Raw genomic sequence first — 576,716 nt, forward strand, 5'->3', positions numbered from 1 at the left:
ATTCCTCTCAGAGCACCCACCCCTTTGGCCTTTTCAAGAGCATTGCTCCTTCAGATAAATACTCTTTCTCTCTTGCATTACACATTTTGCTCTTAAATATTAGTCCCACCAATATATACCCATGCTGTAATAACTTTTTAAAAATCCTCTCCTCATATCCTATGTATGACTAATTTCAATATCATTCTTCTGCTTCATTTTTTAGAGAAAAAATTCTTCAATTTTCTATACTTGTTCCTAACTTCTCACCTCCCATGTTCTCTTAAATTCACTGGAGTCATGCTTTCTTGCTCAAAATTGCGGAGAAACCACTGTAATCAAGGTCAGCCATGACCTTCACAAAATCAAGTCCAATTGTCAATCTTCAGTCCCCATCTTACTCATCCACTCAGTGGCATTGTCCCTGGTGTCCACTCCCTCATTTTTGAAACACCTTTTTTTGGCTTCCAGGACAGCGTCAGCTCCTGGTTTTCCCTCTACTTCACTGGACATTCCTTAGAATACTCTCCTGTTCCTGATTTCTATATGTTGGAACAAGAGGTGCGTCCATCTTTAGACTCTTTTTCTTTATCTATACTCAGTTTCTTAATGGTCTCATATAATCTGGTTTCAATGAACACTTATAAGCTGACTACTCTCAGATTTATGTTTCAGCTCAATTTCTTCCCTTAACTCCATCCTCGTAGATACACCAGCTACTTCACTTGAATATCTAATCATCAACTGACATTTCCAACAACAAATAAGATTTTCTTCCCAAATATGCTCCTAACCCATCGTTCACAGTCAACTGCACTATCATTTACCTTGTAGTTTAGATTTCTTAAAAATCCAGAGTCATTCCTTGATCTCTTTCTTTCATATCACATATCAATCCATCAGCAAATCTTGTCAACTCTGCCTTCACAATGTATCCTTAATTCGATCCTGAATCCAACCCCTTCTCAGTATCAGCACTTTCTAGTTCAAGCCCCATCATGTCTTTCTGGACTACTGTTACACCCTAACATGGACTCTTTGTTTCCATTCTTCCCTTTCTTCTCTTTCTTCTTAACCTCCTCTCTCTACTCAGCCAGAGGGATCCTTTCAAAAAGAAAAATTAGATGATATTATTTCCATGTTCAGATCTATCCATCATCTTCCCATGTTTAGAATAAAATCCCAAGATCTTGCTATGCTCTAACCCTGCTTACCTCTCCAATTTCATTTATTATCACACTAATCTTGTCCATTCTGCTTCATCCACAAGACTCTTTGCCATTCCTTATATGTACAAGCAAGCTCTTACTCCAGGGCCTTTACACTTGCTTTTCCCTCAGATTCTGATATGGCTCATTCCCTCACTTTATTCAGGTCTCTGCTCAAATATCAGCTCTCTGAGAGGCCTGCCCTGACCACCTCCTCTAAATGGCACCCTTTTTCATGCCTTATTCTTTTATCCTGCTTTGTCGGTCTTCTTAGTGCTATCCATGACCTTACTTCTCCATAGAATGTAGACTACATGAAGGCAGAAAGGTTGCCTGAATTGATCACAACTATGTGTGCATAGACTAGCCCTCAGAAAACTGAAGTGCTCAAGCAATATTTGTGGCATGAGTCAATGAGTGAATATTCAGAGTTCAATGCCAAATTTCTGGTTCATATATTCAGGGATGTTCTGAGTTGGAGTTTCTAATAAAAATATTAAATGACTAAATTCTACCCTAAGTTATTTTAGGGTTCCATTTATCACGTACAGACTAAACAAATTTCAGAGATTTGGCTTCGTATGAGAGTATCACTGCAGAGAGACTCCAGTACACGTTGTGATATCATTTGCTGATCTGGAGATTTTGATGCCAGAAATATGAGCCTCAAGCTCAGCATCCAGACCTAATAGCTCTCAGAGGAAACGTGTATCAAAATAACTTTATATAATGTAGAAAAAAAGCATCCATTCTATTTTGTTGTTGTTTTTTAGCCTCTGAAATTTTAATCTATTTTTTCCAGGATACAAATATCACAAGTTATTGATAACATCTCAAAATGTCATCATATTTCTCCCTTTATCTGGTGACTGACAATTTGTTTAAGACCTACCAAAAGATAGCAGTAAATCTTTTGATTAAAAGAGTGAGAGTAAAGATACATATATTTCCTCATTGAGTTAGTGCAGGCCTACTTGTATCTTTCATCTCCATGCTATTTAATAAATAAATTGTAAAAAATGTTTTCATCTCCTATAATGTCATGGAAAATATCCAAAGTTTTCTTATGCTGATTCATTAAGTGTACTTACATGCAATTAGACAAAATGATAATATTGAAAGAAGCAGATTTCTTGTTTCATTGCTTTAAGAGAATAATAAAAATGGAATCATTCAAGTCACACCACTAATTTGAACACATTATTATTTTAAAAGATAGTAATGAAATGAGTTAAATATTTTTTTGCTTTAACCACTTATTTTTAAACTGAAAGATTAACTTACTCTGAAGTTGTGAAGATAAGGCCTATGCTGTATTTGTCTCCTACCTAGGACACATAAATAGATGTTCAATAAATGTTTTTGGAGTGAATGAATGTACCACTTAAGAACGTACCTCAGAAATTAAACTAGAAATTTAGAGCAATCTTCTTAGAGCTCGATTTGCACCAAATCCAAGTTTGCAAAATGTTAACATTAAAGAAGAAGCAATTGCTTTTTGAAAGTCTTCCTTTCATAAAAGAAGTACATTAATATTACTAGTTTCCTTAGTCCATGTAAAATATTATTGGGGTTATAAACATTGATTTTGTGTATAACTGTTCACAGACAATATTTTCACAAATGTGAATATAAAAGTGTTAATGAAAGGCAAACTATGAGTGATACACTTTTCTAGCCAGAGTGTGGAGAGTTTTAAAGATGAATAACATTTTGCACCTGCTTTTGAGTTACAGACAATGTGGACTGCTGAGTAAACAGGAGGATTCCAGACAAGAATTCAGGGAAGGACAGTATCAGAAGTCCAGTGACAAGGAAGTGAAGTCACTCACTGCATGGAGTAAAGCTTAAATCCTCTAAATTGCATTTCAGACTTATTTTACATTGGGTTTTATACTAGGATAAGCATATCTTTAAAGCAAGAAATATGTGACATAGAGAGGATGGGAAATTTCAAAGGCTCATTTGACTCTTATGTGTGTATGTGCCATCACATTTCACGTGCTCAAGAACTGTGCATTTCTACAGCTTGTTTCAGTAACTAAAACAGAACACACTGATCTCAAAGGCTGAGCAGATGGAATTCAGTCTGGACCTGAGGGACATGACTTGCCACGTTCATTGGTCCATGACATGAATTGATCTGAGACAGTGGGATTTTCAGTGTGTTTCACCATTTGCAAATGTCTTCCAGGCATGCCTTTCAGAAAGCTGGGAGGAAAGGCATGCAACAAGTAAAAAATACCATTCTGATAAATCAGTAAGGTCAAAAAATCTCTATCTTGGGTAAAACCCAGTTCAACTACTGAGCAAACAGAATCCTCCTTCTAGACTGGTTGCTGCATAAGTAGCTGCAAGAAAGGTCGTTTTCAAGACACCTTTTTTCTTACTGCAAACTGGGTCAAACTTACCCAATTATTTGGTAACATTTTATGGTACATGGTATGCACCAATAATGCCTTCTGACCCTTTCTCTCCATAAGCAATCTTGTGGAAATTAATTTCCCATTTTAATATCGTGGGTATTTTCAGGTACCTATATTTGGCCACTTTTAAACTTATTTTACTAAGAGACTAAAGATCTGTGGTATAAATTAGAATAAAATCTATGTCAGAGATAACAAAAGGCTTTGGGTTTCTATTTTTCTTATAAATAAAAAGATAAATTGTGTTAACGCAAAAGAATAGGTATGTTTATCTTCCAGATTTTCTTCTAATAGTTAACTGGTTAAACAAAATGTTTCATTTACAGAAATAGAAGGGCCATTCCTCAACACTGTCAGACACTTCCAGCTTAATTAACATGGGTTTGGTGACCTTATCAAGACACAAAATCATATTTTAAAAAATGCACCAAGGAGTTTGAGATATTAAGGTTGGCTACCATGTAGACAAAAAAAAAAATCTTTTACCCTCTCTCGAGTAATAATTAAACTGATCAGAAATTCTAATAAATTAACCTAGGATATTTAACCCTGTTTTAGTCACCTAATACTTCCAGAAAATTATTTTTTCCTTTCCATCAATCTTATACCTTAAAGGAAACTTACTGAATTGCAGATGTACAACCAATATCCCTAGACAGAAGATTGGTTTCTTCATTTTTAGAAGAAACCAATCTCAAATGAAAGCACAGCCTTCTGCATGGTCACGTGCATATTACGCACTCATTACCCACCATGAAAAAGTAGGTCATTCCTCATTTCTTATTTATTTCCTGGCACAATCAGACCGCATGATGAAATCATGTGAGATGCTTCAGAGTTACTGTCAGGACATGAAACCCAAGACAGTGAGCAGCACTGGCAACAAGGCAAACTCCAACAAAGTCTGGATTTGGATTTGGTTTTATGTTACTGAAGCAGATTTGCTCTAGTTTTTAATAGTTCATAAGAAACAGAAATCATAATGTATTGACATAGTATCCACCTACAAAGAGTTCAAAAAAGCCAAAGTTCTCCCCTCGTTCGCCCTCTTGTTCCACCAACATTTTGAAAATAAAGGAAAAAAAATGAAAAAAGAGAGAAAGAACACAGAAATGATTGAAATAATTTCAAATCCTTATTAAATGTCACTGAAGTGCATTTGATCCATCAGGCTGACTTGCAGGTCTTACTACTAAGACATTGCAGAGAAACTGGATTTACATAGTTTTGCCTTCCAGGATTGATCTAGAACTGTAGAGGTGAGATGTGTATGAATATGGGTGTGGGTCTTAAGTCCGTTTTATGAACACGGACACAGGGCAATTCTCATCATTTGTAGTAGTCTTTGGAGTCCAATCATGCAGAATAACAGGCAGGTTCAAGTCAGGTCTTGTTGCAAGATAGACATGGCAAGGTGAACAGTTTAATGCTAACTAGGGGTGGGAGATTTGTGTCCATTAGAATATACTGGCCATTGGTCCCACGTAATCAAAAGTTAGATGTACAGGAGTCCATATACAGAGGCCTTCCATTTCAGCTTGCTGACCAAGGAAATGGGTCAATGTGAGCCATTTCAGACAGTGAAAAAACTGCCCAAGTGCTAAAAGAAATAAAATCTTATATTTTAATCACATGGAAAATAATTAATATAACTATTTACATTATAACTTGACTGTTGTTCTTAGAGAAAAGAGTTTCCATTCTTGGTTCAATGGTATCTGTGAAAAATGTCTGTCTTTCACAATTAAAACACGTGTGGGGTATTGTGAGTAGGGCGGGGGTGGGATTCCTCCTCAGACCCAAGGTGGGTGGGCTCAAAGGTTCCTGGGGCACCTTAATCCCTTTCTCTGAGCTATAGAAGATAACTTTTTCAGCAAAGCTGACAATCGCGTTCTGTGCAGAGCATAATGCTTTTAAGATTTAGATTGTCATATGTTAAGAGAATCAAATAGAAATAGACTTTGCAGAATTTAGATTTTGTGGTGACTAGTTAAAATTTAAAAGTCTGTTTTGCTTATTGTTTTTTTTTTTTTTTCCCCTGGCAGGTCATAAAAGGATTTATGTAATCTCACCTATTCTACTTATTCCATTTGTCAAAGGCCTATTTTTGGATTTATCAGTCAGCTGCTATCAGTATCCACAGGTAATAATTTTCTGATAATGATAAAAGATTGAGAAAAAACTATCCAGTTCCTTGGCCCTCAATTAAATAGTTTACTCCAACTGGAGGGAACTGACCAGACTCTGGTCCACCTGTGGGGTACATTCCCTCAAAGCTCAGTCATCAGATTCTTGAAGATGCAAGATTATTATCAGTTTTTATTCCATAAGAAGAAATTTGGTTGTAAGGCCAATGTATCTCTTTTTAACACATTGGCCCACAAAATACATATAAAAAAATCAAAGTGGTAGTGGTGGTTTTGCCAAGATCTCCCAACAGTCTAGTTCCTCCTGCACATAGGCATACAGCTATCCCTCCTACAAAATACTATAAAACGTTTCTTTAAGGGTTGCTGTGAAACTACTTGCCCTATAAGAAGTGACAGGTCAGGCCTCTCAGAGTGCCAATTTCATATTCTGAAAGGAAGCCCCCAACTACAGGCAGGACCTTCACTTTTTCCAAGAATATAGACCAGGTGACTTGACACTTCCCTGCCTGAATAGCAAGAGAGTCCTTTGGAAGTAACAGGTGACTATACAGGAAACATTTGTTTTTTTAAGAAAAGAAGACTCAATGCAGAACATAGTATATTCTGTGAATTTGGTAATAACATAATCACCTCCTGAAGATACTATAATAAAATGGACCCAAGATTGTGAAGGACCGGCAAGCTTTTGAAATGATTATTCTCTTTGTTGGCCCATCACCTGTCTTGCTTTGACAACCTAGGAAAAATAATTCTATAAGCAGTCAAGAAGCTAACCCTAAGCTCAATTTGTACATGATATTTCACTATGAAGGATTTGTTTCATTGCTTCTTGTCCATAGGGAGTTCTGGCTAAAGGGAATCAGCCCCAAGAGCCATACAACAGGAGAGATCAGACTAGTAGAGTTTAGGGAAGGTGGCAATAGCAGGAGAGGTGCATTGGCTAGTTTTTGCCTGGTTTCATCTGATTGAAAAAAGAAAATCACTTCCGCAGATATGAGAGAGAATCTAACTGTCAAGCAGTTCTAAGATGCTGGCTGGAGATTTTCTTCTGTCTTCTGATGTCATTTTGTGGCTGATGAAATTTCCCTTGTGACTCTCTTTCAACAGCTGCCTACTCTCTGCACTCAATCCTGTTTGGTTAAAGAGCCGGGAGTGGAAAGGCCACAGGTATAGCAAGAGAAGAGCATGGAGAAAGAAGATAAGCAAAGAAAAAGCAATACAGAGAAGAGAAGCTTTAAAAACGGGGGAGGGGGTTGGGGGAGTGTGACAGAAAGAAAAGTGAGAAAGCTCATGTGATTGGGGAAGCATTTTTATTTATTTTATTTTAATTTTATTTTTTGCAGTAGGTGGGCCTCTCACTGTTGTGGCCTCTTCCGTTGCGAACAGGCTCCGGACGCGCAGACTCAGCTGCCATGGCTCACGGGCCCAGCCGCTCCGCGGCATGTGGGATCTTCCGGACCGGGGCACGAACCCGTGTCCCCTGCATCGGCAGGCGGACTCTCAACAACTGCGCCACCAGGGAAGCCTGGGGAAGCATTTTAAAAATCAGGTTGTCTGCAATATTAACCAAAAACTCTGGCAGCAAGATGGAGACACTGGGCCCCTGCTATTCCAGGAGACAAGCGGCACAGTCTGTTTTTTCTCTCCGTTTGAAACAAATGACCTCTTGTCATGAATCCTACTGTGTGAAGCAATACCATAAATGGCAGCATTGCTCCCACGGCGATGGTCAGGGTTGACTCTATTGCTTGAAAAGAAACACAGCTTTCCTACTGTTGTGTTTAAGGCAGTTTTCAGAGCACTGGCATTCTTGTCTGCTCTGTTTTCAAAGGGATTCCATTTGCCAGTCATGTCACACATATCAACCACCCATCCCATGCGTTTCACTTCTTCTTCAGGTGAAATACCACCGCATTGGTGAGCCCCAAAATGGTCAGAGTGCAAAGAGCTGTGATGAATACTTCACCAAAGGGAATAAGAAGAGAAGCCTCGATGTGGTCCCTATTATTGCTGAGAAGTCACCCTGGTATCGTCTTGTATAGAACCAGGATGTTTCACAGTGCCTCCTTAAGTGCCCAGGAAAGCACTTTCACTTAATTTGAGCTAAATTCAGGAGATTTTGCTAAACATTGACATAAATGCTTCATGGCTTTTAAGACACTTTATTGCTAAAGCTATTTAGCAGCAGTAACTTATGGGCAGAGTTATTGCTGTCACGTCACCTGCGGTACAAAACTCAGATGATCAGCCCTTCTTGGATTGTTGAAATTTATGAAATAAACAAATAAACATGAAACATCAGCCATATTAAGGAGTCGCGGAAACCCCTGAGGAAGGTCTGTGGAAATGTTTTCAAAGGCTAACCTGAGGATCACCCTAGGCTTTGGGTATTTTTAAAGTAATTTCTTTTCTTTTAATTCTAGAAGAGGGCAGTAATATTTCTTCTCTAAATAAGACCTTGGCAAGGTATAAACCTGGAAAGTAGCACACTCATGGAAAACACAACCTACAATCTGGAAATAGCCTAGGTAGGCTCATTTTCTGTTCGGGATACCATACGGAAGCAATTCCACTCTGTTTCAGGGAGGGGTTCTTACCATCAGATATGTACGCACTAACCCTGCCTCTTCACCTGCCAGTTGTGATACATAATCTGTAAACAGCAAATGGGGTCTCCTTTCTAAAATATGAATGTCGGTGTCTCCTAGTATCCGGCCAATAATCTCCTTCAGGCCTTCCTCTGCACTGCCCCACCACTCTCCATCAGAGAAAAGACCCTCAGCCTTTATTCCTGCTTTCCTTCTAAAGGTCAAAAAACATTTAGCACCTGGAAACTGTTACCCACTCCCACCCCACACTGTACATAAGCATCACATATGTTCTTTCTAGAAATTGGTATACAGGTGCCATTTAATCAGTTCAAATTTGGAAGCTACATCTTCAAGGGTCCAAGAGAGCTCACTCCCCCCATGTTCCCGCCTTTACATGTTTTCTTGTAAGACATACAGCTTAATCAATTAACAAACTAAATAGCTTATATACTGGCAATATATTACAGATGGGTTTATGTCAGAGTAATAGATCACATGAAATGGACCATGTGGTACCCCAGTGCGTGATGTCTTGGTAGAGCCCTGAGGACACTGACAGTAGCATCTCTAAGTAAGTACGCTGTATGAATACAGACACATGCGGATCTGTATCTACATCCATCTGACTAGGCCAAAAGGAGCAGGTAGATGCAAGATAGAGACACACACATGCTGGATGGGGCCACTGCACACCTCGTCATGCCATTTGAAAGGGCAGTTACAGGTCGCTGGTTCTGCAGCCATTAAAATTACACTTTATGGAAAAGGCTTCTCTAATGGTGTTTGATTTGTTTTCTGTAGTAAGCATCATTAGAAGGAGACCAAAGCAAGAGCAACTAGAAGTTAAATATACATTTGGCTTAGCTGCAATACAGAACTCTGGAGAAGAAGCAGGCTGAAAGATTTGTTTCAATTTTAGGCTCGGATTCTCTCCCTTGCTGTTTTCTTGTCGTTGTATGTCTGTGTTTGTGTGCGTGCGTGAGTGTCTGCGTGTGTGTTCCATCACATCATCTCCTGAAGAACGCTGGGTTTCGCAGGCAGGCGGCTAGTCACCTGCAACAACCCAGGGGTCCTGCCGAGGCTTCCAGGCTGCTGTCAGTGTCAGATGCCAGGGTCTGGTCGGTGGACATGGAGGAGATATCGTTGACAGATGAGGATGGAGGGAGACTCTCACTGCTGTTCACTGCTGCACCTGTGCTAAGAAAATGAAGACCAACATGACTAAACCTGGAACTGGACTCAGCTGAATGTCACTCAGGTTGCAGGCACGGGCAAATGTGATAGGGGATGTCTGGTCCATCACTCATTCGACAAACTTTCATAGAACAACGAATACACAGCACTGTATTAGATGGTGAAAATCAAGATAACAACACAGCATCCCTGGTCACAAGTTATTCACAGGCTAATGCAGTAATTGTCAAATCTCACTCCACCTTAGAAATCACCTGTAATGCTCTTAAAGAAAAACAAAAAATAAACAAAAAAACCCCACTAAAAACCCCAATCACCCCTTGTACCTCCAATATTGTAATACAGTTGGCCTTGGGTGAAGTCAAGGCATTTGCATGTTTTAAAAGCTCCCCAGAGACTGTGGTGTCAAGGGCTGAAGACCACTGTTCTAGGGAGAAGGCAAATGAGCCAAACCCTTTAATGTAATCATCTGAGCCTGGATGCTTTCAAATTCAGTGAGCTATTAAAACAAACACACATAAGATGCCTACCCCAGAAATATGGGCGGAGGGGAAGCCCAGAAATCAGAATTACTTGGAGGCTACAGCTCTAGAGAAATGATCATAAGCCAACTAGGACTGTGGATGAAAGTTAACATAGACCAAAAAAAGAATCGAAGCCGGAGCACACCTCTTGATTGTGTGTTTACTTTCCAGCAGGCTTGCTTACCTGGGAATCTCCAAATAAGAACTCTGAATTACTAACTTAGATTAATTTGCAAAATTTTAAAAATTTATGTGCTATGTGGGAATATAAAGATTTTGAAACTCTGAGAAGAAACTTGCTCATGGTAATCACTCAGTAAATACTTGCGGAGCTACAACAGCTTTGAGAACCACAAATGAAAGATGAGCCAGTGGCATTGTAAAATCGAATTAAACCAGAGCACCATGGAAAGAGTCCAATTACTTTTTCTCTTTATAGATTCTTTATACTCAAGCACTATGGGTAGTAAAATGTATGTTTTGTGAAATAGTTCGCTATTAAAAATATCTAAAGTATAAGCATCTAAAATAAGAGATGAGGAATTCTCACTACATTGTATTTTATTTGAGCAAATACAGTGTGTAAGATATATTTGGTGAAAATCATAAATCCCAAATAAGATAGTGTTATCAGATAGATCTAATAATTCAGAAAAAAATCCAATGAAGTGGAGAGGTTAACACAATCTCTTTGTTTCTGGCGTAGACATTTCTTGCCTGCAGAAAAAATGTGATTAAAATGTGACAGTCGGATTTCCCTGGTGGTGCAGTGGTTAAGAATCCACCTGCCAATGCAGGGGACACGGGTTCAAGCCCTGATCCAGGAAGATTCCACATGCACGGAGCAACTGAGCCCGTGCACCACAACTACTGAGCCTTCGCTCCAGAGCCCATGAGCCACAACTACTGAGCCTGCATGACACAACTACTGAAGCCCATGTGCCTAGAGCCCATGCTCCACAACAAGAGAAGGCACCGCCAATGAGAAGCCCGCGCACCCCAATGAGGAGTAGCCCCTGCTCACCGCAACTAGAGAAAGCCCGCGTGCAGCAACAGAGACCCAATGCAGCCATAAATAAATAAATAAATAACAATTTTTTTTTTTAAATGTGACAGTATCTGGAGAGGATGCACACACATAAACTAAAACAGATTATATGTACCCTATCTGCTTTTTAAATTTTTGTTTGTTGATTATAAATATATTTATGTAAATTATGAGAAATATAAAAAATACAGGAAAAAAGGTAACAATATGCACTCATCCTCAAATTAATGATAAGAATGGTTAAACTTCTGGTATATTTCTTTCTAGTCTTTTTGCTAGGAAGTTTCTTTAACTGTAATCATTTAATATATATCCATTTGTATCCTGTATTTTCATACACAAAAGGCTTATGCATTTTTCATGTTCTTTAAACTCTTAAAAGTATCTGTACTTCCTAATCTTAAGTGTCTCTAGATTTTTAAATCTGTCTTGTTAACATCTTCCTGTAAATAATTTTACTCTCATTATCAGAAAAATATATAGTGTGAAGTTATCTGGTTTCAATTTATTCCAACTTTACTTAATTATATCCTTTACAGATATGGTGCAGAGCTAGTTCATTTCCTCTCATGACATATACTAGTAGATTTCCTATGCCAGCAGACAACCCTTGAGTACATAGCCCAAATACCCAGCTCTGTTTTTCTCCTTGATTCTAGATTAAATTATACCAACATCCTAATGTTCTTTCATCAGCTTTGGCCTGTAATAATTGAGCATCACTGTGATGGGCTTCTCAGAATCATATTCAATTTTTCCACATCATTATTAAAGGGTAGCGATTAAAAATAAATATAGGATTCTAATAAAGACGTGATCAATTGTGGGCCAACAGAGTGAGATTACTGTCCATTTATCTCCTAGATGATATAACCCTCTACTACAGATGGCTTTCAAATCACAGTACTAGAGTTTAGATTTAGTTTTGACTTGAAATATAAAATATTGCCCACGTAACTTTTTTTAACAGCTTCATTGAGACAAAATTCACAAATCTAATTTGTACAATTCAATGTTTTTTTTAGGATAATCACAAAGTTGGGCAACCATCACAAGAATCAATTTTGTAGTGTTTTCATCACCCCAAAAGGAAACCCTATACTCTGTTTCTTACCAACCCGAGGCAATGACTAACTTACTTTCTGTCTCTATAAAATTGTCTATTCTGGACATATCAGTTAAATGGAATCATAAAATATGTGATCTTTTGTGACTGGTTTCTTTCACACAGCCTAATATTTTCAAGGTTCATTGAAATCACTACTTCATTCCTTTATATGGCTGAATAACATTCCACTGTAAGAATACATCACTTTTGTTTAACTATTTATTAGTCACTGGTCATTTGATGGACATTTAGGTTGTTTCTACTTTTTGGCTATTATGAATAATGTTGTTATGAACATTAATGTACAAGGTTTTATTTCTCTTGGGTAAATACTTAAGAGGAGAATTGCTGGGTCATAGAATAACTCTATGTTTAATATTTGAGGAACAGTCAAACTGTTTTTCAAGGTGGCTGCATCAGTTTACATTCCTACCAGCAGTGTATGAGGGCTCCAATTTTCCCCTATCCTCTCCAACACTTATTATCTATCTTTTTGATGACAGCCATCCTAATGCATGTGAAATGGTATCTCATTGTGATTTATTTGCATTTTCCTGATGGCTAATTATGTTGAGCATCTTTTCATGTGCTTGTTAAACATTTGTATATCTTCTTTGGAGAAATGTCTGTTCAGATACTTTGGCCATTTTAAAAATTGTGTTATGTTCTTTTTATTAGTGGATTGTAAGAGTTCTTTATATATTATGGATACAAGTCCCTTATCATCTAAGATTGGTTGATGTTTTTCTCCTATTCTATGGATTGTCTTTTCACTTTCTTGATGGTGTCTTTTGAAGCACATTTTTAAAATATTAAGTTGGATTTAACTATTTTTTTTGGTCATTTTTGCTTTTAGTGTCATATCTAGGAAACCATTTCCTAACCAAAGATCATGAAGATTTACTCCTATGTTTTATAATTTTACCCTTTACATTTAAGTCTATGATCCATTCTGTGTTTCATTTTTGCATATGATGAGGTAGAGATTCACCTTCATTCTTTTGCATGTGGAGATCTAGTTATCCCAGCTCCAATTACTGAAAAGACTATTCTTTGCCCATGGAATTGTCTTGAAATTCTTGTTAAAAATCAATTGACCATAAATATAAGGCTTTATTTCTGCACTCTCAATTTCATTTCAATGATCTGTATGTGTATACTCATGCAAATACCACATTGTCTTGACTATTGCAGGTTTATGATAAGTTTTGAAACAAGGAAGTGTGAATCCTGCAACTGTGTTCTTTTTCAAGACTGTTTTAGCTATTCTGTGTCCCTTGGCTTAATGCAAACCAAAAAGTATTTTAAAATATCTCAACAAAATAGACCTGGGATTCTTCTGAGATAAGCTTTTTTCTCCTTTCCTGGTTGAAATTGATTATGTGGACATGCTCCAATGGTCACAGTTAAAGTTGAGTACAGATTCAAGCAGGGTGAGATAAGACTTAGCTGAGATTAGGCTCCCTTATAAGATTGATGTTTACAAATAAACACAAACCCACAACAAGGGCAGCTAGAGAAATTATACAAAAAATATTGAGGAAATTTCCCCAGTAAAACACAAATTTTTATCTATAAATAATTCTGAATGAAGGCAAAAAAAGTCAGGGCAGCTTTTAATAAATTCTTCATATACAGGGGATCACATTCCTACTGCACTTATTTTATAATCAGCATATTTTCAATGTACTTACCATTCTAAGTGTTATGCCATATGGGTCAGCCCATTATATATAGTTTTGTCAAGTGATTACCTCATGTTTATGTTTCCCTTGCTTCTTTTGATTTCTTTCATTATATTTCTTAATTTCTCCTATCTTCCTCTATCCCAACTCTTGAGCACAGAATAAGTATTCAGTTTAACAAAACGCTGAGCATCTTTTGTGTGTACTCTTCTAGAGAGGTTCTGTGAGGGAAAGCAAATTTCTCCCTGCTATAAAATGGATGAAACTGCTGATCTAGTTTTGGCTAAGGGAAGTCACTTTGTTGTAGTTGTCTTTCTTCTCCTTTTGTTCATCAGCTGGCTTTCTGTAATTTCTATCTTCTATGTTGGAATGGTCCATTCAACTTTTATCAAAGTTGAATGCAAATTATAGTTGGTATTCAGTTACTCAAAGTTCAGAATCTTTATGAGCTGTATTTCTAGGGTTCCATAGATTATTGTTCCTGATTTCTTACAGCACAAATGCATTAAAAGAGGTTCTCAGCCTCTCTTCTAATGCTTCCTCTATAAAATCCCCATTTCATTCCCATGAGAAGGGTTGTATGAGAAGGGTTCTTCTTTCTACAGTGCTATGGTGGGAGAATTATGTGTATTATCTAGTGGTGTGCTGGAGTGGCTTTTAGCGACTTTTGAGAGTCAGTTATTAGCATTTCTTTCCAACTCTGCCTTCATTGATGTCACATCAGTACCTTGAAATTGATCACAGTGAGAATATTTACAGCATAGAAATTAGTAAATGCTATAATCAGTCATTTTTTTTAAAAAAAAGAGATGGTTGTTAAAAATTGTCCCCCACTATAATATAAAAAAACCTTTTACTTCTGTATTACTTTTTCTATTGCACCATAATATATGCCTCTTGACTGTAGCCACCTCTGGCTTTACTAGATGATCCTCTCAAGTCTGTTTTTTTGTGTAGGCAATAAATAAACATTTAAACCATAAAACCAAACACAAATAATAGAAGGGTCCAGACATAGATTTTGGTTTCAAGTTATTAATTTACTGCCAAACAGTTTGTGACAATCTCTTAAATAGAACAGAACTGAATTGAACTTGATTATAATGTCCACTTGCCCAGGATATACTAGCAATGTGATAAATATCCCTTCTTCCTATATTGTTTTCAGAGAAACCAGTAAAGACACACATTTTAAAAAATGCTTTATCATCAGTAAAGCATTACTAACTTTTGTCAATAAAAATGTCTTTAAAATTAACTGAAAATACTAACAGAGTTGCAAACAAAAAATACTAGCTACTTTCAACTTTACCTGAAAAAAACTAGGTTTTATGGAAAGAAGTAACTTACAATAACAAAAATTTATCAGCTAGAAGTTATCTAGCCAAAGGTATTCATTATTTCAGGGTAAAATGTTGTTCTGCTTTTTAAAGGAAATTATTTTCCTGACCTATCCAAACATTAAAAAAAAAGTAGACACAAAGAATTAGAAGAACTACTAGAATTTTTTAAAAATCACTGAGATATATTCCCTCTCTGTCTTTGTGATTTCAGCTTCAATTGTCTGGGGTTGAGGTTTTTAAGTAAAAAAATTATTGGACTAGTTCTGTGACTAATTGGGAGGGACACACTCCCATGAGGTGCAGAATATGGAGGGGGAAGGGCTATATGTTAAAATCACCTGAAGAGCTTTATCTTCCATGTAGAGTTTCTAAAAAATCTCTACCCATCCTGATGTTAAGCATCCCTATCTTGATGAGTCATTGTTACTTGTGGGAGGTTTACTTCTCAGGCACAATGAGGCGGTGAACAGACTGAGAGTTAGATGACTTCCTAGTTTGTTCTAGCTCTAACATTCTATAACAAATACTTTTAGATGAAAATTTATTTATATTCACGGACTGCTATTCCCTCAGCAATCTTTACAAATCAATTCAGAAAGCAAGCAGCCATGCTATTCTTGAAAATAAATCACTATTCAAGTGAAATCAGATAGCAGAAGGGAGTACAATTATTTGTTTAGAAATGTATCTGAGGTTTAGATTTATTTCTTATTGATATACAATTCCATCAATGAATTTCAAACCTGTGTATTATTAGGCAAATGCACATTTAACTTCCTATTTACATTTTAAAAGCATCACTAAAACATGGGTTTGGGTATTAGAACAATTTTGTCACTGAGAAACTGCATTAACTTATTCCCTTGCTGCGGGGCTCCCAGCATTGCTGTGACTGAATATTAAGGGAGTCTATGTTGTAATATTACTTCATCCTAGCTATTTACAAAATAAAATGTGATATGCAACATTAATGAGAAAAGGTGAATATAATGAAGAATGCAAAAAAAGCTGACTTTTCAAAAGTTTTCTTGGTAATTGGTTTTTCTTTCCAGCATAGGTTACTGCATATATATATACCATGCGCGTGCGCACACACACACACACACACACACACACACACACACAGAGACACACACACAGACACACACACAGATACACAGTAGTGTTCCAATAAAAATTTAACAATTGGCTCTCTGCGGGGAGCAATGCTTTGATTTGTAGAGTCGGCCAATTTCTATGTCTTAAATCCTGCATGGTAGATTTCAAGCTACAATATGAGGTCAAAAAACTGATAGTTGGATGTATACAAGTGGCTCTCATGAGCTGGAAGAGTGAACTCCAGCACATGGCTATTCTATGTCTCCACATGATGCACACAATACATCAGACACAAATATGTCATCTAATATATATTATACATATGATTTCTCCAGGAATATTTTCCTTTAAAATCATGTCGTGAAAGACTGAATCCATAATCATTTTAACTATAAATTGTTTAAGCCAGTCAACTATAGTTTAGAGCATGCATAGAAGGTAGATAATTTAGTATTGTTACAGGTAGTTGGAATGGTTAAAAAATAGTTTGGCCTTCTCACATGCACATAGAACCTATGTGGCATATTTTATAATTAATCATTAACATATTAAACTAAATAGGCGTACAAAAGAAATTCAGGAATATGCATTTCTAAAAATGAATAAATCAAACAACCACCTGAAAGCAGCAAACCTTTATCTGAAGCATGAGCAAATGCCAAAAGCAACAATTTATGTACTGATACTTGGTTCATTTATCTTCATGGTGATTAATAGGGTGAAAAAATATTTACTGGCATAAGAACATACTGAATCTCATACTATATTAATGTTATAATCCTGTCCTGAATTCTGTCTTTGGAATAGCACCAAGAAACATACTGAGAGAGGACCTGAGCAGCAATTTTCAAGTATTTATCAAGCTACTATTATGTGCAAGGTACAACACTCAGGCACTGCATGATACACAAAGATGAATACATACCATCTTTCTTCTCAGTGAATTTCAATCAATAAGGGTAATAAGACTATGTTTAAAATACAGGTAATAGGGCTTCCCTGGTGGCGCAGTGGTTGAGAATCCGCCTGCCGATACAGGGGACACGGGTTCGTGCCCCGGTCCGGGAAGATCCCACATGCCGCGGAGCAGCTGGGCCCGTGAGCCATGGCCATGCTGAGCCTGTGCGTCCGGAGCCTGCGCTCCGCAACGGGAGAGGCCACAACAGTGAGAGGCCCGCATACCGAAAAAAAATAAATAAAAATAAAATAAAATACAGGTAATAGTAGGACCCATATGAAGAAAAGATCCTATTCTTTTGGAAGATGTGAAAAGTCTTTTGGAACCGATATAAGAAATATTTTGGAACAAGGTGGTATTCAATAAGAGAATACTTATGAATGGGCAGCATTCCAAAAGGTGGGGATCCAGTCAAGTAAGACAATGGTAATACAGGACCCTAGAATGGGTGTAGTGTGAAAGGTGGAAAAACGTGGATTAGAGAGGGCTATCCATGTCAGGGAGAGGTTACTAGGCTTAAATTATAAGTGATGCAAAGCCACTGGAGGCATTGATCAGTGGAATTATTGCTCAAACCTATAGTTTTGAAAGATCAACTTAGGTAGAGACTGAAGTCTGGAAAATTATTCAGGAAAACTTCAATCATAATGCTGTTAAAGGAAAGGCATGGCAATTAGATGTAAGACATTCAGCAAACAAAATTTTTAGGATGTAGAAAAAATGACTCAGTCATAAGGTGAGTATGGAGTAAAAGATCAATCAGGTGTTTCAGGCTGGGAGGCCAAGAAAATAGAGCTGCCATTAATAGAAATGGGAAAGTTGAGAAAAAATTTACTGCTGAGTGGATGAATCTAAATAGAGAGGATGTGTTTGGTTTTAAACAAATTAAATCTGAATTGGCAGCAATCTCATGCATTCTGGCCAATATTTTAATTTCTCTATGACTAGTTATAATCATCATTAAATATTGTAGTGGAATGCATTTATTTTCCAGTCATTCCAGAAATAACAAACTGCTCTGTAAACTAGTCTTCGGCTTTATTCACCTTAAATGTATTTCTTGCAAACTTAAAAAAGATTTGCTTGGTCAGGACTCAGGTTCATGTATTCAGAGCATGTAGAAATGATTTATGTCAATAGACTTAGACACTGCTCAGAAAAATTATCCAACACTTGGGATTAGTGCAAAAAATGAGCATATAACTTTTTAATATCATACTTGAGCATTTTTTAACAAGCCCTCCTAAGGGGCATCTGACTGTTTTGAGGAACATAACTTTTTGGACTTAATATTCTCAACTGATTAGGGTCCAGATGTTTTACAACACTCATAGAAAGCTGATAAAGTGAAACTCTGTTTTTTTTTTTCTGCCTGGTAGAAAAGATAACCACAAAGATAGGTCTGGTTGCCCTGTAGGACATTTACAAGTTTTGATTTAATTTAGTAATCTTAATTTCAGTGTTCTTTTTTCCACAGACTATGTAAATCCTAATTTCTCATATCTTCATGGAACTGTTATTCTGCCATTACCCTCATTAATGAGTTAAAAGAAACTTCTTCATGCAATCACTTTATTTTTGCATAAGAATTATGTTTTTAATGATTAAAGAATTTGGCCTTAATAACATACAAACTTTGTTCCCTTACCAAATACTTAAACCTTTCTTCATATGGCAGACCATTCATTAATTAATGATTAATTGATCTCACTTGTACCATTTCTAATCCCATTTTTCCCACTCTGAGCTGTACAGTTTGCATAAAATGAATCATGGGAATAAGAAGACTTTTGTAGAAGTGTGAAAGTATTGAAAAGAGAATTATGAATTTTTATGTCATCACAGATTAGCTGCTGTGGAGACCCGGTTGGGGCCACGTGGAAAGTGGAGGAGGAGACGAGCAGAAGATGGGGTGTTCTGGAGTGGGTGGCATGATTCTGAGCTCTTTGCAAAAAGGAAAAAAGATGAATTAATGGTAATTTGAAATAAAGATGACACTCTGCTAAACTTGTCCAGTCCCAGCCTGAGATGCTAGGTCACCCTTCACTGGATCCTGGTATTTCGTCTTCTTAATGATTATAAGAAAATATGTTCTGGCCATTATGGGAATTCTTAAGGTAAGGAGTCTTTCTGCCTTAGCAGGTGGTATCTTGAGGCTGTAGGATTCAGTCTTTGGGTTCTTTAATCACCAGCAGATGGAACATGCAGGTAAGTCAGAAGCAGCTTCTACAGACCTGTATCGATATGGATGCTAGGCTGGATAAATACGGTGGGTAGACTACCAACCCCAATGATTCCCTTAACCCTCTTTGAGGAAAGGGAAGACTTGAGATAGAATTGGACATTTCCTCAAATCTAGAGGTGAGAAACGCAGGTCATACAAGAATTGCATCTGTTTGGGCATCATAGTGGCTGTGGGTACAAACTAAAGAGCAGTTATCAGTGTGAAGAATTGATTAATTCATCCTACCTGTTTCCTGAAGCAAGTTAAAGTGCATGGGAATCTCCATACCACTATGGAGAAGACTATGGAAGTTCCCTAAAAAACTAAATATGAAACTACCATATGACCCAGCAATCCCACTCCTGGGCATAGACTCTGAGAAAACCATAATTCAAAAAGGCACATGCACCTCAATGTTCATTGCAGCACTATTCACAATAGCCAGGACAGGGAAGCAAGCTAAATGCCCATTGACAGATGAATGGATAAAGAAGATGTAGTACCTATATACAATGGAATATTACTCAGCCATAAAAAGGAACAAAATAATGCCATCTGCAGCAACATGAATCTAGAGATTGTCATACTGAGTGAAGTAAGTCAGGCAGAGAAAGACAAATATCACATGATATCACTTATATGTGGAATCTAAAAAACAAATGGTGCAGATGAACTTATTTACAAAACAGAAATAGAGTCACAAATGTAGAAAACAAACTTATGGTTACCAGGAGGGAAAGAGAGGGGAGGGATAAATTGGGAGATTGGGATTGATATATATACACACTACTGTACATAAAATGGATAACTGACAAGGACCTACTGTATAGCACAGGGATCTCTACTCAAACCTCTATAATAACCAATATGGGAAAAGAATCTAAAAAAGGGTGGATATATGTATATGTATAACTGATTCACTTTGCTATACACCTGAAACTAACACAACATTGTAAATCAACTATACTCTGATAAAAAGTTAAAAAAAATAAAGATGGAAATGAAAAAAATAAAGTGCATGGGAAAAAATTATACATCAAAGTTAGGACACCAGGTCTACTTCCCTCTAAACTAATAACTTGCAGCCTACATTTCTGCCAGCATGATCTGAGTGCTGTTTAAATCTAAAGATATTCTCTTTCTATTCAAAGCATAAGTCTTAGGAAAAATATACCAGCATCAATAAGTGTAAGTAAATTACCTCAAATAATTCTAAAGCACATTAGTAAGATCAGTAAAACATGTATATGTACAAATGTGTGTTAGATTCTGTAGATTGCAAACTGAAAGATTTTCTATGCTGACTTTAATTGGATCCCATATTAGTTAAGGCTTTAACTATGGTTACATCAACCTTGGGAAGAGTGCAAACATTAGAATGAATGAAGGAAAAGGTTTTGGCTGGAGGGATTCCTGAACTCTACATTGACTCAGTGGTCAAGAGGGCATTATGGCTCTGAATTTTGATGAGGCGCAGTTACCCTTTAAACAGCCCATGTTAACATTTCTTTAAGATTCCTTATTATCTTAAAGTAAGTTCTGAAAGAACTCTTGTGCTAGGTCATTATAATCAGAACAATCAGAATGAATGCCACACTAAATATCAAAAGGAATAAAACTAAAATCATTTGAGGGAAAAACAGTCATGTGATATTAGTTCATGTGCTCTATTGGCAATGTTATTGACCGCAATCTCTCCTTAAGGCCAAGAAAAATACACGAGTATTGGTTTATTGGTTATTCACTGAGAGTGAGTACCTGAAGGAGAAGGCTGTCCTTTCACAACGCCGTTCTTAGTCTTTTCTTCCGAATTCATGACTTCCTTGTAAATAAGTTCTGTAAGAAACAGTTATCAGTGTTATAAAAATCAATTTTCTCCTTAACCCAAAGAGGAGATTCATTAGTTAATGACAACTGATAACATGTTGATGGGGCTGAGTAAATTACAAACCAATTGGAATTTCTTTACTCTTCTATTTCTACATTTTCTTGCAATAACACAGAGCCTGGCAAAAGTAGGTGCTCAATAAAGCATTTGACCAAGAAAATGTATGAAGGGTACACGTTACTTGTTTTCTGAATTCTTTGGGAGATTTCTGATGCATTCTAATTTTATCTCTTATGGATTTTAATGACTCAGGTTTGAACCTCCATTTTTCTTTTATGTTCACTTCCTAAGAGATACACATATTCTTCTTGTGGCTTTAAATTGTTACTTTCTATCAGTTTTCCAACTTTTATTCATCCTTTTGCTAGATTCAAATCTTGGATTTGTGAAACTAAACTTGCACAAAATCCAACATTAAAAATTATTATATTTATTCCCAAATGCATCTATTTCTGGCTTTTTCATTACTAGAATTAAAAATATGTATATCTTCATTACTTTTTACTTTATAGCTTTTAGCTACAAATTATTCTGTGCCATTCATTTGTGCTTTGCAATTGCTTACAATTTATATAATCATCATCCTTTACAGGTATTTCTTCAGTTTTTCAGAATTTAGTCTATGTCCATCCTCCTCAAGTGATATTTATACCTTATCACTTACTTAATCATGAACCCCTGAGTGCCTTCTGGTCCTTATTTAGATCAAATCAAGTCTTTTTCTGTCTATCATTCTCATCTTTTTTTTTTTTTTACTTGATCTACTGTTTATATGTGCTTATTTTTCCATACTCTCCAACATGACCTCTTGAACAGGGGATTCTCTTTACTAACTTTATAACACTTTTTGCTCATTCTTACTCTTTGGTTTCCTCTTATATCTTCATTCTGGTATTTTCCTCAATTTTTTTTCTTTTCCAAACTTATAATTATTAATTCTTTCAAGGTAGCTCAAATGTTTCTTCCCTTCAGATCTCCCCTTTACGTTCCTCCTCATAATGACCTAATCATGTGTTATAATCTGCATTTGACTTTATCATATTTATTCTACTCTGTGGTTATTTATGTTAGTGGAGCAATTTTTCTCTACCTTGTCTTACCCTATGACCTTGATCATGCAGTATGTTTTTGAAGAAGTTTCCTGAAAAAAAGTTAATTAATGTATTCATTCACTCTTTTCTTAAAGGAGAATAAGCTACTCAGATACAGGAATTTTCATTTAAATTCTCAAGCCCTATAAATCAAGTGAATTAATTCATATATTCACTATCTTTTATTCTATGATGACTAAAACCATCTCAGTCATAATTTTATCCATTTTATGTGATAATTTTATGTACAAACATGGCATGTTTAAATCTGAAATTTTGAATTAAAGTTTGCCCTCCACCATGACAAATATTTTGACAATCAGTACTATTTTTTATAAAGTGTCAGTAATTAATTCCTTTCATTCTTGAGTAAATGCAATACTGTTATTAGGATGAAAAGACAGATGAAGTTTTAGGAGCTTTGAAAATGGTCAAGAGGATAGCACTTAGAAAATCATCTGTTACTAAATTGTTTTAAAAGGAAAAGCCTTAAAGATGTTTCCTGAGTTTCAATAAAGCAAAAGGTACACTTATTTAAGCAGTAGGGTCACCTTTCCATTCTTCAATGGTGTGTTCTCTTTCATCCAGCTGTTTGTCGTATATCTGGGGTGGGGGCTGCAGAATAAAAACAGACAATAAACCTTCCATAATAAACTAAAAATAACTAAACTCTTACAATGCACGAGAATATTTTGTTATTCACTGATTTTAGTGGTGATCAGAATCTCATATAAATTGTGGCGTAATTACAGTGGTACAGAAGTTAAAATTTCCCCACAGACTTATGAAGGATTCATTTATATGCCAAATAAGCCAGCAGAATCCAAATCCTCAGAACTCACTTCCCAAAACCTTCTGATTCAGAACTCAAGTGTAAGCAATTAATATTCAGTCTTTAAAAAGCAAACAAGACACTTGATTACAAGGACCCAGAGGCTATTTCCTCCATCACTAGCCCTATAATAGAACCCTACGAAAACTATCCTAGACTGATAAGATTTTTTTCCATTTTAGACTCCTGTGAAAAAGACTATTTTTTTTATTTTTTATTTTTTTAACATCTTTATTAGAGTATAATTGCTTTACAGTGGTGTGTGAGTTTCTGTTTTACAACAAAGTGAATCAGTTATACGTATACATATGTTCCCATATCTCTTCCCTCTTGCGTCTCCCTCTCTCCCACCCTCCCTATCCCACCCCTCTAGGTGGTCACAAACCACCTAGCTGATCTCCCTGTGCCATGTGGCTGCTTCCCACTAGCTATCCACCCTACATCTGGTAGTGTATATATGTCCATGCCACTCTCTCGCTTCGTCACAGCTTACCCTTCCCCCTCCCCATATCCTCAAGGCCATGTTATAATAGGTCTGTGTTTTATTCCCGTCCTACCCCTAGGCTCTCTATGACATTTTAAAAAATTCCATATATATGTGTTACCATATGGTATTTGTTTTTCTCTTTCTGACTTACTTCACTGTGTATGACAGACTCCAGGTCTATCCACCTCATTACAAATAACTCAATTTCTTTTCTTAAAAGATTCTTTAATACCTCTCAACATTGTAGTACTAGTCCCCAGTGTAAAGAAATATTTAGATCTAATCAATTTTGTGTGTGTGTGAAGCATCATAAAACATCTTTATACATAGCTGTGTGCCCTATATTTAAATGCTTTAAGATATTTTCCCCCCTCAGGCAGAAGCAGTTGCCATTTGTCTAGAGAGATGGGTCACCTTGAACCCCTGAGTGGCCCCTGAGTTAACCCTCTCTAGGTGAAATGATGTGACAGGACCTTTAGTCTAACATTGAATCAGCATTCCTCTTGCTATGAGGAAATTGAACGTGGAAAAGGAGAAATTTTCGCAAATCTAGGTGCCTTCCAGGAAGGAAGGTCTCAGATAGATTCCCTGACCTCTTCCTCCCAATGTTTGGACCTAGGGAAATCTATCACAGTGACATAGAGTAGCTCCAATTCAGCTCAAGTAACACGGAAAGAAAAAAATCTCTTGGAAAAATGGAGGTGAGAGAGAAGAAGTTGAGGAGGTATATTGGCTAATAATGGCTTCAGGGCAAAGAAGAGCTACAAAATGTCTGGTGTCATGAGACGGGGTCCCAGAATTCATTCTGTCCAACACTCCAAAAGCAGCCATTTTTTGTAAGAAACTAACAGTAACTCAATAAAGTGACTCAGGTCTACTAGGACAGCATCCCTCAAAAATGGCTGTTGTAGGAACACTTCGGACAATATCTTCAGAGGCAGCTTCTGACTTCTGTGGTAGGTTCTTTGGCCTGGGAGCAGCACCCTAATACCACAATGGTTCTTTACTGCATGCAGAATCTCTGGTAGCCTGAATCATAACAGACATGAATACTCATCCTAGCCCTAATATGCTGGGGCAGCCTCACATACTACAGAAGTAGTTGGACATGAAAATAAAAGACTTTGATTAGTCGTGGTAGGGCAATCTAACACAATACTGAATTACTGAGAAAAATCTACTGATGAGGCCAGACATTCCTTTAAAACCTGTGATCGCTACTGGGACAGAAGGCTTTAAACCAGCTACTGGGATTCAGATGCGGCTGACTGAGTAGTCTTTATTGAAAGAGCTAAACAGAACAAGACCCCACCCTACCCCATGACACTAGTGAGGACACAGAAACACTGACTATGTAAAGTTAAGGGCACTTAAGGGATGATCGGGCACTGCCCCCGGGACCTGAATGAGGGAGGACCTTCTACCCCAAACTATAAAGAACTTCCCAGTTATAGGAATACGATGATTTAATGAGTGAATGAGTAAAACGAAGTTATGTTTGAAAATCTGTGAAACTGTCACCTAAGTAATCTAATGCAAAGCCAAACTTTGGTTATGTAAAGATGCGTCACCAAGTGGTAGGTTTTCTGCTTTGCCATTTCCTGAGCTTGTATAAAGCTGTGGTGAGGTCCTCGTCTAAGTGGGCCTTGTCCAGGTCCCCCGCAGGCCAGGGTGCACAGCTCTCAGAGCTCACTCCCCACCCAGAGCTCTGTGCATTGTTGGCACCTCTTCTAACAACAGACTCAGCTCAGGATCCTGTGTGACTGGCTTCTCCATGCCGTGGACTTTTCCATTCAAGTTTCAAAATTAAACATGGCTCAAGGGTATAGTTCCTGTCAAAGTTCATAAATGTTATTTTCTCTTTGCAACAGAACTATTTGAGAGAGGTTTTCCTTGGATCTTCAGCATACAGCTGTTGCTGATGTAGAAAGCACGAAGTAATAGACTCTAACCACAAGCTACAAAGAAAGAAAGCAAAGTACTGAGTCCAAGATTTCTCCTTTCAATAAACCAATGGGCTGCTTTAAACACACTTGCATTATAGTTATGATTGAAAGGGCTACATGTTCAGGATTTGTTTGGGTTTGTTTTTTTTTTTTTTAAGAGAGGATTCAATCACCACCTGCAGTGGAAGAGTACTTCACATAAAGATGTCTTCTACATAACAATATAAAGTAGTAATTGACCAATAATCCAAAGAGTAATGTCATATTCAAACACATATATATGTGCTCCGACAGCAATTGTCAGCATGCAGTGGTCTATAACACTCTCTGCCCCTCTCTGCTAAAGAGAAGCTAGTGGTCTACTGCTCTGTTGTTCCTTTTCCCTACTTTATTAAACAGGAAGGATTCTCTCTTGCTAGGTAACAGTCTAAATAAAAAAGAAATGAGGAGTGGGTATAATGAGAAGGGCCCCAGAGAGTATTTTAGGAGAGTTTAGTAGATTAGAACAATTTGAGATGTGAGAAAATTAAGGGTGAAAAGAAATTAAGAATAATTTATGGAGAGTTATTAGAGCTTATGATTTGCATGCTTTTGAATATTCTTCAAGACTGGAGATTCCCTTTCTACTATTTTGGAAGATTTGGGTTCTACTTCCCTGATTTAAATTCTTAGAGGAATTTATATGGATTGCATAAACAATAATGGATTAGATGTGCTTTATATTGGTGGCACTATATATACATATACTATTTGTTTCAATTAAATAAGATAAACACATGGCCAAATACGAGTCACTATGAGTTAGTAAAAATTATAATTAATTACTTTATTTATTAAATTCATTCATTCAATTAAGGTTTGGGGCACCTAGTATATGCTAAGCTATATTAGAAATTGAGATTTCAAAACTGAATAATGTGACTGCTGACCTCAAGGAGCTCACAATTTAGTGGGGTAAGACATGCAAAATAGATAATTAATACACAACATGATAAATAAAAGAAATATGTAGGTGGTATATGGGGGCAGAGTGAAGAAACTGTAACAAAACTGTAGTGAAACCTTTTTCTTTTTGGAGTAGGTGACACCTGTACTAGTTCAGTGAGCAAAAGATGTCTTGGATATTGACAAGATAAAAAGGGAAAGAGAAAAAGATGACTCTAGGTCACAGAAGCTAGAGAACAGAATGATGGTGGTGGTAGTAGTTGTGGTGGTGGTGAGGTTGGTGGTGGTAGTGGTGGGTGGTGTGCTTCTCTGCTCAAGTGCACGCACATGCAAAGAGAACTGGAAGCAGTTCTGTTATTTTGAAATATAACTTATGTGGTCAGAAGTGACAAGAGATAAGAGCCGTGAATAGAGAAATAGATGGATCAGGGAAAGGCTGGATCAAGGATGGATTTGGTTACCATGATTGGAATGAAGACTTCTTCCTATTGGGGGAGAAACCACTGAAGAATGCAATAGAATGGTATGGCCAAATTTACAGCTGGATCGAAGAAAAACACAAACTGAATTCAGAGAGAAGAGTCAGGGAGCTGCTGGATGATCTAGAAAAAAATTAGGGTCTTCCCTGGTGGTGCAGTGGTTGAGAGTCCGCCTGCCTATGCAGGTGACGTGGGTTCGTGCCCCGGTCCGGGAGGATCCCACGTGCCGCGGAGCGGCTGGGCCCGTGAGCCATGGCCGCTGAGCCTGCACGTCCGGAGCCTGTGCTCCACAACGGGAGAGGCCACAACAGTGAGAGGCCCGCTTACCGCAAAAAAATAAAATAGAAAATAAAAGGTCTGACTGGGGTAGGGAAGGTAAAAATGGGTAGAAAATATGGATTCAAGAACACTTAATAAATATTAATAAATAAAATTGGTAGAATTTTGTTTTTGATTGAATGTGATGATGGGAAAGAAGAATGACTCCCAGATTTCTAAGCTGAATAGCTGGACAATGTCAATTCTAGTGGAGCCAACTAAAAATATAGAATGGAAAAAGGGAAATGAGCCTAAGTGCTATGTTGGCAGAGATGTCTCTTTGATAATCAAATATATGATCTGATGTTCACAGGAATGCTGTTGGCTAGAGATGAATAGATTTGAGAGTATCAGCAAGAGGGGTTTGCTGAAATCATGGCAGTGGATGAGGTCACCCATGGAGAGTATGCAGGTAGGAAGAGTACAGGGCCAAAGTGGACCCCTAACAGACACCAGACTTTAAAGGTTGACCAGAGGAAGATAAGTCAAAGAAGGAGGATGAGGGGGAGGAGAAAGGAACATTTACAGAAATCATGGAGAATGAGAATATTACAATGTTATAGAAGTGATCAGAGAGTTTCAAAAAGAGGAACTGGAATTTTCTTGGAAATGAAACAAATAAAGCTTTTGGCTTTCAAGGCACCAGAAAGGCATGATAGAAAACATGCTTCTGAAATCCACAAAGGTTTCCAAACCTCAGAATTATCACCACACCCAGAAAGATCCAGGTCAGCTTTTGGTGGGGGACATCAATATGAGCTAGCTCCTAAAACATTGGAACAATATAGAAGAAATATCTTCAACGCTAACATGGATATGGGATATGAATAAGCAAATAAACAAAAAGGAACTGCAGAACAGATTGTGACACTGGAAAAAAAAAAAAGGTAGTTATATGCTCTTAGATCTGCTCTCCCATCTATCTTTGAGGGCTTGATAAATGAAGAACACTCTTCTCCAATTAAGGGAGGCCACTTTTTTTTAGAGAAGATACTATATGCTAGGTTCTTTATATATACGCTTATAATCCTCAGGTCAGGAAACTAAGATTCAAAGAAATTTTAAAAAAATATCTTGAAGTCACATAGCTAATTAATGATAGAAATTTGACTAAAAGTTTAATTTAATTTAAAGAATAATTCAGAGCAAATAGTAATTGAGTTGAATCTAAAGTAAGGGATAATGAAACAGTATCTAAACAATATTTAAATCAAACTTTATAAGCAAGAAATAGAAAAATAAGCGAATAAGGTGACTGTACGTCTAAATTTGCCCAAAACAGTCCCCGTTTGTACTTGCTGTCCTTGCAGTTATTAATAGCCCTCAGCTCCTTCACTCTTAGAAGTGTTGGGATGATAATTATGTTAGCATCCTACATGGCAATGTTGAAACATGCATATTAGGGATCTAAGTTATACGGCAATGGGAGGATGGAGAAAACAACTGAATTGCAGCATTTTTCTACCACTGGAGTCTCAACAATTGCAGCTGTATCCTTTCCTGCTCTAGGACATCATGTTAGCATTTACTTCCATGTTCTCCCTTGCGACTTCATTTTATATCATATATTTAAGTGATACTTCTTCACTAAGTAAAACGTATGAATTTAATCTTTCCTTAATCTTCAAGATAATCCGGTTTTCAACAGCATCATAGAATGTTAGTGGTGGAAGAGAGTTGAGAGATTATCTAGTGTCACCCTTGTTCAATTTGCAAATGAGAATATGAAAACTCAGAGATCATAAGTGATTTGCCCATGGTCATAGAGTTAATTAGTGGCAGACTTAGGGATAAAATGTATGATTTCTTATAAGAAAAGGTGGAATGAAGGAATTCTTAGGGTTAAAGACGTGCTAAACTGAATAATTCAACACTCACAAAAGATTTTCATTAATGACAAATTTGAGCCTACCACTCTGATTTCTGCTCCAATTTTGTCAGTCTACACATGTAGCTAGACTTGGCAATTATCACCCAAGCAGTCAACACTTATACTGATATGCTTTTTGTTAAAATATCTTGGATAACATCAGGACCTCTACACATATGAAAGAGATGAGAACCAGATATGAAAAATCTAAATTGTACATAGTTGTTCCTTTTATTCGTCTTTGAGCCCTGAATTAACATTTTTTCCATATCAGTCATGTTCTGACCATATGATAATCATCAAGATGTTGGTGTTTGTTTTCTGCTTCTTTTATCCTAATTAAGCATACAATATGGTTTTGTTCTACTTTTTCTCTGTGTGTGTTTGCAGTCTTGTTGAAAATGCCAATGAAAGCTTTTAAATAGCATTGTCTTTCTGTGTGTGCATTTTCTATTAATTCAGCAGCTGGATCAAAGAAAATGATATTATGTCCTATTGAAACATGCTTTGTTTTTTCTTATTAACCTTTGCAATTTGAGAATTGCCAAAAAATGTGTGATTGAACCAAGGCTTGAACAAAGAAGACTGCATTTTAGTACAAAGTTAAATCACAAAATCTGTTTAAGGAAACGTGCAAAATTCAATTTTAAATTTCCCTGACCCTACATATATAGAATAAGTTTTCCAAAAGTATTTAAAATTTCTGATGAATACAATGTCTTAAATTTTTAACCTCCTGATTGGAAAATAAACATTTATATAGAATAATTTTTTATATAACACTAAATTGTTTGCCTCTTTCCTTCCTTCCTTCCTTCCTTCCTTCCTTCCTTCCTTCCTTCCTTCCTTCCTTCCTTCCTTCCTTCCTTTCTTTCTCTTATTTGGCTAATGACACCATTTAGTATGTTCTATTTTTTTCTAAAACTTTATATTCTCTGTAGTACCAAGAACAGTTCATTATCCACAATGAGGTTCAATGTTCGCTTAACAGTCTTACCAACAATCTGCCAAGTTAATAAAAGTATAATAGCAATACACACAATCATCAAAATAATTCACTAAAAATAGTTATTTTTCAGTGTTACAATGTTTCTCTATTTTGTGACCTTATTTTGCAGTAAACAATGACTTGGTTTCCAATCATCAAAAATTTAATTGCCTCTAAAAGTAGACAAAGAGAAACGTAATACACATAAGCCGATTTTTAAAAATTGCTTACACGGGTTTTAGGAAGTATGTCTGTGCTCTTGAATAGAAATTAAACTATCTAATACTACAGATGAAGCAAATGCCCTTTTAAAAGTCTGATGAGTTGAAAGTACTCCACAATAGGGGGATAAAAGGTTAATAAAATCTGTCTCTGGAAGCTAATCTGATTAATTCTTCTTTTTGTTTTAAAGTTATCTTGCATTGGGTCCCCAAGGAGGGCCCAAGAAGGGGATTCACGTGCAGGTGATAATTTGAAGAAGTGCTCTCAGGGGCATCCTGTAGGGGAGGGAAGGAGGACGGACAGGGAAACATGAATGACACTACAATTAATGACCTTAACAAGAACTGTTTCAGTGCAGAAGTCAGACTGATCTGTGTGAAAGAGGAAGTGTGAGGTAAGAAATATGACTTAATGACAACTTACGAGACTTAGGACTACTATGAGACTGGGTAACACCACTGAGAAGTATTTTGCAGGGGGTGGTGAAGAACTGAGAAGCTTTGGCAATTTGGATTTAGAGGGGACTGAGGGAGACGTGTAGGATGACTCCTAGGGATTTGGTTCAATCACCTGGGTGGAAAGTAATGCCATGGATTGAAAGGTGTGATGTGGGGGAGGAGAAGGAGTCAGTTTGGGGTGACAGGGGATGTGTCCAGTTCAAAATTCAACATGTTAATTTTGAGATACCAGTCTAAATAATAGTTATTGCTAGATTTATAGATCTGGAACTCAGGACGGCCATATGTAACAATGCATAGATATGAAAGTCATTTGTAGTAATTAAAATTAAGGGTTGGTCAAAGATACCAAAAATTCCCATGGAAAAAAGAAAATAGGGCTATAGGAGAGGACTCCTGGGATCCCCAGTTCTAAGGGAGGAGAAAACAACTCAGACAGCAATGGTGACTGGAGAACAGGAATGCTGTCACACAGTAATCAGTGGGGAATGTATCAGAAAGGAGGACATTTTCAGCCTATTCAAATGGCAAAGATGCACAAGAAGGCAATATTCTTTGGACTTGGGCCCTAGGAGGGCACTGGTGATCTTAGAGAAAGCAATTTCAAGGCTTGAGAAATGAACTAGAGTAATTGTGAGTAAACAAAGTCTAATTCTTTACAGAAACCTGGCTATAAAGGTGGAAGGTACTTCCATGTAGTAAAAAAAAAAAAGACTTTGATTCTTCTTTAAAATGAAGGCAGCTAGAGCATGTTTATCCACTGTATTGTTATGCTGCCACCTTGTGGTTGGAAAAAAGACAAACATTAAGTATGAGTTCATCATTTTAATCAAATTGCTCTCACCCTTGGGTTCTCCACTTTGGTTGCATGTTGAAATCATCTGGAAGTTTTAAAAATGCTGATGCCTGAATCCCACCACCAGAGATTTTTATTTACTTTGCCTGCAGTGAGATCTGGGCATCAGGGTATTTTTTTTTTTTTTTTTTTTTTTTTTTTTTTTTGTGGTACGCGGGCCTCTCCCATTGCGGGGCACAGGCTCCAGACGCGCAGGCTCCGCGGGCTCAGCGGCCATGGCTCACGGGCCCAGCCGCTCCGCGGCATGTGGGATCTTCCCAGACCGGGGCACGAACCCGTGTCCCCTGCATCGGCAGGCGGATTCTCAACCACTGCGCCACCAGGGAAGCCCCATCAGGGTATTTTTAAATTCCCCAGGTAGATTCTAATGTGCAGCCAAGATTAAGATCTCTGTTCTAACTCCTATACAGTAATCAAAGCAAGTTTTGTCATTTGCCTAAGTATGCTTCATGTGTATAGATGAAAGAGAAAATATTCAAGAGAAAGTAAATGATTTCCTCTCAGTCTTCAATGATATCTACTTCTTGGGAGAAAAAAAATGTTTTGTGAACAAATCATCATGTGCTATGGTTTTGAAGAACAGGAACAGAGAGATTTGTGGATTATAATCAAAGTGGACACCAGATTTGTATCTCTTAATCAGATTCAGCCTTTGTCAAAAGAGAGAGAGGAGAACCCTGAGTTTCTAGAATAAGTCACAGAACTCCTCACAGGAACAATGGAAAGAGTACGGAACTCAGAGCACCCTTGACTCTGATACTAGGAAGACAAGTGACCTTGGGCAAGTCACTTAATTTGCAATGAGTCTTAGTTATCTGGAAAAAGTTTCACATGCTGCTTTATTCCAGAGGAAACTAATTTCAAATGTATAACAGGTAATTCAACACACCTCTCTTGAGAACTTGTAATGTGCAAAACATTGTACTATACTTTGTTACATTTAGAAAGCACTAATGTTGTTTGGAGACACTACAGCACTAAGTGACCAGAGGAAATTTTAAAAGCTATTAATGCAAATTGTAATTATAATGTGAACTGAATGTAATTTAAAAACTTAATTTAATAATGTTCCAGTAGCTTAACAAGGAAGTTAAATTCCATTTTCTCTTCTATTCTACAGCTTTCTCAGATATTAGGTCACAAATATATTAGCTTTATACCATCAAAAAGTTTAATCATATCTTGAAAATGGAAATTACCTTTACTGTTCCTTGGAAGTTAAATTTTTCTATGGTTCTTTAATTGAAAAGGCTGAGTAATTGCACCATCAATCACCCAGTGTCCAAGTCATAAATCTTTTTTTATTCATTCATTTAACATATATTTATTAACCAACTACTATATGCTATGTAATCCTTGAATCCTACCACCCTACACCTTAAAGCTAATCATTTATAAGTCACGTTGATTGCTAGCTTCTAAAAGTCTCTTAAATCTTTTGCCCATGTCTATTCTCAGGACACCATCAGTTCTAACCTATGTTACTACAGATTTATCCCCCTGCTTTACATCTTCCTTGTCTCTACTCCAGTCTCACTTTGCATATAGAGTGATCTTTCAGAAGTTCAACTCAGATAATGCTGTTGTTCTGCTTGCTAGGTTTCTTTTATTTTTAATGGAAGTATAGTTGATTTACAATATGATATTAATTTCAGGTGTACAACATAGTGATTCATAATTTTTATAGATTATACTTAATTTAGAGTTATAAAATATTGGCTATATTCCCTGTGCTGTACAATATATCCTTATATTATTTATTGTATATATAGTAGTTTTGAATGGCTTCCCTTCACCCTTAGGATAGAGTGCATGCTCCATCATGTTTTCCTTCCTTACCTGGTCCCTGTTTGCCAGCCCCAATTTCTCCTTACCCTTCTCCATTGAGTCATCTCCAAAGATCTGGAGCTCTCCCAACCTTCTCTTGACTCTGAGTTTTTTAGCTCTCTCTTTTTAAATTTATTTATTTTCCTTATTTTTTTTTTTGGTTGTGTTGGGTCTTTGTTGTTGCATGTGGGCTTTCTCTAGTTGCGGTGAGTGGGGGCTACTCTTCGTTGCAGGCTTCTCACTGCAGTGGCTTCTCTTGTTGCAGAGCACGGGCTCTAGGCACCCGGGCTTCAGGAGTTGTGGCTCGCAGGCTCTAGAGCACAAGCTCAGTAGTTGTGGAACACGGGCTTAGTTGCTCCGTGGCATGTGGGATCTCCCGGACCAGGGCTCGAACCTGTGTCCGCTGCATTGGCAGGCAGATTCTTAACCACTGTGCCACCAGGGAAGCCCAACTCTGAGTTTTTTGCACAACCCTTTCTTCTGCCTTTTTTTCCTTCATTTGGATAATCCTGCTGTATCCTTCATGTTTCTTTTTAGATATTAATCCCTCCAAGGAGCCTTCTCTAATTCACATTACTGAGTTGAGTTTTTTCTATGTGCTTCAATAAGCTTAAAATTTGGACTACTTATCACTCAACATGTACTGGTTTTACTTCTCACAAGATTGTGGGGACCAAGTCTTGAGGACAAAGATTGTATCTTCATTCACCGGAGCCTAACACTGTACATAGCATGCAATAAGTATTCAACAAGCCTTCTTTGAGAAGATAACATTTGAGCAAAGACTTAAATGAAATAATGGAGGGAGCCATGTGGATTTATATCTTTATGATTTAAAAAAACATCTGCTGTAAGTCTCTTCAGATTTCCCTGGAAATAAAACAAACAGACAATGGATGCCGCTATTTCTTATCAATACGTGTATAACTGGTAGTACACATCTGAACTACATTTAAATGTTCCGTTACATACCCAGTCCTTATATTTCATCAAATCATCTAAGTCAGATTCTGTGCCAAATACCAAAATTCTGTCTACATCTTATTCTCCACTATCAAACAACAACAAAATTTCACCATTTTTAGGAAACATAATCACCATGAATCAGGTAACCATTTTGGGCTGGGGGGAGATGGAAGGATCGTGATTCTTCTTTTGCCTCCAACTTCAAATATTGTGCAATAAATTTGGTAAAGATAGCGTTAGAGAGCAAGTTGTTTTATTTGAATTACTTAAAGAATCAGTAATTAATGCTCTCTAAGACTGTTGTGAATTACTAGCCACCTCTTTTACATTATCTGTTACTGGCCATTGAAACCAAATTCTCAACCAAACTGTCAACCACTTATTTTATCTTTTGCGGCAAAGTTGACTTGTGACCAGTTAGTTTACGACAAAGGTACCAAACAGATGCGCTCAGTAGGTAAAGCGGAATTTCTGCTCTCAAGAAACATTAGAGCAGTGGAGTCGGGGAGATAGACCTAAAAATGGATTATTTCAGCATAATATGTGATATGATGATGGCATGTGGAAGTTTCTAAAGAAAAAAATGTTAACCTAAAACTCTGAGAAGCAACAGATTTTATTGCAAGACTTTCCATGGCAAAAGGCCATATTAGCCTCACTCATACATTATAGGACAAGAATAAGCTATAAAAGAGTTAGAAAAACGTTCTGGGTGAAAAATCAACACAGCTAACACAAATATTGCTGAGTCAGCCTGTTGAGGCCATGTGCCATTTGCACCTCTGCCCTACAGTCACAAAGCTGAAGCAAAAGGAGCAGGGGAATAAAAAGACCTTCAGCACTCCTATATCAGTCACATGACTCAATAACAATTCACCCTAGAGACATTAACCAGAGGAGATCATACTCCTCTAGTTAATGTAAATGAGTAGAGTAGCCCCAGGATAAGAATCCACAATGAATAAAGAAACATAGTTACAGAATTAAAAACTCTACCAAGGAAAACTGATTTGCCTATTCTTTACTGCCATTATAGGAATACTATTGCATTTTAACATAAAATTTAGTATTTTTTCTATTCCAAATATTTTATTTAAAAATATACACTTTTTTATTTTTTGAATTTAATTTTATTTATTTTTTTATACAGCAGGTTCTTTTTAGTCATCCATTTTATACATATTAGGATATACATGTCAATCCCAATCTCCCAACTCATCACACACACATACACCCACCACTTTCCCCCCTTGGTGTCCATACGTTTGTTCTCTGTGTCTCTATTTCTGCCCTGCAAACTGGTTCATCTGTACCATGTTTCTAGGCTCCACATATATGCGTTAATATATATTTGTTTTACTCTTTCTGACTTACTTCACTCTGTATGACAGTCTCTAGATCCATCCACGTCTCTACAAATGACCCAATTTCCTTCCTTTTATGGCTGAGTAATATTCCATTGTATATATGTACCACATCTTCTTTATCCATTTATCTGTCGATGGGCATTTAGGTTGCTTCCATGTCCTGGCTATTGTAAATAGTGCTGCAATGAACATTGGGGTGCATGTGTCTTTTTGAATTATGGTTTTCTCTGGGTATATGCCCAGTAGTGGGATTGCTGGGTCATATGGCAATTCTGTTTTTAGTTTTTTAGGGAATCTCCATACTGTTCTCAATAGTGGCTGTATCATTTTACATTCCCACCAACAGTGAAAGAGGGTTTGGCTCTTCGGGGTCTTTTGTGTCTCCATAAAAATTTTAAGATTTTTTGTTCCAGTTCTATAAAAAATTTGACAGGGATTGCATTGAATCTGTAGATTGCCTTGGGTAGTAGAGTCATTTTCACAATGTTGATTCTTCCAATCCAAGAACATGGTATATCTCTCCATCTGTTTGTATCATCTTTAATTTCTTTCATTAGTGTCTTATAGTTTTCTGCATACGGTTCTTTCATCTCCCTAGGTAGGTTTATTCCTAGGTATTTTATTCTTTTTGTTGCAATGGTAAATGGGAGTGTTTCCTTAAGTTCTCTTTTTCAGATTTTTCATCATTAGTGTAAAAATATACACTTTTTAAATTACGAGTTTCTACTTTTTTTTCTCTCCTAGCACTGATCTCTCTGAAAATCTTAGAACATGACATAAAGATTTTGGATCAATGAAATTTTTCAATCAGGTATAAAGAGCTCTGCTAATCTAGTAATTACTGCCCCTTCTACCTACCTAGATTCCATACGCTTGGCACATTATATAAGTAAATATTCATGTACCACTTTTATACACAAGATGTTAATCAGAAAAAAAAGTAGCAAATATTATTGTAAATTCATTTCTAATTCTAAATTTCATGATTACATAAATTATTAAAAGACCCCCTTTGTAAAGAATAATAGAACTTTTTAAAGGATACCGTGACATAGTTCAATGAGCACTGGCTTAGAACCAAGGATTTTGGCTTTTACAGTGTAAAAGTCATTTTAAAATTTTGTACAATAGGAATAACAGTACCCCGAAGTAGTGGTAGGGGTTCTTTTGGCTAGCGTAATGCAGAATAGGAACATGGATGGGAAGGTTAAATAAAATATTCAATACAAAGGTGATCAAAACATTTCTTTAATTCAGTTAATTCTTTTGAAAACCTGCAGTGTGCTAGGAACAAGTAGTTGTGCAGATAATGTCCTCAAGTTGTTCTTAGAGTAATAATTTCTAAGGTATTTGTGGTGGGGACAGAGTGCTGAGGGGGTGGGGCAGTGATTGGGTTAGGAACAGAACCACCTGAAATGATGAAAGGTTATTTCTAATTAATAATTTGCTCACAAGATTCTAAAATATCCCACACATCCCATTAAGAATCATCTCTTGTGAAACAGACTCGCAGACTTCAAAAACAAAATTATGGTTACCAAAGGGGAAAAGTGGGGGTAGGGATAAATTAGGAGTTTGGGATTAACATATACTCACTACTATATGTAAAATAGATAATCAACGAGGATCTAATGCACAGCACAGGGAACCCTACTCAATATTCTGTAATAACCTATATGGGAAAAGAATCTGAAAAAGAATGGATATATGTATATGTATAACTGAATCACTTTGTTGTACACCTGAAACTAACACAACATTGTAAATCAACTATAATATAAAATGAAAATTAAGTTAAAAAAAGAGAATCTCTTATGTCATATAGATTACAACCATTAGGTTGAAACTATTTCAATTATACTCACAAACTAAAAAGTCCCTCTTTAGTAACATGATGTGTTTTTAAAGTTTATTTGAGCATTTTCACATATAATGTCCTATCTCTTAAAACCCTGTTAGATGGGGCATTTCATAGATGAAGATTACTTGTGACAATTATACCACCAAAAACATCTTGGAATCTTTCATTCTTTTTTTCATCTCCACTACCATTGAAATTCATTTTATCATCTTTTATCTCAACTACTTCACCAGCTTCTTAACTGGCCTTTCTTCTAATAGTCATCACCCCAACCAGTCAGAAAGAATGGTCTACCTAAAACAGACATCTCTGATTAATATTCCTACGGTCACTCCTTCTGTGCTTCCTGACCTGGTCTCTTCCTTGGTCATGTTGAATTACCTCACAGAGTTCCTCATATTAACTGCAAGAAGATGTCTCTTCTCTCCTGGCCTTTGAACACGTTGCCTCCTTTGTTCAGAAGATCCTACTCTGCACCCCCCATTTCATTTGGCTAAATCTTGCCCATCCTTTTCATCTCATTTAAGACTCTTCTTCCTCCTGAAAGTCTCATTTGTCTACTAAAAGATGGGTAATGCATTATTCTTTTGGCGTCTGTAGCACCTTGTGCCTCCTTTTCATAGAATTTACCAGAGTGGTTAAAACTTCTCATTTACTTGTCTATCAAACTTACTATATTATAAGCAACTAAATAATAGGAACTATGTCTTTTTATTATTATAATTAATGAATCCTCAATGGCCATACGTAATTGAAGCTCAATAAAAATTTAGAGAATGAAAGAAGTGAACCCATCCAAGGTAGGATGAGGCTTTGAGTCCCTGTCTAATTGTGGATCCTAAGTGGTTTCCATTGTGCTCTGCTGTAACCCTATATGACGATTTTGGTCTCCATACTCTGTAGCTCTTTGTCTTCGCCCATTGCCTGGAACCCCTTGGTCTGAGGAAGCTAGGGTGTTTGCCACAATATTATAAATTAATTCATTGCAAGTCAAATATTTGCTTTGTTGCTAAGCCTTCTATTCATGGGGGAGCTACTCATTACTTAAGAACTCTGTGAGTGTATGTGCAAGAAGTCTGGCTAGGAATAAACTTTTCTTTGTGATTAAATAGGATTCACAAGGCAATGGAACAGGGAACATGAGCAAGCCTACTTCAGAAAAAGAAGTGGTGACAGATTGCTGTACCATGATGACAGCATTCTGGTGTATATGTCATGAAACGAAGTCACCAAAAATGCTTTCTGCTGGACTTAGTCCAAAATAACAAACATCTTAGATAAGAAATTTTCATTAAAAGTGCCTGAAGCATAGCTATTTTATCCCTCTCTTCTTTCAGAGGAACATGAAAAGAATTCAGTTTTCAAAAAGCACATAAAGATGGAAATCAGATCCTCCCTGGAATTAGAAACTGTGGGGAATTTCTTTTGGTTATCAATTAAAAGCATTTTTCATAAGCAACAAATTCCATTCCTTCACAAGATATTGTGGGCCAATATTCCACAAATGACCCTGGGAGTCCCAAATTAAACCTGTAGCAAGTTATAGAAGTGGTTTTTATCATTCTTAAGACTGTCTTGCCATTCAAAAGAGACATAATAATTTTATTACAGCATATACTCTGTGAAAGACCATAAACTTTTAATAGACTTATAAAAAGGGAGTGTAACCTTTTCAATATTCTGTCTCATTGTTGCATGAATCCATTTTGCCCTCTCCTCACATATAATGGATGCCCCAGGGCCTAAGCAATGGTTCCACACTTGGGAAGAAAATGTTCACATCCAGTCTTTTCCCTGAATCTGAAGGTTAGCATGCTTTAGCACTCAAGAACACTTCCTGTCTTCTCTTCTTTCTGATTCTGTAGCTCCTCAAACATCCAGTCCATAGATTTTTGATCTTAGGACAGTTCTGATGACATGCTGATTTCATCTCTATAGTTTTAATTTAAAAGTCAAAATAAACATCTTTCAGACTTAATAACTGTTTGTTTTCACATGACCACACATTCATTTTCAGCATCGTTAAGGATTGTAATTTCTTATTATTTCCCTTCTATCCTAGAAAGTGAAATTTCTCAATTTACCTCCTAACCTTGATAGCATAACCAACTTTAAGCATGACTTCTGAAACAAGACAGTTGATTAACTTGACCCTATGGTCCCACCCCCCCGCATACCGAAGAAATTAGGCCTTTTTATGTGTTTTTGCTGTTCATTTGTTTGTTTCACTTTTATGTTGCAATAAACAACAGATAAAGAAACAAACATCTTTGGAGACAAATACCGCAGAGAAAAATGGGTAGCGCAAAGGAAGTAAGTCCTTAACTGGGAGAAACAAAATGGAAGCAAGATATGAGGAAAGTTGGACCCATCATTCTCATGAAGTCTGATCTTCATGCAAAACAATGCCATCATAAAGCTATAAAGCCGCCTGCCAACTGAAGCCTTGAAAGTTTCATAGCACAAGAAAAGAGCTAGCTACTTGAAAAGTAGACACTGGTATTAATTTGTTTCTTGAAGAAATGCCATTTTAACTTGCCTAGAATCACAGAAAACTTTTTCATATTTTCAATAAATTTTAAAAATCGTAATGAAAATTGGAAGCATAGTGCTTGATATTTACCTCTCCCTTCTCCTTATATCGCCTACCTAAGAAAAGGAGAACCTTTATAAATGAAAGGGTCTTTCTATACAAATAAAAAATTACCTCAAGGAAATAACCTGAGATTTTCTAAGAAGTGCATTAAGTCTTTTGGTTATGTCTATGACTGATAGCCAACTCTAACAGTCAATTACACATATTTTTTTAGCTCCCTCATCCAAAACTTTCTGTATCAGGCTAGCAGTTTTTAAAATACTAAGAATTAAATTTGGAGGTCAAAGCTCTAAAAATCTCATAAAGCTCATGAACTATATCCCTAGGAAGATATACACACATAATTATAGGCATATAATTTCAGTATATTTTTCACCAGCCCTCAGAGTCTCATCCAAGGAACCTCTAAGGTAAATGAATGACAGAATAAGAAAGCTTAGTGCTAGATCATGAGCTCAGCAGTGTAGGGAAGTGTTTCCCTCATTTGTGCATCTTTAACTCTGGAACAGTGCTCAACACAGCACACGAAAAAAATAAGAATTTGTTACGTTGAACTGTGCATGATGGGCATGTGTGTATTGGGGGATTTTTTTAAAAAGAGAATGTACTTTTTAAAAGTTCATCACACAGCTAAAACTCATTGAATCTGGTAAAGATGGGACAGAAAAACATTTTAAGTAGCAAACCAGAGCAGATTTAGAAACTTGAACAGGGCTACCCACCAAATAAGCATTACTGCTGGGAATAGAACAGAGGTGGCCTTTAAATTACAAAGTTTATATATAATAACATATGGGCCTTGCAGAAAATATCACCACCTCTGCAGAGCAGTAGCAGTTTCTTTATCAATAAAGGTTCTATATTGAAAACACTCATAATGATACAAGGGTGGGCAGGAATGCCTTAGAGCTACACTTGAACTTATATACACAGTACTTTAGGGGAGATTCTTTTAGTACAGACAAAAAATTGTGGAGAGGGAACAGTCTAGTTTGATTATTTAGCAACATTGCAGGTAGACAAACTAGGCAGGAATGCAAATTACCAAGTAAGTTATGTTTCCTAGAGATTAGCCATTTTTATGACTTCTACTTATCTCAAGGCAAAGCTGTCCAACAGAGATTCTCTCTTCTGAACCTACCTTTCTCTCCTCCTCTTTAGTCTTCCTCTTACTATAAAGTTTAGTAAGTTTTCATTGACAGAAAACCTTACAAGTTCTGATATTGACTTCTTTGCTTATCTCTTAGGAGCGGCTCTAACAGGGGAAAGCATTACTTGTTTTCTTGGTTTTTCTCTCACAGTTTGTGGATTATACTACTGTGTGGCACCTTAGACAGATGCCAAAATGAGTAATCTCTTTCTTTTCAGGATGAAAATATTAAGAAACTAAAACACGCTCTCACAAATACCTGCTCCCTTGAGTTAAGCGGGTGGATCTCATAACAACTAGAAGTCATCTAGGAAAAAATTTACAAAAATCGTAGATTTGGGAGAACCTGACAGGACATTATAACTCCGGCTTTCAGAGATCACCAGCTGTGGAATGTTCTAAAAAAACAATTTCTGTTCCCTTGCAACGTTTTTAAAAGAATTCTCCTTCAGTGCTCTATTCAAGAGATTAACAATATTCACTGCTTAAAGGGCTCAAGGTAATATATGAAAAGAAAAACCCGATCATAGGCTCTACCAGTCAGCAAAACAGGTATCTCCTGAGAACGAACTATTCAACTACTCCTGTTTTGACACTTGAGAACCTTAGGTGTTCTGTGAATTCTGAACATACCAATGATTTGAAATCAAGGAGGTTTTTCTTCAGTAGAACAATTTGCTAAAATTAAAGACAAATGAATTAATGTTTGAGCAAAGTATATGTTCTTCTTGTAAGTCATGTAGGCAGAGGGGCCACTAAAAGCAGGTGGCTAAATCTATCTACAACAAACATTTTGACAAGCTCCCCACAACATGGCATCAAAACAATCCCAATGTGATTCAGAAGATATTTTCACTTTAACAGTTGAGGTACTGGGCATATGAACTGTGATATAAGTTATATTTTTCTCTAGAAGGCAGTTAGTAAACTGCTCACATTTTGCTTCTGAAAAGGATACATCAGTACAAACAGATGGAAATTTAGAATTCCACAAACGGCAGATATTAGGAATTAGACACATCGATTTAACTTTAAGCAAGCAAATGAGAATCAAAAAATACAAATGTCTCTTTTTATAATTAAACACATAATTGGAGTGCAACAAATTCATATCCACTGTAGCTCATGTTTCTTTCTACTTATTTCTAAATTTATATACACTCTGAGTATAATAAACCTACTTAGAGTTCAACTCCGCACTAAAAGGGTCTTCTGTGACAGATAGATGGCACTACACTATTTCTCAAATTAAGCCTGCCAGGGAGTTGCACTAGCTTTTTCTCAGCATGATGCATGCTGCAATAATAAGAAATCATAAGACTCAAAGAGGTAGTCCGTGTGTCAGGACAGATGGAGAGAACAGCTGAGAGAGGAATTCAGCCAATTTATTAACTCTCTGTGAGTAGAATAAATCATATTTGAAAGAATTCAGAGGAACATGTAGTCTGAAAAAGGAATTTAAATGATGGCAATTTTAGAATGGAGAGAGTAGAATAATAATGTTTCACCTTAAAACATCACTCAGTAGTCTTTCCAACCCCTAACAGCAAAAGGTCACCAGTGACCAGCACCCTAATTATAGACCAGGCTATTGATGAACCCTTGGGAAACATTTAGACTTATTGTCAAATTTAAAACACTTAATGAATACTATAACATACTGTGGAAATGAAATCCATGACATTAAATATTTGAGGTACCGTTGTTAATTATTCTTTTCCTTGCTCTGAAATGGGATAGCTTGTCCTATTTGTGAAAATATTTAAGAGAACTTACTTATAATTTTTGATACTCTTAAAATGCTTCACATAACATAATCTGAGAAATCTTTTTTGAGAATAATTTCCTTTACACAAGCTCCATATAGGACTTTCGGGAAAACTCAATTTATGTGCTTTATCACATATAGTGATATATCTAGTTGTAAATATGAAAAGAAAAAACCCTTTATAAGTTTTCCAAATTTTAATCCAAGGGAAAAAAGCATGTTTGAAATGATCTAAAGAAAAGTAAATGGAGTGGGGATTTTTTCTTACTAAAGTGAGTGTACTTAACATCAAGAAGCATCTTATCACTAGTATCGAACTAGTAATACGATCCCTAGTAAAATCCCAGGTCATACTCAGAGACACAGCACCATGCAGTCTTTTTGGCTTTAATGAAAAGCAATGGAGGCTTTTTACCCATTAAATGTTAAGAGAAACTAGTTTTCTTATTATTTTGGTGAGATAGACATTTTCTTCCCCAATAAAACTTTTAGATTACTCCAAAACAAAAAAATCTTAAATAATGTAAATGTTGCAGGTTATGTTTTTAAAATATTTAAAAGGTCTTTTTTTTTTTTACAGTTTGAGAATTTCTATTAAATTTTATATAATAAACTTCATTTCCAAACTGGCTTCCTTCTCAGGCTCACTAAAGGCAAACAAAAATAACATCTATTAACCCTTTAAGCCTGTGTCTACATCCCCTGGGTGAAATCAGGAAACAAAAACAGAACTTTCCCAATTTCAGACTGATTACTCATTCAGAAGCTATCTTGAGGACATGGCCTAACCTTTTGATGTTGCTCACCAAAGGGAAATGTCAATTACAAAGACTTTAGTCCCCTTTCCTCTCAATGGGGGAGATATAGCCTATACAGAGAGGTCATTTCTTCTAGATACTTCATGGTTAATGGTGTTAGACTCACTGACTTAATAAAGAGATTATAAAATATTTGAAGCAAGCACATATACCTTTTATTCAGTGGTTTATCAAAAAAACATAAAACTACTGAGGGACTGATTGAGCATTAGATGCATCAAGTTCATATTCATGGTGGCTCATATTTTTCCTCATTCCTAAATTTATATTCATCCTGAGTATAGCAGAATGTACTTAATACATTTATAATTTAATATATTTATAAGCCTATTCTTTATCACATTGTTTTAGGAACTAATGGATTTAAGAGAATTCAGTAGAAGATAATTGGTTAAACCATAGTTAGTGAAGATAAAGATAATACAAACAATAACTCACTCATGAAGTAGATAACAGAGCAAGTTAACACATGATAATCATAATCAAATAATATTAGCTTTCACTATAAAAAATATATTCAGGAGAATTAGAAGTAGAAAATGAGAATAATTTCCCACCATCACCCTCAATCACTTGAATTTTGTTTGAAGGCCCGAGATAGTCAATACTTATAGATGAATCTTTAAACTACATATGAAGTCTTAGTATGCCAACTTCAGGATTCTTTGATTATTCAATAATAATCTATGCATTTCAGTTACTAAAACGTGGTCAGGACAATGATTTATATTCAAATCTGACTAGTTTTTAAAAATATCATAGCTAGAGATAGATTATCATAATTTGTTAAATATAATTCAAAGCTATTGATGCAAGCTGGTTAAGGACTAGGAAACAGTCACTGAAATTTATAACTGATTAACGTTAAGAGGGACAATTATTACAGATCTTCTTACGTTCAGAATCCTATATACTAAACAGGTTAAATTGTCAAGTAAGATAGATAACCCACATTTGGAGGAATTTATGTCCAGAGATAGTAAGTTATAAAATTCCCAATCAATAAAAATTTCCATTGGCTATTAACTGAATAAATATATTCAAGAGAATTAGAAGATCAGTAAAGGCAGGAACCTTGTTTTTTGTTTTAAATTCACTGCTGAATCACCAGTACCTAGGTCAGTGTGGGACACACAGTTTGGGTTCAATAAAATGTTTACAGAGTGAAAAATACCAAACTGTTAATAAATAATCAAAACATATGTGACTAGCTCTGTAGGAGCTGGATAAAGAAAAAGGGCTAAGGAGAGAAGGAAAGACAAAGAAGGAAGAAATAACAAAGAGGTGAGTGAGAAGAAAGAATGACAGAGGTCTTTTTTGGTGTGTTTTACATACTTGGCAGCAGAAGAGTGGAATGAAAGCAACCTAAAGGAAAACAGATCGCTGAATCTCTCATTCCCCCACACACAAGTTGTCCAGCATTGGCTCCACAGGCCATCATCAACAGCATAACAAACAACTGAAAAAGTGACACCAACATACAAAGGAGAACTACACACATTCAATTGCAAACCCAATGAGAAATGCTCTCATGCCCAGACTATCAGGTTGGCATAGCACTTGTGCTTTCTACAAGATACTTGAGGGAATGAAATATTAGGAGTTTCTGAGGTGATAATGTTTACTTCACTATTACCCAGTGTGGCCCCTGAGCACCTACCTCTTCCAACCTCCAGTCTTTTCCTCTCCAGATTAAGTGAGCCTAACCATTGGTTACTTTAATTTTACTTAGGCGTTTTAGAGCTGCAAATGAGGAAAGAATGAATAGGTGAGTGCCTGCCTTGAGCCTATTTGCTCACAGATACAGTCCTCACCTTTCCTTTATTTGCTCTGTATCTCAGAGGCTGGCCCCTGCAGGCTGCATTTCCAAGGCTCACCTATCGGCTGGTTTAGGGCTGGTCTCAGCCAAGAGCAGGGAGACACCACTAGAAGATGGGGGCAGTGGGGAGAAGCCAGGCCATTTCTCCCCATTTCTCTTACCAGACACACCTACATCTCTTCTGTGTCTATTACCCAGTTCCCACTGGACAGGCCATCACTACCCACCCCTGGGCTCCAATAAACCATCTCCTCTCTCTAGGCTTCCTACTGTCGCTAATCTCTGGGTTGTTCCAAGAGTATCTGCTCTTGACTTTTGCATTGCAATCAGAAAATATTCTTAGCTTTGCCACTGTTTAAATGCCCTCTAGGGTGGTATCTGCTCAGACTTCAGACTTTAGACTACATGTCTCTCCTTAACTGGTCTTATCTGCCTACCCTGTATAATTTGTCCACATCTCACAAAGCCAGCCCTCACTCTGGATTGCTCAGACCAAGCTCTGGAAGCTTTGCTACTTTGACCACAGGCTTCTGATTCTCTTCTCAATGCTTTCTGATCCCATGCCTAGCCCTATTCTACTCTCCTCATCATGGCTTATGAACCTGTGTCCCTGTCACTGTTCACAGTTGTAGAGCTTGTATTTTGAATGTTGATATTGGCTGAACTGCAGCATGAAACCATTCTACAATGATCTTTAAGCTCTCATTTAAGATTTACCTTGAACATATTTCCAGACATACACAACAGTAAAATTTACATATCTATGTCACAAGAAAATTGAAAATAGTGCATATTTCCTGGATGGCTGGTCATCTCTTCCATGTGCTCACTTTGGTAATGACCAATAAGATACAAAGGCAAACAAAAAGATAACTAAAATAATGTCAGAGAGTAACTCTGCTCAAAGGGCATGAAATCTATGATGGCCTTGCGATAAAAGAGCTTATAGTAGTCAGTTTAACTTGTTCCTATAAATTATTTCACTGCCAGCAAAAAATAACATAATCCCTAAAGCAATGAAACAGTACATATTAATAACAATAAAACATTGAAGGCTCTATTAATTACCTTATGTTGTAAACAGATAGTACATGTGTAACAGTACTGACTGTTCTCGGCTTACATTTTCTAAGTGCTTATTTTAATTGAACTTCAGCACTAATACATGTAAGTGTTATTCTGTTTCCCAGGTTATTCTCTCACCGCGGAGCTAAAGACCAGATTGTTTCACTCGAGGTCTATATGGTTGATTAAATTCCCACCAAGCCTTGTCCCAATTCCCAAATTAATCTTGAACTGGGTAAGAAATAATAAACAAACTCAGCACTGGCCTTGCTTCCCTGATCGCACTCCACCCAAACTGACTGGATTAGTCATACCATTTCCCCTTGGTCTCTAGGTGGATGGCATGTGTACTTGTTTTCCCAACAGAACATTCCCAGCCTCTCTCCAGTTCATCCTCAGAAGTGGCCCATGTTCCAAGCCTCTCTTCTAGCATTCTTCCTGTGACTTTGACTCAGTCACCATACAGAAGGTCCTAAGTTGCCTGCCACCCCTCCTCTGCACTCTCAAGTATTATACCTGGGGCTTGCCAACTGGAGGACAGAATTCTCAGACACCAGCTGCCTGACTGGTTCAACTTGCCCCTTTGTCCAGATTCCCAGAGTAATGTTTTGATCATTTAGGACTGGATCTGGGCCTCTCTGAGGCAGAGCCTTCCAACAGTGGACCTGATCACTACTGGCTGTGAGCCAGGACCCCAGCACCAGTCCCACCTTAGACAATGGTTCCAGTGTCAGGTCTGGAGTCTTCCTTCTTATCAGGAATTGAGAAATAAAGATATATCCTTCTCTAACCCCGTAGGTTTTCAGTTGGCCTCCTTATGACGATTACTTTGAGTTTTGATATCTTTGGTTTGGTGATTGAGCACATCTCCTCCCCCTCTGCTCTCCCTCCCTCCCCATAGCCCTCCCCCACCCCTAGCAATGCAGAACAACTACAGAAGCCCTTAGTAAGGCTCCTGTACTCAGGAGCTTTCATTGAGTGCTCAGGAGTTTTTGAAAAATATAAAACTATGTTTTAAAAAGTGGTCACATTTCATATTCTCCTTCAGTTCCTGTTTTATATTCCCTGAGACATAGTTAATCAACTCCTCCTTAGCTTGCAGTTCACAAAAGTCCTCCTAAAGTGTGTTCATATCCCTACTCTCAGGGTTTGCAGGGTGAGAGCCACCCTGTATCCTAGCAGGGTCTCTAAACCCAAGAATCTGCTAAGAAACAAGGCAACTGATCCTCACTGTTTCCATATTTCCCTCCAACAGAGCACAGAGAATATGTTCAAGTTTATTCTCTCAAACAGCCCTGACTATACCCTAGTTTATTAAAGATGAATTATAATGAGGATTTGTGAACAATGTAATTTGTCTTTATTTTGGTTTAAATTAATGGCACTGGATTCTTTTATACTTGGCAAGATAGTGGTCGGTATACACCAGCCAAAAAAAGAACGAACATCTTAAAATCTTGCAGAAACTAGATAAATTTTAGTGATTTTTTTAAAATATAGAGTATTTCTATAGTTTCCTGGCCAGCTGGTCTTTTTTCACCAATTATATCTATCTTTCCTAACATCAAAAGGTAGTAAAGGCTTGCATGTAAAAGTCATAACAGTAATAGTAATGATTATGAGAATAGTAATTTATGATTTCTACTGGCTGTCAAGTACTGTATGAAGTACTTTATGTACATTACCTCTTTAAATTCTCAGAACACTATGCACTATGTATGATTGTTTCCTATTCTTAGATAAGAAAACTGAGTAGAGGAAAGGTTAAGAAACTTGACCTAGGCCAGCTAGTAAGTGGCAGAACAGAAATTTTAACCTAACCCATCTTTCCATATCTGTGGCATTGCATACAACTCAATAAATTGCATTTGTGTATGCTATTGTACTCCTCTTGATGAACACTGAAACAGAATTAGAATGCCTCCCAATTGTTTTATGAAAAAGCATTGACATGAAATGTGGCCTTTTTGTTCAGGGTACATACTTCTGTTGCTCTGAACATTATCTGAATAAGAACTTGCTAATAATTTGAGCAGTTCTAACTTCAAAAATGATGAATATTAACCTTGACATTCAACTTTTTACATTTTCAACTTCATTGTTCCATGAATAATTTTCCCTCTTACAGTTATGACAGAATTCATATGCCCTCCTCTTTTCATTTTGGTACTTTGGCACTTTTGGAAACATGTGCTAAGATAGATTGTAGTATGGTTAACAGAACAATACACATAGCATTTCTCTATTCTTTATTTTTCCTGAAGACATCACATTCTCTTGCAGTTTTTCCTTTATCACTCTCTACTTGCCTCTATTTTCTTCCAAAGAAACTTATTTTGACAATATTGAAATGGCTGAGAAAAATATTCTAACCATGTAAGATACCCTAAATTTTATCTTTCTATCCTTCAAAGGAATTTTTCATAAAAAGTTAAAATTAAGTTAAAAACCCATGGATACTACTCATTAATATACTGTTACAGATTCTAAGCAATTGTTTTTTTACAGGCAACATAATTACAAGTGAATTACAAATGCAGACTTTATAACTCCAATTAAATTCTAGGTCACAATCCATTAAAAACATTACATTAGATGTAAGGAAAAATACATATGCCACATGATTCGAACTATCAAAATAACTGAAGAGCAATAATTTCAAATAATTTATGTTTGCCTAAAATTTTTATCAGCATAACCTCAAAAATCATCAGAGAAAAAATTCTTATGCTTAATTTTTACATACATATACATCATACTTTCTCTTACTTATTTCATTATTTCATTCTACCCCAGGAACCTCTTTGAAGTACTACCCAAGAATGAGAGACTGGAAGAGATTCTAGTTTTTAGCTGTATGAATGAACATTAGTATTTTTAGTTTTAAGAGCATTAGAAGTAAACTCATAAATAATTAATTTTAGGGATTTTATTTTGTAAAAATCAAATCAAGTGACTAAAAGTTAATTTAAAGCAAATTAAAATTTCAGCATCATTGTAAAACTGCTTAAGAGAGCAGAACTTAAGAAAATGTTATGAGAGACTATTATACCTCAGTTTCCACACAGGAAGAGTCATTTATCACTGAACTGTTTTCTCTGAAATTTTTGAACGTTTAAGAGCTGGGTTACTATGAAAAGTCGCTTTTTTGTTGTTTGTTTTTTGTTTTTGCGGTACGCGGGCCTCTCACTGTTGTGGCCTCTCCCTTTGCGGAGCACAGGCTCCGGACGCGCAGGCTCAGCAGCCATGGCTCAGGGGCCCAGCCGCTCCACGGCATGTGGGATCTTCCCGGACCAGGGCACGAACCCGTATCTCCTGCATCGGCAGGCGGACTCTCAACCACTGCGCCACCAGGGAAGCCCTGAAAAGTCGCTTTTTGAATTGTATGTCTATAAAGTTTGATTCTACCTGATCCTCACTCCCATCTGTCAGTTCTCACTTCTCCAGTGGAGGGTGAAGGGATGAGAATTAATGTCAGCCTTGAATTTAGCATCTCTAACATGGGCAAGCACACAATGAAGCAGAGGTAAAGAAGTCAAAACAAGGCAAAAATTGGCCGGTCCAAGAATATCTTGGGGTACAAAGAAGTTCACAAGAAAACAAACAAACAAAAAGAGGGACAAGAGGACATTCCTATTGGGAGGCCTACAGGACACACATGGGCAAAACACTAGCCCTGTGCCCTGAGCAACCCTGGCTCCATACAGAGAAAAGGAGAAAGGCAGAGATATAAGAAAGTGATTGAAGAGAAGGCAGCAAATGGTTGAAAACTAATTTAAAAATTGAAAAGAGTTATGCTTCTGAGAAGATTCTTAAACTATATCTGGGTGGAAAATATGGAGATATATCTGACTATGGTAAGAACCAACCTGAAATTTAGAACCAACCTGAAATAGTGTCCTTATTGGAATACCCGATTTTTCTCATCTGATTTATGCAAGGCTTCACAAAGGCACCAACGGCCTAGTAAAAGCTTTATAATCTAAATGTTCTTAGTACCACACTTTACTAAAGACAGGCATCTTATCGGAATAGAGGCAAAGAGACTTATTTACGTTTTCCGTTACTTAGTTTGCAACAGGAGAGGCTGATAATTAAACATAAAGAGGAGACACCGGTGGTGTTAACAATTTAATAAAAACTAATGGAAGTGTTTCATGGACAGCCAAGGTTTGTTGGACTAAATCACCATCTATCATAGGAAATCCTGAAAAAGAAACACAACTCAAAACACAGGTTGAAGAAAATAACTTTTAGAAGGGAAGGTAATAGTTTTGTGACTTAGGAATTTTATGAAGGTCCTTTGAGTATTCTTTTGGATTCTAATTCTCCTTCAGTTCACACCATGGAGCACCCAGTTACTATGATTTGTTTGTGGAAGGAAAATAAAATAAGCCGAAGACTTACCGCCTCCACTTCGGCAGGATCATACCACACATTGATGTATGGATGCTGTAAGGCGTCGTCCACTGATATCCTTTTTGCTGGGTCAATCACTAGCATCTTTGACAACAAGTCCCTGGCTTGGCTGGCTGAAACGATGAATAAGAAAAAAAATAGTAATGTTTTGATTTTGGCAAGGAAATTTTTTGGAGGGAGAAAAAATTTAAAAAAACAAAGATCAATTAACACCTTCCATCCAAACGTCAGGTAACTTCACCAAGCAATTAGGGAAATGCAAAATGAAACAATGAAAATATTTTTTTATCCATCAAATTTGCAAAAATAAGAGATGGCATAATATCCACTAACTCCAGGTAATTTCATTCATGTAGGTGGCAATGTAAATTGATAAAGAATTTTTAGAGGGCAATTTTGGCAGTATCTATTAAAATTTTAAATGTGAATACATTACGGTCCAACAGTTCCACTTTTAGGTATACAGTCTAGAGAAACAATTAACATGTTCTTGGAAAGCATATAGAAAGGATGTTCACTGCAGCACTGGTCAAGGATTAAAACATTTTAAACAATCTAAATGTCCACCTATAGAGCAACTAAATGAGCTATGGTACAACTGTACCAATTATATTTGGCAGTTTAAAGAATAAGGTAGATCTATATGGACTCACATGGACATGGTGTTAAGTGAAAAAAAAATTTGCAGGATGAACCATAGATCCTGATGCCGTTGTATAAATCTGTCCCTTCCCAATAACACAGCAAACATTTCCCTCTCTCTCTATTTATGTATATAAATGCATAGAAAGGTCTGCAAGGATAATCAACCAACTGAAAATCATAGTTACCTCTGAGGAGAAGAAAATATGTACATGTATTGCTTGCATAATTAAAAATAAATTTAAAAGAATGAAGTTTTAAAAATGGAAACAAAGTGAGTGTACACTGCTCATTTTAAAACTTTTCTGAGCTGCGAAAAGGATAAAGCAGTGTCTAGAGGGAGGCAAGGAGGTCAGGGGTGACTTTTTGAAGATGGGAGAGATGATGAAGACTTTAACGGGAGCAAAAGCTTCAAGAATTGAGAGGAGGCGACAGATTTGAGAGAAAGAATCCACAAGACCTAGTAACCAAATTGATGTGGGAGATGTTCAGTTTATAAAATACATATTGTCTACTGTGTGCCAGGTACAGTGTGAGATGCTAGGGATATAAAAAAATTACACGATGATAATCATTAAGTGTATTTATTTAATAATATTGCTAAAGGACACTCTAAAAATCTCTGAAAATACATAAAATTTTCAAGAAAATACAGATCCACACTGGTTTGGAAGTTTTTATGGTGAAAATATTCAGTTTATTCCAAACATATGGTAAAACTTCAAATTAAAGAAAGCAAAATCTAAAATGGTTTGCTAAATTAGGAAAGAGGCAATGTGTTTGAATACATGAATATGTATCAACTTTTAATTATCATTTTTTCCTGATTATTAAGGAAATATAGGTTAATTATTAAAAATTTGGAAATCACATAAAACATAAAATCCAGAAAAACCCACCTTTCCCACAGGCAATCACTCTCATTATTAATGTATTCTCTTCTAGTTTTATGTGTTTTTTCATAATTTTGATTGTACTACAGTTAAAATGTAGCAATCTATGACATTAGTATCTCTGGTGTTGTTACATTTTAATAAAATACTTTTTATATATTTAGTTATACTAATTATATATTTATAAAAATCGCTAGTTAAACTAGACTGGAAGATTTTTTTAATTTCTATTAGTCATTTTTTGGGGGATCTCAATTCTAGAAATTTAATTTCTGCTAATTCCAAACTGATACTGTGAAGTTCACAAGAGTAACAAAAGTACAGAAATATACATTAATTTTCAATAATTAATCTTTCTCATTGTTAATAACCCTGTCATGATCTAACGGGGCTGTATTGGTTTATGTCATTGGTTCAAAGACCTCTTTGATATGTAACTGATTTTATACCCAGACTCACACAGTCCCACGGGTTCTCCCATCAAACCCACCTATGTTTCTGTTCTTAGAAAGGATCAGGGGGGTTGGGGTGGTCGCCTCATCAATAGGGACATGAACGACAGTAATACCAAATCATCTTACTAAGAAACAAGGATCAATACTGCTTGTAGGGAACAAAATTAGGAAGAAGAAAAGGTTTTAATTCTTCATCTTTCATTCTTTCATTTGCAAGTAAAAGTCTTATACTCTTTAATAACAGTAGAATAAATTCATCCCTTTGATTCTTTGTGTAATTCTTTATAATTTGCTGAGTTTTAATTTTAATTATAATTTAATAATTGTAAATATGTAAACTAGTTTTTTTAATTTTTAAAATTGTTTTACAAGTTTTAAAGGTTACTTTCCATTTATAGTTATTACAAAATATTGGCTATATTCCCCCGTGTTGTACAATACATCCTTGAGCCTATCTTACACCCAATACTTTGTACCTCCCACTTCCTTCCTCTATATTTCCACCCCCACCCCCGCCACTGGTAACCACTAGTTTGTTCTCTGTAGCTGTAAGTCTGCTTCTTTTTTGTTATATTCACTAGTTTGTTGTATTTTTTAGATTCCACTTTTAAGTGATATCATACAGTATTTGCCTTTCTATGTCTGACTTATTTCACTTAGCATAATGTTCTCCAAGTCCATCCATGTTGCTGCAAATGGCAAAATTTCATTATTTTTTATGGCTGAGTAGTATTCCATTGTGTGTGTATGTGTGTGTGTGTGTGTATATATATATATATATATATATATATATATCACATCTTCTAGTTTATTATTTGCAAAAGTAATATAATTGTAGAGGTTCAAACTGAATTAAAAAGCCAAAAAATAAACTCAAGAAGGTTGGAATTATATCATGAAGCATGGCATTTTACTGAATAGTTTCTCTACAAGTGTTTCCATTATCTCAAATAATTTAATCAAGGCTTTGTGGCCTCTGTATTGTTATACTATAAGTGACTTAATAGGAAGGGATTACTTTTGCCTGACATGTCAATTAGCATCATAAAGACATACATTCTTCAAAATCTCTACCTGGGGTATTAGCACTTCTTCATTCTGCATATAGTTGATGTTGCTCTTAAAAGCAGTAGATTTATCAAGACAGTATGGTACTGGCACAAAAACAGAAATATAGATCAATGGAACAGGATAGAAAGCCCAGAGATAAACCCATGCACATATGGTCACCATATCTTTGATAAAGGAGGCAAGAATATACAGTGGAGAAAAGACAGCCTCTTCAATAAGTGGTTCTGGGAAAACTGGACAGCTACATGTAAAAGTATGAAATTAGAACACTCCCTAACACCATACACAAAAATAAACTCAAAATGGATTAAAGACCTAATTGTAAGGCCAGAAACTATCAAACTCTTAGAGGAAAACATAGGCAGAACACTCTATGACATAAGTCACAGCAAGATCCTTTTTGACCCACCTCCTAAAGAAATGAAAATAAAAACAAAAATAAACAAATTGGACCTAATGAAACTTAAAAGCTTTTGCACAGCAAAGGAAACCATAAACAAGACGAAAAGACAACCCTCAGAATGGGAGAAAATTTGCAAATGAAGCAACTGACAAAGGATTAATCTCCAAACTTTACAAGCAATGCATGCAGCTCAATAACAAAAAAACAAACAACCCAATCCAAAAATGGGCAGAAGACTTAAATAGACATTTCTCCAAAGAAGATATACAGATTGCTAACAAACACATGAAAGAATGCTCAACATCATTAATCATTAGAGAAATCCAAATCAAAACTACAATGAGATATCATCTCACACTGGTCAGAATGGCCATCATCAAAAAATCTAGAAACAATAAATGCTGGAGAGGGTGTGGAGAAAAGGGAACCCTCTTGCACTGTTGATGGGAATGTAAATTGATACAGCCACTATGGAGAACAGTATGTAGTTTCCTTAAAATACTAAAAATAGAATTACCATACGACCCAGCAATCCCACTACTGGGCATATACCCTGAGAAAACCATAATTCAAAAACAGTCATGTACCAAAATGTTCAGTGCAGCTCTATTTACAATAGCTAGGACATGGAAGCAACCTAAGTGTCCATCAAGTGATGAATGGATAAAGAAGATGTGGCACGTATATACAATGGAATATTACTCAGCCATAAAAAGAAATGAAATTGAGTTATTTGTAGTGAGGTGGATGGACCTAGAGTCTGTCATACAGAGTGAAGTAAGTCAGAAAGAGAAAAACAAATACCGTGTGCTAACACATATATATGGAATCTAAGAAAAAATGAAAAAAAAAAGGGTCATGAAGAACCCAGGGGTAAGACGGGAATAAAGACACAGACCTACTAGAGAATGGACTTGAGGATAGGGGGAGGGGGAAGGGAAAGCTGTGACAAAGTGAGAGAGTGGCATGGACATATATACACTACCAAATGTAAAATAGATAGCTAGTGGGAAGCAGCTGCATAGCACAGGGAGATCAGCTCAGTGCTTTGTGACCACCTAGAGGGGTGGGATAGGGAGGGTGGGAGGGAGGGAGATGCAAGAGGGAAGAGATATGGGGACATATGTATATGTATATGCATAGCTGATTAACTTTGTAATAAAGCAGAAACTAACACACGATTGTAAAGCAATTATACTCCAATAAAGATGTTTAAAAAAAAAAAAGCAGTAGATGTAGTAATAATTTAGTCTGTTGTCATTCAGAGAGCCGGTAGAGGTAGTTAAAAGAGGAAACCCAACTGTGCAACAAAAGTGTCACAAATACAGAAACAATGCTGTGCATTTAAAACCCATCAGATAAAAGTTTGGAGGAAATAATAAGACCCTGGGAAGTCGTAGCACTGTATTTCAGTTTCTCCATCTCATTTATGTCTGTATTAGCTATAAATTAAGTCTGAAAGTTAAATCTGTAGCTAATTAATTGTCCATTGAACATTTGGTGTAAAATTTCACAAGCATGTGTCCTTTTCTGAGATAATGTATAGATCCACCTAAAATAATAATTATTTTACTATTAATAAATATTTATTAGTATTTTTATATCTAGTAGTTCCTGAGCACTTACTGTGAGCCAGGCACTGTTCTAAGTGCTTGACAAATTAGTCAGCTAATCTTCCCAATGACCCTATAAAGTAGACACTTTCTACTTTCCTTTGTTAAAGGAGGTACAGGAAGATGAGATAACTGGCCTAAGTTCACACCGATTTTAAGGGATAGTATTTCAGCTCCAGCAGGGGAAAAAATCAAGTTTGCTCTAAAATCACATTCTCTAAAATGTCCTAAGTTAAAATAAGAATTAGAATATTATTTATATTACACTTTATACATTACCAAGTTTATTCAGTCCTATAGCCAAGCATTATGATCCCAGTTTTGTTGGTGAAGATATTAAGATTTGTTACTAAAGTTCATAACTGCAAACATAGTAGTAGAAAAATTACTTATTAATGAAGGTGTTTACACTGAATACAAAATGTGTAGGTAAAAAAAATCTCATTTATCACTCTAAAGTGAAAAAATGGTGGTTAAGCATTCCATAAAATGCAAAGAAAACTCAAACATCTATAGCTCTAAGATTTGACAACTAAAAACTTGTGTTGAAAGTATTTTCCAGGTAATAAAAAAGAACTGAAACAATTATTTCAATGTATATTACATTGGTCTTTTAGAGTTAGCACTGCAAAATAATTTTAAGATTCTAAATAAGCCCCATGAAATAGTTTGACTCGCACCACTGTTACACAATTTATTACTAACCTTCTCTCTGAATATCCAGGCAATTTTAAAATGCTTGGCTTCTCCCCCTTTGTAAAGAAGATCCTTTTAAAAATACCTCTCTTTCAATTGAGGTATTTCAAGTTAAAGAAAGATGTCTCTATAGCTTGCCCATCACCCACATAGTGGTTCTGAAGTTGTCCCTGAAGGGCTTACCTTTGAGTTTATTGTGCTCGGAGTCCGCTGGGAAAAGGGAATCTGGAAAGAGCTTGGGGAAGGTGAGTCCTGCATACTTGGGCCGATTCTCCACATAGTTTCTTACTGTGGGTTGCAATTTCTTCATGAATTCTGGACATGGTGTTCCTAGTTGCTCAATTACCTTGTTCCACTGGTCAATATCTGAGAATTGAATAGTTAAGGGCAAAAACAAGTGTCGGCCACTAGCGCTTGCCTTTCACTAATTGGGAGACTAACTGCTTCTCAGAATCCTGAGCAGTCATCAACAGAAATGGAGTTTTAATAAACAACAAAGGACAGAAATATAAAATCAGATTGTCAGGCAGTGAATCCTCTTGGAATTTTAAATTCACTTTTGGAACATATACACTTTTGGGGAATTAGCATTACTTAAAATAGGATATCATGAAATAGTCTTTGGGTTGTAAAGATGAAAAGTATTTAAATAACACAAGAAGAATTTCTCCTCTTGAGCTAAACTGCTGTATAACCATGTGATTTGGAAGAGAAAAAAAAAATAAAGACATATAATAATATTATCATGAAATTACTTCAATCATTTATTTTCTAAAAATGACAAATTCATAAATATTTTATAAGATTTGTTTATATTTTGCTTAAATTCTTTTTAAGGTTTTTTTCTTCTGTTCTCTATCAATTGGGAAATTTCATTATCTGTTAATGTTTTCCACTCATATGCATTACAAATAGGATCAATCTAATTTTTGATAGTAACTCACTAACTCTTCACCAAAGACTTAAAAAAAAAATTCTCTTTATCAAAGTAGTCGCAGTTCCATACCTATTTTCTTACTTCTGATAATAGTGCCCTGTAACCCTGAATACTGGGGATATGAAGGTAAACATAGGATGTTCAGTTTAAAACAGATTTCAACCAAGTGCATGTGTTTCAAAAGTATGTTAAGCACAGGGAATTCTACAAGAAAAATAAATATTGCCTCTCTATGAAAGTTAAAACTTTACAAAACTGGGGGGTCTATCACAGACATACCCACTGATTGAGATTTTCTTTTTCATCTATCAATGATATTTGATATGTCAGAGCCTTGAGAATGATAAATAACTATGAAAACTCTGAAGAGCCAACTGCAAGAAATTGATTTCAAACAGATTTCCTTGCCATGTGTCAATGAATGTTGGAGGCCTTAGAAATTCTTAAATCCAATACCATAGGCAGTGTACTCTCCTATGTTGTTTATTCTACTACTCTGTCTTTAGTGTAAAGTTAATTAATTCATTTCTGCTAATGTAATTTGTGACAATTCAGGTAACTTTACCATAATATTACTTAATTGAGATTCATAAAATCTTTACCCCAGCTATTCCATAGGGTTGGACTAAAAAAGATGGGCAGTCCTGACAGAAGACAAAATTAACTATATTCAGCCAAAATAAATATATAATGCAAACAATGTAGATAGGTGATTGAACAAAGATAAAATCAAGCTAATTTGCAAATTCTCTTCTATTTCCCTTATAATCTAGCTGAATAAAATTTAAATCATTGCATAGCCTCTCAAGTATGGGGATGAAAAAACTACATGATTGTGTAATATCAAGAAAAGAAGTAAAAGTGGGAAAAACTGAAGAATATTCCTTTACAAAATGATAGGAATAATTAAACAAGAACATATTTCAATAAAAATTAATCTAAATTACCATGTGCCTGAGAATATAGTAGTAAGTGAAAATCATTAGAAATAAACTTTAAAAATTACAAAAGATTAGAGTTAAAATTTACTCTTAGACAAAAACTTATGTTAGTACTATGGATATAGGTAAGCTAGAATCACTGATATATTTCAATAGAAAACATTAATACAGTTAAATAAATCTCAGTGCTTACATTGTAAATTATGAAAAGAGATCTACTCTTTAATACAGTTAGGTTATCATGTCCTAACAAGCCATCATTTAATCATCAGTCAAACTTCTTTAGGATTCTGAAGATTTGATGTCAAGCTAAAAATAAGGGCAAAGAAGCTGTCAGCTGTCAGATATTCTATAAAGGAGTTTTTAAACAAAGGTGGCAAAATACTCCCAACACACTAGTATAGTGACATTTAACTAGCCGTATACAGTTATTTAGTTAAAAAGTGATTGCTTTTAAAGTAACATTCCCAAAACAATTACATGTTATTTTTATAGTAAAGTTTAAGGAGACTCAAATATTCTGGAATTAATTAAACAAGAACTATTAAAATGTTTCTTATTACAAGTTATAATTAAAGTCTATAGAAGCACTCAGCACATTTTCCTACCTTAAATTGCTTTTTAGATGAAACACTATTGTGGTCCTTGATGTAATGGTTTACCAAAAAGAAGGGATGGGAGAATCTTTATTACTGACAATGAAATAATTGAATATTCTAACTGCAAATTTGTGGTATAGTCATCTTTAAAATTGTGTGCCTCTATTTTAACCAATCCATTTCAGGTTCTTTCTTCCCACAAACATGACTAGTATATTTAAGTAGTAAGTATTTTTTTTCCAGATGTTTACAGGATTGCAAACAACTTCGTCCACTATCCTTAGTTAACCAAATGATTTTTCTTTATAATCATAATTAACCAAATATAAGCCATGACTGGAAGTAATGTCTCCTGGCTCCAAATCCAGTGCTTCTTCCAAGGATTCCAGTAAGAAAAAGAGCAAATTTGGAACTGATGTGTTAAAAATTGCTTTAATTTGGTCATAAAATTGATGGTATGTTTGTCACAGGCAATACCTCTTAAAGAATTCCTCTGAAACTGCTTACCTAGTCTATTAGGTCAACATATCCACATAAAACAATTAATTTTATTAATATTTAAATAGAAAATAAGGTGATGCATTTATAAAAGAAATTTTTTAATCATCGGATTTCCACAATGATTTTATTTTTAAAAATACATAAAATATTAACTAGATTTTTATGATTATGTGCTAATGTTAGCATAGTAAATTATTTTTAAAAGAATGGCCAAAATTATTTTTGCAAAAGGATTTCTTTGTTTTAGAGCACTAATAAGTCATCATTTTTCTATTATATGAGTAAGGATGTGATTCCTTACAGATTCCAGCCTGTGCAGTTATCAAAAAAGCAATAAATATATATTTTAATATACTTTAATATATTTTAAATATTTTGATCTATTTCAGAAATTATCATACAACTTAACTATCAAAAGTATTTAATAAAAATTGGAAAATGTCATTTAATAGGAATCATTTGACAATTTCCTCTAGTTCTAAATTCACTACATAAAAAATAGTTGAAGCAGGAAGAGGACTGGGGTTGGCTGCGTGAACACAGCCTGAAGGGTTTAGTGCACCGCGGCTAGCCGGGACAGAGTCCGGGAGAAGTCTGGAGCTGCCGAAGAGGCAAGAGACTTTTTCTTCCCTCTTTGTTTCCTGGTGCGCGAGGAGAAGGGATTAAGCGCGCCGCTTAAAGGAGCTCCAGAAACGGGCGCGAGCCGCGGCTATCAGCGCGGACACCAGAGACAGGCATGAGACGCTAGGGCTGCTGCTGCCACCACCAAGAAGCCTGTATGCAAGCACAGGTCACTCTCCACACCTCCCCTCCCGGAAGCCTGTGCATCCAGCCACTGCCGGGGTCCTGGGATCCAGGGACAACTTCCCCAGGAAAATGCACGGCGTGCCTCAGGCTGGTGCAACGTCACGCCGGCCTCTGCCGCCTCAGGCTCGCCCCGCATGCATACCCCTCCCTTCCCCCAGCCTGAGTGAGCCAGAGCCCCCAAATCAGCTGCTCCTTTAACCCCGACCTGTCTGAGCAAAGAACAGAAGCCCTCCGGCGACCTGCGCGCAGAGGCGGGGCCAAATCCAAAGCTGAACCCCAGGAGCTGTGTGAACAAAGAGGAGAGGGGGAGGTCTCTCCCAGCAGCCTCAGAAGCAGCGGATTAAATCCCCCAAATAAACTTGAAGTGCCCTGTATCTGTGGAATACCTGAATAGACAACGAATCATCCCAAGTTGAAGAGGTGGACTTTGGGAGCAAGATATATTATTATTTTCCCCTTTTTCTCTTTTTGTGAGTGTTTATGTGTGTGCTGCTGTGTGAGATTTTGTCTGTAGAGCTTTGCTTTCACCATTTGTCCTAGGGTTCTGACCATCCTATTTTTTTGTTTTTTTTTTACTTTTTAAAATTTTTCTTCTTAATAATTATTTTTTATTTTAATAACTTTAATTATCCTACTCTATTTTATCTTCATTCTTTCTTCCTTCCTTTCTTTCTTCCTTTCTTCCTTCCTTCCTTTCTTCCTTCCCTTCTTCCTTCTTTCCTCCCTTCCTTCCTCCCTACCTTCCTTCCTTCCTTCCTTCCTTCCTTCCTTCCTTCCTTCCTTTCTTTCCTTTCTATTTTTTCTCCCTTTTATCCTGAGCTGTGTGGATTAAAGGCTCTTGGTGCTCCAGCCAGGCATCAGGGCTGTGTCTCTGAGGTGGCAGAACCAACTTCAGGACACTGGTCCACAAGAGACCTCCCATCTCCATGTAATATCAAACGGCGAAAATCTGCCAGAGATCACCATCTCAACACCAACACCCAGTTCCACTCAACGACCAGCAAGCTACAGTGCTGGACACCCTATGCCAAACAACTAGCAAGACAGGAACAGCTCCATCCATTATCAGAGAGGCTGCCTAAAATCATAATAAGGCTACAGACACCCCAAAACACACCATAAGACGTGGACCTGCCCACCAGAAAGAAAACAGCCAGCCTCATCCACCAGAACACAGGCACTAGGTTCCTCAACCAGGAAACCTACTCAACCCATGGAACCAACCTTAGCCACTGGGGACAGACACCAAAAACAACAAGAACTATGAACCTGCAGCCTGCAAAAAGGAGACCCCAAACACAGTAAGATAAGCAAAATGAAAAGACAGAAAAACATAGAGCAGATGAAGGAGCAACGTAAAAACCCATCAGACCTAACAAAAGAAGAGAAAATAGGCAGTTTACCTGAAAAAGAATTCAGAATAATGATAGTAAAGATGATCCAAAATCTTGGAAATAGAATAGAGAAAATGCAAGAAACATTTAACAAGGACCTAGAAGAACTAAAGAGGAAGCAAGCAATGATGAACAACACAATAAATGAAATTAAAAATACTCTAGATGGGATCAATAGCAGAATAACTGAGGCAGAAGAAAGAATAAGTGACCTGGAAGATAAAATAGTGGAAATAACTACTGTACAGCAGAATAAAGAAAAAAGAATGAAAAAAACTGAGGACAGTCTCAGAGACCTCTGGGACAACATTAAATGCACCAACATTCTAATTATAGGGGTCCCAGAAGAAGGAGAGAAAAAGAAAGGGACTGAGAAAATATTTGAAGAGATTATAGTTGAAAACTTCCCTAATATGGGAAAGGAAATAGGTAATCAAGTCAACAAAGCACAGAGAGTCCCATACCAGATAAATCCAAGGGGAAACAAGACACATATTAATCAAACTATCAAGCATTAAATACAAAGAAAACTTATTAAAATCAGCAACAGAAAAACAACAAATAACACACAAGGGAATCCACATAAGGTTAACATCTGATCTTTCAGGAGAAACTGCAAGCCAGAAAGGAGTGGCAGGACATATTTAAAGTGATTAAGGAGAAAAACCTACACCCAAGATTACTCTATCCAGCAAGAATCTCATTCAGATTTGATGGAGAAATTAAAACCTTTACAGACAAGCAAAAGCTGAGAGAGTTCAGCACCACCAAATCAGCTTTACAACCAATGCTAAAAGAACTTCTATAGGCAAGAAACACAAGAGAAGGAAAAGACCTACAAGAACATACCTGAAACAATTAAGTAAATGGTAATAGGAACATACATTTCGATAATTGCCTTAAATGTAAACGGATTAAATGCTCCCACCAAAAGACACAGACTGGCTGAATGCATACAAAAACAAGACCCATATATATGCTGTCTACAGGAGACCCACTTCAGACCTAGGGACACATACAGACTGAAAGTGAGGGGATGGAAAAAGATTTTCCATGCAAATGGAAATCAGAAGAAAGCTGGAGTAACAATTCTCATATCAGACAAAATAGACTTTAAAATAAAGAGTATTACAAGAGACAAAGAAGGCCACTACATAATGATTAAGGGATCGATCCATGAAGAAGATATAACAATTGTAAATATTTATGCACCCAACATAGGAGCACCTCAATACATAAGGCAAATACTAACAGCCATAAAAGGGGAAATCGACAGTAACACCATCAGAGTAGGGGACGTTAAAACCCCACTTTCTAAATTAGATAGCTAGTGGGAAGCTGCCGCATAGCACAGGGATATCACCTCTGTGCTTTGAGACCACCTAGAGGGGTGGGATAGGGAGGGTGGGAGGGAGGGAGACACAAGAGGGAAGAGATATGGGAACATATGTATATGTATAACTGATTCACTTTGTTGTAAAGGAAAAACTAACACACTATTGTAAAACAGTTACACTCCAATAAAGATGTTTAAAAAAAAAAAAAACCCACTTTCACCAACGGACAGATCATCTAAAACGAAAATAAATAAAGAAACACAAGTTTTAAATGATACATTAAACAAGATAGACTTAATTGATATTTATAGGACATTCCATCCAGAAACAACAGAATACACATTTTTCTCAAGTGCTCATGGAACATTCTCCAGGAGAGTTCATATCTTGGGTGACAAATCTAGCCTTGGTAAATTTAAGAAAATTGACATCGTATCAAGTATCTTTTCCGACCACAATGCTATGAGACTAGATATCAATTACAGGAAAAATATCTGTAAAAAATACAAACATATGGAGGCTAAGCAATATACTACTTAATAACGAAGTGATCACTGAAGAATTCAAAGAGGAAATCAAAAAATACTTAGAAAAAAATGACAATGGAGACACGACAACTCAAAACCTGTGGGATGCAGCAAAAGCAGTTCTAAGAGGGAAGTTTATAGCAATACAATCCTACCTTAAAAAACAGGAAACATCTCGAAGAAACAACCTAACCTTGCAGCTAAAGCAAATAGAGAAAGAAGAACAAAAAACACTCAAATTTAGGAGAAGGAAAGATATCATAAAGATCAGATGAGAAATAAATGAGAAAGAAATGAAGGAAACGATAGCAAAGATCAATAAAACTAAAAGCTCGTTCTTTGAGAAGATAAACAAAATTGATCAACCATTAGCCAGACTCATCAAGAAAAAAAGGGAGAAGACTCAAATCAATAGAATTAGAAATGAAAAAGGAGAAGTAACAACTGACACTGCAGAAATACAAAAGATTATTAGAGATTACTACAAGCAACTCTATGCCAATAAAATGGACAACCTGGAAGAAATGGACAAATTCTTAGAAATGCACAACATGCCGAGACTGAACCAGGAAGAAATAAAAAATATGAACAGACCAATCACAAGCACTGAAATTGAAACTGTGATTAAAAATCTTCCAACAAACAAAAGCCCAGGACCAGATGGCTTCACAGGCGAATTCTATCAAACATTTAGAGAAGAGCTAACACCTATCCTTCTCAAACTCTTCCAAAAGATAGCAGAGGGAGAACACTCCCAAACTCATTCTATGAGGCCACCATCACCCTGATACCAAAACCAGACAAAGATGTCACAAAGAAAGAAAACTACAGGCCAATATCACTGATGAACATAGATGCAACAATCCTCAACAAAATACTAGCAAAGAGAATCCAATAGCACATTAAAAGGATCATATACCATGATCAAGTGGGGTTTATCCCGGGAATGCAAGGATTCTTCAATATACGCAACTCAATCAATGTGATACACCATATCAACAAATTGAAGGAGAAAAACCATATGATCATCTCAATAGATGCAGAGAAAGCCTTCGACAAAATTCAATACCCATTTATGATAAAAACCCTGCAGAAAATAGGCATAGAGGGAACTTTCCTCAACATAATAAAGGCCACAGATGACAAACCCACAGCCAACATCTTCCTCAATCGTGAAAAACAGAAACCATTTCCACGAAGATCAGGAACCTGACAAGGTTGCCCACTCTCACCACTATTTTTCAAGATAGATTTGGAAGTTTTAGCCACAGCAATCAGAGAAGAAAAAGAAATAAAAGGAATCCAAATCAGAAAAGAAGAAGTAAAGCTGTCCCTCTTTGCAGATGACATGATACTATACATAGAGAATTCTAAAGATGCTACCAGAAAACTACGAGAGCTAATCAATGAATTTGGTAAAGTAGCAGGATAAAAAATTAATGTACAGAAATCTCTTGCATTCCTATACACTAATGACAAAAAATCTGAAAGTGAGATTTAAGAAAACACTCCCATTTACCACTGCAACTAAAAGAATAAAATATCTAGGAATAAACCTACCTAAGGAGACAAAAGACCTGTATGCAGAAAATGATAAGACATTGATGAAAGAAATTAAGGATTATACAAAGAGATGGAGAGATATACCACATTCTTGGATTGGAAGAATCAACATTGTGAAAATGACTATACTACCCAAAGCAATCTACATCTTCATTTCAATCCCTATCAAACTACCAGTTTTCACAGAACTAGAACAAAAAATTTCACAATTTGTATGGAAACACAAAAGTCTCCGAATAGCCAAAGCAATCTTGAGAAAGAAAAATGGAGCTGGAGGAATCAGGCTCCCTGACTTCAAACTATACTACAAAGCTACAGTAATCAATACAGCCTGGTACTGGCACAAAAACAGAAATAAAGATCAATGGAACAGGATAGAATGCCCAGAGTTAAACCCATGCACATATGGTCACCTCATCTTTGATAAAGGAGGCAAAATATGCAATGGAGAAAAGACAGCCTCTTCAATAAATGGTGCTGGGAAAACTGGACAGCTACATGTAAAAGAATGAAAGTAGAATAATCCCTAAATCCATAGACAAAAATAAACTCGATATGGATTAAAGACCTAAACGTAAGGCCAGACACTATCAAACTGTTAGAGGAAAACATAGGCAGAACACTCTATGACATAAATCACAGTAAGATCCTCTTTGACCCACCTCCTAGAGAAATGGAAATAAAAACAAAAATAAACAAATTGGACCTAATGAAACTTAAAAGCTTTTGCACAGCAAAGGAAACCATAAAGAAGACCAAAAGACAACCCTCAGAATGGGAGAAAATATTTGCAAATGAAGCAACTGACAAAGGATTAATCTCCAAAATTTACAAGCAGCTCATGCAGCTCAAGTTCAAAAAGCAAACAACCCAATCCAAAAATGGGCAGAAGACCTATACAGACATTTCTCCAAAGAAGATATACAGATTGCCAACAAACACATGAAAGGATGCTCAACATCATTAATCATTAGAGAAATGCAAATCAATACTACAATGAGATATCATCTCACACTGGTCAGAATGGCCATCATCAAAAAATCTAGAAACAATAAATGCTGGAGAGGGTGTGGAGAAAAGGGAACACTCTTGCACTGTTGGTGGGAATGTAAATTGATACAGCCACTATGGAGAACAGTATGGAGTTTCCTTAAAAAACTAAAAATAGAAATACCATACGACCCAGCAATCCCACTACTGGGCATATACCCTGAGAAAACCATAATTTACAAGAGTCATGTATCACAATGTTCATTGCAGCTCTATTTACAGTAGCCAGGACATGGAAGCAACCTAAGTGTCCATCAACAATGAATGGATAAAGAAGATGTGGGCCATATATACAATGGAATATTACTCAGCCATAAAAACAAATGAAATTGAGTTATTTGTAGTTAGGTGGATGGACCTAGAGACTGTCATACAGAGTGAAGTAAGTCAGAGAGAGAAACATAAATACCGTATGCTAACATAGATATATGGAATCAAAAAAAAAATGGTCATGAAGAACATAGGGGTAAGACGGGAATAAAGACACAGACCTACTACAGAATGGACTTGAGGATACGGGAAGGGGGGAGGTTAAGCTGGGACAAAGTGAGAGAGCGGCATGGACATATATACACTACCAAATGTAAAACAGATAGCTAGTGGGAAGTAGCCACATAGCACAGGGAGATCAGCTCAGTGGTTTGTGATCACCTAGAGGGGTGGGATAGGGAGGGTGGGAGGGAGGGAGATGCAAGAGGGAAGAGATATGGGGACATATATATATGTATAACTGATTCACTTTGTAATAAAGCAGAAACTAACATACTATTGTAAAGCAATTATACTCCAATAAAGATGTTAAAAAAAAAAAAAAAGGGGGTCGTAGTGGTATAGACATAGACAAACAAGCCAGTGGAATAGAATATAGAGCCCAGAATCTAGTACCCCTTCCCCCTAAATGTGAAAACTTATAGGTCAATGAAGGAAGAATAAGTTAGTTAGTAAATGGAACTGAAATCCCTCTTTCACATCATACACAAAAATCATTTCCAAGTGAACTAAAGGCTTAAATATAAGAGATTAAACTTTAAAACATTCACAGCAAAATTACAAGAGAATATAAAGGCATCAAAGGATTCTTAAACAAGACATAAAAATACATGAACTGTAAAAATATAAAATAAAAACATTGCCAAATTCCAAAATCACTACACAATAAAATGGGAAAGTAATCTAAATATAGGGAGAAGATATTTGCAACACATAAAATGGACAAAGATTAGGTACTGGAATAAATAAAGAACTCCTACTAATCTGTTTTTTAAAATACAATGGAAAAAAATTGTTTTAAAAAAACTTTTAAACATATTACCAAGGGGGAAATACTAATGGCCAATAAACAGGAAAAGATGCTTGTAAAGAAAATGTAAATAAAAGCTCCAATGAAATAGGATTTTATATCCAAGAGATTTCTAACAAATTTAAAAATAAATCTGATAATATCAAGAGTTGGTGAGGATGTTGAGTAGACAGTTACATTTATATACTTTTACTCTGGAAATCAATCTGATGTTACATAGTCAAGTTTAATATGTGCACACCTATGAGGCAATGCATTTATCATAAAGAACATTGTCCATATGCTCCAGGAGACATATATTCATGTTTATGAAAGCAAAAACAAAAACTCATTATATTCCAAAGTCTATTTATAGGAGAATGGACTTATTGTAGAATATTCATAGACTGGAATACTATATAGTAATGAAAATGAATGAACGATTTCTGATGCATCAACATGGATAAATCTTAAAAATATAATATTAACTTTAAAAAAAGCAAGTCACAAAATAACGATAGTACAATATGTAAAACATAAAACTAAATAATATGTTGCTTAGGGTTAAGTATGCATGTGGTAAAAATGTAAGGAAAGTCATGGAGATTGTAAAAACATGTCTTTAGGACTGTGGTGTCCTCTGAGGAAGAGAAAGGATATAATTGAGGAGGAGCACACAAAAAAATTCAAAGGTATTGGTAATGTTCTACTTTTTAACCTGACTGGTAGTATATGTTCGTTCATTTTATTGATCTTCAAAAGCTGTGAATTTAATATTAATTCACTTGTGTAATATAAAATATTTTGTAATTTTCAAAGTAAAATTGTCTGCCAGGGTGAAATTCATTAGGAGATATCCCAATAGAAAAGTATCTCAATAGTTGAATTCTGACTCTTCTGCAGAATGTTAAACACAATTAATTTGAATAAAATTCAATTAGTATGTATCTTAAAATACATCTATTAAAGTAGCATATAAATGAACTGTTTTGGGGTATCAATTTCTCAATGTTAAAAACACTGTGTTGAATTTGTTTAGGCATAAAAAATAAAGGGTGTAAGACCTTATTAATATTTTAAGATTTGCTGTTATTTTATATATTAAGAAGATATGCATAGCTCATATTGCAAGGACTTTTATCAAACATTTATTTTGAGAATGTCTTCATATAAATAAGGATATGTTGATTAAAAATAATATGACTCCCTATGATATATTGTATAGATGTATATATTATATATTATATATATGTATATATGTGTATATATATTATATATATAATAAATATACAATTATATTATATAATTTATATATAATTATATAATATATACATATTATAAATCTAATTATATTATATAATTTATATCTAATATAATATATAATATAATTAGTATATATTATTAATTATTATATTATTATTATAATCATATTATATAATCATATTATATAATGTTATATAATAATATATTATATATTAATATTATATTATTATTAATTAGTAATAATATAATATATATTATATATAACATAATAATTAATATAATATATTAATATATATTGTAATATATTATATTATATTATAAATATATTATACTAATTATTATATAATATTTATTATTATCTATTATATAATCTAATAATATATCTATATATCTAATTATATTATATAATTTATATATATTATATAATATATACAATATATTATATATTATATAATATATATAATATATATAATTATATTATATTGTATATATTATATAATATATATAATTATATTATATTATATATAATATACATATATAGTATATATGTGTATATATACTATATATGTATATATTATATATACATATTATATATCTAATAGATTTAGATCTGATTTTATTGCCACTTTCAGATAACTCATATTAAATAATAGGGAATTTTTAAAAAATAAGTAATCTGTCTTACATTTTAAGAGCTTAATGTTATGATACTCAGTGTTCATAATTAGTTTGCTTGAAAAGTACTGATTTAAACTTACCTACATGTTTGAAATCGTGAAAAGACCACAGCTTACAATGAGAAAAGATGCTTTAGAAAATAATTTCCATTTGCCCTTCAAAAAATTTACAAATGTATCCTTACACAAACGCTCCAGAAATGACCCAGAATAAAAATATCAAGCTCAAGTATTGAAAAGACATCTAATATGAGACTTTTGAACATTAGCAGCAACCCAGAGGCTTACTTATAAGGGATTTTGACACCCAAGTTAAGAAATGATAACCAAGCAACTTCTCCCAAAAAATGGATTCTAAGAAATGTTAATCCATACTTAATAACTCAGTTGTGGAAATCTGATTTGATTTTCTTTAATAGAAAATGTCGGAAAAGTAATGAAAATCAATCATTTTAATTTACAGGTGGCAAATAATTCATTTCAGTCATCAATTATTCAAGCACAATGAACTTCTGAAAAATCAAAGAGTACAGAGTTAACAGATTGAGTCTATTTTTATCAAATGTCCAAAATTAGCCAAAACTTAAGAAGTGTTTCATGTTCACGTTCAAAGGCCAAACTCAAGTTTATAATTCGTTGGGAATCAAAGAAATCCTGTTTGTTTAAAATCTGAAGGAATTTAGTTTTTGGCACATCAACATACTTTTAAAGAGCATTAACATAGATATGAATGTGGCAAATTTATAGATGCTACTTAGTAAAATGCGTATGTAGGAGACAATACTGCAATATAGACATAAATTTTTTAGAAATAAATGTGTGTCGGGCTTCCTTGGTGGTGCAGTGGTTGAGAGTCCACCTGCCAATGCAGGGGACACGGGTTCGTGCCCCGGTTGAGGCTACAACAGTGAGAGGCCCGCGTACCGAAAAAAAAAAAAAAAAAAAGTGTGTCATATATAAAACTAGACAAAAGTTTTTAGTAAGAATAGAATTAAAAGTAGTGCAGTTTTATTTTTAACTAAACAAAACATTTCAGGTTAAGTTTTTTATTCTACAAAAACTGAGTGCCTAACTCGGTCATTTTGTAAACTGGTCCTTTAATACATACAGAGAATATATGTATGCAACTATATATATGTGGTATATTAATCCTCAGAGCAAACAGTTAATTATAATATGATTAGGCTATAATATTAGTAATTAGATTTACTTTAATTATACTTTAAAACACAATTACTATAGGCTTGATTTTGTTTTTGAATTATCATTTAAGTAATGATCATTTTATCTTTAGTATGGTGAGGATATAATACTTTCATAAACAACTGCATGTAGGAGGATACTTAACTAACTAAAGAAAATAAGTTATTATAAATCCATAAACTAAATAACAATATCCATATACTAAATCACAATATCCATATCTTTTTAATATTGCAGAGCCTCTAGAATCTTTAATTGCTAATTATTAGCTGCTTAAGAGAGGATCACTTTTACTTATTCAAGTGATGTAAATTTGATCTCTTCAGATATTTCATATAATCATTATTATTAATGAGGTTTCAATTATTGTACTTGTTAATAATGGGGAGAAAATAAGAGCAGGAATGGAGCTATTATTCCTAGAAATTAAGTAAATGAGAAAAATAATTTTAGAAGATCAATTTAAAAGTGAAATTCATATGAATGCTCTCTGATTATGTATTAATTATAAACCTATTACATTTGTGAGTACACATAAATCTAACTGATAAAAGATTTCCATGCCAAGTGAATATTCTTATGATATAAAAACATAAATATTTAGTTTTAAACTAAAAGATTTTGTCATTTATTATCTAGCTGTGAATATAATTAAATTTAAAACATCTGCAACAAAAGACAGTAAAGAGTATATCACTGTCATTAATTTCATAGGACTGAATTAAGGCAGACCTTTTGATAGCATGTTGAATGTTCCATATTTGATACTGTATTATCCACATAAGATCTTGCTAGGAGACAAGGTTACCTTACCATAATGCCAGCTGGTAAACATTTGACGTTGAGTCTCCAGAACCCCTCTAAGGGCAGTGAGAATATACCATCAGCAGTATTCTATTGGACACCAAAAGGAACTGATTGAGAATGATACCCATAGAGACCACTGGCTGCTAAGAAGGATACGATCAGTGCCAGGAAACAGCACTGCACCTTTTATCATTTCTCCCATGATGCACCCTACTGACCACATGTCAACTGAAAACAAAAATGAAATGAAGATAAACAAGAAGACAGGAATAGAACAGCAAATAAATGAAAACACTTGCCTACCCATGCCATGGAGCAACAGTCTGACGTTTTGCTGACTGGATAAGAGGCCAGTCTTACAGTGCTTTAAAACAGTGGATGGGAAGAACACAAGAATGTCAGGACCCTTTCTGCCATGTAACTGAACTAACAATGCCACTCAATGCCACCTAATATATGATAATATTATTCTGCAAGTATAATTCAATGATTAATTTAGTTTCTGATTTAAAAGGTCTCATTTTCATTCATCTGCTAGAATCCTACTGATTTGCATTGTAAATTATTTTAGATTGTGTTAATATGGGAAACATGCAAATTGGCTTTTCTTTCATTCTTTTGTATCCCATACTTGGAGAAAAAAAAGAAAGAAAAGCTGAGCTGCCAGCAACCTCAGAAGAAAGGGTTTCTTCTATAAAACACACTTACTCTTATTTATAAGTATGAATAAATTTCCAGAAGTGAAATGCCAGTCCAAGAATGAGTGTTTGGAATATGCTGGTTCAGTTTCATTGACTCCCATCAAAGGAGCATGCTTCTAAACTGGAAGCCTTGTCTTATCCTCATAAGCACGCTTGCTTTATAATGGTAAGAAATGCTGGCTTTCAAAAAAAGGTGGTCTGACATGAAATGAACAACATGACTTAAAGAGGTGACACTTCTTCTGAGACTGTGAATCAAAAGAAACCTGGAATTCAAGGTGAAATTACAGTGGTCTCTCTGCTATTGCCAGTTATCATCCAGAACTTAAAACCAGGAAGCTAGGGCAGAGGATACTCAGGGAGGGGCAAAATGTGGAAGCAAGAAAGTGAAATCTCTCTTTAACTATACTCGGTTACTCACGTGTTCCGATTAAAACTCAGAAAGAAAGATAGGTCATTCTTATGGGGGAAAATAACCTAGAAGAATAAGGGAAGTTGAGGGGGAACAAATAGGGAAAGGCATTAGGATAGCAGCAGCACACTATAATTTTGCTCCAGTTACTCTTCAAACTACATCTTGTAATTTGGCAGTAACCTTACAGAATTCCTCATAAGATTCTTTCCAGTGTGAAAATCTCAGTCAGGTTAAACTCAAAGTTTCCAAAGTTTGACTTAACATCTAAACAGAGTGATCACTGCAAAGAAATGGTTACAGCTTTGAAGGTGATAAGCATACCCAGAGAAGCAAATTAGTTTTGCTTCCATTTTAGGAAAGCAAATGACATGCAAAAATATCAGGGAAAGATAGAGCAAACAGTTGTGCATCCCTTTATTATTAATGCATTTGTAATTCCAGATAATATTTGTCTCACAAGAGGTTGGTATTGTGAGTAACTTGATTAAAGGGGAAAAAAATTCTCTGAAAAGGTATTTGCTTTTGAATTGCAAATATTCTTATCATACTGTCCAAAGTGACCAGTCTAAGTCGTTATTTACCATGTATCTATTTTTTATAGATGTTGTGGGGGAGATAGGTAAAAAATATACAGCTATAAACTCAGTAAGCAAGTTTTCTCTTGCCTGCATCCATTCAAACATTTGGAAAAGGCTATTTCTGCCACAAACCTATCTGCTAGTTAGAAAACTTCTATGTCTATTTTTTATTTAACGCAAAAAAAAAATCTCTTCTATGTTATCTCTGGCAGAAACTCATTATTTTCTGCTGCAGAACCAACTCCTTTGCTTTCTAATTGTATAACCTTGGCCAAGTTACATCATCTCTCTTTTCATCCTCTAAAATGCAGATGATAGACAGTATTTATCATGTAAAAATTTTTTAAGACATAAAAGGATTATGCCTGGTAAAAAGCCTTCCACATTGTCTGGTACATAGTAAGTTCTCAATAAATGTTAGTTATGTATCATCATGTATTTTATATATATATATAAATTATATTCATATATATAAAAGTATGTATATAAATATATACATATTTAAATTATATACATATATGCATATATAAATTATATATTGGAATTAAATATATATAGGGAAGGCTTATTTATTTTATATTAATATAATATTATATTGTATCTTGCATTTATATATATAATTAAGAAATATTTTCCAATGAGGGGTGCTTACTCACTGGGCAATCCTTTTCACTGCTGAAACCACTTAGAAAGGCATTCCACATCACAGTTGACTCTATAGAACTTCTCTCCATTATCTAAACAGGAATTATCCTGTTCCCTAATCCAAATAATAATCTTAAAATATGTGAATATAATCTATGATCTCCAACCACTCTTCTAAAACTGGCAAATTTTCATCTTTCAGACAAAATCCCTTGATTTTCACCCTCCCTCACCTCTGTCTTTAAACAACAGCAACAACAATAACAGATGACCTACATGGAAGCTTAGTCCTGGTATTGCTTCAATCTCAGTCGGTTCTAGACTGTTGTTGGTTTAATAACTGCTATACCTCCCAGTTCTCATTTGTGTGGCTCTGCTGGATACAGATATTTTAAAGTACAAAGAGAACAGTTTGGGAAATTTATCTTCATGTTAGAAGCTAAAATAGACAATAGATCACAAAGCTTTCACATAAAAATAATGCAGAGAGATATCAACTCAAGATCTGAACTACTGATGAATATACTGAATTCCATTTTCTTTATTTATTGTATCTTTTCTGAGTAATAATGCCCTGGAAATCTCTCCAATTTCCAAATTCCATTTAACTTCCCTCACGATTCACTATTCCTACAGACTATCCATGTTTATGCCATGGAAATGTTAAGCCTTGTGCCTGGAAATGATAAGCTCTATTATTATAAATTATAAAAGTAGAGTATATGCACATGAATTTATATAGATTTTTATTACTCAAGACAGGATGATTTCTCAAGAGAAAGCCATTGCACCAAATTTTATTAATTAGTCATCACACCTAAAACAGAAAATAGGCAATAAAAGAATTTGATACTAAATCTTGTTGGGACCAGGGGTAGTAGTAAGCCTTCCCTCATCTAATATGCATATCTGCTTATCAGGGTGAAACTGGATTATTCTATGAAAATTTCAAGATATTCCAATGAATACTGACTGTGACTAGACCTTAGAAGAAATTGGCAAATTCAATCACAGTTGGAAACTGGATTTTGATGTTTTCTGAGACAGTCTGATATGGTATTTGGGTCTCCATAAGAGTTTTGTACACTAATGCTGCTGAGGTAGAATACTGGTTGTTTTTAAGGTTCTGATTCATTACATTTCCCCTCTCATCATCAGTATTCCCAGAGGCAGAGAGCAGATTCATTTGCAACTGTGACAGGCCGAAACGGAGTCACTTTCCTTAGAAGGAATGTTAAGTAAGTTTTGGTGTTACTAAAATATGGTTATAAGTTTTCTAGGTGAGAAAATCTCAAGCGTATTATTTGTCAGGCATTAGATTATACGAAATTATCTTTTTTCTACTCTAGCCAAGTGATAGAAATGATATAATATAGGTCGTTGCAGTTTAAATCTAAATAAAGAAAGCACTTTATTGCTACTTCCACACCCCAGTGGCTTGGACTGTGATCTATGATGAAATATTTTTTGGACTATGTGAGCTTCTAACCAGCAACCTGGCAAATGTTTCCTATCTAGGAGATTATGCGGCTCTGGTAACGCAATTGTGAGACTACACTGCTTTTCTCCTTAACCTAATTATATCTTTATTTAGCATAGGATTCAGACAATGGGCTTTGATAAATTTCCTTTCAACGAATACTTCAAAGTACAATAGGAAGAAGATTTAATATGGTTTTCTAAAATCTGAACATCATTTCTTTGAAAAGTTTGTTTTAAAAGTTAAAATTTAATTAGATATTTTACAAAAGCACATTGTTTTAAACTTCAGCGCAAAGATGGAATTATAAAAGGCTACTGATATGCATAAATAAACTGTGAATGTACCTACTTTGCAGTTGTGAATCTCAGTAAAAAAATTAAAAAACATTCGCAGAACACAATGCTAAATATTCTAATTCCAGGAAACAGAGGAAGATTTTCTCCTTGAGACTACCTGTTTAACTTGCTTTTCCTTCTTTATGACTTCTATGGCACCATAGTAATGGCTAACATTTATTTTATAAATGTCATATCATTGATTTGCTTTTTTTAACAAAACAGAAGAAAATCCATTTAAACTTACAACAGAGGAGATAATCTTTAGCTTTATGTTAAATTATAAATAAAACTGTAGACTAATGAATTTTCAAGATATTCTTTCATAAAAAGACAATTTTTTACTGCAACAAAATGTTTTAAATTGTCATCTTTAAAATCGTGTAATTCTGCAGTGTACACAAAAAGGAATTTAAAGAAATCCTGATGTTGAAAAAAATTTTTTTTCTTTAAACTTTTCATGTTCTGATGAACAAATAGTAAATGCTGGCTCTGAATGTCTCACATTATCATCAAATTAATTACAAGCTCCCTGAAGATTCGGGGAATTATCCTCACTTCATTCTGCACATCAGCTTGAAGAAGTGCTTTAGTAAGTGACAAACTATTCATTTTCTTTCCTTTTACTGTCTAATTCACAGATAATTTTGGTTTCTCATCACTTGAGAAATTTTTTTATTCTAGGTGGTCTTTTGGTTATTTCTAATTTTTATAGTTTACTAATTCAATTTGAAGGTTATTTGGGCCGGAGTGCCCCCAAACTAACTTCATACTATAAAAACTGAAGTTCCTTATCTTTTAAAGGTATTTACAGGTATGTGTATGTTTGTAAACATCTAATGTTTTATATGTATCAAATGATATCATCACAGCAATCCTGTAAGGCAGGCAAAGGAGGTATTTTATAAAGTAAATTGAAGTTGGTAGGAGATGTCACATGACTAAAGCTAAGAGGACCAGAGTAAGTTCTTGGAGCCCTTATGCGCTGGAGACTCATTTGACTGCTGAAGGGAGAGAGTCCCACAATAGGTATCACTGTTCACAAACTTTGTCCTAAGGGCCGATCAGGCCAAGGGCAGTTTGAATGGAATAGAACTAGTAGTGACTAAGGAATGTGTTTTGTTTATTGTTTTCAGTTTTACCCCCTCACATAGTTCATTTTATTTTTAAAGATCTTTCAGTACTCTGCCTACAGAACTGTAGAGGGATAAGGAAAAATAATATGCTTTTAAACCTTCCTGTATCCATTTCCAGGAGACAGGGGACTCCTGGGGGACCCAGCAGTCCTAGTGGAGCTTTCTCCATGGTCATTTATAGCTCCTCTCCAAGGCATCAAGGAGTCAAGGTCCATCTCCTCAATTTCTTCCTTCTGTTCCACCCCCAAAGTCTGTTCTCTGTGTCTTCCCTCACTTTCTGCCCCCTTTCTGTGTATCTCTCTCAACTCCTTTTATCACCTTCATGCCTTATCCTGCCCTCTGTTACATTCTGGCCTACTCCAAATTTCTTGGGAGAGGGATTTTGCTCTTATAACTCTGTCCTCCTCCCATCTGTTCAGATCACCTCAGAATCTCCAGCTCCCATTCTAGCGATTCCCGCCTTACTCTGATTTTCTCAAAGTAATAATAATAGAGAAGAGTACTCACACATTCATGGTGAAAATATATTCTTTTAAGCAAATACAGAGAAAAAAATTAAGTCTTATTTTTTTCAAATGTTTGTGATTATTGGCAATTTGCTTATGGGTGTGAGAGAATGACTAATTTTTACATCCCAATTTTATTTAAAGTCATAAATTATATATTATTTGAGATAATGTTGTACTACTGTAATATTAGATAGAAGATGCAGAATATAGCAATGTATTAGTTGCAAAAGTTTATTAGGAGGTAAGCAGGTTATTTCAAAGAGGGGAGAAGGATTAAGAATATCTATCTGTACTAGATGGATATAATAATCCACAACCTCCAATTTTTGTTCACCTTACTTTGATTATGCCCGATTTTCATTTGTTCAAGTTTAGAAAAGGTATGATACTCAGTTAATCTGAGGATGTTTTCTTCATTTCTTCAAATATATTTTTGGCAAATCATTCTCTGTTCCTTAATAACCTGGCTTCTTGGAAATATTATATGTACATCCTTTTCTTTCTAACTGAAATTTCTCATGTCCTCAGAGGGAAAGGCAAGAGGCAGTGTTTTAGCAATCTGTCAGCTTTAATTGGAGATAATATGCTTGAGATCCAGAAGTTTCAAATGAATATGGTGTGTATATTTTTAACATTTCCCAGGTCCAGAGAACTTTGGCCAGAACTCAAAATAAAGGAATATCACAGACCTTGCTCAAAAAAACTGCTACCATTTGAAGTAGAATGGAAAACATAAGGTAGAAAGAATGTATTTAAAAGAAGCAGGCTTAAGGAAAGTACTGGTATTATATGAAAACTATACTGGTATTATATGAGACTTCAGTAATCAAGAAAACAGCATGCCCTGGTTGGGTTGTGGGGTGGATGGAAGGAGTCAGGAACTAGATAGTCCTGTAAAAAAAACAAAAAACAAACAAAAAAAACTTCTAAGGAAGTATCATAAAACTGCTTTACTATAAGTTATTATTAAAAAAACCAAAATCTTAATGAAATATAAAGTCACTGATGCCTCTTATATGACCATTGGACTATGTAAATAAAATAATGGACCTGGCATATTTATTTTTCTCTAGCTAGAAATTCATCATAGGCCCAAGAATTATTAGTGATACTCTATATTTTGTCAGCATATATGCTATGAAATAGGTTTTAATCATAAAACCATAATGAAAATTGAGTTTATAATAGTGTATGTTTATATAATTGAGAAACTCTTTACACAAGAAAAACAAACACTTTATAAATGTTCCTTTGGATATTAAAAAAGCTAGCAAACTAATAAATCAAAAAGTAAATATGTACGTATGTAGGTTGCCAACACTTTTAGTCATCAAAACTACTTTGTGATACCATCTGGATCGCATCAATAGTCCAGAAACCCACACAATGTTTCTCAAAATGCAAAATGTTAAATACAATTTTAACAGAGGAAAATAGCTAAAACAGTCGTCAATGATAATTTCATAAGATTTCCCAATTTTTCAAGGTGTTTTACTACTTTTACTTAGGGTCCAGATTTTTAAAAAGGAGCATTAAAAAGTTCTGTTCAGAGAGAGGAATAATGTTGATTATGATGATAGAGTATTATAACATCATTTTTCAGCCTTAGAGAAATTCAACAGAAATTACTCTGAATAATTCTAAGTGAATTATTCACTTAGATTGTTTTTTTAAGTCTCTGAAGAATCTTGGAAGTAGTCAAGGTATAAATTAGCATATACTAAAATTTGATATTACTTCTAGTAAGTGCTGGAATCATTTCAATATGTTAAAATATTGGTATGATTCTTCTCCCTATAAATAAGCTCCATCAGCCCCCAAACTTGTGTCTGATCATCATGGCCTAGTGAAGTTACTTCAATGCTCTGATACCTTTATTATTGGTAGTAAGCTCTAATCACAAAATGATAATAACTTCATATAAAAATTAATGAAACAATTCCACTCAAAAACATATAGTACATGTAATCCATTGTTTAATAGGGATTTTTATGGTTTAGTTTAATTTTTAAATATGGTCATGACTAAGACATTAAATTATAATTTTAATTATAGGCAAAATGAATTCCAATGCATTTCATCTGAAAGTTATTTATCCATATTTAAGTAAAATTTAACTTAAGCAAGATATTTTCCACTATAATGACTTTATGTCACTTCCCCACTGACTTATAGGTCAGCAGTATATGGCACTAGCCTATCGGATACCAGTATTTTATATAATCACGGGAGATAAAGGAATACAGAATACAAACCCTTATCACAATCTACATTTTGTGTATTGGGGTTTATTTAATTTCTAGGACCATATTTATCAAGGATATATATTTTATATACTGATATTTGCACAATTTACTTACAGTTCTAAACATTTTTGTAAAAAATAAACTAGGATAAAAGGAAAAGCTGACCTCCAAGAGAACAATTTCTGGAAGAATGTAGAATTATCAATATGGTGCTATTATCTTTGCTTGTTTATCTGAAGGGTATTTTGGGTTCAAAAATGTTTTAATTTTTCCTAATTTTATTGGCTTTTAAATTTAATACTGCTAAAATAAGAGAAAAAGAACCCTGATAAATGCCTGAATAGCTAAATTAGATCTCAGAGAATCATGCTACATGGGAATCAAGTGACTGTAACAGAAATGTCACATGGGAAATGAGATATTTTGTAACATTTTGTCTTTGGGAATTGATTGAGAAGTTCTGAGTTTTTTCAATCTGAAATGTATTGTACCCCAAAGACAAAAGCACACATACATGCACACACACACAAATTCCTACTTTTGTATGAAATCAATGCATATGAATGTGAATTACAATATTGTTCAAACCAACTACATGATTTATATGTAACTGATCCTCAAAATAAATTCAATAAATAATTTAAAGTAAAATGAAATATTATCATTTAAATACATAATCAATATAAAAATTGAGATATTTTACATGTTTTCTTTTTATATCTTCAAAATCCGGTAGGCATTTTGCACATATAAAACCTCTGAATTCAGACTAACCATATTTCAAGAGCTAATGTGGCTAGTGGCTACCTATTGGATAGTATAATTGTAGAAGATGTCATTACTATTATATTGCTATTGGAATTTAGAGAATATCTTATTAATATACAGCAGAATAAATAAATGCCTACATTAAATGCATGGTCATTGTGGCATCAACTTTTTATTGTCAGATTTTTAAAATCATTGGCCTTTTCTTCTATTCCTACTAAATAACAATAATAATCTTTCTTACATTATAAGAGTTCTTAATAGAGCTTTCTTATTAATTGAATACAATACTTAATAGCTATGGATCACATGTTTACTGCCAATTTCTGAAAAACTTCCAATGTAATAAATATATTGAACTCACTCTTGCATTATCGTTGTTAAAGTTCTCAGTTATTGTACTTAGATTTGCACAATTGTGTGTTAACAGGGTATTTCTGTAATTATAAAAATATATTTTCTATTAGTATGTAAGCTTTCTTATTGACATATTACAAACACATATATGTGCCTTTGTTAAAGAGTGAACTTTTGATCCTTTCAGAAATATACCAGCTCTTTTAATAATTCCAAATCTGAGATATCTGTCCAAGAAATTTCTGATGGAAATCTAGTAGAAGACTAAGTGGTAGAACACAAATCAACACTGTTTTTTAAAAAAAATTGACTATACTCCTCACATTGTATATTTCATTTTCTTAATTCTAAATTTCATTGGAAAAGCATGTCTAAGTCACATCTCCAAGTCAGATGAGGAAAGCCTATTTTAAACCCACCTGACCTCCAGCAATTTGAATAATAATTATGATTTTTAAATGTGGAAGTTCTTGTTTGAAGGAAGATGTGCTATATTAAACCATTTAAGACTGGATATAGTGTCAAGAGTAATTCAAATCAATAAAGGCGTGGACAGAAGCTTAAGATGTCAGCAAGTAGAGAAATAATTATGCCTAAATTTGTTGCAGCATAAAATGGGTTTAGAAGGGAGATGGATAATACTTGCAAATAGTTACTGCTATTTTGAGTTACAGATAAGAAAATTTAAGAAGAAAAACCCCATTAAAATTTAATTAAAACAAACCATTGAGGTACGTAGTCTTCAGTACTGGTCAGATTAGAGAAATAATCACTTTTTTTTTAGTCACAGTTATACCACTTACCCAACTTTTTGCTTCTATCTTTACTCTCCTGGCAAAATCATTATGTGTTTAAAGGGAGAGAGAACAAAACAGGTAAGGCTGCAGCAAAAAGGTACAAGGATACAGTCCCTTCCTGGAAAGAGGATTTTGTGGCGAACCATTTCTCCCATAATGCATCCCACAGACCATATATCCACTAGAATAAGAGAGAGGGAAGTGAAGAAAAGGGAGGAAAGTAAAGTTAACTAAGATAATTGATCTCTGAAGGAGGAGGAAAAAGAACAGTTTGATTAGAAGGTACAAATTTTGTCTCCCACCAAAAGTTGGCCAAAAAGGTGAGTTAAAACCAGCAATATAATATCACATAAACAACATCTAGTATAAGAACTCAAATTAATTTTTAAAGTTACTTTATGAATGCCTTAGATTGCCCTTTAGTGCCATAAAATGGTAGCGTGGAAAAGCAGCAGCTTAACCAAAAGTATCTCCATGCCAGGTGACAGCTAAAAGCCACCAAAGGGTTTTCGATGTCATTTGCTGGATGCAGAGAAAGTAATCTTAATAGACCCTTATGTGTGGCTGTTTCCATTTTCTATTCTATTCAGTTACATGGAATAGGGCAACTAGAGATCCCCTTTTCTTGGTCCAAAATAAGGTTCATGCAACCAAATCCAAGAAACTAGGAAATGGCTGGAACCATGGTTTAAAGGCAGAAATATTGGAATCCCTGGTATTCAAGACTTAGTTTTTCCTTCAGAAATTATTCTTGTAAATAAATACCAGTTTTTCTTTCTGTTTGAAATATTTCAAGAAAAAAGATGCATAAATAATTTGCACATGTATAAAGGAGTCATGACATAAATAAAGTATTAAAGGTGTTAAAAAGTTGTTACATGTGTTCCTCAATTGTCATACTTGTTAACAAAACAGGCTTCACCTTCTCTTACTAATCTTTACCCTCTTCCAACTCACTTTTTAGTAAGGACAAAGGGAACTCTGGGGCAGAAACATTAGGCTAAAATGCTCCTTGGGGAAGGAAGGCAGGGTTCGGTGCACAGGGTAGGTGGGCATGCCCGTTGTCAGAGCAAGCAGGTTTTTCTGCATGATAACATTTATCCCGTATGGACATGAGAGCAGCACAAGGGTGCTAGGTATGCTTTCTCCATGGATCAGGAGAAGCCAAAAAGCTAAGGCAGCAACTTGCAATCCTTTCTAGTGAGGGAAGAACAAGGGATGAGATCACATGCCATCTGTACAGCAAAGATCTGAAAATCCATAACACCCTCACCCCCAGATTCTTGATTTCTTGAATTTTTAAATTCGTTCCCACTTTGATTTTTTAAAAATAACTTATGAAGAATGTATACAACTATCTTCTTTTCCAAATAAGTTAGATGTGGTATTGCCTTGGGAAGAGGACTAGATTTTCCTCTTCTAAGTCAAAATGGATTAGAATTCTGCCATTGTCCACTAAAGTAAACCTGATCTTCCTAAGAACTTTTTCCCTTCCTCTGCACAGATACACAGAAGTATTGGCTCTCTTCTAATCTGGAAGGGCACAAAGATATTTTTTAAAACTTTGGTGGCCAGGGAATTTTCATAAAAGTACTCTGTAGCACCTACACATAAAAATACAATGATAATTATTTCTATAAAACTTATAGATTGCCAGGAACTAAATAGAATAGAATATCAAAATGAGTATGAAAGGTACATTGAGTGCATATATACAATTCTAATTTAAGACAAGTTTAATTCCTAAATATAGTGGATGTGTTTTTTAATATACCTCATTACTTATTAGAGTTATTCTTTTCAAAATAATATATTGCAATGCTTTCTAATAAGTATTTTTATAAATCCTTCATTTTAATAAAATCAAATTGGAATACATTTTGAAGATTCTTTCTACCTTTTCTTTTAAAGTGTTCATGAATACTAGATTTTCTTCATAAAATCAATAGCGTAAAATTTAATACTTTTCTCTCTCCATGGTTTTAGAATTTATAAACACTTACTAGGCAATTGCTACCTTAACTATTACTTATGGAACACATTAAAGTATTAAAGAAATTCTTATCCAACTTGAACAATTTGGATTATTTTAAATTGACTATGCATTGAGCATTTGTGAATATTCTTGCTCCAAGGATTTGTGGTATCTTTTTGTTTGTCTTTTCCTAAGACTAGAGCCATCAATCTAAGAAGTGACATAAAGCCAAATGGCTAAATGCAGTAGATAGATTTTTTCCTGTTTATACTCACTTTGAGCTGAGCTGCCAACTAAATAGCAATTTTTCTTAATATCTATAGCATTTATGCTAATCAGTATCCACTTGACTGTTTAATCAGACTCCATTTACAATTCTTTTTAGCTATGACATTTCAGTGTTCTTCTAACCAAGCTTACTTCTCAGAAACATCCTTTACATGTTTAATGAGTGATTCTTTGTAGTAATATTTTTTTAAAACTTCTGAATATGAAAGCTGGCAGCCTTATTTTTTTAAAAGTTCATATACATGAGAGAGAACATTACTCTTAGCTATCTAAAACATATACTCATTTTCTTCACAGTTTCTTTGGCTGGTACTCAGAAGCATCCTTACCATTCTCCTTGTAGCCCATTCCCAGAATAACCTCGGGGGCCCTGTAATAACGTGTCACCACATAAGGAGTCATCATGAAGCTTGTGCCTGCTGTCCTGGCCAGTCCAAAGTCTAGGATTTTCAATGTACAATCAGACTTGACTACAATGTTACTTGGTTTCAAGTCCTGACAATAGGAACAAGAGAAGATATTAAAAGCTAGCTTCAAATGGAACATGTGATTTCCATCTACTCAATCAACATGGCAGTCTTGCAATAGCACTGATGGGTGCCCGCCCGCCATTGACTGTAGAGCCCTATGTAAAGCAAAACAGTACTTCCCCAAAGAAATTTACAATTAGTTTTGGGATTTCTTTGTTTTAACATCCTCAGAAACTTTTTTAAACCCAGAAGAGAATTGTATCATTTTTACAATTTAGGCTCATCTTGGGAAGAGGTTTTTAGAAAAAAAACATCATTTATTGTCATCTGTTAGGTTTCTCCTTATGGCAACATAAACCTTTTAGTTTATACTTCATTTCTAGGTCAGACAGAAGAGCAGATCAGGGCTGCTGTCTTTATGTGACCAGAAACAGTGGAAATGAACTGTCTTGTTTCAGCCGCACATATGACTCTGCCAATCAGAATTTCTGAGAAGCCTTGGAAGCTGACTCTCAATGAGCTGAAACAAAATGTTAAACAAAACCAACTACAGTGTGCTAAAGTCTCCTCCTACACATTAGTGAACTATGTGCTAATTCTATAGTAAAATAAATGAAGTACATTATATTTAACCAAGCTCTCCTACATAAAGAAAATAATCTACAGTTGCTCTTTCTCTTCTCCACAAGCATCTTCATTATAATTCTGGACTAAGTATTCTTACCCTGTGAATAATTCCAGCAGAGTGAAGGTGCTTGATGCCACACAACATTTGGTATAGCAGGTAAGACATTCGCTCATGGTCTAACTCCATCTGAATCACCTGACACAAGTTGGCATCCATCAGTTCCATTACTAAGTAACTGCAAGGTAAATCCACATTGTAAGTTCCGAATCACAAGACATGTGAAGTCCTTCAAACAGGTCAGGATCCTCTCCTAAATCTATAAGTTTCCGAACTTCCCAGCTCAACTTTTGACTGAATTAAACATATGAAAAACCTCCAAGTATTGCATGCACGTTAGCCATGGTAACTCTACCACAAGGATGTTAATGAAATAGCATTTATTAGTGTGTGGTTCCTGTCTGTACATTTTGTACCTTCATCTTGCTCTCATTTTACCCTGAATTCCCTGAACTCTTTCCCGTGTATTATGATTACAAATCAGAAAAAAAATTCAGAATAGCATCTTCCATTAAATGCAAGGTATCTGTGTTAAATAAGACAACGTGCTAGGATTCACTTCCTCTCCTCTGCTTATTGTCATGATACTTCTGGAAGGTTTTTTTGCACAAAATCAAAGGCACCACAAAAATAGAAGGAGAGATTAAGGATGATTTTTTATCGTGTCCATCATTAATATTTCTCAAAGTGAATTGACTCATTCCAGAAAGCTCACAGAATAAATTAAAAATAAGTAAAAATATAGAATAAATAGTAAGGCTTCCCTGATTCTGACTGAACTAAGAACATGGGTCAACAAAGCACAAAGAGCCATAAGGCCAGAAAGTAGCAGAAGTGTCTTTCCAGGAAGAAGTTCCAGAAACAGAACCTTCTCTCCTGTCACTGGATCCCTTTCATTTGCCGCCAGTTCTTACCTCCCTTTGATCTCTACAAGGGACTTCATTCATATGATTTTTGTCAATATCACTTGAGTTATTTGAATGTTATGCTCCCCCTTCCTTTGTGAGTTTTGTTACTTACACATCTTGGAACTCCTCCAGCGTTTTCTGGGGTGTGAAGACATTTAATAAACTAATAATCTGGAGAAGAGACAGTGGAAGGGACAGAAGAAGGAGAGAAAGAAAAGGGGAGAAAATGAATTATTTAAAAAGCATATTTAAACAAGCACTTATTCCAACTCAAAGTCACATATTAGTGCTATGGTGGATATAGAAAAGTCGGAAAAGTTTTCTAGAACTGTCTCATAGAAGATTCAAAAACGTATTTAGAAAGGACATGTAATGCCTTCAGGTTAAAATGCAATTAAAACCTCAAATTCTTAGGCAGAGAAAAGAGTCATAGAAGATATATGATTGTGATATTGCTTTGGATCCTTGGTAAATATAGGGTTATAATGTAACTACACAAAAAAGAGAAAAAGCCATGTAAGAAAAGTAAGGCAGCAGTGAAATAACCAGCAAGACTTAGCAAGGCTATGTCTTCCTCTAAATGAAAAGGCGGTGTTTAAGTCAAGGAGATGTTCTACGTTAAGGAGGTATTCTAAGTCAAGATTTTTTGGGGTTCTTACTTTAGTTTCTTTTGCTTCTATTTCACACTCAAATATTATTTAAACTAATGCTCCAATGGTATGTGTGGGGAAAGGTATATCTTGGATGATATCAATGATGAATTTAATGGCAAATGTATTTTAAGTTATAAAAATGATTTTTTAATTTTTTTGTTTCCTGCTTTAGTTATTTTATATATTAGCTAGTAAAGAAGTTTACCTTCTAGCATAAGTAAATGTTAAAAGGAAAAAACCTTTGTTTTATGCAAATAGATTACATACATAAATAACTTAAAATTGTCTTTCAGCTAGATATTCTGTACTAATGTGCCAGTGGGAAATAAAAATAAAAAATATAGATAACAGACCTCTACTCATAGGATGGATGCAACCATTTCACAAAAACAAGTTTAAGATTTGCACATCTTTAAAACATGAACTAATGAATTTCAATAAAGTTCATAAGTGGTATAGAAACACGAAGTAATAAACAAAACAAAATGATTTTCAACATTGGAGAAATGCAGTCAATCTAAGGAATGCTTTAAGCCTTCAGTAGTTTTCAATTATTGAGGAATTACTGAGAAAAAAAAAATCACACCCCTATCCAATACTTTCATATATATATATATATATATATATATATATATACAGGGTAATCGTTATATCAAAAAACACAAGATTATCTCTTCTGAAGTAACCTTGCAGCACGGAATATGCATATGGAAATAAAACTGTTTCAAAATTTTTTTTATTTTTTTATTTATTTTTTTTTTTTGCGGTATGCAGGCCTCTCACTGTTGTGGCCTCTCCCGTTGCGAAGCACAGGCTCCAGACGCGCAGGCTCAGCGGCCACAGCTCACGGGCCCAGCCGCTCCGCGGCATGTGGGATCTTCTCAGACCGGGGCACAAACCCTTGTCCCCTGCATTGGCAGGTGGACTCTCAACCACTGCGCCACCAGGGAAGCCCTCAAAATATTTTTTAAAAATATTTATTTACTTATTTGGCTGTGCCAGGTCTTAGTTGCAGCACGTGGGATCTAGTTCCCTGACCAGGGATCAAACCCAGGCCCCCTACGCGGGGAGCACGGAGTCTTAACCACTGGACCACTAGGGAAGTCCCTCAAAATATTTTTAAAACTTGTGATTAAAGTGCTTTGCTATTCTGTATACTTAGTTATGGTGTATATTGAAAAATGTCTACAGTTCTCATTGGAACTGTGAGCCTGTTTTTATAGCACCTAATCTTAGAAAGTAATTCATTTTGATGTTTGTTCAAACAAAAACATCAGAGACTGTGTGTGGGACACACACACACAACACGTACAAACAACCCTAATCCATATTATCTGGTGAATAAATAATCTAGGTAATCTAAATTAATCTAGAAAATAGCATTACAATGTTAAATAAATCAAGGTTTATCATTTTAAAAGGTAAATTCCCCACTATATATTCTTGTATTCCTCTTTTCTATGCCCTTGTTTTAACACCTTCATTGTCTTTGATTTTCCTCTATTTCTCCTCTGTTCTTCCTTTGATCCTTTATAAATCCTAACTCCTATTAATAACCAATTTAAAATCTTATCTTTAGAAACAGATCATCACAGGTATTTCCATTTTAGTTCAAACGTCTTCAGGCAGGAATCTGATGCAGTTCCTTTTTTTATTCCAACATCTTAAAATGCACAGAGGTGAATCAACGTCTGTCATGGCCCCACAATAATACCAGCTATTACTTCCTAGAATTATGCTCATTTTCTAAATGGATTGTCTTCTTTATTATTAAAAACTTAATTGGGGTTGCTTCACTATTTTACATTACCTTCCACAGCATTTCCAAGCGTTCTTCATTCTGACTGCTTGTAGTTAGTATTACAAGCAATAATGTGGAATTTGCATTTGGTTGTCAGTGAACTTCGTTTCTGTTAACAAGTTCCAGAAATGTATTTCCCTAGATTTATATACATACATGCATACAAACATAGGTATATACACAAACATATGCACATACACACATAGCAGGTAGGATGCCATTTACAAATTATTATTTCAATTTGGAAATCCTTTTTAGGTAACATAAATGTGAACCCCCATATTCCAGTCAAGAATGGGGAGTAGGATTCCCTCAAATTGGCAAAGTAAGTGGGAATTTCTCCACAATGTATTTATTGCATTATAGGGACTGGAGGGAGGATTAGGGAAATATAAATATTCAATATATGAAAACAAAAAACTATTAAAACTTCCCATGCAGTTGTTTCATTGCTTGTGTCCATCCATCTTCCATTGCCTATGGAATTTCTCATCCTCTTTGCTATCATAAAAATAGATTGCATTGATCATGTGGTTACTCTTACTCCTGCCTTTATTTCACATACTGAAAGAACAAATCGCTTTAGCAAAATGATCTTTCTTAGGAATCATCATTTCTAACATTTCTATATTCCTTTCTAGAAGTATCGTATTCCTTGCCTGGCCAAATCAGAGATGGGTACATACTTCATAAAATTTCTCTTTCTGAGTGAGGCCTTTCCTGCTTAACCTATTTAAAAACGTAACCCTACCCACTCTGCACTGACCAGTATTTTTTATCTTTCTTCTTTGTTTTGTTTTCCTTGGTAGCACTTATTATTAACTGACATTCTAAACATTGACCTACCTATTTTGTAGACTGCCTTTCTCTTCCCAGTAGAACATGAGCATCACGTGGGCAGGGATTTGTCTCTCTTATCTTCACATGCTGTATGTTTAGCATCTAGAGCATCTAGATCTATACCTGGCACACTGTATTCATTTAACTGTCAAATGACTGAACTAAAAAGTCATTGGAGTAGAGTAATAGGGGGAAAAAGAAACTGTCATTGGGCCTAAATCCACATATTTGTATTTTAAATATCTTTCAACTAAATACTCATACATTTGCTTCTACTTAGTACCTTATGACAAATTCACCTGTTTATAAAACTGCACTGATAATTTCATGTGTTCTTTTCATGTAGTCTGTGATTTTCATACTCAAGAAAAACTTTATAAGGAGTTATTATTATAGTTTTATAATATTTTATTTTTATTATATGTTTATATGTAATAAATTATATATAAAATATTTATTATAATTTATTTATTAATTGTCTTTATTAAAATAAGAATTATCTCCCGTTTATTCTTACTAAGAAGAACAGGAGCACAGAAAGAATTCTAGAGGCCTTTGTTGGTGTTTGAAGCAGATTATACTCTGAAGTGAAGAAAGCCCTGTAATGGTGTTCCCTACTGAGTTCCATTGTGAAATGTTCTTGAAAAGCCTGTTCTGAAGTACACTGCAGATATGTCCCTGCACGTTTGCCCAACCCTACAAAAAGCAAGATGCCAAAGCACAGTGTGTACACTGAACAGTTGGAGGACACTGCCAGACTATAGCTAAAAGTAAAAGGAGATAAAAATCTTCACCTGTTAATAATTAAATTTAAATTTTTATAAAGAAACATAGCATATTGTTCTTTAAGATATTTTTGGTTTTGTTTTGGTTTGTTTGGGTGTTTTTTTTTTAATTTATTTTGGAAATGCATGAAGTTCTCTGGTTAATTTGGAGAAAGATAACCAAATACAGTTAATTTCTTAACAGGGAAATATCTATCAGATTCATCCCCTCCATGCCATATGGTTTTCAGATGATTTTTTTTTTTTACGGGCCTCTCACTGTTGTGGCCTCTCCCGTTGCAGAGCACAGGCTCCGGACGCGCAGGCCCAGCGGCCATGGCTCACGGGCCCAGCCGCTCTGCGGCATGGGGGATCCTCCCAGACCGGGGCACGAACCCGTGTCCCCTGCATCGGCAGGCGGACTCTCAACCACTGAGCCACCAGGGAAGCCCCAGATGATTTTTAAGAAGAAAGCTACCATGAGCACAATGAAAGCAAATGTAGCATATGAGCAGGATAAACAATCTTAAGGGGCAAAAACTGCAAAGTAAAGAAAGCCTTTCCTACTCAAGTTGGCATACTGATCTTCTTTCCCCAATCTCACCACCTCCTACCACCAGAGCTTTAAAATAAGAACTCACGTTTTTATGGTTCACACACTTCATGAGGACCAGCTCCCGGTAAGCTCTCTTGGCATGCGTTTGGTTCTGAAATGGTCTGCTGAGCTTCTTAATGGCCACATTTCTGTCAAGAACAGCATCATACGCAGCACTGCAGAGACCCAAGAATTAATCCAGAATTAAGAACAAAGGAGCCCTTAGAATTCCCGCCTACCAAACTAAAGATACAGATAAGGAAAATACCAGTTTGGAATCCTACTCAAATACCTGCTTCTCAAGCCACATGTCAATCAGGCTGTAAATAAAGACGTAAGAGTGACTAGTATAGAAACATTCTACTTGCTAGGAAAAGAAAAAGAGTATCTTGCCAAGAAGACAGCATGTAATTGCACCAGTGAGTCGGGGACAAAAGAAAGAAAAGCCCCCAACTTTCCCACTGGCCATGTGACTGTGGCAAGTCATTTAATCTCTCTGGACTGGAATTTCTCATCCACTAATATGTGATATTTAGCTGTAAAACTTGATTGTTCTTTGATCATTTTCAGTGGACATTCATTCTTTCCCCACTCACAGAACCAGGTTTTTTTGTTTGTTTGTTTGTTTTGCGGTACGCGGGCCTCTCACTGTTGTGGCCTCTCCCGTTGCGGAGCACAGCCTCCGGACGCGCAGGCTCAGTGGCCACAGCTCACGGGCCCAGCCGCTCCGCGGCATGTGGGATCTTCCCGGACCGAGGCACGAACCCGCGTCCCCTGAATCTGCAGGCGGGCTCTCAACCACTGCGCCACCAGGAAAGCCCACAGGACCAGTTTTTAAGGTGTGACATTAATTGCCATGAATGCACAGGTGGGCTGATGCTCAAAGTGCACTCATTAACAATAACAAAGCTTGAAATAAGGAATGCAGTCAGAGAGGGTTTCAGAAGCATAAATCATTACATTTAAATACAAAGACAGAAATGAATGCTACTAACATTTGAAGCTTTCAAGCCATTTGAGAAGAACTTATCATGCTTTATGTTTCTGCCATACTCAGAATACATGGGTCTAGGGATCAAACGAGGAAGTGAATCTCTTTTTGCTAAATATTATACCTAATGAACCCACTCACAAAGTTTTTTCCATCTCTGCAAATTTGGGTTGTCCTGGACTTTGTCTTCATTGCTAGGAAAGAAGGGAGCAATCAATATCCTATTGATCTATTGAATTGGAAGTGACATTAACCATTTAGGGCTCATGCCACTAAACTTAAAGATAAACAAGAGGTTCGCTGTATTGCAAATAGACTCACAAGAGATGTTTGGACAAAGTTTTAGAGCTCATCTGGTCCATGTCTCCATTTAATACTTATTCCTCTCCAAAACATCTCCATCAAATTTTGACCAGTTTCCGCTTGAGCATCTTCAAAAACATGGACCCCTTTACATAAAGGCAGCTCATCCTGTTGTTGGAAAGCTCTTAGAGTTAGAAATGTCATCATTCTAATACACAGAGTTGTCTCTCTGTGATTTCTACTAACTACTGTCAGCCCTGCCTTCCAGGGCAACTCAAAATAAAGTATTCCCTTTACATCATGACAAGCCCATAATGTTTGAAATCTATTAAAGGACCTTGCACAATGTCTGGCCTACTCTATAAGCACTCAGTAAGCACTCAATAACTCTTCGCTTTTCTTATTCCCCCACCCTAGGTCTTTTATTTCTTAAGCTAAATGGTCCTACCACCATTTGTCAGAGTGTGATTTCAAGTCCTAGTACCATCTGGTCAGCTTCCTCTGAATATATTCCAGTCTGTTGATGTCCTCTGAGAATGCCATTGTTACTCTAAGCATGGAGTGGTAGGGAAGACTAGGGAAAGGCTACCGACTCCTTCATTCATTCACTTGCTCATTCATTCTGTTGACACAGTTAATACAGCTAAGTCCGTCCTGGTTTCCTTGATAAATGCATCACACACTATTGATTCACAGTGAACCTATGCTAATTAGAAATACTGTCTTTTTAAAAACTTGTGCTGCTATTCAACTCTGTATTTTAACACTGGTACTTCCATTCTTGTGTTTGTTCTGTTCTTGTTAACCTATGAATGTCAGCACAAACAAAGAGTCAAATGGACATACATCTTATAGGTAGTGTACAAGGGCAACAGTGAATTTGGAAATACAGGAATTAAACTTGCTTTCTGAAGCTAAGAAATTGTGTCAGCAGGAAAGTGATCAGAACAGTCACCTTAAAGAGAAAGACTAAATTTTAAGCCAAAACAACTTAGGTGAAGTCATTAAAATATCTAAAGAAAGAATAGCAATTAGTCATGTGGGCCTAGGAAGGAGTCAGAGAGGTAAATTCTGGTACTGCCTGGTGAAATAAGAAAGTGTGCTCTCAGGTAGGTCCAGGGATCCAGTCAGCCAGGTGGACATCCCTACTGTGACTGTCAGAGACTACATCCAGTTGGCAATCTGATCTGTGTCTCTTTACTCTGATTCTATCCTCTGCAGTCAAAATTCTACTCATCAGGCTCTCCTTCAGAATTCTGCATAAAAGAATTATGCCCATATTTGATGCTTGACTATTGCATGTCTCATAATTTAATAAGTTGGAATCTGATTTCATGTGTGAGCTTTTAGTGAGGCTTGTCAATGTGAGTTTGAGTCCCTGAGATACTGAACAGATCCTGGAGACAGTAGGCCCATGTGGGGTGACTGAGAAAATGCTGCCCTCTGGGGCTCTTGGCAGGTTCTGGCCAGTCTCTCCTAGAAATGTTGTGATATTCTCTCTCCCTCTGGTACCTGTTTCTTGAAGAAATTCTAGGTCTGAATCTCAGCACTACTGCTTACTAGATGTGAAGCTATGAGCAAGCCACTTACACTTTCTGGCATCAGTTTCCACATGCTTAAAAATGGAGGTAATAACAACCTGACAAGATTGTTATAAGGAGTAAATGAGGTAGTAATGTATCTACCGCCCCTTACCTAGAGTGTGCACGCAATAAATAATGACTATTACTCTTTTTAAAGTCAATGTCCTTGCTGGACTCATTGCGTAATGCAGGGCAGGATAAAATATATATATAACTTTTTGATATTTATCTGCTGTAATTGGACATGTATCTACTAATCAGCAGTTTTTAATCTTTCTACTAATTACAGATCCATTCAACTATACCACTATCCTGAGCACATTTCACAAGTTTGTCCTATGTTATAAAAGTCTGGGACAAAAGCCTTGTTAAAACCCAGACACGTATAGCCATACAGTTCTATTACCTACCACTTTAATAAGCCATTCGGTGTGATTTGTTTTTAATGAAACCGCTATTTCCAGTCATCATTACATCCTTTCTTAATGACTCACAGGGTATCTTTTCTAACCAATACTAGGACCAATGTCAAGTTCAGTAGGTGTCTCTTATAACCTCCTTCTTCCTTCTAAAGAAATAACGTTCGCCTATCTACAGTTGTATGGAATATGGTGGTTTGGCCCATTGAACTTCCATGTACTCCCTTGTATCACTCCTTCCTGTACTGAAGAGACTTGAGAGACACACATACAATTCCTAGATGCTTTTGCAGCTAGCATTCTGGATTCCAATATGGTCCTGCCAGGCAGATGCAACTGTGGGAGATTTGCAAGGCAAAAGTGAGGGTGGTCATCTTCTGATATTTCCTAGTTAGCAAGCACAGTCTCAGGAAGATGTGAAATTTTCTTCTGAAACAGTGATTCATGTCATTTTCCAGATTCCTGGGAGAGAAGATGGTTTGAAGCAGAGGCAACAGTGGTCTCCAGAGCCCAGTCACCAGCATGATGGAGTAGTGATGACGGCAATAATGAGTGCACAGTTCCAGCTCTGTGATTTTCAAATCTCGGTTACAATCATGTATTCCAGCAGTTCAGTTTTTTTAGGATACTCTCAGAGGTTGGGGTTCCCATGGTGATTCATCACTCTCATGTCTGAGAGTCCTTCCAGGAAGCCCAGACTAGAGTTCACTTCTCCAGGCCTTCCAATGATTTGCAAGCACCCAATTTACCATATTAAATCTTTGCCTACTTATAATGTTTCTGTCTCCTGCCATGAACCCTGGCTGACACTACAATTTTTCCCATTTTCTGTAATTCCTCTGTGATTACTGGCAGCAGTTTAGCAAATACATCTGCAAATTGGAATCACTGGTTGCTGCATAGTCACAAATTAATGTCTGAAAGATTTTTGCTACTCTGAAGTCCTTCTTTCTTTGAATCTTGGACTATAGAATTTTACTTTATTTCTTTCAGTGGCTTTTCTTTTTTTTCCTTCATGCCGGTAAAAAGAGAGATAAATCTTTATGAAGGTTTTTCAGCAACTTCCCAGCAATTCTGCTGAAAATTTTCTCTAGCAATTTCTTTCTTTCAGTGGCCATGGCTCATGGGCCCAGCCACTCTGCAGCATGTGGGATCTTCCCAGACCGGGGCACGAACCTGTGTCCCCTGCATCGGCAGGCGGACTCTCAACCACTGCGCCACCAGGGAAGCCCTCTAGCAACTTCTTAACATACTCACTTCCACATCTACCAGGTTTATTCATGAAAGAAAGAATAGCCTTCCTTTGTTATGCTCCTGTCCTTTAATACAGTTTTATGATGCAATAAAGCTATGTTTACCTCCTTGAATGTATTTATATAAACACACACACACACATCCCTGTAGGCAAGTCTTACTCTCAACATAAAATCAGTTGTTTTGATTTTTTTTCCTTCTGGAAATTGCAGACAACCTGTTGCAAAGTTTTCTTCTTCCTAAGTCATAATTATTTATTTGATATTTTCTCTTGTTCCCCTTCCCTATCACATTTAAAATGTTCTTGATCAATATTAACATGTTTGTGGGCAAAAAAAAATTTAAAAATTAACTAAAAAATCCCTAGGCATTGTGAGAAGAACTTTATGTCTTAAAAAAAAAAAAATGAAAAAAACCTTATCATTGGAGCACCTTAAACATCTTAAGCCATAGCTGGGCAAGCCAAATTCTGTCCTGGAATATATGCTGTACCCTTCACTGTTCTTTTCCCACGTTCCCATATTCTCACTTTGACCTTTACCAAAGGCCTGGACTTTAATTGAAAACTATCAAAAGATCTCTACCTCATGCCCTCAAATATCTCTTTCATGCCCAAACATTATAGTCCTTAGACATGCTATCAAGACACTGATTCCACCACAGAGAAACATGTTGGCCAACCTGCAAAATCACCTCTGCCTCAAGGCTTTTGCATTGTTCCTTCTTTCAGGAACGCTCTGCCCACATCCTCACTTGCCTGACTCCATATTTGTAATTCAGGTTTCAGCCTAAATATCATCTCCTCAGTAGAGGCCTTCCCTAATCCCCGTATCAAAAGTCAACAGGTGATTTTTGGGACTAATTTGTCATTGAATTGCTTGGCTATATCAATTTGGTTATATTTTGTTAGAGATACTTTTGATTACAAGTAATAGAATTATGACTAATAGAGGCTTAACTATTAAAGATCTTCATTATATCATACAATGGAAAGTCTAGAAGTAGGCATATCCCAGTTTCAGGAATACATTATAACTCTCATGGGCCCTAGTCACTTTTGGCTTCCGATTTTCTGCAAATTGTTTCTAAGCATGTTGAAAAAAAAAGTCAATAACAGAAATCCATTAGTGCATCAAAGGGAAGTGTAGGTGCTGTGATGCACTGCTAAGATTCCGCTTCAGGAATAAAGGACTTTTTATCCCAGCTGCTGGGAATGCTGCTGGCACACAGCCTCTCAGCTCTTAGTCCCCTCTTGTTATAACCTCAGCTGAAAAGAGCTGCCTAACTGAAGTTACACTCTCTTCTTGGGCAGCCTTCAATCAGTGACTAATAAATCTGGGATTATGAAAGCCTGGCCACCTCACCCCAACTCAGGATATCTAGGAAGGCTCATTCCCTCTTCAAAACTCCCAAAAGGGTCAGCTGAGGCATACACTGAGATTTCATTGCAGCTGAACTTCTGACTTTGCTTCCTTCCCTTCCTTTCCACAGCTGTAACCGCCCAAAACACTCCCTAATAAATCTCCTGCATACGATCACCATCTCAAAGTGTATTTTCTGGGGAACACAATATTTGACAAGCAGTAACTCATGACCAAATATAGCAATAAGCTGTGGAGTTTGCCTGAATCTTTTTCTAAGCAAAAGGCAGGGTCCCATTGTGAATGAAGGTGGCTGGGCTCAGACCTCAACACCAAGAAAGCCATTTCACCTATGCAACAAACTAACCTAGATGACCACCTAGTTATATAGATTCTAATCAATACCACTTCGCACTTTATGGAAAACAGAGTTGAAGCAGGGGTAGCAAGGGGCTCAAAAGCCAAGCCCTGAAAGATAGCACCAAAAGCAGCAGCTCTTCCAAACACTAGAAATTGAATTAGTACTTTACAGCCCTTCAGCAAACTAGTGACGGGGGAGGTCACACAACGATTTACCACATGGATAATGAATGTGGGACTAGCTAAACAAACTCATCACCACAGAAAATAGATGAAAGTAAAGAAGATGGCTACCCTAAGCATAAGGCAACCATATTCTTGGAAATCAGGTTGATGGCATTAGTGAAGAATTGAAGGCTCCCAAAGAGGTGCTTCTTCATCTCAGTGAGATGAGTGATAGGGTGCATGCAAGTGCTGCCTCTCTTGATCTTCTTTTACCTTTGTGACAAGTTGTCTCATGGTCACCCTGCTGCCCTTAGTGACCATTCAGTGCATCTCCCATGTATGATCCAGCTCATGATTTAAACTACAAAATCCACAAAGCTGCCAGGCTGCTATTTGATAGGCTAAGTAGTAAACTTGGGAAATTAGAGTTTAGCTTGATATGAAATATGTGAGGGTACAGAGGCTGGTCAGCCTTGTATAAAGCATATAGTGAGGATATAGAGAGTAGTCAGAATATTCTTGCTACACTGATTTTACCATTTGTGTGGCATAAATCTATAATTATTTACTTTTTAGTGTTTAGTAATGCTTTTTTAACTTTGCAATAAACCCTTTTGACAAAAATAAATAAAATTAAGACTATATTTAATTAAAATACTATATGCTATATAGATATAGTATATATATAGTAATATAGTATATATATAGTATATATATTATATATAGTATAGTATACTATAGTAGTATGTTATATATAGTATATATATAATAGTAATAGTATGCTATACTATTTCTCATGTTTTCTTGGGCATGACTAATGAAAACCAGAAAATAATTCTCCTAAAGGAACATCAGTATCTATTTCAAAATTAGTAATTATTTTAAGAAGACTGTTTCCAAGGACGATAATTTAACACACGCACCTACAAAAAATGCATTTAAACCATGACTTTTCATTTAGGTCAAATGACTGTTCTTCTAAATTAATTTTGCTTATTTTCTATCCCAAGAGGGTTTTTTTTTTTTTGGATATGCACAAAAAGTTAAGCAAAAGCTTGTTAATGTGTTGCCTCCATTAGCAGAAAAATAATTTTGAAAGCATTTAAATTATGTCTGCTTTATATCATTTTACCAAATCATTTTACCTGCTTTATATCAAATGCTTCAAATATAAAATCAGAACTTTTCAGTAACAGTTTGATTTTCTATAGTATAGTAAAAACTATACTAAACTATAGTACAGTTTGATTTTCTATAGTATAGTGGTTGTGATGCGAAAATAATTCACACTGAGACCAAGCAAACTGCAATATTCTACAAGTCAAAATAGAATGTGTATGTGTCAAGATTTGCAAATAAATTATATACATGGTTGGAATAACTTTATCACAAAATTTTGGAGACAAAGCTTATGCTGAATTAAAAAATAAAGATGCTTCAGCAAGGCAGTTAGCACTTCTTGGCACCCCTTATAATTCTGATGAGGAATAACTTTTTATAAATAAATCCTAAATTTCAGATGCTTTTTTTCCACCGAAATCACTTAAAAATCTTTAACCATAGTATTCAGTAAATGGAGCATCCCAATATTTCAACTGTTGAAATTTTAAGGAATAGCTATTATTATAAACAAATAATACTTGCAAATAAAAGCACACTGAAATGTGGTGGAAGGAACTGAAGCAAGAAAGGAACTGAACAAATCAAACAATAAAATCACGTTGAAAAAAGTCTTCTTCAGAAAAATACCAGTGAAACTGTATTACAAACAGAGAGGACTAGGAAGTTTCAGTTGATTAAAATACATGAAGATATATGTAGAATAGTCATTCGTCTCATGTTATATTTTTAATATTTAGGTAATCTATATAAATACATTTAAAAATTTTACTTGTATTTGAATTCTTTTAATTAATTTAAACAAATTTCAATAGCACTATTTTGACACCCACCAATGTATTTTAGTGTGCCCTTTCACTGTCAAATTTTCCCGACTTAGAGATAAATGATATGGTCCCCTGCTACTGATGGTCACTTTTCTTGTTCAAGAGGTTTTTGCACATTGTTTCCACAAGATGGAAGAGGCAGAAGCAAGGAACTGGTCTTCCAGGGTTATTGCTACATTCTTACCTTTGGTCATTTCCTGGCAAAAAATTCAAAGTCTGATTTCTATTTAATGGTTTCATCTTACTAGTATTTTCCTTATAAATCTGCATTTAGGTTAGGTGAGTATCAGATCCTGGATGATGTCAGACTTCACTAAGGAGTGGAAGTTTATTGAGCACATCATCTTTGTTTGTACAAGTAACTCTACTCTGAAATGACAACTCTCAAATTGGCCATGTAGTAAAAATGTGCTATGTCCCAAATTAGTGGAACTAAAGACAGTAAGATGTTCCTTTGGCTCAGAGGTTGGTACTGTTTCTTGACACCTGCCAAATTAATGAGATCCATTAAGTGACACACAGGAATCTCAAACAGTTCCTGCACACAGGACATATAATTATGAGAGGAATAAGCTTCATTGCCCAGCCCATGGGCCTGCTCTCTCTTTCCTCCGCGCCTGCCCCAGCACAGCCTTTCTGGATTTACGATTGCCCTCCCTTAGTCTGACAACTGGGGAAGCACTGCTAACAATGGATGACCCCCAATGTCTCTTGCCTGTGAAAATGTGTATTAGCTATTATTTACAGCCCCTGGGCTTCTTTCCTTTGTTACTGCTATGTTTCTCTTTGTCTACTATTTATCTTTTTTTTGAATTCACTTCTCTTACTCTGATATTTGGGCTGATATTTTTGAAATTGAATTCTATATCTGCAATAGTTTATTTGTACGATCATTATGGTATACTTATCATATATTGTCTTTTATTACCTTTTTTGTTATCCTCAAAGTTGCTGTGATCCTTAATGGTCAAAATCCTGAAGGATTTAGCTCTGTATCCCCTACATGTTTGTTGCATGGAATTATATTTGCTAGATGTTTATGTCCAGAGCTTTAAATATGTTAGGAAAATGGCATTATATAAGTAAAGGACAAAATTCAAATAAACGAAGCAGCATATTTTAACGTAATGCTGTGTTACTCGAGATGCCAAGATATAATCTGGCTAAGATGTCTTTCTCAAAGCTCCTGACTCACATATACAGCTATCTACTGACCACCCCTAATTGGCTGTCTCAGAATTATTTGAAAATTAATATGTCCATAACTGAATAAACCTCTGATTTCTCTCTCAACCTGTTTCTCTCTTAAACATCATTTGGTCAGGTATAGAAGTCATCTTGATCTTCTCTTCTCATCTCCTCCCCATATCCAATTTGTGAGAGGTCTGCATTTACTTCCAATGTAAATTTTCAAATCCATCCACTTAACTCTAACTCCATTTCCACTACCATGAGCTACATGTACTGCAGAGACTGTTCCTTAAATGTTCTCCTAACATTAACTCTTGCTTCTCGACAATCTGCACCTCACCACCCTCAAAGAGTCTAATTATATCTAAATTGGGCTATCCTTGGCACATTATTTTGTGTCTGAGGATCCTGCTCATTTTTAGCACCTATCAAGAAAATGTCTTGAAGTAACACAGCATTAATAAAATAACTAATAGAACCTCATAAATTGTTACAAAAATTAAGTTAGCTTAACTTAAAAAAAACCTGCCACACTGCTTGATTGTAAGTTCAATGAGGGCAGAAGCCACCTGAGTCCTCATCACCATTGTCCCCCCACTTTACTGAGATATAACTGACATATAACATTGTATTAGTCTAAAGTGCACAACAAAATTATATGATATATGTATACATTGCAAAATCACTACCACAACAAGTTTAGCTAACATTCATTTAATCAGCTCACTTAGTTACAAATTTTTCTTATAATGAGAAGTTCTTTTAGCAACTTTCAAATATACAACACAGTATTGTTATCTATTGTCACCATGCTGTGCATCACATCCCCAGGACTTATTTATCTTATAACTGGAAGTGTATACCTTTTGACCACCTTCACCTATCCCTCCTGCCACTCCTAGCCCCATCTCTGGCAACCACCAATTTGTTTCTGTATTTATGAGTTCAATTTTTTTTTAGATTCCACATATAAGTGTGATTATACAGTATTTGTCTTTCTCTGACTTATTTCACTTAGCATAATGCCCTCAAGGTCCATACGTGTTGACACAAATGGCAGGATTCCCTTCTTTTTTAGGGCTGAATAATATTCCATTATAGAAAATGGAATATTTTATAAAATTGATGGGCACTGATTTGTCTTCATGTCTTAGCTATTGTAAATAATGCTACAATGTAACTCACTCACCTTTGCTTACATCGAGAGTGTAGTACAGTGTCTGGCATATAGTTGGCCCTAAATAAGTATTTTTTAAACAAGTAAACTAATCAGTGATCGTAATACTCCTAATGGTAGAGCAAAGTGAATTATAGGTCTAAGATTTCTACAAACATCAGTCAAATCGCATATTGTTGAAATCATATGCTTCATCTTTAAAATTCATGTAAAATTTTTATTTTAATCCCATATATATCTATATTTGTTTTAATATAAAATTTCATTTCCCCATCAATACTTCAGTCTTCCCACAAAATTTGAGTTCCGGGCACACCTGCCATATTTATCATGGGGCTTTGAGTGTCCCTGGCATGCTACACCAGCACCCTTCCCTGTCCAGCCCTTACCCTGAAGCACAAAGACTCCAGTTTGAAAAGTGGGAGATTAACAAATAGGCTGTTTTCTTTTCACCAAAATTTTATTAGCATTTCTAGACAACAATAATATGACTGTAGCTTCATCCACCAGTAAATATTTTCCTAATAGCAAATAATTTATCAGATTCACTTTAGGAAAGATCAACTAGATTCATCCTCATATTGATAGCTACTGATGTGAAGCCTAGGTAAATCCAAAATGTGAAGACTTGATATAATTGTTAACTCTAAGTCAAAAAAAGATTATACATAGGCAATTTTGATTTTATTGTGGTGTTATTCAAGTAATCATAGAAACTGGGATTGGGTTTCTTCCAACAAGAAGTTTTATGATTTGTATAGCACAGGTTGTCATTAACTTACGCAGGAAAATCCCCGGGTTGCTAAATTTTATGCATGCAATAATCTTATAAGATAGGCACTCTTAGTAACTTCGTTGTTCAGGTGACAAAACTGAAGCTTATGTGACAAAGTGAGAGAGTGGCATGGACATATATACACTACCAAACGTAAAATAGATAGCTAGTGGGAAGCAGCCGCATAGCACAGGGAGATCAGCTCGGTGCTTTGTGACCACCTAGAAGGGTGGGATAGGGAGGGTGAGAGGGAGGGAGATGCAAGAGGGAAGAGATATGGGGACATATGTATACATATAACTGATTCAGTTTGTTATAAAGCAGAGGCTAACACACCACTGTAGAACAATTATACTCCAATAAAGATGTTTAAAAAAAAAAAAAAAAAAACTGAAGCTTAGGGCTTCCCTGGTGGTGCAGTGGTTGAGAGTCCGCCTGCCGATGCAGGGGACACAGGTTCGTGCCCTGGTCCAGGAAGATCCCACATGCTGCGGAGCGGCTGGGCCCGTGAGCCATGGCCGCTGCCCCTGCGTGTCCGGAGCCTGTGCTCCGCAACGGGAGAGGCCACAACAGTGAGAGGCCCGCGTACCACAAAAAAAAAAAAAAAAAAAAGAAGAAGCTTAATAATAACGACCAGTATTTATTAGCTCCAGCAGTTTTTTTCTCCTAATTCATTTGCTTCTAAAGTTCTTAATACTTTCCATATACTAACTCATTTTATCCTCACTAAAATCGTATGAAATAAGTATTATTATGATTTTGTTATATTTATTTTTACTATTCTTGAAACTTTTCCACAAGTTTAAAATTATTTCAAAATAAAATTTGACATCTTTATTATAAATATATAGGAGTATAGCACACATCTGAAAAATTAAAATGTAACTGATATTATATGACTGGGACAGTGTGAAATCTCCTAATTTTCCTCCAGTTTATATTATTAGAATTGTTTACATTTTCTTTATTATCCCTATTATTAAATCCAAAACTACAAATATTTGCAAGCCATTCCGCTAAGATGGCAGCCTTTCTGAATTTCACAGTTAATTCATCTTCATTCACTTATACATTCGACAAATAGTTAAATAATAGTTATTTACAAAATTGAAAGAATTGATAATAGAAAAATCCCTTCATGATAATAACTAAATTTTGCACTTATTGTCTGGACAGATAATAACTAAATTTTGCACTTATTGTCTGGACAGATATTAGCTAACTTGCTGTATTTTTACAGAAAATTGACGAACTAGTAGAGCTAAGGAAAACTGAGACACAGAGTGGTTAAATAACTTGCTCATGAGACAATTAGTACATGAGTGATCTGGAGATAGAATGCTCTCCGGTTAAAGTTTTACTCCTTGTATTTATAAAAGAAGCAAAAATTGAGCTTCCAGGAAATACATTAAAGCATTAAAAAAAATCACAAAATTTTTTTGTTAGATAATTTCTTTGAGAAACATGGTAAAACCAGATAAATGGCTGGTAAATTCTGCAGGTGTTAGTTGTTTTTTTGTTTGTTTTAAACTAACATGATGTTTTAAACTAACATGATGATTGTTCAGCAAAGGTTTAGTCTATATAGTATTCTTCTCACAAAAGCTGCCTTCCTAAGAATTTTAAACAGTGATAGAAAATTGGCACTTTGAGACTATATATTGGAATTTCTTTGCACAACTATCTAAAAAGAACCACACCTATCAAATACAGGTATTGATTTTACTCCTAAATGCATGCCTGCCTTTTGTACTCTCCAGCTTCTTCCTGTTGGTTGGTATCATTAACAACCTGTTTACTGACCCCCAAATGGGTTTCCTGACAAGCTGGTATTAACAGCCCTCCCACTGCATCCTGCTTTTGTGGTTTTTTTGTGTGCTCAATTTAGGAACCCAAGGCACCCAACACTCATAAGCACCAAAATGGAAAAGAGAGTTATTTATGTACTCTTCTGTGATGCAGTCTGAGTTTAGAGAAAGGTCAGAATGTACAAGACTCAATAACAAAAATTCAATAACAAAACAAAATAACAATAATAACAAAAATTCTCTTCTCACAAAGGTTCTTTCTGTGTCACTGGTAAAGATTAAAGCATTGTGTATGTATGTATGCATGTGTGTATGCACACACGCACACATGCATATGTATTTTTATTAATCATCTATTCTGGGGCACCAAAATTAATATATAGATGAAACCATGTGAACACAAATTCTGTCCTCTAGGATAATAACAATAATCCCTCTCTTTGTCCTGTGGCTAAACACTATAAGGAAATGGAATTTCATTGTAACATTTCTTTTTAATTTGAACTAATACTCAGTTTTGAAAATTAAGTTCATTTAAGACTGTTTCGGGTTTCCCTGGTGGCGCAGTGGTTGAGAGTCCACCTGCCGATGCAGGGGACACGGGTTCGTGCCCCGGTGCGGGAAGATCCCACATGCCGCGGAGTAGCTGGGCCCGTGAGCCATGGCTGCTGAGCCTGCGTGTCCGGAGCCCATGCTCCGCAACGGGAGAGGCCCAAGAACCACCAAAAAAAAAAAAAAAAAAAAAGACTGTTTCATGGCTATCTCTTTTTTCACTAAAGAAAAATTCACTGGTCTTCTACCATGTCTCTATTTTTACTTACTGGATATATTTATTTGGATAAAGTAAAAAACTTCATTGAAGAAGGTTAGATTTTACTAGATCATGACACATAATTAAGCAAAAACTTGCTAATATGTATTGTGATATATACAAAAAAGAACGAGTTTAGTTTCTTGTACTCAAAGACCTGTGACGTACTGGGGGACTACCTAATACAGGAATAAAATATGAACTGAAAATATTAGCTCAAAAATGAGAAAGGAAATACTAGACACTAATAGAAAAGTCTAGTTTTAAGGAAATATTGAGGATGGCAAAGAGGATAATTGCTAGAGGTGATAAAATAGTATGGGATATAGTTGCAAGTGTAGGGATCAGTTTATACAGGATAAAACACTGCATAGCATCAGCCAGAAAAGTAGCCTAAATGGGTTCAGATGCCAGTACTATAGGTAGAGATGGTGGTGGTGAAGAACTTGCTCATTTCTATTGGCTTTTAGTTTTGCAGTGAAATGGGAAGGAAGATCATCAGCTGAGACAAAGGATGGGGGAAAGGTTTTTAGAGTTTTGAGGGCAGAGTAAAGGGATAAAATTGTCACCAAGGATGGTAGAAATGTAAGGGACTAGAGTTTCTGGGCAGTAATAAAGGACCAATTAATCTTTTTTTTGCGGAGCACAGGTTCCGGACGCGCAGGCTCAGCGGCCATGGCTCACGGGACCAGCCGCTCCGCGGCATGTGGGATCTTCCCGGACCGGGGCACGAACCTGCATCCCCTGCATCGGCAGGCGGGCTCTCAACCACTGCGCCACCAGAGAAACTCCCCTACTTAATCTTTTGGTCTTGAATTTAGGAGCACACAATCAACATGACTAAATGTTTTTCTCCAGCCACGTCCATCTGTCTTAGTGGAGAGGAGTTAGATTTAATCAGCATTTGAGTTTTGCCAGGCAGAAAGAGAGGAGAAAATAGCTGAGAATTTATGTATAGGACAGATTATAATAAGAGACACAATATCTAGGCTGTGTAAGGAGGAAAATGGGTACATGAGGGTGGTCAGGAACAGAGAACTGATAGAAGATTGTAGATTGTAGGTCCTTGTGGAATTGGAAAGAGGGTGCTAGTATCAAATGTATTGCTCATTCTAGAAACAAAAATTTCAGTTGAGGTAGTTAATTTAGCTTCATTTTGATCATTGAAAACATATATAAATTAGATCTTATGGGTAGTTTTCCTTGTTTTGTTTTTATCATCTAGCTAACAGGCATACAGAAAGTTTAAAAGTCAAGGAGAAATAGAAAAAAATAAACATGGAGAATTATCACTGCAGAATGTGGCACCGAATTTGAGGATTTAATAAAACCCAAATTGCATGTCAAAACTAATATATCAGTTTTGAAAAGGACAGTTAGGGAAATACGTACTTAGCTAGGGACTTAGCATCTGTACTAATTGTTGTATTTTTAAAACAAGAACTATAATTTCCCCCCAGTTTATATCATAAACTATAACTTTGTTACAGTTTCAAGGTAGAAAATGAGAAAGGAAAAAAATTAAAAAGAGGTCCCACGAGTTTATGATCAGATTACTGGCAGCATGTTGTGCCAGAAATGCAATTAGTCAATTGTTTCAGCGTAAATCCTGTTTATAAGTCAGTAACTGCTGTAAAATGTTAATGTTAAAAAACATTCTGGAGCTTCCCTGGTGGCGCAGTGGTTGAGAGTCTGCCTGCCGATGCGGGGGACACGGGTTCGTGCCCCGGTCCGGGAAGATCCCACATGCCGCGGAGCGGCTGGGCCCGTGAGCCATGGCCGCTGAGCCTGCGTGTCCGGAACCTGTGCTCCGCAATGGGAGAGGCCACAACAGTGAGAGGCCCATGTACCACACAACAAAAACAAAAAAATAACGTTCTGTTTGCCATGAAATAGTTTTAAATTGTGTTATGAGACAATGCAAATAGCATTTTACATGAATGCTGACATTGACTATCAAAATATCGTATTTAAATTGTAAAATAAGAATTTGAAATACTGACTTGGAAAACACAGCCAACAATATTTAATAAGAGTAGTGAAATAAACTGAGGTGTACCAGATTAGAAAGGGGTTACCAAATATGAGCTCAATGAAATACCAACCTAGAACTTAATTCCAGTGGTCACCTCATTTTTGTTCTGCCTTTAGTCAGATGATAAGATACTATTCTAGTCCATAAAGGTCTCAATAATGAGTTAATAAGCAATTTATGTAATCCTTCATACTTACATAAAACTTGGATATAGTTCTTCTGTAATTTTATTGCCATTGCATGTTGAGTTAAAGTATTGAATAGTATAGAAGTTATTCTTGCAATGATTTTATATTGCCCTTTGTTGACCGTTGAAAAAAAACTCAAACAGAACACATTTTTTGTATTGGGAAATGCATCTAGGCAAACATATTTATCTTATTGAAGATTCACAGCTAACATGACTTTTGAAACTATAGATTGACCGTGATAGTCATAAAAAATACATGTTCAAGACTACAAAGTCAACCTGGTAAATTTTGTCATATAGTTCAACAAAAATTTGCTTCTAATATTTCTGATCTCAATCTCAACTCCAGTTCCTTTAACTTACAAATATTATGTTTTAAAGAGCAAGTCACATGTTTTTTTCTACTTAAATTTTCAAGAGTTAAGACCACTGTCTCTTTTTTCTCCACCTTCTCTTCCATCAACTTCCCCTTGTAAAAGGTAGAATCGCAGTGGCTGCCGACATTGCAGGGACCTGACTAAGGGGAAATTAAGTTAAGAATAAATTTATTTTGGTTCAGTGGGTTACTCTAGGCTTCACAGTCATTTATATATTTAAATTATTGCAATTTCCAGGGATTAGACATGTGTGCTAAGAATATTGCAACCTCTGGGCACATTCACCTGGTGCCCAATTTTGTAACAGGAAGTGGCAGGACCAGAATTTATATCACAATTTGAATACTGCCTGACACTGGAAGTATGCAGGTATGTAGATGGTGGTGGAGAAACAATATTTGAAATATATGAAGCCGGAAGATAGTCTGTAAACAACTTTTTCAAACATTACAGCCCATATATAAAAGAAACTAGAGTTTTGCCCAAATTTGATAATTCTAAACATGTATATGAATTGTGAAGCTGAAAAATACTTTCTAAACTCTCAATATTAAAAGGTAAGTTTTGAAGAAATTTGGAAATGATATATCTGATAAAAGGTTCATATTCAAAATATACAAAGAACACATACAACTCAACATCAAAAACAAAAAAAACAAACAAAAAACAAAACCAAAAAATACCACAAACCACTCGACTAAAAAGTGAGCAGAGAACCTGAATAGACATTTTTCCAAAGAAGGCGTAGAGATGGAAAACAGACACATGGAAGATGCTCAACATCACTAATCATCACAGAAATGCAAATCAAAACTACAATGAGGAGGAGGAGCTTCAAGATGGCGGAAGAGTAACACATGGAGATCACCTTCCTCTCTACAAATACATCAGAAATACATCTACATGTGGAACTGCTCCTACAGAACACCTACTGAATGCTGGCAGAAGACCTCACATTTCAACAAAGACAAGAAACTCCCCATGTACCTGGGTAGGGCAAAAGAAAAAAGAAATAAACAGAGACTAAGGAATAGGGACAGGACCGGGACCAGTGGGAGGGAGCCGTGAAGGAGGAAAGGTCCCCACACACTAGAAGCCCCTTTGCGGGAGGAGACTGCGGGTGGTGGAGGGGGGAAGCTTCAGAGCCATGGAGGAGAGCAAAGCAACAGGGGTGTGGAGGGCAAAGCAGAGAGATTCCCACACAGAGGATCGGTGCTGACTGGCACTCACCAGCCTGAGAGGCTTGTCTGCTCACCCACCAGGATGGGCGGGGGCTGGGAGCTGAGGCTCGGGCTTCGGTCGGTTCGCAGGGAGAGGACTGGGGTTGGCGGCATGAACACAGCCTGAAGGGGGCTAGTGCGCCAAGGCTGGCCAGGAGGGAGTCCGGGATAAGTCTGGACCTACCGAAGAGGCAAGAGACTTTTTCTTGCCTCTTTGTTTCCTGGTGCACGAGGAGAGGGGATTAAGAGCGCTGCTTAAAGGAGCTCCAGAGACGGGCGTGAGCCGCGGCTATCAGCACGGACCTCAGAGACGGGCATGAGACGCCAAGGCCGCTGCTGCTGCCACCAGGAAGCCTGTGTGCAAGCACAGGTCACTATCCACACCGCTCCTCCTGGGAGCCTGTGCAGCCCGCCACTTCCAGGGTCCCGGGATCAAGGGACAACACCCCCCCCCCCGGGAGAACGCACGGCGCGCCTCAGGCTGGTGCAAAGTCACGCTGGCTTCTGTCGCTACAGGCATGCCCTGCGTACATGCCCCTCCCTCCCCCCAGCCTAAGGGAGCCAGAGCCCCCGAATCAGCTGCTCCTTTAACCCAGTCCTGTCTGACCAAAGAACAGACACCCTCAGGTGACCTACACGCAGAGGTGCATCCACATCCAAAGCTGAATACCGGGAGCTGTGTGAACTAAGAAGAGAAAGGGAAATGTTTCCCAGTAGCCTCAGGAGCAGTGGATTAAATCTCCACAATCAAATTGATGTACCCTGCATCTGTGGAATACCTGAATAGACAACAAATCATCCCAAATTGAGGAGTTGGACTTTGGGAGCAAAGATATATATATATTTTCCCCTTCTTCTCTTCTTGTGACTGTGTATGATTTGTATGTGATTTTGTCTGTATACCTTTGCTTTTTTTTTTTTTTTTTTTTTTTTTTTGCGGTATACAGGCCTCTCACTGTTGTGGCCTCTCCCTTTGTGGAGCACAGGCTCCGGACGTGCAGGCTCAGTGGCCATGGCTCATGGACCCAGCTGCTCCGCGGCATGTGGGATCTTCCCAGACCGGGGCACAAACCCATGTCCCCTGCATCGGAAGGTGGACTCTCAACAACTGTGCCACCAGGGAAGCCCTATAAGTTTGCTTTTACCATTTACCTGATGGTTCTGTCTGTCCATTCTGTTTTTATTGTTTGTTTCTTTTTTTTACTTTTAAAATTGTTTTTTACATAATTATTATATTTTAATTTTAATAACTTTTATTTTATTCTATCCTCTTTTTTTCTTTCTTTCCATTTTTTCTCCCTTTTATTCTGAGCAGTGTGGATGAAAGGCTCTTGGTGCTTCAGCCAGGCATCAGGGCTGTGCCTCTGAGGTGGGAGAGCCAAGTTCAGGACACTAGTCCACCAGAGACCTCCCAGCTCCACGTAACATCAAATGGCAAAAATCTCCCCAATATCTCCATCTCAGCGCCAAGACCCAGCTTCACTCAATGACCAGCACGCTACAGTGCTGAACAGGCAATGCCAAACAACAATCAAAACAGGAACACAACCCCACCCATTAGGAAAAAGTTTGCCTAAAATCATAATAAGGTCACAGACACCCCAATACACACCACCAGACGTGGACCTGCCCATCAGAAAGACAAGATACAGCGTCATCCAACAGAACACAAACACTACTCCCCCCCACCAGAAAGCCTACACAAACCATTGAACCAACCTTAGCCACTGGGGACAGACACCAAAAACATTGGGAATTACAAACCTGCAGCCTGCAAAAAGGAGACCCCAAACATAGTAAGATAAGCAAAATAAGAAGACAGAAAAACACAGCAGATGAAGGAGCAAGGCAAAAACCCACCAGACCTAACAAATGAAGAGGAAATAGGCAGTCTACCTGAAAAAGAATTCAGAATAATCATAGTAAAGATGATGCAAAATCCTGGAAATAGAATAGAGAAGATACAAGAAACGTTTAACAAAGACCTAGAAGAACTGAAGAGCAAACAAACAGTGATGAGCAACACAATAAATGAAATAAAAAACTCTCTAGATGGCATCAAGAGCAGAATAACTGAGGCAGAAGAACGGATAAGTGACCTGGAAGATAAAGTAGTGGAAAGAACTACTGCAGAGCAGAATAAAGAATGAAAAGAACTGAGGACAGTCCCAGAGACATCTGGGACAACATTAAATGCACCAACATTTGAATTATAGGGATCCCAGAAGAAGAAGAGAAAAAGAAAGGGACTGAGAAAATATTTGAGGAAATTATAGTTGAAAACTTCCCTAATATGGGAAAGGAAATAGTCTATCAAGACCAGGAAGCACAGAGAGTCCAATACAGGATAAATCCAGGAGAAACATGCCAAGAACATATTAATCAAACTATCAAAAATTAAATACAAAGAACAAATATTAAAAGCAGCAAGGGAAAAATGACAAATAACACACAGGGGCATCCCCATAAGTTTAACAGCTGATCTTTCAACAGAAAGGCTGCAAGCCAGAAGGGAGAGGCAGGACATATTTAAAGTGATAAAGGAGAAAAACCTACAACCAAGATTACTCTATCCAGCAAGGATCTCTTTCAGATTTGATGGAAAAATTAAAACCTTTACAGACAAGCAAAAGATGATAGACTTCAGCACCACCAAATCAGCTTTACAACCAATGCTAAAGGAACTTCTCTAGGCAAGAAACACAAGAGAAGGAAAAGACCTACAAGAACATACCCGAAACAATTAAGTAAATGGTAATAGGAACATACATTTTGATAATTACTTCAAATGTAAATGGATTAAATGCTCCCACCAAAAGACACAGACTGGCTGAATGCATACAAAAACAAGACCCATATAGATGCTATCTACAAGACACCACTTCAGACCTAGGGACACATACAGACTGAAAGTGAGGGGATGGAAAAAGATATTCCATGCAAATGGAAATAAAAAGAAAGCTGGAGTAACAATTCTTATACCAGACAAAATAGTCTTTAAAACAAAGACTATTACAAGAGACAAAGAAGGACACTACATAATGATCAAGGGATCAGTCCAAGAAGAAGATATAACAATTGTAAATATTTATGCACCCAACATAGGAGTACTTCAATACATAAGGCAAATACTAACAACCATAAAAGGGGAAATCGACAGTAACACGATCATAGTAGGGGACTTTAACACCCCACTTTCACCAATGGACAGATCATCCAAAATGAAAATAAATAAGGAAACACGTTTTAAATGATACATTAAACAAGATGGACTTAATTGATATTTATAGGACATTCCATCCAAAAACAACAGAATACACATTTTTCTCAAGTGCTCATGGAATATTCTCCAGGATAGAACATATCTTGGGTCACAAATCAAGCCTTGGTAAATTTAAGAAAATTGAAATTGTATCAAGTTTCTTTTCCAAACACAATGCTATGAGACTAGATATCAATTACAGAAAAAAATCTGTAAGAAATACAAACACATGGAGGCTAAACAATACACTACTTAATAACGAAGTGATCACTGAAGGAATCAAAGAGGAAATCAAAAACTACTTAGAAAAAAATGACAATGAAAACACGACGACCTAAAACCTATGGGATGAGGGAAAAGCAGTTCTAAGAGGGAAGTTTATAGCAATAGAATCCTACCTTAAGAAACAAGAAACATCTCAAACAAACAATGTAACCTTACACCTAAAGGAATTAGTGAAAGAAGAACAAAAAATCCCCGAATTTAGCAGAAGGAAAGAAATCATAAAGATCAGATCAGAAATAAAAGAAAAAGAAATGAAGGAAATGATAGCAAAGATCAATAAAACTAAAAGCTGGTTCTTTGAGAAGATAAACAAAATTGATAAACCATTAGCCAGACTCATCAAGAAAAAAAGGGAGAAGACTCAAATCAATAGAATTAGGAATGAAAAAGGAGAGGTAACAAAGGACACTGCAGAAATACAAAGGATCATGAGAGATTACTACAAGCAACTCTATGCCAATAAAATGGACAATCTGGAAGAAATGGACAAATTCGTAGAAAAGCACAACGTTCTGAAACTGAAAAAGAAAGAAATAGAATATCTGAACAGACCAATCACAAGCACTGAAATTGAAACTGTGAGAAAAATCTTCCAACAAACAGAAGCCCAGGACCAGATGGCTTCACAGGCGAATTCTCTCAAACATTTAGAGAAGAGCTAACACCCATCCTTCTCAAACTCTTACAAAAATAGCAGAGGGAGGAACACTCCCAAACTCATTCTATGAGGCCACCATCACCCTGATGCCAAAACCTTACAAAGATGCCACACAGAAAGAAAACTACAGACCAATATCACTGATGAACATAGATGCAACAATCCTCAACAAAATACTACCAAACAGAATCCAAAAGCACATTAAATAGATCATACACAATAATCAAGTGGCGTTTATCGCAGGGATGCAAGGATTCTTCAATATACTCAAAGCAATCAATGTGATACACCATATTAACAAATTGAAGAAAAAAACACATATGCTCATTTCAATCGATGCAGAAAAAGCTTTTGACAAAATTCAACACTGATTTATGATAAAAATCCTTCAGAAAGTAGGCACAGAGGGAACTTACCTCAACATAATAAAGACCATATATGAGAAACCCAGAGCCAACATTGTCCTCAATGGTGAAAAACTGAAACCATTGCCACTAAGATCAGGAACAAGACAAGGTTGCTCACTCTCACCACTATTATTCAACATAGTTTTGGAAGTTTTAGCCAGAGCAACAAGAGAAGAAAAAGAAATAAAAGGAATCCAAATTGAAAAAGAAGAAGTAAAGCTGTCACTGTTTGCAGATGACATGATACTATACAGAGAATCATAAGGATGCTACCAGAAAACTACTAGAGCTAATCAATGAATTTGGTAAAGCAGCAGATTACAAAATTAATGCACAGAAATCTCTGGCATTCTTATACACTAATGATGAAAAATCTGAGAGTGAAATTAAGAAAACACTCCCATTTACCACTGCAACAAAAAGAATAAAATATCTAGATATAAACCTACCTAAGGAGACAAAAGACCTGTATGCAGAGAATTATCAGACACTGATGAAAGAAATTAAAGATGATTCAAATAGATGGAGAGATATACCATGTTCTTGGATTGCGAGAATCAACATTGTGAAAATGACTGTACGACCCAAAGCAATCTACAGATTCAATGCAATCCCTATCAAACTACCACTGGCAATTTTTACAGAACTAGAACAAAAAATTTCACAATTTGTATGGAAACACAAAAGACCCTGAATAGCCAGAACAATCTTGAGAACGAAAAATGGAGCTGGAGGAATCAGGCTCCCTGACTTCAGACTATACTACAAAGCTACAGTAATCAAGACAGTATGGTACTGGCAAAGAAACAGAAATATAGATCAATGGAACAGGATAGAAAGCCCAGAGATAAACCCACACACGTATGGTCATCTTATCTTTGATAAAGGAGGCAAGAATATACAGTGGAGAGAAGACAGCCTCTTCAGTAAGTGGTGCTGGGAAAACTGGACAGGTACATTTTAAAGTAAGAAATTAGAATACTCCCTGACACCATACACAAAAATAAACTCAAAATGGATTAAAGACCTAAATGTAAGGCAAGACACTATCAAACTCTTAGAGGAAACCATAGGCAGAAAACTCTATGACATAAATCACAGCAAGATCCTTTTTGACCCAACTCCTAGAAAAATGGAAATAAAACCAAAAATAAACAAATGGGACCTAATGAATCTTAAAAGCTTTTGCACAGCAAAGGATACCATAAACAAGACCAAAAGACAACCCTCAGAATGGGAGAAAATATTTGCAAATGAAGCAACTGACAAAGGATTAATCTCCAAAATTTATAAGCAACTCATGCAGTTCAATAACAAAAAAAACAAACAACCCAATCCAAAAATGGGCAGAAGACCTAAACAGACATTTCTCCAAAGAAGATATATAGATTGCCAACAAACACATGAAAGAATGCTCAGCATCATTAATCATTAGAGAAATGCAAGTCAAAACTACAATGAGATATCATATCACACCAGTCAGAATGGCCATCATCAAAAAATCTAGAAACAATAAATGCTGGAGAGGGTGTGGAGAAAAGGGAACACTCTTGCACTGTTAGTGGGAATGTAAATTGATACAGCCACTATGGAGAACAGTATGGAGGTTCCTTAAAAAACTACAAATAGAACTACCATACGACCCAGCAATCCCACTACTGGACATATACCCTGAGAAAACCATAATTCAAAAAGAGTCATGTACCAAAATGTTCATTGCAGCTCTATTTACAATAGCTAGGACATGGAAGCAACCTAAGTGTCCATCAAGTGATGAATGGATAAAGAAGATGTGGCACATATATACAATGGAATATTACTCAGCCATAAAAAGAAACGAAATTGAGTTATTTGTCGTGAGGTGGATGGACATGGAGTCTGTCATACAGAGTGAAGTAAGTCAGAAAGAGAAAAACAAATACCGTATGCTAACACATATATATGGAATCTAAGAAAAAAAATGTCTTGAAGAACCTAGGGGCAAGACAGGAATAAAACACAGACCTACTAGAGAATGGACTTGAGGACATGGGGAGGGGGAAGGGTAAGCTGGGACAAAGTGAGAGAGTGGCATGGACATATATACACTACCAGACGTAGGGTGGATAGCTAGTGGGAAGCAGCCGCATGGCACAGGAAGATCAGCTAGGTGGTTTGTGACCACCTAGAGGGGTGGGATAGGGAGGGTGGCAGGGAAGGAGACGCACGAGGGAGGAGATATGGGAACATATGTATATGTATAACTGATTCACTTTGTTGTAAAGCAGAAGCTAACACACCATTGTAAAGCAATTATACTCCAATAAATATGTTTTAAAAAATGGATTAAAGACCAACTTTAAGCCTGAAACCATAAACCTCCTAGAAGAAAACATAGGCAGAGCATTCTTTGACATAAATTGTAGCAATTTTTAAAATCTGTCTCCTACGACAAAAGAAATAAAGGCAAAAATAAGCAAATGGAACCTAATTAAGCTTTAAAACTTTTGCACAGTAAAGGACACCATTGACATAACAAAAAGACAAACTATTGAATGGCATAAAATATTTGCAAATGATATGACCTATAAGGGGTTAATACTCCAAATATATAAACATCTTATATAACTCAATATCAAAGAAACAAACAATCCTTTTAAAAATGGGCAGAAGATCTGAATATACATTTTTCCAAAAAAGACATACAGTTGGCCAAGAGGCACCTGAAAAATTGTTCAACATAATTAATCATCAGAGAAATGCAAATCAAAATCAAAATGAGGTATCACCTCACACTTGTCAGAATGGCTATTATTAAAAAAAAAAAAAAGAAACAAGTGTTGGTGAGGATGTGGAGAAAAGGGAACCCTAGTACATTGTTGGTGGGTATGTAAACTGGTATAGCCACTAAGGAAAACAGAATTGAGGTTTCTCAAAAAACTAAAAATAGAACTATCATATCATCCAGAAATTCCACTGCTGTGTATATATCCAAAGAAAGTGAAAACAGTAACTCAAAAGAAACATGCACCCCAATGCACATGTCAGCGTTATTTACAATAGCCAAGATATGGAATCAACGTAAGTGCCCATCAACAGAAGAATGGATAAAGAAAATGTGGTACATTTATACAATGGAATACTACTCAGTTATAAAATAATGAAATTTTGCCATTTGCAACAACATGGACAGACCTAGAGAGTATTATGCTTAGTGAAATAAGTCAGACAGAGAAAGACAAATACTGTATGATAGCATTTTATATGTGGAATCTAAAAAATACAACAAACTAGTGAATGTAACAAAAAAGAAGCAGACTTACAGATATGGAGAACAAACCAGTGGTTACCAGTAGGGAAAGGGGAGGCGGGGCGGGGTGAGACAGTGGTATGGGATTAAGAGACACAAACTACTATGTATAAAATAAATAAGCTACAAGGATGTACTGTACATCACAGGGAAATATACCCATTATTTTATAATAACTTTAAATGAAGTATAATCTATAAAAATATTGTATCACTATGTTGTACACCTGAAACTAATATAATATTATAAATCAACTATACTTCAATAAAAAGAAGGAGATTCATCCTGCCAGCTTTTGCTTAAAAACTTTCAGGAATCAATTGCTCACAGATTCACAGGGAATACAACTTGTTGATGAATAGCTCTGACTCTGATAAAGTTCTCTCTTAAATCAAACCAAATCCTACTCCTATTAATCCTATGTATGCCCTCTGGAGCCAAATTGAGTAAGTTTACTCATTTATCGACACAGGTGTCTTCAGATATTTGAAGATATCTTCCATCTCCCTGAAAATTCAACCTTTCTCCAAATTAAGTATCTCTAGCTCTAGATTCATTAACCATCCCCTTCCTATGTATGCGGTCAAGTATAATTGTGAATTCATAGACCACTAATTTATCTAGCTACAGAGTCATATATTCATGCCACTGAAAGGAAAAGGTCTATTGTCAGATAAATTTTAAAGTTTGAGGTAAGTCAAACTTAAACTTTAGTTAACAGTAATTAATAATTCAATCTTGCAAAACAACATCAGTCCACTCCATTCCCTCTATCCCATTGCCAACACACACACACACACACACACACACACACACACACACACACACACTTTTTCCAGTCTATTACCTTTATTTGATCTGTAAACTGATAATAATATTCAGGTGTTTCAAATTTTCCAACGAAACAGAAGCTAGGAAAATGGAAGAAGTATTACCTTTGGCAGTACACATTATATATTCTCCTCATCATTCAAATGAAAAGAAATGTATGTACAAATTCAGTTTGCAACTGGCTGCAATTTAAACATACATGTGGGCATGCTTGTGTGCAGACAGGTATACACTCACATACAAACCCGCACAGACACACAAACTATTGGCTGCAGAAACTTGAGACTTGGTAATTACTTCCCAGGCTCCCAAGCCATGCTTCCTAACAGATGCGCAATAAATACTTTGTTAAGTGCTGAAAGCACTGTGCTTGTCAGCAGTAATTTTCAAAAGAGAAGAAAAAGCATATTGTGCATTTCCATAAATAGCAAATGAGCTACATATCAAGACTCTGAATTTTTAGCTAGAAAGACTTCTAATCATTGAACCAATACGCTAATTTTAGTTATACAAGAGGAAATTGAGACCTAAGGAAGACTACTGACTCAAGTCAGTAGTTAAGACAGACTCAAAGTCAAAAAGTTTGAGCAGTGAATTTAGTCATCCAGGTCTCCTTGCTCATCAACGAGTTTTTACTTCATTCTAAATCAACTGCAATTTGTGACACGGAACAAGGACAAAGGGAAGCTAACCATCTCGATTTTAATTGTCCCATGGGAAAAAAACAAAACAAATTATGAAGGGATTACAAGCAAACTACCAATAAAGTAATACAAATTTCATCCTTTTGATGACTCAGATAATTTAGCTAGATTATCTGCTTTGCTCCTTTGTTTTATGACTCCCAATTAAGTCACTATTTTGAAGCATCAATAGATGGACCCAAATATCATACAAACTGTCCAAATTTAGCAATTCAGTTGCTTCCAGAGAGTCTGTATCCAATTCTGCCCTTTTGGAGCCCAAGGATAGGTCAATCCTAAAATATAATACTGGAAGTTTTTTTTTTTCTCCTTCCATTTCAGTTAACAAAAATGTTAAAGATTCCGGGGCCGGAGAGAAGATGGTGTAAGAGTAAGATGCGGAGATCACCTTCCTCCCCACAAATACATCAGAAATACATCTACACGTGGAACTGCTCCTATAGAACACCCACCGAACGCTGGCAGAAGACCTCACACCTCCCAAAAGGCAAGAAACACCCCACGTACATGAGTAGGGGTAAAGAAAAAAGAATAAACAGACAAAAGAATAGGGATGGGACCTGCACCAGTGGGAGGGAGCTGTGAAGGAGGAAAGGTTTCCACACACTAGAAGCCCCTTCGTGGGAGGAGACTGTGGGTGGCGGAGGCAGGAAGCTTCGGAGCCACGGAGGAGAGCGCAGCAACAGGGGTGTGCAGGGCAAAGCGGAGAGATTCCCGCACAGAGGATCAGTGCCAACCAGCACTCACCAGCCCTAGAGGCTTGTCTGCTCACCCGCCGGGACGGGCGGGGGCTGGGAGCTGAGGCTCGGGCTTCGCTCGGATCCCAGGGAGAGGACTGGGGTTGGCGGAGTGAACACAGCCTGAAGGGGTTAGTGCACCACGGCTAACCGGGAGGGAGTTCGGGAGAAGTCTGGAACTGCTGAAGAGGCAACAGACCTTTTCTTTCCTCTTTGCTTCCTGGGGCGCGAGCAGAGGGGATTAAGCGCGCCGCTTAAAGGAGCTCCAGAGACGGGCATGAGCCGCGGCTATCAGTGCGGACCCCAGAGACAGGCATGAGACGCTAAAGCTGCTGCTGCCGCCACCAGGAAGCCTGTGTGCGAGCACAGGTCACTATCTACACCTACCCTTCCAGGAACCTCTGCAGCCCACACTGCCAGGGTCCCGTGATCCAGGGACAACTCCCAGGGGAGAATGCATGGCGCGCCTCAGGCTGGTGCAACGTCACGCTGGCCTCTGCTGCTGCAGGCTTGCCGCGCACTCCGTGCCCCTCCCTCCACCCAGCCTCAGTGAGCCAGAGCCCTGAATCAGCTGCTCCTTTAATCCCGTCCCGTCTAAGCAAAGAACAGATGCCCTCCTGTGACCGACACACAGAGGCGAGGCCAAATCCAAAACTGAACCCCAGGAGCTGTGCGAACAAAGAAGAGAAAGGGAAATCTCTCCCAGCAACCTCAGAAGCAGCGGATTAATGCTCCACAATCAACTTGTACCCTGCATGTACCCTGCATCTGTGGAATAGCTGAATAGACAACGAATCATCCCAAATTGAGGAGGTGGACTTTGGGAGCAAGGTATATTATTTTTTTCCCCTTTTTCTCTTTTTGTGAGTGTGTATGTGTGTGCTTCTGTGTGAGATTTTGTCTGTATAGCTTTGCTTTCACCATTTGTCCTAGGGTTCTGACCATCCCATTTTTTTTTTTTTACTTTTTAAAATTTTTCTTCTCAATAATTATATTTTATTTTAATAACTTTATTTTATCCTACTTTATTTTATCCTCTTTCTTTCTTTCTTCCTTTCTTTCTTTCTTTGTTTGTTTCTTATTTTTCTCCCTTTTATTCTGAGCCGTGTGGATTAAAGCTTCTTGGGGCTACAGGCAGGCATCAGGGCTGTGCCCCTGAGGTGGGGGAACCAACTTCAGGACACTGGTCCACAAGAGAACTCCCAGCTCCACATAGGATCAAATGGCAAAAATCTCCCAGAGACCTCCATCTGAACACCAAGACCCAGCTTCCCTCAATGACCAGCAAGCTACAGTGCTGGACACCCTATGCCAAAAAACTACAAGACAGGAACACAGCCCCATCCATTATCAGAGAGGCTGCCTAAAATCATAATAAGGCCACAGACACCCCAAAACACACCACCAGACGTGGACCTGTCCACCAGAAAGACAAGCTACAGCCTCATCCAACAGAACACAGGCACTTGTCCCCTCAAACAGGAAACCTACTCTACCCACTGAACCAACCTTAGCCACTGGGGACAGACACCAAAAACAACAGGAACTACAAACCTGCAGCCTGCAAAAAGGAGACCCCAAACACAGTAAGATAAGCAAAATGAAAAGACAGAAAAACACACAGCAGATGAAGGAGGAAGGTAAAAACCCACCAGACCTAACAAATGAAGAGAAAATAGGCAGCCTATCTGAAAAGGAATTCAGAATAATGATAGTAAAGATGATCCAAAATCTTGGAAATAGAATAGAGAAAATGCAAGAAACATTTAACAAGGACCTAGAAGAACTGAAGAGGAAGCAAGCAATGATGAACAACACAATAAATGAAATTAAAAATACTCTAGACGGGATCAGTAGCAGAATAACTGAGGCAGAAGGACGGATAAGTGACCTGGAAGATAAAATAGTGGAAATAACTACTGCAGAGCAGAAGAAAGAAAAAAGAATGAAAAGAACTGAGGACAGTCTCAGAGACCTCTGGGACAACATTAAACGCAACAACATTCTAATTATAGGGGTCCCAGAAGAAGAAGAGAAAAAGAAAGGGACTGAGAAAATATTTGAAAAGATTATAGTTGAAAACTTCTCTAATATGGGAAAGGAAATAGTCAAGCAAGTCCAGGAAGCACAGAGAGTCCCATACAGGATAAACCCAAGGATAAACACACCGAGACACATAATACTCAAACTGTCAAAAATTAAATACAAAGAAAACATATTAAAAGCAGCAAGGGAAAAACAACAAATAACACACAAGGGAATCCCCATAAGGCTAACATCTGATCTTTCAGCAGAAACTCTACAAGCCAGAAGGGAGTGGCACGACAGATTTAAAGTGATGAAGGAAAAAAACCTAAAACCAAGATTACTGTACCCAGCAAGGATCTCATTCATATTTCATGGAGAAATTAAAACCTTTACAGACAAGCAAAAGCTGAGAGAGTTCAGCACCACCAAACCAGCTTTACAACCAATGCTAAAGGAACTTCTCTAGGCAAGAAACACGAGAAGGAAAAGACCTACAAGAACGTACCCAAAACAATTAAGTAATTGGTAATAGGAACATACATTTTGATAATTACCTTAAATGTAAATGGATTAAATGCTCCCACCAAAAGACACAGACTGGCTGAATGGATACAAAGACAAGACCAGTATATATGCTGTCTACAAGAGACCCACTTCAGAACTAGGGACACATACAGACTGAAAGTGAGGGGATGGAAAAAGATTTTCCATGCAAATGGAAATCAAAAGAAAGCTGGAGGGCTTCCCTGGTGGCGCAGTGGCTGGGAGTCCGCCTGCCGATGCAGGGAGCACAGGTTCGTGCCCCGGTCCGGGAGGATCGCGCGTGCCGCGGAGTGGCTGGGCCCGTGAGTCATGGCTGCTGGGCCTGCGCATTCAGAGCCTGGGCTCCGCAGTGGGAGAGGCTGCAGCAGTGAGAGGCCTGCGTACCGCAAAAAAAAAAAAAAAAAAAAAAAAAGAACCAAAAAGAAAGCTGGAGTAGCAATTCTCATATTAGACAAGATAAATATTAAAATAAGGACTATTACAAGAGACAAAGAAGAACACTACATAGTGATCAAGAGATCGATTCATGAAGAAGATATAACAATTGTAAATATTTATGCACCCAACATAGGAGTACCTCAATACATAAGGCAAATACTAACAGCCATAAAAGCAGAAATTGAAAGTAACACAATCATAGTAGGGGACTTTAACACCCCATCTTCACCAATGGACATATTTCCGCAAATGAAAATAAATAAGGAAACACAAATTTTAACTGATACATTAACAATATGGATTTAATTGATATTTATAGGACATTCCATCCAAAAACAACAGAATACACATTCTTCTCAAGTACTCATGGAACATTCTCCAGAATAGTTCATATCTTGGGTCACAAATCAAGCCTTGGTAAATTTTAAAAAATTGAAATAATATCAAGTACCTTTTCCAGCCACAACACTATGGGACTAGATATCAATTACAGGAAAAGATCTGTAAAAAATACAAACATATGGAGGCTAAACAATACACTACTTAATAACGAACTGATCATTGAAGGAATCAAACAGGAAATCAAAAAATACCTAGAAACAAATGACAATGCAGACACGACGACCCAAAACCTATGGGATGCAGCAAAAGCAGTTCTAATAGGGAAGTTTATAGCAATACAATCGTACCTTAAGAAACAGGAAACATCTCAAATAAACAACCTAACCTTGCACCTAAGGCAGTTAGAGAAAGAAGAACAAAGAAACCCCAAATTTAGCAGAAGGAAGGAATCATAAAGGTCAGATCAGAAATAAATGAAAAAGAAATGAAGGAAACAATAGCAAAGATCAATAAAACTAAAAGTTGGTTCTTTCAGAAGATAAAAAAAATTGATAAACCATTATCCAGACTCATCAAGAAAAAAAGGGAGAAGACTCAAATCCATAGAATTAGAAATGAAAAAGGAGAAGTAACAACGGACACTGCAGAAATACAAAAGATTATTAGAGATTACTACAAGCAATTTTATGCCAATGAAATGGACAACCTGGAAGAAATGGACAAATTCTTAGAAATGCACAACCTTCTGAGTCTGAACCAGGAAGAAATACAAAATATGAACAGACCAATCACAAGCACTGAAATTGAAACTGTGATTTAAAATCTTCCAACAAAAAAAAGCCCAGGACCAGATGGCTTCACAGGCAAATTCTATCAAACATTTAGAGAAGAGCTAACACCTATCCTTCTCAAACTCTTCAAAAAGATAGCAGAGGGAGAACACTCCCAAACTCATTCTATGAAGCCACCATCACCCTGATACCAAAACCAGACAAAGATGTCACAAAGCAAGAAACCTACAGGCCAATAACCCTGATGAATGTAGATGCAAATATCCTTAACAAAATACTAGCAAACAGAATCGAACAACACATTAAAAGGATCATACATTATGATCAAGTGGTGTATATCCCAGGAATGCAAGGATTCTTCAATATATGCAAGTCAATCAACATAATACACCATATTAACAAACTGAAGGAGAAAAAACATATGATCATCTCAATAGATGCAGAGAAAGCTTTTGACAAAATTCAACACCAATTTATGATAAAAAGCCTTCAGAAAGTAGACATAGAGGGAACTTTCCTCAACATAATAAAGGCCATATATGAAAAACCCACAGCCAATATCATTCTCAATGGTGAAAACCTGAAACCATTTCCACTAAGATCAGGAACAAGACAGGTTTGCTCACCCTCAGCACTCTTATTCAACATAGTTTTGGACATTCTAGCCACAACAATCAGAAAAGAAAAAGAAATAGAAGGAATCCAAATCGGAAAAGAAGTAAAGCTGTCACTGTTTGCAGATGACATGATACTATACATAGAGAATACTAAGGATGCTACCAGAAAACTACTAGAGCTAATCAATGAATTTGGTAAAGTAGCAGGATATAAAATTAATGCACAGAAATATCTGGCATTCTTATACACTAATGATGAAAAATCTGAGAGTGAAATTAAGAAAACACTCCCATTTACCACTGCAACAAAAAGAATAAAATATCTAGGTATAAACCTACCTAAGGAGACAAAAGATCTGTATGCAGAAAATTATCAGACACTGATGAAAGAAATTAAAGATGATACAAATAGATGGAGAGATATACCATGTTCTTGGATTGCGAGAATCAACATTGTGAAAATGACTGTATGACCCAAAGCAATCTACAGATTCAATGCAATCCCTATCAAACTACCACTGGCATTTTTTACAGAACTAGAACCAAAAATTTCACAATTTGTATGGAAACACAAAAGACCCCGAATAGCCAAAGCAATCTCGAGAATGAAAAATGGAGCTGGAGGAATCAGGGTCCCTGACTTCAGACTATACTACAAAGCTACAGTAATCAAGACAGTATAGTACTGGCAGAGGAACAGAAATATAGATCAATGGAACAGGATAGAAAGCCCAGAGATAAACCCACGCACAAATGGTTACCTTATCTTTGATAAAGGAGGCAAGAATATACAGTGGAGAAAAGACAGCCTCTTCAATAAGTGGTGCTGGGAAAACTGGACAGCTCATGTAAAAGTATGAAATTAGAACACTCCCTAACACCACACACAAAAATAAACTCAAAATGGGTTAAAGACCTAAATGTAAGGCCAGTCACTCTCAAACTCTTAGAGGAAAACATAGGCAGAACACTCTATGACATCAATCACAGCAAGATCCTTTTTGACCCATCTCCTAGAGAAATGGAAATAAAAACAAAAATAAACAAATGGGACCTAATGACACTTAAAAGCTTTTGCACAGCAAAGGATACCATAAACAAGACCAAAAGACAACCCTCAGAATGGGAGAAAATATTTGCAAATGAAGCAACTGACAAAGGATTAATCTCCAAACTTTACAAGCAATGCATGCAGCTCAATAACAAAAAAACAAACAACCCAATCCAAAAATGGGCAGAAGACCTAAACAGACATTTCTCCAAAGAAGATATACAGATTGCCAACAAACACATGAAAGAATGCTCAGCATCATTAATCATTAGAGAAATGCAAATCAAAACTACAATGAGATATCATCTCACACCGGTCCGAATGGCCATCATCAAAAAATCTAGTAACAATAAATGCTGGAGAGGGTGTGGAGAAAAGGGAACACTCTTGCACTGTTAGTGGGAATGTAAATTGATACAGCCACTATGGAGAACAGTATGAAGGTTCCTTAAAGAACTACAAACAGAAGTACCATATAACCCAACAATCTCACTACCAGGCATATACCCTGAGAAAACCATAATTCAAAAAGAGTCCTGTACCAAAATGTTCATTGCAGCTCTATTTACAATAGCTAGGACATGTAAGTAACCTAAGTGTCCATCAAGTGATGAATGGATAAAGAAGATGTGGCACATATATACAATGGAATATTACTCAGCCATAGAAAGAAACGAAATTGAGTTATTTGTCGTGAGGTGGATGGACATGGAGTCTGTCACACAGAGTGAAGTAAGTCAGAAGGAGAAAAACAAATACCATATGCTAACACATATATATGGAATCTAAGAAAAAATAATGTCATGAAGAGCCTAGGAGTAGGACGGGAATAAAACACAGACCTACTAGAGAATGGACTTGAGGACATGGGGAGGGGGAAGGGTAAGCTGGGACAAAGTGAGAGAGTGGCATGGATATATATACACTACCAAAGGTAGGGTGGATAGCTAGTGGGAAGCAGCCGCATGGCACAGGGAGATCAGCTAGGTGGTTTGTGACCACCTAGAGGGGTGGGATAGGGAGAGTGGGAGGGAGGGAGATGCAAGAGGGAAGAGATATGGGGATATATGTATATGTATAACTGATTCACTTTGTTGTAAAGCAGAAACTAACACACCATTGTAAAGCAATTATATTCCAATAAAGATGTTAAAAAAATGTTAAAGATTCCAACTGAAAAGATCAATTAACATAATAAATGACATATGTGTTATTATTTTTATAGTTATTTCATTGAATATCATTGTTTCCTCAAAACTATCTGTAGGATATTTATTTTTCTGGGAGAAAAAAATGAAAATATTGCTAGTTCCTTTAGTTTTTTGGAGGAAATCCATTTTGTTTGTCACAATTTTTTGCCATAGTTAAGGAGGGAATTACAGGAATTAAATATCTACTATACATCCAAAGACTGTTCTAGGCATTTTTAATGCTCCCTTACTGACATTGAAAATGAGGACCAGTTTGTAAGTAACCTACCTGTGTCACTCAGCTAATATATATGGTAATGGCATTGTGCAAACCCAAACAGATTTTAAATCCAGATCCCTTTCTTGTTTGTTTTTTTAATCTACAAACTGCTATTCAAAAAGAAGGGAACTTCAGGTGGGTGATAAAATTAACTCAAATTGTGATGCTAAAGAAATATGTAATACTGAGGGGAATGATTTTTTTTAATGTTCATCACCAAAAGTTTACAAAAAATGCAAAGTAAACATGTAATGAATATAACCAGCCCCCAAATATAGGTTTTTGCCTACACAATGTTAAAAGAATTAGTTACAAAATTTCAGACACACTCTAATATATATATATATATATACATACATGTATATATAGGTATAACAGATATACATATATCCTGCTTCTCTGGAAAAATCCTACTTCTCTACAAAAACAGTCTCCAGAGTTTCCTCTTAGCCCTAACCAGAGCCACTCACTTTAGGCAAATTAGTAAGGGGCGATGTTTATTCAGGACTCACTCTCTCCAAAAGTAAAAGATCAAGTAAGAAAGTGTATTAAGGTTTCACCATCTATACTCTACACACTCAGGTATCTCTGTGTATCAATAACTGTTTGAGAAGAGACAGGTCAACTGGCCCCCCAGTCATTTGGGAATGATGAACTACAGGATAAAGAGTATTTAATTTATTTCAGAGTCAAGTCTCCCTTCACTTGGAGAAACTAGGATATTTCTGGCCATGTAGACTCTCAGACATACTCAGGATGAAGCCCATTTCTTAAGGGTCATCAGGCAATTCTCAAGCAATGCCTTCTGGGAGAAACATCAACTGTGAAGGTTCCACACCTGTCCCTACCAGACCACTCAACAAGTTCCACAAACAGCAAAAACAGAGGAGACAAATTACTTAAGCTGACAAGTTTTGGTGGCAAAATATTATTTTGCATATACGAGCAATACCAAAAGAAGGCTGTTAAAATTCGAAGCATCATCTTTTTTTTTTTTTTTTTTTTTTTTGTGATATTCGGGCTTCTCACTGTTGTGGCCTCTCCCGTTGCAAAGCACAGGCTCCGGACGCGCAGGCTCAGCAGCCATGGCTCACGGGCCCAGCCGCTCCGCTGCATGTGGGATCTTCCCGGACCGGGGCACGAACCCGTGTCCCCTGCATCGGCAGGCGGATTCTCAACCACTGCGCCACCAGGGAAGCCCCAGGGAAGCCCCTCGAAGCATCATCTTAAAGAACACATTATAACTAGAGGAAACTTGAAAGCAGTTCATGGTCCTAAAAACTTTGTATTTCAAATATCAAATATTCTTATTTTCCATAATGCTCAATGAGTAAATTATTCATATATATATATATATATTTTAAAACAGTGCTTTAGAAGACACATGGTCATTGGAGTTAGACAATAAGAGCTCACCACAACTAGAGGAAGCCCACGTGCAGCAACAAAGACCCAAAGCAGCCAAAAATTTAAAAAATAAATAAGTAAATTTGTTAAAAAAGAAAAAAATAAAATTATGTGGAAAACAAACAAACAAACCAACCCTCATCCCTTCCACTGTCTGATTTTGGGTGTGTGGGTTAGGGGGCAACTTAACCTCACTAAGCCTTAGTTCCTCATTTATGAAATACTGATGATATTAACCATTTTGCCAGTCTATAGTGATGATTAAATGAGACTAGATACATAGAGTATCCACACAGAGAATGGCATATAATAGGCACTCAATGATTGGTAGCTTTGGTGTTGGGTGTCTATACCATATAATGTCTTAATATATGCTGTGTGCTGTCCTGTCAAAGCAGGATAGTGGCTCTGAAACTTGAGTGAGCATTAGAATCACCTGGAGGGCTTGTTAAGACTCACTTTGCTGGGCTGGGGCCTCAGAGTTTCTGAGTTCCTGTGTCTGGGTGAAACACAAGAATTTACATTTCAAATAAGTTCCCAGGAGGTTGGATGCTGATATTGCAGGCCAAGGGACCACACTTTGAGAGCCACTAAGGACAAAGAAGGTGCACTTGGTTTAGAGGCGGCTGATTTGAGTATGAGCTTCAGAGTATGAGCCTTTGTGTGCCTGCCAGTTATCAGGCACTTAAAAGTTCAGAATCGATGGATTGATGTGCTATTAAAAAGAACAAGGAATTGAAAGTCAAAAGGCTCTAATATGAATAACATATGACAACTGGCAAACATTTCTCTATCTAGGCCCCAGTTTTCTATCTGTAAAATAGGCAGTTAGATGATATGTTTCTTTTCTATAATTTCACTTTTTAAGTATATGATTGTCCTCAAATATCTTGGATACTTAATATAGAACAGAAGATTTTAAAATGCAAGCAATAACTCTTACCCTAAACATTCAAAGCCCTATGCCTGGTTCTCTTCCTGTCCCCAATAATGTGATTTACAGAGTTGAACAAAAATAAAATAAGAAAAAATAGGACCATAAGTTGAGCCACTACTATACTACATGCCATTTAGTTGTTCATTATTCATTCAGTGCCTCTTGTGTTCCAAACAGTATGGAAGATTTTAGGAAAACAGGGTGAAGGAGACAGGGTGATTGCATCAGACTAGCAGGATACTAATCCATTTATTTATCATGTAATTTATGTTACATTGTGGCATTCTTGATAATCAGTTGGCCCTAATCCATATAATACAACTGGCTAGAACACAGCTTACCCACACTGATTTAAAGCAGGGCCCACAAGTCAAAGTCAGATGAACAAGAAGAGGAACTGGATATCAGTCATCAGATCCAGAAACTGAAGACTATTTCAGAGAGTAATGTTCTTCTAAAAATCCATCCTCTTCCTCTTATAGTTATAAGAACCTCCCTACTTTAGATAAGCACATGGTATTCAGCAAAAAACATACTTTCCAGCTTCCCTTGCAGCCAGATGTAACTTGTGATTAGGATGATGTATGGGAACAGAGTGAAACACAATTTCTGGGTTGTATCCTTGTACATCGGTAGCTTGCTTTCCACTTACTTTTCATCTCTTCCCACAAACTGGAATGTGACCCTAGTGGCTTTGGCCATGTGGGCAAGAACAACATTGTTAAGATTCATCAGGATCTCAGGATCACCTTGTGAAACTGAATTGCCCTACCCCCTGGAACCATTTAGCAGCTCAGATTTTTATGGAAGAAAGCAGTGTTTAAGCCACTATACTTTGTGTATCTTTGTTAGGGTATCTTTAGGTATATCCTATCTAACACAGATATATAGAACTGGATCCTATGTACTAGACAACAATTTGGAAATATCCACTTTTCCTTATGACAGTAGGTCCAACATCTAGCATGGTGCCTGGAACATAATAGGCGATAAATAAATACGTGAATTCAATGAAATACATGAGGGTCCTGACGTTGAGGCAAATCATTGCACTACGAGGAAATAGACATGGAAACAAAAAAGTAAAGAATTGCTTTCCCTTTCAATCTTATTAATGCACATTCTTCCAATTCTCAAAGGTATATTTCATATTTTAAAAATTCTTACATTGGCAAAAGTTTAAGCTCCTCTGACATGCTTTTTTTTTTTAGCACAGGCTCCGGACGCGCAGGCTCAGCGGCCATGGCTCATGGGCCCAGCCACTCCGCAGCCCTTGGGATCCTCCCAGACCGGGGCACAAACTCGTGTCCCCTGCATCGGCAGGCGGACTCTCAACCACTGCGCCACCAGGGAAACCCTGACATGCTTTTTGATAACCAAGGAAAACAGTTATCAGGTGCTAAGCGTGTTAAATCGGATGAAAATAACTTTGAATCTCAACCACATTGTTTGTGCTATTATTGTGTCCCAAACTAAATTACTAATAAATATTTTTGAGTTCATATGACAGGAGTTAGCAATATACCTGTAAAGAGGGACCAAATCACTGGTCTCTTTTCTTCTGGTGTGTTTAAAGGGGTTATTTTAATTTATGCACACAAAACAATAAGTTTATATATATAGCCACATCATGTGCACTTATAAATTAATTTAATTAAAGTAGTAAAAGATCTTGCATTCTAGTTAAATAAGGATTGTTAAAACCAAGCATCTTTTTAACGGCAAAACACTTATTTTTAAATAGCCATTTTACAAAGTTATTTGATTCCAGAAACGTTATTTCTTTATAAGGCTGGACTTTCATATTATCAATGTAAATAATAGTATGTACTTCATAGAGGTATTTTAATGTTTCTGCATCATTAGGGCTTTCTGAGCAAAGAAAACTGGAACCTAGTTAAAGCATAAATCCTGGAAATTAAAGAGTGAATAAACAGAGACTTCCAGAGAAAAATGTGTTTATATTTCAAAGCAAGTGAAACCCAGAGCCATCCTTTTACATTCCAATGGACTGTAAAACAGGGACCTTTCCTTTCTGTTCCTGGAGAAGATTTGTTGCTACTGGGGATATTAGATATCTCTCTCTCTCTTTCTCTCCCCCTCCCTCCCTCCCTCCCTCTCAGAAGAAGGAGACTGCAGCTGTGTAGCATTTCCTATACAAACTCTGAGGTTCATAATTTCTTCTTCTTGGTAGTGTAAAACCCCTTTGCATGTACAGGATAACATTTGGCTTTTATAGCATAGCCCTGAAAGGGGAGATGGGGAGAGAGGTAACTGATGCAGTTGTTGTTGTAAGTAATAATACTCTGCCTCTGATCTAGAAACTTCATGTTTGCTTTCAGGACAAGACAAGTAATATAGATGTTAAAAACTTATAATGAGCTATAAAAGAAGCAGAGATCTATGAACATCATTAGATAAGTTGTCTGCTATGGACATGGCAGCTGAGTCTATGTTTCTATTCCCTACCTATTACCATATTTACCAAGAGAAGGTATTAATAATAAGGCACTTCAACCAATAATTTTCATCCTCCTCAAAGTGCAAAGAAACAGTGAAGTGTCAATTTTATAAGAATTGCTCTGTGACTAATGGTATTCTCTTTTGTCCTACTTTTCCTTTCAATTGCCTTTTCATATGTAGCTGCATGGTCAAAAGACTTCTTTGTCCATTCAAATCTCTACCTCTATTTGAGAGTAAAGCAATGTTAGTGAAGAAATGTTACACAATATATCAAACACAGTTCTCTGTAAACAAAAGAAAGAAAAAGTATTTTTCTCAATTTTTGCTCTTTCTGAAGAATTATTGCCTCTGTTTAAAGCTAATCCCATTAGTATCTTCCTGCTTCCTCAGAAATTCCTCTCTAACAAATATGTTTTCATTTTCTGGTATCTTCAGTCTCTCTGTCTCTGTCTGTTCTTCTCGGGGTGTCTCTCAACGGCCTCTTTGTGTCACTATGTCTCTCCGTCTCCACTCTTCCTCTTCCTTTTGTGCATCTGTCACCCATTTCTCTCTCGCTATTTCTGTTTCTACATCTCTGTCTCTATCCTCTTCTCTTGCTTCTCTAGATCTCTCTCTCTCTCTCTCACTCTTCCTCTCTGCACACCCAACCACCAGCATCCAGCATTTCCTCTCTGATGGGGTACACGGACTTTCCTGTTTTTAAAAATATACTCTTTCCTTTATTTATAAGGTCGCAGGCTCTTAACACTTAAGAGCCCCCCGTGCAAGCCAATTTTAGGGAAAAGGAGTCCACGTAAGGTTTGAGAAGGTAGAGTTGAAAAACTCAGAGGTAAACCTTCCAGAGGAGAGTACCAAAATGAAGTGACAAGTGCCAAACCCAAGAGGACAGAGATCCAAGAGTGCTTGCTGTCTTTGGAATTGGTTACTGGGAACTTAGTGAAAGCAGTTCCCACAGAGCAGGGTGCACAGAAGCAGACTCCAGTGAGCCGGGGAGTGAAAAGGAGATGAAGAAGAGAAATCAGGAAGCTTAACAGCTGAAAATACTTATTAAGTGCCTGCTCTACGCCAGCGCTGTGCTAAGCTTTAGAGACACAATTGGGAGCAAGCTTGACAGTCTCTGCCTGTAAGAGCTTATAGTCTAGTGGAAAATCAGACACTATAAAGAAACAATATAAAAATAGTGTGAGGCTTCCCTGGTGGCACAGTGGTTGAGAGTCCGCCTGCCAATGCAGGGGACACGGGTTCATGCCCTGGTCCGGGAAGATCCCACATGCCGCGGAGCGGCTGGGCCCATGAGCCATGGCCGCTGAGCCTGCGCGTCCGGAGCCTGTGCTCCGCAACGGGAGAGGCCACAACAGTGAGAGGCCCGCGTACCGCCAAAAAAAAAAAAAAAAAAGTGTTATGATGATTGATAAAGAAAATACAGGGTGATGTGGAAGCATATCAGAGAGGTACTGACATTGGATTCAGAGGGGTGATAGACATTTTAAATGGGGACTGCAAATCCTAGTCCCCTTCCTCTCTTCTTGGGCACTCGGCTAGATGACATTTCCAGCTTCTTCAGCAGTTAGGGGTGGCCGTGTAACAGCTCTGGCCAGTGGACTGTAAACAGAGGAAAGCACACTGCTTCTGCGTCTGTTGAATAAGAGTTCCTCCATGCTTTTACCCCCTTCCACTGTTTGGAGACCTTAGATGCCACAAGGTGAATATGGCAGAGCCTTCGTCAGCCTGGCTTCTCAGATCACTGAATAGATGACCATTTGTAATCATAGTTAATAATCCTGTATTGCATATTTGAAAGTTGTTAAGAGAGTAGAACTTAAAATTCACCTCGCAAGAAAAAAATTTTTTGTAGCTATGTATGGTGACAGATGTTAACTAGACTTACTGTGATGATCATTTCGCAATATACACAAATATAGAATCACTATGCTGTATACCTGAAACGAATATACTGCTATATGGCAATTATACCTCAATAAAAATGTATATTTGAAGTGGATCATTAAAATATCCTTTATGTCAATAAAAAAAAAAGAGAGATAAGGTGTAGCCAGAATGATATAAACGTGGAAGACATTAGGCATTGAACTGTGAAGGGAAATGAAAAGCCAAAGGCGGAAGAACATTTAAAGCATACAAATATTTGAAGAGGAGAGAAAGATGACCAATAAAAGAGACAGATAGGGCTTCCCTGGTGGTGCAGTGGTTGAGAATCCGCCTGCCGATGCAGGGGACACGGGTTCGTGCCCTGGTCCGGGAAGATACCACATGCTGTGGAGCGGCTGGGCCCGTGAGCCGTGGCCACTGAGCTGGCGCATCCGGAGCCTGTGCTCCTCAACGGGAGAGGCCACAACAGTGAGAGGCCCGCGTACCACAAAAAAAAAAAAAAGAGACAGATAATTCTTGGTTATAGAAGTAGGAAGGAACCAGGAAACAGCTGGCTTCAACCCAGTTTAACATCACTACCACTCACCCACCAGCCAATAATATTCATGACACTTGTCCTAGTTTCATTCCATTGTTCCCAAATTTCTCCCACTTGATCTAGTTCTCTACTGGTTCTTGGCGTTTGCCTCCATCTCTCATTTAGAATCTCCCTCTCGTTAGGAGTTAGAATTAGTACTCACCTTTCTAGCTCATTTTTGCTCTGGCTCCTGATTCCAATCTTGCCTTCAGGAGCTTTGGATTGAATTCTTTTACTATCTTGCTGAGTATTGAACTATCAAAGACAGTTCTCTATCTAGCCAATCTCAGAAAATGGCCATGACCCAGGCCAGCTAACACTAATGAAAACTAACGTGTATTGGCTACTTACTAAAGCCAAGCACTGTATTAACTAATTTCGTTTGTTTTAACAACAATTCTATACATACATATTTCTATTAGCCCCATCTTCAGATGAAGTAACTGAGGACACTCAAAGGTAAGAGTAAGCCAAGATCCCAACCTGGCAGTCTGGCTCCAGTGTCTGCATTCTTAACCACTATGTTATGCTGCCCTTCATGTGCTGGCCAGTTCATCCAATTCCAAACAAAGGGCAGATTTTGAAAATTCCTAGCTTGAAAATCAAAGGAAGATGACATTCGAGACGAAGTCAATGAATACTTAATATTCCCAAACGTTACAGAGAAGTAAATAAATGGTGGCTGACAAAGAAGTCAGTCGATTATTAGCCATTTAGGGGTCAACAATAGCCTTCTGCATAGCAACCTACTCCATCAGAGGGATGATGGTAATAGAATTGGGACTGTCTGTGAAACGAGAATTTAAACAGCATGCGGAAGCACTAAATTCAGACTACTTTATCCAGAAGTTTGATGATGAAGGAAAGAGAGTCAAAGAGGGGCAAACTTGAGGGGCAAGCACATGCTAAATGACTTTATTTACATAAGAACTGGGTGGAAGATCTTCTACCATCAGGGCAGAAGAAGCTACTGGAGAAGAGACAGTTGAAGTGAGACAGAGAACTATTGACAGACCCCAGGGGCAGGGGGTGGAATTAAGAACACTGGTGGGTGCCCGCCTCCAGAGCCCCTCATGGAGGAGCTAACTGGGCAGGGAAGACGGCAGACAGAGTTAGGAGGTGGAAGGGGAAATTGAGAGCTCACATGCCTGACTGAGGCCACCTGTTTCCTCCAGGAAGTAGGAAGCAAGCCTTCCGCAAAGAATAGGGTGGGTGAAGTGGGACTGGGAGCTTGCAATTAAGGTTATAAAAGGATTGTAACAGCTATCATGGGAGATGAGGTAGGGGGCTGATGAGACACATGAGTAAAAGGATTGCTAAGCAGCAACAAGGGCCCGGCTGAGGATGAAACTCATAAACTTATAATGGAGGAAGTCAGCATAACTATGTGATTTCTCCAAGCTGGGCTCAGGCTCCAGCAGGAGCAGAGAAAACAGCCAGTTGGGCTGCCCTGGATGAGGGTTTGGAAAAACAGAGAGCTGCAGAAGTGGTAAGAAAATAGAGAGCCTCTGAGACTGTGAAATTATTTTCATGGATTTCAGGCTAAATAGGAAATATGTTAATCCAGCAGGAGAATGACAGACTCAGAGAACAGGGATGGCTTGAAAGACTGACGTCTTTAAGGAGTTACAGGGACAGAAAGGAGGTGAGAGAAGGAACAGCGTTAACGTGTGACAATTTGGCTTTTAATTTTCCTCTGCTCCCTATATTCCCTTCTATTTTCTTACATTCCCGTGCCAGTGAATTATTTAACATCCTAAACTTACTAGATTTCCACTGCATACTACTTACTCTCCAACTAGTATTTTTGCTAGATAAATTGAGTTTCTGTCCTCAGTCACCTGAAATCTAAAGTTCATTCATTCAATAGCAGGTCAGGTGTGATATGTGAATTAGGAAAACGTAGCTCCTCAGGATAAAGGAAACACCCCGACCCGGGCACGCTGCTGTGCAGGTGAAGGGCAGCCTGGGTTTCAGCCCCTACACACTCCCTCATCCATGTGTCCTGGTACAGGGCATACCTTCCTCAGCCATATTTTCCGGTCCCAGATGAGCCCAAAGAAAAAAATGTTTAATAAATTTGGCATTGTATTTCCCTGGATTGGAAGTAAAATCTTGACTTTATGAATAGATATATTACAATCTTCTGTGGAAAACATTTTTAACGATAAAAAATAAAGGTGACTATAGATGAAGAAGAGCACAGCTAAGAGGTCTCTTAAGTACATGTCTTAAAAGAAAAGAAACCCCATGTTAAACGAAGTGGCTACATTCCCTCTCTGGTGGTGATTGACAACCCCATCATACAAAAAAGCTTAAATGCAATGGTTCAGTGCTGGATTCAGAACGTTGGACATGTAAAGTGAAATTCACTTGACAAGGTCAAATATTTTAAATACATTTAACATTCACGAATACAGAGCAGAACCAGGGGATGATAGGGCTGTCACTCGAACTTCTAAAAGATGTCTTCCTTTGTCCTCAGCTTCTATGTTCAAATCTGTGATTAGCAAGACAGCTTAGACTCTATAAACAGAACATGAAGCTGTAACGGGCCAGAAGCATGACTCTGTAGAAGAGAGGGGCCAAGTACCTTTCCTCTGAGCTTTATAAAAAGCTCCTCAAAGTCTTAGTATTTTTAGTTACACCATTTATAACACCTACCTGCTCTCCTTTTGTTTCTTTTTTTTAAATCATCTTAATCTACAGATAGAATGGACAAGTCTCAGAGTAGTAAATAAGAATGATTTCTGGAATCTGAGAAGCAGCAATTGCCGTCTGCTATTTAGCATAATTTAATTTAACTGAAGACATTGCCTCCTTTCTGTGAGGAATGCTGTCTTTCCCAAAATGCAGGATAGTGCAGGATTAAGCCTTTAGGTATTTATATTTGGGTTTCAGTTTTCTTTAAAAAATTATAACCATGAAGCACTTTAATCTTAACAATCAGAATGTATGCATCTGGCAAAAGAGTTCATGAAGCATAAACTAATTTTATTTTTGCAATAAAAATACCTATTGATGCCCTAGAACAGGGGTCCCAGTACCAGTCCGAGGCCTGGTAGGAACTGGGTTGCACAGCAAGAGGTGAGCGGCAGGCGAGCGAGCAAAGCATCATCTGCTTCTCCCCATCACTGGCATTAACTCCTGAACCTCGCCCTCTCCCCTGACGCCCCCACCCCAACCCCGTCCGTGGAAAAATTGTCTTCCAGGAAACCGGTCCCTGGTGCCAAAAAGGTTGGGGACTGCTGCCCTAGAAGACAGGTCCTACACGAAATAATAAGTAGTGTCACAAACTTTTTATCTTTGGGATTGAAGTAGAAACTGAAAAAATAGAATTTATTTACTAATTATTTCTCCTGATAAGGACATTAGCATTTATATCAATAACTGATTTACAGAGAAGACTTAGTCATCTATAAGTGAATAATTATCTATGGAATTTAAATGACTATTTTTCCCTTCTGCCAACAAAAATGCTTCTGGGCTACAAACTCTTGCTGTCAATTTTAGCTACAATGATATAAATTGATTACAAATTTACTAAAGAAAGAATTCAGAATAAATGTCCATAATACACTGAGAAACCAAATATAGTTTTTAATATTATATACAACCAACCCCTTCAGCATCAGTTATTGCACTGATGAACACATACATATTTTATGGCTAACAAACAGAAGTATGGAATTTATATAATATTTTCCCTGTAAACATACTGCTACTAAACCCTACCCATGGTTACTCAGAGCCACATTTTCTCTGTGAAGGAAAAATGTGATATTTACAAGTCTTAATCACCAATCAAGTAATACAGTAAGTAAATATTTGGGGCTTGTGCTATGCAACAGGGCCAAGAATAACAGTGAAATATGGAAGGAGAATACAGTGTCTTATTCTGTACTATTACACTGGACCATTACAGCCTCAACTGTCTTACCAATACAAAAGGCAATATTTAAAGCTCAACGCTCCTTATATCAAGAAGGTGGCAATTAAAAACATACACACACAGGGAACTATATTCAATATCCTGTAGTAAACCATAATTGAAAAATTTTTAATTAAAAAATAAAAAGTTTGTAATAAAAGGTCTAAATTATAAAATTAATGGAAAATAACAAGGATACAAAATGTGCTGATATTCCAGATGTGGATCAGATGGTAATCATGGCCCCCGGGCAGAGGTTAAATGGAAACGTGTGAGTAAAGCTGCATCATTTAGCATAATGGCTCGTTAGGAACTCTAAGAAGAGAAATGCACCACAGGATCATGGAAGTTTCCAGAAACAAAATAAAATCATCATTCAGGACCCACTGATCAGGTCTCTTGTGTTATTCAGGAAGTCTGATCACCCTCTGGATGATTTCACCATCTCTCTTTGTACCATCAACCTCATTACCATAAAACTCTTCTATCCAAATTCTGTGCTTAAAGATGGCTAGCTGCGTGTGTGTAGCCATGTTGCAAATTTAAAAACCAATATTTAAAACTTGTATAAATATTGTAAATATCCTAGGTTAACTGAAACTCAGATTGAGAGATAGGAATGAAAAGGTTCAGATGCTTCTTTTCTTGACTCAATCATGGAACATTAGGTAAGTCATTTTTTAAAACTCATATTCTCAACTACAATATGCAAACAATATGCACAGTCTGAAGATTAAGCAACTGTTACAATCAGCCATCTTCTTGAGTTACACATGTTGACCTTTTGTAATTTTCCATTGATATAAAAGAGTAACATTAAGTCTACCTTCCTTGAATCTACTAAAATTCACGACAATACCAGATTTATAAGGCAATTTCATATATCTAGTTTGTTTTATACTTTTTGAGTACTGCAAGATACTGATATCTCCATTTTACAGATGAGTAAACCAAGGTTCTGAAAGTTAAATACTATCATTGATAAAGCACTATGGGAAATTCAATTATTCTAAGGTGTAAAGTATATCTATAACTATAATGACTGAACATGATAATATAAGGTATCTTAAAGTATCTGTAATTGAATCAATAATATTTAAATGTGCAAATATTTTACAGAATTCAGATAATTTACTTAATTAATTTCCCTCCCAATCTTAATCAGCAATAAATAGATATTAACTATCTTTCCACCATATACCCTAACATCGCCACGGTTCAAACTCTTTTGTTTTGGTATATATCTACAGATATCTCCTAACCTTTGCCAGTCATTTTGTAAATGTGTGCTATTATTTCAAGGGTTATTAAATCAGAGTCTAGATAGAACAGCTCCAATTCATCACCAAGATGACAAAAGCTGTGGGCTTCCCTGGTGGCGCTAGTGGTTGAGAATCCGCCTGCTGATGCAGGAGACACGGGTTCGTGCCCCGGTCCGCGAAGATCCCACATGCCGCGGAGCAACTAAGCCCGTGAGCCATGGCCGCTAGGCCTGCGCGTCCGGAGCCTGTGCTCCGCAACGGGAGAGGCCACAACAGTGAGAGGCCCGCATACCGAAAAAAAAAAAAAAAAAAAAGCTGCTAAAAGCATCAGTGAGTCAACAATGTCTTTTTTTTTTTTTAATGAAAATGAGCACATTAAAAAGGGAGGACTTTCCATAAACCATTTTTAAAAGCATATAGAAGCTATTATTATTTGAAGAAGATTCCATGGATGGAATCTAACGTCTCTTGACTTGGCACTATTATCAGTAATTAGTTTGAGCATTTGAACAAATTCAGAAATTTTGGGGGGTTGGCTCTTGGTTCTATTGGACTTCTGTGTTTGGTTTGGTTTTTGATGAGCGCTCTGGCTTACCCAGAGTATTTCTACTTACTAGTACTATGTGGAAATAGGAAGGCAAAGATTCAAACTATGTTCCACGTTTTAAAAAACAAAAGCAGCTGGAGCGAGAAGATGGCGGAAGAGTAAGATGCGGGGATCACTCTTCCTCCTCACAGATACATCAGAAATACATCTACACGTGGAACTTCTCCTATAGAACACCCACCGAACGCTGGCAGAAGACCTCAGACCTCCCAAAAGGCAAGAAACTCCCCACGTACCTGGGTAGGGCAAAAGAAAAAAGAATAAACAGAGACAAAAGAATAGGGACGGGACCTGCACCAGTGGGAGGGAGCCGTAAAGGAGGAAAGGTTCTCACACACTAGAAGCCCCTTCGCGGGCGGAGACTGCGGGTGGCGGAGGGAGAAGCTTCAGAGCCGCGGAGGAGAGCGCAGCAACAGGGTGGGGAGGGCAAAGCGGAGAGATTCCCGCACGGAGGATCGGTGCCGATCAGCACTCACCAGCCCGAGAGGCTTGTCTGCTCACCCGCCGCGGCGGGCGGGGCTGGGAACTGAGCCTCGGGCGGATCCCAGGGAAAGGTCCGGAGTTGGCTGAGTGAAAACAGCCTGAAGGGGTTAGCGCACCACGGCTGGCCGCGAGGGAGTTCGGGAGAAGTCTGGAGCTGCCGAAGAGGCAAGAGACCTTTTCTTCCCTCTTTACCTCCTGCTGTGCGAGGAGAGGGGTTTAAGCGCGCCGCTTAAAGGAGCTCCAGAAACGGGCGCGGAGCTGCCGAAGAGACAAGAGACTTTTTCTTGCCTCTTCGCTTCCTGGGGCGCGAGGAAAGGGAATTAAGGGCACCACATAAAGGAGCTCCAGAAACGGGCGCGAGCTGCGGCTGTCGGCACGGACAACAGAGACGGGTGTGGGACGCTAGGGTTGCTACTGCCGCCACCAAGAGGCCTGTGTGCGAGCACAGGTCACTCTCCACACCGCCCCTCCCAGGAGCCTGTGCAGCCCGCCAGTGCCGGGGTCCCGGGATCCTGGGACTGCTTCCCCGGGAAAACGCGCAGTGCGCCTCGGGCCGGTGCAGCGTCACGCCGGCCTCTGCCGCCATGGTCTCGCCCCACATCCGTGCCCCCCACCACGCCCGCCTGAGTGAGCCAGAGACCACGAATCAGCTGCTTCGTTAACGCTGCTCCTTTGACCCCGCCCTCTCTGAGCGAAGGGCAGACGCCCTCGGACGACCTGCGCGCAGAGGCGGGGCCAGGTCCAGGGCTGAGCCCCAGGAGCTGTGCGAACAAAGAGAGGGGGAAGTCCCTCCCAGCAGCCTCAGAAACAGCCGGTTAAAGCTCCACAGTCAGCTTGAAGTGCCCTGCATCTGTGGAAAACCTGAATAGACAGCGAAATATCCCAGGTTGAGGAAGTGGACTTTGGGAGCAAGATATACCATTATTTTCCCCTTTTTTCTTTTTGTGAGTGTGTATGTGGGTGCTGCTGTGTGAGATTTTGTCTGTGTAGCTTTGTTTTCACCATTTGTCCTGGGGTTAGACCGACCTTTTTTTTTTTTCTTTTTCTTTAATAGAAATTTTTCTTCTTAATAATTATTTTGTTATTTTAATAACTGTATTTTACCCTACTTTATTTTGTCTTCTCCCCTTTCTTTCTTCCTTTCTTCCCTCCTTTCTTTCCTATTTCCCTCCTTCCTTCTTTCCTCCCGTCCTTCCTTTATTCCCTCCTTCCTTGCTCCCTTCCTTTCTTCCTCCCTCCCTTCCTTTCTTTATTCCCTCCTTCCTTCCTTCCTTCCTTTCTTCCTCCCTCCCTTCCTTTATTCCCTCCTTCCTTCCTCCCTTCCTTTCTTTATTCCCTCCTTCCTTCCTCCCTTCCTCTCTCCCTCCCTCCCTTCCTTTCTTTATTCCCTCCTTCCTTCCTCCCCTCCTTTCTTCCTCCCTCCCTTCCTTTCTTCCTCCCTCCCTTCCTTTCTTCCTCCCTCCCTTCCTTTCTTCCTCCCTCCCTTCCTTTCTTTATTCCCTCCTTCCTTCCTCCCTTCCTTTCTTTATTCCCTCCTTCCTTCCTCCCTTCCTTTCTTCCTCCCCCCCTTCCTTTCTTTATTCCTTCCTTCCTCCCTTCCTTTCTTTATTCCCTCCTTCCTTCCTCCCCTCCTTTCTTCCTCCCTCCCTTCCTTTCTTCCTCCCTCCCTTCCTTTCTTTATTCCCTCCTTCCTCCCTCCCTTCCTTTCTTTATTCCCTCCTTCCTTCCTCCATTCCTTTCTTCCCCCCTCTCTTCCTTTCTTTATTCCCTCCTTCCTTCCTCCCTTCCTTTCTTCCTCCCTCCCTTCCTTTATTCCCTCCTTCCTTCCTCCCTTCCTTTCTTCCTCCCTCCCTTCCTTTCTTTATTCCCTCCTTCCTTCCTCCCTTCCTTTCTTCCTCCCTCTCTTCCTTTCTTTATTCCCTCCTTCCTTCCTCCCTTCCTTTCTTCCTCCCTCCCTTCCTTTATTCCCTCCTTCCTTCCTCCCTTCCTTTCTTCCTCCCTCCCTTCCTTTCCTTATTCCCTCCTTCCTTCCTCCCTTCCTTTCTTCCTCCCTCCCTTCCTTTCTTCCTCCCTCCCTTCCTTTCTTCCTCCCTCCCTTCCTTTCTTTCTTCCTTCCCTCCCTTCCTCCTTTCTTCCTTCCTTTCTTGACTCTATTTTTTTCTCCCTTTTGTTTTGAGCCGTGTGGATTAAAGGCTCTTGGCACTCCAGCCAGGTGTCAAGGCTGTGTCTCTGAGGTGGGAGAACTAACCTCAGGACACTGGTCCACAAGAGACCTCTCAGCTCCACGTAATATCAAACGGTGAAAATCTCCCAGAGATCTCCATCTCAACACCAAGACCCAGATTCACTCAAGGACCAGCAACGAACAGTGCTGGACACCCTATACCCAACAAAGAGCGCGACAGGTCTACAGCCCCATCCATTAGCAGAGAGGCTGCCTAGAATCACAGTAAGGCTACCAAAATCCCCATACACGCCCCCAGACGTGGACCTGCCCACCAGGGAGAGGGGATCCAGCCTCATCCACCAGAACAGGGGTACTGGTCCCCCCAACCAGGAAACCTGCTCAACCCACTGAACCAACCTCAGCCACTGAGGACAGCCACCAAAAACAATGGGAACTATGAACCTACAGCCTGCAAAAAGGAGACCCTAAACACAGTAAGATAAGCAAAATGAGAAGACAGAAAAACACACAGCAGATGAAGGAGCAAGATAAAAACACACCAGACCTAACAAATGAAGAGGAAATAGGCAGTCTACCTGAAAAAGAATTCAGAATAATGATAGTAAAGATGATTCAAAATCTTGGAAATAGAATAGACAAATTGCAAGAAACAGTTAACAAGGACCTAGAAGAAATAAAGAGGAAGCAAGTAACAATGAGCAACACAATAAATGAAATGAAAAATACTCTAGACGGGATCAGTAGCAGAATAACTGAGGCAGAAGGACGGATAAGTGACCTGGAAGATAAAATAGTGGAAATAACTACTGCAGAGCAGAAGAAAGAAAAAAGAATGAAAAGAACTGAGGACAGTCTCAGAGATCTCTGGGACAACATTAAACGCACCAACATTCGAATCATAGGGGTCCCAGAAGAAGAAGAGAAAAAGAAAGGGACTGAGAAAATATTTGAAGAGATTATAGTTGAAAACTTCCCTAATATAGGAAAGGAAATAGTCAACCAAGTCCAGGAAGCACAGAGAGTCCCATACAGGATAAACCCAAGGATAAACACACCGAGACACATAATAATCAAACTGTCAAAAATTAAATACAAAGAAAACATATTAAAAGCAACAAGGGAAAAACAACAAATAACACACAAGGGAATCCCCATAAGGCTAATATCTGATCTTTCAGCAGAAACTCTACAAGCCAGAAGGGAGTGGCAGGACATATTTAAAGTGATGAAGGAAAAAAACCTACAACCAAGATTACTCTACCCAGCAAGAATCTCATTCAGATTTGATGGAGAAATTAAAACCTTTACAGACAAGCAAAAGCTGAGAGAGTTCAGCACCACCAAACCAGCTTTACAACAAATGCTAAAGGAACTTCTCTAGGCAAGAAACACAAGAGAAGGAAAAGACCTAGAAGAACAAACCCGAAACAATTAAGTAAATGGTAATAGGAACATATATATCAATAACTACCTTAAATATAAATGGATTAAATGCTTCCACCAAAAGACACAGACTGGCTGAATGGATACAAAAACAGGACCCATATATATGCTGTCTACAAGAGACCCACTTCAGACCTAGGGACACTTACAGGCTGAAAGTGAGGGGATGGAAAAAGATATTCCATGCAAATGGAAATCAGAAGAAAGCTGGAGTAGCAATTCTCATATCAGACAAAATAGACTTTAAAATAAAGACTATTACAAGAGACAAAGAAGGACACTATATAATGATCAAGGGATCGATCCATGAAGAAGATATAACAATTGTAAATATTTATGCACCCAACATAGGCGCACCTCAATACATAAGGCAAATACTAACAGCCATAAAAGGGGAAATCGACAGTAACACAATCATAGTAGGGGACTTTAACACCCCACTGTCACCAATGGACAGATCATCCAAAATGAAAATAAATAAGGAAACACAAGCTTTAAATGATACATTACACAAGATGGATTTACTTGATATTTTTAGGACATTCCATCCAAAAACAACAGAATACACATTTTTCTCAAGTGCCCATGGAACATTCTCCAGGATAGATCATATCTTGGGTCACAAATCTAGCCTTGGCAAATTTAAGGAAATTGAAATCGTATCAAGTATCTTTTCTGACCACAATGCTATGAGACTAGATATCAATTACAGGAAAAGATCTGTAAAAAATACAAACACATGGAGGCTAAACAATACACTACTTAATAACGAAGTGATCACTGAAGAAATCAAAGAGGAAATCAAAAAGTACTTAGAAACAAATGACAATGGAGACACGACGACCCAAAACCTATGGGATACAGCAAAAGCAGTTCTAAGAGGGAAGTTTATAGCAATACAATCATACCTTAAGAAACAGGAAGCATCTCGAATAAACAACTTAACTTTGCACCTAAAGCAATTAGAGAAGGAAGAACAAAAAAACCCCAAATTTAGCAGAAGGAAAGAAATCATAAAAATCAGATCAGAAATAAATGAAAAAGAAATGAAGGAAACAATACCAAAGATCAATAAAAGTAAAAGCTGGTTCTTTGAGAAGATAAATAAAATTGATAAACCATTAGCCAGACTCATCAAGAAAAAAAGGGAGAAGACTCAAATCAATAGAATTAGAAATGAAAAAGGAGATGTAACAACTGACTCTGCAGAAATACAAAAGATTATTAGAGATTACTACAAGCAACTCTATGCCAATAAAATGGACAACTTGGAAGAAATGGACACATTCTTAGAAATGCACAACCTGCCAAGACTGAACCAGGAAGAAATAAAAAATATGAACAGACCAATCACAAGCACTGAAATTGAAACTGTGATTAAAAATCTTCCAACAAACAAAAGCCCAGGACCAGATGGCTTCACAGGCGAATTCTATCAAATATTTAGAGAAGAGCTAACACCTATTCTTCTCAAACTCTTCCAAAAGATAGCAGAGGTAGGAACACTCCCAAACTCATTCTACGAGGCCACCATCACCCTGATACCAAAACCAGACAAAGACGTCACAAAGAAAGAAAACTATAGGCCAATATCACTGATGAACATAGATGCAAAAATCCTCAACAAAATACTAGCAAACAGAATCCAACAGCATATTAAAAGGATCATACACCATGATCAAGTGGGGTTTATTCCAGGAATGCAAGGATTCTTCAATATACGCAAATCAATCAACGTGATACACCATATCAACAAACTGAAGGAGAAAAACCATATGATCATCTCAATAGATGCAGAGAAAGCTTTTGACAAAATTCAACACCCATTTATGATAAAAACCCTGCAGAAAGTAGGCATAGAGGGAACTTTCCTCAATATAATAAAGGCAATATATGACAAACCCACAGCCAGCATTGTTCTCAATGGTGAAAAACGGAAACCATTTCCACTAAGATCAGGAACAAGACAAGGTTGCACACTCTCACCAATATTATTCAACATAGTTTTGGAAGTTCTAGCCACAGCAATTAGAGAAAATAAAGAAATAAAAGGAATCCAAATAGGAAAAGAAGAAGTAAAGCTGTCACTGTTTGCAGGTGACATGATACTATACATAGAGAATACTAAGGATGCTACCAGAAAACTACTAGAACTAATCAATGAATTTGGTAAAGTAGCAGGATACAAAGTTAATGCACAGAAATCTCTGGCATTCTTATACACTAATGATGAAAAATCTGAGAATGAAATTAAGAAAACACTCCCATTTACCATTGCAACAAAAAGAATAAAATATCTAGGAATAAACCTACCTAAGGAGACAAAAGACTTGTATGCAGAAAACTATAAGACACTGATGAAAGAAATTAAAGATGATACAAATAGGTGGAGAAATATACCATGTTCTTGGATTGGAAGAATCAACATAGTGAAAATGACTGTATTACCCAAAGCAATCTACAGATTCAATGCAATCCCTATCAAATTACCACTGGCATTTTTTACAGAACTAGAAAAAAGAATTTCACAATTTGTATGGAAACACAAAAGACCCCGAATAGCCAAAGCAATCTTGAGAACGAAAAATGGAGCTGGAGGAATCAGGCTCCCTGACTTCAGACTATACTACAAGGCCACAGTAATCAAGACAGTATGGTACTGGCACAAAAACAGAAATATAGATCAATGGAACAGGATAGAAAGCCCAGAGATAAACCCACACACATATGGTCACCTTATCTTTGATAAAGGAGGCAAGAATATACATTGGAGAAAAGACAGCCTCTTCAATAAGTGGTGCTGGGAAAACTGGACAGCTACCTGTAGAAGTATGAAATTAGAACACTCCCTAACACCATACACAAAAATAAACTCAAAATGGGTTAAAGACCTAAATGTAAGGCCAGACACTATCAAACTCTTAGAGGAAAACATAGGCAGAACACTCTATGACATCAATCACAGCAAGATCGTTTTTGACCCATCTCCTAGAGAAATGGAAATAAAAACAAAAATAAACAAATGGGATCTAATGAAACTTAAAAGCTTTTGCACAGCAAAGGATACCATAAACAAGACCAAAAGACAACCCTCAGAATGGGAGAAAATAGTTGCAAATAAAGCAAGTGACAAAGGATTAATATCCAAAATTTATAAGCAACTCATGCAGCTCAATAACAAAAAACCAAACAACCCAATCCAAAAATGGGCAGAAGAACTAAATAGACATTTCTCCAAAGAAGATATACAGATAGCCAACAAACACATGAAAGAATGCTCAACATCATTAATCATTAGAGAAATGCAAATCAAAACTACAATGAGATATCATCTCACACCAGCCAGATTGGCCATCATCAAAAACTCTAGAAACAATAAATGCTGGAGAGGGTGTGGAGAAAAGGGAACACTCTTGCACTGTTGGTGGGAATGTAAAATGATACAGCCACTGTGGAGAACAGTATGGAGGTTCCTTAAAAAACTACAAATAGAACTACCATATGACCCAGCAATCCCACTACTGGACATATACCCTGAGAAAACCATAATTCAAAAACAGTCATGTACCAAAATGTTTATTGCAGCTCTATTTACGATAGCCAGGACATGGAAGCAACCTAAGTGTCCATCAAGTGATGAATGGATAAGGAAGATGTGGCACATATAAACAATGGAATATTACTCAGCCATAAAAAGAAATGAAACTGATTTATTTGTAATGAGGTGGATAGACCTGGAATCTGTCATACAGAGTGAAGTAAGTCAGAAGGATAAAAACAAATACCGTATGCTAACACATATATATGGAATCTAAAAAAAAAAAAAAAATGTCATGAAGAGATTAGTGGTAGGGTGGGAATAAAACACAGACCTACTAGAGCATGGACTTGAGGATATGGGGAGGGGGAAGGGTAAGCTGTGACGATGTGAGAAAGTGGCAGGGACATATACACACTACCAAATGTAAATTAGATAGCTAGTGGGAAGCTACAGCATAGCACAGGGAGTTCACCACTGTGCTTTGTGACCACCTAGAGGGGTGGGATAGGGAGGGTGGGAGGGAGGGTGACAAAAGAGGGAAGAGTTATGGGAACATATGTATATGTATAACTGATTCACTTTGTTGTAAAGGAGAAACTAACACCCTATTGTAAAACAGTTATACTCAAATAAAGATGTTAAAAAAATAAAAAATAAAAAACAAAAGCAGAACAAACCACAAAGAAAACCCCTTTCCTTCTACCCCTTCAGTCAACAACTTAGACTATATGCCTTATCCCGTATCATTACCCTTAAGGAGACTCTACTCCGAGGGATAGGGTTACCATCTTCCCTTAAATCTCTTATATTAGGTGGTGGATACTAAGTCACATCTATCTTTTTCCATCACTTTAAATCCTATTTGGGAGTAAACAAGATTCAAACACATATGTATACATATGTACAAAGATAATATAGCTGCAGTTTCTGATGCTGAGCCAAGGAAAGGCCCACTAGATAAAATGCTATAACTAGGTTTCCTGGATCACAATGTTTCTTATAGAATGTATTCTATCCCTGTCCTCCTTCAAGGTAGATCACACCCATATTAAATAGAAAAACAAAAACAAAAAAGCCACAGGTACAGGAACTCAAGACTTCTCTTCAGTCTATCTAACACTTAACTTGACTGGACTGATAGGACATTGCTAGGCAGGCTCACCATACTCACCAATATCCACTTATCAAAGGAAGGTGATGGAATAAGAATATGTGAACACCCAAGGTTCTGTTGAACATGACTGGCAATTTAAATCTTAGATTGTTTATCTGCATAGGAGCTTGTTGCTACAGACCACTGGTTGAAGGACATTCACCAGAAATGATTTTTTTAATTTTTGTGAAAAACAAAATAATTTATATCCTATATATATAAAACGCATGTGTGTAAAATATACAGCATATAAATTCAATTAAGATAAAATAATACATTGGGTTAGTATGTATATAAATTAGGTACACATATGTAATATATTATAAATTTTGTATTTGTTATACATTCATTTTGTATATACATATATGAATATATATATAATTTAAGACAGATTAATCCACAGCATTATTTCCAGGGCATCTTATGACTACAATTATTTCTATTTCTATATCATCCTGCTCTAACTGGAATTTTAGGAAAGTTTAGTTAATATACAGTATATAGCATTTGTTTCTAAATATTTAATTTTCCAGGTACAGATTTTTTACAATAAGCCACTATAAATCTATGCTTTTTCAGTATTAAGCTTACATCTTTGACATAAATATCTTGTAAAAGATCACCTTGCAAAATTGGATTGGGACTGCTCACAAGTTAATTACATGTAGATGACAAAGAGAACAAGTTCAAGAAAAAAAGAATATGGTTTTACATCCTGTCGTTTAAAACTGTGCAATCAGCTCTTTCCAGTTAAGGGGCAGACTAAATTTTGCAAGTTTTCTCTGCTAAACCTGGTCGTCGAATTTTGCCACCACCTTCACTGTCAGTTTAAATCATCTTTGGAGAAAGAATTGAGAAAATAGAAATGTTTCTTGGCTTGGCAAGCAGCAGCAGGACGGAAGTAAGAGAAGATCATGACCTCCCTGCTGTTGATTTCTTCCTACATTCTTTTTTTGTTCTGGAGCTTGTAGTAGAAACAATGCTAATGAGATCCTCTTCTGATGATCAGAAAAATGCTCTGAAATGATTTGTTCATCTGGCTCCTGACTACTGTTGTTAAAAACACATTTTATAGATCACTTTACAAATTCCCCACCTAGGAAACTATAGAGGATTTCTTTGTTCACATGGAGAAGGAGAATAATCATTGTTTCTTTTTGTTTCAATGGATAATATTCATTTTTTCCTCAGTGGTAGAAATAAATTTCTTACTTATTCCTAAAGGTTTCACACTTGATTTTATTTAATGATTCTTAATACTGATATAGTTGGTCTATCATCCATGGTGAACGAAAAAATAGCATGATAATGGTGAATTGTTTTTTAAGATATTTTAGTATTGCCTATTTGTTTTCTTGATAAAAAGTAAGCAGTGAAGCCATCCAAAGAGAGGAAACAAAGTGTAAGAAACCAATAACAAGTTTAAGGTAACTGGAGCAGGAGAAAGAATCCATTTCAAACAAGTTGGGAGAATGGAGAGTCTGTGACATAAGTACCAATATATCAACAATTATACTTGAAAAGTAAAAATCCTTCTAATACACACACACAGAATTTTATAGTAATATTTGCCAAAATAAAAGAATTGCTTATGAGCATCTCTTTTGGATTTGGTTCCTCCATGTCTTATTCCTGCTCTAAAGAAAATAAAGTAAAATAAATAAATCATCTGTTTCACATTGTCTGCCCTCCACCTCCTTCTGAGTGCCCCAGATACTGAGTTTCTCCCAATTACTATACTCAGGATTGTGTGGGATGTTCAAAATATGCAAATCTGAATTTACATGAACAGAGGAAAGGTGTGGATTTTACAAGCATGATGGGGGATGGATGCGTGTTCAGTGTGAGAGAAGTGGATGAACTCATCATTGACAAAGGCAATAAGAAGGAAATTAAATATAAGGCAGGTTGATAAAGAGGACAAATTACTACAAAAATAGATCTTCAAGAAAAATAGTACATTACAAACAGGTTATGATAATTAAACAAAGATAACTCAAAGTTAGGTTGAGGAAGAGACAACTATATTCATGTCCAGAAAGGAATGTGCTGGAATTGTGGCATCTGTGCCCATGGTACAGTGGCGGACTGAAGATGAGGTAGAGGAACATGCCATCCCATTTCTGCCCCTTCATATTCATCTTTGCTAGTTTTATTTCCCTCAGCTACTGACTAAAAGACTAATAATAATCCCAGGAAACTCCAAGGCTAACATTTTGGAATTCAGATGTCCTTTTACTGACAAATTTGCTGATAAATTTATTGTAAGCCTGGAGTAAAATTTTGCTCAAGGACATTTTATTTACTGGAGTTGATTTCAGTTACTATACCTAACACCTTGTATGAGATATCCATCCTGTACAAGGAGAAATAGAAGCCCAATATGCCCTATAAAACATACAAAATTATTAGTACTAGTAGATTTTCAAATCTTTCTGGGACAATGTGTTAACTTCTTAAGCAAAATGTTGCTTTGGGCCTATTTTTGAATCATTAAATAAAACTTCCTTTTATTAGTAGTTCTCATTTTCATGGCAGTTTTATCTGAAAGAAAATGAAACAGTTCCAATGAATATTTGAGCATCCAAACTGAGGATCTTAGAAAAACTTTCTCATGTTCTACAATTTTCCATTTAAAAAAGGTAGCTAGGAATCACTGTTTTCTCCATCTCCTATCTCTTCTCCTTCATAAGAAATTTTGGTTTTGTTTTATTTTCTATTTCTCTTTGAAAGTTCTTCAGGAATGCAGTGACCTCTTAAACAGTGTTCCCACTCTCCAAGTGGTATCCAAGCCATCCAGTAGAATGCAGAAGAAAAAATAAACATATCTTGTAATCTAGAAAATAAATTAAACCTTACTAATAATTATTATTGGTCTCTCCCAAACACACTTTATCCTCCTACCATTGGTCACATATAACCTAGAGTAAAAGATGCAACTTGGAAGGAAAAAGGGAATTTCACAGTTTGGGGAGGGTTGACAGAGGCACCCTGAACTCCTTCCTTTGACAACACTATAGTTCAGTGTGCCAGCTTTTTGAAGAATAGTAATCATCTTAATAGTAGAATCTTTACTATACTATGTGTATTAGCATTAATGCCACAACAAATCACCACAAGCTTAGCTGCTCAAACAACATAAATTTATTATCTTGCATTTCTTTAGGTCAGAAGTCCTACATGAGTCTCACGGGGCTAAAGTCAAGATATCAGCAGGCTGAGTTCCTTTCTGGAGGTGCTAGAGGACAATATGTTTCCTTGCTCATTTGGGTTTGCTGGCAAATTTCAATTCCTCATGGTTGTATGACTGTGGTCTCCATTTTCTTGCTAATTGGCAGCTGAGGGCCATTCCCAGCTTCTAGAAGCCACCCCATTCCTTGTCTTGTGACACTTTTCCTCCATCTTCAAAACCAGCAACAATAAGGCAAGTCCCTCTCATGTTTTGAATCTCTTATCCCTTCTCTCTCATTGCATCTCTCTGACTCATTCTTCTGTCTTTCTTTCCACTTTTAAGAACTCATATGATTAGATAGGTCCCATCTGGATATTCCAGGATAATCGCCTCATTTTAAGCCCTTTAATCTTAAAGTTATATGTCAAAAGTTTTGCCATATAAGATAACATATCAAGAATTCTGGAGATTATGGTCTGGGCATCTTTGAGGGAACATTATTCTGCCTACCACACCTTGAAATTATTTTGTGTCACAAAGAGGTTCACCTGCATCCTTGCACCATAATAAATAAACAAATAAACATTAAAAATAAAAATTTACTTAGTTGTTTATCTACAAAATAAAAGGCTTGGCCCATTATTTTTAAATATTAAAATGTTCCATCTTCAAATTGCAAAAACAACTACTGATTGACCTTAGGAATGATTGAAATTTACTAGGTGAATTTCAATAAAAGCATTGGTGTATTTGATAAATGAGGTTTAAGTGCTAGTAAATGATTTAGTAGTGCACCAACCAGGAACTTTTGCCATTTGCATTGACTAAGCACTGAGAGTGAACTTAAAATGAGTTGTCAATATGAAGCAAATCGTTAAAATTTATGTCCACATGAAATCTGCACACAAATGTTTAAAGCAGCTTTACTTATAATTGCCAAAATTCAGAAGCAACAAAGATGTCCTAAGCAGATGAATGGATAAATAAACTAAGGTACACCCAGAAAATGGAATACTATTTGGTGAACTTTTAATCCATGAAAAGATGTGAAGGGAAATTAAATGCATATTACTACGTGAAAGAAGCCAATCTGAAAAGACTATATTCTGTTTGATTCCAACTATACAGCATTCTGAAAAAGGTAAACTATAGAAACAGTAAAAAGATCAATGGTTGCCAGGGGTTGGGGGTAGGGAGAAGGATGAATAGGTGGAGTATATAGGATTTTTAGGGCAGTGGAAATACTCTGTATGATACCATAATAATGGATACATGTCACTTTACATTTGTCCAAACCCATAGAATGTAAAACACCAAGAGTGAACCCTAGTGTAAACTATTGGCTCTGTTGATTATGATGTGTGAGTGTAGGTTCATCAGTTGTAATAAATGTACCACTCTTGTGGGGGATGTTGATACTGGGGGAGACTATGTATGTGGGTGGGCAGGGGATATATAGGAAATCTCTGTACCTTCCTATCCATTTTGCTGTGAACCTAAAACTGCTCTAAAAAATAGTCTTAAAAAAACAAAAAAAATGTTTAAAAATGAAGTGGACCAGATTTTAGAATCATCTTATGAAATATAAAATGAAGGTTTGAAAAATAATTGTACCCTGTTAGAGTTCTTTCACCAAAAAAAAAGGAAAAATCAAATGAGTGGAAAAAGGGAGTTTTAAAACAAAATCTATTTTAAAATAATGTTTATTTCAACTTCATCTCATCTCTTAAAAGGGATGTTTTTGTTTTTAAACGGATATTATTAATTTAGCAGTAATTCACATAAAAAATATATTGTTATAAGTAAATATTCTTTATAAATAAGTATAAATATACATGTATATTTATAGTTCATGCCCTAAATTTTTACTTATAGTTGTGAGCCACCAAACTGAAAATTATTATACTAATAAATTCATACTAAATACATTTGGTTGCTAAACTGCAAGTTAAAACTACCTAAAAAAAAATTCTTATCAATCTATCACCACTTTTGCAAGAGTTTTACAACAGGTAAGTCAGATCCTGATTTGTCATCATTTCAATTTGCCACTCAAAATGTCATAAAAGAGTAGTTACTAAGGAGCCCAGAATCTTTCCATTTTGGAAATATTCAGCAAACATTTTTTTTAAATGCCACTTTTTCTAATAGGCAACTGAATTTTAAACATTGAACTTTAAAAGTCACTGGAACGTTTGAGATCTCATTTATATTTCTTCAGACTGTAGGGGATTTTACTTGCTGGTTATCTGAACACATATTCCCTCATTTCTTGCTGTGAAAACACCCAAATAAAATTTTCTAAATGCTTTAGCAACAGCTAGAAAACCTCTGGTTTTCTTGGTTTCTCTATGGTTGTTGCATAATGGATATTTTTGTGACTAGAAAAACTAGTCACAAGCAAAGATGTACATATTGTTAGCCAATGGGTAGTAAATTACTAATAAGGCTCATACATTTATTTTTCTTTGGTAGAATGGATTTTTCCCCCTCAAGTCATGCTATTTATTTGTGTTTGTGTGTTTGTGTTGTGTATGTAGTCAACATATACAGCATGTTCCTTCTAAAAATAGAAATTAAATCCATCCTACTTACCAAACTATTCCCTGAGCCCCAGAGCCAATAGGCTTTAGATTCTGGTAGCGCTTGAGAACTGTGAAGGTTGAGTCTCCCACTTCCACGCTGTAGAACTGGTTGTCAACTTTGCTTTTGCTCATGTTGTAATGTTTGGCAATATATGACACATCCACTTGTTTATCGAATCCCTGTGAAAAAGAACAACAAAAACTTGAGACAAGAGAAAAACCAGAATGACAATGAGATACAGAAAAGCCTGTTCTTTCAATGATGACTAATACTTTGTCATCTGTAATCATTATATAAACCTGCATTTAACACAGAAAAAAATATAGGGGGCTTCCCTGGTGGCGCAGTGGTTGAGAGTCTGCCTGCCGATGCAGGGGACACGGGTTCGTGCCCCGGTCCGGGAAGATCCCACATGCCGCGAAGCGGCTGGGCCCGTGAGCCATGGCCACTGAGCCTGCGCGTCCGGAGCTTGTGCTCCGCAATGGGAGAGGCCACAACTGTGAGAGGCCCGCGTACCGCAAAAAACAAAAATATATATACACACACACACAAACACACACACACACACCCATATATATATATATATATATATATATATTAGGCCATGTAAGATAACCTGGAGTAAAATATCTTAGAAAAACTGCAAAGAAAACTTTGTTTTCAATATTAAAACTATTTATGATAAAATATTCTTAGATCTGCATCATCTTTTCTGAAATGTTTCATTAAAACCATTTATTTATGCAGCAAACACCTACGGAACATATACTGGCCCCAGAGACTATGTTAGGTACTTCAGAGGTGACCCCTGATCATCTGTTATAACAGCCATATGAGGAAGAATGGGAGAATGAAAGAATGTATCTACAATCCTTTTCTCAGAAAGAACTGAGATATAAAATAATGCAGTTTTAATTAGGCAAATTTGAATTAAATAGTGTTGACTTCATTTGCTCTCAATAATACCAAAACTGCTACTGCATTAAACATTGAAAAATTTTAGTCACTAACACTGTTCTAAAATGCCACATGACAGTTTTTTTATTTATTGCCAGCTTAGATTTTAAGTATCTCAATTGCTATATCTTTTGTTTATCAATAAGATAAGTTCTATTAATTATATTTAGCAATTGAAGAAATTGCTATTTTGAATCATGATTTATGAATATATATAATGTAAATATCCATTATCCATGATTATTATTTACCCATAAATGATTTACATTGCTTTTTATGACATTAAATAGTTTGGATTCTGTAGTGAGAAGGAATCTTACAGAATACTATCTAGCCTTTTCCCTATGGCACACACTGGTGGATGTTTACTCAATAGTCATTTGTCTGTTTCTTGCTGATTTTGTTCAGGTTTTGAGCACTCACATGCTCTGTGGGTTACTTCCCAGTTCCAGCACTTGAAAATTGAATAGTCTAAACCAGTGGTTCTCTTTAGAGGTGACACTAACCCTTAGCAGGCATTTGCGAGATCTGTGGGCATGTTTTGGTGTGCCACAATAATAGAAGATGTAGCTTATCGACCAATGCTGTTGTCCTGCAATGAGTGGGACATTCCCACACAATGAATAATTACATACTTAGATCTTTTGAGTATGTCAAAGCTTTAATTAGTAAAAAACAAAACAACACTGGCTTTAATGTTCTGAGCCCAGAATCTAAACTAAAGGTCTTTTTATGGTTTTAATATACACTGACCTCCAAAAATCTAATTCTCACATAATCTGAAAGAAGATTTAAACCTCCTTAGGCTCTGGACCTGTAGTTGGTAATAAAGCCATTTCCTTAGACATCTTTGGCATTTCATTTCTAATTAAAAAATTGAAATGGGAGTACAAACTAATTTGCCCTGTATGCTCTTGGATGAGAGACAGGCAGCATTAGTAATGAGAAGAATACAATGGAAACTTTGTGGACAAGGGTGCAAAACCTACAAATCTAGTACAAGAACCTTAAGACCCCAGATGGGCTTGAGAGCAGAACAGTCGTGACAGGCACCAGCCTATGCCCGTGAGACATATGCTAGCAACAATCCAGTACAAATGCACACAGACCTCAAAGAACAGAGTGGACTATAAATTATGAATCTAGGTTGTTTGGACGGAGACTGAAAATTCAGATAATTCACAAATACAATCATGAGAGGTCTGAAATCCAGGAGGCAATCTATGAAGTACAGAATAGGAAATTAAACAACACTATTAAGAAACAGGGCACTGTGAGCCCATTCACGGAGACTAAACAGAGTTTAGAATTTAGACAGTGGGTGTGGACAAGAGCAGAAACAAGAATATTATAACGATCCTTTATTTCAACTACAGTATCAGGAACTGTTCTCTACACCATAGCCCATTTCTACGCTAGACTTTTTGATGTATCAGTAAACTAACCCTACTAAAGTCATTTTTTCCCCTTGGCAAGGAAAGGTAAAAATGCAACTGGAGCTAGACTAATAAAGGAATTTCATCTGTCAAGGTTAATTTGGTACAAAGTGCCCGACTTGCCATTCGTCATGTTCTGACCCTTCACATCCTGTACTACTCTAGTTTCTGATCACCCACAAAATTCTTAGCACACACTAGTCTCATCAAACCTAAGTAACCTATTTCCCTTTCCCCACATATTCTCTTCACCTCTGAAACGTCACTATTCCAACTGCATTGCATGTATGTAGTAATCATACGTAATGACCTTTATGTTCTAGACTTCTGGCACTGGAGATACAAAAAAAGATAAGTTCCCCATCTAGATGGAGGCAGTAAAATAAGCAAGTAGTTAAAACATGGAAAATATATTTTATAGAAGAATAAAGAAAAGATGCTAGGAGCAAACAGGGAGTAGCAACTAACTGCCTGCATTCATTCATTATCATTAATTCATCCAACTACTATGTATAAAACAACCATGAATGCCAAGTCATGGTATAAAATTGGTAATGTTGGAAAGAGACTTGATTTGTGTTTTTTCTGGCTAACTATATGCCCAGTCCTCCCCTTTAACTCGTTCTCACATGTGAGTGCGCATTTGGACTACCCGGGGAGCTTGATAAAATAGAAATCACTGACATAAAACCTTGAAGATTTGGATTCAGGTCTTCAGCATAGGTCCTGAGGATCTGGAGATTACTAGGCAGTCCAGGTGAATCTGAGGATCTGACTTTGAGAAAGGCAGCATTTGAAAATCATTCTCCAAAAAAAAAAAAAGAAGAAGAAGAAGAAGAAAGGGCTTCCCTGGTGGCGCAGTGGTTGAGAGTCCGCCTGCCGATGCAGGGGACACGGGTTCGTGCCCCGGTCCGGGAAGATCCTACGTGCCGCGGAGCGGGTGGGCCCATGAGCCATGGCCACTGAGCCTGCGCGTCCGGAGCCTGTGCTCCGCAACGGGAGAGGCCACAACAGTGACAGGCCCACGTACCGCAAAAAAAAAAAGAAAAGAAAAAAAAAAGATAATCATTCTCACAGTGTGCTCCCTGGAGCATCAGTATCAGCATCACCTGTAGACTTGTTAGATATGAGGCTGCTCACTCCCACCCCACACCTATTAAATCAGGAACTCTGGGACCCAACATTCTGTTTCAATAAGGCTTCGAAGTATTCTGATGCAGAATCACACACTGGAGTGGAAGGACTGCCTGAGGCCTGTGAAAAAGATCATACAGCTCTGCCTGAGATATTTGGAAAGTAAAACACTTATTATGAAGCAGAAATAATATTTCTGCTTCTGCATCAGGTAACACACACTTGGTGTCTTTACGTATTGCCAAATTCCATTGTTCATGGCAAACACAAACTGGAAACCAGAGTCCTAGTTAGGACAAAGATTACCCTACATCTCAGATTCAAGTATTTGAAAGACACCCGCTGCTCCAGACTCAAGAACTAACGGAGTCTTGGTACTCAGGACAGGTCACCAGCTGGCCAAGTGCTATAATGGAGTATATCATTTCCTCACAGCAATAGTTCACACACCTGAGAAGTACCCTGTAATTTTTCCCAGTGCATAACTGCAGCAGGACTTTTCATGTAATGGGGAAGTTATATACAGACTTGGTGGTAGTTTGGTAAAATGGTTAAAACAATCATAGAACTTAGAGTAAGAGCAAAATTTTAGCTACAAAAGTATTCCCAGTCAAAAAGAAACAAATAAAAGCTATTCAAATGAAATACCTAATGACCTGACACATTTTCTAAAATAAAAGCTACTCAGTGATTTTTTTTATCCATTTGAAAGCATATAATTTCTCACAATAAGATTAAAAATCATCATTGTAAAATCTGTGAATTCACACACACACGCACACGCACACACAATTTCCTTCCTCAATTTCCATGCAGTCTTATCATGACTATAAAGTTCAAATATAAACTTTTCTCTAAAAATAAGCCTATGAAAATATGCCATTAAGCACACTATGGAAAAATATTATCAATGCTGAAGAGATTTTTCACCCATTATATGTTTTAGTATATTCCTATTCAGATCACAGAACTGATGATTTGAACCCAAGACAGGAAGAATCAGAAATTCATATTGGGAAGGCATGACTGGCCAGTAGTTTAAGGCAGGGATTCTGAAGTTTTAATATGGATCAGAAGTACCTGAGGAGCTTGTAAAACATAGATTGTTGAGTCCCACTGAAAAGTTTCTGATTCAGTGGGACTAAGATAAGGCCAAGAGTTTGTATTTCTAACAAGTTCCACACTTCGAGAACCACTAGTTTAGAGAATAGTAGATGTAAGAGATGTCACCATTCAAAAAAGGCTAGTTGGAGAGGCAAAAACTGGAGGAAATGCAGGTCAAACCGAGTAAACAAAGGATGTGGAAGTTAAAAATAATGCCATGATGACTTTTCTTGGTATCAGCACCTCTATAAGCAGGCCCAGATGTCATTCTCCCTGGGATGTGTTTTCCTATCTCACAATTATAATAGAGTGTCCAGTCAATTTTCTCTCAATTATCTCATGAAAATAAACATTCCATCATCTATTTATATTAAATTTATACTAAAACATTTGGGAGGAATGTATGAAACTCACATGTATTCATAAATGCTCGTCAAAATGAAAAGTGTTTTTCCAGAGAAAAAATTAAGATGTTGATTAAATTAATTATAAATCAGAAATGTTATATTAAAAATGAAAAACATCACAGTGTGACTTTTGGAGATCAATACAGCTCAAAATAACTAGAGATTTAGAATAGTCTATTCTACCATTGATTCAAATTAATTTTAAAAGTAACTCACTCCCCCACTGAATATTAATCTTATATTTAAATGACTCAATGATTTATTTTATATTGACATAATAAAATTTTCTTTGAAAAAATTCAAAGCAAACTCATTTCTTCCCTGCCCCCGATCTGCCAAAAAAGTTTTAAGCTAAATTCAAAGAAGACTTTATTGCTGCTGGCAGTTTGACAGGCAGAGAGGAAGTTTGAATATAATCTGTTCTGTGAAAAGACAGCATATTACACAGACCTCTAAGAAAGGGCTTGTGTCATGATTCCTATCATCAGTTCAGGTGCTAGCCCATAGCTATGGAGTTTGAAAAGAAAAATGTCCCACATTTCTGATCTTATCCTGCAGGTGTCCAAAGTTTGATTGCATTTTTCTTGGACTTAATAACCTGTATTTCACTCCCTCCCCATTTTCACTTGTGCATAATGGGCCTGTGTTACTTCTGGTCAGTTCCTGAGCAGGAAACATAAAGGTTTAAGAATTTTTAGATGTTAAGTTTCCTTAGTTTCTCTTGAATAAAACTTTCAGTTTCAGCTGAAAAGTACACCAAGCCTGGATTAGTTCTGCACTTAACACATATGAAACCAAATCATTTTATTCCTTCATTCATTTATTATTTATATTCTGTGTGGTTTCAAAAAGGATTTGTGCAGCTCACTATAAAAGATATAGAAACAATAAAACCATAAAATCCAGTTTTAAGAATAAATGTCAAATAAAGCAGGCTGAGAGATGACTGTTTTACCAGAAGACATAAGTTTTGAACATCTACTGTCTTGAGCACAAAAGTTAGTGTCATGCTTCCAGCAAGTCAAAGGAAAAACATGACAACAACAAGACCACAGTGAGTGGCAAGTTTTGATTCATTAATTTCATAAAGTATGCCATAGAGTAGTTCATAGGAAAGGTAAAATTTCTCTAGCACTCAATCCCAGGAAAAAAATATTCAGTAATTCTTTATATAATAACCCTGGAATCAAACAACAGGCAGTAGATACAGTATTTTTTCATCAAAGACATAGAAATATGCTTCATATGACTTATATGATATCAACTCTCAATAAGACAAGGGAAGAAAGAAAGGTGAACCAGCATTAGTCACTTGCCTAGTAAAGGTGAACTTTGTATTCTGTTAAATACTATATTTAACGCTAACAGCAGATGAGGAAAGTGGTATACAGAGCTGTTAATTGGCTCAAAGTCTTGGAACTATTGATTACTGGTACCAATTAATATGAATTAAAGTTTGTCCAACTCCAAAACGTGTTCTTCTTTTACTAAACCATTCACTAGTTCAGCTAAAATAACTTAGAACAGTGATGTGGTTTTCTTATGATAAGGTGAGCTGTAGGAATAGAGCTTGAGAGAGACGAGTGAATAATACATCCTTCTCTTTCATTTATCAATTGTCTCAGCCTGGAGTTTGAACATAACACTAAACAATTCAGGGTTGAAGTAGACAATCTTGTGTTGTTAATGGAAAGCTGGATTTTCAGAGCTGCCTAGAATTTGTTAAATGTTTATTGAGCACCTACTATATGCCAGGCACTATTGAAGATGCTATGGATGTAACATTGATCTAGCTCAACAGGATAGCCAAGATGAATTCTCTACAAAATGCATCTCCAGAAAATGAACTGGTCAATCTGTTGGATATTATTTTGTTGTTTGGATACTGAAAAGTATCTGCCAAAAGTGGTGATTCTGCTTTTGACACAAATGATATTGAGCTCCTCAGTCTTACAGTTATGGCCAGCATGTTGAGTTGCTCTTGCCCCTCCAAGATTGTTATATAAAGTCAGCAGATACAATGCCTGCTACTCTGTTTGTTATGGCAGAAAGGCATGTGTTCAATCCATTTAAAATCCGAATCAAATTATCTACATATTAGTTTTAAAGAGGGATATCTGAGACAATCCTTAACGACATTAAGGATTAGATTTTGTTTTGTCCTGAGTATATTTTCCCCATTCAACTTCTTGAAGTGTTATTCTTCAAGGAGGATTACAGTGTAGAATCTACATCACTTTTATGTTGGTTGGCCCAGAGATGGTTACTCTGTGGAATCAATGGCTTATTATAAATCAGTAATGCAGTAAAAACCCTAAGACTTATGTTATGTTTAATCACAATTTTCAATTATGTGAAAAAGTACATAAGAGTAATCAAGAGTAGAGCAGGCAGGCATGGCTTCTGCCTGCCTGTTCTTTATATATAAAGGAAGACAGCTAGTACTGTTTTAATACCTACTAAGCACCAAGCTAGTATTAGGACCAGATGCTGTGCTAGGTGTCTAATAAATCATTTCATGTAAGACTTAGTATTCTCATTTTGCACTTGAGAAATCCTAGAGTGAGGATTTCAGCAAAGGGTAAAAATTCAGCTTTTCTCTAAGAATCCTTACTGTGAGGCCTTGGGCAAGCTTTTTACAATCTTAGCCCTAGTGTCCTTATTTATGGAATGAGGGCAGTACATGCATATCTTGGAGAAATTGTGAGTTTTGTTCCAGATCACCACAATAAAGTGAGTCACATGAATTTTTTGGTTTCCCAGTGCATATAAAAGTTAGGCTTACACTATACTGTAGTCTATTAAGTCTAAAAAAAAACCACATACCTTAACTTTAAAATATTTTATTGCTGAAAAATGCTAACCATAATGAACCTTCAGCGAGTCATAATCTTTTAGCTGGTGGAAGCTCTTGCCTCACTGTTGATGCTGCTGGCCGATAGGGTGGTGGTTGCTGAAGGTTGGTGAGGCTGTGGAAATTTCTCAAACTAGGATAACAGTAAAGTTTGCCACATCGATTGACTTCCTTTTACGAATGATTTTTCTGTAGCATGCAAAGCAGTTTGATGGCATTTTACCCACAGTAAAACTTCTTTCAAAGTTGGAGTCAGTCTTCTCAAACCTTGCTGCTGCTTTATCAACTAACTTTATGTTATATTCTAAATCCATTGTTGCCATTTCAACAATATTCACAGCATAATCACCAGGAGTAGTTTCCTTCTCAAGAAACTACTTTCTTTGTTCATCCATAAGAAGCAGCTCCTTATCTGTTAAAGTTTTATCATGAGAGTGCAGCAATTCAATCACATCTTCAAGCTCCACTTCTAGTTCTAGTTCTCTTGCTATTTCCACCATATCTACAGTTACTTCCTCAACTGAAGTCTTGAACTCTTCAAAGTTATCCATGAGGTTTAAAATCAACTTCTTCCAAACTCCTGTTAAATTGATATTTTGACCTCTTCCCTTGAATCACAAATTTTCTTAATGACATCTAGAACGGTGAATCCTTTCCAGAAGGTTTTCAATCTACTTTTCGCAGATCCATCAGAGGAATCACTGTCTCTGGCAGCTATGTCCTTACAAAATGTCTTAAATAATAAGACTTGAAACTGGATATTATTCCTTGATCCACAGACTACAGAATGGATGTTGTGTTAGCAGGCAGGAAAACAACATTAATTTCATCTCCATCAGAGCTCTTGGGTGACCAGGTGCATTGTCAATGAGCAGTAATATTTCAAAAGGAATCTTTTTTCTGAACAGTAGTTCTCAACAGTGGGATTAAATTATTCGGTAAACCATATTGTAAACAGACGTGCTGTCATCTAGGCCTTGTTCCATTTTAGAGCACAAGTAGAGTAGATTTAGCATTATTCTTAAGGGCCCTAGGACTTTTGCAGTGGCAAATGAGCATTGGCTTCAACTTAAAGTTACCAGGTATATTAACCCCTAACAAGAAAGTCAGCCTGTCCTTTGAAGTCAGGCATTGACTTCTCCTCTATAGCTATGAAAGTCCTAAATGGCACCCTCTTCTAATAGACAGCTGTTTCGTCTATGTTGACAATCTGTTGTTCAGTATCACCACCTTCATTAATTATCTTAGCTAGATCTTCTGGATAACTTGTTGCAGCTTCTACATCAGCACTTGCTGCTTCACCTTGCACTTTTATGTTAAGAAGATAGCTTCTTCTCATAAACCTCATGAACCAACCTCTGCTAGCTTCAAACTTTTCTCCTGTAACTTCCTCATTTCTCTCAGGCTTCATAGAACTGAAGGGAGTTAGGGCCTTTCTCTGGATTGGGTTTTGGCTTAAGGGAATGTTGTAACTGGTTTGATCTTCTATCTAGACCACTAAAACTTTCTCCATATCAGCAATAAGGATGTTTCATTTTCTTTTCATTTGTGTGTTCACTGGAGTACTGATTTTAATTTCCTTCAAGAACTTTTCCTTTGTATTCAAAACTTGGCTAACTATTTGGCACAAGAGGCCTAGCTTTTGGCCTATATCAGCTTTCAATGCCTTCCTCACTAAGCTTAATCATTTCTAGCTTTCAATTTAAAGTGAGAGACATACAACACTTCCTCTCACTTGAATAATTAGAAGGCATTGTAAGATTATTAATTGGCCTAATTTCAATATTTTTGTGTCTCAGGGAATAGGGAGGCACAAGGAGAGGGAGAGAGACAGGGGAACAGCCTGTCAGTGGAGCAGTCAGAACACACAACATCTATCAGCTAAGGTCCTCATTTTAAATGGGCCCAGTTCATTGTGCCCCCAAAAATAATTACAATAATAAAATCAAATATCACCAATCACAGAATATAATAACAAATATAATAATAATTTAGAAGTTTGAAATACTGTGGGAATTACCAATATGTGACACAGAGACACAAAGTGAGCAAATGCTATTAGAAAAATGGCACTAATACAGTTGCTCAATGCAGGGTGGCCACAAAACTTCATTTTGTAAAAAAAATAGTACCTGTGAAGTACTATAAAATGAAGCACAATGCAACAAGGTATGCATGTAATCTACTTCTTTTGATTAGTGGGAAAATTAAATGTGATAATCTATGTAAAGCTCTTAGCATGATATAAGCTTACAGGAAACTCTCAACAAAGCTGTTTGTTGCTGGGCTTCCCTGGTGGCACAGTGGTTAAGAATCCATCTAGCAATGCAGGGGACATGGGTTCAAGCCCTGATCCAGGAAGATCCCACATGCCGTGGAGCAACTAAGCCCGTGCACCACAACTACTGAGCCTGCACTCTAGAGCCCATGAGCCACAACTACTGAAGCCCACGTGCCTAGTGCCTGTGATCCCCAACAAGAGAAGTCACAGCAATGAGGAGCCCACGCACCACAATGAAGAGTAGCCCCTGCTTACCTCAACTAGAGAAAGCCCACGCACAATGATGAAGACCCAACACAGCCAAAAATAAATAAATAAAATAAATTTACTTTTTAAAAAAAAGTTGTTTGTTGTTATTATTATTATTATTACTGCTACAGTTATCATTATCATTGAGAAGTTAGATAACATTTAAAGACATAGCTAATTAGTAGTTTTAGAATGTTTTTAACCAAAAGTTGGCCTGGGCCATAGTGCCATCCCAAGACACTATGATACTGCTATAAAATCAATGTATAACCAACAGGGTTCAGAATGGTCAGGTAATAAAATACTTTTCTGTGTTTTCATTTGTGGTGAAGACAGTTGCTCTGTGGGTACCCACATGCTCTGCTACCTTTCCCAGCTCCCTTGCAGTTCTGTTGGGGCCAAGTCGCTGTATCTGGCCAGTGGACCACAAGAAGAAGTGGCAGGTATCATCTAAAAGCAGAGGCATTTAAGAGGTGTGCCTCTACAATCCATCTCTTTCTACACTGTGATGCCTTAACTGGACACCACAAGATGGCAGTTCCTGAGTCACAAGATGACAGAAGACAAAATTTCTAAGTCACCAGATAGAGGAGAGTCCTTACCAACCTGTTCTAGACTTTGTATAACAGGAAATAAACTTTTGTTCTAATAAGTTACTGAGATTTGAGGTCTATCCACTATTTCAGTATGTTTTTCATTCAATAAATATTTTTTTGGCCTTACAATGTGCCAAGCAATGTTCTAAGCACTGAGAACATAAAGCTCCTGTCCTCATGGAGCTTAATATTAAATTGTCCCTTACAGGATCAAAGTTAGAATGCCGGCTTCATTATCACAATGATCTAACTACTAAGCTAATCACCTTGAATTCTATGTACACTTTTGATCTGCGTATCTTCAATTTGTCTTTAATAAAGAAAAAAGAAGTATAAAATAGGGAATAATAAGAGGTATTATATAATCAAGATGGGACAAAATGTCAAGGTTAATAAATAATGGTTAATTTTTAAAAAATACTTTCTCAGGGTAGGAGGAAAAGGTTGTTTCATCATAAGGAGAATAAAAATTCATTTAAGAATCAAAATGTTTAAAGTGAGTTACCTGGATTTCACTGACTTATTTCTAAAATATGCTTTTGTTTTTTTGGAAGGGAAAAGTGAAGTTTAGCAAATGCTACATTTAAGAATATGGAACGTTGGACCTTCAAGTGGCGGAGTAAGACGTGTATATCACCTTCCTCCCTACGAATACATCAAAAATACATCTACATGTGGAACAACTCCTACAGAACACCTACTGAATGCTGGCAGAAGACCTCAGACTTCCCAAAAGGCAAGAAAATCTCCATGTACCTGGGTAGGGCAAAAGAAAAAAGAAAAAGCAGAGACAAAAGAATAGGGATGGGACCCATACCTTTGGGTGGGAGCTGTGAAGGAGGAAAAGTTTCCATACACTAGGAAGCCCCTTCACTGGCAGAGGTGGTGGGTGTGGGGGGGGGAAGTTTCAGAGCTATGGAGGAGAGCCCAGCAGCAGGAGTGCAGAGTGCAAAGCAGAGAGATTCCCACACAGAGGATCGGTGGTGACCAGCACTCACCAGCCTGAGATGATTGTCTGCTCACCCACCGGGGCAGGTTGGGGCTGGGAGCTGAGGCTTGGACTTTGGAGGTCAGACCCCAGGGAGAGGACTGGGGTTGTCTGTATGAAGACAGAGCAAAGGGGGCTAGTGCACCTCAGCCAGCTGGGAAAGAGTCCAGGAAAAAGTCTGGACCTGCCAGAGAGGCAAGAGACCTTTGTTCTGGGATGTGTGAGGAGAGGGGATTCCTTCCCAGTGTGCCCACAGAAAGCAGAGTACTGCCTAAGCAAGCTCCAGAGACAGGCGCAAGCCGCAGCTATCAGTTCAGACCCCAGAGATGGGCATGAACTGCTAACGCTGTGGTCGCTCCCACCAAGAATCCTGTGTGCAAGAACAGGTCACTATCCATACCACCCCGGAGCATGTGCAGCACACCACTGCCAGGGTCACAAGATCCAGGGACAACTTCCCTGGGAGAACACACAGTGCACCTCAGAATGTTGCAATGTCATGCCGGCCTCTGCTGCCACAGGCTCACCCTGCATTCCAATTATGACTGCCATACTCCTCCCTCCCTCCAGCTTGAGTGAGCAAGAGAGCCCTTAATCAGCCGCTGCTTTAACCCCCTCCTGTCTGGGCAGGGAACAGACACCTGAGGGAGACCTACTTGCAGAGGTGGGGCCAAAACCAAAGCTGAAGCCCAGGAGCTGTGCGAACAAAGAAGAGAAAAGGATATTTCTCCCAGCAGCCTCAGGAGCAGCAGATTAAATACCCACAGTCAACTTGATAAACCCTGAATCTGAAGAATACCTGAATAGACAATGAATGTTCGCAAAATTGAGGCAGTGGACTTTGGGAGCAACTGTAGACTTGGGGTTTGCTTCTGCGTCTAATTTGTTTCTGGTTTTATTTTTATCTTAGTCAAGTATTTAGTGTTTATTATCATTGGTGGATTTGCTTATTAGTTTCGTTGCTCTCTTCCTTTTTTAAAAAAATATATATTTTTTTCCTTTTTCTCTTTTTCAGAGTGTGTATGTGTATGCTTCTTTGTGTGATTTTGTCTGTACAGGTTTGCTTTTACCATTTGTATTAGGGTTCTGTCTGTTTTGTTTTTGTTTTTTTTTTGTTTTTCTCTCTTCCTTTTCTTCTGAGCCATGTGGCTGGCAGGATCTTGGTGCTCCAGCTGGGGGTCAGGCCTGAGTCTTCGAGGTGGGAAGGCCAAGTTCAGGACATGGGACCACAAGAAACTTCCCAGCCCCAGATAATATTAATCAGCAAGAGCTCTCCCAGATATCTTCTTCTCAACACTAAGACCCAGCTCCATCCAATGGCCAGCAAGCTCCAGTGCTCAATGCCTCATGGCAAACAACTAGTAAGACAGGAACACAACCCCACCCATTAGCAGAGAGGCTGCTTAAAGTCATAATAAGTTCACAAACACTGCAAAACACACCACCGGATGCAGCCCTGCCCACCAGAAGGACAAGATACACCCCACCCACCAGAACACGGGCACCAGTCCCCTCCACCAGGAAGTCTACATAACTCACTGAACCAACATCATCCACTGGGGGCAGACACCAAAACAATGGGAACTATGAACCTGCAGCCTGCGAAAAGGAGTCGCCAAACACAGTAAATTAAACAGAATGAGAAAACAGAGAAATATGCAACAGATGAGGAGCAAGGTAAAAACCCACCAGACCAAACAAATGAAGATGAAATAGGCAGTCTACATGAAAAAGAATTCAGAGTAATGATACTAGAGATGATCCAAAATCTCGGAAATAGAATGGAGAAAATACAAGAAACATTTAGCAAGAATCTAGAAGAACTAAAGAGCAAACAAACAATGATGAACAACAAAATAAATGAAATTAAAAATACTCTAGAAGGAATCAATAGCAGAATAACTGGGATAGAAGAATGGATAAGTGACCTGGAAGATAAAATAGTGGAAATAACTGCCACAGAGCAGAATAAACAAAAAAGAATGAAAAGAATTGAGGACAGCCTCAGAGACCTCTGGGGCAACATTAAATACACCAACATTTGAAGTATAGGGATTCCAGAAGAAGAAGAGAAAAAGAAAGGGTCTGAGAAAATATTTGAAGAAATTATAGTTGAAAACTTCCCTAACATGGAAAAGGAAATAGTCAGTAAAGTCCAGGAAGCTCAGAGAGTCCCATAAAGGATAAATTCAAGGAGAAACATGCCAAGACACACATTAATCAAACTATCAAAAATTAAATACAACGAAAAAATATTAAAAGCAGCAAGGGAAGAGCAACAAATAACATACAACGGAATCCCCATAACATTAACAGCTGATCTTTCAGCAGAAACTCTACAAGCCAGAAGGGAGTAGCAGGACATATTTAAAGTGATGAAAGAGAAAAACCTACAACCAAGATTACTCTAACCAAAAAGGATCTCATTTAGATTCGACAGAGAAATTAAATCCTTTACAAACAAACAAAAGTTAAGAGAATTCAGCACCACCAAACCAGCTTTCCAACAAATCCTAAAGGTATTTCTCTAGGCAGGAAACACAAGAGAAGGAAAAGACCTATAATAAAAAACCCAAAACAATTAAGTAAATGGTAAGAGGAGCATACATATTGATAATCGCCTTAAATGTAAATGGATTAAGTGCTCCCACCAAAAGACATAGAATGGCTGAATGGATACAAAAACAAGACCCATATATATGCTGTCTACAAGAGATCTACTTCAGACCTAGGGACACATACAGACTGAAAGTGAGGGGATGGAAAAAGATATTCCATGCAAATGGAAATCAAAAGAAAGCTGGAGTAGCAATTCTCAAATCAGATAAAATACACTTTAAAATAAAGACTATTACAAGAGACAAAGAAGGACACTACATAATGATCAAGGGATCAATCCAAGAAGAAGATATAACAATTGTAAATATTTATGCACCCAACATAGGAGCACCTCAATACATAAGGCAAATACTAACAGCCATAAAAGGGGAAATCGACAGTAACACAATCATAGTAGGGGACTTTAACACCCCACTGTCACCAATGGACAGATCATCCAAAATGAAAATAAATAAGGAAACACAAGCTTTAAAAGACACATTAGAACAGACAGACTTAATTGATATTTATAGGACGTTCAATGCAAAAACAACAGAATACACTTTCTTCTCAAGTGCTCGTGGAACATTCTCCAGGATAGATCATATCTTGGGTCATAAATCAAGCCTTGGTAAATTTAAGAAAATTGAAATCATATCAAGTATCTTTTCTGACCACAAAGCTATGAGACTAGATATCAATTACAGGAAAAAATCTGTAAAAAACACAAAAACATGGAGGCTAAACAATATGCTACAAAATAACCAAAAGATCACTGAAGAAATCAAAGAGGAAATCAAAAAGTGCCTAGAAACAAATGACAATGAAAACATGGCAATCCAAAACCTTTGGGATGCAGCAAAAGCAGCTCTAAGAGGGAAGTTTAGAGCAATACAATCTTACCTCAAGAAACAAGAAAAATCTCAAATAAACAACCTAACTTTACACCTAAAACAATTAGAGAAAGAAGAACAAAAAACCCCAAAGCTAGCAGAAGGAATGAAATCAAAAATCAGATCAGAAATGAATGAAAAAGAAATGAAGGAAACAATAGCAAAGATCAATAAAACTAAAAGCTGGTTCATTAAGAAGATAAACAAAATTGATAAACCATTAGCCAGACTCATCAAGAAAAAAAGGGAGAAGGGGCTTCCCTGGTGGCGCAGTGGTTGGGAGTCTGCCTGTTAATGCAGTGGACACGGGTTCAAGCCTGGGTCTGGGAGGATCCCACATGCTGTGGAGCAACAGGGCCTGTGAGCCGCAACTACTGAGCCTGCGCGTCTGGAACCTGTACTCCACAACAAGAGGCCGCGATAGTGAGACGCCCGCACACCACGTTGAGGAGTGGACCCCTCTTGCCACAACTGGAGAAAGCTCTTGTGCAGAAATGAAGACCCAAAACAGCAAAAATAAATAAATTAATTAATAAACTCCTATCCCCAACATCTTCTAAAAAACAAAAACAAAAAAAAAAAAAAAAAAAGAGGGCTTCCCTGGTGGCACAGTAGTTGAGAGTCCACTTGCCGATGCAGGGGACACGGGTTCATGCCCCAGTCCGAGGGGATCCCACATGCCGTGGAGCATCTAGGCCTTTGAGCCATGGCCACTGAGCCTGTGCATCCGGAGCTTGAGCTCCACAACAGGAAGAGGCCACAGCAGTGAGAGGCCTGCGTGCTGCGAAAAAAAACGAGAAAAAAAAAAAAAAAAGAAAAAAAGGGAGAAGACTCAAATCGATAGATTAGACATGAAAAAGGAGAAGAAACAACGGACACTGCAGAAATACAAAGGATCGTGAGAGATTACTACAAGCAACTATATGCCAAATAATGGACAACATAAAATAAATGGACAAATTCTTAGAAAAGCACCACCTTCTGACACTGAACCAGGAAGAAATAGAAAATATAAACAGGCCAATCACAAGCACTGAAATTGAAACTGTGATTAAAAATCTTCCAACAAACAAAAGCCCAGGACCTGATGGCTTCACAGGAGAATTTTATCAAACATTTAGAAAAGAGCTAACACCTATCCTTCTCAAACTCTTACAAAATATAGCAGAGGGAAGAACACTCCCAAATTCATTCTACGAGGCCACCATCACATTGATACCAAAACCAGACAAAGATGTCACAAAGAAAGAAAACTACAAGCCAATATCACTGATGAACATAGATGCAAAAATCCTCAACAAAATACCAGCAAACAGAATCCAATAGCACATTAAAGGATCATACAACATGATCAAGTGGGGTTTATCCCAGGGATGCAAGGATTCTTCAATATACTCAAATCAATCAATGTGATACACCATATTAACAAATTGAAGAATAAAAACCATATGATCGGGCTTCCCTGGTGGCGCAGTGGTTGAGAATCCGCCTGCTGATTCAGGGGACACGGGTTCGTGCCCTGGTCCGGGAAGATCCCACATGCCGCGGAGCGGCTGGGCCCGTGAGCCATGGCCGCTGAGCCTGAGTGTCCGGAGCCTGTGCTCCACAACGGGAGAGGCCACAACAGTGAGGCCCGCATACCACACAAAAAAAAAAAAAAAAAAAAAAAAAACCATATGATCATTTCAATCGATGGAGAAAAAGCTTGTGATAAAATTCAACACTGATTTATGATAAAAACCCTCCAGAAAGTAGGCACAGAGGGAACTTACCTCAACATAATAATGACCATATATGACAAACCCACAGCCAACATAGTCCTCAATGGTGAAAAACTGAAACCACTAAGATCAGGAACAAGGCAAGGTTGCCCACTGTCACCACTATTATTCAACATTGTTTTGCAAGTTTTAGCCACAGCAATCAGAGAATAAAAAGAAATAAAAGGAATGCAAATCGGAAGAGAAGAAGTAAAGCTGTCACTGTTTGCAGATGACATGATACTATATACAGAGATTCCTAAAGATGCCACCAGAAAACTACTAGATCTAATCAATGAATTTGGTAAAGTAGCAGGATACAAAATTAATGCACTGAAATCCCTTGCATTCCTACACACGAATGATGAAATATCTGAAAGTGAAATTAAGGGGACACTTCCATTTATCATTGCAACAAAAAGAATAAAATATCTAGGAATAAACCTACCTAGGGAGACAAAAGACCCGTATGCAGGAAACTATAAGACACTGATGAAAGAAATTAAAGATGATACAAATAGATGGAGAGATATGCCATGATCTTGGATTGGAAGAATCCACATTGTGAAAATACTCTACTACCCAAAGCAATCTACAGATTCAATGCAATCCCCATCAAACTACCACTGGCATTTTTCACAGAACTAGAATAAAAAATTTCACAATTTGTATGGAAACACAAAAGACCCCAAATAGCCAAAGCAATATTGAGAAAGGAAAACGGAGCTGGAGGAATCATGCTCCCTGACTCCAGAGTATACTACAAAGCTACAGTAATCAAGACAGTATAGTACTGGAACAAAAACAGAAACATAGATCAATGGAACAAGAAAGAAATCCCAGAGAAAACCCATGCACATATGGTCACCTTATATTTGATAAAGGAGGCAAGAATATACAATGGAGAAAAGACAGCCTTTTCCATAAGTGGTGCTGGGAAAACCGGACAGCTACATATAAAAGAATGAAATTAGAACACTCCCTAACTCCATAGACAAAAAGAAACTCAAAATGGATTAAAGACCTAAATCTAAGCCCAGACACTATCAAACTCTTAGAGGAAAACATAGGCCGAACAATCTGGCATAAATCACAGCAAGATCCTTTTTGACCCACCTCTTAAGAAATGGAAATAAAAACAAAAATAAACAAATGGGACCTAATGAAACTTAAAAGCTTTTGCACAGCAAAGGGAACCATAAACAAAATGAAAAGACAGCCCTCAGAATGGGAGAAAATATTTGCAAATGAAGCAACTGAAAAAGGATTAATCTCCAAAACATACAAGCAACTCATGCAGCTCAATATCAAAAAAACAAACAACCCAATCCAAAAATGGGTAGAAGACCTGAATAGACATTTTTTCAAAGAAGATATACAGATTGCAAACAAACACATGAAAAGATGCTCAGCATCACTAATCAATAGAGAAATGCAAATCAAAACTACAATGTTGTATCACCTCACACCACTCTGAATGGCCCTCATCAAAAAATCTACAAACAATAAATGCTGGAGAGGGTGTGGAGAAAAGGGAACCTTTTTGCATTGTTGGTGGGAATGTAAATTGATACAGCCACTATGGAGAACAGTGTGGAGGTTCCTTAAAAAACTACAAATAGAACTACCATACGACCCAGCAATTCCACTACTGGGCATATACCCTGAGAAAACCATAATTTAAAAATAGTCATGTACTGCAATGTTCATTGCAGCTCTATTTACAATAGCCAGGTCATGTAAGCAACCTAAGTGTCCATCAACAGATGAATGGATAAAGAAGATGTGGCACATATATACAATGGAATATTACTCAGCCATAAAAAGGAACAGAACTGAGTTATTTGTAGTGTGGTGGATGGATCTAGAGACTGTCATACAGAGTGAAGTCAGAAAGAGAAAAACAAATACCATATTCTAACACATATATATGGAATCTAAAAAAAAAAGGTTCTGATGAACCTAGGGGCAGGTCAGGAATAAAGACACAGAGATAGAGAATGGACCTGTTGACACAGGGTGGGGGAAGGGTAAGCTGGGACAAGGTGATAGAGTAGCATTGTCATATATACACTGCCAAATATAAAATAGATACCCAGTGGGAAGCAGCTGCATAGCACAGCAAGATCAGCTCGGTGCTTTGAGACCACCTAGAGGAGTGGGATGGGAGGCTGGGAGGGAGGCGCAAGAGGGAGGGGATATGGGGATATATGTATACATATAGCTGACTCACTTTGTTATACAGCAGAAACTAACACAACATTGTAAAGCAATTATGCGACAGTAAAGGTGTTAAAAAAAATCTCTGAATCAAAGTGGAACTAAAATATAAATTTTTTTAAAAAAAATCTCTGAATCAAAGTGGAACTAAAATATAAATTTTTTTAAAAAATATGGAACATTAAAGTCTCAGGCTCCGGACGCCCAGGCCCAGCAGCCATGGCTCACGGACCCAGCCGCTCAGCGGCATGTGGGATCTTCCCGGACCGGGGCACGAACCCGCGTCCCCTGCATCGGCAGGCGGATTCTCAACCACTGCGCCACCAGGGAAGCCCTAAAGTCTTATTTTCATTTACACAATAAAGAATATTATTCTTAAATCCTATATGATATTATTATCATTCTCTCATTCCACAATTATAAAAAGATCTAATTTAAACATAATTTTAGTAATTACACATTCTGCAACATCTTGGTTTTCTTCTTCTTAAATATGCATTTTGTAACTACCTTGCCTTTTTTTTAGAATGAGTTAGAGATGTATCGTGTAAACAGCCAAATAAATATTCACCTTTAGAGAAGGTGAACAATAGAAGAGTTGAATGACACATTCCTGATTAGTAATGGTTTTAGAACTGAGAACAAAAGTGGACATTATTTGTCTTAACCTACTGAAAAATTCAGCCTTTGCTTATCACACACCACAACCTCAGAAAATGCCTGTGCAGAAAAGCAAAATCATCGCTTAATATATTTTCTAAAGTCTTAACATCCAAAGGGCAATAAATTAAAATAGTGTATTTAAGGAATTAGTTGATTTCTTAGGAACACTTATATAGATTAAAATGAAATCCACAATTTGGTGCTTTTCTGACAGAGCATTATTAACTATACACTGAAAAACCACAGATAATTCTCGGATATTTTACAGTATAACAATTTTGACAGATATAAGCAATAACTTCATTTAAACTGATTACTACCTCAACCATAATTAAACTCATAGTATTAAGCTACATTTACATTCAGGTCAAGATCATTCAGCAAGAAGTCAAGTCCGAACTTTATGTGCTTCAAGCAAACCAAACACATGCTCACATAAACTAATAAAGAGAAGTTCATCATTACAGAACCGAATCTTAAGTAGTGCCTGTACATTTTTTGTTAGATAAGATTTAGTAACATAACTGAATCTATTTATTAACTGGAATAACTTAATAAATCTTAAGAAAAAAACTGCCCAAGGTAGAAGACACAAATGTAACACTAAATTTACTCTTTTGAAATTTGCTGAAGAGTTAAGTTTTTATTTATTTAGAACAGCCATCAACTGTGGCTAGGAAAATTATTACATATACACACATAGTGCTTTTGTTATCCAGACATTAGAGTAGGAAAATAACAGTTAACTAGTCAACTCATCTAGTAATATTTTATATCTATTATAAGAAAAGCATTGCTTTAACTAGAAAAAATTCAACATGCTCAGTCTTGGCTATCATATCTAACAAGGTGCTATACCAAAAAACACTAAGACCTCAAAAGACACTGAAGAACAATTTTGTAAGAACTCTACAAAGAGACTGCTATTTCTATCATATCCCCAGTGATATTTTAAACCTTATATATCACAACTGTCCTTTGGAATATACATAGAAGTCTTCTTTTTTTCCTACTGCTGACCAATAGAATCTTAAGCTTCTTCGCATTTAATCATAGTATTTTTTTCTTAGTTATACTTAGTTGCTACTCAGTTAAGTCAAAATACTGTATAACCGATAGAAGATTTCAAAAAGTTCATAATGGGACTAGAGAAAGACCTTCTAGTATAATGGCTGAGATTTCCAGTCCCATAATAAAACATAATTGAATTCTGTCTTGGTAATTAATGGCACTCTAAAGATTAAATGAAATAAAATCTTAATGAATTCACCATACATAGTAAGCATTTGGTAAATATTGGGGTGTTTTCTTTTCTCACTCGTTATTGTTCAGCCCATAGTTACCACTGAGGTTTTTTTGTTTGTTTGTTTGTTTGTTTTGCGGTACGCGGGCATCTCACTGTTATGGCCTCTCCCTTTGCAGAGCACAGGCTCCGGACGCGCAGGCTCAGCGGCCATGGCTCACGGGCCCAGCCGCTCCGCGGCACGTGGGATCCTCCCGGACCAGGGCACGAACCCGCGTCTCTTGCATCGGCAGGCGGACTCTCAACCACTGCGCCACCAGGGAAGCCCAGCACTGAGGTTTTTAACTCAAAGCAGAATAGGTTTACTTTATGTTTATAAGCCTAGCCACTCTCTACTGTGCTTTAGATTAGACAATGTGTTTTTGAGGAGAGTAACCATACTCACCCTGTATCCCTAATTTCTACAAGTTACAGATACATATTATAGGCACTGAGTAAAGATGTGTTGAATAAATGAATGATGGAACCAATCAATAATCAATCAGTCGTTGTGTAGATGTCTCCTTGCATAGACAATGTAAGAAGGCATGAAGAGTTTCTGTGTCCTAACAGAAAGAAGCCCACTAAGCTCAGTCCCTTTATTTCTAGTGTTACTTAGACTCATAATTGTTGATTCACTGATTTGAAACTTCTATCTCTCAGGCTTTCTGAAAATCAAGAAATCATTTTAAATGATTCATAACGAACTCATGCATCAGTAAACATTTAGAGAGGACAATAAGTTAATAACTTTTTAGATAAATGTTAGACTAACACTGATTTATGATTAGCAAATTAACCAAAATGCATATACACTTACAAGATGGTAAGATGTTGAGAAGTTGACTTGATTTTGAAAGGCAAGCAAATTTCCACTCAGGATACAGTGTTTTTCTGAGTTTTTATTTACCCTCTTTTACCCCAAAGCATTTATTGAACATTTACTGAATTAAGATAGAATTCCAGGCTTGGAAGACAAGGATGAAGATGCCCTGGCCCTGCCCCAGAGGCAGTCACCATTGAGTGGGGAAAACACAAACCTGTACAACCAATGGTAACACAAATCAGGATGTGGTAAATGCTGTAGACACCAGTGGGTGTGCATTAGGTTTCCCAACACACATTATCTCTCTGTGTATATATTTCTTATATTTCATGTGTATAAAGCCCAGTACTATTCAGTACAGCAGAGTTCCAAAAATAGCACTTTTCACAGATTTTTTTTAAAATTCATAGAGTGAAATTTAACAGTTCTGCCCTTCTTTATTTAATTGAGAAAAGCAGGCTAAGAAGTCTTACCTATTTCTCAGGAGGATCAAGAGCTTTTGCACTTTCAATTCCCTGTCAGTCTATATTTTTGTAAAGGATTCATACAAGTGCAAACTAAAGATTATTTTTTCATCATCTAAGACAAATTTCTCTCCAGAATATTACAAGAAACCTCTTGCCTGCAAAAGCTGCTTGATGTTTTTTAAAGAAAAAAGCAACAAAATTAATAGGAGTAGCTCAATGAATCCCTTGTTCTTCAAATAATTCAACTAAGAAAAAAAGGTTAATACTACTACAGATAATGTACATATTTACTGTCGATAAATAACTACCCGGGCAATTTTATTTTCTATATTTCCTGTGATTTCTTACTGATAACAGTGAAAAAATTATAAATATAATATAATTTTTTAAAGCCACAGATTAAGACTCAAGAGACGTGAATTCTGGATACACTTGATCACTAATTGTTGACAAGTTACTTAAAGGTCTTTGCGTATTGTCTGTGTGGCAAGAAGTTGGGAGCGACCTAACCCTGCTGGAGATGGTGTTAAATACCACTGCATACCAAGGATCCATGAGATAGCTCATGAAATGAGAAGCTTCCAAAGCACATAGTTTGAAAGTAAACCCAAGTAGATAATTCTGCCTCTAAAAATGAATACAGTATTTTCTTTAAATTACTAGAATACTAAATGAGGCTCAGAGCTACAGGAAAGAAAAAAATAAACATTATCATCAAATAAAAATTCTACCCGGAAAGTAAATAAAGCACTCTGAGTCACAACTAGAAATATTCTGCTTGCTATGATATTTTTAAGTTATAGAATATGCATGTATATTTTCTAGATATCAAAAGCTCATAGTAAGCAAAAAAATCAGAGTCATTAAGAAAGTTCATGCTTCACTTCTCTTTATTCCTTTGCTTTAAAAGAACTCTTCCTAGAAATAGACATTCTGCATCTGTACCCAAATTTTGGGAGCTGATTTTAAAAAAACTTCAACCTACATAAAAACTCTTTGGATTAAAAGTAATAGCTGAAGTTTTAAGACTTTTAATTGATAATTTTTGAAATTCAGACTTAATCTTGAAATATGTAAAAAATAAACTTTTTTGTTTGTTTGTGGTTTGTTTCTTAAGTACTAATGCCCATGGTAAATGGCTAGGATCATGGACACTAAGGAAATGGCTCACAGTCATACAGCTTGCAAACGGTAGGCCCAGATATTTTAACCAGAAATTCAGGTCTGCCCATTTTTCACCAGGGCACTATCACAGTTGGAATTGATTGCATTAACCAAACATATATCATTCATTCATCAAGCAAATATTTGGTGCAAGCCCACACTATGCCAGATACTATTCTTAGTGCTACAGTACAGCAGTGTGCAAAAGAGACAAACTCTCAACCATGTGCTGCTAATTGTTCAACAACTGGCTGGGGGTGAGAGAGAGGAGAGAACTTATCTGCAGCAATTGTTTATTTACACAATGTACATATTCCTATCATGACAAAGTTCAATCTACCAACTTGACATCATTGAACTTAAAGCTGAGAAGGGATATGCACAATCAACTCTTGTGAGCCTATGTGAGCTCACAGCACACCACTGAAAAAAAAAATCCCTGCCCAACTGCAAAATGCATTCTAGCAGAGAGAGAGAGAAGCGATGCACTAGTTACATATATAGTGTATCAGATACCAAAAAGTGTTACGGAGGGAAAAAAATAGAGAGACAGGGAAGTTGGGTAGTCGGTGTGGGGTAGGCAGTGTAGATTAGGAAGGGGCAATTTTAAGTAGGATAGGCAGGAAAGACTCCCTTAAAAATGACACTTGAGCCAAGTCCTGAAGGTGGTGAAGGCGTGAGCCAAGTGGATAATAAAGGAAGAGCATTTGAAGGAGGGGTGTCTAGATGGCTACATGGCAAAGGCTTGTGTATTTATTTTAAGAATTTTTACCATAAGTGAGATAGGAAGACATCTCACCTGACTGGAAGGTTTTTTTTTTTTTTTGCTTTTTTTTGTTTTTAACCAAGGAGTGCCATGATCTCACTTATATTTTTCAAATATCACTCTTGCTGATGTTTTGAGAGTAAACCATTTGGGGGTGAGCAAAAGTGGAAGCTCTTACAATAATCCAGATTTGGATCAGAGTGGTGGTGGAGAAAGCGGTGAGAAGTAGTGAGATTCCAGATATATTTTTAAAGTAGAGCCAACAGAATCTGCTGACAGATTGGATGCAAATTATTGTCCAAAAGATGATTCTGAAGATTTTGCTCTAAGCAACTGGAAAGATGGATTTAGCATTTACTGAATTAGAGCAGAGCAATTTTGGAGGAAAGATCAAGGGTTTGGTTTGGTATATGTATCATTTGCTATGCCTATTAGCCATCTGAGCTGAGATGTAGAACAAGCAATTGGGTTTATGAGTCTGGTTTCAGGGAGAGGTTTGTGTTGGAGATATAACTGTGGAGTATTCAAGATACTGATAATATTTAAAACAGTAGGACTCAATGGGAGCACCAAAAGAGTGGATGTAAATTTATTTAAGATTTAGTTAGCTATTTAACAAAAATATATTCCAGCACTGTACTCAGTGCTATGCAAGTATTAGCTCACTTAATTCTCATAAACCTAGAAGATAGGTACTATTACTTTTTTCCCTTTTTACAAATAAACTGAAGCACAGCCAGGTTAACTAACTTGCCCAAGCTCACAAGTAAATGGCTAATCAGTGGCAGATTTGGAATTTCTAAACCAAGCTGTACAGATCCAGAGTTCTAGTTAGAGAAGAGAAGTTATCGGAAAGTCTGAGGCTTTTGGCACTGCAAGAATTTACAGGTCAGGGAGAGGAAACAGACAGTAAATCCCATTCATAGCACATAACACATTTTGCTTTTCCATAGAAATTCTAACTACGCTCAGGGAGAATAGATTTACCAAAGTTTTGTTCCCTTTTTATTTTTATATACTTTCTATAATCAGTACATGTTACTTCTAGAATCAGAAAATATTGTATTAAACTAATAGAAGTTGCAGAGTTTTTCTTTAAACCTTGTTTCAATGGATGCATGTCATTCTCTGTTTACAGCCCATCTTGATGAGAACATGCAATGAAAATCATTACAGAAAAAAACAGAAGTGCTCTCTGCTTGGGGTATGAATAGAGTTACCATGAAATTTACTGACCAAATAAAAATTCCTGAGAGTAAAAATGAGCACTATTAATTATGCTATGACAACAGGCTTAAGTTAGAACTACCTAAACATACTTAGAGTAGGTACATGTGCCCCAGCTGGGCTCTTTCTTAAGAATATCACTTGTATGAACACAGGAGTGCAAACTCTTATCTGATCCATGCACAACACCTTCTCACTAGTGTTCACTGTAGGTTAAAGATACCTTTATTAGTCATTATTGTTGTTTTATCTTTGTTATCAACTACTGGTTAGAACTGAACATCAGAAAACAAACTGAGCACTACCTACATATTATTATTTTTCAGTATTAGAGATACTCTACTTGGGGCTCATCAGTTCTTGGATGAAAACTAATATCATAGACGTTAGCTAGTTTGATGAATAAAATCACATTTTAAGGATTTGAAAAAGACATATTAGTGATGTTAAATCTAGTAAGAAATCACTTTATACAGTGATCAAGTACTATATTTATAAACATTAAAAAGAATTCTCTTCATTCCTATTCTAACATAAATGAACTGGGGGAAGAAAAAAGCATCTGGGTACCAGCTTCTACTTCCTAAGCTACTTTTAACATTACATAAACATTAACTTTAGTGTGGAACATTTGCAAGATGGGATGGCAAAATGGAAATACAAGTGAATATACTGTACCTTGTTTTACCTGTAAGGAACACACACCTGACAAAAGGCAATTTTCACATCCAAGGTTGGTTCACTGCAGTAGTACAATAAATGGAGGCTCATAAATACCTATAGAAAAAAATGGGGGCATGAATTTCCAAATCACCTAACTCTTCATTATTGAATAGCATAAACTTTAGTATAATTTGAATTATACACAAGGTTTCATGCACTGCATATATTCAGCATAATCCTTGTCCAGACCAGTACTAGGTACTTTTCACAAATTGTAAATATTAAATAATAAAATAAGGTTAAAAAATGTCCTATCTTCTATAATGATCAATGTCATCACAATCATAAAGATCAGATATAAGAAACTGGATATACCTAATATGTTAAAGTTAAGTACATCCTATTATAGAGCACTTTCAGTTCTAGGCATCTAATTTTTAAAAATTCTCAAATACATGCTCAAGAGGATATATATATAAGAGTATTTGTTGTAGAATAAAGGGGCTATTAAATAAAATTTAATTTATAATAAAATTACAAACAGTACTTGGAATAATTGAATCAAAGCTTAGGGTATCAGCATGGAAAATATTTCAAACATGATGTTGAGTGGGAAAAAAAAACAGCTTTCAAAAAAGTATGAATATCACTGTATTATTAATGTAAAATCTTAAAGTACACAAAATAATATACATTGCTTTGTTATCTAACCATATAACCATAGATTAAAGAAAATAGGACACTATATTAACATGTATTTAATCTTGGTGGTAAGTACAAAGATTTCAATATATTGCTTTCTGTATGTTTAAAATATTTTTTAATGTTGTAAAGTTTTAAGGAGAGGATAATAATCTAACAGTGGAAATGCCAAATTAGGTACTGGGTTATTTTGGAATGATGAGTCAGCATCAGAAAAACCCAACCAAAATCTTTTTCAGTTCAATTAAACACTTTGTTGAATATGTATTGTGTGCAAGATACAATTCTGTGAGATTAAACAATTTTAAAACCACTATTGACACAAGACTTCTATTTCTGGCAATATGAATGATTAGATATCTTGAAAACCACTTTCAGTGCAAAACTTCTAGAAAGCTTAGGTGAAATAGACAAAATGGCAAAGAAAAAAAAAGGCAAGAAAAATTCTGAGAGGCTGAAAGCAATGTGAAAGGATCCATGCAGAGAAGTAAGTAAGCTGAAACTGTCACTCGTCCTCAGACCATCTGCTGATGTCTGAATATCAGAAATTTAGCTTTTAAAGGGCAGCATGCAGAGTACAGGAACCAAAGCTTGGAAGCTATCTATGGTGGGAAGTTACAGCAGAGACACCTGCATAAAGTTTACTATAGAGAGTTTCAAACAAAATTCTGGAGCAAGCAAAACAATCCCGGAAGGAAGGTCTGAATTGCAAGAAAAAATATTTTACATTGGAACCTGTGTAGATTTTTTAAATACAAGGAAGAATGAAAGGACTAGAATATATGAGACATTTCTGAAGACGAATAAGGTGGGTATTTGTGGAGGTTGGGGAGGGAGCTGCTCTACCAGAGATCAGGATTTAAAATAAAGTTGTAGTAAGTAAGGTGCATGGCGTGGATACAGAGATAGACTACTGATTAATAGAATAGAGAGCCCAGAAACAGACACATACGTATATGGAAACTGATTATGTCAAATTATGTTAATATAGACATTTAACCCTGATTGTATTAAAGATATCGGGGTAAAGGAGAGACTATACATTAAACCAAGCTGAGACAATTGGTCATAAATATTGGGGCAAGGGGAGGGAGGAATTGTCCTTGTTAGAGACAATTCTCTACGGGCTTCTCATATTCCTGCACATATTACAGGCAGAGGCACTGGCTGCCTTTTTTCCAGACTATCTTCTCAAGGATAGTTATAGAGCAAACATATCTCCCTCTGGAGCATAAGGCAGGTTTGATTGCTCTCAAGTATAATATAGATAAGGTGTCCCTCTGGGGCAAAGGTCAGGCATGCTAATCACCCACCATAAGAGATTTGGGTTCCCTAAGCTTGGGGTTCCTCTTCTATAACACCACTCACTGTATATGCAATAGTCACCTGACCTTCTTTGAGTCGCCCTGTGGGAAATGAGCCTGAGAAACTGGCATGAATTCTGACACTCTAGCTCCTGTTATTAACGTGAGTAGTAAACAACTTTGATCTGACCCAGGAATCACTTATCTTCCGCCAGCATTCATGAAACTGTGGCAAGCTACCTTGTTAGCTTGCAGGTAGGGTAAAATCTAAAACTCTTCAAAGTTCTTGACAACCTCTACCTCATATTGCATACAAAACACAATTCCAGATGGATTGAAATTTTCAGGAAAGGCCAAACTTTAAATAATATAGAAGGAAATGTAGTTGAATGTCTGAGGGAATACATCATAAATAATATGTAAATATGCTAAGTTAAAAAGGAAACTACTGATAAAATAGACTATTTAAAATGAATCATTTCTGTTTATGAAAAAATGTGATAAAGAAGTAGGCCATAAATTTAGAAAAAATATTTGAAACACATAAAACCAGAGGAAGATTTATCCAGAATCTATAAAGAGCTCCTAAAATACAAGAGGAAAAAGACAAAGAACCCAACAGAAGAATGGGCAAACAATATGGATTATATTTTATTAAAAAAAGAAATATAAAAGGGCTCATAAATATATGTGTAATTTAAAGCTACATTGAGATACTATTTTGTACCTATCATATTAATAAAAACTGAAAAGTATGATAATATTCAGTTTTTGCAAAGCAGTTGATCAGATAGGAATATTTATACACTGCTGATAATTTTGGCAGTTGGAACAACCAAATTTAGGGGGAAAATAGCATTATACAGTAAACTTGTGCATAGCCTAACACCCACCAATTCTACTTCTACACATACTTCCAGAGAAATTCTTGCATTTTGCTACCAAGATATATATAAAAGGCAGTTCATTAGAATACTTTTGTAATAGCAAAATAAATAAATAATAAAAATTAATACTGGAAAAAAATAATCACAGAAAGACCAATGAATAAATAAACTATTTTACATTCATTTAGTGGAATACCATATGGTAATGAAATGGTTGTATAAAGAAACAAATATCAACGTGTCAAATATAAACAAGGTAAATGAATGAAAAGAAGTCATGGGTAACTTCACGAAAGTTACAAAATATTCACAACTAAACAATATATTATTTAAGATTTTTTTTACTATTATAAAACTATAAAGAAAAGCAAAAGAATAAAAAAATGTGAAATTCAAGAGATTGGTTATCTCCTAGGGAGGGGAAGAACACCCCTAGAAAGGGGTATGCAGGGGTTTTCAATGGTATTCGTTATGACTACTTTGAGCTGAGTAGTGACATCATGCAATATTATTTCATTATTATTCTTTAAACCCTACAGGTATAAAATATATGCTATTTGATATGTCTGTGATATTTTATAATAGAAAAAGGTTCAAGTGACACAAGGAACAAGGTCCTTCATTCTCTTGCTAGGCATTGTAATCTCTTCATGGATGTCTGGAACCAAAACGCTTGTAAAGCCACTAATAGGAAATGACCTTGAGAAGAAATGCTGAGCAGTGTAAAGCAGAACAACAGAAAGAACTCTGTGTTTGATGATACCACTAAGCTACTGAATTAAGAAATTCTGGATTTTTCTAATTCTAGACTTTCTGTTATATGAGAAACTAAATCCCTTACAGGAAAAAATAAGTTACTAAAATACAGTCATAAAATAAGTAAAAAGTAAAACAAAACAAGAAAAGAAACAATTTACTCCTCAAATTTCAATCTGTGAGATTATTTTATTGCATTTCCATGAGATTCATGTGTAGTTTTTGCCAGATAGTTACCTCCACTTCTTATTTTTAATTTTTTAAAAATTTAGTTTGCCCAGGTATAATTTACACACAGCAAAATGAACAGTTCTAAAGTGTGCAGGTTGATGAGTTTTGACAAATGCATATATCCATGTAACTCACATTGAAATAAAGGTAAAGTCTGAAAATCCCCGTATCCTTTTCTTGACAATAGTCCCCACCCCCTATGCAACAATGTTCTAATTTTTTTCTCTATATAGATTAGTTTTTCTTGTCCTAGAACTCATATAAATGAAATCATACAGTATATACTCTTTTTCGTTGGGCTTCTTTTAGAATTCATCCATGTTGGCATAAGTATCAGTAGTTGTTCTTTTTTTTGCTGAGTAAAATGTATCAGTTCATATTCTCTATTCTGCTTTTAGACATTTTAGGCGTTTCTATTTTTTGGATATCAATAATGCTGCACGAACATTTATATACATGTATTTTTGCACAAATATATTTTCATTTCTTTTGGGAAAAATACCTAAATAAGGAATTGTTGGATCGTGGGATAGGAATATATTTAACTTATTAAAAATTGTCAGACACATTGTCCACGTCCTGTAGCAATGCATAAAAATTCAGTTGCTTCACATCCTTGCCAACATTTGGTGTTATCAGTTTTCTAAATTTTAATCATTCTAGTGAGTGTTTAGTAGTATCTTATTATGGTTTTATTTTTTATTTCCCTGATGACTAATAGTGTTGAGAATGTTTCTCATGAGTTTATTGGCCATTTATTTATCTTACTTGGTAGAGTGACTCTTCAAGTATAATATTTTGCCCATTTGGTGGGACTGTGGGTGGCGGAAGTGAGTTGTATTTTTATACAAATTGTAGAAATTCTCTATTTCAGATTAAAGTTTACTGTCAGTTACATGTATTATGAATATTTTCTTTCAGTCTGTAGTTTGCATACTCAGCTTATTGATGCTGTCTTTTAGTGAGTAATATTTAATTTTTATGAAATTTATTTTATGATTTATTTTCCTTTTATTATTAGTGCTTTCTTGATTTTCTCAAGGGATCTTTCCCAAAGTTCATGAGGATATTCTTCCACATTTTCTTCATGAAGCTTTATATTGTTGATTTTACTTTTAGGTCTACGATACCTCTCCAATTAATTTTAATTCATGGTGTGATGTATATGCTGAGGTTCACTTTTATTGCTTAATGATACGCAGTTGTTCAAGCATTCTTAGTGAAAAGGCTTTCCTTTCCATATTGAGTTGTCTTGCTGCCTTGGTTAAAAATTCAGTTGATTGTACCAATGCAAGTCTATTTCAGGATTCTATTCTATTCCATTTATCTGTTGTCTGTCTTCACCCTAATACCATCCTGTCTTGATAAGTGTAGCTTTATAATAGTCTTAAAATTAGGTAAGTCCCCAAATTTTCTTTCTCTTTTATTTTTGGGACTATTCTAGGCCTCTGCATTTCCACATTAATTTTAAAATCAGGCTAACATTTCAAAATTTAAAAAAATCCTTCTAGAATTTTTATTGGGATTGCATCAGAACTATAGCTCAACTGGGAAAGAATAGATATCTTAATATTGGGTGTTTTATCCACAATCATAGTATATTTGTCCATTTACTTCAGTTCTAATTTATCTCAGGAATCTTTTGTAGCTTACAGTATAAAGATAGACATTATATTTTTTTAAATTTATTCTTTAGCATTTATATTTTTTGATGCTATTGTAAATGGCATATTTTCATTTCCATTTCCTAAATGCTCATTTCTAAAAATAAAATTGATTTCTGTAAGTGACCTTGTATCTAGAACCATATTAAATTCACTTATTAAATCTAGTAAATATTTTGTTGATGGTTTAGGATTTTCTTTATACACAGAAATGTCATCTGCAAGTGAAGACAGTTTTTGCTTTTTCCTTTCTGATCTGACTTTTCTTGCCTAATTGTCCTGCCTCCAGTACAATATTGAAGAGAAGTGATGATTTGTTGATAATCTCTGCCTTTTTACAGGTACACTGATCCATTTTCATTTAAAGTAATTATGGATGTTATTGAGTTTAAGTCTACCATCATACAATTAGTTTTGTATTTTATCCCTATATTCTTTTTTTAGCTTTATTGAAGTATAACTGACAAATAAATTGTTTAAGACATTTAAAGTATTCAATATGATGACTTGATACATGCATACGTTGTGAAAGGACTTCACCCATCTAGTTAATTCACACATCCATCACCTCACATATTCCCTGCCCCCTTTATTTGTGAGAACATTTAAGTTCTACTCTCTAGGAAGTTTTGATTATATAATACAGTGCTATGAACTATAGTCACCATGTTATACATTAGATCCTCTTATGAATCTTACTCAACTTATAATGATAGTCTGTGCCCTATTACCAACGTCTACCTACCCTATTCCTCCTCCCCCACCAAGCCAGTGGCAATCACTTATCTACTCTCTGGTTTCTATACCTTGGCTATAGTGAATAATGCTGCAGTGAACATGGGAGTACAGATAACTCTCTGAGATAATGGTTTATTTTCTTTGGATATATATCCAGAAATGGGATTTCTGGATCATATGGTAGTTATATTTTCAATTTCTTTTTTTAAACATCTTTATTAGAGTATAATTGCATTACAATCGTGTCAGTTTCTGCTTTATAACAAAGTGAATCAGTTATACATATACATATATCCCCATATCTCTTCCCTCTTGCATCTCATTCCCTCTCACCATCCCTATCACACCACTCTAAGTGGTCACAAAGCACCGAGCTGATCTCCCTGTGCTATGCAGCTGCATCCCACTAGCTATCTATTTTACGTTTGGTAGTGTATATATGTCCATGCCACTCTCTCACTTTGTCCCAGCTTATCCTTCCCCCCTCCCCATATCCTCAACTCCATTCTCTAGTAGGTCTGCATATTTATTCCCGTCTTGCCCCTAGGTTCTTCTGACCATTTTCTTTTCTTTTCTTTTTTTAAATTTTTAACATTGCATATATATGTGTTAGCATACGGTATTTGTTTTTCTCTTTCTGACTTACTTCACTCTGTATAACAGTCTCTAGGTCCATCCACCTCACTATAAATAACTCAGTTTCACTCCTTTTTATGGCTGAGTAATATTCATTGAATATATGTGACACATTTTGTTTATCCATTCATCTGTTGATAGACACTTAGGTTGCTTCCATGTCCTGTCTATTGTAAATAGAGCTGCAATGAACATTTTGGTACATGACTGTTTTTAAATTATGGTTTTCTCAGGCTATATGCCCAGTAGTGGGATTGCTGGGTCGTATGGTAGTTCTATTTGTAGTTTTTTAAGGAACCTCCATACTGTTCTCTATAGTGGCTGTATCAATTTACATTCCCACCAACAGTGCAAGATGATTCCCTTTTCTCCACACCCTTTCTAGGATTTATTGCTTGTAGATTATTTGATGATGGCCATTCTGACCAGTGTGAGATGATATCTCATTGTAGTTTTGATTTGCATTTCTCTAATGATTAATGATGTTGACCAATCTTTCATGTGTTTGTTGGCAATCTGTATATCTTCTTTGGAGAAATCTCTATTTAGGTTTTCTGCACATTTTTGGATTGGGTTGTTTGTTTTTTGATATTGAGTTGCATGAGTTGCTTGTATATTTTGGAGATTAATCCTTTGTCAGTTGCTTCATTTGCAAGTATTTTCTCCCATTCTGAGGGTTGTCTTTTGGTCTTGTTTATGGTATCCTTTGCTGTGCAAAATCTTTTAAGTTTCATTAGGTGCCATTTGTTTATTTTTGTTTTTATTTCCATTTCTCTAGGAGGTGGGTCAAAAAGGATCTTGCTGTGATTTATATCACAGAGTGTTCTGCCTATGTTTTCCTCTAAGAGTTTGATGGTGTCTGGCCTTACATTTAGGTCTTTAACCCATTTTGAATTTCTTTTTGTGTATGGTGTTAGGGAGTGTTCTAATTTCATTCTTTTACATATACCTGTCCAGTTTTCCCAGCACCACATATTGAAGAGGCTGTCTTTTCTCTGTATATTCTTGCCTCCTTTATCAAAGATAAGGTGACCATATGTGCGTGGGTTTATCTCTGGGCTTTCTATCCTGTTCCATTGATCTATATTTCTGTTTTTGTGCCAGTATCATAATGTCTTGATTACTGTAGCTTTGTAGCATAGTCTGAAGTCAGGGAGCCTGATTCCTCCAGCTCCATTTTTCTTTCTCAAGATTGCTTTGGCTATTCAGGGTCTTTTGTGTTTCCATACAAATTGTGAAATTTTTTGTTCCAGTTCTGTAAAAAATGCCAGTGGTAGTTTGATAGGGATTGCATTGAATCTGTAGATTGCTTTGGGTAGTAGAGTCATTTTCACAATGTGGATTCTTCCAATCCAAGAACATGATATATCTCTCCATATATTTGTATTATCTTTAATTTCTTTCATCAGTGTCTTATAATTTTCTGCATACAGGTCTTTTGTATCCTTAGGTAGATTTACACCTAGATATTTTATTCTTTTTATTGCAATAGTAAATGGCAGTGTTTCCTTAATTTCACTTTTAGATGTTTCATCAATAGTGTATAGGAATGCAAGAGATTTCTGTGCATTAATTTTGTATCCTGCTACTTTACCAGATTCATTAATTAGCTCTAATAGTTTTCTGGTAGCATATTTAGGATTCTCTATGTATAGTATCATGTCATCTGCAAACAGTGACAGCTTTACTTCTTCTTTTCCAATTTGGATTCCTTTTATTTCTTTTTCTTCTCTGATTTCTGTGGCTGAAACTTCCAAAACTATGTTGAATAATAGTGGTGAGAGTGGGCAACCTTGTCTTGTTCCTGATCTTAGTGGAAATGGTTTCAGGTTTTCACCATTGAGGACGATATTGGCTGTGGGTTTTTCATATATGGCCTTTATTATGTTGAGGAAAGTTCCCTTTATGCCTACTTTCTGAAGGCTTTTTATCATAAATGGGTGTTGAATTTTGTCAAAAGCTTTCTCTGCATCTATTGAGATGATCATGTTTTTTCTCCTTCAATTTGTTAATATGGTGTATTATGTTGATTGATTTGCATATATTGAAGAATCCTTGCATTCCTGGGATATACACCACCTGATCATAATGTATGATCCTTTTAATGTGTTGTTCGATTCTGTTTGCTAGTATTTTGTTAAGGATTTTTGCATCTACATTCATCAGGGTTATTGGCCTGTAGTTTTCTTTCTTTGTGACGTCTTTGTCTAGTTTTGGTATCAGGGTGATGGTGGCCTCATAGAATGAGTTTGGGAGTGTTCTCCCTCTGCTATCTTTTGGAAGAGTGTGAGAAGGATAGGTGTTAGCTCTTCTCTAAATGTTTGATAGAATTCGCCTGTGAAGCCATCTGGTCCTGGGCTTTTGTTTGTTGGAAGATTTTTAATCACAGTTTCAGTTTCAGTGCTTGTGATTGGTCTGTTCATATTTTCTATTTCTTCCTGGTTCAGTCTCGGCAGGTTGTGCATTTCTAAGAATTTGTCCATTTCTTCCAGGTTGTCCATTTTATTGGCATAGACTTGCTTCTAGTAATCTCTCATGATCCTTTGTATTTCTGCAGCGCAGTTGTTACTTCTCCTTTTTCCTTTCTAATTCTATTGATTTGAGTCTTCTCCCTTTTTTTCTTGATGTGTCTGGCTAATGGTTTATCAATTTTGTTTATCTTCTCAAAGTACCAGCTTTTAGTTTTATTGATCTTTGCCATTGTTTCCTTCATCTCTTTTTCACTTATTTCTGATCTGACCTTTATGATTTCTTTCCTTCTGCTAACTTTGGGGTATTTTTCTTCTTCTTTCTCTAATTGCTTTAGGTGTAAGGTTACATTGTTTATTTGAGATGTTTCTTATTTCTTAAGGTAGGCTTGTATAGCTATAAACTTCCCCCCTAGAATTGCTTTTGCTGCATCACATAGGTTTTGGGTCATTGTGTTTTCATTGTCATTTGTGTCTAGGTATTTTTTCATTTCCTCTTTGATTTCTTCAGTGATCTCTTGGTTATTAAGTAGTGTTTTTTTCAGCCTCCATGCGTTTGTTTTTCTTACAGAATTTTTCCTGTAATTGATATCTAGTCTCATAGCATTGTGGTTGGAAAAGATACTTAATATGATTTCAATTTTTTAAAATTTACCAAGGCTTGATTTGTGACCCAATATATGATCTATCCTTGAGAATGTTCCATGAGCACTTGAGAAGAATGTGTATTCTATTGTTTCTGGATGGAATGTCCTATAAATATCAATTAAGTCCATCTTGTTTAATGTATCATTTAAAGCTTGTGTTTCCCTATTTATTTTCATTTTGGATGATCTGTCCATTGGTGAAAGTGGGGTGTTAAAGTCCCCTACTATGATTGTGTTACAGTCTATTTCCCCTTTTATGGCTGTTAGTATTTGCCTTATGTATTGAGGTGCTCCTATGTTCGGTGCATATTTATTTACAATTGTTATAATTTCTTCTTGGATTGATCCCTTGATCATTATGTAGTGTTCTTCTTTGTCTCCTGTGATAGTCTTTGTTTTAAAGTCTATTTTGTCTGCTATGAGAATTGCTACTCCAGCTTTCTTTTGATTTCCATTTGCATGGAATATTTTTTCCATCACCTTTCATACAGGCTGTATGTGTCCCTGGGTCTGAAGTGGGTCTCTTGTAGACAGCATATATACGGGTCTTGTTTTTGTATCCATTCAGCCAGTCTATGTCTTTTGGTTGGAGCATTTAATCCATTTACATTTAAGGTAATTATTGATATGTATGTACCTATTACCATTTTCTTAATTATTTTGGCTTTATTATTGTAGGTCTTTTCCTTCTGTTGTGTGTCTTGCCAAGAGAAGTTCCTTTAGCATTTTTGTAAAGCTGGTTTGGTGATGCTGAATTCTCTTAGCTTTTGCTTGTCTGTAAAGCTTTTAATTTATCTGTCAAATCTGAATGAGATGTTTGCTGGATAGAGTAATCTTTATTGTAGGTTTTTCTCTTTCGTCACTTTAAATATATCCTTCCAGGTCACTTATCCTTTCTTCTGCCTCAGTTATTCTGCTATTGATCCCTTCTAGAGAATTTTAAATTTCATTCATTGTGTTGTTCATCATTGTTTGTTTGCTCTTCAGTTCTTCTAGGTCCTTGTTAAACGTTTCTTGTATTTTCTCTATTTCCAAGATTTTGCATCATCTTTACTATCAGTATTCTGAATTCTTTTTGAAGTAGACTGCCTATTTCCTTTACATTTATTAGGTCTGGTGGGTTTTTACCTTGCTCCTTCATCTGCTGTGTGTTACTCTGTCTTCTCATTTTGCTTAACTGGCTGTGTTTGGGGTCTCCTTTTTGCAGGCTGCAGGTTCGTAGTTCCTGTTATTTTTGGTGTCTGCCCCCAGTGGCTACGGTTGGTTCAGTCAGTTGTGTAGGCTTCCTGGTGGAGGGGAGTAGTGCCTGTGTTCTGGTGGATGAGGCTGGATCTTGTCTTTCTGGTGGTCAGGTCAACGTCTGGTGGTGTGTTTTGAGGTGTCTGTGGCCTTATTATGATTTTAGGCAGCCTCTGTGCTAATGGATGGGGTTGTGCTCCTGTCTTGCTAGTTGTTTGGCATAGGGTGTCATGCACTTTAGCTTGCTGGTCGTTGAGTGAAGCTTGGTCTTGGCATTGAGATGGAGATTTCTGGGAGATTTTTGCCATTTGATATTATGTGGAGCTGGGAGGTCTCTTGTAGACCAATGCCCTGAACTTGGCTCTCCCACCTTAATGGCACAGCCCTGACACCTGTCTGGAACACCAAGAGCCTGTCCTCCACACGGCTCAGAATAAAAGGGAGAAAAGAAAAGAAAAGAGGGCTTCCCCGGTGGCGCAGTGGTTGAGAATCCGCTTGCTAATGCAGGGGACACGGGTTCGTGCCCCGGTCCGGGAAGATCCCACATGCCGCAGAGCGTCTGGGCCCATGAGCCATGGTCGCTGAGCCTGCGTGTCCGGAGCCTGTGCTCCGCAACGGGAGAGGCCACAACAGTGAGAGGCCCGCGTACCGCAAAAAAAAAAAAAAAAAAAAAAAGGGAAGAAAGAAAGAAGATAAAGTAAAATAAAATAAAGTTATTAAAATAAAAATTAATTATTAAGAAAAAATTTTTTAAATAATTAAAAAAAAACCAAAATGGACAGACAGAACCCTAGGACAAATGGTAAAAGCAAAGCTATTCAGACAAAAATCACACACAGAAGTATACACATACACACTCACAAAAAGAGAAAAAGGGAAAAAAACATATATATCGTTGCTCCCAAGTCCACCTCCTCAGTTTGAGATGATTCGTTGTCTATTCAGGTATTCCACAGAGGCAGGGTACATCAAGTTGATTGTGGAGATTTAATCAGCTGCTCCTGGGTCTGCTGGGAGAAATTTCCCTGTCTCTTCTTTATTCGCACAGCTCCCAGGGTTCAGCTTTGGATTTGGACCCGCCTCTTTGTGCAGGTCACCTTAGGGCATCTGTTCTTCGCGCAGACAGGACGGGGTTAAAGGAGCAGCTGACTCAGGGGCTCTGGCTCACTCAGGCCGGGGGGAGGGAAGGGTACGGATGCGGGGCGAGCCTGCGGCGGCAGAGGCCAGCGTGATGTTGCACCAGCCTGAGGCGCGCCGTGCGTTCTCCCGGGGAAGTTGTCCCTGGATCCCGGGACCCTGGCAGTGGCGGGCTGCACAGGCTCCCAGGAGGGGCGGTGTGGAGAGTGACCTGTGGTCGCACACAGCGTTCTTGGTGGCGGCAGCAGCAGCCTTAGCGTCTCATGCCCATCTCTGGGGTCTGCGCTGGTAGCGCGGCTCGCTCCCGTCTCTGGAGCTCCTTTAAGCAGCACTCTTAATCCCCCTCTCCTCGCGCACCAGGAAACCAAGAGGCAAGAAAAAGTCTCTTCTCTTCGGCAGTTCCAGACTTCTCCCATACTCCCTCCCGGCTAGCTGTGGCGCACTAACCCCTTCAGGCTGTGTTCACGCTGCAAACCCCAGTCCTCTCACTGGGATCCGCCCGAGGCTCAGTTCCCAGCCCCGCCCGTCCCGGCGGGTGAGCAGACAAGCCTCTCGGGCTGGTGAGTACCGGTCGGCACCGATCCTCCATGTGGGAATCTCTCTGCTTTGCCCTCCGCACCCTGTTGCTGTGCTCTCCTCCGTGGCTCCAAAGCTTCCTGCCTCTGCCACCCACAGTCTCCTCCCACGAAGGGGCTTCTAGTGTGTGGAAACCTTTCCTCCTTCACAGCTCCCTCCCACTGGTGCAGGTCCCGTCCCTATTCTTTTGTCTCTGTTTATTCTTTTTTCTTTTCCCCTACTCAGGTACATGGGGAGTTTCTTGCCTTTTGGGAGGTCTGAGGTCTTCTGCCACCGTTCAGTAGGTGTTCTGTACGAGCTGTTACACGTGTAGATGTATTTCTGATGTATTTGTGGGGAGGAAGGTGATCTCCGCGTCTTACTCTTCTGCCATCTTAAAGCTCCTCTATCCCTATATTCTTTATTCCATTTTTCTTTCTTCTGAGCTTTTTTTGGAAGAACTGTGTATCTTTTTGTTTCCCATTTTATTTTATGTAATAAATTGCTATATTTCTTTTTCTTCTTTTTTAAATGATTGTTCTAGTTTGCAATATGCATTTATTTTTAGTAAACTAGGTTCAAATAATATTATCCTACTTCACACATATAGTTTAAGAAACTTATAATAGTATGCTTCAATTTTCTTTTGAGCTATTGTTTTATATTTTAATTATACATATTTTATAAACTCCACAACACATTGCCATTATTTTTTCTTTGCATAAGCCATTCTATTTTAAAGAAATCAAGAATTTACAAAGAAAAGTATTTTATATTTAATCATATATTTTGTGTACAGTCCTTTCATACATTTAAGTTTATTCTTAAGCATTTATGTTTTCATGTTATTATAAATGGCATTTTTATTTTATTTCCATTTTCCAAATTCTCATTTCCAGCATTTAAAATACATGGTTCCATTGCTGTTTCACTATGTTGTAGCACATGTTAAATGGAGAAATGTTCTCCCAGCCACTCTTCAGACTCTCCTTAGTCTTTTCACAGCACTTTGTTCGTATTTTTATTACGAGTATCTTATAATATTGTAACTGTTTGTTCATATGTCTGTTCCATACTACATTATGACCTTCTTGGGGGAAGTGATTATGTTTTATTCATGTTCACAACCCCAGGGCCCAGCGCTATTCTTAGTGTAGAGCTAATGTTGAGTAAATGTTTATTGAATAAAAAGTGAATCAGAGGAAAAAAGCTTCTTTCCTTCTCTACCACAAATCTATTTTCATTATCTTTTCATACTGAGACCTATGAATTTTCAATAAATTTGATGAGAACAAATTAGAAATGAGATGTTTGCAGTAGTGAAAGTATGAAAGAGTCCAGCAAAGATACCTGCAAAAATGTTACCATGCGGGGCAGTTTTCGTTCTGTAGTGCTGAACTGGGCATGTGGGAAATAACATCCATCCCCCCACCTGAAATAAACAATGTATTTTAATTTTTAATGAATGAATAATCTTGCTATGAAAAGCAAGCATCTTGACCTTTCCTGGTTTGCATTATAAAGATTCCAAATGTAGCTCTATGACTAAGTCACTAAGTCAAGGCAGAATCTTCTTGTTCTTCAAAGGGACATTAAAGGAAAGAGAATGTTCAGTATGATAATCCTAGTGAATTACAGAAAACTAGTTTGGTAATTATATTTCCTAGTAGCCTAGAAGAGAACATTTGGCACCATTGCATAGGAACAACACAAATGGCCAGGGCACTATCTTGATATTAGTCTAAAGTGGAATTAGTGACAACATTTTGGTACAATATGGGACCTATCAGTAGCTTGAAAAGGGAGGTGATGATAATTTGGGGAGTTTAGTGCTTTCAATTACTGGTTGGTCTTTTGAGAAAACCCTCATATGTTCATTTCCTGCTAGGTACTCTACTGAGTTTCTCCTCATTACATGCCGATAGGAATTAATGGCTACTCTGAGCAAAGCAGTAGGCCAAGTTGTAAAAACAAGAGAACACTTGAGAATTCATTAGGTTGAACTGGTGCACAGCAGTTGCTATAAAAGAATGTAACTATGATGTGTTTTAACAGCTTAGATCAATACTTAAATTCTTTTGCATGTGAGATGTGCCAACTAAACCACAGGAGGTTTGAGAATCTTCACAGATGAAAAAATCAAATTGTCCTGGGCAGCTCCAGGCTCCCACAGTTTGTCACTGACATGCAATATACACAAGGGAAAACCAAATGAACTATTTTTTTTGCGGTACGCGGGCCTCTCACTGTTGTGGCCTCTCCCTTTGCGGAGCACAGGCTCCAGACGCGCAGGCTCAGCGGCCATGGCTCACCGGCCCAGCCGCTCTGTGGCACGCGGGATCTTCCCAGACCGGGCACGAACCCATGTCCCCTGAATCGGCAGGGGGACTCTCAACCACTGAGCCACCAGGGAAGCCCCCAAATGAACTATTGATACCAAAAAACAGTGTAAGGTCCAGCAGTTTCCAAGTTCAGTTCGTATACCACAAACTCATTGTCTATAAATAATTTTTGTATTCAACACATATCAAATTTAGTATAAATGACTCTCAATAGCCTGCAAGCACATATACAATATTAAAATACAAAGTCACTGTTAATTACAAAAAACACTCTGTCTCTTCTGTGCCCAAAATGATTCTCCTAACCATGTGCAAAAAAAAAGTAATTAAATCTAAAAGCTAGTAATTATCTTTTCAAGTGCTGATATAGAAAATGATATTAAATTTAATTTTCTATTAACAACTGTGCATATGCTCACTTTAAAATATTATTAAATCTTTACGTCCACGGACTATCATTTAGAGCAGGGCTCAGTAAGCTGTAGCCCATGCACCAAATTCATCTCATTACCTCCTTATAAATAAAGTTTTATTGGAACACAGCCATCTATTAGTTTACATATTATCTATGGCTGCTTTCACACTATAATGGCAGAGTTGAGTAGTTGGGAGAGGGACTGTATGGCCTGCAAAGTCTAAAATATTTACTATCTCACCATTTACAGAAAAAGATTGCCTCTGATTTAGCACACTCTTCCCACAAATATCTAGGAGTACATCATTAGCTTCAGGAGATATGCTATCTCCTTCTAAGGAGTCTGTGCTTGTCTGCCTCTAAAAGCTAAGTATCTCTTCAAATATTGTTTATGTAACAAGATGATTCCTTCCACAGAAATCCTTTGATAAGCTTATTTAGCAGGAGTAAAGCAATAGAGACCAGAATGTAAGAGATGGGAGAATGAGGCAAATGCATAAGAAAAAGGGTGGAGTATTAAGAGATAGGACATATAAAAGATGTAGAAATGGTGAAATTCACCAATCCAAGAATTATAACATACAAACATTTTTAAGCTTTCTTAATTTTGTACATATAGCATTGCTTCTGGTCCTGGAAGAGTTAGCTAACAGAAACTCATATCACAAAACTCTACATGCACTGGGTAAACTATAACAAAAATTAACACAGCTGAATTTATATTATAAAAGGAAAATTGCCAGTGGTGTTCTGAAGTTGGCTCCTACAACCAGGTTACAAAACCTGAGTGTACACATCCCTTCCCACCTCCATGCTTGATGACACCACTTTAGTAGTTTAAAATTGGCTGTGCTGGGGATATGCTACAAACCCAAGCACTTTTTCTCAGAGAACTAATAATAAACATTTACTAGCACACTACTGGAAGTTACCAGGTACAAGAAATGAAGAAAAAAAAAAAAAAAAACACTGAAAGATGAATCACATATTTTCCATAAATATCACAAGGAAAGCAAATACCACAAGTGAGCATCGTCAGATACTATAAAAGAAGTATTACCACCACAAGAACTTTAGACATGACGAAAAACAATTGGAAAGACCATACATAGGAATGAATAAAATAATTAAAGAGTCAGAATAAATGCCATAAGAAATAAGCTATCACCATGATTAGAGGAAAAATGGGTAGATTTGAAATTGAATTAAATAGAAGTTGTGGAAAAAGTAGCTTTTAGAGTTTCCCTGGTGGCGCAGTGGTTGGGAGTCCGCCTGCCGATGCAGGGGACATGGGTTCGTGCCCGGGTCCGGGAAGATCCCACATGCCGCGGAGCGGCTGCGCCCGTGAGCCATGGCCGCTGAGCCTGCGTGTCCGGAGCCTGTGCTCCGCAACGGGAGAGGCCACAACAGTGAGAGGCCCGCATACCGCAAAAAAAAAAAAAAAAAAAAGTAGCTTTTAAATTAAAAGCCTAATAGGTTAAACAGGTTAAATAGAAACAGCTGAGCTAATGAACTGGAAGGGAATTCACAGGAATTTATGATAGAATAATAAAGAGATGGAAAATATGAAACATTGAGAGACATATACAATACATTAACAAGGTCCAAAATAAATATAATTGGAGTTCCAGAAGGAACAAAGCAAATAAATAGAAAGGGCAAGGAGCAATATCTGAAGTAATAATGACCGTTTATTCTCCTAAAAAGCTGAAAAACATAATGAAGTCCTTAGCAGGATAGATAAGAATAAATCCATGCCTAGAAATATTACAAGTAACTGTAGAAGAGCCAAACAGTGATAAAATCTTAAAAATAGCTAGAGATAGGAGTCAGAATCCTCAGAAAAGAGCAATCGGACTGAAGGAAGACTGATGGGCATAAAATAAAGTATTAAGGTAGAAAAAACGGTGTTTTAGAAATAAGTCAACTTAAAATACAGTATAGAACCAATATAATGAGAACAATGGATTCCCTGGTGGCGCAGTGGTTGAGAGTCCGTCTGCCAATGCAGGGGACACGGGTTCGTGCCCCGGTCCGGGAAGATCCCACATGTCGCACAGCGGCTGGGCCCGTGAGCCATGGCCGCTGAGCCGGTGCGCCCGGAGCCTGTGCTCCGCAAAGGGAGAGGCCACAACAGTGAGAGGCCCGCGAACCGCAAAAAAAAAAAAAAAAAAAAGAGAACAATAAAACATACAAACAAAAATAGGTCAGTTTATCACCAACATATAATGGAAAGTAAAGTGCTCTAATTTTGATAAGAAACATTCTAATTTTGATGACAAAAACGTAGTACAATTGGCAACCAGTTGAAAGAGAACTAATTAACATTAGAGGTCACCTTCCTCCTTCACCAAAGAGAGACACAGACACCAAGCAAGGTAGTCAGTACAACAAAATAGTCCCAATACAAAATGGCTATCAAAGTAATTTTTTTAAAAGGATTTTGATCTTAATAGCAAAAAAATAAAAAATAAGACAGTATTTTACTCATCAAATTGTGGAAGTTTTTTGATAATTAGTATATTCAATGCAGAGAAACAGACCTACCTGTTCTCCTCCTCCCAGACATCCATTTCTCTCAATAATTCATTCATGTTTACACAATATAAAATAAGCACTAAATAAATATTTATTGAATGAATCAATAGATGTTGCAAATAAATATCCGTTCAGTATTGGGGGTAGCTTGACAACAAGGTATTTAATTGCTTAAAAATGCATTGAACTGATTCACTTTGTTGCAAAGCAGAAACTAACACACCATTGTAAAACAGTTATACTCCAATAAAGATGTTAAAAAAAATGCATTTAAGACAAATAATTCCATACCTAAGAATTTATGCTAAAGATATACTCAAGTATCTGTACAAAGATTAATCTATAAAAATGTTCACCACAGCATTATTTATAGTAAAATAATTGGAAAACTAAATGCCCCATAAAAATGGATTAATAAAATAATTATCATAAAAGCATATAGCATAATTCCATTTAAGCATTTATAAATTATAAGATGGATAAACATCCACAATATACTGTAAAGTGGAAAAACATTTTAAAAATACCACAATATGTCCCCAATCTTTTAAAAACTGAATAGATATGAATATAGTTTTACAGAGATAGAACTGTGCCCGTATTTATCACTTTGTGCTTTTACATATTTTCTAGTTTTTACAATGAAGACTACATCTTTTAATAAGGAAAAATGTTATTACAGCATATGGTAAAATAACAGATGCAAAGCTTTTGAACTGAAAGAAAACATAGCAAGCATCTAAGCAACTTCTTTGCACAGATGAGAAACTTGAGGCCTAATGGTAAATAGTTAGGAAATCTTCCAAATTCACATATCTCATCAGCAAGGCAATAGGACTGTAATCCAAATGTCCCAAATTCTATGCAGTAAACACAGGTTAGATTTCTCAAAATCTTAGCCAGCAAACATGTTAAATATATTCAGTGGCCTCCCAGGAACTTATTTTTTTTCTCTTCTAATTTCTCCTAAAATTCATGTATATGGGGCCTGCACCTAGACACAAGTGTTTTACTTATTTTTCTAAAATAGCCTGTATACAATTACATTAACATAGAGAAACAGGATTTTTTCATCATCTTTATAGTTTATAAAACAAATTAAATATTTCTTGAATTGGTTCTAGTGGGTTTAACAGACACCACCAGTTCAAATCTCATTATCTATCGCAAAAGGTACTTTGCCCAGGTGAGGGATCTAAACCACTATTTTTTTGCCTGGTTATATCTTTTTCTTCAACATTTGTCATGACATTTTTCCATCTAAATATCAAGAGGTATAAAGCTCATCTCCTCAGTTACTGCAGGAAACCCTATGTATCTCCCACCACCACAGACATCATTCTATACACAGAACACTCAGAACCTAACATCTGCGTGCTGCACACCTGCGAGCATTTCTAGGTTTGTGTGTGTACACATGTGAATTACATGTGGTCTTTTTTTCTAAATAGTTACCTGAGGCAAAGTATGCTATTTTTTCCCTTAGTGATTCCACATTAATAATATTTGTAAAGCACGGAGTATAGTGCCTTTTATATAGTAAGTGCTATGTGTTTTCATGTATACAATTTGATAGATAAGTCATTAACATTTCACATCACAGAAAATAATTACATTCAGACTACAAGTGCCAAAGAGTAAAAATAGAAATAGTGTTTGTGTTGATTTTTACTCAGAATTACTTATGTATAGCCATTTTTATATTAACTTCATTTTAAAAAGAAAATTCAAATTCCCATCACATGAAGTCAGTGAAAACTGTATGTATATATCCAGTATCCATTCTGTGTCAGGTGCGACAGAGGGGACTCCAAGTACAAAAGTGAACAATTCAAAGATAAAAGGTCAAAATTAGTGCCTTTAAGGAACTCCCGTTTAATTTTAAGTAAATTAAAATACTGTACATATATATGGGTTTATTTTTAAATCCTCAAAGTTCAAAATTTTCTATTAGCGTAACTTTTTAATTTTTGTAAGGATGGACTTTACAAATATGCTTATTTTAACACAGATGGGCATAATAATATGCCGATAGTCAGAAAAAGCAATAAACCTTTGGGCAATTAATTTAAAAGGCAAAATGAAATCTTAATTCCACTGAACAAGTAGCATTATTGCCTTAATTATGCATCCCCAGAATAACTAGGCCAAGAAGGGCTATTGTCAACTTGAATGCTGGAGAGGTGTTGAACTTACAACAAACAAATCCATCCCTTAAGTGATGCGGAAAAATCTAACAATATAATGAGAAGAATAAATTCAGAGGTCACTTTATCTTCCAGTCACTTAGCAACTGAATTGGAGTGAAGAGGAAATGATTTGTAAAAATAATTAACCATAAACTCTGAAGTAGAGATAAGTACAAAGGAGGACGGAAATGGAAGCAGTTTTTCCAAGGCTTCAAGCCAACTCTTCTTGTAGGAACATATTTATCACCATCCAAAGGCACAGATACAAGTTTTACCACCCTTTCTTTTTATCCATGCAACTCTGCCCCTCGACTTTCATCTTCCTGCTGCTGTATTTCATAAGAACAACATGAAAAAACCAGAGTCGTTCTCATTGTCTTCTTCACAGCTTCTTTCCATCTCCTGGTTTGCAAGACAGATTTCCCTGACTAGCCCCTTACTGCATGCATAATTAGCACCCATCGCATCTTGCACAACCAAATCTTTTTAAATTCTAATGTAAAGCACAAACTTAAGGAATCAAAAATGTAAACAGGTACTCATTTCATTTAGTGACGTTAAGGTTGCTTTGTATTAATCCACACTTCATAGAGTGAAGAAAGAAAAGGAGGATATTTGGGATATTGCCAACACAAACTCATATCACAATCCAATGCTTCCAGCAGAATAAACCATAAATTCACATAAGGTCAAATGTTCCCTCAATTTATTCTTTAGCCTAGTTGCAGTGGATATTTCAAAAGAATATTTCTTATAAGAATATGTCTATTATTTTAGGAAATACAGAAATATACAGTATTATTATTTTGTGATTATTAAAAAGATTGCAGCAAGTTTAACCAAGGTTACCTTGGTTAGTAACCTTAACCTTTTAGAGGAAGGTCTTTTCTTTAATAATAACTAAATTAGTAGACAATCTGAAGGTTTTTTTTCTTTAGGTAATTATTTTATAGAAAATATCTTTCATATTCTTCAAGTAGAATATTAATACTCTTACATTCAAACTGTATTAATTACCTGCTAGTGTAAACCAAAGCAAATTAAAGATTATGAAATGAAGTAAAGAGAAGGGAACAAACATCTATTGAAAGTTATCTGTAGACAAGCCTCTCTGTTAAGTGCTTTTTATAATAAATTAATTGCTTTAATATTTTTTCAGAAATATATATATACAAATAACAATATAGCACCTAATCCTACAACATAAAACTGCACACACTTTTGCAAAGCTTATGTTTAGAAATTGTATCCACATCCAATCTGAGTAAATTATGATATACTAAGTGGCATTAAAAAAACTGTTTTCATATGTGTGCTACATAAATGTCAACAAAATTACTTAAAAAATGTGTAATCAAATCAAAAGCCATTTTAATATGACTCATGACAAAATAAAATTTTATGCCATATAAATTTAGTTTGGTTTAATTTCATCTATGATATTTCATGATTAGTTGAAACGTCACAACAAAAAATAAAGTTCAAAAAAAGCCATTAGAAAGCTGACCTGTATTTAGCCATCACTTATAAGAGCTACTCATGCCAAATGCTTCATTCACCATTAAAAAAAAAAGAAAGAAATGAACATGCACAAAAAGCCAAGGTCGACAATATACTAACATTTTGAACCTCTATGTTTTTTAACTGAATAATGGGTAATGTGGAAAAATATAAGGTCATTATAGGAGTAATATGATTTCAAAAAAATATATGAATCATGTCCACTCTCTTTTAGAAAATAATAACAAAGCTTTTACATTTTGATAAGTGGACTTAGTGGAGGTAGGAAGGAAGAAGCAGTGATGTCACAAGTCTTCCTTAAGTTCTATTCAGTATTAATATATGAAAAGTGATGGAGGAATATTTTCTTTTCTTCCCTTACATACATCAATCATATAATTAACTGGCTGGTAGTTAGAAGGAAATGTATGTGTATATATTGAACTCCATCTGTGTTTAGAGTTAGAAAAGCAAGTTCAAAAATGTACAACTATTTCTTAATAATAAACAATATTTTATGTTTCTTCTAGTAACATTTTCAGTACAAAGGAGTACTGTATTATACTGTATTTGTTATGGCATTTCTATGTAGAATTTTAATGTTTGGATCAGGGCAAACATCTCTCTTTTTGTTTACTTTACCTAATTTATTTATGTCTCAATCTCTAGGCTCTCTATAACCTTTAAATAAGTTCAGTAGATTCAGTTGTGTCTTAACTATCTCACAACATAAGGAACTTTTAAAGGAACAACTTGAGTATGCCTAAGGATTAGCACTTTTATTTTTTGTATCACTTTCCTCTCCAATGAACATGTTTGGGGAAGTTCTCCCTTTCCCTGTTTTAAAAACAGACTGGCTAGCTCAGATGCAATAGAGACCACTGAGAAAAAGGGGATTAGGAAATGCCAACTGGCTGCAATATTCAGGGTTCAAACTCCAAGGAAAAGTCTAGAACATTGATGACAGTCCATTGTTACATGTGGATAATGAGACACTATTGTTTCTCACAAAGGATTTACATTTATTTCAGATAAATTTAAAGAATTTATAGATAGTCACTTTATCTGAACTATCCCATGAGCCAAAACAGGGTAGAAAAAATTAGTAGAGGAATTTAGCCAAATTGACTTGCCAAGTTTCTTACCACATAATATACCAGTCCAAATTCAACTATATGAGTCTGTCCTTGTAAATAACTCAATGGGACATACTTCAAGGCTTGCCTTAACACCCATTCAGAAAAATTGGGTATTACAAGTAAAAACCTGATACTGTGTTCACTTATGCTTGTCTACAAACTTTAGCATAAGATTTACACTTTTCAGAACTGGGATTCTAAACTAATATGCCTCCCTAATATTATCCATTAGGATCAGGGTTCTTAATAACCATAATAGCCAGTGAAGCTGATGTAGTGGCACCCTGTTAATCAGTTACAAAGAACTTCCTTCAAAAATGACCTGACAAGACATACAGAGTGAAGTCAGAAAGAGAAAAACAAATATCATATGCTAACACATATATATGGAATCTAAAAAAAAAAAAAAAAAAAAAAAAAGGTTATGAAGAACCTAGGGACAGGACAGGAATAAAGACGCAGACATTGAGAATGGACTTGTGGACACGGGGAGGGGGAAGGGTAAGCTGGGATGAAGTGAGAGAGTGGCATTGACATATATACACTACCAAATGTAAAATAGATAGCTAGTGGGAAGCAACCACATAGCACAGGGAGATCAGTGCGGTGCTTTGTGAACACCTAGGGGGGTGGGAGGGAGACGCAAGAGGGAAGAGATATGGGGATGTATGTATATGTATAGCTGATTCACTTTGCTATACAGCAGAAACTAACACACCATTGTAAAGCAATTATACTCCAATAAAGATGTTAAAAAAAAAAAGTGACATGACAAGAGATGAACCATTAGAAAAATCTCCCCTATCATTTAACTTTTTGCACTTGCTCTTCCCTCTTCCTGGAACTCTCTTCCTATAGGTCTTCATATAATTCCCTCTTTCTCATTATTCAGATCTTTGCTTCAAGAAGACCCAACTCCACCCCCCAAAACTCACTTCCACCTAACCCTTATATACATTCTTGTGCTAATAGCTAAATGAGATTATATTATTAATTTGTTTAATTATTCATTGCCGTACCACCAGGAGGTATCCCCAGCATCTAGAAGGATAGTTAGCACACCATATGTAATTATTTTTGAATGAATGAACTTGATTGGTTAAGTTTCTTGAGAACAGACTAGAAGAATAAGAGGCAGTAAGAGTTCCTCTGGTCCCATTCCTTAAGATTAAGATAGTTCCAAATTTTACAATCACTAGTTAAACAGAGAGCCACAAAACTGAGAACCCCTTTAGGTTCAAAGCAATGGAAAAAAAAATAATGATGGCTGTTACCTAAGTCTAAAATGCTGGGAACATCTTAATATACTTGCTTCTCTGAGTTCATGAAGCTGGTTATTGCAAAAAATGAAGAGCAAGAGAGGGTATCAATTCAATAATTTTTACCTTATTGAAGGCTTTTATTAAAAGCCTGATAATTTTTCTGCTTGCTTTGCTGACATCTTAGAAGAATGAAGAGTATGTTAAAGAATGAAGGATGTACTACATTATGAAGAAATTTTCAGAAGGAAACTTCTATCTATAACTTCCATTTTACTAAGAGGGAACTTTCAGATCACAAAAATACATATACTTGCAAACCTCTAGATATTCAGAGATCCTAGTTTGAGAAATACTAGTCAATTTAGATTCTGTAAAACATGATTTAGGATACTTTATCTAATGTCTTGTGCACAAACAGAATGAAGAAAGGTGCATTCCATTCCATCTCTTTTTTCCAGCTTTATTGAGATATAATTGTCATATAACATTGTGTCATATAACTATATATATATATGTATGTGGAAATATATAAATGATTACCACTATAAGGTTAGTTAACACATCCACCACCTTATATTGTTACCTTTTGTGTGTATGGGGAGAACATTTGAGATCTACTTTCTCATCAGTTTTCAAGTATATTGTTAACTATAGTCACTGTGCTGTACATTAGCTCTCCAGAACTTATTTAGCTGAGAACTGGAAGTTTGTACGCTTTGATCACCATAACCCATTTCACTCACTCCCAGCCCCTAGCAACCATCATTCTACTCTATTTCTACCTGTTTGGTTTTCTTTGATTCTACACAAAATACTGTGTGATTTGATCATATAGTATTTGTCTTTCTCTGTCTGACATTTCACTTAACATAATGCCCTTAATATTCATCCATGTTGTCACAAATGGCAGGATTTCCTTTTTTATGGCTGAGTAATATTCCATTGTGTATAAGCAATAGAATATTATTATACATATATACCATATCTTCTTTATCCATTTATCTGTTGATGGACACCTAGGCTGTTTACATGTCTTGGCTATTTTAAATAAGGCTTCAATAAACATGGGGGTACATAGATCTCTTTGAGATAGTAATTTGATTTCCTTTGGATGTATATCCAGAAATGGGATTGCTGGATCATATGGTAGTTCTATTTTTAATTTTTTGTGGAACATCCATAATGTTTTCCATAATGACTGCACCAATTTACATTCCCACCAACAGTACGCAAGTGTTCCCTTTTCTTCACATCCTCACCAGCACTTGTTATCTCTTATACTTTGATAATAGCCATTCTAACAGGTGTGAGGTGATATCTCATTGTGGTTTTGATTTGCATTTTCCTGATGATTAGAGATGTTGAGCACCTTTTCATGCACCTGTTGACCATTTGTGTATCTTCTTTGGAAACATTTCTATTCAGGTCCTTTTTCCATTTTTTAATCAGATTATGTGGAGTTTATATTATCAAGTTGTATGAATTCTTTATATATTTTGGATATTAGTCTGATATATGGTTTGCAAATATTTTCTCCCGTTCTATAGGTGACCTTTTCATTTTGTTGATCATTTCTTTTGCTGTACAGAAGCTGTTTAGTTTAATATAGTCCCAATTGTTTACATTTGCTTTTGTTGCTTTATGATTTTCATTATGATTTGTTGCTTGTGATTTTTATTTGTTGTGATTTTGTTGCTTTTGCTTCTGTTGCTTGTCATATCTAAAATATCACCACCAAGACCAATGTCTAGGAGATTTTTCCCTATATTTTCTTCTAGAAGTTTTATAGTTTCAGGCCTTCTGTTTAAATCTTTAATCCATTTCAAGTAAATTTTTGTGAGTGGCATAACTTAGAAGTCCAATTTCATGCTTTTGCATGTGATTATTGTTTTCCCAGAACTATTTATTAAAGAGACTGTCTTTTCTCCATTGAATGTTCTTGGCTTTCTTATCAAATATTAGTTGACTGTATATGCACTATTTCTGAGCTCTTGATTCTGTTCCATTGGTCTATGTGTCTGTCCACTTTTATGCCATAATAATATTTTTTTGATTACAATAAGTTTATAATATAGTTTGAAATCAGAAAGTATGATGCCTCCAGCTTTGTTTTTCTTTCTCTAGATTGCTTTGTCTATCCAGTCTTTGTGTTTCCATATGAATGTTTGTATTGTTTTTTTCTAGAAAGCTGTATTTCAATAGCTCAGTTTAATATTCATATGGCAATTTGTGTATTGAAAATTTTCATTCATTATTCAATCAACAAATATTTATTGGGTAGTATCTCTGTGCCAAACCTTGTGCTGGGCACTGAGGATGAGCAGTTAATCAAGTCTAACATGGTTGTGTACTTCGTAGAGTTCTAGGCCTAATGCAAGCCAATCTTTAAGAATCTACCTGATTAATGAAACTACTTTTAAGGAAAAATAAAGATATAATGATTTTATGGTTGCAATACCCTCTAAAAAGTGCTTTAACTTAACTTCTCATCAGTTTTCAGTTGTTGAATTCTGTAAGTTGAAGGATGGCTCTTCTTCAGTAAGATTCAATTTGCCATTGATTCCTCACACCAAGAAATGCAAAAACATATAGTATATAAATGCATGAGTTTATTTTTACTCTATTTAAAATCAGTTTCCATGATTTTTATGTACATTCCAAGGAGAGAGAATGTTTCTCCCACCAAAGATATTCTTTGTCACTGTTCTTAGAAGACCAAATACAACTTCCAGGTTTAATGGGTTTAACTGCAGCATTAAAAAGCCATTACAAGGGTGAATTAACAAGGAAAACTCGGCACTCAAAAACCATGCTTTACTGTGACAAAGTGAGAGAGTGGCATGGACATATATACACTACCAAATGTAAAATAGCTAGCTAGTGGGAAGCAGCCGCATAGCACAGGGAGATCAGCTCGGTGCTTTGTGACCACCTAGAGGGGTGGGATAGGGAGGGTGGGAGGGAGACCCAAGAGGGAGGAGATATGGGATATGTGTATATGTATAGCTGATTCACTTTGTTATAAAGCAGAAACTAACACACCATTGTAAAGCAATTATACTCCAATAAAGATGTTAAAACAAACAAACAAAAAACACGCTTTAATCAAGCAAAGTATCTGCCTTTGCCTGTTGCCTAAGCAAAGACTAAGGCTTCATAATATGGTACAGCTCACGTTTGTAGCTTTGGCAGACCAGTAAGAAAAACCCTTCACTTTGTGAGGAATCCCAAAATAGGTGGGAATCAGGGTCCAGCCTTTTCCTACTAAAGTGGAAAGAGGAAAAATATTTCTTTCCCTGCCTCCTTTAGGACAGAATGTGGTCAATGACCTAAGCACAGCCAGAAGTGACTGCCCAAAATTTCATCTTGAGGAAGTAATTCAAAGCTGTAGGTCAGATGGAGAATATCACTTGGCAGCATTGGATAAGGGGAGTGGGCAGTGGTAGCAGGTGTCCAGAAACACCAGAGTCCAGAATCATTTCTTTCTTTGGGTTTTTGCCTATGCTCATCACCCTTGGTCCTCCAGTCACCCAGAAGATTTATGAACCACCTAATGACCTTTTACTAAATTCCTTTCTACCTAACATAATGATAGCAAGAAAGAGAGATCTTTGCAGAGGAAAGATTTTACAGAACAAAAGCTACATGGTGCCCAGGAAAGGTGCAATTAGATGCAATACAAAGGCTTTCTTCAGTCAATGGTTAAAGATTATCACTAACTCCTTAATGGGGAGGAACTGGAGATTACTTATGGAACACATTACTTCCATATTCAATTGCATGTTGATCTCATTAGGAAAAGTAGTTTGACACTCTTGACAAATTGTTTCATCATTTTCATAACACCTTGAGTTAAAGAAGACTTCTAGTTTTTTTTCACATATAGATATCTGGATTGGATAATTAAAATCAATAATTTGTCGTCCAGATGAATAAAACTAGAAAAGTAGATAGATAAAAAAAGAAGATATTCTTTACTTGCCCTGAGAAAATTTTAATTCAATATAAAGTAGATAGTCCTGGTACTCAGGACTGTTAGACTAAGCTACAAATACATGGAAATATTCAGCTGCAAAGTGCAAAGAGAATAAAACTGCCCTAGAAATGCATTTCATCACAGACCCAAGAGTTAAAGACAATATTAGCCTGACTTGGCAAAGCAAATCTAACATATTCACAGCCTTTTTATCTTTTTTTTTTTTTTTTTTTTTTTTTTTTTTTTTTTTGCGGTACGCGGGCCTCTCACTGTTGTGGCCTCTCCCGTTGTGGAGCACAGGCTCCGGACGCGCAGGCTCAGCGGCCATGGCTCACGGGCCCAGCCGCTCCGCGGCATGTGGGATCTTCCCGGACCGGGGCACGAACCCGTGTTCCCTGAATCGGCAGGCGGACTCTCAACCACTGCGCCACCAGGGAAGCCCCCACAGCCTTTTTATCTTAAGGCACATTTAATCCCTTTTCAATTTTGCTTTTTATTTGTTAAAATCTGGATGTCAATGTATTAGTTCTGTAAAATAAAAATATTTCCAATTAAGTTTCAAACAACCTCTACTAGTATAAATATTATCTCAATTTTGAAATCCTTTAAAAATCAAATGGATTAAGTATTCCCAAATGTGGGAAAAACACAATTCTGTAAGTAAACCAATTATATAAATAGATTTTACATCACTGACTGATCATAAGATAGATTTATTATGTAGTATTTGATTGTAGATCCAGGCAATTATTTATAAACAAGCAGTATATATACATGAGTCTTTGTAGATCTGTATAATTGCATATGTGTTACTAAACTACAGATGTTGGTGCTTAGGTCCATAGCCCCTACTGTCTACGCAGCTATATTTTGTACTTTGTGAGCCACTCCCCGCCATCACAGCTGATTGGACTGGGCTGACCTAGGACAGAGAGCTGCATAAAATCTCTTGTGTCCTGGCTCAAAATTGTAATCTGGGTCAACCACATTTTTTCTTGAAAATTTGGAATTGGAAAATTAAGAGACTGTGTAAGTTAAATGAAGGAATAAGTTGTGTTTTAAAATGAGGCTATGGAAATGTAAAAAGAAAGCACATGCTACCATAACAATACGTTTCAGTTATCATTAAAATTTAGTAATTGATCAAATTTATTGAGTGCTTATGCTATGTGCCGCCCAAAACTATGCTAAATACTTTACATGCATGATCTCATTTAATCTTTATAATAACCCTATGAGATAGATACTCTTTTTAGCCACATTTTACAGATTAGGAGACTGAATCACAGAGAAGGTAAGTAACTTGCCCAAAGTCAAATATTTGTGTAAATCCAGAATTCAACCCCAACAATCTGAATCCATCCTTATTCTTATCCACAGAACAATACTTCCAGTGATATGAGAAAATGGAAACTAAGAAACCGTAAGAAAAGAAGATCATGTCCTTTCCTGGAAAAGAATCTAAAGTAAGAATCTTATATATCTAGTTCCCCTGAAGACTGACTACAATATACATCCTATCCTTGGGCTCATATAAAATGTCCATATTCTTAAAATCAAATGTGCCAAATAAACATAATTAATATGTGCACTTCTATATGCTTAACAAATTGCTTTACCTATGATTCCTTCTTAATATGTTCAAATTTAAAGAATCACTAAAGAAAAAAAGTACTTTCCATAAGTTATTGTTTTAAAAAAGTCACCACAGTATTCAGTTTTACATTTGAACATTTTTTTTTTTTTTCTTTTGCACTATGCGGGTCTCTCACTGTTGCGGCCTCTCCCGTTGCGGAGCACAGGCTCCGGACGCGCAGGCTCAGCGGCCATGGCTCACGGGCCCAGCCGCTCTGCGGCATGTGGGATCTTCCCGGACCAGGGCACGAACCTGCGTCCCCTGCATCGGCAGGTGGACTCTCAACCACTGCACCACCAGGGAAGCCCCCATTTAAACTTTTTAAGAACTATTTACATATTGTGGTCATAGATAAGTCATAAATAATAATGATTATCCAAAATGAGAAGCTTATTTGCTTATGCCCATTCTAGTTGACTGATTTCCCAGATGAATTCTGTATGAGAACATAATAAAATTCAGATGGAATTCATGATTTTAAACTGGACTTATAGAACAGTAATTAAAATCTGCAATGCTAATAATAGACCTAGTAAATCAGTATTATTAAATGTCTATATCAGATAATACAAAATTTGAGGATTAAAAAAGAGCAAGAAAGTTTATTTCTGCATGGTTTTTAACACAAGTAAAAGTAGCATTTACATAAAAATGAGACACCCAACATTTCCTTATAAACAGATATATCTCAAATACCAAAATAGGCCACTCTATACATGTAGCTTTCCCACCATTGTAATAGAGTCTGATTCCATTTTTCTTGCTTGATTGCTGACACTTTTCCAGTTTTCCCTTTTCCCCCTCCCTTCCTGCCCCACATCTGGGAAAACTGATAAGGAAGCTCAGATGCTCCCTCTCTTGGTGACATCAGGAAGTTCAAAACACTCAAGCCCTGACCCATGCACACAGGAACTCTCATCCCAGGCCGACTCTTAACCACAATAAAACCCCAACCCACTCTCCTTTCCCTGCTCTCTCAACCCATTTTTGGACCTGCTTAGGAACCTACCTGCTCCCCCCAGATAGCCACTTTATTTGAGTGATAAGCCTCTTCATACCTTTTTGGAGGAAGTATGATACTATCTTGACATCTGAAGTAAATTTTGGGTGGGGTATCCATCTCTCCTCTTCAGGGTGACCATAACAACTGACACAGCAAGCATGTCTAGATGATAAACAGTACCGCTGGTGGGGGTAGGGGGAGTGGGTCTTTCTTCTCTTGCTTTGGCTTGCTAACCAGCTCTGCTGCCTGCTGACTAGCTTGTACTTTGAGTTGTGCTACTTTTTGGGCTGCATTTGCTGGGTCCTCTCTCAAGCTTCTGGTATGGATTCATCTGACCTACATCAGAAGTTTCACTATTTGGCGTTTAGGACAGGAGTATGGAATTGAGGCCTTCCTTAAAGTGGCTGTGGATCATGTGTCTTGACCTGGGCATAGCTGTGAGTCATGTGTCTTTTTTTTTTTTTAAAGATGATTTTGGAGGTAGGAGTTTATTTATTTATTTATTTATTTTTGCTGTGTTGGGTCTTCGTTTCTGTGCGAGGGCTTTCTCTAGTTGTGGCAAGTGGGGGCCACTCTTCATCACGGTGCATGGGCCTCTCATTATCGTGGCCCCTCTTGTTGCGGAGCACAGGCTCCAGACTCGCAGGCTCAGTAGTTATGGCTCACGGGCCTAGTTGCTCCTTGGCATGTGGGATCCTCCCAGACCAGGGCTCAAACCCATGTCCCCTGCATTAGCAGGCAGATTCTCAACCACTGCGCCACCAGGGAAGCCCAGTCATGTGTCTTGATTCCAGCGTATACAGCCACTGACACTAAGCTCAGGGTGTGTGTTTCAATGAGGAATTGGCCCTTTCTATAGAGTGCTCAGGAGAAAGACCAATATCTTGTACAACAGGCGGCCCACTGAGTGATCTCTTGTGTGGAGAAAAAGTAGTTACTATGTGGCAGGCTGAGGTCACAGTCCTAAAAGTAGATGGCTGAAACTAGGACACTATCAACTGCCTTTGCTAACACTGCTGCCTATACCTCTGTCAACAAGCTCTTTACCCCTTAGGATTATAGAGAAAAACACCCATGGTCCCCCCATGACACAGCCAAGGGCTTAATCCAAACCCAACATAAACCTGGGTTCCTTAAACTCTATAAAGCAACCACTGACATGGAAGAGAACCCTAATCTTTAAGATACTGATTTGAGGCTTCTGAAAGAAGAAACATAAATATGAGCAGCACAGAGAAGACCTCTTTCCCACTGAGGTATACCCAAGGGCAACACAAACTGAACACTGATACAGGAGATGGAAACAAAAAAAACTGAAACAAAGGTATACACTTTGACTAATTAGAAATTCAAATTTTACTAAAAGAATTTATACAACAAAAAAATAAAAGGGAACTGATTGGTTTTTATGCCTCTACAATGTAGGTTCTGAATCAACTTTAACATATATCGAAATGCACCAATTGCCAGACTCTCATGACCTCAATCAATTTGGGAACTCAAATTACAGTTAAACTAGGGGATCCTACTGAATTTAAACAAAGTACTTTTATAGTCATAGGAAAGTTACAAAATATAAAATAGAGGTAAATATCCATGCCTCACCTTAACCACCAGAACTACTGCCTTACCTAAATTTCCCATAGCCATGATGTCCATTGCCCATAATACCTTATAGTGGTCATGGATACTCTGACTCAAAGAATAGTAAGTTAAAATTAAATTAAGTATTTGGCACTTGCAATTGGCTTAATAGAAAGGGACTCCATGGACTCCTTCCCCTTCAAGGACTGTTATAAGACCAATTTAGAAAAAGGGTGATAATGGCCATTGTTCCTCCATCAACAGCCAAATCTGGCCTTTTTCTAAACCTAGAAGAATGAATGGCACTTCACTGTGGATTACTGTAACCTTAACATTGTGGTCTCACCCATTAAGGTCCCCACGCCCAATATTATTAAAATCATTGATTCCATCTAATCAGACATTGGTGTATATTTTGCTTTTATAGATTAAGTCAATATGTTCTCTTCAGTGCCTATTTCAACAGCCTCTCAGTCACAGTTTACAGTTTGCCTTCACCTTTGAAGGGACACTATATATCCTTACCTGGCTATCCATGGTTGAGTAATTCAACAGCCCTACCATGACACACAATCTTTACAGCAAGATCTAAACTTCATCCAACTTTCTCTAGGAGCAAGTATTACATCACACTGATGACATCCTCCTCCAAGGAGATTCAGTTTACACTCTTAGTCAAGACATACAAACATTCACAAATGAGTTCACAAAAAAGGGATGGGCATTGCCCCACACAGAGTACAAGGCCCCACCACCTCAGTTAAATTCCTGAAAATTATTTGGTAAGCCAAGAGTCACTCCATCCCTGACACTGTCAAGAAACAGTTGTTAACCCTCAACACACAGTGTTAAAATAAGCCCAGCGTATTTTATGCCTTTCTGGATTCAGGAGGCACCATATTCCTCGCAAATTTTACTAAAGCCCATTTACGCTGTTACTTACAATTCAGCCCATCATAAATGGAAACTCCTACAACAGAAAGCTCTCGAATCTGTCCAAAATGCAATACAAAAGGCACTTCCACTAGTTCCCCCTGCTTTCCTGAGACTTCTTCAACTGTAAAGACTTCAGAAACTTTCTCTCATGTTTCCTGGAATCTCTGGACCACCCATAATGGACATAAATTACCCATGGACTGTGGTGCAAGAAACTGCCCTCCTCAGTTACATTCCATCAGAATGCATTTTCTGGATGTATTCTGTGCTCTCCTGAAAAGAGAAGCTCTCACAAGGCCTGAGTCCAAGATCCTCCACACTCAGCTGCCTTGGGTCATGTAAACACACCCTGCAAAATCAGCATGGCCACTGAGGCCTCCTTGCTACAGGACAGAGTCAAACCCGGGCCCCTGGCAAATCCTACCTGCAGGAGGAAGTGGCCTCCCCTATTTCAGCCTCACTCCATTTCCACTTCTGCCCTGCTTCTAGGTAAGCTGATAAGAAAGCCCCAGATGCTCTCTCATTTGGCACCAGCAGGACATTCAAATCACACAAGCTCTGGACCATAAAGATAGAAACTCTCACCCCAGCCCTACCCTCTAACCATAATAAAAGCCTAAGCCAGTCTCTCTTCCCTGCTTTCTCATGCCAATTTTGGACCTGCTTAGGAACATGTCCTGCTGTCCCCCAGAAAGCTCCATTATATGAGCAATAAGCCTTTTCATACCCTCTTGGTGCAGGAGTGGCATCATTAGTCTCATCATACAAACCACATTTGGGGTGGGTGTCCATCTTCCCTCTGCAAGCTAAGCACAACGCCCCTCTACTTCAATGAATTAAACATGCTACAGTTTTTATTTTAAATCTTTTTGGAGCTATGGCTTAGTTACCATTTTGTAATACCCAAAATTCCATATGCAGGAGTTAGAGCCCTACTTCAGTTCTGATGATCTGAGAACATACACAAATGACACTTTTCCGAAGTGTTCATGTAACAAACATTTATTGAATACATTCTATAGGTCTGGAATTCTGCTACATACCAAGGACACAGTGGAGCTTCCAATCTAACGGGAAAGACAGATATTTATCAAAACCACTTCAGGAAGTGCCAATTTTCAACTGTGACAAGTTCCAGGGAAGAAAAGTCTATTATGTTGTGTGGACCTAGACACATCCTAGACAGAGAGGAAGATTAAGGAATCGATATCTGAGCTGAAAGCTGAAGAATGAGTAGAAGTGAACTCGATAGAAAGGGAAGCAAAGAAAATTCCAGGAACGACTAACATAGGACAGAGTGAGCAAGAGAAATGTGAGGGGCTGAAAAGTCAGAGCAATCAATACCATCGAAGGGTTTCAGGGTAAGCATGACATTAGCAGATTTATGTTTTAAAATGATTGCCCTGGGTCAGTATGAATTGAAGAAGGTTGAGTAGTTGAAGGTCAAGTGTCAATAACCAAATATCAGGACTATTGATTAAAGTTATGAACATATGTATTTCTTCCCTTTCTTTACCCCCCAAATTTAGGACATAGTCACTTCATAGGATGGTATATACCTCAGTTTGTGTTTTCTCCCAAGTTTAGGAAATAAGTTCAGAGAAACTCATCTTCTGAAATGGAAGTGAAAAAAAAATTACTCAAAATTAATGAGATTCACCATTTATAGAAATAATATCTTAAATACAATTCTCTACTGCAATGAAAATTAAACCTCATTTATTTTGCAGTAATCGAAAATTTATAGACAGCTGATGTTTAGTTGGCCTAAAGAAACCTTGAACTTGATTGTTCCCAGTTAGTTTGGAAATTCACCTGCTAAAGTATATTAATACCCTAGAAGGGGAAAAAAAGTTTCAATACCCACACAAGAATCTGAATAGTTTAATATATTTGGTTTCTGTGCAAAAAAGAGTCAATAGCAGGCCTGAGACTGCTATCCTTAAGAAGCCCTGCTTGAAAGTTTGGCCATTGGCTGGAGTATGGATACTTGGATTTGGGGCACATTCCCACCATTGCCAAAATTGATAAGAGCCCCAGAACTGTTGGCACAAACAATTTGGTTTATGCTGAACACCTGCTTTCCTTCTGAGACTCAAATTTTGGTACATGCCAGGCAGACATCACTATATGACGAGACTCCAAAAAAAAATCTTGGGCAATGGTTTCCAGCAAGCTTCCCCAGTAGCCATGTTGTCACAATTTGCTGCTGGAGGAATCAGGCATGTCCTCTGAGACTTCGCTGGGAGAGGACTCCCAGAAGCTTGGGTCTGATTCCCTTCAGACTTCACCCCATGTGCCTGCTCCTTTTGCTGACTGTGCTTTGCATCCTTTCCCTGTAATAAATCCTAGCTGTGAGTATGACTGTATTCGGAGTCCTGTGAGTCCTCCTAGTCAATCTCCAAACCTGGCGATAGTCTTGGTGACCCTGACATGGTTTTCATATTTTATCAGTAAAATAATAGAAAAGAATGAATATATCATTTATTCCTATTTTTAAATTCTTATACTTAAGAATTATTAATAAAATATTAACACATATCATTTGCCTAGTCATGTTTAAAAGTAATTAAGGAATGTTTCCAGAAGATACCGTATTCCTGGTGCCCACTGATTCAAGCTTCATTGCTAAGTTTTTCTCCTATATATTCTCTATTAATTTTTCCAAGTACATATACCCTGTTATATATATATATATATATATATATATATATATATATATATATAAATGGGACATAGACATACATATGCACATACATTTCAAAACAGAAGGAATAGGGCTTCCCTGGTGGCGCAGTGGTTGAGAGTCCGCCTGCCAATGCAGGGGACACGGGTTCGTGCCCCGGTCCGGGAAGATCCCACGTGCCACGGAGTGGCTGGGCCCGTGAGCCATGGCCGCTGGGCCTGCGCGTCCGGAGCCTGTGCTCCGCAACGGGAGAGGCAAGGCCATGACAGTGAGAGGCCCGCGTACCGCAAAAAAAAAAAAAAAAAGAAGAAAAAAGGAATAGAGACAGAGTTCTGACAGTAGTTCAAGAAAAACTTTTTGATTATGACAGCATAATGCAAGTGGTCCTTGTATCACACTAATTAAATATGGAATTTTATTTTTTAAAACAAAAATATTTTTCATCACATAGGGCTTTCTGGCTTCCAGCATGTACTCACACATTTGATTCTCATTGAGATGAGCTTGGCAGGCATGGTTTTATGAAAAAATAATCTTAAGTCTGTAAGGATTCACATGATACCTAGCAGGCAAGTTTCTGAAATTATCACTTGGGTATCTTATTCAATGCTTACTCTCCATTTAAAGCCAGACTCTACCAGACTTGCATGAGCAGTTATATTTCAAGATCATAGTGCATTTTAGAATCCTTAGATGGTGCCAAATATAATGAGGAGAAATGTAATTAAATCTTAAAATAGAAGAAAAACAGCATATTATTAGCAACGGGCTAAAAGATTATTGTTTCAGTGCCTATCATTATAATACATTACGCCAGAAATCTAAGATATTTTGAAATTTCTTTATAGGACACAAGTTAGTAAAGAGCATCAAATCTTGAACACATTTTCCTTCTAAGATTTTAATTCAACACTGGGAATTGCACATTATTTCAGTCAGTTTCTAAATGAGCTGCGTTATAAGAATCCAGGAGGAAGCCATCACTTTAATTTCTCCTCAAGAATTTCCAAGATAGTTCCAGAAAATAAGAAATGACAGATATGTCAGGAGTTTAATTTTCTATTCCATGTTAGGACAGCATACTGAAGAATTCTGTATTCTATATTATGAGTATAACTGAAGACCATTTCCATAGTGAGAATGAATTCCTTAAGAATCTGATATGGCTGTCCCTGAACATTTACCAATATCATATCAAATGATTATAGGTCCTGCATGTGAGAAATATACACTCCGAAGGCAAGGCATTGTAAATCCAATTTACCTGGCTTTACTTGGTAGCATGTTTTTGATGGATTTGATGGATTACTTTACCTGATTTTTGAAAAAAGCATTTTATGTCCAATAGTAACACATTGTGAATGTCACAATTTGTCTTATCAGTCGTGATAACATAAAACCCACGATGAACCAGAAATAAGAAGGAGGCTTTATCACACTGTTCCTCACATATTAGTTTTCCTGGGGGTGGCAAAATGTAAATATCTTCTTTGCAGAATATTAAAAACTTTTTCAAAAAGTTATATAGATAGTATTATTCTCAGGTCTTTAAGATTATTTTCCCATCTGTCAGCAAAATTAATTACAAGGTAAGGTTTGCCCTAAAAGACATTTAGACCAGCCTTGGAGATTGTGTATGGCTAGACTAAAAATCTTCAGAGATTCTCAAAGAATGTTATTCTCACACAGGAGGGGGAAAAAAAGAAGCATAAAACAACATTGATATGGATCTTCCCACGTTACCTAAGAGGAAGCGTCTCTGACCCTCATCTGACCACTGTCTGCCTCTCTAGCCTTACTGCCTTCCCATCCTTACCTCACATTTTGTTTTAAAAACATTAAATTGCTTATGATATCCCACAATATCATGTTCTCTCTCCCTTCTCCTTTCCTCATGCAATTTCTTCTACCTAAAATCCTTTTCCCAGATACTTCCACTTTTTAACCTATTTTTATATTAATACTTTGTTTCACTTAAGATATAAATTCATCTTAGAAGCTTCATCAGACCACTCCTGCCAGATCCAGACTAGGAAAACTGCTGCTCCAGTATGCTCCCAAGATACCATAGGCATATATCTGCCACTCTCTTTACCTTACAATTACAAATGCCTGTTACCCACTGTAACAATGGAGTTCTTGAAGAACGGAATACCTCTTACTCATGTTTATATCCCCAGCACTTACACAGTACCAGCCACAACGGTAGGCATACAATAGATATCTGCTGAATGAATGAATACCAACTCCCAGATAAGGTATGGTTTCAGTCAACCTATCTTTATGTCTTAATTTGAGTCCTTCATGAATAACAATGACTACGTAGTACAGGCTAAGTCCATGTTTCAACTATACTCATTTTATCAAGAAACAAGACTATACATAGTTCTAAACATAGTAACATTCTATTATAGCTCTACAAGATCTCTAAATTTTCTTTTTGAGAGAAAGCAAAAATCGAAAATTGAACTAAATTCTCCATATATTGAAATTTTCAACCTCCATTATGAGTTTGTAGTGCACCTAAAGGTTGCCCACCGTCACCCCACTGAACTTTTGTTAAGTTTAAACATAAAGATCCCAATTAAATCCCAATAGGAAGAGCAAAGTCACATTCCAGGACCCATGTGAAGTTTAATTTCTTCGTATCTACAGCCCACACTCCCAGATACATCAATTATGCATCATTAAAATATTTTCAATGAGGTAAAATTTGTTTATAATAAAATAATAAAGTAATAATTGTGAAAACATCACATGGCAGCAATATGCATGCAGGGCCATCAAGATGAATCTACATTATGCCCATATCTGAAATGGAAAGCCCTATTACATTAGCCAATGTTTATCAAGCTTTAATTGCATAGAAATAACATAAAACTCTGTACGAATCTAGGCTCTCTTTTCTCCAGCACCTGTCTTTGTAGGTAAACATTATCCATTTTATAGTAAGAGAAGTTGATATATTTTTATGAAGGAAATTATTCACATTTGGATGTTCACTAAAAATGCAAGGAAACAACTGGTTTTTCATTGTGTACCACATTAAAAACATGAAACATATAGGAACTTCCTTATTTTGTACTCTTATTTTGTACTTTGTAAAAAGATAAATGCAACTCTTTTGGATTTTATTTTATGAAAAAACACATGCATAATATAATTTTCAGACTTAAATTAAATGACATGTTCATAGAATAATTCTGAATTGTCAGAACTGAAAATAATCAGTCATAGTTCGGGAAAAAGTATTTCTCAGTTTTTATCTTTAAGTGATCATAAAAAAGACTATATTCACATTGAGGACTGTATTTATTTTTGAAGGTTATTCATTTCTTTTTTAAAATGGGAGATTAAGCATGTGAAATATCAATGTATGAGTTACCATATAATTTTACATTGTACCACTTAAAGAAAATATAACATATTAAGAGAGTGTGGTTTATTCATCTCCAAGAAAATATTTGTAAAGAATGTGAAGTACCTATGCCTATCCTGATAACCTACTGTTTGCTGTTAATTTTTAGAATAGACTATCTCTATTAATTTTATCTCAGGCTTATTTTTGTGAATATTCTGCTTGCTATGCAAGTGAGGAACCATGAGGATTATTGTAATTATTGATTTATATCACTCACCAACCTAATACTTAAATAGATCAAAGTTAATACATTACCTCTGTACTAAGGAAATTGTACTTGTACAAGTTCACCTTACTAATTCCTAACTACAGAACTAATTTATAAATTATTTCTTTAAAACCACCCCTGATTTATCACCTTTATTTTTGCACAATTTAAATTTCAGGAAAATGTTACTACTTCAAGGATTTTAATCCTAAAATATTGTATAACATCTAGTCACCATTTTTATCACCTCTAGTTTTATTGGCAATTATAAAGTCTCTGTACTTTTAAATACTTGCTCAGTCTACTTTCCATTTTATTAATGACATTTTCTATCTACTCAGATATGAATGGCAATGTAACAGCCCTGGGAAAAGTGGTCCAAAAATCTAAAGCTGAGATGACTAGAAAAGACATGCTGAAGGAATATCACAATTTTAGTTCCATATGAGCATTTTATCAGAAAAGATGAATTGATCAACTTTAGAATCTTCAACCAAGACCAATGCTGACAGAAAGTCAAAATGCAAGGAGAGGATTTTTAATAGCCTAATGTATTACCCTGGTGATTGAAATGATTTCTATAGTATGTCCTGTAATTGCACTGGAGATATTTAAGATACATATTTATTATCATCCCTAAAGAGCTTGTTACCGTTGTGTCGAAGTAGAACTGCCAGACAAAATACCTGCAATACTTGAGACACACTTATACTAAAAAGTTATTTGTTGTTTATTTGGAATTCTCATTTAACTGGGCATCTGTATTTTTATTTGCTAAATCTTGCAACATATGTTGAAGCATAATTAAAGGGATACTAATCATTTTCCCTCACATTTAAGTTGAAGAAACTCTTGACTCTAAATGCTGTAAAAATTCATGTTCTTAGACAGGACTAGCTACATAATATGTGGGGTGTCATGCAAAATGCAAACACAGGACTGTTGAACCTAGTGGCAGGGCAGGAATAAAGACGCAGACGTAGAGAAGGGACTTGAGGGACGAGGCAGGTGGGGGAGGGGAAGCTGGGATGAAGTGAGATAGTAGCATTGACATATATACACTACCAAATGTAAAACAGATAGCTAGTGGGAAGTAGCTGCATAGCACAGGGAGATCAGCTCGGTGTTTTGTGACCACCTAGAGGGGTGGGATAGGGAGGGTGGGAGGGAGATGCAAGAGGGAGGAGATATGGGGATATATGTATACGTATAGTTGATTCACTTTGTTGTACAGCAGAAACTAACACAACATTGTAAAGCAATTATACTCCAATAAGAGATTTTTAAAAAGGAAAATGCAAACACGGGGCCCCTTTTCAACAATTATTATTTCAAGATGGCAGTAGTAGAGCATTAAGCCAAGTGCCCATGAAGCCAGTCCCGTTCTCAGAAGTTTAGAATCCCAGACATTACGTTATGTATGAATCAAGTGCTCTTACATGACAGAGAAACGTAAATGGGTTCATTTTTTACTGGAACTCGTCTATACCAGGGGTCACCAAACTTTGTCTATAAAGGGCCATATAGTAAATATTTTAGGTTTTGAGGACCATACAGTCTCTGTTACAACTGTTAGCTCTGCTATACATAAACAAATGAGCATGGGCTGTGTTCCAATCAAACTTTTTTACAAAGCAGCTGGTGGACCAAATGTGGCCCACGGTCCATAGTTTGCTGACCCCTGGACTATACTGCAAACATGAGCAAAATTACCAGTTAGATTTGTTTAGATTCTACACAAATATAACGCCTAAGGTAGAAATTTGGATTATACTCATTTCCCCAGGACATTAAAACATTTTTGCAAAAGCATATAACAGAATTTATTTCTTTTAACGTATGTATCTTTATACTAAATTCAACCATTTAGGTTAATCGAACTTCTGCCCCAGTCTTCCAGGTCCTCTAAAAATATATATCAGGGAAGGCAAAATGAGAAATGTAATAAATGCCTTTTATCTTCCTCCCCTTTTTAATTTTTATTTACTTTCATATGCTTTTTTGTTGGTTAAAAGAAATGTCAAAGGAAAGAACATAAAGAAAGGCATAAAGATGTGACTCTCTTGGTCTGTCCTTACTGGGGTGAAGGCTGCATGACAGGCCATGCAGGGTTGAAGATGAGACTGTTCATGTCTACAACCCTCAAAGACCTCCTTGGGAGTCCAAGAGTTTTCACATAATGCAGGCCCTTTAATAGTAGATAGGTGAAACAGTTATTATTCCCATCTTAAAGATAAGGAAACTGAGACCCAAAGAGGTTAAATGTCTTCCAAGAATCATATGTCAGAAATAGAAAGGCCAGGTTTACATTCCAATCTTCTGAGCTCTTGGTATCACAGAAAATGCAGAAAGTAGAGCCATGGCCCTTGTTTCTGAGTAGCCAATAGTCAAATATGGACAAAGAACTGAACAAAAAGACCCAAGGAACAAAACCATACATTTAACTAATTTGGGTTACTCAGAAATCCATATATAACATAAGTACTCAGTGAAGTCAGAATAATTGATGGTTATATAAGGCCTACAGGAATAATTGAAAGTTATGGTATGGGGAAGAACTCGTTTAAAAACATTCTAGTGGGGCTTCCCTGGTGGCGCAGTGGTTGAGAATCCGCCTGCCGATGCAGGAGACACGGGTTCGTGCCCTGGTCCGGGAAGATCCCACATGCCGCGGAGCAACTAAGCCCGTGAGCCATGGCCGCTGAGCCTGTGCGTCCGGAGCCTGTGCTCCGCAACGGGAGAGGCCCCGCATACCGCAAAAAAAAAAAAAAAAAACATTCTAGTGAAAAATAAATTTTCTGAGTGACTGCCACAAAGATTTGGCTGAATAGGTATGTCTCAGCTATTTTGTTTCTTCCAGGCATGAATCTCCCTCCCCAGAGAGCATTCTTTGAAAGTTGACACAATAGTGACAAACAAGTGCTTGGCAATGTTTAGAATCATATTATATACAATCTTTGAAATTTTCCTTTCACTCCACTTTATACTTCTAAAATTCATCCATGCTGTTGCATGCAACTCAATTGATCATTTTTACTATTGTATAATATTTCACTGAGTAAATAAACCACAATTTATCCCTTGCCTATTAATGGGAAAAAAAGAGCATGATGGCTCGATTTCTTCTGACCCACATTTTGGTGGTGGGTTTTCAAGGTAATCCTCACCCCCAAGTCTGAAAAGAAGTGGAAAGATGCCACCTTGTACTGCAGACTGGGAAGAACTATTTCTCACCCATTTAGTTTAGCATGTATCTGCACTAGGCACCTCTAGAGCAACAACAGATTTTTCTGACCATTTCACTTTGACCTGGTTTTCCTAACCTACCCATTTTTGTGGCAGTCATTGCAAGAACCAAAGAAGAGATGCTCGGAACCCCAGGATATGGTATTGTGCCTCCCAAGGTGTGTGCCTCCCTTCTGAGTTATGCATTCTAGGTGATGCTGATTTTAGATATGATAGGGGGGAAATGAAAGGAGGAATAAAACATAACTGGCCAGATGTTATCCTTTATAACTAAGAAGAATATGTAAAATGGCTGTCCTCTCAATCATAATATGTATCAGAGTGAAGCTGCTTGGTATGATTAAAAAAAAAAAAAAAAAGAAAGAAACTTCAGAGTACCTGCACTCAAATGCACGGCTCACAATGTATTAACTACGCATCCTTGAACTTGATCTTTCAGTGTTTCCACTACTTTATATGTAAAATGGGAAAAATAGTATCTCCATTTCAGAGTTCATATATGGAGTCATAAAGATAAGAAATTAATATAAAGATTCTGATACATATTATTTGCTCAATAAGTAGTATTTTCACTATCATCTTTTGAGTAATAAACAATAATATTCTTACAAAAACATATTCCAAAATTCAAAATAGATTATATTCAAAATTCTCAATTGAATTTGATGTATATTATGTTACTTACAAAATATGAACCATTTCTGTTTTATGTCCATATTAGATATTTGGTTTTCACTTTCATTTCCTTTAATATAATACCTTGAGTACTTTTATCTAACCATGAATATCTAGCCCAAAGTCTTCAATAATAAACATTATATTAAAACAAATCGTTGATACTGACAAATGTATTAACAAGTAAAGAGAATTTGTTTTCTTTTCCAAGCAATTGAACAATAAATCAACTTTTCATTTAAAATCACCATTGTTGCTTTATGACCATCTAGAGGGGTGGGATAGGGAGGGTGGGAGGGAGGTGCAAGAGGGAGGGGATATGGGGATACATGTATACGTATAGCTAATTCACTTTGTTATACAGCAGAAACTAACACAACATTGTAAAGCAATTATACTCCAATAAAGATGTCAAAAAAATAAAAAGTAAATAAAAATTATAAATAAAATCACCATTGTCAGTTTTCTTACTTATATGGATTTTTATTTACGATCCCAGAGTTAATCCTCTAGTTCTCAAAACTAGAGGATAATACTCTAGAAACACTGCCTTGTAAATTAAGGGGGAAATTACAATATTAGACAAATCAACAATCTCTAAGACCTTTTTAGGAAATCCATCTCTTTGTAAGAAAATTTTCATCCATCTTATTTACTTGATAAAGTGGGCAGTTATTCTCACACATTTCCTGAAAGCCATGCAGCAACAAATTAGGAAGAAAGAGAAGAATCAAGACCAAAACAATCATACCAGGTCACCACTCCTCCACTCTGGCGCTACATTCATTTTCCAGGTAAATAATCTGGATTAAATCATATTATTCCTATAATTTAAATTAATGCTATACAAGCTTCAATCACCAAATCCATGTTTCCTGCACAATCAAATTCACCCATATATCAAAGAACCAGGTCTTAGGGCTTCCCTGGTGGCGCAGTGGTTGAGAGTCCTCCTGCCGATGCAGGGGACACGGGTTCGTGCCCCGGTCCGGGAGGATCCCACATGCCGTGTAGCGGCTGGGCCCATGAGCCGTGGCCACTGAGCCTGCGCGTCCAGAGCCCATGCTCCGCAACAGGAGCCGCGCACCGCAAAAAAAAAAAAGAACCAGGTCTTAGACTCTCACGTTAAGATGAACTGAGATTACTGGGCACCTCCTCACTTTCCAGATGAAGAAATAGAGGCCTTAGAACAGAGGTCCGCAACCCCTGGGCCTCGGACTGCTATGCGACCGCAGCCTGTTAAGAGCCGGGCTGCACAGCAGGCGGCGAGCGGCAAGCAAGCGAAGCTTCATCTGCCGCTCCCCGTTGCTCCCTGTCGCTCACATGATCACCTGAACCATCCCATCCCCCACATTGCTCGCATTGCCGCCTGAACCAACCACCCCCCCCATTCCGTGGAAAAATTGTCTTCCACAAAACCGGCCCCTTGTGCCAAACACATTGGGGACCACTGCCTTAGAAGGAAGGAATTTTATCTGAGTCTCACACGTTCCTGTCGATCATTCTTACCTGATCAAAAGGGAGATTCATTTGGAAATTCAGTATTCCTAATTCTTATCAAAAATATGCCTTGTGGGCTTCCCTGGTGGCTCAGTGGTTGGGAGTCCGCCTGCCGATGCAGGGGACACGGGTTCGTGCCTCGGTTCGGGAGGATCCCACGTGCCGCGGAGCGGCTGGGCCCGTGAGCCATGGCCGCTGAGCCTGCGCGTCCGGAGCCTGTGCTCCGCAACGGGAGAGGCCACAACAGAGAGAGGCCCGCGTACCGAAAAAAAAAAAAAAAAAAAAAAAAAAAAAAAAAAAAATATATATATATATATATATATATATATATATATATATATATATATATATATGCTTTGTTTGCACAGACTCCCTCGTGTTAGAGGTTGGGACAGGGAGGGCTCCTGGGTGCCCACAATGTTTAGTTTCCTGATCTAGCTGGTGGTTATACGAGTGTGTTCACCTCATGAAAATCCATCAGACTGCACACTTAGGATCTGTATACTTCTCTGTATACATGTTATATTGCATTAAAATGTAGTAAGATGAGTTCCTACTTTCTGTTCAGTGGTAATTGACATATATCATGTAGCAGTGAAAAGCAGTGAAAAGTTTTTATTGAATATCCACTATTTACCAAGTCCAGTGATTTGTACTGAAAATATAAAGATAAATGAGGTAAAAATCTCTGCCCTCAAGCATCTCACAATCTATGGAGAGACAGACAAGTAAATAGTTGCAATGCTTTGAACAAGGTACTGACAGTTGAATAGAAAAGTTGCTGTGGGGCCCCAGCACCTGAGTCAGCAGGGGTGCAGGTGAAAAGTGCGCTGAGGAAAAGTTTCAGAAAGACAAGATGCTTGATTTGTGTCCTCTGTTAATTTCCCATTGCCGCTAGAACAAATTATCATGAGCATAGTACCTTAAAATGACATATATTTATTATCTTACAGTTCCTGGGGGTCAGAAGTCCACAGTCAGTCTCACCAGGCTAAAGTCAAGGTGTTGGCACAGATGGCTCCTCCTGGACGCTCCAAGGGGGAACCTGTTTCCTTGCTTCCTGCATTCCTTAGATCATGGCTGCCTTTCTTCATCTTCAAAGTCAATAACAACGTAGGACCTTCAAATCTCTCTCTCTCTGACCTCTGCTTCAGTTATCACATCTCTTTCTGCTGACTCTGACCCTCCTCCTTCCCTCTTATAAGGACCCTTGTGATTACATTGGGCCTACCTGAATAATATAGGATAATAGCCTCATCACAAAATTCTTAATTTAATTAATCTGTAAAGTCCATTTTCCCACGTAAGGTATCATAGTCACAGGTTCTGGGAATTAGGATGTGGATATTTGGGGTTGGGTGATATTATTCAGTCTACCACACGTCCTGAAAGATGAGTAGATGTTAGCGGTTTGGACAAGAGAGAAGAGCATATGACTGGAAGCTGGGTTCACACATTTAGTCCTGTACTTTCATAAGGCTGGACAGAAATGAAGGTCAGATTATAAAGTGATCAATAAGACCAAGCTAGAAAACGCATATCCCAAAATGAAACACAGAAGAATTTCAAGGAGAAGAGTGATGCACTCTGATATGTATTTTAAAAATATTTTAACAGCTATGCATAACCTAGAATTAGAGGGATTCAGAAAAAAACTAAAAGAAAGAAGGCAAAGGGGCTATTGTGATGGTTCAAGCAGAGGTCTGAACTACAATGGGTCATGGGGAGATGCAAAGACAGACGCAGGTTGAGGAGATACTTAGGAAGTAAAATTAATAGAACTTGAAGAGATATGGGTGTGAAAGAAAGTGAGAAAGAAGGGGAATAATGAATGATGGTGCCATTAACCAAAATTGGGACTCCAGAAAAAGGAAGAGACTAGTGAGTAAAGACAAGAGGTTCAGTTTTGGACATGTTGAGTTCCAGGTGCCTAGAAGATGTAATTGTGAGAATATTAAGTTGCTGATCGGCCATCTGGTCTATTCTACACACAACCACCAGAGGAACCTTGCTAAAATGTTAAAGCATATCTCTTTACTTGTCAAAACCCCCAATGACTGCAATCTCGTTCAGAGTAAAATCCCCAATCCTCACAACAGTCTATTAGGTTAGGCAATCTCTCAATCTCTCAGTTGAGGCAAACCCTCAATCTCTCTAAACTTGTTCTTTACTCTTCCTTGCCTCACTCACCCATTCCACTCCAGACACACTGGCATGGTAGATACCTTAGGCACATTCCCACCTCAGGGTCTTTGCACATGCTCTTCCCTCCACCTGAAACTCTCTCTACCAGATACCCACATATCTCCTGCCCTGGCGTTCTTCAGGTCTTAATTCAAACATTGCATTCTCAGTGACATCTTTCCTGACCACCTAGTTAAAATTGCTACCGCACTGCCAATCTCGTTACTCTGAATCCCTGGTTCTTGCTTTACTCAGCCCATAGCACTATTCTCTGTAAACTTACAGTTTATTTGCTTGTTCATTTTCTGTCCTCCCTCCCCTACATCCCCAACCTCCTCCCAGACCCACTAGAATGTAGTAAGTTTCACAGTGGCAGGCATGACTTTTGAGTCACTGCTGCATATGGAATACTGAGAACACGACCTGACAACTTGATAAATATTTGTTTCATGATTAATGCTGGAGTGCTGGAAAGAAGACTAAATGGAAGCACTGATTTAAGAGTCACTTAAGTGGAGGCTGATACAAGCATATCCACAGTGCTACAGATACACACTTTTCTAGATGTTTTTATAACTCTTAGTTTCCAACTAAAGAAGCATAAAACTAGGAGAGAAAGTCTGTATGAAAAAGAGAAGCAAAGTGTTTAGGTACTTTTAAAAAGGCTTAGAAAAACAATGCCAACCATTTGTGCATCTTAAAATTTGTGAAATATAACTCATTCATACAAAATCATTTTTAATGAATAATAACATGAAATCAGAGAAGACACTGAATGGTGCAAAACCTATGCAACAAGGATTATGCAAAAGGTAAAGTTTCTTGCATTTGAGATAACTGCAATTTCCAAAATAGATTTTTAAATATATCACTGCTCATTAACACTTACTTGATCTTATGGTCTCTATTTAATTATGCATCAAACGAAAAGCCAGTTCGAGTGGTTCAATTCACCACAGTTCTTAATAGCATCTTTCAGCATGAATAAGTGAAGTGCCAGCTGAGAAGCAACTCTAATAAAAACAGTGTCCTGTAGGAATTGTAAAGTGGCTTATGATGCTTTCAGTGAACATCAGGGCGGGACTATAACGTACCATACAGAGTGTGTATGTGCATCTTGTGATTCCTGAAAGACATGTTGGAAAGGCAATAAAATGTCGGCAACCAATTTAAAAGGCAGCTTTAAGAGGAAGAATCAAAGGGCTGAGCTTCCTAAGTATCCCTGCCTTTTCTATTTTGAATTGCACATGTGATCTCTTTAAGCCTGAGGAATTTTCTTTTTAAACTTATACTGGGAAATTTGGAAAGCTCTAGATTACTCCCTAATCCTTGAACACTGACACAATATTTTCTATATAACATTTTCCAATATCTAATATTTAGGAATTTTACCCAATATGTGTCTAGATGTGCATTTTTCCTCTTTATAATCATGAATATAGTTCTCTCCAGGATATCTACTTGACATTCTAAGTCATTACATAATCTAAATTTTCAAGCTAGTATTTGCAACCAGTTTCCCAAAAAATATGACTTAAATAAATCATATCCAATAGCTTGCATAACCTGTCTCTTTTAATCCTGTGCATATGCCATAACACTAACTGTAAGAGCTCTTTATACAGCTTATACTCAAGTTTCTTTGAAGATACTGATTTGCTGAATCCTACTGTATACATAGTTCTATACTACAAATTACAGAACACACACTGGCACAAGGGCTAATTCTTAATAAAAGGACCATATTTCTAAGTTTAATTACTTAGGCATGTGGATCTAGCATTCAAGAGGGACATTATATGGACCAGTAAAACAATATGTGAGTGAAGTTTAAAGCCTTTGATCAGTCCTGCCACAAACTGTATAATCTTGGGCAAGTTCACTTAATTCCTTGAGGTCTAAATTTTATTTACAAAATGAAAGGGTAAAGTAGATGATGTTTAAGAATCTGATTAAGCCCTATGAATACATTAGCCTAAATTATTTTTAGGTATTTTGTCTCTAGTTTGTTTACATGGCCACAAGATTGGCAGAACGTATACTCTAAGAATAAACAGGCAATATTCTTTCTTACTTTCCAGACATGATTAAGAGACAGTTAAGAATATACTTTTTCATATGATTATCTTTCCATTTAAATTTGAAACTTATCATTACATAGTGATAAATATTCAAAAATAAACTGGATAATCCTAAATTCAAATTGTTAAAGAAAACAAAAATTTATGTAATGAATAGTGTTGCTTGCCTACATAGAATCTATTCTCTGCTTTTACCTTTTTTTTTTAACATCTTTATTGGAGTATAACTGCTTTACAATTGCATGTTCACTTTTACCTTTTTAATATAACACCAATTTTTGTTAAATAATCAAAAAGTGATAACTAATACTTCAAGAGTGCCTCTGCTGTTTCTTAATAATTTACATCTAATAACTCACTAAACCTCACAATAACTTTATGAAGTAAGTACTATTACCACCCCCACTAAAAAATGAAGACGCTGAGTTAGATTGCTCTAATTCACAGACCAGGTAAACTGAAGAGGTGGGATTTGAGTGCAAGCAGTGGGGCTGTCTGTGCTCTTAACCATTACACCCTTCCCACACTCAGCCTGCTTGGTTGGGGATAGTTAATTCCCTTCAACTTCAAGAGGGTCTCCTGACTAGTAAGCAAATCACAATCATCTCAACTATCTTACCAATCATTAAATGGCATTCCTTGACAACCCTGACAGTCCGGGCTAGTGCACAACCTAAGTTGGACCAATCAGACTAAAGGGAAGAACGTTTACTCTGTGGTAGGAAGGGCAGTCTACCCCAGAACAAGGATGTGTGTTACAGGTGATGCTGCTGGCAGCCACCTGCCAATCATGAAGGAAGCCAGTCTGAGGCCAGAGCCCACATAAAGGAAGGGGGAGGAGCCAAAAGAGTCATGAAGCTGTGAAGCTGGAGCCCCCATTTCACTATGTTCTGCCTCTGCACTGTCTTTTGTTTGGACAACAAATTTCCCTTGTTGTTTAAGCCAACTTGAATCAAGGTGTCTTCCTTATACCCAAAGGCATCTGATAAATATTGGCATAATTAAGTACCTTGTACACAAATTCTAAATTGTTAACAATCATTGTTTAATCTGACCTGTGTTTTCTCTTTGCCCTGATCTTGAGACCTGTTGTAATACATTTATGTTACCTCCACTGAATCTTACTGCTGAGTCATTCCCTTTCTAGGACAATCATTTACTTCACAAGGATTTATTGAGCATTTACTCTGCCTCAGACATTGTGAGGTCCTGGTTTAGGGAGATAAATGAGTCACAGCCCATACCTTCACAGAATTAATGTCTAGGAAAGGAGAAAGACATATAAATCAGCAAATTACCATCATATACGATGGTGTTAGAATATATAAACTCTGTGTGTGTGTGTGTGTGTGTGTGTATGTGTGTGTGTGTGTGCAGGTGCTCTGATAGCATAGAGAATAGAAACTCTAAGATGTTTTGAAGTACTTTATGAACGTTTCACACAAGAGTTAACATTTCATTCCTTGACTAAAAGTTTTACAGTAGAGAAAAGGCTTTGTAGGGAGTGGGATAAACCTCATCAGCAGCATATAACTACAAAAGTGTTGGGAAGGTTTGAGAATGGCAAAAAGTTCCAAGTGACAATGTGCTTCCAAAAAGTAAGAAAAGGGACAAGTTCTAGGACTCCAGGCCTGCATAGTCTCAAAAGTCTTTCTGATTTTTTGTTCTCATACTTCAAGTAGCTTTACACTTTTCTTCACCTCAACCACCATTATCCTCTGTTAACAGAGCTAAATAAAGGGTCAAGGCTGTGTTTCTCTGGCTTTTCTAGTTCTCCATCTACAACCAGAGGCCAAAAGCTCAAGAGATGTATTTAATTACCATTATTGTATTTGTGAGACCCTCTCTTTACTTTCTTGACAATCATAATTTGTCAGCGCTTCATTGTTGCTTTACTAATTTTTCTAAGCTTTTCTTCAATTAGTTTTGAAGTATTCTTTGAAATTTTCTGGTTATTTAAATTACAGTGTTAAGATAATTTACTAACTTCTTCCTGTAAGTCCAAGTCACAACCCTAACTTAGATAGACTATATTCTAACCAAGTCAAGAGAACTGAACAAGAGAACTCAATAAAGTTTCTTTTAATCTCAAGTTATCACTTAACATTTAAATGATATACCTTTACTGAGCACCTAGTACATGCATAATGAACACTGGGGATTTTTATGAAAATGTAGCCTAGAACTAAGTCCACAGGAGATGATTAAATAATAAAATCTCAAATGGCTGTAGCCAGAAAATATTTTTGATGGTACCATAGAGGAAATTTCATAGAGCTCATGACTCCATCAAACAAGTCTTCTTTCCCACCTAGATTGTGAATTGGGACACAAGATATCCTTCTATCATAATGCAGAGCCAACCAGAAAGATTTGCTCTCATAGTGAGAGGCAATAGGGAAGCCGACTAGTGACCCCTCAAAGAGAAGCAATGCCATTATTTCTAGACTAAAGTGCAGCTGAATTGTCAATCTTATTACATATTTCAAAGAACAAACCATAAATTTCAGTATTGTGATGGTGAGAAGACAGAAATGCTATCAATAGAGATACTATTGGAAATCTAAATTTTGAACTAATTCTGAAAGACTTAGAAGGCTCTGAAATTGTTTTAAAAGGTATAATTTAGCACAGAAAATTGTAAAACTAATCTGAGTCAGCAAACAAAAATAACAAAAGAGAAGAAATCTGACTAGATCCAAGAAAAATCTCTTCATTTCAACCTCCAGCTTCTTATCAAATCCCTAGTAAGGATAAACTGATAGCTAAAACCAGAACTTTGTAATATTTATACTTTATATATATTATATGTGTATATATATATATGTATATATATATATATATATATATGCACATACACCATATGCTTTCAGGTACCTATGATGAAACTTAGTGGCAAAATTAAATAGAAATTTATTTTTGTCACTTAAAAAGACATCTGGACGTGGGTGGTTGCTGGAACTGATCTAGTGGCTCAGTTACATAATGCCAGTGTTTCTGTGATTCCCCTGTGCAGGGTCCTTCAGCATCACAAGATGGCTGCTGTAACTCTAGGCTCATCGTCTTTAGCTGCTAAAACAAGTAGGGGTGGACCAGTGCCCACCAAATTAGTCCCTGTTAACTTAGAAAGTGAAATTTTCTGAGACACTGTCTCAATAGACTTCCACATGGGCAGAACTGTGTGCCAGTGGTCACCACTTTTAGCAGAAGAGACTGGAAAGAGAAATTTTTAAAAACCTTTTCCAGCCTCTGTAGTGTAAGAAGAAAGAAGAGGGGTTGGAAACAACTTGAGGTCAGTCAGAACCAGATCAGCCTACAAATTCAGGCTGCAGAAACTGATCTCTACGATGGGATATGGTTTTTGGTCCATATAGTGGGTTTGACCAATGCCAACAAATCTTTGGCATTGAATCCCATATTAAACAGTCTTTTCAAATATTTTAAAGAGAGTTTTCTTGACCAGGTGGGCACCTTAATGACAACTTCAGCCAAGAAGCTTATACCTGAAGGAGTAAACTGGAAAAACTTCATGTTTATACAATGAAGTCTTAACAAGCTCACCCCTAACTGTATAGCCTACACATGGCTGAACCATAATGGGAATGTTAAATAAAGATGTTAAGTGACTGTACTACAAAAAGCCTCATGTCTGAAAGGGGGGAAATCACATGAAGTGAGGTTGGAAGAAGTACACAAAAATAAGGCAGCTAAAACTAGTATCTTTGGCTATTTCTTATAATTTGTCTTTGTCTGAAAGCAGGAAGATTGACTAAATAACCTTTTAAGGTCTTTCCATAGTAAACTGTCCCGCTACACTCACAGGAATGATGATCTTTACAAACTTTTGCAAGGAGTTTATCAAACCCATGGAGCTGTGATCATTAATTAAATATGTTTGTCTAGCCTACAGAGTTTTGAAATAAACTTTTCTGTCCAGTAACCACAGAGGTAAGAGGCTAATTTCATAATGATCCTTGTACTGTATTTGCTGTCTTCTTAAGTACCCACATCATCTCAGACAGACAAGCTCTGTTCTATTTTAAACAACATTAACAGAAGGAGATTATACAGTCTCATGATAAGTGTATCATAAAAATAGCTGTTATTCCTGTTGAACTATATTTCTGCTATTAATATTGACTGAAAGCCTAGAGACTTTTAGAGTGAAAAAAATTACAAACAGGCAAAATTTACCCAATTTTGAACCAGGCTGCATGAAACCATCAACCTGCTTGGCAGGTGTCTGTAAAGAATCAAGTTATTTCTTAAATTTTTAATTAGATTAAGTCTAAATTTTAAAGAGGAGTCATCTGATATTCCCTATCTTTACATTCCTTTATTATGGAATAGAGAAAGTAGCAACGAAAGAACAAAAAATTAAATTATGCAATTTCTGTAAACAAGTCATGGACAAGCTTCCTGGGCCTTAACGATGTACTAGTGCCCACAAAACATGTTCTCAAAGAGCCAAGCTGATTAATTTCACTAGTGGTCATGAGCCACAACACAGCCAGGGGACATGACAGATTGACTGTTGGAGAAAACTATTATTTTCCTTCTGTGACCAATGTTATAACTGTTGAAATCATAGCTGGGAAGAAGTAAGCTCAATCATGCAGTTAAAGTGTTGTCTTGAACCAAGTGGCCAATAACTTTCTCACTGAAATAAAACTTCAGGGAGCAACCCTTAGAAGTGAAGGAATTACCCATCACAACAGATAATTGCTCCCACATTAGAAGTCTAAAAAAGATCCTGGTTCTTCAAATTCTTGAGCAAAGATAGCAATCTACAGTTCTCAATGTTAAAGTAAACACCTTTTTAAAAGTCTTAAAATAAACACAGTGTGTTCCTGTAACTATTATACAAAAGTATCAAAACGCTTGTTAAGAAATGCATATTTCTCGAAAGAAGATAAACTAACATCCAAATGCAGTTCCTTTGCAAAGACGCAACACATGAGTAATATCACTGAGGTGACCAATCTGCTTAATCAGAGTAACATATTCTTGAAACCCTATTTTCTGAAAACAAACAAACAAAAAAAATGGTAAAAAGACTCTCATTTAAAAAAAAAAAAAAAAGGAAAAGACTAAAATGGAGGCCTGAGCAGGATGGAGCGTGGAGTGGGTGCGAGTTAGGAAATGGAGACACCCTTCTGGTTTGGTTTTGCCTGAGACTATCGCTACTCTCCAGTTTACAGCTAGGTAGCGACTCACTGCAGGTTCCAAAATAAATGCACCTGCTTTTTTAATGTATAGCGGTTTTTCAAAATGCGTTTCCTGGTCTCAGTGAATGAAGAACATGAATGGAATGTGATATGGAGATTTTCAGTCTATAACATGTCTCACTCTTGCTGATTTCTTCCTCAAGGGATGTGACATTTTTAGACAGGATGCCATTACAGAGGGAGACATTCTCAAGTGGAAGAGCTTCATTCTTTTCTCAATGCATATATGCTGTCCTGATAATACATAATACATTTTCCATTCCACCTGCTCTTATGTGTAGCAGGTAAGGGACACTGGAGACCTGCCTTATAGTTCTAATTAAAGCTATAATCTTGTCTTGAATGACAGCTTTTACAGCCATACTGAATATCTTAGAAATCATGATTCTCTCTACATTTTTCTGATTACAAAATTTTAGAAAACTTTATCAGAATTGACTTTTCTTTTTCTGCGGGAAGGGATGTGGAGGTTTTCTCTGCTTTGTTAAGTCCCTAAACTTAAATGAAAATCTTGCTTCTTGAGTAACTCAGCATTGCCTTGAGATTTAGAAATTGTGTTTGTGTCATTTCATATATCTCTTGGACTTCATTTTCTCCCCAGTGGAACTTAGGTTACGGATGGAGGACATACTTCCCCTATGTATCCACAGCACCAGCACTACTTGGCATGTACTTAGCATTGAATATATAATTATTCAATGAAAAAGTTGCCAGAGGATGCAAAGAAAGAGAATAGAGACGGCAAATGGAAAGGAAGGAGGGCAGGCATCAGACAGGCATCGTATAACTGACTTATACATTTATAGGTACTGGACAAAAGTTTCTATATTTAGGAACCTCATGTACAGCAAGCACACAAGAGCAAAGATATTTTCCTCATTCTTCCCCACAAGTCATTTTTATTGTGTTTTGTTTAACAATATTATCAATGGCTTTCATCTCTACAATAAACCAATTTCCCTATGTCTAGAGACACACTAAACTGGTGCCTTCAACAGGGCATGAGAGTGTCCATGGCTTGCACATCCTCTCCAGAGGAGAGTGGAAATACACCTTTAACTGAAATCTGCCTATTTATTTTAATTGCCCACAGTCAAAAACTTAGGAAGTTAGTTACAATGAGAAAATTATAGCTGAAAAGTCATGTTATAAAAGTTTCCATTCCTTAAATGCTCCTGTTTTGAAACTGGACAAAATTACAACGTTATGTTTCTGTTTTACTTATTCTGAGAACTGAGATTTCCATTACAACTAGAGAAAATTTTCCTTTTTAGACTTTCATAGAAATAGGATATATACTGCAAAATGAACAAATATTTCAATTTATTTAATAAGTACTTATTTTTTTCTGAGCAAATAACTGCATTCTTTTAAAATATGTATCACTGAGTATCTGAAGCTTTATGTACTACATTCCATTTTTAATGGTTGCACGAGGTCTTTATAACAGGTGACTGGCCATGCTCTCAATTCTTCTGCCTTTATTCCAAATGTCATTTCTCATCGTACTATTTTGAAGAAGTAATTACAGAAAATATAGGATACAAGCATGAATATCTTCTCAACTATACATGACCAATAAAGAGGTATTTTTATTAACCCCTAATAATAATTTATTTTCTTGTGATTTGCTCTCATCCAAAAAGGTGGAAGAAGCAAAGCCCAGTTAATTAAGAAATCATTATAGGTTGGTTTGGGTTACGATAAACTGAAGCTTCATTTGCTAGTAAAAAAGGACAGATACTGAATCTGTATACCATACCCACTGAGAGTGAATTTCCTAGGCAGTTTTCTTGGGTCTCACAGAATGTCTTAAACATCATGAAATCGTCCTATGGGGCTCATGTGGTCCATGTAACGCCTCCTTCTTTTCTTCCTCATTGCAATCTTCCACTGATTCAGCAGTAACTTCATACCGGTTCACGGCCTCCCTCTTAATCCCTGCCATGATGCTGGGTGAATTCGATCCTCATCATCCAGCCCAATAGTCTTGCCTCACAGTTCTTTGTCCTCAGTTCCATTTATTACCCACCTCCACTTCACTTCAAGCATCTTCATCTTAGGATTTATATCAGCCAGAACTGCCCCATTTTTGAAATCTTAAATACCAATGTCAAATTCATTGAACCACATCCTCTTATATTTCCAGTTCTCTCATACCCACTCCATCTTCTCTGCCCTTAAATATCTCTATTTGGTCCTAATTCGTCGAACCACATCCTCTTATATCTCCAGTTCCCTCACACCCACTCCATCTTCTCTGCCCTTAAATATCTCTATTTGGTCCTAATTCATCAACCCACTCCTGCTTATTCTCTCTCTTTTCTATGACTAACCTAAGTATCATTTTAAACACAATCTCACCAAACCCCTTAACTACCATTCTCCCAATCAATTCATCACACATATCAGACAACTCCTCAGGCCTGGATCAATTCAGCTGCCTATTCATTCCTCTTCTATGCCTAGACTGATAAGGCATACTAGAGAAAAGGCAGAATGCACAATCAGGAAGATGAATGGTATGAAAAATTCATGGATTCCAGCTTCAGCTGTACCCTCAAAATTGTTCTGCAGTCCTAGTCATCTTATTCTTTGTCCCACAGTAGCTATGTGAAACCATCCCAGGCCTCTACCCTCATTACCTACTTTATCATTTTTAATGAATAGCATCAATTCCTTACTTCATAGAAAAAATGAAAGTCATCATTTGCCTCCTTTCAACACTAAATTATTTATAAGCAGCTCAATATTTCCTTATTCATTTTTGTCCCAGTGGAAAAGCTCTTTCTCCATGTAGATTCCATTCTCTCTCCCTTGTTTTCCATGTCCTCAGGTACCTCTTCCAATAAATTCACATCCTCTTTCCCAACTGGATTTTTAACCTCTTCTATGCTGGCTTCATCCTCTCTTTGTCTATAATTATGTTCATATCTTTCTTATCCAATAATAAAATAAAACAAAATCTTTTGGGGGGGCAGTATGATCTCTTTATTTTTTTGATATTTAAAAATACCTCTTAACATGAGGTTGGGAATAATTTCTTACTCAAGAAACAAAAAGCATAAGTCACATAGGAAACAATTGATAACTTTAGCTGCATTAAAATTATGAACTTTATCAAAAGACTATATAGAGAGTGAAAAGATAAAATATTTAAAACACTCATAAATTCACAAAGAAGAATACGTAAAGAATGCTTGTGAATCAATAAGAAGGATAGGCAACCAACTGAAGCAGAAATCCAGGAGTGGAGAAGGACGGCAAAACTCTTGAACAGGCACGTCATAAAGGGGAACCACAAGGCACCAGTAAAATGAAAAGTTGCTCAACCTCTTGAGTAAAGTGAGTACAAACCCCCTGCAAGATACACCCTCACCTCCACCTGAAAAGCCAAAAATTTTTAAGCCTGATAATGGCAAGTCCTGACAAGAACATGGAACAGCATGAACTCTCAGATACCGCTGGTGAAAATCAAATTATTAGATTCACCCACTTTGTTTTTTGTTTTTAACTTTTACTTTTTTTAACTGAAAAAAAGTTGACATACAGTATCATGTTAGTTTCAATTAACAACATAGTGAATTGACTTTTAAATACATTATGAAATGATCAACATGATAAGTCTATTAACTATCTGAATATAACCCATTTATATTTGGGAAGCAAGGAAGCTTCTTTTAAGCAGAGAGGTGAAGTTGAACATTAAGAAGGCACCGCAAATGAAGCATTGGAGAAGATGGCGGAAGAGTAAGACGTGGAGATCACCTTCGTCCCCACAGATACATCAGAAATACATCTACACGTGGAACTGCTCCTATAGAACACCCACTGAATGCTGGCAGAAGACCTCACGCCTCCCAAAAGGCAAGAATCTCCCCCCGCATACCTGGGTAGGGCAAAAGAAAAAAGAATAAACAGAGACAAAAGAATAGGGACGGGACCTGCACCAGTGGGAGGGAGCCATGAAGGAGGAAAGGTTCTCACACACTAGAAGCCCCTTCGCGGGCGGAGACTGCGGGTGGCGGACGGGGGAAGCTTCGGAGCCACAAAGGAGAGCAAAGCAACAGGGTGTGGAGGGCAAAGCAGAGAGATTCCGCAGAGGATCGGTGCCGACCAGCACTCACCAGCCCGAGAGGCTTGTCTGCTCACCCGCCAGGAAGGGCGGGGGCTGGGAGCTGAGGCTCGGGCTTCGGTCGGATCGCAGGGAGAGGACTGGGGTTGGCGGAGTGAACACAGCCTGAAGGGGTTAGTGCACCACGGCTAGCCGGGAAGGAGTTCGGGAAAAGTCTGGAGCTGCCGAAGAGACAAGAGACTTTTTCTCGCCTCTTTGTTTCCTGGTGCGCAAGGAGAGGGGATTAAGTGCGTCGCTAAAAGGAGCTCCAGAGACGGGCGTGAGCCCTGGCTAACAGCGCGGACCCCAGAGACAGGCATGAGACGCTAAGGCCGCTGCTGTGGCCACCAAGAAGCCTGTGTCCAAGCACAGGTCACTCTCCACACCTCCCCTCCCGGGAGCCTGTGCAGCCCACCACTGCCAGGGTCCCGGGATCCAGGAACAACTTCCCCGGGAGAACGCACGGTGTGCCTTAGGCTGGTGCAACATCACGCTGGCCTCTGCTGCCACAGGCTCGCCCCACATCCGTACCCCTCCCTCCCCCCGGCCTGAATGAGCCAGAGCCCCCAAATCAGCTGCTCTCTAACCCTGTCATGTCTGAGCAAAGAGCAGACGCCCTCAGGCGACCTACACGCAGAGGCGGGGCCAAGTCCAAAGCTGAACCCCAGGAACTGTGCGAACAAAGAAGAGAAAGAGAAATCTCTCCCAGCAGGCTCAGAAGCGGCGGATTAAAGCTCCACAATCGACTTGATGTACCCTGCATCTGTGGAATACCTGAATAGACAACGAATCATCCCAAATTGAGGAGGTGGACTTTGGGAGCAAGATATATTATTTTTTCCCCTTTTTCTCTTTTTGTGAGTGTGTATGTGTATGCTTCTGTGTGAGATTTTGTCTGTATAGCTTTGCTTTCACCATTTGTCCTAGGGTGCTAACGGTCCTGGTTTGTTTTGTTTTGTTTTGTTCTTTTTAATAATTATTTTTTATTTTAATAACTATTTTATCCTACTTTATTTTATCTTCTTTCTTTCTTTCTTTCTTTTCTTTCCTTCCTTCTTTTTTTCTCCCTTTTATTCTGAGCCATGTGGATTGAAGGCTCTTGGTGCTCCAGCCAGGTGTCAGAGCTGTGCCTCTGAGGTGGGAGAACCAACCTCAGGACACTGGTCCACCGAAGACCTCCCAGCTCCACGTAATATCAAACGGTGAAAATCTCCCAGAGATCTCCATCTCAACACCAAGACCCAGCTTCACTCAACGACCAGCAAGCTACAGTGCTGGACACCCTATGCCAAATAATTAGCAAGACAAGAACACAGCCCCATGCATTAGCAGAGAGGCTGCCTAAAGTCATAATAAGGCTACAGACACCTCAAAACACATCACCAGACGTGGACCTTCCCACCAGAAAGACAAGATCCAGGCTCATCCACCAGAAAACAAGCACTAGTCCCCTCAACCAGGAAACCTACTGAACCCACTGAACCAACCTTAGCCACTGGGGACAGACACCAAAAACAATGGGAACTACGAACCTACAGCCTGCAAAAAGTAAGATAAGAAAAATAAGAAGACAGAAAAACACGCAGCAGATGAAGGAGCACCGTAAAAACCCACCAGACCTAACAAATGAAGAGGTAATAGCCAGTCTACCTGAAAAAGAATTCAGAATAATGATAGTAAAGATGACCCAATTCTTGGAAATAGAATAGAGAAAATGCAAGAAACATTTAACAAGGACCTAGAAGAACTAAAGAGGAAGCAAGCAACGATGAACACAATAAATGAAATGAAAAAGACTCTAGATGGGATCAATAGCAGAATAACTGAGGCAGAAGGATGGATAAGTGACCTGGAAGATAAAATATTGGAAATAACTACTGCAGAGCAGAATAAAGAATGAAAAGAACTGAGGACAGTCCCAGAGACCTCTGGGACAACATTAAATGCACGAACATTTGAATTATAGGGGTCCCAGAAGAAGAAGAGAAAAAGAAAGGGTCTGAGAAAATATTTGAAGAGATTATAGCTGAAAACTTCCCTAATGTGGGAAAGGAAATAGTTAATCAAGTCCAGAAAGCACAGAAAGTCCCATACAGGATAAACCCAAGGAGAAACATACCAAGACACATATTAATCAAACTATCAAAAATTAAATACACAAACACACTTAAGATGGTGGAAGAGTAAGACGCGGGGATCACCTTCCTCCTCACAGATACATCAGAAATACATCTACATGTGGAGCTTCTCCTATAGAACACCCACCGAACGCTGGCAGAAGACCTCAGACCTCCCAAAAGGCAAGAAACTCCCCACGTACCTGGGTAGGGCAAAAGAAAAAAGAATAAACAGAGACAAAAGAATAGGGACAGGAACTGTACCAGTGGGAGGGAGCCGTGAAGGAGGAAAGGTTCCCACACACTAGAAGCCCCTTCGCGGTTGGAGACTGTGGGTGCCGGAGGGGGAAGCTCCGGAGCCCTGGAGGACAGCTCAGCCACAGGGTGCGGAGGGCAAAGCACAGAGATTCCCACACAGAGGATTGGTGCCGACTGTCACTCACCAGCCCAAGAGGCTTGTCTGCTCACCCGCCGGGACGGGGGCCGGGAGCTGAGGCTCGGGCTTCAGTCAGATCCCAGGGAAAGATCTGGAGTTGGCAGAGTGAAAACAGCCTGAAGGGGTTAGTGCACCACGGCTGACCGGGAGGGAGTCCGGTTGAAGTCTGGAGCTGCCAAAGAGACAAGAGACCTTTTCTTCCCTCTTTGCTTCCTGGGGCGCGAGGAGAGGGGATTAAGTGCACCGCTTAAAGGAGCTCCAGAAATGGGCGCGAGCCGCAGCTGTCGGCACGGACAGTAGAGTCGGGTGTGGGACGCTAAGGTTGCTGCTGCCGCCACCAAGAGGCCTGTATGCGAGCACAGTTCACTCTCCACACCACCCCATCTGGGAGTCGGTGCAGCCCGCCACTGCCGGGGTCATGGGATCCAGGGACAGCTTCCCCCAGAGAATGCACAGCGCACTTCGGGCCGGTGCAGTGTCACGCCGGCCTCTGACGTTGTAGGATCGCCCCACATCCGTGCCCCTCCCTTCCCCCGGCCTGTGCCACAGCCCCCAAATCAGCTGCTCCTTTAACCCTGTCCTATCTGAGTGAAGGGCAGACGCCCTCGGACGACCTACACGCAGAGGCGGGGCCAAGTCCGAAGCTGAATCCCAGGAGCTGTGCGAACAAAGAGGAGAGGGGGAGGCCTCTCCCAGCAGCCTCAAAAGCAGCGGATTAAAGCTCCACAATCAACTTGAAGTGCCCTGCATCTGTGGAAAACCTGAATAGACAACGAATCATCCCAAGTTGAGGAGGTGGACTTTGGGAGCAAGATATACTATTATTTTCCCCTTTTTTCTTTTTGTGAGTGTGTATATGTGTGCTACCGTGTGAGATTTTGTCTCTAAAGCTTTGCTTTCACCATTTGTCCTAGGGTTACACTGACCCATTTTTCTTTCTTTTTTTTTTAATAGAAATTTTTCTTCTTAATAATTATTTTTTATTTTAATAACTATACTTTATCCTACTTTATTTTGTCTTCTCCCTTTCTTTCTTCCCTCTTTCCCTCCTTTCTCCCTTCCTTCCTCCCTTCCTTCCTCCCTTCTTTCCTCCCTTCCTTCCTCCCTTCCTCCCTCCCTTTTTCCTCTCCTCCTTCCTTCCTTCCTTTCTTGCTTTCTTCCTCCATTGCTTCCTTCCTTCATCCCTTCCTTCCTTCTTTCCTTCCTTCTTTCCTTCCTTCCTTTTCTTTCCTTTCTATGTTTTCTCCCTTTTATTTTGAGCCGTGTGGATTAAAGGCTCTTGGCACTCCAGCCAGGCACCAGGGCTGTGTCTCTGAGGTGGGAGAACCAACCTCAGGACACTGGTCCAAGAGACCTCCCAGCTCCACGCAATATCAAATGGCAAAAATCTCCCAGAGATCTCCATCTCAACACCAAGACCCAGCTTCACTCAATGACCAGCAAGCTACAGTGCTGGACACCCTATCCCCAACAAAGAGCAAGACAGCTCTACAGCCCCATCCATTAGCACAGAGGCTGCCTAAAATCATAATCAGGCTACCAACATCCCCAAACACACCACCAGACGTGGACCTGCCCACCAGAAAGACAAGATACAGCCTCATCCACCAGAACAGAGGCACTAATCCCCCCAACCAGGAAACCTACTCAACCCACTGAACCAACCTTAGCCACTGGGGACAGTCACCAAAAACAACGGGACCTACGAACCTACAGCCTGCAAAAAGGAGACCCCAAACACAGTAAGATAAGCAAAATGAGAAGACAGAAAAACACACAGCAGATGAAGGAACAAGATAAAAACACACCAGACCTAACAAATGAAGAGGAAATAGGCAGTCTACCTGAAAAAGAATTCAGAATAATGATAGTAAAGATGATTCAAAATGTTGGAAACAGAATAGAAAAATTGCAAGAAACAGTTAACAAGGACCTAGAAGAAATAAAGAGGAAGCAAGCAACGATGAGGAACACAATAAATGAAATGAAAAATACTCTAGATGGGATCAATAGCAGAATAACTGAGGCAGAAGGACGGATAAGTGACCTGGAAGATAAAATAGTGGAAATAACTACTGCAGAGCAGAAGAAAGAAAAAAGAATGAAAAGAACTGAGGACAGTCTCAGAGACCTCTGGGACAACATTAAATGCAACAACATTTGAATTATAGGGGTCCCAGAAGAAGAAGAGAAAAAGAAAGGGACTGAGAAAACATTTGAAGACATTATAGTTGAAAACTTGCCTAATATAGGAAAGGAAATAGTCAATCAAGTCCAGGAAGCACAGAGAGTCCCATACAGGATAAACCCAAGGATAAACACGCCAAGACACATAATAATCAACCTGTCAAAAATTAAATACAAAGAAAACATATTAAAAGCAGCAAGGGAAAAACAACAAATAACACACAAGGGAATCCCCATAAGGTTAACATCTGATCTTTCAGCAGAAACTCTACAAGCCTGAAGGGAGTGGCAGGACATATTTAACGTGATGAAGGAAAAAAACCTACAACCAAGATTACTGTACCGAGCAAGGATCTCATTCAGATTTGATGGAGAAATTAAAACCTTTACAGACAAGCAAAAGCTGAGAGAGTTCAGCACCACAACAAATGCTAAAGGAACTTCAAGAAACACAGGAGAAGGAAAACAAGAAAAGGAACAAGAGAAGGAAAAGACCTACAAGAAAAACCCGAAACAATTAAGTAAATGGTAATAGGAACATACATATCGATAATTACCTTAAATGTAAATGGATTAAATGCTCCCACCAAAAGACACAGACTGGCTGAATGGACACAAAAACAAGACCCATATATATGCTGTCTACAAGAGACCCACTTCAGACCTAGGGACACATACAGACTGAAAGTAAGGGGATGGAAAAAGATATTCCATGCAAATGGAAATCAGAAGAAAGCTGGAGTAGCAATTCTCATATCAGACAAAATAGACTTTAAAATAAAAACTATTACAAGAGACAAAGAAGGACACTACATAATGATCAAGGGATCAACCCAAGAAGAAATTATAACAATTGTAAATATTTATACACCCAACATAGGAGCACCTCAATACATAAGGCAAATACTAACAGCCATAAAAGGGGAAATCGACAGTAACACAATCATAGTGGGGGACTTTAACACCCCACTTTCCACAATGGACAGAACATCCAAGATGAAAATAAATAAGGAAACACAAGCTTTAAATGATACATTACACAAGATGGACTTACTTGATATTTAAAGGACATTCCATCCAAAAACAACAGAATACATATTTTTCTCAAGTACTCATGGAACATTCTCCAGGATCGATTATATATTGGGTCACAAATCTAGCCTTGGCAAATTTAAGAAAATTGAAATCGTATCAAGTATCTTTTCTGACCACAACGCTATGAGACTAGATATCAATTACAGGAAAAGATCTGTAAAAAATACAAACACATGGAGGCTAAACAATACACTACTTAATAACGAAGTGATCACTGAAGAAATCAAAGAGGAAATCAAAAAGTACTTAGAAACAAATGACAATGGAGACACGATGACCTAAAACCTATGGGATACAGCAAAAGCAGTTCTAAGAGGGAAGTTTATAGCAATACAATCATACCTTAAGAAACAGGAAACATCTCGAATAAACAACCTAACTTTGAACTTAAAGCAATTAGAGAAAGAACAAAAAAACCCCAAATTTAGCCGAAGGAAAGAAATCATAAAGATCAGATCAGAAATAAATGAAAAAGAAATGAAGCAAACAATAGCAAAGATCAATAAAACTAAAAGCTCATTCTTTGAGAAGATAAATAAAATTGATAAACCATTAGCCAGACTCATCAAGAATAAAAGGGAGAAGACTCAAATCAATAGAATTAGAAATGAAAAATGAGATGTAACAACTGACACTGCAGAAATACAAAAGATTATTAGAGATTACTACAAGCAACTGTATGCCAATAAAATGCACAACCTGCAAGAAATGGACAAATTCTTAGAAAGATATAACCTTCCAAGAGTGAACCAGGAAGAGATAGAAAATATGAACAGACCAATCACAAGCACTAAAATTGAAACTGTGATTAAAAATCTTCCAACAAACAAAAGACCAGGACCAGATGGCTTCACAGGCGAATTCTATCAAACATTTAGAGAAGAGCTAACACCTATCCTGCTCACACTCTTCCAAAAGATAGCAGAGGGAGGAACACTCCCAAACTCATTCTATGAGGCCACCATCATCCTGATACCAAAACCAGACAAAGACATCACAAAGAAAGAAAACTACAGGCCAATATCACTGATGAACATAGATGCAAAAATCCTCAACAAATATTAGCAAACAGAATCCAACAGTACATTAAAAGGATCATACACCATGATGAAGTGGGGTTTATTCCAGGAATGCAAGGATTCTTCAATATACGCAAATCAATCAACGTGATACACCATATCAACAAACTGAAGGAGAAAAACCATATGATCATCTCAAAAGATGCAGAGAAAGCTTTCGACAAAATTCAACACCCATTTATGATAAAAACCCTGCAGAAAGTAGGCATAGAGGGAACTTTCCTCAACATAATAAAGGCCATATATGACAAACCCACAGCCAGCATCATTCTCAATGGTGAAAAACTGAAACCATTTCCACTAAGATCAGGAACAAGACAGGTTTGCTCACCCTCAGCACTCTTATTCAACATAGTTTTGGACATTCTAGCCACAACAATCAGAAAAGAAAAGGAAATAAAAGGAATCCAAATTGGAAAAGAAGTAAAGCTGTCACTGTTTGCAGATGACATGATACTATACATAGAGAATCCTAAGGATGCTACCAGAAAAGTACTTGAGCTAATCAATGAATTTGGTAAAGTAGCAGGATACAGAATTAATGCACAGAAATCTCTGGCATTCTTATACACTAATGATGAAAAATCTGAGAGTGAAATTAAGAAAACACTCCCATTTACCATTGCAACAAAAAGAATAAAATATCTAGGAATAAACCTACCTAAGGAGACAAAAGACTTGTATGCAGAAAACTATAAGACACTGATGAAAGAAATTAAAGATGATACAAATAGGTGGAGAAATATACCACGTTCTTGGATTGGAAGAATCAACATTGTGAAAATGACTCTACTACCCAAAGCAATCTACAGATTCAATGCAATCCCTATCAAATTACCACTGGCATTTTTTACAGAACTACAACAAAAAATTTCACAATTTGTATGGAAACATAAAAGACCCCGAATAGCCAAAGCAATCTTGAGAACGAAAAATGGAGCTGGAGGAATCAGGCTTCCTGACTTCAGACTATACTACAAGGCTACAATAATCAAGACAGTATGGTACTGGCACAAAAACAGAAATATAGATCAATGGAACAGGATAGAAAGCCCAGAGATAAACCCACACACATATGGTCACCTTATCTTTGATAAAGGAGGGAAGGATATATAGTGGAGAAAAGACAGCCTCTTCAATAAGTGGTGCTGGGAAAACTGGACAGCTACCTGTAAAAGTATGAAATTAGAACACTCCCTAACACCACACACAAAAATAAACTCAAAATGGGTTAAAGACCTAAATGTAAGGCCAGACACTATCAAACTCTTAGAGGAAAACATAGGCAGAACACTGTATGACATAAATCACAGCAAGATCTTTTTGGACCCATCTCCTAGAGAAATGGAAATAAAAACAAAAATAAACAAATCGACCTAATGAAACTTAAAAGCTTTTGTACAGCAAAAGGATAACATAAACAAGACCAAAAGACAACCCTCAGAATGGGAGAAAATATTTGCAAATGAAGCAACTGACAAAGGATTAATCTCCAAAATTTATAAGCAACTCATGCAGCTCAATAACAAAAAAACAAACAACAATCCAAAAATGGGCAGAAGAACTAAATAGACATTTCTCCAAAGAAGATATACAGTTTGCCAACAAACACATGAAAGAATGCTCAACATCATTTATCATTAGAGAAATGCAAATCAAAACTTCAATGAGATATCATCTCACACCATCATCAAAAACTCTAGAAACAATAAATGCTGGAGAGGGTGTGGAGAAAAGGGAACCCTCTTGCACTGCTGCTGGGAATGTAAATTGATACAGCTACTATGGAGAACAGTATGGGTGTTCCTTAAAAAACTACAAATAGAACTACCATACGACCCAGCAATCCCACTACTGGGCATATACCCTGAGAAAAACCATAATTCAAAAAGAGTCATGTACCAAAATGTTCATTGCAGCTCTATTTACGATAGCCAGGACATGGAAGCAACCTAAGTGTCCATCAACAGATGAATGGATAAAGAAGATGTGGCACATATATACAATGGAATATTACTCAGCCATAAAAAGAAATGAAACTGAGTTATTTGTAATGAGGTAGATAGGCCTGGAGTGTGTCATTCAGTGCGAAGTAAGTCAGAAGGAGAAAAACAAATACCATATGCTAACACATATATATGGACTCTAAGAAAAAAAAAATGTCATGAGAGATTAGTGGTAGGATGGGAATAAAACAGACCTACTAGAGCATGGACTTGAGGATATGGGGAGGGGGAAGGTAAGCTGTGACGAAGTGAGAGAGTGGCAGGGACATATATACACTACCAAATATAAATTAGATAGCTAGTGGGAAGCTGCCGCAAAGCACCTCTGTGCTTTGTGACCACCTAGAGGGGTGGGATAGGGAGGGTGGGAGAGAGGGTGACGCAAGAGGGAAGAGATATGGGAACATGTATATGTATAACTGATTCACTTTGTTGTAAAGGAAAAACTAACACACTATTGTATAACAGTTATACTCCAATAAAGATGTTAGAAAAAAAAAAAAAAAAAAACATTACTCTCCAAGTCATTTGCATCTACAAATGAAAGCCATCAACCAGCAACCATTATCTAATAAATTTAACCAAGATGATCACATTTCAGAGGCAAAACATATAATTATAATTATGTAGTACAATCTCCAAACACCAGAGAAAGTGTGACATGGGCAAAACATATCCCAATAAATTTTAAATAAATAATACACATTAAATGTGGACAGGTGGAAAGAACACTGAAGTTGAAAAACAATGACCTGCGTTCAAATTTTACTTCTACTTAATTGTTTGACTTCAAGCAAGTTAATAATAGTGAACAATACATATTGAGCACTTACTACAATATCTGCCATTTACTTTTCTAAGTTTTGCATTTTTGCAATTTTCATGATAATCCTATAAAACAGTCACCTTCATGTTCCTCAGTTTCTAAATGAAAAACTTGAGGAATGTAGAAGTAAATTATCCAAGATCACAGTTCGTAGCTGGCAGCCATTTTTGAAACCCAGGCTGTTTAACTCCAGATCCCACATTGTGTTTTGAGGATTTGCTGATTATAAAATTGGAGTTTCATATCTAAAATAGTGTCTTAATTAAGATAGCATATGAAAATATCTTTTTAAGGATTTTAAAGAACTGTCAGATGTAAGATATAAAGTTATTAGTCTAGTAAATTAATAAACTCCAAGAGGTGGTTTCTTTCTTTAGTTAGGATTCGTACTGCATCACTCCCCAAATGGATTTGAGAGGCTATTTCTTTGGTGGAGTGGATTCTCTGATTTGAATTTCATTGTTGAGTCTTCAGAATTCCTCTGCAAGGACCTTGAAGATAACATTAAAAGTCCACTGAGGGCTTCCCTGGTGGCGCAGTGGTTGGGAGTCCGCCTGCCGATGCAGGCGACACGGGTTCGTGCCCCGGTCTGGGAAGATCCCACATGCCGCGGAGCGGCTGGGCCCGTGAGCCATGGCCGCTGAGCCTGCGCGTCCGGAGCCTTTGCTCCGCGACGGGAGAGACCACAGCAGTGAGAGGCCCACGTACCGCAAAAAAAAAAAAAAAAAAAAAAATTCTAGGGAAGTCAAGTTTTAATGCCACTTACAAAGGCACTTAACCATAAGAAAAATTTAGTCCAATGTTTAAATCCACTATAGTGTGCATTGTAGTTACATTCTTTCATTTATTTATTCATCCATTCAAGAAACTTTATTGAGTATTTACCATGCAGGCCACTGCATTAGATGCTGCAGATGCAATGACGAGACAGATAAGGTTATTGCCCTCATAGGGTTTATTGTCCAGTGGGGAGAATTTTTTCCACAAAAAAATTATAATACAACATGGTAAGAGGAGTAGAGTATGCTCTAGGAGGACATGGGGGACGCAATGAGATATGTCTCATGTGACACATATATGAAAGGCCATGCTAATACATTTTTTATGACACAGAAAAACACATCATCTTTTTAATAGTTTTTTGCCTTGCAAGCTAAATATTAAGATATCAGCTAATTCCAAGGGCTGCCTGAATACAGAACTAGTTGTAGCTCACTGTTCTTCATATAATAATAGTTTAAACAACAATTCATCACTTTATTACAGAGCATCTCTTTGGAAGATCCTGTTGGCTCACTGACTATTTAAAATCATTCGCTGGTGCAAAACGGGATGTGGGCTTTCTTTTTGGTAACAGGAACGGAATTGGTCTTCCGATGTTTCAAACACTAGCTCAGTTAGGAACTTTGTCTCATGCCCTTTTCACGTCTTTCTCTGGTTCTATTTGACCCAGTAAATACTAATTAGAAGCATAATATGTGTGGGCAAAGGCTGAACAAAATATTTTCCCTTTCTCCCTTAGAATTTGATATTCAATTCAATTTCTAGATCTGTTCCCTTAGCAACCTGATAGAGGAGGTATGTCAATTAAGTTACTAGGCAGCATTGCTTATGGTAAAAATAATCTTTGCTTGGTTAATTGCATCTGGGGTGAGAGAAACTATAAATGAATGATAAATACCTGACAGGGATACCATAGTTTTAGACTCTTGTAACTGACCATGTCTTTTATAAAGACCATAGAAGCCCCACCTAGAGAGTTATTACAAGAGATATTGGCTCCCATGGAATAGAGGGGCTTTTAAGCCAGGGGAACTTTTATACCTGCTCCATCTGAGAATCATTCTTTCAAACCTCAGACGTCACCTGGGAAACCAAAGACTACAGTTCTTGGACTGCCGTACCGACTTCAGGAACTACTGAGAGGTCTAGTCTCATGTAAGGGCAATACCTGATGTTGCCCTGCTGGCCAGCTGGGGTTCTGTCCCATGTCCTTCTAAGTGAATTTGATGCCCTATGTGACTTATGGTCATCTTGCGAATCTGATTCTCTAATGGAACCTAAAAAAAACCCTGGCCTTGCCTTCAGAATTTAGAGTAATAATAGATAATAGAACAATACATAAATAATTAGTAAACACACCAGGAGGATGTTTATGATTGCCCTTCTTAACTCACCTCATGACTGGACTCATACTGTGTACGGCACCTAATACAATAACCATATGGCTTGCATAAAATAGAAACTAAAGAATGTTTTGTTGAATAAATAAATAAATGAATGAGTGAATGAGTTAATGATTCTCACTAATGCATTGAATGAAAGAAACTAGAGCCTCAGCTCTCAAGTCCCATTTGATACTAACCCGGCTTTCCAGTTACCCCAGCTCTACTCTCTCCCTGATTTTGAATCAAGTTATTGATCCTCTCTGCCTGATATCTCATGCTAGGTAACTTCTACCTGCACTTCTGTATCTCCTCTCCAACTTTCTCCAATCTGCTCTGTGTCCAAGAGGTTGACTAACATGCACTTCATTCACTGCCTTGTCCTGTAGCTTCCTATCAAGCCACTAAGGAGCACCATAGAGATTGAGGGGGGGTAAAACAGGAGGTTGGCGTATTTGTTTCTCCTACTCCCTCCTTATGGAGTGCGTCATAAGGAAACCATCATCGTAGCCATCATAGGGTGGCTGTAAAGGTCACAACTACTATGAAGCTGCTACTGTAAAGGTCACATCTTCAGGTTTCAGGAACCACTATTCCCTGAACCCTTTAGGCTTAGCTTCCTGTTGTTATTTTCCTCAGATCACACTATCCCCTATTATTTCTCTACACACTGTCCACATGTTTAAGTTAGTCCCTTCATTAAATACTCCTCAAATTACCAAATGTGAGTATGCTGTCTTGCAGGACTCTGACTAAAACACTGTTGCTTCTGCTATTTTTCAGATCTCTTATAATAATTTTCCTCCTCCTAATGTGTCCAGCTGGTTCAGCCGCCAGCCATGATCTACCTTGAGTGCTTCTATTTTTCCAAACTTGGTCTAATCCAGCTGTAATCACTCCTGAGCCTTGATGTTTACTTACCCAATCCTCCAAGACCTTGCTATATTTTTCTTGATCCAAACTAACTGCACATGCCCTTATAGCCACTGCCACTTATGTACTGGCATGACAAATAGGGAATAATTTTTGCTTTGGAGACATAGCTGGATATAGTTGAAAGAGCAAAACTTTAGTTCTAGATAAATGAGAGTTTGAATTTTAATTGTAGCACTTCACTGGTGCCTGAGCAAGTCAACAAAACTATCTGGAAATCAGAGAGAACAAGACCTGTCCTACAAGGTTTTAATAAACACTGAAGATGGTGTACATTGATGTTGGAATTTAATATACACTGAAAAAGAGTGGTAGATTATATTATTATTGACAACATAATTATAATGCAAGAATTATTATAAAGCACATTCCAACAAAGGGATAATTTCCCAAGGTCCATTCAACTGTATAGAGAGTTTTTAAAATTCTGTTTAGCTGCAGAAATCTTTCACTGCCTATTTCTCTCATATAAACTCACAATATCAAATAATCATAATTACTAATTATGATTGTTGATTAGAGATAAATATTCTATTGTTTCTAGTTGCTCCAGACATAAAGAACAGAAAAGTTATGTGTTTAGGACTTCTATTTCTTGCTTATAATAAAATGTTTTAATTTTGAAGTTTGAAATTAACAAGAAATGCCATATTAATCCATTTTCCCTTGTCAGTGCAACATATTATGACAGCCTTCATAGTGTATTATTTTTCTTTAACATTAAAGCTATTTTTATTTGTAATGTTGCCAAGGTAGTTGACATAGTTGCCAGTGCAAATTAAGAATATGGTCTTTCAAAATGCAAACATTCAAAGATTAGAAAATTTTCCACGCCAAATGAGTTTCACACCATACAAGAACATGAAGAGACAAGATACTTCTGTTTAGTTTCTTGCTACACATTAGAAAAATCTTTAAAAAGCCCCACTAACTGAATTAGCCTTAAAGTCAGACTAGCTGGTAGGTTGTGAATTGTCATTTTAAAGCTGCCAGAGGGATTTTTAAAATCCTCTGCCCTTCTTTCTAATCCTCTTCAATGATGTCTGAAACTCCTTTGGTAATAAAGAAGTCTATTCGCTCATAACTAGAAATAAATTTAAAATGCAAAAAGTTATTAAACTTAAATGGATAGCTATACTTGCTTTTATTTTTCCTGATTCTGATAAAGAGTTACAGCATGGAAGTAACTCAGTGGTTGAGAGGAGGAGGCTGGGAACACTAAAGAGAAACATCACCTAATTCACATTTGTGCCTGAGGCTGGTCCTGCACCCAGCTCTTCAAGAGTTGAATAGAATTCCTTATTATGCTCCTTTCTTCTAAAATATGTCCCCTTCTCTTAGTTTCTGATGGCCACAGAATTTACATAGAAATTCTGAACCTGTTCAGAAGCATTCATTCGCCCAACAGCCTAAAAAAATGCTGTTATGAAGTCTGTGAATTCAAAGCCCCTACAAAGCCCAAAGGTGGACTGCCAGGCTATGGAACTCGTGGGCCACCCCCTTGAGTACCCACTGATACCACTTGAAAAATGCATTGGCTTTGGTGACAGAGAAAGGAACACGTATGTATTATTATTTCATTTTGTTTTGTTTTGTTTCTGGTGCATGGGCACTGAAGAAGAATAGATGTAAATAGATTAGGAGAATGCTTGAGTTCTCATTCAATCCCTTAGGATATTTGGAATGCAAATTGAGAGATGTGTTAGAGGCAGAAGGTGCAGAAACTATTTTCAAGAGATTTTTTTTTTAATGCTGTCCACGAGCAGTGCTGTTTCAGTGTCAAGATGACAGCGTGCCACTCAGAACTGGGGCAAGGTTCATTACCCCATCAGCATGAATGGCAGGCTTGCTCTGACCTTAAGGACTGACGGTTTCCTGAGCAGCAAGGAACAGCACTTTTAACTCAACATTTTCACATCTGACAACAGGGCTGCTTCATAAGTAGAAAGATGGATAAAAGGAAAGTGGAAATTAAAAAAAGAACAGTTGGCAGAAATGTTATAAAAGGGTTGGCAGATTAGCTCAAGAGAACATGTGAGGAACTTTTTGGAACTTCCTTTAACACTGGCTAGGTGTTCAAAATACCTGAGGAAAAGAGGAGAGATGTTTGGTAAATGGAAGATGAGGTCCAATTTCAGCAGGTACCAAGCTGTGAGCTGCCATGATGTGTGAAATAATATAGCACTGTAATAAGATCTTGAGCTCTGGAGTCAGTCCCTGGGTTCAAATGCTGGCCTAGCACTTATAGGTGTATGGCCTTGGGCAAGTTATTTAACAATCAGTGCTTTAGTTTCCTCATCTGTAAAATGGACATCATAATAGTCCCTACCTCACAGTACTGGCGTGAGATTTCAAGGGTTCATATACGCGGATGCTTAGAATAGTAACAGTAATAATGACAAACATTTCAATTTGGTCCCATTTGTACTCACAGGCTGGTGATATCAGAGGCATCTGGAAACAGAGGTTAAGTAGCATCCTCTAATCCTAATAGACATTTTCCTACTTTCTCTCCCATCTTAAATCAATTAGAGTAGCAACTGGCACACATCATATAAATATCCATTCAAATCATGTAAAAAATAACAAAAGAGGCTTATTATTTGATTCCTGATTTAGTGTGTATTAATAACATCTTGGTGAATCATAAGGATTTTGAGCAGCTTCATTCTGTTTGCAACTCTGAAATTCACTTAATCCTCTTGAGTTTTTAATTGATTTCTAAGTCTACATGTATACAATCAGACCTAGATAATGCAAAATATTAAAAACACAGCAATGTAAAAAGTAGTGTGTTCCCCAAAATGTATAAAAGTTTTCATTTCAACCCTGATCAAATCCATCTTTGGTGGTATGGGTATGTACTTATGTACTGTATTTTCTTTATATCAGAGTTCAGATTTATGTGAGCAACCAAGTTGATTGGACGAATTTAGTCTCCAACCCAGGATTCTACGCTGAGTATTAGATGAAACAAATTAACAGGTGTGTAATTCAAATGTAAATGGATGCAGTCAGTTAGAAATGGATTCATAGCTACAAGATAAATGCTGTCCTGAATGAAAAAGTGAATAGAAGTTACTATTTTAGTATAGATTTTTCCCTCAAATGCTGTAATTTGCTTCTGCAAAGATAAAATTGCCCTCCTTCGATTTTTGATTGGTAGACAAAGGAAAAATTCTAACAAAGCACCTGAATCAAAAGCCACATAAATGTAATTACTCCCATCGTATCCTTTTCCTTCTTACCAGTGTCTCAAGATGTCCTAAGATCTTAATTCTCTGGGTACTCCTATGAGCTACTTCTTTCCCACAAGGAAGAGGTCAGCCTCTTGGAGGCCTTCAAATACCACTTGCATTGAGGCTTGCAGGACTAATTTCATCATGCCTCTACCTTCCTATCCCCCTCAGTCACCACTGGAAGTCCCAGCCTGCCAATGTACCATTCTCTCAGGAAGGTTGATTCCCATACTACTCTGGACATGCCCTAATCTGTTCCCACTCTCCTACACCCTTCCACCTTGTCCTCTGGAATTCAGTCTTTCATCAGCAAACTTCTCCTCCTGTGTCCTCATGATTTTTCACTTTCCCGCTATGACTGACTTCTGGCTTTCCCTTGTTTCTCAAAGATTTTAACTGAAGTTAGTTTGCTCCTTCCTCTCCAGTGCTTTTTCCAAATATTTTTGCCCTTTATCTTTCAAAATCTTAAAACATTTGAAGCCTGTTTCATTAGACTTTACCATTCATTCCTTTTTGATATCATGAATCTAACTCTCAGTCGCTCTCTTATATTTATTAATGACCTTAACATTTAACTCTTTGTCTTTCTCTCTTCCACTGTTTTATCATCATTCTCAGTGACTTCAACATCCACCAACAAATAGTTTGGCCTCTCAGTTCCTTGACTACCTTAGCTCCAATGACTTTTTCTCCACCAATCTCACATGGTTCTACTCTCAAGGATTAACCATTATCACTAATTGTAGAACTTCCAAATCTCAATTTCAAAATAATGCGTTTGAATCCAAGTCATTCATCTAGTAATCCATATCAGTACTTTACCATCCTCACTCAGGATCTCCAATCCATTATTCTTCCCACATTTCATTTCCAACACCCCCTCCAATAATCTTGGTTCTCTCTTCTCTTTATTCAGCATCTCATCCATGGTCCAGCACTATAATCACTCTCTGATAGGATATGCTGACATATTGCATTTAAAGTGGAAAAGAAAGAGAGTAGAGTCAACAATGGCTCCAAGGTTAGGGAAGGATGGAGTCGCTGTGTACTGCAATTGGAAAGACTCTTCCTTTATCGTATCTGCATGGAGAAACCCTATCCCTTGATAAACACAACTATCCAATTATTCTTGCCAGAACCTGAGCAAATGAACACTTTTGGAGAAAATCCTGACCATATTGATTAGTCTCACTTCAAATTTGAGTCCACATTTCTCAGCATTGCCAGAAATTATCCATCATTCTTCCCTGAAAAATTCAATTCCCATTCTCTCAGATGACCTTCATTTCTTTTTCTTATTCTTCTGAAATCCTCAAAAAAACCCTTCTGCTCCACTCTCATCTGATAAACTTCTGTCATAATTCAAGGAAACAGATGTATTCCAGACCTACCTTATCTTTCCATCAAAAATTCTTCCTCATTCTCTCTGCCTTTCCTTCTGCTCTACTGCAAATAGTGTTGCTGCTAAGATCTCTGCCAACCCTTCTCTGTGCTCCAACACTCGCTCTAATATATGCTCTCATTTTCTCAAAGGACTTATAGCGAGGTCTCATGCTCTGCTGAATCCTTTCACCAGCAAACAAACGTGTGTTATTACCGAACTTAAAAATAGAATAAAACAATAGCTTCTGTTGAACTCATGTCCTCTTCTACCTACCATCTCATTTCTCTGTGTGCTTTCACAAAAAAAAAAAAAAAAAAAAAAAAAAAAAAAAAAAAAAAACCAACTCCTTGAAAGTCTACATTTGTTTAATTCAAATCCCTTTTCTCCTTTTCTCATACCAGTTAAGCTTTTGCCCTTAACACCCACTGAAACAGATCTTGTCAAATTTTAATGACTCTATATTGCCAAATCTAATGGCAAATGTCAGACCCCAAATATGCCTGACCTATAAGCATCATTTGACACAGTTGACTATTCTCTACTTCTTGAAAGAATTTCTTCACTTGGCTTCTTAGTTCTCTGCCTGACTGGTCTCTCCTCAGTCTCCTCATCTCCTGACTTGCAATTGTTGAAGTGCCCGAACCTCAGTCCTCAGATCTTTCCTCCCCTCCTTTCCTTCCCTAGGGTGTCTCATTTTGTCTCTTCTTTAGATATCATCTAATGCTGACCACTCCCAAATTTGTATCCATCGTTATAGTTGGGATGTCTCCACTGAAGTCCAGTGTATGTGTGTGCGTGGGTGTGTGGGTGTGTGTGTGCGTGTTTGTACGCATCCGCTCCACATCACCACTTACATGTCTAATAGATGTTTCAAAATTAAAATGCCCAAAACGGAATACTTGTTTTCCTTTTAAAAACCTACCTATCTTGAGGTCTTCCCCCATTTCAGTAACTATCAATTCCATCCTTCCAAAACCTTGCAGCTATCATTTATTCTTCTCTTTGACTTCCCAAATCCAGTCCCATATATCCCAAATCCAGTCTGTCAGCAAATACTGTCTGCTCTGCTTTCCATAATTCAATCATCTTTCATCACCCTCACTACTACCATCCTAATCCTAAACACCAATATTTTAGGCCTAAATGATCAAAATAACCTCCTAACTACCTCAGTTCTTGCGTCCCCAGACGCTACGTACAACACAACTAAAGAGGTGTTTTAAAAACATGTACATTCCTCTGCTCCAAATCCACCATTGGTTTCTCACTCAGATTATAAGGCAAATTCCTTACAATGGTCCACAATCCCCTGCATCATGGGGCACCCTGCCGCTTCCGGCAACAGCTGCTACTATTCTCCCATCCCCAGCTCATTCCACACTGACCTCCTTGCTGTTTCTCTAATAAGCCAAACACACACCTGTTTCATGGCCTTTGTATTTTCTGTTCCCTCTGCCTGAAACTATTTTCCCTGGATATCCTCATGGCTGGTGCCCTCACTTTCTTAAAACCACTGGTCAAATGTCACCTTACTAAAATGGCCTTCCATGACCACACTAAAAAACTGCAAGGCTAATTCCACCTTCAGCACTTTCATCCCCCTTCTGTTTTTATATTCATCCATATTTATCAACATCTAACGACGTAAGTTCTATGGAGGTGAGTCTCTATTTTATTTCTGGCTGTTTTCCCAGCATCTAGTGGATGGAACATGTCACGTGCTCAGACAATATTTATTGAAAGTAATTCATTGAAACAGCAACATAGCCAAAATAGAAACATTCTCTCTCTCTCTCTCTCTCTCTCTCTCTCTCTCTCTCACACACACACACACACACACACACACACACACACACTACTCCCTTCACCAAATTTTTGCCGTCTCTCTAAATAGCTCCACTATCCCCCCTAGTTTCTCAAGTGAAAAGCCTATGTTGTCATCTTTGATCCTGTCTTCCCCTCATACCCCACATACAATTTTTCAGGAAGTCATGCCCACTCTACTACAAAACTGATCCCACATCAGGCCATTCGCTCACCATCTTTACTGACACAATTCCATCCTAAGCCTTTAGGAGCTTCCCCCTGAACTATTGCAACAGCTTTCTGTCCCAATCTTAATGTCCAAACAGCAGCCAAAGTGTTCGTTCTGAAGCATAAGTCAGCGCACATCCCTTCCCCACCTCTCTGGCTTCCCATTTCAGCTGGAATAAACTCTAAAGTCCTTAGCACAGCCCACAGGCTCTGCACTAATGCTTTGGTTGCCTCTCGGGTCTCATGTCTCTCCATCCTCTACTACTCACTACACTCCAGTCATGCTGTCTTTGTTTCCCTCTCTTGAATATGCAAAGCTCAACTTCACCTTTGTTTATTTGCTTTTGATGTTTCTTCTCTTTGAGATACTCTTTCTTCAGGTCTTCATTATGGCTGCTCCCACCTCACTGTTCAGGTCTTAAATAAAATATCACACCCTCCCACAGGCCTTCCCTGCCATCTCCAGCCAGTTACTGACCCATCCCTCCCATTTTCTATACATTACCCAATTTTTTAATGCTTCATAGAACTTATCAGTATGTGAATGAATGAATTACATATAATTGTCTCCTCTACTCTCTTATCCCCAGTAGAATGTAAACACTTTGAGGGACGTGACCACTTCTGTGTTGTTCTCCATTATGCTTACAGTGTCTACAATGGTGCGTGGTACATGGTATTATACATACAGTGATTGATGATTTAATTACTGACTTCATAATGTCTCCCAACATTTATTAAATGGCCAAAATGCACCTTTTCCTGTTCCAAATATGGAGGCTATATGAACACGAAAGTAATAAAATACCTATACTATGAGATAAAAAGATAAGTAAACAAATTTTTGCAATGCAATGTGACAGTCTCTGCATTTCTCTCCACACTTCCTATATATAAACTACATAAATTATTTGAACCCACTAGTCTATTAAAGTGAGCTATTAGGCTGTGTAGTGAGTACATTGCCTTGTCATTATGACGTATGCCTGAACTCCTTAATGCTTTTGCTTCCTGTCATTTTGACAAATTCAACATTCTCCTTGCTAGCCTCAATGCTTCAAATCTCTTCTTCCAGTTAATTCAAATTCCATCTTCTAAAATCTTCCCTTTTTATCACCATGACTACCTCACCGCACTCCTCAATCTCTTCCTCTCACTTCCTAGGTCTTAATAATTCAATTCAGAAAGTGCTTGAGTGCCTACGAGCATATTGAGTCTGTACATCTTGTCTCAGCATTCAAGGCCCTGTATCTCTGTTCCTACTCTCTTGCCTCTATGCAGCCCATTTATTAATTCATATTCTTTTTCCTCCATGTGTCTATTCCTATTCAGAGAGCACTTCCACTTCAAATACTACAATCCTTACTGCCACCTGCTAAGCCAAACCCAGCCTCTGTCTGATTCATAATAAAATCCTAGATAACAAAATACAGATTATAAGAAAGCAATTAAGCCTCATTCTAACACAAGATGTTATGACACAAAATTCAATATTTGGTGTCCTTAAGGTCATATAAGAACAAGGTTCCCATACAGTAGTAGGACAAATATTTAATAAGAAAATTATAATTTAAAGATATTTCTACAGTGAACTAGCCTAAATTTTAAAATTTTAAAGTAAAATATGTTACCCTGAGGCTGTTTTCTGAATATTTGCATACTGTAATTCAAAGATCATGAAAAGTATTAATGAAGATATTATGTTATCGAATTATAAGAGAAAGTTTACAAATTTAAATAAGAAAAATGCAGATATTATGATAAAATACCTTAAATTTTTTAGAGAAAATAAAAATATTTTAAAAGCCTTACATGGGCCAATTTATTATAGCATCCATTTAGGCTCAGAAATGGAATATAAACTTTTAATATGTTCTAATTCCAACTAGAAATTTGGGATCTAACTGTTCAAAAGTTGCTCAGTATTTTGACACATAAAATGAAGAGATTACTTTGACTTCAGATACTCAACGTTTTAGTATATTTCTTAGGAGATCATTTTTATTTACTTTTTGCCTAAAACAAGAAAGAATGAAGGAAAGTGAGAGATGAACAAAAGTGATAGAGCACTATTGTGAAATGTGGAGCATGCCATTGTAAAATTTGCAGTTGCAATTAAAATTTAGGTAAGTAGAAAGCTGTGTGCAGAAGAATATGGAAATGCTAATCAAAAATTTCTGGAATCCAGATAGTTGTAAAATACAGGAAATTAAGGGGGAAAAGCTAGGTTCTAAGAAGTCCCAAAGGCTTAATTCCTTGACTCATACTGATAAAACAATAGAAGGTAAATCAAATGCCTTTTATGTACCTTTGACTTTAAGACCAAGATGTTATTCATACTTACTCCTTGACCCATTTTCCTGTACCATTTAGGAAACACTGTAATAATTAAGAATTAAAATTTAATTGAGATAAAATTGACAGTGAGATGCATAAACCTTAAGTGCATAATTTGATAATTTCTGATACATATTTATACCCTGCAACCACTTTCCCATAAAAATATAGAACATCTCTATCATCTCATAAAGTTCCTCATGTCACTTCTAGACTATCCCCACACCTGATCAGCAACCACTATCTTGAATTCTATCACCATAGATTAGTTGTGTCTGTTCATGCATTTCATAAAATAGAAACAGGTAGAGTATAATCTTTTGTGCCTAACTGATATTTCTCAGAATTATGATTTTGAGATTCATGCATGTTGTGATATGCATCAAGAGTTGATTCTTTTTATTAATGGATAATATTCTTCTGAATGAATATAACACAATTTGTTGATTCATTCAGCTATTGCTGAAATTCCTGAGTTGTTTCCAGTTTGGAGCAATTATGAATAAAAATGCCTTGAACATTCTAGTATAAGTCATTTTGTGGAAAAATGCTTCCATGTCTCTTAGTTAAATAAATGTCCAGGAGCAGAATTGCTGATTAATAGGTAGGTATGAGTTAACTTTTTAAGAAACTGCCAAAACTGCTTTTCAAAGAGGTTGTCCCATTTTGTCCTCCTATTGGTTCCTCATACCACCAATTGGTGTAGTCAACTTTTCAGTGGTAGACATTCCAGTGGGCATAATATGGAACTTCATTATGATTTTAATTTGCATTTCCCTGATGACTAACAATGTTGACATCTTTTCAAGCGCTTTTTTGGCCCTGCCTATACCTTCTTTTGTGAAGTGTCTGTTCAAATCCTTGCCCAACTTCTTCAACTGACCTGTTTGTCATTTTAGTATTGATTCATAGGAATTTTAAAAAATATATTCTGGGAACAACTCCTTTGTCAGATTTTGTATTGCAAATATTTCCTCCCAGCATGTGGCTTACTTACCTTTTCAATTGTCTATGGGCAAGCAGAATTTATCTCTTATTTTTACCATATTTTTCCTCTTATAATTTTTTTTAAGTTTTTTATTTTCATGATGTCCAGTTTATCTATTTTTTTTTTTGGTAAATTTATTTTTATTTTTTGGCTACGTTGGGTCTTCGTTGTTCCGCGTGTGCTTTCTCTAGTTGCGGCGAGCAGGGGCCACTCTTCATTGTTGTGCACGGGCTTCTCATTGTGGTGGCTTCTCTTGTTGTGGAGCACGGGCTCTAGGTGCACGGGCTTCAGTAGTTTTGGCACGCGGACTCAGTAGTTGTGGCTCACAAGCTCTAGAGCACAAGCTTAGTAGTTGTGGCACACGGGCTTAGTTGCTCCGCGGCATGTGGGATCTTCCCGGACCAGGGCTCGAACCCGTGTCCCCTGCATTGGCAGGCGGATTCTTAACCACTGCACCACCAGGGAAGTCCTCCTCTTATAATTAATGCTTTTTGGTACCTATCTAAGAAGTTTTGCCTACCACAAGTGTAAAGTATATTTTAAAATTTTTTTCCAGAAGTTTTATGGCTTCATATTATATTTTATGTCTATAATCGATCTCAAGTTAATTTCTGTATGATGTGAAATAGAGCTTGAGATTTTTTTTTCATACATTTATACTCATTATTAAATTTTAAGTTAAATTTGTTGTTGAGAAACGTAAAAACACAATATACCTAATGTCAGCACTTACATTTTTCCCCTTTTACATTTTGCCAGCCTTCTTTTTATTATTGTTGTTGCTTTTAATGTAGCTCATGTCTATATAAGAATAGTCCATACAGAAGTGGGCTAAGATGGTTCACAAGTCTAGGGAGGGCAAACCACTTTTGCCATTTGCTTCTGGCCAAATTCCACCTTTTCTGAGGATATTTGCTGGATGGCTCAAGCTTAGGAGGTTTCTTAAGAGGTCACATACATCCTGGGGTCAACATGCATATTGTGCAAATTGCATCATCCTCTGCTCTTATGAAACGCACTGGCATTGACAAATGATTTGATCTTCTAACCCAAAAATCTACTTTAGCGGCCAAAACATGCAGTTGCCTCCTGGTAGTGGGTCTATGGCAACTGCCAGATCTCTTTTTAATAAAGATAACACAATGCTATCTTGCAGGGTTTAAAAAAATTCTACAAAATAAAATAACCAAGTAAAACCTAACACTTCAACATATCTAATTATGGAATCTCATTATTTTACTAAAATATTTTAAAATCTGCCATTTCTATTTACTGTAAGGTACACACCAGCATTCTCGCCTTAGGACAACCACAGCTCCACTGTAATTAAAAGAAAATAACAGCTGTATGAGCACAAAATTAGCTTGACCAAGGCCAAACAAAAGTAAGACAGTTGTTCTGAGGAATTAACAAAGCCAAGATATAAGATGCACATAATAGCAAAGTCCAAAAAGTTCTCAAAATAACAGTTCACATTTCATGATTTTCTAAAATCCCATTAATAAAGTCAACCAATGGAAAAGAGTTAACATGTTTCACTTGTGTTTTTATAGCATAGATATTCACTGGTTCAAGATCATGAAGTCGATAAAGTATTTTAGGAGAAACTAACACAATTTTGTAGTGGTATCTATGACATCCAGAGAATTTGACTTATTGACAAGAGTCACCAAATCTGACTCTCTGAGCAATCAGATATTAATATTGTATAAAAGTTTTTGCTTTCACCATATTTGATTTTGATACAACACTAATCTAAAGTATTTCATAATAGGGACCTAACTAATAATTTCTGTGATTTTTACATAAAACTCAAATAGCTGGTACAAAGTGTCATATTCAAAGACAGAAAAGACAGCAACCAAAAGTAATTAAAAGTAATTCCAATTCCTAGCTGTACCTCTTGGAAAATGTTAAAGGAGACCCAATTTATAACCCATTTCTTTAAAATCTTTTTTTCTCATTCCTACTTATTTCATATTTTTCCCACTCCTTAACTCTCCCCACTCTCACTTTCCATCTTTTCCCTAAACCTCCTTCCCTATCTTTCTGACTCTTGATGGAACTTTCCCTTTCCTTTCCCCACTTCCTTATTATTCCTTGCTATTACCTTTTTTCTCAAGACAATATCTCCATGCAAATACTCACCCCTAATTCTACTGTTCAGCCTCTAAAGATTATGCCAATCTGCATAGTAAACTGGTTAGGCAGGGGAACAGAGAAAAAACATGTCTCATCACACATTAATATTTTCTGTCCCAGTTACATACACATCACCTCTCTTCAAGAGGTCTCAAGGTATTTTAAGGTACTCAGCATTCCAGTGCACCTCCAGCTAGGAGTTATCTGTCAATCAGACTTGACAGAAAGACTGAGGTTAAGCAATTTTCTCAATTAAATTGAAGATAATAAGGAATTTGGCTTAAGGCTCTGTCTCCCAAATTAAAACATTTTCCCAGTGTACACCAAGCCTCTCTAAGGCTTTTCATGTACAGACACATCTTACTCATCTTCAAAACTGCTTTTACTGGCATTATAAACTTTCTCCACTTTTCTGAAACAAAGGATCTTGATTAAAACAAAGAAAATTAAACTAATGGCAAACATTTTCTGTAGTCAATAGGTGAACATACACCAGTTCTTTCACAAACTAAATGTAAAATTCTGATCATGATACATTCTTAAAGAAATCACTTCCAACTACACTTCCTGACAAATAAGCAAAAATATAAAAACCCTTATCTCCATACCTACTTAGAGAAAAAGAGTCTAGCTAATTTTGTGTAAAACATAGGGCTGCTAGGTGTTTCCTTGCTAGAATATAAAGAAAGTCACAGCTTAAGATAATCTACGTAATTTTTCAGGTAAGATAAAAGTGTAAACTATGACAAGGAAATGATATAGTCTACATCTAATAAGTGACTCCATATACTTAATTCTACATGGTCCATATTGGGAACATCACACTTAAAATCACATTTTATCAGACATGGAAGACCCCAAGGACACTAAACACCAGAGAAAGTTTCACCATCTTATGAAAGGCCCCCATAGTGCTACATCTGCCCAGGCCTAAAAGATCCTGAAGTCAAATATGATTGATTTTACTACCTCTGGAAAAGATGTATGAGAGTAGAAGTGTAGAATTAATAATATGTGCTCTAGTTTCCAAAATGTAAAGATATATGAATTTTGAGTTTTAACTAAAAAGCCATCCCCTTCAGGAAACTTCCCGTGATAAGGTTAAAGCATTTTCCATCTTATTTAATTTCAACTTTCCTAGTATTTTATTCATATTTGATTTGGCACTTAAATGTAGCTGGTACTCAAGGTCTGTTTGACTTCTTCAATGTCAAGCAAGCCTATCAGCTATATGTGTATAAGTTTGTTCAATGAGTATTGTTAAAACTGAAAATATACTTTTGATACTTATTTTCATGAAATATTTTTTAAGTGGAAGTCTGAGAAGTGTGAACATTATGAAAGAAATTTTGTGTCCTATATTAAAACTCTTTGTAAGAGTTTTTCCACTCTTTTGTTGAGTTTATTTAATTAATTCATATTTTTCCATAATCAGTGGTCTTCTAGTTCCTCAAGATTACCAAGCAATGTTTCTATATTTTCCTAGCACCTGTCTCTATTATTCTATTTCCCACCCACCAGTTATTTCAAACTAATTTCATTCTTTACAAACCTTATGTCCTTTCCCACCAACTCTTAATTCTTAGAAAATAATGTCATATCCTCATTCACAGAGAATATAGAATTTATCTGTATAACAGTATAAGCTGCTATAACAAAGGAGCCCTAAAACCCAGTATTTCAATAAGATAACTGCTTATTTGTTTTTGACATAACATGCAGAGGTAAATAAGCAAGTAGTCTAGGTTCTGCTCAGGACGACAGCCAGGACCCCCAACATTGGCTCATGCCCTCACACGATGAAAATGTGGTTTTCATCAGTGTCCAAGACTGACTTCCATTTCAGCCAGGTGGGTAGAAAGAGCGACTGGGGCAAGCCACTTTATCTTTCCCAGAAGATGCACACACCATTCCATTCACATCCCATTGGTCCAAATATGATCACAGAACCACACTTAGCTACAACGGAGGCTATGTGTCTAGCTAAAATTCAGGGGGATTCTATTACTAATAAAAGTAAAAGGAAAATTAATACCAGAGGCAATTTAACATACATGAAACCAATAGATAGGAATTTTTCAAATTAGCTCCACAAATCATAACTCTAACCCTAACCATAAACCATACACACACGAAAATGTACCTGGATCCACACCCATTCCTTCTGATGACCTTTGGTTAGTGGAGAATCTAACCATCCTCCTTTTGTCTTGAATCTCTTATTTCATTTTCCAGGAGGCTTCCTCTATCATTTATTCTCTTCTGCAACTTCAAATACTGTGTCTGCTGGCTCCTTCCCATCAGAATTACATGTTTAGATCTCCTCTGTTTTCATTCTTCAATTTCCTTGAGCTATTTTCTTCTATAACTCCCTTCATAAACTTAAATTCTTGAAATATTCCTCTAAAGTGGAGGGACATACTGTCCTGTGAACTGACTTCATCAGAATCACCTTGGGAACACTAAAAATTCAGATACCTGGGTCTTATCTTAGGGGAAGTCAATTCAGTAAACCTAGCATGGCATATAATCCATAATTTTAAAGCCCCTAGATGATCTTAAGTGCACCCAGTTTGGAAACCCCTAGTATGCTCTTCATCTGTACTTGCTCACCTCCTATTTACACACTTAATTCTGTATCCATCTTTACTAGTCCACTCGGGAGATTATGAAAACTACATCTCTATGTACCTATTTGGATGGGCTAGAAAACCACAGGTCAATCTTGATTCCTCTTTCACACACCCACCACCATGCTAGTCATTACTCACCAATATCTCCTCTATTGCGAAAAGTAACATTTATTGAATGAAGGTAACGTTTACTGGTTGAAGCACTTCATGTGCACTGACTCTGTTATTCCCCTTAATAATCCGAAGTGTCTGGTACTATCATTTTCATCAATTTTAACTGAGACACTGAAACCCAGAGAAGCTAGGTAGGATGGGTCAGCATCACAGTGTTAGTTAAGGGGCAAGCACCAGGACTTGGACTGAAAGTCTGGTTCTTAGTCTATGCTCTTAACTCTCAGCCATTACTCTAAACTGCTCCCTTATCACTTAAAAATCTCTACAAATTGCTCAGATCTCACCAACATAGTCTGGACCATATCATCTCTTCCCTGGTTTAACAGAGTGGCCTCTAACTAGTCTCTTAGCCTCAACTCTGTCTTCTCCAACCAGAGATGTGCTCATATCACATCACTAGAGAACCTGTTCATATCAGCTCACAGAGCAAATTATGTCCATCCCTTCTCACCTTCACATTCATCAACATCATATTGGTAGCTTTCAAATCAGCATAGTGGAAATATTTACACTGCAGAAGTGAGCAAACACCACAAATCAGGGGGCTTTGTTCCTCTGAAGAGCCAGTTTTTAAACATTTGTTAGCACACCACTGTCACAGTCTACATTCATATCCCAGTCAAAGACTTTGTAATCTGCAGGGCTAATCATGATCATGTGATCAACTTCTCATACTTCATAAATCTGGGCTAGTTTGTTCTTTTATGTGCTCTTAGAAGGCCTTGGACTTCATCACCCTAGAACTTATCACACTGTATTGCAATGGTCTGTCTACTTTGTTCTCCCATTAGAGTATTTGAGTATAGAAAGTGTTTCCTTCATTGTGTTCCTAGCACCTAAAACAATGCCTAACTCATAATCAGTGCTTAAAAACTATTTGTGGTGTAAATGAATGAAATAACAAATAAAAGGTCTTTCCCCAAATATTTGCCAATTCTCACACTACTCCTTTTAGCAACTGCCTTGTTACGCTTTACTCCTCAGTTTATGAACCATACATTCCAGGACTTTATGGATTACAGATAGGCTATTCATCCCCAGATCACACTTTTTAAAAGTTAGCAATAAACTTGACTAAGCTCTTAAATATTAGAAATATCTACCGTCATCACAGTCACTGAAAATTCTCTTTTGCATTTTATTTGCTCAAATTATACAAAGTTCGGCTTGTAATAGAATTGCAGCCTCAGCTTCCACCTTACGAAACTCTTCTGGGAAAGAAAATAGTTCTTGAGAGCTAGCTTCTGTAGCTGGAGAAATGCCACAAAAAATCTGAATATGCTGCTGTTCCTTAAAATAAAACCGTCTCGCATTCATGTAATTAGTGTTGCTTTGGAAGCATCATTTCCAAGGATAAGTACAGCATTATTAATGCAATGTACAAATCCCATCTCTAACTAGAGTTTTAACATAATCTATCTATCCCTAAATTCTATCCCCAAGGAAACTTAACAAAAGTTAAATGTTTTTAATTTATATAAAAGATACTAAAAAAAAAGAACTGTGTTTTGTTTAGAATAGCTTATCTCATTACTTTAGGGTCTCTCTTTTTTCAAGTGGTACTACTTTGACTAACTTTATTTTATCTTGTATTCAAATATTACTTTCTCTCCCAATCCCTATCTTAATGTCGACGCCTTTTACTGATATAGTCAATTCAAATCTTAAACTATTTTTTAAAAACAAAAGTATGCTGGTCATCTACTGTGTGTTCAGCCCTTTTTTAGGCAATGAAGACCAGAAATAAAAAGATCATAGAAGATTCCTCCCCTTAGGTAGCTGATATTATAGTAAGAGAGGAAGACAGTAAATAAACTAAGTATTTTCAGAGAGTAGTAAGTGTTATAACAAAAATAGAGAAGGGTGATGAAATGACAAATGTGCCAGGTCAAGGGGTGGGCAGGACAGGGTGGGCTATTTTAGATAGGATAATCAGACAAGGTCTTTCTGAAGGGATGACACATAAATTCAGATGGGAAAAAAGTTAGCCAAGTGTATATTGGAGGCAAAAGTATTCCAGGCAGAAAGAATACAACAGAAAACTCAAATACCCTGAGAAAGATATGAGTGTAGCATGTTTGGTAGAAAAAAAGTCAGTAATAATAGGAGAATAGAGATTTTAAATCACATGGTCTTCCAGTATATTTAATTTTATTTTCTTTAAGAAGGTACATACTAATGTATAACTGATTTAGTTTGTTGTAGAGGGAAAACTAACACACTATGGTAAAACAATTATACTCCAATAAAGATGTTAAAAAAAAAAAAAAAAAAAAAAAAAAAAAAAAAAAACTAAAAATAGAACTACCATATGACCCAGCAATCCCACTACTGGGCATATACCCTGAGAAAACCATAATTCAAAAAGAGTCATGTACCAAAATGTTCATTGCAGCTCTATATGCAGTAGACAGGACATGCTGCAACCTAAAGGTCCATTGACAGATGAATGGCTAAACAAAATGTGGCACATATATACAATGGAATATTACTCAGCCATAAAAAGAAACAGAATTGAGTTATTTGTAGTGAGGTGGATGGACCTAGAGACTGTCATACAGAGTGAAGTAAGTCAGAAAGAGAAAAACAAATACTGTATGCTAACACACATATATGGAATTTTTTAAAAAATGTTTCTGAAGAAGCTTGGGGCAGGACAGGAATAAAGATGCAGACATAGAGAATGGACTTGAGGACACAGGAAGTGAGAAGGATAAGCTGGGACAAAGTGAGAGAGTGGCATGGACATACATACACTACGAAATGTAAGAGATACTAGTGGTAAGCAGCCACATAGCACACGGAGATCAGCACGGTGCTTTGTGACCACCTAGAGGGGTGGGATAGGGAGGGTGGGAGGGAGACGCAAGAGGGAGGAGATATGGGGATATATGTATATGTATAGCTGATTCACTTTGTTATACAGCAGAAACTAACACACCATTGTAAAGCAAGTATACTCCAATAAAGACATTTAAAAAGAAATATGTATGATTGCATGTAAAGGATTTTTTTAAAAAATCTATCATGACAATCTGTGCATGTGTGTGTACAGATATGGAATTAAACACATAAAACTATAAAAATTTTTTTTAAAAAAAGACACATGCACCCCAATGTTCATTGCAGCACTATTTACAATAGCCAGGTCATGGAAGCAACCTAAATGCTCAACAAACAAATGGATAAAGAAGATATGATACCTATATAGAATGGAATATTACTCAGCCATAAAAAAAAAAAAGAAGGTACATACTAATATTGTTAATCATAAGCTTATCAAGCTACCAACGTAAACTCCCTGTACATAGAGTTGGGAAGAGATGGTGCAGTGGCACACCATTACAGACGATTTCAGCAGACAAATAACCTCAAGAACGTAAATAACACAGCAATAGTAAAGTGTAACTGTAAAAACCAGGAAATGATGTCTTGAGTTTTTATTTATCTTTGTTTTTAATGGTACTTATTTCTGAGTATATACAATTTAATTTTTAATAATGGCTGTGTAAAATAACTGGGTGATAAAAAACTCCTTAGAATTTAACAATTGGTTCCTAAAGCTGGTACAAGCCGGCTCCAGCACACCAGTACTGCACGGTCTCTCTGAGTGAGGGCTCTTCAATCTAACCAGAAACCAAAAATGATCTATAGGGACATTTAATTTTGTATCTAGCTCCCTGCTGCCAAATGGCTTTTCCTACTTCCCCATCACCCACATGAAAACAGAAAAGAAAAAGAAAAAGAAAAAATAATGGTTTTTAGATATATCATTTGTGGAATATCCTGGGAAGTAAAATGAGTTATTTTTTAGAATTTCTTATATATTAATGTCAAGATTAAAAACCAAATTTCCAGGATTCTATAGTAACTCTTGGCAGTAACAAAATAATAAAATTATTTAAAAGGAATCATGACAAACTTAAATTTAATACTAAGATTACTAACATGCTTTTAAAAGTACTTAAGCATTTAGATAAAAGCTAATGATTATGTTACTAGATGGCTAAGCAGAGTGTAACTTTTAAAAATTCTAATTTATTTTGCAAAAGCAAAGTATACCAGAATGGGATGCTGAATAACCAATATTACTATGTTCCGAATTAGTAAACACAAGAGCGTTGCTAGAATGGTAGCATAACAAATACTGGCTTATAATGAGTATATAATTTTATTTTCTCTACCCTTAGCCACACCTTCACTATCACTCATCTAAATTTAATTTTGTAACAAATAGTTTGCCAAACATTAAAGATTTTCTCTCTGTTGGAGACCTGGAGCAGATGTTACCATTTATTTCAAAAATAAAACAAACACACAGAAACAACACATAATACTGCTCCTAAGGTTGCAAAAAGTTGAGAGCTTACAGATTGGTTCTCTAACATAAGAAAAATTTATATATATATGTATATGTATATATATGTGCGTATATATACATATAAATGTATTATATATATTAAACACAAAGCATAAATATAAAATTATGATGGTTTTTATTTTTTAATAGATCTTTATTGGAGTATAATTGCTTGACAATACTGCGTTAGTTTCTGTTGTACACCAAAGCGAATAAGCCATATGCTTACACATGTCCCCATATCCCCTCCCACTTGAGCCTCCCTCCCACCCTCCCTATCTCACCCCTCTAGGTGGTCACAAAGCACCGAGCTGATCTCCCTGTGCTATGCGGCTGCTTCCCACTAGCTAACTATTTTACATTCGGTAGTGTATATATGTCAATAAGCAAAACATATAAATTACAAAATATCATGGGCTCACACAGGGATGATTTTCTTTAAGAATAATTTTTCTACACTATTTGGCACATGTTTTACTCACATCAAAAGACAGATGTACAATTTTACATATGGAGGATTGTTTTCAATGAGCTATACATAGTATCATAAGACCTAGGCTAATAGCCAAATTGACCTGAAGGCCTTACTAACAAATGCAGCTTTCAAGAACAGCAAAAGAAATGGCCTGGATACTCACTAAGTGGACAGAATTGACTATAATTCACTAACTCCTTAGTGTGGTTCTACATTTTGTCTCAGAATAATGATTGCCTTTGGCTGTAGCATCTACTCCAAAATATGGACAGAGTGGACTGCTCATCTTTCACACAGCTTATTACACATCAGAAGGAGCATTTAGTTATGTATGGCTTAAGGAACAGATTATGTTTTAAATCACAGAAACTTAGACACAGAAAGGGAAGAATGAGTTATTGATCCAGGAATCCATATGAGTTAGAAGTTTTGCAATATAACAAAACCTGGCAAAAAATAAATAAATAAAATTTACTAAATATTGGAAATGTTAATCTAACCAAAGTTGCAAACAAAGAAGTTAATTTAGCCGTTAATTAAAAGGAAAAAAGTATGATTAAAAAATTAAATATAGCCATCTTGATCAAGCAATCAATATTAGCATCATTAGTAATATGACACATTTGATACTACATACTCCCTGATAGAATGCACTAAAAGGTCATTCTTTCTCCAAATTCATAACCTCAATTTACTCAAAAGAATGATCACACAAGCTCCAACTGAATCATGTTCTACAAAATACTTGACCATTATTCATCTAAAGTACCAAAGTCTAAAAAGAGACAAAAAAAAAAAAAAAAGACAAAGGAACTGGTACAGATTGGAGGTGATTAAAGAGACATGGTAAGTAAATGCCATGTATTGATAGGATGCTGGATTGGCTCTTGGAACAGAGAAGCAACATTAGTGGAAAAACTGAGGAAATAGAATTAAAGTCTGTAGTTTTCTAAACCATTTTTAAAAATTGAAGTATAGTTAATTTACAATATTGTGTTAGTTTCAGTTATACATATATATATTCTTTTTCAGATTCTTTTCCATTATTGGTTATTACAAGATATTGAATATAATTCCCTGTGCTATACAGTAGGTCCTTGTTATCTATTTTATATATAGTAGTGTGCATATGTTAATCCCAAACTCCTAATTTATCCCCCACAAAGTCTATAATTTGTTAATAATGATGTGTCAATGTTAATCTCTTCGCTTTGCTCATTGTACCATGGTTATGTGAAGCGTTAACCTTAGAGAAGCTAAGTAAAGACTATATATGGGAACTGTCTGTACTATCTTTGCAAATCTTCTGTAAAATCTAACATAACATCAACATCACAAGTTTAAAAGGATACCTGGATTTACAATATACGAAATAAAGAGAAAAATAGAAATCACATATTTTATCATTAAACAAAAGAAACATTTGATTGTTGATTTGTTGATTGTTGATTTGTCTCTTCCCCTTCCTTCCTTCCTTTCTTTTTTTCTCTCTTTCTTTTTAATACCAAATCTCTGACCAAGAGACTGACCAACACGGAGAAGGGCACACATTCTGGAACCTGAGTACTCAGCTTCAGATTCTATCATCTCCACCATTTACTGTGTGATTTGGGGAAAATAAATTAACTTCCTGTGCCCAGTTCCTTTGTTGTACACATAGGAAGAATAATATCTGCCAGATAGAGTTGTTGGAGAATAAATGAATTATTATGGGCAAAGCACTTAGAACAGTGTGTGCAAAACTCAGCACCATTTGACAGAAATATCAAAATAGTTTGGAAGCAGAGTGATGTCTCACACTCTAGGAAGTGAACAGGTTCAGAATGAGCCTCCCCAAAACGCACCACCTTGGCATGTAGATTACTTTGAGCTAAAGGCAATCCAGACACTGTGGGCTCAAGAGAAACTTCTGTCCCTCCCTTAACTACCTAGAAGAATTTAAACTGGGGGGGTGGGAGGGTCTAACCCAGAATGAAAATTATTACTGGAGATAAATTTTATCTGAGGGACCCATCTGCATGGCAAAGCAAAAATCTAATTACTAAACATCTGCTCTTTTTCTTATTGTCCTGTGAATTACTCTCCTTCCAGTTGAAGCCCCAGTCCCCTTTCTCATTTCTTAGCTCAGGATGGCATATATACTCCATTTTACCCTGTGTTTGAATTCCTCATATATGTGGGGTTTCTGTACTTACAAAATTAAATTTGTTTTTCTCCTGTTCATCTGTTTCATGTCAATTTGATTATTAGACCAACCAAAAGAACCCTTGAAGGGTAGAGGAAAATTCCTTCTCCTCAACAAAAGCAAAATGGAATAACTCTTTCCCTCCCTTTACTCCTTTCCTGTAATGCAGCTGACATTACTATAAGTTGGCTCATCTAATCAAATACTTCTGACTGGAATTTTGACTCCAGAAAGGATAACATGTCAAAGTGCAGAAAGTTCCCAGCCCTGGCATTCTAACCAAACCCTCCCCAGATGGAAATTGGGCTATGCTCTCTCGACTGACTACCTTTTTGATTTCTTGATCATCTTCTCATTCTGGATCTCCAATGCTTCTGTCACTCTGTGAGCCATCATATACCCTTCCTCTGCTGCTCAAGTTGATAAATGTTGTTTTCTATTATTTGCAGCCAAGCACAAAGATGCTGTGTGTGTGCCGTGATACTGTTATCCAATGACCCAATTCCTAAAGTCTGGGAGCAGAGGTGCCCCAAAGTCTTGCTTATGTGGATAGTCTGTGAATGTCCACAAATCACACTTTGACTGAAAGGAAATGAAGTTTGTTGAGTTGGTGTTTGAGACAATAAATTAGAGAAAAGGAAATCTCATTGGAATGTAGGCTCTTTGAGGAAAGGTACAGTCTTTCAGCCATGTCCCAATTGCCTATCATGCAAGTTCTCTCCAGTCCCAGTAGAGATAGTAAACAAAAGTGGATGCCTGTTATTCTTGGGGATTTAATTGACTGTAATAAGGATGCAACTATTGATTGAACCAATGGAAAAAATGGCCCATAGTTGGATTTGTTCTCTAGACAATTCATTGTACATTAAACACTAAAAGTTCAATCTGTACCCTTCAGTGGGTGCCTCATAAGAGGACTTTGATACTAGAGAATAGCCATGGGTATCCTTGTGTTTTGCATGTGAGAAAAATAATTTGAGAAGATGGAATAATTACTGAAGGGCCTGGATTAGCATATAAATGCAATGTTACTTAAATGATTGATAAGAACTCAGAAGAAATTTATTGACCTCACAAAGAAAACCTCCTAATTAAATATTTAAATTATCAAATTATAAACTACTCCTTAGGCTCAGATTGGGTAAGATTTCTCAAGACTACAAAATAACACTCGGTTAATCATTTGAAAGTACAAGTGAAAGTCTCCACAACAGTTTGTGAATTAATGTATAACAAGAATGTTACACATTGCTAATCGAGAAGTCTAATCAAGAATCATACCATTAGTATGACATATTTAAAGATATTCCCTCAAGGTAAATATTGTGTTAATTTTTTGAATTCATCCTATTGTAATTCTCATAATTGCGTGGTTTGGTATTTTACTATAGACACGGATATTTATACAACTACAAAATGTTCAGAAAAAGTAGCAACAGTAATGGAGACAACTTAAAAACTGTACTGCAACTATAAAATAGTAACAAAAATGGGAAATTGCAATGGTAAATACAGATCTAAAAAAACATTTTATTTTAAATGTTCCCTAGTGCTGAAAAGGAAGAGTACTAGTCCCTCTCCCTTTAGCATTTTCCTTAGAAAACTTGAAATTGGAAATGTTTCTCTGTCTTCTTGAGATGTACATAAATCTTTTTAAAAGCTTGATAAGCTTCATTTCAGTTCTGCAACCCAGGAATGTATTTCTTGGAGGGTTCAGAGTCATTTCTTTGAAATGTGAACTTCTAAGAGGATGGATGGCACTTGTCTCCCTGTCTCTGTGGAATTTAAGCCTAGGTACTTGGCTTCATGATGTTACTTACTGCTTTTCATAAACATACATGAAGTTTGGGGTTTTATTTTTGATAAAGACAATTAACATGTACATAATGGACTGCATCTGCCTAGCTATATAACAGGGTGAGATTTGTTTCTCCCTTTGCAATCTCCTTAGCAGATTGCCTGTGATTTGCATCTCAGCCCGATTTAATGTTTATTCAATAATAAAACTTTTCCCTTCCTTTCTATATAGAGAAGATTCAGTGGAATGTTAGGAGATTTCATTTTTAATTATATTTCCCCACCCAGATTAGTAGTAATGGGGTACAGTGGGAATAATTCCTCTAGAAGCTGGTTACCTTCTCTCTTAATAAACTCATGTCCAGTTCTGGAAAGCTATGTAAGGATAGGCCATCAGATACAGAAACATTAAATAAAATACAAACTGATCGATATAAGCTAACAGCAGTTCTGGGGGGAAAAAATAAAATAAAACTTTTGAATAACGTGTTTTTTTATATTAATACCAAAGTAGAGTGCACCAGAGAAATGTAATTCCAACTTACAAGGTAATAGTGTCCTTATGACATGATAATAGACAATGAACCACAAACACTTGGAGGGAATTATAATATGGTAGAATAAATCTCCAGAATGAAGATGGCTGGAGCCATGACAATTTTAACACTGTTTTTATGACATTCTGAAAATGTGCCGAGAAAATTTTCAACGTTAAGGGTGATGACGTTGACAAGAGTGAGTGATCACAAGGTTTGACTGCCTAGATACATGGTTTTGCACACTGGAGAAAGTAGGCTATTCATGGTGTTTTGTAAAGCTAAAAGGGCCTTTGATGGCTAGTTGTTTCTAGAGCAGGTGATCAATGAAAGACATTCTCTCACCTGCTTTTCTATTTTTCTGTACAATATGTATGAAAGAAAGAAAATTTCCTAGACTGTGGTCTGTATCACACCAGTGTTCCACAAGACATTATTTATACTGCATGAGAAAAAAATGGGAAGGAGGAAGAGCTTCTATGGTCAAATAAACCTGAAAATCCCCCTCTTGAAGTTTTACAATCTAGGTAAGCATATTAAATGCTATGAGGAGACATGCAGTAAACAAACCCAATTAATGAGAACTCCCAGAATCATTTGACCATGAATTCTCCTCCCTTTTATTTTCACCCATTCAATAATAATAATGGATATCACTTATTATGTGTCACAGTTTTCTGTGCTACTTTACACTGACTCACCTAATCCTCAAAAGACCATATGAAGAACATGCTATCATTACCATCTCCATTTTTCAAATGAAGAAACTGAAGTTTAGAAGGGTTAAGTAACTGACCCAAGCTCACCCATCTTGTGGCAGAGGAAGAACTTGAATCTAGAAAGCCTGACCCCAGTGACTTTGCTCAGCTGCCTCTCTTTCCTTAGCAGAGAGCTGTGCATGATCAGTGCATTTATTACAGGGGAAGGTTACTGCTTTCACATCAACTGTTCTCATTTACTCCTCTGAATGACTTCCATTCCATGGTTGGTTGGAGTTACGTTCCCTGGTTTCCATGTCTATCAGCTGCACTGTCGTCATTTCATTGTCCCATCCCTCTGCATTTTGGCAGCGCTTCTCAGGTTTGTCTTCCACAACACTCGGTGCCTCCGTTTCTTCATCTAGAGAAGATGAATAATACTACCTGCCTCATAAGTTATTGTGAGGTACAAACAAAGACCTGAAGTGAAGTCTTTTGAACAGCAACCTGCACAGCAAGAGCTTGGTGAATAACAACGATGATGATCACCATCATCACTTATATTATTGTTACTGTTTTCCCCATTGATTCAGGCACAGAGTCAGCTTCTGTGTGGGTACAGAGAACAACATATGGATAACAGATTGATAACAGCATTTGACTGCTTAGGTATGAAACGACTGAGAGACAAATATTGAGGAGGAGCTTCAAGATGGCGGAAGAGTAAGACGCGGAGATCTCCTTCCTCCTCACAGAGACATCAGAAATACATCTACACGTGGAACTTCTCCTATAGAACACCCACCGAATGCTGGCAGAAGACCTCACACCTCCCAAAAGGCAAGAAACTCCCCACGTACCTGGGTAGGGCAAAAGAAAAAAGAAGAAACAGAGACAAAGAATAGGGACGTGACCTAAACCAGTGGGAGGGAGCCGTGAAGGAGGAAAGGTTCCCACACACTAGAAGCCCCTTCACGGGCGGAGACTGCGGGTGGTGGGGGGGAAGCTCCAGAGCCACGGAGGAGAGCGCAGCCACAGGGTGCAGAGGGCAAAGCGGAGAAATTCCCGCAGAGGATCGGTGCCGACCCGCACTCACCAGCCCTAGAGGCTTGTCTGCTCACCCGCCGGGGTGGGCGGAGCTGGGAGGTGAGGCTCGGGCTTCGTAGGATCCCAGGGAAACGTCTGGAGTTGGCAGGGTGAAAACAGCCTGAAGGGGTTAGTGCACCACGGCTGGCCGAGAGGGCGTCTGGGAGAAGTCTGGAGCTGCCAAAGAGACAAGAGACTTTTTTTTGCCTCTTTGTCTCCTGGTGCGAGAGGAGAGGGGATTAAGCGCACCGCGTAAAGGAGCTCCAGAAACGGGCGCGGAGCTGCCGAAGAGGCAGGAGACTTTTTGTTGCCTCTTTGCTTCCTCAGGCGCAAGGAGAGGGGATTAAGCGCACCGCGTAAAGGAGCTCCAGAAATGGGCGCGAGCCGCGGCTGTCGGCATGGACAGTAGAGACGGGTTTGGGACGCTAGGGTTGCTGCTGCCGCCACCAAGAAGGCCTGTGTGCGAGCACAGGTCACCCCCAACACCAGCCCTCCCGGGAGCCTGTGCAGCCCGCCACTGCCGGGGTCCCGGGATCCAGGGACAGCTTCCCCGGGAGAACGCGCGGTGCGCCTCAGGCCAGTGCAGCGTCACGTCAGCCTCTGCCGCCGCTGGCTCGCCCCGCATCCGTGCCCCTCCCTTCCCCCAGCCTGTGCCAGAGCCCCCGAATCAGCTGCTCCTTTAACCCCGCCCTGTCTGAGCGAAGGACAGACGCCCTCGGACGACCTACATGCAGAGGCGGGGCCAAGTCCAAAGCTGAACCCCAGGAGCTGTGCGAACAAAGAGGAGAGGGGGAGGTCTCTCCCAGCAGCCTCAGAAGCAGCGGATTAAAGCTCCACAATCAACTTGGAGTGCCCTGCATCTGTGGAAAACCTGAATAGACAGCGAAATATCCCAAGTTGAGGAGGTGGACTTTGGGAGCAAGATATACTATTATTTTCCCCTTTTTTCTTTTTGTGAGTATGTATGGGTGTGCTGCTGTGTGAGATTTTGTCTCTATAGCTTTGCTTTAACCATTTGTCCTAGGGTTAGACCGACCCATTTTTCTGTTTTTTTAATAGAAATTTTTTCTTAATAATTATTTTTTATTTTAATAACTATACTTTATCCTACTTTATTTTGTATTCTCCCTTTCTTTCTTCCCTCTTTCCCTCCTTTCTCCCTTCCTTCCTCCCTTCTTTCCTCCCTTCCTTCCTCCCTTCCTCTCCTCCTTCCATCCTTCCTTTCTTGCTTTCTTTCTTCCTTCCGTCATTTCTTCCTTCCTTCCTCCCTTCCTTTCTTCCTTCCTTTCTTCCTTCCTTCCTTCCCTCTCTCCCTCCTTCCTTCCTTCCTTCTTTCCTTCCTTCCTTTTCTTTCCTTTCTATTTTTTCTCCCTTTTATTTTGAGCTGTGTGGATTAAAGGTTCTTGGCCCTCCAGCCAGGCACCGGGGCTGTGTCTCTGAGGTGGGAGAAACAACCTCAGGTCACTGGTCCACAAGAGACCTCCCAGCTCCACGCAATATCAAATGGCAAAAATCTCCCAGAGATCTCCATCTCAACACCAAGACCCAGCTTCACTCAAGGACCAGCAACGAACAGTGCTGGACACCCTATCCCCAACAAAGAGCAAGACATCTCTAGAGCCCCATCCATTAGCACAGAGGCTGCCTAAAATCATAATCAGGCTACCAACATCCCCAAACACACCACCAGACGTGGACCTGCCCACCAGAAAGACAAGATACAGCCTCATCCACCAGAACACAGGCACTAGTCCCCCCAACCAGGAAACCTACTCAACCCACTGAACCAACCTTAGCCACTGGGGACAGCCACCAAAAACAACGGGAACTACGAACCTACAGCCTGCAAAAAGGAGACCCCAAACACAGTAAGATAAGCAAAATGAGAAGACAGAAAAACACACAGCAGATGAAGGAGCAAGATAAAAACACACCAGACCTAACAAATGAAGAGGAAATAGGCAGTCTACCTGAAAAAGAATTCAGAATAATGATAGTAAAGATGATTCAAAATCTTGGAAATAGAATAGACAAATTGCAAGGAACAGTTAACAAGGACCTAGAAGAAATAAAGATGAAGCAAGCAATGATGAGCAACACAATAAATGAAATGAAAAATACTCTAGATGGGATCAATAGCAGAATAACTGAGGCAGAAGGACGGATAAGTGACCTGGAAGATAAAATAGTGGAAATAACTATTGCAGAGCAGAAGAAAGAAAAAAGAATGAAAAGAACTGAGGACAGCCTCAAAGACCTCTGGGACAACATTAAACGCACCAACATTCGAATTATAGGGGTCCCAGAAGAAGAAGAGAAAAAGAAAGGGACTGAGAAAATATTTGAAGAGATTATAGTTGAAAACTTCCATAATATAGGAAAGGAAATAGTCAATCAAGTCCAGGAAGCACAGAGAATCCCATACAGGATAAACCCAAGGATAAACACGCCAAGACACATAATAATCAAACTGTCAAAAATTAAATACAAAGAAAACATATTAAAAGCAACAAGGGAAAAACAACAAATAACACACAAGGGAATCCCCATAAGGTTAACATCTGATCTTTCAGCAGAAACTCTACAAGCCAGAAGGGAGTGGCATGACAGATTTAAAGTGATGAAGGAAAAAAACCTACAACCAAGATTACTGTACCCAGCAAGGATCTCATTCAGATTTGATGGAGAAATTAAAACCGTTACAGACAAGCAAAAGCTGAGAGAGTTCAGCACTACCAAACCAGCTTTACAACAAATGCTAAAGGAAATTCTCTAAGTGAGAAACACAAGAGAAGGAAAAGACCTACAAGAACAATCTGAAACAATTAAGTAAATGGTAATAGGAACATACATATCGATAATTACCTTAAATATAAATGGATTAAGTGCTCCCACCAAAAGACACAGACTGGCTAAATGGATACAAAAACAACACCCATATATATGCTGTCTACAAGAGACCCACTTCAGACCTAGGGACACATACAGACTGAAAGTGAGGGGATGGGAAAAGATATTCCATGCAAATGGAAATCAAAAGAAAACTGGAGTAGCAATACTCATATCAGATAAAATAGACTTTAAAATTAAAAATGTTACAAGAGACAAGGAAGGACACTACATAATGATCAAGGGATCAATCCAAGAAGAAGATATAACAATTATAAATATATATACACCCAATATAGGAGCACCTCAATACATAAGGCAACTGCTAACAGCTATAAAAGAGTAAATCGACAGTGACACAAGAGTGGGGGACTTTAATACCTCACTTACACCAATGGACAGATCATCCAAACAGAAAATTAATAAGGAAACACAAGCTTTAAATGACTAAATAGACCACAGAGATTTAATTGATATCTCTAGAACATTCCATCCAAAAACAGCAGATTACACTTTCTTCTCAAGTGTGCATGGAGCATTCTCCAGGATAGATCACATTATGGGTCACTAATCAAGCCTCAGTAAATTTAAGAAAATTGAAATCATATCAAGCATCTTTTCTGAATACAATGCTAGGAGATTAGAAATCAATTACAGGGAAAAAATGTAAAGAAAATCAAATACATGGAAGCTAAACAATACACTACTTAATAACCAAGAGATCACTGAAGAAATCAAAGAGGAAATTTTAAAATACCTAGAGACAAATGTCAATGAAAACACAATGATCCAAAACCTATGGAATGCAGCAAAAGCAGTTCTAAGAGGGAAGTTTATAGCTATACAAGCCTACCTCAAGAAACAAGAAAAATCTCAAAGAAACAACCTAACCTTACACTTAAAGGAACTAGAGAAAGAAGAACAAACAAAACCCAAAGTTAGCAGAAGGAAAGAAATCATAAAGATCAGAGCAGAAATAAATGAAAAAGAAATGAAGGAAACAAAAGCAAAGATCAATAAAACTAAAAGCTCGTTCTTTGAGAAGATAAATAAAATTGATAAACCATTAGCCAGACTCATCAAGAATAAAAAGGAGAAGATTCAAATCAATAGAATTAGAAATGAAAAAGGAGATGTAACAACTGACACTGCAGAAATACAAAAGATTATTAGAGATTACTACAAGCAACTGTATGCCAATAAAATGGACAACCTGCAAGAAATGGACACATTCTTAGAAATGCACAACCTGCCGAGACTGAACCAGGAAGAAATAGAAAATATGAACAGACCAATCACAAGCACTGAAATTGAAACTGTGATTAAAAATCTTCCAACAAACAAAAGCTCAGGACCAGATGGCTTCACAGGAGAATTCTATCAAACATTTAGAGAAGAGCTAACACCTATCCTTCTCACACTCTTCCAAAAGATAGCAGAGGGAGGAACACTCCCAAACTCATTCTATGAGGCCACCATCATCCTGATACCAAAACCAGACAAAGACGTCACAAAGAAAGAAAACTACAGGCCAATATCACTGATGAACATAGATGCAAAAATCCTCAACAAATATTATCAAACAGAATCCAACAGCACATTAAAACGATCATACACCATGATCAAGCGGGGTTTATTCCAGGAATGCAAGGATTCTTCAATATACGCAAATCAATCAACGTGATACACCATATCAACAAACTGAAGGAGAAAAACCAATGATCATCTCAATAGATGCAGAGAAAACTTTCGACAAAATTCAACACCCATTTATGATAAAAACCCTGCAGAAAGGCATAGAGGGAACTTTCCTCAACATAATAAAGGCCATATATGACAAACCCACAGCCAGCATCGTTCTCAATGGTGAAAAAGTGAAACCATTCCCACTAAGATCAGGAACAAGACAAGGTTGCCCACTCTCACCACTCTTATTCAACATAGTTTTGGAAGTTCTAGCCACAGCAATCAGAGAAGAAAAAGAAATAAAAGGAATCCAAATAGGAAAAGAAGAAGTAAAGCTGTCACTGTTTGCAGATGACATGATACTATACATAGAGAATCCTAAGGATGCTACCAGAAAACTACTAGAGCTAATCAGTGAATTTGGTAAAGTAGCAGGATACAGAATTAATGCACAGAAATCTCTGGCATTCTTATACACTAATGATGAAAAATCTGAGAGTGAAATTAAGAAAACACTCCCATTTACCATTGCAACAAAAAGAATAAAATACCTAGGAATAAACCTACCTAAGGAGACAAAAGACTTGTATGCAGAAAGCTATAAGACACTGATGAAAAAATTAAAGATGATACAAATAGGTGGAGAAATATACCATGTTCTTGGATTGGAAGAATCAACATTGTGAAAATGACTCTACTACCCAAAGCAATCTACAGATTCAATGCTATCCCTATCAAATTACCACTGGCATTTTTTAGAGAACTAGAACCAAAAATTTCACAATGTGTATGGAAACACAAAAGACCCCGAATAGCCAAAGCAATCTTGCAAACAAAAAATGGAGCTGGAGGAATCAGGCTCCCTGACTTCAGACTCTATTACAAGGCTACAGTAATCAAGACAGTATGCTACTGGCACAAAAACAGAAACATAGATCAATGGAACAGGATGGAAAGCCCAGAGAGAAACCCAAGCACATATGGTCACCTTATCTTTGATAAAGGAGGCAAGAATATACAATGGAGAAAAGACAACCTCTTCAATAAGTGGTGTCGGGAAATCTGCACAGCTACATGTAAAAGAATAAAATTAGATCACTTCCTAACACCATACACAAAAATAAACTCAAAATGGATTAAAGACCCAAATGTAAGGCCGGACACTATAAAACTCGTAGAGGAAAACATAGGCAGAACACTCTATGACATAAATCACAGCAAGTTACTTTTTGATCCACCTCCTAGAGAAAGGGAAATAAAAACAAAAATAAACAAATGGGACCTAATGAAACTTAAAAGCTTTTGCACAGCAAAGGATACCACAAACAAGACCAAAAGACAACCCTCAGAATGGGAGAAAATATTTGCAAATGAAGCAACTGACAAAGGATTAATCTCCAAAATTTATAAGCAACTCATGCAGCTCAATAACAAAAAAACAAACAACCCAATCCAAAAATGGGCAGAAGAACTAAATAGACATTTCTCCAAAGAAGATATACAGATTGCCAACAAACACATGAAAGAATGCTCAACATCATTAATCATTAGAGAAATGCAAATCAAAACTACAATGAGATATCATCTCACACCGGTCAGACTGGCCATCATCAGAAACTCTAGAAACAATAAATGCTGGAGAGGGTGTGGAGAAAAGGGAACCCTCTTGCACTGCTGGTGGGAATGTTAATTGATACAGCCACTATGGAGAACAGTATAGGAGTTCCTTAAAAAACTACAAATAGAACTACCATACGACCCAGCAATCCCACTACTGGGCATATACCCTGAGAAAACCATAATTCAAAAAGAGTCATGTACCAAAATGTTCATTGCAGCTCTATTTATGATAGCCAGGACATGGAAGCAACCTAAATGTCCATCAACAGATGAATAGATAAAGAAGATGTGGCACATATATACAATGGAATATTACTCAGCCATAAAAAGAAATGAAACTGAGTTATTTGTAATGAGGTGGATAGGCCTGGAGTGTGTCATACAGAGTGAAGTAAGTCAGAAGGAGAAAAACAAATACCATATGCTAACACATATATACGGACTCTAAGAAAAATATGTCATGAAGAGATTAGTGGTAGGATGGGAATAAAACACAAACCTACTAGAGCATGGACTTGAGGATATGGCGAGGGGGAAGGGTAAGCTGTGACGAAGTGAGAGAGTGGCAGGGACATATATACACTACCAAATGTAAATTAGATAGCTAGTGGGAAGCTGCCACATAGCACAGGGAGTTCACCTCTGTGCTTTGTGACCACCTAGAGGGGTGGGATAGGGAGGGTGGAAGGGAGGGTGATGCAAGAGGGAAGAGATATGGGAACATATGTATATGTATAACTGATTCACTTTGTTGTAAAGGAAAAACTAACACACTACTGTAAAACAGTTATACTCCAATAAAGATGTTTAAAAAAAAAAAAAGAAATGACTGAGAAACAAAGGGTCTTCCTACCTACTTTCAGAACAGGAAGCTTTCTTCTCTCTTGCAATGGAGACTATCCATTGCTTTTTTTCAATCTAGTTTCTATGGCCTTGCAATGAGTAGAAAGTTCCTTGGAATACAGAAAAAGTAAACTATTAATCCATATGTTCTTTCCTGTTGTGACTTCTCGTGTTTTCCTCTGTTGTTATAGACATTTAAGTTAGAAGATGGAAATTAATGCATTAGAGAAAGCCAGTGAGGTGTTATTTTTAACCAAAATCATGGCATTTTGCTCGTAAAACATATTCTTCAACAAAATTTGCGTCTTCTAAAAACACTGAGATTTCTTTCTAGTTTTTTACTTAAAACTCAAGGAAATTTTCTTATTTGAAGAAAGTGGTTATATAAGTTCAGTGTTGCTCCATTCATAAATTTCAGATAAACCTAATATTTGTATAGTTACATGAACTTTTAAAGAACTGTGTGGGCCACCGAATTATATCACTATTTGTGTGCATCCCTTGACCCATATAGTAGTGGATGGCAACTGGACTGCCCCCCACTCTTTAGATATGAAGCTGACTTGCTCAGTTCCTGGGCAGCATTGGCCTTCCAGTCTAGAGCAGTGTCTCTCAAAGGGCTTCAGCCACATGGTCTTACCACCTCATTTTCAAAGAGATTCTGTTATTGCTCTCTCCCATCACTACCTAGAGAGGCAATATTACTGAAAAGCAATAAATAATAACAATCACAACAACTAACACTTGTAGTGCTTACTCTGTACCAGGCACTATTCTAAACATTTCATATATATATATATACACATTTACATATATATGTATATATATAAACTCATTTAATTTCATTCTCATAGCAATCATATGAGTTAGGATCTATTATTATCCTCATTTTACAGATGAGGAAACTGAGGTGGAGAGAAAGAAATTTGCCCAAAGTCACACAGCTAATAAGTGGCAGAGATAATAAATGACACAGCAGAGATTCATATCCAGGTGGCCTGGCTCCAGAGTTTTTGCTTTTGATCTCAAGGCTGTGCTGAATGAGGGTGGTGTGAAACTCCTTAGGTACATAAGAGATGGGGTGGGGGGCTTCCCTGGTGGCACAGTGGTTGAGAGTCCGCCTGCTGATGCAGGGCACACGGGTTTGTGCCCTGTTCCGGGAAGATCCCACATGCCGTGGAGCAGATGGGCCCGTGAGCCATAGCCGCTGGGCCTGCGTGCCCAGAGCCTGTGCTCCACAATGGGAGAGGCCACAACAGTGAGAGGCCTTCGTACGGCAAAAAAAAAAAAAAAAAAAAAAAAAAAAGAGAGAGAGATGGGGTGGGGAGGAAGGTTGTCATCTCTAGAGCCTGCTCCACCTTCCAGCTACCCACCTAAGAGTAGCCTTAGGCAGGGTAACTCTGTTGGTTTGTTGATACTTTTCAATGTCAGAGAAGACTGATGGGAAAGAAATTTAAAGGCTGAACCAACAGTACTTGGAAACTGATGGATGGAGAGCGAGTTAGAGCCTGTTTGACAGAATGCACTGTTAACAGAAATAGAGAATCAGATCTGCCTTCAGGGACCTTCAGTTGCATTCATGAAAAATCAGAGAATAAACAAACCACTTCATTCAGTGAGGAAAGTAGTATGATTTGCTCCAGGCTTTGTAGAAGGACAAAGGACAAGCACTTACCCAGCTGGGTGAGGAAAAAGGATGATCAAGGAAAGCTCAAAATAGTCAAATCCATTTTCTAAGATCACAGACCAGTAAATCCAGTATTTCCCCTTTATAATCAATCAATAAAATCATTTTTAAATGTTGTATATGCTTACCATAGTTAAACAGGAACATTGCAAATTGTATTAGAGTGATTCTAGTTTACAATTTGCTAAGCACCTATTAATTATTAACTATTTCTATCAAAATGTCTTATCCAAAAACTTTTTGGTTTTTGCTTTTTGTTGTTTTGTGCGTTTGGGGTTTGGGGGTTATTTTTCTTACCACAAATGGGCTAAATGAACTCTACATCCTGTCTAAATACATTCTTGCCATTTTCCATATGTTAATCTTAAGAATATTCATCACCAAATAGGAAATACAGTTGCCATCCTTTCAGAAAAGAGTCATGAGTAACAGTTTATTCTACATTTCTAAACATTAGGTCTTCTAAAAATCTCAAGAGAGTCAACTTATTTTTGTTGTCCCTAAATGTACTAGGCATAATGCAATTTTCATTGTTTAAATGCTTACGTTAAAATTATGCCCCATTTATCCATAAATTGCACACTACTATATAAACCTACCTAACTCCTTTTTAAAAGAAAAACTAATCACTACCAGAAGTAAAGTTAAGAATGATCACATTCACAGGAACATAGACAAGACGAAAAGGCAGAGGGCTATGTACCAGATGAAGGAACAAGATAAAACCCCAGAAAAACAACTAAATGAAGTGGAGATAGGCAACCTTCCAAAAACGAATTCAGAATAATGATAGTGAAGGTGATCCGGGACCTCAGAAAAAGAATGGAGGCAAAGATCAAGAAGATGCAAGAAATGTTTAACAAAGACCTAGAAGAATTAAAGAACAAACAAACAGAGATGAACAATACAATAAGTGAAATGAAAACTACACTAGAAGGAATCAATAGCAGAATAACTGAGACATAAGAACGGATAAGTGACCTGAAAGACAGAATGGTGGAATTCACTGTGGCAGAACAGAATAATGAAAACAAATGAAGACAGCATAAGGGACCTCTGGGACAACATTAAAAACAAGAGCATTCGCATTATAGGGGTCCCAGAAGGAGAAGAGAGAGAGGAAGGACCTGAGAAAATATTTGAGGAGATTATAGTCAAAAACTTCCCTAACATGGGAAAGAAAATAGCCACCCAAGTCCAAGAAGCACAGAGAGTCCCATACAGGATAAACCCAAGGAGAAATTATGACGAGACACATAGTAATCAAATTGGAAAAAATTAAAGACAAAGAAAAATTTTGGAAAGCAGCAAGGGAAAAACAACAAATAATGTACAAGGGAACTCCCATAAGGTTAACAGCTGATTGCTCAGCAGAAACTGTACAAGCCAGAAGGGAGTGGCATGACATACTTAAAGTGATGAAAGGGAAGAATGTACAGCCAAGATTATTCTACCTGGCAAGGATCTCATTCAGATTCGATGGAGAAATCAAAAGCTTTACAGACAAGCAAGAGGTAAGAGAATTCAGCACCACCAAACCAGCTCTACAACAAATGGTAAAGGAACTTCTCTAAGTGGGAAACACAAGAGAAGAAAATGACCTACAGAAACAAACCCAAAACAATTAAGAAAATGGTAATAGGAACATACATACCAATAATTACCTTAAACGTGAATGGATTAAATGCTCTAACCAAAAGACACAGACTTGCTGAATGGATACAAAAACAAGACCCATATATATGCTCTCTACAAGAGACCCACTTCAGACCTAGGGACACATACAGACTGAAAGTGAGAGGATGGGAAAAGATATTCCATGCAAATGGAAATCAAAAGAAAGCTGGAGGAGCAATACTCATATCAGATAAAATAGACTTTAAAATACAGAATGTTACAAGAGACAAGGAAGGACACTACATAATGATCAAGGGATCAATCCAAGAAGAAGATATAACAGTTATAAATATATAGGCACCCAACATAGGAGCACCTCAATACATAAGGCAACTGTTAACAGCTATAAAAGAGGAAATTGACAGTAACACATTAATAGTGGGGGATTTTAACTCCTGACTTACACCAATGGACAGATCATCCAGACAGAAAATTAATAAGGAAACACAAGCTTTAAATGACTCAATGGACCACAGAGATTTAATTGATATCTCTAGAACATTCCATCCAAAAGCAGCAGATTACACTTTCTTCTCAAGTGCTCACAGAACATTCTCCAAGATAGATCACATTTTGGGTCACATATCAAGCCTCAGTAAACTTAAGAAAACTGAAATCATATCAAGCATGTTTTCTGACCACAACACTATGAGATAAGAAATCAATTACAGGGAAAACAAAGTAAAAAACACAAATACATGGAGGCTAAACAATACGCTAATGAATAACCAAGAGATCACTGAAAAAAGCAAAGAGGAAATCAAAAAATACGTACAAAAAAATGACAGTGAAAACACAATGGTCCAAAACCTATGGGATGTAACAAAAGTGGTTCTAACAGGGAAGTTATAGCAATACAAGCCTACCTCAAGAAACAAGAAAAATCTCAAATAAACAATCTAACTTTATACCTATAGGAACTAGAGAAAGAAGCAACAACAAAACCCAAAGTTAGCAGAAGGAAAGAAATCATAAAGATCAGAGCAGAAATAAATGAAATAGAAACAAAGAAAACAACAGCAAAGCCCAGTAAAACTAAAAGCTCGTTCTTTGAGAAGATAAACACAATTGATAAACCATTAGCCAGACTCACCAAGAAAAAGAGGGAGAGGACTCAAATCAATAAAATTAGAATTGAAAAAGGAGAAGTTACAACAGACACAGCAAAGCATCCTAAGAAACTAATACAAGCAATGCTATGCCAATAAACCGGACAAACTGGAAGAAATGGACAAATTCTTAGATAGGTATAACATCCCAAGACTGACCTAGGAAGAAATAGAAAATATGAACAGACCAATCACAAGTAAGGAAATTAAAACTGTGATTAAAATCTTCCAAAAAACAAAAGTCCAGGACCAGATGCTTCAAGGGTGAATTCTATCAAACATTTAGAGAAGAGCTAATACTCATTCTTCTCAAACTCTTCCTAAAAGTTGCAGAGAAAGGAACACTCCCAAACTCATTCTATGAGGCCACCATAACCCTGATACCAAAACCAGACAAAAATATGAAAAAAAAGAAAATTACAGATCAATATCACTGATGAATATAGATGAAAACATCCTCAACAAAATACTGGCAAACAGAATCCATCAACACATTAAAAGGATCATACACCATGATCAAGTGGGATTTATCCCAGGGATGCAAGGATTCTTCAATATCCACCAATCAATCAATACGATACACCATATTAACAAATTTAAGAATAAAAAACCATATGATCATCTCCATAGAAGCAGAAAGAGCTTTCGACAAAATTCAACACCCATTTATGATTAAAACTCTCCAGAAAGTGAGCATAGAGGGAACCTACCTCAATATAATAAAGGCCACTAACAAACACACAGCTAACATCATTCACAATGGTGAAAAACTGAAAGCATTTCCTCTAAGATCAGGAAAAAGACAAGGATGTCCACTCTCACCACTATTTTTCAACATAGTTTTGGAAGTCCTAGCCACAGCAATCAGAGAAGAAAATAAATAAAAGGAATACAAATTGGAAAAGAAGAAGTAAAACTGTTACTGTTTGCAGATGACATGATACTGTACATAGAGAATCCTAAAGATGCTACCAGAAAACTATTAGAGTTAATCAATGAATTTGGTAAAGTTGCAAGAGACAAACTGAATGCACAGAAATCTCTTGCATTCCTATACACTAATGATTAAAAATCTGAAAGAGAAATTATGGAAACACTCCCATTTACCACTCTAACAAAAAGAATAAAATACCTAGGAATAAACCTACCTAGGCAGACAAAAGACCTGTATTCAGAAAACTATAAGACAGTGATGAAAGAAATTAAAGATGATACCAATACATGGAGAGATATACCATGGTCTTGGAATGGAACAATCAATATTGTGAAAATGACTATACTACCCAAAGTAATCTACAGATTCAATGCAATACCTATCAAATTACTAATGGCATCTTTTATAGAACTAGAACAAAAAAATCTTAAAATTTGTATGGAGAACAAAAGACCCTGAACAGCCAAAGCAGTCTTGATGGAAAAAACTGGAGCTGGAGGAATCAGACTCCCTGACTTCAGACTATACTACAAAACTATAGTAATCAAGACAATATGGTACTGGCACAAAAACAGAAACATAAATCAATGGAACAAGATAGAAAGCCCAGAGATAAACCCACACACCTATGGTCAACTAATCTATGACAAAGGAGGCAAGGATATACAATGGAGAAAAGACAGTCTCTTCAATAAGTTGTGTTGGGAAAATTGGACAGCTACATGTAAAAGAATGAAATTAGAAGATTCCCTAACACCATACACAAAAATAAACTCAAAATGGATTAGAGACCTAAATGTAAGACCGGACACTATAAAACTCTTAGAGTAAAACATAGGAAGAACACTCTTTGACATAAATCACAGCAAGATCTTTTTTGATCCACCTCCTTGAGTAATGGAAATAAAAAGAAAAATAAACAAATAGGACCTAATGAAACTTCAAAGCTTTTGCACAGCAAAGGAAACCATAAAAAAGATGGGAAAAAAAACCCTCAAAATGGGAGAATATATTTGCAAACAAATCAACAGACAAAAGATTAATCTCCAAAATGTATAAACAGATCATGCAGCTCAATATTAAAGAAACAAACAACCCAATCCAAAAATGCGCAGAAGACCTAAATAGACATTTCTCCAATGAAGACATACAGATAGCCAAGAAGCACATGAAAAGGTGCTCAACATCACAAATTATTAGAGAAATATAAATCAAAACTACAATGAGGTATCACTTCACACCAGTTAGAATGGGCATCATCAGAAAATCTACAAGCAACAAATGCTGGAGAGAGTGTGGAGAAAAGGAACCCTCTTGCCCTGTTGGTGGGAATGTAAATTGATACAGCCACTATGGAGAACAGTATGGAGTTCCCTTAAAAAACTAAAAAAAGAATTACCATATGACCCAGCAATCCCACTACTGGGCATATACCCAGAGAAATCCATAATTCAAAAAGACCCATGCACCCCAATGTTCATTGCAGCACTATTTACAATAGCCAAGTCATGGAAGCAACCTAAATGCCCATCGACAGATGAATGGATAAAGATGATATGGTACATATATACAATGGAATATTACTCAGCCATAAAAAGGAATGAAATTTGATCATTTGTAGAGATGTGGATGAATCTAGAGACTGTCATACAGAGTGAAGTAAATGAGAAAAACAAATATTGTATATTAATGCATATATGTGAACCTAGAAAAATGGTACAGATGAACCGGTTTGTAGGGCAGAAATAGAGACACAGATGTAGAGGATAAACGTGTGGACACCAAGGGGGGAAAGTGGTGGGTGGGGGTGGGGGTGTGATGAATTGGGAGATTGGGATTGACATATACACACTAATATGTGTAAAATGGATAACTAATAAGAACCTGCTGTAAAAAAATTAAATTACATTAAATTTTACATTAAATTTTACATTAAATTAAATTTTAAAAAAAGAATCATCTTCAAGGGGCTTCACCGGTGGTGCAGTGGTTAAGAATCCACCTGCCAATGCAGAGGACATGGGTTCATGCCCTTGTCCAGGAAGATCCCACATGCCGTGGAGCAACTAAGCCCATGTGCCACAACTACAGAGCCTGCACTCTAGAGCCCATGAGCCACAACTACTGAGCCTGTGAGCACAACTACTGAAGCCTGTGTGCCTAAAGCCTATGCTCCACAACAAGAGAAGCCACCACAGTGAGTAGCCTACACACCGCAAAGAAGAGTAGCCCCCACTCGCCGCAACTAGGGAAAGCCGCACACAGCAATAAATAAGAAAATGCAACCAAAAATTAATTAATTAATTAATTTTTCTTTTAAAAAAATGGTCTTCCATAATATTGATGATATCTAGAATCAAGCTACAGCTTAGAATTTATCTAAAAATCAGATCTGTGTCTGCATTGTTCTGCATTGTACTGTTGATGAAAAGTATGACTCACTGAATTGGATCACTGGGACTCCTATATATGCAAATGAAAATCTAATATGATAAAACACAATAGAATGAAGAGGTTGGATATATACAGGCTTCTGAGTTTACATTGGAGATGTGATCACCAAGATCAAGGAAACTGAGTAAGGATGGAAGAATGGCACAGTGAGGAAAAAAACTGGACTGTGATCCAGATATCCCAACTCTTCCTTTAGCTTTAGTTTTGTCACCTCCCGAGTTCTGGCCCTCAGTTTCATCATGTATAAAACAAGGCATTGGACTAGATGAACACCAGTGTCAAGTTCTACTAAGATTCTAATCTCTGCATTTGCTGTCTTAATATTGTCAAACTCTGCATTTTGTCATGTGAAAAATTGCATGCTTTTAAAAATTATAATCTAAAATTTCATATGATTTCAGAACATCATTTATCCATTTTCTAAAACAGAAATTGGCTGCATTTTACCCAGTGGAAGACGGTTGGTCATAACAATGTTCCTGACCTAATGCTTTGGGGAAACACCAGAGAGTCTTGGAATTGCTTCTTGAGGAAACAATGATACCAAGTAATCATTAATTCATTCAATACACTTCTATGAAGCACCCCTATGTGCACAGCCTTTCTGAACATTGGCAAATCAGAAATGAATGTTAATGTCATTTCCTTCCAGGGGCATACAGTCCAATGAATGAGAAAAATTACTTCCAATTAAGATACATTTTATTAACTGCTATGATTGGGATGTATGTAGGGGGCTACGGAAGCCAAAATTCAAAATAAATTCAAAATTGAAATATGCATGTACTATATTGCCACATGGTAATGAAGGCTATTAAGAAAAATAAAATAAGACATGGGAATATAGAGTGGTGGAGGATTCCATTTTTAGACAGAGTACTCAGGGATAGCCTCTGTGTTGACATGACATTTAGGCAGTCATGAATGAAGTGAAGGAGCACTGAGGATACTCAAGTGAGTGTTCCAGCAAAAGGAACCTCCACAGAAAAGATCCCGAGGCAGGGCCCCGCTTGGTGTGGGAGTGGAAAGTGACAGGGAAGGTTACAGAGATGAAATGCAGCTAAGGACTAGATTATGTAGGGCCTGCTGGATATGATAAGGAGGTTGGATTTGCTTCTGGAAGATGGAAAGTCACTAAAGGTTTTTGAACCAAGGAATGACACAATCACATTTTTAGTTATAAAGGATGATTCTAGATGCTGTATGGAGAATCAACTATGAAGAGGCAGAGGCAGAGAACAAGAGTTGAAGCAGAGAGAGAAAATTAGAAGATAATTTTAATATTTGTGTTATTATATACATGTATGTGTGCTTATATCATTATATCATGGGTTATATTATATACAATGCCATAAATTATATTTCCATATTTATATCTATAATAGTTATATAAATCACATATATACCATAATATATTAGTTTATAATAATATAAATAAAACATTCTTACATTCCAAGAGTATCATTAATTCAAATATATTTTATATATTTTAATACAGAGTTAGATACAACAGGACCTGCCCATTGATTTTCTGTGAGAGGTGAGAGAAAAAAGGGCTTGTGGAAGACCCCTAAGTTTTAACTTGACCAACTATATGAATAATGACGCCATCTACTGAGATGGCAAAGAAAAGGTGAAGAAGATTTTGGAAGTGGGGCTGAGAATCAAAAGATTTATTTTGGACATGCTAAACTTGGGATGAATGTAGATGAGTTGTCAAGTAAGCAACGAGATATACAGGTCTTAATAAAGTGGTCAGAGAAGTCAGGGCTGGAAATACAAATTTAGGTGTATTTGTGTGTAGTAAGCCACAGGAGTGGATGAGGTGATACAGGAGGTGGAGAGAGAAGAAAAGAATTATGATGATTGAGCTACAGAGTACTCCAACATTTCAAAATCATGAGAAGAACCAGCAAAGGAGGCATCAGTTAAGAGAAGAGGAAACCTGGAGAGCAGCACTGTGGTAGCAGAGTGATCTACTGCATCGAGAGCTGCTAAGGAGAAGTCACATAAGAACTAAAGAACTGCCTGTTGGATTTAACATGCTGTTCCTTCTTCCTGGAATGCTATTCTAGATGTCCACATCGCTGGCAATCTCTTCAGGCCTTTACCCAAAAGTTACCTTCTTGATGATGCTGGCAATGCCCAACCTATCTAAAATGTCAACCCATGCTCTCAGTTACTTGTATCCCCTTTCCAAGCTTTATTTCTTTTCCTTAGCACTTTATCACTATGCAATAGACTAGATGTTTTACTTGTGGTCTATTTCCTTCATTAGAATTTTAAGAAACAAGCAACAAAGCCCAAATAAAGTCACTTATGCCAAGCCCCAAGTCACCAAACTGAGACTTGACTTAATTACAGTTTCAGCTTTCCCAGAAATAAAATCTCAAACCACTCAATCAGGAACAGCCTGATCAGCACTAGTGAGGTAATCTGCTGGGTAAACCCCTGCCATCCCCTAAAGGAAAGTAACCTTGCAATAACCAACCCACTTTTTTGCCTTGTATAACTTCCTTGTTCCCATTCCCTTCTGCCTATAAAAGTCTTTCAGTATGTACAGCTCCTCGGAGCTCCTTTCTATCTGCTAGATTGGATGCTGCCCAATAGAATCGATTTTTGCTTAAATAAACACTTTAAATTTTTTAAATACCTCAGTTTATCTTTCAACAAGAATAAATCCATAAAGACAGGGATTTGGGTATGTTTTATTCATTGTTGTTTCCTTAGCACATAGAACAGTGCCTGGCACCCAGCTGGCACTCTGCACTTAATAAATACTGATTGAATGAACAAATCCATCAATCCTTTGTAGGACCTCTACAAAGTTGGCCTTTTTTCTTTCTTTTTAAATCAAAGCTTACCTTTGGGCATAGACCTATCTTCTTTTAGTGAAAAGCAAATATATAAAAGGAAGAGATACTTGCATATTTCTTGAAAATGTTGAAAGACTAGCTTGCTAAAAGTTTACCAGATATTATGAAAACAAATTGTGTAGACTTCAATGATGGAAGGATATATAAGGCAGGGTGGCCACCTTCCAGGAACATTCAGTCTGGTGGTGAATGAAGACTTGTAAACAGGAAAACTATGAACAATATTGCAGCAAGTACAAACATAGGTTAAAACCAATAGAGGCCTAATCAAAGCAAAGTGGGGTCCCAGACAGCTGGAGAATTGGGTCAGACTTCACCTGTGCATGATGGGGAACACAACATCAGAAAAAGTCTGGGACTTGAGAGATTGGTTCAAGATGGCGGAATAGACATGCTCTCATTCCCTCTTGCGAGAACACTGGAATCACAACTAACTGCTGAACAATAATCAACAGGAAGACACTGGAACTCACCAAAAAAAGATACCCCACAGCCAAAGAAAAAGGAGAAGCCACAATGAGATGGTACAAGGGGTGCAATCACAATAAAATCAAATCCCATAACTGCTGTGTGGGTGACCCACAAACTGGAGAACACTTACACCACAGAAGTCCACCCACTGGAGTGAAGGTTCTGAGCCCCACATCAGGCTTCCAAACCTGGGGGTCCAGGATTGGGAGGAGGAATTCCTAGAGAATCAGACTTTGAAGGCTGGTGGGATTTGATTGCAGGACTTCGACAGGACTGCGAGAAACAGAGACTCCACCCTTGGAGGGCAACACAAAGTACTGTGTGCATTGGGACCAAGGGGAAGGAGCAGTGACCCCATAGAGACTGAACCAGACCTACCTGCTGGTGTCAGGTGTCTCCTGCAGAGGCGGGGGTGGCTCTGTCTCACTGTGAGGACAAGGACACTGGCAGCAGAACTTCTGGGAAGTACTCCTTGGCGTAAGCCCCCCCAGAGTCCGCCATTAGCCCCACGAAAGAGAACGGGTAGGCTCCAGTGTTGGGTTGCCTCCGGCCACACAACCAACAGGGAGGGGATTCAGCCCCAACCATCAGTAGGCAAGCACAATAAAGTTTAACTGAGCTCTGCCCACCAGAGCAACAGCCAGTTTTACCCATCACCATTCACTCCCATCAGGAAACTTGCACAAGCTTCTTAGATAGCCTCATCCACCAGAGGGAAGACAGCAGAAGCAAGAAGAACTACAATCTTGCAGCCTGTAGAACAAAAACCACATTCTTAAAAAGATAGACAAAATGTAAAGGAAGAAGCTTATGTACCAGATGAAGGAAAAAGATAACACCCCAGAAAAACAACTAAATGAAGTAGAGACACGCAACCTTCCAGAAAAAGAATTCAGAATAATGATAGTGAAGATCATCCAGGACCTAGGAAAAAGAATGAAGGCAAAGATCGAGAAGATGCAAGAAATGTTTAACAAAGACCTAGAAGAATTAAGGAACAAACAAGCAGAGATGAACAATACAATTTGTCATTGTTCAAATGAAAAATACACTACAGGGAATCAATAGGAGAATAACTTAGGCAGAAGAATGGATAAGTGACCTGGAAGACAGAATGGTGGAATTCACTGTGGCAGAACAGAATAAAGAAAAAAGAATGAAAAGAAATAAAGACAGCCTAAAAGACCTCTGGGACTACATTAAATGCAACAACGTTTGCATTATAGGGGTCCCAGAAGGAGAAGAGAGAGAGAAAGGACCTGAGAAAATATTTGAAGAGATTATAGTCGAAAACATCCCTAACATGGGAAAGGAAATAGCCACCCAAGTCCAGGAAGCACAGAGAGTCCCATACAGGATAAACCCAAGGAGAAACATGCCAAGACACATAGTAATCAAATTGGAATAAATTAAAGACAAAGAAAAATTATTGAAAGCAGCAAGGGAAAAATGACAAATAACATACAAGGGAACTCCCATAAGGTTAATAGCTGATTTCTTAGCAGAAACTCAACAGGTCAGAAGGCAGTGGCATGATATACTTAAAGTGATGAAAGGGAAAAACTACAACCAAGATTACTTGACCCAGCAAGGATCTCATTCAGATTCAATGGAGAAATCAAAAGCTTTACAGACAAGCAGAAGCTAAGAGAATTCAGCACCACCAAACCAGCTCTATAACAAATGCTAAAGGAAATTCTCTAAGTGAGAAACACAAGAAAAGGACCTACAAAAACAAACCTAAAACAATTAAGAAAATGGTAATAGGACATTAATTTTCAATAATTACCTTAAACATGACTGGATTAAATGCTCCAATCAAAAGACACAGACTGGCTGAACGGATACAAAAACAAGACCCATATATATGCTGTCTACAAGAGACCCACTTCAGACCTAGGGACACATACAGACTGAAAGTGAGGGGATGGGAAAAGATATTCCATGCAAATGGAAATCAAAAGAAAACTGGAGTAGCAATACTCATATCAGATAAAATAGACTTTAAAATTAAAAATGTTACAAGAGACAAGGAAGGACACTACATAATGATCAAGGGATCAATCCAAGAAGAAGATATAACAATTATAAATATATATACACCCAATATAGGAGCACCTCAATACATAAGGCAACTGCTAACAGCTATAAAAGAGTAAATCGACAGTGACACAAGAGTGGGGGACTTTAATACCTCACTTACACCAATGGACAGATCATCCAAACAGAAAATTAATAAGGAAACACAAGCTTTAAATGACTAAATAGACCACAGAGATTTAATTGATATCTCTAGAACATTCCATCCAAAAACAGCAGATTACACTTTCTTCTCAAGTGTGCATGGAGCATTCTCCAGGATAGATCACATTATGGGTCACTAATCAAGCCTCAGTAAATTTAAGAAAATTGAAATCATATCAAGCATCTTTTCTGAATACAATGCTAGGAGATTAGAAATCAATTACAGGGAAAAAATGTAAAGAAAATCAAATACATGGAAGCTAAACAATACACTACTTAATAACCAAGAGATCACTGAAGAAATCAAAGAGGAAATTTTAAAATACCTAGAGACAAATGTCAATGAAAACACAATGATCCAAAACCTATGGAATGCAGCAAAAGCAGTTCTAAGAGGGAAGTTTATAGCTATACAAGCCTACCTCAAGAAACAAGAAAAATCTCAAAGAAACAACCTAACCTTACACTTAAAGGAACTAGAGAAAGAAGAACAAACAAAACCCAAAGTTAGCAGAAGGAAAGAAATCATAAAGATCAGAGCAGAAATAAATGAAATAGAAACAAGAAAAACAAAAGCAAAGATCAATAAAACTAAAAGCTCGTTCTTTGAGAAGATAAACAAAATTGATAAACCATTAGCCAGACTGATCAAGAAAAAGAGGGAGAGAACTCAAATCAATAAAATTAGAAATGAAAAAGGAGAAGTTACAACAGACTCCGCAAAAGACAAAGCATCCTAAGAGACGACTACAAGCAACTCTATGTCAATAAAATGGACAACCTGGAAGAAATGGACAAATTCTTAGAAAGTTATAACCTCCCAAGACTGAACCAAGAAGAAATAGAAAATATGAACAGATCAATCACTAGTAATGAAATTGAAACTGTGATTAAAAATCTTCCAACAAACAAAAGCCCAGGACCAGATGGCTTCACAGGTGAATTCTATCAAACATTTAGAGAAGAGCTGACACCCATCCTTCTCAAACTCTTCCAAAAAATTGCAGAGGAAGGAACACTCCCAAACTCATTCTATGAGGCCACCATCACCCTGATATGAAAACCAGACAAAGATACGACAAAAAAGGAAAATTACAGACCAAAATCACTGATGAATATGAATGCAAAAGTCCTCAACAAAATACTAGCAAACAGAATCCAGCAACACATTAAAAGGATCATACACCATGATCAAGTGGGATTTATCCCAGGGATGCAAGGATTCTTCAATATCCACCAATCAATCAATGCGATACACCATATTAACAAATTGAAGAATAAAAACCATATGATCATCTCAACAGATGCAGAAAAAGCGTTTGACAAAATTCACAACCCATTTATGAAAAAAAACTCTCCAGAAAGTGGGCATAGAGGCAACCTACCTCAACTTAATAAAGGCCATATACAACATACACAAAGCAAACATCATTCTCAATGGTGAAAAACTGAAAGCATTCCCTCTAAGATCAGGAACAAGACAAGATGTCCACTCTCACCACTATTATTCAACATAGCTTTGGAAGTCCTAGCCACGGCAATCAAAGAAAAAAAAGAAATAAAAGGAATACAAATTGGAAAAGAAGAAGTAAAGCCGTCACTGTTTGCAGATGACATGATACTATACATAGAGAATCCTAAAGATGTCACCAGAAAACTACTAGAGCTAATCAATGAATTTGGTAAAGTTGCAAGATACAAAATGAATGCACAGAAATCTCCTGCATTCCTATACATTACTGATGAAAAATCTGAAAGAGAAATTAAGGAAACACTCCCATTTACCACTGCAACAAAAAGAATAAAATACCTAGGAATAAACCTACCTAGGGAGACAGCAGACCTGTATGCAGAAAACTATAAGACAATGATGAAAGAAATTAAAGATGATACAAACAAATGGAGAGATATACAATGTTCTTGGATTGGAAGAATCAATATTGTGAAAATGACTATACTACCCAAAGCAATCTACAGATTAACTGCAATCCCTAACAAATTACCAATGGCATTTTTTATGGAACTAGAACAAAAAGTCTTAAAATTTGTATGGAGACACAAAAGACCCCGAATAGCCAAAGCAGTCTTGAGGGAAAAAAAACAGAGCTGGAGGAATCAGACTCCCTGACTTCAGACTATACTACAAAGCTACAGTAATCAAGACAATATGGTACTGGCACAAAAACAGAAACATAGATCAATGGAACAAGATAGAAAGCCCAGAGATAAACCCACACACCTATGGTCAACTAATCTATGACAAAGGAGGCAAGGATATACAATGGAGAAAAGACAGTCTCTTCAATAAGTGGTGCTGGGAAAACTGGACAGCTACATGTAAAAGAATGAAATTAGAACACTCCCTAACACCATACACAAAAATAAACTCAAAATGGATTAGAGACCTAAATGTAAGACCGGACACTATAAAACTCTTAGAGGAAAATATAGGAAGAACATTCTTTGACATAAATCACAGCAAGATCTTTTTTGATCCACCTCCTTGAGTAATGGAAATAAAAAGAAAAATAAACAAATAGGACCTAATGAAACTTCAAAGCTTTTGCACAGCAAAGGAAACCATAAACAAGACAAAAAGGCAACCCTCAAAACGGGAGAATATATTTGCAAACAAATCAACAGACAAAGGATTAATCTCCAAAATGTATTAACAGCTCAGGCAGCTCAATATTAAAGAAACAAACAACCCAATCCAAAAATGTGCAGAAGACCTAAATAGACATTTCTCCAATGAAGACATACAGATAGCCAAGAAGCACATGAAAAGCTGCTCCGCATCATGAATTATTAGAGAAATGCAAATCAAAACTACAATGAGATATCACTTCACACTAGTTAGAATGGGCATCATCAGAAAATTTACAAGCAACAAATGCTGGAGAGAGTGTGGAGAAAAGGGAACCCTCTTGCCCTGTTGGTGGGAATGTAAATTGATACAGCCACTATGGAGAACAGTATGGAGTTCCCTTAAAAAACTAAAAAAAGAATTACCATATGACCCAGCAATCCCACTACTGGGCATATACCCAGCAAAAAATCATAATTCAAAAAGACACATGCACCCCAATGTTCATTGCAGCACTAGTTACAATAGCCAGGTCATGGAAGCAACCTAAATGCCCATCGACAGACGAATGGATAAAGATGATATGGTACATATATATATAATGGAATATTACTCAGCCATAAAAAGGAACGAAATTGGATCATTTGTAGAGACATGGATGGATCTAGAGACTGTCATACAGAGTGAAGTAAGTCAGAAAGAGTAAAACAAATATCATATATTAACGCATATATGTGGAACCTTGAAAAATGGTACAGATGAACTGGTTTGCATGACAGAAATTGAGACATAGATGTAGAGAACAAACGTATGGACAGCAATGGGGGAAAATGGCGGGGGGTGGGGGGTGGGGGAATGTATTGGGAGATTGGGATTGACATGTATACACTGATGTGTATTAAATGGATGACTAATAAGAAGCTGCTGTATAAAATAATAAATAAAATTAAATTTTAAAAAAAAGAATGAATCTGGGACTTAAATCATTTGTTCACTGAATATTTATTGGCATCTCAGCACCATATTAGGTTCTGGGGATATAACAAGTAAAAGAAACACAGTCACTTCCCTTATAGAGTTCAATCTAACAAGGGTTATGATCTATCTGTGTGAAAGCAGTACTTCAAAAACGCAGCTGTCGAAATGCTTTAAAGGTCCTTTGTCAGCCAATTCTAGGTAGCTGCATTACACATCTCACAGGCCTATACTGAAGAAGCAGAATGCGATGTTCTGATGAATCGCTCTTAGTTAAAATGTCCAAGCATACCTCATCGTTGGCCCAGTAGTTACAGAAAAGTACAAGGTTTTATTTGAGCAAAGGCTGTCAACTGAGCTTTGCACATTTTTTTTTTTTTTTTAAGAAATGCATTTAGCTTTGACATTTCAAACTGAGACGTGGCATGGGAAGGCTAGATGTTGGGATGAAAAACTTGTAAATTATAACATTTCAGTGTAAATTTTTAGTTTTTCAGATAATTCATTTCTAAGTACTGGCTCTCTTCTCTATGACATTCCATTGCACTGGTACTTGCCAGCTTCCAAATTGAAAGGATTCCAAGGAACCAAATGCCCATGGGTTAAAGCAGGAGAAGGAAAAACAAATTAATTTTCAAGGGTTAATGCTACAAATTCTTATAAAATAAAATAATTGGGAGTCAAATGTAAATAGATATATGGATACCATACACTTTTTTTCTTGATTTTATAAATTTGTGTGCTTGCAGTGAAAAAAACTCCAGGCAATCATGCTTCCTTCAGGGAAGACCACCATTACATCAGACCTTTTTTCAAATCTTCCTAATCCACAATGTCCTTTCACTAATGGAGCCCACGGAGAGAAAAACTTACTTCTCAGATTTAACAGGGTTGCTGATTCTGAAGAATATTTATAAGCAAGTTGACCAATTATTCAGGAAGCTTGCAAAGTTTTCAATCTTTTCTAATGATTAAAGTTAGAATTCTCTTTTAAAAATTGTGTCCAGTATTCTATTTCTAATAAAAAGTTTAGAGGAATATACAGAAATGTGTGCAACTGAGTGAGGTCCAAAAAAGGGTAATATGATATTGACTTCCATGACTATTAAGAAAATATAATCCTTCCCTCTGAATCTCTAGCACCATTCTTAAAATGACAAAGAATAATCCTCATTTAATTCTGTCAACAAGATATTGGAGGAAAAAGTATTTGAGTAAATAAATGAAGTGATTCTTGGGATCAAGTGTGTTTGTGGTATAGCAGTAATAATAGATGTGTTTTGAACAGCAGTAACAAGTCAGAGTGTGGGGACAGCTTTAGCAAAGGAGATAATTTGGGGGTGAGAGGGGCAGTAATGCCACTTCAGAGAGGGCTGTGGTATCTGTGATCTCATGACTATTTTTTGCATAACTCACTAGTATTGTTTCCCTGCCCAGGCTGTCACACTACATTCCTCCTGTTATAAGAAAGGTACAAATGCACAAAACTAAGTGGGCATGAGATGTTTTGTCAAGAAATCTACTACCAAGGTACCAATCTATCCTAAATATCCTTCTCTCCACATCTACAAAGGCAACTATGTTTATGGTTTCAGTACACAATATTAAATAAAATTAGTCCCCAACAAAATCTAAAATCTATTTCATGTCCTCTATTTATAAAGTATGGATGTATTTCTATAAAAAAATTAATATATCAAAATGTCATTACCTAGAAGGTCAAATTTTCAAGTATATGGAAATATCAAATATGCAGAATTGTTCATTCCTTGTGAGTTTACTGCACTTTTGAGAAATAAAAACTTAGAGAATATTCTCTATTACGAAAGGAAGAGACGATTGACAGAAGCCTGCATCTATTAGGTCAGCTCTTTTTAGTTTGCTGGGCTGAAAGAAGAGCACTTCTGCTTTATGAGTTTAATTTACATCTTTTTCTGGTGCTAGTAACATTACTGGTACCCACTTACATCCCCTTAGCTTTCACCTTCACATCATGAAGCTTGTGAATACCTGAAGCTCTCTGTCTGAGGGCTTTTCTCTGGCCACAGGGAATGTGCTCAACCTGCATGGAGAACAAACCAGGAGTGCAGAGAATCAACACTCACAGAAGCACCTCTCAACAAATGATGGATGAGGAGCTGAGAGATATATATACAGCTTCCTTACTCTCCTATTGTGATAGCTCTGAGGTGTGCTAAATCTATTCTATCTCCCCGAGTTCCTCTGCAGGACTGAGCCCTTTGCTATATCTGGTGAGTGAATTGATAATACACCATTTACCGTTGTCTTTCCCTTCCCCCTCTCCTCCATTTGTGTTCCTTGGGATCACCTCCCAAATGAATTACTCTGCACCTAAATCACTGTCTCTGGGTTTACTCTGCGATAACCCAACCCAAAACACATGGAAGAATTTATACTTCCACTGTTTTTAAGTGTGGGCCAGAGTTCACATATAAATATAAACAGGTTAGGGTCTGAGAAGCTTTTAATTAGCCCATGTGTTTGGCAGTCAGAAGTTATACTAGGACTTCTGTTTCTCCCCATGGGGATTAACAGCCAAGAGGACTGCTCTCCTGCTTAAAAAAAAAAAAAAAAATCTATATGTGAAAATAAGTATTTTCTGACATTGGAGAACAGCCAGAGCAAGGCTGTGACCCATGAGAGAAGAAAAACAAATGAAGTGATCTTTTCACTTTGTCCAAATTATTGCCAAATTATTGGAGGCACCTTTAGAGCCATAGGGAAGGAAAAACCTAAGGAAGTTCCTGGAATCTGAAGAGAAAGCCGTTTGAGGCTTTGCCAGGTGCTGATCATCCACACAACCATGGAAAGACCCACCTGAAGAAATTATTAGAACTCAAGCCAGGCTGGGAATAGTTTGTCTTTTCATGAGCCAAGAGAGGAAAATGTTGATAATCCACAGAACTTGGATAGAATCCTCAGAAGGGCATCACCTGTGTAGTCAGTTAAATTAGCCCTAAATTAAAGGCTGCTGTGGACCCACCAAAATAAAGCATAAAAGCAAGATTTGAAAACATCAGTGTGATCCAAAGTAGCCTAATCATGTGCTAAAACCAGGCCCAACACTTCTATCTCCCTAGCTTTCATGTCTACAGTAACAAAGAATAAAACAACACAATGTTCAAAATATTCCGTATCCAATAAAAATTACCAGATATGCAGAGCAACAGAAAACTATGACTCCTAAGCAGGAGAAGAAAAATCAATCGATAGAAACAGGCACAGGAATGGCAGAAAAGGTGGAATTAGTAGGCAAAGACCTTAAGGCAGATTTTATGAATTTTATGAATGTGCTCCAGTACATAGAAAATGTATGTACGTAATGGCGAGAGAAATGGAAGATATAAAAAGACCTGGGGGGAGGACCTTCAAGATGGTGACTGAGTAAGACATGGAGATCACCTTCCTCCCCACAAATACATCTACATGTGGAACAACTCCTACAGAACACCTACTGAACGCTAGCAGAAGACCTCAGACTTCCCAAAAGGCAAGAAACTCCCCCACGTACCTGGGTAGGGCAAAAGAAAAAAGAAAAAACAGACACAAAAGAATAGGGACGGGACCTGTCCCTCTCGAGCGAGCTGTGAAGAGGAAAAGTTTCCATACACTAGGCAGCCCCTTCACTGGCAGAGACTGGAGGTAGGGGGAAGCTTCAGAGCCACAGAGGAGAGCGCAGCAGCAGGGGTGCGGAGGGCAAAGTGGAGAGATTCCCGCAGAGGATCGGTGCCGACCAGTACTCACCAGCCCGCGAGGCTTGTCTGCTCACCCGCCGGGAAGGGCAGGGAGCTGGGAGCTGAGGCTCGGGTTTCGGTTGGATCGCAGGGAGAGGACTGGGGTTGGCAGTGTGAACACAGCCTGAAGGGGCTAGTGCGCCACAGCTAGCCGGGAGGGAGTCCGGGAAAAAGTGTGGAACTGCCTAAGAGGCAAAAGACCATTGTTGCGGGGTGTGTGAAGAGGGGTTTCAGAGCACCACTTAATAAGCTCCAGAGAAGGGTGCAAGCCACAGCTACCAGCACAGACACCAGAGATGGGCCTGAAATGCTAAGACTGCTTCTGAAGCCACCAAAAAGCCTGTGTGCAAGCACAGGTCACTATCCACACCTCCCCTCCTGGGAGCCTGTGCAGCCCACCACTGCCAGGGTCCCGTGATTCAGGGACAACTTCCCCGTGAGAACACATGGTATGCCTCAGGCTGGTGCAACATCACGCCAGCCTCTGCCACTGCAGGCTCACCCTACATTCTGTACCACTCCCTCCCCCCATCTTGAGTGAGCCAGAACCCCCTAATCAGCTGCCCCTTTAACCCCATCCCGTCTGAGCAAAGAACAGATGTTGTCAGGTGACCTAAACCAGAGGCTGGGCCAGATCCAAAGCTGAACCCCAGGAGCTGTGCAAACAAAGAAGAGAAAGGGAAATTTCTCCATGCAGCCTCAGAGCAGCGGATAAAATCTCCACAATCAACTTGATGTACCCTGCATCTATGGAATACCTGAATAAACAATGAAGCATCCCAAAATTGAGGTGGTGGACCATCAAGGTCCAGTGCTGGACACCCTATGACAAACAACTACTAAGACAGGAACAAAACCCTACCCATTAGCAGAGAGGCTGCTTAAAATCATGCTAACTTCACAAACAGCCCAAAACACACCACTGGACACGGTCCTGCCCACCAAAAAGACAAGATCCAGCCTCATCCAGCAGAACACAGGCACCATTCCCCTCCACAAGGAAGCCTACACAAACCAATGAAACAATGTCACCCACTGGGGGCAGACATCAAAAACAATGGGAACTACGAACCTGCAGTCTGCAAAAAGGAGACCCCAAACACAATAAGTTAAGCAGAATGAGAAGACAGAGAAAAATGCAGCAGATGAAGCAACAAGGTAAAAACTCACCAGACCTAACAAATGAAGAGGAAATAGGCAGACCACCTGAAAAGAATTCAGAGTAATGTTAGTATAGATGATCCAAAATCTTTGAAATCGGATGGAGGAAATACAAGAAACATTTAACAAGGACCTAGAAGAACTAAAGAGCAAACAAACAATGATGAACAACATGATAAATGAAATTAAAAATTCTCTAGAAGGAAACAATAGCATAATACCTGAGACAGAAGAACGGAGAAGTGACCTAGAAGATAAAATAGTGGAGATAACTACCACAGAGCAGAATAAAGAAAAAAGGATGAAAAGAATTGAGGACAGTCTCAGAGACCTCTGGGACAACATTAAACGTACCAACATTCGAATCATAGGGGTCCCAGAAGAAGAAGAGAAAAAGAAAGGGACTGAGAAAATATTTGAAGAGTTTACAGCTGAAAAGTTCCCTACTATAGGAAAGGAAATAGTCAATCGAGTCAAGGAATCGCAGAGAGTCCCATACAGGATAAATCCAAGGAGAAACACACTAAGACACATATCAATCAAACTATCAAAATTTAAGTACAAAATAAATATTAAAAGCAGCAAGGGAAAAGTAACAAATAACATACAAGGGAATCACCATAAGGTTAACAGCTGATCTTTCAGCACAAACTCTGCAAGCCGGAAGGGAGTGGTAAGATATACTTAAAGTGATGACAGGGGAAAAGCTACAACCAAGATCACTCAACCCAGAAATGATCTCATTCAGATTTGACAGGGAAATTAAAACCTTCACAGACAAGCAAAAGCTAAGAGAATTAGCACCACCAAACCAGCTTTACAACAAATGCTAAAGGAACTTTTCTAGGCAGGAAACACAAGAGAAGGAAAAGACCTACAATAAATAACAAACCCAAAACAATTAAGAAAATGGTAATAGGAACATACATATCGATAATCACCTTAAATGTAAACAGATTAAATGCTCCAACCAAAAGACATAGACTGGCTGAATGGATACAAATACAAGACCCATATATATGCTGTCTACAAGAGACCCACTTCAGACCTAGGGACACTTACAGACTGAAAGTGAGAGGATGGGAAAAGATATTCCATGCAAATGGAAATCAAAAGAAAGCTGGATTAGCAATTCTCATATCAGAAAACCTAGACTTTAAAATAAACCTATTACAAGAGATAAAGAAGGACACTACATAATGATCAAGAGATCAACCCAAGAGGAGATATAACAATTCTAAATATTTAGCCACCCAACATAGGAACACCTCAATACATAAGGCAAATGCTAAAAGGCATAAAAGGGGAAATCGACAGTAACACAATAATAGTAGGGGACTTTAACCCCACTTTCACCAATGGACAGATCAAACAAAATGAAAATAAATAAGGAAACATAAGCTTTAAATGATACATTAAATAAGATAGACTTAATTGATATTTATAAGACATTCCATCCAAAAACAACAGAATACACTTTCTTCTAAAGTGCTCATGGAACATTCTCCAGGATAGATTATATCTTGAGTTACAAGTCAAGCTGTGGTAAATTTAAGAAAATTGAAATCATATCAAGTATCTTTTCCAACCAGAATGCTATGAGACTAGATACAAATTACAGGAAAAAATCTGTAAAAAATAAAAATATGGAGGCTAAACAATACGCTACTAAATATCCAAGAGATCACTGAAGAAATCAATGAAGAAATCAAAAAATACCTAGAAAGAAATGACAATGAAAACACAACAACCCAAAACCTATGGGATGCAGAAAAAGCAGTTCTAAGAGGGAAGTTTATAACAAATACAATCCTGCCTCAAGAAACAAGAAACATCTCAAATAAACAACCTAAACTTACACCTAAAGCAACTGGAGAAAGAAGAACAAAACAAACCCAAAGTTAGCAGAAGGAATCATAAAGATCAGATCAGAAATAAATGAAAAAAAAATGAAGGAAACAATAGCAAAGATCAATAAAACTAAAAGCTGGTTCTTTGAGAAGATAAACAAAATTGATAAACCATTAGCCAGACTCATCAAGAAAAAAAGGGAAAAGACTCAAATCAATAGAATTAGAAATGAAAACGGAGAAGTAAACAACTAACACTGCAGAAATACAAAGAATCATGATGGATTACTACAAGCAACTGTATGCCAATAAAATGGACAACCTGCAAGAAATGGACAAATTCTTAGAAATGCACAACCTGCCAAGACTGAACCAGGAAGAAATAGAAAATATGAACAGACCAATCACAAGTACTGAAATTGAAACTGTGATTAAAAATCTTCCAACAAACAAAAGCTCAGGACCAGATGCCTTCACAGGCGAATTCTATCAAACATTTAGAGAAGAGCTAACACCTATCCTGCTCACACTCTTCCAAAATAAAGCTGAGAGAGGAACACTCCCAAACTCATTCTATGAGGCCACCATCACCCTGATACCAAAACCAGACAAATGTATCACAAAAAAAAACTACAGGCCAATAACACTGATGAACATAGATGAAAAAATCCTTAACATAATACTAGCAAACAGAATCCAGCAGCCCATTAAAAGGATCATACACCATGATTAAGTGGGGATTATCCCAGGAATATAAGGATTCTTCAATATATGCAAATCAATCAATGTGATTCACCATATTAACAACCTGAAGGATAAAAACCACATAATCTTCTCAATAGATGCAGAAAAACCTTTCGACAAAGTTCAACTTTGATAAAAACTCTCCAGAAAGTAGGCATAAGGGAACTTACCTCAGCATACTAAGGCCATATATCATAAATGCACAGCCAACATCATTCTCAATAGTGAAAAACTGAAACCATTTTCTCTAAAATCAGGAACAAGACAAGGTTGCCCACTCTCACTGCTATTATTCAACACAGTTTTGGAAGTTTTAGCCACAGCAATCAGAGAAGAAAAAGAAATATAAAGAATCCAAATCGAAAAAGATGAAGTAAAGCTGTCACTGTTTGCAGATGACATGATACTATACATAGAGAATCCTAAAGACGCTACCAGAAAACTGCTAGAGCTAATCAATGAATTTGGTAAAGTAGCAGGATACAAAATTAATGAACAGAAATCTCTTGCATTCCTATACACTAATGATAAAAAATCTGAAAGAGAAATTAAGGAAACACTCTCATTTACCACTGCAACAGAAAGAATAAAATACCTAGGAATAAACCTACCTAAGGAGACAAAAGACCTGTATGCAGAAAACTATAATACAGTGATGAAAGAAATTAAAGGTGATACAAACAGATGGAGAGAAATACCATGTTCTTGTATTGTAAGAATCAACATGTGAAAATGACTCTACTACCCAAAGCAATCTACAGATTCAATGCAATCCCTATCATATTACCAATGGCATTTTTCACAGAAGTAAAACAAAATATTTTACATTGTGTATAGTAACACAAAAGACCCTGAATAGCCAAAGCAATCTTTGGGAAAGAAAAACCGAGCTGGAAGAATCAGGCTCCCTGACTTCAGACTATACTACAAAGCTACAGTAATCAAGACCTTCTGGTACTGTCACAAAAATGGAACTATAGATCAATGGAACAGGATAGAAATTCAAGAGAGAAACCCATGCACATATGGTCACCTTATTTTTGATAAAGGAGGCAAGAATATACAGTGGAGAATAGACAGCCTCTTCAATAAGTGGTGCTGGGAAAACTGGACAGGTATATGTAAAAGAATGAAATTAGAACACTCCCTAACACCATACACAAAAAGAAACTCAAAATGGATTAAAGACCTAAATGTAAGGCCAGACACTATCAAACTCGTAGAGGAAAACATAGGCAGAACACTCTATGACATAAATCACAGCAAGATCCTTTTTGACCCACCTCCTAGAGAAATGGAAATAAAAACAAAAATAAACAAATGGGACCTAATGAAACTTTAAAGCTTTTGCACAGAAAAGAAGACTATTAAACAAGAGGAAAAGACAACCCTCAGAATGGAAGAAAATATTTGCAAATGAAGCAACTGACAAAGGATTAATCTCCAAAATTTACAATCAGCTCATGCAGCTCAATATCAAAATAACAAACAACCCAATCCAAAAATGGGCAGAAGACCTAAACAGACATTTCTCCAAAGAAGATATACAGACTGAAAGGATGCTTAACATCACTAATCATTAGAGAAATGCAAATCAAAACTACAATGAGGTATCACCTCACACTGGTCAGAATGTCCATCATCAAAATATCTACCAACAATAAATGCTGGAGAGGGTGTGGAGGAAAGGGAACCCTCTTGCACTGTTGGTGGGAATGTAAATTGATACAGCCACTATGGAGAACAGTATGGAGGTTCCTTAAAAAACTAAAAATAGAACTTTCATACAATCCAGCAATCCTACTACTGGGTGTATACCCTGAAAAAATCATAATTCAAAAAAAGTTATGTACCACAATGTTTATTGCAGCACTATTTACAATAGCCAGGACAGGGAAGCAACCTACATGTCCATTGACAGATGAATGGATAAAGAAGATGGGGCACATATATACAATGGAATATTACTCAGTCATAAAAAGAAACGAAATTGAGTATTTGTAATGAGGTGGATGGACTTGGAGTCTGTCAGAGTAAAGTCAGAAATAGAAAAACAAATACCGTATGCTAACACATATATATGGAATCTAAAAAAAAACAGGTTCTAAAAAATATAGGGGCAGTTTAGGAATAAAGACACAGACATGGAGAATGGACTTGAGGACACGGAGAGGGGAAGGGTAAGCTGGGATGAAGTGAGAGAGTGGCATGGACATGTATACACTACCAAATGTAAAATAGATAGCTAGTGGGAAGCAGCCACATAGCACAGCGAGATCAGCTCAGTGCTTTGTGACCACCTAGAGAGGTGGGATAGGGAGGGTGACAGGGAGACACAAGAGGGAGGGGATATGGGGATATATGTATATGTAAAGCTGTTCTCTCTGTTATACAGCAGCAACTAACACAGCAACATAAAGCAATTATGCTCCAATAAAGATGTTAAAATAAAGAAAAAGAAAACCACCTGAGGAATTCCCTGGCAGTCCAATGGTTAGGACTCTGTGATTCCACTGCCCAGGGCCCGGGTTTGATCCCTGGTTGGGTAGCTAAGATCCTGCAAGCAGTGCAGCCAATTTAAATAAATAAATAAACAAACAAAGTGAACACATGTCTCTAGCCTTTAAAATATATTTGAATGAAACTTCTGATTATGAAAAATTGAACATCTGAAATGAGAAATTCCAAAGAATGAAAGTCAAAAACTCCATCAACAGACGAATGGATAAAGAAGATGTGGTACATATATATAATGGAATATTACTCAGCCATAAAAAGGAACAAACGTGGGTCATTTGTAGAGACATGGATGGATCTGGAGACTATCTTACACAGTGAAGTAAGTCATAAAGAGAAAAACAAATATCGTATATTAACACACTGGATGGATCTGGAGACTATCTTACACAGTGAAGTAAGTCATAAAGAGAAAAACAAATATCGTATATTAACACACTGGATGGATCTGGAGACTATCTTACACAGTGAAGTAAGTCATAAAGAGAAAAACAAATATCGTATATTAACACATATATGTGGAATCTAGAAAAATAGTACAGATGAACTGGTTTGCAGGGCAGAAATTGAGACACAAATGTAGAGAACAAACGTATGGACACCAAGCGGGGAAAGCAAGGTGGTGGGGGTGGGGGTGTGATGAATTGGGAGATTGGGATTGACATGTATACATTGATGTGTATAAAGTGTATGACTAATAAGAACCTGCTGTATAAAAAATAAATAAAATTAAATTTTTTTTAAAAGTCAAAAACTTCACTGACCTGTGAGGCCCATAGGATTTCACCTACTACTTTCCCCTCTTGCCCCAGGCCTCAGGGACTTTGTGCTGACTGCTCTCTCTGCCTGGAGCACACTGTCCAGATTCTGTCTGACTTGCTCCCTCACTCCCTCAAGTCTGTGCTCAAATGTCCCCTTCTCACGGAGGGCCTCCAAGTCTATCCCATGGAAACCCATATTCTCCAACCGACTTAACCTCCTTCCCTGCTTTGTTTTTCACCATAAAATTTTTCACCATCTAACTTGCTCCACTTTTAATGTATGTGTTTTGGGGGAGGGATTTGGTCAGTTTTGCTCACTACACTATAACCTTCATGAGGGCAAAGATTTTTTTCCCTGTGTTCAGTGCTATCTCCCTAACATCTACTGCAGTTTCTGGTACATAGTAAGTGCTCAAAGAATATTTGTCAAATGAATAGTTTAGAAAAATAACTCTGGCTCCAATTATATTATTTGTCTATTATGACACAAAGGAAATAGAAAAGATATGATATAACATATCTCTTCATATTATACCTTCTGGCATCAAAATATATCTTCATATTAGTAGTTGTACGTTCTCAGCATTTCCTTCCTCCTTTTCTCTCTTACTAATAACCCAAAGACTATTTTTCCCCTCCCCTGATTAACACAGAAACCAAAACAAAGACTCAAAGTATCTAACGGAAATGCAAAACAGAAAATTCGGTTGCAATGCACACTTTTTTTCTTCCTGCTCCTCAAGATTAGTTAAGGCCATATTTGTGGGAAGGAGAGAAGAAAGTTCAGTAGTGACTAACTAAAAAAGAAGGAAGGGCTGAGGCCTCAGAAGTAGGAGGGAAGAACAGGACCATCTGAAGGAGCACCGAGAAGCTAAAAGGAGCCAATCTTGGGTGGCCCTACACTGCACACTTTGCCCTAAACGGAGAGATGGACCCTTTTTGTGAGGTAGGACATGAAGAAAAGCTTCACACTCTGATAAAATGGAACTGAACAGAACCACGTAGGAATTTCCCTAATCGATGACATTTTTTTTAAATGAGATAAATTAAAGAGCAGTACTGACTGGTGAGCATAGAACTGGAACACAAACATAATTTTCTTTGCCTATAAGCTATTTAATGGCATAAGGAATCTCATGCCAAAGACTTGGATAAGACAAGGGACCTAATCCACTCTAAGAAGAAAAGCACAGTCAAATTCTCATTAAAGTTAGAATTTTTAATAATTCCTACTAGCATTTCTTCTTCAATGACAAGAACTTCTTATATCTTAGTCATGTGATGACCCTGAATGTGCATTTCTGATTATTCCTTAAAACATTTTTCTGTAAATTCTATTCCTAGGACCTCTGCCTTTAGAAAAGTTGTCTTCTTGATGGGAATAAAACACAGAACTACTAGAGCATGGACTTGAGGATATGGGGAGGGGGAAGGGTAAGCTGTGACGATGTGAGAGAGTGGCAGGGACATATACACACTGCCAAATGTAAGTTAGATGGCTAGTGGGAGGCTGCAGCATAGCACAGGGAGTTCACCTCTGTGCTTTGTGACCGCCTGAAGGGGTGGGATAGGGAGGGTGGGAGGGAGGGTGACACGAGAGAGAGGAGATATGGGAACATATGTGTATGTATGGCTGATTCACTTTGTTGTAAAGGAGAAGCTAACACACTATTGTAAAAGAGTCATACTCAAATAAAGATGTTAAAAAAAAAAGAAAAATTGTCTTCTTATATCCTTAGTATTGGAAGAGATCAATCTCAACCTGCCAAAGCAGTGGTAATCCCCCAGAGGGCTTGTTAAACAGACTGAAGGTGGGCCCCACTCTCAGAGGTTCTGATTCATAGGCTTGAGTTGAGGCCTGAGCATTTGCATTTCTAACAAACTCCTAGGTGATACCAATGCTGCTGGTCCAGGTACCACATTTTAAGAACCACTGACTGAAGTATGGTATTTAACTTTTAAAGAGTTATAAGCATCTTTGGCTTCAATTAGCTGCTTTATCTCTCTATACAACTTGTATCCTTAGTTGCTGGCACAGGGTGGGCTCTCAGTAAATATTTCTTGAATGAATGAGATAGGCTTGTTTCCAAAATCATACAAAAACAATCAGATATCATTACATCCATATTGAATTTTTTTACCAATTTAAAGATGGAACTTCTACATCATGAACATACTTTGTAAATGAAAAAGACATTTATAGAATAAGGCTTAGTTTTCTGTGTTATTTAATAAGTTGAGACTTTTATTTTATGTCATAAAAAATAGGTGTTAAAATACCTTCTTTAATTATCCTGAGCTAATGGGAAAGTTGAACTGATGTATAAATCATTAACCAAGTCAACGAAAGACTAAATGACATCATCACTGTTTGCAGTACCAACCCAAGTTTCACAGTATTTCAGAAACAAAGAAAGGAAGGGAGGGTGCAAATACTTGAGGCATCGCATCATATACAGCAATATAGCAAATATTGAAAACAAAAAAAACCTCGGCTGGATCATCACCATACACTTGTCATAAGCTGAGGTTTTTGCACAGATGCCGTATTTGTATGCAGTAGCTGGTTAACAGTAACAACATGCAGTAAAGAATAATATTTTATTAAATAATATTTTTAATTTTTTAATATTATACTATGTGATACACAATTACATTTGGGGGTTATCAAAATAAGAGACTGTCATTTGAAACTAATTTGTTTCTAAAAGAGGAAAAAGAAACCAGTAACTATATTGATGGCTCAAATGATGGTGCATCATACTCAAAGAATCAAGTAAACAAGTGAAACAAAAATTTTAAAACCCTTTCTATCCTAAAACTTAATACCAGGGATTTATTTTCAGCAAAACCACACCATCTATCACATTAATTTAATGTTCATTTGAACTTTATTATTTTAATTTGATTGGTATTTAATTTTTAAATCTGTTGGCTTTATAATTATACAAAAACTATAAATACAAAGACTTTATATAGTGTTTTATGTGTGTACATATTTAAATAATTTTACTTAAAAGAATGTTTACTGATGAGAATATTGTCCCTGTAATTAGTTGAATAGACATTATCCAATGTTATCATCGTCTTAGCCATCTTTCCTATCTCTAATCTTGCCTCTATTCCTTTCCCTACATTGCAGGAATATGCAGCTAGCGTGATAGATATAAAATATAAATCTTATAATGGCCCCTTCCTCTGATACACTTTTCAATGGCTCCCTCTTTTTGTCTGGATAAGTTCTAAGTTCCCTAAGATGACATAGAACATCCTTCATGACCTGGCCCCTTTTTACCTCTCCAGACTCATGGCTGACATCTCCTCACCTCCACCCGTAGTCACTTGGACCATTAGTGATTCACTATGTTTGTTCTCTTTTGTACAAAGCCTTTGTTTGAGCTGTTCCACCTGCCCAGAATGCTAGTCCCATAATCTCACTGGACTTGCTTAACTCCATGTTGTTCGTAAGACTCAGCCTGGATGCCAATTCCTCTCTAAGTTTTTGCTGATCCCCTCCACAGCACTCTAGATTATCCATAACAATATTCATCACATTCAGTTATTATGTTCTGTTTTCTTGTTTGTGTTCCCCAAGAGTTTGTGGACATTTCTAGAGCAGGAACTGTATCAATATTAACATTATTGAATTCCTCCCCAAATCTTGGCATACATACACTAAGCAAACTTTTAAAATATAAGAATAAAACTCAATGACAGACTAAATAGGTCTGAATTTTCTATAATTTGGAGGGGGGGGGTGCTGTACTGCATGGCATGCGGGATCTCAGTTCCCGGACCAGGGATTGAAACCACACCTCCTGCAATGGAAATGTGGAGTCTTAACCAACGCACCACCAGGGAAGTCCCATGAATTTTCTATAATTTTTAAATAAATCGAGCCGCTGTCACATTAACCACCACTGAGACCCTCCTCTAGCCACGAGGAAGATTGGAATGCTGAGTAAATACCTGAAGCCCTTCCCCGATGATGCCTTCATTCCTTGCAGACACTAAATACCCAAGTGCTTGAACCAAGAACTGCTCCACTGTCTCCTTCCCTGGGAGCTCCATGAGGGTAGCAACTGTATTCCACTGCATCCCATGCCAAGCACATGGTAGATGCTTAGTAAACATTGGTTGCTTATGGTAACCTAATTATGGTTACTGACAAGCCTGATTTTGGTCAAATTTAATTCAGACGGCCAACTGGATATTGGCTCCTGAACTCTCAGTGACTCACCCAAATATAATTTTACTCCCCATCACCTTCCCTTCTGTTTTTGTTTTCTTCTTCCTTTGTACTCAACTTCCAAAAACTTAAGGCAGATGATGGGCAGAGTGGTTTTGATTTCGTTCTTTGTTTTTCTTTATAGAGAGAAGAGGTAGGAAAGATGAGAAATGGATTTGGAGAAATGAGGATAGGAAAACTAGAAAGACATTTTCAGCTTTCCCTCACCCCCCATCAAGCCAATATTAACAGTCAGTGCTAATGTAACCTCTAAATTTCTACTTATAAAAAAAGAAGGGCTTCCCTGGTGGCGCAGTGGTTGAGAATCCGCCTGCCGATGCAGGGGACATGGGTTCGTGCCCCGATCCGGGAAGATCCCACATGCCGCGGAGCGGGTGGGCCCGTGAGCCATGGCCGCTGAGCCTGTGCGTCTGGAGCCTGTCCTTCGCAACGGGAGAGGCCACAACAGTAAGAGGCCCGCATATCACAAAAAAAAAAAAAAAAAAAAAAAAAAAGAAACCTGAAGGGCCTACCAATTACTTGATTACTTGTGAGATATGACCTCCTTGTTATGCGTCTACAATGTGAAGCAATTTGTGAGTGCAATAAATAGGAACTAGCCTAAAATAAGTAAAGTAGTCTTTCAGAATAAAAGTAGTAATAATAATACCTTATTCATTTTGCAACTTTAAATATGTGAATATTCATGAAAGGGAATTTAAGTATTTTAAATAAAAACTGAAAGGAAAAGAGACTACAGACTTGATTTTGGCAGCATATAGATATGGCAATATAATATTAATATTAATTTATCTAAGTACTTTGTAAATTTATTATCCAGATTTCCTTTCTTTTAAACTATCAAGACTAGTTGGTTAAAGGAAAAACTAAAAATTACTGTTATACTACTTACAAAGAAAGGATCTGGGAAGAGGATTTAATTATAGTATTTGAGAGCAGAAACACTACCCTTAATCACTGTTCATGAATTTGCTAAACTGGAATATTATATGGTAAACACTGTTCAAATCTTTCAAAAAGATACTATACATTTCTTATTATAAGAAGGTTATGAGGATTAATTAGTTAATATATGTAAAGAATTTTAAGATGAAATGCTTCCCTTCCTCCCTTCAAATGTCACTGAAATCACTAAACAAGTGACAATCAATACTCCCTTCTTAAAGTTTGCTGTGCAATTATCTAACTTTTCCATGTTAGAGCCAAAATTTGAGCCCCATATCCATGAATAAAAATGTTCATATATATAATACTATTGATATATACTATACTATACTATACTATATATATTATACTATACTATAATACTATTCAGATCAATTTGGAGTTTTCAAAGACAAACAATGCCCAGCATAAGAATGATATTATTGAGATTACTGAACAACATTCACTTTCTAGAATTTGATGTAATACACAAATACCCAATTTAAAATTTCTCTACAATGAGAAAAGATTTAGACCAATACAAAATATTTATTATTTACACAGCAGCTTCAAAACTCCATGTGGTATATTTGTAGAGGTTTTTTTTAATGTCTCCCTTAAAAGCAATGGGATATTTAGGACTGATTATTCCTGGCACTCATTTTGCTTATTTGCCTTTCGACCTTCTGGAATTTGAGGCTACTGGCAAGATAAGTATGTATCTGAGTTCAGACTCTGTTAGCAACAAGTGAGAGTCTCGAGTGACCGGCTCTCTCTCTGCGGCAACATCTTGAGGTAAAAATAGCAAATTTTTAAAGTATAAGAAAATAAGCCAAACCTAAGGGGAAAAAAGCAGGGGAGGGGAGTGGAAATGAGGAAGGCATAGAGTGTAATTCTGAAAGGTTCTGAACAAGTTCCATGAAAGAGCGTGAAGTCCCAGAGCAGGTTTCCTCAACCTTGGCACTGTTGACGTTTTGTGCCGAAAAGGTCTTTGTTGTGAGGACTATCTTGTGCGTTGTAGGATGTTTAGCAGTATCCTTGGCCTCCACTTACTAAATGCTGGGAGCACTCCCCACCCCACCCCACCCCCCTGCCAGGTTGTGACAATCAAACATGACTGCAGATATTGCCAAATGTCCAAAGGGCAGTGGGGCAGAGGCAGCTAGGGGAAAGGAGGCAGACAAAATAGTCTCCAGTTGAGAACCAGGGACAGAATCTGGCACAAGGAGAACAGCATCATCAGAAGCGCCTACATAAACCAACCCTTGGGAGTTTTGACTGTGACAACGTAGATGGGATGGCCAATCAAAGAGTCAGAAATGGCAAATGATGCCACCAAAAGCTATGATTAATCGTATCCACTAGCTGGGGAAAAAATGCTGATGATAATAGCTGCCTTTGAGTGGCGTCTCCTACCATAAATACCTGCCTGTAGAAGCTCCACAGCAGATACCTAGCAGTGAGGGTCTAATAGCTTCTTCCAGGAAACTTAATGGGCTTAAATACGAAGAACTTCTTGCAGGGGATTCATTGAGTTTCATTTAACTCATTAAATATTTATTGAGCACTCAGTGTGTGTCAGGCCCTGTGCTGGCTACAGCAGGCCCTGTGCTGGCTACAGTCATGAAAACAGTCTACCCTCAAGGAACTTATGCTCTAGAGAGAAATATAATTACAACAAATCTGGTCTTCAAATTCCTGGTATAGGGTGTGACCCAGTCAGAGAGGATCCCAGTTCTCTACACTGATAACCACCACATAACTAAAACTTCAAAATCATAGTACTCTTCATTATTAAAGAGCAAAAACTGCTTAGCTTGTTTCTCTATTCAAATGCTCTTATTTTTTTTTCCCCTCTCATTTTAAATTTCTCAGCCATTTCACTGGCATTTCAGGCAGCTGCTTTTTCTCCATTTCAGAGCAATCAATATATGAACATTTTAAATAGCAAAAAAGCACTTCAGTTGCAAATGTATTTTTCTGCTGGCAACCATGTGCACGATCATTTGGATTTACATGACGATGCTGGCTAGCCAGTCAGTGAGCCTTCCTGAAAATGCATTTGACACAGTGATGACCAATGTGCTGTCATTTCTCATTTAGGCCCAGCTGCCTAATAATAGCAAGGTAACATTATGAATAAATTACTGACATAGCTAGTTAGGGAACATACAATCCAATTACATATAGTTTTTAATTCATTACAGGCAAAAAGCTCACTGCTTTTCCATATATGACTCCCAGGCCCGTCTTCGGGGGAATTGAATGACACAGCCTTTATAGACTAGTCATTGGTATTCAGAATAAGAAGCAACTGCTTGGAACAGGAAGCACAGAAGCCAAGCATTTGGCAGCATCACACAGAGTTCACTGTGGAAGTCAACCGTCAAAGAGACCAGGCTGACAGTAACTGGCCTCTGTTGCCATGGAAACAGCAGTGAGCTGCGTTAGTAAATAGTTTGGGTTCTCTCACCTGCCAGGATGTAAATTCAGAATTTACTGCTAATTTTTAAGTCTATCATTTGTAATTGACCTATTTATGAAGTAAATACTAGAAATCACTCTGCTTCAGAAGAAATACCCAAATATTCATAAGAAAATCTGAATCTTAAGGTTTCCAAACAAAATTAAATTTAATTGTGCAGAATATCTGACAAAAAAAAGTATATCTCTTGGGCTTCCCTGGTGGCGCAGTGTTTGAGAGTCCGCCTGCCGATGCAGGGGACACGGGTTCGTGCCCCAGTCCGGAAGGATCCCACATGCCGCGAAGCGGCTGGGCCCGTAAGCCACGGCTGCTGAGCCTGTGCGTCCGGAGCCTGTGCTCTGCAACGGGAGAGGCCACAACAGTGAGAGGCCCGCGTACGACACACACACAAAAAAAGTATATCTCTTTATTCTAATGGTTGCTTATTTTGCCAAAAACTAGTTCCTAAAAATACACAAATAAAATAAAAATTTAAATGGTAAGGATGTGAGAATAATCCTAACGACTTTTCCAAATTCAGGATAAGGAGTCAAGTCACTTTTTAATTTTATTCAAGACATAGTTGTATATTTCAAAATGTAAAAAAGCTGCATTTATTTTAAATCTCTCATTCTCACTTATAGCCAAATGAGCTAAGTAAGACTGCCTCCTGCCCACATTTTTTTTTTAACATCTTTACTGGAGTATAATTGCTTTACATGGTAAACAATGGTATGTTAGTTTCTGCTTTATAACAAGTGAATCAGCTATATGTATACATATATCCCCATATCTCCTCCCTCTTGAGTCTCCCTCCCACCCTCCCTATCCCATCCCTCAACATGGTCACAAAGCACCGAGCTGAGTTATTTGTAGTGAGGTGGTTGGGCCTCCTGCTCACTTTTAACTCAAACATTCCCTTATGGGAATTCCTCTCTCTTGATAATTACAATAATTATTATCCCTAGTTTATAGATATATAAAGTATGACAGAAGGAAAATGTCCTGACTACAGCAATTCAGCGAAAAAGCCATAATGCAAGCCTCTAAGTCTCAGCTCTCTTAATCCATATCTCTTCTAGGTCATTCTGGCTTCATTAAGTGTCTTCTTTCAACTATTTTTCAATTTCATGCTAAATTATATTTTCCCATAAAGTCTACAAGTATAAGAGCTATTCTGGGGTTTTTCTGTAGGAAGCCTACTCCCCCTCATCACCAAATGCTAAAACATGCCCATCACCCTCTTCTGTAATTTCTACTTTCATTCATCAATAAACATTTACCAAGCAAATATCTGTATGTCATGTTCTATGTGCTTGGCAAAAGAGTAGATGATACAAAGACGAATAAAGCATGTTTCCTGCTTTTGAAGAGCTAGTCTAGTGGGAAAAACAGTAACATAAATACATATACTACAATTTTCTAAGAGCTGCAGTAGAAGTAATAGATTAAAAGTGCAGGGCTTCCCTGGTGGCGCAGTGGTTGGGAGTCCGCCTGCCGATGCAGGGTACACAGGTTCGTGCCCTAGTCCGGGAAGATCCCACGTGCCGCGGAGCGGCTAGGCCCATGAGCCATGGCCGCGGAGCCTGTGCTCCGCAACGAGAGAAGCCACAACAGTAAGAGGCCCGCGTACCGCAAAAAAAAAAAAAAAAAAAAAAAAAAAAAGCAATGGGAGCATTATGAGGCAAAAAAGCTAATTTTGCTACTGAAAATAGAAAAGGTCTCACTGAGAAGGTGGTATTTTCATCATATCTTAAAGAATAAATAGGAGTTTATACATGGTAGTTGAAGAGGCAGATACTAAAATATACTTTTCAAAAAGTTAAAAACATTACTCTCATTCATATATAAAATGAGCATGTGTCAAATATTTTTTTTGACTTACAGAGATTTATATCCTCTGCTAGACAAAATTCATTTTCATTGCCATGAACAGGAATTGTTTGTATTGCTATGAATAAGAATCATTTGCACTGCTATCAGTTTACTACACTTAACTTCTACCACTAAAGAAGTGTAAAATAGTCTAGTCAATAGAAAAATTAATCAACCCTGCACACCCCTATAGAATCAAAAATTTCCAGAGGATCCTCTAGATAAAATCCAGTAAGCCCATTTCCAAGTCTTTTACAATTTTTTCTGACAGTGGAGGCATTCCAAATTTGGGGGGAAATATGTTAAAAACAAAGGGATATAGAAAAGTAAGTACTTGGATATGACTGAAGATGAGGTATTGAGAGGATAAAGACATCAATGCAGTCACAGAAAGAGGTTAAGATTACACTGGAATTGTGGGCTAGGGGTCAAATTGTGGAGGATCTCTTATGCTGTGCTAAAGAGTTTAGACTTTGCCCCAAAACAGTGGGAAGCCATTGAAGGATTTTGATCCTTAAAATATCAAACTAAAAGATGTTTTCTGTTTCCTCACTCCTAATTCTGAATTTATTCAAATCTGCAATTTCTACATATATGGCTTGTTTTGGAGTATTTCTTAATCCAATATTTATTTTTTTCCTGTTTGTTTTCTAACCTTTAAAAATGTCTCCATTTCTCTCTGTATTTCCATCCATAAATGTTACCCTAGGAAAAAGCCATGTAGATTCTGGAACTCAAGCAACTGTCACTGGATTGTTTTAAGATTACTCTCTTAAGAAAGCTTATGTTTCCATTATGTAAGAATATAAAAAACATTTTCAGTAACTAAATGACAGTTACTCATATACTAAAATTAAAATGATTAAGAATCAAAGAAAAGGTAATTCTGAAACATGATGGTAAAGCAGGAGAACAGATACATGATTTCATTGTTGATTATTTCACATTTCAATAAAAATTAAAATCAAAACTGACACTGTCGGGCTTCCCTGGTGGCGCAGTGGTTGAGAATCTGCCTGCCAATGCAGGGGACACGGGTTCGAGCCCTGGTCTGGGAGGATCCCACATGCCGCAGAGCAACTAGGGCCATTAGCCACAACTACTGAGCCTGCGCTCCACAACAAGAGAGGCCGCGATAGTGAGAGGCCCACGCACCGCGATGAAGAGTGGCCCCCACTTGCCACAACTGGAGAAAGCCCTCGCACGGAAACGAAGACCCAACACAGCAAAAATAAATAAAATAAATTAATAAAACTCCTACCCCCAACATCTTCTTAAAAAAAAAAAAAAAACTGACACTGTCATTTTCTTTTTAAGACAAACAGGAGTCTCTATTAATACTCGTTACTTTTAAAAAATCAAGGAAATGAAATCAATTTTCATGCCTAATATCACAATGTAAAATATAGTTGACCCTTGAACAACACAGGGTTAGAGTCGGTCACCCTCCACACAGTGGGGAAAATCCACTTATAACTTCATATTCGGCCCTTCATACCCACGGTTCTGCATCTATGGATTCCACCACAGATCCTATAGTACTGTATTTATTAAAGAAAATCTATACATAAGTGGACCCACGCAGTTCAAACGCATTTTGTTCAAAGGTCAACTATAATACAGTTATCACACAAAAAAACAGATAATCTCTTTGATAATATCAGGACTTTATTTTATATACACAAAGGCAACAATTATCAAACTTTTTCTCCAGACCCTCTTAAAAATAATTGAGGACTCCAAAGAACTTCTGTTTATGATCATTAGATCTATTAGATTTACCATTTTAGAAATTTAAGCTAATAAATGTTTTAAATGTCTATTAGTTCAAATAACCATAAGCCCATTAAATATTAATATGAATAACACACTTTCATAAGATAACTATATTTTCCTCCAAAATGCATGAAAAAAGAACTTTTTAATATTTTTACAAATCTATTTAATATCTGGCTTAATAGAGGACAGCCAGATTCTCATATTTGTTTTTGCATTCAATCTGTTGTGATCTCACATACCATGTAGCCTCTGGAAAACGTTACTATAAATTACTGAAAGAATGAGTGTGAAAAAGGCAATAGTATTTTGACATTATTATGAAATGATTTTTAGCCCTGCAGATTTCCTGCAAGGGCCTCAGGAACTTCCAGGGATCCCCAAACCACAATTTGAGGACTAATGCATTAATTTGAGAACCAGTTGCATCAATTTTAGAATCCCAAAGATACTACGACATTTAATCTTAAAACTGTAAATATGATGTTGTGTGCTCAGAATCATTATAGAAAACAAAATATGCACTATAACAGATTGAGTGTTCTTCTCCAATATTTCAATATAAAAAATAAATTTTCTTAGGGGGAGAATCAAGAAGAAGTTGTGAAATGTATTTGTTGTTTACTCTTGGAAAGTTCAGCAATTAAAAAAAAGATTTAACGCTAACATTTTCTGTGATAGCCTTTATCCACTGAATGAAAATCTTGCCACGAAGGCCATGAGCTAATGCTGCAGTGATAGCTATTCTCTATGTGTTCCCACGGGTATATGTAGCCTTTATGGGGGGAAAATTTTTACTTTGAATTCTAGATATTTCTAACTGGCTAAAGTAAGCTTGGAGTCTATAATTCAAGCCTGGGTCTAATAACCTTCTGAGTCTGTGCAGTCATTCCACTCACAAACCACGTACCATAACGAGGGCCAGGAAGAAGATGAAGCACAACTAGTGTCATCTACTAGAGAAAAAAAAAAAAGTCTCCAGCTGACTTACAGTGGTATAAATCAAGCTAAATTTCCAGAAAAGGCCCAACAGGTCCATTAATTAGAAAATAAATATATCCTTACATAGAGGGAGTCCATGGGTTCACACTGCACACACTTTCAGACTCTGTTTTCAATAGGCCAAATGCAGATCTTTGAGCCTTTCCAATGTGTAAGTGAGAACTAGGGTGCTAGAACCCCAGTTCCACTCAACTGGCCTAATATTTTTTACCAGGAACTCTTACCCATGTGCATGAGTGTGCGACTGGGGAGTTGGAAGTGGGTTGGAAAATGTAACAGTGATTATAATACAAGGAATTTTAAAAGAATTACAGAGGGCTATGCATACTCATAGAGAGAAGGAAGTACTTTAGGTTGGGATAAGGAGAGTTGGAGGTGATAGACATAAAAATGCACAGGCAAATATGATTTCAAAACGTAGAGATGGAAAGTGAGGTTATCCCAAGAAAAATAAATGGCTTTAAAAGAGTGCAAAGACAGGAAATAGAAACATGATTCATGTTCAGGAAATGGTGAAGAGTCTAGTTTGGTTGGAGGATAGACTTGTTGGGCAAATAGGCAAGTTAAACAGGAACAGTAGAATGATGCTGCCACATTGTAAAGGTCCTTGAATTCCTGGTCTAAGAGTTTATAGTTCATTCTGAGGCAAGAGGGAATAATTAAATATTTTTAAGTAATAATCTGAGAGTCTTGCATGAAGTGGATTGGAGAAGAGAGGTAAGACACCAATAACTATCTATTATCCCAGTTGAGGCAAGAAGCAATGAATGAATGTGTCCTGAACTGGCGTTATAGAGGCAAGAGTCTTCTTCCAGGTAGAATCTATACGATGTACCAACAGGTGAATATAATGATTAAGAGAGAAAGATCTCTCAAAAATGATTCAGATTCTTCCCCTAGTCCATTAGGGAAATGGTGATATTATTAATATTAATAGGAAAGTACAAGAAAGAAATGAATTGATTTGGAAGAAAGAAAATAATTGTTCAACATGGTGAATTTCAGATTGGAGGTCAAGTAAGCATTAGAATAGGGTATAAGTCTCATCTATTGTGACCTTTAGACATCTCTTTAATATCTTAAACCTCGAGGGGAAAAAAGATAAGAATGAGTTTCTTATGGAGAAAAACAGATTGATTTTATTATTACATTTTATTCCAAAAAGATGAAATATCTGGCATTATTATCCTATATTTCTGCATAGAGCTTAAAATGAGTAAAATCTTTCTTTGCTGAATTGCTCTCTTGACTTGAAGATTACAGAGAGAAAAGGAAAAAAAGGTGGGGGAAAGAAACTTGTAAGAGGACATGGTAATGTAATACCTCAGTGGCTCTATTCTTACCTGAATTCCTATAGGTCATCCCCCTTTTTGTAAGTGAGCATATGTCTCATGGCATGATTTAGTTAAATTATAAATAGCCTATTTAGGCTCATCTATCCAAAAATAATACCCACAAGCTACTTACCTGATGAGTCGTCAAGTCTCTAGCTTAGTTTAGAATAGACTGGGGGAACCATGCACCTGCTCTGTTGACCAAGGAAAAAGGAGATTTTTCAAAGCTCTCTGGGATTGGAAAGAAAACACATCATTTAAGAAATGAAAAACCATCTACTTTTTCTGCTAATTTTGCTAAAATAACTGCCGTTCAATTAAATAATATTTAAATTTTATGCAGTGAACTTCATAACATTAGAAGCACTCAGTATGACGATGAATGAGTTAACGTATGTAAAGTCCTTAGAACATTGCCTGGCACATAGTCAGTTGCTATTTAAGGACTGGTATCATCATCGCCATCATCATTAGCAGCCGCAGCAGCCACATCATGTTCATCAATATCTGAAAACATTAAAATTCCTTCCATTTATAAAATTGAAAAAAAAATTCCTATAATCCTCACTTTAAAGTGAAAAGAAAAAAAATCATTTCAAATTCAAAACCTTATATGTGAGTATTATTTGTTGGCACTGGAATCTGGCCTTTATTTTAGTTTTTTGTTATTTATTTTGTAACTTTCTTCCCTATTTAAAAACTCTATAACTAAAATGAAAAATAATTGAGGCTCAAGTGCAGTCCCACATTTTCCACTGATGCTATTCAATGCCCACACCTCCACCACTGCCACAGGCAAATTATGATCAGACGAACTCTGGCTCGTGGATTTCTTGACACCTCTATGCACACATATTACATCAATGTAATAAGTGAAGGGAGCTTATGCTCAGAAGTAAAGACCAAGTGCCAAACTGCCTTCAGACACCTGTCACCTGCATTCAACAATCTGCTGGACAACTTTGTAAAAGAGATGCTTCTAGCGATACTAAAGTAAATATAAAATCAACAACTGGGACATTCCCTTTCCTGGCCATAACCTGGAAATCATTTGTAGCGGTTAAAACTGGACCCAGAGACAGTTGGTCTTTATCCAAATCCCAGTAACTTCCAAGCTTGTGACCTTGGGCAAGTTGCTAACCCCTCTCTTCTCCAGTGACCATGTTATAAAATAGGGATAGTGATAGACTCTTCTTCATCGAACTGTTAAGGGCCAATGAGTTAAGGCATGTGGAGAGATTAGAGCAGTGTCTGGCACACACTGTGTGCTTACTAAATGCAACCTAAGCTAGCAATGCTATGTGCCAGGCCATGTGCAGGCCTCAGGATTCAGGGCTGCACCACTCTCTTCTGAACTGTTGGAGTGTTAGTGACACCCTCAGCAAATCCATTATACCCTTTGTTTTGGCTTCTATTCAAAAGTACAGGGCATATATTTCTCAAATATGGGCCTCCATTTATATACCAAGTAATATATGGCTAAGAGACTTGATAAAGTGTGAAGGTTTCTGATAAACATGTATAGTTTGGCTCCTCTATTAGTAACTTCCTTACAAGCAACATAAATATGATACCAATAGAACATCAAAGGAGAAGTTGATTCTAAAATTGCTGGCAAGCTGAAAATTCATTGAAATGTTTTCGCCTTCCTAAGCTTCAGTCCTGTTTTTAAAATATTGTGCACTTCCTTGAGGCACTATTTATGATGGCTTGCTCTCCGTTGTTATTTTTTTCCTAATTTCTCACTGTGTGATTTAGTGGCTTTTCTTCTCAAGGAAGATTCTTTATTCCTTTCCTGCTATGGAATGCTTTTCATGAAAGCAGCTTGAATTATTTACTCCATACCTCCTACTGTGGCACAGGTCACATTACCTTTAAGATGGGCTGTTATGTAGGTTTCTTGTGAGAGCCCAAGTCAGGAGCAGGCCCAGAGATACAAAGTAGGAGGAAGCCAAATTCCCAAGCACTATAATCATATAGTTTAGATTATATAGTTTTAAGTTACACACACACACACGCACACACACACAATTGTAAGCATTGCACATATTTGTCCTCAAAAACAACATCTCTGCGAACATGGTAATAAAAATAACACATTTATATTCCCTGAATAGTATAAATGTGTTAACAACAACAAAAATAGCTAAACATTAATAATGAAGTTTAAGGATAAAATAATATTAAGCAGAAAAAAGTTACAAAATGGAAACCTTAGACTCTTAATTTTCATTAGTTTTTGTAGATAATCCCAGGTGAAGCTCTATCTTTTGTATGATCATGGCTGCACACATTTTTTAAATGGCACTGACCTTACATTATGGGACACCTTCGAGATAACTCTTGCATGGAGTTTGAGGACCTCCATCCCCAACATTGCCCCTAAGAAAAATTTTTTTAACTTGCCAAGAGAAAATGAGACTTTAAAAGACTGTGACTACATTTCCTCACCAAATGATGCCAACTTCTATTCTCCCCCTTTGCAGAGAGACCATAAAGTTTAGAGTTTTTGCCACACACATAACAGTAGACACACTGAGGCTCTTTATTTCCTAGATAGGCTGCTCATAACTTTTGCTGTTATAAATTACACTGATTAAATATCCTTATATAATTTTTGATTACACACACACATTCTAGAAGTGGAATTTCTAAACCCAACAGTTTAAACATTTTGCTGTTCCCTTGCTAAATACTGCACTGTCAAATTACCTTCCAAGAATGTTGTACTAGAAAAGTTTCTGCCTGTTAATTTTACCTATATGTATGTATAAAGTTGCTTTCTAAGGTAAGTAAGTGGAAGTGTCTAACTTTGGTAAAGTTATACATTTTCGATGCTGAGACAGATATATCGAACAAGCAGAATTAAGTGTACAGAGATCACTCAGCCTCAAATGCAGATTTTCACTAAAATTTCTTCACCTAGACTTTTGAAAAAACAATTTTAATAACTTCTGATATATACAGAAAAATAAAATTAAATATCAGTTTCTTCCCCAAAGCAATAAAAATTGCAAACTTAAGACTTCTGTGCAGGTAAATCTCTACATCTATTCTTTTTTTTTAATTGAAGTATAGTTGATTTACAATGTGTTAATTTCTGTCTGCACCTATTCCTAAATGAGATTTGTTTATAAATTTTCCTTAAAAAGACTCCATTGCTGGGGTGATATCTTCTTAAGAAGTGTTTCTGTATCTCAATAAAACTAAGGATTAAAAAAAGAAAAAGAAACACTTCTGTAACCAAAGACTGGTGCTTCTCCTTATCTAAAGTTGCCTTTACACTGAGGCTTTCAGTAGCAACACAAATCATATAAAACCAACACCACACTGTCCAACAAAGAAAAACACGGAGCTTACAAGAGGAAGCACATTGGCATAGCTGACCCTTAGCAACACACACATAAATAGATAGCTTGACTACCACATGCACCAAAAATAACATTTAAATCTGAAAAAAAATTTGCAGTCAGGTGAAACCTGGCATTTATATATTTTTGTCTATTTCAAATTAAACTTAACCAAATACCTTAAAACCAATTTTTTATCAAGGACAGATAGAAAGAAAGTTGACATATAAATATAAATCTGAATTTATCATATGGCCAATATGTACATGTCTACATAAGAATTATATTTTTCAATGAAATGTCACAGTAAATTCAGTAAGATACAATCTGTGTGTGTGTTCCTCTCTGTGTCTGTCTGTCTCCGTCTCGCTCTCTCTCACACAGGCACAAAAAAATTATTAGGTGATGTGATTTCCATCACAGTCAAGAAAATAGTCATTCACTTAGAAAGCAGGAAGAGCAGGCAGAGACCTTTTGTTCAGGGGTTGCAAGTTCAAATGCCCAGAGGAGCTATGAAGTACCACAAGCTTGGATTAAAACAAGAGAAGTGTATTCTCTTAGAGTACTGGAGGCTACACTTCAGAAATCAAGTTGGGTCAAGAACATTCCACCTCTGAAGGCACTAAGGAAGGATCCATCCTTGCCTCTTCTAGCTTCCAATGGTTGCCAGCAATCCTTAGCTTTCCTTGCCTTACAGTTGCATCATTCCAACCTCTGCCTCTGTCTTTCCATGGCCTGCTCTCCTGTGTGTCTGTTCTCTGTGTCCAAATCGCCCTCCTCTTTAAAGGACACCAGTTATAATGGATTCAAGCCCCACCAAAAACCAGGATGACCTCATCTTAATTCAATTACATCTGCAAAGACGCTAACAAAGTTACATCCACAGATTCCAAGGTGACACTATTCAACCTAATACAGCATCTAATCTATTCAGGATTGATTTTATGAAGATTCTGAAATATCAGTAATCACTACAGAATAAATAAGATTCTAAAATAAATCAAATGAATGTACATATTTCTTACATTGTTTTCAAAGATTATATTTAATGCTGGGTATATGGAGACACCCACTAATATTACAACTGAAAAATCAGAGAAAATGCATAATTATAAAAATTTGGCTGATTTTAAGCTGTCTTGCCCCATGTATCTCAAATTATCAGTAGATTTTAATGCTTCAATAACCCATAAGAAGCTAAGTAATCAGGCAGAATAAATGGGGAGGAGGAATCAATGATACAATGGCCTCCTCTCTCATTTCCTTGCATTACTTGAGGGGCTTCCTTGATCTCCAACTGTAGTTATTAACTTATCTATTACTGTGCCCATTGTTAAGCATTACATAAATCAAGTAAACAGATCTATTTCCCAACCATCAGAAGCTTGCAATTTGCAATATTCACATTAATTAACAACTAATATTAGGTTTGCTCTATGATAGACAGACAAGTCCCTGAGTGTTGGGATCCCACAGCTCTGCCATTATTAGTTGTAGGACCTGAGCAGACTGCTTACCCTCTCTATATATCACCTCTTCACTTGAAAAGTGAAATGGGACAGCCTAGATTATCTCTAAAGTTGCTTCCAATTCTAAGTGGAAAGAGGGAATGTCTACATTTATTGAACGTGTGCATTAGAGAGTGTTTCAGAAGTTAAATAGAGGAAGAGACCGTCAACACTCACTCTTTAGTTCAAAGTTTCAAAAGACTAGCATACTAGATGTATTTCAAAACATCACTCAATTGACGCATTGAAGGCAAGAAAATCTTGGGTTAGAAATGGGAAATGTATTGTTAGAGAAAGGCAGGTGAGATAGACCTGGGAGATAAGAACAAGGAAACAGATAGGCAGACTAAAGTAAGTGTAAGCTATGGAGCATCAGGGCTGGAGGTAAATGGGAAGTAGCCATGGCAAATTAGCTGAAAGGGGTAAAAGGGAGAAGCAGGGAAAGGGGCAGAAATGAAAAAGAAAAGAATGGGAATTATACAGAGAAGATATTGAAAATCAGTTTCAGGGTTTCAGAGACAATGTGTTCCTTACACATAGATGAGTCCCCCATTTTAGGAAATTCATGCAAAAGAACAGAATAAATACTCTTGACTAAAGGATAGATGGTCCTGAATCATCCCATGGGAAAGATGCGAAGCAATGCAATGACACACTACTATGAGAAACCTGGATGCAGATGTAGGAGGCTCCGTTGGTGCCCTGTACCTCCCCCTCCACTCATCTCTGATTTTTCATCACAGCTGCAGTGAACAATTCCCAATAAGCTCAGACTCGATTAACTTTGGCAGTATCCTAACTCCAGCAGGTACCATACCTCTTTCTACAATACTTCATGGGCCAAGCCTTCTCCAACTCCAATAAAAACTGCTTAGCATCCCCAAAGAAGCTCAGCCTGAAGTGCTGGAGGGGTTATTGCCCTCAAGGGCAACCTTCAACCAATAAGGGACTGCAGCCACTGCTCCCAAGTGCTTTTGTCTCAAGTCCTTAAGGAGATAACCTGGGATACCTAATGTTTGCCTCTCAGGAAGTCTTGACCAAATTGAGTCCCTACTGCCCACAGTAGAGATTTCTTCCCCCCTACTGCCCACAGTAGAGATTTCTTCCCCCATTACCCTCTCCCTCTCCCTCACTCCTGCCCTCTGCAATGATCTCTGAAATATACTACTTACACTCAAATCCTTTTCAATCTCTGCCGCAGACTCAGAGTTTTTGGAAATTATTTGTCTCTTTCAAGAAAATTCTTGAAAGTACTTTTTCAGTAGTCAAATCTAAATTTTCAGTAGTCAAATCTAAAGAACAACAGTGGTTAGAAGAGGCATGGAGTCTAGCGCTGTTACCAAGTGGCTGTATGACCTTGAACAAGTCAGTTAACCTGTCCAATCTGTGGTTTTCATGTGAGTGTCAAACTAGACATCTTATGATATTCCAATTAATATAGTCTTTAATTTGAAAATGTATCTATCAATCCATAGTTCAGAAATAATGAGACCAAACAGGTAAGATCCTCTATACCTTGTTTGTTGAAATATAATTCCTCCACAGTCTATTATATTTCAAGACTTTAATGAGAACCCACAGTGATTTAAATTGATTCACATTTTCTGGACTAATATTTATTTCTCTTCCAAGTTCCCAAATGGTCTAATACCAAATCAAGTAGAATATCTACATTTATTGCCAGAAAGAATAAGAACTCAGTGCCATAGAGTTTTGGATAATAAAGAACCTATATGGGTCGATTTACTAAACATCCTAAAATTATTCTGTAATTCTAAGACAAGTATGCACTGTCTCATTTGTAATATATCTTCTTTTCAAATGAAGCTCTGTAAAGAATAGTCAGATAAATTTTAAATGCCACTGTAAATCAACTGTTCATAATTTCTTAAAATTATCTGTCTTGATCTATAATAACTAAAATATAGTCCCAAATTAATGCACGTGTTTAAACAGCACTATAGCATGTTTTGAGTCATGAGAAACTATTTAAGGAACAGTTTCTGACAGTTTTGTTTACTGATCAGAAAAATAGCAGAAAAATTTGCATTTGTTTGTCCTTGAAATTTCCTTTCTACATCAGTTTCTCACTTCTCAGGAGAATACATCCCTTATATGTGAAAGATTTTAGAACATAATCTAGACAGCTACCACATTCTGCAGAGCTTCTATTTATGGAACTCAGAGAACAAGGCAGCACCAAAAAACATGTGAAGCTATGAATTCTAACATAAATTAATTGGCAGGGAGGAGGCAAACCAACCTGGATAATGCCTATACAGAAGTCTAAGAGCCTTCTACTTAAGTTTGACCTCCTTGTAGAGCTTAAAGGGGAAGAAGAGTCAGTAACTGGGAGGCCCTCCTATGGCAGAACTCATATGACTGACTACCTTGTTCTGAGATGTCAGCAGCTCTAGCAGAGGTCTGTTGCTTGTTACAGAAGGCTCATATCAGACAAGAATTACCCTCTATGCTACCACAGCACCTTATTTACAGACCTGCCCTTGGACCCAGAGAAGCCCCATTCTCTTTCCTGAGGTCAATAATTATGGCTTAGATGCTCACCAAAGTCATTCAAAATTTGAAATATTCAGGTCAGGAATGAGGGAGGTATTACTTTTCAGATTTCAAGGAAAAAATGAGTTCATTTTGAAAAATAACATTTATTATAGCAGGAGATATAGCAGAAATCCACCACACGCATGTTGGGAAGGAAAAGCTGGTAATGAAAGGTAAACTTGCTCTCTGCTCTCTTCTTAACGGTCCCTCAGGAGCAAATCTGTGTAATCTCTGAATCTCTCAATGTGGTCTCACATTTCATTTTTATTATAAATTCAGGGCAGGCCAGGCAAGGCACAAGTCCGAAATAAATTAGAAATAGTGTTTGACAACTCTGTGCCAGACATTAAACTAAGTGTTTTATTTATGTAATCACATATAAACCTCACCAAATCATCCTGAGTACCTCAGAAAACTAACTTATCCAAGATTATACAATAACCAAGTGTCAGAATCAAAGTCTAAACCAGATCTATGAGATTTTACAATCATAATCTCCCCTATAACAGACTAAAAAAACCTGAAAATTCGAGGGAGAAGATAATCTTAATAGAAAGGAATTCTACTAATGACATCAAAGTTCCCTGAGACAAGTTCCTTGTCTCTGTGGCATCAGCGCCTGGTCAGAAGAGTCTATACAATAGAATTATCAAAAATTATCAATAGTACTATATTATTTATTATGTATAGAACATGTAAGTTGACTTGGGGACAATCAAGAGAGTCAAATCACCAAAGACAACATACACTGAAAAACATCTGCATGAAAATAATACCTATCTTAAGAGAAATGATCTCCTTTCTAAGAAATTCAAGAGACGGCTTAAAGATGGCGGAAGAGTAAGACGCGGAGATCTCCTTCCTCCTCACAGACACATCAGAAATACATCTACACGTGGAACTTCTCCTATAGAACACCCACCAAACGCTGGCAGAAGACCTCAGACCTCCAAAAAGGCAAGAAACTCCCCACATATCCGGGTAGGGCAAAAGAAAAAAGAATAAACAGGGACAAAAGAATAGGGACGGGACCTACGCCAGTGGGAGGGAGCCGTGAAGGAGGAAAGACTCCCACACACTAGAAGCCCCTTCGCGGGCGGAGACTGCGGGCGCCGGAGGGGGAAGCTCCTGAGCCGCGGAGGACAGCTCAGCCACAGGGGTGCGGAGGGCAAAGCGGAGAGATTCCCGCAGAGGATCGGTGCCGACCGGCACTCACCAGCCCGAGAGGCTTGTCTGCTCGCCCGCCGGGGCGGGCGGGGCCGGGAGCTGAGGCTCGGGCTTCAGTCGGATCCCAGGGAAAGGTCTGGAGTTGGCAGAGTGAAGACAGCTTGAAGGGGGCTAGTGCGCCACGGCTGGCCGGGAGGGAGTTCGGGAGAAGTCTGGAGCTGCCGAAGAGGCAAGAGACCTTTTCCTCCCTCTTTGCTGCCTGGGCGCGAGGAGAGGGGATTAAGTACGCCGCTTAAAGGAGCCCCAGAAGCGGGCACGGAGCTGCCGAAGAGACAAGAGACTTTTTCTTGCCTCTTTGCTTCCTCGGGTGTGAGGTGAGGGGATTAAGAGCACCGCGTAGAGGAACTCCAGAAACGGGCGCGAGCCGCGGCTGTCGGCACGGACAGTAGAGACGGGTGTCGGACGCTAAGGTTGCTGCTGCCACCACCAAGAGGCCTGTGTGTGAGCACAGGTCACTCTCCACACCGGCCCTCCCGGGAGCCCGTGCAGTCCGCCACTGCCGGGGTCCCGGGATCCAGGGACAGCTTCCCTGGGAGAACGCACGGCGCGCCTTGGGCCTGTGCAGCGGCGCGCCTTGGGCCTGTGCAGCGTCACGCCAGCCTCTGCCGCCGCGGACTCACCCCGCTCCCGTGCCACTCCCTCCCCCCAGCCTGAGTGAGCTGGAGCCCCCGAATCAACCGCTCCTTTAACATCGTCCTGTCTGAGCGAAGGGCAGTCGCCCTCAGACAACCTACACGCAGAGGCGGGACCAAGTCCAAAGCTGAACCCCAGGAGCTGTGCGAACAGAGAGGAGAGGGGGAGGTCTCTCCCAGCAGCCTCAGAAGCGGCGGATTAAAGCTCCACAATCAACTTGAAGTGCCCTGCATCTGTTGAAAACCTGAATAGACAACGAATCATCCCAAATTGAGGAGGTGGACTTTGAGAGCAAGATATACTATTATTTTCCCCTTTTTTTTTTCTTTTTGTGAGTGTGTATGTGTGTGCTGCTGTGTGAGATTTTGTCTGTATAGCTTTGCTTTCACCATTTGTCCTAGGGTTAGACCGACCCATTTTTCTGTTTTTTTTTTTTAAAGGAAATTTTTCTTCTTAATTATTTTTTATTTTAATAACTATACTTTATACTACTCTGTCTTCTCCCTTTTTTTTCTTCCTTTCTTCCTTCCTTTCTTCCCTCCTTCCCTCCTTTCTTCCTTCCTTCCCCCCTTCTTTCCTCCCTTCCTCTCTTCCTTCCTCCCTTTCTTCCTCTGCACCTTCCTTCCTTCCTTCATTTCTTCCTTCCTTTCTTCCTTCCTTCCCTCCCTCCCTCCTTCCTTCTTTTTCTTTCCTTTCTATTTATTCCACCTTTTATTTTGAGCCGTGTGGATTAAAGGTTCTTGGCGCCCCACCCAGGCACCAGGGCGGTGTCCCTGAGGTGGGAGAACCAACCTCAAGACACTAGTCCACAAGAGACCTCCCAGCTCCACGTAATATCAGACGGTGAAAATCTCCCAGAGATCTCCACCTCAACACCAAGACCCAGCTTCAATCAAGGACCAGCAGAGAACAGTGCTGGACACCCTATCCCCAACAAAGAGCAAGACAGGTCTACAGCCCCATCCATTAGCAGAGAGGCTGCCTAAAATCATAATAAGGTTACCAACATCCCCAAACACACCACCAGACGAGGACCTGCCCACCAGAAAGACAAGATCCAGACTCATCCACCAGAACAGAGGCTCTAGTCCCCCCAACCAGGGAATCTACTCAACTCACTGAACCAACCTTAGCCACTGGGGACAGCCACCAAAAACAACAGGAACTACGAACCTGCAGCGTGCAAAAAGGAGACCCCAAACACAGTAAGATAAGCGAAATGAGAAGACAGAAAAACACACAACAGATGAAGGAGCAAGATAAAAACACACCAGACCTAACAGATGAAGAGGTAATAGCCAATCTACCTGAAAGAGAATTTAGAATAATGATGGTGAAGATGATGCAAAATCTTGGAAATAGAATAGACAATTTGCAAGAAACAGTTAACAGGGACCTAGAAGAAATAAAGAGGAAGCAAGAAACGATGAGCAACACAATAAATGAAATTAAAAATACTCTAGATGGGATCAATAGCAGAATAACTGAGGCAGAAGGACGGATAAGTGACCTGGAAGATAAAATAGTGGAAATAACTACTGCAGAGAAGAAGAAAGAAAAAAGAATGAAAAGAACTGAGGACAGTCTCAGAGACCTCTGGGACAACATTAAACGCAACAACATTCTAATTATAGGGGTCCCAGAAGAAGAAGAGAAAAAGAAAGGGACTGAGAAAATATTTGAAGAGATTATAGTTGAAAACTTCCCTAATATAGGAAAGGAAATAGTCAATCAAGTCCAGGAAGCACAGAGAGTTCCATACAGGATAAACCCAAAGAGAAACACGCCAAGACACATAATAATCAAACTGTCAAAAATTAAATACAAAGAAAACATATTAAAAGCAGCAAGGGAAAAACAACAAATAACACACAAGGGAATCCCCATAAAGTTAACATCTGATCTTTCAGCAGAAACTCTACAAGCCAGAAGGGAGTGGCATGACAGATTTAAAGTGATGAAGGAAAAAAACCTACAACCAAGATTACTCTACCCAGCAAGGATCTCATTCAGATTTCATGGAGAAATTAAAACCTTTACAGACAAGCAAAAGCTGAGAGAGTTCAGCACCACCAAACCAGCTCTACAACAAATCCTAAAGGAACTTCTCTAGGCAAGAAACACAAGAGAAGGAAAAGACCTACAAGAACAACCCGAAACAATTAAGTAAATGGTAATAGGAACATACATATCGATAATTACCTTAAATGTAAATAGATTAAATGCTCCCACCAAAAGACACAGACTGGCTGAATGCATACAAAAACAAGACCCATATATATGCTGTCTACAAGAGACCCACTTGAGACCTAGGGACACATACAGACTGAAAGTAAGGGGATGGAAAAAGATATTCCATGCAAATGGAAATCAGAAGAAAGCTGGAGTAGCAATTCTCATATCAGACAAAATAGACTTTAAAATAAAGACTATTACAAGAGACAAAGAAGGACACTACATAATGATCAAGGGATCGATCCATGAAAAAGATATAACAATTGTAAATATTTATGCACCCAACATAGGAGCACCTCAATACATAAGGCAAATACTAACAGCCTTAAAAGGGGAAATTGACAGTAACACAATTATAATGGGGGACTTTAACACCCCACTTTCACCAATGGACAGATCATCCAAAATGAAAATAAATAAGGAAACACAAGCTTTAAATGATACATTACACAAGATGGACTTAATTGATATTTATAGGACATTCCATCCAAAAACAACACAATACACATTTTTCTCAAGTGCTCATGGAACATTCTCCAGGATTGATCATATATTGGGTCACAAATCTAGCCTTGGCAAATTTAAGAAAATTGAAATCGTATCAAGTATCTTTTCCGACCACAACGCTATGAGACTAGATATCAATTATAGGAAAAGATCTGCAAAAAATACAAACACATGGAGGCTAAACAATACACTACTTAATAACGAAGTGATCACTGAAGAAATCAAAGAGGAAATCAAAAAATACTTAGAAACAAATGACAATGGAGACACAACGACCCAAAACCTATGGGATACAGCAAAAGCAGTTCTAAGAGGCAAGTTTATAGCAATACAATCATACCTTAAGAAACAGGAAACATCTCGATTAAACAACCTAACTTTGCACTTAAAGCAATTAGAGAAAGAAGAACAAAAAAACCCCAAATTTAGCAGAAGGAAAGAAATCATAAAGATCAGATCAGAAATAAATGAAAAAGAAGTGAAGGAAACAATAGCAAAGATCAATAAAACTAAAAGCTGGTTCTTTGAGAAGATAAATAAAATTGATAAACCATTAGCAAGACTCATCAAGAATAAAAGGGAGAAGACTCAAATCAATAGAATTACAAATGAAAAAGGAGATGTAACAACTGACACTGCAGAAATACAAAAGATTATTAGAGATTACTACAAGCAACTGTATGCCAATAAAATGGACAACCTGGAAGAAATGGACAAATTCTTAGAAATGCACAAGCTGCTGAGACTGAACCAGGAAGAAATAGAAAATATGAACAGACCAATCACAAGCACTGAAATTGAAACTATGATTAAAAATCTTCCAGCAAACAAAAGCCCAGGACCAGATGGCTTCACAGGCGAATTCTATCAAACATTTAGAGAAGAGCTAACACCTATCCTTCTCAAACTCTTCCAACAGATAGCAGAGGGAGGAACACTCCCAAACTCATTCTTCGAGGCCAACATCACCCTGATACCAAAACCAGACAAAGACGTCACAAAGAAAGAAAACTACAGGCCAATATCACTGATGAACATAGATGCAAAAATCCTCAACAAAATATTAGCAAACAGAATCCAACAGCACATTAAAAGGATCATACACCATGATTAAGTGGGGTTTATCCCAGGAATGCAAGGATTCTTCAATATATGCAAATCAATCAACGTGATACACCATATCAACAAACTGAAGGAGAAAAACCATATGATCATCTCAATAGATGCAGAGAAAGCTTTTGACAAAATTCAACATTCATTTATGATAAAAACCTTGCAGAAAGTAGGCATACAGGGAACTTTCCTCAACATAATAAAGGCCATATATGACAAACCCACAGCTAGCATCGTTCTCAATGGTGAAAAACTGAAACCATTTCCACTAAGATCAGGAACAAGACAAGGTTGCCCACTCTCACCACTCTTATTCAACATAGTTTTGGAAGTTCTAGCCACAGCAATCAGAGAAGAAAAAGAAATAAAAGGAATCCAAATAGGAAAAGAAGAAGTAAAGCTGTCACTGTTTGCAGAGGACATGATACTATACATAGAGAATCCTAAGGATGCTACCAGAAAACTACTAGAGCTAATCAATGAATTTGGTAAAGTTGCAGGATACAAAATTAATGCACAGAAATCTCTTGCATTCTTATACACTAATGATGAAAAATCTGGGAGGGAAATTAAGAAAACACTCCCATTTACCATTGCAACAAAAAGAATAAAATACCTAGGAATAAACCTACCTAAGGAGACAAAAGACTTGTATGTAGAAAACTATAAGACACTGATGAAAGAAATTAAAGATGATACAAATAGGTGGAGAAATATACCATGTTCTTGGATTGGAAGAATCAACATTGTGAAAATGACTATACTACCCAAAGCAATCTACCGATTCAATGCAATCCCTATCAAATTACCACTGGCATTTTTTACAGAACTAGAACAAAAAATTTCACAATTTGTATGGAAACACAAAAGACCCCGAATAGCCAAAGCAATCTTGAGAACGAGAAATGGAGCTGGAGGAATTAGGCTCCCTGACTTCAGACTCTACTACAAGGCTACAGTAATCAAGACAATATGGTACTGGCACAAAAACAGAAATATAGATCAATGGAACAGGATAGAGAGCCCAGAGATAAACCCACACACATATGGTCACCTTATCTATGATAAAGGAGGGAAGGATATACAGTGGAGAAAAGACAGCCTCTTCAATAAGTGGTGCTGTGAAAACTGGACAGCTACATGTAAAAGTATGAAATTAGAACACTCCCTAACACCACACACAAAAATAAACTCAAAATGGGTTAAAGACCTAAATGTAAGGCCAGACACTATCAAACTCTTAGAGGAAAACATAGGCAGAACACTATACGACATAAATCACAGCAAGATCCTTTTTGACCCATCTCCTAGAGAAATGGAAATAAAAACACAAATAAACAAATGGGACCTAATGAAACTTAAAAGCTTTTGCACAGCAAAGGATACCATAAACAAGACCAAAAGACAACCCTCAGAATGGGAGAAAATATTTGCAAATGAAGCAACTGACAAAGGATTAATTTCCAAAATTTATAAGCAACTCATGCAGCTCAATAACAAAAAAACAAACAACCCAATCCAAAAATGGGCAGAAGAACTAAATAGACATTTCTCCAAAGAAGATATACAGATTGCCAACAAACACATGAAAGAATGCTCAACATCATTAATCATTAGAGGAATGCAAATCAAAACTACAATGAGATATCATCTCACACCGGTCAGATTGGCCATCATCAAAAACTCTAGAAACAATAAATGCTGGAGAGGGTGTGGAGAAAAGGGAACCCTCTTGCACTGCTGGTGGGAATGTAAATTGATACAGCCGTTATGGAGAACAGTATGGAGGTTCCTTAAAAAACTACAAATAGAACTACCATACGACCCAGCAATCCCACTACTGGGCATATACCCTGAGAAAACCATAATTCAGAAAGACTCATGTACCAAAATGTTCATTGCAGCTCTATTTACAATAGCCAGGACATGGAAGCAACCTAAGTGTCCATCAACAGATGAATGGATAAAGAAGATGTGGCACATATATACAATGGAATATTACTCAGCCATAAAAAGAAATGAAACTGAGTTATTTATAATGAGGTGGATGGACCTGGAGTCTGTCATACAGAGTGAAGTAAGTCAGAAGGAGAAAAACAAATACCGTATGCTAACACATATATATGGACTCTAAGGGGAAAAAATGTCATGAAGAGATTAGTGGTAGGACGGGAATAAAACACAGACTTACTCGAGCATGGACTTGAGGATATGGGGAGGGAGAAGGGTGGGCTGTGACGAAGTGAGAGAGTGGCAGGGACATATACACACTATCAAATGTAAATTAGATAGCTAGTGGGAAGCTGCTGCATAGCACAGGGAGATCACCTCTGTGCTTTGTGACCACCTAGAGGGGTGGGATAGGGAGGGTGGGAGAGAGGGTGATGCAAGAGGGAAGAGATATGGGAACATATGTATATGTATAACTGATTCAGTTTGTTGTAAAGGAAAAACTAACACACTATTGTAAAACAATTATACTCCAATATATATTTTATCAGAATTCAAAAAAAAAAAAAAAAAAAAAAAGAAATTCAAGTGATGTTACAGGGGTATTTCTTTGCCATAACTAGATTGCAGGACTGAACTATTACTTCGTCTGTTATCAACCAATTCTAAATGGTAAAACTGAAAATGTTGTACAGCTTCTCTTTGTTTGATTGGAAAGTTCACAGCAAAGGTTTTGGAGAAGCAATATCAACATCGGAGCCTAAGAGAAGGGCCATATTATGTATTAGAGGACATAATTTAATGGCAGAACTGACAAGATATGGAGATAATAACCAATATTTATTGGTCACTTATTGTATGCCAGATACTAGAACCATACATTCATGATCTCAGTTCGTACAACAACTCTACCTCTTATGTACTATTATTACCTCCATTTCATAGAGGAAATGGAGGTATAATGTGGTCAAACAATACCCAAATCACAAAACTTGTAAAAGGCAGAATCAAGATTTGAACACAAGTAGCAGTTTGTTTTCAGATTCCTTACACCATATTGTCTTCATAAAATTTAATATTTGGACTCAACTTCTGATAGTTACTAAAAAGAGATGTTCACTAAAGAAGATGATGTTTAGGCAGAGGTATGACTAGAGCTGGGAAAATATTAAGATTGCCATTTATTTGGGTTTATCCCTCCTTCCTCTGAGGAATTATCTTCTGTTCATTTTGTGCATGTAATAACCAAATAAATTGTTATGGATAGAAGAATATATTCTATCTCCAAAACATAAGAAACTCACATTATCCATAAAATCTATTGCAAAAATTCTATCATAAAGAGTGTCATTAATGAGCCTGTTTTCCCCCCATTTCTTAGTCACTCCCCCTTTTCAGGAATTCTCATCTATGAATTTCTTCCACCCACTTGTAAATCTGAGCACCCTGTAAAACACATATCTTTATTTGTACACACACACACACACACACACACACACACACACACACACACACACACTGTGTCTCTATAAAATTTGCTCTTCATAGCAAAAACTGTGTTTTTAAAATTCTTTTTTAGTTTATAGCCTGCATAAGCTCTCATACTTTAGCCATTGCACTCTCTGTGTTGTGCATATTGTCTTCTAAATTGTATATTGTTTTGGACAAGGACTTTTACACAAAGGAAATGAGGAGTTCGACTTTGTTTCTAATTTCCAACTTTCCCTTCATTGTCCTTTTAATTCACCCTTCTGTACCTGTGAGCTTCCAACTAATGTTGCAATTTGAACTGGAAAATACTCCTAAATACACCCTACACCAATAATTAAATAAGTGGGGTTTCACAGAGCACAGAGGAAGAGCAGGTGGTGATGTAATTTAGGAATATTAACAATGATAGCCACTAATACTTATTAACTGTACTGGAAGCTTAGGCATTTTTAAATGAAATAACTTGCTTAATTCATAAAACCATCTTATGAGGAAGGTTACCACGATTGCCTCCACTTAAAATAAAAGGAAATTGAGGTACAGTAACTTCTCAAAGTTATTCAAGTAGTAATTAGTGAAGCCAATATTTTGACAGTTTGGCTCTAAAATCAGTTTGCTTAACCACTATACTATGCTGCCTTTCACATTTCATTTACTGAATTAACATTATCAACAAACAGTACTACCAAACAATCTTAGATATGAGTGTGGCGTTAGGAACTTCTTAAATTTTATCAAGACATAGCCCTAATTGATTATGAGTGTTTATTATTTTTTAAAATGCACATGCTTAGATCTAGGAATTCAAATAGATTTCAAAAAGATTTGACTGTATCAGAATTTTTAAATAAAATTTGGGGGCAGGTTCAACCTGTTGACATAGGAAGATCCCGAACTTACCTGCTCACAGACACACTGAACCTACAGCTACATATGGAAAAATTCCCTCTGAAAAAGACCTGAAAACTAGCTGAACAGTTTCTTCACAATTAGTAAAAGGGCCACATTGAGATGAGTAGGGGAGGCAGAAACATGGTCTCTCACCAAAAACCCCACCTCCAGCACAGTGACTCAGGATTGGAAGGGATCTCACAAATCCAGAGTTCTCCCTGAAGAGCAAAGGGTTTGTGCTCCACATCAAGAACGCTAATCCTGGAGACCTGCAACAGAGAGACAAGCCCTCAAAACATTTGGCTTTGAAGACCAATGAGGCTCATGTCCAGAGGACCCAAAGGGATGGAGGGAACTGAGCTGCTTCTCTTAAAGGGCTTGCACATAGACTCACTCACTCCAGGGACCAGTGCAGAAGCAGAAATTTGAAAAGCATCTAGACTATATGTGAAAGAGATTTATTTGATGATCTTTATGTCTGCCAGAGGGCTGGGGGCCTGCTGGGACCTTCTCTGGGGACAGAGGCACTTAAACAGACCATTTTTGCACTCTCCCTCTATGTTGATATTGCTGGCAGGCACATCTCAGCCCTGTACCTTCCCATGGCCTGGCAAGAACCAGTGGGCACTACCTGGCCCTGTTCTCTCCCATCACCCCACAACATCCTGGAGGTGTGCCCTGCTCCTGTGCTCTCCTGCTGCCTTGCTAAAGCTGGTAGGCACACACAGTTCACATAGGGGAGGCTCCTTGATCATCTGACTCTGGTGACTGGGGAGCTTCTGCTCCTGGGTCCCATGGGACTGTAATAATTGGAGAGACAGTTCTTGGCAGGCTACCACTCCCAGGTCACTACACAAATAGCAGGCTGAAATACACCCCCAGTCTTTCTGTGAAAAAAAACCTATCTACTTGTCTTGGAGCTTCAGCTTACGGGGCAGACTTCAGGTATGCCACACATGTAGAGGGTACAGAAGGGCTCTCAGGGAATGTAGGCCAGGGAATACCATATTTGCACTCTCTCTCAGCGTCACTAGAACTCGCCAGTACCTTTCAGAAAGGAGTTGATACACTCATCTGAAATCCAAAGTTCTGCAACTGTTGCCCAGGGGTTACCTCCAGATCACCTGGTCTGGAGGCAAACAGGGTTTACAACCATGATCCCATGGTACTGTATATATTTGCACACTTTAAAAGCAGTTGTCTGTGAGCCAGGCTTCCAAACAGCCTGAAACTAGGTGCTGTGATCCCTACCTTTGGAATACTGACAGGTCTTGGCACACCACCACCACCCTCAAAAGCTGAGACCTCTCAAGAATAAATCAGGCTGCTAGACAATCACAAAATTTCTAGAGACAACCAAGAGCTAGTGCAAGGTTGAAATATAAGGTTCATCTCCTATACACAGCCACTCTGTCAAGACTGGGAGAGGCAGCTCTTTCAACTAACACATAGAAACAAACACAGAAAGTCAAGCAAAATAAAGAAACAGAGGAATATATTCCAAATAAAGAAAAAAATAAAACCTCAGGGAAAAAAACCTTAATGAAACAGAGGTAAGTAATTTATCTGATAAAGAGAGTTCAGAGTAATAGTCATAAAGGTGCTCACTGAACTCAGAAGAATAGATGAACATAGTGAGAAATTCAATAAGGAGATACAAAATATAAGGAAGTACCAAACAGAAGTCACAGAGCTGAAGAATACACTAACTGAACTGAGAAATACACTAGAGGGGTTCAACAGTAGACTATACTAGATGAAGCAGAAGAAAGGATTAGCTATCTAGAAGACAGAGCAGTGGAACTCACCCAAACAGAAGAGAAAAAAGAAAAAAAGAGTTTTAAAAAATGAAGTTAGCTTAAGGGACATATGGAACAATATCAAGAAGAATAACATTTGCATTATAGGGGTTCCTGAAAGTGAAAAGAATGAGAAGGGTGCAGAAAACTTATTAGAAGAAATAATGGCCGAAAACTTCCCTAACCTGGTGAACAAAACAAACATCTAATTCCAGGAAACCTAGAAATGTCTAAATAAGATGAATCCAAAAAGTTTCACACAAAGACACATTACAATTAAAATGTCAAAAGTTAAAAGATAAAGAGAAAATCTTAAAAGCAGCAAGAGAAAAACAACTTGCTCCCTTCAAGGGAAGCCCCATAAGACTATCAGCAGACTTTTCAGCAGAAACTTTTCAGGCCAAAAGGGAGTGGCGCAATATTTTCAAAGTGCTGAACAGAAAAAAATTCTAACCAAAAATACTATCAAGGTTATCATTCAGAATTGAAAGAAAGATAAAGTGTTTTCCAGACAAGCAGAAGCTAAAGGAGTTCATCACCACTAAACCAGCTTTACAAGAAATGTTAAAGGGACTTCTTTAAACTGGAAAGAAAGAGCATTAATTAATTGGTAACAAGAAAGCACATGGAAGGATAAATCTCATTGGTAAAGGTAAATATATAAAGGTAATGAATTAATCACTTATAAAGCTAGTATGAAGGTTAACAGAAAAAAGTACTAAAAATAACTATAAAATAATCAGCTAAGTGATACAGAAAATAAAAAGAGGTAAAATGTGACTTCAGAAACATAAAGGGTGGGGGAGGAGTAAAAATACAAAGTTTTAGAATGAGTTTATACTTAAGTTGCTATCAACTTAAAATAGACTTATATGTAAGCCTTGTGGTAAACACAAAGCAAACACCTATAGTAGATATACAAAAGATAATAAGAAAGGACTCTAATAACACTATAAAAGTCATCAAACGACAAGAAAAAAGAGCAAGAGAAGAAGAAAGGAACAGAGAGGAACTACAAAACAGCAAGAAAACAATTAACAAAATGGCAGTAACTGTTGCCTATCAATAATTACTTTAAATGTGCATTGACTAAATCTCCAATCAAAAGACATAGGCTGGCTGAATGGATTAAAATTAAAAACAATAAACAAGACCCATCTTTATGCTGCATACAAGACTCACTTCAGACGCAGACATAAGAACAAGAGAGACTGAAAGTGAAAGGATGGAAAAAAATATTGCACACAAATGGAAATCATAAAAAGCTAGGGTATACCTATATAGGTATAGCTGTAGCTATACCTATATAGGTATAGCTACAGCTATACCTATATCAAACAAAATATATATTAAAACATAGACTATAATAACCAACAAAGAAGGGCATTACATAATGATAAAGGGGTCAATCTAACAAAAGGATATAACATTTGTAAATATTTGTGTACCCAACATAGAAGCACCTAAATATATAAAGCAAATATTAACAGACATAAAAGAGAGAAATTGATAGCAATACAATAAAATTAGGGGATTTTAATACCCCAATTATATCAATGGATAGATTATCTACAGGGAAAATCAATAAGGAAACTTTGGCATTAAATGACACGTTAGAATAGGTAGATTTCATATATGTATAAAACATTCCACACAAAAGCAGCAGAATACACATTCTTCTCAAGTGCACATGGGGCATTCTCTAGGATAGAGCATATGTTAGGCCACGAAACAAGTATCAATAAATTTTAAAAGACTAAAATCATAGCAAGCATCTTTTCCAACCACAATGGTATGAATTGAAATCAATTGCAAGAAGAAAACAGAAAAATATCACAATTTTTTGAAAATTAAGCAACATGCACTAAACAACCAATGGGTCAACAAAGAAATCAAAAGAGAAATCAAAATATATATTGAGACAAGTGAACATGGAAGTACAACTTACTAAAATCTATAGGATGCAGCAAAAGCAGTTCTAAGAGAAAAGGTCACATAGATACAGGTCTACCTCAAGAAATAAGAAAAATCTCAAATAATATAACTTTACACATAAAGGGACTAGAAAAATAAAACAAAGTGCAAAGTTAGTGGAAGGAAGGAAATGACAAAGATCAGAATGGAAATAAATTAAATAGAGACTAAAAGACAATAGAAAAGATCAATGAAACAAATAGATAGTTCTTTGAAAAGATTTTTTTTAATTGACAAACCTTTAGTTAGACTTATCAAAAAAAAAGAGAGATAGGTCTCAAATAAATAAAATCATAAATTAAAGAGATCACAACAGATACCACAAAAATACAAAGGATAATAAGAGACTACTATAAACAATTACACATCAACAAATTGGACAACCTAGAAGAAATGGATAAGTTCCTAAAAACATACAATCTTCCAAAGACTGAATCATGAAGAATTAGAAAATTTGAATAGGCCAATTACTGGAAAAAATATTGAATCATTAATCAAAACACTCCCAACTAGCAAAAGTCCATTTCTAGACAGCTTCACCAAACATTTAAAGAAGATTTAATACCTAACCTTCTCAAACATTTCCCAAAAAAATTATAGAGGAATAAATGTTTTCAAACTTATTTTATGAGGCCAGCATTATGCTGACACCAAAACCAGACAAAGACACCACAAAAAAGAAAAATACAGGCCAATATCCCTGATGAACATACATGCAAAACTCCCCAGCAAAAATATTAGCAAGTCAAATTCAACAATACATTAAAAGGATCAGACACCATGATCAAGTGGGATTTATACCAGTGATACAAGGATGGTTCAACATATGCATATCAATCTACATGATATACCATATTAAAAATGTAGGATAAAAATCAAATGAATCTCTCAATAGATGCAGGAAAAGCATTTGACAAAATTCAACATCGATTCATGATAAAAACTGTCAACAAAGTAGGTATAGAAGGAACATACCTCAACATAGTAAAGACCATATATGGCAAGGCCACAGCTAACATCATATTCAACAGTGAAAAGCTGAAAGCTTTTCTCTAAGATCAGGAACCAGGCAAGGATGCCCACACTTGCCACTTTTATTCAGCATAGTATTGAAAGTCCCAGCCATAGCAATTAGACAAAAAAGAGAAATAAAAGGCACCCAAATTGGAAAGGAAGAAGTAAATCTGGCACTATTTGCAGACAACATTATTTAATATATAGAAAACTCTAGACTCCACCAAAAAACTCTTAGAACTAATAAACTAATTTAGTAAAGTTGCAGGATACAAAATCGATGTACAAAAATCTTCTGTGTTTCTGTACACTAACAGCAAACTATCAGAAAGAGAAGATAAGAAAACAATCTCATTTACAATTGCATTAAAAAAATACCCAAGAAAAAATTTAACCAAAGAGGTGAAAGACCTGTACACTGAAAATTATAAGACACTGGTGAAAGAAATTGTAGAAGATACAAACAAATGGAAAGATATTCTGTGCTCATGGATTGGAAGAATTAATGTTGTTGAAAGGCTCATATTACCCAAAGCAATCTACATATTCAATGCAATCTCTATCAAAATTCCATTTTTCACAGAATTGGAACAAGAATTCTTAAATTTGTATGGAACCACAAAAGATCCCAAATAGCCAAAGTAATCTTGAGAAAGAAGAACAAAGCAGGAGGCATCACACTCTCTGATTTCAAACTATATTACAAAGCTATAGTAATCAAAACAGTATAGTATTGCCATAAAAACAACCACATAGATCAATGGAACAGGAGAGAGAGCCCAGAAATAAACCCATGCATGAGTGGTCAAGTAATTTATGAAAAAAAGAGGCAAGAATATACAATGGGGAAAGGACAATCTCTTTAATAAATGGTATTGGGAAAACGGGACAGTCACATGCAAAAGAATGAAACTAGACTATTATGTTACACCATACAGAAAAATTAACTCGAAATGGATTAAAAACTAAAACCATGTTTCCTAGGAGAAAACATAGGTGGTAAGCTCCTTGACATTAGTCTTGGTGATAATTTTTTGGATCTGACTCCAAAAGCAAAGGCAAAAAAAGCAAAAATAAACAAGCGGGACTTCATCAAGCTAAAAAACTTCTGCACTGCAAAGGAAACCATCAACAAAATGAAAAGGCAACCTACTGAATGGGAAAATATATTGGCAAATCATATAACAGATAAGAGGTTAATATCCAAAATATATGAAGAACCCATACAACTCAATAGCAAAAAAACACAAACAATCTGATTTAAAAATTGGCAGAGGATCTGAAAGACATTTTTCCAAAGAAGATATACAGATGGTCAACAGGCACATGAAAAGATGCTCAACATAACTAATCATCAGGGAAATGCAGACGAAAACCATAATGAGATATCACCTCACACCTGTTGGAATGGCTATCATCCAAAAGGTAACAAGTAAGTTTTGGCAAACATGTGGAGAAAAAGGAACCCTTGTTCACTGTTGGTGGGAATGTAAATTGGTGCAGCCACTATGGAAAATAGTATGGTGGTTCCTCAGAAAATTAAAATGAGAACTACCATATGATCCAGCAATTCCACTTCTGGATATTAATCTGAAGAAAGTGGAAACATTAATTTGAAAAGATATACACACCCCTATGTTCATTGCAGCATTATTTACAACAGCCAAGATATGAAACCAACCTAAGTGTCCAGGGATGGATGAATAAATAAAGAAGATGTGATACACACACACATCACACACATACATACATATACACACAATGGAATATTACTAGCCATAAAAAAGAAAGAAATCTTGCCATTTGCAATAACATGGCTAGATCTTGGGGAACTATGCTAAGTGAAATAAGTCAGACAAAGAGAGACAAATACCATATGATCTCACCTATGTATGGAATGTAGAAAACAAAACTCAGATACAGAGAACAGAATGGTGGTTGCTAGCAGGAAGAGGAGTGTGGGGTGGGGGTAGGGTGCACAATGGGTGAAGGACATCAAGAGAAACAAACTTCCAGTTATAGAATAGATAAGGGGATATAACATGTAGCATAATAACTACAGCCAATAAGATTGTAATGCTTATTTGAAAGTTGCAAAAAATCAAATTAGAACATTGTTATTTTTATTATAGTTGCAATGTTAAGAAGCTTTTAAGTAAAAAACTTATTTATTATAGAATGCTACACCTTAATTCATTTCACCTTGTTTCCTTAGTTTAAAGAATAATTTGATTTAGATTACTAATACATACTTAACAAGTATCAAATGGGTAAATTATCATGGAGAAAAGACTACATGAAGAATTTATAAAGCAAAAACTCTAAGAAGAATGTATTCGTTTGTCAACCAATATTAACTGAGCACCTAGCATGTTCATACAGAGTGCCAGAGGACTGGTAAGAAGAAAATAACCCTATCTTTGAGGATGTCTCAGTCAAAAGAGGTATGAGGAACAAGAAAAGAGAGCATTATTTTTGCTGGGTGTGAAAATGCCTGGAAAGGCCTTCACAGAGTCAGACACTGCAAAATAAACGTGACTTACCCAGTCAGAGCCTGAAATTAGCAGGCACAGAATACTCCTGTCAGAAGGAAATGCATAAAAGGACATGGCATGTTCAGGGAATAACCAGAGTCTCAGATTCACAAAGGCCAGGAAATGAGGCTGGCAAGAATGTAAAGAGACTTGGTTACTACGGTAAGAAAGTTGGACTTTGAGAACCAGTGGATACATGTCAGCAGGGAGGAGGTATGTCCAGCCTATTTTCAAAAGTTTATTCTGACATCATTGTGGCTGATGCATTCAAGTGTGGAGAGAGCTGAGGCAGAGACCAGGAGGGAGGTAACTGCCGTGATTTGGCCAAGAAGTGGTAAGGGCTGAGCTGGGCAGTAGCACTTGAGAGGAGATTTAATGGTGAGGTGGCATGCCATAGCTTCTCCCTTCCTCTGGCAACTCCCCTTAAGCATTGAAAAAGGAGGCCCATTGGATAACAGCCTGAACTCCTTTTAGAGTAGTACACCTCTGGAGTCATCTGGGGTCAGTTTACACAAGACTTTTAAGATGAAATAGCTGAAAATCTACCAAGTACAAGTCTATAGCTCTTTTCACCATTGAAAAAGAAATTAAGCAATAACAAATAACAGAACTAAAAGTAGACCACATTCAGTATGGAGATAAAATAGCTAATGAAATATGGAGTAAACTATTCATGCTAACAATTATATAAATATGCCTAGTAGAACAGGAAATATATACACTTACTTGATTTTAAACTTACACCGTGTAAGTATTCAACCACCTTGTTCCTTGTTATATTACTTTCAGCATTCTTAAATCTCTTTTAAGAACCTTTTCATAACTGTGTAGTGGGAGTAGATGTAATGTACAAGGACTCATCCTCTTTCTATTTCACATGGTATGTAATCCATCCAGTTTAAAGTCAAATACTTTATTAAACTTTACAAATCTTGGAAACGTTGGGTATTCCAAAAGAAGTTTACCAAATGCACAATACCTTGATTTTTGTTTTTGACTTCTACCACAGATTATCTTACCCCAGGGTTTTAAAAATTATCTCACCCTGAGGTTTAAAAAACATGAATTTTTTTTCTTCAGTCAGGGCCAACATGCTTCTTTAACCAATAAAACCTTAAGGAATTCTACCTTATAATGTTCGACACTTTTCCCTGAATTACTTATAGCACTACTTTCTTTTGCAAATGTTTAAACATTTACAAGTTTCACTCTTGCATTGAATACAGTCCTTTGAAGGACAACACGATCTCAACATCCTACGTAATGCTTCATTAAGTAGCATAATACTGTATTTTTAAATACTATTTTTCCTAAAATCTCAATATTTATTTAGTTTATTAAATGTTATAAACTCTACTTGTAATCAAACACTCTCCACAAATATAAACATATTAAAACATATCTTAGTCAACTGGATAAACATACATATGTTTTTACATATAACTTATATGTATATAAGTTTATACATAATTCACTGATCTCTTAGTTCTACCCTTTTTCACATTATTACTATTACAGAGATTTTAAGAACACAATTAATCTAGACACTAAACTGCGTTGTTATATTACAGTTTTATTTAAGTAGGAAACCAGCACTGTGTAATAAAGAGGAAGATGCATTTTACTATCCACAGCCTGTTGCCATGGTCAAGGACAAGGTCAGCAAAAAGAGATCCCTGTTTGGGGCTCACAACAGTGTGACTTCTCCTCCCCTCCATACCTGTTTTTATCACTTTGTTCTCCACTGCGCCTCCTGCCATACCCCTATGCAAAGATCCTGAGTCACAAATTTGCCTTTTCTTCCCCTAGTTTTGCTGAATAATTTTATTCTCTAGTTTTTACTAGAAGTCATTTCATTTCTACCTTCCCAAAATGAATGAATGAAGAAAGGAAGGAAGGAAGGAAGGAAGAAAGGAAGGAAGGAAGGAAGGAAGGAAGGGGAAGGGAGGGAGGAAGAATGAACATTTTGGGGAAAACATATTTTAAGAATGCCGTCTATTGTTTTCAAATGCAGATATGCCCAAAGTGATAAATCTCATAAGCAATGAAGGGGGTAAAACAAAGCTTACTTGGATTAGGACTGACAGATGCAACTATTTTCTAGACTTTTAATTCAGTAGAATTTTACATCCCTAACTCAGGAAAGTTCAGTTATGAGGGGTCACCAGTGAGAACACAGAGGAACATATGTGTACCCTGCTGTGTGTGAGTATGTGTACATAGGTGTCCTTATCCCTTAAAATGAGTATCTACATGTATGAGAATTCACATAAATGTGTATTGTCTTGTGCTGTTCATAATAATCAGTATCTTTCTATGGGAATTGATACAATAATAATATGGCACTTATTTTCAGTTTCTTTGTGTTCAAATAGAAGTTCATGAGAACCTCAGGTACCTGCTAGCTTAACCCCTCAACCTAATGGGATTTGTAAGTACCCATGAGTGAATCAAAAACAGATGCAAGCAGCAGGCTTTCAAGATAAACTTCATCTTTGTCATTACGTATCCCTATCTGCTCTTCCACACCTGAGGGAAGCTCTGGTAGAGACTAAGCTATAGGGATCACTACTAAGGGGGTTGCTTCCATTTCTAGACGTTAACTTGACATAGTCATAATGATGGGTTAGGATTCTGAATTTTTTGTCAAAATGTTAAGCTAATTAAATATGTTAAATATACTTGTCAGTGTTCCTTCTGGGTACCAAAAGATCATGTGTAGAAACTGTATAATATTCATTTTCATCCTAGAATTATAGCATAATGTCTACATACTCAATAAATGTTTGTTGGATTAAAAAATTTGAAAAAAATTACCAATGAGAAAACATAAATATTGACAAGCAGTTTATCAATGTTGTGAATGACCTACAAGAAATCTATAAACTCAGAGTGCTGGTCACTATATATATTTAAACACCTGAGCTAATGACTAATCTTTACAGGGAAGCTAAAAAGCGAGGTGTGAAGACAGTAGGAACAATGCCTTCCTGTCTCAAGGTTGACTTAATCCACCAGGAAAGTTCTTACAATCAAAGACATTCTATAGCCTTTCTCAAGCACTCACCAAAGCATGAGTCGGAAAAATGGGCTTTCCAAAGGTGTAAATAATTCCATGCAAGGCAGACAGCGACAGAAGAAGGGAAGGAACATCCATCCTCTCACTTAATGGCACACAGGCAAGACACAGAACACAATGCAGACTCCATGACTTCCTTTGAATATAGGAAATTTCTCAAACATGATGTATAGCCATGTTCAAGTTCGAATGTGATTACAGAGTCCCCTCCACACCCTTATATCAGCCTTTAAACTCAAGAGTAGAGTCTCATCAGAACAAGCCAAACAGGGAAAAAAAAAAAAGAAAAAAGCTACCTCTGTTTCTGACTCTCAGAAACGGACACTAAGAGGCGTACCCTGAGAGCACAGGTGTTCCTTCACTCTCATGATCTCACTGAGCTGAAAAGAAAAATGTTCTCAGTTGGCTTCATTGCCTGTTTTTCATTCAACAAAGACTATATGCTGAGAATTTCCTCAAGCAAATAGTCACTGAAGCCTTTTAACAGGGGAAGGCACAAGCACTTTTTATTAAAAGCAACAAATCAATCATGAAATGGACTGCATGAAATATGTTTTATAGTTAATGTGAGGAAATGTGCAATATGACAAATGATTCAGCAAGTATAATCTACAAGGCCTGTTTGGAAGAAAAAAAAAACACTACTACTAAAGAAAAATGATTCTTTAACTGGCTATGCCTATGCTTTTACAGGATTTGTAACTGAAATTCACTTAATGTTTAACTATGTCTTTCTGTCATTAATCTTTCCTTTTCCTTTGGGACCCATTTTAGCCCCAAATGGGGACTTGAAAATGACTACCCGATAACCTTACATTTTTTCCTAAGAAGGTATAGTAAGCCCATATAGCAAAGTTCTTTATGGTACACTACTTTTTTCTTCAAATAATGTGCAAATGTACTATGGATGTTTAAAAAAATCACAAACTAATACAACAAAATTAAGGTGCTAAAATAATAAAAGCACACTTAAATACATTTTACATTTAAATAAATTTAATAAAAATTTAAATAAACTTTACTTTAAATAAAACTTTATATTAAATACAACTTTACACTTAAGTTCATCATTTTATAAATCATTCTCCCCCATCAGGAAGTTGTGGGGTTTTTTTTTAATTATTCTAAAGTTTCACAAAGTCATCAAACTCATGCTGTGGATTTAAGATAGGGAAAACAAAAAACTTGTGGAATTAATACATCTTAGAGATTCAGTAAAAATATATATATTCTTAGTAATTTAGCTCTCTATCATGGAAAAAGGAAAGAATGTCACTTATCAAATTCCATAGAATATTAAAGAACATGTTCCAGTCCACCTTTGTTATGAAGGCACTGATTGTGGTTTGATGCAGCATTGTACCATTTTGGCATTTGTGACATTTCCCCATGCCTTACCTTCCCACAGAGAAATAGGCCAGTTCATCCTGTAACTTTCACAAAACCTTTCACAAGAGGTTCTTAATAATCTGGAGATTATAGCAGGGATAACAGTCCAATTGACCTTCTAAGACAAAAGCCTAGGGTCAAAATTAAACCTGATTTGAAGCTATAAGGAAAAGCAATTTTTAGGGAAACTTCCCCAAGGCAATTCTTGCCATCTGTAATAAATGGAAGGAAGTGAGCAAATGGAGTGAAATGCACTAAAATATAATTGTCACTTGTCCTAGGTGAGAGCACTCTATTTATGTCTGGGTAAAATTTATAATGTATTTGTTCCCAAGGTTCTCAAGAGAGAAATCACTAATCAGTAGGTTTCTGGCCATAGGTTTTGCTTCCACATTTAATGCTGCTGACTGATGGGTAATGGCAATCAACTAATTACTGTATGGCTGTAAAGATTTTTTTTAAATAACAAACTCTAATTTATAATCAAGGATTGTCTTATGATTATTTTAGGCCATACCTGCCTTCTTCTAGAAAAAGAAAAATGTTTCTTTTTTCTAGAAAAAAGAAAAAGCAATGTTTCTCATATTTATTCCTGTCATAAGGAACCCCTCTCTGGGACTTCCCTGATAGCGCAGTGGTTAAGAATCTGTCTACCAATGCAGGGGACACGGGTTTGATCCCTGGTCCGGGAAGATCCCACATGCCGCAGAACAACTAAGCCCGTGTGCCACAATTACAGAGCCTGCACTCTAGAGCCCGAGAGCCACAACTACTGAGCCCAGGTGCCGCAACTGCTGAAGCCTGTGCTCCTAGAGCCCATGCTCCGCAACAAGAGAAGCCACCGCAATGAGAAGCCCGCGCACTGCAACAGAGTAGCCCCCGCTCACAGCAAATGGACAAGGCCCGCGCGCAGCAACGAAGACCCAACACAGCCAAAAAAAAAAAAACCCTCTCTGCTCTACCCCCACATCAAGTCATTTCCATGACATTTTTCTTATCCCAAGTCTGTCATCTAGAATTTCCCAACTCCTCTCTCCTCACCTCCTCTGTCAAACTGCTAGACAACACCATCCATACATGCTGTCATTATTTCCTCATCTCTCAGTAGATCCTCAGCCTACTGTGATCTGTCTTCTTGGGCCACCACAACAGCAAACAAGTTCTTGTTAGTGGTAAATGTCATTAAACCTAATGGCAACTTTCAGCCCTGATCTTCCTTGGCCTCTAGGAAGTGACATGGCTCTAGACTCCCTCTCTTTCCAGAGTTTCTGTATAGCACAACCTCGTGGCTTTCAGAAGAACATAGAGAAAGAGCCCACAAACTCTGAAGCCAGAATGCCCACATTTAAATCAGCCCTACATATACAGGCTGTGTGACAGTCTTTAAGTCATTTAACCTCTTTTGTACTCACATATTTTTCATCTGTAAAATCAGAGATAACAGTACCACCAAACTTTCGAGATGAGTAAATTGATTTAATATATGTAAAAGCACATAAAATAGTGCCTGGACATAGTAATTGTCTTACATATTTTAGCTTTTATTGTTTTTTTTTATAATTTTCCTCCTACTTCTTGGTTCTCTCCTTCTTTGTTTGTGTTTATCAGGGTTTGTTCCTAGATTCTCTCTCCCTCACCCGCCCCTCCACCAGCTACAGAGTCCTTCTACTTGCTGATGAAGTCTAAACGTAATCTCCAACCCACACCTATTTCCTAAACTTTAAACATACATATGCAACTGCCTACTGGATATCTCAAATCCAACATGTCCACAGCCGAATTCATCTTTCTCCCAAGCCTGTTCCTCCTCCAGTGCTCCCTTTCTCTAAAACTGCAGCCACCACCTACAAAGCCATTCAAGCCAAAAACCAGGAATCATGTCTGACTCTGTCATTCCCTCATCTTCCAAATGCAAACAAGTCCTACAGATTCTATCTCCCTTTTAAATATCCCTTGAACACGATCAGCCTCTTCTCTTCTACCTCTGCAGCAGCAAGTCCAGGCCACTACTATGTCTCTCTGGACCACTGCAACAGCCTCCTTGTCTCTTTACCATTGGCCCTCCCCCTCTCTAAACATTTTCCATACAGCAAAGGCAGCCTTCTTCTAACACTCAGATCTGATCATGCCTCCAACCCTTTGCTACAACCCTCCTACATCATAATGAACACGGCATGCAAGGCCCTTCATGATGAAATCTGGACCCTGAATATTTCTTAAGCCTCATTTGTTATTCTTCTCTCTCTTGCACAATGTGCAGCTCTTCAAATCTTGGTCACCTCTGGACTCTCACAGATGCTGTTTCCTCAGCCTGAGACTTTCTCCCATTCCACCAACATCCTTCCTTTGTCTGGATAATTCCTACCCAACCAACTTTACTCAAGGAGACTTTCTCTGACACCTAAACTATATTCAGTATCCTGGTAATATGTGCACAGAAAATACTGGAGCCCTCCCCCCAGGAATAGTTCCCATATTTTATTTAACTGTTTAAAGTAAACATACAAATGAATTATATAATTACAAAATGTGATACATGCTATGAAGGGAACTGTGTCCCTCACCAGACTATGATCATACAAGGACGTGACATTTTGTAAGCTCAATGCCGAGAATAATAATAGGCATCCAAATATATATATATATGTATGTATACACATATATGATGATAAATTGATATCATCAATACTAACAGGAAGATGTAGGAGGGAAGAGGAAGGAAGATACCCTAATTTTCTACCTGCACTCACCTGCTAAGATTCTCTACAGGACTTTACTGTCAATGCCCATCTCCACACATTAACCCTGCACTTCCAATGTCATCTCAATAGCTTTGATGCAGTGAAAGGTAATTCATAAAATGCCTGGGATACCCCTGATATATGCTTTGATTTGGTCAACAAATATTAATAATTTGGTGTATGTGTTAGACTGTGCTAGGCATAGAAGTCTATTCAAATTAAAAGATCACATGACTTCCCTGGTGGCGCAGTGGTTAAGAATCTGCCTGCCAATGCAGGGGACACAGGTTCAAGCCCTGGTCCAGGAAAATCCCACATGCCACAGAGCAATTAAGCCCGTGTGCCACAACTACTGAGCCTGCACACTAGAGCAGGAGAGCCACAACTACTGAGCCCACGTGCCACAACTACTGAAGCCCATGCACCTAGAGCCCGTGCTCTGCAACAAGAGAAGCCACCACCATGAGAAGCCCATGCACCGCAACGAAGAGCAGCCCCCACTCACCACAACTAGAGAAAGCCCATGCGTAGCAACAAAGACCCAAAACAGCCAAAAATAAATAAATAAATAAATAAATTTTAAAATTAATACAAGATCACAAAACTCTTAGAAGCTAAAGATAAATGCCATTTGTATCAAACATGTTAAAGACATTGGTATATAAACACTATGTGAAAGTGATTTTTAAAATTTAAACCTGCCCATAATGATCCTGCCTTAGAGTATAAGGTAACAAGCAACAACCAGATAATGTTCCTAAAGATAGAAATGACAGGTTAAAAAGAAGTTGGTTTTTTTTTAATCATTTTGCTTTTTATCTTCTTGCTCTGTTTTTCTCTCACTCTCTCCTCCTTCCTCTTTTTCTTCTCTATCTCTATCTATATCTCTATCTCTCTGCAATGGATAATACATTACACAACTTGTATAACATCAGAGATGCCCTCTGAGTTGGAAATTGGTCAGAAGAAGTCAAACTAGAAACAAAAGATTTTCCAACATAAAAAGACAAGCATAATTCATGTTGAAATCAGTGTAAGATCAAATAATAAATGAACAAAGAAATGCCATACAATAACCTTTAGAAAACAACTAGAACATGAAATTACTTCTATAAATTAATGTCAGACAGTTTCTAAGTAAGGGCAGAATCAGTATCATGGAAGAGAGATAACTTTAAAAATTTTAAATTGTTTTCTTTTATATTAGTGATATATGTATTGGGGGAAAGATAAACCACTGTGACTAACTCTAGAACTTGGTCTTAGCTGTTTGAGATCTGGTCTTAAGCAGAATTGAATGTTTTAACTTAAGCTTGCCAACCCAACTTTCTCCTATAAGTGATTCTTAGCAACTTGTTTGGAGGTCCTATCAAGCAATTAGGGCCACCCACAGACCCTTGAATAGAGGGTATAATCCAGGAAGATAAGACTTAGAGAACTTATCCAGGAAGTGCTTCCACTTTTATCAAGTATAGGGCTTTGAAAGGGGCAAACATAGAATTATGCAGAGAGGGGAAACACATGCTCATGAAGACATATCAAAAGAAGTCTTCGTTCAATAACACTCCAGGGAGCCCTTCCCTGGTCACCCTATCCAAAACTGTAACCCTCCACCACACTCTCCAATCCATTTTCCTGCTTTAATATTCTCCTTGACCATTTCCACCATCTAATATACAACACAGTTTACTTGTTCTTCTGGTTTATTGTTCATTTCCTTCAACCATAACTTAAGCTCATGAAGTCAGAAATGATTTTTTTAGTCCACTGCATTCATAATTGTATTCCCACAGCTAGAACAGGCACATAGTCGTAGTGTTCAATAAATATTTGTTGAATGAACAAATGTAATTCTATCCTTGAAATCATATGGTAACTTACGGTGCATCCAGATTACCTTTACCTCCACATGGTAAGTTTAATGTAGCAAGAAGTCTTTCCATAGATTAAATTTAGAAACAGTTTTCTGCACTTGTGATAGAGGTTGATAATCATTTTGACCACCCAAGAAAGGCAAATCATACCTGAGTCACTTCAGATAGATACTTCAGGCACTTCTCAAGGTCTCTGTCTACACTTGCGTGAGTGGATGTACAGAACAAGGTGGGTTATAAGCCCCTTTGTGTTCGAGAGTCATGAAAAAGAAACTGCCTCGCACCCGAGAGAGGATGGGGAAATGAAAAGTGATAAGCATTCTGGGTCCATAAGATGGTGGACATCTGCATCAAACATGATTGTATAATTCAGCAAGCTTGCAACCCAAGAAGAGTCATTACATCAGCACATCAATCAAGAGCTGGAGCAGAGCTCCCAATATATCTGCAATTGCCACTCTATGTATAATGAAAGAAAATGTTGTTCTCTACTTCCCTGGATCACCATGTGAATCAGTATGTGTGACCAAGCACTGATGCCGGGAATGGGCTGAGGTTGACCGAATATCATTTAGAATTCTCTACCTGACACTCCAGCCCCCATTAATTTGCCAAAATATTCAAATACTATCAGACTGGTTATTTTATCCTTATCATATGTGCTTTCCCAATATCTACCCATTTGCCTTTTTCTAAGAGTCCAGTTGTTCAGATTCCAGTTTCCTTCAATCCTATCATACTTTCCTTAACATATAATACAAGATCTCCTCTTCCTCTACCTTTCTTGGCTAATTCCACACTTTTCCTCTTGTTAGAAGTCCTATGGAAATTATTCTTTAATCTTATATTTGCAAAGAATTTGAGAATCTGCAAAGCACTTCCACATACATCATCTCACTTACATAAATAAACAGCAGAGTACTATTTTACAGACCCATTTTTTTCTTGCACTTCCCAGCCCTATACCATTTCGATAGCTTGCTTTTCCCAGACCTAGTAGGGGTCACTCCAGAGTATACATGCTAATAAGGATGAAAATGAGGATGAAAGTACCCCAGGGCATATGTCATGATAACAACTGAGTTTCTTTAGTTATTTCAATATGAAACTGCTTGGTAATGATCCAAAGCAAACCAATATTTTTCAAAGTTTTAGTGTTATAGTAACAGTAACAAAATGTAATTCCCTGCTCTAGCCAGATGCCATATTAAAATGTTTCACATTTAATTCTCTCAAAAGCTATGGGATATGTAAAACATAACCATTTCATATATAAGGAAAGGAAGTCTTAAAATTATTAAGTAACTGCCCAGTGTCAGATTGGGAATTTGGACCTGATCTGTATGACTTGAAAGCCAAAGCGCCTTGGCCCCATACTCTGCAGTCAAGAACTATTTTGTTATACAGAGTGTAAGAGCAGGGCTGCAGTACAGGACAAAGTGATCTCAACTATTGCCAGGGACATACAGAGGCTAAAGCACAATAAAATAACACTTATTTTAATTATAAATAAATAGGAAATATATGTGATTGCCTGGGGCTTCAGATAGTTGTGCAGTGACTAGGGCAGAAGCAGGAAAAGGGGAGAAGCTGGAGCTAAACAAGGCGAGAAGTCTTTGTGTGAACCTGCCCTCTCACCTCACCCCAGGACAGGAAGAGCTTACCTGGGGCAAGAAGGCCTGGAGGCTTCCCTTCCTTACTCAACCACAGAGTCTTCAGGTCCCCCTTTTATGAACAGCCTTACCTTCTCTTCTTCCTTAGTGCTACTTATTATTCTTCATTTTCACTAGGTTTATCTGACCATATGAATAGATTTAGGATTTGAAAGAGGGTAGGACACAGTGAGAGCCTCAATCATTAGCCTAACAGTCTAATTTCACTCTCCAGACACTGTAGTCAACTTGTTTCTTTATTGTCATAAGTAAAGAGGCAATAAAGTGTAATGCATAGTGTTCAGATTCTGCTCCACCACTCACTAACTCTGGGACCTTGAACATGTTGCTTAACCTCTCTGTGCCACAATTTACTCATCTGTAAAAGGAGCATAGTAATAATACCTACCTCACTGTAAGGTATTGTGAAGAATAAATGAGATAATACATGTAGCGTACTTGGGATATTGCCTGACTCAGAGTAAGTGCTCTGTGAGCATTTACTATTATAATTACTATATAATGCATGTGTCATAAGGATTACAAAAATAATATCTAATATTCAATGAAAATTACACTCTGTGAATTCCATTTATTCCTCACATAAATTCTGTGAAGTAGATACACACTGTCCCAATTATAAATGAAACACAAACTCAGAGAGGTTATAGAGGAGTCCAAAATTATGCAGGCAGGAAGCGACAGAGTTAGGACTCAAGCCCAGCAGTCTGATTCCAGAATCAAGCTCTGCACCACCACGCTATTTCAGATGGGTAATAATACTTGCTAATAGGTATTGAAGTTTTGCTCTGTGCCAGGCCTTGTTCTAATAACTTAAGCTCTCTTATATTTTACATCTCTTGTGAAAATTAAGTAAAATTCTCAAAACTACCTTACGAGACAGATGCATTTATTGTTTCTATTTGACAAATGAGAAAACCAAGAAACCAAGCCAAGATCACATAATTAGCAGATGGCTAAAGTAAGTGTACCTCATACTGAAAGGTGGGTAAAGCTGAGGTGCTAAATTTAAATCTCAGTGACCCAGTATCAGATTGAGCATCACAATTTTCATAAAGGAAACTCCCTCCTAGTATATCCATCTAAACAATTTCAGAGCCAGAATGATTAAGACAGGTATTCAACACTGGAATTACAAAAGAAGGAATTGATTAAATGTTAATTTATTCTGATTTGCCTTACTACTCAATCATCTTCCCAACTCTAACAGCAGCTATTTTCAGTAGTCATTTTCATTCTGCCCTCTACAATTTGAATAGATTCACTATTAGTAAATAAGGATCAACCTTTCATAGGAAGCAAGACCATTACCTTCATGTGTTTCCTGTCTCATAGAAGTTAGAGGCAACGTAGAGCGAGAGAGTGGATGAATATTCAGTCCATGCAGCTGTGACAAGAGGAGAATCTGCCAATGATATACGGGGCCAAGACTCACAGCACTTTATAAGCATCACATATCAATAGTAATGGATAACAACTGATGGGGTACTGAGCAGGACCACAGCAGTCCAATAACTCTTGAAGTATTTATGCAAATTACAAAAATGAGCTTTGGTTTGGTGAGCAGAGTATGGGTTTTGCTGTAGCCCAAACCACTCACTGAGCCTCAACACCATGTACCAAGGGCTTGGTTTCAAATGGATCCCAATGGATCTGAGCTCATATGGGAAGGTGCCTTTAGAAGTCCAGAAAGACATGATGGATAGCAAGGACAGAAACATACTGTTACAGATCTTGGGAACAGATTGACTAAAATACAAGAATCAAGAAGGAAGATGGCCAGAAAATTTTCTTTATAGGAAGATTGTGTGGGAAAATAACAATGTGCCATGGGAAGTAATACCAGTTGGATGGTTAGAACAAGTTATTAGATCCCTTATATTCACAGCACAATTAAATACCCGATTTGCTAGGCAAGAGAAATCCCAGTGGGAATATATATATATATATATATATATACATATATATATATGGCAATGAAAAAAAATTAAGATTTTGGGGATTCTTCAAGAATGTTATTCTAGGTAAAGAAAGGGCTGATGATAAATCATGTGGTCACAGATTAACTCAGTAAACAAATAATGAATTAACAAAGTATGGAACAGGAACCTGATTAGGAAAGAAAACATGTTGACAATAATGGTAATAAAGTTGACCCAAGCCAAAACAAAACCTGGCAGTTACTGTGCACTTTATGCTATGTGTTTTACATGCATTACCCTTACAATAACCTTATGACATCAGCGTTATTATTAGTACCATTTTATAGATAAGGAAACTGAAGCTTAAGAGATCATGTGACTTACCCAGGATCTCCTACAAGCTAATAGATATGGGGTTTAAATCCAGATGGTTTAACTTTGGAGTGTACATGCTTGAGCACCATGCTATACAGCTAAGTGTTAAATTAATGGAAGTAGCCGCAATTAACAAGAACACAGATGCAAGTACCAGACACATCAAATGTTGTACCACCTCTAGCTGCATAGAGAAAATTCAGGATAAGGAGGCTTCTGATAGCGATGAGAAACCTGACCAGAATAGAGTGATGGAAATAATGAGATACAATGAAATACAAATACTCTTAAAATAGTTTACAGTGAGCAAGATTCATAATGAAGAAAATAGAATGGACTTTCATGCCTGGCTTCATCATCTCACTTTGGAACTGACAGAGAATAAGTTTGCTGTGTAGGCATTTCATGGTAATAACTTTACTATTATTAACAATGACAATAGTTCCAGGCAGTAGTTCATATTTGCATAGCAGCCTTCCACATAGGAGCAAAAGCACTCGGCAAACATTCTCATGTTTATTATTGATGGCTTAGATTAATAGAGCGCCTTTCTGTCAAAAAGCCCGTTAATCCTTACATGGACTCTTGTGACACAAATAGGCAAGCAATACATTTCTACATTTTACATATGGAGAAACCAAAGTCCAAGGACCTTGGTATAATTGCTTAGTAATACTGTGGCTGGGTCTACAATGAAATCATAAGGAACCTAGCATTCCCTTTCCTTACTGACTGAAGCACTATCTCTTTTACAACTTACTCTGAATTACCTGAAAGTGGGGGCCTTCTCTATCTACTGGAGCCTTCCACACCGATTCTTACTACCTCTTCTTCAAGCTGGATTCTCATTGCCTCCCTCCCTCTAATAGATCAGCCTGCATCCATCCTCTCTCCTCCCCAAACCAGTCTCATTATTGCTCCCAGATTCATTTTCTTCAGCCTGCTCAGAAAACAGCAGTAGCTCTTCCTTGTCTGTGGAAACAGACCCAAATTCCTTCATAGAAGGAATTTCACAGCCTCCCTTAATCAGGCCCCAATCTTTTTCCCAGCCATTTCCCTGAATGCCATCTCCTCTGTGCCTAGGTCACACAAGCCTAACTTTCTGAACCCCAAAGCTCACTCTTCTCTTTTCTCACTCTGTTCCCTCTTCTAGAAGTAACTTTTCCAACTCCAACACTGACTACTAAAATTATCTTCACAATTCCACTCTGATGCTATCTCCTCCATGAATCCCTTCTAATACCTCAGTTGAAAATGGCTGCTCCCTCAAAGTCCACAATACCCATTTAACCTTTATCTGTTGCACTCCCCATATTCTACCTAGGGCTATTGTGACTTATGAAAGGACATCTGACTTATTAGAATGTTCTATCCCTGACATTCATAGAGAGTCAACAATGTGTCAGGCCCTGTGACAGCCAGTAGGTAAAAAAGAGAAACAGATCTCTGCCTACACAGAGGTTATAATCTTACAGACTTTCTCATCTAGAGTTCCTCCTCTGAATGACCAAACACACTATTTCTCTGTTTTTCCAGGAAAGTTACCATTCTAGATCATAAAAGAGATGTTAATTCATTACATAGAGTAGATGCTTTTTAGAAGTGGTTCTCCAAGCATAGTACACAGATATCCTGAAGGTCCCCAAGACTTTTTCAGAGGGGCCCCTGAGGTCAAAACTAACTCCAAATAATATTACGACACAGTTTGCCATTTTCACTCTCATTTTCTCTCATATGTACAGTAGAGTCCTCCAGAGGCTGCGTGATGTGTGATATAACAGCAGATTGAAGGCATAAGTAGATAAGAGAATTCAGCTGTCTTCTATTAAACCTGTCATTAAACAGATTTGCAAAAATGTAAAACCATGCTTGACACTAAATTATTTTTGGTTAGTAAAAAGCAGTTTTCATTAAAAGATACACTCTAGATATTTCATTTAACATATGTAACAGTTTACTGTTGTTAATTCTTAATTACCTAAATATTTCAAATTGATATCTTAATTTCTGACATGGTAAATATCAATGGATATACTAATTGTCAAGTGTGTAAAGGAATCATGAGACCACAAAGTCTGAGAATTGCTGCCTTAGAGCGCTGGGACGCATGTCTTTCTGTGGAACCCCAGTTGAGAATGTCTGGGCGATAGGTGAATCGTTTGTAATTGCACTGTTCCCTGAACTCACCTCTGTTAAAGCAACTATCTATCCTATGTGTCAGATGAATTTATCTCTGATGCTGCAGCACCCAGCACAGAGGAGGGAGCCAGTAAATACCTGAGTGAGAAAGCCAAGAAGGAAGGAGGGAGAGGAAGGAGAGAGCATGGCAGGGAGAGAGGAAGGGGAAAAGGAAGGAAAAAAGGAGGGAGGGAGAGAGGGGAAAAGGGAAGAATTGTGTCTTTTTCATTCTTCAAAGATTCTACCAGATAATCTGCCCACTGAAAATATCTATTAACCTTCATGTAAATGTGTTGTATTGATATAATATCTAAGGTGATTAAGACATCAGTAGTGAGGGAGCAAAGAAAGATGGCGGAAGAGTAAGACGCGGAGATCTCCTTCCTCCTCACAGAGACATCAGAAATACATCTACACGTGGAACTTCTCCTATAGAACACCCACCGAACGCTGGCAGAAGACCTCAGACCTCCAAAAAGGCAAGAAACTCCCCACATATCTGGGTAGGGCAAAAGAAAAAAGAATAAACAGGGACAAAAGAATAGGGACGGGACCTACGCCAGTGGGAGGGAGCCGAGAAGGAGGAAAGACTCCCACACACTAGAGGCCCCTTCGCGGGCGGAGACTGCGGGCGCCGGAGGGGGAAGCTCCGGAGCCGCGGAGGAGAGCGCAGCCACACGGGTGCGGAGGGCAAAGCGGAGAGATTCCCGCAGAGGAACGGTGCCGACCGGCACTCACCAGTCCGAGAGGCTTGTCTGCTCGCCTGCCGGGGCGGGCGGGGCCGGGAGCTGAGGCTCGGGCTTCAGTCGGATCCCAGGGAAAGGTCTGGAGTTGGCAGAGTGAAGACAGCTTGAAGGGGGCTAGTGTGCCACGGCTGGCCGGGAGGGAGTTCGGGAGAAGTCTGGAGCTGCCGAAGAGGCAAGAGACCTTTTCCTCCCTCTTTGCTGCCTGGGCGCGAGGAGAGGGGATTAAGTGCGCCGCTTGAAGGAGCCCCAGGGGCGGGCGCGGAGCTGCCGAAGAGACAAGAGACTTTTTCTTGCCTCTTTGCTTCCTCGGGTGTGAGGTGAGGGGATTAAGAGCACCGTGTAGAGGAACTCCAGAAACGGGCGCGAGCCGCGTCTGTCGGCACGGACAGTAGAGACGGGTGTCGGACGCTAAGGTTGCTGCTGCCACTACCAAGAGGCCTGTGTGCGAGCGCAGGTCACTCTCCACACCAGCCCTCCCGGGAGCCCGTGCGGCCCGCCACTGCCGGGGTCCCGGGATCCAGGGACAGCTTCCCTGGGAGAACGCACGGCGCGCCTTGGGCCTGTGCAGCGTCACGCCGGCCTCTGCCGCCGCGGACTCGCCCCGCCCCCGTGCCACTCCCTCCCCCCAGCCTGAGTGAGCTGGAGCCCTCGAATCAACTGCTCCTTTAACATCGTCCTGTCTGAGCGAAGGGCAGTCACACTCGGACAACCTACACGCACGTCCTGTCTGAGCAAAGGGCAGTCGCACTCGGACAACCTACACGCAGAGGCGGGACCAAGTCCAAAGCTGAACCCCAGGAGCTGTGCGAACAGAGAGGAGAGGGGGAGGTCTCTCCCAGCAGCCTCAGAAGCGGGGGATTAAAGCTCCACAATCAACTTTAAGTGCCCTGCAGCTGTTGAAAACCTGAATAGACAACGAATCATCCCAAATTGAGGAGGTGGACTTTGGGAGCAAGATATACTATTATTTTCCCTTTTTTTTTTCTTTTTGTGAGTGTGTATGTGTGTGCTGCTGTGTGAGATTTTGTCTGTATAGCTTTGCTTTCACCATTTGTCCTAGGGTTAGACCGACCCATTTTTCTGTTTTTTTTTTTTTTAAAGGAAATTTTTCTTCTTAATAATTATTTTTTATTTTAATAACTATACTTTATACTACTCTGTCTTCTCCCTTTCTTTCTTCCTTTCTTCCTTCCTTTCTTCCCTCCTTCCCTCCTTTCTCCCTTACTTCCCCCTTCTTTCCTCCCTTCCTCTCTTCCTTCCTCCCTTTCTTCCTCTGCCCCTTCCTTCCATCCTTTCTTGCTTCCTTCCTTCATTTCTTCCTTCCTTTCTTCCTTCCTTCCCTCCCTCCCTCCTTCCTTCCTTTTCTTTCCTTTCTATTTATTCTACCTTTTATTTTGAGCCGCATGGATTAAAGGTTCTTGGCGCCCCAGCCAGGCACCAGGGCAGTGTCCCTGAGGTGGGAGAACCAACCTCAAGACACTAGTCCACAAGAGACCTCCCAGCTCCACGTAATATCAGACGGCGAAAATCTCCCAGAGATCTCCATCTCAACACCAAGACCCAGCTTCAATCAAGGACCAGCAGAGAACAGTGCTGGACACCCTATCCCCAACAAAGAGCAAGACAGGTCTACAGCCCCATCCATTAGCAGAGAGGCTGCCTAAAATCATAATAAGGTAACCAACATCCCCAAACACACCACCACTCGAGGACCTGCCCATCAGAAAGACAAGATCCAGCCTCATCCACCAGAACAGAGGCACTAGTCCCCCCAACCAGGGAATCTACTCAACCCACTGAACCAACCTTAGCCACTGGGGACAGCCACCAAAAACAACAGGAACTACGAACCTGCAGCGTGCAAAAAGGAGACCCCAAACACAGTAAGATAAGCGAAATGAGAAGACAGAAAAACACACAACAGTTGAAGGAGCAAGATAAAAACATACCAGACCTAACAGATGAAGAGGTAATAGCCAATCTACCTGAAAGAGAATTTAGAATAATGATGGTGAAGATGATGCAAAATCTTGGAAATAGAATAGACAATTTGCAAGAAACAGTTAACAGGGACCTAGAAGAAATAAAGAGGAAGCAAGAAACGATGAGCAACACAATAAATGAAATTAAAAATACTCTAGATGGGATCAATAGCAGAATAACTGAGGCAGAAGGACGGATAAGTGACCTGGAAGATAAAATAGTGGAAATAACTACTGCAGAGAAGAAGAAAGAAAAAAGAATGAAAAGAACTGAGGACAGTCTCAGAGACCTCTGGGACAACATTAAACGCACCAACATTCGAATTATAGGGGTCCCAGAAGAAGAAGAGAAAAAGAAAGGGACTGAGAAAATATTTGAAGAGATTATAGTTGAAAACTTCCCTAATATAGGAAAGGAAATAATCAATCAAGTCCAGGAAGCACAGAGAGTTCCATACAGGATAAACCCAAAGAGAAACACGCCACGACACATAATAATCAAACTGTCAAAAATTAAATACAAAGAAAACATATTAAAAGCAGCAAGGGAAAAACAACAAATAACACACAAGGGAATCCCCATAAGATTAACATCTGATCTTTCAGCAGAAACTCTACAAGCCAGAAGGGAGTGGCAGGACATATTTAAAGTGATGAAGGAAAAAAACCTACAACCAAGATTACTCTACCCAGCAAGGATCTCATTCAGATTTGATGGAGAAACTAAAACCTTTACAGACAAGCAAAAGCTGAGAGAGTTCAGCACCACCAAACCAGCTCTACAACAAATCCTAAAGGAACTTCTCTAGGCAAGAAACACAAGAGAAGGAAAAGATCTACAAGAACAACCCGAAACAATTAAGTAAATGGTAATAGGAACATACATATCGATAATTACCTTAAATGTAAATGGATTAAATGCTCCCACCAAAAGACACAGACTGGCTGAATGGATACAAAAACAAGACCCATATATATGCTGTCTACAAGAGACCCACTTGAGACCTAGGGACACATACAGACTGAAAGTAAGGGGATGGAAAAAGATATTCCATGCAAATGGAAATCAGAAAAAAGCTGGAGTAGCAATTCTCATATCAGACAAAATAGACTTTAAAATAAAGACTATTACAAGAGACAAAGAAGGACACTACATAATGATCAAGGGATCGATCCATGAAGAAGATATAACAATTGTAAATATTTATGCACCCAACATAGGAGCACCTCAATACATAAGGCAAATACTAACAGCCTTAAAAGGGGAAATTGACAGTAACACAATTATAATGGGGGACTTTAACACCCCACTTTCACCAATGGACAGATCATCCAAAATGAAAATAAATAAGGAAACACAAGCTTTAAATGATACATTACACAAGATGGACTTAATTGATATTTATAGGACATTCCATCCAAAAACAACAGAATACACATTTTTCTCAAGTGCTCATGGAACATTCTCCAGGATTGATCATATATTGGGTCACAAATCTAGCCTTGGCAAATTTAAGAAAATTGAAATCGTATCAAGTATCTTTTCCGACCACAACGCTATGAGACTAGATATCAATTATAGGAAAAGATCTGTAAAAAATACAAACACATGGAGGCTAAACAATACACTACTTAATAATGAAGTGATCACTGAAGAAATCAAAGAGGAAATAAAAAAATACTTAGAAACAAATGACAATGGAGACACAACGACCCAAAAGCTATGGGATACAGCAAAAGCAGTTCTAAGAGGCAAGTTTATAGCAATACAATCATACCTTAAGAAACAGGAAACATCTCGAATAAACAACCTAACTTTGCACTTAAAGCAATAAGAGAAAGAAGAACAAAAAAACCCCAAATTTAGCAGAAGGAAAGAAATCATAAAGATCAGATCAGAAATAAATGAAAAAGAAGTGAAGGAAACAATAGCAAAGATCAATAAAACTAAAAGCTGGTTCTTTGAGAAGATAAATAAAATTGATAAACCATTAGCCAGACTCATCAAGAATAAAAGGGAGAAGACTCAAATCAGTAGAATTAGAAATGAAAAAGGAGATGTAACAACTGACACTGCAGAAATACAAAAGATTATTAGAGATTACTACAAGCAACTGTATGCCAATAAAATGGACAACCTGGAAGAAATGGACAAATTCTTAGAAATGCACAACCTGCCGAGACTGAACCAGGAAGAAATAGAAAATTTGAACAGACCAATCACAAGCACTGAAATTGAAACTGTGATTAAAAATCTTCCAGCAAACAAAAGCCCAGGACCAGATGGCTTCACAGGCGAATTCTATCAAACATTTAGAGAAGAGCTAACACCTATCCTTCTCAAACTCTTCCAAAAGATAGCAGAGGGAGGAACACTCCCAAACTCATTCTATGAGGCCAACATCACCCTGATACCAAAACCAGACAAAGACGTCACAAAGAAAGAAAACTACAGGCCAATATCACTGATGAACATAGATGCAAAAATCCTCAACAAAATATTAGCAAACAGAATCCAACAGCACATTAAAAGGATCATACACCATGATCAAGTGGGGTTTATCCCAGGAATGCAAGGATTCTTCAATATACGCAAATCAATCAACGTGATACACCATATCAACAAACTGAAGGAGAAAAACCATATGATCATCTCAATAGATGCAGAGAAAGCTTTTGACAAAATTCAACACTCATTTATGATAAAAACCTTGCAGAAAGTAGGCATACAGGGAACTTTCCTCAACATAATAAAGGCCATATATGACAAACCCACAGCTAGCATCGTTCTCAATGGTGAAAAACTGAAACCATTTCCACTAAGATCAGGAACAAGACAAGGTTGCCCACTCTCACCACTCTTATTCAACATAGTTTTGGAAGTTCTAGCCACAGCAATCAGAGAAGAAAAAGAAATAAAAGGAATCCAAATAGGAAAAGAAGAAGTAAAGCTGTCACTGTTTGCAGATGACATGATACTATACATAGAGAATCCTAAGGATGCTACCAGAAAACTACTAGAGCTAATCAATGAATTTGGTAAAGTTGCAGGATACAAAATTAATGCACAGAAATCTCTTGCATTCTTATACACTAATGATGAAAAATCTGAGAGTGAAATTAAGAAAACACTCCCATTTACCATTGCAACAAAAAGAATAAAATATCTAGGAATAAACCTACCTAAGGAGACAAAAGACTTGTATGCAGAAAACTATAAGACACTGATGAAAGAAATTAAAGATGATACAAATAGGTGGAGAAATATACCATGTTCTTGGATTGGAAGAATGAACATTGTGAAAATGACTATACTACCCAAAGCAATCTACCGATTCAATGCAATCCCTATCAAATTACCACTGGCATTTTTTACAGAACTAGAACAAAAAATTTCACAATTTGTATGGAAACACCAAAGACCCCGAATAGCCAAAGCAATCTTGAGAACGAGAAATGGAGCTGGAGGAATTAGGCTCCCTGACTTCAGACTCTACTACAAGGCTACAGTAATCAAGACAATATGGTACTGGCACAAAAACAGAAATATAGATCAATGGATCAGGATAGAGAGCCCAGAGATAAACCCACACACATATGGTCACCTTATCTTTGATAAAGGAGGGAAGGATATACAGTGGAGAAAAGACAGCCTCTTCAATAAGTGGTGCTGTGAAAACTGGACAGCTACATGTAAAAGTATGAAATTAGAACACTCCCTAACACCACACACAAAAATAAACTCAAAATGGGTTAAAGACCTAAATGTAAGGCCAGACACTATCAAACTCTTAGAGGAAAACATAGGCAGAACACTATACGACATAAATCACAGCAAGATCCTTTTTGACCCATCTCCTAGAGAAATGGAAATAAAAACACAAATAAACAAATGGGACCTAATGAAACTTAAAAGCTTTTGCACAGCAAAGGATACCATAAACAAGACCAAAAGACAACCCTCAGAATGGGAGAAAATATTTGCAAATGAAGCAACTGACAAAGGATTAATTTCCAAAATTTATAAGCAACTCATGCAGCTCAATAACAAAAAAACAAACAACCCAATCCAAAAATGGGCAGAAGAACTAAATAGACATTTCTCCAAAGAAGATATGCAGATTGCTAACAAACACATGAAAGAATGCTCAACCTCATTAATCATTAGAGAAATGCAAATCAAAACTACAATGAGATATCATCTCACACCGGTCAGATTGGCCATCATCAAAAACTCTAGAAACAATAAAGGCTGGAGAGGGTGTGGAGAAAAGGGAACCCTCCTGCACTGCTGCTGGGAATGTAAATTGATACAGCCGCTATGGAGAACAGTATGGAGGTTCCTTAAAAAACTACAAATAGAACTACCATATGACCCAGCAATCCCACTACTGGGCATATACCCTGAGAAAACCATAATTCAGAAAGACTCATGTACCAAAATATTCATTGCAGCTCTATTTACAATAGCCAGGACATGGAAGCAACCTAAGTCTCCATCAACAGATGAATGGATAAAGAAGATGTGGCACATATATACAATGGAATATTACTCAGCCATAAAAAGAAATGAAACTGAGTTATTTATAATGAGGTGGATGGACCTGGAGTCTGTCATACAGAGTGAAGTAAGTCAGAAGGAGAAAAACAAATACCGTATGCTAACACATATATATGGACTCTAAGGGAAAAAAATGTCATGAAGAGATTAGTGGTAGGACGGGAATAAAACACAGACTTACTCGAGCATGGACTTGAGGATATGGGGAGGGGGAAGGGTGGGCTGAGACGAAGTGAGAGATTGGCAGGGACATATACACACTATCAAATGTAAATTAGATAGCTAGTGGGAAGCTGCTGCATAGCATAGGGAGATCACCTCTGTGCTTTGTGACCACCTAGAGTTGTGGGATAGGGAGGGTGGGAGAGAGGGTGATGCAAGAGGGAAGAGATATGGGAATATATGTATATGTATAACTTATTCAGTTTGTTGTAAAGGAAAAACTAACACACTATTGTAAAACAATTATACTCCAATAAAGATGTTAAAAAAAAAAAAAAAAAGACATCAGTAGTTTCATCTGATGTGTTGGTAAATCCCAATACAGCTTAGAAACCATGATTTTAAAGACAAATTTTTAAAGAATCCTTTCATAAATAAATCAATAAACAAACTTTTATGCACTCTAGTCCTTCACTATCAGAGGATAATTTTAGGATAAAGAAAGCTACAAATTAGGGAAATAGATGCAGTCAATTTGGTTGCCTATGCATAAATTGTCTTATGGATAATAAAGTCTCAATAATTAGAAGTTACTTCCTATAACTAAAATAAATTATCTCTAGATTTAGAGTGAGAATAGGTAGAATTAAGGCAAAGATAATAAAAGGAGGAGGGTCAAAGCAAAAATTGGGCATAGACAAGCCTGTGTTCAAGATCCTTCGAAGCCTCCATCTGGCCTATTCTTTCCTTTCAGCTGTCCATGAAGCAGCTTTTCATCCCTATGAGGTTCCTTCACTGGCCAAGGTTACCCTCACCAAGGTACTCCACTTCACCTGGCTTTTTTGGGTGTTATTCCATGCTTTAAAAAAGAAATTTAAACATCATCTATCACAACTCCCTCATACACAGTTGAAATTCAGCTAGGTTAAGACTTGCCCAAAGGAATATTAATTCATGACAAAGCTGCAATGAGACTCTAATATCAAGTTCTCTTCCTTTTCCAGGAATAATATAATGAAAATTTTAAAATAATCTGCTAAACCCCTAACAAAGCACTCTCTTTCAGACCACTCTTGATTCCTTCCCCATGTAAAAACCTTTCCTATATATTCCATTTCCTTAGTCTCCTATGTTAATGAATTAAGACATTTATCCAAGTGTGGATGTTATCTAGATTCAAAATCCATTAACACCAATTCACACCTTAACTCAAGTTAGTTTATCAGGTTAGCTAGCCAACCACTTTACCTCATAACATTTCTTTGGTTTTTTTTGTTTTGTTTTGGCCGTTGCATGGCTTTCAGGATCTTAGTTCCCTGACCAGGGATTGAACCCAGGCCCCAGCAGTGAAAGCACCAAGTCCTAACCACTGGACCAATAGAGAATTCCCATAACATTTCCATTTTAACAGGAACAGTCTTCAACCAAAGGAGTAAGTGGAAATTTCACACATTATATCAGGTTCAGAAACAGAGAGAGTTGAGAATCAGACAGCAGTTTGTCTCCTTAAATCATGACACAGGGTCAGATATCTATACTTAGGACCAAAACTAGAAAAGAAGGTCAGCATATGAGATTTGATTGCCTGTGCTGTTCCACATTGCTGACCTGAACCCTGGTGTGCAAGAACATAGTCAACAGACACATGACATGATACATTTAGCTGAAACTCATAAAAAATGAAAAACAGCTTAAAAAAAAAACAGCTTAAATTAATTGTTTCCTCCTCACTATTTCACATAGTTTTTGTCTAATACAATTCAATATTTTGGGGGGGGAGGGGAAGGGGGGGTGTAATATCTTTAAATCATAATAAATTCCAAAGCAGAATTATTATCTTAAGATTTATAAATGACTTTCTAAAAACAATACTGTCAAGGTTATCCATTCTCAAGTTTAAAGGCATTTGAAAGTGGGCCTCAAGGATTTAAAGCACCAAAAAACAACTAGAGCTTCCAAAGGTACAACTAGAAAGAAAATTTTGAAATATCTGGCATATATAAATTCTGGCATCTACACCATAAATAATACATTATCACATGTAATGAATGCTGTTAAACTGTAGACTAAATTTTCCAATAAGCCCTAATCTGAGAAGGTTTCTTATGTTAATCACATTTTCATTAATATCTCATACTTTTATTTTAATAGTAGTTCCTGTGATACTATTTATCAGAATATGGAGAATTCTTTATGAAGAATCTGAAATATCCTAAAATTTATGCTGACTCATTCTTCAGCTAAGTTCCAGGAAAACAGTATGATTTTCCTGATCTGACATCAAATTACTTGGGACCTCTCAAATCTATCTTCCTAAGAGTGAAAAGCCTTTAAAAGATCTACTTATGTTGGTCTTACTAAGGTTCAATAGCCCTAAGGATTTAGTTTCCTACCTTGGTAACTTGCAGCCATGGAGAAGCAAGACAGAGCAGCACTATAATGACGTATTTCTGAATATTCTCTTATTCATCCCCTTGTATAAGATATTTGCTGGGCTTCCCTGGTGGTGCAGTGGTTGAGAGTCCGCCTGCCGATGCAGGGGACACGGGTTCGTGCCCCAGTCTGGGAAGACCCCACATGCCGCGGAGCGGCTGGGCCCGTGAGCCATGGCCGCTGAGCCTGCGCATCCGGAGCCTGTGCTCCGCAACGGGAGAGGCCACAACGGTGAGAGGCCCGCGTACCGGAAAAAAAAAAAAAAAAAAAAAAAAAGATATTTGCTTCCACAAACCTGTTATGCTCACTTCTATCACTTTTTACTTTGATTATGCTGCTATCATTTCTTGGAATCCCTGTTCTTACCCTTACCTGGAAACCATATCAATGTTTAAGGCTCCACTTAGGTCCAACTATTATCTTTAATTCTGAAAAGGATATGACATAGTAATAAAAAAGGAAGTGCTCCAGAGTTGGATTCCCTGGGTCTACCACCACTAGCTGCATGACCTAGGGCAAGTTACTAAGCCTCCTATGTTTCAGTTTCATGATTTGTAAAATAGAAATGCTCAGTGGGATTTCTATGAAGATTAAATGAATCAGTGCATGGAAAGTGCCTTACACAGTGTGTGGCACAAAATAATCACTCAATAAATGTTATCCACTATTATAATCTTTATTATAACTCTCATTCTTCCCACATGTCTCTGAACATATATAGACACATAAATCATAAGGACCCTAACCCCTAGAGGTCACTTAGTTCAATCTCCCACATAAAGTAGTACATTTGGTCAACCATGAAGACAGTTAAATACTTGCAGTGCTGGAAAGTTTGCTACTTTTCAAAAAGCACAGACTGACAAACAATCCTAATAATCAGAAATTTCCTTTATATAAAGTGCCTACTCTCCACTCACAGGTCTGTAACTTTTGTCTCCAGTACAGCTTCAAGATAAACCTGCATCCTCTATCTTCTTTCACAAAATATTCCAAACAGTCTCTGACTAGTTAAAAGAACAGGAAGACATTTTGTTTAGAAAAATAAAACAAAGTTTGGCAAAATTTACTCAACAACAATAACAAAATTAAGAAATTTTGGTAAAATTAAGAAATTAAGGTTATCCTTGCTTCTGAGGGATTTGGCAACAATATTCACATTTATCACCAGATCTATTTAAATAAAATTGTAGACTCTCCGTCAGGCTGCTTTCCAGATTATACCCAGACTCTCTGTCAGGCTGTCAGGCTGCTTTCCAGATTATATCCAGAGGTACAATATTTGGTGCATTATTTTGCAGTCTAGTTATTTCTCTACAAAGTCCCTTTGGCTATGTTTTTTCTCCCTGTAATTTTCATTTTCCTGCGTCTGTTTCTATCTATCTATCTGTATATCTATCTATCTATATAGATAGATAGATCTTGCTCTTTCTTCTTTCTTTTGTCAACCATTCAACACATATTCATGCAGTACTACCAAGTATCAGGCACTGTGCTAGGCATGAAAAAGTCAAAGATAATTAGATTTGGCTCAAATTACTCGGCTAAGGTGGAGAGACAGACACATAAACAGTTAATAAACCACACTGGTAATGCAGTGAGATAGACATGCATAGGCTACAGTGAGAACACCAGGAAGGAATGCCTAATGGAAGGAATCAAGAAAGGTTTCTGGAAGGAGATAACATCTGATGAAGGCTAAAGTGAGTCTAAGCAGCTTCTCCAAACACTAAATCACTTGAGAATCTTGTTTGAAAGATTCTGAGTCAGTAGATGTAGGTGGGACTTGAGATGCTGCAATTCTAATCAAGTTCCCAGATAATGTCCGTGCTGCTGGTCCCCAGATCACTCTTTGAATTGCAAAGGTCTTAAACGATGAATAATGACTAAGTAAAGGAGGGGTGGGGTGAGTACAGGCAGAATAGACAGTATGAAGTAAATCACAGAGGTAAGAAACACTTGAGTGCATGATAAGACTGAAGCACACTGGTGTCCCCAGGCAATTCGAGAGATCATCAATTCCTAAACTGGAGGTGGATGGGAATATGGTATATTTTAAGTAGAAGGGAATTTATTACATAGGCCGTGGAGCATATCAAAGTAAGCAGGGCAGTCACATGGTAACAACTGCAAATAAGAGCTGGTAGAATCATGAGCAAGAAGATAATATGCTAGACTACTTTAAGTAAACCTGCTAACAATGATAATGAGGCCTAATTTTGGCTGTAGCAATAGATTTATTTCAAAGGAAACTGATGTGAGAAATGTTTAAGAGATAAAGTAGGTTGATTTTATTTTAACTTATTAATGTAAAAAATCAAGCAAGTTGCTATTTCTTTGCATTCGTTGCCAGCTTGGTGTCTATTCTTAACCTGACAGTAACATATGATCTTGAACAAGACACTTAACCTATTTTCACACCAAGTTCCACATTTTAAAACAGTAAAGAGTTGACCCAAATAAACACTGTGGTCTCTTTAAACCCTAAACTTCATAATCCTGTGAATTAAATTCATCTCTCATTGAATCATGGAATCATAAAGTATATTCTTAAAACCTGCACAACACCTGGAATATAAATATACATTGTATGACTAATATTGAATCTACCTAGCCAACAGGTCTTAAAACTTGAGACTTCTAAACTCCTCCCTCTTCTTCACCCATGACATTCATTACTGAGTCTAGCTGCTTTGTACTTATGTCCTACTGATGATTCTTTGGTTTATGCCCTTATTTTGTGTGTGTGTGTGTGTGTGTGTGTGTGTGTGTGTGTGTGTGTGTGTGTGTGTGTGTGTGTGGTACGCGGGCCTCTCACTGTTGTGGCCTCTCCCGTTGCGGAGCACAGGCTCCGGACGCACAGGCTCAGCGGCCATGGCTCACGGGCCCAGCCGCTCCGCGGCACGTGGGATCTTCCCGGACCCGGGCAAGAACCCGTGTTCCCTGCATCGGCAGGCGGATTCTCAACCACTGCGCCACCAGGGAAGCCCGCCCTTATTATTTTTTAGCTGAATTCCTGCAATAGCACCTTATAAATTCTCTCTGGTTCTAATCTAATCCCTTTCCAGATACTATCCAAGAAATTGAAGAACTCTGGAGTCAGAAAGACCTGGGCTTAAATGTTAAATCCACTGTTTCATAGTTGTGTGATTGTTAGCAAGCTATTTAACCTCTCTAAACCTGAGTTTCCTTATCTATGAATCATAGGAGTGATACGAAGATTAAATGTTTGTAAAGTGCTTAGCACAGTGCTTAATACACAGTAAGAACTCAATAAATGTTAGTTATTATTTTGAAAGACAAGTCTCATAAAGACTTGAGCAGGCACTTTACAAAAGAGGTAGATCAAATGGCCAAAAAAAAAAAAAAAAGAAAGAAAAGAAGTTCTTTTTATTAGTAGTCAGCACAATGCAAATTAATATTTCCATGAGTACAATTAGGTACCCACCTGATCAGCAAATTTTAAGAACTTAAAAACCAAGTATTGGTGAGGATATAGAGCTTCTTATATATTGCTGATGGAAATATAAATTGAGGCAACTAATTGAGGAAAACACTTGGCATTATTTTGAAAAACTGAATGTGCACATACCCCAAAACTCAGGAGTTCCTTTCCTTGATGTGTATACTAGAGAAGCTCTTATACATGTATACTAGAATCTATGAGCAATAATATATGTGCATAAAAGGTATCATATGTATACTTAATATTATTATATGTAAATGTATTGATTTAACATTTACTTAGTACATTTATATATAAATAACTCAGGTTATTATATATATATATATATATATATATATATATATACACAGACACACACACACACATAAGTAATACAGAAACTATCCAAATGTCTATCATAATAATGGATAAGTAAATTGGGGTATATTCATAGAGTAAAATACTATATAAATTACATGAATAAACTACATACATCAAAATGGAAGAATCTTACAGCGTTTCACAAAATCAGGTGATTAAGAATATATCACTATATAGTACTATGATTACAAGATTGAAAACCTACAAAGAAAAGCAAGAGAATAAGCGTGACAAAAGGCAGGGCAATGGTTACCTCTAGCGGGAAAGGAAAAGCATGTGATCTTAAAGGAGCACAAAGGGCTTTCTGGGAGTCTGCTCCTTAATATGAATGGTGGTTAAGTGAGGTTTGCTTTATAATTATTCCTTAAACTGCATTTGTTGTATACACTCTTCTAGGTACATGATATTTACTAAAAAATAAATTTCATCATGTCATTCTACTTAAAATCTTTCAAAGCTTCTTCATTTTGGAATAAAATACAAACTCCTTAGCTCTGTTTAAAAGATCGTTCATGATATATCTCCTGTACCCCTCTTCAGCTTTATCTCTACCACCCCCATTTGTGCCCCAGCATAGTAAATATCATCTAGTGCCCCCAAACACCCAGGCTCTCTCAAGTCTCTGGGCCCTTGAAAAATGTTCTCACTGCTCCCCTCCTTCTAGCTAACCTTTTATCGCCCTTAACATTCAGCTAAAATATCACTCCCCCTGGGAAGCCTTCCTTAACAAATCCCCTTCTGATCTGTCTTAGACTCTCCTCTGCTGCACTTCCTTTATCACCCAATGTCTACCCATTTAATAGCAGTGGATAAGTACCACACTCCTTAGAAATAACTCCCTTTTTTAATGGCATACTTTATCATAAGTGCCACATTCTTTAAACAAAGCTCCTTTAAGGCAGGTACTGTCTTTTTCAGCTGTCCCAAGAGCCAAGGATGATATCTACACCATGGATTCTCAATAAATGTTTGCTTAAGGAATATATGTTTAAGATGGGGCAATATATGTTTCCTACATCACTGGGAGGCACACATAACTCAAAATATTAAGTTCAGCCATAAAAAATCACGCTTATTTTAAATTGAAATTGTTGATTACTGGCAATTACATGTGATTCTCAGTCATAACAAACATATTTAATACATATTGATTACGCACAGCATAGTGATGACTATTATATCTGCTTTCTCAATATAATTATAAGCAGACTGTAATGAGAATCATGATGTGAAAAAAGTATAGGGTTAATTTCATCAGTCCTCTGCAGTTATGGGCTATGCATTGATTCATAGGGCAGCCTACATACTCAGAGTTATATAAGCCACTAAACAAATGAAAGAGAGATATTGTTCACTAGTTCAAAACAGCTTCTTTTGGAGTCTTACAAGCACCACTGTCATACTCTTATTTCTCAAAAGATGTTGTTTGACAGATTATAACTAGTTCATCTCTGCTAGAATCTATTGATTGTTGACATTGGTGACTATGAAGCATCAAGTATTTGATTAAAAAATATACTCTGCCTGCGTGTGCTGATATTTTTATAAAATAAGAAGATTTTAAAATTATTCCAACTAACAAAGCAACTGGATCTATTTTTAATACTGTTTTTATTAAGCAAAGAATTTGTAGGCTAAAATGTCCACAAATTGAGCTTTATAAAACTGTGATGTTGATTTCTCTTCCCTTATGTCTAAAGATCTAAATGTTGTGTTAAGATATATTACATATAACCTATATATACATATATATATATTCCTAAAAGGAATTAAGCATTATAATTTAGCTCAGAACCAACTCTTCTACTAGAGAGGATGAATCCATAAAATATAGAATTCTGCTGCAAAAAATAAAAGCCACTGAAAAATACTGTTACCCAACTGTTATGCAGCCACATGAAATTATTCATTGCAGTCATCTTACTTAGGCTGGTATCATCCAGGGTGGTAGCATCATGGTGTTATATGATGCACTTATGCACCTAAAGACCTGTAGCTCCTACATGTGGTATTAATAGCACCACCACACCATCAGTTAAACTTTCTGTCCTGTTGATTTTCACTTCTTTAGTTGACATTATTTGGAGCAGTATTTCTTCCAATCTATACACTAAATCACATGCATTATTTAAATTGGTTATATAGATCACATGTTTCCTGCTAAGGAACTTTTTTAAATTTGCAACTCACCACTGCTTGTATGGTTTCTCATCTACAGGAAATGGGTCTAATTCAACAGCTTCTTGCCTGAGTTGCCATAACAAAGATCTGAGATGGTCCTGCTGTTGGTGTTTCTCAAGCTAGCCTAAAATCAAAGCAAAAACACAGCCAAGTTTGATTTTAACATTTCAATAAGAATTTCACCTGCATTTAGAAAATCAAAAGACTGCCAAAGACAATGGGTGATGGGTCACAGGGGGAGGGAATAAAACATCTCAAGGTAGTTCACTCTGTTCAAATTTATCACAAACACAAGAACTTGGTTGTTACCAACACCAGAATAGTTGGAATTTTACAATCTGAACATAAGCCCAAATAGTAATTGTTACCTTGGTTGATATGGATTGTTTTTGTGATAGGAGGCACCCTATTCAGCTTCAACTGCAACAGCTCCATGTTACATGTTTGCACAGTCTGCTTCTCATTTAAAAACAATGGGTTCATATGGAACAATGGGTTACAGAGTTATGGCTAAAGGAGGAGGAGGAGTTCGGAAATCTCTGAAGTATGTGAAGTAAAATAAAACGACACTAAAGTTGGTCTGAAGCTAGAAAGGGACCTGTATGTATGTTTTTCCATAATCTGATCTAGTTACAAAAGTAGTTTGTAACTTCAGTCTGTTACTGTTACTTTTCGACATTATACCAGACGGATTCTCCAAGACTGTGCCAGTTTCCAATGTTCTACCCATTATCAACCCACAGCTTTTGACTTCTAGTTTGGAAAAGTATGGTCACCATGCCCCAAATAAACGTCCTCTCTGCCCCAAATAAGAGTCCCTTTCCAGGCCAAGTGCTTACAATTGCTGCTGCTGGAATTCCTCCCATACCACATCTTCCTGCCCTCCCCCCCAACAATCCCAGTGTGGCCTACCACCATTTCAGAGGAGGTAAATGTCTTTCTCCTCTGAATTCCTATTATATGTATTGAATATGGACATTTGATCATATACCATCTTTGTTATTTAACCTCATCTCCCTGAATAACTATAAGCTGCCAAATGGCAGAAACTGTGTTACAGTTTCCCAAACCCTTTCACCCATAGTATTTAGAGAACTATGTGCATGGGAGACATTCATTCAAGGAATATTGATTGTGCCTCTACTATGCACCAGGCAGACACAGTCAGTCCCTGATAGAGATTATAATTTAGTAATCAATACAGGAAGCCCAGGAATAAGCAATTACACACACACACACACACACACACACACACACACACACACACACACACAAACAAACAATGTAGAAAAAATCCTGTTTATTATGGTGCATATGGGGTTTTGGAGCAACTATGGGTTAGAAACGTTTCTAAGGAAACTTCAGTCCTCTCTTTTTCCATTCAAAACTTTAATTTCCATTCCTAGGAGCATTAGTTCTATAAGCCTATGGGTTTTACATCTCATAGTCACCAGGGATAAGATCAGTGACAAAGGCCATAGTGGCTTGTTATGAATCTAAAATGTCAATTCAACTAGAAAATCCTTTATCAAAAATAATCATAAACTTGCAGTCCACTTTTCAAACTAAAAATGTTTCTTTCAATTTAAGGATTTTCAATATCACCTGAAGTCTCCATCTAGAGTTTCTACTAAGATTCACAATTAGAAATGGAGTTCTCTTCCATTAAATAGACGGGGGAGAAACAGAACCTGAAACATAGAGATTTTCCACTTTCCCCTCTTTGCCTTGATTTTTTTATAAGGATAAAATGTACTCAAGCAAAAATATCTTTAGTCAAAATCTTACAACTTGGTCATGAGAATATGTACAGATAGGTAAATTTCTGAAAATCCAAGCTCCAATTCTAAATTACAATTTCTCTTTCAATCAATATGCAGCAAGATCTTTTATCTGAAACAGCAGCAGTGTCTCATCTCAGACTTATGTAATGCAACAAATATCTCTAATATGCTAAAAAAAAAATGAATTTTGTTCTTTATCAATAAGCATCTCCCCCAGTAGTTTATAGGCCCAACTTTTTCCACGAATCCTTGGTCCTCAGAAGAAGGTGTAAGAGATGCAAGCATGGTATGGTAGGAAGGAAGCACTCAGCCTACAACAAATACAGCATTGTACTCCTTTCTTGTCATTCCTGGACACTTTGTGCCTCTTTTTTGCATAAGTGTTGCAGTGTCCAACCAAAAGCTTAAAAGAGACTGCAAGAGGAAATAGTAGGGGCAACTGAGAAAGAATTTAAAATGTCAATTTGTTACTTCTTATTCTAATTGAAGGAAGTCCCCCTTGCTTTGAGTCCATTATTCTCATTAGCACCTAGGCAATCATTCAATTTGAACACACCAATTCCATGTAAAGTCTTATAGCTACAAATGTGACCTGCAGCCAGAAGTAGAGCAGGAAGGGAGAGCATCTGCCCTCATGTTTAACAAGAAAAACCCAATTCGTCTTTATCCATCATCAGTATTAAAAGACTTTTCCACTAAGATTCATTTACATAAAGTCACACACACACACACACATGCACAAAAAAAACCCTTTAAATATGGGAGGCTTTACCTTTAAATATGGGAGGCTTTACCTTTAAATACGGGAGGCTTTACCTTTAAATATGAGAGGTTTTTTTCACATTACTTAAATTAGGCAGATTCCTTTTGCTCATGATATTCCTATAGGATACACTAACAAGGGAAATCCTTTGAATTTTCCTGTAATTTTAAAATCTACATATATTTTATGGCATCCACCATCAATTCTCAGTTCATTTTAACCTTGAAAAATATTGACCACGTACTCTGAAACCATTAAATACTAATAGCTGCAGACGTACCAGACAATGACAGCAAAAACACACTTGGTCCCTCTGGGATCTGTTCATGAGCCCCCGCTTCCAGCATGGCAAACACACTCCTCCCCACAGCAGATGCTGTTCTGGGGCAGGCAAGCAGGAAGCTGGAAGCAGCTGATTTTTCCCACTTGCATATCATTTCTTATTGCCCATCACCAAGAATCTTTTTACAAAAACTGTGAAGATTTTATAACACCGGGAGATTGTCAAATTAAAGATCCCTTGCAACAACGAGAGGGAGCGATGTACAAATGAGGAAGCATGAAGACTCTTTAATACCTAAGGTCATACCACCTTTGTCATTGGATTTTCCAGTGCTGTTGTGAGGGAGAGAAAATCCAGTTTGCTTTATGTGATAAAATAAGCTAATCTAGGACTTTATGTCAATTTTTAGAGTGAGATCAAGGTAGAGGGAATACATACCAGAGACAGCAAAACTGCTACATCCAGACTGTCCGGCCCCTATAATCCAATGGCTCCAAAGTGGAGTCGGAAGCTTGCGAGCTCATTCATAGGCATGAGCGTCACTGTCTATATTTATAACACAAAAATTCACCTAAGGTAGAAAATTTACAGAAGCCTCTCTGAGAGAAATGGCCTTTCCTGCAACCATTTTAATACATAGATCAGCATTCTGTGAGGTCTTTCAGGGTCTGACAACTAGCAGACTAGGGACAGAAGGAGAAATTGGATATTGGGTTGGCAATGCCTGGCGCACTTAGACCCAATTTCCTTCAGTCTGAACTGTGGCCTGTCCCATAGGACTTAGCCTGACTCTATCCAGTTCGTTCATAAAAGTTATTGTCAACACATCAAAGCAGGCAGGGCTCCTGTAAAGACACTGTCAGGCTCTGCAGCAAAGACAGCCCATGTAAACAACCTTGTGATTGCTTCAGAGCCAACTGCCATGGGATAAGCCATTCTTTTTCTGTGGTTAAATTGCAGTACCCTAGGAAATTATGCCTTTAAGGGGGTAAAAACAGAGACTCAGTCTCTAGACTTAAAGGGAGAGGGAAAAAAGAAATATATATATGTAATTTTCTTTAAATAGCTCTAGTCTTGATTTACTTGAAGATTTTCCAATAAATCACATTTATTTTGCTGCGGGCACAAATATATAAATTCTGCTAAATACATTGCCATGCTCATTTTTGATGATATATCTTTTTCTCCCAAATGAGCTCTGACATTTCTAGGGGACACAGTATCCCAGTACAGAGTACCTGGGAACCATGCCATGAAGAAAAAAAAAAAAAAAACTGCTGCCTGCTGTGACTAGATCACTTTCTTAAAGGGACCCCTTACCTATGCAACTGCAGTGCCAATGTTTTATCTCTAACCTGACCCCCGTTCTGTGTTCATCTTCCCAGCCCAAATTTAGCCTAGAGTGTCTCTGCAAGAGTAATGCCATTAGTTTTCCAACTAAAAATACCACTCCCGAACTAAAATATGTAAATAAGCCCCAAAATACTTATTTAAGCTACATCTCTCAGAAAGTAAACTTGAATAACTTAAACTCTGCATAACTTAAAGATGTGATTTTTAAATGTTTTATGGAACCCATGGCATTTCTTAGATCTGGGACTGAGGTCAGCACTTCTAACAAGTACAGCTGTTTCTCATTCTCTCTCTCTCTCTCTCTCTCTCTCTCTCTGGTTTTCTCTTCCCTTCTGTAGCTCTGCATTGGTCTAAAAATCCCTGGTCACAGTAAAAATGCTCCCTCCCACCCTCTGCCAAACCTCACTCCAAACAGAAAGGTTTCAACATGCCCAAGTCTGGGGAGAGATGCTCCACACAGAAGGAAAGGCTGGTGGCTTCTTGCCTCAGAGGTAGTTAACTTCATTAACCACCCCGTCTCTGCCCCCCTCTTCCATGCTCACTCTCCCACCCCACCAGAAACAATCAATAGACATCACCCCCACCCACCAAAAAAAAAACAGGTCAGAACCCAGAATGAGCAAAAGCCACCTACCATTCCGTGCTTGAGAACTACGATCCTGATCCAGCAGTGTTTGCCCCAGAAATCCTCCCTACTTGTTTTTCATTAACCACATTCCAAACTGTAATAAGGAATAGATTCTTTGGAGGTGGGGAAATTGTTTAAAATTAATGATGGACAGGTGATTTCCAAGAAAAGCCAATCCTAAAGTCAATCAAGCCCCTAGGAATTGAGGGGTGAGGAGAAAAAAGGAATATTGTAAAAATGAAAAAGGAAAGGAAAAAGGTAAGCATATAACAAGCACCAAACACCCCCATAAAAATAAGAAGAGAAGGGGAGGTTTTTAAAAAAAGAAGGAGAAGAAGAAGAAGAAGAGTGGCTTGCTGAATCACCCTCTTTCACTGCCTGGAAACCATTGTGCAGCGTGATGCTGCCTGTACCATTGTGGAACCTACCAGAGGAGACAGACAGAGGGCTTGGGGAATGGGGTTGCTATGGCAACCAAAAGGAGCACACGTGACGTCAAAGCCCAGAGAGGTCTAGGGAGGGGTAAGAGGGAGAAAGGAAAAGAGGAAAAAGTCTATGTGCGGCTACAGCTACTGTGTTTTCCAATGAAAAGAGGACCAGGTAAAATGGAAAGGGACAGGGTTCGTTGGCAGCTATTATTAGCAGCTACAACATCAGGCAGCCAGTCTGCACAACCCAGAGAAACAACCCACTCCATGCAGCCCTGACCCAGTACACAGCAGGGCTGAGAAACAAATGCTTGCAGACCAAAACACCATTGGAAATATAGTCAATCTATGCTTTTCAACTAGCTCAGCTTTTTGAGAACAGCACAAAGAGAGATATGGAGTATCTCTAAATGTCAAAGCAAACAAGAATGTAATAACCTCAGAGGCGAAGTGAGCATTTGGGTCCCACCTGGACTGCAGAGGTCATTTGAACGGCACAATTCCTCTTCTCTGTTTCCTTATCTTTCATAAAAATCCTAAATAAATACCCACTAAACCAAACTCAGCAAACTGATTCTTAGATTGTAATTTGAATGTGGAAAGAAAATACCGAAAATTTGAGTTAACAAATCAGGGTTCTTTTTTTTTTTTAATTGGGTAATTCTTTAGAAAATGGATGCAAATTGCTATAGTACTATTTGGGAAAGATATCTCAATTTTATTTAAGTAATCTGTCCTGTCTTTGACTGTTACAGTATATTTTTAAGTCTCCATATAGTTTGCTAAATGTTAAATATAGATGTTTAAATATAGATGTCATAGGTTCTGAAATATAGAACGTTAATCTATAAATGTTAGTTTTCTAGAATGAGAGCTCAGAACAGTGGACTATTTCCACTATTTTTTTAATTACCACAATTTTTTAACTGTTTAAAAATATTTTTCTACTTAAGGGAAATTTTCAATACATATATGGCCTAACCAGCCTCAACCCTTGGGCTTCTCAAGTTACATAATTGAATCAAATTCATTTTTTGCTTAAACAACTTTGAGGTAGGTTGTCTGTCTATTGCAACCAAGTAAGACTGAGCTTTATACCACTCTACACTGTATTTTGGAACTAGCATACTTACATGAACAAGGAGCTTCTACCACATGTTAACAGAAAGGATACAACATGCAAAAAATATAAACCAAGCAGTGATTGTAGACACTGAAACACATCATAAAACCATGCAGGACCACATCAGGTTTTGTGTTATTGCTGCTGCTGTAATTTCATTCAGGAGGGAATCTAGAAAAAAAAAAGTCTTGCGTGAGTTTTCTTTTTCATCCAGTGGATAAGTTTTTGGAGGTTGCTTTGTTCTAATTTCAAGTTCAACAAGAAGCAGTTGATTATTAACTTTTCGTCTTAGCAATGGGCCTACCTACAACACAACTATGTCTCAAGCAAAAATATGTATTGATTAGCCAAACAACTTTATAGCACAATGTAATTGGCATTCCAGCTTTTAATTTACTTTATTCTAAGTTTTTATATCAGAAGTCAATTCCCAATAACTGGATATCAGTGAGGAAAAAATGAACTTCTACTCCTCACTTTGCAAACACAAAAATTAATTCAAGATAAATTTTCACTGAAACATGAAAGCCAAAATCTATAAAGCTATTAGAATAAAATGTATCTTTTAGAAGAAAAAATAGCTTTCTGTTCTTGGAGTAGGCAAAGATTTCTTAGGACACAGAAAGCACTCACCATAATAGAAAAAAAATAGACTTGATCAAAATTAAAAGCTTCCAAAGTAACCATTAAGAAAATGAATAGACAGCCACAGACTAGAAGGAAATACTCTTGATAAACATATCTGAAAATATTCTTGATATTCACAAACTCTAGATTATATAAAAATATTGTAAACTCAATGATAAAAAGAATTTTGTTTAATGGGCAAAAGTCTCGAGCAGGACTTGACAAAAAAAGATATATAAATGGTCAATAAGTACATTAAAAAGTATTCGATGGAATTGGTCATCAGGGAAATGCAAATTAAAACTGCAGTAAATGCCGTTTCACACCCATAAAAAATGACTAAAATTGGAAAGACTAACAACACTAAGTATTGAGTAAGATACGGAGAAACCAGAACTCTCCTACATAACTAGTGGGAGCATAAAATGATAAAACTACTTTGGGAAATGGTTTGGTGGTTTTTAATGGTAAACATACACCTACAGTATGACAGCAAGATAGTCACCTAAGAGAATAGAAACATTTGTCCACCAAAAAAAAAGTTATAAATCAATGTTTATGCTAGCTTTATTTATAATTGGTAAAAACTGGAAACAACTCAAAGTATAGCAACAGAAGAATGGATAAGCAAACTATGGTATATTCATATAATAGAATACTATTCAGCAATGAAAAAAGAATGACAATTATGAATAGGCTAAAACCATTTACTTTTCTTCTATTAGGTGTTAATTCTTGATGGCCAAGTGACAGAGTGATAGATACCAACATTGTACTGGGGTGTATTTTATTATGTAGGGCTTTAATTCTCAGCCTACTCATTTCAGTAATATTTAGATGATTAAAATGTTCTTTTTTTTTTTTTTTTTTTTTTAGCAGTACGCGGGCCTCTCCCGTTGCGAAGCACAGGCTCCACGGCCATGGCTCACAGGTGCAGCCGCTCTGCAGCGTGTGGGATCTTCCCGGATCGGGGCACGAACCCGTGTCCCCTGCATCGGCAGGCGGATTCTCAACCACTGCACCACCAGGGAAGCCCAAAATGTTCTTTTAAATCTATTTTATACACCGCAGAAAAAATAATTTCCTAAAATTAGACCATTTAATATTAGTTTAAAAAAACTGACACCTAAGTAGATCCTACTCCTTACTGGATAAAACCAAAACTCTTCATTTAAAGTCCTCAATGAGAGGATTTTACATTTTCAGAATGAACTATGGAAATATGCAACAACATACATGAATCTCAAAAACATGCTATGTGTGCTTCCTTGGTGGCGCAGTGGTTGAGAGTCCGCCTGCCAATCCAGGGGACACGGGTTCGTGCCCCGGTCCGGGAAGATCCCACATGCCGCGGAGCGGCTGGGCCCGTGAGCCATGGCCACTGAGCCTGCGCGTCCGAAGCCTGTGCTCCGCAATGGGAGAGGTCACAACAGTGAGAGGCCCGCGTACTGCAAAAAAAAAAAAAAAAAAAAAAGAGAGAGATTTTTTTTTTTTTTTTTTTTTTTTTTTCTTCAGAGAAGCCTGGCAAGAACTAGATTCCCAGGTTCCTCTGTAAGGACTATAATTCAATGGCAGGACTCAAGACTGAAGGAAATGAAGGTGCTGAAGACCTGGCTTTACAAACTGTAAATGGCAAAGGACTCGGGGATAAGGGAGCATAAAAGAATCAAGTCAGTGAGATTGGACTGCCAAGTAAGAATTCAATTTCTGAATCTAAGTCTCAAGTTCTTTCATGGGGGCTAGCAGTAAAACGAACTACCGTACTAAGGTCTCATCAAAATCGGACCCAGAGTAGAGAGACCAACTAGTCTTCATTTGCCAGGGACTTCCCAGGTTTTAGCAAGTCCCACATCCCAGGAAACCCCTCAGTCTCAGGCAAACTAGGAAGGCTGACCACCCTAGCCCAGAGTCTAGAATGGACTTGAACCCTCAGATGAGAGTTAAAGGTCCCACCTGCAAAGAAATTTACAAACGAAGTCAAAGAGGTCATTATAACAGTGACGTTGCTGAAGAGGAGTGTCACCTAGCTACACTTTCAACAATTAGATATTTAGGTTATAAATTAGGATGCTGGTAAGAGGATGCAAATGGTTTGATAAAGACAAGCAAAATTATAAATGAACTGAGGAGTGAATGAATATGAGGGGAATTCAGAGAGTCAGTGTTGACTCAGATTCACTATCATTTCAACATATATAATAATGTCTTCTCTCAGAAAGTCAGCCATGTATCTTTCATGATGTTTCCACCTGGGGAACACTTGTCCTTTGCAAAACAATTCCACAATTTAAAACTTTCAGAAACAGTATCTCCCTTTGGAAAGTCATATTGCACATTACTAAGTTAAAAGCATTGAGAAAACTTGAGGTTAAAAAAAACTATTTAAATTTCTTAAAATTAAATCAAAATATATCTCAAAATAACTTCCACAATGCAATTTTTAATTAATATCTTGTATCATTCTACTTGGATAAGAAACACATGACCAACAGTTTACCATGGTCCTAATAATCTTCAGTGTAGTGAACTTAAAATATCAATGGTTCCTCATATAATCTGATTTCATTTCTGGGTATTTAATTGAAGAAAACAAAAACACTAACTTGAAAAGATATATGCATTCCTATGGTCATTGCAGCATTATTTATGATAGCCAAGTAATGGAAGCAACCTAAGTGTCCATTGATATGTGAATGGATAAAGAAGACATGGTGTATATATATATATATATATATATATATACACAGTGGAATATTATTCAGCCATAAAAAGAATGAAATCTTGCCATTTGTGACAACATTGATGGACCTTGAAGGCATTATGCCAAGTGAAATGAGTTAGACAGAGAAAATACATATGATCTCACTTATATCTGGAATCTAAAACAAGCAAATAAAAAAGCTCAAAAATACAGAGACTAGATTGGTGCTTGCCAAAAGCAGGGAGGATGGGTGAAATGGGGGAAGGAGATCAAAACATACAAGCTTCTAGTTATTAACTAAATAAGTCATGGGGGATGTAATATACTGCCTAGAAACCATAGTTAATAATACCATATTGCATATTTGATAGTTGCTGAGAGAGTAGATCTTAAAAGTGATCATCACAAGAAAAAAAAATTCTGTAACTATGTATGGTGACAGATGCTTGCTGCACTTACTGTAATCATTTCACAATATATTCAAGTGTCAAATCATTGTTTATACCCAAAATTAATGTAATGTTGTAAGTAAATTATACTCAATAAAAAAATAAAATTAAATTAAACCTAATGGTTTTAAAAAGAGTAAATTTTGTGACCTTTCAATGTCACAGAAAGAGAAGGAATCTACTTCTGCACTCCCTTTCCTTTTTAATTAACAGACTTTATTTTTTTAGAGTAGTTTTAGGTGTACAAGAAGATTGAACAGAAAAGTACAGAGAATTCCCATATACCCTGCTTCCCTCCCCACACAGTTTCCCCTATTATTAACATCGTGCATCAGTGTGGTAAATTTGTTACAATTGATGAACCAATATTAATACATTATCATTAACAAAACCCATAGTATATATTAGGGTTCACTGTCTTGCACAGTTCTACAGGTTTTGAAAAATGTATAATGTCATGTTGCACTCACTTATAATTTTCTTCTTGCTTAGGAGTCAATTTTACATTTGGGAAACAACTGTGTTCACATCAAAAGAAAGTAGATAAAATTGGTCTGCTGAAAGTTTTTCCTAGTGGACAGAGCACTATTGTTAGAATTCAGTGGCAGAAAATGTATTTTGAACCAACTTTTATTAAGCTTATAAAAGCATTGATTTTTTTTCACTGGCAACACCCATAACTAGCTAAATTATATCCCTTTTTGGTTAAACGTACTTTGATTATAAATGCAGAATATCTGCTGCTTGGAAAACGGTAGCTTTTCAGTAGCCTGGTAGACTTTTTTGAAAGTCTGGATTTAGTTTACAATAATTACAGGGGGAGGGAATTCTATTTTAAAATAATATCAAAGTAGCTTAAACTTCCTCAGGTAGCAACAGTTTAAAAAATCTAATTAGAGTATTTGTCTTTTGAACAATCATGCTAATAGAAAATTGCCTCTCTTTTTTTGCGGTACGCGGGCCTTTCACTGCTGTGGCCTCTCCCGTTGCGGAGCACAGGCTCCGGATGTGCAGGCTCAGCGGCCATGGCTCACGGGCCCGGCCGCTCCGTGGCATGTGGGATTTTCCCGGACCGGGGCACGAACCCTTGTGCCCTGCGTCGGCAGGCAGACTCTCAACCACTGCGCCACCAGGGAAGCCCAAAAATTGCCTTTTCTTAGATCCCAGAAGAAGCTGGTGTGTGAGATAAAGAAATAGTTACTCTTGCCATACATCCTCAGGTTTATCCACACTTCAATCCATGTACATCTGCAGCAATTTCAATTTTCCTTATCCTTGGCTTTGCTGCAGTGCCCAGAAGCATGAGGAAAGCATGGAGATACCATAGATCATATTTGAATTTGGCCTAGAAATTCAACTTCTTACAACTCTGCAGCAATTCGTATCTTCATTAAAAGGACTATTCTTTTTTTTTTTTCAGCTTTATTGAGGTATACTTGACCAATAAAATTATAAGATATTTAAGGTGTACAACGTGATGACTTGATGTATGTATACATTGTGAAAGGATTCTCCCCACTGAATTAAAACTATCCATCAGCTCACATACCATATTTACCTTTTTTTTTTTTTTTTAGTGAGAACATTTAAGATCAACTCTCAGCAAATTTCAAATGTACAATACAGTGTTATACACTACAGTCAGCATGTTATACATTAGATCCTCAGAACTTACTCATCTTATTACTGAAAGTATGTATCCTTTGACCAACCTCTCCCTATTTTCTCCAACCCCCCAGCCCCTGGAAACTGCTTTTCTACACTGTTTCTATAAGTTCAATTTTTTCAGGTTCCACATATAAGTGATATCATGCAGTATTTGTCTTTCTCTGCCTGGCTTACTTCTTAGCATTACTTCTTAGCATTACTTAGCATAATGCCCTCAAGGTCCATCCGTGTTGTACATGGCAGGATTTCTAAAAGGGATGTTCTCACCACTGACTCTGACTTGCCACCACAGCGCTCAGAAAGTAAACAGCCACTGAGGCAGACCAAGAGACAAAATACAAGCCCAGATTTTTGTAATTAAATTTAAGATAAAAGGTTAATAATATCCTTTTTATAGATATAGATCCTCTTCACCACTAAATGAAATTTCCTAATACTAGAGAGCCTATTTTTAAACACTGATGTGAGAAGATTTTTTAATCACCAAATTAGTTAGTGAATTCTGGGTCTGTGCAATAGAACAATAGGCTACATAATAGTAATACATAGTGATAGTATCTTAACAATCAAAAGAACAGTAATCAGAGTTAATAATATAATCCAGGATATGATATATTTGGTCTTATATTTTTACACCAAACAATCATCAGCATTAACTTGTATATATAGCTTATGCCTGCTAGACTTTCAAATTATTAACCAAAAACTTCTGTGTATCCTAACCATGCAATTTAACCTTTATTGGAATGTTATATTCAAGAGGGAGACAGGGAAATAGGAATCCAATTTAGAAAATTATCTAAATTTACAAAGATATAGCAATGATGATAGTATAAATTCAATGAAAGTCTTGTGTATATACAGGAAATTTTTAAAATTATAAAACAAAGTATAAATACTTTTAAATCTTATTTGGAATACTGGATAGTGGAAAGAGTATTGGACTCACCAACAGATTCTGTTTAAATCTATTGTTCAAATAGCTATCCTGTTTCCTGTCTGTGTGACTTGTACAGACCACATATCCTCTCCATTTCTTAATTTAAGCATCAACATAATGGGTGTAATAACTTTGGCTTCACAGAATTTTTGTGAGAATCAAATTAAATGATGACAGTGCCTGGCTCAACCCTTGGCACATGACAGTCAAACAACATTCAACTGAATCCATCTGCAGTAAGAAAGATGTAACACACACTTAAATTTAAATTTCCTGGTATGACTTTGTAAGCTATGAACATTGTGCAGTGCCCCAGAAGCATTCATCTTCTATTGCTTGATAATGTTCTTAAAGTAGATACACATGAGGAGGTGCAATTGATCATATGCTACTCCACAGTGTTGAAGCAGCACTACGGAACTAATAACAAACTTGAAGGAATTTGAGCCTACCTGCCAGTCTACACTTGAGAAAGTATTTAGGACATCAGCAAATTTCTCCCTGGAAATTTCCCAGAGAAAATTCAGCTACTTGGTCAAAAGATATTCAGAGATATACTCTTTCACAAGAAATAGAGAACCAGATCAAGAAAACTAAGCAAAAAAAAAAAAAAAAAAAAAAAATACTACAGCTGTTGGAATTGCATGACATTCTTACAATTTAATTAAAATCAATTCAGTTAGCAAATCACTGAGTAGCATATAAGTACAAAACACTGTGCTGGAGATTTGAAAAGGAAGGCCAAGACATGGTGACATTAAAAAAAAGCTCATGATCTTATTGCAGAGTCAAGACTGGCCCACTAGAGAAAAATCTCTAATAAGTCCTTAAGCATAGGATTAAAAAATGAAGTCTCTAGTTCAGAGAGGGAAGACCTCAACATGGGCATCCATGCTGAAAACATGGACCTTAGATCCTGTATACGTTGAGAAGATGCACGGTCCAATAAAAATGGAGATCTAAGTTCTAGTTCCACTATGACTGACAACCCAGAAGATGTTGGGCAGGCAGGTGCTCTCTAGATTTCAGTTTCTTCATCTGTAAAATATTGGGTCTAGATTACATGATAATTATAGTTCTGTAACATAATGGAAGAGACAGCCTTAAGATGATTCTTGAGCAACAGATAGAATTGGGACAGTTGGAGATTTAAGGAGAATGAATTTAAAAGTGAGGGAAAACATGTCATGTTTGCATGAGAGTAAAGAGATAATACTTCCTAGTTGAAGGGAGTAGGAAAGTAGCAGAAGAAATGGAAAATCTTCAACCAGATTGTCTATGGGGCAAAAGATGTAAACCACACATTTATATTATAAATGAAAATATAAGACAGAGAGAACAGCATACATGGCTGAAGTCAGTTCTGGCTTTTTGAGTCATTTAATAAATATTACTTGGCAATAATAAAGTCATAGTTGCTATCATTTTTATCACTGTTATCACCAATATCATCACAAACATCTTTGCTGTAATACTAGCTACTGTCTTTCGAGAACACACTCTGTCCCAGGCACTAGGCTAGATTTACAGACATCAGCTCCAAACTCACAGGATTTCTTGGTCACTATCTCACTAATATTTATTGATCCTCCACTGTGTGCTTGGGCCCATGCTACATGACCACAGGCCTCACCACTGTCCCATCAGGTAGGTAGGATTATTACCCCTACTTTATAAACATGAAAACTAAGACTTAGAGTTTAAGTCAATTTGCCCAGGATCACACAGCTAATAACTAGATGCACCAGAATTTAAATACATGCATATCTGACTGAAGTTCCTACATTGAGAGATTAAGGGGGAAAATGCTAGTGAGCTTAAATTATAAAAGTAGTATCCTCCGGGGCTTCCCTGGTGGCGCAGTGGTTGAGAATCCGCCTGCCGATGCAGGGGTCACGGGTTCGTGCCCCGGTCCGGGATGATCCCACATGCCGCGGAGCGGCTGGGCCCGTGAGCCATGGCCGCTGAGCCTGCACGTCCGGAGCCTGTGCTCCGCAAAGGGAGAAGCCACAGCAGTGAGAGGCCCGCGTACCGCAAAAAAAAAAAAAAAAAAGTAGTATCCTCCAATGAGGATACTACACACTCAAACTGGGAGCCCTAATCACGTCCTATTGTTATTGTTGCCTCATGTAGAACATACGGAAAACTGGCAGTCAGGGCAATACAACCTGTCAGCAGGGGCAGAGAAACCCCCAAGAAGGAAGGCAGAAGCAGCCCTTCAAGGGTGTAGTGTTAACAGTGTAACACAGCTTTTAAAAACTATATGACTGTGAACTGCTGAGAAACAGCAGCAGCTAATAGAACACCTGGTGCTCCTCTGTAAGGAACATGACTGCTCTTTTTTCAGCAAAGATTTTAGGCCAAGTGCGAACCTAAGAGACAAAACTTCAATCTCTTCAAATAGCTACTGTTCCTAAACTGAAAACCCATTTCCTGTATACAGTGTAGAAAACATACCGGCAGGAGTCTCTCAAACACAGCTGTACACTTTGATTGAAGACACCATTTATAGAAATGAAGTGCCATGGTGTTATGAATGCATGTATACACACACACAAAGACAAACAAGTATTCATGCAATCAGTAAACAGTCACTGAGCGTCTACTCTACATGGTAAAGGCAAAACTTGTTCAGATATCGCTTCTGCTCTTTCAAGGAGCTGAGTGTTTTACTAGGCATGGATTTGAATAATCATACAGCAAGGTTTTTTCATTGCTAAATCATTAGAGCAGTGGGAATAAACCAATGAAAGTTTGGAAAAAGGAGACGTCTTAGCTGGGGTGATCAGGGAAGCCTTAGAAATGCACACTGAAATAAAAGAAGATATATATATTGTTCTCTGCCTCTCCCCCATCTCCCATCCTATTCCTGGCACAGAGCTTCTAACATTCTTATAATTTCCTAAGTGATAAGAGCGCTAGGAGCATCTGTTGTTCTAATATTTGGTCTTTGACCCTGGATCCTGACACAGGGCTCCTAAATCCCTTGTAATTCCTGGGTGTTAGGAGAGAGCATCTTTTGTTCTAATGAGGAAACTCTTACTGGGCTCCTGGATAGTTTTGGGATGGGGGCTGGTCACCAGAAAGATTGAGCCATAATTAGAAGTTCGGAACTATCAGCCCCATCCCCCCATACCCAGGGAAGGGGAGAGGAGCTGGAGATTAAGCTAATCATGCCTATGTGATGAAGCTCCATAAAAAATCCCAGAAGTATGGAATTCAGAGAGCTTCCACTTACTGATGAGCATAAATGTTTCCCTCGAATTCTGTGAGTTGTTCTAGCAAACGACTGAATCCAAGGAGAGGGTCTTGGAAACCTCTGATTTGTAGCCAAGTTGGACGGAAGTTGTGGGTAACCTGGGGACCTACTACTTGTGATTGGTAGCTGAAGTGGAGGGCAGTCTTGTGGGACTTAGCCCTAATCAGTGGGCTCTGCACTATCTCCAGTTAGTGTCAGAATCAAACTGAATTGCAGGCTGGTGTCAGAGAATTGCTTATCTGAGGGAAAAATCCACACGTTATCAGAAGTGATACCAGTGCCACACTGGTCAGGGTCACAGAGTTACACCAGTGACTCATAAAGTGTTGTGAGTATGAGTAGAGGAAAATAGAAGTAAGTTTTCCTTTACACACACATACACACAACACATACACACAACACACATGCATGCACGCACACATACAACACACACAACACACACATACACACAACACATACACACAACACACACATATAAACACACATACACAGAACACACACACATACCATGGTCAGTAATATAGTTTGTGGGAAATTTCTAGGAATGTAGAGAAGGAACTAGCTTAAAGTAATGAAGAGACCACTGACTAAAGATATATGTAACACAAATAGGAATACTTTAAACACAGAAATGGGCCAGGTGACTCACCGTCACAAATAACACCAAGAGACTGCAACAGCTTCTAGTGATGAATTTGGGAGAGATACATCACAAATGAAGTCTGAGTTACAAAACATATAAAAATTCAGAGGAAACTAGATTAAATTTGCTAGAAATATAACAGTCCAGTAGAAAATACTCTCTCAATCCATCGTGTTAAGCATCTCCTTACCTTCTGTGTGAACCTCTCACAATTTTCTGTAATGAATTCTGTGAACTTATTGTCAATCTAACACAGTGGATAGAAGTACAAATTACTTCCCTCAGTCTCACAACAGTTTAACACAAAATAATATCTTCAGTGTGCCAAGCATTGTGCTATGGCCTTTCACACTTATTCTATTCTGGGCATTATCCCATTCTACTGATGCAACTAATCACACTCATTTGGTAGAAAGAATTGAGATTTGCCAACTCGAACTCCAGTAATCATTTAAAATAAAGGAAAAGATTACACAATAAAGGAAATTATTCCCTTTCTTTCCTCCTTAGATAGCCTCAAGACTTATCTTTGGATCTAGTCAGGTAGTATTACAGAATATATTTATCTTTTTTACTCCCAACTCAAAATCTGGTTAAAATATATTCCATAATATCAAAAAACACACACATAGCACCCCTAAATAAGACATTATTTTATCTACATGAATAACATAAGAGTATCCTGATTTTTCCAGTTGGAAATGGAGGCATCATGAAATTGAGGCCAAAGCTAAGTAAACACTTGTAAAACCCAACAAAAATTCAGTTCCTGGAACTATGCCAGCCATAGACTCAGTATTGTTCAAGAAGGAGGAGTTTATGTTATGGCTGCAGTCTGGTCATCATGCATTTAGCTTTTTCCCTCTGGTGGCAGTTACAGTATCTATAAAACAACTCAGGAATATACATCAGACATTATTGTCCTAATCATTAGCTGCTTGAGCCTGCTCTTTTGTGACTCAGGGAGGCCTGGGAGACTACAGCTTTTCTGTTAACAAGAAACAAGGGACATGGAAGGGTCTTTGTACTTGGGGTGGGGGACGTGCTCAGGATTCTGCTCACTTTTAGAAGGAAGATGATGTGAAATGGCCCCGGGAAAATATGGCTATCTACAAGCCAAGGAGAGAGGTCTGAAGTAGACTCTTTCCTCACAACCTGAGAAGGAACCAGTCCTGCCAGCACCTTGATTTTGGACTCCAAAACCATGAGACAATAAATTTCTATCACTTAAGCCACTCAATTTGTGGTATTTTTCTACAGCAGCCCTAGCAAAACTAAACAATCTTCCAGCTTCTCTTCCTGCTCCTGTACAGTCTATTCTCCCCAGAGCAACCACAGTGATCAATTATACCATGTCTCTTCCCCATGCAAAACACACAATTGCTTCCACCACACTGAGAATAAAATGCAAATTCCTTATAGTGACCTACCAGGCTCTGACTACTGGCTCCCTCACTGACTTTATTCTCTGCCCTTCTCTCCTTAGCTCCTTTCTCCCTCCAGCCAGCACTGGTCTCTTTGCTGTTTTTCAAAAAAGTCAAGAATGCTTCCACCTCATGGCTTTCATACTTGTTGCTCCTCTCTAAAACTCTCTTCCTTAATATGTGCATTATCTGTACCTCAATTCATTCAGAACTCATGGAAAGGGCTTCTAGGAGGACTTTTTGACAAGCTTCTCTAAAATAGCCACCCACATCACCTCTATCCCTTATCTGGTGGCTGTGCTTTTCTTTACAGCAGTTACCCCTTCCTGATATAGTAAATGTTTATGTGTTCATTTTCTGTCTTCCCCTCTAAAATGTATGAGGATGGGGACAATGTTTTGTTTACTGGTATAGCCTCAGCATCCAGAACAATGCCTGACACATAGTAGGTACACTAGATAAATATTTGGTGAATTACTGAGGGCAACAATCTTACACATTTGCTCTGACATCCTTGAAAATGCTACAAAAAGAAGATATCATTCAGTCGCTAAACATCTATTTGGCACTTCTTTTGTACCTGGGACTGGAATAGGCACCAGAGAGATACATATAAATCTGTCATGGACCCAGCCCTCAAGAAGCTTTTAGGCATGAGAATAACATAAGCATATTCCATGAATTAAAAGGAGAAAACAGTCAGTTCTACCTTACAGGTGAGGAAAGTCTTCATGGAGTAAGTAACAAGTAAATGTAGGCTTAAAAGAACTTTCCATAAAAAAGAGGCAACAGAGGTAGACCTTCAAGATGGTGGAAGAGTAAGATGTGGAGATCACCTTCCTCCCCACAAATACATCAAAACACATCAAAAATACATCTACATGTGGAACCACTCCTACAGAACACCTACTGAACGCTGGCAGAAGATCTCAGACTGCCCAAAAGGCAAGAAAATCCCCATGTACCTGGAAGCCTGAGGGTAACCTACACACAGAGGACAGGCCAAAACCAACACTGAATCCCAGGAGCTGTATGAACAAAGAAGAGAAAGAGAAATTTCTTTGTGCAGCCTCAGGAAGAGTGGATTAAATTCTCACAATGAACTTGAGGTACCCTGCATCTGTGGAATACCTGAATATATAATGAATCAACCCAAAATTGAGGCAGTGGACTTTGGGAGCAACTGTAGACATGGGGTTTGCTGTCTGCAACTGACTTATTTCTGATTTTTATGTTTATCTTACTATAGATTTTAGTGCTTGTTATAATTGATGGATTTGTTTATTGGTTGCTCTCTTTCTTTTTCTTTTTTTATTATTTTCTTATTTTTTTAATTTAAATTATTTTATTTTATTATTATTTTTTCTTTCTTTCTTTTCTCTGCCTTTTCTTCTGAGCTATATGGCTGACAGGGTCCTGGTGTGCTGGCATGGTGTCAGGCCTGAGCCACTGAAGTGGGAGAGCCGAATTCAGGACACTGGACCACCAGAGACCTCCTGGAACCACGTAATATCAATCAGCGAGAGCTCTTGCAGAGACCTCTTTGTCAACACTAAAACCGAGCTCCACCCAATGGCCAGCAAGGTCCACGGCTGGACACCCCATGACAAATAACTAGCAAGACAGGAACACAACCCCACCCATTAGCAGAGAGGCTGCCAAAAATCATACTAAGTGCACAGACAACCCAAAACACACCACTGATGCAGCCCTGACCACCAGAAGGACAAGATCCAGACCCACCCACCAGAACACAGGTACCAGTCCCCTCCACCAGGAAGTCTACACAACTCACTGAAACAACCTTACCAACTGGGGGCAGACACCAAAAATAACAGGAATTACGAAGCTACAGCCTATGAAAAGGAGACCCCAAACACAGTAAGTTAAGCAAAATGAGAAAACAGAGAAATATGCAGCAGATGAAGGAGCAAGGTAAAAATCCACCCAACCAAACTAATGAAGAGGAAATAGGCAGTCTACCTGAAAGAATTCACAGTGATAATAGTGAAGATGATCCAACATCTTGGAAATGGAATGGAGATAATACAAGAAATGTTTAAGAAGGACCTAGAAGAACTAAAGAGCAAACGAACAATGATGAACAACACAATACATGAAATTTAAAATTTTCTAGAAGGAATCAATAGCAGAATAACTGAGGCAGAAGAACAGATAAGTAACCTGGGAGATAAAATAGTGGAAATAACTACCACAGAGCAGAATAAAGAAAACAGAATGAAAAGAATTGAGGACAGTCTCAGAGACCTCTGGGACAATATTAAATGCACCAACATTTGAATTATAGGCGTCCCATAAGAAGAAGAGAAAAAGAAAGAACTGGGAAAATATTTGAAGAGATTATATTTGAAAACATTCCTAACTTGGGAAAAGAAGTAGTCAGTCAAGTCCAGGAAGTGCAGAGATTCCCATACAGGATAAATCCAAGGAGAAACATGCCAACAAACATATTAATCAAACTATCAAAAATTAAATACAAACAAGAAATTTTAAAAGCAGCAAGGGAAAAGTAACAAATAACACAAAAGGGAATCCCAATAAGGTTAACAGCTGATCTTTCAGCAGAAACTCTGCAAGGAGAAGGGAGGTGGCAGGACATATTTAAAGTGATGAAGGATAAAAACCTACAACCAAGATTACTATACCCCAAAATATCTCATTCAGATTTGACAGAGAAATTAAGACCTTTACAGACAAGCAAAAGCTAAGACAATACAGCACCACCAAGCCAGATTTACAGCAAATGCTAAAGGAACTTCTCTAGGCAGGAAATACAAAAGAAGGAAAACACCTACAAAAACAAATCCAAAGCAATTAAAAAAATGGTGATAGGAACATACGTACCAATAATTACCTTAAATTTAAATGGATTAAATTCTCCAACCAAAATGTATAGACTAGCTGAATGGATACAAAAACAAGACCCATATATATGCTGTCTACAAGAGACCCACTTCAGACCTAGGGACACATACAGACTGAAAGTGAGGGGATGGAAAAAGATAGTCCATGTAAATGGAAATCAAAAGAAAACTGGAGTAGCCATTCTCATATCAGACAAAATAAACTTTAAAATAAAGACTATCACAAGAGACAAAGGACACTACATAATGATCAAAGGATCAACCCAAGATGAAGAAATAACAATTGTAAATATTTATGCACCAAATACAGGAGCACCTCAATACATAAGGCAAATGCTAAAAGGCATAAAAGGGGAAGTCAACAGTAACACAATCATAGTATAGGACTTTTACACCCACTTTCACCTATGGACAAATCATCCAAATTGAAAATAAATAAGGAAACACAGATTGAAATGATAAATTAAACAAGATGGACTTAATTGATATTTATAGGATATTCCATGCAAAAACAACAGAATACACTTTCTTCTCAAGTGCTCATGGAACATTCTCCAGGATAGATCATATCTTGTGTTACAAATCAAGCCATGGTAAATTTAAGAAAATTGAAATCGTATGAAGTATCTTTTCTGACCACAACGCTATGAGACTAGATATCAATTACAAGAAAAAAATCTGTAAAAATTACAAACACATGGAGGCTAAACAGTACACTGCTAAATAACCAAGAGATCACTGAAGAAATCAACAGGAAATCAAAAAAAACCTAGAAACAAATGACAATGAAAACACGGCAACCCAAAACCTTTGGGATGCAGCAAAAGCAGTTCTAAGAGAGAAGTTCATAGCAAATACAATACTACCACAAGAAACGAGAAAAATCTCAAACAACCTAACATTACACCTAAAAGAGAAAAAAAAAAAAAAAGCCAAAGTTAGCAGAAGGAAAGAAATCATAAAGATCAGATCAGAAGTAAATGAAAAAAATGAAGGAAACAATAGCAAAGATCAATAAAACTGAAAGCTGGTCCTTTGAGAAGATTAACAAAATTGATAAACCACTAGCCAGACTCATAAAGAAAAAGAGGGAGAAGACTCAAATCAACAGAATTAGAAATGAAAAAGAAGAAGTAACAACTGACCCCACAGAAATACAAAGGATCATGAGCAATTACTACAAGCAACTATATGCCAATAAAATGGACAACCTGAAAGAAATGGACAAATTCTTAGAAAAGGACAACCTTCCAAAACTGAACCAGGAAGAAGCAGAAAATGTAAACAGACCAATCACAAGCACAGAAATTGAACGTGATTAAAAATCTTCCAACAAACAAAATCCCAAGACCAAATGGCTTCACAGGCAAATTGTATCAAACATTTAGAGAAGAGTTAACACTATCCTTCTCAAACTCTTACAAAATATAGCAGAGGGGGCTTCCCTGGTGGCACAGTGGTTGAGAGTCCGCCTGCCGATGCAGAGGACACGGGTTCGTGCCCTAGTCCGGGAACATCCCACAGGCCACAGAGCGGCTAGGCCCATGAGCCATGGCCGCTCAGCCAGTGCCTCCAGAGCCTGTGCTCCAAAACACGAGAGGCCACAACAGTGAGAGGCCCGTGTACCGCAAAAAAAAAAAAAAAAAAAAAAAAAAAAAAATATATATATATATATATATATATATATAGCAGAGAGAAGAACACTCCCAAACTCATTCTACAAAGCCACCATCACCCTGATACCAAAACCAGATACAAATGTCACAAGAAAAAGAAAACTACAGGCCAACATCACTGATGAACATAGATGAAAAAGTCTTCAACAAAATATTAGCAAACAGAATCCAACAGCACATTAAAGGCATCATACATCATGATCAAGTGGGGTTTATCCCAGAAATGCAAGGATTCTTCAATATATGCAAATCAATCAATGTGATACACCATATTAACAAACTGAGGATAAAAACCATATGATCGCAAGAAGGAAGAGATATGGGGACATATGTACATGTATAACTGATTCACTTTGTTATAAAGCAGAAACTAACACACCATTGTTAAGCAATTATACTCCAAAAAAGATGCTTAAAAAAAAACAGGGCTTCCCTGATGGCACAGTGGTTGAGAGTCCGCCTGCTGATGCAGGGGACATGGGTTTGTGCCCCGGTCCAGGAGGATCCCACATGCCACGGTGCAGCTGGGCCCATGAGCCATGGCTGCTGAGCCTGTGCGTCCAGACCCTGTGCCCCGCAACAGGAGAGGCCACAACAGTGAGAGGCCCACGTACCACAAAAAACAAAACAAACAAACAAAAAACCTATGATCACCTCAAAGATGCAGAAAAAGCTTTTGACAAAATTCAACACCCATTTATGAAAAAAAAAACTCAACAGAAAGTAGGCATAGAGGGAAGCTACCTCAACATAATAAAGGCCACATATGACAAACCCACAGCCAACATCGTTCTCAGTGGTGAAAAACTGAAACCATTTCTCTAAAATCAGGAACAAGACAAGGATGAACACTCTCACCACTATTATTCAACATAGTTTTGGAAGTTTTAGCAACAGCAATCAGAGAAGGAAAAGAAATAAAAGGAATCTAAATCAGAAAAGAAGAAGTAAAATTGTCACTGTTTGCAGATGACATGATACTATACATAGAGAATTCTAAAGATGTCACCAGAAAACTACTAGAGTTAATCAATGAATTAGGTAAAGTAGCAGGATACAAAACTAATGCACAGAAATCTCTTACATTCCTATACACTAATGATGAAAAATCTGAAAGAGAAATTAAGGAAACACTCCCATTTACCACTGCAACAAAAAGAAAAATATATCTAGGAATAAACCTACCTAAGGAGACAAAAGACTTGAATGTAGAAAACTATAAGGCACTGATGAAAGAAATTAAAGATGATACAGACAGATGGAGAGATATAACATGTTCTTGGATTGGAAGAATCAACATTGTGAAAATGACTCTACTACCCAAAGCAATCTACAGATTCAGTGCACCCCAATCAAATTACCAATGGCGTTTTCTACAGAATTAGAACAAAAAATTTCACAACTTGTATGGTAACAGAAAAGACCCCAAATAGCCAAAGCAATCTTGAGAAAGAGAAACGAATCAGGCTCCCTGACTTCAGACTATACTACAAAGCTACAGTAATCAAGACAGTATGGTACTGCAGAAAAACAGAAATATAGATCAATGGAACAGGATAGAAAGCCCAGAGAAAACCCACACACATATGGCAACCTTATTTTTGATAAAGGAGGCAAGAATATACAATGGAGAAAAGACAGCCTCTTCAATAAGTGGTGCTGCAAAACTGGGCAGCTACATGTCAAAGTATGAAATTAGAAGACTCCCTAACAAAATACACAAAAATTAACTTAAAATGGATTAAAGACCTCAATGTAAGGCCAGACACTGTAAAACTCTTAGAGGAAAACATAGGCAGAACACACTATGACATAAATCACAGCAAGATCCTTTTTGACCCACCTTCAAGAGAAATGGAAATAAAAACAAAAATAAACAAATGGGACCTAATGAAACTTAAAAGCTTTTGCACAGCAAAGGATACCATAAGCAAGACAAAAAGACAACCCTCAGAATGGGAGAAAATATTTGCAAATGAAGCAACTGACAAAGGATTAGTCTCCAAAATAGAAAAGCAGCTCATGCAGCTCAATATCAAAAAAACAAACAGCCCAATCCAAAAATGGGCAGAAGACCTAAACAGACATTTCTCCAAAGAAGATATACAGATTGCCAACAAACACATGAAAGTATGCTCTACATCACTAATCATTAGAGAAATGCAAATCAAAACTACAATGAGGTATCACCTCACACCAGTCAGAATGGCCATCATCAAAAAATCTAGAAAAAATAAATCCTGGAGAGGGTGTGGAGAAAAGGGAACCCTCTTGCACTGTTGGTGGGAATGTACATTGATACAGCCACTAGGGATAACAGTGTGGAGGTTCCTTAAAAAACTAAAAATAGAACTACCATACGACCCAGCAATCCCACTGGGCATATACCCTGAGAAAACCATAATTCAAAAAGAGTCATGTACTGCAATGTTCATTGCAGCTCTATTTACAATAGCCAGGACATGGAAGCAACCTAAGTGTCCATTGACAGATGAATGGATAAAGAAGATGTGGCACATGTATACAATGGAATATTACTCAGCCATAAAAGGAAACGAAATTGAGTTATTTGTAGTGAGGTGGATGGACCTGGAGTCTGTCATACAGAGTGAAGTAATTCAGAAAGAGAAAATCAAATACCATATGCTAACACATATATATGGAATCTAAGGGAAAAAAACATGGTTCTAATGAACCTAGGGGCAGGACAGGAATAAAGACACAGATGTAGAGAATGGACTTGAGGACATGGGGAGGGGGAAGGGTAAGCTGGGACAAAGTGAGAGAGTAGCATTGACATATATACACTACCAAATGTAAAATAGATAGCTAGTGGGAAACAGCTGCATCGCACGGAGAGATCAGCTCAGTGCTTTGTGACCAACCAGACGGGTGGGATAGGGATGGTGGAAGGCAGACGAAAGAGGGAGGAGATATGGGGATATATGTATATGTGTAGCTGACTCACTTTGTTATAAAGTGGAAACTAACACACCATGGTAAAGCAATTATACTCCAATAAAGATGTTTAAAAAAAAAAAAGGCAACATAAACATGCCCAGGGTAGCATGGTACAGGATGGTGGTGTCAGACAACAGAGAGTACTTAAGTACTGTTGGAGCACAAGAGCTCAGGGGCACAAGAGCGCAATGTTTGTGTGGTGAGAATTGAGGTTCAGTGGAAAAGCAGGGGACAGATAGCTTATTTAAGGAATTGGGAGTTTATCCTAGTGCCCAAAGTATTTTCCTAAGACCCAGGCTAATGGACACTTTACTACTTTAAAGTCTGAAAGGGATGAAACCTAAATCTCTAACAACGTGTTTCACAACTCTGCTACCAGCATTACCATATTGTAAAAACCATTTTGCAATAACAGTTAAAGAGGAACCCTAAAACATGATAACAATTTGATTGGTTAGGGATGGGAGCTTTTGGGTTGTTGTTGTTTGGTTTCTTTTAATTTTTCTGTTAAAGTGTGGTTTGGTCAAGGTCTATTACGTGTTGGCTTAGAGTCTCCAATTTTATATTTCCCACTCCTCTATGCAGGTCTGATTTCCCTGGCATCAACACATCTCTAGAGACAGCATGTCACAATTATTTGTTGACTTCTTTTGTGGTTGTTTTTTGAAGTTTTGAATTCTATTTTATTTATTTTTTTATACAGCAGGTTCTTATTAGTTATCAGTTTTATACATATTAGTGTATATATGTCCTATATGTTGACTTTGCTTGGAGTAATTTAGCCCTAAACTATGTGTTAGCCCCAGTTTTAACAAAGAGAACAGGTCAATGATACTTAAGGACTGCCACTGACAGATTGATTTTTCTATTTTAGTCCTGAGCTTCAGGCCTTCCACTTATCTGTTTTCCAATCGCAAACCTTAGTGCATTTATCTAGTCTACTTGTTTTCAATTTTTTTAATGAAACCCTTTTTTCTTTTCCTCAGAAAAATCTCACACAGAGCCCACTGTATAAAATCCATAAAGCCATGTTTAATTCATTATTACTACATTATGCAGATTTAAATTTGTACCATTTGTTTATAGTAAAAGTGATCAATAAGCACAATGTGGCTTTTTTGATGAACCAAACATTTTCAGTCCTGACCTACGGAAAGACAGTTGCAGACCAGTCAATATCAGCATGAAATTTGGTTCTATAATTTTTTTTGTTGGAAAATACATTTCTTTGATGGAACTGACTCATAGATCCTGAGTTTAAAAAAAAATAGAAATAGAGAGTAGAGATCAAAGCAGAGCTAGAAACTTTATCCTATATCTCATTTACAATTAGCTTATGGAAGTTAGAGGTTGTAAACTCATCATTCTAGACGCCAGAGTCCAGTTTAGTTCATAGCATGTGTTTTTTAATTAATTGCCATTGTTTAAAAATTGAAAGATTTTACTTAAAAATCTGGATTTTTGGTTTCTTTTGAAATCTCTGAGGATCTGGAAATACTGGGGCCATATTCCTACCTATGACTACTTTAGATGGTTTGCTCTTTCCAGATGGGCTTACACACAAACACACACACACACACATACACACTCAATCCCCACCTGGGTCCTATAGCATTTAAATTTGTGTTCCCTGAGCATGTCCAAAGATAGTGGGAGAAGTTGTATTCCCTTCTCTCTGTCTACTCCATCACCCTAGTTCATCATCCCAATCCAGGCCACCATCAGGCTCCTAGTGGGCCACAGCAGCAACCTCCTAATGTTCTTGTTCTAAGGCTACTGTCTCTGTGCAAGCCTATTTGTATTTGCCCTTGGATCCATTCCTTGTCCTTCAGTGACTCCTGTAGTCTGCATTTCCCAAACACACTTGTTAGCTGTCTTCTGATTGGGTTCAGCCAATGGGAGACACTACAGGAGACTGGGTGGTGGAATAAAAGGAAAAGTCAGTGTATTTGTGTCCTTCCTTTCTGCCTTATGCAGCATCCCTAACAGAAGCATCTCTCTCCCATGACTCTGTCTCATGAAGTCCTCACACAGGTTATCTCTTCTATTGGGAATAGTCTTCGGGTTCCAACAGGAAATAGATGACACATTTGAAAAGGATAATTCAAAGTGGATTTACTTACAAAGGGATTATTTACAAAGATGTAGGTATACAGGAACCACAGGGGATAGTACTTAGCACTCCTAGACTCAGTGATAAGAAGAGAATCAAGCAGAGTCTCCATTTCATAAGGAGCAGGCACCTTCAGGCAAGAGATACAGCCACCTGAAGGTAACTCTACAGGTAAAGAGCCAGAGGGATAAAATCCCTGACATTGCTTTCCTCCCTCCACCGGGTTTCTCTACCGTGGCACTATTGACATCATTTCTGGCCAGTAATTCTGTGTGGGGAGGCAGGGCTGTCTTGTGCATCGTAGGGTCTTTAGTGGTGTTCCATTAGATACTGTGACAACTGAAAATGTCTCCAGACACTGTCACATGTCCCCTGGGGATCAAAATCACTCCCCAGTTGAGAACAACTGAAGTTCAACTACCTGTGGTAGTCCATTCAGGTCAGCCACCCAGAGCAAAGAGAAAGGTAGAGAAAGGAGGAGAGTGGATCTGGAGGGGCAAACAAAAGATATTCAGCACAACTCTTTGCTCTACATCGACCTGACCTGCCATTGACCCCCCACTCATTCTTCACTCTTAGGCTTACACAGCACCTACTCAGAAAGCCCTTTCCTAGCCAGCCCCACCACTTACTAAATAAAGCTCTCACTCATTACTCTAACTATTCCCGGTTTTTCACTCTCAGAACTTATCACAGTTTGCAATTATGGATTTTATGTGTCTGTTCATTTTTAATATCTGCCTCACCTGTGGACTGAAACCTTTTAAGGATATGGACCATGACTGCTAATTCAACTACCACCTAGCACAGGGGTGGCATAAATTTGGAGATCAACAAACATATGATGAATAACTGAATTTTGAATGAGTGTGCTAACTTGACAGCATATGTTAATGTGCTGGTGATTTTTGTTATGTAAAGTTTGTTTTGGATCACATTTGAGTGTTCTTGTTGTTAAACAAACAAAATATATTTATCATTTTTTTTTTTTTTTTTTTTTTTTTTTTTTTTGGTACGCGGGCCTCTCACTGTCGTGGCCTCTCCCGTTGTGGAGCAGCACAGGCTCCGGACGCGCAGGCTCGGCGGCCATGGCTCACGGGCCCAGCCGCTCCGCGGCATGTGGGATCTTCCCGGACCGGGGCACGAACCCGTGTCCCCTGCATCGGCAGGCGGACTCTCAACCACTGCGCCACCAGGGAAGCCCTACAAAATATATTTAAAATACAGTCAAGAAATAAAATCTGACTCAAATATTCGCACAACTCTTACCTCATATTCATGAAAAATATTATGAAAATCTCTTATCTGGTAGAACTTCCTTATTTTATATATGAAACTAAGTTAAACAAATGAAACAGGCAAACCAGGCACACTAATAGTAATAATAAAAGTATTCACCAAAAAAAATGCAAAAGTTTCTGTAACAAATGTAATTCAAACTATGGAAAAATTTTAAACAGAGAAAAATTTAAAAGGTAGAAATAAAAAATAATTATTGGGCACACTAATCTAGTTAATAAAACTAAAATAGTGTTTAAAATAAATAAGCTTACTTGTATGCCCACAATTATAGCAGAATTATTCACAATAGCCAAAAGATAGAAGGAACAAATTAATGGATCAACAAAATGTGGTACCTATGCATATACATAGAATGAATATTATTCAGCCTTGCAAGGGAAGAAAATTCTGACACATGTTACAATATGGATGAACCTTGAGGACATTATTATGCTAAGTGAAATAAGCCAGTCACAAAAAGGCAAATTCTATATGATTCCATTTATGTGAGGTACCTAAATTAATCACATTCATAGAGACATAAAGTATAATGGTGGTTGCCAGGGCCTAGAGGAAGGGGGTTGTTTAATGGGTATAGAGTTTCAGTTTTGCAAAATGAAAAAGTTCTGGAGATTGATTGCACAGAAATGTAAATATACTTAACACTATTGAACTTTAAATTGTTTAAATAGTGCACTTTATGTTATGTGTATTTTATGACAAAAATAAATGTTTAAAGAGGCAAAAAGTAAGTAAATATATAAGTAAATAATATCATCCAAAATACTACAATAAAAATAAGCAGTAACTACAGCAGTACAAAGACCATGGATTATCATTACCAAGACAGGCGTACATTTCATCTGATACTATGACCCATCTAATTCCTGTCATGGTGATTCTGCTGCTCACTAATGTCCAAGAACCACACTTTTAGGTCAGTGTGGGAAGCAACAGAGAGTAGTGTTAAGGGCATGAATCCAGAGACAGATTGCCTGGGTTCAAATCTCTGCATCTTATACTTCTTACTTGCTGTGTGACCTTGAGCAAACTGCTTAACGTCTCTGTGCTTTAGTTTTCTCATCAGTAAAATAAGGACAATGATACTACACATTTCATAAAATTGTTATAGAATTAAATTCCATTAAGAATTTTTAAGTAATTAGAAGATACTCATATACTGTGACTTAAATAAAATAAATGTAGTCTCAGACGTACAACAGGCTTCCTTTCCACAAAGGCCTGTTCTTTTATTTTCCTTCCCTTTGGGTACAAGATTGGAAGAATTCAAGCTTCTTCCAATAAACTGCTCCCTTAAGAGGTACTGAGTATTTACCCTAGGCCAAGCAGCCAGCAAGTGGCAAATCCATTAGCCTTCCCATAGTGCCTCTGTGCTGTGTGACCTGGGCAACAATGGCTGTCAGGAACTCCCTGTTGTCTGAGCAAGCTTTCCCCAGGCAAGGGTAGAACCTAACCACCTATTCTCTTATTAACACTTCAAGCTCTCCTTTTCCACTCAGCATAAGCTGGGCAGGTAGCTAAATGATTTATAAACTCAACTTACTTCCTGGTTTTTATTTTTACATTTTTCCATGGAGCATCTTAATGTTGGAAAGGCAACAGTTATTAATTTCATGAAGAATATGACCTAAGTGTGACCCAGTAAGATAAAATAAACACTGTACTTTTATGTCAATTCCAGATGAAATATTAACCACAAATAAATAAACTAAAACACCTAGACATGACCTCAAAACCATGAAATTTTGCTTGCTTTCAATAGAGAATAAAATGATAAGTATTCCCTTCTTCAATTGTATTTTATACTTTGAACACAGATTTAATATAGGAAGAAGATGCAGGAAATTTACTTTGCAAAAACTTTAAATGTCATTACAAAGAATTGGGTGAAGTACCAAAAATATAAATAATAATAAAAGAAAACTTAGACAATCATAAGTAGAGATGACATAATGTAGCTTACCCATAGTTGAAAGGCAAAAGAGCAAATATGTATAACAAAAGTGCATAACTGTTATAAAGACTTAAATGGCCTTGTTTATCTTCTTTGATTAATTTTTAATCTTCACATCTCTTTGCTCTCATTTTTCAACAATCTAAAAGACATCATTTCTTTCATCATTGTATCCCAAAGTTTCATGGACTATTTAGTGCTCACTAGTTTCTACAGTACACTTAAACATTACAAGCATTGGAGAAACATGAAAGCTCTCCTGACACATCACCATTACTGTCTTTTATCTGGGCCATCTTTAAAATATAGAATGTTACCTTTGATTTTGTCATCAGCCTGTTTATTCATTTAGCAATTTTTATTGAGTGCCTCCTATGTGCCAGGTGCTATATACCAGGAGCTGGGAAATAGCAAGGAGTTCCTGCTACATAAAGGTGACATTACAATTGCAGGAACAGAACAGACAGGCCTTTAAGAAGAGAACTTCACATATTCAAGGCAGAAAGAATAACAAGTGCAAGAACCCTAAGATTGGACAGAGCTTGGTATATTCAAAAAAAACAGCAAGGAGGCCAGGAAGGAAAGGGAGAACAGTAGGAAATGAGGCCAGAGGGGTAGCCAGGAGGAGGGGTAGCCAGGAGATGTGGTAGGGACTTTGCATCCTGTGTAATGGGAAGCCATGGGGAACTGAAGCTGAGATGTCGCAGGCCCTGGTTCACACCTATGGACCACTCTGGGAGCAGGAAATACATGGAGACCACGGTGTAGATGAAAAAGCAGAGACAAAGAAACAAATTAGGTTGTTATTAGTTGAGGCAAGAGATGACAGTGAGTTGGATGAGGATAACAGGGGCAGATAAGAAGAGAAGTGGTTGGATTCAGAATATATTTTGAATGTGGAGACAGCAGATTTGCTGATTGTAGGAATGGATGCATGGGATAACAATAAATGCGTAATTTTTTATTTATGAATGTTTCATAAAAATTCTGACAGCTCATCTTGCAGAGTTTTAGTAGAGCAAGAAATTGTCATGCACACTTAAAAGTCATGTACTAAAAGAAAACACTAAAATTTTAACACCTTCCCCCTAAGCTAAAGAGAAGGAAAAACAGATTTCTAAATAATTCCATCTAAATTGTTTTCTTATACATGTAATGCTCCTGGCATAGCATTAGCATTGCAGGATTTATTTGGAATTTTAAAGTACATAAAAACAAAATTGTTCATACTTTGATTTTCAATCACTTTTCCTTTACAACTTATCTTTCTGAATTTTAGGTAAACAATGTTTCAATGTAACATAAACATTTCTATAATTAATGAATAGAAATATCGCCCAGCTGCTGATTAGCTACTGTGGAAACAATTGGCAAATTCCTATTTATTATTCAACCATTTTAATCTACCAATCATTGTTGATTATTTTTACCATTCTAACAACCATTGTTAATCTACCATTTTAAAATCTAATGAAGCAAGAGTCAGCATTAGAAATGGCACAAGCTTTCCAAAGGATGTCCTCACACTTAGTGAAATTTCAAAACAAACAAACAAAATTCTGTGTTTGACTTCAGCAGTGTTATTTCCTTCCCCTCAATACTTTGATAACACTTCCTATATGCTTTGCCTTTTATTTATAGTGTGAACTATATAATCATTGGTCCTTTACAAATTAATCATATATCTTAATATGAACTGATAGAGGATAGTTATTCCTGAAAATCAATTTGGTTTCCATGAATTGTTGCTCACAAATTTTAAAATAACAAAAACAAATCTGAGATTTAAACTTGTAAAAATCTACACACAATGAATATGATGAGCTCCCAAGAGGAGTAAGTTAAGAGATTGTAAATACAAAACTGAAAAGTTTGGAACACCCAACACTTCATGAGTATTACCGGGGTGTAATCTCCATGATGTCAGACTGAAAAGTGGTTATAACTTAGTAAAATGAGACAATCAATTGTATTATGTCTAATGTAAGGAAAGACTATTAGTAGAAACAGAATATTTAGACTAAAGCACACAAAAAGAAAGCCTTAGGGTCATAGCATTTATCCAGCCTTAACCAGGTGAAGAGAGACAAAAGGATTGGTAAAGAAAAAATATTTTTTAAATCTGCAATTCATCACTCAAGTTCTGCCCCCTGAAAGTACAATGCACAAAAGAATTGCATCCCACTTCATCATTTGCAATTGCATGTTTAATATCTGCCTTCCCCTGCTGGATTATAAACCCCATGAGGGGAGGGACCATGTCTGTGCACCACTGTGTCCATAGTGCATTCAGCCAGAAGGGAATTCCATTACCCCATTCCTGGTTGACATGGAATATATTTCCCCAAGCATAATTACGGCACCTCTCAGTCCCTTTACACACTCCTCATGTAAGAGAAATGAAAAATTGGGAAGAACAATTGGGCATTCTCAGTTGCACTGTTCTCTCTCTTGGGAGCTGCCTGCCTGCAAGAGGATGTTTTTCACTTCACCCCTAGGACCTAAGTCCCTGTGCAGTAAAGGTCTATCCTGGTCTAGCACTGCAGGGACCATGTGGGTAGGTATTTCTAAATCTGATATTCAATTCATCAGCCCACTTGGTTCTCTCACGAATCTACGTCCTCAATCTTGTTCTGTGGGAAACAGAGGTGAAACTTTGCTTCCATATGCATTGCTATTTTTTTTTTCTTAACTTATTCAGAATCCAGACAGGGAGGAAAAAGCTCTTATTTACTGGTCTTCTTGAATCCCTACACATAGCACAACATCTGATTTACTGTAGTTGCTTAGCAAATATTTGTTGATTGACAAATATTTGACTGTAGAAATTACCAAAAAAGGTTGATTCTGCAATTTAAGTTCTCTGCCAGGAGGAAGAATTAGTATACTACAGGTTGAAACTTGAAGGCTTAAGTATCGGCTATTGAAAGCCCACTTTTCAGATAAGATAACAGAATGGTCTGAAGCCCTGAGATCTAGGTTGGGCTAGGATACCCTATTGGGGTACAGGGAGGTAGCGACTGACATATCTCCTAGGAGATCCTATTAGGCTAGGAGACTGGTTTGGATATGGAACATCGCTTGACTCAGGACTTCAACAGACAGAAAAAGTGGGCTGTCTAAAAAGACTATTCAGTTAAAAGGAGGTACAGAAATAAAAAACCTAGGCATGAGGCCAACAGGATAAAAACCAGGGATGTGGAAGAGAATGGATTAGAATAAAGGCCTATGGAGAGGACAAGTTCTGGAGAAATAGTCTGATCAGACTTGCATATAGATGCAGTGTATTTTATTTATTATAAATTCTATGACTGGAGCTGAGGTAGGGAGGGACAAGGAGGGAGTTGGTTCAGTTGTACTTGTTTGGCTGACTTTTGGGGGGGGTAGCAGTAATGGTCTGAGACAGGGAGGATGTCCTCAAGCTTAAACAAAGAACTAAACTGCATTTTACTTGAACAAGAAAAGATCATTTCCAGCCTGATTCAACTTAATTTTGCCAATAATTTTCTACTTTGGCGTATCATTACCAAAATACACTCCTTAAAACAGCCACGTATTAAACTCAAAACAATAAATTACGACTTTGTTTCACAATGAACAGCTATTTAGGTGCAAGCCTTTACTAAATCAGACAATATCTAATTTAATCAATTCACCCAGAATGTTGACTTATAAAAAAGCATTTCCTGAAATTTGTTCTGGAGGTTCAGGTCTGGACCAGAGCGAGGCTCTGAACACTTATCTCCAGACAAATGACACTGCCTCTGCCACAGTGTTCTAGTCACTCTCTGCACGTTATTCAATGAAAGTAAAGAAAAAGCCTAGGTCACCTTGTTTGGAAGCTATTATTTTATATGAGGAGAATATGGTGAAAGAAAAGTAAAAAGAAAAAAGGCAGCTACACAGTTCATGTTGACATGAAAAGAGTAGACTGAACTGACTTTCTTCTCCACTTGGTGTTTTTCTAAGTTATTTTTTAGATTCTCCTACTATCAGTTGTTTATGTTTTTAAGTAGCTCTAGCTGGTTCTTATCTATATGAAATACAATGTACTACTTGAGTATAACTAATGTATAAGGCAGTTACTTAACATAGTGAGAAAGTCTTTTCTTTAAAAATTATTTTTAATATACACACACACAAATATGGAAAAATGTTTAAAATTAAAAATTAATAAAACTACTAAACAAATGGTAGGTTACCAAAGTAAATTAGTGATGCTGATAACTATACTGTAATCATGTTAGAAAACTCACACTATTTAAAGAGCCATAATGTATAATGTAACTCATAATTTACCTTAACTAGTTCAGAAAAGAAATGTGTTTGTAGAATACACACATGATTTATATAAAACATTCCACAGCTACCATATGGCATTGTACACTACTTATTATTGTCTGTTAATGTGTACACATATTATAACTCTGACAAAGGATATGAAAATGTGTATCAGTATTAACTTTTCCATATAACTCTAAAGTTAATAACTAACATATTGACACAAAATACTACAAATAAAAAAATGAACACAAGAAGAATCAAGCAGATTATGACAGAGTCAATTCAGTTATCTGCCAAATGATAGATGAGGTAACTTTTATTTATTGGTCTTTATGGGAATTTGGATTAAAAGAGCAAGAAACGTCGTGTCTGGACAAGCCTCTTAGATAGCCTCATCCACCAGAGGGCAGACAGCAGAAGCAAGAAGAATTACAATCCTGCAGCCTGTGGAACAAAAACCACATTCACAGAAAGATAGACAAGATGAAAAGGCAGAGGACTATGTACCAGATGAAGGAACAAGATAAAAGCCCAGAAAAACAACTAAATGAAGTGGAGATAGGCAACCTTCCAGAAAAAGAATTCAGAATAATGATAGTGAAGATGATCCAGGACCTCAGAAAAAGAATGGAGGCAAAGATGGAGAAGATACAAGAAATGTTTAACAAAGACCTAGAAGAATTAAAGAACAAACAAACAGAGATGAACAATACAGTAAGTGAAATGAAAACTACACTAGAAGGAATCAATAGCAGAATAACTGAGGTAGAAGAATGGATAAGAGACCTGGAAGACAGAATGGTGGAATTCACTGCTGTGGAACAGAATAAGGAAAAAAGAATGAAAAGAAATGAAGACAGCCTAAGAGACCTCTGGGACAACATTAACTGCAACAACATTCTCATTATAGGGGTCCCAGAAGGAAAATAGAGAGAGAAAGGACCAGAGACAATATTTGAAGAGATTACAGTTGAAAACTTCCTTAACATGGGAAAGGAAATAGCCACCCAAGTCCAGGAAGTGCAGTGAGTCCCATACAGGATAAACCCAAGGAGAAACACACCAAGACACATAGTAATCAAATTGGCAAAAAATAAGACAAAGAAAAATTATTGAAAGCAGCAAAGGAAAAATGAAAAATAACATACAAGGGAATTCCCATAAGGTTAACAGCTGATTTCTCAGCAGAAACTCTACAAGTCAGAAGGGAGTGGCATGATATACTTAAAGTGATGAAAGGGAAGAACCTACAACCAAGATTACTCTACCCGACAAGGGTCTCATTCAGATTAGAAGGAGAAATCAAAAGCTTTACAGACAAGCAAAAGCTAAGAGAATTCAGCACCACCAAACCAGCTCTACAACAAATGCTAAAGGAAATTCTCTAAGTGGGAAACACAAGAGAAGAAAAGGACCTACAAAAACAAACTGAAAACAATAAGAAAATGGTCATAGAAACATACATATCGATAATTACCTTAAACGTGAATAGATTAAATGCTCTAACAAAAGACATAGGCTTGCTGAATACAAAAACAAGATCCATATAAATGCTGTCTACAAGAGACCCACTTCAGACCTAGGGACACATACAGACTGAAAGTGAGGGGATGGAAAAAGATATTCCATGCAAACGGAAATCAAAAGAAAGTTGGAGTAGCTGTACTCATAGCAGATAAAATAGACTTTAAAATAAAGCATGTTACAAGAGACAAGGAAGGACACTACATAATGATCAAGAGATCAATCCAAGAAGAAGAGATAACAATTATAAATATATATGCACCCAACATAGGAGCACCTCAATACATAAGACAACTGCTAACAGCTATAAAAGAGGAAATCAACAGTAACACAATAATAGGGGGGGACTTTAACACCGCACTTACACCAATGGACAGATCATCCAAACAGAAATTAATAAGGAAACACAAGCTTTAAATGACTCAATAGACCATATACATTTAATTGATATTTATAGGACATACCATCCAAAAACAGCAGATTACACTTTCTTCTCAAGTGTGCATGGAACATTCTCCAGGATAGATCACATCTTGGGTCACAAATCAAGCCTCAGTAAATTTAAGAAAATTTAAGCCATATCAAGCATCTTTTCAGACACAACGTTATGATATTAGAAATCAATTACAGGGAAAAAATGTAAAAAACATGAACACATGGAGGCTAAACAATATGTTACTAAATAACTAAGAGGTCACTGAAGAAATCAAAGAGGAAATTTAAAAATGCCTAGAGACAAATTACAACAAAAACACGATGATCTAAAACCTATGAGATGCAGCAAAAGCAGTTCTAAGAGGGAAGTTTATAGCAATACAAGCCTACCTCAAGAAACAATAAAAATCTCAAATAAACAATCTAACATTACACCTAAAGGAACTAGAGAAAAAAGAACAAACAAAACACAAAGTTACCTGAAGGAAAGAAATCATAAAGATCAGAGCAGAAATAAATGAAATAGAAACAGAAAACAATAGAAAAGATCAATAAAACTAAAAGCTGATTCTTTGAGCAAATAAACAAAATTGATAAACCATTAGCCAGACTCATTAAGAAAAAGAGGGAGAGGACTCAAATCAGTAAAATTACAAATGGAAAGGCAGAAGTTACAACAGACACTGCAGAAATACAAAGCATCCTAAGAGACTACAACAAGCAACTCTATGCCAATAAAATGGACAGCCTGGAAAAACGGACAAAATTTTTAAAGGTAAAACCTTCCAAGCCTGAACCAGGAAGAAATAGAAAATATAAACAGACCAATCACAAATAATGAAATTGAAAACGTGATTAAAATTTCCAATAAACAAAAGTCCAGGACCAGATGGATTCACAGGTGAATTCTATCAAACATTTAGAGAAGAGCTAACACCTATCTTTCTCAAACTCTTCCAAAAAATTGCAGAGCAAGGAACAATCCCAAACTCATTCTATGAGGCCACCATCACCCTGATACCAAAACCAGACAAAGATACTACAAAAAAAGCAAATTACAGACCAATATCACTGATTAATATAGACGCAAAAATCCTCAACAAAATAATAGCAAACAGAACCCAACAGCACATTAAAAGGATCATACACCATGATCAAGTGGGATTTATCCCAGGGATGCAAGGATTTTTCAATATACTCAAATCAATGAATGTGATACACCATATTAACATACTGAAGAATAAAAACCATATGATCATCTCAATAGATGCATAAAAAGCTTTTGACAAAATTCAACACCCATTTATGATAAAAACATCATTCTCAATGGTGAAAAACTGAAAGCATTTCCTCTAAGATCAGGAACAAGACAAGGATGTCCACTCTCACCACTATTATTCAACATAGCTTTGGAAGTCCTAGCCACAGCAATCAGAGAAGAAAAAGAAATAAAAGGAATACAAGTTGGAAAAGAAGAAGTAAAGCTGTCACTGTTTGTAGATGACATGATACTATACATAGAGAATCCTAAAGATACCACCAGAAAACTGCTAGAGCTAATCAATGAATTTGGTAAAATTGCAGGAAACAAAATGAATGCACAGAAATCTCTTGCATTCCTATAAATTAATGATGAAACATCTGAAAGAGAAATTAAGGAAATACTCCCATTTACCACTGTAGCAAAAAGAATAAAATACCTAGGAATAAACCTACCTAAGGAGACAAAAGACCTGTATGCAGAAAACCATAAGACACTGATGAAAGAAATTAAAGATGATACCAACAGATGGAGAGATATACCATGGTCTTGGAATGGAAGAATCAATATTGTGAAAATGACTATATTACCCAAAGCAATCTACAGATTCAATGCAATCCCTATCAAATTACCAATGGCATTTTTTACAGAATTAGAACAAGAAATCTTAAAATTTATATGGAGACACAAAAGGCCCCAACTAGCCAAAGCAGTCTTGAGGGAGAAGAAAAACGGAGCTGGAGGAATCAGACTCCCTGATTTCAGACTATACTACAAAGCTACAGTAATCAAGACAATATGGTACTGGCACAAAAGCAGAAATATAGAGCAATGGAACAAGATAGAAAGCTCAGAGATAAACCCATGCACCTATGGTCAACTAATCTATGACAAAGGAGGCAAGGGTATACAATGGAGAAAAGACAGTCTCTTCAATAAGTGGTGCTGGGAAAAAAGGACAGCTACATGTAAAAGAGTGAAATTAGAACACTCCATAACACCATACACATAAATAAACTCAAAACGGATTAGAGACCTAAATGTAAGACTGGACACTATAAAACTCTTAGAGGAAAACATAGGAAGAACACTCTTTGACATAAATCACAGCAAGATCTTTTTTGATCCACCTCCTAGAGTAATGGAAATAAAAACAAAAATAAACAAATGGGACTTAATGAAACTTAAAAGTTTTTGCACAGCAAAGGAAACCATAAACAAGGTGAAAAGACAACCCTCAGAATGGAAGAAAATATTTGCTAATGAATCAACAAAGAATTTATCACCAAAACAGCTCATGCAGCTCAATATTAAAAGAACAAACAACCCAATCCAAAAATGGGCAGAAGACCTAAATAGACATTTCTCCAAAGAAGACATACAGATGGCCAAGAAGCACATGAAAAGCTGCTCAACATCACTAATTATTAGAGAAATGCAAATCAAAACTACAATGAGGTATCACCTCACACCAGTTAGAATGGGCATCATCAGAAAATCTACAAACAACAAATGCTGGAGAGGGTGTGGAGGAAAGGGAACCCTCTTGCCCTGTTGGTGGGAATGTAAATTGATACAGCCACTATGGAGAACAGTATGGAGTTCCCTTAAAAAACTAAAAAAAGAATTACTATATGACCCAGCAATCCCACTACTGGGCATATACCCGGAGAAAACCATAATTCAAAAAGACCCATGCACCCCAATGTTCATTGCAGCACTAGTTACAATAGCCAGGTCATGGAAGCCACCTAATGCCCATCGACAGATGAATGGATAAAGATGATATGGTACATATATACAATGGAATATTAGTCAGCCATAAAAAGGAAAGAAACTGGGTCATTTGTAGAGACATGGATGGATCTTGAGACTGTCATACAGAGTGAAGTAAGTCAGAAAGAGAAAAGTGAAGTAAGTCAGAAAGAGAAAAACAAATATTGTATATTAACAAATATATGTGGAACCTAGAAAAATGGTATAGATGAACTGGTTTGCAGGGCAGAAATAGAGACACAGATGTAGAGAACAAATGTATGGACACCAAGGGGGAAAGTAGCAGGGGGACAGTGGTGGTGTGATGAATTGGGAGATTGGGATTGACATATATACACTAATATGTATACACTAATATGTATAAAATGGATAACCAATTAAAAAGTATTTAAAAAGTAAATAAAATTAATTTAAAAACTTAAAAAAAAAACAAAAAACATAGTGTCTGTGACTTACTGCCCCTGGAAATCCTGACCATTGACTTGATGTCACAAAAACTTGCCTAGTTTTCTTTGCATTTCCAATGTTATTGTTTAATAAGTCAATCAAATGATGGCAACAAAATCAGTGTAACAAAACATTCAAATGATTTTTCATTATGTAACCTTAATATAAGTACAAACATAAACACAGATAAATAGTAATAAATAATACAAATTATACCCATGACATTTCTGTTTTCAAAAGGAAACATAGATGAAGGAAGTACAATGGCTCACCACTTTACTTCTAGCCCCAAGAACACTGTCTGGCATGAAGTAGACACATAATATATTTTTCTTAAATGAATTAATGAATGAATAAAATGATAAAATATATGTAATATTCTTAGTGCAAAAATTAAAATATAGAACTCAATATGCTAGCACTTAGCAACAAACATCCAACTATTTATTAATAATACTACATTGTTGTTAGTATGCACTATATTAAATAGATATTTGTTCCCCTATGAATGCAGTCTGAAGATGGGCTATTCTTCAAACAATGAGAATAGTTTCAAAATTGAGAGACATATGTATGTCTGTATGTACACATATAGCATACACACACACACAGGCACAATTCCTCCAAGTTTCAAAAGTATTAAGGTCATACTTTTAAAATATTAATGTTGGAAAAGTACAAGCAAAGCCTTGAATTGTAAAGGTATAGTGAAACCCTTTACTTCCTTTTAACTTTGAACCTATGCTAGGTATTTCTAAAAACAAGAAATAGTAATACTAGATAATGTTTATAAAGCACTTAAAGTGACTCATATTTAATTTAACCCTGTCAAGTAGATGCTATTAATTCTCCTGATTTTACAAATTAAAAAATCAGGGCAAACTGCTCAAGATCACACAGCCAGAATGCAGCAGAATCAGCCTTGAATTCAGGTTCGTAACTGTTATGCTATTCTGCATCTCAGTGGCAGATGAGATTCAGGTGATATGATAGTGAGAGGCAAAGGATGATACCACTATGCAGAATCTGAAACAAAACCTCAAAGCTAAATTTATTGCTTAAGGAGAGCTATGCTGCCTTCATACAAGCTCCCCAAGCAGAATAGAGTGCTGATACTGCACAGACTTTCAGAAAGCATGGAGTTCACAGATTTGCAAATTTACAGCAGTGGAAGTGGGTTGACAGTTGCGGAAGCATGGCTACTTGGGTTACACTGTTGCTGATAGTTTGATCTTCAAAAGCATGCTCATTGGAGTGAGTCTGTCTGACTTTTAGAAGTAAGGAGCTGTCACTGGTTGGTTGGCCCGTAGAAGTATATTCACCCAGGTGAGTTGTCATTGACTGATTAAACAGGTTTAAAACCAGTTCTGGTGGTTACTTGTTACCATGTCTAAAAACAAGAGCTAGTCTTTTGCTAGAAGCGTGGGAACTATAATTTTTAAACCTCCCTTTCAGTCCTCCCTCAGCCAAATCTGCAGAAGAAACCATCAAGAATTGTCCAGATCTTCATCACTATTGTTCATGCACCATAAAGACATTTTGTTGGTAGAGATGTGGTTTTCAGTTTGATTTCTTTTTGTTTTATCTTTTAATCGTCTAAGAAGACAGTGGTTGCATAGAAGCATTTAAGGTTCTAAGAGATATGGAACAACAGTGAAACAAACAAGAAATATTGAAAGTATTATAAGAAGAGATGAGAAGGCACTCTAAAAATATAACCCCAGATTTCCTAGGCTTAACCAAGTAAACAAGTTCTTCCTGTGGAAAGTTGCCAGGGGAAACAACCTTGATTTGAGCGATGGAACTTTCAGCCACATCCCCAAGCTTCCCAACCTCCTACGAGGGGAAAGGGGCTGGAGGTAGAGCTAAATCATCAATGGCTAATGATTTAATCAACCACACCTAAGTAATGAAGCCTCCATTAAAAAAAAAAAAAAAATGACAGAGCACTGAGAGCTTCCAGGCTGGGGAATATGTGGAGGTTTAGGGAGAGTGGTGCGCCCAGGGAGGGCGTGCAGGCTCCGTGCTCCTTCCCCCACACCTTGCTCTATCCATCTCTTCCATCTGGCTGTTCCTTAATCATATCATTTTATAATAAATAGTAATCTAGTAAGTAAACTATCTTCCTGAGTTCCATGAGCTGCTCTAGCAAATCAATCAAACCCAGAAAGGGATCGTGGGAACCTCCAACTTACAGTTAGTGGGTTGGAAGCAGGGGTAACAACCTGTATTGGGACTGATGTCCGAAATGTGTTTGGGGGGAATGGGGGGCAGTGTTGTGGGACTGAGTCCTTACCCTGTGGGATCTGATGCTATCTCCAGACAGTATCAGGTTGACTTAAATTGTAGGACACCCAGCTAGTGTCACAGAATTGCTTGATGTGTGGAAAACCCACACGTCTGGTATCAGAAGAGTAGTGATGTGGCAGAGCATTTAGAGTAGAGGGGACACATAGCAGGGTGTTATTTCTTTGCAGTAGAATATAACTTTTCATCATTAAAGCCTTGCTTGTATATTCATGGAATAAGTCCATTTTCAAACAGCTCTTCTACTTTCTGAAAAGGAAACTAAAAACCCTTCAACATGAGGCAGGTTTTTTCTTCTATAGTTACAGAGACTGGAAGCACAAAAAAGCCGACACATTTTCACACAAGTACAGTGTAAATGACAAATACAAGGACATCATCTGAGAGGAGATAGAGACGGCACATATGAGCCCTTTCAGAAGAATAAGGGTAAAGGGAAGAACTATACCTCAAGCATGATTTTTTTATGTATATATATATTTTTTTAACATCTTATTGGAGTATAATTGCTTTACAATGGTGTGTTAGTTTCTGCTTTATAACAAAGTGAATCAGTTATACATATACATATGTTCCCATATCTCTTCCCTCTTGCGTCTCAAGCATGATTTTACCTAATTTATTACACAACTTGTGGCAAGTTACCAAGCATTTGTGCCCTGAGACTCTCCTTAAAATTTGTTCAGTGGGAGAAGTTTCTTCTCTGCACCTAGGTGAAATCTATGTCTCAATTAGCTCTCGTTGCTTATTGACTCACTCCTACATAATCAATGGCCAATATAGTCACTTTTAAGTAAAGAAAGTCTCAATTCAGAACTAGAAGGTCCAGCCCGGTATAATCATCCATGCTTGAGTCTTCACTCCAAAAAGACAGTTCTCTTCATCCTCCCCCAGCACAGGCCTGTGGTTGACTGCCTAAGGGAAGAAGAATGGGTTGGTTTCTGTCCTCTGTCCCCACTTACTTTCTCCCTCACTCTCAAGCCCCACATTAGAATAGAGGAGGGAGATAAATAAAGGAGTTAGGACATTACCTGCTGATTGGCAGCCCAAACGCTGGGCTTGCCAGTTCTTTAAGGCTGACTCTTTCTTGGGCACAGCTGTGGGCTCCATGGAGCTTCTTTGACAGGGACAAATCCATTGCTTGTGGCTCACAATTCCCCACCCTCCCCCTAGCCCTTAGACACCATTCACGATCCACTCCACACAGACCCTTACCTGCTGGAATCCTGTTGTCCTCCTTGGTGATCCTCTAGGCTGAGGTAGGACATGAAATGATGCTATGTTGGCTCTCTCTCCCTGTGTGCCCATATCTGTGCATGTATCCATTAACCTCACCAACCATGAGAATCCAAGTCAATCAAAGTACAGGCACTTCTGTCCTGCTGACAGTCTCCTCCAATTCCTCGAATGCTCTCAGACCTGAGGAAGGATACATGTCTCCAACTGTAGGGAACATGTTTCAAGCACTCTAAGTGGTCTCATGGAAGCTTCCTACCCTGGGCCCAAAGTGGAGGTAGCATCCTACCCAAGTCACCCAGGGAAAGGGATTGGCGAGTGGGGACTTAAAGGCTATAGTTCTCTTCAAAGACATCTTTTTTTAAAATAAATTCTCTCTCCACATTCTGATTCCTTTCAAATTCTTGCAACAACAAAGGTGTCAAAAAGTATTGCAGGGGCTTCCCTGGTGGCGCAGTGGTTGAGAGTCCACCTGCCGATGCAGGGGACACGGGTTCGTGCCCCGGTCCGGGAAGATCTCACATGCCGCGGAGCGGCTGGGCCCGTGAGCCATGGCCGCTGAGCCTGAGCGTCCGGAGCCTGTGCTCCGCAACGGGAGAGGCCACAGCGGTGAGAGGCCCGCGTACCGCACAAGAAAAAAAAAAAGTATTGCAAATCTTTTTTTTTCTTTGAAAATTCTGCATGTTTTTGGCTTATCACTTTGATAGGCAGATCTATTGCAGAAGTTTTCCATCCCATCCAACCCAATACACACTTTTAATAACAAATCTTTTTATCTCCCTCCTTTATTACCATGGAGTAAAATTTATAAATAACACAACCTACCTACATATATAATTTCAAAGAATCAATACAATGTATCAACTGTGAAATAAAAAAGAAATAATCTTTTATGTATACATATACTAAAATAATATACATTTCAGTATTTAAATGTTCAGGCATACTCCACTAGAAAAGAAAAGGAAGAAGCCAGATGTTTGCCCTCACTTTAATGAATAAACTCAGATTTAAGAAAAGGCAATGTTTAATTGAATATTGTCAACACTTCTTCTCTGTATTTGTCATTTTAAAATATGGGATAAATAAATATATTCAGAGTTGGATAGATGAGAAAGAAAGGTTCTTTCAACATGGGTTCAACAGATATAAATGCAGAATGATCCGTTTTAACAATTTGAATTCCACAAGTGACACGGCCTTCAGTAACATTTTGAATTCCTTACCAACTCTTAGGAACTCTGAAAACATAAAAAGATTGTATAAAATCTTTACTTCCACAATAATTGCATTCCTAGAAAATTCAGTATATATGAAAATCGTGACAAAATATAAACGTTTGTCCCTTGTGAGATACTGGAAAGTCTCACAGAATATGGGACAATTCTTCATGGTGTAGGGCTGTCTCCCACACTGCCAAACACCTAGCCCTCTTCTTCCCAGAGAATTAAAGGCCAATTGGACCCCCAATCATTGTAACAACCAACAAAGACAAAAAAATCCAAAACCTCCATAACTTCTCCTGGGGAAGGGTGGCATATCTTCTCCCATTAAAAATCACTAATCTGTTGTCTCATGAAGCCTAGAACAAAACTTAAATGTTACATCTCTTACATCCTGATGTGAGAAAAAGGAAGTATAAAATCCTTTGAGGAGAGTAAAGGAAGAAAATGTCTTGACCCAGAGAACAACTTTGCGTAGTTAACTGTGACTAAATGCTACCACCAGTTTTCAGCTAAATCAAGATAATTTTCCTCTCACTTAGCATATACCTGATATCTTACTTAAACTTTGTTTAAACACTTGGTTTCCAAAGGATAGAGGGTGCTGATTAGGTTGATGAGAAAAAGCAACTTTAAAAAATATATATAAAAAGATTCTTGGGTTTCCCTGGTGGCTCAGTGGTTGAGAATCCGCCTGCCGATGCAGGGGACACGGGTTCGTGCCCTGGTCCGGGAAGATCCCACATGCCGCAGAGCGGCTGAGCCCGTGAGCCATGGCCGCTGAGCCTGCACATCCGGAGCCTGTGCTCCGCAATGGGAGAGGCCACAACAGTGAGAGGCCCGCGTACCACAAAAAAAAAAAAAAAAAAAGATTCTTTTATAACATTTCTCTACAACCGAATGTGACCAAAAATGCTAAATATCTGAGTTAATAATGTTTGTGCTATTGATTTTTCTTGGCCCGATTTCCAATATTAGCTTTCATCATGTAGATGAAATGCCTAGACAGGTGCTTAAAGCTGAAAGCATATTTATAAATAGCGGTACTCACTATTAGGAGAGAAAAAACATACCCCTTTGTGTACCTGTTTTATGTAATTCAGAAAAACAAAGTTCAAATGATGAATGGTTTGACTTGAAATAGAAATAGAAATATATGTTACAGCATAACCTTAGCAGCACTTTATAAGGCAAGCAGATATATGTCTCTTAACAGGCTTCCTCTCTCTGACAATCAGCTACTGTGAGCTATTTTTCAAGAAACTTCATTATGGGTGAACAGATAAAACCTAATCTCTGCCCTTACAAAAATTTCCTGCAGTATGAAGGCAAGGGTTAAAACAATGCTTCTTGCAGAGTTATCCCTGGGTCTAGTCCTCTAATTCCAACTTTGACTTCAGTATAACCCTAGGGAAATCATTTAATCTCTTAGTTCCATCTGGAACTTTGTTATCTTTAGCTACTTTAGCTTTGTTATCCAAAAGCACTGGCAACTCAGCATTGTTTGATGTACATGAATAGCAGGTGCAGTATGTGTATTAAGGCCCTTCTAGCTCCTCCCAAGCAGTCCAACATTTAGTGCCTTGCAAAACACGTAGGGCCAGAAAATCAAGCTACCAATCTCTGTCACTGTGACTCTTTGAGACACTGGCTTTCAGAGCATGTGCCACACAATTGCTATCTGAGAAGTTTCATTATTCTATCTATTTGTGTTACCAGTGCAACCTTTTTGAAACTATTACAATATTGTTTAGGAAAGACCCCTTTTTTCCACTTTTGGCTTCATTCTCAGACATGAAAACCTATATACAAATCAAATATGAAATTGAGGAAGATGAAACTAGACATGTATAATTTACATTCATGACTATTTGTATATTTAGTGGCTTCTTCCTGAAGCACAATTTTAGTATATAAAATTAAATTTCTCAAACTTGCATGTCATCAGAATGCAAGGCTCTATAAATATTATCATAGATCACCACTCTGATTGTAGTAAAAAGCTCTGCTTGAATAATTATCCTTTCAAATAAGAGCAAATGGAAACAATTTAGATTTTTATCTTCTGGTTATATTAGCCAGAGTAGTTCAATCTTTAGTAATACCATGCATATGTCTACATGCAAGTTTTTCAAGTATATTATGATTGAAGAATAATAGAACTATCTACTCTAAGCATTCACAACTTTTTTTTTGTAACTCCACATCAAGCCAAGTATGGAGTGGAAAATGAGCAGAGGCCCAATTCTATAGCTTAGAGAATCAGGCCAACTCTCTAGGCAATGAACTCTCTCTTTGGTGCTCCTCAAATGAGGGTTTGAATTTCTTAGGGATATAGAAGAAATTCCTGCACTGGATATAAAATCAGACTGGATGAAGCTTAAAATTCATATGGAATGAGATAGATGGCACTGTTTATTAACATGGGGAGCGGCTTGTTTATTAACATGGGGAGGAGATTGGGTCCTCTAGGGGAAAGCAATAAGAGCTGTGGCATGGACCATTGTCTTTTGAATACCCTGAATGCATTCATATTCACTTCCTTCCAGGGCAACCATCCCTTTCACATTCTCAGCCCAATTTGCTTCAACTAAAACTAACTCTACTTCTGGGATGCAGGAAAAAAACAGTCGTAGGCTGAGCCAAGCATCACAGTCCATCTCTTGGCCACATTGGTGATTTTTTTAGAGTGGGTACCAGATACAAATTGGCCAGTCAGGACCAATAAGCTCAATTCTAAAATTTTCTTTGCAGCATCAGGAAAGTGGAGTATCTCTTATGCCGGAATGAGTATTATCATGCTGTGAGACAGAAACTCTGCAAGGCCAGCCAGCAGAGCCTGAAAATGGAGCCAATCTAGAGGGGAAGCAGAGTAGAAAATTGGACTCTTAGGATATCTTTTGGGTTCTGAATCATGTCTGTTCGGTTATATAAATCATTAAAGTCTTCTTTCTCTATTGGAGTTGGATCTTTCATAACCTGGAAAAAGAAAAAGTTTAACAGATAAAATGGGGCTTATAATTCTCTACTCTGTCCTAGTACTAAGGATGGTGTCAGACACACAGGAGCTGCTCAATAAATATCTGCTGAATGAATGAACAAATTCCCTGAGCAGCAGGAAGGACCACCGTTTGGCTCAGAAGAGGAGAGGGGTGAAAAAGAAGTGGACAGTGACAATATGTTGGTGAGGAGACTGTATAGAAGGACAGGAGAGGTTTCTAGCAGTTATTATTGCAGGCAGATAGAATAGGGGGTTCTCAGAGGAAGACAACCAGACATAGCTTTCTTCACATAAGGGAAGCCATGTTAGGCCTAAGCCATTCTGTGATCTAAGCCTGGCCATAATGCTTACCCATGCAGAAGAGCAGGTCTCAGTAATTAATGATTTTAAGAGAACAATAGAATGTAAGAACAAATAGTTATTACCAGACTAGGGAAATAACCATATGAGAGACAAAAAATCAGTTAAGTCTCCTAGTCTTAACTGTTTCAAAGGTCAAGGTTAGTCTAATGCACATACTTGAGCTGTTTTGCAGGATTTAAACCCTCTTGAGCACTCAACCACCAAACTACCTGGAGCCAGAGAATTGATAATGCTGACCTTTACTGGTCCTCAACATTCCAATCAACTAGGACCTGGGCTTTGTCAACCTGTGATGACTTTTGCCCCAATTCTATGCTGAATTCTCCTTTGCACAAGCCCCTTCATGAGTATGAAGGCACCCTTAGCTTAAAACTTCCCTAATTTTGTTTTTCAGAGAGACATTGCTTTGGGAAATATCTCTGATGTTCTCCTTTCTTGTTGCAAGTAAAAATCCTTCCTTCTCCTCTTTGACTTGGTTGTATCACTTGGCTCGACACCCACCAAGAAGCAAACCCAGTTTTCAGGTAACATGAGTCTGAAACTTGGGGAGATGGAGGGAGGTATAAAGAGAACTTTTAGGAAGTTATGCTCTATGATAAGCTACATATAAGATTCCTATACAAAGAAAATATAACCTAAGTTTCTGTAGTCCATTGTTCAAGGCTTTTGTAATTAGACTTATGTCTTTGACCGTGAATTCTTGCAGATGCTGACTTCAAGATAGCGCACGCACCAGGTTTAATGAGGATTACCCATATGTATTCAAATTCTTTAAGTAGAAATCAAATTCAAATGTAGTGAGAAAAATAGGCATATTTTGATCTTTCATCAAGAGAAAACAAATAAAAGAAACTTTTTCCCCTTCAAGAACAACTTAGATTGGAAAGTTAAGATCATTTAACAAGATAATTCAAAATGCTTTCCCAATAAGCCTATGGTTATTTACTTCAATAAATTCAACTCAAATGTTTGGCCATCTAAGTTCATTTCTTATAGGTTCCTCTATCATATCAAATTTGCTTCTTTTCTTAAAGGAATAATTTACTAACCTTTGCAAATAAGAAAAAGAGGTAAATTAGAGAATCAAGAAATTGTATTATTATGTAAATTGACTTTGACAGTGCTACAATTTTTATAATTGAGAAAAATATTCATGGTTATCTATATCTAAATAACTTCTACAATCAAAAATAAAGAAAGTAATGTTTCTAATAGAACTACTACCAAGCAAACATTAACAAGCTGAGTATTTTAAATACTGCCATTATAGCTTTTGTTCCATTAAGCAAAAACTTTTTTCTGAAGGAATCAAGAAATATTTTTAGCTTCTTTAAAAAGAACCTATCTATGTTGTGATGCTAATATGAGCACCCTTTATTTAATCTCTGTGAGACACTATCATTAAATCTGTGGGTCTGGTCATACTCAAAGACTTTAAGCAGAATGATGGAAAATGGAAACAAATTTGAAGGCTCTCCATGACACCAAAGACAACAATAGAAACATGACTCTAAGTTCCATAACTTCCTATGTGATCTTAAGTGTATTTTTACCCTCTTTATGTCTCACTAAGTCACGTAGGTGAAGGACCTCTTTAAGGGTATTAAAGATCCACTCTATTATTTCAACATTAAGAGCATAACACTTAAAAACACGTGAGTGAAAAATAAGAACATCAGATAACTAAGAAGAAATAGGAATTGATGATATTTGTTGTATTTCTCTTTGAGCAAATAATAATATGCCATTTGTTCATACTTGCTTTATCAATATTTCAAAACTAAAGTATTTTTTAGTGCTTTATTTTTTTAGAGAGGATATATCCCAAAGGAATATATCAAAGTTGGAAAACATGTATATTTTGAAAATAAATAACTATTTACCCTTTGTTTTGACTGATTTTTTTACCTTTAAAATGCTTTCTATCTCAAATAATATTTTAAAAGATTTGTAATTTTTTTTAAGGTAGCAATCTTTTTTTTTTTAATTTTTATTTATTTATTTATTTTTGGCTGTGTTGGGTCCTCGTTTCTGTGCGAGGGCTTTCTCTAATTGTGGCAAGTGGGGGCCACTCTTCATCGCGGTGCGTGGGCCTCTCACTATCGTGACCTCTCGTTGCGGAGCACAGGCTCCAGATGCGCAGGCTCAGTAATTGTGGCTCACGGGCCCAGTCGCTCCGCGGCATGTGGGATCCTCCCAGACCAGGGCCCGAACCCGTGTCTGCTGCATTGGCAGGCAGATTCTAAACCACTGCGCCCCCAGGGAAGCCCCAAGATCTGTAATTATTAACAGTGTATGATTTTTACAAGTTGGGAAACCAAACTTAGTAGGTTTAAGGAGAATCACAAGATAAAGCAAACTTTACTTGGAAACTTGAAAACTCGGGAAACACAATTACCTATGGAAAGGGATGTTGGGGGAAAATACTATAATTTTTTGACATTCTAACACATTTTCTACCTTGAGTAGAATCTCATGTATTTTAAAAAGGAAGTGAAATTTGGATCTACTATGACAGAGCTTCCCAAACTTTACTAAACCTTGGCTCACATAGAAAACAATATTTACACAGTATTCTGGGATAATGGATGAGGTTGCTCCAAACTGAGATGAAGCCAAAGGCTCTGGGCTACCCCAGGCACAACCCAGCTGCTCTAGTGACTGAGGGGATTAATATTTCCACATATCTGTGTCCACTGTTGTGTGATCTGTGGGGAAACTTTGCTCTTCAAAATGAAAGGGCATATAAAAATTCCACAACTTCTGGAAAACAGCTCAAAGTGCGCCCATTCACGATAATGAGTCAGTAAGAATCCACTACTTTATTGCAACATTAAGTATTTTATACAAACTAAAAACAAGGGCTGTTACCTTCATTTTATAATCATACCAAAAAAAGAAGCACTCGATATTACAGCCAAAGTCTAAATCAATATCTTTTGGTTAGTATCCAATGTATTTAAAATTCAACTATCTTATATTTGGACAATTAACCAAAATTAATCTCTAGCTATAAAGCAGATGCTTTCTCCTTATCACTTCTATTTTTCAGTTAGCCATTTTGAATAATGTAATTATTAGCTAACATGTGTCAACATTTTCTAAAAGCATACTCTCATGTAGCAACCAAGAAGTAAGAAGTGTTAATATCAAAAATTCCAAGAGGAGGAACAAAAGAATACAAGATGAAGAAGTTGGTTAGACATTAAACCACCAGAAAATGGTAGTTGTAGAGGTTGGAGGAGGTATAGCTGGAGAGAGATGAAGTTGCCACAGAGTGGAGTTAATGTTTCACTGTATGCATTATATTCTTTATATCTGTACATTGCAAGCATTTTTAGGGCAAACCTAAGTAAGCAATCCTTCCAACATGGAAGGCCTGGAGCTCCTCATCCCAATACGGTAAACTGAAATGTGGTTAGACCAAATTATGATGAACTATATAAGTGTACAATATACATTGTGTTTTAAAGACCTAGTGCCCAAAAACATCAAGGATCTCAACAGTAATTTTTATATTGATTATATACTGAAATTAAAATATTTTGGATATATTGAGTTAAATAAACTATACTATTAAAATTAATTTTACCTCTATTTTTTAACATGGCTTCAAGAAAATTTAAAATTACAGATGTGGCTCATATTATACTTGTATTGGACAGTGCTAGTCTAGAGTATAAACTATGTAAGAGAAGAAAATGAAATGAGCATACAAAGAGAAAAAGAAGACACTCTGGAATAGATCAAGAAAGAGACACTTCTGGGCTTCCCTGGTGGCGCAGTGGTTGAGAATCCACCTGCCGATGCAGGGGACACGGGTTCGTGCCCTGGTCTGGGAGGATCCCACATGCTGCGGAGCAGCTGGGCTCAAGAGCCATGGCCACTGAGCCTGCGCATCCAGAGCCTGTGCTCCGCAATGGGAGAGGCCACAACAGTGAGAGGCCAGTGTACCGCAAAAAAAAAAAAAAAAAAGGAAAGAAAGAAAGACACACTTCCAATAAACACACCTAAAGAGTTTCTAATAATTCCTCAGCAAGAAGGAATTATAAATGAGAATGCCCACTGTGGTTGGCCTAACTAACTTAACTGTGTGTGGTTCTCAGTCTGTAATGTGGACTTACTCATTCTAAATGAAATCTTTTGTTGTCACTTTTATAAATTCCTCCTGTAAATATTGTGATAGCTATTTAGATGATAGATAGATAGATAGATAGATAGATAGATAGATAGATAGATAGATAAGATAGATAGATCTCTACTCCATGGAGACAAACTAACAATTGCAAAAAAGAATCTGGTGAAGAAGACTAGGTTAGGCACATGGCCCACCGCCGTCATCTTAGACTGAGTGTCATGTGCACAGTTTGCACATGGCCCGCCAAGCTGAGGTGTCAGGCACAGCCCTTGGCTATTGGAACTCTGTCTGAAGTGCCAGGTGCGAGGCCTCTGCTTGAGGCACCCTTTGAGCAAGTGACACCAGACTAATCACAAAGGAAAAGAGAAGGGGAAAAAAGGTTAGACTTGGAGACCTTCAAGACGGCGGAGGAGTGGGATGTGGAGATTGCCTTCCTCCCCACAAATACATCTACGTGTGGAACAACTCCTACAGAACACCTACTGAAAGCTGGCAGAAGACCTCAGACTTCCCAAAAGGCAAGAAACTCCCCACATACCTGGGTAGGGCAAAATAAAAGAGAAGAAACAGAGACAAAAGATAGGGACGGGACCAGAACCAGTGGGAGGGAGCCGTGAAGGAGGAAAGGTTTCCACACATTAGAAGCCCCTTTGCGGGCAGAGACTGCGGGTGGAGGAGGGGGGGAAGCTTTGGAGCCGCAGAGGAGAGCGCAGCAACAGTGGTGTGGAGGGCAAAGTGGAGAGATTCCCGCACAGAGGATCGGTGCCGACAAGCACTCACCAGCCCGAGAGGCTTGTCTGCTCACCCGCAAGGACGGGCGGGGGCTGGGAGCTGAGGCTCGGGCTTCGGAGGTCGGATCCCGGGGAGAGGACGGGGGTTGGCGGCGTGAACACAGCCTGAAGGGAGCTAGTGAGCCACAGCTAGCCGGGAGGGAGTCGAGAATAAAATTCTGGACCTGACTGAGAGGCAAGAGACCATTGTTTCAGGGTGCGCGAGGAGAGGGATTTCAGAGCACCGCCAGAATGAGCTCCAGAAACGGGCGTGAGCCGCGGCTATCAGCACGGACCCCAGAGACGGGCATGAGACGCTAAGGCCGCTGTTGCTGCCACCAAGAAACCTGTGTGCGAGCACAGATCACTCTCCACACCTCGCCTCCCGGGAGCCTGTGCAGCCTGCCACTGCCAGGGCCCCGGGATCCAGCGACAACTTCCCCGGGAGAACGCACGGCACGCCTCAGGCTGTTGCAACATCATGCCAACCTCTGCCACTGCAGGCTCGCCCCACATTCCATACCCCTCCCTCCCCACCGGCCTGAGTGAGCCAGAGCCCCCAAATCAGCTGCTCCTTTAACCCCGTCCTGTCTGAGCAAAGAACAGATGCCCTCACGTGACCTACACGCAGAGGCAGGGCCAAATCCAAAGCTGAACCCCAGGAGCTCTGCAAACAAAGTGAAAGGAAAATCTCTCCAAATCCAAAGCTGAACCCCAGGAGCTGTGCAAAGCGAAAGGAAAATCTGTCTCTCCACTGCCTCAGGAATAGCAGATTAAATCTCCACACCCAACTTGATGTACCCTCCATCTGTGGAATACCTGAATAGACAATGAATCATCCCAAATTGAGGCGGTGGACTTTGGGGGCAAAAATTTTTTTTTTTTTCTTTTTCTCTTTTTGTGAGGGTGTATGTGTATGCTTCTTAGTGTGATTTTGCCTGTATAGCTTTGCTTTTACCATTTGTCCTGGGTTCTGTCTGTCCTTTTATTTTTTTAGTATAGCTTTTAGCACTTGTGGATTTGTTTTTGGTTTGGTTGCTCTCTTCTTCCTTTTTTACTTTTTTTTATTATTAATAATTATTTTCTATTTTTTATTTTAATAACTATATCTTTTTTTTCCTTCCTTCCTTCTTTTTTTCTCCATTTTCTTCTGAGCCGTGTGGCTCACAGGGTCTTAGTGCTGTAGCCTGGTGGCAGGCCTGAGCCTCTGAGGTGGGAGAGCTGAGTTCAGCACATTGGTCCACCAGAGACCTCCCAGCTCCATGTAATATTAAACAGCAAAAGCTCTCCCAGAGACCTCCAACTCAAGGCTAAGACCCAGCTCCACTCAACAACTGGCAAGCTACAGTGCTGGACACCCTATGCCAAACCACTAGCAAGACAGGAACACAACCCCACCCAGTAGCAGACAGGCTGCCTAAAATCATAATAAGGTAACAGACACCCCAAAACACACTACCAAATGCAGTCCTGCCCACCAGAAGACAAGATCCAGCCTCATCCACCACAACACATGCACCAGTCCCCTCCACCAGGAAGCCTACACAACCAACTGAACAAACTTTAGCCACTGAGGGAACACATCAAAAACAATGGGAAATACAAACCTGCAGCCTGCAAATAGGAGACCCCAAACACAATAAGTTAAGCAAAATGAGAAGACAGAGAAACACACAGCAGGTGAAGGAGAAAGGTAAAAACCCATGAGACCAAACAAATGAAGAGGAAATACGCAGTCTACCTGAAAAAGAATTCAGAGTAATGATGCTAAAGATGATCCAAAATCTTGGAAATAGAATGGAGGAAATACAAGAAACTATTAACAAGGACCTAGAAGAACTAAAGAGGAAGCAAGCAACAATGAAAAACACAATAAATGAAATTTTAAATTCTCTAGAAGTAATCAATAGCAGAATAACTGAGGCAGAAGAATGGATAAGTGACCTGGAAGATAAAATAGTGGAAATAACTGCCACAGAGCAGAATAAAGAAAAAAAGAATGAAAAGAATTGAGGACAGTCTCAGAGACCTCTGAGACAACCTTAAATGCACCAACATTCGAATTATAGGGGTCCCATAAGAAGAAGAGTAAAAGAAAGGGACTGAGAAAATATTTGAAGAGATTATAGTTGAAAATTTCTTTAACATGGGAAAGGAAATAGTTAATCAAGTCCAGGAAGCACAGAGAGTACCATACAGGATAAATCCAAGGAGAAACACGCCAAGACACATATTAAACAAATTATCAAAAATTAAATACAAAGAAAAAATATTTAAAGCAGCAAGGGAAAAACAGCAAATAACATACAAGGGAATCCCCATAAGGTTAACAGCTGATCTTTCAGCAGAAACTCTGCAAGCTAGAAGGCAGTGGCAGGATATATTTAAAGTGATGAAAGGGAAGAACCTACAGCCAAGATTACTCTAACTAGCAAGGATCTCATTCAGATTTGACAGAGAAATTAAAACCTTTACAGACAAGCAAAAGCTAAGACAATTCAGCCCCATCAAAGTTTTACAACAAATGCTAAAGGAAATTCCCTAGGCAGGAAACACAGGAGAAGGAAAAGACCTACAATAACAAACCCAAAACAATTAAGAAAACGGTAATAGGAAGATACATTTTGATAATTACCGTAAATGTAAATGGATTAAATGCTCAAACCAAAAGACATAGACTGGCTGAATGGATACAAAAACAAGACCCATATATATGCTGTCTACAAGAGACACACTTCAAACCTAGGGACACATATAGACTGAAACTGAGGGGATGGAAAAAGATATTCCCTGCAAATGGAACTCAAAAGAAAGCTGTTGTAGCAATTCTCATATCAGACAAAACAGACTTTAAAATAAAGACTATTACAGGAGACAAAGAAGGACACTACATAATGATCAAGGAATCATTCCAAGAAGAAGATATAACAATTGTAAATATTTATGCACCCAAAACAGGAGCAGCTCAATACATAAGACAAACACTAACAGCCATAAAACGGGAAAATCGACAGTCACACAATCATAGTAGGGGACTTTAACAACCCACTTTCACCAAAGGACAGACCATCCAAAATGAAAATAAGTAAGGAAACACAAGCTTTAAATGACACATTAAACAAGATGAGCTTAATTGATATTTATAGGACATTCCAACCTATACAACAGAACACACTTTCATCTCAAGTGCTCATGGGACAATCTCCAGGATAGATCATATCTTGGGTCACAAATCAAGCCTTGGTAAATTTAAGAAAATTAAGATCATATCAAGTATCTTTTCCGGCCACAATGTTATGAGACTAGATATCAATTACAGGGAAAAATCTGTAAAAAATACAAATACATGGAGGCTAAACAATACACTTCTTAATAACCAAGAAATCACCAAAGAAATCAAAGAGGAAATCAAAAAATACCTGGAAACAAATGACAATGAAAAAACGATGACCCAAAACCTATAGGATGCAGCAAAAGCAGTTCTAAGAGGGAAGTTTATAGCAACACAATCCTGCCTCAAGAAACAAGAAAAATTTCAAATAAACAATCTAACCTTACACCTAAAGGAAGCAGAGAAAGAACAAAGAAAACCCAAAGGTAGTAGAAGGAAAGAAATCATAAAGATCAGAGCAGAAATAAATGAAATAGAAACAAAGAAAACAATAGCAAAGATCAATAAGACTAAAAGCTGTTTCTTTGAGAAGATAAACAAAATTGATAAACCATTAGCCAGACTCATCAAGAAAAAGAGGCAGAGGACTCAAATCTATAAAATTAGAAATGAAAGAGGAGAAGTTACAACAGAAACTGCAGAAATACAAAACATCATAAGAGACTACTACAAGCAACACTATGCCATTAAAATGGACAACCTGGGGCTTCCCTGGTGGTGCAGTGGTTGAGAGTCCACCAGCTGATGCAGGGGACACGGGTTCATGCCCCGGTCGGGGGGGATCCCACATGCCATGCAGTGGCTGGGCCCGTGAGCCATGGCCACTGGGCCTGCGTGTCCGGAGCCTGTGCTCCGCAATGGGAGAGGCCACAACAGTGTGAGGCCCGCGTACCGCAAAAAAAAAAAAAATAACAATAAATAAATAAATAAATAAATAAAATAAAATGGACAACCTGGAAGAAATGGACAAATTCTTAGAAAGGTATAACCTTCCAAGACTGAACCAGGAAGAAATAGAAAATATGAACAGACCAATCACAAGCACAGAAATTGGGAATGTGATTAAAAACCTTCCAACAAACAAGAACCCAGGACCAGAGGGCTTCACAGGTGAATTCTACCAAACATTTAGAGAAGAACTAACACCTATGCTTCTCAAACTCTTCCAAAAAATTGCAGAGGAAGGAACACTCCCAAACTCATTCTACAAGGCCATGATCACCTTGATACCAGAACCAGACAAAGATACTACAAAAAAAAGTAAATTATAGACCAATATCCCTGATGAATACAGATGCAAAAACTCTCAACAAAATACTAACAAACAGAATCCAACAGCAAATTAAAAGGATCATACACCATGATCAAGTGGGATTTATGCCAGGAATGCAAGGATTCTTCAATATACGTAATCAATGTGATACACCATATTAACAAATTAAGGAATAAAAACCATATGATTACCTCAGTAAATGCAGAAAAGCTTTTGACAAAATTCAACACCCATTTATGATAAAACCCTCCAGAAGGTAGGCATAGAGGGAACTTACCTCAACATAATAAAGGCCATACATGACAAACCCACGGTCAACATCTTTCTCAACGGTGAAAAACTGAAACCATTTCCACTAAGATCAGGAACAAGACAAGGTTGCCCACTCTCACCACTATTATATTTAACATAGTTTTGGAAGTTTTAGCCACAGCAATCAGAGAAGAAAAAGAAATATAAAAAATCAAAATCAGAAAAGAAGAAGTAAAGCTGTCAGTGTTTGCTGATGACATGATACTATACATAGAGATTCCTTAAGATGCTACCAGAAAACTACTAGAGCTGATCAATGAATTTGGTAAAGTAGCAAGATACAAAACGAATGCACAGAAATCTCTTGCATTCCTATACACTAATGATGAAAAATCTGAAAGATAAATTAAGGAAACATTCCCATTTACCACTGCAACAAAAAGAATAAAATACCTAGGGATAAACCTACAGAGGGAGAAAAAAGATCTGTATGCAGAAAACTATAAAACACTGATGAAAGAAATTAAGGATGATACAAACAGATGGAGAGATATACCATGTTCTTGGATTGGAAGAATCAACATTGTGAAAATGACTATAGTACCCAAAGCAACTTGCAGTTCAATGCAATCCCTTTCAAACTACCAACGGCATTTTTCACAGAAGTAGAACCAAAAATTTCACAATTTGTATGGAAACACAAAAGACCCCAAATAACAAAAGCAATGTTGAGAAAGAAAAGCAGAGCTGGTGGAATCAGGCTCCCTGACTTCAGACTATACTACAAAACTACAGTAATCAAGGCAGTATGGTACTTGCACAAAAAAAGAAATATAGATCAATGGAACAGGATAGAAAGCCCAGAGAGAAACCCACACACATATGGTCACCTTATTTTTGATAAAGGAGGCAAGAATAAACAGTGGAGAAAAGACAGCCTCTTCAATAATTCATGCTGGGCAAACTGGACAGCTACATGTAAAAGAATGAAATTAGAACACTTCCTAACACCATACACAAAATTAAACTCAAAATGGATTAAAGACCTAAATGTAAGGCCAGACACTATAAAACTCTTAGAGGAAAACATAGGCAGAACACTCTATGACATAAATCACAGTAAGATCCTTTTTGACCCACCTTCTAGAGAAATGGAAATTTTTAAAATGGGACCTAATGAAACTTAAAAGCTTTTGCACAGCAAAGGAAACCATAAACAAGATGAAAAGACAACCCTCAGAATGGGAGAAAATATTTGCAAATGAAGCAACTGACAAAGGACTAATCTCCAAAATTTACAAGCAGCTCATGCAGCTCAATATCAAAAAAACAAACAACCCAATCCAAAAATGGGCAGAAGACCTAAATAGACTTTTCTCCAAAGAAGATATACATACAACCAACAAACACATGAAAGAATGCTCAACATCACGGATCATTAGAGAAATGCAAATCAATACTACAATGAGGTATCAGCTCACACCAGTCAGAATGACCATCATCAAAAAAATCTACAAATAATAAATTCTGGAGAGTGTGTGGAGGAAAGGGAATCCTATTGCACTGTTGGTGGGAATGTAAATTGATACAGCCACTAGGGAGGACAGTATGGAGGTTCCTTAAAAAACTAAAAATAGGGCTTCCTTGGTGGCACAGTGGTTGAGAGTCTGCCTGCTGATACAGGGGACATGGGTTCATGCCCTGGTCCGGGAAGATCCCACATGCTGCAGAGCAGCTAGGCCCATGAGCCATGGCCACTGAGCCTGCGTGTCTGGAGCCTGTGCTCCACAACAAGAGAGGCCACAACAGTGAGAGGCCCGCATACCACACACACAAAAAAACTACAAATAGAACTACCATACAATCCAGCAATCGCACTACTGGGCATATACCCTGAGAAAACCATAATTCGAAAAGAGTCATGCACCACAATTTTCATTGCAGCTCTATTTACAATAGCCAAGACATGGAAGCAACCTAAGTGTCCATTGACAGATGAATGGATAAAGAAGATGTGGTACATATTTACAATGGAATACTACTCAGCCATAAAAAGAAACGAAATTGAGTCATTTGTAGTGAGGTGGATGGACTTAGAGTCTGTCATACAGAGTGAAGTAAGTCAGAAAGAGAAAAACATATACTGTATGCTAACACATATATGTGGAATCTAAAAAAAAAATGGTTATGAGGAACCGAGGGCAGGATAGGAATAAAGATGTAGACGAGAGAATGGACTTGAGGACACGGGTGGGGGAATGGTAAGCTGGGACAAAGTAAGAGAGTGGCATGGACATATATACACTACCAAATGTAAAATAGATAGCTTGTGGGAATCAGCCACATAGCACAGGGAGATTAGCTCGGTGCTTTGTGACCAGCTAGAGTGGTGGGATAGGGAGGGTGGGAGGGAGTTACAAGAGGGAGGAGATATGGGGATATATGTATATGTATAGCTGATGCACTTTGTTATATAGCAGAAACTAACACACCATTGTAAAGTAATTATACTCCAGTAAAGATGTTTAAAAAATAAAAGACTAGGCTACATTACAACCGTATACTTTATGTTGATTTGTCAAGGTATAGAAAGCCAACTACATCATCTGTGTTTTCAGGGAAACTGAATAAATCATTACTCAAGACAGATGGTTAACTTTCCTGTTTTAAAGATCTCCAAACATTTTAGAAGAGAGTAGGGTCTTTGGCATCTTCACCCCTTCTCAAGACATTGGGAACTTCCAGGAGTGGTTGTGTTTCTCTCCTGGGGTCCCAGGTATGAGATAACTACTTTACCCCGTGGATCAGCTATACCTACAATCACCCTCCCTGTGTAATACTCTCATTTCTTTTTCATTTAGAGGTCTGTATTATCAGTGGCCATTCATTTGACATTTAGCCCTTGCATTCAGTTACAATCTGTTTAAATTTATTCTGATAGCTAAAGGGAAGAAAAGATGGAAATAATCTGTGACTTCAGTTTTCCAAATGGATTTCACAGATTGTTACGTAAGCTCTGAATCTGCTATGCCAAAATAAATAAATTTTCAGGCTTTTCCTGTTTCAGTTAACCACCATGTAGAGAAATGGATTGTTTTTCAAGAAGTGGGCATAAAGAATTATCTACTTTCCACTCTTTTTCCATATCCCCAACTATCTTCACCCCTAACACTAGTCTTCAATTCAGTTCCAGAGATAGATGGTAGGGAGGGTAGGTAGGTCGATAGATAGACAGATGACAGATAGTAGTTAGATAGATAGATAAGTAAATCAACAAAAACTGTGCTCTTCAGGTAATGAAGAAACACAGAAATTCAATTTGGAAGAAAAATGCCCATAGTATATTACTTGTGAAGACTTTTTTTTAAAGCCCAAAGATCTTGTGGCTAACTATGACTATTTATTATATGCCAGATGCTGTTTTCATGACTCTAAGAGGACTAACTCATTTAAATTCATAACAGCTCTGTGCGGTGGATAGTATTATTATCAACACCTCCCTTTAAGATGAGGAGACTGAAGCTCAGAAAGTTAATTCACTTGCCAACAATCAGGCTGTTAGCAAATAGTAGAGCTGAGACTAAACTCAAATAATGTCTGTAGAATCCATGCTCCCAGTCACTGCACAGTTCTGCCTCTCTTAAGGATGAATTCAAATGTAAGTCAAGATTCTTACTTAGCACACAGTTTTTCTCACAGTATTAATGTCCCTTATTATTAATAAGTAATATACAATCTCCACTTTTATATTATGAGTAGTCTGAGGGCAAGAGTCACTTGCAGCTTCAACCTGCACCTAATATGGCTTTATCAATTCAGTCATTCAACAAATCCAATACTGAGCACCTAATATGTATTAGGTGCTCTAATAGGGGCTGGGAGTGTAAAATGAGCAAGACAGTCTCTGTCCTTAATATTCTCACAGTCTGAGGTGGTTCCTTAGTTGTAATATATGTTAACAAATGCTGTCCGAGTGGTATGAACCTAGTGCAATGAGGATACAGAGAAAGAAAACAGTTAATTCTGTTTAGCAATATTAGAAAACAATGAAAACTTGATAATAACTTAAAAAGACATTTATTTTAAATGGTCCATAATACTTATAAATGTTATAGTTTCTACCAAAAAAATCACTTAGATGAGATGTAAATGAGTATCAGAAACTATACCGTTGAAAAACTTGATGCAGCTAAAGAATTCTTTTGTTGCACATACTGCTAATACATAAATATATAAATAATACACTCTCATACAGACATATATTTCTCACATCTTACAATCACATCATGTACAAAGTTCCTGCTAAACTATCATTATTTTGCCACTGTGTTAGACATTTTAATGATGTGCCTTAGGGTTAGATAAGTTTCTGACAAAAGCTCACCTCTTCTCTGACATTATTTACTGGGTTTTTTTCTCTTACTTATTGAGTGTTATTTATATTGCCCTTCTACTAATGCAGTTCTTTCCCACATCCATGTTTAGCACAGTTTCTTATGACAAAATGTCATATTAAGAGGGAACAGACACCTTTCAAGCCCTGAGAACATTACTACAGTAAATACATAGGGAAACTAAGCAAAGGATATTAATAATTTCCTCCCTCCCTCCCTCCCTCCCTCTTTCTCTCTTTCTCTCTCTTTCTCTCCTTCCTTCCTTTCTTTTTTCTTTCTTCCTTTCTTTCTTTCAAGTAGTAGAGAGATTTAACTTACTGGGAATAGCAAGTTACCACAAAGATATGACAGCACAACAGGAAATATCTTTTACTGCCAAAGCCCATATTAATGTACCAGGATGTTGTTAACAGTTGACTTAATTTCTATAATAAATTTGGTGAATCAATTCACATTTTTCACCAAAAAAAATTACAATAAGCTTTCTAATTGTATAAGATGTTACTGAACATGTAACAGATGCTACTCTCTGAAAGAAGAGTTTAACAGTGGGATTTGCTCCCTTGTAGTTTCTTTGGAAGCAATTTATTTCTAATTCAATGACATTTTAGAGGCAAAAGTTCAGAGGCTTCACCGTAAATGTACTTATAAAATAATTCCTCCATAAGTTATAATTAACCATTATTACTTTATTTTTTAAAGAGTTTTGTCAGGTCCAGTAAATATAAGAAGATTTGATTGTGTGCTTACATATACATGGATAGTGAACATAGATTACAAAATCAAATGTGGGTCACTAGGTCAATTCCCTCAGAGTTAATAAATTATAATTTACAGAATTATAAATTAATGGACTTAGTATATCTGGCTTCATACTTTATTAACGGAATTTTTATTTCTGATTTGCCTCTATTTCTTTAACAGGATTAAAAATATATTTAAAGTTATATACTGCAGGAAAGTCACTAAAGTTCAAGTCAAAGATGAATACGAAATACTGAAGTGAACAAAGAAACTATCATTAGCCTCCTATACATTAGAGCAGAATGCAACACATGTTTTGTACATCCTTTATGTCTGTGAATATATGATGTGGTATGTAAGTATGCATTATCCTATCCTCTAACAATAGCTTTTACTGATTTGCACTTTGGCACTAGATCATTGGCTTCCATTGAAAGGCAAGGTAAGAAATAGCATTAAAAATTGCAATAGCTAGAGAGGTGCTTGTGAAATTGTTACCCACTAGAGCATCCTATATAAAGTGCCACATGATAAATGTCTTTTATATTTACTAGCTAGAAAAGCTTTACTCCCATTAGGAGTTGATATGTTTTAATCTTATGAATCATATTCCTCATTTCACTTTGGCTACCTGGAAGCTAACACCTAAATGTGTGACTCAAATTCATTACCTAGAGGACTACATTCACCATGTTGTACTCTATACCTTCTAGTATAACTTAATTTTTTGTCTCACTTTCTAATTTTACTCATTTATATTTTTAAATTTTTTAAAATTTAAAATTATATGTCTTAAAAATGGAGTATAAATAATCATATAAACCAGTAAGACCCTGAACAAATCCTTTAATCGCTAAATTACTATTTTCACATTTATAAAATAAAGGTAATATAAGATGTTGTAAAACTCAAAATAGATTATTTATAACCATATTTATGGGTCATTTTACAAATATTATGGCTTACTGTATTGTCAAAGAGAGCAGCACTGAAATTTGCATTAGGTCTGTAAACTCGATATTGGGTATCTGCTACTGTTTTGGAGTCTTTTGGAAAACTATTCCTCCTCCTCCCTCACTGCCCAGCTCCAAAGGGGGACACATGACTTAGATCTGGCTAAAAAGCATCCCGTGTCCCTGGCCATAGTCATTAGGTCCAGATGGGCATATGACCCAAGCTGGAATAAAGTCATACCTGAGATTTGATGAAGCATAGGGAAACTGGTGTTCTCATTTCACTGAAATTGTCCACAGTGAGATGATCCAAGTCTAGAGCTGCTAAGAGGACATTTTTCTCACTTTATAGGGAGAGTATACCTTAGAATAAAATCAAACCAATGCAAAGGAAAGCAGAATTGAGCAAGATAGAGATGGTTTTCTGACCACAAAGTTTGAGTACCTTGATCCAACCATGTCTAAAGCCATCTGCACCCCCAAACATAGCATCTTATGAGTTATCATCATTTTCTCTCTAATTCATAATTTTAATTTAGGCAAATACACAGAGCAAGCGAAACCTACTTGATCATCCTATAATGCTGTATTAAAATATGTCCAATCAGTACAGAAAATATAAACAAACTCACTGGCCAGGATATTTTAAAAATCAACTGCCAAACCTATGAGCAAAAAGCTGGAGATTGTGAGAGGGAAAATCCTCTATAAACTGCAGTATGTTAACCCAGAGTTTCTGAAAAGTAGAAGCCAAGATGGGATTTTAAAGTTCAAGGATTTCATTAAGATAAACTCCTGTGTGGGAGAAAACTGGGAGGGAGCTGGGAAAAGTTAGTCATTTGTCTGTGATGTAAGTCTGACCCTGATTGAAAATGAAAGGGAGGAAAGTTGGATGCCACTGTAGATGGCAATGCAGTTTAAAAGGTTTGGCAAGACTGCTGGGGAGACATCAAGCCCAAAGTTGGCCAGGTCTCCCAGGAACAGGCTTGCCTTAGTATCCCTGCCACAGTTAGTCATTGACTAGGAGCAATCAAGGAAAGCATAGCCTAGGCTCAGTGGATTTCAAAGTGAGTGGCCAAGGCACTTGGTCAATTACACTCCCATGGTTAGAGATCTGTGAGGCATATTCTCATGGCTGACACCTACAGAGAGATCTATGGCACAGATGATACAACTAAGGCTAAGAAAGCAGTTAAATACGGTGTCAAGTGAAAAACATTGAATTAGAGGAAGAATGACAGAAACTAAGTTAATTTTTTTCTTATAATTCAGAAATAAGGAATATTGATGGCTTTATATGGATTCTTGGCTCTAGGCTGTATGGCTTAATTGGTTATGAGACTTACAGCATTTGTCTAACTTTTTGGATGCAACCTTCTCCCATGCCAATACAATTGTGTCTCTTTACCTTTGAAAGGTAAAAAGAGTCTCTATGACATGTATAATACCAAAAGCCAAGGTAATAATCATGTTGTCATGATATCAGGTCCAAACTTGTAACTCTCAGGTAGAATCTTCTATTGTCAAGTCCCCAAAGCGGAGCACACAGTAGCTATTTCTTTTATAACTCCCCTGAGTTCCCAGCCAAGTTTTAGGAATCAAAGTCCAGAGCCTGAACGTTATCCTGTTCTGTTCTCGTGAAATTGTCTTCACAGAGGGTGTACTTAATAACTATACTATCTGATGGATATGGGAGAGATCAGTGCAACATTTAAGGCAGGAAAGCTATGAAATCAATGAATGCTCTCAAATCTCCTCTTGTAATTAACTGTCCCTGTGAAAATTGCACCCTAAACCTGAGTGCACAGATTCTAGGACTGTTTTCTTGAACTCCAGACTTCCATTACTCTTGATTCTTGATTCATTGACTCTTTTTATGTTAATGCATTCATCAATGCCTACTGTTGCCATATTATCCATTGGGTGCAATGCTTTCTTATTGCTATTTATCAGGGAGAAAGCATTTTATCACTGTTTAAAACTTTTATTATGATCCCTTTAAATTCAATTTTGAAGTTGAGTTATGGCAGTTTGATCCTGCCATTTTAAGCCCCATTTAAAAATAAAAGGAGCAAAAACATTTCAAAGGAAGATAATCTGTTAGCAGAGAAGGGCAAATCCATAGAAATCTTATTTCACAGCATTGGAAGGAATCTTGAAGCTACAAAATATATGCCAGATGTTGAAAGTCCTGCTTTCAAACTCTCTCTCAGTAGCCAGACAGTAAGAGTACTACAGTGGTTAAGGGTTCCTGCTCTGGAGACAGGCTATCTGAGTTCAAATCCCCATGAACAGATTGCTAACCTTATGATCTTGAACAAGAAAATAGAGATACTGATATTACCTACTTCCTAGAATGGTTTATGTGAATTAAATAAGAAAATCCTATTCAGGAATTTGGCATGATCCTAGCACATTTTATTCGATGCTCATTTGTTGTTTTCTTATAAAGCACTGCATAGTATGGGACCTACAGAATTTAGTGGAAGGTAGCTATTATTGTCCCAATAAGAACATGTATAGTTGTCATATTTGCTGATTTGGGAGATTATAAAATTATAGTCTCCATATTAAGTCATTTTTGAAGATCTAGTCCAACCATTCATTGTCATCTATCAATTAGAACTGGTTAATAAGGGGCTCCATTAGGTGCAGACACAAAGGTCTAACAGATACCCCATGATGGATGAACTTGCAGAAATTTAGGAAACAGTGCCAGGGGATGAGCTAACTATATCATGAAAAAGGAGTTTTCCTTTTCTTCCCCCCACTGCCAAAAGGCCAGGAAAACCATGAGAAGCAGAAGAAATACTGTAGAAATTTGAGCCTGCAGAGAGGTAGGCAGTTTAATGTCTTTTTTTTTTTTCCTGATTAGGCTGGAAATACTCAGACTTCTCTTACTGGGAAAAGTTGATGAGAAGGAAACTTTTTTTTTGCTCTTTTGCACTTTGCTTTTTTATAGCTTTATTGAGCTATAATTGACATAAAATTGTGTAAGTTGAAGGTGCACAATGTGTTGGTTTGATACATTTATATATTATAAATGATTACCACCATAGCATTAGCTAACATCTCCATCCCATCACATACTTACCATTTCTTTTCTGTGGTGAGAACATTTAAGATCTACACTTGTAGCAACTTTCAAGTATATAATTCAGTATTATTAGCTATAATCACAATGTTATACATTAGATCCCCAGAAATTATTCATCTTATAACTGGAAGTTTGTACCCTTTAACCAATCTCTCCATTTTGCCCAGCCCTAGCCCCTGATAATCACCATTCTTCTCTTTATTTTGCTTAGTTCAGCTTTTTTTAATTCCACATGTAAGTGCTATATACAGTGTTTGTCTCTTTCTCTCTGACTTATTTCACTTAGCATAATGTCCTAAAGTTTCATCCAAGTTGTCACAAACGGCAGGATTTCTTTCTTTCTTATGGCTAAACAGTATTTATTCTACATATATATGTCACATTTTCTTTATCCATTCATCCATTGACAGACAGGTTGTTTTCATATCTTGGCTATTGTGAATAATGCTGCAATTAACATGGGAGGACAGATATCTCTACAAGACCCTGATTTTAATTCCTTTGAATACATGCCCAGAAGTGGGATTTCTGGGTCATATGGTAGTTGTATTTTTAATTTTTTAAGGAATCTCCGTACTGTTTTCCATAGTGGCTGCACCAGTTTACATTCCCACCAACAGTGCACATGGGTTCCCTTTTCTCCACACCCTCATCGACACTTGTTTTCTCTAGATAATAGCCATTCTAACAGGTGTCAGGTGATCTCTCATTGTGGTTTTGACCTGAATTTCCCTGATGATTAGTGATGTTGAACTCCTTTTCATGTGCCTATTACCCATTCATAGGTCTTCTTTGGAAAACTATCTATTCCATTCCTCTGCCCATTTTTTAATAGGATTGTTCGTGATTTTGCTATTGAGTTGTATGAGTTCCTTATATATTTTCATATTAATCCCATAGCAGATATGTGAATTGAAAATATTTTATCCCATTTCATGGATTATCTTTTCATTTTGTTGATTGTTTCTTTTGCTGGGTAGAAGGTTTTTAGTTTGATATAGTTCCATTTGTTGATTTTTGCTTTTGTTACTGTGTTTTTCGAGTCATATAAAAAAAATCATTACCAAGACCAATGTCAAGGAGGTTTTTCCCTAGGTTTTCTTCCAGGAGTTTTACAGTTTCAGGTCTCATATTTAAGTCTTTAACCACTTTGAGTTCATTGTTGTGAGAAGTGTAAGATAGGGGTCCAATTTTATTCTTCTGCATGTGATTATCCAGTTTCAGTTTTCTCAGCACACTTTATTGAAGACACTATCCTTTCCCTATTGAATATTCTTGGCTCCTTTGTCAAATATTAGTTAGGGGTTTATTTCTGGGCTCTTGATTATGTTTCATTGGTCTATGTGTCTATTTTTATGCCAGTACCATACTGTTTTGATTACTTTTGTAGCATAGTTTCAAATCATTAAGTATGATATCTCCAGCTATGTTTTTCTTTCTCAGGATTGCTTTGGGTATTTTTGGTCTTTTGTGGTTCCATACAAATTTTAGAATTTTTTTTTTTTGTATTTCTGTGGAAAATGTATTAAATATTTTAATTTTATAGGGACTACATTAAATCTATACAAAGAAACAATTTTTAATGCAAAGTTAATTAAAGGACCCCATGGGCCTGGGTCCTCAGCCAGTGGAGCAGGTGGAGTTGAATCCCTCTTATAGTGTACTCATCAGGCTAACTCTGGGAAGTAATAACTTTTTCTAATTTGCACAAAGTGCTTTATATGCAAGGATGGCCATGAATCCTGAACACTTACATGGTTTTTTTGTTTATTTTATTTTTGGCCACACCACTAGCCTTGTGGGATCTTAATTCCCTGACCAGGGATCAAACCCGGGCCCCAGCAGTGAAAATGCAGAGTCCTAACCACTGGACCACCAGGGAATACCCCCTAGATGTTTTTCTGGCCCTAATCTTGTCTCATCTGTTGCCATTTTGTATTAGTAAGTTTCTAACTTTCTTCAACTAACTCCCTGATATAATTTGAAATCAGGAATTTTCTCAGAGCAATGAAGAACTGGATACTACTTTCAGGAAAATCTCTTAATATCTTCCCTCTTAGAGAGAACCACACTCCATATTATGGGTCTTAATGCCACTATATAAATAAATTCTGGAATAAATACTGGAAAAATCAGCAGTGTCACTCCCTACCACAGCACTTACCTAAAGAAGATGAGGAAATAGAAATCTTAGGAAACCTGAATCTGGGGCTTTGGCTTAGCCTTACCAATTCTCCCCAAAACTGGAGCCTGCTTCTGAACTTCAACAGTTAACTAAAAACCTATCTTCCCCAAGGCTCATCAGGATTATTTTTATTTTCCTCACACCTTACTGAATTTAGGATTCACTGCATGATGTACCAGCTACACACTATTTCATTATGAACCTTCCACATGCTTATTCTGAAGCCAAGCTACCTGGAGTCAATTGCCAGTGTCACCAGTTACTGTGTGGCCATAAACAAATTATTTAACATTTTTGAGATTCAGTTTCTTCATTTGTAAAATGGGGGTGATAACAGATATAATTGTATGACAATTAAATGGTTTAATATTTTAAAGTGCTTAGAACTTTGAAAAGTGCCTGGCACTCAAAAAATGTTTGCACTAGTAGCAGCTGTACTCAGTATCTTATTACCTGCTACCATGGTGTCCAAACACCGAGCACAGCATTCTGACTGGATTGTTCTCCTCTGAGTCAATCCAGCTGGTGAACCAATCTGAATCAATCTGGCTGGTGTTCCTGGTGTCTGAGTCTGGCCTAATCAATTATGAGTTCAATAATCATGAGAGATAAGACCATTTCTCATGTTTCATACAGTTTTATATAGCCGTGGGCTATTATATGGTGCTAAAAGAACTGACTGTTCAATATATATAATGATAGACTGATGTAACAATTGGCTGTACACTTCAAGTAACACTTAAAGGCAAATATTGGCTATGTTCTTTTGAACATTAATATTTACATCTTATTCTTTTAACTGAATATTGGACTTTAGTCCAAAGAGGTGCCAACATAACTTGACTTTGAAAATTCAAACTTCCAGAATACTTTCCAGCCTTAAAGGAACAAAAGGAAAATTTGCTGTGTCAACAGCACACATATAATTGTCCCCAATATTCAATATAGGAAACCAAAACACAATTATTTCAGCAAATTAAAGATAATTTTTATAATATATTATAGCTATTTACCCTCCTAACAACTTTTAGAACCACAGAATATGTGGGCATATGAATTTTTTTACAGATCTAATCATGTTCATTTCCTTAGTCCTAGTAATAAAATCCTTGCTAGATTTCTGGGTTACCAGCCATGTGACTTTAGGCAAGTGTTGGTTTCCTCATTGGTAACAAGCAAATAATAGAATCTCTATTCATATATGTGTTGTGAGAATTGAACGAGTTAATGGTCCTTAGCCCAGTACCTGGAAGGACAAATGTTAACATTCATCATAATCTTCTTCTTCTTCCAAACACCTCAGTAACTCATATCTATGTAATACCTTTTAACTGACAAAATAGAAGAAATAGTGAGGTGAAAAAACAAACCTGCAATCACCTAAGCAGAATAATCAGTGCCTATGGCTGGAAAGAATTTAGGCAAATGAAGAAACCAAAAGATACTTAAATGTTTGTCTTTTATTTTTTTAAGCTAGAGAGCATTTTAGGAGATGGGTTTTCTCTCCGGCAGCACTGCCTTATATAATTTCATAAAGGTGAAAATCATTAATATAAGACTATCCTTTAAGAGCAGCAAGAGCGCATATGAGTACTAGACCTTTCAGAAAAATAAAAGTGAAGGGGAGAACTATATATGGAACATGATTTTGCTGCCAATAAAGAAGCAAGTTGAGCCCGTTGGCCTTTCACTGTGCTAAGTCTGGTTGGAGGAGGCCTGCAGAAGCTTATAGTAGCAACTCTCAAAATGTGGTCTCTGGACCAGCAACCTCACCTTTACCTGCAATTTGTAAAAAATACAAGCTCTCAGGCTTTATCCCTGAAACTCTGAGATTAAATTCAGTCATTCTCCTGCAAGCTAAAGTCTGAGAACCACTAGCTTACAAAATACTCAGAAAAACAGAGATGTAAACAGGAAGATACAACCCTCTGTGATGAGTACTCTGTACAATGGTGTTACTCCCAGGGAACTACTGGGGAGAACGGGGGGGTGATCACTTACTCCAATCCAGAATAGGAGGTAAGTCTGAGATAAACCTTCAAATATTTATGTGAATCATTCAGCTAAAGGACGAATAAAGGACTGGCTTAGAGTCCAGATCTCTGTACTTCCATAGAACACTGAACACAGTTCTACCATAAATAGTTATAGTTAATATTTGTTTAGCATTTATTATTTGGCTGGAGTTATTTTAAACCCTTTACATACATTATTATATTTAATACTTAGGACATCCCTTATAAGAAAAGCAGTACTATTCTCCCTACTTTGTTGAAAGGAAACTAAGGTTTATAAAGTAAATATTCCTGAAAAGATGGGCAGGAAAAGGTGATCAAGACTACATATGGAGGGTTTTGCTTTTTTGGGGGAGGAGGTAGACCTCCCTATGGTCATAGAAGGGGAAAAGATGCATGCAGAATGGATAGGTTCATAGATTTTGTCTACAAATATCATCCACCAAGTAAAAACCAATGACTGGAGCCCAGTCAGTATGGCAGCAGAGCCCATGATGCTAACCATTTCATTTTCCTTTTTTTTTTTTAAACATCTTTATTGGAGAATAATTGCTTTACATTGTTGTGTTAGTTTCTGTTGTATAACAAAGTGAATCAGCTATACATATACATATATCCCCATATCCCCTCCCTCTTGTGTCTCCCTCCCACCCTCCCTATCCCACCCCTCTAGGTGGTCACAAAGCACCGAACTGATCTCCCTGTACTATGCGGCTGCTTTCACTAGCTATCTAATTTACATTTGGTAGTGTATATATGTCCATGCCACTCTCTTACTTAGTCCCAGCTTACCCTTCCCCCTCCCCGTGTCCTCAAGTCCATTCTCTACATCTGCGTCTTTATTCCTGAACTGCCACTATGTCTTTCAGAACCTTTTTTTTTTTCTTTTTAGATTCCATATATATGTGTTAGGTTACAGTATTTGGTTTTCTGCTTCTGATTATTTCACTTTGTATGACAGATTCCAAGTCCACCCACCTCACTACAAATACTCAATTTCATTTCTTTTTATGGCCGAGTAACGTTCCATTGTATATATGTGCCACATCTTTTTTTTTTTTTTTTTTTTTTGCAGTACGCGGGCCTCTCACTGTTGTGGCCTCTCCCGTCACGGAGCACAGGCTCCAGACGTGCAGGCTCAGCAGCCATGGCTCACGGCCCAGCTGCTCCGCGGCATGTGGGATCCTCCCGGACTGGGGCACGAACCCGTGTCCCCTGCATCGGCAGGCGGACTCCCAACCAATGCGTCACCAGGGAAGCCCTGCCACATCTTCTTTATCCATTCATCTGTCGATGGATACTTAGGTTGCTTCCATGTCCTGGCTATTGTAAGTAGAGCTGCAACGAACATTGTGGTACATGATTCTTTTTAAATTATGGTTTCTTCACGGTATATGCACAGTAGTGTGATTGCTGGGTGGTATGGTATTTCTATTTTTAGTTTTTTAAGGAGTTTCCATACTGTTCTCCATAGTGGCTGTATCAATTTACATTCCCACCAACAGTGCAAGAGGGTTCCCTTTTCTCCACACCCTCTCCAGCATTTAATGTCTGTAGATTTTTTGATGATGGCCATTCTGACAATTGTGAGGTGATACCTCACTGTAGCTTTGATTTATATTTCTCTAATGATTAGTGATGTTGAGCATCTTTTGTGTGTGTTTGTTAGCAATCTGTATATCTTCTTTGGAGGAATGTTTATTTAGGTCTTCTGCCCATTTTTGGATTGAGTTGATTTTTTGCTATTGAGCTACATGAGCTGCTTGTATATTTTGGAGATTAATCCTTTGTCAGTTGCTTCATTTGCAAATATTTTCTCCCATTCTGAGGGTTGTCTTTTCGTCTTGTTTATGGTTTGCTTTGCTGAGAAAAAGGTTTTAAGTTTCATTAGGTTCTATTTGTTTATTTTTGGTTTTGTTTCCATTTCTTTAGCAGGTGGGTCAAAAAGGAACTTGCTGTGATTTATGTCACAGAGTGTTCTGCCTATGTTTACCTCTAAGAGTTTTATTGTGTCTGGTCTTACATTTAGGTCTTTAATCCATTTTGAGTTTATTTTTATGTATGGTATTAGGGGGTGTTCTAATTTCATTTTTACATGTAGCTGCCCAGTTGTCCCAGCACCTGTGTACTCTTGCCCCCTTTATAAAAGATAAGGTGACCGTATGTATGTGGGTTTATCTCTGGGCTTTCTATCCTGTTCCATTGATCTATATTTCTGTTTTTGTGCCAATACCATACTGTCTTGATTACTGTGGCTTTGTAGTATAGTGTGAAGTCCAGGAGCCTGATTCCTCCAGCTCCGTTTTCCTTTCTCAAGATTGTTTTGGCTATTCGGGGTCTTTTGTGTTTCCATACAAATTATGAAATTTTTCGTTCTAGTTCTGTGAAAAATGCCAGTGGTAGTTTGATAGGGATTGCATTGAACTGCAGATTACTTTGGGTATTATAGTCATTTCCACAATGTTGATTCTTCCAATCCAAGAACATGGTATATCTCTCGATCAGTTTGTATCATCTTTAATTTCTTTCATCAGTGTCATTGTTTTCTGCATACATGTCTTTTGTCACCTTAGCTAGGTTTATTCTTACATATTTTATTCTTTTTGTTGCAATGGTAAATGGGAGTGTTCCTTAATTTCTCTTTCAGGCTTTCCATCATTAGTGTATAGGAATGCAAGAGATTTCTGTGCATTCGTTTTGCATCCTGCTACTCTACCAAACACATTGATTAGCTCTAGTAGTTTTCTGGTAGCATCTTTAGGATTCTCTATGTATAGTATCATGTCATATGCAAACAGTGACACATTTACTTCTTCTTTTCTGATTTGGATTCCTTTTATTTCTTTTTCTTCTCTGATTGCTGTGGCTAAAACTTCCAAAACTATGTTGAATAATAGTGGTGAGAGTGGGGAACCTTGTCTTGTTCCTGACCTTAGTGGAAATGGTTTCAGTTTTTTACCATTGAGAACGATGTTGGCTGGTCATATATGGCCTTTATTATGTTGAGGTATGTTCCCTCTATGCCTACTTTTTGGAGAGTTTTTATCAAAAATGGGTGTTGAATTTTGTAGAAAGGTTTTTCTGCATCCATTGAGATGACCATATGGTTTTTAACTTCAGTTTATTAATATGGTGTATCTGGGCTTCCCTGGTGGTGCAGTGGTTGAGAGTCCACCTGCTGATGCAGGGGACATGGGTTTGTGCCCCGGTCTGGGAAGATCCCACATGCCGGGGAGAGGCTAGGCCCATGAGCCATGGCTGTTGAGTCTGCGTGTCCAGAGCCTGTGCTCTGCAACGGGAGAGACCACAACAGTGAGAGGCCCATGTACTGCAAAAAAAAAAAAAAAAAAAAATATATATATATATATATATATATATATATATATATATATATATGGTGTATCACATTGATTGATTTGCATATATTGAAGAATCATTGCATTCCAGGGATAAACCCCACTTCATCATGGTGTGTGATCCTTTTAATGTGCTATTGGATTCTGTTTGCGAGTATTTTATTGAGGACTTTTGCATCTATGTTCATCAGTGTTATTGGCCTGTAGTTTTCTTTTTTTGTGACATCTGTGTCTGGTTTTGGTATCAGGGTGATGGTGCCCTCATAGAATGAGTTTGGGACTGTTCCTCCCTCTTCTATATTTTTGGAGAGTTTGAGAAGGTTATGTGTTGGCTCTTCTCTAAATATTTGATAGAATTTGCCTGTGAGACCATCTGGTCCTGGACTTTTGTTTGTTGGAAGATTTCTAATCACAGTATCAATTTCAGTGCTTGTGATTGGTCTGTTTATATTTTCTATTTCTTCCTGGTTCAGTCTCAGAAAGTTGTGCTTTTCTAAGAATTTGTCCATTTCTTCCAGGATGTTCATTTTATTGGCATATATTTGTTTGTAGTAATATCTCATGATCTTTTGTATTTCTGCATGGTCAGTTGTTACTTCTCCTTTTTCATTTCTAATTCTATGGATTTGAGACTTCTCCATTTTTTTCTTGATGAGTCTGTAATAGTTTATCAATTTTGTGTGTCATCTCAAAGAACAGCTTTTAGTTTATGGATCTTTGTTATCTTTTCCTTCATTTCTTTTTCCTTTATTTCTGATCTGATTTTTATAATTTCTTTCCTTCTGCTAACTTTGGGGTTTTTTGTTCTTCTTTCTCTAATTGCTTTAGGTGTAAGTTTAAGGGGTTTTTTTGAGATTTTTCTTGTTTCTTGAGATAGGATTGTACTGCTATATACTTCCCTCTTAGAACTGCTTTTGCTGCATCCCATAGGTTTTGGGTGGTCGTGTTTCATTATCATTTGTTTCTAGGTATTTTTTTATTTTCTCTTTGATTTCTTCGGTGATCTCTTGGCTATTTAGTAGTGTATTGTTTAGCTTCCATGTGTTTGTATCTTTTTCAGTTTTTTTTCCTGTAATTGATATCTAGTCTCATAGCATTGTAGTCAGAAAAGATACTTGATACAATTTCAATTTTCTTAAATTTACCAAGGCTTGATTTGTGACCCAAAATATGATCTGTCCTGGAGAATGTTCCATGAGTGTTTGAGAAGAAAGTGTATTCTGATGTTTTTGGTTGGAATGTCCTATAAATTTCAATTAAGTCCATCTTGTTTAATGTGTCATTTAAATCTTGTGTTTCCCTATTTATTTTCATTTTGGTTGATCTGTCTATTGGTGATAGCAGGATGTTAAAGCCCCCTACTACTATTGTGTTACTGTCAGTTTCCCCTCTTATGGCTGTTAGCATTTGCCTTACACATTGAGGTGCTCCTATGCTGGGTGCATAAATATTTACAATTGTTATATCTTCTTCTTGGATTGATCCCTTGATCATTTATAGTGTCCTTCTTTGTCTCTTGTCATAGTCTTTATTTTAAAGTCTGTTTTGTCTGATATGAGAATTGCTACTCCAGCTTTCTTTTGATTTCCATTTGCATAGAATATCTTTTTCCATCACTTCACTTTCAGTCTGTATGTGTCCCTAGGTCTGAAGTGGGTCTCTTGTAGACAGCATATATATGCGTCTTGTTTTGTATGCATTCAACAAATCTTTGTCTTTTGGTTGGAGCATTTAATCCATTTACATTTAAGGTAATTATTGGTACGTATGTTCCTATTACCATTTTCTTAATTGTTTTGGAATTGTTTTTGTAGGACTTTTCCTTCTCTTGTGTTTCCTGCCTAGAGAAGTTCCTTTAGCATTTGTTGTAAATCTGGCTTGGTGGTGCGGAATTCTCTTAGCTTTTGCTTGTCTGTAGAGTTTTTAATTTCTCCATTGAATCCGAATGAGATCTTTCCTGGGTAGAGTAATGTTGGTTGTAGGTTTTTCCCTTTCATCACTTAAAATATATCCTGCCACCTACCTTCTGGATTGCAGAATTTCTGCTGAAAGATCAGCTGTTAACCTTATGGGAGTTCCCTTATATATTATTTGTTGCTTTTCCCTTGCTGCTTTTAATATTTCTTCTTTGTATTTAATTTTTGATAGTTTGATTAATATGTGTCTTGGTGTTTTTCTCCTTGTATTTATCCTGTATGGGTCTCTCTGCACTTCCTCAACTTGATTATTTCCTTTCCCATATTAGGGAAGTATTCAACTGTAATCTCTTCAAATATTTTCTCCATCCTTTTCTTTTTCTCTTCTTCTTTTGGGACCCCTATAATTCGAATGTCGGTACATTTAATGTTGTCCCAGAGCTCTCTGAGACTGTCCTCAATTCTTTCCATTCTTTTTTTCTTTATTCTGCTCTGTGGCAGTTATTTCCACTATTTTATCATCAAGCTCACCTATCCATTCTTCTGCCTCAGTTATTCTGTTACTGATTCCTTCTAGAGAATTTTTCATTTCATTTATTGTGTTGTTCATCAATGTTTGTTTGCTCTTTAGTTCTTCTAGGTCCTTGTTAAACGTTTCTTGTATTTCCTCCATTCTATTTCCAAGATTTTGGAACATCTTTACTTTCGCTACTATGAATTCTTTTTCAGGTAGACTGCCTATTTCCTCTTCATTTGTTTGGTCTGGTGGGTTTTTACCTTGCTCTTTCATCTGTTGCATATTTCTCTGTCTTTTCATTTTGCTTAACTTACTGTTTTGGGGTCTCCTTTTCACAGGCTGCAGGTCCGTAGTTCCCATTGTTTTTGGAGTCTGCCCCCAGTGGGTGAGGTTGGTTCAGTGGGTTGTGTAGGCTTCCTGGTGGAGGGGACTGGTGCCTCTATTCTTGCGGATGTGGCTGCATCTTGTCTTTCTGGTGGGCAGGACCATGTCCAGTGGTGTGTTTTGGGGTGTCTGTGAACTTATTATGATTTTAGGCAGCCTCTCTGCTTATGGGTGGGGTTGTGTTCCTGTCTTGCTAGTTCTTTGGCATGGGGTGTCCCGCACTGGTGCTTGCTGTTCATTGAGTTGAGCTAGGTCTTGGTGTTGAGACAGAGATCTCTGGGAGAGCTTTCACTGATTGACATTACATGGGGCTGGGAGGTCTCTAGTGTTCCAATGTCCCGAACTCAGGTCTCCCACCTCACAGGCTCAGACCTCACACCTGGCCAGAGCACCAAGACCCTGTCAGCCACATGCCTGGTCGTTACAGGAATTCCAGTGTCTCCTTTCTCTTTCATATCCTGACAAATAACCATCTGGTCTTTCTAATGCCAGCTGCCTGTGCCAGCAACTTCTTCCAGCCCCATTTTCATTTTACTTTTAATTACTCTTACCATATTGAATTAATATTGTCTTGTTATTTGTCTTCCCCCCCTCATTAGATGGGGGAGCTCTTTAATCTCTGAATTCCAGCCAGGGTCCAAGTATATAATAGGCACTCAAGTAATTTTTTTGAAAATTGTGACTACATGAATAAATAAATGATGGTAAACATAATTTATTCTAAAGAATCCCTTTAGTTTTTACATTTTGGTTTGGGTCCACTAAAAAGATTGTTTGTGAATATAACAGACATTTGGTTATCATCCTAACAACTATTCTACCCCTCATCCATGACGTTACATCCATGTAGTTCTAGAAAAGCTGGATTTACCTTCAGACCCATGAATGGAGTACAAAATCTAGTGTAAGCTAATCATTTCATCCCACCCTCTGAGCACTATTATTGCCTCATTCATGAGCATGTGATCTAGGCTAATACATTCAGAGAAAATCTCAGATCTTATTCTGCAAATTCTGGTATACAGATAATCTCTATTTCTCGGAAGTATGTGACGTACAGGTACAATAACTGGAATTGTTGTTGCCACTTTACTATCATGAAAAAAGCAACCTGAGGAAGAAGCAGATACACAAAGGAGAGTAGAACCAAAATAACTGCATTACAACTGTCCTGATCAAACTTTACTTGAAGTCCATTATTACTGCTCAGTTTCTCAATTTTTTTTTTTTAATTTTATTTATTTATGACTGTGTTGGGTCTTTGTTTCTGTGCGAGGGCTTTCTCCAGTTGTGGCAAGCGGGGGCCACTCTTCATCGCGGTGCACGGGCCTCTCACTATTGTGGCCTCTCTTGTTGCGGAGCACAGGCTCCAGACGCGCAGGCTCAGTAATTGTGGCTCACGGACCCAGCTGCTCCGTGGCATGTGGGATCCTCCCAGACCAGGGCTCGAACCCGTGTCCCCTGCATTGGCAGGCGGATTCTCAACCACTGCGCCACGAAACCTGGTTTCTCAATTTTTAGTAAGTTTCCTATTATTTTGACCAGTCTGTGCTGTTTTTGTCCTCTGATGCAAGCTAACATTTCCCAACTGATTTTAACAGAACACTTAATAGATCCCAGTTTCTGCATCCTTTGTCTTTCAACAATTAGAACCATATGTATGTCACCTAATGTCTTAGGCCTTCTATGAACTCTACAAAACTTGATATTAAACAGTAGAAATTTCACTACCTTAACCCCAACCTCTTAAGAGCCAGGACGAGTCACTGTTGCTTGTCCACCTCCGAATTAGTGCCCAAATCTGAAACCTTCTACCCTTTCTGACAACTGAATCTCTGATGCCTTGTTTTCTTAATCTTTCTGTCTGCAATCAATAGGAAACAGTTAATAAGCAGGTATTTTATTTGGGGCAGAATATACCTAACTATAATCTGATAAGAAAAGCTATAGATTTGATACCATTCCAGAGTCAATTATTTCTAACCATACAAAATATAGTTGAGATCAGGAGTTAGCTAGTCCAAATGGCTCCAAATCATTTACTAGTCACTAAGGCAATTTGTTTCATCTTCTCATGAAAATGCTCAGGAAACAGAAAAGAGTGATAAAATTTAAAACAACCTTGAAAACTAAAACTGAAAGACAGCCTAGTGCCAGAATCTTTTTTTTTTTTTTTTTTTTTTGCGGTACGCAGGCCTCTCACTGTTGTGGCCTCTCCCGTTGTGGAGCACAGGCTCCGGACGCGCAGGCTCTGTGGCCATGGCTCACGGGCCCAGCTGCTCCGCGGCACGTGGGATCTTCCCGGACCGGGGCATGAACTCATGTCCCCTGCATCGGCAGGCGGACTCTCAACCACTGCGCCACCAGGGAAGCCCATGAATTCTTTTTTTTTTTTTTTTTTTTTTTTTGTGCTAGGCTGTGGCCCTCCCGCCGCGGAGCACAGGCTCCAGACGTGCAGGCCCAGCGGCCACGGCCCATGAGCCCAGCCGCTCCGCAGCATGCGGGATCCTCCCGGACTGGGGCACGAACCCACGTCCCCTGCATCGGCAGGCGGACTCCCAACCACTGCACCACCAGGGAAGCCCAAAATCACTGAGGTGTTTTATTTTTATTTATTTTTTTTTTTTTTTTGCGATACGCGGGCCTCTCACCGCTGTGGCCTCTCCCGTTGCAGAGCACAGGCTCCGGACGCGCAGGCTCAGCGGCCATGGCTCACGGGCCCAGCCGCTCCGCGGCACGTGGGATCCTCCCGGACCGGGGCACGAACCCGCGTCCCCTGCATCGGCAGGCGGACTCTCAACCACTGCGCCACCAGGGAAGCCCCAGAATCTTAAATTAAGTAGTTAGAGTGTAGAATGGAGCTACACAGAGGAAAATGTACCTAAATTGCATCTCATGGCAGTATCACATAGTGGTCAAAAATATGCACTCCAGATCACACAAAGGTGGATTGAATTTCATCATTACCCAGCTAGGTGAACCTGGTAAATTAAAATCTACAAAATTTTCTTTTCTATAAAATGGGAACAATAGTATCACTATTGGGGACTGAATAGTGACCCCCCCTAAAAATCATATTTTGAAGCCATAACCCCAATGTGACTGTACTTGAAGATAGTGTCTTTAAAGAAGTAATTAAAGTTAAATGAGGTCATACAGGTGGCAACCTCATCCAATAGGACTGGTGTCCTTATAAGAAGAAGAGATTCATAAGGAACAATACAAGAAGAGAATATTGCACTTTTTAACATATATGCATTTAATACAGGAGCACTGAAATATATAAAGCAAAGATTAACAGGTATAAAGGGAGAAGCTGACAATACTACAATAATAGTAGGGGATTTTAACATCCCACTTACATCAATGGACAGACCATCCAGACAGAAAATCAATAAGAAAACACTGGCCTTAAATGATAAAAGAGACTAGTTGGACTTAATAGATATCTGCAGGACATTCCACCCCAAAACAGAAGAATACACATTCTTTTCAAGTGCACGTGGAACATTCTCCAGGATAGATCACATACTAGGTCACAAAACAAATCTCAACAAATTTAAGAGGATAGAAATTATATTAAGCCTTTTTCCCCACCACAACAGTAAGAAAACAGGAATCAATTACAGGAAGAAAAATGGTAAAAGCACAAACACATGGAAACTAAATAACATGCTGCTAAAAAACCAATGTGTCAATGAAGAAATCAAAGAGAAAATCAGAAAATACTTCGAGACAAATGAAAACAGAAACATAACTTTCCAAAATCTATTACAGGCCTTCCTCAAAAAAAGAAAGAGAAATATCAAACATGCCACCTAACCTACCATCTAAAGGAATTAGAAAAAGAACAAACAAAACCCAAATTCAGCAGAATGAAGGAAATACTAAAGATCAGAGAGGAAATAAATAGAGACAAAAAATAGACAAGATTGATAAATCCAAAAGCTGGTTTTTTGAAAAGATAAACAAAAATGATAAAACTTTTTCCAAGCTCAACAAGAAGAAAAGAGAAAGGAGCCAAATAAACAAAATAAGAAATGAAAGAGAAGAAATAACAACTGATATCACAGAGATACCAAAAAAAATCATAAGAGAATGCTGTGAACAGTTACATGCCAACAAATTGGACAACCTAGAAGAAATGGACAAATTTCTAGAAATATACAACCTTCCAAGACTGAATCAGGAGAAAACAGACAGACTGAACAAACAGATCACTAGTAGTCAAATTGAATTAGTAATTAAAAAAAAAAAAACTCCCAGCAAACAAAAGTCCAGGACCAGACAGCATCACAGGGGACTTCTATGCAACATATAAAACAGAGCTAATACCTATCCTTCTTAAGCTATTCTTTAAAAACTGAAGAGGATGGAACACTCCCAAATTCATTCTATGAGGCCACCATTATCCAGATACCAAAACCAGCAAAGATACTGCAGAAAAAAGAAAATTGCTTGCGGTCTGATGAACATAGATGCAAAATTCTTCAACAAAGTATTTGCAAGCCAAATTCAATAGTATATTAAAAAGGATGATTTTTTTAAAAAAAAGGATCATTCACCCTGATCAAGTGGTATTTATCTCAGAGATGCAAGAATGGTTCAATATTTACAAATCAGTCAGTGTAATACACCACATTAACAAAAGGAAGAATAAAAATTACATGATAAACCAATGGAAGCATAAAAAAAGCATTTGACAAAATTCAACATCCTATTATGATGGATTAAACTTGGTATAGAGGGAACATATCTCAATATAATAAAAGCCATTTATGACAAACCCACAACTAATATCACCCTCAACAGTGAAAAGCTGAAAGCCTTTCTCTAAAATCAGGAGCAAGACAAGAATGCCCATTCTTGCCACTTCTATTTAACATAGTATTGGAAGTTCTAGCAATCTGACAAGAAAAAGAAATAAAAGGCACCCAAATTGGAAGGGAAGAAGTAAAACTGTCACTATTTGCAGATGACATGATAATACTATATACAGAAAACCTTAAAGTCTCCACCAAAAAACTATTAGAACTAATAAATAAAATCAGTAAAATTGCAGGATGCAAGATTAATATACAGAAATCTGTTGCTTTTCTCTACATTAACTATCAGAAAGAGAACGCAAGAAAATAGGAGATGAAAGACCTATATGCTGAAAAATATAACACACTGTTGAAGGTATTTGAAAATGATACAAAGAACTGGAAAGCTATACCATGCTCTTGGACTGGAAGAATTAATGTTAAAATGTCCATACTATGCAAAGTAATCTACAGATTTAATGTAATCTCTATCAAAATACCCTCAACATTTTTCACAAAACTGAAACAAATAACCCTAAAATTTATATGGAACCACAAAAGACCCCAAATTGCCAAAGCGATCTTGAGAAAAAAGAACAAAGCTGGAGGTATCACCCTCCTGACTTCAGACTATACTACAAAGCTATAGTAATCAAAACAGCATGGCACTGGCATAAAAACAAACACATAGATCGATGGAACAGAATAGAGAGCCCAGAAACAAAACCATGCACTTATGACAAAGGAGGCAAGAATATACAATGGAAAAAAGAGTCTCTTCAATAAGCAGTGCTGGGAAAACTGGACAGCTACATGTAAAAGAATGAGATTAGAACATTCCCTCACACAATATACAAAAATAAATTCAAAAGGGATTAAAGTCCTAAACGTAAAATCTGAGAAGAGAGCATAGGCAGAATGCTCTTTGACATAAATTGTACAATATTTTTTTGGATCTGTCTTCTAAGGCAAAAGAAACAAAAGCAAAAGTAAACAAATGGGACCTAATTAAACTTAAAGGCTTTTGCAAAGCAACGGAAACCATCAACAAAACAAAAAGACAACCCACTGAATGGGAGAAAATATTTGCAAATGATATGACTGATAAGGGGTTAATATCCAAAATATATAAACAACTTATACAACTCAACATCAAAAAACAAACAACCTAATTTTTAAATAGGCAGACAACCTGAATAGAAGTTTTTCCAAAGATATACAAATGGCCAATAGGCACATGAAAAAATGCTTAACATTGTTAACCATCAGAGAAATGTACATTAAAACCACAATGAGATATCACCTCACACCTGTCAAAATGGCTATCATCAAAAAGTTTACAAATAACAAATGTTGTCAAGGACATGGAGAAAAGGGAACACTAGTACACTGTTGGTGTGATTGTAAATTGATGTGGCCACTATGGAAAACAGTAAAAATAGGCTAAAACTGAAAATAAAACTACCAAATGATCCAGCAATTCCACAACTGGGTATATATATCCAAAGAAAATGAAAACACTAATTCAAAAAGATACATGTGCCCCAACGTTCATAGCAGCATTATTTACAATAGCCAAGATGTGGAAGCAACCTAAGTGTCCATCAACAGATGAACAGATAAAGAAGATATGGTATATATACAATGGAATATTACTCAACCATAAAAAAGAATGAAATTCTGCCATTTGCATGAACATGGATGGACCTAGAGGGTACTATGCTTAGTGATATAAGTCAGACAGAGAAAGACAAATACTCTGTTATCTCTTATATGTGGAATCTAAAAAATAAAACAAACGAATGTATATAAAGAAACAGACTCACAGATATAGAGAACAAATATGTGGTCACCAGTGGGGAGAGGGAAGTGGGGACAGGCAAGATAGGGTTATGAGATTGAGAGATACAAAGTACTATGCATAAAATAGATAAGTAACATGGATAAATTGTACAGTACAGAATCCATTATTTTGTAATAACTTTAAATGAAGTATAATCTATAAAAATATTGAATTGCTATGTTGTACACCTGAGACTAATATAACTTTGTAAGTCAGCTATACTTCAATTTTAAAAAGAGAAGAAGAAGAAGCTATCCCAGGGATGAACATTCAGACAAAAGGTCATGTGAGAACACAGTGAGAAGTCAGCCATCTCCGAGTCAAGGAAAGAGGTCTCAGGAGAAACCAGCCCTGCTGACACCTTGATCTTGGTTCCAGAAGTGTGAGAAATAAATTTCTGTTTTTCCAGTCACTTGATCTGTGGTATTTTATTACAGCAACTCTAACAAACAAATACAATCACCCTCATCGATTGTTGTGAGAACAAAGTGAGTTAATGAGTATAGAGCCTAGAACATGGAAAGGCTCATGAATGTTTGTTCCTGTTATTTTGATTAATTCATAAACAGAGACCATGTGGAAAAGGGTGGAAGGATACTTTCTACATCCCGCATCATCTGTCCCAAATTCCTTTGGGAAATTAGCCAGGGAAAATTAAGCCCCTGCTTTTGATGTTAAGGGCTGAGTTGGGCAACTTTTATGAGAGGTAAACTGGTCTACAAGAAGAAGCTATACCCTGCACATCCTCCTTTTTCAGATTCCTCATTTCCCAACACATGCAACAAATATGAGGGTCCAGCAGCAGAAAACCATGATACAGAGGGTGTCCCCTATATTAATCCACCATCAGTCACATTCTTCTAAAGAAACAAATATCTGACAGCTAGAAATATCCAGCCTTGGAACCATGGGAAGAATGGAAGGTTGAAACCAAGGGTGAAGTCGTTGCTTTTTTCCCCCCCACTGTATTAAGGATCTCTCTCTTAAGAAACTTCTAGTGGAATTGCTCTTATGGGTGGGTTATATGTGGGATAAACTGTCCACCTCTACATTGCCCAACCACTCCCCTCCTCTTCATTTCTCTGACTGAGGGAAAACCTGCATCATCTACTTATGTCTATATGCACACATAGAAATAAGTACATAAACACATCAAAATATTAACAATGGCTTCCCAGCACTTAAAGAATTATTAAAGCTTCTTCTTAAATTTTTTCTCTACATTTATATCTGTTAAGTTGGTATGATGAATGTGTGCTATCTGCATTACTTTTAAAAGTAGAATTTTAAAATCCTGCAGCTTTTATTTTTTAAAAAATCATATTCTCCTGAAAAAAAAAAAAAACTCTTCAATGTTGATCATTTGACTAACTAAAGAATTGTAGTGGAAGTTTTTTAATATTGTTGTTCATTTGCATTTAATTATCCCCCAAAAGTTGTTTTGATTCTCCATGGAAGTTTGTGTGTGTAGATTCAATTTTCTAAACTTAGGTTCTTAAATTCTTTTTTCTTTTTTTTAAATTTATTTACTTTTGGCTGCATTGCGTCTTTGTTGCTGCACTCAGGCTTTCTCTAGTTGTGGCAAGCAGGGGCTACTCTTTGTTGCAGTGCGTGGACTTCTCATTGAGGTGGCTTCTCTTGTTGCAGAGCACGGGCTTCAGTAGCTGTGGCACATGGGCTCAGTAGTTGTGGCACATAGGCTTTGTTGCTCTGCAACATGTGGGATCTTCTTGACCGGGGCTCAAACCCATGTCCCCTGCATTGACAGGGGGATTCTTAACCACTGTGCCACCAGGGAAGTCCCAGATTCTTAAATTCTTAAATAAACCATTTCCTAAATGTATCTCTTCTTCAGTTTTTCTGCTTGTAATTCAAAATCATCCTTGAACAATATATTTAAAGCTGTAGCCCCAGGTCTAGTTATTTCAGCGTGAGTCACTTAACGACAGAAACTGAATTTTGATGGAGTTGAATAAGGACGGTTTAAGGTATTATGTTTAATATCCACTTACAGATGATTTCTGAGATTTTTTTTTTTTTTTTTTTTTTTGCAGTATGCGGGCCTCTCACTGTTGTGGCCTCTCCCGTTGTGGAGCACAGGCTCCAGACGCGGACGCGCAGGCTCAACTGCCATGGCTCACGGGCCCAACCACTCTGCGACATGTGGGATCTTCCCAGACCGGGGCGCGAACCCTTGTCCCCTGCATCGGCAGGTGGACTCTCAACCACTGCGCCACAAGGGAAGCCCTCTGAGATTGTTTTAATTAATCTGAAGATCCTCCTTGAGAGCCTCCTATCCCTTGTGAGATCTTCCTGGATTTCCAGCATGCTCAAGGCTGTTCCTGCTGCCCCATCCAATCTCTACTCTCCCATCTTTCCCAAATCCTCTTCTCTCCTTTCAAGACTTTCCTTGTTTGGGGTCTTATCCTACAAAGTTCTTACTTTCCTTAAGAAATGGTAAAACCATTCATACTGTAAGTTATGAATTATTCCAATGGAAGATAAGTAATAAATGCATTTTGTATATGGGTGCTATGTTTTATTGATTTTTTACTCATATAATACATTGCATATGTATATATGGTACACAGTAGGCATACGTGAGGTAGAGTGAAGAATTCTAGAGAAAAATGCATAACATATCTTCCCCAAAATATGGCTTAAAATGTAGAAATTTTTCTTCATTCCGAAGCTATTTCCTTGCTTCAGATGACCTTGAAGCAACCTTTTTCTCTGAACATACTACAGCTTCCCTCAGTGAACCATAAGCCCCAAACAACACAGAGCAGAGCCTGGCTTTACTGCAAATAAACAAACTATTAATCATTTCAAACTACTAGCTCCCTTTAGTACAGTAGTCTACACACAGTACACACTCAATAAATGTTATTGGAGATTATGATTAATAGTGTGAACATTAAAGGCACACAGTAGTCAATAAATACTTGTGGAATAGCTTGATTTAACAGCAAATTGAGAGTGTTTAGCTAAGAAAAAATGAGTTGCTGTTTTTAATCTGGAGTTGTTTTATCAGTGTGTGTGTTTGCCATTTCTAAATCACCATCTAAAATGTGTTTTCACTTCAAAACCTACATTTTAAAAAACTGTATACTTTTATCCAATGTCATAGAAAATGTTCTACTTTCACACATCAGTTAGAGATTATAATTAAAATAACAGATTATTATAGACTTATGGCAAAATCATTTGTTGTGAAATGCATTAAAGCAATAACTTGAAATTCATCAAGAAGACTTAATAAATTATAAACTAAAATTAGCAAATGCAGACTACTCTAAACATTTTAGTATAAAATACTCCTTTTGTTTAACAATCTTTCTAAAGGCTAGATCATTTAATCCTATTTATCACAAAATAGCAATGGCAGAATATCTGCAAGGATCTACATCTAAGAAGTTTTCACAAATTTAAAAATATATCTCTTTTACTGGCTTTGAAGAATAACTCTGACTATAAAATGTGTCTTTTTCTAAATGAAAAACTATTCTTTATCATAATATCTATGTGTTTTTATCAGTTTTACTGATTTTGCTCTCCTCCCTTTGACAGTGGTAAAATAATTGAAACATCAATTCTGCAAATTAAATACAATATGAAAAATACTAGTATGCATACATATTTAATAACTGATCTCTATAGCATATACATTAATGAACCAAAAAAATTACATATATAACAATTTATCATACAACATGATCTTATCTAAGTACTCCATAGGACTCAAGTCAAATAAACTATACCATCAGATAGGAGATCACATTTAAAACCAATTCATTTCCATAAAATTTATGTAGTCATTAAGTAGTAAAACTTAACTGTTTTAATAATCACTTAGCATTTTTTTAATATACCTGTTTGAATTTCAAATTCATTGATTTTGATGAGTAAGTTTTTAATGAAAATGAAATAATATTTCATGAGAATACTCATTGAAATTTGAGAATAACCCATAAAACTTTGAATCACTTGTGTTCCATTTTCTGCTTTATTTCCTCTTGTACCCCATCTTAGAAATCTGTCTTGCTCAGTGGCATCAACTAATATCCATGATAAGAAATTAGTATTGAATTTTTACAGAAAGTCTTGAAAACAAAGATGTAAGGACCCAAGGAAGAACTTCTTACTGTATCTTAGTCATCATTGTAGCTCCTGTAGCTCCTAACAACATGATGCTCTCAATGGAATTTCACTCCCTCACTCTTTCCATCACAGATATTCAGAATGCCAGCAAATATGTGCCCAGTTCTGCACCAACCACTGGGGTAAACAACGAATAAGACCTGGTTCCTTCTCCTAAGGAGGTGAGAGGTGACCAAGGGATATGGGTCATAAAGGGAATTACAATAAATATACCATAAATGTTTGGCAAGGGACTGCAATTCACTTGAGAGGGAATGAGTCAGGTAGAGCAACAAATATCTGTGCAGTGCTGTCACCTGTTTCACCTGCTTGTAAGGCCAACTTTAATTCCATTTTTCTATGTGTTGGAACACAATATAAAATAACAGCTTACTCAGAAATAAGCCAGATGTAAAACTAAACATTTGTTTTGGATTATTGAGGAACTAGTTCTCCCGTTGTTAAAACGTTTATATTAACTACAAGCACTTCTGCTGATGGCCCCATCATTAATCCACAAATCCAGGGAATGATGGTTCCCTAAAGGACTCATGAAAAAATTAATTAAGATAACTGCCCAAAAAAATCCAGTTTTTAAGTATACAAAGTCTACTTTTGGATGAAGTAAACTAGCGTGCATAGGTGTGCATGCATGTGTGTGCATCTGTTTAATTTAAATATGCAATAGGAGTTCCCATTCTCTGGGTCATTTCACCAAGTTCTATTGCCCTTTTTTGCTTCTTGGTACACCGACTAATAGTATTGAGCAACTGATTCATATTGTTCTGGATTAGGCAGTACTGTGACTCTAATTACATTTGTTTTCTTATGTTTAAGAGCAATAAATTATTAATTCTCTTGAAAATATTTTAAATTTCTCAAGTTTAAAGAAAAATGTCTAACAAGATAAGCCTTTCTGACTTTTTTATCTTGGCCTATTCTAACCATCATTATATTTTGAACAATTCTGGGGATACTAAGTTTTATTTTAATTTTTAGCTCTTTGTGTGATTGTAAGTTTATAAGCAAAACAGCGCTAAGCAAAAAAAAAAAAAAAAGTTGCTATTTAATTTTATCTAAAAATATTAGTGCTCCTAAGTAGTAACTGAATAAAGGTTTGCACTTGTTTCAGATTTTGAGAAACAGATTCTTCTAATTACTTCAATATTTACCTAATAGTATATAGATATCTATTTATTCTCACCATGATCAAATTGGACACCTTTGCATAAATAGCCAGATAACTGAGAGAACTAGATTCTGAGTCTCTCTCTGTGATTCAAGAAATACATTTAACTTTCTTATTTCATATGTAAAAAGTGGGTTGGAGAAATTTTTTTAAATCTCTAAGTCACCTTTCATCTTTTCTGCATTTTTAGTCATTTTTAAAATATTCTTTGTATACTAGGCATTGGGCTGTAAATTAAGAATACAAAGGTGAATAAATAATACATGGTCTCCACCCTAAAGAGTTCAGAGTCTATTAGGGGAGAGAGAACTATGAACATAATTGTAGTCCTATTTGAAAAAGACAATAATAGTTAATATTTAATGAATCTTAAGTAGGTGCCAGGTTCTGTGCTAAGTATTCAGCATGTATTATTTAATTATTTTCTTCACAATAAAATAGTCATTAAGGAAACACCATAATTACTTGCATTAAACAGATGAAGACACAGAAGCCTAGAGAGTTTGTGTGACTCGACCAAAGTCACACAGCTCAACATGAGTGAGGGACGAGCTGAGATATGAATTCCGATGGCCTGACTTCAGGACCTGTGGCCTTAACCATTGGGTATACTGCATCCAAGAGGAGGAATAATAGTATAGAATGTCATGAAGATGTAGGTAAAACCAACAAGGGAGCAGAGATAGCCATACATTCCTGTCTGGTTGGGACAGTTTATTTTACTCATGTTTTCCTAGGATCATTTTTAATAGTGCCCCTCAAAAAAGTCTCATGAGGATGATAATTGTATGGTCGTCCTATTCATAGAGGAGGTTGCATTTGAGCTTACATTTTAAAAAGCAGGGACTTCCCTGGTGGTCCAGTGATTAAGAATCCGCACTTGCAATGCAGGGGGCACAGGTTTGATCCCTGGTCGGGGAACTAAGATCCTACATGCCAGGCAGCATGGCCTAAAACAATAAAAATAAATAAAAATAATAAAAATTAAAAAGCAAATGGGAATTTGCCAGCCGGAGAGTGGGTGGTTCAGGGAAGAAGGAGGCTGCTCCAGGCAAAGGGAATACAAAACAGCAAGGCAAGGAAATGGAGTACAGCTCATGAAGGAAGGGCCTCGGTGCTGGAGTAGAAGGCCTGTGGACAGATCTCAGCCCACCACTAACTAGCTGCAAATATTCCCTACACCACAGCTAGAGGGAGCTTTCAAAAATAAATGATACTGTGCCAGTCCTCTGACAAAATCTTGTCAGTGGCCTCCCATTGCTCTTAGAATAAAGCCTGAATTCCTTACCATGACCTACAAGGCCCCACAGGATCAGCTTTGCCCCTGTCTCCAACCCCGTGCTCACTGTACTCCAGCCTCGCTCTCTCCTCTATGGCCAACTTCAAGCTTTCACATGATTTCCCAACTCTTCAGAGAGGAACTTTCCTGCCTAAAGTAGTCCTCCCCACACCCAGCTCCACTGAATTATCTATCCCAGCACCCTGCTTAGGTCCCTTATAGCTTCATCCCATCAGTTAACTATTTTGAGTATATATGTTGCGTATTTATTGGTCATCTGGCCCTGACAGTAGAATGTCAACCATCTAAGGTAAGAGGCTTAACTGTCATGTTCTCAGGAATTGATATATTGCTCTTACCAGCAAAGTGACCTGCAACATACAGATGTTTTATGAACTATAACTGAATGAATGAAGTGTTAGGTGTGAAAGAAAAATCAAAACAGAGTCAGCATTGCTAAGAGGGCTCTGCAAGATGGAGCAGGGAGGACACTGAGGAAGTGTGGCTTATGCACATCTCACCCTGGATGGAATCTGGCCTTTGATCACTTACTGTCTTAACAAAGGCATCCAGAACATCTGCCAGAAACTCAAGATACTTATCAGACCCTAAAATAACTCATGATAGTCTATCTACTTATCAGACCCTACCCTAAAACAACTCGTGATTCCTTAAGGACAAATATGTTCTTACTGGCATCAGAGTCAATCACAGTTCTCACCAGGCAACTTTTAACAACCTTGTGGCTTTTTGTCTTTATGAACCCCTGACTCTTTTTCTTCCCCTGAACACTCTTTCAAGGTTACCTGAATCTGTGCCTCTCAAATTGCAATTCTTAAGACCCCCAATAAACTCTTTTCTTATTTGCAGCCTCCTACCTTATTTTTTGGTTGACAAGGTACTATACTGAGTGTACTACACTCCAAGAGTACTTGCATTTTTAAAGAAGATAAAAACAGAAAGCAATGTCTAACATATGGGAATAACACTCTAATGTTAAATTTGAAGGCATAGGTGGGAAAGAGACTCTTCTAAATACTTCAGTATTTACCTGATGATATATTCAATTCTGCCAACCACTTAACTGTCATAGCCATTATTAAGGACACTCACAACAGCTACTACAATCACTGTCACCATCTGTTGAATTATATGCGAAGTACCTTACATAGATTATTAGCTAATTTTTTATTTGCTTTAAGGTAGTGATACCTTTCTTGTCCCTTCACTCCATTACATTAATCAAGGGCCTAAATACTGAAATTAAAATAATGACTACCTATCTGTTTCCTAGTGTACCTAAGAGAATAGTATAGAAAATCAGAATAGCTTATTTCTCTTTTGCAAAGTAAATATTACACATTTTTAAACATTGCATATATTAATTTCATTGGCACTCTTGGTAAATTAATAAGGACATAGTCAACTTTAGTGTACTTTAATGTAGGATTTTTTTTAACACTCACTATAGTAAATTTCAAAAGAGACTCGCAGGCATATAAACAAAAAGGTGAGAAGTTTTTAAGGCTATATGATACACAGCAGGTTATATGAAACAACTGGGAGTGTTATCAAAACGAGAACAGCCTGTTAAGATAATGAAAATTGGAAAATATTAGCAAACAGGAATTTTATTAGGAAGAGAAACACATTAAGGAAAGCATAAGAGACTTTTTGTAATGAATTTTAATTCTCTCCCCAGCCTTTGTTGTTATTTGCTAATGTACTTTGTGAAGGTTGAAAACTAAAGTTTATTTTCTTGTTAGCTTCATTCTTTTCCACAGGCAGATATCAACTCTTTTCCTGGACCCCAGCTTCAGAAATAAATAGATCTAAAATGAATATGGTATATATTTCCCCTTTTAGTATTTACATATTCATTAGTATCACAATGAAATCAAAATAGCTTAGGGTAAAATGTATATTACCTACAGAAGCAACTGTAAAGAGAAAAGCATTCTGGGATAGTTATGTTCTAAGCATTTTCTTCATCATTATCACATAGATCTTTCTATTTTAAAAATTCAGGTAGGGCTTCCCTAGTGGCACAGTGGTTGAGAATCTGCCTGCCGATGCAGGGGACACGGGTTCGTGCCCCGGTCCAGGAAGATCCCACATGCCGCAGAGCGGCTGGGCCCATGAGCCATGGCCCCCAGAGCCTGTGCTCTGCAACGGGAGAAGCCACAACAGTGAGAGGCCTGCGTACCACAAAAAAAAAAAAAAAAAAAGAATTCAGGTGGAACAAAATAATTTAAATAGCCAAGCTTTGATTTTTTTTTCATTCTGGAGCACCAACATAAACAGCAATGAATAATGACTAAACATCTTTGACACTATCATATGACACTATCTTTAGGCTCTGAGGATACAAAGAATTTTAGGCAAGAGCCTTTCTATATGATGAGGAAAATAGGTAGGTACACAGAACATACATGTGCCTGCAATCAACAACAAATCAACCACAGAATTTAGATGATAAAGGAATTGAGGCATAAAAGGAAAGAGTGAGGGCAAGCAGACATTGGTTTTGCTAGTGGGATGAGCTTGGATAGGTTACTTACCCACTATTAATAAAATGTTAGTAAGTAATAATAAACAAGGATTAAATAAGAATTAAACCAATTAATCTACATAAAATATTTAGTATATAATAAAATCAACAAATGTTGGCAGTGGTTCTTGTAGGGGTGGTGGATGTCATTGCTAATGGTTATGGCAGTTAGGTGGTAGGTTACAGAAGGTGTAGATAGTTTGTAACATTGCCTAGAAAATCTGGAGACCTCACATCTGTCACATCTGACATGATGACAGCATCCCATACCTGTCACACTAGGTCCCCAGGGTGTATGTGAGTTGTCCCCAGCCTGTGCTGAAATGTGTCAGTATCACACACACCTCACACAAGGTTCCCCAGGTCTGCACATATGTGTCTCCCCTTGCTGGAGTGTCATCATCAGGTACCCTGAAATATGTTTTTAGGCTGTATGGCTGTGTGCTATGAAAACTCAGTAACACTGTGAGTTTCCAGGTGAGTCAAATACAAATTTTTTTAAAAGAGGCTTCATTCTCCCTGTTGAAAATGAGGAAAGAGATCTCTCCCTCTGTTATCTCAGAATATATGTCTTAGAAGACCTCTAAATACTTTCTCATCTCTTTAAAGTGTATCCCACAAGAGAGGAACCTTCAACCTTCAAACTTCAACCTTCAAGTAAGACGTGGAGATCACCTTCCTCCCCACAAATACATCAAAAATATACCTACAGGGCTTCCCTGGTGGTGCAGTGGTTAAGAATCTGCCTGCCAATGCAGGGGACATGGGTTCAAGTCCTGGTCCAGGAAGATTCCACATGCCGCAGAGCACCTAAGCCCATGAGCCACAACTACTGAGCCTGCACTCTAGAGCCCCCAAGACACAATTACTGAGCCCACATGCCTAGAGCTCATGCTCCACAACAGGAGAAGCCACCACAATGAGAAGCCTGCTCACTACAATGAAGAGTAGCCCCCACTCACCACAACTAGAAAAAGCTGCACGCAGCAACAAAGACCCAACTCAGCCAAAAATAAATAAATAAATAAATAAATAAATAAATAAATAAATAATTTTTTTAAAAAAATCTACATGAGGGACAACTCCTACAGAACACCTACTGAATGCTGGCAGAGGACCTCAGACTTCCCAAAAGTCATGAAAACCCCACATACCAGGGTAGGGCAAAAGAAAAAAACAGAGACAAAAGAATAGGGATGGGATCTGCATCTCGGGGAGGCAGCTGTGAAGGAGGAAAAGTTTCCACACACTAGGACGCCCCTTCAATGGGGGAGATGGGGGGTGGTGGGGGGGCAAGCTTCGGAGCCACGGAGGAGAGTGCAGCAACAGGGGAGCAGTGGGCAAAGCAGAGAGATTCCCGCACAGAGGATCAGTGCTGACCAGCACTCACCAGCCTGAGAGGCTTGTCTGCTCACCCAACAGGGCAGGTGGGGGCTGGGAGCTGAGGCTTGGGCTTCAGAGGTCAGACCCCAGGGGAAGGACTGGGGTTGGCTGCGTGAAGACAGCCTAAAGGGGGCTAGTGCCCAACAACTAGCCAGGAGGGAGTCAGGAAAAAAGTCTGGACCTGCTGAAGAGGCAAGAGATCATGATTTCAGGGTGTGTGAGGAGAGGGTATTCAGAGCACCACCTAAACAAGCTCCAGAGATGGGCACGAGCTGCAGCTATCAGCTCAGACCCCAGAGACAGGCATGAAATGCTAACTCTGCTGCCGCTGTCACCAAGAATCCTGTGTGCAAGCACAGGTCACTACCCACACACCCCACCAAGAGCCTGTGCAGCACAACACTGCCAGGGTCCCGAGATCCAGGGACAGCTTCCCTTGGAGAACACATGGTGCAACTCAGGCTGTTGCAATGTCACACAAGTCTCTGCCATGCAGGCTTGCCCTGCATTCCAATTATGACTACCATACCCCTCCCTCTCCCCGGCCTGAGAGAGCAAGAGAGACCTAATCAGCTGCTGCTTTAACCCCCTCCTATCTGGGCAGGGAACAGACATCTGAGGGCAACCTACATGCAGAGGTGGGGCCTAAACCAAAGCTAAAACCCAGGAGCTGTGCAAACAAAGAAGAGAAAGGGAAATTTCGCCGTGCAGCCTCAGGAGCACTGGATTAAATCCCCACAATCAACTTGATGAGCTCTGCATCTGTGGAATACCTGAAGAGACAACAAATCATCCCAAAATTGAGGTAGTGGAGTTTGGAAGCAACTGTAGACTTGGGGTTTGCTGTCTGCGACTGATTTGTATCTGGTTTTTATGTTTATCATAGTTTTTAGTGCTTGTTATCATTGGGGAATTTGTTTATTGGTTTGGTAGCTCTCCCTTTTTATTATTTTTTATTACATTTTTATTTCTTTTTCTATATTTTTAAATTTCTTTACTTCCTTTTTTTACTTCCTTTTTTTTCTGAGCCTTGTGGCAGACAGTCTTGGTGCTCTGGCAGGGTGTCAGGCCTGAGTCTCCAAGGTGGGGTGGCTGAGTCCAGGACATTGGTTCACCAGAACCTCCCGCCCCCACATAATATCAATCAGCAAGAGCTCTCTCAGAGATCTCCATCTCAACACTGAGACCCAGCTCCACCTAATGGCCAGCAAGCTCCAGAGCTGGACACCACATGCCAAACAACTAGCAAGACAGGAACACAACCCCACCCATAAGCAGAGAGGCTGCCTAAAATCATAATAAGCTCACAGACACCCAAAACACACCACCGGACGTGGTCCTGCCAACCAGAAAGATAAGATCCAGGCTCATCCACCAGAACACAGGCACTAGTCCCCTCCACCAGGAAGCCTACACAACCCACTGAAACAATCTCACCCAGTAAGGGCAGACACCAAAAACAACAGGAACTATGAACCTGCAGCCTGCAAAAAGGAGACCCCAAACACAGTAAGTCAGGCAAAATGAGAAGACAGAGAAACACACAGCAGGTGAAGGAATAAGGTTAAAAACCCACCAGACCAAACAAATGAAGAGGAAATAACCAGTCTACCCAAAAAAGAATTCAGAATAACGATAGTAAAGATGATCCAAAATCTTCAAAATAGAATGGAGAAAATACAAGAAACGTTTAACAAGGACCTAGAAGAACTAAAGAGCAAACAAACATTGATGAACAACACAATAAATTAAAATTAAAATTCTCTAGAAAGAATCAAGCAGAATAACTGAGGCAGAAGAATGGATAAGTGACCTGGAAGATAAAATAGTGGAAATAACTGCAACAGAGGAGAATAAAGAAAAAAAGAATAAAAAGAATTGAAGACAGTCTCAGAGACCTCTGGGACAACGATAAATGCACCAACATTCAAATTATAGGGGTCAAAATATAAGAAGAGAAAAAGGAAGGGTCTGAGAAAATATTTGAAGAGATTATAGTTGAAAACTTCCCTAACATGGGAAAGGAAATAGACAATCAAGTCCAGGAAGCACAGAGAGTCCCATACAGGATAAATCCAAGGAGAAACATGCCAAGACATATATTAATCAAACTATCAAAAATTAGACAAAGAAAAAATATTAAAAGCAGCTAGGGAAAAGCAACAAAAAACATACAAGGGAATCCCCATAATGTTAACAGCTGATTTTTCAGCAGAAACTCTAAAAGCCAGAAGTGAGTGACAGGACATATTTAAGTGATGAAAGGGAAAAACCTACCAGCAAGATTACTCTATCCAACAAGGATCTCATTCAGATTCAACAGAGAAACTTAAATCTTTACAGACAAGCAAAAGTTAAGAGAATTCAGCACCACCAAACCAGCTTTACAACAAATGCTAAAGGAACTTCTCTAGGCAGGAAACATAAGACAAGGAAAAGACCTACAAAAACAATTCCAAAACAATTAAGAAAATGGTACTAGGAACATACATATCAACAATTACCTTAAACGTAAATGGATCAAATGCTCCAAGCAAAAGACATACACTAGCTGAATGGATACAAAAACAAGGCCCATATATATGCTGTCTGCAAGAGACCCACTTCAGAACTAGGGACACATACAGACCGAAAGTGAAGGGATGGAAGAAGATATTCTGTGCAAATGGAAATCAAAAGAAAGCTGGAGTAGCAATTCTCATAATAGACAAAATAGACTTTAAAATAAAGATTATACAAGAGACAAAGAAGGACACTACATAATGATCAAGGGATCAATCCAAGAAGAAGAAATAACAATTGTAAAAATTTATGCACCCAACATAGGAGCACCACAATATATAAGGCAAATGCTAACAGCCATAAAAGGGGAAATCAACAGTGACATAGTCATAGTTGGGGACGTTAACACGCCACTGTCACCAATGGACAGATCATCCCCAATGAAAATGAATACAGAAATACAAGCTTTAAATGGCACATTAAACAGGATGGACTTAATTGATATTTATAGGACATTCCATCCAAAAACAACACAATAAACTTTCTTCTTACATGCTCATGGAACATTCTCCAGGATAGATGATATCTTGGGTCACAAACCAAGCAGTGGTAAATTTTTTAAAAATTGAAATCATATCAAGTATCTTTCTGACCACAATGCTATGAGACTAGATATCAATTACAGGAAAAAAAACTAAAAAATACAAACACATGGAGGTTAAACAATACGCTACTAAATAATGAAGAGATCACTGAAGAAATCAAAGAGGAAATCAAAAAATACCTAGAAACAAATGACAATGAAAACATGACAACCCAAAACCTATGGGATTCAGCAAAAGCAGTTCTAAGAAGGAAGTTTATAGCAATATAATTCTACCTCAAGAAACAAGAAAAATCTCAAATAAACAACCTAACCTTACACCTAAAGCAATTAGAGAAAGAAGAACAAAAACAAAAAACCCAAAGTTAGCACAAGGAAAGAAATCATAAAGATCAGATCAAAAAGAAATGAAAAAGAAATGAAGGAAACAATAGCAAAGATCAATAAAACTAAAAGCTGGTTCTTTGAGAAGATAAACAAAATTGATAAACCTCTAGCCAGACTCATCAAGAATAAAAGGAAGAAGACTCAAACCAACAGAATTAGAAATGAAAAAGGAGAAGTAACAACTGACATGGCAGAAATACAAAGGATCGTGAGAGATTACTATAAGTAACTATATGTCAATAAAATGGACAACCTGGAGGAAATGGACAAATTCTTAGAAAAGGACAACTTTCCAAGACTGAACCTGGACGAAATAGAAAATATGAACAAACCAATCACAGGCACTGAAATTGAAATGGTGATTAAAAATCTTCCAACAAACAAAAGTCCAGGACCAGATGGCTTCACAGGTGAATTCTATCAAACATTTAGAGAAGAGCTAACACACATCCTTCTCAAACTCTTCCAAAATATACCAGAGGGAGGAACACTCCCAAACCCATTCTACAAGGTCACCATCACCCTGATACTAAAACCAGACAAAAATGTCACAAAAAAAAGAAAACTACAGGCCAATATCACTAATGAACATAGATGCAAAAATCCTCAACAAAATATTAGCAAACAGAATCCAACAGCACATTAAAAGGCTCATACACCATGATCAAGTGGAGTTTATCACAGGAACGCAAGGATTCTTCAATATATGCAAATTGATCAATGTGATAAACCATATTAACAAAGTAAAGGATAAAAACCATATGATAATCTCAATAGATGCAGAAAAAGCTTTTGACAAAATTCAACACATTTATGATAAAAACTCTTCAGAAAGTAGGCATAGAGGGAACATATCTCAACATAATAAAGGCCATATATGACCAGCCAAGATCGTTCTCAATGGTAAAAAACTGAAACCATTTCCTCTAAGATCAGGAACAAGACAAGGTTGCCCACTCTCACCAATATTATTCAACATAGTTTTGGAAGTTTTAGCCATGGTAATCAGAGAAGAAAAAGAAATAAAAGGAATTCAAATCAGAAAAGAAGAAGTAAACTGTCACTGTTTGCATATGACATGATACTATACATAGAGAATCCTAAAGATGCTACCAGAAAACTACTAGAGTTAATCAATGAATTTGGTAAAGTTGCAGGATACAAAACTAATGCACAGAAATCTCTTGCATTCCTATACACTAATGATGAAAAATCTGAAAGAGAAATTAAGGAAACACTCCCATTTACCAGTACAATACAAAGAATAAAATACCTAGGAATAAACCTAACTAAGGAGACAAAACACCTGTATGCAGAAAACTCTAAGACACTGATGAAAGAAATTAAAGATGATACAGACAGATGGAGAGATATACCATGTTCTTGGACTGGAAGAATGAACATTGTGAAAATGACTATACTACCCAAAGCAATCTGCAGATTCAATGCAATCCCTATCAAATTACCACTGGCATTTTTCACAAAACTAGAACAAAAAATTTCACAATTTGTATGGAAACACAAAAGACCCCAAATAGCCAAAGCCATCTGGAGAGAGAAAAATGGAGCTGGAGGAATCAGGCTCCCTGACTTCAGACTATACTACAAAGCTACAGTAATCAAGACAGTATGCTACTGGCACAAAAACAGAAATATAGATCAATGGAACAGGATAGAAAGCCCAGAGAGAAACCCAAGCACATATGGTCACCTTATCTTTGATAAAGGAGGCAAGAATATACAATGGAGAAAAGACAGCCTCTTCAATAAGTGGTGTCGGGAAATCTGCACAGCTACATGTAAAAGAATAAAGTTAGATCACTTCCTAACACCATACACAAAAATAAACTCAAAATGGATTAAAGACCCAAATGTAAGGCCGGACACTATAAAACTCATAGAGGAAAACATAGGCAGAACACTCTATGACATAAATCACAGCAAGTTACTTTTTGATCCACCTCCTAGAGAAATGGAAATAAAAAACAAAAATAAACAAATGGGACCTAATGAAATTTAAAAGCTTTTGCACAGCAAAGGAAACCAAAAACAAGATGAAAATACAACCCTCAGAATGGGAGAAACTATTTGCAAATGAAGCAACTGACAAAGGATTAATCTCCAAAATATACAAGCAGCTCATGCAGGTCAATATCAAAAAAAACAACAACAACCCAATCCAAAAATGGGTGGAAGACCTAAACAGACATTTCTCCAAAGAAAATATACAGATTGGCAACAAACACATGAAAGAATGCTCAACATCACTAATCATTAGAGAAATGCAAATCAAAACTACAATGAGGTATCACCTCACACCAGTCAGAATGGCCATCATCAAAAAACCTACAAAAAATAAATGCTGGAGAGGGTGTGGAGAAAAGGGAACCCTCTTGCACTGTTGGTGGGGATGTAAATTGATACAGCCACTATGGAGAACAGTATGGAAGTTCCTTAAAAAACTAAAAATAGGGCTTCCCTGGTGGCGCAGTGGTTGAGAGTCCGCCTGCCAATGCAGGGGACGCGGGTTCGTGCCCCGGTCCGGGAGGATCCCACATGCCGCGGAGCGGCTGGGCCCGTGAGCCGTGGCCACTGAGCCTGCACGTCCGGAGCCTGTGCTCCGCAACAGGAGAGGCCACAACAGTGAGAGGCCCGCGTACCACAAAAAAAAAAAAAAAAACCTACAAATAGAACTACCATATGACCCAGAAATCTCACTACTCGGCATATACCCTGAGAAAACCATAATTCAAAAACAGACATATACCACAATGTTCATTGCAGCACTATTTACAATAGCCAGGACATGGAAGCAACCTAAGTATCCATGGACAAATGAACGGATAAAGAAGATGTGACACATATATACAATAGAACATTACTCAGCTGTAAAAAGATATGACATTGAGTTATTTGTAGTGAGGTGAATGGACCTAGAGTCTGTCACACAGAGTGAAGTCAGAACGAGGAAAACAAATACCATATGATAACACATACATATGGAATCTAAAAATAAATAAATAAAAGGTTCTCACAAACCTAGGGGGAGGACAGGAATAAAGACGCAGACATAGAGAATGGACTTGAGGACATGGGGAGGGGGAAGGGTAAGCTGGGATGAAGTGAGAGAGTGGCATGGACATATATACACTACCAAATGTAAAACAGATAGCTAGTGGGAAGCATCTGCATAGCACAGGGAGATCAGCTCGGTGCTTTGTGTCCACCTAGAGGGGTAGGATAGGGAGGGTGGGAGAGAGGCACAAGAGAGAGGGGATATGGGGATATATGTATACGTATAGCGGATTCATTTTGTTATACAGCAGAAACCAACACAACACTGTCAAGCAGTTATACTAGTTATACTCCAATAAAGGTGTTAAAAAATAAAATATTAAAAAAAGTAAAATGTATCTCACTAAAGACTAGATAGGCCTTTTTTCAGCTGACCTTTTTTTTGGGGGGGGGGGGCGGTACGCGGGCCTGTCACTGCTGTGGCCTCTCCCGCTGTGGAGCACAGGCTCCGGATGCACAGGCTCAGCGGCCATGGCTCACGGGCCCAGCCGCTCCGCGGCACGTGGGATCCTCCCAGACCGGGTCATGAACCCGTGTCCCCTGTATCAGCAGGCGGACCCCCAACCACTGCACCACCAGGGAAGCCCCTAGTTTTATGACCCAGGAACGTCTTTCTCAAGTACCTGGGAGCCATCGTTTTCAAATGTATGCATCAAGGAAATAGCTCCTCCCTCTAACAGTTCCCACGGGTCGGTAGGAGCCTAACCTCAGTGGGCACCTTGTTCCAATTTGCAAAACTCCCTCCTGTCATAAAGATATGAGAAGTTTGTTATTCCTCTGGATGAAGCCCATAATCTAACAGATAGTCACCCCAATTACCAGGTGAAGTTAGGATGAACTATGTGTGACAATTGGTACTATCAAGCCCTCTTGAGGACTAGTCATCGTTTATCTTGATAACTTGTATGTAATGGGTTATATTTGCTTGGCTACATAGAAAGGAGAAATTTTTTTTTCTGTTTTGCAATGTCTTAGCATATTGCTTGTGATTCACATCACATTCTGGTTTAACACTTATTCAATAATACAAGTGTTTGTGTCTCTAGTTTAAAAAAGGAAAATCTGGAGGCTTATATTCACGAAAAAAATTGCAGATGTTATTTTGTGTGAAGGGAATCATACAGGGAGAGTGAGAATGGTGTGGGGCTTCACCTGTTGTGGAGTATAAGTATTAAGTAGCCTGGTTTTCCTGGAATGCAGACCCAAATAAGAAGTGGGTAAAAGTGTGGGAGACTTCCATTGCCAGGCAAAGCATTCTATCCCATGGGGAAAAGAGAGTCAACAAAATTTTGCGCAGGGGAGAGGCATGGGTAAAGAGATCATTTTAAGGAAAGTAACCTAAAAGTAGTATACAAGATGTATTAAAAAGGTAAAGACTTGAGAGATCCACAAACAAATTAGGAGACTGTTGTAATATTCATATAAAGGAAGTGCATCTAAGACTACTTTCCCTTTATGAGGCTGAAGATGCCTTATAAAAATGCCTATGGCGGGACTTCCTTGGTGGTGCAGTGGTTAAGAATTCACCTGCCAATGCAGGGGACACTGGTTCAAGACCTGGTCTGGGAAGATGCCACATGTTGTGGAGTAACTAAGCCCGTGTACCACAACTACTGAAGCCTGAAGCCCACATGCCTAGAGCCCATGCTCCACAATGAGAGAAGCCACCCACAATGAGAAACCCGTGCACCGCAGTGAAGAGTAGCCCTCGCTCACCACAACTAGAGAAAGCCCACGCACAGTGACAAAGACCCAATGTGGCCAAAAATAAATTAATTAAAATTTTTAAAATTACCTATGGTGATATTCTGACAGCTTGTGGAATTCCACCAAACTTCACTTCCCACCCTCCACTTTAGACCCATTTCTTTAGGTCTTACGTCTCCTGTTTCCACTGCTTTGTCTCTACTTAGACTCTCACACTCTGTCTAGCATCTTTGTGAAGGAGTCCTCGTCATGTTGGCTAACTGCTCTCACTTTGGGTCTCACCACTGGAAGCTACCTACTGAATCATGCTTGGCCACCTGCACCAGCCCATCTTATCCTTCTGTTTAAAAAACCTGCCTGAATCCAGAGAAGATGAATCCGAAAAGAGAAATTGTGACTAATTTGTTTCTGAGAAATGGAAAGAGAAAAACTAAAGCTGACTTCAGTGACTCAGCATAACTGGCCATAAGAAATATGTCCAGCTGGCAGACTGAGGCGAAGAAATAAATCTCAAGGAAAAGTGTCATGGCCAGGGTAGAAGACTGAGGAGCATCTCAGTGAGCCTCCTAAGGAAAGACTCTTGTGAGGAAATGGCAAAGTGTCAAGGACTAAGCCCACATTCAGAGTGAGGAGGAAGAAGCATAACCAGCAAGAAGATAGAGGATTGACAAAGACAAGAAGCATTTAGATAGTGAAAGCCAAGAGAAAAAATCAACACTTAGAGGCACTGAAAACCACAAAGAGGCCAATAAGAAGGACTGATAGAATCCCTCTTTTTCCTAATAGAGTTTAATTTCCCAAAACATTGCTTATTGTGTTAACAGTAGATAATACAAAGTGGTAAACGTAAAATAAAATGACTATTAGTTCCAACATTACTTCTAATATTGAAATGTGTCTCTACTGGAAGCTATATGTGTTAGTTTAGCTCATTTTTTAAAAACTTACATATATATACAAAATGACTCCAAGTATTTTTCTATTTTCCAAATAAAAAGAAATTTACACTTTAGTATTTTCACTAAACTACTAAAAATATATCTCTTTTGTCTGTTGGAGATTTCAGTTTTTCTAAGATCCTTCTGCAAACGACCCAGTTTTATGACTTAAGCACCCTGCCTAACCTATGGCTTCCCTTCTCTTCTTGAACTCATTTCTTCCACAGCAATGTCACAGAGAGCTATATGTTAAATATATGTCACAAATAAAGATTTTTTCCTAGACTCGGTCTAAACTAAGCCATGCTAAAAATTCCTGCATTTCAAATATTTCTTTCAAAAAGTCTTTGTATATCTTTCCTTTTCGGTATTTTAGCCTCTTGTGGTTTAATCTAAAAGAATAAATCAATTTTAGTTGTTATTCTTATTTATGGTATATTACTGTCAAGTTTGCCTTCTATACAATTTATCAAATATAATCCTAAAATTTCCCTTTTCTCTAAATGCAATGTACTTACATTCCCTTTTTTTTTTTTTTTTTTTTTTTTTATTTTGGCCATGCTGCATGTGGGATCTTAGTTCCCGAACCAGGGACCAAACCCACGCTCCCTGCAGTGGAAGCATGCAGTCTTAAACATTGGACAGCCACCATTGGACAGCCAGGGAATTTCCTCCCTTTTTTTATTATTTTTTTTTTAATTTATTTATTTTATTTTTTATTTTTGGCTGTGTTGGGTCTTTGTTGCTGCACACGGGCTTTCTCTAGTTGCAGTGAGCAGGGGCTACTCTTTATTGCAGTGCGTGGACTTCTCATTGTGGTGGCTTCTCTTGTTGCAGAGCACGGGCTCTAGGCGTGCAGGCTTCAGCAGTTGTGGCGTGGGCTCAGTAGTTGTGGCCCACGGGCTCTAGAGCACAGGCTCAGTAGTTGTGGATCTCGGGCTTAGTTGCTCCACGGCATGTGGTATCTTCCCAGACCAGGGCTCAAACCTGTGTCCCCTGCATTGGCAGGTAGATTCTTAACCACTGCGCCACCGGGGAAGCCCCCTCCCTTGTCTTTAAATGTTTATTTTTATTATGATTAAAGGACTTGTATTCAGAATAATTGGTCAGCCACTGGATTGTGTGTGTGTGTGTGTGTGTGGTACACAGGCCTCTCACTGTTGTGGCCTCTCCCATTGCGGAGCACAGGCTCCGGACGCACAGGCTCCGTGGCCATGGCTCACGGGCCCAGCCGCTCCGCGGCATGTGGGATCTTCCCGGACCGGGGCACGAACCCGTGTTCCCTGCATCGGCAGACGGATTCTCAACCCCTGCACCACCAGGGAAGCCGGGGACTGGATTTTTAAGTCTTTTTTAAAATAAAAGTGCAGGGACAGTATGAACTTTGCCCAACACCCAAATTCCCACTTTCTCTTTAAATTCTCTTAAAACCTTAGACAGACACGAAGCCAGAACACATCAAATTCGACACTGTCTCTTGGTAAATAACAAGAATAATTACCATTTGTGGGGGGTCACTATGTGCCAGGCAATAGGCAAAGGCTTTACATACACTGTTTTATTTAATCCTCACTACTTCTTAATAGAGTGGGTAACATCATTCTTATGCAGAAAAGGTAGCTGAAGCTCAAAGATGTTAACCCGAGCCCAATTTTATCACTATAGTTGGGAATTATATTCAACCTAGCTTTGCCTGACTTCAGAGTGCATGCTTTCAAATATACACATGCCCTCCCCTACAAATCATCCTAAAATTTGAAAAATAGTTATAAATATCCAATGTAAATGTGTTTGAACTTTGTTGTAGTTTTAAGTACCAAATTATATTGGTGGATGATACTAAAATGGCAATGATTATTAACCTGAATTCACCTAAGTAAACATTTTTAAAAGCTGCATTAAAAATTGTATATTTCATAAGACCCTCAAAGATGCAATTTAAATATTTGAACGAATTTTTCAAATTGTTTATTTAAAACAAAATATTTGCTCTACCATTCAGTTAAGCAGATATTTTCATTATGTTTGCTGTAACTTACCCTCTCTATGAAATGAGATTACAAAGTCACTTAAAGACTATGTCCTACTGTAATCTGCATGATATTCTGCTCAATGTTGGCATTCTGTTAATATTTACTAATAAAGGGATTTAAACCACAGAAACAAGCAGAGGGAACTAACTAGTTCTCAAACTAGAACAACATTACCAAAAACATTCATCAGAAAATTAGTGCGTGAGAATGGTCCAAGAAAAAAGATGGAGGATGGATGGACCAAGATGTAGTTTCAATGAAAATAATCAGGAATCAGTTTTATAATTTCAAAATATTCTTACCCACAAAGGAGATTTTTCTGCATGTCATCAATTCTAGGACTCACTTCTTTCACCTTTCAACATTTCTGAAATTAGATATGTCTTACACTTGACTTCAATCATAATCCTCAACAGTTTTTTTTCTTTCTTAGTGGTGCATAAAATAAATGGTACATTTACAATAGATAGTATGGTAGCCAGCATCCAAAATGGCTCCCAGTGACCCCCTACATCCTGGCATTCACAACCTCAGATAGACACCTCCAACACTGTACCAGGGCAATCTATGTAACCAATAGAATGCGGTAGAAGTGATAGTATGTCATTTCCAAGATTAAGTTATAAAAGACACTGCTGCTTCTGTCTTGGTATCTCCTCTCATCAGTCACTTTGCACTTTGAGGAAGTCCGCTGCTATGTCATGAACACTGCCTTGGAGAGCTCACATGGCAAGGAACTGAGACCTTTTGTTAACAGCCAGCAAGGAACTGAAGCCTCTTGCCAACAACCTAATGAGTAAGCCATCTTGGAAGTGGATCTTCCAGACCTGGTGAAAGTATCAGGTGACCGCTGCATGGCTGACACCTTGACTACCACCTCATGACAGACCCTGAACGAGAACCACCTTATGTTGCCCCAGGTTTCCTGACCCTTAGACACTGTGTGTATTAATAAATGTCTGCTAATTTGGGGAATAATTTGTTATGCAGCAATAGATAACTAATAGAGATAGTCTCTTAGATTCAATGAAATAGAATAAAGATTTGTGGGAGGGATTTATTTAAAGAGATCTTAAGAGTACTGTGAATCCAGCCCCCCCTATCCCATCATCACCAAAGAGAACTGAGAAGGATGGAGAGGTGCTTGTCCTTCATTTCACATCTACGAAAGGGGTTTTAATAGTACTAGTCAGAGGGCATGTAACTACTGCAGTTGGGTACACAAAGTGAACTGGAGGGTGATTCCCACTTGAAGAGCCAATAAGCATGAAACCATGCTTGGCTGCTATGGCAGGAAAGAGGGAAAAGTGGCTACCTTGGCTTGGCCTCAAGACCTTGAGCTTGTCAGGCCAAGAGATATGTTGATACACTCCAAGGTATAGATGAATTCCAGAAGTGGACCACCTGAAAAAAAAAGTGGCCTGCAGCCAATTAAACTTGGCAGGAGGACCAGCTGGAAGTGTCATAGGGCTCAACAGAGTGAGTATATATAAAGCATATCAACAGAAAACCAAGGCTGAGAGGGACACTGCAGCAGGAAAAATAGAGCATCACTGCCTGTGTCAGAAAAGGTGCAAGGAAACTTCCAAATCACTCAGGAGAGAAAGATCCAGCATCAGACATCTGCCAAATCTAGAAACATAAAGCCATGCTATGGCAAGGTAAATTAAGAATTTTCAGTCCCCCTTTCCTTCCCTCCTTCCCTCCTCCTGCTCGTACTGAAGATCTTGTAAAAGCAGCTAGCTAGAGAGAGAGAGAGAGAGAGAGATACTTCCCCACAGCTAGCCCGAGCTAAGGGAGGGAAAAAGATTTTAATAACTGACCGAGTAACCAGAAAATCTAGCTCTGTCCAGTTTTCATCCAGGGGCTAGGGAAGCACATTCCCCCCTGAAAAAAGTGTAAAAAGATGGTGGGAGACAAAAATAAATTTGCATTTGTATTGCATCCCACAGGTTGTGCTGGTCAAACATACCAGCTCCACAAGTTTGGGAAATGTCGCATACTACAGCTCCCCTTTAGGGACACATAAAGTATCTGAAAAACGTATCAGGAAAGTTGCATGCTTAGCTTTCTTAAACTTGTATATCCCAAACTTGTTTGAGCAGGGATCCCTTTCTGTTCACTTACAATCTAGGTTCTAGAATCAGCTCTAGTGCAAGTCACTTTGCTCAGTTCAGCCTGGATTTCCCCATCTTTGAAATAGAGATAGTAATAGTACCTATTTCATATATCATTTGAGAGCATGAAATAGTTCAATGTATATAAAGTACTTAGCACATAATAAGTATCCTATAAATGCTAAGGAGGGGAAAAATCTGCAGAAAGTTGGTACCTAGTTTTTTTCATTTTTTCAACTTAATCACTTGTCAAGGAAAATATTATAGTTACATTAAATGATCAAATGTGGTTTCCAAGTCAATAAACACTATATCACCCTTGTAACTCTGCAACTCAGAACTGTGTTGGTAGCTCAGGGTCTTGTACCCTCCTGATCTCTTGTTTCTCATAGTTGCCCTCCTTGTAGCTACAATCATATTCTCATGGATCAAAATTACTTCTTTGTTTCATCAGGATATTCCTTCCTTCAGAGAGTAGGTGGTCTTTGAACCGCTAAAAACAAAGGCTTTGTCTTATTTATCTCTGAATCCACAGCACCTACCTAAGTCCTATTACATATAAGATATCCAAGGAATAATTAAAGAGAGAAAAAGAAAAGGAGAGAGAAAAAGGAGAAAAGAAAGAGGGTTAAAATATTTTGCCTTAATATGTGAAAAACAGATTGCACAAAGTTCTCTAGCATATATTGACAGCTTAAACAAGTTGAACTAATTCATATAAACATAGCTCTCATTTTATATTTCTCCCTTGAATATGTTGAAAATTTTATACTCTAATTCATTATTTTAGTGATTACCCTAAAATATAAAATGGATATTTATCTTAATATCAGATGATTTAACACTCTTCCCTTCCTCTCAATTATTATAAGGACTATGAATACTTTAACTCAAGCTATACCTTCTCATCTTGAAAGCTACTGTTTTCCAGTATTTTAACTTACCTTCATCTTTTTTACCCCACAAATTAGGTATCATTCTTGATGTCTAACATGCTCAGTGGTTATTTAAATTTATGTACATGTTTACCATTTCTTTGCTCACATTTTCTTCTCAGCTCTTCCTTTTGAAATTATTTTGCTTCTTCTTGAAGTAAATCTTCTAGAATTTCCTCTAATGAGCATTTAGTATACAATTGTTCTTGAGACAGTTTTACATGGCATAGAATTCTAGATTAATAAAAATTTTATCTCGGCTGCTTAAAAGTTGTATTACAATGTCTTCTGGCTCCTATTGTTGCTGTGTAGAAATTAACTGTAAGTAATTATCATTCAGCTTTTAAGATCTTCACGTGTCTTTGAGGTTCTACATTTGCAGTAGGATAGATCTCAGTGTGGATTCGTCTTTAAAGATTCTTCTAGGGGTTCATTCTAGAATTTGAGTTTCCAACCGTCCATCATTTTGTATAATCCTATTATTTCGTTAAAATATTGTCTCTTCCCCATTTTCTCTAGTCTCTCTCTGGTATTCCAATTAGATATATATTATGCCATCTTACTCTATTTTACATATCATGTACCTCTCTTTCATAGTTTCCAACTTTACAACTCTATTCTTCAAGACATGTTACAGTTCATTATTCCCTTCCTTATCATGTCAAATCTGCTGTGTAAACAGCCTTTTGGGTTTCTCACAAACTTTTATATATACTTCATTTCCAGAGGTCCTTCTTGTTCTTTTTTAAATCTAATTGGTTAGTTTTGGTAGACTATTGTTTTCTACGGTATTTATGATAGTATCCTGCATCTTCTTTAACAATATTAAATATTCATACTTGCATTTAGTATCTGATAACTTCCAATACCCAGTCTTTGCTGGTCTGCTTCTGTAGCTTGATATTTTTACTGGTCTTTGCTCATGGTTCCACATACATTTTATGATTTTTATTGCCTGCTTATATGCATAGGAATTTTATCTGAAGGACAGCACTGAAGCTTGAGTTTACAATGAATTCCTCCAGAGAGATTTGCCTTTGATTTTGCTTAGGGCGTAGGAATACCCAAAGCCTGAGAGCACTTAAGTTTTCAGCCAAAGGTTCTTCAATCCTCAATAATATGGATTTGGGCACACACACCCCCCGCCAAAAAAAAAAAACCTATGTTAGGGCAGGCCTTACGGAGACTTCTCAGGAGACATGTTTTCTCCTGCTTTTCCAAAAGCCATGGCAAAGATAGGCAAGAATCCCAACATACCCACCAGGAGACAGAAATTTTTCTGGTCCATCCACTGAGGATATGGCGGATCTAGCTTTATGGCCCAATCTTTCATTTTGCATAAGTCCCAAGATCGGTCTCCCATAGCCCTTTCATAGCTCATTAAAGTGTCTCTGACTCTCCCTTGCCTTCTGATTCATGCCTTCTTGTCATTTCTCCAATAATTTCCCTTATTTTCCTAATGGACCATCTAATCATTAATTTTAAAATATTTTATACTGGACTTATAGATGTTCTTTACAAGAAGTTACTCCAGATATCTGGTACACCATATTATCAGAAAAAGAAGTTCCTGAATCTATAAATAGTGATATTTCTGGCACTTTTGCACAATATCAGCCAGTGTAGAAGGAACTGTTCTCCCTGAACTAAAATACCATCAACCAGGCACCCTCCTTTTTTATTTTTGAATGGGGATGGCTTTTCTTCTGAACACAGTGGAACACAGTAATGAGGAGATAATAGATAGATCAATAGATAAACTTTTCTCATTTTTTCAGTAACAGTTATGACTTGTCTCTCTGCCATGAAAAAAGAGAAAATCTGCTGTGATTTTTCAAAAATAGAAATGGCATATTTATGAGTCCTTCCACAATGTAAGGCTAAGGCGTTACTTCCTAACAATATTTTATAATTTTTTTTTTTTTTTTTTTTTTGCGGTACGCGGGCCTCTCACTGTTGTGGCCTCTCCCGTTGCGTACACAGGCTCCGGACGCGCAGACTCAGCAGCCATGGCTCACTGGGCCCAGCCGCTCCGCGGCACGTGGGATCTTCCCGGACCGGGGCACGAACCCGTGTCCCCTGCATCGGCAGGCAGACTCTCAACCACTGCACCACCAGGGAAGCCCTATAATTTATTTTTTAACACAAATTCTCCTCACAAAAATGAAGAAGGTATATTAATAGTAGCCAGAATGCAGCCCAATACTACTATGTATGTACCAAATGATAAGGAAATGGCTGTGCATTATTGTTATCTCCAAAGAGACTGTGGCTTCTTTTTCATTTGTCAAGATGCAAATTCAACCAACTCATTGCACTGATTCTGTTGAACAGCATTTTGTGGTTTGGGGTTTTTGTTTTAGTTTTAGCTTTAGAGAACTTCTGAGGAGAAAAACACTACATGTGAATAATAATATTATCATACAACAAGAATGAAAAACTGCTTTCCTCTGTTTTGTATATTACCAGCATTTTTTTTTTTTTTGGAAGGTTATCTGGGCCTGCCACTTGCTTCCTCAGCACAATTGAACACATAATTACTATGTAAATTTGGATTTCCACATGCTTCCAGAGGAACATAGACCATTTGGTATTGGAGATTTTAAAACAGTAATCACTTAGAATATGGTACATTTGACTTAATCTGTAAAATGAAGATAATTCTTATCTGCCTTGCATGGTCTAGTATTAGGATTAATTACTTAATTTTGGATAAGTAATTTGAACATGAAAAGCATTACATAAATGAAAGCAAGTACTAATATTAAAACAGAAATTACTGAGCCATTCTGTAAAGAAGCACAGACATATATTTTCTGCTTATTATTATTATTCTGTTATTATTATCATGTGTATTATTAGATCATTATCTAATAATTTCTGGATTTAAAAAATATAAGACAACAAATAGATCTTTTTTCTTTAAGACCTGACACTCACATAGGTATTTTCCTTCTTTCACAAAAGTAGCATTGAACATGTTATTACCACTTAAAACGGTGATTCCCTAGTACAGTGATATTGACCTGCTTCATAAAACATTGTTATATGGCTTGGACCACTGCAATTTTTTTATTTTTTTGGTTGGGAGAGCATTGAGAAGAAATAACAAGTCTCTTAAAAATTACTTGCTTAAAATAAAATAAAATTTAGAAGTCAAATATATATAGATATTGCAATAACTTAAAAATCCATTCCCTAAACCAATGGAGAAAAAATACATTCCATTTTAATTAAAGAATTACAGATGTCCTGCTATCTACCCATGCAGATTCCTGGTCATATTTTTAAAAAATAAACCCAAGAAATAATTATTGATTGAAAATCTAACATTCTGTAAGAAGACAGGGAAGAACAGAACAAACATAAAACTGATCTGTTATTAAATGTTTCAATGACTCTTCATTTTCCATAGCATAAACTATAACTTTATCAGCACAGTACTAAAATCTTCATCATTTTTCCTACTGCCTAATTCTCAAACCTCAATCATTCTTTCCTTCAATAGTTTTTAAATAGTTATTTACTGAGCATGTACTCTGTGCCAGGCTCTTTGTTAAGTGTTAGGAATACAAAAAGGGCGAGGGGGAGAGAGAGAGAGAATTCCTGACAGCATAGAGATAAGACTCTAGCAGGAGATACAAAAAGTTAACTAAACAAATGGTTAATTGTATATACTGTGTAGTTGGGTCAGTGACTACAAAGGTTATTACAGGATGCCACAGGGGCTTACGATAGAGACCTAATCTGAGGGGTTGAAAAATTGTTCCTACAGAAATGCCGTTTAAACTAAGGTCTGAAAAACAAGAAATTATCCAGGCAAAGTTGCTGGGACATGAAGAGGGGCAGCTGACAGTATGTGTGAAAGCTCTGAGGGGAACGAGGCCTGATACACTAGAGGAAAAGAAAGGAAGTGGCTAGAGTTGGGGTTACAGGAGTAGGTGAGGGCCCAGATTAGAGAATACTTGTAACCAACTTAGTACCCTATTTTAAGAGCAATGAGAAACCGCTGACGTATTTGAAGTAGTAGGTGTGAAATATTCACAAGTGTGCTTTTTAAAAAAATCATTCTGGCTGTTGTATGAAGATAAAACTGACAGGGACAGGAACGAAAGCTAGGCTATTATTGTTAGAAGGTTATTGCAGTGGCTTAGGATAGAAAAGATGATAGGAAATAAAGAAAGGAGGAATAAAAGGAGGGACTGTGAGGACTTCCCTGGTGGCGCAGTGGTTGCGAGTCCGCCTGCCGATGCAGGGGACACAGGTTCATGCCCCGGTCCGGGAAGATCCCACATGCCGCGGAGCGGCTAGGCCCGTGAGCCATGGCTGCTGAGCCTGCGCGTCCAGATCCTGTGCTCCGCAACGGGAGAGGTCACAACAGTGAGAGGCCCGCGTACCGAAAAAAAAAGAAGTGTCGCATGACAAAATCGTTAAACAGGGTTTTTACTCAAAATATTATATACTGTTTGTGGAAATTCACATTCCACTCTCACATAAAAGACATTTTAAAACCCTTCAGTCAAGAAATTACATTTAATTTGCCTTAACCCAGTGTTGCAGGCTGAGTCTTCAGAGAGCAAACTATCTTAGGAAGCTTACTGGGGACTGGTCGTCTTCCGAGAGCTACAGCTGATAACAGGAGATGCTGCTACCGAACTGCACTCACTCTTGCAGTGGGATGATAGGATCCCAGAAGAGCAAATGTCTGAGGGTGGCACTTAACCCTCAGATGCAAGGACAGAATGGCTTGACCCACTGGGATCATTGGAGATAGCAAATAAAACATAGGGTTCCTAGGGGGAAACAAATGGACAGCCAATTAGGATAATCCTTAATTTATATAGTCAAGGAGATCATAAATGGATGAACAGAAAGCTGAAGTCAGACCTCCAACAGGAAAGTCATGATCCTTTGCCCAATCTCCAGACCTGAGGCATTCTCAGACCCAGAACTCACTCACTTAAGTAGTGGCTGGGATTACATTAGGAAGGACTATAAAAGACCATGGAAAATGTATGTAGTAATTCCCCAATCTTTCCCCCAGAGGACCATAGCAATTCACTCAGTTCATGATACACTGGAAAAAGAGGATACCCAGATCTTCTGAGGGCTGTTGTACACAGGGTCTGAGTTGATGCTGATACTTGGTGTCATTATGGAAATTAGAGAATAAACGGAGTTCTGGCCAAGTCTGTCTCATGGTTTTCATTCACATGAGACAGACAAAAATATTAATTCATTGTCTCAATGTAGGGCTATAAACCTCCTGCTCCCTGTTATAATGAAGGCAACTGAACCATCTGGACATTCTATAGAGCATCACATTAATTCACTATATTGATAATATCATATAAATCAGACCTGATTAACAAAAAGTAGCTAGTATTCTGAGTGCCATAGTGAAATTAATGTGCTCCAGAGGGTAGGAGATAAACTTTACAAAGATTCAAGGGCCTCACTGATCTGGGTCATGCTCAACCATCCTCTTCAAATTAAAGAGCAATTTATTCACCTTGTATATCTTAGTATGAAAGAAGAATCACAACACGAGGTAGGCCAATTTGGAATTTTAATGTAGCGTATTTTGTTTGGAATATAGCATCAACCCATTCATTGGGTGATAACAGAGACTGCTAGATTAGAGTTGATCCCAGAGTAAAAAATAAAAAGGTTTTTATTGAAGGTCCAAGCTGTGGTATAAGCAGTTCTTCAGTTTGGGCCAGATAACCTAGCAAATCTTGTGGCAGTAGAGGTATGTTTGGTAAAGAAAGACACCAAGCAGAATTTGTGGCAAGCCCCCATAGGGGAATTGCAGCACAGAGCCTTGGGCTTCTAGAGTAAGAATATATCATCTGTAGCATGGAATTAGGCACCATTTACAAACAGTTTCTGGCATGTTCCTTAGCTCTGGTGGAGTCTGAGCATCTGATCATGGGACATGAAGTCGTAACTGCAGATGATGAGCTGGATACAGTCAGACCTATCCCATTGGGTCATTAGGTTAGGCTGGCTGAGATAGATATGGAGCCCCTCAAAAGGAAGACTTGCCAACCAACAGTAGGAAGTACAGACAACTTCCAACTATCTGCTCCTTCAGGGTCTGCCTCAGCAGAGAGACACTCAGCCTAAGGTTATACTGTTCTCAGTGCCCACACCTAGTGACTGAGGGAGAAAAAGGAGCCAAGGCCTGGCTCTTGCAGCCTGTTGCAGGACACCCCAACAGACACCATTTGCTGCAGAGATCCCAACCAGGTCAACCCAGGCCTTGGTGGACTGAGTGGAAGTTTGACTTCCTCCTCTGCCTAGTCTTGCTTCCTTCCACTTCGTTTCACAAACACAATTCTTTTTTATTTAACTATTTATTTATTTATTTGGCTGTGCCAAGTCCTAGGTGTGGCATGAGGGATCTTCATTGCGGCACGTGAGATCTTTAGTAGCAGCATGCGGGATCTTTTAGTTGCAGCATGCGAACTCTTAGTTGCGGCGTGTGAGATCTAGTTCCCTGACCAGGGATCAAACCCAAGTCCCCTGCACTGGGAGCGCAGAATCTTAGCCACTGGACCACCAGGGAAGTCCCAAATGCAGATTCTTTAAAAACATCTTGCACCCCAAATTTTTCTTAGAGTCTGCTTCCAGAGAACCAATTCTGAAAATACTTATAAAATGGAAGTGATGTATCTCTCTGGTTCAGAGAGCACAAGAAAGCTGCACAAATATGTGGCCCAGATTCCCATGTCAGTCACCACTCTTGTTCCAAAGCCTCTCTCTCAGCTCACACCTAGGACCTAAGTGGGGCTTGAGTGGGGGTAGGTTTCCCCATGACCAGCTACTGAAGAACAAAAACTACACTTAATTCACAGATGGGTCAGCTCAGTATGTTGGTGCAAGCTGATAAGAGACAGTTGCTAGTTTACAGTGCTACTCAAGTTGATTCTAAAAGAGAGCAGTGAGAGGAAATGCCCCCAGTAGGTAGAGCTCTAGGCGATACATCTGGCCATCCATTTTGCATGGAGAGAGGAGTGACCAGTGTAAGAATACACATAGTCTGTGTGAGGCAAATTGCTTAGCTGTTGATCAGAGCCTCCCTCTAACCAAAGCTGATCTAGCTGCTATCACTGTGGACTGTCCAGGATGTTAGCAGCAGAGACAAATCTAGGGCTCCAATACAGAACCATCCCTCAGAGACTCACCAACCAGCCTATTGATGTGACATTGATAGAAGGGCAATGATTTATTTTGATCAGGATTGACAAATATTCCCAATATGGGTTGAGATCCCTCATAACATTGTTTGATAACAGATCAAGGGACCCAATTTTTAGCAAAGGAGGTTTAGTAGTAAGCCCATGATAATAAAATCCACTGGTCTAACACACACCTCACCATCCAAAGCTGCTGAGCTGATAGAACCGTGAAATGGCTTATTGAAGATACAGCTAAGGGCCAGTTTGGAGATGACACCCTGAGGACAGAACACTATCCTTTAGGATGTAATATACTCATTAAACCAATACCCTTTATTTGGTGCTGTGTCTCCAAAATGTAGAATATATGGGAACAAAGGAGTAGCAGTAAGGAGTTTTCCTGCTCATGATGATTCCAGTAACACACTTGAGGAATTTTTGCTTCCTATCCTTGAATCTTTAGGACCCCTGGGTCTAGATATCCTGACTCTCAGTAAGTACTCACTCCCACCAGGGGGTACATTGAGTCCCACCGAACTTAAAGCTATATAGTGGCTGTCTGGTCACTTTGTATTCCTTGTTCTAGTAGACTAGCAAAAGGAAGTTAATATACTGGTAGAGATAATAACTCTGGTCATCAGGAGGATAAAGGACTATTGCTGCATAGTGGTGGCAGTAGAATTATGACTGATACTCAGATATCAATCATAATTGATATCTCTTAGTATTCCTATGCCAGTTTCAACTCTAAATGGGTAAATTCAGGAACTTTGGTCTGATAAAGACATGGTAATCAGGGGCCTAGACTTTCCAGGACTGAGAGTCTTGATCACTGTAGCACGCAGGCTGTTAGAAGTGGAGAAATGCTAACCAGCAGGGAGAGAAGATGGATGGAAGGTAAAAGCAGAAGATAATGAGTGAAAGTTATGATCTCAGTATCTACTATAGCAACAGGGGCTGTAGTTTTTCCTACTAATCCTCCTCTTAGGTTTTCCAGAAATTGTGACCAACCAGAATCCCGGGGAAGCAACACTTGCACAGAGTGAGCTTAACGTGAGAAGCAAATGGATGTCATCACTACAAGGGGAGGACTGTATCACACACTGTTGATGCCCATCCAGATCCTTTTACTCCATTGGTGCCCCCAGCCCTCAGCTGTTGTAATTGCTCTTACTGGCTCACATTTGCCCCTTTCCCGTGAGAATTGCCCTTTAGCAACAGGAGCTCCTCCCCCATAGGATGTTAGGTACTCCAGAAACCCCAGCTGCAGCCAATCCACAGCTAATAACTGCCTAATACAGGAATACAAAAGGCTGGACTCCTTTCCTCAAGGTAGGACTAATCTTTTGGTGCTAGAACTCCCCATAGGATCAGGTTGAAGCTAGACTTCAGCTGAGAGCATATTCTGGCTTAGCTTTTTTCCTTCTCCTATCCTGATTCCATCACCCCCTTTCTCCTGAGTGTTTCCATAATAAATCACTTGCATAAGAATCCCCACCTTAGGGCTTCCCTGGTGGCGCAGTGGTTGGGAGTCCGCCTGCCGATTCAGGGAACACAGGTTTGTGCCCTGATCTGGGAAGATCCCACATGCCGCAGAGCGTCTGGGCCCGTGAGCCATGGCCACTGAGCCTGCGCATCCAGAGCCTGTGCTCCGCAACGGGAGAGGCCATAAAGAATCCCCACCTTAGGTTCTGCTCCTAGGGAACCCAAACCAAGTCACTGCACCTCAGCTTCCTCACCCATATCTACGACTATTGACCCTTTGTTACGGAGAAGGAAACTGAGGTGTAATTATAAAATGCTTTTAAAAATGCTTAGAACATGCCTGACACATTAAATGCTCAATAAGTGTTAACTATTACTCATACTCTGCAAACTTTTTGAAAAAACAATATTCACTTGTAAAATTTAGTTTGCTCCATTATGACAAATTAGAGTCATAATCCCCTATCAGGCTCAAAGAAAGAAATTATCTATCTTATTGTTTTCTCATAAAGAGAAATTTTTAAATTGCTCATCCACAGGTCCTTTGCACTGTGCAATACAGACCTACCCCCAAGTACTAGCTATGATATTTGTGTCTCACTTATCCAACATGTAGTTCTATGTAAGGGACCCTCATTAATCAAGGGCAAGATTCCTCCTGATTTACAAACTTTCAACAAACTCAATTTTGTCTTAAATAGTTTTGTTTTGGGTATATATGTATAGTGATCTGGAAATGAGATAAGCACAAAGAGAGAACAATAATAAGCCAAATAACTTTCTAAAATGTTGTCCACCTAATCCTAAGAAATAAATCTCAGTACTTTAAAAGGATTACCTTTGAAATTGTACTTCAAAATTAAATTTACCCTTCCCTCAAGAGGCAAGGGTTTATGTCTATTTATTGAACACTCATGACAAATCTATCATTTATCTAACCTATGTCATAAACTATTCCAAATCAGAGTAGCTTAAAAGAACATGCAACGTTTTTTGTTTATGTTTCAGTGGATCAAGAGTTTGTGCTGGGTTCAGCTGGGTGATTCTTCACTGGTCTCAAATGGAATTACTCTACGGCTACAAGAATAGACATGTTTGACTGGAGTCTTAATTTATTTGAGCTGCTATAACAAAACATCATAGGCTGGGTGACTTGAACAACATACATTTCTCATAGTTCTGGAGTCTGGAAGTCCAAGATCAGGACACCTGCAGATATGATATCTGGTGAGAACTTACTTCCTGATTCATGGATGGGCTATCTTCTGTGTCCTCACACAGCAGAAGAGACAAGGGATCTCTCTGGAACCAGGGTACCAATCCCATTCATGAAGGTTCCACCCTCACAACCTAATCACCTCCTAAAGGCCCATCTCCAAATACCATTATACTATATTGGGCATTGGGATTTAACATATGAATTGAGCAGGAGAGACATAAAATTTGGTCTATAACAACTGGGCTGGTTGGGCTAGCATGGCCTTCCTCCCATGTCTGGTGATTGGTATGGGCTATAGGGCCTCTCTCTACCTGGTCTCTCATTCTCAAGAAGCCTTCTTCACATGGAAGTCAAGGAGTTTCAAGAAGATAAGAACAAAAACTCAGGGCCTCCTGTTGCCTAAGCACAGAAGCACCACAACATTATTTCAACCACCTTTTTTTTTTTGGCTGCCTTGGGTCTTCGTTGTTGCACGTGGGCTTTCTCTAGTTGTGGTGAGCAGGAGCTACTCTTCTGTTGCGGTGTGCGGGCTTCTCACTGCAGTAGCTTCTCTTGTTGCAGAGCACGGGCTCTACACACGTGGGCTTCAGTAGCTGTGGTGCGCGGGCTCAGTAGTTGTGGCTCGCAAACTCTGGGGCACAGGCTCAATAGTTGTGGTGCACAGGCTTAGTTGCTCCGCGGCATGTGGTATCTTCCCAGACCAGGGCTCAGGCCCGTGTCCCCCTGCATTGGCAGGCAGATTCTCAACCACTGCACCACCAGGGAAATCCCGACATTTACCACTTTAAAAGTAGAAAGCAGACTAATAAATAGAACTTTGTGAACAAAGACAGATGCAGCACTAATTACACATCATCTCATTTTCCCATCTGTGGTCCAGGGTGAAAATATTCTCAAAGTCTGAGCCTTCTGTTGTCAGGATGTATGGCTGATGGAATTGAGGACTGATAACCACTAGACCATGACTGGGCTGGGCTGGGCCCAGTGCCAAGGCTCCAGTTCAAGGAGCATTGAAGGAATAAGATTGATCTTGGTGTCATATAAATTAGTGTTTTTCAAATCATATAAATGAGTAATGAAATCAATTTAGGGAGCTACCACTAGTATTTCTTAAATGAAATGAACAAAGTACAATAGAATAGAAACTATCTGTAATGTCACCGCAGCACCCACAGGCTATGACTAGAGTTCAAATATATAATTATGTAGCCAGTCCCACTAGCTCCTGTCAACCAGAAGAGACTAGCTCTTCACTAGTCCCTTTTGCTCCATCTGTTAGATTACTACAGAGATTCAATGTTTATTGCATTACATCCTTCTAAAACCCAACTTTTGGAGTGGGGTCCTGATGATATATTGGCTTATTTGGTTAATAGTATTTATTTGGTTATAATCTTACTTACTAAGCTGAACCAAATTCAACTAATATTAGAAACAAATCCTTCTTAAAGCCAGTGCAACATTATCTAAGAGTCATTGTGCTTTTTAAATCACATCAGAGTCAATAACTAATCTCAAACTTAGTGATAAGATTTATACTAAATTCTTACCTTAAGGGAAATAATCAAAATATTTTGTTTAAAATTCCTGTACAGAAGCTGAAACCAACTTTCCTTTTTCTTTACCTTTCAAGATGAAATAATCCCAAAGAACATGGAAAAAAAAGGTCCTATTTAAGTAAGGAACTAGGGAATTCATCAGTCCCTTCTACCATCGAAAGAGATATGGATACAGAATAATACCCCTCTTCCCTGGAGTTTGCACTTCTGGCAATCTCAGTAACTTTAAGCAAAACTAGACCCTAGATATAAGTGTAAAGGCTCTAGGTAACTTCTGGATGGCCAAAATAAAAGTCACAAAATCTACGTGCTAAAATCATTTCAGTTTATTAAATAATTTTTACCTATTTTACATTTTTATTGATTTTCCAATCACAGCACACTTAAGGCAAAAAATTACGAAAAGAAGTTGCAATTAGAGATAAGCATAGTGATAGCAACAGAAATGGTAGCTAACAACCCACTAAATTGAGAGATAGGAAAATTGTCAAAACTCTGATAAGAGGACACCAAAAGCATAGCAGTGGATGGTCATTTAGTATAAGCACCAATGTAGCCTTACATATCTAGCCTACATACATCCCCTCATGAATGCTTCTCACAAACATAATAATAATTGAAGGAACTAGACCAAAATAAAAGTATATGCTGAGTGATGCCACTTATTTAAAATTAAAAGATAGGCAAAACAGATCTATGGTGTTAGGAATTCAGGCCACGGATTACCTTTGAGATGGAGTCAGTGTGGGAGAGGGCATAAGTTGGGGGGGGTGGGGGGTGCTTCTGAATTACTAGTGATGTTCTTATTCTTGATCTGGGTAATATTTTCACTTTGTGAAAATTCATAGAACTGTACACTTACATTTCATATGTTTTTCTTTATGTATACTTATAAAAGAGGTGATTAGGTAAAAGTTAAAAGTGTGATTATGCATTTTATCTCTGTGGTGATCATATTATGCAGCATAAAATTGGAAGTTGCGTTGGTTCAGGTCCCACAAAAAGCAGCTGGCAAGACAAGATTAAATATGTAAGGATTTTATTCAGGGAAATGCTTGTGTGGGAGACCTTGAGAAGAGAGCCAGTGAGGCTGGGAGAGCCATAACCACCATGCATTCTGTCTTGAGTGAAGAAGGAAAGGAGGTTGGGTGGAAGTGTCCTACACTGTGGTGTAGCCTAAAGAAGGTTCAACGAGGCCATTGGAGAGACCCACACCCCCAGGAATGTGCCTGCCTTAATATCCCTGCCATGCTCAGTCACTGGCAAATGCAGCAAAGAATTTCATGCACAGAAGCTGACCCTTTGGTCAAGCTCTATGTGTTGGATGTATGCAATGCCTACTTTTATGGCCACTGCAGACACTTTGGCAAGGTATTTTCTTTTTTTTTATTAAAATAGAATTTTTTTAGTTTCTAAATTTTTATTCATTTTTTAAATTTACATACAGTAAAATTAACTCATTTTTAGGGACAGTTCTATGAGCTTTGACAAATGCATACGGTCATATAGCCACAACCACTGTTAAGAAATTTATCAGTTCCCTCAGCCTAAAATTTCCCTCAGTATAACTTTAAAGTGACCCTCTCATCCCATCCCCAGGACCTGGCAACAACTGATCTGTTTTCTGTCCCTATAATTTTTCCTTTTCTAAACTATAAGTGAAATCATATGTTATGTAGTCTATTGAGTCAATGCTTTTGAAACTAATTCATATTTTTACATGCATCAATACTCTCTTTTTTATTTCTTTTCTTACATCTTTTTTATTTCTGAGCAGTATTCCACTGCACTGATGCACAACAATTTGTATCCATCCATCAGTTGTGAATATTTAGTTTGTTTCCCATTTGGGGCAATTACGGATAAAGCCACTGTAATTATTTGCATATATGTTTTTCTGTAAACAGAGTTTTCTCCTCTCTTGGGTAAATAGCTAGAAGTAGAATTGCAGGGTCATATAGTAAGTGTATGTTTAATATTAAAAGAACTGTCAAACAGTTTTCCAAGTGGCTATATTACTTTTACATTTCCAGGCAAAATGTTGTTCCCCTTTCTTATCATCACTTGGTATTTGTCGGGGTTTTTTGTTTTTTATGTTTTGTTTTAGCAATTCTAATAGGTGTGTGGTACTATCTCATCTTGGATTTAATTTATATTTCTCAGGTGACTAATGATGTGGAGCACCTTCTCATGTCTTTAGTTACTATTCACATATCTTTGGTGAATGTCTGCTTAAATCTTTTCAAGTATTGCATATTTTAATCCATGGGAAAAAAAATCTGTCTTCCAGCCCCAAAATTTCTATGCCCAAACCTTTTCTGAGGTTCAGGTGTTTGTTTTTACATGAGAATAAAAACAAAACCTTTAAGGGAGTTCACCTCATCTCCCTTTAAAATATGAATTATTGACTGGAAACAAATAGACTGCTGACTATTTCCCTAGCAAAGACGAGTTTATTGGGGGTCAGCAGAAAATTGCAATTTTGGGTCTGCAACCATGGCAAGCTACATGCAAGTCCCTGCACTACAAGGAAAGGAGAATGTTTTTTAAGGAGGAAAATGAAGTTGGGAGGGCTACAGTAAACAAAGCAACCATGATTTTTCATTAGTTGAGTCCTTGCCAGGAAAGGAGTCTTTCTTTTTCCTGTTGGGCTGTGCTATCATCGCAGAGTGTGAGCACTCCTTCTTCTGGTCTCCCAACTCTATTTAATTGAGGTTTCTGTTTATTAATTGTTATGTTTCCCCCTTTTGATCAAGTTCTTTCTCTGAAAGCATTGCTGATGAAGAGTCAGGCTTTCTACTTTCAAAAGCTTTTTCGCTCAATTGTCAGGAAAGACCGTTCCTGGTTGTTGTGTCTCACGCTGGAGGGAAAGTGCACAAATTGGAAACCTATTAATGTCACATTCAAGTAACAATGAGGGGTAGGAGGGAGGACTCTCAGGTACTTTTTATCAGGTACATTTTTATCAAGATCATAGACTTTATGATCATCTGAAGCATTATGTCAACATCAAAGATGTAGCAACAAATTCCCAACAGGCCTGGTCAGGATGTCTTGGGAATGCTGTCTCATCAGATGTTGTCTACTTCAATTCCAGGAAATATTTATTTTCAGGTTATCAGATAATGTGCAGGTTCAGACAGGATTTGACATTTTTTTTAGCTGTGTCACATGGATCCAAGAGTCTATTCCTTGGAGTTTGTCAGCACAAGAGTTGGTTAGCAGTACCTGATTGGGTCTTTCCAGTGAGGCTGAAGAGAGTTCTTCAGGTGTTGTCTTTTCCAATAGGTGAAATCTCCAGGTTGCAAGGTGTAATGCTTAAGGTCTTTGCCTCCCAAAAGCACACCATGAAAAGACTGCTCTACCAATACATGATTATAGAAGCAATTAGGCCTTGCAATATTGGAGTATCTCTCCTTTCATCAGTTGTGAGTCAAAAGAAGAAGGAGTCAAGTGCATTGGGCATCCAGTGACTGTCTCAAAGGATGAGAGCTTATGAGTTCCAAAAGGGGTGGATCTGAGATTTAGAGGGACCAATGGCAATGTTTTTGGCCACATTATTTGCAGGGCCTCTATAAATGTTGCCAATTGAGTCTTAATAATGCCACTACTGCATTTGACTAAACCAGAGGTTTGAGGGTAGTAAGCACAGTGAAAGTGTTGTAAATCGAGCCAAACAACACAGACTTGTTGAAACACTGGGCCAGTAAAATGGCTTCCTCAATTACCATGAAGTTTGAGAGTTCTCCAGGTAGGGGTAATCTTTCCCAAAAGGACTTTAGCCATAGAAGAAGCAGTAGCAGCCTGTCTGCAAGGGAAGACTTCAGTCCAGTGTGAAAACATACAGACTATGACTAAAACATATTTATACCCACTAGATAAAAGAATCCGTTTGCCAGACCTTTAATGGTCCATTTAGTTAGAAATGCACATGAGGAAGAACCATGGTTTTTAAACATAAAATCAGCCAGAGTCCTCTGGAGGTAGGAGCGCCCTCAAAATACCTAGATAACTGGGATCCCATTTTCTAGAGGTTTTTCCTCTAGAGTAAAGAACAATTTTCAAAAGCTCAAACAATGTACAGCTCAATGGCTTAATTCAAACAGCTTTCAAGCCAATCGCAGCTGGTCATAAGGAGGCAGCTTGGTCCCGGAGGATCCAGGCTGAAAGCTTTTTTTTTTAGCCAGTCTCCAGAAGACAGAAGTCTCCCAAAAGAATAGGCTAGGGCTTCCCCGGTGGAGCAGTGGTTAAGAATCTGCCTGCTAACGCAGGGGACACGGGTTCAAGCCCTAGTCTGGGAAGATCCCACATGCCGCGGAGCAACTAGGCCAGTGAGCCACAACTACTGAGCCTGCGCGTCTGGAGCCTGTGCTCCGCAACAAGAGAGTCCGTGATAGTGAGAGGCCCGCGCACTGCGATGAAGAGTGGCCCCCGCTTGCCACAACTAGAGAAAGTCCTCACACAGAAACGAAGACCCAACACAGCCAAAAATAATAAATAAATAAACAAATGTGGGGTTTAAAAACAAAAACAAAACTGATAAAAAAAAAAAAAAAAAAAAAAAGAAGGGGCTAAAGGCTGAAAAACCTGAGAAACCATTTCAGAGAAACAACTCCGGTTCCTGAAGGAAGGTATGTATTCTTTGAACTATAAATTCAAAGAATACATAATTCTAATAATTTATCATAAGGATATGTATAAAAATATATATTTGTACACATATACATACCAACAAACACATGTACATTCAATACAGTGTTGTCTGTGATATAAGAATGTTGAAAATAATATAACTTCAACAATATGGGATTGTTGAAATAAAATATAATAAGTCCATATAATGGAGTATCATGTGGTCATTTAAAATGATGTTTCAGGTATAGATCTATAGATATAAAAAAAAGTATTCACGTCAAATCACTATGAGAAGAAGGCAGATCACAAAATATATTATTGTATGTTCCTTTTTGTTCTAGTATATGTGTGCCTATAAGTGTGCATTTGAAAATACATGAAGAGTTAGCATTGGTTATCTCTGGATAAATGTAATAACTGATGTTTTCCTCTATGTATTTCTGATTTTCTGTAATGAGTATTGCTTCAGTAATGGGGAAGGGGAGGGAATAAAAGCAAAGCATTACAGAGAAATAAAAACATCATATTTAATTATTAATAGTGATGGATGAATCATCAAGAAAAAGTTTAAATGTACTTGGTATACTTATTAAAGAAGGCAGATTCATATTAAATATTAACTTTTTTTTCTTTATTGGAGTATAATTGCTTTACAATTGTGTGTTAGTTTCTGCTTTGTAACATAGTGAATCAGCTATACGTTTACATATATCCCCATATCTCCTCCCTCTTGCATCTCTCTCCCACCCTCCCTATCTCACCCCTCTAGGTGGTCACAAAGCACCAAGCTGATCTCCCTGTGCTATGCGGCTGCTTCCCACTAACTATCTATTTTACATTTGGTAGTGTATATATGCCCATGCCACTCTCTCATTTCGTCCTAGCTTACCCTTCCCCCTCCCCGTGTCCTCAAGTCCATTCTCTACATCTGCATCTTTATTCCTGTCCTGCCCCTAGGTTCTTCATAACCATTTTTTGTTTAATTCCATATATATGTGTTAGCATGTGGTATTTGTTTTTCTCTTTCTGACTTACTTCACTCTGTATGATAGTCTCTAGGTCCATCCACCTTAGTTTAGTAAGTTTCATTTGTATAGAGAAAACCACATTCCTATGAAGAAAAAGGAGATGAGGTATATCTGTGTGTGCATATTTGCATGCATATGCTATGAATATGTGCATGCCTGTCTGTGTATTCTACGAAGTAAACCTTGGACTCCCTAGCCTTTTTCACATAGTCATAGAGACTATTTGACAAAAAGGGCAATGTTCTGATTCATCCCAAAGCCTGCACCAGCATTGGTAAAATATCTTTATTCTTATTTTGCTACAAGCATTGAATTCACAGAGGAACTCGTACTTCAATAGTTTCCCTCAGTTTGGGTCAAAGAGACCTACTTTTGCGTTACATAGTTACAGAAACCATATGAACCTTTTAGCCACAAAGCATGTGTCACAAAGACATGATATTCACAACAGAAATTTCAGGCTTCGAACTGTGCCTTTCATAGCTCATATGGTTGTATAGATTTCTTTTCACTTAAAGCTAGAAAGATGATTCCTGGAATACTTTATCTTCTTTACCTTTTTTAAATAATCTCAGCCTTACTGACACCCAGAACACAAGCATTTTTCTAAACAGAAGGTAGTTTCCAAGTCGTTTGAAAACACTGTACTTTTCAAAGCAGTCTCAATGAAAGTCACAGTAATCTGATATGCCATGAAGCTCTAGTGATTTAGAAAATATGGACCAAGGTGTCAATCAGATCAGAGACACCACCCACAATAGAGGACAAAGAAGAAGACATACAAGCAGCATATTCTAGGATGATTCTGGTTCCCTCTATTGCCCCCATTGAAGGCTCTCCAGCTGCTTTCTGGTATTTTGTTAATGAACAGTAGTAAATTCCACTAGGAGCTCGAAAACATTTTTATTTCATTCTAGGGGCACAAAAGGAGGTCTCCTTGTGAGTTATTAAAGTATGGAGGCAAAAATCAAACAAGCTCAGCAAAAATTTTCACATTCCCCAGGAAATGATGATGGAAACCAAGTCAGTCTCTGACTGTTCCAAAACAAATAAAACTAATGCTTTGTTCTTCCATTTTACCCTTGATCAGTATATCACCAAAAGCAGAAGCATCAGTGGCATTTTTCAAATAAAACGACAGCTAGAGTAAGGAGTGCTAACAGATAATATTTGTTCTAATTTGAGTCAAATACGGTAGAACTTATTACAGTAATAACCCACACAATGTCATTTTTTAAGTTCATCCAAAATCTTAATATTTCAGTCTCTTTCGTAGTAACTTTTCTTTACACTTTTATTAGAAAAATTTTAATGTATTAGAAATATATGTATATAATCAATTCAACCCTCACAACTGCCTCTTTGTCAAAGAAAGAAAACTAAAGTACTGGGAGGTTAATGAGCTTTCCTAAGGTCACACATAATTAACAAGTGTTAACACCTTTAGCTGCATTTGCTTTAAATCTTTTGTTCTTTTCATAAATAAAATATTACACACATAGCTGAAGTCCCTGTTTTATTCCTCAGTGAATCTATTCCTCCTTGCATCCCAGAAGAAATCACTATCCTAAAGCTATGTACCTTTCTGTTTCATTACTATACTTTTATTACACACATATGTATTCATAAACAATATATAGAATTGTTTTCATTGTGTATCATTCTGCATTTGCTTTTTTTACTCTATGTTTCTGTGACATAGCCACTTTAAATCATATAAATGCAATGCATTCATTTAGCTGCATTATAGTAGTCCATTGTATGAATATTCCACAGTCAAATTATTCTTTCTCCTATTGACAGATATTTAGGATGTTTCAAATTTTTCAATATTAAAAGCAATGCCACTGAGCAGACTTCTCATTTTCAGTCAGTCCTTCCAGTGAGCTTGGAAGTTGAAAATCCACACTAACAACAGGTAAAAAGTTGAAAATCAACAACTCTTCTGAGATCCATCAAAGAAGTGAGGTCAAAGGGCAAACTGCTGCCCCCAAAATTGGAGAAATGCATACAGAGAATTACAGTTTACCAGAGCAGAAATCCATGAGTAGAAACTTCCATGAGAACCCGTGCTGGGTAGGAAAACCTGAACTGTAATAGAAGAATTGCTGGAGGCTCAGTGTGGACAAGCCCAGGAGTTAAAAATTGCAGGGGGACTCCCTTCAGGTTCCCCACACTTTTGTGAGTTTTACCATCAGGACCTCTACCAAGTTCTCACAGTGAAGAGTGAAGGAAAAACCCCCTTGTGCTTCTTGCAGGGGAGGAGAAGAAAAGTAACCATTTTTAAATCACTAGAGCATTCTGTTTGGGGGGATTTTTTAAATTTATTTATTTATTTTTATTTATTTTTGGTTGTGTTGGGTCTTCGTAGCTGCACGTGGGCTTTCTCTAGTTGCAGTGAGCGGGGGCTACTCTTCATTGCAGTGCATGGGCTTCTCATTGCAATGGCCTCTGTTGTTGCAGAGCACAGGTTCTAGGCATGTGGGCTTCAGTAGTGTGACACATGGGCTTCATTAGTTGTGGCTCACGGGCTTAGTTGCTCCGTGGCATGTGGGATCTTCCCAGACCAGGTCTCAAACCCATGTCCCCTGCATTGGCAGGAGGATTCTCAACCACTGCGCCACCAGGGAAGCCCCAAGCATTCTGTTCTTAACAAAGCTTGCCCTTCAAGAATCTATTTTACAAGACACTAAACTACTGGGGTTTTATCAGAGCCTAATCTACTTGGTGGAAAGGAACTCCAGCCATTCAACCCCAACTCCAGCCTCCTTTAGCCATCCTGTCCCCCACCTAAGGTAGGGGAATAAACTGAGAAGCACTTGTGAAGTTCACAGAGCAGGGGTTCAGACTCACTAGACGACTGAGACCAAATCATAGGACTAGAACACGTCCCGTCCCCCAACACCCTACCACCACACCCCTAAAGGCCTATTTACATAAGTTCCTTTTACCCCATACATCATATCTGGCTTTTAACAGAAAATTACAAGGTGTACAAAAAGGCAAAACACACAGTTTGAAGAGAATGAACTAGAATCAGAACCAGATTCAGATATGGCAGGAAAGTTGGAATTATCAGACCATGAATTTAAAACAACTATGATTAATGTTCTAAGAGCTCTAATGGGAAAAGTAGACACATGAAAGAACAGATAGGCAATATAAGCAGAGATGGAGATTCTAAGAAAGTATCAAAAAGAAGTGCTAGAAACAAAAACACTATAACAAAAATAATGTCTTCACTAGACTCAGTAGACTAGACACAGCTGTGAAAAGTATCTCTGAGCTTGAGGATATGTCGGTAGAAACTGAAAGCAAAAATAAAAAATACTGAAAAAGGGACTTCCCTAGTGATGCAGTGGTTAAGAATCCACCTGCTGGGGCTTCCCTGGTGGCGCAGTTGTTGGGAGTCTGTCTGCCGATGCAGGGGGCAGGTTCGTGCCCCAGTCCGGGAGGATCCCACATGCCACAGAGCGGCTGGGCCTGTGAGCCGTGGCTGCTGAGCCTGCGCGTCCAGAGCCTGTGCTCTGCAACAGGAGAGGCCACAGCAGTGAGAGGCCCACGTACTGAAAAAAAAAAAAAAAAAAAAAAGAATCCACCTGCCAATGCAGGTGACACAGGTTCAAGCCCTGGTCCGGGAAGATCCCACATGCCAAGGAGCAACTAAGCCCTTATGCCACAATTACTGAGCCTGTGCCCTAGAGCCCGTGAGCCACAACTACTGAGCCCATGTGCCACAACTACTGAAGCCCACATGCCTAGAGCCCGTGCTCTGCAACAGAGAAGCTGCTGCAATGAGAAGCCCATGCACTGCAATGAAGAGTAGCCCCTGCTCGCTGCAACTAGAGAAAGCCTGTGCACTGCAGTGAAGACCCAACACAGCCAATAAATAAATAAATAAATTTATTTATTTTAAAAAAAATACTGAAAAAAACAGAACAGAATATCCAAATACTGTGGGACAACTACAAAAGGTGTAACATACATACAATGGAATACCAGAAGGAAAACAAAGAGAGAGGGGGAAAAAAGCAATATCTGAAGCAATGACTGAGAATTTCCCCAAATTAATGTCTTACACCAAAGCACAAATCCAAGAAGTTCAGAAAACACCAAGCAAGATAAATGCAAAAAAAACCAAACAAAACAAACAAAAAAACCCACTATGCCTAGGTATATCATATTCAAACTGCAGAAAATCAAAGATAAAGAAAAAATCTTGGGACTTCGCTGGTGGTCCAGTGGTTAAGACTCCACACTCCCAACACAGGGAGTCCAGGTTCAATCCTTAGTCAGGGAACTAGATCCCACATGCCACAACTAAGAGCCCACATGCTGCAACTAAAAGAGCCCACATGCTGCAAAGAAGATCCTGTACATGGCAATGAAGATCCTGCATGCCATAACTAAGACCCAGCAAAGCCAAATAAATAAATAATTTTTTTTGAAAATAATCTTGTTATATGTCAACTATATCTCAATTTTTAAAAAAAAGAAAAGAAAAAGAAAAAATCTTGAAAGAAGCCAGAGGGAAAAAATACCTCAGCTATAGAGGAACAAAGATAAGAATTACATCTGACTTCTCTTCAGAAACCATGCAAGCAAGAAGAAAGTGGATTGAAATATTTCAATTGTTGAGAGGAAAAAAAACACCAAAATGGAATTCTGTGTCCTCTGAAATTATCCTTCAAAAGAAAAGGCGAAATAAAGACTTTCTCAGACAAACAAAAATTAAGGTAATTTGTTGCCAGTAGATCTGCTTTGCAAGAAATTTTTTTAAAAGTTTTTCAGAGAGAAGGAAAATAATATAAGGTCTGAAACTCAGATCTACATAAAGGGAGAAGATTAGAGAGAATGAATAAGTGAATGTATATAAAAACTTATTTTTCTTATCCTTAGTTGATCTAACAGATAACAGTTTGTTCAAAATAATAATAGCAACAATATATGATGATTTTTGCTTATGTATAAGTGAAATGAATGGCAGCAATGATACAAGGGATGGGAGAGAGGAATTAGGATTACTTGATGTATTAGGGTTCTCCAGAAACAGAACCAGTAGTGTGTGTGTTGTGTGTGTGTATAATGAGGAATTGGCATATCCAATTATGGAGGTTGAGAAATCCCCAAATGTTATCTATAAGCTGGAGACTCAGGAGAACCAGTGGTGCAATTCAGTCTGAGTCCTTAAGGCCTGAGAATTAGGGAAGTTGCTTGTGTAAATCCCAGTCAAATGCAAAAGAAAATATGATAAGTTGTCCTAGCCCAATCAGTGAGGCAGGGAAAAAAGGGGTGAATTCCTCGTTCTTCTGCCTTTTGTTCAGTTCAAGCACTCAAAGGATTGAATGATGCCCACTCGTATTGGGGAGGGCAATTACTTTACTGAGCCACCAATCAAGTATTAATCTCATCCAGAAACACCCTCACAGACACACTCAGAAAAAATGTTTAGTCTGACCACCTCTTGGCCAATCAAGCTGACACAAAATTAACCATCATGCTTGGTTATTATAAAGTACTTGCAGTACCCATGAAGTGGTACGGTATCATTTGGATTGGTTGTCAATGTGCATTACAAATTCTAGAGCCACCACTAAAAAAAGTAAAAACATGGTAGCAATGCCAATTTCACAGATGCCATGGGTATTATTTGCCAAATGCTGTAGAAATTCTAAGATAAAATATATGAGAATTACATTACCTAATATATCCAATAAAGTTTTTATTTTAAAAAAATGCTACTGTGAACATCCTTGCATGGTTCTCCCTGAGCAGATATGGATGGAACTGCTGAGTCACGTGGTCTTTAAGGGCATCTTCCACTCTGCTAGGCATTACCACATTATCCCCAAAGTGTCTGTATCAATTTGCACTCCACCAGCAGTTCTTGCTATTGTCCTCCATCCTTGTTGATACTTCTTACTGTCAAACTTTTAAATTGGGGAGTGTGAAGTGATATACCTCATTTTAATTTGCCTTCCCATATTTATTAAATGCAGTTGATCATCTTTCATGTGTTCATTAGCATAAACTTGCTCTTCTATGAATTACCTGTTCATATCTTTGTTCATTTTTTCTATTAGTTTGTTTTTCTTTTTCTTACTGAAGTGTAAGATTCCTTTATATGTCTTAGATAATAATCCTTTGTTGGTTCTACATGTTATAACTAAATATCAGTTCTTAGAACTCATCTTTCCACTTATTTATGGTGCATGTTAAATTTTTATAAACTGTCCTTATAAGTGGAAGTAAGATACTTACAACAACATGCTACATAAACCAGGCTTCTGAATTACTCTTTCCTGTGTTTACTGCTTTTGTTATTATTATTTATTTTATTTTTCTTTAATAAATAGTATGTGTGCATAGCACAAAATTCAAAATACACAAAATTATAAACATAAACAATAAATTGTCTTCCTTCCTCTGTTTCCCAAGATACTTAGTTCCTCTCCTCTGATGCAAACACTAGGGCTAATTTTTTTGTATCTGTGAAGACAGACCATGTATTTATAAACATTTATCAATATAGTCTTTTTTCCACAAAATGATAGTATGTACACCATTCCATTCCTTGCAGTTTTCTTATAAAATATGTATCTTAGATATACACAATATTTGTATTTCTAGACAGTCTAGGATATCAGTACAGTACATAGAGTGGCTTCCTTCTTTTTCAAACCTTCCTAGAATTAGAATTCCATATGTTATGGGAGAAACTGTAGCCTAGTAAGACTATGTCAACTCAAGAGCCTCAGTTTGAATCCCAGCTCCTCTGTTTATTAGGAGCAAGTTAGTTGTCCTCTCTGTGTCTCAGTTTCCCATTTTGTAAAAAGAGGATAATAATTATTCCTACCTCATATATTTGTTGTGTGAGTTAGATTGTATATGTAAAGTGCATACTATATTACTTGGCACACACTAATATTCAAAGAAAGCTCTTATTATCCTCATGAACCATATTTTATTTAAACAACATTCTATTAAAGGTCATTTATGTCACTTCCAAATGTTTCTATTATAAACGATACTATCATGAATATCTATACACATTCATTTTGCTCATGTATGAGTATACTTTAGGATCAATACACAGAAAATATATAGCAAGATCAAAGGCTATCTGAATTTCTCAGTTAGCTAGAAATTGTTAAGTTACCCTCTGAAGAGTCTGTGTCAAATTACACTGTCACAGGACTTGCCTGGTGGTTCAGTGGTAAAGAATCTGCCTTCCAATGCAGGGGGCACGGATTCTATCCCTGGTTAGGGAACCAAGATCCCACATGCTGCTGGGCAACTAAGCCTGCACGCCACAACTACAGAACTCACCTGCCTCAATGAGAGGGCCCACGTGCCACAAACTACAGAGCCCAAGCGCCCTGGAGTCCACGCCTCACAACTAGAAAGAAGCCCATACACCACAACTAGAGAGAAGTCCTTCTGTCAAAGACAAAGAAATCACTCCCATTTATTTTTAAAAATTACACTCTCACCAGTAATGTAAGAGAATAAGTTTCGCTATGTCTGGCTAACCATGTATTATCAAAGTTTTCTTTGCCAACTTAATATAGTGAAAATAAGTGGTTTCTTATTATGGTTATATATTTGTCTTTATCTTGAGTGAAGTGTTTTATGTTTGAGTCATTTTTATTTCCTTTCTTAGTAAAATTTCCTCACTTTTCTGTTAGCCCACAGTCTTTTTCTTTATTGATTTATAGGCTATTTTACATATTAAAAACAGGAGTTTTATATAGTATATTTCAAATATTTTTCCAGTTTTATAATTATTCTATGTTTACAATATTTTTTATTATATTTATTTTTATGAAAGTAAATTAAATCATTGTAATGGATTTCAGAAGGGTTGTGTCATTTGTAGAAAGGCCTTCCAAACACCAAGTTTATAAAACCATCTTGCACAATTCCTCTGCTACATAATCATTCTAATGTTTTAATATTTATGCCTTTGACCCATCTGGATTTACTTGGGGGTTGGGGGGAGATAGGGGTCATGCTTTATGCTTTCTTTCAAAAAGCAATCCAATTGTCTCATGAGAATTTAATGAATAAAGCATCTTTTCTCCATTGATTTGAAATACCACTTTTACATTATAATTCCATATATATTTGAGTCTATTTCACAATTTTGTATTCTTTCTATTCATATACCAATACTACACTTAAATAATGTAGCTTTATTGTAGCATATACATATTAATATGTGATTGGCATGTCCTGCCTAAATCATCTCATTCTCTTTTAGTGTAGTTAGAATTTTCCATGCTACAGTTTCTTGATCATTTTTCCATATGGATTTCAGAGTAAACTTGTGTAGTTAAGACAAAACAAAACAAAAATTCTGTTAGTATTTTAGGTTAGATTTATAGATTAACTAAGGAAGAAATATCAGCTTTATAATATTAAATCTTCCTTTCCATGAACATGATATGCCTCAACATTTGCCCCAGTCTTCTTTGTGTTCTTTAGTAATATTTTAATTTTTTTCATGTAGATCTTGTGAATTTTTGTTAATTTTATTTCTAGATATTTCACCTTTTATCACTATTATAAATGTGCATTTTTGTACTGCATCTTCTAACTGGCTGTTGTTTATTGTTCTTGGAGTATCATTTTGTTATCACCAGATCTAATCCTCTATGAAATTTTTCTACCCCTGTAATCCATCAAAATCTTCTGAAGCTCTGGGCTGACCAAGAAGTACTAATCAAAAGTACAAATGTCATCATAGTCTTGAGGGTAACATATACCTCTTATTTATTTTATGAACTTAGAAAACAAATTTAAGACAAAGAATGCTTTATTCAACACCATCAGTAATTTCAGTGACTCATGTGTTTCCATAATGTAATAATTTTTAAATTATATCTTAATTTACCATACTATGACATGAAATGGAAAAACTACCAGACACTAGTTAAACTTTAATGTGATATATGACATAGCTTTGGGTATACAAAGAACAGTGGGCTCTCCCTAACATGACCTCCAATGAGTAATGCATGCCTTTACATAATCCCCTTCAGTGCAGAAGAAACTATGACCTGCTTCTTAGTCAACAGAATACAGCAAGGGTAATAGGATAATGACTCCCTTGGTTAGGTTACATTATATGGCAAAAATGATAGTATAGCCACTCCTGTGATCATGTTACATTATATAAGAATGTATTTCAGACTGGAGGGAGAGATTCTCCTGCCAGCCTTGAAGAGGTATGCAGCCATGTTGTAAGAAGGCCACATGCCAAACACTATGTGAGACCTCTAGGAGCTAAAATTACCCTGGCTAACTGCCAGCAAGAAAATGAGGTCCTCAGTCCTATCATCTCAGAGACCTGAATTCTGCCAACAATCACAGGAGCCTGAAAAAGGACCCTGAGTTTCAGAAAGAAATGCAGCCCAGCTGGCACTTTGCAATCTTGTGAAGCCCTGAACAAAGGACCTCGTTAAATTGTACCTAAACTCCCAATCTATGGAAACTGTGAGACAATAAATGTTTTAAGCCTCTATGTTTGTGGTAGTTTGTTACAGCAGCAATAGAAAACTAATACACTGTGTCAAATCCTGTCCCCGAACAGTACAACTACAAACAGTAAATGTCTCTTATAGTTTAGCAAATTTATGGTGAGGTTAGTTCTGAGTGAAAAATCAGTATAGTATAGTTTCATTCTCTCTCTAAATTTACCATTCTGTAAGGAATTCCAGAATAACCCCAGATGCTCCAAAGCTCAAAACTTAGACATAACTCCTTCATACCACGTATTTCAAAACCTAAGCCAAATATTATTCATCAGCATTCAGAACTTGTCTAAATTGTAATCTCTTATAACTGCAAGAGTCTATTTGAAAATTAAAGTATTATATTAATTTATAACTGACAGTGGGGGGAAACAGAGTCTTATTTTAGAATAACTGAAATGCTTCACTTATCTTTGCTTCTTCAGTTACCCCTGGGGTATAAATTTCAGTGCTTTTTTTTATGGTCAGAAACAAAACCACAATAGCCTACCCATGGTTACAGCTATAATAACATTTCCATGGCAAACCCAATTTTCTAGAATTTCACATAATACAGCTATTTGAACACTTACAATCCAGCATATGGGTTCAGACTTGACACTTACTGTCTCACGTCTTAAAACAAACTGTTCCATCTCTTTCAAAAAGAACATTAAAATGTTGGCTTACAAAATAATACATTGGCTGACCAAACCCTTTTAATGCTTGCAGTCCTTGAATTCAAAACTGTTTTTTTTCATTAAAAGTTTTTTCTTTTTCTTCTCTCAATATTGTAAGAGGCTACAAAATTAGTGTCTGACATGCTATATGGATATAAATCCTGCTATATTATTCACATGTTATATAAATCCTGGTATATTATTCATATATCAGTCACTCAAAAAAAAAGGATCATATCCAAAGTCGCAGTTTAGAAAGATCCTGTGAGTAGACAGAGTTTTCTGAAGAGGATGGGGCTTTACATCACAAAGACTTAAAGGAGCCTGCCCCCTGCTCAGGATCAGAGAGAAGTATAGACAACCGGTGAAGAAGGCAAGGCCAGACTCTATTTATTTGTAGAGTCCTCTTAACAAATAAGTTGCATTCATCATCCAGTTTTAACTTTTTATGTCCTCTACTGTTATTCCCAAACCTTCTGGAAAGCTGGTACATAACAGCCTTGCATAATCTTAGCAGTCCTCTTGTGAATTACTAAGTATAGTAAGATATGTATTCTAGGGATAAGGCAGTGAGGAAAAGGGGACCTTCACCAAATCATCCTGCATTCGACCAGCATAGTAATAGCATGAATAATAAAGCTAACACTTATGTGACATCCTATGTGCAAAGCACCCTATGTAGATAGTAAGTCAAATAAACTGCTTTAAGTTGACTTCCCCTGAACCAGACTCTGAGGCAAGGATTTGTGTGCAAGTGATTTAATAAAACTGTTTTCAGGAGAAGTGGCAGTGGTGAAGTGGGACCAGAAAGTGAAGGAGGCCAAGCAAAGATGTGAGCCATGTCAGAGGGAGGATAACTCATTCCCACAGCAGCTCTGAAGTAAAACATACCTCAGAGTTATGTGACCCAGTGTGTCTGATGGTTAGGGGGCAAGGATGATGGAGTTATTTACACTCTACTAGTGTCAGTCATTGATTAAAAGGCTGGGGTGGGAGGACACAAACAAATTTCCAAGTACTTTTGGAAATTTACAAAGCAGGTTCTGACAGCCAAGGGCAGTTGACAATAAAGACACCCAGTGCTAGCTTGGGAGTGACAGCTCATGTGGAACATGTGTGCACAAAAATGGAAACAAAATCTGAGGGTATTGGAGAAGCCACTTACTATATAACCCTCACGACAACCCCAGGAGGTAGCTGTACATTTTATACCCATTTTATAGGTGAGAAGACTGAAATACAGAAAGATTAAGTCAGAGATCCAAGATCCTACAGCTGATAAGTGTCAAGCCAGGATTTGACACCAGATCATCTGTCTCCAGAATCTACACACTTATGCATTATATTATTAAGTCAAGTGCTAGAGCATGGCATGCAGGGGCCAAAGGCAGAACAAAACCATGGTTAGGAACTAAGCAGTAATAGAGAACAGGCAGAACCAGGAATGACTAAGATGCAGCCCAAATATACGAGAGCAAGGTGATCCTCGTTTGAGAAGGGTGGGTAATAAGATCTTTCCATTACGTGGTTAGAGCCTATACAAGCACCAGACACTTGGGTTACACATAGCATTCACTTTCACTCTAAGCTTGCAGGGGAGAGAAATTGTTGCAGGCAGCAAAGTAGCTGTGGGGAGAGGGAAGGAACAAAAGGAAATTTTCCCCCCCTCTTCCCTTTCCCTCTCTAATTCCCACTTTCTCCTTCCCTTCTGCACACACTCTCATGCACATGCACATGTACACACACACACACACAAATACAGACACTGAAATCTGAAAGCTTCCTTCAGTGTTCTTCTGATATTTACTGAAAATAGAGATAATTGGCAGAGACATTAAATTCAACACACTATAGCAAGGAACAAAGTCAGAGAATTTCCTATAAGCTAAGCTTGGCTATCAAAATGGCTTGGGTAACAGATAGCTTTTTAATTAATTTTAAAAGTTCGTTGCTTCAATACATAATTTGAGACTCCCTGGGAAGGCTTGTGATCCATAATATATTTCTTTTGTCAACCAAGTTATTATTAAATCTACCATTAGATCTTCCCTCATTTGAATATTGTAGATTTTCAACTTTTAAAAAGTCTCCTATGGCAAGAGGGAAGAGATGTGGGAACATGTGTATATGTATAACTGATTCACTTTGTTGTAAAGGAGAAACTAACACACCATTGTAAAGCAATTATACTCCAATAAAGATATTTTTAAAAATTTTTTTAATAAAAATTAAAAAACACTTTAAAAAAAAAAAGTCTCCTATGGGTTTCAGGAACAGGACAGACTGAGCTATATAGACTCCCCTCATGTTACCAAAATAACAAAATGCTGGATAAAATATAAGCCCCAAAGTAGTTTACAAAGCTGAGAAATAATAATAAATTAGAAAGGTAAATCTCAAGTGTCAGAAATGAAACAGGAACTCAAAGCCAGAGATGTTACAAAAGCAGCCAATGTCATGGATCTGGAGGGTAGGGCCAGGAAAAAAGGCAAGAAAACCAAGTCCTGGAACAGGCTGTCTCCAAGATAGGAAAGCTAAGTGGTAAAAAGACTCCACCTGACATGGAGAAAGTCTTCCTTGAGTAAGTAAAGCCCCATGGCTGAACCATGCTTGGATATATTTCTAAATTTATATATATATTTAAATATATTTATATATATACATATATTTTTAATATATGTATACACATATATGGAGAGAGACTGACCGAAAAAGAGTAATTAGCATAGGCATACACAAATAGACAAATAGAACCTATTTGGAGACACCGGAAAGAGACCACATATACCTGGGAACTGGATATATGGCACAGATCACATTAAAAATATCAGAGGAAAAGGGACGGAATGGCTGATGAATGCTGCTAGGCATATTTGATTATCTATAAAAATAAACTAAGCTTAGATATCTATCTCACACCATACCCCAAATAAATTCCAGATAGATCAAAAACACAAATGTAAAAATCAAGTCTTCCAAAGACTATATAGAAGAATATTTTTATGACATTAGGTAGGGAATTATTTCAACAGGGCATAAAAAGCACAATCCACAAAGAAAGGGATTGGGGAATGTGGTACAGCAGACTATACACTCTGAACAGATTTGCTACCCCTCCCTACCAGTTTCACCTATGGGAGATTATATACTCTCACCTCATGTCACTTGCTTTGGCCAATAAAATGTGGATATAAAGTGATATGTGCCACTTGCAAACAGAAGCTTTATGAGCCTTCCTGTGAGTCTGCAATCTCTCTCTTCTCTCTGCTACAAGACTGGCATGTCTAAGATAAGAGCTGAATCTTCAGCTATGATCCCTGGAGTGAAAAATATGTGGAGCAGGGCCTGTCAACCCGTGTGAATGTGAGTAAAAAATAAATTTTTGTTTCTGTAAACCCTGAGATTTGGGAGTTCTGTTACCATGGCATGATCTACAGTAAGCTAACTGAAACACTTAGCTACATTCAAATATAAAAACTATGAAAGCAAACAGATTAGGTACAGGTCTTTTTGATGTATATGATCAACAAAGAAATTGGTATATAGAAACCATGAAGAATATCTACAAATCAATAAGAAAAGAAAAACAACTCGAGGAAAGTGGGCAAAGAATACAAATAGCTATATTGCAAAAATTAAAAACCAAATGATCTATAAACATAAAAATAAACCCAACCTCATTACTAATCAGGAACTAAAAATTAACACAAAAAGATATAACAGTTCATGCTTAACAATATGGCAAGAATTTTATTCTGACACTACAAAATACTATAAGAGGGCTTCCCTGGTGGCGCAGTGGTTGAGAGTCCGCCTGCCAATGCAGGGGACACGGGTTCGTGCCCCGGTCCGGGAAGATTCCACATGCCGCGGAGCGGTTGGGCCCGTGAGCCATGGCCGCTGAGCCTGCGCGTCCGAAGCCTGTGCTCAGCAACGGGAGAGGCCACAACGGTAAGAGGCCCGCGTACCACAAAAAAAAAAAATACTATAAGAATGTGGAGGACAAGGAGTTGTCACAGACTGCTAGAGAGAGGTGGGTATAAATTTGTAAAACTGCTTTAGAGAAAAATTTGACCGTATCTAGTAAAGTTTCAGAAACTCCACCTCTAGGTATACACCGTAAAAAAAACTTTTTTACATGGACACAAGTTCAAAGATACACACAAAAAAATTGAGTGAAAAAAAGTGAGATATAGATATAGATAGATAGAGAGAGATAGAGGATAGGTTAGAGATAGATACGTATGGATATATTGTATGATACCACTTAGTAAACTGAGAGCACATCAAACAATACTCTGTGTGTGTGTGTATATGTGTGTTTGATGGATCATATATAAGCAGCAAAGTCTATAAAAGAGATATATATGTATCTCGGTGTACTTGTTAACTCTGGGGAGAAGACTAAGGAAATGAAATAGGTTGCATAGGTTCACTACATCTGCAGTATGTATTTCTTTAAAAAAATGTTTTTGGAGCAAATATGACCCAAAATGTTGACATTTGTGAAGTCGAGTGGTGAATAGTAACAATGTTGAGCTTTATTAGAGCCCTGAGATCCTGCAAAACAGCAATGTTTAAAGAAATCCCCCCACTCACTCTTTTGTGTTCCGGAAAATGGCTTACTGCAAAGAACCACTAGTCCCCATGTAAATTAGATAAGATTCATGGATAACACCCTTGTTTACCTTAAGCATGACCAGGTACAGACCAAATTCCCATTCTTTGCCTCCGGTATGATTAGCTGAACTGCTTGTCCCTACTGATCTGTCGGGACAAAGTGCTTGTTAAACTATGGTTAACTTCTCTCCTACCCCCAGGTCTCTCTGGCCAGCAGACAGCTCCTCCTTTACAAGCCCTGTGGAGAATAGACTGGCCTTAGGGTAGAACATTCTCTAATCTATTATCCCATCTTGCTACCCTTTCATCCCACTTCCCTACACCATTCTCTCTAGGCTTGTTACTCTTTCTATTAAAGAAAAACCCTTTCTGCAGAATGTTTGAGATGCTTGCAGATCTTATGGTGAAAGTGTTCTACCTAACTGCAATAGTCCCTTTCCCCATCGTGCAATAATCCCCTCAAATAAAGTCTTTCTTTACTAAGTCTGGATTTGCTTTTTTTTTATTTGAAAACCAGGTACTTCTACTTTTGTGCATTTTGAATATTTCATAATATAAAATAGATTTTAAAGAGGGTCTTATTAGGGCTTCCCTGGTGGCGCAGTGGTTGGGAGTCCGCCTGCCGATGCGGGGGACACGGGTTCGTGCCCCGGTCCGGGAGGATCCCACATGCCGCGGAGCGGCTGGGCCTGTGGGCCGTGGCCGCTGGGCCTGCGCGTCCGGAGCCTGTGCTCCGCAGCGGGAGAGGCCACGGCAGTGAGAGGCCCGCGTACTGCAAAAAAAAAAAAAAAAAAGAGGGTCTTATTAAATAGAAAAATAAATAGTTGTTTAAAAAGTTAGAATAGTTTTCAAAATGTCTTGATAAAAACAGCAACAGAGGGCTTCCCTGGTGGCGCAGTGGTTAAGAATCCGCCTGCCAATGCAGGGGACACGGGTTCGAGCCCTGGTCCGGGAAGATCCCACATGCCGTGGAGCAACTGGGCCCGTGCGCCACAACTGCTGAGCCTGCGCTCTAGAGCCCGCAAGCCACAACTACTGAAGCCCGCGCGCCTAGAGCCTGTGCTCTGCAACATGAGAAGCCACCACAATGAGTAGCCCGTGCACCGCAACGAAGAGTAGCCCCTGCTCGCTGCAACTAGAGAAAGCCTGCATGCAGCAACGAAGACCCAACACAGACAAAAATAAATAAATTTAAAAAAAAAAGAAAACAGCAACAGAACTCAAGTCATATCAACTTTCTAGCAGAGATCAGATTAGAGTTTCTGATTGACCAGGCTGGTCAGGGGACTCCTATGAAATACAAGTGAAGGAACTGGGAAAGAAAAGACTCAAATGGGCAAAAACAGCTGATGGGTTGTTATGTGAGAAATGGAAAGAAGTTTCTATATGTTGCCATTAGGTAGAATTGTGATCAACTGTGATCAATAAATGGAAGCTTCAGGAAGACTTCAGCACAATCTAATGAAGAATTGTCTGACAGAGTGGTCCAAAGGAGGAATGGGCCCCTCAGCTGTGCCAGTGTCCAGACATGATGTGTATGAACCCCTAGACCAAGAGCATTAGACAGGTTGTTGGACCAGCTAAGCAGTCAGCTTCTGGATTCTATGGTTCTGTTCACTGGATAATGCAGAGAGCACCTGAGTAAACTTTAATAAGCAGGCAATCACTTACTGCCAAGGTTTTCCCATTGCCAATAATTTCCAACTTCATTAGTCATAAGCAACAGAAAAAAGACAGTAAATACCACCCACTGGGAGATACATGTTTTAAGATTTTTTTTAAAAAAGAGGGGAAAGAGTAAAATCAGAATAATCAATAGGCAAAAGAAGTCATTCTTTAACCAGAATGTGCACATTAGAAAAAAACAAAAAGAACTCTAACCCCCAAACACCGGATGTAGCTTATGCTTCTGACTTTAATGGTACTGCATCCATTTTAAATATGAGACTAAGAAAATTGTAAAATATGTAAATTCTCCACCATATAAGTATTTGATGGCTGAAAGTTGGATAGAGAAATGAGACGCTTTTCTAAAAGCCATAACAGGAAACTCTGAATGGGTATATCAATCAATCCAACATAATCTACACAATACAAGGTTCTGGAATAGCCAATGAAAATGACAGCTGATTGGAAAATGACAGCTGCTTTAGGAAAAAAAAAAAACTGCTTTGCAGATTTGTTTGTCAATTACTTTCATATTCCAGCCTCCATGACCATGAAAGCCACACAAGGGGTATAATTATATTTCACAGAAGCTGTTCTTGTTTTAAATCGGCCCCTAATATAAAGCAGCCAACAGAGGAAATTATATTTAATAAGACATCTGGCTTCTAAATGAAGATGCATTCCATTTTTATTCTAAAATAATTTTAATTTGGTTTGTAAATGAAACACGAAGTTGATGGAGTTTCCTGTCCTAGAAAATTGTTTACAAAAGAAAGATATCAGAATATTTTCATGGTGCATGATTATACTTTTATCTAAAGTATGACAAGCCTGAATAGATATTTTGACATTAATATCTTCCAGGAGAATTTAACATCTTTTTATTCATGAGATTAAATTTCCTTTAACTAAAATGAATAACATAGGATATTTGCTTTATCCTATGCTATCTTTTTGTTTTAATACTTACCTACTCATTCATTCATTCCATCCATTCATTTTCTCCAAAGTTAATGTTTTTACTTATACCTCCTTCTGTTAAATAAAATTCTTCACCTGTTCCCATTTTATCCCCTTTATTTTTCCACTCCTTTCCTTTTCTCTCTTCCTATATCTTGTTCCTTCTTTATCTACCTTTGCAACCAAAAGGATTCATAACTGTTCAGTACCAAGGGAAAGAAGTTAATGTTAATGGAAGGAATTACTTTGCATATAGAAGACCCTCCTATACAAAGACACCTCTAAAAGAATGTTATCATAGAAGATAGTAAAATGTGAAATGAAAAAATAATAAAAGAATGTCAAAATAAACCAAAAGTCAGACTACTCAAAACCTAGAAATTAAGATTAGTGGCTATTACAGTTACCAGAACAAAGCCAGTTATAAGTTCTATTCTTACTAAAATATTTATTGACATTTTATTACTAACTAAAAATTAATAATTTAGTTCTTATAGTACAAATGCAATAAATTTTGATACTATAATGAATTTATCATTAAGAAAAATTTTTTATTTCATAAATATTCTACTGATCTATTCTTGCAAAATAAAAAAATAAATCCATGAAAACTGAATCTAGTGGAAGCCTGCACCCCAATCCATCTCTTCTCAAAATAACTGGCCTCTCGTGTCTTCTTTAAATTATACATAGTTATTCCTGAGTTTATTTGAAAAGTAGAAATTTACAATTTAAAATAAGATTGTATGAAAAAGGTTGTTTTCTCAAAATGTAAAGCATTTTACCACATTATTCATGATTATGTATGTTATAATATGTATTTTGTGAAGATCGAATGGAGAATATTTGTTAGCATGCTGAAACACCACTGGCTTAATTATAATTCCTGAAAGATGCTTTTTGTCTGCAGCAGAAATTGTCATAATTACTATAATGCATCTGCTATGTTTTCACTTTTTTTTTTTAACAAAGATGAACCCAGAGGCTTCTGATTCAAGATGGCGGAAGAGTAAGACACGGAGATCACCTTCCTCCCCACAGATACATCAGAAATACATGTACACGTGGAACTGCTCCTATAGAACACCCACTGAACGCTGGCAGAAGACCTCAGACCTCCCAAAAGGCAAGAAACTCCCCCCTCATACCTGGGTAGGGCAAAAGAAAAAAGAATAAACAGAGACAAAAGAATAGGGACGGGACCTACACCAGTGGGAGGGAGCTGTGAATGAGGAAAGGTTCCCCCACACTAGAAGCCCCTTCACGGGCGGAAACTGCGGGTGGCACAGGGGAAGCTTCAGAGCCGCGGAGGAGAGCGCAGCAACAGGGTGCGGAGGGCAAGCAGAGAGATTCCCTCAGAGGATCGGTGCCGACCAGCACTCACCAGGCTTGTCTGCTCACCTGCCGGGGCGGGTGGGGGCTGGGAGCTGAGGCTCGGGCTCCAGTCGGATCCCAGGGAAAGGTCTGGAGTTGGCAGAGTGAAAACAGCCTGAAAGGGTTAGTGCACAACGGCTAGCCGGGAGGGAGTCCGGGAGAAGTGTGGAGCTGCCGAAGAGGCAAGACACTTTCTTGCCTCTTTGTTTTCTGGTGCGCGAGGAGAGGGGATTAAGAGTGCCGCTTAAAGGAGCTCCAGAGATGGGCGGGAGCCGCGCCTATCAGCACGGACCCCAGAGACGGGCATGAGACCCTAAGGCCGCTGCTGCCGCTGCCACCTAGAAACCTGTGTGTGAGCACAGGTCACTCTCCACACCGCCCCTCCCAGGAGCCTGTGCAGCCCACCACTGCCAGGGTCCCGGGATCGAGGTACAGCTTCCCTGGGAAAACGCACAGTGCGCCTCGGGCTGGTGCAGCGTCACGCCGGCCTCTGACGTCGCAGGCTCGCCCCGCATCCGTGCCCCTCCCTCCCCCTCCGGCCTGTGCCAGAGCCCCCGAATCAGCTGCTCCTTTAACCCCGTCCTGTCTGAGGGAAGGGCAGACGCCCTCGGACGACCTACATGCAGAGGCGGGGCCAAGTCCAAAGCTGAACCCCAGGAGCTGTGCGAACCAAGAGGAGAGGGGGAGGTCTCTCCCAGCAGCCTCAGAAGCAGCGGATTAAAGCTCAACAATCAACTTGAAGTGCCCTCCATCTGTGGAAAACCTGAATAGACAGCGAAATATCCCAAGTTGAGGAGGTGGACTTTGGGAGCAAGATATACTATTATTTTCTCCTTTTTTCTTTTTGTGAGTGTGTATGTGTGTGCTGCTGTGTGAGATTTTGTCTGTATAGCTTTGTTTTCACCATTTGTCCTAAGGTTAGACGGACCCGTGGTGTGGGGTTTTTTTTGGTTTTTTTTTCTTCTTCTTAATAATTATTTTTTATTTTAATAACTATATTTTATCCTACTTTATTTTGTCTTCTTCCTTTCTTTCTTCCTTTCTTCCCTCCTTTCCTACTTCCTTCCTTCCTTCCTTCCTTCCTCCCTTCCTTCCCTCCCTTCCTCCTTCCTTCCTTCCTTCCTTTCTTGCCTTTCTATTTTTTTCTCCCTTTTATTTTGAGCCGTGTGGATTAAAGGCTCTTGGCACTCCAGCCAGGTGTCAAGGCTGTGTCTCTGAGGTGGGAGAACCAACCTCAGGACACTGGTCCACAAGAGACCTCCAAGCTCCACGTAATATCAAATGGTGAAAATCTCCCAGAGATCTCCATCTCAACACCAAAACCCAGCTTCAATCAAGGACCAGCAACGAACAGTGCTGGACACCCTATCCCCAACAAAGAGCAAGACAGCTCTACAGCCCCATCCATTAGCAGAGAGGCTGCCTAAAATCATAATAAGGCTACCAACATCCCCATACACACCACCAGACGTGGACCTGCCCACCAGAAAGATAAGATCCAGCCTCATCCACCAGAACAGAGGAGCTAGTCCCCCCAACCAGGAAACCTGCTCAACCCACTGAACCAACCTCAGCCACTAGGGACAGCCACCAAAAACAGAGGGAACTACGAACCTGCAGCCTGCAAAAAGGAGACCCCAAACACAGTAAGATAAGCAAAATGAGAAGACAGAAAAACACACAGCAGATGAAGGAGCAAGATAAAAACACACCAGACCTAACAAATGAAGAGGTAATAGCCAGTCTACCTGAAAAAGAATTCAGAATAATGATAGTAAAGATGATTCAAAATCTTGGAAATAGAATAGACAAATTGCAAGAAACAGTTAACAAGGACCTAGAAGAAATAAAGAGGAAGCAAGTAATGATGAGCAACACAATAAATGAAATGAAAAATACTCTAGATGGGATCAATAGCAGAATAACTGAGGCAGAAGGATGGATAAGTGACCTGGAAGATAAAATAGTGGAAATAACTACCGCAGAGCAGAAGAAAGAAAAAAGAATGAAAAGAACTGAGGACAGCCTCAGAGACCTCTGGGGCAATATTAAACGCACCAACATTCAAATTATAGGGGTCCCAGAAGAAGAAGAGAAAAAGAAAGGGACTGAGAAAATATTTGAAGAGATTATAGTTGAAAACTTCCCTAATATAGGAAAGGAAATAGTCAATCAAGTCCAGGAAGCACAGAGAGTCCCATACAGGATAAACCCAAGGATAAACACGCCAAGACACATAATAATCAAACTCAAAAATTAAATACAAAGAAAACATATTAAAAGCACCAAGGGAAAAACAACAAATAACACACAAGGGAATCCCCATAAGGTTAACATCTGATCTTTCAGCAGAAACTCTACAAGCCAGAAGGGAGTGGCAGGACATATTTAACGTGATGAAGGAAAAAAACCTACAACCAAGATTACTGTACCCAACAAGGATCTCATTCATATTTGATGGAGAAATTAAAACCTTTACAGACAAGCAAAAGCTGAGAGAGTTCAGCACCACCAAACCATCTCTATAACAAATGCTAAAGGAACTTTTCTAAGCAAGAAACACAAGAGAAGGGAAAGACCTACAAGAACAACCCGAAACAATTAAGTAAATGGTAATAGGAACATACATATTAATAATTATCTTAAATGTAAATGGATTAAATGCTCCCACCAAAGACACAGACTAGCTGAATGGATACAAAAACAGGACCCATATATATGCTGTCTACAAGAGACCCACTTCAGACTTAGGGACACATAAAGACTGAAAGTGAGGGGATAGAAAGAGATATTCCATGCAAATGGAAATCAAAAGAAAGCAGGAGTAGCAATTCTCATATCAGACAAAATAGACTTTAAAATAAAGACTATTACAAGAGACAAAGAAGGACACTACAAAATGATCAAGGGATCGATCCATGAAGAAGATATAACAATTGTAAATATTTATGCACCCAACATAGGAGCACCTCAATACATAAGGCAAATACTAACAGCCATAAAAGGGGAAATTGACCATAACACAATCATAGTAGGGGACTTTGACACCCCACTTTCACCAATGGACAGAGCATCCAAAATAAAAATAAATAAGGAAACACAAGTTTTAAATGATACATGAAATGAGATGGACTTAACTGATATTTATAGGACATTCCATACAAAAACAGAATACACATTTTTTTCAAGTGCTCATGGAACATTCTCCAGGATAGATCATATCTTGGGTCACAAATCTAGCCTTGGTAAATTTAAGAAAATTGAAATCGTATCAAGTATCATTTCCAACCACAACACTATGAGACTGGATATCAATTACAGGAAAAGATCTGTAAAAAATACAAACACATGGAGGCTAAACAATACACTACTTAATAACGAAGTGATCACTGAAGAAATCAAAGAGGAAATCAAAAAATACCTAGAAACAAATGGCAATGGAGACACTACCACCCAAAACCTATGGGATACAGCAAAACCAGTTCTAAGAGGGAAGTTTATAACAATACAATCCTGCCTTAAGAAACAGGAAACATCTCGAGTAAACAACCTAACCTTGCACCTAAAGCAATTAGAGAAAGAAGAACAAAAAAAAAAAAAAAAAAAAACACCAAATTTAGCAGAAGGAAAGAAATCATAAAGATCAGATCAGAAATAAATGAAAAAGAAATAAAGGAAACGATAGGAAAGATCAATAAAACTAAAAGCTGGTTCTTTGAGAAGATAAACAAAATTGATAAACCGTTAGCCAGACACATCAAGAAAAAAAGGTAGAAGACCCAAATCAATAGGATTAGAAATGAAAAAGGAGAAGTAACAACTGACATGGCAGAAATACAAAATATTATGAGAGATTACTACAAGCAACTCTATGCCAATAAAATGGACACCTGGGAAGAAATGGACAAATTCTTAGAAATGCACAACCTGCCAAGACTGAACCAGAAAGAAATAGAAAATATGAACAGACCAATCACAAGCACTGAAATTGAAACTGTGATTAAAAATCTTCAAACAAACAAAAGCCAAGGAACAGATGGCTTCACAGGCGAATTCTATCAAACATTTAGAGAAAAGCTAACAATTATCCGTCTCAAACTCTTTCAAAATATATCAGACGGAGGAACACTCCCAAACTCATTTTATGAGGCCATTATCACTCTGATACCAAAACCAGACAAAGACGTCACAGAGAGAAATCTACAGGCCAATATCACTGATGAACATAGATTCAAAAATCCTCAACAAAATACTAGCAAACAGAATCCAACAGCACATTAAAACGATCATACACCATGATCAAGTGTGGTTTATTCCAGGAATGCAAGGATTCTTCAATATACACAAATCAATCAATGTGATACACCATATCAACAAACTGAAGGAGAAAAACCATATGATCATCTCAATAGATGCAGAGAAAGCTTTTGACAAAATTCAACACCCATTTATGATAAAAACCTTGCAGAAGGTAGGCATACAGGGAACTTTCCTCAACATAATAAAGGCCATATATGACAAACCCACAGCCGCATTGTTCTCAATGGTGAAAAACTGAAACCATTTCCACTAAGATCAGGAAAAAGAGAAGGTTGCCCACTCTCACCACTCTTATTCAACACGGTTTTGGAAGTTCTAGCCACAGCAATCAGAGAAAAAATAGAAATAAAAGGAATCCAAATAGGAAAAGAAGAAGTAAAGCTGTCAAAGTTTGCAGATGACATGATACTATACATAGAGAATATTAAGGATGATACCAGAAAACTGCTAGAGCTAATCAATGAATTTGGTAAAGTTTCAGGATACAGAATTAATGCACAGAAATCTCTGGCATTCTTAAACACTAATGATGAAAAAACTGAGAGTGAAATTAAGAAAACACTCCCATTTACCATTGCAACAAAAAGAATAAAATATCTAGGAATAAACCTACCTAAGGAGACAAAAGACGTGTATGCAGAAAACTATAAGACACTGATGAAAGAAATTAAAGATGATACACATAGGTTGAGAAATATACCAAGTTCTTGGATTGGAAGAATCAACATTGTGAAAATGACTCTACCCAAAGCAATCTACAGATTCAATGCAATCCCTATCAAATAACCACTGGCATTTTTTACAGAACTAGAACAAAAAATTTCACAATTTGTATGGAAACACAAAAGACCGCGAATAGCCAAAGCAATCTTGAGAACGAAAAATGGAGCTAGAGGAATCAGGCTCCCTGACTTCAGACTATACTACAAAACTACAGTAATCAAGACAGTATGCTACTGGCACAAAAACAGAAATATAGATCAATGGAACAGGATAGAAAGCCCAGGGATAAACCCACACACATATGGTCACCTTATCTTTGATAAAGGAGGGAAGGATATACAGTAGAGAAAAGACAGCCTCTTCAATAAGTAGTGCTGGGAAAACTGGACAGCCACCTGTAAAAGTATGAAATTAGAACACTCCCTAACATCACACACAAAAATAAACTCAAAGTGAGTTAAAGACCTAAATGTAAGGCCAGATACTATCAAACTTTTAGAGGAGACCATAGGCAAAACACTCTGTGACATAAATCACAGCAAGATTCTTTTTGACCCATCTCCTAGAGAAATGGAATAAAAACAAAAATAAACAAATGGGACCTAATGACACTTAAAAGCTTTTGCACAGCAAAGGATACCATAAACAAGACCAAAAGGCAACCCTCAGAATGGGAGAAAATAGTTGCAAATGAAGCAACTAACAAAGGATTAATATCCAAAATTTATAACCAACTCATGCAGCTCAATAACAAAAAAAAAAAAAAAAAACAACCCAATCCAAAAATGGGCAGAAGAATTAAATAGACATTTCTCCAAAGAAGATATACAGATTGCCAACAAACACATGAAAGAATTCTCAACATCATTAATCATTAGAGAAATGCAAATCACAACTACAATGAGATATCACCTCACACCAGTCAGACGGGCCATCATCAAAAAATCTAGAAACAATAAGTGCTGGAGAGGGTGTGGAGAAAAGGGAACCCTCTTGCACTGTTGGCGGGAATGTAAATTGATACAGCCACTATGGAGAACAGTACGGAGGTTCCTTAGAAAACTACAAATAGAACTACCATACGACCCAGCAATCCCACTACTGGGCCTATACCCTGAGAAAACCATAATTCAAAAAGAGTCATGTACCAAAATGTTCATTGCAGCTCTATTTACGATAGCCAGGACATGGAACAACCTAAGTGTCCATCAACAGATGAATGGATAAAGAAGATGTGGCACATATATACAATGGAATATTTACTCAGCCATAAAAAGAAATGAAACTGAGTTATTTGTAATGAGGTGGGTAGACCTGGAGTCTGTCATACAGAGTGAAGTATGTCAGAAGGAGAAAAACAAATACCGCATATATATGGACTCTAAGAAAAAATATGTCATGAAGAGATTAGTGGTAGGACAGGAATAAAACACAGACCTACTAGAGCATGGACTTGAGGATATGGGGAGGGGGAAGGGTAAGCTGTGATGAAGTGAGAGAGTGGCAGGGACATATATACACTACCAAATGTAAATTAGATAGCTAGTGGGAAGCTGCCACATAGCACAGGGAGATAACCTCTGTGCTTTGTGACCACCTAGAGGGATGGGATAGGGACGGTGGGAGAGAGGGTGACTCAAGAGGGAAGAGATATGGGAACATATGTGTATGTATAACTGATTCACTTTGTTGTAAAGGAGAAACTAACACACTATTGTAAAACAGTTATACTCCAATAAAGATGTTTTTAAAAAAAGAAAAAGAAAAATAAAATCCTAAAGATGCTACCAGGAAACTACTAGAGCTAATCAATGAATTTGGTAAAGTTTCAGGATACAAAATTAATGCACAGAAATCTCTGGCATTCTTATACACTAATGATGAAAAATCAGAGAGTGACGTTAAGAAAACACTCCTATTTACGACTGCAACAAAAAGACTAAAATACCTAGGAATAAACCTACCTAAGGAGTCAAAAGACCTGTATGCAGAAAATTATAAGACACTGATGAAGGAAACTAAAGATGATACAAATAGATGGAGAGATATACCATGTTCGTGGATCGGAAGATTCAACATTGTGAAAATGACTTTACTACTTAAAGCAATCTACAGATTCAATGCAATCCCTATCAAATACCACTGGCATTTTTTACAGAACTAGAACAAAAAATTTCACAATTTGTATGGAAACACAAAATACTCCGAATAGCCAAAGCAATATTGAGAATGAAAGATGGAGCTGGAGGAATCAGGCTCTCTGACTTCAGACTATACTATAACGCTACAGTAATCAAGACAGTATGCTACTGGCACAAAAACAGAAATATAGATCAATGGAACAGGATAGAAAGCCCAGAGAGAAACCCACACACATATGGTCACCTTATCTTTGATAAAGGAGGCAAGAATATACACTGGAGATAAGACAGCCTCTTCAATAAGTGGTGCTGGGAAAACTGGACAGCTACCTGTAAAAGTATGGAATTAGAACACTCCCTAACACCACACACAAAAATAAACTCAAAGTGAGTTAAAGACCTAAATGTAAGGCCAGACACTATCAAACTTTTAGAGGAAACCATAGGCAAAACACTCTATGACATAAATCATAGCAAGATCCTTTTTGACCCACCTCCTAGAGAAATGGAAATAAAAACAAAAATAAACAAATGGGACCTAATGAAATGTCAAAGCTTTTGCACAGCAAAAGGTACCATAAACAAGACCAAAAGACAACCCTCAGAATGGGAGAAAATAGTTGCAAATGAAGCAACTGACAAAGGATTAATCTCCAAAATTTACAAGCAACTCATGCAGCTCAATAACAAAAAAACAAAAAACCCAATCCAAAAATGGACAGAAGACCTAAATAGACATTTCCCCAAAGAAGATATACAGATTGGCAACAAACACATGAAAGAATGCTCAACATCACTAATCATTAGAGAAATGCAAATCACAACTACAATGAGATATCATCTCACACCGGTCAGACTGGCCATCATCAAAAAATCTAGAAACAATAAATGCTGGAGAGGGTGTGGAGAAAAGGGAACACTCTTGCATGTTGGTGGGAATGTAAATTGATACAGCCACTGTGGAGAACAGTATGGAGATTCCTTTAAAAACTAAAAATAGAACTACCATATGACCCAGGGCCTATACCCTGAGAAAACCATAATTCAAAAAGACACATGCACTCCACTGTTCATTGTAGCTCTAGTTACCATAGCCAGGACATGGAAGCAACCCAAGTGTCCATCAACAGATGAATGGATAAAGAAGATGTGGCACATATATACAATGGAATATTTACTCAGCCATAAAAAGAAATGAAACTGAGTTATTTGTAATGAGGTGGATAGACCTGGAGTCTGTCATACAGAGTGAAGTATGTCAGAAGGAGAAAAACAAATATCGCATATATATGGACTCTAAGAAAAAATATGTCATGAAGAGATTAGTGGTAGGACAGGAATAAAACACAGACCTACTAGAGCATGGACTTAAGGGTATGGGGAGGGGGAAGGGTAAGCTGTGACAAAGCGAGAGAGTGGCATGGACATATATACACTACCAAACGTAGGGTGGATAGCTAGTGGGAAGCAGCCACATAGCACAGGAAGATCAGCTCGGTGGTTTGTGACCACTTAGAGGGGTGGGATAGGGAGGGTGGGAGGGAGGGAGACACAAGAAGGAAGAGATATGGGAACATATATATATGTATAACTGATTCACTTTGTTGTAAATCAGAAGCTAACACACCATTGTAAGGCAATTATACTCCAATAATGATGTTTAAAAAAAAAAGAGAGAGAAGTCTAGGATGGGATACAAATCTAAGGTATATCATTAAGGATTAGGGAATTTTAATCAGAAGTTCATGATGGGACTCAAAAAAACCACCTGAAATTGTATGTAAAATGTGTGGGTTTAATTTTCTCTTCTCTGGCCTAATTTCTCAAAGACTTATATTATTGATTTACAGCTGTATTCTTTTCTAGCACAAACATTTAATGCTATAAATTTCCCTCTAAACACCATTTTAGCTGCATCCCACTAATTTGATATAGGATGTTTTCATTGTCATTCAATTCAAACTTTTTTTTTTTTTTTTTTTTCTGTATGCGGGCCTCTCACTGCTGTGGCCTCTCCCGTTGCAGAGCACAGGCTCCGGATGCGCAGGCCCAGCGGCCATGGCTCACGGGCTCAGCCGCTCCGCGGCATGTGGGATCTTCCCGGACCAGGGCACGAACCCGTGACCCCTGCATCGGCAGGCGGATTCTCAACCACTGCGCCACCAGGGAAGCCCTCAAAAATTTTTTGATTCCCTTTGAGATCACCTCTTTAACCCATGGATTATTTAAAGTGTGTTGTTGAATTTCCATGTATTTTTGTATTTTCCAGATATCTTTCTGTAACTGATTTCTAGTTTAGTTCTATTATGATCAGAAACTCTACAAAATTTCAGTCTTTCAAAGTTTAAAAAAAAATGATGAACCCAGGTGATTTCTGGGTAACTCTAATATGAATCAAGAGGGATAACTGTAAAAAATGAAGTGTAAATAAAATATGTGGACCTCAGAGTAATTCAAGAATTTTGCCTTTGAATAAAATTACAGTCATTTGCTTTTTAAGAGTTTAGGGGGGGGACTTCCTTGGTGGCACAGTGGTTAGGAATCCACCTGCCAGTGCAGGGGACACGGGTTCGAGCCCTGGTCCCGGAAGATCCCACATGCCACTGAGCAACTAAGCCCATGTGCCACAACTACTGAGCCTGCACTCTAGAGCCTGCAAGCCACAACTACTGAGCCTGTGTGCCTACAGCCCGTGCTCCACAACAAGAGACGCTATCGCAATGAGAAGCCCACGCGCTGCAACTAAGAGTAGCCCCTGCTTTCAACAACTAGAGAAAGCCCACGCTCAGCAACGAAGACCCAATGCAGCCAAAAAATAATTAATTAATTTTTTAAAGAGTTTAGGGGGGTTGTTGTGGTTATTGAGAACTTTTCTTAGCAACATTCATCAGAAATAAACCAATTGTCATAATAAACCTGTATGTATCGAAGTGAGTTACAGTACAGCAGACTGAGTGAATCATATATCAAATTCTAATTTCAGCTGTTTTTAATCTTTAAATTGATGAATGTTCCTAGTTCAAGAGTTCTCCTTTTTAGAAAAAATAGAACTCTGAGGAGTACACAAACTTATCTTGTTAATAGAAGTTTACTTTGGTTCACTTAAATACATTTTTTTCAGTAGACTAATATGTCTTCTACAATTTTGTTTTCTCACAATGTTTTTATACTAGCAAAAAACAATTCTAAATGATATTTATGGATCTTGTTAAGATATCTTCAAGTACTTATGGCTTAACGGGTTTATTCAATTATACATTTGGGAACATCAGAGAGGAATGGTTTGACATTTTACTTATATGAGGTAAAAAACAATTATAGACTACTGCAGATAAAAGATAAAGTTGCAGACTGAATACACAGGGTAAGATTCAGAAATATGTTAAAGCATTATACGGACAAACATATTGGAAGAAAATATTCCCTGGCATTTTTCAGGGGAAATAATGCCATTTCTGATTCACTTATACTGGGCAATGAAAATGCTGTTTCTTTAGAAGTTCTGTCCAGGACATGTGAAAACTTTGAAGTCTTTCTAAAAACTTTAGCTTAGAAATAACGGTCTTAAAATATGTTGAAATCACAAATGTGTTTCTATTTGGAGAGGGTCAAAACCAGCCATATTTGAGTAGATACCACATATCAACCTTAGGAGATGCTACCTTAGAGCAGTGGGAGTTTTTCAAATAGAGTAAATGTGTGAACTCTGTGAAGGTTTGCCAAGAATTCCACTCAAACTGGAAAAGTATAGAGAGGTTTTTTTATTTAAAAAGAAAAAATATATATCTGAGGTATCTCAAGGGCCTCAAAGGCAGAAAGTACACTCAGAATCACATAGCTGAATCTTAGAATTGGAAAGCGATCAGGAAATAAACTTTCTCTCTTCCTCCACTCCCTGCTCCTTCATATCCATGACCCTAACACAGCCACACCCTGCCAGCTCCAGCAAATTTATCAACTCATCTGCATTTCTGTTTCCCAGTTACAAATCCCCATTGGAGAGCTCTAAAGGGGTTCAGTTAGGCACTGCTTTGCTCTCCTTGGCGCTGATATCCACCCCCTGCCCATTATAAAACTGTAGGAACTCATCCTCTGTTTTGGAAAGGAAATTTCCAGAGAAGTGAAGTGATTTGAGGTGATTTGCTATTCTCCAGAGCTAAGAACAATTAACTACTTGTTCCTACATAGGTTTAACTTTATAGTGTATCTTGTATATATTTCCATGAGGAATTCAATTTCATTCATCTCTGAATGCTTTTGGCATATCACAGATGTTCAATTATTATTTGTTAGAGATGAATGAAGTAGCCACAAACAAACTGTTAAAAGATAAACTGAGGCATATTTTATTTTTTTTTAATTTAGTCAAATCTCATTCATTCATTTCATTTTTTTCTTTAGTTTTTAACATCTTTATTGAGGTATAATTGCTGTACAGTAGTGTGTTAGTTTCTGTTGTATAACAAAGTGAATCAGCTATACGTATAAATATATCCCCATATCTCCTCCCTCTTGCATCTCCCTCCCACCCTCCCTATCCCACCCCTCTGCGTGGTCACAAAGCACCAAGCTCATCTCCCTGTGCTATGTGGCTGCTTCCCACTAGCTAGCTATTTTACACTTGGTAGTGTATATATGTCCATGCCAGTCTCTCACTTCGTCCCAGCTTACGCTTCCCCCTCCGCATGTCTTTAAATGTTAAGAGTTTGAGCAAAAATTGACTCAAATGAGGCAGCACCAAGTGGAAAATGGTTAAGAGTACTCGACAGACAGGAGCAAAGGGAAAGACTTATATAAAGTACAGAAATTAAAAAAGGAAATTATTTGATTGCCTGTAGCTTAAAGCCTAGTTGGCCGGTTTGTGATTGTTGTTCTTAGCTTTTTGATTTTGTAACCTTGAGACAAATGCAGGCTTACATTGTGTTTTGCTTATGTAAGCCACCATGGCATTAGCGCCTCCACAGTGGAATGGGAGGGGTCTTAACCAATTTAACCAATTAACCAATTTAACACTACTCTGGTTATTTTTCTGGTTACTATGGAAAGTCCTACAGATTGTTGGAGAGTAATCTCTGGCAGAGGTTAATCAGTGTTAAAATAGCTTGTATATACAATAATTGAGACATCCCAAGGCTGAATCCATAATGTTGGAATCAATATACAGCTTTTAAAAACAATACAAATTAATTTAGCTATTATTATATAATGAAATGAAACCCAAACAAAATATTTAAATTGGAGTTATTATTAACAGAGACTCAACAGTTGTCCTTCAAAAGTGTAGATATGTCTAAATGTTGTTGAGCAATTTCTATTATCTATTTGTCTCTAGAAGAATATACTGAGAATATTTTCTTATACCAAATGTCATACTCGTCCTTGAAACTATTTCTTCTCTTCTTTCATCATCACCCTTGACCACCTCACCTCACTGCACCCCAGTTCAGTTCACAAAGCTAGAAAGTGTGCTGAAGGCAAAGTACTGACTAATACATTACTTGACACCAAGTGAATATTCCAAAGAAGCCTGACTGGACATATAAATGAAGGAATAAATAAGTGAGTCAACACATTTTGACAGTTATTCAGGAACCTTTGTCTGCAAATACTCCCTTCTACTCTGGCACAGGATGCAGAAAACAAACATTTGGAAATGAAAGTGATCAAATTTATAGCCATGGGCATTAACATCCAGTCGCCATAATCCCTGCCTGAGTTCAATTTGTTGGCGACAGCTTTGAAGCCAGAGAATTTTTACTCATGAAAGTTATGGAAGTGGAGGAATAAAAACCTTTACACTATTATTCCCACCTCTAAAATTCTATTTCTACAACTTGCAGCTAAAGTTCCTCTTGTTCATCCCCTAATTAGTCTCCTTTAAAAAATATTTGGTGTAGGGGCTTCCCTGGTGGCCTAGTGGTTGAGAGTCCGCCTGCCGATTCAGGGGACACATGTTCGTGCCCCGGTCCGGGAAGATCCCACATGCCGCAGAGCGGCTGGGCCCGTGAGCCATGGCCCCTGAGGCTGCGTGTCCGGAGCCTGTGCTCCGCAACGGGAGAGGCCGCGACAGTGAGAGGCCCGCATACTGGAAAAAAAAAAAAAAGTTAAAAATATTTGGTGTAGGGACTTCCCTGGAGGTCCAGTGGTTAAGACGCCACCCTTCCAATGCAGAGGTCATGGGTTTGAACCCTGGTTGGGGAAGTAAGATCCCATATGCCCCACAGTCAAAAAAAAAAAAAAAAATTGGTGTTGTTCTCCCCCATTATGAATGTTGTCCCTAGCTGTGACACAAATGAACTTTTCCGGAAGTCTCTCCCCAGGAGGTAGTTAAGTGCTTAAGAAGGCTTGTTTATTCTCAAGGCTGAGCAACGACTTAGTCCATTACAATGGAAAGAGCGATTTCAAGGCAAGTATGCACCGCTAGAAACAGGTGCCTAACAATGTGGCTGTCTTACAAGCGTAAGAAGGCAAGAAATTCAAATTAATCCCATGAAGCCTTCTGTTGGAAACTACCACTCTGACAAGCAAAGCAATAAGCAACTTCTGTCCAACTCTGGACTGCTTGATTCTCTAGGTTCTTGGCACTTTCAGTTATTTTCTTTTACTACATCAAAGTAAAGAGGAAGTAAATCATGAAGTTTTAGTAATTCGAAACGAAAAGCCACGGGAAAGAAAAATAGTAATGAAAGAGAAGGGGGAAATACTGCAGTTTATTAGAAATCAAACTTTTCCCAAAATTTAAAATTTATTTCACAGTACAATGTTTCAATCTAGGAGAAAAATCATTTTAAATAATTTAATTCTGGCCTTGTTTATTCACAAAAACTCTTACTAGCTTAATAAATTATAAAATACACATTTTTGTTTGATGAATTACACACTCCTGCCTAGCTCATTTATATGGATAGAGGGCAGACAGACATTGTTTTATTGCTCTTAAATTCTCCAACGTGCCTAACACAGTGGTAGGTGATTGTGAATTGTGAGTTGAAATTTAATAACACTACCCAAAGCCTAGTGCTACTGGATTTCATTTCAAACAGTAGTCAGTCCAACAACATAAATTCTGCTTGTAGAATGAAATGCTATATGAAGCCATGTCCCAAATACCACATTCCTCTTTTCCTTTACTCCTCTTCCCCCATGTCAACTGGAAAAAAAAATGCACAACGTAAAAGCTGAGAGTTATGTTTTATTCAGCAGACAAAACTGAGAACTTAAGATAGCCCTAAGGGACTGCTCTGAAGAGGTATGGAAGGAGCCAGGATATACAGGAGGTTTTGCAGCAAAGACCAGGTAGTCAGAACATCAAAAGATTCCTGTTAATTAAAGAAAACCAGACATCTCAAGTTAAAGAATTTAGCGCTCTTCTATATGCGGGAAGATGCAAGAGTCCGAGCTCACTGAAATCATTCCTTTGATATGCACCTCAGCTATCTGGGGCCAGTATCCTTGGGCTTTTTCATCCAGTCTCCTCAGGATGCATCGCTGTGGATGCGGTGACTGAGGGCTTGGCAGCGGGCAGCCTCCGGGCTCACCATCTGGGCTGGTTGTAGTGGCTGGATGGCTGCAACATCCCTTCTTTCCTGATACGGCGGAGGCAACACTTTCTCACTGACACCCATTCCCAGTTATGCGCCATGATGAGAGAGAGAGAGAGAGAGAGGAAAAAGAGGGAGATGGAGAATAGAAAGTTTCTGCCAAGTGAGAAGCTTATTGTGGATTGACTTGCCTCTTCCAATAAGCATTGTTTTGACAAAAGAAATGATCTGAAGCAACTGCGAATTTCAAAGGACTAATTCAGTCAACTTTGGAACTAAATCGTAGTCGACGTTTTAATTCCTTACCATTAAATCTGCTCATCCTGCCAGAATGTGTTGTTGAAATTTTACATAAGGGGCCCAAGAGAATAAGGCACAGTGCTCTAGCACTCTTGGTTATATCTGGGATAACAATCTAATGAAAGATGAATATAAGAAAATTAAAATACAATAAATTACTGCCATCTAACAGAGACAAGTGTACTCAATTTCTTGCTTACCTGATATTTTTCACTTTTTTTTTTTTTTTTTTTTTTTGTGGCAGGCAGGAGACCGTTAGCTTTCCAAAGAGCTGATTCTTGGATTTAGAAAGTGCAAGAAATAATTCTAGCTGTTACAGCAGGGGTTAAAATGTGCAAATGTCTGCAGCAATTCACTCTCTTTAACTACACTGTCAAAACATTTAAATTGTGTCCCTGTCATTCTCCCTCCCTCCTACACCTTCTCCCCAGCAGGGGGTCCCAGCACTGAATCTTCGTCAAAAGAGGAGAGAGTCAGATTGGCAAACTGTATCTTTCTAAAAGGATCTCCAAACTTCTTTGTGTTGCTTGTCATGTTTATTTCTTTATGTCATTTTTTCATTAATCCTTGCTGACCCTTTTCAGTTTTATTTAATGGAAATGCCCTTATTTTAGGTCAGTCACAAAAGACATTACATTTGGTTAATGAACGTGCTTAAAAAATAATAATAATAATTGGAGACTTTCACTGGACAATGAGGAAAATAAGCAGTCTGCAGAATCACTTTATAATCACTTCAACTGATAATAGAATAAACTGTAGCAGAGAGACTTTGCTAAACATGTTGCTTAAATTCTGAAATGTGTACAAGGGAACAAAGGCACAAGCATCACCCTCATATTATAATTAATTAAATATTATTAATAGAATATGTTGGGTAATCAATGTATAAAATTATTTAAAATGTTGAAAAATATTTATTATTAAATACCTGTCCTCTATACTTCTGATCATTGCTTTTAATCCACACACATCAGGCATTCACTAAGCAGTCACACTGTGCTGTCTTGGAATACCGATGAGAAAGACACAATCTTTGCCCTCTGATAGCTCACAGTCTAGTGAGGAAAAATGACAGGTAAACAATTGTGAAATGAGATTCAATGGATGCCCACTTACAAAGGCATCTGAGAAAGGTCATTCAAGTATAACTGGGGGAGTTGAAGATGTTAACCAAATATGGCTTTGTGAAAAAAGGGGGGATAGGTGGAGGTCATGCAAGTATTGAAGAATGAGAGTTAGACAAAAGATAACATATTCGGGTGGGAGCAAGAGAAGGAGGGGCAGTTTTCCAGGCCAAGAAGGCAGCCCTAGAAAAGGCACCGAGTCAGGGCTTCCCTGGTGGTGCAGTGGTTGAGAGTCCGCCTGCCAATGCAGGGGACACCAGTTCGTGCCCCTGTTCGAAGATCCCACATGCCGCAGAGCGTCTGGGCCCGTGAGCCATGGCCGCTGGGCCTATGCGTCCGGAGCCTGTGCTCCACAACGGGAGAGGCCACAACAGTGAGAGGCCCGCGCACAGAAAAAAAAAAAAAAAAGGCAGAGAGTTATACGAAAGCAATACATGTTTGGGAGAACAGCAAGTAATCATTATTAAACCTCGGAGTGGAAGATGTGGGAAAGAGGAGTTAATGCACGGCTTAGTGGGCCATGCTGAAGACAGTAGCCTTTATCCTGACGACACAGAGGGAGAGCAACACGATTTTTAAACAGAGTAGCTAAATAACTGTATTTTTAAGCTAGAAATAATGATAATCATAGATATTCTTTATTGAGTGATATTACATGCCATTTACTTTATATAATTCAATCTTACTTAACTCTCTTTACAATGTTGTAGGTATATTTTCATTTCACAGATAAAATAACTGATGCTCAAAATCTTTAAGAAACTTGTCCAAGTTCATCTAGCAACTAAGAACCAAAGCTAAGTTTCACAATGTTCTCACTTTCCCACCCTAGCTCTCATAATAGCTGTAGTTGTGTGGTTAAGAGCAGATGTTTTGGAGGCTAACTGACTGAGCATGAATTCCTCACCACTTTATTTGCTGTGTGACTTTGTGCAAATTGTGCCTTATTTCATCATCTGGAAAATATAAATGCGGTAGTGCATATAAAGCACTTAGTACAATGCCCGGCCCTTGGTTTAATGCTAACCGTTAGTAGTATAATACTAGATAATGCTTGAGCACATTTTACATACAAGAACCAAGTGTGGGTATTATTATCTTCATTTTACAGTTTTGTTGTTGTTGTTGTTGTTTTGCGGTACGCGGGCCTCCCACTGTTGTGGCCTCTCCCGTTGCGGAGCACAGGCTCCGGACGCGCAGGCTCAGCGGCCATGGCTCACAGGCCCAGCTGCTCCGCGGCATGTGGGACCTTCCCGGACCGGGGCACGAATCCATGTCCCCTGCATCGGCAGGCGGACTCTCAACAACTGCGCCACCAGGGAAGCCCTACAGTTTTGGTTTTTTTTTAATGCTGAAACTTAAAGGAATTAAGTCACTTGCAGAAAGACATATAACTGTATGGCAGAGCTTTTTCTGCTCCAAAGCCCAAACTCTTTCTGTTAATGCAGAATATAGTATACCAGAGACTGTCTCTGGTGCACTATAGAGGATAAATTAAAAGGAGATAAGACAGGAGGCAGAGGGTAGAATATTTAAAGAGGTTTTTGTAGAAATCTAAGAGAGAGATGTCAAGAGTCTGAAATACGTTGTTAAATGGAGTCAAAAAATTCAGTTAAAAGATATCAACAAGGTTGAATGAATAAGAGTGAATGGCAAATTGGGATGTTGGGAAGTAAGTGGGCTAGAGAGATAGCACCGAACTCACCAGCATATGGGGCAATTAGTATGTAAGGTATTCTCACATAACAGCTTCTATTTGCAGTGTGTTAGGAAAATTCATTCATAGGAGGTAATGGGCAAGGTTGCTCAAGGAAACTTGGCCAGGTTTGAATTAGCTTTTGAGCAGCAACGATAGAAAGAGAATTGCCCAGAGACATAGAAACATCAACACACAGGCTGCTATTACTGGAGATAATGAATCTACAGTGGAGCTAATCCACATAGAGGTGTGACTTACAGCAACACTATTCTATAGGTAGTTGAACTAATACCCTGCTGGAGATGGGAAAAGTGAACAATGCAGGACTATTGGCAAAGGATCTGATGGTATTGGTGAAGAATATTAAAATGATAGTCCTTAGGGTATTTTGTACCCTTGCCAGGAACCATCAGTTCCCTATTATACCACCTCCCCTTCTCCTTTATTTCTCTTTCTCCAGTTAACTCTTGGCATTTCATTAAATCCAGCATGAATATCATTTTAATGGAGATGCCCTCCCTGACTACACCAAATACACCAATTTCCTTGTTTTACACTTTCTTATATATTCTTTGGAGCACAATTGCATTGTAATCTTACATGTTTAAGAAATTAAAAGTACAATCGTTATTTGCATGACTCTTTGATCAATGTCAGACTCCCCCATTTGGCTATAAACTTTTGGGACTTATCTTTGTTCTGTTTTCCTCCTCACCATTATATCTCCTATGTCTAGCAAAGTGTCTTATGCTTAGTAGGTGTTCAATAAATAGTTTTTGAATGAGTAAATTATTCAAAAAATGAATGACTGGATGAATTGTGAAAAGAATAAATAAGGAAGCATATAAACAGGTGAACAAGGAAGGAACTGAATCAAAAGAAGTCAGCAACCTCAATGAATTTCAAAAGCAGTATCAAGAGCTTCATGGGAAAGCCAAAGTCTAGTGGGTATAACAGATTGAATTGTGTACCCTCCAAAATTCATATGTTGCACCCCTAACCCTCAATATCACTTGCAGAAGGGACTTTTAGGATGTAACCAAGTTTAAATGAGGTCAAAGGATGAGATGCTAATCCAATAGAACCAGTGTCATTATAAGAGGAAGAGACCCCAGGGGTGCTTAAGTACAGAGGAAAGGTCACGCAAGGACACAGGGTGGCCATCTGTAAACCAGAAGGAGAAACCAACCCTACCAACACCTTGATTTTGGACTCCAAGCCTCCAGAACTGTGAGAAAATTAATTTCTGTTGTCCAAGCTACCCAGTCTATGGTATTCTGTTATGGCATCCCTGGGAGACTAAAACAGTAGGCTATAGATTTTAGGTTTGAAAGGATGGAGTGAAGATGGAAAAGAAAACTAAAACTTAATAGACACAGAAACAAATTAACACACTGTAGTTTAAATTAATAACCATGATGGTGGGGGGTGGGCGGGAGTTAGGGAAGGATAAATACCACATAGAAGGGGAAAAAAAGAGAACCAATCCAAATAACTTTTGAGCACAGCATTTTGACATTATACCCACAATCTAGGGAATAAAAGAACTACAAAAAGTCTTGAGGTTTTTCTGGTGGGTTTGTTTTTCATCATGATATCAGTGTAGCTATTCTAAAACTATTTTGTGGGTAATGTAAGACTGAGAAAATAAATAATTTGATGATAATGTTGGGAACCAAGTTTCAACTGTGGAAAAGAAAGATAAAGTTATGGAATGAGGTAAGAAAAGAAAACCCTAAACTGTCATAAGAAAGATTCATTCAAACAAGAATTATCGTTGCATCTAAGGGGGAAAAGCTCGATGAGAAGCAGGATATGTGCATAGTCCCAAAGTGCCTCCCCACAGATCGCTTAGCATTGAAAGAGAAAAATAGTAACTATACAGTGGAGAAACCAGACAACACCTTTATTACGTGATTGAATTAACATCACCAGTAAGGGCAGATGCACACTGTGTACCACCAGATGTAGTACTTTGAGAGGAACAACGCATTGATTTTCGGTACAGGTAGGAACACTTGATCTAAGTCTAATCATCAGGAAATACCAGACAAACCCAAAATGATGAACCGTCTGTAAAATAGCTATCTTGTATTCTTTGAAAATATCAATTTTTTATTAAAGATTTTTTTTAAGCTGAGGAAATCTATTTGGACACTACAGAGATAGGACAACCAATTGCAATACACGATCTTGAATTGGATCTTGGAGAGAAAAAAGACATTATTGGGATAATTGACAAATTGGATTATGAACTGTAGACTGGAAAAAGTATTGTTTCAATGTTAAATTTCCTAAATGTGACTACTATACTATGATAATGTTAAGAAAATACCATTTTTCTTAGGAAACACATACTAAAGTATTGAGATCAGAGGGAATAATAATACAACCTGCTCTCAAATGATTTTATATATATATATATATATATATATATATATACACACACACACACACACACACACACACACACACACACACAGAGGGAAAGGGAGAATACAAAAAAGCAAATGCAGCAAAACATTAAGAATTGTTAAATCTGTATAAAGGGTATATGGGAACCCTCTATTATTCTTTCCACCTTTCTATAAGTTTGAAATTATTTCAAAATAAAGCTTTTTAAAAAAAAATCGAACAAACGTACACTCTGGTGGGGGATATTGATAATGGGAGAGGCTATGTATGAGTGAAGGCAGGTGTTATACAGGAAATCTCTATACCTCCCCCTCAGTTTTGTTGTGGACCTAAAACTTCTCTTTGAAAAATATCAATTAAAGAAAATCAGATGAACAAGCACAAAGACAAAAGAGAGGAGTTTTGGATGATGTAAAGTCCCAGTCTTGATTTTACGGTAGATTCCTGAGTAAGACTACTCAGGAATAATAACATCCTCAATTTACTGAGAGGAAGTTGGGACTTAGAGACTTCAAGATCTGAGGCTGCCTAGAGAAGATAAGGCCCAGATGAAGAGAAAATGAGCCAAGTTCTTCCCTTGGCTCCACTTGCTGTCTTAATTCAGTCCCTTGATAGATGAGCTCACTGAAGGAAAAGCAGCTCCCTCACACCATTCCCCACCTCCTCCCATTTCTGAAATGATGCGCTACTCAGATCATTAATCATCTCATTAAGGCTCCAGCATGCACAATTCAGTAATGCCACTAACACTGTCCTTTTATTTTCTTGACACAGCTGATAATAAAGAAACTATTGTAAGATGTCTACCCTTACCTCAGTTTTCCATAACAATAAGCAAAATGATACTCTTTAATCAATGTCTAGTTTCAGCTTTAATAAGTATGATTCCCGGTTTTTTCAAGCTTCTTGCACACAATTTTATGAGTTTGGTAACATCCCGTAACCCAGTTTTCCTATCCAGATAAAGGGAGAGTAATACAAGATCTAGATTACTGGACTGAGTACTATCTAAGTATTATCTAAGTAATATCTAATATCTAAGTAATACCTAATAATATCTAAGGCTGAGTCCTGTGCAACATTTAATTTTTAAATGTTTTTGCAATATGTATCCTGTAATCAACCACACTACTTTCCTCTACTAGTTTTCCCTTTCCCAATAACTTTTGGTATGAACTTTAATTTCCGAATCTGCCAGATTTCTTTTTACCACGCAATGGCATGTAGCCCAAGTTAGGAGCAGTTCCAGGAAAAGCTTTGAAGTAGACAAAGATCATCTTTACCCTTCCCCTTCTCCAGACCCCTCTTTTCCTTTCTCTCCAACCTGCAGCCTTCACAGCAACCTAAAGTCCTGTAGTAGATAGTACAAATGGCATCAAATCCCTCCCCTCCCTGTGGCAATATAGAGCCTCCCATGGAGAGAGAGTCTATTTCTCTATTCTTTGAATTGAGTTTGGCCACGTGACCTGCCAAGTGGGACATTAGCAAACACGAGGTATAGCAGAGGCTTAAAAGTGCTGGTGCTTGCTCCCTTGCTGCACCTGGAAACCTGAAACCATCTCTTTACAGGCCTGTTGCCACCTGCTAGAGGATAAGAGGCCACTGGAGGAGAACTGAGATACCCTAGCTAACAGCCAGCCAACTACCACACATGTGAGGGAGGCCAACTGAGAACAGCCAATTCCCCAGCTGACCCACCATCTTTTTTTTTTTTTGCGGTACACGGGCCTCCCACTGTTGTGGCCTCTTCCGTTGCAGAGCACAGGCTCTGGACGCCCAGGCTCAGCGGTCATGGCTCAGGGGCCTAGCCACTCCACAGCATGTGGGGTCTTCCCAGACTGGGGCACGAACCCATGTCCCCTGCATCGGCAGGCAGACTCTCAACCACTGCGCCACCAGGGAAGCCCTCCACCGTCTTATCTACAAGCAGCAGGTGACCCGAGATTCATGAGTAAGCCCAGCTAAGACAAGCAGGGAAACTACGAAGCTGATCCCATACGCTAACCATGAGCTAAATAATGACTGTTGTTTTAAGCCACTAAATCTTGGGATAGTTGTTTATGGGGCAATAGATTACTAATTTAAGCTCAAATACCTCCAAGAAGGTACTGCTGTCCCCCTGCCTCCTAGCTCCCCATCTTTACTCCACTGTCACCCACTACCAACCCAACAGCTGATCTTTTCCTCCACCATCAAAATTCATGTTTCATGTGTTTTAGGACCTCAAAATCCTTGACTAAGTTGATAAACTAATATGAATTAATTAATTTATAAATATGAATTAAACTTAATCAATGTAATTAGAGTATAAGAAATAAGATCACACACACACACAGAGTCCCCAAAAAAGACCCAAAAATAAGCCTTCTCACTTCTTCTATCATTCTCTTGTGTAACATTCTGACTGGTATCTCCTTCTGAAGCAGCAACTTGAGAATTCATAGGGGTACCTCTTTTTTCCCTTTCAAGGAATAAAAGTTAACTCTCATTATATCCACTAGAGATAGTCTTTTCAAACGTACCCAAGTTGAGAAATCGTTGCTTACTCCTTATCTCCTCTCCCTCTAGTCAAATTTGAATGGTTTCCAAATGAGTTGATTAATCTTTCTCCACCAAAATCGACTTTCCAACTCACTCTCTGAACAGTTAAGCCCTTCAAAAGGCACTTTTTCTGTTCCTTTATCAGTAGTCAATCCCCCCACCTCCAACGTCAAGGGTTAACAAAAACCCTCCAGATAACAAGCCAAGTATGTTTTACATACTCCTGATATATTAGCAAGTCACAAAACATTCATTCAAGGGACTTCCGTGGCGGTCCAGTGGTTAAGACTCTGTGCTTCCACTCTATCCCCTGCAGGGGGCACGGATTCGATCCCTGGTCAGGGAACTAAGACCTCGCATGCTGCACAGCATGCGTCCCCCCCACAAAAAAATTCATTTAAGCCACAAAATTTGCCTCCTAACTATTCTACCACTGTTCTTTCTTAACTACATTTATGCAATAAACTTCATATCTGCCTCTTCTTTTTTTTTTTTTTTTTTTTTTGCGGTATGCGGGCCTCTCACTGTTGTGGCCTCTCCCATTGCGGAGCACAGGCTCCGGACGCGCAGGCCTGGCGGCCATGGCTCACGGGCTTAGTTGCTCCGTGGCATGTGGGATCTTCCCGGACCAGGGCACGAACCCGTGTCTCCTGCATCGGCAGGCGGATTCTCAACCACTGCGCCACCAGGGAAGCCCCTGCCTCTTCTTAAAATGTATTCACTCATTCAGGAAACATTATTCTGAGTACTATGTTCCTGAGAAGCTCCTTTCTCCTGGTCTCATAATTCCATGAGTAAGAACTTCTGCAACAATAATTCCCATGGCTTCCTTCCCACCTCCTCACTCATTCCACCCACGGAAAAGAAAGGAAGTATACTATTGTGGACTTTGGGAGAAAGTGTTTCCGAACCAAACGTAGGGCCACTTGCCTGATGCACAGCAAAGCCAATCTACTGACATCAGGTTGTGGGGAAGGAAAGTACAGCATTCATTGCAAGGAGAACAGGCCGCTCAGGCTCAAAAGACCAAACTCTCCGATGACCTTGAGAGAAGGGTTTTTGTTTTGTTTTTTTTTTTTTTGCTGTACGCAGCCTCTCACTGTCGTGGCCTCTCCCGTTGCGGAGCACAGGCTCCGGACGCGCAGGCTCAGCGGTCACGGCTCACGGGCCCAGCCGCTCCGCGGCATGTGGGATCTTCCCGGCCAGGGCACGAACCTGTGTCCCTTGCATCGGCAGGCGGACTCTCAACCACTGCGCCACCAGGGAAACCCCGAGGGAAGGGTTTTTAAAGACAGTGTGAGGGAGAGGGTCACAGGGTATGTCATCAGCTTGTACTCAAGTCTGTGATTGGTTGATGGTGAGGTAACATGCTGATGTTTTGGAGAATCTCACTCACCAACTCTCTGGTTCCAACCCACCATGAGGTCTCCATGCTGGTGGTCAGCATGCAGTTAACTTCTTCCACTCGAGGGGATTTTAATATCAACAACTCAAGGAAATGGCTGTTGAGGAGGAACTAAAGTTTCTTGACTTTGTTTTACGGGTAAACTTATTATTTTGTCCTCCTTGACTGTTTTCCTTTTTTGTGCATTTTCTCACTTCTCTGATTAAATTTGCTCTTTGAAACTCAGGGACAGCCTAGGAGGCTAAAGCTTTTCTGCAAACAAGAGGTGGAAGACACAAGGAGTCTGTCCCCAGGAAGGCCCTGCAGAGCCCAACCTGCAGGGCTGGTTTCAAAAGCCCTGAGCAAACTTGGCAGAGCCTCTTCTGAGCCTCAGGTTTATATAAACCAGTGTAGGGAGAGCAGAGCCTTGTTGGCCCTCCACTATGTGATTAGTATAGTGGGCCAGGTTCTATTCCTAAAAGGAGAACCCTACTATTTTGAATGGTAAATTCAATTAACGGTAGATTTTTAAAATTTTGTTTCGTTTTGGCCATGAGGCTTGTGGGAGCTTAGTTCCCCAATTAGGGATTGAAACTGGGCGCTCGGCAGTGAAAGCACTGAGTTCTAACCACTGGACCACCAGGGAATTTCCAATGATAGATTATTAGAAAGCCCATCGTGGTGGTATATCTATGCAATATGCTCTAATTCAACTTTTACTATTAAGAAACAAAACAAAAACATAAAACATCCTCCTGCTTTGATCTCCAGAGGCACCTGCACAAAGGCACTGGTCCTGGGGACAAGCAGGCACTAAATCCAGCCCAGCTTCCGCACACCAAGCCAGTTCCCCACACCTTTCTTCTAACTTATCCACCCAGAGGCAGTCCGTCTTTACAATCATCTCCCAGGAGTGGGTGTTTTCTTCGAATTCATATGTCCAAAGGAAGAAAAAGATGCCTTTTTCTACTCTGAACAAAGGCAACTTATGTGCTAACAGCAGCCTGTTGGTTTCCAGCTGTCTGACTCCTCTGTCTATTTCTCAGGTGGTTCCCAACCTAAGAAGGAAAGCAAGAAGTGTAATTAATTTAGCTCCTAAAATTCACACTACTACATACCAGATATTGTGCTAGGCATTGGAGGAGTGGGGGGAGAACATAAGTAAGATAGAGTCCCTGACTTCAAAAAGCTCACTGTTGGGCTTCCCTGGTGGCGCAGTGGTTGAGAATCCGCCTGTCGATGCAGGGGACGCGGGTTCGTGCCCCGGTCCGGGAAGATCCCACATGCTGCGGAGCGGCTGGGCCCGTGAGCCATGGCCGCTGAGCCTGCGCGTCCGGAGCCTGTGCCCCGCAACGGGAGAGGCCACAACAGTGAGAGGCCCACGTACGACAAAAAAAAAAAAAAAAAAAAAAAAAAAGCTCACTGTCTAGCTAAATTCCCTAGGTTCTCAAAATAAGTGTTTGTTTTTGTATAGAGGGGGGGGGGGGGCGGGGGAATCTACAACCCGGCATAGGCCAGTCCCTGTGAATGTCTGCATTCTTGGCTCCCCTCTCAGGGTCTTGAGGGATCTCTCAGGCATGAGTTGAGTTGTATGAACCAGGGAGTGGAAGGGGGTACAGTGGTCACAAGGGTGACAGTATTGTGACTGATGAAAACGGACACAAGCAAAGAATACAAGTCCCTCAAATGTAGGTGCATGACAAAGTTTACTTTACACACTAACAGCGACTCAGGGCAGGACAGACAGTGGCACAACTGAAGTGAGGGGCAAACATCCCTGCCAGATGGAGGAACCCACCTGGTTGATGATTGCTAAGCACCTGCTCAGGGAAAGATCTGCTGTGTCCCTCAGGAAGCTCCTTTTCTGCCACCGCCATGGAAAAAGATTTGAAGCCCTGGTGGGCAAGCAGATTCTTAGAGTCTCGGGAACTGGGGTGGGATCACGAGGAAAACCCCAGACACTGCTAACTGATAACCTTTGAGACACTGCTGCTTAGTGCCAGGCTGGGTGAACCACAGGTCCGTGCCCCAGGAGAGGGTCTCCCAGCAGCTCTGGCTCAGGGCAGTCAAGGTCTACTCCTGCAATTAGCAGGGAGACCCTATAACCAACAGGATGAGAAGAGCTGAGACATGGTGGGTGTGCTAAGACCCAAAATGACAGAAAGGCTGTGTCTCAAAGCTTATCAAATTGGAAACAGCCAGAAGCAAATTTCAAAGTGATGCCAAATCCTAGAATCCAGGGCCAAGAAAAAGGGAGCCCAACTAAAATCTGGGAACAATGAATGGGGAAAGGGAAATAAAAGAGAGAAGAGGATCCTGAGCAACTACCTAGAATATGTAGAGACGATAAAGAGAGCTTTGTTAAACTTTTGTGTGTGTGTGTGTGTGTGTGTGTGTGTGTGTGTGTGTGTGTGCGCGCGCAAATAGGTTGATCCAGTGTAAAAGGTTAGGATCAATTGGACAGATAATAACTTATTTTGACACCCCTCATAGATAACATTTCTTTTTAAACTGTAGTTTTCATGTGCCTTCATCTTAGAAGTAACAGATATTGTGATATATTTCCTGAACCAAACAAACAGAACATATGATCTTACAGTGTATCCAAATTGCTTAAAAATCAAGTCACCTTGGGCTTCCCTGGTGGCGCAGTGGTTGAGAGTCCGCCTGCCGATGCAGGGGACACGGGTTCGTGCCCTGGTCCGGGAGGATCCCACGTGCCGCGGAGCGGCTGGGCCCGTGAGCCATGGCCGCTGGGCCTGCGCGTCCGGAGCCTGTGCTCTGCAACGGGAGAGGCCACAACAGTGAAAGGCCCGCGTAACGCAAAAAAAAACAAAAAAACAATAAGCATTTAAAAATCCAGTCACCTTGGGAAATTTGACTACCATGATAATTTTAGATATATAGAGAGCACTTACCTTTACTGAACACCTCTAAAGTTCCCAGCATTTTGTTAAGCCCTTTACATTAATTATCTCATTCAATCCTCACCCAAGGAAGAAAAATACTGAGATCAAGTGACTTGCCAAAGTCATGTGTATGGTGGTACAAGAATCTGAACTTGTGAAATCTGGGTCCAGAGTCTACACACTGAACTATACCACCTCACCACAGAGCTAACAAGGGTAGAGGAGTATTTTTATTCGGCCAGGTGAAGAGGGAAGAGTATTCTGTCCATAAAGGATGCTTGGGAATCAAGTACTTACTTAGGGAATAGAAGGGGAGAAGAGAAAGAGTTGACCACAGCTCCTGATGTTAAATGTTTCCTTATAACTCTGCTCTCCATAACACTGCACTGCCTGCTGATGTCACAAGAATCTCAACCCTCGTTGTTCCTTCTCAGGACCTACTGAAGGGTAATTTGCACACCTAGAGTCTGCTGAAGTATTCTTACTACTCTTACCCTCAGAAATAAGCTCACATACCATGACTTCATGAATCAATTCCATCAATTTCATATCTGAAAATCTAAATAAAACTTCTCTATTATTAAGAAAAAAGAGAGGTGCCTGCCATTAACAAACCACTATGTGCAAAAAATAGATTAACTCACTGGGACTACATTACTTTGTTTTCTTTTGGGTTAAGAACGCTTGCTGGAAAGGAAGCAGTTAGAGACCCAAATTAGAAGCTGGAGAGGACATTCACACCTAGTCACAGTCCCTAGCCACACTCTATGTGTAAGGTAAATAATAGACCACTTCTCACCTTTAAGAAAAAATAAACATACTGTATGAAAAATATAGAATAAAATTATAAGGAATCAACATAAACAACAACCTACAAAAAGCTTTTAAAAGTCTAAGCATTAAAGTGACATACCTTCCTACCGAGAAATGAAAACAAATTATTAACTGATCCCCTACATGCATCTACATGCTTCAATTTAGGGTCATTCTTGCCAGATAATAAGGCCTAAGGGGAAAGAATCCCATATTAAAGTCCTGCTCACTCTCCCCCTTCACTCCAATCCTGCCCAGAAGGAAACCATGGTTAGGAAACCGCATCTCCTCGTGACCTTCTCTTCAGTACTAAGTGTCTACCTATAATGGTTGCTTGCTATGGATTTATGAAGATACAGTTTTATGGGCCACCCTACTTGACTGGAGATTTTGAAATTGTTGAAAGGGGGCCATGTATTGATATATGTGTTTGTAGTCCCTTCTACCTGTCTTCCTCAAAACCCAAGAGAAATGAAGGTATGGTCCCCAGCCTGTCCTTCCTGAGACAGCCCACCACCTCCTACTCCACATTCTTTCCACTGGCAGGCTCATGCTCTCTGTTTCTCTCTCTGGGTTCTCTGGTTTCTTTCCCCACGGGACTCGGTAATGGACATGCAGCCTAGATCAGCTCCCCACTAGGTTCTGAGACAAATTCTCTCTAGTTCCTTCCCTTCTATCTTGTGCTCACTTCAGCCTCTTGTTGGTAGATGTGGAGTAATAGGAATAAGACTCAGATCCAGGGACTTCCCTGGTGGTGCAGTGGTTAAGAATCCACCTGCCAGGGCTTCCCTGGTGGCACAGTGGTTGGGAGTCCGCCTGCCGATGCAGGGGACACGGGTTCGTGCCCCGGTCCGGGAAGGTCCCACGTGCCGCAGAGCGTCTGGGCCCGTGAGCCATGGCCGCTGGGCCTGTGCGTCCGGAGCCTGTGCTCCGCAACGGGAGAGGCCACAACAGTGAGAGACCCGCGTACCACAAAAAAAAAAAAAAAAGAATCCACCTGCCAATGCAGGGGACTCGGATTTGATCCCTGATCCGGGAAGATCCCACATGCTGCGGAGCAGCTAAGCCCGTGCGCCACAACTACTGAGCCTGCGCTGTAGAGCCCACAAGCCACATCTACTGAGCCTGCATGCCACAACTACTGAAGCCCGTGCACCTAGAGCCCATGCTCCACAACGAGAAGCCATCGCAATGAGAAGCCCAACGAAGAGTAGACCCCGCTCGCCACAACTAGAGAAAGCCCGCGCACAGCAATGAAGAGCCAATGCAGCCATAAATAAATAAGTAAATAATTTTATTTTTTTTTTAAAGATTCAGATCCAGGCTGTGGAGTAGAAGTAAGCAGAGCAGGTATTTAACCCCTTTTTGCCCCTAGCTTCTCAGGCTTATGTAAATAGTTCCTGGTGGGGTCCTTTCTAGCTCACTGAAATTCTTCACTGGGGATACACACACATCAGAGAAACATGGTGTATTTTCTTACGATTTTTTTTATTCTTATCCATTATGGTTTATTACAGGATATTGAATGTAGTTCCCTGTGCTATAAAGTAGGATCTGGTTGTTTACATATTTTGTGTATCATAGTTTATATCTGCTAATCCCACACTCTTAATTTATCCCTCCCCCATCCCCTTTCCCCTTTGGTAACCACAAATTTGCTTTCTATGTCTGTGAGTCTGTTTCTGTTTTGAATTCTTACTATTTTCTCCATGCACTTTTTTTTTCAGGATCTGTTAAAGAAGATTGCTAGTGAGAGGCTGGATCCAGTTATTCCTGGATCCCAGATCTAATATGATCAAAATGCCATCTTAATCACAACACAGAAACCAAATACCCTATTTCAAGAAGAAATTTTAAAAGCTGGTGTACAATGTTTATATTCTCTTATTTCCTCAGCCATGGTAATTGGCAAAGTTTCAGATAGTGGTTATTCCATCAACATGGATTCCAGAGGGAGGGGACTTGAGCAGAACTTCAGCCAATCCATGGTAGGCATGTAGCATAAAGTGAGAAGCAAATTTTGTTGTCACAGACCACTAGGATTTAACAGTTATTTGTTACCCAGCATAATTTAACATGGTGATTGATGGTGGTGGTGGTAGTGGTGGTGTTGGTGGTGTTTCAGGAGGATCCAGACCTAAGTGGCACATCAAATTTGGTGTGTTGAACTCTATAATTGGCAACATAGCCAGTATCATCCCATTGAGAATGGCCTAAGATATGACTCAAACTCTCCTAGATGTCTTCAGACCTCCTAGCGGATACCAGCACTTTGGAAGCTACAGCAAAAACTGCTTTCATCGAAGATTCTGCTCAAGTCTCTTCTGAGAACGTAAGGCCTGCATCAAATGGGTTCACCACTGCTCCTGCAATCTAGGGCCAGTGCCCCATCTACTGACACATATGATAATTCTGATGCTTAAACTTTTGTCTACACCCATCTTATATATAAGCTGTAAATGGAAAACATCTCTGCCCTGATATTACTCTCCTTTCCAGATGTTACAGTGCCTTTAATATTCCCACTTTCATTGTTCAAAGAATCAAGTGTTAGCCCTTAAATAGGAGTTTTCACAGCCTTGACAAAATAGTCATCCTACCTGTTTACATTTCCAAGTGAAACAGGAGGGAAGGGGGCAGAGCACAACCTTTAAAAGAATGACATAGTCACAGTACATGACAAAAAGTAGTGAGAACCAACTAGGTCCAAGATGGCGGAAGATTCAACTTCCAGTAGAGCTTGTGCCTCATTATATGCTCATTGTAATACATTAGCATGTTAAATGACACACCCACCAGTGCCATGACAGTTTTGAGGCCAACCATAAAAGGTCAAAAAATGGGTGGTGGCCCAATTCCTGGAAATCCGCGCCCCTTCCCCCAAATAATTAGAATAATCCTCCCACTCATTAGCCTATTAAATTACCCAGCCCATAAAAATTAACCACGCCATATTTCGAAGTTTCTTGCTTCTTGCCTTCTGAGATGGCCGATACTCTGTCAGTGGAGTGTGTTTCTCTCTAAATAAATCTGACTCTTACCTATCCCTTCATCTCTGAATTCTTTCGCGACAAAGAAAGAACCTTAAATTCACCAGGAACACAAGGACAACATCACAAGGTGACTTCCTTCATTTTGAACATCAAAAATTGTTAGAAAATTCTTCCTTATAAAAGGTTGAAACTTGCCTCCACATGCTTTTCTTTTATTCTAACTTTTAAAGTTTTCATCATTCTGTCTTGAAATTCTATTTTTTTCTAAGTTTCCTGGGGAAAGGTTAATCCTGGCAAGAAATGAGGATTTAAGGAAGTAGATTTAAAAGAGTTTGTAAAGCAATTTGGCCATTTCGGGAAAGTTAACACAGATATACATTTATGCACTTTTATGAATATTTGTTGTAATTTTTAACAGTTCAAAAAATATGTAAGATGACTGATAAATGACAGTGATGGATGGATGTCTACTTGAAGTATATGAAAATGTTATGTATAAGGCTTTGCTCTCATACTTGTTTTCTCACTTGTAGAACTATGTTCTCAGAGGAACTACTTGCTCAGATAGAATGTACCTCGAGGATCAGTAAGTTTTTCTTCTTTGGGAAGATAGTGAGTTTGTTGCAATGTGTTGAGCCTGAGGTACCTGTGGAGAATTAAGTATTCAGGATATTAGAGATGCAGAACTTGGAAAAAGCTTGGAATGCAGATATCTATATCATATGTGTCATTCTATAAATGGAGTGCTTAGGGAAAAAAAAAAAAAAAAGAGTTTGTAGAAAAATATTCTCTCTCTGGGTCCCTGGAGTTTGTCCTGGATTCTGAGTCATGTAATGGTCCATAATAATTCCAGTGGTGGAGAAAAAACTGCCCCTACACAAATGGAATTAGACCAAGAGAGGCTGAGGCAGGAAGCCAGCCTGGGCTGGTGCAGAAGGTATTTTCTGTGTACTGCTTTCTTTCCTTTATCTTTCTACCTTCAGTAAAGACTTGTTACAAATAACAGTCTTATCTTGGATCATTAAAACCCATTAGTCTGCAAATTCAATGAAGGCAAGGACCATGGTCGTTTTTGCTTACCTTTCTATCTGCATTGCCTAGCCCTGAGCCTAGCATATATTAGGCACTCAATAGCTGTTTGTTGAACAAATGATGAAATAGCTATGTAGGTGATTAGGGAGTGGTCTGGGCTTATCTTGGGGCTTCCGGGGGAAATAATTTAACTTAACATTTGCAAAGGGTCATGCCTTATTTCAGACTGATATCAGGTGCAGGGAGGCTCAGTCTTGTGTGTTCGTGAGTAGAGAGAAGGAACATTATATCAGAAGAGGCAATGATGAAAGCCTGGCAGGATGGCAGCATCCTGGGTCCGCATGGACAGTGTGTTCAGAGCAAGAATCTAGGGAAGCATTAGGTAGGAAAGCAGTACTCAGCCTCCTTAGAACAAGTAGGGGAGTGGTTTTCCACATGCACTGAGGTTAGGGTCAGGTGGGTGGAAGAGGGAAGATAGTTAGGGAAGGGGTATGTATATAAGCAAGTCTCAAACCCTGAAGCCAAGTGGAATTTGAACAACAGGGTCAGTCAATGTCTTACTCTTTGGGTAATTTGAGCTTATTACATTGTCTCTTCCCAAAGAAGTCCTTACCCCTGATCTTTAGTCTACGATCCCCTTTGATTTAATGTGGAGTTAGAGTCCAGATAAAACTAACCTAATTTCTTAGCAGTCCAAGAAATCAAGGTTCACTTTGGTCTGAGCCAGACTTCTCAGGGCTGCTCTAACAACTTTAGGATGTACCTCCAATACAAAATGAAGTTCAAAGTGAGCTTATCTTAGGACTTCCCTGGTGGTGCAGTGGTTAAGAATCCACCTGCTGGTGCAGGGGACAGGAGCTCCAGCCCTGGTCTGGGAAGATGCCACATGCAACGGAGCAACTAAGCCCTTGCACCACAACTACTGAGCCTGCGCTCTAAAGCCCGTGAGCCACAACTACTGAAGCCTGCGCGCCTAGAGCCCATGCTCCACAACAAGAGAAGCCACCGCGATGAGAAGCCCGTGCACTGCAACAAAGGGTAGCCCCCACTCGCTGCAACTAGAGAAAGCCCATGCGCAGCACCGAGGACCCAACGCAGCCAAAAATTTTATTAATTAATTAATTATTTTTTTAAAAAATAAGGGAACAAGGAAGAAAAAAAGTGAGCTTATCTTGGGTTAAGGTGGGTGAAGGGAATTGTTTTGGTAGTCCGACAGCCTGTATTCATTTACATAGCTGTTACTAAAAGAACGGTAACAAATGTATTGATATTATTGTTTTATTATGGAGAATTTCAAATACACTCAAAAGCAGATAAAATGACATAATGAATTCCCAGGTATCCATCCGGTGCCGATAACCATAAGCCCATGGCCAATTGTGCTATATTCTCACCTCCATCTGTTCCTTCCCCTCCACTATATTGAAGCAGATCCCAGATATCATATGATTTCATCTATAAATATTTCAGTGTGAATCTCTGAAAGATAATAACTTGTCTTTAAATGTAACTAAAATACCATTATCACAGCTAAAAATAATTAGTTAATATCAAACATGTACTTTCAACTATTCGTCTCATAAATTTTACAGATAGGTTTTCTTCCCCTTGCTTACTTTAATCAGGAGTGAAATTAGAGCCACCTATGGTAAATGATGGTATTCTTTTGAGTTTCTTTTAATTTTGAGATTCCGCTTTCATCTTTTTTTTTCTCTTGCAATTTATTTGTTGAAGAATTGTGCTTTTATGTCCTGTAGAATTTCTCAGTCTGAATTTGATTACATCTCCTCGGTATAGTCTAACATGTTCTTCTGTCCCATGGATTCCCTGTAAATCGATAGTTGGATCTAGAGGTTTGATCAGATTCAAGTTTAGTATTTTTTTTTGTAATATATTAATTTCTACCAAAAAAAAAGTTCACCAGAATAATCTCAGTTTTGGCCAAAAGCTTACTGACAAATTTGTTTTTCTAGAATTTGTACTAGAAGATATTGCACAAAGCATCAAAAAATTTAGAATTTATAACTAGACATCAGACTCTGGGTTCTGTGGGAAAGAATACACACACACACACAGACTACCACCAAAAATAAACACAAGAAAAATTCAAGTAACAACAACACTTAGTATCTAAGAAATGCCAAAACCTGAATTAATTACATGCCCTTTAATTTGAAGGCTCAAATATTCAATACCCTATTTTATATTCAAAGAACTGAGCTTTTATCCTCCAGGTTTTGGTTCAGTTTGCTTCAGTTACCACTAGAGGGAAGCCAAGATACATCTAAAAACCCCACTTTAAAAAACAGCACTCAAACCTGAAAGATGTAAATTTTCTTTGTTTCTTTAACATATCAAAATTCAATATTAAAAATTATTTATTTTGCTTTTTACAAGGAAACATTATACTAAAGCAGTTTCATATCTGAGTTCTGCCTATAGTGTGGAGAAAAAAAAACAGCCTTATGTGTTCTGTACAAAGTATTATATATGACACAAAATGTACCTCTGAAGGCTTCCTTCACCCCAGTCCTTTTAAAGACAAGGAAAAGTGTAAGAACCTAAGTAAAAATTATTTCATGGTGGCTGAATTAAGGTGTTTTTAAGAAGTTTAAGTACTTTTAAAGAATGCAATACCCCTTCCAAATTATAATTTTAATTATAGTAAACTCCCTTCCAAATTATAATTTTAAAACAAACTGTAAAAGAAGCATAAATCCAATAAATTTCTATTTTTCCAATGATGACTAATTTATTTTGGAGGGATTGAGGAAGATATATCAAATTCTTTCCCTCCAAAAAGTAAGTCAATACTCCTTTGCTGTAGGGCTAAGCACATGCTTCATTAACTTTAGGATAATCCAGCTCTGCTTCCTGTCCTCCAAATAATTAGCTAAAGTGTCAGAACTAACTAACTTCTCCTTTTACCACAATAATGCTTACATTAACGTAGCTCTTTGATTTATAACTCATTTTCACATGCTATTTCATTTATCCTCAAAACTTTATAATTGAAGTATATTAATCCCACTTTAAAATAAACCAACACTGCAGGCAGTGAAATATTTTTTGCAAAGTTCCACAATTGTAATCTGCATAAATAGGACTCAAATCCAGAGCTTCTAACTTCTAAAACTCAGGTACTTTGGGACTCCACTGAGACAATGATTACTAACAATTTCAGTTCCCCCATGAAGTAGCCTGTGTCCTGATATCAATGCCTGTAAGACTCTTAAAAGCATCAAAGTGACTCTTATGCTTTCCATCTCAATACACTTGGCAAGGGACTATAGAAGCCTGCACTGAATGACCAGTCTTAGTGCCAATGGAAGATACATCCCCAGCTCCTTGGCTCTTTCAAGACAGAGGACTCAGATCACAGACTGCCCTGGGGGCATGCCCAATAGAGTACATCTCTGAGAGGCAAACAGATGGTGCAAAAGCTGAAGTTTTTTCATGGCAATCATAAATGTGCCTTTAATCACTGATCATGAACATCTCCACTAGGTGATGGGGGCAGAGAGAAGTATCAACCACAGACCCACGGAATTAAAACTCCAGTCCAGGGCTAAGAGGTGTACTGATGGATTTTTAACAACCAGCTCTACCAGAGGAGAGGAAAGGCCCTAGGGCTTCCCTGGTGGCGCAGTGGTTGAGAATCTGCCTGCTAATGCAGGAGACACGGGTTCGAGCCCTGGTCTGGGAAGATCCCCCATGCCACGGAGCAACTAGGCCCGTGAGCCATAACTACTGAGCCTGAGCCTCCGCAAAAAGAGAGGCCGCGATAGTGAGAGGCCCGCGCACCGTGATGAAGAGTGGCCCCCGCTTGCCACAACTAGAGAAAGCCCTCGCACAGAAACGAAGACCCAACACAGCAAAAATAAATTAATAAATTAATAAACTCCTACCCCCAACATCTTCTTAAAAAAAAGAAAGGCCCTAATTTGTAGTTTGCCATTTCCTGTGGTATAAGTACTCCCATTACAGCCAATTTCAATCTACCAAGCATCACTGAATGTGGAGTTGAGAAGCTCTGCACACCACTCCCCCACCTCTATGCTTAGAGCACCCACTCTGGCCTTCCTCTGGTTGTGTAAATATTAGAGACAGGCCTGATGGGAAAAACCTCTTTTCCTCCTATGGATTCTATGAGGATCGCTTTTCCATGAGCACAACTGGCTTTCTGGGCCATCCCTCCCTTCTCTTGGGAAGGGAAGCTCTTCTCTTGGAAGAGCTGATTTATCTAATTGGGGTACTGGGGAGAAGAAACTCAGTGTACTGGTCTTCTTCCCCTTCTCTCGGATCTGCCTGCCTGAAGACAGTGTGCTTTCTGCTTTGCCATCATGAGATAAAAGTCAGTGACCTTATGTCATAGTTTGCCCAGAACAGTCCTGGCATTTCATCTTACTAGCTCCTCCTTTAACTCTCAAAAGTGTCTTGGTTTGGACTATAAATTATGTCACCCTAGGTAAAAGGGACTGCCCCTGAAGAGCAAGGCCTGGAGAAAGGTTACCCATTTCTGGGTGCAGTCCTAGGAAACCCTTTGTTACCACAAAACTGAACCACATTTTTATTTCCATCTTCTTGACACTATTCTCTAGAGCTAATAATATTCCAAACCAAGGAAGTAACAACAGGCATCATTTGGGGAGATTTTTAAAACATTAACAAACTGAGTGCCTTGAAAATTGACTGTCTGTGGCTCCTGGACAAGAATGAAGTCCACACACATAGATACAAAGGAGACCAGGTTCCCTCAACAAGGACCCACAAGCTCCCAAATCTACATTAAGTAAACAAAAGATAAGAAGTTTTAGTGAGAACTTACCCATCAACAACACTGCTACATTAGAAGTTTAGAACTAAATAGGAGTGACTTTCTAAGTTATAAGTCACAACCACAGATATGTAGGACACATCATACTCTGTCGTTGCCTAAGTGGATTTGTGCTAGCTACCGTTAGAAGGACCTGCTGATCTCCAAATATCATTTTTTCCCAACCTTAGCTGCCCTTTCACCGTACAAATAAACTCCACTTTCTTCAGCCCCCCATCGGTGTATCTACATAGATGAAGCTGTGGAACACCCAAGTGGCGCTCAGAGTAAAATTACAAAGCTTTTAATATTTGTGAAGCACTTAAATTGTACTATTTCAGAATGTATCCCTAAACTACCTTCTCATCTTAAATCAAAGTCCACCTGACCATATATTTAGATCAAACATGGAATTGATCATTTACTTTTTAAAGGTCACACCCAATTACAAAGAATCACAACTGACTCATACAGCTCAATAGCAAAAACCCCAAATAACCCAATTAAAAAATGAACAACCTGACTAAACATTTTTCCAAAAAAGATATATGAATGGCCAACAGGTATATGAAAAGGTGCTCAACATCACTAATCATCAGGGAAGTGCAAATCAAAATCACAATGAGATATCACCTCATACCTGTTAGGAGGTCTATCATCTTTTTAAAACTAATTTTAAAAATTTCAGTAAAGTTGCAGCATACAAAAATCACTTACAGGGACTTCCTCAGTGGTCCAATGGTAAAGAATCTGCCTTCTAATGCAGGGGACTTGGGTTTGATCTCTGGTTGGGGAACTAAGATCCCACATGACAAGGGGCAACTAAGCCCATGCACCACAACTACTGAGCTCTCATGCCTCAATGAGAGAGCCCATGTGCCACAAACTACAGAACCCACTCACTCTGGAGCCCACACACCACAACTACAGAGCCTACACACCCTAGAGAGAGAAAACCTGCATGTCACAACTAGAGAGAGGCCTGTGTGCTGCAATGAAGAGCCCACACACTGCAACTAAAAAGATCCCACATACCTCAACGAAGATCCCACATGCTGCAAGTAAGACCCAATGCAGCCAAAAAAATAAAATAAAATAAATAATAAAAGAAAAGAAAAAATATCAGTTTATTTTTTAATGAACTACTATCATACACTAATAATGAGCTATCATAAACAGATTATGAACATTATCATATTCATACTCACATTATGAATAATGAACTATCATAAAGAGAAATAAGAAAAAAATCTTATTCATAGTTGCATTAAAAGAATAAAATATTTAGGTATAAACTTAACCAAGGATATGAAAGATCTGTATGCTGAAATCTATAAGATGTTGATGAAAGAAATCAAAGAAAATTCAAACAAATGGAAAAATATTCTATGCTCATGGATTGAAAGAATTAATATTTTTTAATATCCCTACCTACCCAAAGCGATCTACAGATTCAATGCAATCCCTATCAAAATTCCAATGTCATTTTTCAGAAAAAAAGGAAAAATAATCCTAAAATTTGTATGGAAGCACAAAAGACCCACAATAGACAAAACAATCTTGAGGCAGAAGAACAAAGCTGGAGGCATCACACTTACTGATTTCAAACTATATTACAGAGCTATAGTAATCATAACAGTATGGTATTGGCAAAAAAAAATAGACACATAGATCAATGGAACAGAACAGAGAGCTCAGAAATAAATCCATGCATATATGGTCAATTAACTTATGACAAAGGAGGCAAGACTATACAAAGGTCAAAAGATAATCTCTTCAATAAATGGTGTTGGGAAAACTGGACAACCACATGCGAGAGAATGAAACTGGACCACTACCTTACACCATACACTAAAATAAACTCAAAATGGATTAAAGACTTAAATTTAAGACCTGAAATTGTAAAACTCCTAAAGAAAACATAGAGGGTAATCTCCTCAACATGGGTCTAGGCAATGATTTTTTTGGACATGACACCAAAAGCAAAGGCTACAAAAGCAAAAATGAACAAGTGAGACTGTATCAAACTAAAAAGCTTCTGCACAGCAAAGAAAACCATCAACAAAATGAAAAGACAACCTATGGAATGGGAAGAAATATTTGCAAATAACATATCTGATAAAGGGTTAATATTCAAAATATATAAAAGTCTCACACAACTCCATGGCAAAAAAAAAAGACAGTTCCATTTTAAGATGGGCAGAGGAACTGAATAGACATTTTCCAAAGAAGATACACAAATGGCCAACAGACACATAGAAAGATGCTCAAAGTCACTAATCAGATAAATGCAAATGAAAACCACAAGGAGATATCACCTCACACCTGTCAGAATGGTCATATCAAGAAGACACAAATAACAAGTGTTGCTGAGGGTGTGGAGAAAAGGGAACCGTCTTGCACTGTTGGTGGGAAAGTAAGTTGATACAGCCACTATGGAGAACGGTATGGAAGTTCCTCAAAAAACTAAAAATAGAACTACCACTTGAACCAGCAATCCCACTTGTGAATGTATATACAAAGGAAATGAGAACAGAATATCAAAGAGATATCTGTACTCCCATGTTCATTGCAGCATTATTCACAATGGCGCCAAAATATGGGAAAAAATTAAGTGTCCACCAGTGAATGAATGGATAAATCAGACGTAAGATACACACATACACACATACACACACACACACACACACATATACTGAAGTAGCATTCGACCTTAAAAAAAAAAAAAAATCAAAGGAAATCCTGCCATTTGCAACAACATGGATGAACCTGGAAGGCATTATGCTAAGTAAAGTAAGTTAGAGAAAGACAAAGTGAAACAAGCCAAGCAGTATGATATCACTTATATGTGGAATCTTTTTTTAAAAAGCTCAAACTCATAGAAACAAAGAGTAGAACAGTAGTTGCCAGGAGCTGGGGGAAGTAGGAGAAATGGGGAGAAATTGGTAAAAGAGTACAAACTTTCAGTTTCAAGCTCTGAGTACAGCATGGTGACTATAGTCAATAATACTGTATTATATAATTGAAATTTGCTAAGAAAGTAGTCCTGAGGCTTTCTCAGAAAGATAGCAAGGAAGGAAGGAAAGAGGGAGGGAGGAAGGGAGAGAGAGAGAAAGGGAGGGAGGGAGGGAGGAAGGAAGGAAGGAAGAGGGGAAGGAGGAAGGGAGGAAGGGATGGAGGGAGGGAGAAAGAAAGAAGAAAGGGAGAAAGAAATTACTACTGGATGTCCACACCCTTTTGCAATTAGAATTTTAAGCGAAATATTCCTTTCAAGCAAGTTAGCTGCCACCTATGGTTTTGAACTCCTCCTCCCAGTCAATGTCTGGAGATTGTGGAGTAGCTGGACCTCAGGGTAACACACACAGAGACAGACACACTTATAGAAGGCCCAATGCAGAAAGTTGCACAAAAGAAATGTGGCTCTGTGTCCCAGATTTTTTTTTTGCAGTACACGGGCCTCTCACTGTTGTGACCTCTCCCGTTGCGGAGCACAGGCTCCGGACGCGCAGGCTCAGCGGCCATGGCTCACGGGCCCAGCCGCTCCATGGCATGTGGGATCTTCCCAGACCGGGGCACAAACCCGTGTCCCCTGCATCGGCAGGCAGACGCTCAACCACTGTGCCACCAGGGAAGCCCTGTCCCAGATTATTGTGATCAATCATTAAAGGGGAGATTTACTCTATCCTGGCTCTGCCTAACTGTGGTCAGCAGCAGCTGAGTTGTTAAGTGCACCAGGAAACCAGACTTAAGTTCATGACCAAAGGCAGGGTGGGGAGGAATTCAGCAAGAACATTTCCAAACAATTCCGCTGATGCACTTGTTGGTTCGGTTACTTTCTTGCCAGGGCCACACATACACACCCATAGGCGGTGCCTCCAGATCACGAAATGCAGTGGAAATATGTCAGTTGTTCAGTCAGTATCAACAAGACAAAAGGCCACCCATATAATTCACTGTCCAAAGAGGATTTTTTTTCTTTAATAATTGATTTTGGTTTCTTGCTATAAACCACTAGTCACCTATCTAGCATATAATCTCTTCTTTTTCCTTAATAATAGAACTTTGATTTTATTCCAAGCAGTGGTGTGTCCACCAAATGACTGCATTTACTAACATCTCCTGCAGTTAGGGATGGTTGAAGAACAGTAAGTGGGCCTTTAGAGAAAATTCCTTAAGACAGACAGCTGGAGTATGCCTTTTTGTCCTTCCTGCTTCCTGAATGGAACATGCATATGATGTCTCAAATCCTAACAACTATCTTAGACCATAAAATAACCTTGAGGATGGAAACCACTTGCTATGGATGGTGGAGAAATAAGAGAAAGAGCCTGGGTCCTTGATGCGTCTTTAGATGCCCTATCTAAAGCCTGGGGTATCTCTCTTCAGCCTTCCTTTATGAAAGAAAAAAATAAAAGTCCATCTTGTTAAATTCCTATCTGCGTTAACCAGCAACTGAATGAAATTTACAGCTAATATGCCAGCTCTACAGATCACCCAAGTTACTTGGAAACTGCTCAATATCCATTTCATTTGGGGATACAGAAACAAAGCTTTAAAACTAACCGTGATAGTTATGGTGATTTGATTCGCAAACCAAAAATTAGGTCACACAATAAGAACAGTTTGCATCTACTTATGGGAGAAGCAGATCATCAGCTCATTTGAAATCAGGGCTGTGCTAGAACACTCAGATCATATGATTCTACTTGAATTATTAAGTTCAAGCACGTTGCAATAATCCTGACCTGATTTTCCACTTCATCAGGAAAAAGATAAGTTTGGGTACTGGGTGATACACCCTCTTTTAACCAGGAGCTTCAGTTTAATACATAATCTCCAAAAGTAATTTCACAAAGGGTTTTGGGCCTCCTGAAACTCAAATCCCCCCATAAACTTTGGTAATATTTTAGTAATTACACCTATGCTTCTCTCTCTGTACCCAGGGAGAAGCATTATTGGCACCTTATCCTATAGAACTCAGTTCTATACATTTAATATTTGCCTTACCTAAGCCCTCTATATCTGTTTCCCCACAGAAGGATAATAATACTTACCTTTCCTCCAAGGTGTGTTGTGATGTTTAATTAATGTTTACAAAGTATGTAGTAAGCTGCAGATGAAAGATGCTAATGAAGCATAAAGTAGTGTCATTAGTCTGACTCATCAGTTACCCTTATTAGGTATGCAAAATAAAAGTCATGTTGCTGCAGCTAAAATAGTTATAAATACATATTAGGTCAAATATAAATCCCAGAGGGCTTCCCTGGTGGCACAGTGGTTGAGAGTCCACCTGCTGATGCAGGGGACACGGGTTCGTGCCCCGGTCCGGGAAGATCGCACATGCCGCAGAGCGGCTGGGCCCGTGAGCCATGGCTGCTGAGCCTGCACGTCCGGAGCCTGTGCTCTGCAACGGGAGAGGCCACAACAGTGAGAGACCCGCGTACCGCAAAAAAAAAAAAAAAAGATATATAAATCCCAGAGAAACTTAAATCTATGTGCCACATCTACAAAGCAAACACCTGAAGCTCCTTATTATTAGAGCATTGTGCCTTTTTTCTCTAACACTTGAAACCCCTTAACTTTTAAGAATAGAAACTGATTAGAAGGTTAGGGTAATGATGAAAATACGATATCTTTGGTAAACATCTGAAGTTCTTTATACCTTAATATGAATATAAATGTTCAGTCTGAAGTTATGTGAAACTCTATACATCTTGGAAAAACTTTTGATTCTTCTGCAATTGAAACTAGCAAGAATACTCTGAATTTCACAGGAAATTTAAACAATAAAATGATAACCTTGAAAGTTTAGTACAACCGACGTTTCTTGAGTTCAAATGTGTGCTATGTTGAGGTGCATGCTATTTTATATAGTCTCAACAATTTTCAACTAAATATACAACTATATATAGTAAGTACCTACTAAGATTTTACATATTTCCAAACCAAGGAATCATTTACACTATATACTCTGTTTTGGCATATAAAACTAAAATATTTTATTGTGTGACATGGGGCTCTTTTTCAAGCTCTATATCCTAATGCCCCCTTGCTGTGCAGCAGAAAGAGAATTAGGAAATAGGAAGAGCACTATGATAAGATGATAAGAAAGTTTCATTCTCCTACAATTATTTGGGGTAAATCCATATTATCCATCCATAGCTTACCCTGGGTATACAGTTTCACAGAGAACTAATAGTCTTAAGAAAGAAAACACCAAACAAACACATACACACATGCACATGTACATATATTACTGTGCAAAGAATGAACTCCATTTGGTTCTGAAAGACATTGCAACAGGATTCATCATTATATTGTGTCAGAGAATTAAATAACTGTCTTTCACTCAGAAAGTACATAGTTGAACTTTTCTTCCAACTTCCACAAAATTTGTTCAGTTTGGAAACTTATGATCTAGTTAGGTTTACATGGAAGGTAAAAAGACTCACATCTGGGGCTTCTCTGGCAGTCCAGTGGTTAAGGCTCCATGCTCCCAATGCAGGGGGCACAGGTTGGATCCCTGGTCTGGGAACTAAGATCCCACATGCTGCATGGCACATCCATTTCATCCCCCCAAAAGCACAAAGTTAATATTCTTCCTGAGTTGAAAGTAAAAACTTTTTGGAGTTGCTTAACCTCTTATAAGAAAAAAAATTTTTAAGAGAGAGAGAGTAGGTAATTGCATTACAGTACAGGAACAACTTTTAAAGGTCAGAGGATTTGATGACATCTTAATCAGTCCAGATATAAAGTCACCCAAGTGTTAGAAATAATCTGAAATTATTTGCTTCTACCTCTTTGATGACTGCTTTTCTCATCTCCATTTCTTCTTTTCTTCCTTAAATGTGTTGTGACCCATATGTTTACAAGCTGGGTATCCCCAAAATAGTCACCACCCCCTTCTATGGCCACATATTTTTGCATATATTATGTGAATTAAAATGGAAAGAATCCCTATCCTGCATATGATGGAAAACCAGTATCTCCCATTTCATCCCTAATATCTTCATGAACTCTAAAGGAACTTAACATTATTCTGAGTCACTTCCTCAGATTTCTTGCTTCTGCTGAATTCTCAACTGTCATTTTTGTCTTTCCTTAAGTTTACTCCATATTGATTCAACATAGAATACGTCCCAAAACACTAATTTCCCCAAAACACTAATCCCATAAGATCTAATCACACTATAGCTGTGATCATACATCTTTACTGAAGTTTCAGTAACAATATGAGGTAAGAGAATGTACTATATCACAGCACAACATAACAAAAGATTTAAAATTGAATTCAGTATTCCTGCTATTCAGAGACAAATTTTCCCCATTTTAATGTGTTTGGAATTTTTACATATCTTACATTCAATCTGTAAAATTAAAGTATTGTCATATTTTCTCTTGAAAAATTTTATTAAATTGACAGTCTATTACATTATACATAGTATCCTAAAATCAAAGGGATTTGATCAAAAAAAAAAAAGCACCTGTGTCCTTAAAATTCCAAAGCCATACCCACAATCAGAAACTTCTCACTGATCATCTCCTTTGGTATCCTCACCCCTGTCCACTCCAACATCCACTCCATCCCCTCCCATTTTTTCCTATCTCCCAGGTTTTCCCAGTTCTTAGAGGTCTTCACCCTCTTCCTCCAGATTGCTCCTGTAAGCCTCACAAAACGTTCTTGTTTACTTGTCTTTCTGTCTCCCCTAGAACACTTTTATGTTCTGAATTTTATTTTCCAGTACAATATGGCCCATCAAGGTGATTGACGAAAGGAAAAGTTTTCTTTTTGAGAAATTTTCTTGATAGCTTTTATTTTCCTCTTTGCTTTCCCTTTTAAAAAATGTTTTAAATTGAGATATAATTGACATATAAGATTGTATAAGTTTAAGGTATATAACATGTTGATTTGATAAATTTATATATTGCAAGATGATTACCACCACAGCATTAGCTAATACCTTTATCACATCAAGTAATTATCATTTCTTTCTTGTGAGAACATTTAAGATCTCAAGAGCTTTTAAATGTACATGTCCTCCCACCACCCCATCAATTTTTCAAATTAACTTTCTTACTACATAGATTTCTTCCTGCACCTGTAATTAATATTCTTCTCTTTTTACATTCTTTCCCTTGGGATTCTTACCCAGTTGGATAGCAAATGGCTCGCAACTTTCAATCTTCAACTTTTATTTCTCTTTCATATTCTGGACTTACATCTCCATTCTGAAGGATATCTTCATCAAAACTTACCACACAGACCTCAAAGTTAGCACATAATCAAAGGAAAATAAGGAATCTTTTGTGAGGCTCTTATTCCATGTGGATCATCAATATGGACTACAGAGTAAAGTAACAAAGGTTTACTCTAGGAAGAAGACTGGGATCCAGGTGTCAAGGCCCCCAAGGATGTGAAGTGACTTTCTGCCAGTCAAAAGATCATGGTTTATCAGATGCCTCTGAGGTCTCAAAGCAGGGACTGCTGATAGAGGATTGTAGAACAGTAATTTAAAGGTGAGCATTGAAATCAACCTAGATGTCTACAACTTCAAAAGTCATGATACACAAAATTAAAGTCATCATCTTCTGTTCCTGACTTTTCCATTTCTGTTAATGGAACTCTTATTTTTCTGGTCACACAATTTCAAAAAGATTTAGCTTTGACTCTCTGTCTTGATCTTACCCTATATTCCTTCAATTGTCTAGTTCTTTCACTTCAGACTCTAAAATGTCCTTTCCCTATGCTACCTCATAATCTTTCAATAAAATGGGCACCTAAAATTTCTCTCTATCCTCAGATTTTTTTTTCATTTAATCCAATCCTTCCCATCTACTGCTACCAGTAAACAGATTTTCATAAAGTACAATGCTTATGATATCACTTCCCTATAAAATCTTCAAGGGTTCTTGTACACACTCCATAGTAAACTCCCTGTTGCCAAATCCAAGGGTCGATCCTCAGTCTTTATTTTATTCAACCAGACAAAACCATTTGACAATTAATCTCTAATTTGGATTTCTGCAATTGGTCTCCTGTTTCAATCCTTACTTAATAATTTATTTCATAAACAGCTATGGTGATACTTTAAAACATAAGTCAGATTATGTCACTATTCTAATAAAGTCCTCCAATGGCTTATTTCTATCTCACTTAGGGTGAAATTCAAAGCACTTACAATGGTCTGCAAGACCCTGTATGATGTGGTTGGCTACTCACTACCTCTCTGCCTCATCCTCTACCACAACCCTCCATCTTTTTTAACCCTAATTCTAGCCTACCTGTAGTCTTACTAAAGGACAACAAAATGCTCTCACCTCTGGGGCTTTGCAATAGCAGTGCCCTTGACCTGAGTGCCACATGCTCTTTCTGACTCACTCAAATGTCTATTCAAATATCACTTCTCTCTCCACTCTGTTTAACATTCCCACAGCCTACCCAGGCACTCCCTATTATCCGTAACACTTAGCACCATTTGAAATATTATATTTGTGTAATATTCTATATTATCTGTTTCTTCCCACTAGAATATAAGCTTCGTGACAGGAAGATCTTTGTTTCTTTTACAACTATAGTCCCTGAGATTAAAAGAGTACCTTGTACTTAGTAGATATCCAATAAATATATGCTGAATGAATGAATGAATCTGTCACAGAAAGACCCTTCCAACAGAAAACCCATGCTAGCACGGTGGAGCCCAAGCTGTTGGCCAAGTACCTGGGAGGTATTGAAATAATGTAAAGGGGTCTGAGAATTCACATAAGTCCAATTATTCTCTGTAAACTAAACAAATTTCTGCTATGTATATATGTTAACTTAAAAACAATTGTTAAAAAGTATATTTTAGGGCTTCCCTGGTGGCGCAGTGGTTGAGAGTCAGCCTGCCATGCAGAGGACACGGGTTCGTGCCCCGGTCCAGGAAGATCCCACAGGCTGCGCAGCGGCTGGGCCCGTGAGCCATGGCCGCTGAGCCTGCATGTCCGGAGCCTGTGCTCCGCAACGGGAGAGGCCACAACAGTGAGAGGCCCGCATACCGCAAAAAAAAAAAAAAAAAAAAAAAGTATATTTTATCATCGTGTATTTTCTCAATCAAAGGGTTGTCCATTAACCTTCACACCTGTGCCTTTGCTCACATTTGCATCTTAACCAGAAAACCCTTTTCTTCTCTTCCTCCTCTTCTCACCCCACCCTTTAATTGTTTTGCCTTTTCAAATCTTAAATCATCATCATTTACTTCTTTTATTTTATTTTTGTGGCACGCCGGGCCTCTCGCTGTTGTGGCCTCTCCCGTTGCGGAGCACAGCCTCCGGACGCGCAGGCTCAGCGGCCATGGCTCACGGGCCCAGCCGCTCCGCGGCATGTGGGATCCTCCCGAACCAGGGCACGAACCCTTGTCCCCTGCATCGGCAGGCGGACTCTCAACCACTGCGCCACCAGGGAAGCCCTCCCCCCTGATTACATGTCCCAAACAGAGCCTTCCCACCAGCAAAGCCCATTCACTCAGCGTTCCCCCATGACACAACATGCTAATTCTTGACCCTGCACTACTTTTTCATACCAACCAAAGTTGTCTATCCACTGCTCTCTGCCAAATATCTCCTACCACATCCTCATTTTGATTCAACCGTCACATATTTCTGTAAGCTCTCCTGGTTAACCAACACCACGTTCTTATCATTCCTCTATGGTCTTCAACAATGAACAATTTTCAAGTAAATTTTCTACTCTGGTAACTTATTTTGTAACAGTTTCCTTTCTATCATTTGTTCTCTTAAATGTGAATTCCTGCCTGAGATATAAGTGCCTCATAAATTTCTTTTCTTTCATAGGGCTCTTCCCATTATACCATAGTGCCTAGATACAGAAGAGATATTGAAAACTATGCTGTGAACCCACTGTTCCACTAAAAGCTTTTCTATAACAAACATGGGCAAAGTTTTAAAGTATCAACAGACTGAAAGAAAAAAATAATGTATGTATGTGTGTTTGCACACACAGTTTAGACACCTGCGTATAAATTGTAAGGTCCAAGGGGATATGGTTGAGGACCTGACCACACTTGCTACAATATACATAAAAATATGAGAATCTGTATGCGTGAGAATATATAACAAATATATATCAGGAAAAGATTGATAATTTAGATTGATAAATAAAAACTTATGCATTATAAATAATATCACTGGCAATGTTTTTAAAAGGAGCACAATGAAATATTAGCCATAAAAAAGAATGAAATCTTGCCATTTGCAACAATATGGATGGAGCTAGAGGGTAGTGAAAAAAGTCAGAAAAAGACAAAACCCGAGGCTTGCCTGGTGGTGCAGTGGTTAAGAATCCGCCTGCCGGGCTTCCCTGATGGTGCAGTGGTTGAGAGTCCGCCGACCGATGCAGGGGACACGGGTTCATGCTCCGGTCCGGAAAGATCCCACATGCCACGGAGTGGCTGGGCCCTTGAGCCATGGCCGCTGAACCTGTGCATCTGGAGCCTGCGCTCCGCAACGGGAGAGGCCACAACAGTGAGAGGCCCGCGTAATGCAAAAAAAAAAAAAAAGAATCCGCCTGCCAATGCAGGGGACACGGGTTCGAGCCCTGTTCTGGGAAGATCCCACATGCCGCAGAGCAACTAAGCCCATGTGCCTGCGTGCCTAGAGCCCGTGCTCCACAATAAGAGAA

The 576,716-nt window shown here is 37.8% G+C and overlaps 1 protein-coding gene across 18 annotated transcripts; it reads right to left on the reverse strand.

The window, feature by feature from the left end:
* Nucleotides 1-8,655: 8,655 nt before the first annotated feature.
* On the reverse strand, nucleotides 8,656-388,170 carry MAPK10 (mitogen-activated protein kinase 10). Of its 18 annotated transcripts, none has more exons than XM_067035995.1 (14): nucleotides 387,701-388,170; nucleotides 382,893-383,007; nucleotides 180,789-180,887; nucleotides 154,248-154,417; nucleotides 91,226-91,355; nucleotides 86,639-86,697; nucleotides 85,658-85,796; nucleotides 84,793-84,958; nucleotides 82,310-82,381; nucleotides 57,529-57,711; nucleotides 51,561-51,685; nucleotides 23,067-23,130; nucleotides 21,295-21,372; nucleotides 8,656-9,546 (listed from the first exon to the last, which is right to left on the reverse strand). In XM_067035995.1, the coding sequence occupies exons 4-14, from the start codon at nucleotides 154,367-154,369 to the stop codon at nucleotides 9,404-9,406; spliced, it is 1,281 nt and encodes a 426-aa protein (XP_066892096.1). In that variant the 5' UTR covers nucleotides 154,370-154,417; nucleotides 180,789-180,887; nucleotides 382,893-383,007; nucleotides 387,701-388,170; the 3' UTR covers nucleotides 8,656-9,403. The 18 variants fall into 18 exon arrangements, with proteins under 18 accessions (XP_066892096.1, XP_066892102.1, XP_066892105.1 ...); XM_067036001.1 differs by having other exon boundaries at nucleotides 8,656-9,551; nucleotides 180,816-180,887; nucleotides 387,701-388,163; XM_067036004.1 differs by having other exon boundaries at nucleotides 8,656-9,551; nucleotides 387,701-388,163.
* Between the last annotated feature and the right edge of the window lie 188,546 nt (nucleotides 388,171-576,716).

Source organism: Kogia breviceps, chromosome 6 (genome assembly GCF_026419965.1).
Source record: "Kogia breviceps isolate mKogBre1 chromosome 6, mKogBre1 haplotype 1, whole genome shotgun sequence".
NCBI classification, from domain to species: Eukaryota; Metazoa; Chordata; class Mammalia; order Artiodactyla; family Physeteridae; genus Kogia; species Kogia breviceps.

Excerpts from the sequence above, each read along its gene's own strand:
- MAPK10 (XM_067035992.1), bottom strand. The coding sequence starts at position 180,881 with ATGAGCCTCCATTTATTGTACTACTGCAGTGAACCAACCTTGGATGTG. Across the intron at positions 85,797-86,638 it reads CTGGAGGAGTTCCAAGATGT|TTACTTAGTAATGGAACTGA; the intron begins GTAAGTAACAAA and ends TTTACCTTGCAG. Across the intron at positions 21,373-23,066 it reads CACCATTGAAGAATGGAAAG|AACTTATTTACAAGGAAGTC; the intron begins GTGACCCTACTG and ends TGTTTCTTACAG.